Source organism: Falco rusticolus, chromosome 6 (genome assembly GCF_015220075.1).
Source record: "Falco rusticolus isolate bFalRus1 chromosome 6, bFalRus1.pri, whole genome shotgun sequence".
Classification (NCBI taxonomy): domain Eukaryota; kingdom Metazoa; phylum Chordata; class Aves; order Falconiformes; family Falconidae; genus Falco; species Falco rusticolus.
Window position 1 is genome coordinate 54,273,074 of NC_051192.1, and position 576,716 is coordinate 54,849,789.

At 41.1% G+C, this 576,716-nt stretch overlaps 1 protein-coding gene across 2 annotated transcripts; it reads right to left on the reverse strand.

Annotated features, from left to right (window-relative positions):
• Positions 1 to 7,022: 7,022 nt before the first annotated feature.
• KLHL29 (kelch like family member 29) lies at positions 7,023 to 412,633 on the reverse strand. 2 transcript variants are annotated; one of them, XM_037392580.1, is made up of 14 exons: positions 412,390 to 412,633; positions 343,202 to 343,308; positions 259,502 to 259,807; positions 151,040 to 151,181; positions 149,736 to 150,278; positions 83,313 to 83,451; positions 67,758 to 67,957; positions 61,024 to 61,283; positions 47,990 to 48,188; positions 45,146 to 45,328; positions 42,163 to 42,343; positions 30,212 to 30,405; positions 21,789 to 21,933; positions 7,023 to 9,365 (listed from the first exon to the last, which is right to left on the reverse strand). In XM_037392580.1, the coding sequence occupies exons 3-14, from the start codon at positions 259,760 to 259,762 to the stop codon at positions 9,182 to 9,184; spliced, it is 2,631 nt and encodes an 876-aa protein (XP_037248477.1). In that variant the 5' UTR covers positions 259,763 to 259,807; positions 343,202 to 343,308; positions 412,390 to 412,633; the 3' UTR covers positions 7,023 to 9,181. The 2 variants fall into 2 exon arrangements, with proteins under 2 accessions (XP_037248477.1, XP_037248478.1); XM_037392581.1 differs by lacking the exon at positions 21,789 to 21,933.
• Positions 412,634 to 576,716: the final 164,083 nt, after the last annotated feature.

A 576,716-nucleotide genomic window follows, 5' to 3' on the forward strand; every position in this document is an offset into this window, starting at 1 on the left:
AGCAACACTCATTTGTCAAGTGTTCACCCTTCTGCTGCTGATGTCTGCCTTGAAAGTAGTTTTGAAATGTAATTTCTTGTATTCCCTTAAATTTGCAGTGCTGCACATCACCTGTTTCCTCATTTAAGCTCCTTAGCTAATTTATTTAAATAAATTAAAAATGAGATACTTTTGTTCTGTATCTTGGGCAGGACTTGGACTTGTAATATATGGGGATTTAAGTTAGCACAGCATGTGAATTAATTCTGCAGGCTAAATCAGTAAACTCATGAACTGATTAATGAAGCCAAACACTTCATTCCGCTTCCCCCCCCCCCCCCCCCCCCCCCGCTTAATGCATCGCTTGTGGTCATGTAACTGTTATGTAAAAAGGAGGGATTATAAACTTTAGCACTAATTAATTCAGCCTCATTCCATTCCTTAGTTGAGTAATTTTTTTACAGTGTGATCGTTCGCATAGGGAGTATATTTCAGTTGAACCCACTGCCAGCAAATGGCTGTGATTGCTACTAAATTCCATTTGTTTCAGGAATGCATTTGAGTTATGTTATATTGAGCCTTGCTTTAATGGTAGGAAAAATCCTTTTCCTTTAAAGATATGAGAAGCTGTTAAGATTTAAAAATGGCTTCACCGCTTGTAGTGGAACATTAGTGTAAACCTGGCTGTCTGCATTAAAGTTTGCCGATAGGTGGATGCTGATTTGGAATAAAGCTGCTTTCAAGTTGCAGGTGCAAATGGTTATGTGGAGTTAAGGTGTGTTAGAACACTGCTGGTTTTGAGTTGAGAGCAGAGGAGGTGGTTGTTCAGGCTCTGCGTTTGGGGCATCAGTGCTGCAACACTTTGGATGCCTTGGCATATTGCAGATGTGGAGTTGGTTCTTCTGCCGCGGACTTCTCTCCGTGTTTTGTTTACTTCAGTCTTTCAGCAATCAGGAGTTTGGCAGATTCTGCATGAGAAATGTACAGGTCCCTGAGACTGGATGGCTGCTGGGAATGCTCACACCATTTCTCATCCTGGTTTTTTCCTCTAGAGATGAATTACATCCTGATAAAAATCCCTTTGTATCAATGTAAGATGTGAATTGTGCTGTAACCCAGAGATGTTTGACTGTGGCTGCATGGAAGGAGGAGTCTGTAGAAGATGACCTGTCAGCTTTGGGACTTTTGGGAGGAGGGAAAGGCTTGGGGAAGTTTCAAAAGGGGCTCCCTTTGAGTATTTACTCAGCAAAGTGTAGTAAAGCGGAGACCAAAATAAAAGGCTGATTCATCCTAGAAAGTATGTTAGATTTAGACTAAATTAATTTGTTAAGGAACTGAGTCTTTCAGCTGTAGAAGGAAAAGAAAACGATCTTGGTTTAGTTAAGGAACTATTTGTCATCCCCAAAACCCCAGCCCTAGTTCTGTTGTAAAGGCCTTGTGTTCTCTTGCTGACTTGATTACACCTTGTAGAATTCCTCGTGTACGTGGAGGTTACCTGGAAGAACAGCATTACCAGATTTCGGTGATGGGGAAGGACAAATTGCCAATCTATTATAGGTTTCAAATGAACATAATTCTGATTTTTAAGTGATGCTGGCTGCATTCTCTGTCATTACGAAAGGTTATAGTGAGATAAAGGAAATGTAACATGTATAGTCACATGTGTCGTGTGAGTATTAACATCAGTTTAGTAATAAATTGCTGTTTCATGTAGACATTTTAAGCATCAGAAATAGAAGCATGCAAGACTACATTTTCATGAGGCACTGGAGATGTAAGTGGTTTAAAATTCATGTCTAGCCTTTATTTTGGGGTTAGAGTGCTTCAGAGTCTTGCTCTGAAATTTAAAGCATGTCCAGAAGGCAGAAAGCTTTTAAAATAGAAAGCTTCCTTTTCATAAGATTCAGAGGGATTCAGAGGACAGCCATGAAAGCACAAGCTGAGCATAAATTTTACAGTGTTAATCTTCTCAATACATGAGAATAAATTTTGGGAATGGAGATTAACTGACACCTAATGATGATTTGAACGTTTAGCCATTTGTCACAAAAATTTGGGTGTATTCACGGAGGATAATGTCAGCAGGAAACGCTGGTTTGTTGAATCCGATTCTGTGGCACGTATGGTTTAATCTCATGCGTGCACAGGGTATGGTAACTTCTGTATGGCTTTAAGAGTCTTTTCAAGGCATCTGGTCTTGATCTGCAGTTCCTGTACCCACCCTGCTCCCTGAGCTTTGGGCAAGTGGTTAAGCACACAGGTAGGAATATGTGCCTTATTCCTCGTTTGCTTTGGTCTGGCTTTTGCTTCCAGGCACTGCTTCTTGTCTTCTCTTGATGTTCTAGACTCTGCATACATAGATTTTTAGTTTTCTTTTTCCTCCCGTGAAAATACTAATGCACTGTGGTCAAGTGGCCACTCATTCTTCTTTTTGCTGAGCAGAATGAGCTCTTTATGGCTTTCACTGCATTTTCTCCAGCCTTTAAGTCAATTTTGTGGCTCTTTTCTGCAGTAGGTCAATTTTTCAACATCTTCTAAAACATTTGTTCACAGAGGAAATTGATGTGATATTCCAGCATTGGTCCCACCAGTGCAATATATAGAGCTAAAAATCACCTACTCACTGTCCCCCTTTTTGCACATCTAAAGATACATTTAGTCTTTTCATGCCTTGCAATTGGGCTGGGAGCTCTTGTTACTTGACTCTTCTCAGACTTGTGGCTTTTCACGATGCTGTTCTCCCTCCTGGATATCAGCCTTCCTCATTCCGCCTGGGAGCCTCTCCGAGGGCCCCCCTTAGCTTTCTGAAAAGCAGTTTTGTTTTAGTGGCCCCAGAGCCAGCACACTACGTATGACTTGCTCGGTCCTTGTTATCTTTTGCTCTGCTAATCTCTGCTTCCCCAGGTCTGTGACTGGTGATTTACGTCAACATTTTCCTTTAGGAACTCTGGAAGAAGAGGATTCCCCCGTTAGAAAATACTCTGATAATACCAGACTGGGAATTACTTGTACAGATTAGATATTCCTCAACTAATCTGCCTGTTTTTAGCCTGTGGAATATTTGCTGTCTGAATACTGTATGGTGAGGAAGCTGAAGTATTGTGTCACATGCTGTTGAAAGTCTATTACCTTATCAATCAAATGTCAGAGGATGAGATCAGGTTTGTGTGATACAGCTAATTTTCTGGAAAATCATCGTATTTATTCTTTTCTCTTTGATTCATGATCAGTTTAGTTAGATACCATCTTTCCATTTTTACTTGGGATTGATGTCAGGTGAATGCCCTGTAATTACCCAGTCATTTCTCTTGCCCTTTTGATAACTGTCACATTATCAGCACACCTTCTGAAATATCCACGCGTTATTAAAAATGAATATGTCGGCAGGCCCAGACTTCGGGGTTTTCTGGAGGTGGTTGAGTGTTAGGTTACCTCTTGAATTTGAAAATCCTTAACTACTAGGGAAAGTCGGCTGTGCTCTCCAGGCAGTATGTGGTCTGGACACTGTAATCCCCATAGGGAATACCTCTTGCCAAATAGAAGATGGAAATGCGAGCCATTCCCAAGCGCTCCTTCCCACATTCCCACTTTTCATTTTCCCTGGAAAGGTTCTGTGTGGCACTGATAATTTCCAGTACGTAAACAGTCGGCTTGCAGAAAAGCTGAGCATAAACTGAAGCAGGTAGAATTGAACTCGGTGTCAGCAAGTAACGGAGCACTGCACTCATTGGAGAGGAAAGTAAATAATTTATTAAAAGACTATCTCTTTTAATGGAAACAGAGTGGCTAGAGAAATTCCAGTGGGCTTGGAAATTTAGGCTTGCTTTGCAACAGCTGACTTTTTACCTGAGTTGGAGGGACAGTGTTCCTGGTACAACACAGTGCTCGTTAGATTCTTAAAACTTCAAGCATTTGGTGTGTCACCTTTGCTGTTCCATTCACTGATCCTTCCTCCGAGGCTGTCCACCAGCACAAGGACGCTGTATTAGAAATTAGGGACTGCTTTGTTCAGGTTCCCAAGGTGTGGAGAGGAACTGGTTCCTTTCTACCTGTAAGGGCTAGTATTTTTCTAAACAGATTTTTTTAATGGGACGGGAAGCTGAAGCTCCTGTGGGACTGTCACTGGTGACTTTAGTTAGGTGCCTGTTCGTTAGCCACAAAAATGTGCAAAAAGGTCACCAGCGCTGGCCGATGGATAAAGTGTGTGTGTTCCCTGTGGCGCAAGGCATGGCTTTAAACGGTCTTCAGCTTAGCCCCACTTGCCATCACAATTCCTAGTTCTGTGCTCGTTGCTTACCAGCTACGTGCTGAACTTGCCTGTCAAGCTGTTACAACTCCTGGGTTAGCAGCGCTGTTCTCGGGACAGGTCGTGAAAGGGTTTGATGCTCTTGCTGGTATGAACCTTACTGTGTGACAATAGGGGATAGGAACTCTGAAGGAAAAGAGAACACTGTTCAGAAATAGCAGATGATGAAATTAAAACCAGCAGGCAGCCTTTCAACCTCCATTGTGTAGACCACCACTAATGAAAAATTCAGAGGCAGATTTGGCTTGATGACAGCACCGGAGCTTCCTTCTCCCAGGTAGTAAATGAGCCCAAACCTTTAATTCTGTCTGTAAAGCTGCTACCAATTGAAGTAGAATTTGTTTAGATAAAGAAAATTGGAAAATTTAAGCAATCTGCTAGCTGAACAGGAATTACTGTAAGTAGTGTGTTTTATCAAAAGAAAAAGCCACCGGTGGCTAGCAAAGGGAGAGTAGTTTTTCAAGGTAGTCTGGCACTTTTTTTCCAGACTCCAGCAGCTGGAGACCATGCTGCTCTGCTTGTCATGCTCGCACAGCTCGGCTAAGTAGCCCGTGATGGCAGCTCTGGCTTTCATGAATTCTAACCTCAGAGCGTGTTTAATCATGCCTCAAACAGATTGGCTTTTCGGAGGAAAACCAGTGTTTCTGTTCTGGTGTCGCTGTCCGGCTTAATGTAATGAGTGATGGAAACACCGTGCCTGAGACACATCCATCTGGTTCCCTCCAGACCGTTTTCTTTCTGGCTTTTTCTGCAGTCTAAAGTTATCAACCCAGAACACTCACCAACGATGGGAACTTGCTGCTACCTTTCTGTACGTGCTGGCGTCTCCACCTCAGCCGAAAGCGCGTTTCAACTCCTGTGTTTGAGCTGACTTGAAATGGGGGAAAGAAGCCATTAAGGGGTGAGCTTAAGGGTCTCATCCAATTTAAAAAGATTGTATTAGCATGACAAGTTGTTAAAATGTCAGAGTGGCTACAGAGTCAGTGGCTTCCTAGGGACCTGGTGCAGGCTGCAGCCTGCCAGGACGTGACTGCGTATGCTGTTTGTAGGTTTAGCCCGTTATGTTATATTAGTCACCTGTTCCAGCCGGTGGTGGGGAGGCAGGATGGTTCTGAGCCCTTGCCCTTGCTTTTGTGATGGCAGACAAAAGCTTTGGGATCGGTTCCCATTTTTTCGGAGCAATTCTTCACGGGAAGCCAGGCGGGTGGCTCAGTACTTGAAGCAGTTTGTGCATTTGCTGCCTCTGCTGATGAAACATAATGGCACTGGTGAAGCCGGGCAGGAGTGCAGGCTGCGGCTCCCCTCCCGGCTCATCCCTGGTGCTCGCCCTGGCATTTTGTTTGTCTGGACTCCACCGCGGGCAAGCTGGAGTGTAACAAAGCCCTTATTATCTTACTGCAATTGCACTGTGCTAAGCTCAGCCTGAACACCTAGCTGCAGTTAATTAAAAGACGGGGTTACTGAGGTTTTATTAGCGTGGCGTGTTTGCCACTGGGTGCCACAGTGGGAGAAAGGTGGGCGACTTGTGCGAGTTGCCAGGGGTGGGTGCTGACCAGACCACAGCCCCGTTTGGGGAGCGCTCTCCTTCCCCAGCGAGCCTGGGGGGAGGCAAACCAGCCAACAAAAATTTTTATCGTTATCAAGCTGCTGAGCCAGCCGGTCCCCTGAATTTCTTAAAGCTTTTAAGAAGAAAAATCTCTGGGCAGATATGTGCACATGATTCATTTGGCAAAAGCACTCGGCCAACTTCCCAGAGGGGAGCTAAAATAATTTCCACATACAAGTAAAGCAAATAGCCTGTGTCTTGTTCATCCTCCCAAGTATTATTGACTAGTGCTGAGTAAGAGATCTGTGCGGAGCGCTGATGAAAAGGCTGGCAACTCATTCCGCTTGGTCTGGATTACTGCAGCGTGGTTGTGTACTACTGAACTGTGAGGCTTTTAGGAATCTTCACAGGCGGTTCAGCCTGAGCCACTAAGCCTAAACTAAAATGTTTAAAAACTGCGGTTCATGCTCTTAACTACTTGCAGAGATGTACTGTGTAAGAACCGGAGACAATTTCAATGTATGTTGGATTCTTACTGTTAATGCGTCGAACAGCTATTAACTGCTCAGGTCCAGCTGCAATGTTCCGCTGCAGTGGTGTTTGAGACGAGTTATATTTGGCTCGCCTTTGTTCCACATCCAGTTTTACAACTACCAGATGACACCCTAATGAAACATCAGAGAAATGATGAACGGCTGCACTTAATTGCTCTCTGAAAGATGTATCCAGTGAGGCAGCAAGCTCCTGCTCTGGATACGAAGGAATTTTGACCATGGGGCAAAAGTGGCTTTCATCTTTTAGACATCGCAGCAGTTGCAGTACAAACCTTAACTTTCATTTAAAAACCAACCAAACAAAAGCTGTTCATCAGTGTTTTTTTCCAAGATAGTTTCCTACACTATCTCGAGCCCTTTTGTTCTTAGTAAGTTTTGGAAAATAAACAAAGAAGAAATAATCTTGCTGAATGAAATCCAAAATCACTTCTAAGAATTTTTGCCAGAATGAGACTGGAAGTACTTTGGAAGCTACTGAGCATTTAAAGTATTAGCAATAAATTTTTGGATTTGCAAGAGAAGCTAGCTGGATGGAATGAACACATTTGCATCCATGGCTGGGACGAAACCTGAAGTCACCATTCATGCAGTGTTTCTTGGTCAGTCATGACAAAATTAATCCAATCTGGATGCTGAATCTAGATCTATAAATATATTTATTATAATATAACAAGAACTTAACAGTAAACATAAACTATATACAATGCCATTACAGATAACCCTGTTTTTAATATTATTCACAGAAATAGCCAGTTTTGTTCCAGTGTGAGAAATGAAGAAATAAGCTAAATTGGAAATGTTGAATGTGTTTAGGTCTTGTTGACAAGTAGCACCTCCTTTGGAGGCAGACACACACCAACACTAAAATTAGTCCTGCCCCAGGCAGTTAGAAACTTGTGCTCCAATCTTTAGGTTCACACTTGCACCCTGTTTGACATAAATACTTTAAATGACATACTAGTATATACTTTTGTTGTGCTTATTATTTTTTTTCTTTAAAGAATAAATAAAACAACTGCATAACAAAGGCTGGAACCTCACTGTCAAAATGAGAGACTTGAGTCACCCTATAGCTTGACTCAGCTGACTTGAGCACTTTTTCTTTAAATACTGCAAGATACAAATTTCATTTTTTTCTTTTATTTTATAAACGATTATTAATAAAATAAGATGATTAGCTAACCATCTGCATTGTTTTCCCCAAAGCTGTAGGCAGACCTCCCTCTGTATAAAAAGGCTAGCATATTTGGTATGAAATCAACTAGATGTTGACTGTAAGATCTCACCCACGCCCTGTACAGGACCCTCCTTGTTGAATTACTGGCATGGCATTGGGGATTTGAGTCTGCAAAGGCAAGTATGGCAACTTTTTTCCCTCTATTTGAAAAGAAATTGGACAATCCTTAGCTTGGGGTTAGTTCCCATTTGTGAATTTTAAGATTCCTTCCCCTACCCTTCTGTGTTACCCGGTCCATCTCCCATTTGATCCTTTAATGTATAAATTTATAAAGAATTTCCACATCACAATGCTCTCTGGATAGACAATATTTTAATATATATAAAAATATAACCCCTGTGCTGTGCATATACTTACAACTCTACATAGTAATCATTTTAAGTCTCATACTGGGCTTAAGTCTATGTATTTTTCTACCATGGGATTTAAACTCGTGTGTTTAAAATCTGTAAGTAAGAGAAGTATAGGGTTTCCACATCTGTAGGGAAACTTGAAAAAGAAAATAAAGCACTTCTCAGACTTTACATGAAAGATAGTGGTGTATATCCCAATGTAAGGAATTTTGGTTGAGAGCCAAAACTGAGTGCGTAGCTGCAACAGGAAGCATTTCCTCCATTTGATGAAAACATCAAAATCCCACACTACACTCTGTGTTTTAATGTGATCCCAATCAGAAATGAAGACAGGTTTATCAGGAGAATACCTCTGGAATCGAAAGCATACTCATTTTGTGTTATGGGAATCGAGCATTGCCAAGTTTGATCATCAGCAGAAACTGGGAGGAAAAAATTCAGAAGCTCCCACACCACCTGTGGGCACGGCCACACATGCCCACACAAGTATCACCAGGAGCAGAAACTCACCCAGCCCAACAGGCCTTTTTTTTTTTTTTCCTCATCGTTTTACATGGAATTTATTACCAATGGCTATTCTTCTTCTCCCCAGTCCCCGCCTCACCCCCCTTTCTGGGTTCTGCTCTAGAGAACTGCAAGATTCATTTGATCTGATGGAAGACTGACATCAACGTAAGCCATCTGTCACACAAGATTTCTCTGTCATTGGTATTGAAAAGCATGTATTTGTTAAAAACAAATGTAGGAATCAAAGTGGGAAGGACACTTTGACCTTTTGACCTTTCAAATAGACTGATGCCTAAAGTGTAATAGTAAAACTAATCTGCATGGTTATTTTAAGAATCAAGCTTGAGCTCTAGAGTAAAATGCAGATTTCCCCCCCCCCCCTTCCCCAGCTTAAAAAATATGTGAAATTCTATTGCACCTGGGTTGACCAAAAGCTGACGTCCAGAACAAGTGCCACTATAACATCTAGTGACACTCTTGTATTATTAAGTTACAATATCTTACATAGCACGGAGCTCTCTGCTCCTTCTTCACCAAAAGGTGAGGATGATTTTTCTACATTCAATGTAGACACTATTCAAGACTTTAGAGCAATATGTTCACTGGCTGGCTTTGCTGCTTTTTTTTCTTAAGTAGTAGTATTATTCTTGCCTGCTTTCAACAGGTACAAACAGTTCTCCGTCCCACTCCTGGGTAACATCAGCCGCTCTGAATGTACTTCTTGATTGCTACACAGCCATGTCGAAAAACAGGGCAGGGCATATTTGGTAGAAGTGTCCACGTGTTTGTTTTAGGGTCGTAGGCTTCCATGTTTCCCAGGGCAGGTCCTTCACTGCTAACGATCCCACCAGTGGCATAAATTTTTCCATCCAGAACCACAGCACTGTATTGTTAAAAAAAAGTAAGTTTTAGTTAGTTTTCTTAACAAACAGTTTTCTTTTTAGGCTTAAAACAAACCCAGTCTTTTGTAACAAAGGGCGAATGATGAATACACCTTTAATTCTTGTCTATATAAAGCTGTGTAGGGATTTCTCTTCCCTCTCCCCTTCTCTTCGCCCTATTAATCCTTTTTTGTTCCTGCCAGGTAGGGACATGTTGTCTCTAATTTAAACAACAGAAATTAGTCTATGTAAGATGTTTCTCCAGTCTACATATGGGATCTGCAGCCAAACGTAGCAGGACAATGCATCCCTGTAAAATCATGTACACGCAAAAGCAACCTGAGCATTTTGAACTCCCTGCTGCCTTGGTTGGAGTAGACTCTTGCTTCAGACAAGTTTCTCCTCCAGTTATCAAGGAATGCTGCAGGGAATACAGGCAAGGGGAAAAATCCTCCAAAAAATGCTCTGCTGCTTCAGCCTCTTCCATGGTCCTGCTTTGGTGCAGGAGCCTGGAGGTCCCACTGACTTGTCCTCCTTGTGCACCCAGAAGGTTGGTGTCAAGCTGAAAGCCAGCCTGGGGCACACGCAGCTGCTCGCTGGGGACGTGCAGCTGAGGGATCAGCAGGGGAGCTATATGGAGGCATCCGAAGAAAACAAAAAAACCTTACTGCTTTTTTAAAGTGAAAGTGCTCGACTTCAGCCATCTCTTGCAATATACCCAAATAATATCCAAAAAGGATAAGGAAGCTGGGCTAATCCTGTGGGCTCCTGACAGGCGGTAAGGTGTGCAGGTGTGGAAGCTGCTTGAAAGAAGAACTGCCCTTCAGCCTCATGGCTTCCTTCTCCTTCCACACAACCCCTCAGCCTCTCCAGCAATCACAGGCAGGGCACGACACTCGCTCTGGGCTAACGAAGACAGACCCAGGGCTGGGCTCCTGTGCATGTGTTTGGAAGGGGCAGAAGGATGACAGAAGCAGCAGGCAGCTGGGTGGGGGAAGCCCAGGGATGCTGTGTCCTCTGTGCTGCCTTTCCACTGCACGGGGGGAAGCTAAAAGCGGGGGCGGCTCTGCTTTTCATCTGCTGCGAAGCCTGAGTTTGCCCCCCAACACTTAAAGATGATGTTAAGTGGGTGGGGTTGGTGGTGGCTTTTCTGGTGGCCGGGGGTCCCTTCCTAGAGGTTTTTCTTCCAAGAGCAGCTAGTGGATGGTTGTGTTGGGAAGGAAAATGGAGATTTGGAGACTGCATACACACCAGAGGACAGCAGGGAGAAAAAGAGGGAGAGGAAGGCAAATTAGTTGCAGCCAAGAAGGTGGCCTAGATCTAAGAAGGTGGAGGAGGGTAGTAACCCTGTAGGGTTGGTAAAAGTAAAGTTGTCTGGCTAATTTTGGAGCAGTGGGAAGAAGAAGGATAAAAAGGGATAAAGGCAGAAGACACAGAGCGCTGGAAGACCCAGGATGAACTGAGACTAAAATGGCACCGACAAAGCCACGTGTTTCTGAAGACCACAAAAACTCTGATGTCCTTGTGGAGAAGCAGAGCCTGAGGTTAAAAATAAACCCACAATGACAACAGTGAGGACTCAAATAAGCCTAGTCCCTGGATACTGCCAGGAAATAATGAGAATCTTGTCAAAATAACTGTTAATCTGAAAGGAGGAGGAAGGAGAGAGAGACTTGAAACACTTGATTAGAGCCTATCCACAAATCAGCAGGGCTGGATGGTACATAGCCCAGGGTCCTAAGGGAGTTTGCTAATGAACTTACTGAACCACTGGTAATTATTTTTGAAACGTCAGGAAGAAATGGGGAAGAACGAGGACTTGAGTAAAGCAAGCGTCATCCTGAAAGATGGCTCTGAAAGAGAATGAGCCCACCTCTGAAAAGGCCAGAGCTGGTGGTGAAGAGGGACTCCTGCCAGGGCTCGGGTCCCTGTGGCCGGGAGGGCGCAGAGGTGGCGGGACCAGCTGACCTGGTACATCAGAAAAACGTGCAAATTAACTCACGGTTTAGGACTAAAGATGTTGTGGGGGTGGGAAGCCCATCTCTGTACTGGAACGAGTGACTGTTTGAAAGCAAGACAGGCTGGGAATCGGAGCTTGCAAAATATGGCATGGGGGAGGGGGTGAGAGGATGGTCCCACCCCATGCTGAAACAGGCACGATGTGGTGGAAGGTCTGCTGAAGCCAGCAGGGTGAGAGTTTAGAAATGCGGCCACGGGGAAATGGTTGCTGTTTGCTTTTCACTTTTTTTTTCTTAATAGTGAAGCTGAAGGAGATGGAAACTTATTTGAAGTGGGATACGGTTTGGGATATGCCAGGCAGAAGATGTCAGAGTGTCAGAGGTGGACTGCAGCACAGAGCAGCTTTGCTGTCTGGGTGCTCTAATGAAATGCTGATCAGTCATTAAAAAGGCACCCTTACACAAACCTTGACCAAAAAAAAAAAAGTAGCAAATGGGTTAATTTAGTAATTTTGTTGGGTGAAGTGGGAAAAAACAACGAAACTCCCAAAGAAAGAAAAGATTCCCCGGAAAGATTTGCCTGCAGAACTATCAATAATGGGAGTTAAAAGAAATGCTGGCGTGGAGCATGGACTCTGGGGCTGGTTCCGTCAGTGTTGGTGATCGTGGTCCAGTGCCCATGAATAGCTTCAGCCAAGTTTTACTGGTGTGGACATGCTAGGGTAGATGCCAGCACAGGAAAGGACCCTAGTGGCTGTTACCACTTACAGACAGGGCATGTATTACTAATACTGCTTATTACCTCGTGAGACTGCTTGCACAGAGCTTTTGATCTGGACGGGAAGAATAGGATGGCCCGAGGGAGGACCCTGTGCAGAGACCTTTCCATCTGTGCTGCAGGTGACCCTGGCAACAGGAGCCAAGCCGCAACCAGCCATTCCTAGCTGGCTGCTGCATAGCTGAAGCCTGGCCTTAAGTGCCCAGTATCCCCTTTGGGCATCTAGTGGCATTTTAGGTCTCTAAACATGGATGCTTTACAACTCCTGTGTGGTATCTTAGCTGCCCACATTTCTTCTAGTAAAGTCTCCTCTGCGGCATGTTTACTAGCAGCTGCTCTAAGCCGGAGCTGCTACCACCACAGAGCAGCTGAGCAGCCAAGAACACTGTCCTGAAATGGTCTGGGTCGAGTCCCTCTCCAGCCCGTGCTCTGGGTGAGGGGTTACAGCAGGTGGGCAAATGTTGGTCTTGTTTCTCCAGCACCTGGGCTACAGCACGGAAAGAAATTCCTGGCCAGCGGCTGAGACGAGCAGCTCGATACTGTAGCCTGCCATCATGGTACTAATGTGCTGAGGAAGAAATGGATGCTGAATTCCACCCTCTGAAAGACTGTATGAATTTTAAATGGTGATTAGAGAAGCTTCTGCCCCCTCTGTATGCAATTCCCATAGATAAGACTGGCATAATGCTTCGCTTGTGAGTCATGCCTGAGGTTAAGAAAACCAGTGAGCTACTCCTGCTACCAAGAAACAGGCAGTTCTGAGTATGCAGTGGGTACTTACATGTGCAGGGGACTTTGGAGACATTCAGGCATCTCTGAGGCTAAAGTCGCAGGTATAAGATCCATTAGGAATTTAGCCCTAGATTGCTGCTACTTTGCAGTATTAGGACAATCGCTGCTAATTTCTGGGACCTTAGGGAACAGGAAACTCAAGTGGGCTCTAAAACCTTGAGGGAAGTGAGTGGAAAGGAGTATATGCTCATTGCTCTTTCTTCATTACTGTGACAATATTTCTTTTCTCCCCTCCCTTCCAGCCCATCAGCTGTAAAAACATCGTTACCAAGGCTGACGTACAAAGAAAGAAATAATTACAATAATTAGGATGCGAGTTTATTGCTCGGTGCCATTAATCCTGAGAGATAAAATGATTACAGGCTGTCAGAGCCTGGGAAGGAAGGAAGCGCTGCACCGCAGAGCCGTGCTGCAGGGATGCAAACCCTCGGGCAGCTTTGGGGGCAGCAACCTCCCCAGCTAAGGAGCCGCTGGACCTCCGTCTCTCCAGCAGCACGCCTGAGGTGAAGGTAATCGGCATCAAAATGGAGGTCACTTCACCCACTCCTTCCAGGAAAACACGCTTCAGCATTTTGCATATTTTTACCCGGCAGGCTAACAACCCTGCTTTCTGTTCCCTGGGTAATTACTGCCCTTTACTAGAGAGACTTCACCTATCGCCCCGCAGCCAGTTCACCCCAGGTGCCAGGGCGTTCTTCATTGCCCAGACCATGAGCAGTGTCAGAGGATAAAGCTGTGGCTAGCCCCCAACACTGCCACTACTAGTCCAGTCCATCTGCTGACCTCCATGAAGCTATGAATCATGCTCCTAAGAAAATCCTGATGAGGGTGAGGTGCACTAATGGCTCTCAGGGACCTGGCTGTCCATGGTTGGAGTGCTTGTGGAATCTAAACACCCTTTACATCTCTTCTCTGCCTATCCACCTTGCAGTCCATCCCCAGACTAAGCAAACGTGGCAGAGAAGATCCATCTCTGACAGCTGGCTATTAGAGGACTTGATGGGCAAAGCAAATTATTGAATCATAAAGTCATAGAACAGCCCAGGTTGGAAGGACCTCTGAAGATCATCTGGTCCAACCGTTCATGGGAAAGGGACACTAGATGAAATTATCTAGCACGCTGTCCAATCACATCTTGAGAACCTGCAGTGATGGGACTCTAGCATGTTCCTGGAGAGGATGTCCCAGTGGGTGATTGTTCTCACTGTAAAAAAAACTTACACTAAGATGAAACCTCTTCTGATGCAATTTGTATCTGTTGTCCTTTGTCTGTTTCATGTGGCTTCCTGTGAAGACAGAGCCTCTGTCCTCCTTGTAGCTGCCCTTGAAGTCCTGGAATACTTGTGAGGTCCCCCCAAGCCTCCTCTTCTCCAAGGAGAAGATACCTAACTCCCTCAGTCTTTCCTTATCAGGCAGGTTCTCCAGCCCCTTGGATCACATTCATGGCCCGCCTTTGGACCCTCTCCAGTCTGTCTGTGTCTTTTTTGAATTGTGGGGACCAGAAGTAGACACAGTGCAGCATTACAAGCGCTGAGTAGAGTGGGATGACAACATCTCTACTTGTGCCAGTAATGCCCCTGCAGATGCAGCCCAGGGTCTGATTTGCTTTTCTGGCTGCATTTGACTTTGCACTGCTTTTTAATTAACTTTTTTAATCACATGCGAGGAAACGCACCCACGCTCCAGCTCAGGCGTGGAGCACCGGGGCTCGGCATGCATGAGCTGGTGGTGCTTTCAGCTGGGGCCCTCCCTGTTCAGGCCGTTCAGCTGCCTGCCATTTGCTTGGTGGCCACCTTCCCACCAAGTGTGTTATGGACTCTCCACTTTTCATTTGAAAGCATCTTATAGTGAAGGTCTCCTGATGGGCAGTAATTTGGAAGCAACCCAAGGTGGAGGACATCAGTGCCTTTCTTCTGTTGTGTTTGAGAGCCGATGACCTGGGAGCTCCTCTCCAGCCCTTCCCTCTCCCAGTCATGATGGCTAGACATAGCACCAAGCAGTGGGACCAACAGCAAAGCCTGTTAAATTTGCTTATTATTATTATTTTAAAATTTCCTGCTTAGTCCTAAAGATCACATCAATCCTATGAGGAAATGTTAAATAATAATAATACTACAATAATCCTGTCTTGTTACATCTGGGGTTGTGAAAGATTTTAACTGGCTGAATTGCTGTGTTGTTGTTTTGACTCCCTGAAACTTTGTATCTTCTGAGGCCACAAACAAAGCTCCTCTCCCTCCTTGCTCCCGGCTATGCATGCACACACACTCACTAATTTATTGGAGCTGTTCCATAAACATTATTAAATAATATCAGTTAGATAAACACAGAATCTGCTTAAAAGAAGAAAAAAATTCCCACATTTATTCGTGGATGAATTTCACAGAGTCACAGCATGGCCAGGGTTGGAAGGCACCTCTGGAGATCATCCAGTCCAACCCCCTGCTAAAGCAGGTTCTCCTAGAGCAGGTTGCACAGAGTCGTGTCCAGCCGGGTTTTGGATGTCTCCAGAGAAGGAGACTCCACAGCCTCTCTGGGCAGCCTGTTCCAGAGCTCTGTCACCCTCAGAGGAAAGAAGTTCTTCCTCACATTCAGGTGGAGCTGCCTGTGCTGCAGTCTGTGCCTGTTGCCCCTTGTCCTGTCCCTGGGCACCACTAAAGAGAGCCTGGCCCCGTCCTCTTGGCACTCGCCCTTAGGATATTTGTAGACATTGAGAAGGTCCCCTCTCAGTCTTCTCCTCTCCAGGCTAAACAGGCCCAGCTCTCTCAGCCTTCTCTCATCATCTCATCATCTTCATAGATGATTTAATTTCCTTAATTTCTTTCCTGCCCTAAGATTTCAGGAGGGCTTTACTGGAGGTGGAACTGAACGATGTTCATCAGCTGGGTGGGGTGAGCGCTAGGACAGGAGAGCCTGCAGGGCAGCAGCTCCTGCAGGACGTGGCTCTGTGCAGCGCCAGGCAGAGCTGGCAGTGCTCCTTACGCTTTTGCTTAAATGGGGACCTGTTAGTGAAACCTGCATGGTGGTTTGCAATGCTGAAGTGAAAGGCGCTGCCACCGGCCCCATGGGTGGCAGTGGTTAGGGTGCCAAAGTGTTGTCCAGCGTTTGGTAGCTGTGCTAACAAACTCCGTAGGTGTCTGTGGCTGGGTTGGCAGCTGGGTTATGATGTTTGAGAGTGCTTGAGCTTGGGTGGTCATGTTGTGCTGCAGAGGTGGCATCTTTACAATGAGATGGGGAAATGAGGGTCCAGATTAGTCATGGTCGATTAGGGTGATATCATGCCACTTCTTGGAACAGGATTATTAGTGTGGGTGTTCTGGCCAAGCTCCAGTTGTATTCTCCCCTGCTCTACGAGCACTTTCCCTTGCTAATGATCCAAAACTATCATGTGGCATTGTTACCTGTTGCTGAAAACCAGCAATGTTTTATTCCAGAGTCCACTGCACACCAGTAACAGCCCAAGCGCTCTGTCTGCATCAGTTACGCTTTAATGCACACCGAAATCCTTCACGTCTTCAACTACTACAGAAATTATTGCTGTTAGTCTGGTGCAGCAGTTCTTGTCCGCTGTCTGCGGAGCATCATCCCAGCCACATGTCTCCTTTCAGATTTGCTGGAAGATTTCAGTTTTCCCTTCTGGACCACAAACAGTTCCAGCTGCAAGTGCTGCCTGCTGAAGAGACTAGCCTTTCCATCTGCAAGCTTGAGAAGTGTGCGGCCATTAAGGAACTGTACTCCGTAATAGCTTCACATGGGAATATCCATCCAAACAAGCTGTGCTCTAACCCCTGCCAGTTCCTGGAGTTACCACAAACTTTGCAACAAGAAAAGGAATCAGCTGGGGGAGTCTGTGGCTGGTGCCGCACGTTAGCAATGACTAGTAGTTAAGCACAGGAGTCACTGTGCTTGGCTGTTCAAGAACAAGGCCTTATTTAAAAAGAAGAGGGGAAAAAAAATCCACAAACCGACCCTGTTTTTGTGTTGTTCAGCCCGAGCTGAAGTTTTATTAAAGATTTCCATTTGGCAGAACCATCTAATAAATCTTACTGGTTAACAGTCAGAGGAGAAGGAAGAAAATGCTTTTCTGGTGTCTGTTGGGAATTGCTGGTGCTAAATTAGCTTCTCTGGAATTATTGCTGGCACCATCATGCTGCCGCTGTTGCCCCGTGGAGGCTCTCTGTAGCACACGCCTGTTTGTACGCTGCCTGCATCCTAAGCAAGCAGAATATGGAATTTTTTAATCATGAACAGAAACACATTCAGTATTCTTTTCACTTGTGGAAAAATAAACCCTTGAAGGGCGTTGCGGGAAGGGAGAATGCCCACCTGCAAAGGGAGGCCTTGCCAGCACTGGAGGGGGGGATGACTTTGCAAGTCTTTCTGGAGGGAGGTGTCTGGCAGGGCAAGGTGTGATCATCCCGGCTCTTCATCCCTGTTGGCTGCTGTCTGCTGCCTCCACCTCTGAAGATGCCACAAATGAACCAAGACGAGGTCCATGCGGCAAATGGGATGTCCTTGCCTGATGTTTGGGAAATGTCAACTCTCCCTCACCCTCACACATTGTGTGGAAGACATTCAAGACTTGCGTGTGAACTATCGGTGAATTTTAAAACACTTCAGGCCTATTATAGCTCTTTGCCCACTTGGCACCATTCCTCAAAGGGTTAATTCTAGGTCAACACAAACTTCTTACTGACTTCCATCAGGTGGACTTAATCTGAAAATGATGCTCAATTTGCTCTTTGTTGATTGTGAGCCCGAGACCTGAACCACTTATTTTTTGTTTTTCATTAAGAGTAATTTAATTTGATATTAAAACCATTTGAGTGGACCTTTAATTTTTCACAGACAGGGAATGTCACACACATTTCTTTCCCCTGTGCTCCAAGCCATCACACTCCCTAGCCACTTACAGGCAGAAACAGCGCAGATAAAAATAAAAGTGATGCAGTCAAGATTTTTCCCAGCAAATTCAGTATTGAGTGATACCTGGTGAGAGGGGATCAATAGCATGCAGTTAATTTTTAAGTTGTTTATGTTGCTGCTTTTAAATCATGTTTTTTGTGATCCATGCTAATGAGAAGAATGAGGAATTTATAGATTCATAGACTAAGGTCAGAAGGGATCTCTGTGCTTAGTTAATCTGAGCTTGTGTATATGCAGGCCATGGACTTTTCCCCAGGCAGCATCTCTCTTGGAAACGTATCTAATCTGCTCCTAAAAACACTGAGTGTTGTTGAGTTCACCCCCTCCCTTGCTGGTTCTCTGTTTAATTATCCTTGCTGTTGGGAAAGTGCCTTACTTCAAGGCTGAGATGTGTAACTTGACTTTCAAGCCCTTGTCACCTGCTTTGCCTTTGTGAGACTGAAAGATTTTCTACTCGCTCTCAGTGATGAAGTCACCTCTCAGCCTTTCATTGATAAATTCCTTAAATTTCACATCAAAGATCTGATTTGCAACCCGGGGTCATTTTTGCAGCTTCCCTTTGAACTTCTGCTGATATTTCCACATGTTGATGCATGGACCCAAGACCTGCGTTCATCTCGCCAATGCTGTATGCTGCAACTCTCTCTCTTCCCAGCTTCAACCTGTTTTAATTTCGGTGTTAGGGCCCATATTATATATACAATATTGCACTGACCTTTTATTCACCACATTACAATGAAAGCTCATGTTGTGTACCTCTGAGTGCCTGACTTTCTAAGGGGAACAGGGCTGCTAGGATTGTGCTTTCTTCATGTATTACTTTGCATTTAAAGTAGCACTGCTAGCTTGAGACCGTCTCTCTGAGACAGGCAGATAACTGGCTAAAATAGCTCTTTCTGTAATATTTTTCTACCCACCAAGTGTTATGCCACCTGCAGCCTCTACCAGGGGAGATTTTTTACTATCTGTATTGTTGGGAGATGTATTAAATAGCACTGAAGAAGAGTCAATGCTTGCTACCGGTGGCCTTGCTCAATGATATCTTCTCATTAACAACTACATTTTGAAATCTGTCAGTGAAGCAGATTTAATCTCTCTAATGTGTGCCTTGTTAATTCCATATAATACCAGTCAAATACCTTGGAGAAATCGCAGTATATTATACCATTACAGTTGTCTTTAGCAGCCAGGAATGTTTTATTAAAGACCAAAACAAAGAACCCAAATTCCACCCCCCACTCCTCCCCCCCAAAAAAGCAAAAAATCAGAAGACAACAGGTTGGTGTAATAAGACCCATTTTCCAGGAAAGTGCATTGATTGCTGTTCATTATATTATTAGCATCTAGTTATTTGTTGATGAAATCCTAAATTAACCACTCTGGTATTTTGCAGAGGACCAACATGAGGCTAAGTGAGGCCACTTAGCCTGATGTTGGTACTTTGCAAAATTAATTGCTGCACTAAAATTCTCCCTTTCACCTTTTCAAAATACGAAAACACTTTGGCAGTGCACTGATCCACCCTGAACTGTAAGAGTTATTAAAAAATCAACATTAGTGGTTGAATCATCTCAGCGAAGTCTCTAAAGATGCCTGTGTCTAAGACTGCCAGGTTGCCTGGTTTGAGAACTTGATTTCTGAGTTCACATCTTTCCTTGCTGCCACCAGTGACCACTTTCGGTCACTCACAGCAGACTATGGAACCAAACCTTCTTACTCCCTTCCAAATACAGAAGAGGAATATACATCTGATCGGTCTGTGTTACACTTCGATACCTCAATAGCCTCATCAGCAATGGCTTTATAACTGATTAAAATTACAAATTTGATCCCCAAAAGTTTAAAGTGCCTTTATTTTTATTCCCATTAGCTTTTAGTACTTCACTGGTTACCTCAGCCTCCTGTAGCAGCTGCTAGTATTTAACCTATTTGTTACCGCTAACCTCTCATTTTCCTTATTTCCATACATACCGATTCATTTAGGGTTTTTTTGTGGTAGTTTTTACATCTCCTTTTGGCTGAAATATTTTTTCTGTAACTATTTTCCAGCACATTTAAGAATTTTTGAAATTGTGTCTTTTTTGGCATCCAATTGGGATGTACTGAACTATTCCTTTTTTTGGTGGCTATCCCACTACAGGTTTCCAGTCCACTATTGCTTTAGGCTTTAGAAAAAATGTCATTTTAAATTTTGAAATTATTTTTTACGGATGGGTGTCATATTCTGCTTAAGCAAAGCCAGTTTATTATGGTGCCTAAGCGGCGGCTAATATTTAGGTCTCTTGTCTGCTCTTCGTGGTCCATCACAAGGTCTCCCACTGGAGTCCCTTCTGCAGGGTGCAGAGCAAATGATCCCTTCATGTTAGAAACACTGGGAAGTTTTCAGGTGAGACACTCAGCCAACAGCCCCTGCAATTTCACCTACGCAATCACCTATGCAGTTTCTCTTGTAGTGTGCTCCAGATTCATAATTAACAGATTTTTGTTATGTTTTACAAAACAGAGATGTTCAAAGAGCAGTTCACCCCTCTCTATGGGAAAGATACAGGGATGTCTCTAAATGTGCAAGTCCCTTGCCATTTAATTTTACTGGTTAAGGTCCTAATCCAGCGCAGCATCATACCCTTTGTTTCTGGTTTTCAGGAGAAAAATAGCATTAGCAGCTGCCTGAGCACTGATGAGCAGGCTTCTCCTCATCATGCTCTGCCTCTTGCTAGAGCAGGGGGACGGGGAAGATCTGCCCTTAGCACGGGATGCGCACAGCTGCGGCCAGCCGGGCCCGAGCGGCGGCTGCGCCCCTTGGCTGACAGCACCTTGTGTTTCAGGTGCCAAGAGAGGGCGCTCCTTAAATTCATAAAAGAAAAGGAAAAAAAAGGCAAACCCCGGGGGAAAAAAAAAAACCCCAGCAAACCGAGGAAAACCCGAGCATGCCTTCTTAAAAAAGGAGTTTTCTCATCTGCATCAAAGCAAAAGGTTAAAGGCAGCAAGTTAAAACGTGCAGGTGTTTTTCGGCCATAGGACGGGGGCGAGGGACACCCCTGGGGCAAGGAGCAGAGCTGCTGGCCGAACCTTTGGGAGTCATGGGTGGGTCGGTTGCGGGGCCAGCTGCTGCCCCATCGCTGCTCCTCCTCCCACCCCAGGCAGGGTTTTGCTCGGGCCCTTCCCCCGCACACCCCCTCTGCCCTGGTTTTGCTCAGTGCCTCCAGACGCTGCCGCGCTGGACGTGGGTGACGAGCCCTCGCCCTGCGCCCACAGCAGCGTTCACGGACCAGCGATGGCTTTTCCCTGCAAAACTAATAGCTCAGCCGTCCCCCAGCACGGGGACCTGCCCTGTGAGGGGCTGGCACTGTATAAAGCCTGAAACAAACCTGTCTTTCTGTAACAGCCACCTAATACTTTTTAAAAGGCCTTTAAGTTTTGCCAGTACCTGCGATGGGTGCCAAGTTTTATTTTTGTCAGCCAACTTTGTTAAGTTTGTTAAACCTGTGACCGCGATCAGGGAAGCGAGCCCAAAAAGCAATCAAAAGCACGTCATAAATAATAGTAATCAATACCAGTGTGTGGTGCTTACTCAAGTTTTTTTTTTCTTTCAAGGATCTTTTAGCTAGTTAGCAAAAACATGTTCTGCATTATGGTGGTCTCTCCTGCAGTGGGTATTCAACATCCTCGGGTTACACACGGCAAACTGAGGAAAACAGCATTCCTGTAGCCACAGGAGGAGCCCAATACAGGTCCCTCCCCGCAATCCATCGTGTCTGAACATGAGGAGACACATGAACCATAATAGGGTCCTGGATGTGCACTTTGGGAAATGCTGCACCCCTGAACATGTACAAAAAAGAGATGAAGAAAACCCCCAGATGGTACACCATCTCCCTTCCCCTCTCCCCTTCACTGTTAGGTTACATTAGCTTATTTATCAGCAGAAAATGTTAGGGCACCGGTAATTCAGTTTTAATGGTTTTTCTCACCTGCAGAACTGCCTGGAGTGGTTCATGTTGGGACCTGCTTTAATATTGCCTTTCTCTGGGTCATAGATGGTGGTTGCTCGTGCATAAGCTCCTCCAAGAATAAAGATGAACCCATTGAGAGTGACTGCAGGAGCATATTTGTTATCTGTCAATGGAAAGCAACACTGAGATCAGTTTTAGGCTCAGGTTTGGAGACTGTTTTTTTGTTTATACATTCCCCTTATTTATAGATAAGTCACGCTTCTCTAAACCTCCAAGGCTAGGGAAAGAAAAAATGAGGAAACCTTCCCTGCTTTTTTTTCTCCTCTCCCCAAGTTCTCAAAGGCACTTTTAAAGTTCACCAGTCCTTCAACCCCCAGTATGCACCTCCCTCTAAACTCCTAAAGTACAATTATCCACTCCCAAAGCCTAATGGAGTCACTGTGAAAGCTCCACTCTTTCTTTAATATGAAATTAAGATGTCAAGGTGTTTCAGAATTTTGAATTGCTGCAAATTTTAACTCAGATGCTTCCCGTGCCTGTGCAGTGGCTAAGTACAGAAGAAACCCACAGTGCAGAGACATGCTTAGTAATATCCAGTAGTTGATTCTCTTTTGTATTCTGCTTTTGCTTGTGGGAAGGTCACCCACATAATCCAGAAAATTTTCTGAGTCCCTATTTTATTTTCCCCTTCATCTATCACGTAAATCCACTGCATTTTTATTTTCAGATGTGTGTGTACCTCTGAGCAGTCCTGTATTTTAGCAATGGACTGTGTGAGTTGGAGTTTGAAATTAAGCAACTCCCTTACCCTAAGACAAGTTCAAACAGAGCTTCCAAGGATGCTTTAAAAGTCTTGTGTTAGCTGCGGCATTATTGGAAATATTGGTAAAACTAACGATAAATTATCAAATAAAATAATTCTAATTTAATTAGTTCACTTGTCCCGTATGCTGCTAGCACGCCATATGTACATTATTAAATATGAGCCAGTTGGGCTGAAATTTCTCATGATGGTGTCTGTCTGGATGCGATACAGTTTTTTTAATCAACATTTCAGTGAAACCAATCAGCAACGTCTGGGAACAAAAGACAGGAAAATACATTGCTTTATTGGAGTTAAAATAAGCCTCACAACCAGTTCTCTAGGAAGCAAGGGCTTGAGCCCTTTGGGGCATGAAGCAGATGTTTCCTGGGTGGCTATCCTGCTGTCAGGGGACACATAAAAATTCCCCATACAGAGCTGTAAGTTAAAGCCTCTCCAAAGTCTGCATTTTTATATGCTCAGAAAAGGTTGATCCTCTTAAATCTCCAGCGGAGAATCAGCCTGGACACAGTCCTGCTGGCTTCAGCCCCTGCAACTCCCCTCCCCAGCGTGGGGAGCTGGGGCAGCACGCCGGAGAGGAGGTGTGATATCATCTTTACTATGCTCTTACATCTCTGCTAACAGCCTCTACGTAACATTGAAGGGCTCTGTATGTTCCTCTCAGATCTGTAACACTGTGACTGTGCTGTTTTACGGACACAGAAAGAGATGTGCTTAAACCAGCCCCGGCAGCTTTACTTGTGGCATTTGCTTGCCTCTTGCATGACTGGCATTGTAACCCTGAGGTTCTTGTAAAATCACCTTATTCCATTAAATATTTAACAAGAGATTTAATTTGACCGGAGTTAAGCAAAAGCTGATGATGAACATCTCCACAAGAGGCAATTTCCTTAACTGAGGTTTGAACTGGTTAAACTAGAAGGAAAATAATGGTTTTGTGGTGTCTGCTGCTGTTCCAGCATGGCCGTGGGGTGGTCTGGCTCAGTTCATCTCACCCCATGTTGGTGTGTGCCCAGGGGGACGTACATGGGTGCGGCACCCAGCATGAAAACAGGCAAAACGTGTTACGGGTTAAAGTTGGGCTCCTATTATGCTGAGTATCTACAGGCATATGTCAAAAAACCACGGATGTATTAGGAAAATGTCACTGATCCTTGGGAACAGATGGGAAGAAACTAATTCATCCAGAAAATAGAACAAGGAGTATTCAGTTTCTTCTCAGTGCCACTAAGCCACTATAATTCATCAGAAAGACTTATCTGTCCTAACAACCCGGCTCGCATCCGTTTCCAAATCAGACTTGCATATGTGACATTTTTTCCAGTTAAGATACTCATCAGAAATTTTCCATATTTAATTATCACATCTTCCTGCTTTTCCTTTTTCTTTTCTTTGACTAGCACTGTTTTGAAGGAGAACAAAACTCTTGCATTAAAAAAAAAATAGCTCCCAGATCTCACAGGGAAATTATTTGGGGCTCCCTCAAGGAAGAAACAGCGACTTCTCAGGAGACTGAATCACTGACTTCACATTCCTTTTTGTTAAAGAAAGAGAGGGAAACCCTTTGGTTATTTTTATAGTGACTTTTTTTCCCCTTCTTTTTAAATAGGCAGACAGTCTGATATTTTTTTTTTCTTTTTTTTTAAGAGGCAATCGTGTTTGATTCTCATCAATTTTTCAATACATCATCTATCTGTTGTTTTGTATCTGTTTCGTCTTTAGCTACAATTTCATGAATTGCTATAAAGTAAGCCTGGGAGAGAGAAACAGAGAAATCTCTGCTGTTTCTTTCAGGAAGGGAGAAGTTCACAGCAAAGTCTCCTGATCCTGATGAAGATATGGCAGAAAGACAAGCGGGACACCCCTCCAGAGAGAGGTAGAGGGAAAACAGTGGGTTTTATTTTTGTTTTGTCACCATGGAGGCAGAAATTCTTCATGGATACAGGGAGCTTGGAAAACTCAAGGCATCATTCCTGCTACCTGGGTGTGGATGACCACCTTCAGTCTTTAACTTTACTTCATCCCAGGTGCTACCCTCACTCTTCCCCTGTCCTTTCCAGAGCTTGGTAACCTCATGTAAACACTTAGGACACTCCAACTTCTGTCACTGCTCTGAAGTCCTTAATGTGCTTGTGGTGCAAGGTGGATGGCTACGGAGCCTAATTTTGCAAAAGCATGTTCTGGTTGGACTTCTTGGGTTTTCAGTTGGTGCTACTGGGGATGAATCTGAACTTGTGTGGGTCAGAGGCTTCCTGCGGGATACAGCGGGGACATTGGGTATTTCAAAAGTGTGCTGGAGGGAGGAAAGAGAGGGGAGAGGAAGCATGGAAACAGAGAAGCAGCCTCCTTTCACCTACAGAACTGAAGTGTGGGGCTGTAGGATATACTAATCCATTTCAGTCTGGAAAATCTTAAATTGCATTTGTCCAGGACAGCAAGCACACTTGAGATTAAAAGGCAGAATAAATGTAAAGGAAATAATAGATGAAAGGTACGCTTCTCTCCAAGTGGATAACATCATAACATCACTCTCCTTTGCTGTTGCTATAGGAAAATACACAAGTATTTCTGTTCTAGTGACAGGTCATTGCAGGAAGGGGTATGCACTTAACGACAACCCTTGAGCCGGAGGTGTACTTCACATGGGGTTGGTAATTTAACCTACTTGTGTGCTCCTCATTTAGTAACAACAGCATGCTGTCTGTGATGTGTTTTGTGGCTGTCGTATCTCTCGGTACATTCTATGGTCAAGTAGCACATTTCTGCTTTCCATTCCATGATTGCTTAGAGATCTTATGTTGCCTTCCAGTAAAGTACTCGGTCAGAGACAGAAGTGGTGTTTCAATGAACGGCAGCAGCACTTCATATGGAAAACAGTTATTAAAGCCAAACTAGTCAAACATTTTTATCGGGAGGAAGAAATGCAGGCATGCCACCAGTCCAGATATAATTCCAGCCGAAGGGTGTCCCTGTAGGTACGGATGGCCGGTCAGGGAGTTGATGCACATGATGAAGCAGATTGGAGAAAGGAGACTAGTTAATACAGATGAAATCTGCTTTTTATAGTAAGTGCCTCTTCTCCTCCCTGAATACTATTCAGACAAGCCCAAGAATGGCACAGTAATGGATAACATAACGTCCTGCAGCAGCTGGCAGACTTTGGTCTGATCTTTAACATAGCTTGTGAGGCCAGACTGCAGATACTGCAATTAACAGCAGGGTCTCAGATGTCAGCTCTGCTGGCACAGTGCTCTCCTCTTAGCTGATTTCTCATAACCACACAACTAGTTGCAGGGCCCTGTGGTTTCCCCAGTGACCCTTGAGCAAACCCGCCTCAGACACCCCAAAGTTGAGTGTCCTTGCTTGAAAATGCTGCATTTTGTGTATGTGTGGCAGGGATCACCCAAGCCAAAGCAGAGGGCTCCAGCAGCCATCGTGGGGTAGTTTCACATCAAATTTGCGGGCAAAATGTAGATGAACTGAAGAGAGCTGGACAAAGCACAGCCACACGGATGAAGCAGAGGTAGGAAGTGAAAGGGAGGACATCTGATAAAGGACAAACACAAAAATATTGACTTGGCTGGGTAGAGGGCAGAGTAAGTATGTGCAGGGGCAACACATCAAGGAGTAGGAAAAACCATTCTGAATGGAGGATATGGCATATACAGAGGAGAAATGGGTGAGGTAAGGAAAGTAAAATTCAAGCTTACTAGTGGGAAAAACACTTGGAACTAGTCATGGGAAGAAAAACACGTTGAAGGATGAGATGAAAGACTCATTGCTTTGAGACTTCTAGGTGAGAGCTGGCAAAACCCACACATGGGTACCGAACTACTGATCTTGGGGAGAGGGCCAAGACTTATATCTGATTTTTCTTGTAAAGTCCAAAAATAAATTCAAGGGAATGATTATGCATTTTAACCAAAATAAGCCATGGGACAGTGCAGTAAAAATGTACAGATGCTGCTAATGCTGTTTTCCAGATATTGCTTGCATTCCTTGCTCCGTGATTGTACCACTTTGGTCGGACACATGGCAGGAGTAAATGGTATGGTGAAGGAACTAGATACTTGGATTAGAAACCAGAAATACCCATAGATCTTTGAGCTGTGTTCTCACAGTTCTCACCAGATTTTAAAATTTAATAGTGGTGACGATAAATTGGTTTAATTACAAGACATAAACATTAATCAAAATCTGCACTTCAACCAGTACAGGCACTGACTGTTCAGGGTATCAAAACCCAGTATATTTTAGTGCGCTGGCATGAAGGCATAAAATGAACTAAAAGGCAGTGATAAGATAATTAATCTTACTTGCAATCACCGATTTCAACATGTCTATGGCCATCTTGTTAAATAAGACAAACCTCAGGAAGCTGGGAATGTAATACATTTTTAGCAGAGCTATATAAGACAGCCTGGCAAGAAATGGAAAGGCAGGTGCTGCAAGTATGTTGCCTGGGTTCATTTACTGTTGTAGGACTTTGGCTGAAGAGCAGCAAACCTCTTTCAGCTCAAAATGCAAGAAAGGGATGTGCCAGGTGGTTTACTTGCCCAGGGAGGCTCCATTACCCCAGTAACATCAAGCTGTGGGCTACACGGCTGCAGGAACACCTGCCAACTCCAAAGGTGGGGAGGACAGATGCAGGGCAAAGGATGGGGCACCTTCTCCTCTCCAAACATGGATTTGTGTAATCAACACCTACCCAAAGGCTATCACAGCACCCATGTGCGACGTGTTGGTGAGCCTAGTGTCATACCTAATGCGTGCAGGCATCTACCTCCCAGCACCTCCTGGCAGGTGGAGGCTAAAGAATAAATGGAAACTGGGAGTGAATTTGCTTATTCCTAGAAGACATCCAGGCAGAAGAGAGCAGTGGCTGAGCTGCATGGACTTGCTATCCATCCCTATTCTGTATCTCCTCTGCACAGGCAGGATGTCAGTATCCAGCCTGTTTCACTTCCATTCAGATTAGCCAAAAAATGACCCTTCCCCTTGCCACGTTGATGCCAGTGTTGCCTCGGGTCAGGTGGGCACACGATGCTATGGAAGAGATGGACCTGTTGGGTTCAAACATGTGTCATACTGCGTTCAACTCACTATCATAAAATACCGCAGTCACCTGAGACAGGTACTACTGGACTAAGCATCTCCAGAGACCTTGGCTACTTTCAATACCTGCATCTACTGTTGCATATCTGAGCGTGCTTGAGGTGCTTTTAAAGAATCTGTTGTCCTATTTGAGGTTAAACATTGAGGTTTCACTGGTATCTGGCGTGACCTTAAACAACACAACCCACCATCAGATAGCTCAGTTGACTTAGCTCAGAGGGACACCTTAAGAATTCACAAATCAACACAAAGGGCTCTGAGGCTGTCAAATGCACTCAGCAGTGATTCAACTTGGCTCCATTTTGCAAAAAGCACCCCAAGGCTCCTTCTACTCTCTCTTTGGTTTAGACTGTACCATACTTGGTGTAGCATCCAGTTCTTGGGGAATACTTTACAAATACAAGTGATGCTATGGTTCTTGTAGAGCTGGAGAAATTAAAGTATATTTCTAACATTTCCACTGCCTCTTAGTGAAGATCGGGCATCACATCAGTTCAGTTTCCCACACATTCTCCACAGGGTTGCAATTTTCCTGACTCTGCATTATTTGCAAATAAATTGATGTTATGTATCTCCTAACAAAGACACAGAGCAACTCCACATTTTATCATATATTTTATGCCTTCAGCTTAACTAATTAACTTTGCTTACACCAAGAAAACATAACTACCCTCTTTTAACTTCACCAGTGTCTTTCATGTATATTTGTTAGGAAATAATAGTACACGTCCAATACAACAGTGGGTGACGAACCCAGCCCTGGATAGGATGATTTTTTCCAAGCACGCATGGTGTTGATGCCTGCTAGACATATAACAAGCCCATGGAATGACTTCTTAGCTCCTGTAGCACTTGTACTATTTTGGTAAGGAAAAGAAATACCTTTTTGCATAATGCATTCATTTTTGCAATACACTGTGAGTACAGGAAAACCTCATACTGTCAGTCAGTGGATTATATGAACAGCAGCAGCTGTAGCCATGTGATGGAAAAACCAGGCAATAGGGTTGTTTGTACCGCTGTATTACATAATCATGACTTTTGCCGGTTAACGCCCTCCCGCTGGGCACTTCATGCTGCATCATATGCATGTCATGTTATGTTAGGCTGGACACAAACAGCAGTAAGGGACTTGGAAAGCAGCAGTGCTGTCTGCACAGGGGAGGTTACGGCCGTGGCTGTACCAGCTCCTCATGACCTGATCTACTAGGGAACCCCAAGAAAAGAATCATAGTAATTGTTAACAAGCTACCATACAAAGAGCAGCTTATCTGAGCTTTCCAAATATGCTTAGGCCTTACCTAAATGCCTTATAATTGTGCTTCTATAATTTATTGCGTGCTACTCCTATTGCTCTGCCAGGCTCAATAATGAGAAAATTATTTTTTCAAAAAAGAAGCACCTCATGTCACAGTTTCAACACGACTGAGAGGTTCAGGATGGTGAACCACTGGAACAGGTTGCCCAGAGAGGTTGGACATGCCCCATCCTTGGAAACATTCAAGGCCAGGTGGGACAGGGCTCTGAGCAACCTGACCTAGTTGAAGATGTCCCTGCTTTTTGCAGGGGGGTTGGACTAGATGACCTTTAAAGATCCCAAACCATTCTATGATTCTAGGATGCAAAAGCAAGCCACCCTAAAGCAGCTTCTCTGCAATGACTGTACCACTGCTGTTTCTTTGGCCACTTGAATATCACCAGACCAAAGGCTGCCAAAGCAGGTGGCCCAGGTCGGCTGTTACCCTGCAGTAACACCTCTGTGAGGCTGAACACTAAACCTCATTTCCAAAAGAGCAGCCTAAACACTCAGGGTGCAAATCACCACAGAAAGCAAATAAGTTGCAAACTTCTGAGTGCTATTCTGATTTTGGAAGGAAGTCTGCACCTCTGACATTGCCTGGTACGTTGGAAAATCTGGCCTGTCATCTTGCTCTTTATGCAGTAAAATGTTCTGTGAGCTCAAGGGTTTCATAAACTAATAACCACAGTTTTAATAATCTACATGTCTTGGAGATTTCAGCCTCTGAAGCACGTATGCCTGTGGACAACACTAATAAATCCCAGTTAAGAATGACTGCCACTTCCCACAGGAGAGACGGTATTTTAACAAGCTCATGAGTAATAATTCATTAACTGAGCAGTGTTGTAAAGCTGCATGGAGCAACACATGATGCCAGGATGAAGTTTCACTGCACTTAGCAATTTTTTGGATCTAAAATTACTAGTTGTCCATATCTAATGACTGCTTTCCTTTCTCCTCTACTTTGAACTCATCACTTCTAGCTGATAACTAGCTGTATTAATGAGTGACAATTGCCTTCAGTAAAGATCCAGATAATTGCCTCTCTGTGGTATAATATACCATGCATTCCTGCCAATATGTTATAAACATATCTCCCCCCACCCCCCCAATGCATTTCCTTTCTACGAAGGTATTAAAATACCTGTAGCACAGAGATTTCTGTTGTAATAAGGGTTTACTCTGACACCACGCATCCCTTACCGATCATCGGAGACTCTATAAAACTCCATGAATTAGTCTGAGGGATGTAGGACTGCAAGACCCCCGCAGCTCGGCCGGCTTCGTTCACCCCACCGAAGACGTAGATCTTCCCACCACAAACGGTTGCAGCAGCTGAATGCACAGCCTTTGGCAGAGGAGCAATGGTCTCCCACTGGTTGGTTATTGTATCGTACCTAGGACAACAGCAGTTGGAGTGAGCTGAGATGACGCAAAACTGGGCAGGATAGACAGGCAGAGAAAGCAGGCTGGGATATAACAGAAAGGCAGCTTGACAAGCAGAAAAAAAGCAGAGGTGGAAATGCATTTTTTCACATCCTACAAATTCAGCCACTTGGTAAACAGTGTAATTAATGCTTTTCCTAAGCTTTTAAAACATTGAGAAAAGCCCAGAGAAAGCTGGTTCTATTTTCTGTAGATGCCTCTCAAATCTCATTATAGTCCAAGCTAAAGAAACTCAGGACATCTTTGTTGAGATGTCTTCCACTAATTAATTTCTTTTAATGAGTATACAATGAGATTATTCTTGCAAATCAGTGCAGTGATATCCAATAGCGACCGCAGGCAGGCAACTGTTAATATACTTCAATTGTTCAGCTTGTGGAACACATCTCACCTGCAACATAATGCAACACGATAGCTCTTTTTACTCTAGTTAACTGACCAGTGACACACATTTTGTGCTGGAATAAGTTGCTTCTATTTAATTTTCATTGTGCAAACCGAACTACTGTGCTTCATTGCAGGATGCTGTAAATGTTAATGCTGGAATAAGATTTCACCATTGCATCCATATTTGACATGAAGCAAACAGAAAAGAGTATGCATGAAAGTGCTAAATTAGTTTTAAGGTCATCAGTATCTGATTTAATTAAGCCATTGACCATAAGGGATGTGCAGTTAATAATCCACGGATGAAGATTCATTTTAGACAATGTCACAAGTACAGACATAATTTTTTTTAAAGATAATGTGGCAGGGATCCAAATAGCTGCCCTAAAATGAGTATTGGAGACAGTGGCAAATAATGTGAATTTTAGGCTTCTGTATTTCCACATAATGGCACATTCAGTCAGATAGTAGTTTCCTGCGTAGTGATTATCCAGAATTGTTGACTGCAAGAACAGAAGCCCTCATCACCCACTCAGGGCTTTTGCTCTTAATATTAGTGATATGCAATGTGCAAACATGAAATAAATCCTTGGCCATGAACCCATATGTAAAAAATTGATTTAGCAACAGGAGAATTCTCCCTTTGCAACATGTCCCTCCAATTCTCACTGCCTGAATCTGGGGAAAATAGAAGTGAGAAATTATATAAATGATGGAAACAGCACAAAATATTGTGCTTAATGAAAATGCATTAATGAATTTCCACGTAATATAACTGAAAGTAATTAACACACTCATAAAACTGAAGCAAAAGCAAGAGGGAGGCAAACTTTAACTAAAAAAAAATAATAGGGAAGTCGCTTATAATAAGCACGGAGAACTGCCTTGTACAATGCTCTATATTAGTTCCTGAGAAATTAAATTCATCTGCAAGTGATGAAAGGGGACAAATATAACAAGACTAAACAACATGGTGCTGAGAGCATTCAAGGCGACACACCTATACTGGGCTGATTCTTAACGTTTTGGTGCCAAACCTGAACCTGCTGATGCATTTTGCACAAGCAACTCCTCCAGGTAAAGCACCATATGCTGCATCTTCTACATTTGCCCACAGCACGTGGGGCAGCACTCGCATCCATCCTAGCAGATATGCAAAAATCTCACATAATTTTGGTTTACACTTTTCTAACTTAGCTAATGCAGTCATTTGGTACTTGGTAATTTAATTCTTGATGCCTTATTAAGAAATTGGTTATAATTGATTAGAAACTGGGAAAAGCAATACAGCTGAGAAGAACTATCTAATGTTCCTTTCTGGTTCCTTGGCTTCTAAGATATAAATTATACCTGTCACCTGATAATATATTGTCTCACAACAACCACTCTGACTTAGTACCAGGAACATCTGCAGCCAGTTGAAGTGGTCTGAGACGCAATGGTGAGCAGCCACACTGCCTCCCCTGGTGCTGGCAGAAGTACCTAGCAGACCACAGCTCCCCAGACAGATATGTTCCTGCCAATGACATTCTGATCTACGTTTTTGGGAAGGAGCAGTTATAAGGAGAGGTTGTATCCTTCACATATGCTGGGGGCTGAGTGTGGTTGAGGACCATATCTATGGGAATATCGAAGAAAAGTTCAAACTACAAAACCAATCACCCTTTTTCTAGATGAATTTCACTATTGGGACCACAGGTCCCTCAGACCCCATTTTTCATCCACTTTCACTGTCCTTCTTTTACACTCTGTGATGTCAGAATTGATCTTTCTTTCTCCTACCCTTCTCCGTCTGCCACCAGGAAACCAAAAATAACCAGTTTCACTTCATCTGATGAAAGCCAAAGGCTGCAAATCTAGTGGGTATAGATGCAAGTGTCTTGAGCGTCATTTGGTTTAAAAGAAACCAGTGAACCATAAAGCAGGTGGAAGCAAGTCCTTGTCTGCATAACACAGGCATCCAACATGGGTTTTACATAGGCTGCTCGGTGAAGCAATCCTCAAGTCCCTAACTTACACCTGGGGCTGAAGAAGAGAAATTGGTGCCTTCAAGGCTTCCTGATACCTGTCCATCAAGTCCCTCCATCCCCTCTGGGGTTTATTGCTCTGGTTCACTCCTTCCTTGCAAAACTGCAGACCTGATTTCTGGTCTCTGTTTTGCTTCAGTTCCCACCCACCAGAAAGTAAGGTTTGTTTTATTTTTTTTTTCCTGTTGGATTATAAAGCTGTCTGCTCTCTTTCACATATGGACTTGCAGAAAATAGTAAAGTCACCTCTTCACCTTCTATGGGATAAACTAAGCAGTCTAAGCTCCTTAAGTCTCTGCAAGGCAGGTTTCCATCATTTTGGTCTATCTCAAGTCAGCTCTTAATGTGTTCACACAAGGATTTGCACCAGATTAACTAAATTGGTTTAAAAATGAATAAAGTTGAATCTTTCTAACCTTCCAGGACAGGAAATAATGACACCTGCTTTACCTCTCTGCCCTAGGGCCTTTCCATCTGTCCTGTCATCTCTGGCACTGCTGTCACTCCACCGCCACTAGTGCTAGTGGGGGTCCTTGGCTGCTTGTAACACCGGCTCTGCTAAGGGGCCAGTGGGGAGGGAACTGATTTAAAGAATAATCACTTTGATCTCTTTCCATTAGTCAAGCTTTGCATTTGATTCCCCTGTTTGAAGCCATAGATGGAGACTTAACGGGAGCTGGCTGCAAGCCAAGCAAAGGTTTTTCTTCCCTCTCCTCCACTGCTCCCTCCACTCCCGGTGTGTCCATGCTTGTCCTTGGCTAGGGGCCTACCAAGCCCATCCAATCTGCTGAACTTGAAACTTCAAGGACACCTCCTTTCACATGACTGGCTGCTGGTTTTGCAGCTCTTGCACGCTACAGACTCACACGTGGTTTTACACAGATGCCCTTGCGTGCCTTCCTCTGCCCCCAGAGCAGTCCCTGCAACCCTGTGGTCCACGGCCCTGCCAAGCACCATACATCAGGCTTCCCATGCCTGCCAGATGCGTGTCCCCACCTGTCACTTTACATGCACCGAGCACCGTCATCTCACCTGACCCTTCTGCAGTCACTATCCTTTGGTTTGTGTATTACTTTTATACCTGTGATATGGTAAATGATCTGAACCCAGCAGAAAATACAACCCAGGCTTGAAGAGAGCACACACAGAAATAACCTTGCTGGTTTCCACAACTCTCCACTCTTAGAATTTCATCTGTGGGCCTGATCTTCCTCTTGCTTCACTTACTTTGTTCAATGCCTCCTTTCTTGCTCTTTCCCTACCACCTCAGTATTAACAGCTGAAAGCCCTTCATTTCAAGGTGTGCCATTTGCTTCTCTGCCTTCTTGAAATTTGACCTCTTCAGTACCTGCAAACAGTATTTTTTTTCTCTTATTAACCTCTTAATTTCTCTCCTAGGTTTAACAGTTAGATGAGTATCTTCATTTATTCACGTTATAAAGTCCTTACATCATGGTCAGTCACTTACAGACATGCACCCTCCAGTTTCTTACACAATACTTAATTCTGTTTGCAGGAAAGCTGCTATTTAAAAAAACAGCCGTACAGTGTCATATTGATCTGCTATTCAGATGATTCAATTCAATTGTTTAAAATCACATTAAAGGATTACTATTGTTTGCCTTTTTCATTTTTTTCTGACTGTTCTGAGCAGCTTATGAAACTATTCTTGGACAAGGCTATGTATTTTTCTTAAGACATCATAGATTCATAGAATCATTTAGGTTGGAAAAGACCTTTGAGATCATCAAGTCCTAACCCAGAACTGCCAAGTCCTCCACTAAACCATGCCTCTCTAACGTGCCTCATCTACACATCTTTCAAAGACTACCAGGGATGGTGACTCCACCACCTCCCTGGGCAGCCTGTTCCAATGCTTGACCACATTTTTGATGAAGAAATGTTTCCTAATCTCCAATCTAAACCTCCCCTGGCACAACTTGAGGCCGTTTGCTCTTACCTATCGCTCGTTACTTGGGAGAAGACACCGACCCCCATCTGCCTACAGCCTCCTCTCAGGTAGTTGCAGAGAGTGATAAGGTCCCCCCTGAGCCTCCTGTTCTCCAGGCTGAACCCCACCCCCCTGCCCAGTTCCCTCAGCTGCTCCTCATCAGACTTGTGCTCCAGATCCTTCACCAGCCCCATCGCCTTTCCCTGGACACGCTCCAGCACCTCTACATCACTGTTGCAGTGAGGGGCCCAAAATGGAACACAGAGTTCCAGGTGCGGCCCCACCAGCGCCCAGCACAGGGGGATGGTCACTGCCCCGGTCCTGCTGGCCACACTGTTTTGGATACACGCCAGGGTGCTGTTGGCCACACAGCTGGCTCATGTACAGCCAGCTGTCGACCAGAACCCCCAGGTCCTTTCCCGCCAGGCAGCTTTCCAGCCACTCTTGCCCAAAGCTGTAGCGTTGTGTGGGGTTGTTGTGACACACGTGTAGGGCTCAGCACTTGTTCTTGTTGAACTTCATACCTATGGGTCCAGCCTGCCCACATCCTTCTGCAGAGCCTTCCTACCCTCCAGCAGATCAGTGCTTCCCCACAACTTGGTGTCATCTGCAAACTTACTAAAGGTGCACTTGGTCCTGTCTTCCAGATCATTGATAAAGGTATTAAACAGAACTGGCCCCAATACTGAGTCCTGGGGAATGCTGCCTGTGATTGGCCACCAAATGGATGTAACTCCATTCACCACCACTCTTTGGGCTCGGCCATCCAGGCAGCTTTTTACCCAGCAAAGAGCATGCCCAACCAAGCCATGAGCAGCCAGTCTCTCCAGGACAATGCTGTGGGAAAGGGTGTCAAAGGCTTTACTAAAGTCCAGGTAGACAACACCCACAGCTTTTCCCTCATCCACTAGGCAGGTCATCTTTTCATAGAAGGAGATCAGGTTAGTCAAGCAGGACCTGCCTTTCATAAGCCCATGCTGGCTGGGACTGATCACCTGTGCTGTGATCCTGTACGTGCTGTGTGATGACGCTCAGGATCATCTGCTCCATAACCTTCCCCAGCACCAAGGTCAGGCTGACAGGCCTGTGGTTCCCTGGATCCTCCTTCCAACCCTTATTGCAGATGGGTGTCACATTTGCTACCTTGCAGTCAACTGGGAACTCCCCAGTTAGCCAGGACCGCTGATAAATAATGGAAAGTGACTTGGTGAGCACTGCTGCCTTCTTCCTCAGTACCCTTGGGTAGACCCCATCCACCCCGATAGACTTGTAGCTGGTCGCTAACCATTTTGCCTCAGATTATGGGGTCTTCATTCTGCTCCCCATCCCTGTCTTCCAGCCCAGGGGGCTGGGTACCCACAGAACAACTGACCTTACCTTTAAAGACTGAGGCAAAGAAGGCATTAAAGCCTTTTCTTCAGCCTTTGTCACTATGTTTCCCCCCACATCTAATATAGGACAGAGATTCTCCTTAGCCCTCCTTTTTCTGCTAACATATTTATAGAAATTTTCTGTATTTTACAGCCATAGGCAGGTGAAGTTCTAGTTGAGCTTTAGCCCTTCTAATTTTCTCCCTGCACAACCTCACAACACCCTTGTGGTCCCCCAGAGCTGCCTGCCCCTTCTTCCAGAGGTGGAAACTCTCCTTTACGCCAAGTTCCACCCAAAGCTCTGCTCAGCCAGGCCAACCTCCTCCCCCAGCACTCACCTTTCGGTGTAGGGGAATGAAGGCAGTGGGGTGATTAGCATTGATAACATGCAGCTGTGGCCTTGCCTTGAAGGCAGTGGGTTGGTTGACATGGATGATGTGCAGCTGTAGCTCCTTCCTGCTAAGTGGTTAAATAGCCTGAGGACTGAGGCAGAGGTGGTTGGGTGGATGAGGAGTAGTGTGGTCTGACCTCTGGAGGAAGGAGACAGCAGAATCTGACCCACTGTAAAGCCTTGCTGCAGCCTGATAGCTTGTTTGTGCTGCAATGTTTGGGCACATGGGGATGGGCTGCTCCTGCACCCCCAGGGCTGCCTCCCCAGGGGCTCTGTCAGCCAGGCCCCTGAACAGGCCAGCGTCGGCCCCCTGGAAGCCCAAGGCAGCTGTTCTGCTGAGCCCCCTCCTCACTGCTCTGAGCCTCAAAACCTTTTTGATTTTGTGACGGCTGTGCCCAGGATGGCCTCCAGCCACCACATCACCCACCCGCCCGTCCCTGCTGGCAAACAGCAGGCTCAGCAGGCACCTTCCCTAGCTGGCTCCCTCACCAGCTGGGTCAGGGAGCTGCCATCTTCCACACACTCCAGGAACCTCCCAGGCTGCTTCCTCTCCGCTGCGTTGTATCTCTAGTGGATGTCCTGTAGGTTGAAGTTCCCCATGAGAACAAGAGCTGGTAACTGTGAAACTTCTCCCAGCTGCTCATAGAATATTTTGTCTGCCTCTTCATCCCAGTTGGGTGGTCTACAACTGCTCTGTTGGCTCTCCCCCTAATTCTTACCTATGAACACTCAACCTTATTGTCACCATCATTCAGCTATAGACAAGCAAAACACTTCCAAACATACAGAGCTACCCCATTGCCTCTCCTTCCCTGCCTATCCCTCCGGAAGAGTTTATAGCCATCCATTGCAGCACTCCAGTCGTGCCAGCCATCCCACCATGTTTCTGTGATGGCAGCTATATCACAGCTTTCCTGCTGCACAACGGTGTTCCACTCCTGTTTGCTGCCCATGCTGCGTGCATTGCTGCAGATGCACTTCAGTTGGGCTGCTGATGCTGCCACCTTTCTGGGGGGAGAAGCCCTAATTCCTATGTGACCATGTCTCTAGTAAAACAGTATTTTCTGAGCAGTTTCTGAAGTTTATAAAGTTTATTCTTTACACTGAATTTTTTAGACTGTCTTCCAAGTATACACTGCCAGACCAAAGTAATCTCCCAATTTTAGACAACCCTATTGTAAAAGTGCTGTCAGGTCAAGGGGATTCATCTTCTTCTGTCCTTCAAACAGATAATAACCACAAAGCACCTGCATTTCCACACTTTTAGTCGCATACATTGTCTTGTCAGCATACGCAGTTTTCTCGGCTCCCAAATTGCTTATGTTACAGGGCCCATCCATTATCTAAAAACCTAGTTCGCGGATCCACTTCATTTCGCTGCCTCCCAACTCAACTCATATCTCAGAAGAAGACAGAAAGTGTAATACCCTCTCGCCTAACACCTAATGACTCGCTCCCTGTCACACAGAAACTTGCCAGAGGGGTTTGATGGAGAACTGCAGCTGCGCCGTTATTTCCCTAAACACTCATTCCAAAAACATAACTCTCCCTGGGCATATACCCATGTACAGCCACAAAAATGAACATATAACTCAGCCCCTCTGGCACATGCATATTGTTTGAAGATAAGTAACGAATGACTCCTACTCGTCTGTTTGTGGTAGTCCTGTAGTATTATCCATTGAGATGGAATTTTTTCTGTCTCTTTACAGACAAATAGCAGATAAAGGGTAAAAAATCTCAGCGCTATGGAAGTTGATGGGAAAACACCCACTGATTTAAGTGGCACCAGAATTTCTGGTTCAGGCTGCACCCTTCAGCATCAATGACACAACTGAAATCACAGAGACTGGAGCCCAGGAGCTGATGCCATAAATCATTATGGGTCCAGTAGTCCCTGCTTGCTTTAATGCTTTCTAATGGTGCAGCAGATGTATTAGGTGCAGTCAGGTGGCAGCATGTAGAGCTAAAATGGTCTGACATTTGTTTTTAAAAAACAAAGTGCAGTAAAAACATCTGGTAAGATTTTAACCATTTAGGATGGAATATTACAAGAACTACAGGAAAAACAGGTGAAGAACAAGATGGAAACGGGGAGAAAATGTTATTCTCTCTGTTTTCAAAGACCTGTGGTGATGAGACATCCTGTAGTCTCCACGCTCTGGGGCTGCTAACTGGTGAGGTGAGGGTAGGTCACTTTGGACCGGAGACATGCCCTCCACCACGCCAGTGAATACACATCAAAACTTGGCCAAAGCTGTGCATGGTCATGCTTGAGCTAACTGAGCAAGCAAAAAGCGAAATGTGGCTGGGAAAGATAAGCTGCATGTGCACAAGGGGAGGTGGTAGGTGGCCCGATGAGGGAGGGTGTCCAGTGCCTTGCCCTTCACACTGGTGGCACTGCACAGGATCACATTGTGCATCAGGCCTGGAGAAACCTCTGTACCTCCATCGGGGTGAGAAACAGGGCTATAAGATCAGATGCCTCCTTTGATGTGAAAAACCAACGAAAATCCAAGAGTGCATGACCCTGAAATTCAACACTGTGGGGAACAAGGTTAAACTCAGAGGTAAATGTAATTTTTGGCATCACCTGACTTGGAGCATATGATCATGTCACCTTATTATTTTAATATAGTGCTTTTGTAAGACCTGCTTGAATGACAGACAGGTTTCCCTGCTCTTGAGAGATGGCAATCTCAATGTCCCACCAAAGCAATACAGTATCTGAAGAGCAAAGTGCAGCCCACACAGAAATATGTGGGAGAATGTTGGTCAGTGGTAGCTCCTGAGGGTGGGGAAAAAGAAAGGGAAGGCAGAGTCAAGAAGGGGGCATCAACTGTGCAGAAGACAGTTGAAAACTGAGCAATTAAAGTGACTTTAGTTTGTATTTTAATGTTTGCTTTTTTTCCCTAAGTTGCAACCCAAATTCAGAAAACCTCATTGTTTACAAAAAGTGGGTAGAGTGACTTAAATTCCTGAACACTTGCACAAATTTTCCTGGTCCGAATGGGAAATGCTTTTGCCTGAAAAGGCCTGACTTTGCCCAGCACACCTACAAGGGTCAGCTTTTTCTCACCTGCATTTCTAACAGCAGACCCTGAAACATCCCTTCCGAACTGCACAGCTTCAGCCATGCCATGCTTTGCTTCTGTCATCCCCCCCCACCCCCGTCACTTTAATACAAAGAATAAAAAAGGAAGCATCCCAAAACCTCTCTCATTCCTTGGCATAACCCAAAGGAGGCCATGCTGCACTTTTTCCATGGCTTTGTCTCACAAGTCTCTTTATAGACAATAGCAGATTAATTATAACCACGGGTTTAGCAAATCCCCATGACAAGACATCCTTATTGTGGTTGAGACAGCATGCGCTGAAATGATAGGAAGGAAATCTGCTCCTTTCCCACATAAAAGTCTCTTGGTGGGCTTGTTACCACTGAAAACCAGCAGGGCTGCTCTCACTGAGCCATGCAGGGTATGCCGAGGGCCTGAGCATGCCTTTGCAGCCTGCAGTGTTGTTCGTGGCAAGGGCTTGAGTGATTGAGAAGGAAGTAGAGGGAGTGACTTTGCTTGATTTGGGCTTCTTTCAACTGACCAACATTTTGGATGCTTTGTTAGAGAGAGACTGTGAGAATCAGAGCAGAGACAGAAATGACACCCTGGGAAAAATAAAAAAGAGACCATTTAATCGATGACATCTATCAAGACATCTATCTGCAACAGCATTATTTCGGTGTTCATCTTTATCAAGAGATGGAATTAAATACTGCATCTCTTTCCTGGGCTTTCTCCTCCCCATGTCTACAAAACCATACCTGCTAGTTAAAAATGTACTGACTTAAATTACAGGACAAAGACCTTTGGAAATCAGAAGTAATCTGCAAAAATGGGTGAGATTTCCCTCAAAGCAAGTTCTGAGGGCAGTGCCCACCTTAAGCTCAGGGTTAAGGAGGGAAGCAACCCTCACATGTTGCATTCACTGCTATGATTCATCATTCCTTCTTCCCTGTCTGCATTTCCTGACTTGCTGACAGCATCATCACCGATGTTAGTTCTTCAGCCTGTGCCAAGGAACACAAAAGTACCGATGGCCATATGTGAATGGCTATCGCTCAGCACCAGATAGTGGAGGCCATGCATACAGACAACTGGCCTGTCCCATGCACTGAACTAGGTGGAAATCCTTTGGGAAAAAAAAGTCATCACATAACTGAAGATTGTACCAAAAAGTAGATCTGTCGGCAGAAACTTTAGTTTTGGTATTTCTTAATTTCCTGTGTGTTTGACTTTGTAACAATAATGAACTTTTAATAGAGGTTTTGGTATTCAGTATTTACAGTATCTACTTAAATGAAAAAATACTACACCCCCCCCCAACTGAACATAAATTTTGCAGCACCAAGATCCAGAAATAATAGATAAAAGGCATCTTTAATCCTAACCTTTTGAAAAATGTTCTATTTTTTTTGTTTTTCCAAATCTTTCTTAATGATCTATCCTTTTTTGGCTTGCCTTTTAAGGCAACTTTTACTGGAAAATGCCTGCTTCAAAATATTGCTGAAGAAGCATTCAAATTCAGCACTTAAAAGTGAGAAAAAGAAAAAAATTCCTATTTTTGGTTGCCAGATTCACTAAGGAAAAACATTTCACAAAAATGTATCATTAATCTATTTGTCACAATGCATTTATGTTTGGGTAAGGCTAGGGCTGTATTGATCTTATTGGAATGGAATATTCTTTGCATTTCAAAGCGGTTTCTATTTTTTAATGAAAACATTGGTATGCATATAAAATTTATGGTTTTATTGAATGTTATGGTTGATGTGAATTTAGTTGGTTTTGGAATTCTACTTTGTGAAATGTTTCTTTTGTGCTTTTGTTCCTTCCTTTTTTTTTAAGTTCCATATGAGAAAAGGAAAATTTTTATTTCTGGAGTCTTCTTCAAAAGAGAAATTTCCATTCTTTCCCATCTCTATTCGCCCCCTCTCAGCCAGGAATTCTGTTTAATTTTATAACTGTTTCCATTTATCGGTTGTTTTACTTGGAGCTTGGCAGGTCCCAGCCCCAGGCCAAGACCACCAAAGGGAGAATCTTCCTTCCAGCCAGGTCAAGGCTGAGGTGCTCTACCAGGATAGCACATGTGAGAAACTGACTTTGCTGTTGCTTTTTTGGGGTTTAAAAAAACCAAAAAGGATTATTGCGGTCTGTAAAGACTTTCATCAATACTAAATTCAAAGGAAGTTTATTAGTTCATTGTATAATCTGTGTAAAGTGTCCAAAGCAGCTTAATTCCTCTCTTCGCTCCCCTGAGCAAACTGACAAACAAACTGGCAGCTTTCGTCTTTGGTTTTGAAACAATGCTTTCCACTGAAGCTTTAAAAAGAAACCTAATCCTGCACACTTTCCTCCTTTCTTAGCTGCTATAAAAGCTTATTTTAACACATATAGCCCGTTTGATGTATCCTTTAAAAGGGAAATGGTCCTTTAGCATAGCATGAAGAAAGAGATCCAGCAAACAGCATGGTTTTTTATTTTGGTGGTTTTGTTTTGTTTTGTTTTTGTCTTGTTTTGTTTTTTTACCTTTCCACATGGTCAACGTTGCCTGCCACACCGACCCCTCCAATGGTATAAATTTTCCCATCGTACACCAGACTGTTATGTCGACACCTTGGGACTGTCATGCGGGACACGAGGTTCCAGTTATCGAGCAAGGACATGTAACACCAGACATCAGCGAGCGTGACACCCGACTCCATGCCGCCTGGCACCGACATGTGGGTGAGGGAAAGAAAAGGGGAGAATTATGTGAGAACCTGGAATGGCAGCAGCTTTGCACAGCAATCAAAGCCAGTTACAAAGTAAAAACTCTTCAAATGACATTTGACTAATTAAAATAAATCACCCTCAATACTGAGCATCTGTTCCGATGATGCATATCTGTGTCATTTATTCATGCGCCCCAAAGGCTGGGTTTTTTTTAATAAGATGACATGAAGAAATCAAGATGTCAGACTACGAGGGACATGTACATAAGGGGATAGACCCTTTTCACTGTTCATAAATAACTTTGAGTCTATTAAATTACTGCAACACTTGCAAGAAAGTGTCAGGAGGCAAAGCCTATCTTGGCTTGTGAGACAGACCAGTCTGAAATCTAAAACGCTTAATACAGTGATGGATTGAAGCAACACATACATGGGCAAAATAAAGTCAGTGCTTGCACTGTAGGCTTAATGTTTAATTTTCAGCAACAAATTTCTTATTTATTTTCATTTGCTGATAAAGAAAAGAACCAGCTGTACTACTCCTGTAAAATAGTTCAGGATGCTCCAGTGAAATATTTACATTGGTCATCTTTTAACTTCTGATTGAAGCTTCCAAGGTAGCTACTTAGTGGGTGTCTTACTATCCCCATTTTGAAGAACAAACAGGTGAAATGATTTATTTGAGGCCACACTAGGAGTCAGTGATTGCGCCAGGAAAAAAACTAGACTCAGTTCTGTGGTTTAATGAGAAAACCAGGCTTCCTCCTTAGTATTTTGTTCTCCAAACCTATGCTATGCAGTGTGGGGTCCAGTACTTGGAGCTTGCAGGGGTTCGTTCCAACTTCTGTTCATTCCTCTTCCCTTTTTCCTGTGTAAGTTTCAGCAAAGCAAAATACCAACCAATACTCAGCTAGCTTTCCAGCCATGTGGGACTTTCGAGTTCTCCTGTTGTAGCCATTGAATACCATCAGGATCCTCATCCAGATTTAAGGGAAGAGCTGAAATAAGCTTTGAATTTAGGATTCAACAGCTTCTGTTAGCAGGTATGGCACAGCCTAAAATGGCTCTACATACTGGAAAGTAGTGCAGCTAAGAATAACTAAAAGTCAACATCTCACAAAAGCCTCCGTAGAAGGCTTTCGCTCCAGCAGCAAAACAAGCATGGGCAAAAAACCATCAAGGAAAAATTTCCAATCAATCCTTAGGGCCTCTATGCAGTATTAATGGAATTTAACACTGCAGGCAGCAATTTACTGCAGAAAATGCAGTGAGGGAACTCGGCAAGGGAAAGGCAACAGCTGCAACCCCTTACTGATACTGCCTGGTGCATCTGTGCTCGCAACCACATCCTTGGATCACACACATCTGCACCTCCCTGCCCAGGCTCCTCTTCTTTCCATCAAACCTGCACTCAGCTGCCATCAGAACATCCTTCCATTGCCTGGTGGGAATTGCTTTTTCCCCTCCAGGGAAGCAGAGGTACCACCAGACTGCAAAAAAACCCCACCTCAAAACAAACCACTGTGATGCTATGGGCACACTGTAGACAGCTAGTTTGGGAGTTAAAGCCTTTTGAGGAATGTGGTCTCAGTTTCACTGAAACCAAGATGATTATAGGGCTAGTGACTACTGTCAAAAGAGCAGTCTCAACAACAAGTACAAAACCTGAATGCTCCTGTAAGCAAATACCGTAAGTGTAGGTCACATATTCAGCAGTCCAGCCTGTCTGTCTGAAATTCCATAACCCACCATTTAGACTCAACTACAGCCAGTATTTTAAATTGTGTTTCTATGGCAGCGAAATCTCTTTGCATGCTTGATGGTTGTCAGACCTATTTTCTTCATGTTGCAACTCCAAAATATTGCTGTTGACTGCTTTGGGGGAACATTAACGCTGCAGAGCAATGGAGAATGATAAAAGCAGGGAAATCCCTCTCTCCCAACCTCCCTCCCACTTGTCTTATTTTTTTCCCCGGGAGCAGCTGGGTAAAACTCCAGCATGTTCTTCTTTGTCTGTGCTGCCTATGTTGTCAGGAGAAAACTTCTCTCCCAGCCCAGTAAATCTGGGGGACAGATGGATTGAAAGCAGCCCTGTGGAGAAGGATTGGGGGGATACTGGTGGACAAAAAATTGGAAATGAGCTGGCAATGCGCATTGACAGCCCAGAAAGCCAACTGTATCCTGGACTACCTCAAAAGAAGCGACCAGCAGATCAAGGGAGGTGACTGTCCCCCTCCACTCTCCTAAGACCCCACCTGGAGTACGGCTCTGTTCAGCTCTGGGGTCCCCACCATAGGAAAGACACGGACCTGTTGGAGTAGGTTGAGAGGAGTGGTACATTATGGTCAGAGGGCTGGAACATCTTTCCTGTGAGAACAGGCTGAGAAAGCTGGTGTTGTTCAGCCTGCAGAAAAGGTGGTGCTGGGAAGACCTTATTGTGTCCTTTCAGTACTTGAAGGGGGCTTCTAAGAAAGATGGAGAGAGGCTTTTAACCAAAGCCTGTAGTGAAAGGACCAGAGGTAACAGTTTTAAACTGAAAGAGGGCACATTTAGATTGGACAGAAGGAAATAATTTATTATAATGAGGGTGGTGAGACACTGGCACAGGCTGCGCAGAGCAGCTGTAGATGCCCCATCCCTGGAAGAGCTTAAGGCCAGGTTGGACAGGGCTTTGAGCAGCCTGGTCTAGTAGAAGGTGTTCCTGCCCATGGCAGGGGAGTTGGCCTAAATGATCATTAAGGTCCCTTCTGACCCAAAGCATTCTGTGGTTCTATGTTTCTATGACATCTGCTGCTTACCTGAGAGATAGATGTTGTCCCCAGCGCTGACCACACTGAAAAACTCCCGATCATAGAAAGGCAGGCTGGCCAACGGGTACCACTTGTTGTTTTGAGGATTTAAGCAAGTGACCGCTGTTAAAGCACGTTGATTCATGCCAATCATCTGCCGACCCCCAACTAAGACTATTACCTCGGCTACACCTAGGATTCAAGTAAGAAAAAAAAATATTATAAAAATGTGTCACCTCTCAACCAGGCAGGAACCTATCAAGAAATAGGTGGGAGTCAGGGTAATTTTAATGTATATAAATCTGTTTCAGACCATGCAATCAAACCAAGAAGGGTGACAAAAAAGGGAGTCTGTGTGTGTGTGTGAGCGGTGGGTGAGGAATGACACTATGAACATGCTTGGGAGAACTTGGGAGGGAGCATGCCATCTGGGCAAAACATGAAGGGGGAAGAAATAAAAAGGCAGTTCCATGTAAAGATGTCCATTGACTTCAACACTGAGTGAGACCTGCATGTAGCAAATTCCTGTTCCACTGAAGAAAATGGGAATTTTGTCAAGCATTGTGATAGCCTTGGAGCTTGGTTATTATCCAGGGAAAGTACGTTTGGACTTTAACCTGAAGAAGGCGTTCTCACACTAAAAGCTAATGTCTGGAGGAGGTTTAGGGTGATCTCTCCACATGTACTCTATTAAAATATAATTTTCTGGTGGGTTGGTGTTTTTTGGGTTTTTTTGTGTGCTTTTCCCAGAGAAAGTAGGTTTTCCAGACATAGATTATGTGCTCAACCATGGACTATGGTCTTAGTGTACTACTAGGTGCTAGGAAATGTGACTGAGATAGCCCCTGCCCTAATATAGTTGTTAACTGAGAATTATCTGTGCTTGAACAGCTCCCCCAGGCTCATGACACGCGAGGTGTACAGCAAGTCAAATTCTTTGTTCATGCAAATGGACAAAACTTTTGCAATCCACACATCAAAAGTTTTAATTCTCACTTCACAGCCAGATCTGAGTCAAATCTGATCTGAGTGTTACTCCAGACTCATCCCTGCAGTGATGGGTCACAGTTTAACTCTGGGACGTTTTATGGCTCTAACCCCAAGAGTCAAATGCTGGGGATAGTTTGGATTTAGCATTTAGGAGAGGTGTTAAAAATCTTTCTGCAGCAGTTGTAAGCCCCAGTGCAATCTGTTGACAGGAGAGGTAGGCTCACAAGCAGGACCACGAGGCCATGAACTGGAAGGAATCACCATTTCAGGAGCTGTGCTTGTGGCTGGACCCGTTGCTGTGATGAATTACAGTGCCCAGCCTACAGAGAAGTGTGCACAGGCCAGCGGGGGTCACAGGCACAGAAGTGAGATTGCCAGCAAGAGAGATTAGGAACTGCAGCAGAGAGAAGTGCATCCTCAGAGTAACAGATTATCGTCATTCTTCATTAGCATTTTCAAAAAATTTGTGTCATTCAAGCAAGGTTACTCTTTTAAAAGTTATTAAGTTAAAGTGCTGTACAGTTTTAAATACATATTTCTTAGTAACAAGAGATCATTATTTTTGTGCCATACCAGAAAATCTAATCACCTGCGCAAGACATAACTTGATTATAATCAATGACCTCGAGAGGGCATGTGACATGCTGCAGTGAGTCCACAAAGGGTGTTTAGAGATCCTTTGTGCCTACATGAATGCCGTTGATATGCAAAATAACATGATTCTATATAATTAGACTCTGACCTAAAAAACTATAATCACCCTCTCTTACCCCAAGAGAATCACTTTTCCCTCATCAACAAGCTTCTGGAAATGGATCGTACTACACCTACAATTTTATATACATAAAATAAGCACTTTTCAAAAATCCCTTCAAACATCACATCATTAGTTGTCTTCAATGAAAGACTTTTTAGGGTAGATTGTTATTGAAAGTCCTCTACACTTCATCCTTCTGAAAGGTGCCTTGATGAGGCAGTCTCCAGAAGCTGCAAATGCCGTGGTTTGATATGCCATCTCTGTGCCACATTAGCATTACTGGTAGTCACATAAAGTTTTGCCTGGCTTTGTGATTGTACTTATGAGAGGCAGAAGTACAGGCAGCATGTTAAAACAATTCACCTGTTTCATTTTACTCCTTCTTGGATGCAGCTTTCCTAAAATTTTCCTACATGATATTTGCACCACTCTCTGTTCAGCAAATATTTAGGACATTTATCACATTACCATGATACGGGCTTTGCTGGCAAACTGGGGAGCTGTGGTTTGTTTCATGTGTTTTTCCAAAAAGGAAAATGCATGCATTCATGGGGTGAGAAACTTCTTGAACAGACATGGTTCTCTATAGCTGTTGGGCTTTTAAAAGGGAATATATCATGGGTGATCTACTTGTTTTGGAGGCAGCAGACAGCTGAACTGGTACTGTAAGACTTACTATATGAAAATAATATATTTAAGTCGGGCTGTGAAAGTGAGGCTGTTTTATGAATATTAGTCAGATTCTCCCCACAAGAGGCTGAATGGCAAAGGAGCAAATTGTTCACCTAGTTTTGCAGCTAGAGAAACTGAGGCATGGAGGGCAAGGGGCTCACTTTCAGGATGATAGGGGAACACTCTGGTCTCTGCTGAAGAGAATAATTCTTAAAAATTAGTTTTCTTTTAAATCTTGTTTCAGAAGCATGCATCTAACCATTGGGATAGGTTCCTAAATGCTTGAGCAAAGTGGGAATGGAAAATCAAGCTTGAAATATCACCAGGCTTCGAGAAGGGGCCAAGGTCTGCGCTCTATCCCAGGGCATGTCCTGGCCATGCCTGGGAACTGCTGCACTGGGGACATGGTGTTGTTGAAGGAAGTTTTGCTTTACCTGCAGAAAGCCTGGGCCGGGTCCTTGGTGTCTGCATCTCTTGTCGGGCATGCGGCAGCATGTGATAACGTTTGGCTTCGTTCACTAGATCCCGGCAAGCCTCTGAAGACTTTATCAACTCCTCATTGTCAACAACATTTAGCAGATAGCTGGGATGGATGAAGGGGAGGCGCACCACTGCCAGCAACTCTGCAGCGTACTGTGAGAGAGGGAAAAATAATAACACACTGCAGCCTTCGTGCCAGAGTTCAGCTGCTCAGCATCTCCACCTCCTTCCCTGCAAACTGTCTCCTGTCACCCAACCTGGAAAGACACTTGTCATGGATGCTGCATACAAGCCCTGCCTAGTGACTGGGTGGGACAGAGACACTGCAGCACCTCGTGCTCCCCAACCCAGGCTGCTTTTGGACCCAGAAGACTGAAAATAATCTTCAAAAGGTGGCAACTCTTGTTATATAGCAGTGTGTGGAGGGATTTTTGAAATAAAAGCTCAGTCTGAACTCAGTCTGAACATAACCATGAACATAACACGGAGTAAACTTTTGCATTTTCTGAATTAACCTTGAAATGTGAGCGTAGTTGCTGCACTGTAAAAAAAACCAACCCAAAACAACTCTTTTCTGGCACTATAAATGTGAATTGAAAGCTGGTAAATAGGGTGGATTTCAACAACTGATATGGAAGAGACTGAATAATATCAGCCAATTTGCTAAAAAATCTTTTAATTAGTAAGGTTTATTTGGTGGAGAAACAAATTGCGTAGTTCTAGATTTTGGGGAAGTCAGACTCCAGAGGGTGCTATACAAATACTGACAGTAAGTTTCATCTTCTAAATAAATACATTAAACCTTGGAGGGCAAAGGACACCTGAGCAAATGAAGCTGTCTGTCACTGAACACAGCTTAAAGGAGAACAAAACCCCAAGAGAGAAAACTGCAATCGAAAAACCAAGAGTCCATCCCCAGATTATTCTTTTTATATATAATTGGTTATATCCCAACACAGCACAAGAGTACAGTGAAAAGCAGAATAACAGGAAAATGTGGTTCTCGAGAAGCAATGCACACAAACAAGAAGCAAACTAAGGGTGCGCAGCAAGAAAAGATAATTATCTGTTGTAATAAATATTCATATAGCAGCAGCATCCAAAGATCCCAACTGGGATTGAGGCCAGAATGCAAATAAATATCCCTGAGGTCCATGTGACTGGTCCTGAGAAACGCTGGGCACCAGCAGCATCTGCTGGCCTGCAGATGCCTCTGGTCTTCCAGAAGCTGCTTGGCTCTCACTTTCTATTTCAGCAGCATGCCTGTCCCTGCAGCGTGAGAGCCAAGTCACAGCAGGAGCAGGGATGGGAATGGGGCACGGACAGAGTGAGATGGGAGGGCAGGGATGTGGCCTGGGACAGCTAATGGGCTGGCCAGGCAGGGAAGGACGCAATGACACCCAGGACTGCTTCCAGGACTGCCCCTTTCACCACCCAAATTGAAGAAGTAGGCTTCATTTAGGAGGAAAACTGAGGATTTCTCCTCCCAACAGCAATTCCCACTGCTCTCCTGCAGGAGAGCCACGTCAGCCTGGTGCAAGCTCAGTCAAAGCAAGGAGGTAACAAGGGGGCTGAGCCCCACATGTGCCTGCGGGACCATGGCAGCAGGGAGCCCGACTCCCAGCCCCTTGCTCACCAGCCCGCTTCAACACCTGGGTCGAAAATTTTAGGTACAGCCTGAAGAGTTGAGGCCTGTCCACTCTGCAGTTGTTTGGGGATCAAAAAGTTGTTTGGGTGACACAAAAGGGATGGAAAAGTGGCAGTGCTTGTCTTCTGAAAAAACCCTAACCATATGAACCGCGAATTCATGGCTTTTCACTGTTAGCTCTGGTGTGGCACAGGGCCGAGTAGGGCTTGAAATCACTTCATCAGCCTCCAAACCAGACAAGAAGAAACTCCTCTCTTTCCCCTTGCTGAAATCCACTTCCAAGGCGCTCTCTAGGAGGTAAAACGGCTGCTCCCCTCCCCTGGAGTCACAAATGTCAGGCACTTGGCTGCAGATATCGTAATGTCATTAAATGGTACCTTGTAGGAGAGGGAGCAGTGGACATATGGCAGTGGGTGGTAAAGCTCTGATTTCAGGAAGCGCTTTTTTTTAAGAAGGTTGGGGGCGTTTAACCTTACATGAGAGCCAAGACGAAACGTGGCATTAGGACATGGGAATAATGTGGATAGTGGGTATACTGGGTACGAGCCAGACAACCCCCACGGGGGAGGTTAATCCCCACTACAGGCTGCTCAGGAAGCAGTATGAGTCGCTAAAGGGCAGTTTAAATAAAGTTGTAAAATATATGGTGTATAGTGGAGCCAGCACCTTCCGTCTGTGTGGTGGGACATGCCAGAACTGCCCCTGATGCTCCCAAGGCAGGTCTGTGCTGGAAGCAGCTGCAACACAAAGCAATGCGAAACACAGGTGCTAACAGTTGTGCCACTAAATTAGGATATGGGGTTTGACAGGCACCACGATGTCCCGAAGCTGAGTGTGAATCAACATTGGGAAGAGAGCTCCCCTCCGGCAGTGACAGAAGATTCCCATGGGCCCAGCAGAACGACTGCCTGCATGTCCCACCTTCCCCAGAATAAATGGGGCAGCACCGCTGGCTAAGCACGGTGAGCTCTCCCTCTCGCCCACCTTGCTTTAATTAGATAAGTGAGAAAATGTGATTATGTTTCTCTCTTGGATTCCCCCTCCCTCTTTTGTCTGAGCTCGTGGCTTATTTTGAAGGGGAATAATAATTAGAACACGTTGCTCCCTTTCATCAGCTTGAAAGTTAATATCGTGTATCAAAACCGATGTCACTTCTCACTCTTCTTCTTCCCTTTGCTCAAACAGCTAGAAAAAGCCGGCTGTGTGTGTATGTGTGTGTGTGCACGACCGCACGCAGTCGCGACTCGGGCTCATCACTGATAGCATTAAGGGTACATATAATCGCAGTGTTTTTCACCAAGCGATTTGAAGAGGACGTACCATCGCATCTCTAGAAGACAGGAGAGGCTTTTATGAACCAACGGCTTTTCGCACCATCTCTTTTAAGCACTATAGTCAAGGGTGAATTTCATTTAGCCTCACTGATTCAAGAATATTCAAGTGATTTAGGCAATCAGCAGCCTTATTCTTTTGGATTCTCTCTTACGAAGGCTTCCTAGTGCCGTTAGCTATGATTGTACTAAATATCCTGTTACTATTATACTTTTCATTTAGACTGAAATAAGCACTGTAAAGCATTTCAACCTCCTCACCATTTGTTATTTGCTCTCCATTCTCTGTCGTCTTTCCGTTGTTCCTCATACAGCCATGAAATAGCTACTGCACCTATTGATGTTACCAGCTTTTATTAAAACAGAAGAATACCTGCACAAGGCACATTGCCAAGTTCAGCAGACAACAACCTCGGGTCCCTGGAGTTGTAGTTTGTGCCTGTAACCCTGGGGATGTTTTCTTCTCGCTACTTGGCTGCAGGCGCTGGCTGGACAAGTAGAAATACTTCTTAGGTCTTTGCTAGGAATCACTTACGACTACTCTACAATCTGCATCACATGCCAGGGTGAAGCAGAGAATATTAATGCCCCTTCTGGCCTAGAATTAGGAGTTAACAACTCATAAACATGGAACACCATGCCTCAGCTCCTTGAAAAGGGACATCGTTATGCAAAAATCTAACAAATTTATTGTTTAAAGTGCTAGAGAACTTTTTGAACACTGTCAGGATTGGTTTTTCAGGTGACATGAGCCTCAGTAGAGCTCCCGTTGGATGCTGGATGAAGGGAGCTGCTTGGGTTTTGCACCAGCAAAGGTTCTAGTCCATGAACTCCTTGCTGAGTGGTGATGCTGCCGGCTACCCCCATGGCACCATGCACAGCCAGGGTGATTCTGCAGGAGCCAGGGCACCGCTACCACATTAGCAAAGGCTTTTTGGACAGTCACTGTGGACACAGCACAGCAGCAACTTTTGAGAGATGCTATCTGGCCTGCTTCAAGACACTGAAAGCAATCACAAGTGCGTTTTGTAAAAACAGGAAAAGAAAAATCTTAGGAGATCTTATCTTTCCTTAATTACCTAAACATCTCAGGGGAGAGATTCAGCTCATGATTTGGACACCTAAATAGGTACATACAAGCAAGTATTTACTTGTCAGTTAGACATGTGTAAACTCATGTTATAATTACTAGAGATTTAGTCAACACACTTAGCACAGTCCTCACAGCAATCTGAGCTGAGAGGATGTATCACACACCAGGGGAGACAGAGTATCAGTGTCCCCTTCTGGCCTAAAACTGTGAGCCATCAGCTCCTGGGAAAGGGAGTGTGTTCCTCAGACCATGTCCCATTGAGATGTCTACAACTAGACATCAACCCAGACTGGAGGGTGATTAATTCTCCCATCTGGTGGGAATTTTCACCCCTATTTGCCCTGGGTGCTGTGCTCAGAAGGTCATAATCGTGCTAAGAGGAAGCCTAAATGTTATCATTGTGTCAGCGTTAACTCAGAGGGATATATGATCAGCACGATCCACTATACCTTGAAGCTGACTCTTTCAAGCCTTTCCCTAGTAATCTGTTCATCTGTGTTAACTCCCATCTCAGTAGGCAGGCCAGAGCTCGAGCAAACTAGATTACAAAACAGCTGAATGCGTTTTTATTTTTGTTCCTGGTTGGTAGTTTGAGTGAGGACATTTACTTTGCTAAACTTTTCGTGGCATTTCTTCTCCTACTAATTATATCAGTGTTATGAACGCTTCCTTGCAAGTGGGCTTTGTTCTGGTATCTCCTAAGTCTCAGTTACAAAACTCTCTTCAGTATCACATTAAAAACAATCTTTTTATTTTCAGTTCTCAAATCCAGTAAAATCCTCACAGGTATTCACCAAAAGGACTATCAGAGTGCTCCTGCATAGACTTGGGCTACAACAGCATACAGTTAGTTTTAAAAGGAAATACGTTTACTGCTACAGAGTCAAATTTCCTGCTTCTTAAGTGCTACACTGGAAAGCTCTGAAGATTTTTAACATTTTTGAAGTAATGCCCAGAGAGGTTAAAATAATATTTCCCTTATGCCTTATAACTCATCTGTCGCTCTAGCTTACTGTTCCTACAAAGGACCCTTTGTGCTATCCGCCTAAAGAAACAGGCTTCAGCTAGAAATACAAATACAGAAGTTCAATTACCCACGTTATGACAGGGTTTTGCTGCAACAAACTGCCGTTTCAGCTCTTTTTGCATAATTCCAATAGCGTTTTTAAAAACGTTATGAAGTAAGAATATATCTGATTCATCTGAGAGCTACGAAGGAGATTTATATTGTCTCATGTAAACTTGCCCCTTGTCTTGCACTGGCCTAATCCCAGAGCTGTAGCAAGGACCACCTCAGACAGCAGAAGCCAGCAGGGACAGATCCAAAGCAGAATCAGTTCCCCACTGCATAAAACTCCTTCAAATGAGAAGAGGGCACTCCATTAAAACCCGCCACCCAAACCCTCTAAACCAGCAGCTTCTAGCCTTTGATGCCTACCTGGTGGCCAGGTTATGAACCTCCCAGTGGGCTGTGCCGATCGTGATGGCTGGGGATATGGCGTGGTGGCCACATAAGAAGGCACACCAGAGTGGTGACAGGAGCAGTCTCTTCCTGCAACCACCTCCAGCCCAGCCCAGGCTTCCCCAGCAGGTTACCCAACCTGATACTCAAAATATTGCCGGCTCCAAGTTTACAAAATGCAAGCCCAGCAGGGAACTGGCTGGTTTGGGGAAGCCAAAGCTGCTGGTGCCCTGCTTTGCCATTCTCAGAAATAAGCCTTTTTGGGCTAGATTTTCACCGCCCTGCCCTGCTACTTGGTAATGAGGGTACTTGCTTTGAGACATCTAACCCCTGAGTATTATGAGACACGCTGTGTTTCCAGTAACCTCCTGCACATTTCTACACCCAAGGTCATATCCAAACCCAACCTAATCTCTCTGGTGCACTTGGTATATTTATTAATTACCCATATTGACTTCTTGGAATTGCAATGGTGCCTTTAGATTAAACAAAAAGGCTTGGTAGCATGTCAGCTGACAGCCTCATAATATCATGAGATAAACATGTGGCAGAAAATCTGATTCACAGGCACTGGGTTCAGCTGGTGGCTCGGTGGCAGGATGCCACGTGCATAAATCTCATGCCTAGCAAGAAGAAAGGAGCAGCCCCTCTGTCTTGCTGAAATAAGGCTTCAATGTGACATGTTTATGGCAGCACAGCTGACTAAACACTGTAATGTCATCAGCGCCGGGTAAAATGAGCTGCTGTCCTCTTCTCTGAACTGTTTGCAAAGCAGCACACGGGAAGGTATTTCTAGCAGTAATATGACGAGGTTTTTAAATATGCAGGAAGATAAATCATTGGTCCATCATACTTGGAGATTACCTGATACTAAGGCTTAAAAAACCTTCACTCTTACCATGCAATCTCTAGCTTGCTGACTAAACTCTTATCAAATAAAACTCTCTAAGTTCCCCCAAAGGTTGCTGCAGAGGGGAGTGGCCTTTCTTTTGTTTATGGGCAGTCACCTATTCAAACACAGGTATGCACGCAGATGCACCACAAAAGCACACTGCCAACAACAAAATGGCTGAAGCTTCTAAGACACTTCATAAACTCCTGATACATCCCTCCCAACAACACACTGACACACGAATCCACATGCAATAATTCTCTGAAATGCTTCTTGCCTATGGTATAGAACAATTTTGTTACTTGAGGTTGGTCCTGAGTGCTGGGGCCATGTGCAGCACAAGGCAATGCAACTGAGCATGTGTGAGGAGCTGCTTGCTGACCTGTGTCTTTGTAAGGTTGTTTCAGCAGAGAAATATTTTGTAAAAAATAGGAAAATGTGTTGGAAAAGCCACAAATGAAGAGACTAAGAGGACTGGGAGACAAGAGAACTCCTCAAACCAATTTAAACTTCAGAGAAATAATTCAGTAGATTTTCAGTCAAGGGTATCCCTTTAAAAAAAAACTAAAATTTTTGTAGGGGGAGAATTTAAGGAACGGAACTGCTAATGTCACCTGTGTCTACTTTTTTTTTTGTTGTTGTTATATTTAATGCATTTTTTTCCTCCACTATATAGCTAAGGGCATGTTCCTGCACTGAATCTGTTCCTGCTGCTGCCTTTTCTTCTCCCTCTATAAGCCTATACAGTCTCTAAGTGTGTCTGCAAAAGCTTCATTTAAATCTGAGCTCTTTGAGCAGCCCGTCCCTGGGAAATCACAGGGGTTACCACTCATCCCTTGCATTTTTCACTTTCAGAGAAATTGGAGCTTCTTGCACTTTCATTATGGCATCTTTTTGAATTTGTCTGCTCTTCCCACAAATGGATTTCAAAGCATCAGGGTAGTGTGGGCTTTTCAAAGAAGCCAAACTGAACTGTAATAGACTGTTAGTGCCTAATTCACTTAGGCTCCCTTGGAAGCTTCCTTTTCATACTTACTCCAACCCTGCTTTCCTGAAGCTTAATGCCCTTAAGTACATTGATTGATCAATTAATTTCCTATTATGATGAATTCAAGTAATTTGTACATGCTGGTATTGGGTATCAGCTTCTGAATATATCACTACCCTCCTGTCACTGCAGAGCAAAGTTGGGATTGTGATTGTTCCCTGTCAGATTCTCCATTTTCTTGCAGCGAGTTACTCTTCTGCATAACTTTGGAGACTTTTTAAAACATACCTGAGAAATTATGCCGCCATCTCAACAGCCTAACTGTAGACCAGGGATCTTTCATCTGCTCTCTCACGGTTACCAACACCTTCTCCTCTGTAGGATCCTGCCTCAGAACTCCCATTCTCTGTCACTTCCAAAATATAGCTCATGGGCATTTGTAGCATTTTTGACATAAATCGTCTTCTCCTTCCCTCCATCACCTTTTCCTGCCCTCACTGACAGATACAGGGCTTTCAGGTGGGCTTTGTGTTTGCTTAGACTAATTTGCTATGTCTCAAATTCATCCCAGTGGTCCCTACTATTGTTACACCCCTTGCATCCTTCACGGTAACTCCTCTCCTTGGGGCTTCACACACTTGTAGACCTTTATCCCCCTTTAGTTGTCATTAGGTCAAGTCATGCATATTCACATCTTTTAATCTTTTTTTTTTTTTTTCCCTCACATCAGTTCCTTCAGTCTTTTAGTCATTTCTGTTGCTCTTCTCTAAATTATCTCCAATTTGTCTACGCATCTTTGGTTCTCAGGCACCACGAAGATGCTGTTTAGACAAATTTGCCTCTGAGGACACAAGTGCATAGGCGGCTTGTTAATCCCTTTATGGTACAGACATTTCATTTTGCTGCTGGACACCACGATTTTAAACAGGGTTTGAAAAAATGGCACATGATTATATTATGTCCTTGCAGAGCGCTACAGAAAATGACTGCCATTCAGCTGAGCCTCTTGTCTGTCACTCCTCGCTGCAGTACCAGCCTCTCTTCCAGCAGTACTTCAGGCAACTTGTTAAAATGTTTGTCCTCTCCTCACTTTTCATCCCTCCTCAGGGCGAGAGGGAAGCTTCATGCAACTGGGAGTCTTGTTTTCCCAGGCTTTCTGTTATTAATAAATGTGTTACTATGTTTTTTAAATCAGAGAAAGCAGATACAACTTTGGACTTGGAGCAGAAGGTGGGAAAGTTTCCAATGAGCTTTGGTACGTCTGTGCTCTGAGCAGGCAGCAATGCTGCACATCCAGCACATTCACATCTTCCCCACCCCACGCTGACGCTGGGCATGACTGCATCTCTGCAGTCGTTAGTGACTAACTCTGGCTGTCGTTAGCACCAGTGGGCAATACAGCTCCTTATCCACCGAATCCTCCCAACAGCCCACGTGGGAGGCATCACTTCCCTCCAGCTTATAGTGTAAGAAATGGGGGCAAAAGGGTGAAACAACCTACCCAAGGCCGTGCAGAGAGCTGGGGGATGAGCTCAAGTGGAGACTGCTTGAGGCCCGGTAGAAATCTTTGCTTGTTCAGACAGCTCAGACCGTGCTTGTTTCCAGACAGTAAAGCCTCCATTATACAATGTATTTTTTGCATGAGTTCGCCGGAGTTGTAATAAACTTATCAAGGGGATAACTGTTAGGATAAACGCTACAATCTTGTCCATCAGTCAGGAAGAGAAATAAGTAGAAAAACACAGTAGATTCAGCTCTTCCAGATATGTCAGTCGGCTGCAGGCTTTCCACTCAGTGACAAGTAATCAAGAGGGCTCCTACAAGCAGCACGCTGTGTCCGCTGGTACAGGAAATTACCTACCTCATCCAGACCTCACATCACAGGCTGCTTCTTTGGTTACACCAATTTTACGTGACCGCACTACCAGCAGCACTAAAATTGCTTCATAAACTTTACCGTATGAGCTGGTGCACTGCTCCAATACGCTGGATACAGTTATTTACCAAATCCTAGCTTAACATATGTCATTTTCTGAACTGCCTCTTTGTCTTATGTAGATGGATCAGTAACCTTTAAAGCACTGTTATTCTCTCTTTGTAACAAGGCTCGGGTGCTGTCTTTTGTAATGCCACAGATGACTTTTATAAGTACCGTAAGACTTTGTATGAGCATAATTTCCAAAATTAAAAGTCAGTCAGAGCGCAGCTTTTCAGCTTGCCTTGCAAGCAAATCCTAGTTCCTTCCCTGCCACTGACCTCCAGCCTGGTGGGGAGAGAATTGATAAAAGCAGAAACAATTAGATACCTGAAGCAGAGCTTTTAGCAAGGCAGAGAAGAGCAGGAAGATAGCAAACTCAATGCCCTTCCAGGAGAATGGGAGGCTCCATTAAAAGTCTCCTTCCCAGAGGCTGGCCAGCAGGGGAGGCAGTGATGGATAAGTTGTTGTAAGAGTGCGGCACAAGGAGCTGTGGGTGTGGGGAACACAAGTGGTGAGACTTACTGTCCCCAGGCGTAAGCTTGCACTCTAGAGTAACACAAAGCCATTAAAAGCCCAAGGAGTTTTGGAGGGCTGCAACTGCTCTGGGGGCAGGGGGTGCAGATTTAGAAGGCTCCTTCTCCAAGCTCCTCTGTGGGGATGTCTCTGCTGAGCGAGCCCCTGCCAGGCTTTGCCAGGGAGGATGGACATGCAGGTGAGACAAGGAGCACAGACCTTTCCCTGTTTCTGGCAGACATCCACCTTTGGAAGCTTGGAAGAAGCTGCCAAAGACATATTTTAATCACCTGCCATTGGAGTTACTGAAAATAAAAACTTGATGATAGAGCCTAGCCTGTCAGGCAAAAGGAGATGGGGAGAGGGGAGATACAAAGCAAATGCAGGGCCTGGATTTCTAGGGTTTAAAATTTAACTGCCAGGACTGACTTTGGGAGAGAGAAATAAAACCAGGCCAGTTACCTGAGGAATGCAGTAGAGCAGGAGTGATGCTTTGGGGCTGTTGCAGTACATGGCTAAAACCTATCCAGCAACTGTCCCAACTGCTCCCACCGGCTGGGTGCAGAAGCAACAATTCTGTTTCTGCACTGGTGTCCTCCATGTGCTGGTTGCCCACCCCAAAGAGTCTAAAGGGAGCTGAGTGAATCCATCTCACCAAACTGTTAATAAAGTCAAAATATCCATGCACAGCTCCTGCAACAAGGTCCACCCCGTGTTTGGTATTGCCATGGTTGTCCAGTTCTGCAAAGCTTTGAGCAGCCTGTGCATCTCACAGGAGCTTGGGCCGTTCCTGGCACGGTGGGCCTTGCCACAGAACAAGCACAAATTTTCACTCATCATCTTTATCAGAAATAAGATTATTTAGGCCTATCTTCCCTCCTATCCACCATCAGAGCTATTTGTTCCTGAGCTCTAAAAATGAAGAAGTCATTATTGTAAAGATGGTACTTTTCATGGTATGTATGAGTTCTGACTTACAGAAAATAAGTACCTATTTAACTAAGAGCTTTATAATAGATCAAGCAGTGCACAGAGTACAAAAAAAGTGAGAGCCACAATCCAAAGTAACTAGTTTAGTGGTAGGATTGGGCATGAAAATAGTTATCTGCTTGGTATCTTTAATATTAATTTATTCAAGACCCTCATCTCTGGATAAACACAAATTAAAAATTTAAAGCCCTTGTAAAGCAATGCACGAAACTAAAGCATCACAGAGAAATTTTGAGAAGCAAATAAAACTGCCATTGTAAACTACAAAGGCACTGCAGAACCAGGACAGAGGGGAAGGAAACTTGGAAAAAAAACCAACCTAAAAAAGCAACCCAACTGCAACATGAAAGGAAGAGAGGAGATGGCAGTGGTGGCAGCAGCAAGAAGGGGCACGAAAAGCCATCACTATAAAAAATAAGTTCATAACATTACCGCAGCAGGTGCAGAAGGAAATATTTAAATCAGCAATTTTGAAAACGTAACTTGAACCGCCTGGTGGGTGACACTTTCTGTTTGTACCATGCAAATGGGCTCCTGCCGCAGGGCTCCTGTACCTGGCCCTTGGGAATAATCCCCAAGGTTGCATTAGGTTCAGAGCTGAGAGCTGCACAGCGTTGACTGCTGTCATCAAACTGTAAGCAAGTAGTGAAATAGTCTGTAAAACAGTGTGCTTTTCAAGGCCAGCAAGAGCCAAAAAGGCACCCATTTCAATAAGTCAATGATATTCTGTAAATGTTCTGTGCAATAATAATATTGGGCAATACTAAATGGCATCTCTGGCACATGGAGGAGGTGGTCAGAGATTGCGGCAGGTCCCCACCACAGGACTGCACTGCTGAGCTACATCACCTGCTCACACAGGGCAGGACAAGTTTGGACAAAGGCCCTGGGGGCTGCAGGCTGCTGGCAGGGGCAGCACAGGCAGCCAGGCTTGGCCTGGCATGGAGTACCCCACTGTCCTTAATGTCCCTACCCTCATCCAGCTGCCCGGTGAGGTTGGGAATTGCTATTCCTCCCACTTTCCAGGTGAGGGGTGGAGGTGCATCTGCTCCTGATCACATGCAAAGATGCATTTAATACCCCATTGTATGTTTAGATGCTTGAATTCCCATTTAAATCAAGAAGGTACAGCCTTTCCTGATGTGAGACAGCATCAACAATGTGTGGCCAAGTGCTTCCCTGAGTCCCAGTCTGGTCCATAAGCAACTGGGCTGTCCTTAAACCAACCAAAACTGTGACTGGGGATCAACAGAAGTTGGTCTTGCCAGGATAGACCAGAAGCTTTGGCCTCCAAAGTAGGGGAATGGGAGAAAACAACGTCCCCCTTCTGGGCTTTGTTGGCAGAACTGGCCTCCAAAAGGAGAGGTTTTGGGTTTAGACCACCACAATTCACTGCCCACAAAAGCTGACTTGCAAGAGCCGCACTGAAGGCAAGTGGCATGCTTTTAACTATCACCAGGGATGTCTTCTGGTCCCAAGCACAATCATCAGCCTCCTAACAATCATTTCTTCTAGCTTTTATCTGGAGACAGTGCTGGGCAAAGTAACACACTCAGTTTCTTCAGTCAAGAACAGACTGCATAGCTCAGATAGTTGAGGAAAGGCTAACTCTAATAAATATAGAATACACAAGGGGTTATCTAAGCAGCCAGTAAAGATACGGAATCTTTTTTTTAATGTACTGAAGTTATACTCATTCAGTATGTGGCATCAAAAGAAATACAGATTTTCTGACAGTTTTTTATTTCCCACTATTAATAAAATGCATCCCTTTCTTAAAGCAGCATCTCACACAACTCTAATCCTTCCGAATTTATCTCTGACCGGCTTGCAGGCAACAACTCGAGGCCCTAGCTTTGCACCATGCATGTCACAAACAAGTTTTTGATTCTAAATAATCAGATATGGGGATCAGATTTTGAAATTACATACATTTTGTGCATAGCCTGCATTCCCTTTCTCTTTTTTTATCTGAACTGCCCATCCCATCTCCTACGCACCCTCATGTTTAAAATTGCATGGGGATGGTTTCTATTTTAATAGAGGCATTCATGGTAATGGAGCGGAGTGAGGCTTGCTGAGATTATTTTTACCTGAGCTCTGATCGCAGCGTCCTTCTTAATCCACTTTATCACTGTTTCATACACCAGCTCCTCCGCTTTGGTGTTCAGGCTGTCATTGGACATGTAGGAAATGAAGTCGTCTTTTGAGATATTAAGGATCTCTTCTTGGTTTGCCACCTCTGGGAAAATTTGCAGGGCATACGCTTTGGCCATGTTGTACAGTTCAGTGCACTGCATGGCTTCAGCCATGGCTAATATTCCTAAGCAGTTGCTAGCAGTCAGCTGTTTTTCTAAAAGGAGAAAAAACCCCAAAAAACAAAGCAAGTGAGAATTATTAAAAGCAAGATTCACGTTTTTACCGGAAGAATGGAAAATATAAGTGCCACGGACGTATCTCCAACCCTAATTAATTTCAGGGAGTTAATTAGAAGCAGCACCCTGGGTTACTTCAGGACTGAGGTTTAAAGTACAAAAATCAAAGTCTGTCTAACAACTGAGATGAGAATGGGGTGAGAAATGCACTTTCTGAGTCTGCTTTTCATGTAAGCCTTCACTAGGCATTGGGGAAACCTCCTGACATAATAGTAGTATCTGGGGCTTCCCAAGGGACAGGAATCCAGCCAGGAGACTTCTGCTATTTCTACCACCTATGATGTTGCTTTAAAAAACAGCAAAGATGTAAACGCCAGTGCAGACACTTAAGAATAAATGCAAACAGCACTAAGGACATTTCTGAGGATGCTGTAGTCGCGTTATGGTAATTTTTGCCCTGTTCAGCTACGAAGCTACTTCAAATAAAAAGAAATCCTCTCCCCCTCTTTTTTTTTTTTTCTTTTTTTTTCAAAGGAACTTTGTTGCTGCTGAATGTGATGACATCCCTTATGCAAAACACCGATTATACTAATGCCTTCTGTTAAATGTTGTGTTGTGCGTTTCAAAGAAAATCATGCACAGAGGAGACAGCATTATCTCCTACCCAGCAAACAGAAGTAACGGCACAGTGTGTAGCTTTGCGTTAAAAGTGTGCTACACCATACATTTGACCGTACTTTTTTCCTTTTCAGCTATTATGAAGAAAAACCCACCAATTTCAGACATTTCTAAGGGGAATTCTCAGATTCTTATCAGCTTTTGTTAACCAAACCACTACTAATAGGCAAAATATATTCTTTTAAGATAAAGGGCCAAGATAAAAACAAGAGAGAGACAGACTGCAATAGATCACAAAAGCATCAGTACCAGTGGCAGGCTTCTGCGCTGTCAGAGGAGAAGTATATCACATTTGGGCACTGTCATATCCTCGTGCACTATTTCAGAGCCCTGGACAGGAATGTGTGATGGACCCACATCTCTTCAAACAAAACTCCCATCAGATTGCCTCAGCTGGAAATGCCAGGGAAAGCTACACCCAGCTTCTGCCTTCATCAGATTTAAAACCTGCACACTATCTATATATAGCTTTTATTAAAATAGGATTATGTCCTCTTTTTTCTTTTAACCTGGTTTGAGATTAGGAGTTTTTATGTTTGGTTTTTTTTGGTGTGGTTTTTTTTTTCTTTTTTCTTTTCTGTAATTCCTCTTATTTTCTTTTACAGATCAAGCAATCTTGAAACCAGGTTATCTCATTTTGCATCAGTTGGTTGTACTGACTCCAAGAAGCCCATTTCCTTAACCAGACTGGAGCAGCAGCACTGTTTGCTATCAGCAGGCTGCAAACTGATAGCTGTGAAACATAAACTTCCCAAAATTTCTTATTTTCAAAAAAAAAAACCCAAACCCAAACAAACTCAAAACCTCTTCCAGGTTCCTTGGTTCTCTCTGTTGGCATAGTTTCATGTATACATACAGCTGGGGGTAAAATAATAATCTAACAGAGCCCAAAACTCTCACCACCACTTGGCAAACTCTCAAGTCAAAGATGAATCTGATACAGCTCCACCTTACTCTCACAGGGTTTATAATAAAGGTAATAATCAAGTTTGACTCATTAAGCAACCGTTTACTAGCACATGATGGAAAAGACTTGCAAGAATGACTCTTCACCTTCAAGGGACTGGGTCTGCCTCTATCAGGAGAGATTCCCTTACCATCCACAGCTAAGCCTGTGGCGTAGGGCAGAAAAAGCACTGGTCATGACTGGTTTCCTCCAATCTGGACTGGGTTTTCTACCTCTAACAATGCTGGCTGACTGATGTAGCCTGTTACACCAGTTTCCAAACAGCTCCGTGTTGTTCCTTTGACCTTCACTCCCTCTTCCCCGAGAAACCGCTCAGTGGCAGACCCAAATGACGTTATCCCTGTCTGATTCAGCAAGTAAGGCCATTTAGGGAGAAGTCCCAGGGAGATGCAGACTAGGGTATGTCCAGGAGGCTGGTGACACACTTCATTGCACTTCATCCCTTCTGATGTGATGAGCACCACAGCAAGGTGAGCACTGTGATGTCCTTTTAAGATGAGGGCTGGCATGTGAACTAGAGGCATTCATTGCAGGTGAGCAAGACAGGCTGGGGCAACAGCTACAGAAGGTACAGAAAATCTATCCTGTGAACAGAAAAAACCCACCCTTCATTTTTCATCTTTGACTCAAAATCTGGGGGCAAGATTGACCTCTCGACTCCAGCCGTCTATGCTGCAACTGAGCAATCACATCCGAATTCCTGTACACTCATAAACAATTCCAAGAAGCAATCTTGTAATATTTTGGATAACGACTTCAGGATGAGCAGAATCATGCCCTACCAATGCCTGTTACTCTTCACTGACTATAAAGGGAGCCTACATGACTACGTATATGCTGTATAATATATGCTATAGGATATAGCCCATCCCAAGTGACTGCAATCCAGGGGCACTTCTGGATGCCAAAATGACAAAGACTGCTAAGGACCAGTTCTGCTCCATCTGTTCCTGAGCCATTTTCCTTTGAATGCTGACATGTTTACAGTAATTGCTGGTTTTGCCAGAGTGACACTGGGCTTGTAACAACACATTTTGTGGAGTCTCACCTTGAGTTCATTCCAAACATGACTGCTGCCTGTGAAGCTATTCCCAATGCTCAGGACAGTTTGTAACAGAATTATGGGTGGACTTTAAGGACATCAGATGTAATCTAGCAGGTTCTCAATGGTTTCAGCCAGAGCTGGAAAGCATATTTTTTTCTATGTATGTCACAATATTGCAGATCAGCAGCCGATATTCTCTACTTGTGTTAGAGGTAATTTTGCAGTGGGATCCTGTGCTGAGTCATCATGAAATAACAGCCAGGCAGACTGCTAAGATTGCATTTCTGGGAGCGGGACAACTTGAGATAAAGTTAAGAGATAGAGGGTACACAGGAAGGATTACTCAGTGAGATTGTGGTAACAGTGTGATGGAAGCTCAGCGGTGGATGTAAGCCCTCTCTGTGTGCACTAAGTACTGTATTTTCACTTAGATATGCTTTCTACATGATGACTTGGTTATCACTAAAATTAGCATAAAATGTGCATTTCCTCATGATACTCTCTGTACATTTTGATGGGGCTCTTATTCCTCAGGTACTCCTACTAGTGTCAAAAGCATGTGAAGATAGGAGATAGGTGGAAGACTTCTGGATATACATGCATCATCCGAAAGATTTCACTTTCCCTGTGACAATGTTCCTCATTTCTCCTATCTCCAGATATAGTTGATACCTCAGTTTCTCCAGTGCTTGGCAGTGTGGTTCTCCAGCTGGCTCAAAGTTCATTACCTTGAACAAAAAATTACCCATAATACTTTCTCTCAAATTCATAAGGACCATAAAGGCCTCTTCTTTCCTCAGATGCTTATGCCTGTTCATGTAGGTCTCATCACTGGTACACCGTCCAGTTTTTCTCATAGCTCCCTCTTGTACTCTTTGGAAACTTTGTCTTTGTGTCCTTTGCCCAGGAGACTAAGAAAATTCAGAGCTCCAGCTCTTTCCTATTCTGCTCCATGAATCTAAGAGGTTCCACCAACTTCTTTAGACTTAAGGAAGAACATTTTTTATTTTATCAGCAGCAGGCTGAAGTACAAGCTCAGAATTTGTTCACTCCTGTGATGAGGGTGCCTGCATCATGGGTCCAAACCATGATACAAGTGAATCACCTGAAATCCAATTTAAGACATCACTGTGATGATAGTATAAAACAAACATGAAAAAAAAAAGAAAAAAAGAAAAAACCCCTTGTCTTCAGCCATATGAAGGAGGAATGGAGGAAATACCTATGATGTCCTGACCAGTTTGCAAACATTTGCCCAGTTATCATATGGTGCCTGCATGAACTTGTCAGCATCATTGCATGTCAGCATAAAGCTGTTGTCATTTCTCATGGTCTAGACAAAAGCAGAGGAGACAGCATGTGGAGGAGAGAGAGAATGTGGCTATAATTAGCCTGGTGAAGCTGGTTAAGAAATCTTCTGTTGAAATGAAAGAATTTTCCTCACACATTTTGCAGCATCTTTCCACCAGAAAATGCAAGTAGATTTTGGGGTGGTTCTGCCCAACACTGCTGAGAGGCCCAGGATACAGACACAAGGGCTGCCTGGACATCAACCAGTTAGGACCCGGTTGGAGCTCCACAGCTAAAAAAGGATGTCCTGACTTTCCTCTGAGATGGTGCTGTGCTATGCTGAACAGACCTATTAATTTGGAGCTTTTACTTCTTTGGGCGTCTCTGGACTTCCCTCTACTTCTCTCACTAATTAGACGTGGCCACTGATGGGAAAGAATCACTCATTATACTGGTGAATCCTCCAGAAATGCTGGAAAAATCCCTGATTTTTACCATATTTTTACTTTGTGGGGAGTAGCAGGGGCTGCGATAAAAAGAAAAATACACAGCTACAGAGAAGACAAAATGCCTTTCCCTAAACTTTTTAGACAGCAAATGCTCTACTATCTCTGTATAGCAATCCAGTCACAGCTATAAATAAAAATAAGCAATTACACTCCATGAATTCTCCAAATGAGACTCCCCATATATCACTGAACTTATAACCAACTCTACTATTTCATACCATAACATGGTTCACTGAATTCAAATATTAACTATCGGAAAAGAGAAATCTCACATTGATTTAGGGAAACAAATGTATTTTGGTTTTGTGGCTGAATCTTTAGAGATAGCACAAATTAAACAGATCTCCTGCTCCTGGAAAGGTTGCAAGATCTAATCACGTTTAAAAGGTGGTGAAGGGAAGCTGGGGGAAAGGAATGCTGGAGATAGAGCCCTCATTCAAGTTGCACAGCCAACACGTGGGACTGCAAAGCATAAATTTCATTTCACCATTACCCATCTATCTGTGAACAGACTTTTAAACAAATGACTTATAAAAAGTCGGGAAGAAGAGAATGCAGTACCATAGGTTCTTTACTTATGCCTGCATTGCACCAGCCTAGTCAAGCCACTCGTCTTGCCAGCAGCCCAGCTTAGCAATGAAGATTAACACAGTAGTAAACTAGAATAATTTGAGGTTGGTGGTTTTTGTTGTTGTTTTTTCGTTGTTTTTTTTTTTTTTTTACTGAATGCAACTCTTCTTAAACTCACATCTTCCACATTCTGCAATTGTAGATGTCAATTTTAAATGTGAAATGCCCAAGAAGAACCTACAGTTCATTTGGGTTCCAGAGTGAATGACAACTCTCATACCAAGCTAGGAGTCAAGGGAGCCCAAGAAGAAACTAGATGTCAAAAAAAAGATATTTGGAACTTGGACATGGGAAGTAAGTCATATTAGATCAAGCTCACATTTTCTGTATTAATAAAATTGCGTTAAAAATTGTAATTTATTACTGTCTTATTAATTGATATTATAGCCATGTTAGTGAAGGAGTGGCATGTGATACAGGCAGGAATTTGAACCAACATGTGTTTCAGTTCAGCTCCAGTTCTGGCTTCTCTTCTGCCATGACAGAAGTGGGGCTGGTTGGCTCCAGTTCAGACCAGTAAAGCTTAGTTAACTGAGCCATAAACCTTGCACTGTTTTGAAATAGTCTGTGCTGAAAAACATATAGAAAATGAAAGGAGCAGGATGACATGGTGCTGTGGGCAAGAAGAACAAGCTTCTCATGGCCATGAGAGAATGGGCAGAGGCACTGGTGACGATGTTGCTCTGTACACCCTCGCTGGAGCAAACACTCTCCTGCAGCCAGGGCACACTACTTACTGCGGTGGGCACAGCAACCTTTCACTCCCACCCACCTTTGCAATGACACATAGACATTAGACCATAGCTCCACAAATAACAAACCCTGTGAAAATTCAACCTGGAGTAGTTCAACCAGATCTTGTTTGCACCAACATTGGACATGTGAAGGATTTTCTCACAGATGCAAGAAAACTGCAGATTCTGACTCCTCTGTGGGAGTCCACCTCCAACTCTTCCAGTGCTTGACCAAGCTGGCCTGGTGTAGCACCCAACATTTTCTGTCATGGTTATAACCAACCTGTGTGTTACAGCCTGGTATCTGTGCAGAGATCAGCCTCTGGGAAACAAAATGTCATCTTAATACCAAGTATGAAACTAGGCCCAACAAAATCGCCTATCCAAGATGTGAAAGCAGCTGCCACTCAAACAACAGGCTACACTTATCTACGTAATTTTCCACTGGCCACCGTGTCAGTGTTTTAAATTCAAATCTCAACCCAAATAAATAATGCTTTTTTATTATATTTAGTCTTGGGTTTCTTAATTATATTTTAGGAGTTGTTAGAAGAAAGGCTTACAAACCTTAAAACCTCACTAGATGGAGTGATTCTTACCTAGAAATGAAACGCAGACTTTACAGAAAGTATGAAACTGGAACTTGCTGGCAGCTTCCAGTAGGGTTTTTGCATTGGCTGAATCTATGATCAAAGAACCTGTATAAACAAACTCCAGGAGTAACTCCAGGACATCCGCAGTGAGGTTGGACATGGCCAGTTCCAGCTTCTCCCCACTTCTGCTACTGTCTCGTGGTGACCTGGTAACAGCAGACAATTCAATTACGGACATTACACCATACCCATTTTGTTGGCATTCATTGATTAGTGAGGGCTAGAAAATCGCTTTGCACCTCATTATATTTCTCCATTATTTTTGTTTACGGAACTGAAGAATATGAATTTTAAAATAACTCAACTTAAAAACTTTAACTGGATCTGAAAGAGAAGAGTCTTCAAGCAAGTCTTACGAAAATTCTGTTTATTGCTACACTGCATTTTCATGCAAAAACAGTTGCGAAAGGAAAGGAAAGGAAAGGAAAGGAAAGGAAAGGAAAGGAAAGGAAAGGAAAGGAAAGGAAAGGAAAGGAAAGGAAAGGAAAGGAAAGGAAAGGAAAGGAAAGGAAAGGAAAGGAAAGGAAAGGAAAGGAAAGGAAAGGAAAGGAAAGGAAAGGAAAGGGAAAGAAAAATGAATGAGCCAATATTAATGAAAATGAGTAATGGGATTAGCTTTCAAAGGGAAACAATACATTTTAACATCTTGGTTAACATCTTATCTTCTGTGCATAATATAACTGTTAAGGAAAAGTCACTCTCCAATTTCAAGAGAAAAGGTCATCTACTTTTTCAGGAATCTAGCACTGGAATAATTTTAAATGTCATGTGCATTTAAGGATACATTTAAAGACCTTTTCATAAAAAATAACAATAATAAATATTAATTTCTGTTTAGCATGAATTTCTCTGTATTTTATACTAAAGTATAGATATGACAGATATGATAGGCATATACAGATGGTCATATAAAATATACATACATATATGCTTATTCTAAAAATCTATTGTTCCCTTTTAGGCACTAAAAAAAGGAAGCCCTTCATGGCAATTGCTTTGAAAACTGAATACAAGACAAGCTAGACAGACAAAATGGTTAGAGCAGAGAAGGGAGAGGGGGGAAAACAACAACCAGCTCTGCCACAGGAAGCCAGCAGCCATCCTCTAGGAGTTTCATGACTGTGGCCTACGGTTTTTCCTGCATGAAGTGCTGAACAATTTGGGGATCAGAGTATTTCCTGCATTTGAAGTGTGGATTAGTGCTTGTGAAATTATTGGACAAAAAGAAAATTATACTGAATTAAAGTAAGGGCCCAGTTCTTAATGCATGGTTGGCTGATGTGTCTGCAACACTAAAGACAGGTTACACCTGAAAGACAAAAGTGATGATAAATTTGGTAACATCAAGGAGGGGAGGGGAAATCTGTGGGAGTAAGAAAATAAACTCTTTTAATGGTTAGGACCATCCAACACCTTCTCAAAGAAACATGAACTTCTCCTAGTCACTGGACAGTCAACGTCTGCTTCCTCCAATTCTGCTGGAGTACTTGCAAAAGCCATTGCATGATTGACACAAAACGGGCATACAATGCTGCGTGACTTACACGGACTGGCCAAAGCATCACTATCCACAGGCAATGCCAGCTTTAAGCATGAGCAAGAGCACTACCAACCTCTTGGATTCACAAAGCTGCCTAGAAAGGTGATGGTCAGACCTCTACTACCATAACGGAGGAAAAACAGCAACACACAAGGTTCAGTTTTCTTCCCTCATGCCTCTCCCCCCACCCCCCTCCTCCGCCCCCAATAACTCCTAAAATCATTTGGGGAAGTGCTTACAATTTGCAGTCGATGCTTTGTCACTGGTCTTCCATTGGCTAGCCTTATTCAAGTCAAGAACACACCTTTAATTCATACAAATTTTTGCAGGATCAAAGCCTGAAAGAGGTTTCATTTTTCTACTGGAAGTATTTAGATGGTGTCCATTACCACAGTGGAGGAGCAGCTAGCAGTCCTTCATTTCATAGGCTTCTCTAAGGTAGTAAACAATGGTTACTCCCATTCACAAAAGGAAACCAAGGCACAAGGAGACAAACGCACTACTAAACCCCATTTTTAAATCTAAATATTAGCTTAGCCCTTTGCATGGGAATACAGGTGGGATAGATCCTATTCCACAAGCAGATGGGTAAGAATGTGCTACCCCTACATGCACAGATGTGTACACTACCCTGAGTCCTTATGCTTTATCACACCACAATATTCTTTCTGAACTCTTGCATATGGATTCAATTTTGCACTCAAGGCAGTGAACACACTCAGGTGTCAAAGCAGTAGAGCTGCCATTTCCTAGATCTTCAAGAGGATGTCAGAAGATGTGTTGTTTTGGTTTTTTTTCCTCCTCACACTCACATACCAATAACATGCCTCACATCTGATTTATCTCTAGTCGTGGTCACATCCAGTGCTGCACCCTGGGCTATCAAAATGCCTCTTGGTACTGATGTAATTCTTGCTGAATTGTTTCCAGAAGTGGTTTGTACCTGACAGCTAATTCATATTCACGGGGCTGGTTAATAACGACATTGCCTAGAATTTAAGTGAGGTTCGGAGGTACCCAGCAAGCGACAGAATCAGGCTCTTTGCACCATGGGAAGCTCCACCGTAAGCAATTATTTATTTAATGCCACTAATTGCACTGTGCTGGCCATGGCTGCGAGAATGACTACGTGTGACCCACTGGGAATTGCACGCTCTCACCCAGTGCAGAGACCAGGAGGCACAAAGGAAAGGGATGACGTGACACCAATGTCAGCATAGACACATACCCATGTTAGCAACAACTGCAAGCTGCTATTTTTCAGAATAATTAAGTAATAATCTCCTTAACTTTGTAATACACCAAGCAATAAACTGCTGCTGCAATTGATTAAACGCCAAAGAAAAGCTAAGGTGTTTAATCAATCACTAGAGCCACTTACGGCAAGTATAACACAAAGCTACAGAGATTATTGATATTACACAATGAGCCAGAAATGGGAAAGAAAATTATCCTTATTCCTTTCTCTGTGATACCCTGAATGTATTGTGCTGTTTCCCTTGTGCTTTCTAAGCAGCGAGTGCTTTGGCTCCACGTTTAGCTGGATCAAACACTGAGCGCAGGCTTGGTTCAGCCTGCACAGGGAAATCACAGCTACTCTGGTTTCCACGCTGGGGATCTGGCTTGGTATGGGCTGAAGGATGGACCGGGAATTGGTTGAAGCAGGTCCTAATGGATCAAACACGAATGTTTGAAGGAAGAGATGAAAATAATGTGGGGAAACAGACTGATGTGACTGAAGTGGGAAATTCCATACATTTCTTTTTGAAGCGATGTCAGTGAATCAGATTGTGTCATCCGCCTCCAAGCCTGACTGAAGCTTTCTGTGTTCCTTGTTTTCACATGTATTAGAATACCAATATGCTCTGTGCAGTTATACTTCACTGATTTGGGATGCAGCCTTCTCTCAGCTACTCTAAAGGAACTGCAATGAAGTGGCTAAAGCCGTATTACAAGAATAGAATTTAGTCCTATAAATGCACATGCAGTGGATTGGGAAAAATCTGTACAAATGTATACAGCTGTGCCCCAAATAGCTCATCCTGTATCACATCAGGAGGAGTTTTGTCAGCAGCATTGGTAGATGCAAACATTTAGAAAAGTCTGCTACCAGAAAAACACTGACTTGCCTTAGCTGGGAAAAGACACAGCTCTACCTGCATAATACACTGCTGTTCCCCCTCTCCTGGCACAGACGGGGGGAATTTTGGGGATGGAGAGCCTGCCTGCTCCTTGTTTCTGTCTCACTTGAAGCCAGGCAATGTATGCTTATCATCTGTGGACATCATTAAATGTGGCACATTCTGCTATTTGCCCTGCGAACTCTAAAGTTTAAACAGAATGATGTCATTTTATTGGCCTTGTAATCATTGCTCATATTATAAAGGTCACACATTTCACATTGTGGCAGAAAATCAATAGCTCTCCCAACAGCCTCTGAGGGGAAAAAAGTTTTGCTTCTGAAGAATAATATATAATAAACAATTTTAGTCCTTACTTTATCATGGCTGTAATCTTGGAGAATAGCTACAGTAAAAATCTGGCAAAGGCTGATATATAAACTCATTAAAATTGGGAAGTGATTTAGAACAGGACTTTTAAAAAGATTTATCTTGAGCTAAACAGCAAAGAGGTTTGTTTAGGTCTACATTTAAACAAGCTCCAAGAGCTCTTTAACAGCTTAATTTTATGGTAGCTGTTGGGGAATTCTTTCAGATTTACAAATCATCTATTTCTCCAGCAAGGTGATAGACCTGAGCAATGTGCAAGCAGAACTGAGCCTGCAGATAAGCAGGAAGCATAGGTACAGTCTGAATGGGTAAGGGGGGAGTTATTGAAAAATATTCTGTATTGTCTAGAATAATTATGTCTAACAAAATTAAGCCAAGGCCTTTGAACATACTCTGGCTACTTATCCTTCAACTTAATTACTTAAACTAGAGAAGACAAAGGTACAGAGAATCTTTTAAGGCAAAAGATGGCTTGACTACACTCGCAAATCACAAATCAAAATTGGTGCCCCTTCCTGTTAACTTATAAAAAAAAGCTAAAACGTTTAAATACTGATAGCAGGAAAAATAACCCTAAAACCTCATCTGTAAGATTTATGAGTGGAACTGACAAAAGTAGAGAACTTCACATTTTTGGTATTCATTTGTCCTTGAAAATAATTTCCATACATGTAATACACACAGACAAGAATCAGCACCAGTGTTTGCATGCTTAATAGCGACACAACCAATTTTCTGTCTTGAGCTATAAATATATGTATATCTATGCATTCTCCCTGCATTTTTCATATCAACACATTCAAGTAACAGAAATTCTGTATGATTCAGTTCAAAACATTTAATAGTGAGATTCCTTGATTTGCAAAGCCGCATTTGGAGTCTGGCTAAAGTAGCTGTGTAAGTGAAACACCGCTAGCGCATCAATTTGTCAATTTATGGACAGCGCTACCGCCTCTAATTCAGGCTTCCCTCATGCTTTGAATATGCTGCCTTTAACCGGCTTGCAACATTATTTTGACTGACTAATGGTTTGGCTACAGCCTCACTCAATTTTAGATCAAATACGAAAAGCTACCTATATCCGGTACAGATGCCAGCCAACTCTTCTGTTTACAAGCTATAGTCACAAAGTCAAAACAAATTCTGGATGTTCAAAATGGAGCCATCTGTACAGAATAAACATGAAAAATGTGAAAGATTTTATGTAAATGTACATTACTGCCTAGGAACAGTTGGTTCAGCTTCCTCCCTGGCTGCCTAGTTGGGAACAGGAGGACTGACAGAGTTTGTGACACCTATTTACACTCAAAGCCATATGACTCACTGTGCCATAGACTCAAAGGTATGACATATATTTAAGCTTTGTGCTCCAAAAGGGCACTTAACTAAATGATTATTTTTTAAAAGAAAGACACATTCAGAATTATTATTTGTGATCTTTCCCCGGACACATGGGACCTGGTGTGCATCACTTCTGCTTGTGAACAGAGCCTACCAGCATTACCTGCTGCTCCCAACAGGAGACCACGGCAAAGAGCTAGCTCTATAATACAGCCTCCATTTTTTTCATTACACTCAGAATTTATTTTTAAGAAACAGGAAAACATTAACCAGCTTAATAAAAAAAAAATCTGCTAAATTTGACTCTCTGTTACTCAGGATCTCATACAACTCAGGAATCTGAACATCCTTTCCTAAAAGCACATGTTTGAGCTAGCAGGAGGCTACAAGACCGCTGGCATGCAGGTATCAATCCTAGCTCCACCCTGGACTGAGGCATCTGAAGCCCATATTTTGGGGTTGGTTGCTCCCTGCATGGAGCAACGCAACGGCCTGTCCCACAGCCAGTTGCCTGCTGGTCTCTTCACCTCGCACCCTCCCAGGATCTGCCCCATCAGCTCGACATGCTGATTTTGCTGGCTTGCTTTTATAATTAGGAACATGAATGTTTACCCTACAGTAATTGTGTTCCCATTCCACCAGAGCAAAATATTTGCTACCAGGATATATAGGGGACACACAAAAAAAATTCAAATTAAATTGCTTTCTTTACTGGACAGTGTTTTGGTCTCCAGAAAACAGGAAATCCAAGATATTTGTGTAAGATGAAGCACTTAAATGAAGAGAAGTTACTTCCTTTTCTCCCTGTTAAATTCTTTTGATTACCAAAGAAAGGACTCCAGGCTGGGATAGGCAGCTTCTCATGAGGCTTAGGAGTCTGTAAGCTATGTGCTCGTTAGAACCTCCCGTTCAGGTCTATACAGCTTAGACTGAACATCTTGTTTACTGTGGAACATAATCCTTTAAGCATTGAAACTCCAGGCAAAGGAGAGAGTGCAATGTTGCTGCGTCTTAACTGTCTGCTATTTGACTTTTCATCATCTTCAGAGTTATTAATGGTTCAAAACCCACATGTCTATTTATCTTGGGAGAAGCAACAAAGGAACTTCATTATATTATAGCCAACCTTCAGCTATGAACAGAAAAGACACAACACTCTACATGGAAAGTCTATTTTGTACCAAAGGGCTTGATCTATCATAATTACATGCTCATGAGATATAAAAGCATAGATGCTCAAACAGACCAAAGTACATTTCTGCGACACATGCACCAAGATGCATGTACGTACTGAGGTAACAGGTTATTTACTGAGTTGTTCAAGTTTATGCAGCTGCAAGGTAATCAATCATGTAAATAATGACAGGAAGTGACATATATAGAGCAACATCATTGCAATATGTATGTCATAAGGCAAATGTTCTATTAAATAGGATTTTTTTTGAAAAAAAATGAATTACACCCTAACACCGCTTCTCCTTTGGAATTATTTTATCAGCTCAAAATGTATTAACTTGCAAATCTCTGCCTTCGTTATACTATCTTGTAGATAAATATTATCTTTGAGCCTCAGCCACTACCCATCTGTCTCATGAGACAAGAAAACATATACCGTAATGGTGCTATTGTATGATTACAATAAATAAGTAGTAAAATCACAATATTAAATAAATTACATTGTTTAAACACAGTGCTGCAAATTTGTCATCAAAATTTACCTGACCAACAAATCCATTTGTTCACTTTTTACCAGGCTGTTGATACAAATAATGTTCCTTGTTCCAGGCAAACAAAATTTGGCAAGACTAGTGTAACTTATTAGGGTCAAACACTGCCAGTTTTCACCTGCTCTATCAGAAGAAAATCAGGAAAATTAATGGCTGTGAGCTTGGGCATGCACTAGCAGCTCCTGCTAATTCACCATCACAGAAATGATCATTACAAACCAAGACGAGCAATGGGATTAACAGCAAATGCTTTTGTTCATGGACAACATGGCTAGAATAAAATAAACAGAAGAGCTGTGTCTCTTATATACCCTTAATGCTATTCACAGACGGAACACAATCTAATTGCTCGGTCAAGACTATTTCTAAAGGCACGGGATCAGCAGCAGCCTGTAACGCTATAGTGTCGGAGATCACAGTTGGAGGCACAAATCTGCCTCCCTGCTGAGATTTAAGAAAGAAGATGACGAGTTTGAAGATGCTGGCTTAAATGACTAGCAAGTGAATGAAGCAGTGAATAGCGAGTGCCCTTGGAGGAACAGCTTTTCATGACCCAGACTTCTGCCAGGGACTGAGAATAAACTGAATCTCACAAGGTGCTAGTGGAGAAGTTTAAAAAAATGGGCCAACTTATTAACAGCATGGGATCTAACTTGTTTGCAAGTATCTCTGGCAGGCTAATTCAGCAAATATGTGGCAAAATAGCATGAGGTGAGAGCTACTGTTTGTTAACGGTAAATAAACGATGCACGCAGGTTTTGGTGGATTATGTGGGAAGGAAGATTAAAAGTAAAATGACAGAATAAAAAATTTATGCTCATCAAACTTAAAGTTCGCCCCCTTAACCAACGCCTATCTGATTTGTTTTAATGATATTTATTACACCATCAAAAACCAGCTTAGCAGAGAGCTGGCATTATGCAGCTAATAAATCTGTTTCTTAGGAATGTAGTGAAATTTACACAAGTAATTATCTAGGTAAGTCTATCCCAGGTTCTTTCTCTTCATTGCAATGTCTAGAGGGAAAAAAATAATAAAATAATGATAACCACAATTATTATTTATTACTACTGCTATGATTATGGTAGTGCCCGAAGATCCCAATCAGCATTTCAGTAATTAGAATTAATTCTGTCAGGCACTAGTTCTTTCTTATTCAGCTACAGGGTGTTGTTAGTGCTTTTCTACGGTCTATGCAGAGCCAGCCTGTACTCTGGACACCAATGAAAGGGAATATATTGCATTACCTATGGCCGCAGTATATATGGGTAAGGGCAGGTAAGCTCTTCTCACCCCATCAATCCCTGCCCACACCACCGCACAGAACTGCTTGGCATATTTCAGTCAATGAAGCTTAGTGCTATGCAAGCAAAAAGAGGGGATCATGCTCTGATATGATCATAACCTGGTCATATTAATTCAAATTTGTTATCCCAATCTGGCAGTGGCTAATCCTTGATGATTTAAATGAAAGGAAGTGAACTGCTGATCCCTGGAGCTACCTGCGAGCACGCTGATTTGATTACCCTTGGTTTAGGGCAAGACTGGCTTTTGGAAGTAGCCCAAAAATGACAGCTTCCAAGAACATTACTCCATTTTCTATGCCGTGGAAGTTTTTTTCATTGTCTTTGATCCATTTAGTTTCAACTGCACCTCGTTAGATAACTGTTCCCTTTCACCCCTAAATTTCAAGTCAAGCCTAGATGGGGCTGTGAGTTGTAAGTAAATATAGGTAGGTCACCGGCATCGGCATCTTATGAGTGGTTGCATGACAGCCACATGGCTTGCAGATAGGTCTAGCCAGAGCAAGAGAGGTGATTAGTCTGTCATTCCTTGGATAAGACTTGCAGGATTTATAGTTGTGTCTAAAAATTATGTGAGCGAGAAGCCCAAACTACAGTAAATAGAGATGCTGTCAATGAGGGACAGGAGCGAGAGGTTAAGTGATTCTGCTTGACGCCTCTGCAAGCTGCAGCCATTATAAGGCAGAAGCGTAATTTCTGCGCTGCACCTCGAGGATTGGGAAGGAGCCTTTCTGTCCTCCTTGCCATGGTTTCTCTTCTGAGCAGGGCACATCGATCTCTCCCTCCTTTCAGAGCAGCATCCAGTCCCAGCCACTCACCAGCCTAATCCACAGCCATGCTCGCCAGGCTGGAAATAGCCAGGCTGCAATGCCTGCTACAGGGTTTGTGGCAGTTCCTTTGCCTGGCAGCCCAGCACCACCACCGAATATTTGTAAGCTGCAATTCATTTATGTAGAGGACCATACATTTTTGCTTGATGAAAACATGTTTTCCAAGGCTGGCAGCTGCAAAATTTGAAACCCAGCAGGCAGCTCTGACAGGCGGGTGGGCGGGCGGCTGCTCGGCCAGGCAGAGCAAGCAAAGTGCGCTCGCGGAAAGGGGCCACCGAAAGCAGAAAGCTGTTTCCTGGGCCAAGATTTTGCGCCCAATGCAGAGCAATTATCAGTCCCTCATTTAAGAGAAAAATGTCGTCCATAGCATAATTTGCACCTGCACCCTGGCAGTAAAGAGTGAAGAATATTTTGCATTCCCATGCAACCTCCCATTCTCATAGACTCTTTTAAATGGGTTAACAGAAAAAACTGGTGCTGCCTAGTCACAATGTACCTCTCCTGGCACCTGAAACAAACATCATATTTTTAACTCCATTCTCCTCTGTTTTTAAAAAAATATGTTTTAATTTGTTTCAACAGTCATTCTGTTCACCTAGGAGCTGAAGCATGCAGATGTGGGAATACTGCCTACTCCTCTCCTGGAGTAAAAGAGCAAGACTCTTAATAAGCAGGAAAACACGAAGGGGTCACTAAGAGTAGATTTTTCTTTCATCTGCTATTTCTCATTTTGGGCTTTTTACAACGTAAACACAAACCAGACAGTCTGTTTTCCAGACATCTAAATGCTTTTGCAGTTTTGTCAGACTGTTTCAGATGGATAGTGGCAGGTTTCTCTGTCTTGCATCCAAATGCTGCCTTTCCACACAATGGTGTAAAATGCAGAATGACATCTCTGTCTTCAGTGTAGGTGTAAAGCAAGAGGAATTGGGTCCTCTCACCCTAAATACTTTACTTCTCCCGCCCTCCTGCCCTGCCTTCAAGCCCTTGGAGAGTATATACAATGATTATTTTTTTGTTGTTGTTTTTCTGGGGGGGAGATAAAATATCTGAATGCTTGCAGAAAGAGGCAAGGTATTGTGGAAAAGCAATTTGGCCATGAAGTCACTAGCTCTGCTCCTAAGGAAAAGAAGGATGAACATAGTGTTGCCAGATTACACTGCATCAAAAACGCTTGCTTCTGGTGACCGAATCTCTTTGTGTATGTGACTTACTGCTCTGTGCTAGTGGAATCAGGCAGTCAGAATGCCTTCAAGATTAGAAAGCATCATTAAAATCAAATCTTGAAAAGATAAAGATTGTAGAACAGGATCTGTATACCTTTAGTAACTGACCACAAAGAAATAAAACTAAAGTCTGCTTATAAAGCCAGCATTTTGGCCAAGAAGAGACTTTTATATCAAGTCTTCCTATTAATAATGTCATATTTGGTAGAGATTCCAGCACTTTGGGTTGGGTTAAGAAGAAAGCAGCAAATTAAAATGTTCCGGTGAAACTTTGTTACGGAAATACCAGACATTCCATTTATCCAGCAGCTGTATTTGTCTATCCCAAATACAGCTGGAAAAAAAATATTATGCCTCTTCATGGGATTTTCCATTCCTTCCTTCCTTCCAGAACACATTCTTCTACCATTTCTTCTAGGGCAGATACAAAGACACAGAGCTCATTTCTCTCCTCCCCCAAACCAAGAATGGTTTAAATAAGGAAATACGTGCTCTGTGAGAGGGGCATTTTGGAGATTTTTTATTTTTAATGGATCCTCATCCATTTCTTTCTTTCTGTGTACATATATAAGCATACGTATGTGACATTTAGACAAACATTAGCTTCCAGAAGGAATCATTCGTGTACTTTTAGCCAACTACGATTCAGGCTGGGTGACTGGCCTTTCCCTCTGGGCAATGAAAAATGAGCATTTCCAGAAGGCAGTTCATACTATTTACCATAAGGTGGGTTGAAACACCCATCCTACAGACATTCCAGTGCTCCCCCATGACTGCAGAGGAAGCCCAGATAACCAGCTAAGGCTGGATCCCTGAAGGAAGCGATGTAACACCCATAATAAGCAAACCACCTCACCTCTCTCTTAATAGTAAAGAGGGATGGCCTCCTCCTCCACCTCATATCCTAGACTTTTATGGTGAGAAGACTTGCCTCCTGGAGAGGCCTTCCCTCCCTCTGCAGGCTAGAGTCGCAATCTAGAAGGTGAGGTTAGAGTAAAACTGCCTCAGATGCCAACGCCTGAACGTTGGTTGACTAACAGCGAGAGATGAGCATCTCTCATTGCTCCAGAGGGATCTCCTACCCGCCTGCACATCGATAGCTGAATTAGGAGAAGAGGCTCCTTCTGGAAGCCTTCAATGTGCTTCTCTTCATTGCCTCTACCATAAATTAGGCCCTTGCTTTGGGAAGGCTGTCCTCTTAAGTACCTAAATATAGGTGCAAATCAGAGGGCAGTGCACTCAAAATACATAAGATGGCATTTAGGGAACACAACCATATTCTGGCTGCTATTATAATCCATTTTTTCCCTGAAGTCTTACACTGCAGTAATCTCGTACACGTCACAGTTTGAAGAAGCTGACTAACCACATGATTCCCCTAAGCACAGATGACATGTAGCAACTCCTGTACATGCTCTATGTCTGAAGAAGCAAGCAGTAAGGCAAAGTACTCAAACCCAAACCCGTCATAAAGTGGGCTCAAATATTCAACCCCCCCAAATTAAGAAAAATTTAAAGAGGATTTTATGAAGAGAACTGAAGAAAACACTGCACTCCCTGAATATGTTTAATATTGTATAAAATTGTTCCTGAGACTGGTAGCGACAGCCCCGCAGTCCCTGAGGTTATTGCACTATGTCCTACTGCGGGACCAGCCCTGGACATGCATCTTCATCCATGCCCATCCATCCCCTGCACCTCACTTCCCTCTCTTCGTGGGCACAATGAAGGGGAACAGACGTCTGGAACATTTTGCACCTGCTGTTCCTAATACACCTAATCCTTTTCAGATGATTTCGCACTGAAAAGGACTAAGATTGTTTTTTATGGTCAGCTCCTGTTGGGAGGGAGATGAACATCGAGTCCTGGCTTAGGCTCAAGTGCTGCACAGCATCTGATGGGGTAGTTAACCATTTCCAAGAGCACAGTGCCTGCTAATTGGCCTAACCCAACCTCAAAAGGGCCACACTCATATATTGAGAAGATAAATACATGGAACAAGGACTTTTCTGGACACGGACCAGAATGCTCAGTGCATTGCAGGATCAACCATTTTCTGAAAAACTAAGGGGGTTTCAAAGTGCACTCTCATTACCAAATTTGTTCCATAAATAATAACTTCAGATTTTTTCGGTTAATCAAACCTGGTTATCTTTTCACTACAGTGCAATAAAAGTAACATATTCTTTTTCCCTGCTATGGCTAATTCTTATCAAATAGTTTTCCTCAAGACAGGCAATAACTCTAGTTCTATTATGCTTTTTGTCTATATTTTGGGTTTTCTTGAGGAAGGAATAATTGATCTTATTTGTTTCTGAACATTTCCCTTTTATTCTTTTGAGACACTACTTGCTATTCTACCATCAGATACCAACTCCAACACACAGTGGAATCAATGGCAGAACATGAGGTTAACAATAACTAGCCTGTGGCAAAGAACAGCTGAAGTAAATACTCTGAAAGATATTCTTTTCCTGCACGTTTATATGCGTGCACATAGCACCTTCATAAATAGATCATCTTCTCATCGATGTTTCTGGTGACCCATCGGTGCCTTTGGTTGGAATGGCATTAGAGCTTAACCCTAGCATGTGCTGATTGATATGTACTTTATATTATATATAATATAAAGAGATCTCTTTTATTCTTCTAGAAGAAATGCCATTTCTTGTTTTGATTTCTATAATAACACAGAAAGCACAATATAAATCATATAAAGCCTTAAGTACTATCTCAAAAGAACTGTGAATAAATATCAGGAGAGGATTCTAGACATACTGTGTTTATAAACATACTGACTCTGTGAACTATAATGATTCTGTATTGTTAAGGGCATGATCCTACAAAATACTGAGTGCCTCTTGCAACTTGAGTCCTTGACTCTCATTGACTTCATGGGGTTTCTAAAAGGACTAGGCTTTACACTGCAAGTATCCTCTAAAAAGCAAGTCTTCAGAAATTCCACCCCATGGCCCTGATTTTATTGCTTTACAACGACACATTTGCTCAGTTTACAGGTGAATATTTATTTTTCTCACCTGGCGGTTTTGCAAACTCAACTAGACATCAAGATGCATTTTTCCTTATTCAAGCATCATCATCGGTAATAAAAGTATTTTTGCCTTGGATACACCTGTGCAACTCCATTAGCCATCATCAAGGTTACATGCTTGGAACTCAGGTTATGTATGGAAGACAACTGGGATAGAGAGACCTGACAGTGGACAAAGATCGACTTCTGGAATATTTATTGCTGCTGATGATGTGAAAGAAGGCAAAAAGTGGTGAGGTTGGCAAATGGGCTAAAACTTGCACTATTTTTTTCTTGTAATGCATGTGAGCCTTATGAGAGCAGCTAAAAGACAATAAATGCTGAGATCTAGGGTTTTGCTCTCATAGTCTCTTTTCAGAGCATTTAAAAAGTTTGTTGTTTTTTTGTTTGTTTGTTTTAAATGATATCAGAGCAGTGTTCAATCGAATATATATCTCCATTAGATAACTAAATAATAAAGTGGCAAGATTCTTCAGTGTGCTTCCAGAAATAGATGCTGCCTGGTGACTTCTGCACACAAGCAGATGTCTTTGCAGCAAAATCCAAATGACAGTCTTTGGCCAGCCAGCTATTAGATTTCTGTGAGCTGACTCTAAGATTTTTGTTTCCCTGTAGACTCTACTCCTTATCACCCTAAAAAGCATATACTGTAGCCTTAACAATTAAATGATAATGAGCAGACAGAAGAGAAAGGACAGGAGAGATCTGGCATAGCTATAGCTAGCAATCATTAGATTTACAGAGGGGAAAAGACATGCTTCCTAGGCCAACATATTTTTTATGAATAATTGATAAGGCAGTCAGCACAGTTATATCATAGAAATGTAATATATATCCATAATTATAGAACCAGCTTTGTGCAAAAGGACATAATACACTGAAAGGAGATACCAGCCAATATGCCATCCTGAAATAAAATACAGTCACTATTGTGTTAGTTGGCAAAATTTAAATACAGGATTTGAAGCAAGCAAAATGTTCTTTAATCCCATTTTTTAGCACAGTCCAGGCCCAGTCTGCTCAGGAAAATACTGCAAGGCAAAATCAGCAGCTGCATTAATTTGCTGATGATTGAGAGAAAAATGAAAGTTATCCTCATGATTTTTTTCTCCCTACTTGCTACTCTAACTTACTAATAATATGAGAGTACCAATTTATTCCTATGCAAGTATATGAAGCATACAAATTGAAAAATCAATGTAATGGAAAAAAAAGATTATCATGCACTGTTTAGAATCAATCAGCTAGAAACAGAGGGGGGAAAATGCAAAGGCGGAGACACGATGTTTAGAAAATGTACATATTGTACCTACCCTAAGCTAGAGTGTTTGTAGGAAAAAACTACCCTTAGTCCAACATGCAGACTGAGCTATATTTTGACCAGAAAATTGTCTAATTTCCTATTTTTTTCTAGATAAATTAATCAGTTGCCTTTTCTTTTAAAAGTCCCCAAATAATAAAAATATCAATCCCTTTGCCCATAAAAGCCACACAAAAGCATGTAACAAAGATTTCAGGGTAAAGGGATTACGATACTTGAAATGCTTTATTAGCACGACATCTCAGCATCGTTCACCAGAACGCTGATGGCTTATTGTAGCCCGAAGGACAGACTTTTGTCATACGTGACAGAGTCCCTTGAAAACATTGACAGCAATAGTTTTCAGTTGTGGTCCGAATCACCATTAGCAGTTGAGTCTAAATCTTAGATCTCTCAGTGGTGGAACACTTTCTTCGGCCAAAACCAGCCTCTACTTATCAGAAATAATTACACTGTACGAGTCAGATGTGTAACAAATGGGTCTGAGTCTCAGTTTGGAAATACATTCAGAGGAGGTGGAAAGAATGGCTACTGGCTCTGTGACAGGAGATTCAATCTTCATAAACCTGCAAGAGAGGGGAGGAAAAAAAAGCGACACAAATGCGCCCTACAAAAGAACAGAGCAGATCACAGCTGGAAGGAAGGCAAACCTTTTAATCAGGTCCTTGAAATACAAGCTGCAGGAAGCTAGAACATTTTGGTGGACTTCAAACTCTTTGCCTTCAACAATAATTTTCAGGTCTGTAAACTCTTTCGCTCTGCGTTGCTGGTTCAACTCCTTCAACATTTCTGCAGAACAGAGAAGACAGACAGTGCCAGGGTTCCCATTAAGAGTTTTTTATTGTTACTTTTTACTTTTTTTTTTTTTTTTTTTTGTAAAGAAGTAGAGAAACAGGAAACAACTGATATTTTTGTCGGTAAGATTGGCTCAACACAGACAGTCAGAAGTTACGAACATAACATATTAAAAAAAAAGAAAAAGAAAAAAGCAGGAACCAGTAGGTCTAAACAACTGAAATATATATACAGAAAAAAAGCAAAACCAATCCTAAATTTGGAAGGGTTAAAAACGAAAACAAAATATTTCAGCATCACCAAATCAGAAACACAGAGCATGCATTATCACAGAAAAGTTAAAATAATTTGTTATAATAAAAATCAAGAGCTAATGAATTTCTATCCAAATGCAAATAAGTTTTGAACACACTAGAATAATATTAGTAAAAATATGGTATTATGATGCAATATGAGCTGGATATGGGTCAAAATAATAAAACCACAAGACCTGCGAAAATAACTTATCCTTAACATAGTAAAAATGTGTTAAGCCTCTCAGTTAACAGAATAAGATAGTACATCTAAATAATATATAAATTACAGTGCATAAAAAATTAGCCAAATATCAATGCATCTTTCAATATACGTCAGCTATATAGATTACAATTGCATATGTTTCAGAATTAGCTTAAAAGCATCCTTATGATAAAAAATAGTCTCACGCAGAGAATAAATTACTGCCTTTTATAGCAATTCCCATTTTTTGCACTCCAAGGATTTTTACCATCACAGCATTTTTATTTTTTAGCCTTCAATGGCTTCATTTACAGCAACAATCAACTTTCACACATCATGAAAGAATCGTAATGATTAAAATAACCTATGAAAGTGTTTCTGTCCTGCAATAAAGCACCTACCTTGCATGATTCCTCCTTTTATAAAGCCTATTGGTACTAACAGAATGAAATAATAGCATGCCACGTCTTCATGTGTGGATGTGAACTACCAAGCAACCTACATGTTTTATATGCTGGATGGACTTTTAAGGGTAAGACTTCCCTCCAACTTTGCAGACCAAAGTGGCTATCAAGATGAATAATATACTTTTCACCTGGGCAATAGTCTGGCCGTTCAGAAGCCAGTGATCAAGATGATAAAAGAGCTGATTTTAAATACTAAAGGATTTTGGTTTTATTTTATGTTTGCAATAGGTCAAGGTTCTCATTTTCTCAGTGTAAAACCCTGAACACATTCCTCTTCAGACAGATCTGTAAATCAACAACAGTTCTTTACACAGAGTCCCTGCTTACACAAAGTAAAAGGGACCTAAAGAGTGTAACTATAACTGTGTTTAAAGCTACTGTTGGGCTCAAGCACTTGGCTGCCAAAGCATCACCAAAGGGCTTTATGGTGAAATGAAGACCTAAACAATCTTTGTGCTCTCCTGCTTCCCCAAAGAAATCCAACAGGAATCATTTCAGCGAAACACTAGTGGTTAAACAACAGGAAAGCATGCAAATACACAGCTGTGGCATGAAAAGGGACTGAAGTTCTCCCAAGCCCCAACATCTGTGGTGCACATTTTTCAGTCCTAAGTAAATAAATGTCACCTTGCACATTTATGTCTATTTAATGGAAACACAGTAGTGTCTGAAAGGCTAATTATTCTGTGCTGAAATGGGTCAGTGCTCTCCAGAGAGCAAGCAGATCATTAGAGAGGGCACAGAAATAACAGCAGGCTTGTGTCAGATCTATAATAGGGGAAAATAAACCACTGTCCTGTGGGTGCTATAGCAGAGACTATTTTTAACAAATTCATCCAAGCTAAAGTACAATCATATGTTTCCAGCAAAACTTAAAGCAGGATCCAAATGTTCACTCCTCTGCAGGAAAGTTTCAGGCTTTTGCTGGAGGTGTGATGCCTAAAGTCTGACCTGACCATGAATGCGACCTGACTATGAATGCTTCAGGCCTCAGTTAAATACCAAGGATGCTTTGGACACAAGAGATATTCTACCTGATGTAGGGTCAAAGAGGCTAAGGTCTCTGGTTTCACAGGAACAGCACCAGGTGCTCTCTCAGTTGCGTATTTTTGGAGGCAATTGTGGAGGAAGTATTTTTCTGTCCCTTTTCTCATATGAACGATTTTTTTTTTCTGTCTCTGTCCATTTTACCACTTTCACTTACAGCAACTACATTTTTCTCCTGAACAATTTTCTGTCATTTCATGACACAAAGACAGTTACTTTACCCTCTAAACTTTCTGATACTCTCTTATCCTCTACCTAACTGCACTTTTGTTTTCTGTCATTCCCCTTTTCAGATTTGCCCAACTGCTGTCCTCCATCTCCATCTGCACTTTTCCTAAGTTCCTATTCAAGATCTAGTGCCTGTGATTTTACAACCTCCCTTGCAGAAGCCTTTCAGGACAAGGGCTCCAACCAAGACCAAGTCATACAAGTTTAAGATCACACTTACACAAGGGGCCAATCTCCATCTCACCTCATTCCATTTCCTCTTTTAAAGCTCATGACCAATTATTTCAGTGTCCAAAGAATACAACTGTATGAAGAGCAACTGCATAGATGGATCCTTTGCTCTGGGAGAGGAGAGGAGGGGAGAGGAGAGGGAGAGGAGAGGAGAGGGAGAGGAGAGGAGAGGAGAGGGAGAGGAGAGGAGAGGAGAGGAGAGGAGAGGAGAGGAGAGGAGAGGAGAGGAGAGGAGAGGAGAGGAGGGGAGAGGAGGGGAGGGGAGAGGAGAGGAGAGGAGAGGAGGGGAGGGGAGGGGAGGGGAGGGGAGGGGAGGGGAGGGGAGGGGAGGGGAGGAGGAGAGGAGGGGAGAGGAGAGGAGAGGAGAGGGGAGGAGAGGGAGGGGAGGGGAGGGGAGGGGAGGGGAGGGGAGGGGAGGGGAGGGGAGGGGAGGGGAGAGGAGAGGAGAGGAGGGGAGAGGAGAGGAGAGGAGAGGGGAGGGGAGGGGAGGGGAGGGGAGGGGAGGGGAGGGGAGGGGAGGGGAGGGGAGGGGAGGGGAGAGGAGAGGAGAGGAGGGGAGAGGAGAGGAGAGGAGAAGAGAGGAGAGGAGAGGAGAGGAGAGGAGAGGGGAGGGGAGGGGAGGGGAGGGGAGAGGAGAGGAGAGGAGAGGAGAGGGGAGGGGAGGGGAGGGGAGGAGAGGAGAGGAGAGGGGAGGGGAGGGGAGGGGAGGAGAGGAGAGGAGAGGGGAGGGGAGGGGAGGGGAGGAGAGGGGAGGGGAGGGGAGGAGAAGACATAGTTGCACTCTGAATAGGCTGAGGGTTTTGGAGGTGAGCTCAGGGTAAGCAGGGCAGTAGAAACCATCCTTGAACTCATGACTATGGCCAAGATTGCCGACTAACAAGACATGAAGTCCAGCCATTGCAGCTATAGATGTGCTCTCTGTGCTGTCTCCAGTACCGTGAGAGCTGGTTTGAGCATCAGGGTGCCCAAATGGCTCCCCCAGGTAATGGGATGATTACCTGGACTTTACTGAGCACCATTTAATTACAGAGTCCTGCAGTTCCTGGGCACAGTTTCTATCTACTTTCTTTACACACTTCAGTGTGCTTTGTGATGCATGCATTCATTAAGGGATGCAAACCAGAAAACACAGGTCTAGAGCAGTGGTGTGATTTGGCTCATAAAAACCCAGAAATCAGGAAAAGCCCTAATCAGAAACTGAAGCTCCTCTTTTTCCTATAGACATTCGGAGGCCCTATTTCCCTCCTTGTCCTGGTGACTTGTTGTAGTGCTCTCCACAGAGAGATGCCTGTGAACAGTCCTGTATTTTTTGTAGCTCAGTTTCTGAACTAAAAAAGAGAAGAGGCAGGTGGAGAGGAGAAGGAAGTCAGGAGACTGCATTGATTCATCGATCTTCCTTGCTGAGGCTCCTTTGTATTACTAAATAACTAGCAGGCATTAGTATTGGACACAAGGTTATATCAGAACGGGCCCTCATTCTCAGAGTATTTGTAATGCTCACACTGTGCTTAGCCAGGCATTAATGATTTATGAGGACTCAGGATGAGCTGCAAAACAAATTTTTTCACCAGGTAATAATGCCTGCCGATGAGTTGTAAAAGGAGAGGCAACACAGTGCAGTCCTAGCAGTGAAAAATGATCGCAGCTGTCTCCTGCTAGTCCCTCTTCTGGGCTCCTCCTAATTTTCAGCATTTCCTCCAACAAACGGAATGTCCTGAAACCTTCAGAAAGGGGTGTGCTGGGAATTTCCTACTGGTTATTTATTCCTCTTTCCTTTGTTCTTACAAGGAGTATTTGCTTTGCTGGCTTTTTTTCCTCATTTGATTTTTTTTAAAAAGAGATCCAGGTAAAAATGAAGTGCAGGGAAAGTTAAGGTGCAAGGTTTCAGCAGGATGGGCATGATGTTCCCCCTCCTCAATGAATCACAGCAAATGCTCTCACATCCATAGTGCAAGGGATTTTCCTTCCTGCCTCAGGTGCATGTATGTGTTGGGATTGCAGAAACCAAGCCCGTCCTTTCGTCTTCTTCATCACTACCAATGCTAAATCATTCTCAGTCAAAGACTGGCTGAATGTTTTCTTTATAAAGAAGTACACAGTAGACATCCCCATATTCTTCCATAATTACACAAGCCAGGTAGTGGTTGAACCTAAAGGGGACTTGACCTGAAACCTGCAAATGAACATCTCTATGGAGCTTGTGAAAGGAAGCACTTTCTATCTGGCCATTATCAGCTTTCATATTATTGCCTGAGGGCATTTAAATAATTATATTGAGAGTCCCAGAGACAATATGGGCCAGAAAGTGTAAGTGACTTTCCTTAGGTCAGGAACCGAGCCAGGAAGAACTCAGAAGCTTTGATTCTTGGTCCCCAGCTCCACCCTCACACTACATTTTCTCCCTCTTAATTAACGGATGAATTACAAATTAAACTGAAGAGCCCACAAGCCTTGGATCAAATGTAGAACCAAGAACAACTGTGTAATGGTGTAGATCAAGTAAAGGGAACAGAAATTATGCAGTGAAACTTTTTTTTTTTTAAATTACTCCTGATCAGAAATAAAAATTAACAAGGAACTTATTCCCCAAGTTTATTTAGTCCATATTTAGCACAGTGGAGACTGGATACTCAAAGATCCTCTCTTATGCACATTCCTGTGGCACAATAGAAACTCTTGGGTTTCTTTCCACTTTTAATGAACTCTTCACTGAAATTCTAGTAGGTAAGGCTTTAAAAGGGAGCAGCAAGACCTAAGATACAATGAGCCATGAAATATGGAAAAACACTTTTTACAAACAGTGTTTTTTAAGATCTGCTGGAAAAAACAACCTATTATAAAACTGCAAAGGGTAATTGATGAAACATCACTAACTATTCTTGAGAAGAACATGCAAGAGACCAGTGCTTGCCCAGACAGCCTCATGCTTTCATGACTGGGACAGAAAATGTGGAAAAGCCAAGAAAAGTTACCAGAAAGAAAATACAATTACCTTTTTGCCTTAATAAGGAGATTAATTCCCAAGGTTATGCTCTAGTTATGTAAAATACTCATTTTAACCATTAAGTGCCAGCACGGTCCACACTTGCCCATTTTGATAGACAGTAGTAGAGGGCGTGTAGCTACAAGAAATTAAATTATGAAGCAAAAGACCTAGCAGTCAAATAGGAGTTACGAGTGACTGGAAAGTGTGTACCATGGTGAACCCATCCTATTGATCCACATAAGAACTCATGATTTTTCACCAATTTTGACAATTCTTTCTCCTCACCACAGTGCCCACAGACACACAGAGAACACCAAAGCCTGGAGAGTGCCACAATAAAGTGCTCCATTTACCCTCATGCTGTTGATACGTAACTTGATTGAGCTGCACAAAGAGATAACAACTAAATACCTAGTTGTCTCAACAGGCCAGTCTGATGAAGTTAAGCAGACACACCTGGCGTTGCAGTGGCTGATGCTGTTCACCACTCCCCTGGGCATCTTGACACTGCAGACCAGCTACCACTGAACACTGTCCCTTAGGCTCTCCCATGATTATCAGGCCAAGGTTTAGTTATTTTCCAGCTGACAAATACACCATCAGCTACAGCAGCTTCCATGTGGTGTGAGGACAAGTACACACCTCTGGAGAACAGCTTCTTGCTTGGGACTGAGGACAAGAAATGGGTCCCTTATTCTCTTTTAGCCTGAAAGGAAATAGCAGTAGAAAAAAATGGGAATGAGCAAAGCCTGGTGGGAATCATTAACAGATGAGGATGTTTCAGATACTACCCTGTGGATCTTCAGTTTTCTTCGTGAACCCTAGAAATTACATGTCCAGTTACCTGGACTGCCTGTGCAGTCAAATAGACACAGAACCATGTCTTAGGCACAACCCAACCCATCCTCTGTGCTTAGCCAGGTAGGATGCACTATCATGGGTGTCTCTCCCCAGGGAGCACCAAGGGAGATTAGTTAATTAGCTGAAACCAGACACTTTTTTTTTTTTTTTTTTCCTGCAGAAGGTGAGAATTAATTTGTTGCAGATAAATACTTTTACCTTTTTTTCCTATTCAATCTCAATTGCAGTTGAACTTCTTCGTCAAGAGCTGGAGAAGGGGGCGTTAACAAAGCTGCTGGCCTATGCAAGGATCCTTTATCAGTGAGATGGGGGAGGCAGACAAATGGTGAAACACTCTCGCTCTAACTGTGCAGTACCAAGGCTGGTAACGGCTTGGGATGGAGATGCAAAATACGGGCTGTACGATATTGCTGTGTCCAGCCCTCCTCTCCCAGTCTGTATTGATTAGGCTTCCACAGGACACTGTCCTGCTCCACAGGCGTCTGAAAATGCTTGACTGCTTGTGGTCATCTCCTGAATATAATGCTTTCATAAGCCCTTAAGCCAGATAAAATGAACTGAGAAAAGCTCAATACTGACTACAGGAGCACTACGAAGCTGTGCCCTACTGCGTCTGTGCTACCCAGCTACACACCCTAGTGAAGATAGAGCATATGCTGATGGAGAGGTATCACTGCTGGCACAGCTACAACACTCTCTGAACAAAAGGCAACAGGAGTCATCTTCTGCTGGGTTTTGTCAGCACAGCAATGTGAAACACAAGGTGTGAAGTTGTCATACTCCAAGCTGATACAGCTATGGCAGTAGGATTTTGTAGTACAGACCAACCTGTCTAGATCTTAGTCTTGTTGACACTGTTATACACCTGTACCACTAAAGAAAACACTAACAGATGCTGGGGAGTGGGAAAATATTCTTAAATCCCATACTGAACAACACGTATGTGGCTGTATATAAGAATTCTGCTCAAAGGATCATTGTCAATGAGATGGCCCATTGCGCTAAATAATTTTTCACTGCTCATATAGACAAATTCTTCTCACCTTATTACGATGAGAAAGGGTCAACAAAGTCAGCTGCGATAATTACTCACTTGAGGAAGCCAACTACAACTCTATGTGTAAATGAAGCCTTTCTAAAGATATTAAGAACTCAAGGAAGTCACCATATCATGTTTTGAAACCAATTTTCAGGCTATTATCATCACTAGAACTGACATTAGGAGGCACATCAAGGATGCCTTCACACATTACAGAATTGATATTTTCCTATATTAGGCTGTAGAACTATTTCAGCATATTTTCTGACTATATCCAGAGATGAATTACACCCCTAATATCTAGAAAATCTACTTTAAATGCAACTTTGGAGAGATTTTGGTATCACAGTTATGCATAAAAATAAAAAAGGGAGTTCAGGGGCTAGAATGCCTTTGCTGCTTTCATTTATAAGGTAAAGTCTTCCACAGAATCCAAGCCTGCTAATTTATAATCATACAGGGTTACAAATGCACAGTGAGCATATGTGACTGGCTTTGAAAATGAACTGCATTTACATTCCATATATGATTGTAAAGAATGAGAAAAAATATGGAGACAATCTGATCTTTTTCAATTTCCAACACAGACTTGTCCACGTAAGGACAAGCAGTAAGACCCAAGGATCCAGTGTAAAAATGCCCACTGAGATTTTGAGATAAAGATGTAGCTTCCTGTATCAGGATCTGCTGTGGGTTTTTTTGAGGATTAACCCCTGATTAAATACAAAGTTGGCTGCAGCCTGTTCTATATTGGCCAAGGCAAACAAACCCCAGGGGATCCTAGCAAACTGCCAGCCTGGCCTCTCTTCCATATATAACATGCCACTACTTCAGTTAGCACTGTAACTTGATTTCCAGGCAGACAATAATTTTCTCTGGAGACAAAATGAGAGAGAGAGACAGGCAGAAGAAGAAGGGGGGGGACACGGACGGACGACAAGTCTGTGAGCGCTGGAAACACAGAATAGCCCAGATTCAAAGGAAAATTTAGTTCTGATTGTTTTATTTACCAGCAGGCAGCCCTGAATATCAATACACACTTAAGGGAAGGCTAAAATATTTATTACTACGTGATCTGGGATGGATTCAGTATTACCCTAATTGCTTGTAGCAGAAGACTAGCAGATAGCTTTTAGACCTTTTTGATCTCTTTATGTAGTGCAAGGCATTAGCTAAACGTTTCGTAGTTTTGAAGGCTTTGAACAAGAAGCACCCATCTGTGAAACCAATAGTGTAATCAACAGGCTGCCTGACATGTCAGCAATAGTCAAATGCTGACCAGTTTTGGTGGTGTAAGAACAAAAGCTGTGAATTTGTATTAACAGCAATCAGTCACACATGTGTGCACATGTACAGCCCGCAAACAAAAAGCTTCTTTTCCAGAGTTGAGAAAATAAGAAAAGACAGGTTTCCGAAAATAAATCAGTGATGCACCCAGGACAAATTGCACGTATTAGAGTTAAAAAAAAAAGGAAAAAGATAGTAACTGTAAGGTGTAACACCTGACAATCAAAGACATCAAAGCACTTAACATACATTAATTAGCAAGGAGGGGGGGATTCCCCCACCCCTTGTAAACAAAAGCAGTGCTGCCCAGTTTCAACAGGGGCAGGACTTAGTCTGTAAGTGTAATCAACACAGTCCTTTGAAATAAATCCATCTTTACTGACAAGTGGTAATGCACCTATTTTCTAGCATTCATATGCTGCAGTATGATGTCTAATGAAAACAAAACCAACTCAAATAATTGGCACTGAAATCTCACCCTTTCAGAAGATATTATGTATCATTTATAAACAATAAGGTACTACATCTAATTATTTAGGCCTTTATACTCAGTGGATGGCTTAGTACCAGGCATATGATATGCACTGGGTTGAATGCATGTGACAGCATCTCTTGGTGCAGCAGACATCTCATGTGATAGAGAACTGTTATTTTGGTACACACTGTGTCTCCACAATGAGTCTTAGCGATTCATTGTATTATCAGAACGGACAAGTGTAATCAAACATTGCAAAATAAAATAATGAAAACACTGTCAGTCAGCTCTAAGCCCTCCCTCGGAGAAGTCTGCAACCCAACAACTCTGCTTCAGCAACTGGTTCCCTGCTCTGTAGCTTCAGCGTATGTTGGTGGCTTCACTTATCACAATTACAAAAGTAACTACAATAGCTGAATACAAGGCTGCTAACTTATCTAAGAATCATAAATGACTACAGGTTTGGAAAAAAAATGGTAAATAAGCTATTTTTATGCCCCGTGAGCTTTAGGAACATGGTATCATATGCAAAAAAAGCCATAATTTGTGTCCATTTCCTTTGAACATCTCCCTAATAACATTTTCAGATCTCCAGATTCTACCTGTCCTAAAGATGCGAAAGACTTACACTTGACTTTTTTCCCTCTTTATAAGCACTGTAAAGTTTTTAGAATGTAACAGTGTTGTAGATGTTTAGGAAATATTTTGTAAAATGCCCTCCTCACTTCTGCCTAATTCATGTTTCTCCTTAACAGGGTAAACCTTGAATTTTAGATCTTTATTTTAAATAAACTTTTCTGAAGGTATTGTTAATATTAAGTATTTTTGTATACATCCTAGCAAAGTCCCTTCCTAGTATCCACGTTGCCTGAACAGTGAGTTTGTACAGTATGGCAAGAGAATATGAGCTGTGACTGGCTGATAATGTAAGAAACCATTTAACTGCAAATGTTGTTTATATTCATAGAGGAACAAGTTATCAGGAAGCTTTAAGTAGCTGCCTTACCAAACTCAAATAAAAAAAAAAAAGAAAAGACACTTTTAAGAAGTCTGTTGAGATTAAAGGACAAAGATTTATTTAATGACTATTAAAATTTATGGGCTCTCTAAGAATTAAGCAAGCTTATAAAGACTATTTTGAGAGCTGAATAGCTTTCACATAATGAAGATGGTTGTTAAGACTTGGCTAAAACATTTCAAATACAAACGAAAACAAAGGGACACCTCAGAAAAACACAGTGATTAAATCAAAATTTGAGCTGTGAAGGCAATATACAAATTTCACAATAATTTCATAATCTGAAAATGCTACTAAGACCAACCCGCAAAGGTGCTGAACCTATGAAAGGATGACAACAGGCAATTTTGAATCTAGACAAGCATGAAAGAAGCATGTTTTTCTCCTTCTGTGTAGTTATGGAAACAGAGAGATATAAACCCCCTCCTAACCGAACAAGGGCTTTTTTCCTCTCTGCTCCCATCCGCAACTTTACAGCTGTCACCACAAGTCATCCTGCTCGCTCCTGAAAGCCAGCAGGCAGCAAGCAGGCATCTAAGGCAAGGCGAGAACAAAAGAGGCTGCAATACAGCTTCAGTTCAAATGACAGCCTCACCAGGGCTCCAGCTTGCACTGGGAAGACAAAGTTGTAAAGTTTTATGAAAGAATTGAAGTAAATTTATTTTCTAGAGGTCTTAGCGGGAATTCAAAGATCTATTTTAATTTAAGATACTAGCAGCTTCTCTTGCTAATGACTGGAATATCCAGACCAATAGCTCCCCAACAGTAGTTTGCAGGATGACAGGGGTCCATAAAGCCACTTGCACTCTTCTGAAAAGACATATACAGAGTAAAACATCAACTGTTTCCAGTTTTAAATCTAAGCATTAAAGATCGTGAAATGTAAGAAACATCGAGGGCTGACAGGTATCTTTGAAAAATGTTCTTGAAACCATGCAGATCTGGAGAAGGGACATGCTACAGCTTTAGGTAAACTGAAAATAAAAGGATCTAATTTAATAACCTAGGGTGCCAATTTTAAAATGGAACTAGATGTCCATCCATAAGCTACCTTACCGATCTGTCACACACTAAAAAAGGGTTTACTACTAATTTGGAGAAGAGGGCTTCCTCTGAGGTCCTCTCAAACAGCAGATGCTTTCTTGCAGCCTTAAATTCAGTCATGAGATCTCCAAAAAGGAACATACAGAACTGGAAATGAAATAACCACCTTTTATTGTCTGTGGTCTTTTTAATTTTTATTTTGCACTCTTCAGGAACAAAACAGGTGGTGATTATTTACTTTGTCTTCAGTGATATTTTGCCCTATGACACAGAGTAGAAACTGGTGTCTCTTAACTAGTGTGAGCTGTGTGTCTGAACAGGTTTCAGGAGAGATAATTATTATAATTTCGTTTATTATTTCTCATTTTTCTAGACCTTAATTTTCATATATCATATACATATTTATGAAAATTGCGGTACTTTTCATTAACTATATGGTATTAGCAGTTCATATGTACAAAGGAACAACCCTGGGAACAAACTCATTAAAAATCTATGGCTAAACTTCAAAGGCTTCAGGATTTCACCTCTCGTGTACTTGCCCTCTCCCTGCTCTGGCAGCAGAAGGCTAACATGTATTTAAAAAGAACAAATATCTACCTGTGCAAAAGCTGCCCTTTACGTTTCACAGGAAATGTCAATATTTCAAAAGTTGGTTTTGTCTTCCCAAGTATCTGTGACCCTTTCTGTGGACTGAAGATTTCACACACAGGCTTTTAAAAATGAAAGATGTTCCCAAATTCTTTTTTTTTTTTTTTTTTTTTTTCATTTGTAGGTACATTTTTATGTTGCTTAATAAAATGTCATTAATAGTGACAATATGGCACAACTGTCATGTCTCACTGTGCTGACGTCTTTAGGGTAGTTTGGAATCTTTTTTCTGGGTCATTATTTTTAATTAATACAACGAATTAGCAATTTTTTCTTCAAAATGTCAAACTGTTTTAATCATAAAACAAATATGAAACATTGACCTAGAAAATAGGATGTTTCTCTGGTACTAAATAACAACAACATTATTAAAAGCATGATGTTCTAAAATAAAATAGAGTATCTGACCATTTTATGTCTTAATGAACTATCATATCTACTTGCTATTTACATTTTATTAAACTGGATAACAAATATAAAGTGTATTTTGAAACAGCATCATATCTCATAACAAATTCTGGAAATATGTACCTTGATAATGATTGTTAAATGACTCTCCTAATTAGTGTGATTTGGAAAAAAACTCTGATTGAAATGGTGTCTTACAGCAAAAAATAGTTTCAAGGACAATCTATTTCTGTGAAGACTCTGTCAATACTACATCAGGAGGCAGCTATTTATCTATAATCAGAGCTTGCTTTAACTCAAGTTACAGCTGTGCAGTAACTAGTTGAGGTAAACTGATACAAAGCCCTGTTTGGTGACACTAAGTGATTACCTGTTCGAACTAACACACCGGTTTAACTGAGAACAGAAGTTGGTTCCACTACTGCACCGTAAAATAAATACAGTTACACAGACACATGCTTGCAGTACTATCAGAGCACTGTTTCTTGATTTCCTGACATTTTTAAATGTTAATTTTCTAGTCAGCTTAACTTATGTCTTGGGTTTTGTTTAGTTTTCCTTTTTTCCTTTAACTGTTACATCTTTATTCTTCAACTCCCTCTTGCATACTTGTGATTTTCTCCTAGCAGTATTTTTTAAAGGTAGTAATATATCACTGAAGAATGTGATTAAGATAATTCGGTGCATTCCTAAGGACATTAAATTGCTAGACTGAAGTGTAATTTGGGTAGGCTGCAACTTTTTCTGAAAAATACATAATGCTGTAAGCACAGAATAAAACTGAAGATGGAGCGACAGCTCTGGGGTCCTTATCTGCAAGAACTCTAAGAAAAGAAACCCCAAAATTTTAGATTAAAATATTCAAAATGCGCAAGTAGCTTTGGAGCCTAGGACTTAATAGCTCTTGAAAATGTAACCTATCCATAATTTATCATAAAGAAAACCAATGATTATTCCTGAAATAATAGGGTCAAACTGGTTTTGACTAATCTAAGTAATGTCAAAGGTTAAAAAGATAAAGGTGGAAGGGAAGTACCTACTCTGCAAAACAGCCATTCATCAGAGCTTTAAATCTCTGCTTGTTCTGCAGGGAATAGTCTGCAATGACAACTTCATATAAAAGTAAGACATCCCCTTTTGTAGGGGACTATACCGTTCCTGTCTTAATCACAGAAATTTTACATCATTTTAACACCAGTCTTTAATACTGTTTTAAGTCAAAGAAGTCAGAGTTCAGAACAGAAGGTGAGAACTCTAGCTGTTCATATGTTTTTTTCCTCTGTACTTGATGGACCCAAAAAGTGGCCCAAACCAGCTCTTTCATGGCCTTTAATATTCAATCTATAAATGAGAAAAATGAACGTAAGTCTTTAAAAACAGCTGTGGAGTATCGAATAGAGCTTCGAGAAGGGACAAAGACATAAATGACTTGGTTTGACACTACTTGAACAATCTTGTTCAAGTCCTTTTTTGAAATCAAAAAGAGAATATCATTGCTGTACACTCACATATTTGGTGGTGCACTGAAACAATGTCTTTCGTATGCCAAAATTTAGAAAGCCACAAAGATTTCCTGTATGTTTGACTTAAAAAAAAAGTCAGACATTTTTTTCAGTACGTAACAAGTCAGCTGCTGTGGATTTGTATGGAATCTACTGACAGGGCTGCTGATTATATTTTTGGGTTATTTTCTTTTTTTTTTTCTTGGAAGAAGAGGGCCAAGTAGACTTATAGGCAAAATTCAGAATGAAGCTAGGAGTAAACCTATTCAAAAGACATCTTGGAGCACAATGACCATAAAGTAACATTGCAAAGCAAGAAAATTAAAAAAAAAAAAAAAAAAGAAAAAAGGAAGGACCTGGAGTTTTGAGGTACTACTGTGCCGAAAAACAGAAAATGGAAGACATGCTCTTGAATGCAAAAGGTAGAGGTCAAGACCATAATGACAATCTGATACTCTTAACTGTGCAAAGCAGAGTTGTTTTAGGACTCTGCCAGTGGCAGAAATCAGCCTGCAGATGATCAAAGAGGTTGTTTTATGTTATGAAAAACACCTAGTACCTCACATACACATTCTAAAAATGATGTAGGAACATTAATAGCTGTTATGCTGGAGTTTAAATCCTCATAGACCAGGCTAACTCTAAAATAATGCAAGTATAAAAGGTTTTAAAAAGTTAAACAATTCCTTCCTCAGTGTCAGGTATGAAGAGAGAAACCTTCTACTATATTGGACCTTCCTCAAAGAGAGTATTTTTCTCCCATGGAAACATAATTGTAACTATGCAGCTGTGGCAGATGTTAGTATATGAATATTTATACATCCAGAGGATATTTTGGTCTACCTCACCAGGCATGTTAATATTTGAATAGATTAATCAAAGCACTGAGTTCACAAAGCAAACTGCCCCCTCACCTCCTGATAGATGGATATGGTTCATATTCTAAATGAAGTGATGCTCCTCATGTACTCAGCCCCTAAGCTCATGCCTGCATCACCTCGTCAGGTACCTCCAGTCCACAAAAGAGTGCAGAGTAGCAGTGCTGGGTTTCAAAAGGACCCAGGGCATGACAGAAACAAAACAGTACAGTGGTGTGTGGGCATTGCTAGCTCAGGACCAAATTCAGGCTGGTCTGATGGTGCTGTGCTTAAGCTTATAGCTCATCCCTCTAGGAAGGACTTCCAGCTGTCCCAATGGCTCACACGTGTAATTAGCCTGCACTTGGACCTGTGACAACAAAGCCCTCCCGGCACAGTACAGTACGGTTTGCCCCATCAGCTTAAGTGTCCTTTAACTCAAACTGCTCTAAAGTCACCCACCCAGCACCAAAAGCAAAGCACCACACGTCCCAAAGCATTGGCCATGATGGGTTGGTGGAAACTTCAGCAATAAACCTTAAAATGCATTTTTTTCATAGAGGAATAGAAAATCTAGAGATTACATTAATAGCAGTAAGACAACAAAACTTTTTAAACCAGAACTGAACTAAGTTTCCTTTCTAGAAACACGCAGACAGACACTCACACACACACAAAAGGTGCTGACATTATTGTGGGAGGAATCTAAATGGCATTAGAGCAAGACCATACTTCAAACTGCTTTTCATGCCTTAAAACCAGCAAAGGAGAGCAATGTACTGTACATGTATTCATTTCTACTAGACAGGAAAGTAACACAACTCTTGCCCCCTTATCACTTTCAAATTGAAGTATTTATTTTGTATACCCATTTTCAAGTTTATAAGTTCACATATACTACATACATGCACTGACATTACATACTGTTAACTCAGTTTTATTCCCCAGTATTAACGGTATCCTATGTGGATCAATGTTTTTAATAAGAAGAATCACAACTGTCCTTGAGTGATGGAAAAATAACTGAGCTATCTTTATTTATTTTATTTTTTTTTAAATGAGAAGTGGGGCATTCTTGGAAAATCTACAAAATATTTAAAGAAAACATCTGAGTGGGTTGCTTTTCTCAAGGCTCAGAAATGCTGGAAAGATCTTTGATGTGTCAGCTTTGACAGTTGTTTCAGTCCACCTCTGTTAGCATTGCAGCAGACGGCTGAGGATACGATTGCTTCCTTTGCGCTCGCTGGTCCCTCAGGTAGAGGACAGGAGAACGCTCCTCAAAATACTGCTTATTAAAGTTGAATTGTGATAAACATACTTGCATACTTTTATATAGGGTACATATTTTGGGCTAAAATTAATCAAATATACATTTAGCTGTATAAAAGGCATTTAGCCTTAACTTCGCTATCCGGGCTCCTTCCATAGACAGACACAGGCACCTCCAGAGGGGAAGTCTTCTCGCTTCCTTGGACATCTGTTTCAGCACAGCTGGGTTTCCCCTGGGATTGTCCATCTCTCTCTATTAAGCAGAAAGGAAGGCTAGCTGATTAGCTTTGATTAGCCATCCGCATTTTTCAACTCCTTTGATCCAGCTGGGTTGACTCTCATCCACTGAAAGGCAGAGATTGCTGAGGGCTGCCTGCATTGCTCCCAGTGGATGGGGAGCACCCGGGACCGAAGCCAGTGGCATGAAGGACACCATGCATATGCTGGCAGCTGATTAGGACTCCTGAGTCTGGGGAAAATCAGCACGTGAATTTTTCACTATTTGGGAAGTCACTGGGAGGAACTGAAGAGGCTTCTGAAGCCATAAAAGCTCTGAAAGCTCTGAAAGCAAAAAACATGTGAACTGAATGCAAAGATGGAAAGGAGAATTCACATAGAAAGAGAAGGAAGTTAGGGTTTACCTTTGAAAACCAAGCTGTTGGTCCGGGCATAACTGAGGTGGAAAACTGTTATGACCCAAAAGGCTGGATGACTGCTTTTGAATAGTAGCTACATAAAAGCAAACCTTAATTGGGACTGTTTTTTGTTCCTGGCCTATTGTAGTGCAACTTTCATCACAATATTGCCACTCAGAGCCTAGGAATATTTGATATCCAAAATCACATTGAAGAAATAGAGTAAGAATTTGTATATCCATCGAGACTGAGGAACCACAGCAGCATATCAAAGAGAGGAGAAAGAGAGCTAGATATGCATAGGAGGCAATTTATTTATTTAAAAGCATTCAGGCAAGGTTGTCTTCGATCTGAACTACTTCTGCCCAAAAATAATGATTTGAATGAGCATCAAATGAAGGACAACTTAAGACTCTGATCTCCTTATGTGTTTATGTCGCCCAACTGCTTGACGGCTTCACCATCCCCTCGCTGCTGGCTGATTTTCTTAGGAGCTGCTACTCAACCCCGGTTGCATCCTCCACAGCGGTTGGGCTGTGATCCTCAATGTGCTGCTATCCCAGAGCCCCCAGCCCCGCCGGCACAACAGCCCTTCCCATGACCAGTGCAAGGACAGGCATGGGGCAACCTCCGCCACCTCATGTGATGGTGAACTTGACAAACTATGTGCTCACTCTGGCTGTGGAAGTCCAAACGTGTCCTCCACGATTTTGATCAGAGAAGAAGTACAGCTCCGTTTGCTTCAGAAACCCCGCATACATGACTTGAAACATTAAGAGGCACAGCCAGGCTGGGACTTAGCACTCCAGCTTTACCCTGCAACCCAAATCTCCCAGCTGACAATGAAATGCTTCGTTGCTGCTCTGCCAGGACGCAATTTTCTTTCCACCCAGCAACAGGCACGAAGGCATTTGAAATCACACTGTAACCCTGACAGGCGCTCGGAAGCCTTTCAAGGCCAGCAGAAAGAAAAGACAGACAGGGAGTGAAAGAAAGACAGAAAGAGTATGCAAGGATGGGGAAACTACACTGAATTAGAGTTAATTAAACCCAAGCTTTGACAGTGTTTAAATAACAGGATTTTACACCTAGCCCTGGAATGCCTGTATGAGCTGTCATTTAATTTAAAAGAGCACAATAGCTAAATGTCAGTCCCCAGGCAGATCTTTTGCATCTTTCTGATACTGTATTAAAAAGTTATTATAAAGCAGGAGTTCAGATTCTTTTGTCAGAGTTTGATAATAGCCTTCTCAAAGTTCACATTGCAAACACTAGTTATGGCACTTGTTCTTGTGAAACCGGGAAGAGAATTATCTTGGATAGTGCTAGGAAAACAAAACCCCCAGATCCTGAAATATCCTGAGCTAAGTCTCAGTCTAATCAGAAGATGAAAAAAGGAGAGTATTTTCCTAGCAAGACAAATCATCTAATAGTAAAATGCTCCTATAATAAAATCAGTTTATAAAAAAGCTCAGAAGTCCCCCCCCATTTGTAAAACATCTGATCAAAACTTAGTGAATATTGTATTACATAGTGCTAATACTTGGCAGTGCTATGTTCAGCTTTTCATTTTCAATGTGTTTTAAGAAGGATCTCATTAATTCTCCCATATTCTGTTCAGTGATGGTTGTGGATCTCTTTTTAACTGCAAGTTTTCAAAAATGTTTTCTCAGCCTGAATGTATTTGAATTAGCATTTCTAATTGAAATCAAAACAATCAGAAAATAAGTACCATATTTTAATATAAATGTTGATAATGAAATCTTTCATATTTTAAGATACATTCTTGAAAATAGTGTATCTTCAATGAAATTTGGCTATTATTTTTTCAGCTATTCAACATCTAGAATTTTGCTATATTCATATATCATTTTGGTAATCTCATATTACTCAAAAGAGACACAGAAGCAGAAATGTGCAAAATGACCGAAGTTGTCAAATCAGTGCACAGGAGTTACATGGAAGAAAAATACAGAAAGCTAATATTTAGTCTCTCAATAATGATCACGATGCCCTATAGTATATTAAGAATAGAATTAAGGGCTCCCGATGACAAACTTGACACATCCATTTGAATATATTTTTTACACAACTATTATAAGAAAGCAAAGTTAAAGAGCTAATCCACAACAAAGGTAGCAATTTAGAGACAAGATGCTAATTTAGAATCTCCTTGCTCTAAAAAGCAGAAAACAACCTTATTTAGCACTAGTTAGCTGGAAATACCACACTGGTGGATGCCCCTCCAGATATGAAGTCAGAGAATAGTGGCTGAGCTTCGTGATTTTGGTGTAGATAACAGAAATAGGATATCTGAGTTCAGGCAAAAGTACAAGCAGAAAGGTAATCAGCAAGGGCAAGATTCAAGTTGCTCAAGGACTTGGGTGGACACAAGCTTTAGGGTAACCTAGAAAGCGTGTGCAAGAGCACTGCCTGAGAGTGGAGTACCCAAAAACTCACTGGGCATCTCGCTTGTACGGCTGCAGCTCCCTGGGCACCAACCTTCCAGCTCTCAGTTCCAGCCCACAGCAAACTCCACCATAATCCAAAGTGTGGCATCAACCCTGCCCTAGGTCCAGAGGAGCAAAGTCTGGGGGATACCTTCTCTAAAGACAATGAATAATTGATTTCTGGCTCAATGCTAGAGCCTGAAAGCTACATTCAAAGGCAGGGAAGACTGAAAGTAGGACTTCTGTAAGGGCTGTTTTTGAAATTGTTTAAATACTAGCAGAAATGAGCTAAATGAGGTGGATGTGTAGACTGCCTGACTGTAATACAGGCTGAATCTCACCCTTCCAGAATACATATAAGTGCATGGATAACCCTCCCTTCCTTTTGGAGGCTGTCAAATGTTAAATAAATGATCAGCTGAAATACAGTGCTCTTTGTGGGAGAATGCAACATTGAACTCTTTTAGCAGTTCTCCCTCTCATGTGTACCTGAAAGAATTTCAGTGTCGTACTACAATATGATGGGGTCATTGAGACACAAAATTACCCACACTGCGAACCATGGAGCCGAGCAAAAGGTGCCAGGAAATCAAATACTGTGATACAGGACAAATGACATTTCTAAAGACAACAAATAACTTCATTTCAATCTGGTGGAAGCAAAAGCAGAAAGGAACAACACACTGTGAAAAATACAGGAAATGAGAAAAGCTTGGACTATTAATAGTTTCAGTACAAATTAAAACAGCACAGAGAGAAATATTCCTTTCCTCCCTCTGCTGGGCTCTACTGCCCTACTAAAAATCTTCTCTCTTTAAGCAGTAACCTTCACGGATGCTAACACGGGTCTAGATTTGCTTGCGTGCCTCTCTCTTGCTGAGAAATCTGTCCTTCCTAATTACTTCTAGAGCAGTGACAAAAACCTTGTTGATCTGACCAGACAAATTCTGGCAAGTAAAACATTCAGAACTGTAACTATGAACTGGCTGACTGCTGAGAGACAGGGATGATAATAGCACTGTTGATAACAATAAAAGGGACATAGGGAAGTATGAGAACTTAATTTTTGGCTATGTTCCATTTAAAGCAACTACAAAAGACATCTAAAAGAGATGTCAGAGGCAGAGACTCTGACAAGACATCTAAGAGAAGATGTCACAGAGGCAAGGGGCTGCTTACAAAGATTGCATACCCAGCTGAAGTGATACAATCTTCCTTCTGGACTATCTCCCTAGAGACTATATGGGGGTAAAATGATAAGTATTTTTTTTTTTTAATTGAGAAGGCAAGACAGTCTTAAAGGATCTTGATATGGAATATATTTTTGTTGCAAAACCTCATGTGAGGAAGTTTGTTGCCATCAGATGCAAGCTCTCTCCCTTTTCTTGAGGGAAAACATGCAGCAGTTCCGTGGTTTACAGTGGACAGATACGCTAGTGAGAATGTTTCAGAGCTTTACTACTTATGCCTTAAATAAAAAAAGATAAATTTTGATCTCTTAACATCTTTCAACAGTTGGTCATTTGTGCTTGGTCTATTCTTCGCAGTCTGTTGTAGCATTGTACGATACATGCTCAAAAACAGGTCCTTCTCTAATAGCTTTGAAGATTTCCTTCCTTCCTTCTCTCCTCCTCAGAGGCATCATGGCTGATGTCACCTGAATATTGACAGCATTTTAGATGACTCATAATTCTAATTGATTGATATCCTGTCTCTTCTATTTAAAACCAAATGCATGAGTACCATCACCCTGTTTGAATGGACTTGCTGCTCTTCCAGGTCTGGCTACCCATTTTTTGATTTCTCGCCTGCTCTCTCTCAGTCATGATCAGTCTAGGATAATTCTAAAAAGATCTTGATCTTTATTGATGAGGAGAATGAGATGAGGGCATGGAAGAGCAGCAAGAATTGCAAGAAGCTCTCATCAGCAAGAGATTCAGGAAGGGCTTGACTGTAACAGAGACTGAGTCACAGGACTATCAGCGATATATGTCTTTGCTCCTCAGATTTAGGTACTTTGTAGTGACTGGAGCCTTTCTGCATATTTGACTAATATTGTTTGGAAGATTTTTTGAATATTTTTTTCCTCCATTTGCTCCAGAGTCAGGTTTGTTTGTTCCCAGGATGAAACTGATGACTTCGAAAAGTGCAGGTTAAGCACTTCTTGCACAAGGGATACTAGTATAACCTCACATCAGCATCTGTGTGCAGACTAGACTGATAAGCATCAGTATCAGAAACAGCGCCAATGACAAGGGAAGCAAATGTACCTTCTGGACAACGAGCAGTTAGTGATATAGACCTATGTCTTCTACATGGCTATATTTAGGGGAACCTCCCTTGCAGTGCAGAGCCTCGGTGTGTCCTTCATATACCTTTCCCTATCGCTAACTGAGTCTGTCTTTGTAATTTCAGTTTCAGCTTGTCCTATAGCATTGATACTGTCTTGGTCCTTCACAAGGTCCTTCCAGGCAAAATGTTGATGCCTGCTGGACTCTTCTGCAATGATAGTTTTGCCAGAAAGAACAAATTTCTTAGAAAAGCCAAGGAAAGCACTCCTACTCTCTGCTCTCCTCTTGCTAAAGGTCTGCCAGATGAGGAAACCCTGTGATTCCCATTCAACTCGCTCTAACAGTGTTTTCCATATAGCATGCATGTACAATGTAGAGCACACAATTTTTGTATTGGAAAACTGCCTTTATTTTCAAATGCCACCTATGAGTCAAAAATATTCACCCCTATAGCAGAGATTCTGTTACTACGCGTACGTATGTGCAGCACATTGGGGAGCATCGTATCACAAAGAACATTTTTTATGTGTTGTCTTTTCAATAATTCTTCAGTTGCAACATAGAAGTCAGTATTTCAGAAAATGCAAATGCTGCTAAATTAGTGGTTCTGGGGCACTCAAACTCCCCTGAGCAGCATAACTGAGAGAACCCCCCTGGATTTTCAGTGTCTATGCTTTACAATAAATGAGTGATAAAAGATGTACTGCTTGGATTCTTGTCTTTGCTAATAATTTCCAATATATATGAAGAGAATGAAACGTTTAAACTCAGGGATGGGGGATTAAAGGATATCCATGATGAATGAGCTGTAGAGCTGAAGAGAATTTGTTGTACATCCTGACCAATATAGCAGTGAAAGTAATCAATCCATTACCTCTCTACCGAGAGAAATGGCAGAGAGATAAGAGGATAATGAATGCCAGGCACAATACTGATAAGGAAGACACTTAAAATGACCAGCCAGAATATATTCCATAGTTAATAGTGCTGACAAAAACAGTGACAAAGTAATAATTTATTCATGGAATAAGAGCCATTCCTGTGAAAATCAAGGTAGCATTTTAAATTAAGGCAACTATTGAAATCCGAGTAGTCTTATTAACCAGTAGCCAAAAATGAAGTATTGTAGAAAAGAATACTTTGAGGGTCTCATTTTGCCATTAACATATGGGCTAAATTGCAAAATTCTGTTACTTACAAACGCAGATTTTTTAATTTTTTTTTCCTCTGCCAAACCCTTCTGGCTTTTTCCTTAACCCTTTTTTTTAATGCAATAAAAATTCATATGAAGCTCTGCATATTCACACGCAGCCTGAATGGATAATGCTTTTGCCCGGTGCTGACATGCCCCTATCCCACAATATTTTAAGAGGCTGACCTAGATTTGGAGTCCAACAATAACACTGAGTACTGCCAAGACTGAAATTTAAATATATTTGATGATTCAAAATGCAACACTTAATTAAGAAACCACACCTATCTAAAAACTGTTAAGTTTTTCTCTCTCTGTGCTTGAAGATTGTGCTGTACGAACATACTGTGCAACATGAAGTGCTGGAGATATATAAGGAACAGCAGCAACTGTGTTGAATGAAATAAAATCTGCATTTGCTCCAAATGGCTAAGGTTATGATTGAAAACCAGGCTGCTCTGTTCTGATTTTGTTTTCAGATTTTATTACACCATTTCTTTCTAAGAATGTTTGGGGTCATGATCTCCTTGGAAACTTAACCCATGGTCAAGCATACTGGTTTTCCTGGTACACAAACGAGCTACCTAACCACATAACCTAATATTGTTAAAACTTTAAAAAAAATATTTTCAACAATAACAAAATAATCTTCCAATTATTCAAAGAATCTCTTTCTCATATTTCAGTCCTGGTGCCAGATAGAGATGGGTTTAGAGCAGGGGTCCTCAAACGACGGCCCACGGGCCAGATACAGCCCCCCAGGGTCCTCAATCCGGCCCCCGGTATTTACAGACACACACCCACCCCCCCGCCGGGGGCTGGGGGGGGGGAACCAAGCAGCCGCAGATGGCCTCCTGCCACTTCATCCGCGCGCCGGCTCCCTGTTTAAAAAGTTTGAGGACCTCTGGATTAGAGGGTTTATCACTTCCCACATACAATAATTTTCTCCCTGTATGTCCGTGACAGATACAGTGCTGTTCTGTCAGAATTGTTGTCTCCATCATAGACAAAATTAAAATATAACTTTCAGGGCCTTAAAAATATTTTGAGAATTCAATTTTTATATATAAGTGATTTTATGTATCCATTATAGTTAGGAAATTATTTATGCTAATAAATGTGCCCACAAAAAACCCTAACTGGGCAATTACATCTTTCTTCGTCCTTTCCAGTAAGGATAGTGAATGACTTTTGTAAGCTTAGAAGCATTAGTTACTTAGGTCCTCAACTAAAAAGTGTCTGAGGAAGAAAAAAGTCACTGAATTAGGTAAAAGTTTCTTTGGTGGGCAGCACAGAAATGCTTAGAAGTCAGGGAAAATAGATCTTTAATGTACATACACAATATCTTCTGTCACAATTGAGCTCACGGAGTAGACGGCTGCAAGACAGAGGAAAAAGGCTTCAGATCCCTCAGCTGCCTGTATTAACCCGCAGCCACCAAAAGCAAAAAGAGGGCTTGCTCGGTACTCTGAGCACAAAACAGACTTATTCAATTCCATCTGAGCTCACGCAGAGATAGTGACAGTTTTCTCAAAAGGGAACACAACTCGCCTTCTCAGCTCCTGAGCGTCGGTAACGAGCCGCTCTAATCGCCTTAGAGTGGCTCAAAATAGCTGGGCAAAGGAAATACTGCTAAAAAAATTACTGAAGTAACCCTTGTTTTACACCGAAACTATGCTGTTTTGTCGTGTTCTGCTCTGGGTCTTCCAGGTGCATTTCTGCCACGTTCTCCCGGGTAGACAGAGAATTTTGAGAGACCTGATAATTGTCTTAGGCTGCCAAGATCAGTGACTGATCACTGGTCCCTATGGCTACAGAGCCTTCAAAACCCTCAATATATGGCCCACGTGCACCCTCAATACTGGGGATTCAGAAAGCAGATGATACAGCCTTCCCACCTTCCCCCCACACCATTCTTCTCTCCCCGCCCTCCACTGATCTTCTTTTCTTCCTGCCTGCCTTTTCCTTTTATTTCAAGAACCTCATATCACTTTGGGGGGTCTTGTCCTTTCTTTCAATGACTGAAGCTGGCAGTAGGGGATTTTGTGGGTTCCTGGGGGAACCACATCAGGTTTTCCTGCATTATGGGAATACTCCCCATCGGTTCTAGAGAAGCTGCAACCCAACACCATGATGACCGCTACAAGGAGATTATGTCAGAAGCCCATGGCAACCATCCTAATACACAGACCTGGACTAAATCAGCTCTTTGAGGATTATTTCAATTCATGAGAAATGGAATCACTTCTAAGTGAACATGGTCTTTTCTGGTTTACTTTGAACACAAGGTTTGCTATGATTGGGAAGAATGATGTTTAAAACACTCAGTGCTCATCAACACCAATCCAATTGACAATGGTTTCCAGCTTACAAAGCAAGACGAGGAGTATGAGTAATAAATTAAATGAATAAAATTAAAATGTCAGCAGAGAAAGTAACTAATCTCCATCAAGTCTCTTATGTAATCCAGACCCTTTTGCTGCTGTTATTATTCAGAACCCTTAGGGAACCAAGGATCTAGGTCATCTGTTGGATAAAGAGTGTACTATCCAGGAATCAATATTCACAGTAGTAAATTAAATTACGGTCCTCTCCATGCAAAGTGTTTTGTTATTACAAGGAGTGTTGTCAATTTAAACTCAACAGGAAAAAATAAATCTAAGCTATCAGATAACTTTTTCACTATGGCATCTCCGTATATACCATGCTGTCACTTAAACTATCAATAATTCTTTAACTTTCCGTGAAATAAGATAGTGCACTTTCCCAGTAAGCATATGGCTACTATAATGATAGGCTTAGATAAACCACTGCATCTGTTGGAAGGACCATTTCAATTAATACTGACAAAGTTATATTGCCATTAACACTAAGAAAACATCAGCATCACCGATGAGGCATTTCAGAAATCCTACGACATGCAATTGCCATTTGCAATGGGATTTTTAACCACAGTGGTGTGATAACAAAATTTCTAATGCCTAAAATATGATGGAGAAGTTGATTTACAGGAATTCTAGTAAACCAGCTTTGCAGCTTTAAGAGTCGTCATTAGCTGCAATGTCTCGGTGTAGTCTCTTGCTGTTTCTTCCACATGTTTTGGTGGTCAGATTCTATTTACCTATGACCAACACCCCGATTTAAGACACTGCCCAGATGCAAAAGTCAAATCTTATGATAGTTTTCATCCTAATTGAAGTTGATAGCATATGATTGGGAACTGAAGGCAATTGTATAGCGTTTATCTAAGCAGTCACATTTCTGTTTTTAAACCTCCACAGAAAAGCTTCTCATTTCATGGTACATTATGAATCTCATTCATTGCATTAACTGATGAGGAAGGCAGACTGGTTTGATTGATTGCTTAAACTGGCAGAGCTCAACTCATCTTAACTGCACACTCCAGGGCATTCATGTGCTGCTCTCTGCACTGCACTAGGTGCTGGCACAACCCCTGCAGCTTCCCTTGATCCAAAGCAAAGGGAAGCGGCCCAAGTAAGAGATACAGTTTCCACTTGCCAGCTCTAACAACATGCTGTTTCCTTGCCTAGCAATGGCCATGACTTCTTTGACTCAATTTCTCTTTGTAATCTGGTGAGAAAAAATGAAATGTGTAGATCAAGGAGGAATGTTGCTAAAGAAATGCAGCACTATTCATGTAGGAGAATCAGCTGATTCCTTTTCTCAGATGTATATAATCCCACACAAAAGACTCCATAAAGCCACATAACAATGCTACTTTAGGAAACTTCAGAAACCTGAAATGCAGAAAAATGTGCAAGTAAAATGTTAAGATCAGAATTAAGGAATGAGAGAAAGCATTGCTTCGTTTTAGCTCAATTCCTGTAAGGTTCAAATACATCCAAATGCAGAAGTCACAGTTTGCTAGTTTATTACAGAACACCCGAGGCTCAGCTTGCACAGAAAATTAGGAAGGTTTTCCCTAATTGTTTCCTGAGTATACAGATGACAACACGTAACTACAGTTAATATATTCTTTTGCTTAACTTGGGAGGTGGAAGGCATTACTATGAACCAGTGCTTCTCTTGCCAAATGAACCAGCAGATGCAGCAGACCCAAGAGATGCTGAACCTTGTGATCCCAAAGACAGCCAAGTTGTCATGATGCTTCAGCAGCATCAGATGCCTTTGAGGGACATGAAAGCACCAGGCACTGCATATAGACATGGGAAACAGGTTTTCACGTGCCACTCCAGCTGAAAGCGTTTGGGAAAAAACCCACATGCCTGCCCTTCCAAGTGTGTGTGACATCTAGGTGAGGGGAAAGGACCTCCTGAGATTATCATCTCGCTCTTGTTTCTGTAGTGCTCCTCCGCCATTCACAGCCAGAGGAACGCCAAAATCGCAGGACCCAACGCGCCTGTCAGAACAAAGAGATTCTGTCAAGTGCCTCTGCTGATCATAATTAAAGTGGCAGAAAAAAATATTTAGAAAAATGGAAGAAAGGAGGGAGCAGATGGATGGAAGTAGGAGCTGGTGGTTCACTTCGGCTGCTTCTCCTCAGCAGTCAGAATGCAGCAATAACAATGGGCTTTTTTTCCTGATCCTATCCCAGCCAGATGATTAAATACCCCTTTTTGTCACTGCAGTCTCCTGGTGACTGAGATCTGCTCTGGTTAGAGATGAGCTGTTCCTTAATCATAGTGAAAAAAATCACCAAAGCTGCTGCATTCTGTGGCACTCTGCATTCACCTATGTGCTGAGAGCAATGCAAAAAAAAAAAAAAATAGTAAAAATAAAAAAGTTATTGTACATTAACCTACCTGGACCAGAAAACACATGCTTAAAAGACCATTATAAAGGACTGTTATTACATTTGAGCATGCAGCACAACGTATTGCCAGAAGACAACTGATGGACAAAGCTGAAGAGCAGCCAGATCTGACCAGAATCCAAATCCTACCCCTGTTTCATCCTCTTTTTCTAAGCCCAAATCACACTCCCTCAGGCTTCTCTCCCTCTCTGTCACTACACACACTGAGTTAAAAAAAAAATAATAAATTCTTGTAGCTGTTAATGAAAGCTTATAGCCTGCAATATACTGTTGAGCTGCCCTGATTCTATCTAATACACATTTTATTATTTCAGGATTAATAACAAGAACAACTGACAACACTACAATATACTTACATGGCACCGTAATTTGAAGATTGCAAAGGATATTACAAAAGACTGAAATAAGTATTAATATGTCTTTGTCCCTGGCTAGCAGAAAACACTGATACACACGCAAACAAAATTCATTTGGGATCTGAACAAAGAATCCTCAACTCTGAGTGAGGAGGGTGTCCTTAAGCCTATTCATAAGCATAACTTTAATTAGATATTAAAATACACTGCTGCCCCATGACCGAGGTCAGTATGCCATGCAGAAGCTTAGCAAGCTGCAAGCCAGCCTCGGATGGCTACGGCGGATTGTGTCCCAGCAGCCTGCACACTGCGATACCAGGTTGTACAGCACCATGAGCTACCGCCAGGCTCACGTTTACTGTGGTCACTCTGGTTTACCTGTTTTTTGTACATTTTATGCATTACCCAGTTGAAACCAATGCTATATTACAGCTTTACAGTTAAGTGTTAACTGCGTGGCATTCATTTATTCTTCTGTGCTTTAGATTTTATCAGAAAGGTCTGATTACTTATCAGTGCTGATGCCATATGAATTACATCAAGATGAAGAATTTACATGAAAATAAGTCATCAGCACTTCGTGCTGAGTTCCATATGACTTCAGAGAAAATTATAACCTTTGTATAGAATTTAAAATTCCTCCTTTAAAATCTCTTTACAGTATTCTATAGGAAGGATGAAAACCTTCCCCCTTTCTCCGCCCACTCCACCAAAAAATCCAGAAAAGGATGCTATTATCTGTTAAATTAGGTATCCAGATTAGTTTAAAAAAGCAAATATACTTTTAAAGTAATCTCATAATTCTTATAATCCAATCAATAATTTCTAATTCTATAGACCTTATCTATATGATCTTATGCATACTTTTACATGCAATAATACTTGCAAGTTAAAATGATCATTTTGAGTATACAGATTGCAATATATTAGTATATGCTTAGATCATAATATGGCTGAACTGCAGTTTTGTTTGCTGTGTGTAAAAGAGAAATGTAACTTGTGTTCAGAATTTGAGCACAATGTCGACATGATCCTACACCAAATTGTACCGATGCATACAAATATACAGGTTCATTATTTTTACGTTAATTCCTTCAGCTCTAACAGCATCTACATGAGGTTTAAGCCCAGTAATTTCTGAATATTTGGAAACTGTCTCCCAGTATGACAACACTCAAACGTGTTTAATTTGTGTGCTTTGCAGCCCACTTTAAGTAAGCATTTAAAGTTATTGTTAATTGTGGCTACTCTTTGCTAAAGCTTCCCATCAGCAGATCTCTCTCCAATTTCCAAAGGAAGGCAGTACCATAAAGCACAGACTCCAGGCCCATTGGCTGCTCTACAGGACACATTAAATATGTGCATAAATCATTGCAGGATTAAGGTCCAAGTCAGTCTGGAGTTACTTACTGAAAGCTTTCCTTTCTGCAGTAAACTAGCACTCAGCTCATTGAAAATGAACCCCAAACCAGACAAACCACATTTGGGAAAGAAATTTCAGCTGGTGTAAACCAGTTGTAGTACCACGGTGTGACAATTCTAAAATGGCCATAAAGCACATAGCCAGTTTTAAAATGCAGCACGGCAAAGCAAGCAAGCATCCGTGCTTCCAGTCCAAAGCCCTGAAGGGATATATTTTTTTTCCTGAAACAATTATAAATAACTAAATAAAAAAGGATTTGGTATAAAATGCCTCCCACACAGCCATCTCCACACAGCACTGCTAATGTGTTGCTGTAACACTTTCTGTAAGTGATTATATATTTCAGCTTTTGTATACCTGCTGAGTTCAGTCATTTACAAGGATTAATTTAAACGTTACAAATAAACATTTGAAAAATACAGGTAAAATGTGATTTTATTTTATTTTTCAATTTTGTGCTTTAAGTTTGCCTTTATTCATGTCTTCCTGCTCTTCTCCCAGAGAGACATATCTCCCTCTCCTCAATTTTCAAAGATGAGTCTTGTCACTCTATTACTCTTAGTCTGAACCTGGGAGATAATAGGACAAATTTGACAAAACCTGTGCAGGAAATGAACACTCATTCATTTATTAGGGAGTCTCACTGGGCACTATTAAACTTGTAATAAAAAAGTTATTGAAAGGAAGAGAACGAACCTACTGAATTAGAAACCCAGATGCTGGTGATGTCTTCAGCTTTTTCACTAATTCCCAACAGGTTGTTAATGGACAGCAGTGCTCCCAGCCACAAGGAATTAAGGAGTTAACACTTAAGGGTGACAGGGAGAACAAATTGTGATCCCACTGTACAGCATTACTTGCTCAGTATTGCTGCCAAGGGGCAGCAAAGGTTGGGGACCAGTGCACTAATATTACTGCATAATTATAATATTACCTTTCAACCTATTTCATGGAAATCCTGAAGGTCCACACAAAATGTAGGTGACTACAGCAATCCGGAGATAAGCAACACTGACTTTCAGAGTCTAATTTTCCTAGCCTGGAAGTGATTACACAGGATAATTGGAGATGGTTAGTGGAGGTGTATGTATCTCTGGTAAATTCTTGAAATGGTACTTTGCATCCTGCATTTTCAGTTTATGGGATAAGTATGTGAAATACTGAGACTGGGTATCTTGGGAGATTTTATGAATATAAATAAACAAAATAGACTTTGGAAAGCAAGTTTGAGAATAGTTTTCATATTAAATAATAAACTATTTTTCAAATGTTCATGTATTTTCTGATTAATGCTATTAGTTGTTAATTAGCTAAATAAATATGAATAACTGAATTTCTCAACCTTCCTATCAGTTGCTTAGATAAACAGTTACATAGTGAACGCTTTATTACATACATAAAAATGTCTCATGTTATAATGCATAAGTACATATTGATGTTGCATTTCCTTGCTGTGATATATGCATTAAGTCCCAGGCCACTCTGAAAAGAAACTACAGATCTTAATAATTTATGTTCCAAGTTTTAGCCAGGATTATCAATGGTAGCTTTTGAGCTTTTTCTTTTAGTAACATAATATATCATAGTAAAAATGCATAGACAAGCGATGTGTCAGTTTGATTTTTTCCACCTGATTCAGCAACCCAAAATTCAGACACAGCAGTTTAAGCAGAGTTGCACAGTGAAGAATTTAAGTCTAAGCATTTAATCTGTTCTTTCCATAAATTTCTGCTGCTTGTGCTATTATAATGATGTTACCAGAGGAAGTTTATTTATATCGCAGATTTTCAGCATCAGCACATTCAGAATACAACAGCAATCATTCATTCAATTGCTAACAGCAATGTAATAATATCATCACTAACACTCTAAATATCAAAAGAGTATTTAGAGAAAAGACAATGGAAAATAAAGTCACTTTGAACAATTGGTAATACAGAATTCACTAAACCCAAAATGTATCTTTTAACTACACGTACACACAAGCCAGCACAGAAATAAACAGCAATTATGCACAGCTATTTTGCAGCAACAGGTTGCATATAATTAAAGAATAATAAATAAGAGGATCTTTATGGGCCCATTAATAGGAACATACACTCTAGAGAGCAGCATTTTAAGATCTTAAGCCTTGTGCATCCCAAAACACCTAAAGAGATTTTGTTCATGAGCAAACTATAGCCAGCATGACTGTAAAGCAGCAGGGGCAAACCTGACACCGCTCTGTCTAGACTTAACGCACAACAGGATTGCTGTATGCAAACATGAAATGCCAAGACCAATGGTGACAGATATGAACCAGCCTGTTTCTTTTTTTTTTTTTCCTTGAGACTATGCACCATAACTTCTTTTTTAACAGGCTCAGATCTACCATGAAAGCTGTTCTCCCTGCTGTTCCTAATGTATATTGTAAAAAGCTACCGAGAACAGTACTTTAAGGAGTCACTTGTCACTCTCTCTTCCCTCCTCTGCCTGCTTCCCCAGTATTTAGATAATAATGGATCTGGTTAAAATCATAAAGTCCAAGAACATACTGCAGAAGGTTAAAAAGACTCAACCTGTAAAAGCACAGATAAAGACTTCTATTGAAAACTATGTTAACAAAGCGATACTCTCAAAAGGTGAAGTGGTCAATCCTGTGTCTACCCGTATTGTAAAAGAAAAAGTAAATCACTTTTCGTTATTTTTGCAGTGTGTGTGGGTGGGAGTGATGGTGGTGGGAAGAACTGCAGCTTTAGAAAATGAATGGGTGAGCACTGGGAAGGGGAAAGGCAATGCAAGTCAGAACAAGTTTGTTCAAGCAACAGCAAATGTCAACACCAAGCTTGTAACAGGCTCCTACAGGGCTTCAGTCAAAAGGGAAGCAGAGATAAGGGCCGCTGCATATGGCCAAAATGCTACCTGGCTCAAGGGGAGAAATCATGATGACGTTACTCTTCCAAGGTGGCAGGCAGCTCAGAGGTACCGATGTGTACATTAGCTGTGGGCATAGATGTGTCCCAGCTTGTGTCTAAGTACAGACCTCCAAGAGCTACTACCTGTGAGCCCCTGCTAAACACAAAGGAGGAAAGTTTTCCAGGTGGACTGGAAGGAGAACTGTGTAGTGCTCTTAGAGATGCTTATAGACATATTTCCACAGGTCAAGGAGCAGCACGGGAAAAAGAAAATGTTGGGCTGAAAAGGGAAGAAGAGATGGTCTCCTAAGCAGATATGATGTCTTGGGTCTGATGTCTGAGCACAGCAGCTTCTTCAGTACTTAACAGTAGTGACTAAAAATTGGTAGACAAGAAAACCAGACTTTTAAGGACTTTAATGTGAATGCAAGTAACATATTTGATGAAGCAGAATAAATGCGGGCAATAGAGACATTAATCAAGCTGGGCAATCTGAAAACAATCTACAGACTATCCAGCAGCTAACCTGAAAGCTCTAAAAGGAACAGGCCTGGCCATGTCAAAGCCAAAGAAAATGAAGCTCTAGTGGCTGAAATATAAGATGGAGGGAGATGGGAGAAGAGCTTAGGCTATGAGAATGACCTGGAAAGCCTGTATTATGGAAAGGCAGAAAAAGCTGCATCAGCCTGGCTGTGAGGAAGGAGATACACATGTTGAATGTGATACCTGGAGAGGGTAGATGAGATGATACTCTTGCTCACAGCAACTGAGTAAAGGAGGTAGGAAACCACTGGCTTTTAAGTAAAAGGATCTTGAGCTGATGGTATATTATCTGCAAAGTTACAGGCTGAGATTTTAGTGGGACATAAGGGCTGGATGCATCTGACTTGGTGTCTCTAACTGGGCCAGTTGTTTATGACTCTCTCCACAGACAGAGGAGATGTAGTCAACAGAGCCAATGGAGTCACATGCATGATTCACATTTTGAGGATCACACCAATTGCCCCAGACTCCCTTAATGCTCTTGTCTAGCTCTCCACTGACTGGAAAAAAAGCCCACGACAACTGCCTAAAATGTCCACATTTACCCTGTAGATTGCCTGAAATAAGGTGAGGTGAATCTTACCCCAGAAAACAAGTCTGGAGCCCAGGGCAGATCCTAAAATCATTAGACTAGGTATGTCTCTCATCATGGTTTTTCAACCTTGCTGCAAAGTTTAACTCTCTTCTTGGGAATCTGAGAAGCAAGTGGATATACATGGGTTCATTATTGTGGAGGGCAAAGATGATAGTATATAACATTAGAACATGTGGTTCAATATATTACATGTTGTGTCTACTTTTAAATAATATGAATAAATCAGCCTGGCCTAGCCTAGGTATTTAAAACTACAGAACAAAATAAATAAATATAATTGTGGACAGAGAAAGCAAACTACCTGGAAGGTACAGGCACAGTCACATTGAAAAATGCCACCTCATAAAGGCAGTAATCTCTCTCAGACAGATCTTCATTATAGCTAATCACTATTTTGCCAAAGGCACTTACGGCAACATATTTCTAGGGGAAGGAAGAGGAAGGCAGCGGGGAAAAGGAAGAAATGTCTCAAGTCTCTGCCCTCTCACCCCAAAATTGCAGCCCAATGTGAAAGTCAAATATTTCACTTCAGCTGGAAAATTCTAAGAAAGAGTTCAAATGGAATATTGTAGCAGGTGAAATTGAAAACTGGGCAGATAAGTGGTTGCAAGGCATATACTCCCCTCTGGCACTTTTTAATCAGGAATACAGGACTCTTAGGTGGAGGCAATATCACATACTTACACTGGATTATATGGTCCAAGTAATAACCTTGCATTGGTAATAAATTAATTTTTTTCCTATAAAAGTTGGTTTCATTTTAACATAGATATCTCTGCTGAGGGGTATGGTTGGATATTTCCACATCAGCACACATGCTTAATGCAAAACGGACAACTGTAGTCTCCCCCTTCCCTCTTGAAGCAAAGATAGTCCAAGACAAAGCCTGGTTAATAAACTAGTTGTAAACAATCAGAGAAGGGAGGTAATGCACTGAGCTGTGAATTGCCTTCATACAAACTAGGGGATCGCAAGGTAGATATGGTGTAAAAACCACCTCAGAACCAAGATAAAAGAGACAAGAGAAAGAAAAAGATAGAGGACAGCAGACAGACAGAAAGCAGCAGGAATATAATTTCCTTTAAAAATAATTGCATTCAATTTATGCTCTTACCTTACACTCCCAGTACTAAGTAATCTAATCAGATGCATATGGTTTTATTCTCCAAGGTACACATGAAACATGGAATAAAACCCCCATAAAACATGACCTGTGGTGACTTGCTGCAGATTTAAGACGATGTATCTATTTTTTTCTCCTCTTGCTCCATTTAGCAAAGGTCTTTTGCAACCTTGTGGTCTCCTTCCACACCCCACCTCTCAAGTAAATCTGTCCCCTTGGTTTTAAATATATTTTTGCTTACTTGCTCTTGTCATCTTTTTGGTTTAGGAGTACTGGAGGTGAATCTTTGTCTTTTCTTTAGGCAAGAAGGTCTAGCTGGAGGACCTCTGCTGACTGCTGCGAAGTAGCCATCCTTTCTGAATCTTAATTTTGCACAGCTTCTTATGACTAGCTATTTATGACACTGAAAATTCCCTTTGATTCTGCCCTAATCAGTCTTAATGTGGGAGAGCACACAGACATACATAAAAGTCTAGCAGCATATGTAAAACTTTTTTCCTCTTTCTGTTGCCAGTGTAAGCAGGACAGTTTCTTTAGTAGCAAGAATAAAATCCCAAGTTAATGTTTTCCAGCGAGAAAGCTGGACAGATATTTAATGCATTTGATTTAGAAACAGAGCTTGAAAGTAGCCAGGGCAAGACTGATACTTTGTGGAATAAGGGCAACGATATTGTGGGTTTACTCATTTCTATATCTAGGTGGCGTATTATATATCTTTAATAGAATTTGAGCCTTTAAAAAAGTTTAAACTATAAAAGACTGTTTAGCAGAAAGCATGCAGATCAGGCTATATTTCATGAACTGATTTACAGTTGCTCTCTAATTGCCATGCAGTTGTTCCACAAGCTTTGTACCAGACCCATTTTAACAGCTGGGACCTGAAATCAGCCCAAGCACAATCCCATCACGCAGAGACATGACATTTTGATCTCATTTCCAGCTGATATATTCCAGAAGACAACAGTTGAGGCAACCTCCAGCGTGCCAGTTTTCTACCTCTGCTATCTTCGCCAGAGATGCTTCCCCTAATTTCAGCTGTTATGCCCACACATAAAAGAAAGGTCTCCTTTCGACCTGCAGAACACAAATCACATAGGGCCTCACAGATCACTATGAATGATTTAACCCTCCCCTACGAGGAAATGGAAAGCCTGGGCTGTCGGGGAACTCATAAAATCTGATTCTTCCAACTGCCTGTGCAGAAAGCTGCAGCCCCCTCCTTGTGTTGCTCTGCAGTTCTCTTTATGAGTAGCCCCATGTGTTTGTTTTATTTATGAATTCGGGTTATTTATTAACTTATACAAGACTCCAGACACCCTAGCATTATTAATTATATACACATATCTCACGTTACATTAATTATACAATATATATAATTAAAGTAAATCTTGGCAGCCTCAAAATTGTCAGTCCTACAGGATCTCAGCCAGTCACCTAGGAGCCTGTTTCATCTACCAGGAATGCTAGCCTTAGCCTTTCCATCAAATCTTTCTTGAACACATACTGAGAATATCACCAAGAAGTTCAGAAAAAGAGCAGGAGAGTGATTTCCAGGCTCCTCACAGACCATCCTGCTAGCCTGATTTATGACAAGGGGACTTAACTAGATACGCATCCGGCACACAGCACAGCATCCACCAGGGGTCAGATCATTAGTGAAATGGCACCGCAGTCAAAACCATTAATGGTAACCAGCAGAATTAGGATGCCTAGGTGTACACCTAAGCACTGTCAAGTCGCTGGATTGACTCTGGAGTGACTGCTGCTTCTTCTTCACCATATACTGTCCCACATCTCTGAATTTCCCACCTTCTTGCCTCACTGCTCCAGAAGACCCCTTGGGATCTGCAATTAAACCAATCCCCGCGCTTTTTTCTTTTGCTGTCGGTGGTGCAACTTTCCCATTTGCTTTTCACACGAGGGATGTCCTGGGGCTACAGCTTCCTTATAATATCTTTGTTATACATATTTATTGTCCACCAGCTCCAAAGAGGGCATCAAAATTTCGGCCCTCTCCCATCCTCACAGATGATTTAGTGGGCCACGATGGACCTCCTTGCTTGATCTTCTAGCTCTTTGACTGCCACGCAGAAGTCTAACTTCAACAGATAGTGTCCACACTAAGGCTATTGAGGCTGGCCACTCCCCTGAGAGGTAGGAGACATGAGTTTGGGTCCTTAACAGAGAGGAGGGAACTGAGTGTAGGTTGCTTATTTGTCATGCAACACATCTTCCCAACAGACTCCTCTTCCTTGCCATCCCTGCTGCTACTCAGTCATACATGAGTTAAAGGTCTAAATGATGGAGTTTGAGGGGGGGAATCCAAGTTTCCAAAAGGAATCCAGCTCTTCAAAAGAGATGAGATTTGAGATGTTCTCTCTTATTACCTTGTCCTACGTGTGATGCCCTGCTGTGCCAGCTGCCCCTTGTGATCTCTGCATTTAAAGCCCTGCTCAGTACTGCTGACTCTAGCCCAGAGCCCAGAGCCAGACTCCGGTGCATTGCTGTGCTAATGCCTAAGCCCCTCTGGGGACACGGGGACAAACGTAGATTAGGGTAAAAGAAAATAAAAGTGAGCAGGGTGGATTGCAGTGCCAGGGCTGGAGGGCAGCAATGAGACAGACCTAGCCTGGTAGGAAGCAGCAGAAGCTTGAAGAGATTGCAGAACTATCATGGTGAAATGGGGGGAAGATTCCAGGCGTTCAGGGAACAAAGGAATGGGCAGAAGGGTCTGCTTTAATATCTAGACAATGCAGGGGTACTATAATCTCTTTTTTGCTGCTGTATACTCAGTGGCTTTCTCATGTTGCATAATTTCATTCCAGGCTGCCTGATAAAGACCAATTCAGAGGTGAAGACTTCTTTTTCTTTGAGTAAAAATGCACTTTTTAGAAAACAACGTTGTTCACATGCCCTTGTAAGGGTTTTAATCCCTTTTCTGTAATGAGAAAATGTGGGGGAAATACAGTGCAATACTATTATTATATTAAATTTAGTAAGTGATTTTTGTTTTTAATATGCCGAATTTCCAAGCTTTTTCTTCGATGCTGCTTTACCCATACACATGAATAAATCCATTGTGCTCCCCACAACAGAAACAGCAAGTTAGAGGAACCAGTGAAAAGGGTTTGCATAACGAAAGCATGGACACAACCGTAGCTTTGCAAACATGGCCATCACAATAGTCAACTGCTAGAAAATACAGAATGGCAAATGTCTTATTTCTAGCTGCATTTCAGGGGGTAAGAGAAAGCCAATCACTGAATACCTAAATGAGAGCTCTTCGCAAAGCACACTGCGGTAATGGGTTTGGAATTCCTGAGCAGTTCATAATTCAGTACTTACATTAAACAAAAGGAGACAGCCAAGAGATAACGGAAGGGAAACCCCATGGGGAGAGCAGACATGCCATGGACATGACTGGCCAATTTGTACTCCTGTTGCCCTCCAGTAAGAGAAGGCTGAATGCATTGTTTTAAATTTCTGAGTAAATATTGGTACTTGTAGAGGTTAAACAAGATGCTGTACTAGAACCTGCCAAGCCTTTATTTATACCTAGCCAGGGGACAGGATGAGCATACACTGACAACCTCTTTTAATCCAATCACAGAGAAACCACCACAGGAATAGAAAGTAATTTAGCAGGCAGGCTTGTTCGACTTGTCCTTATTCTCTGCTCTGAAGATTTTTTTTATTTATTGTGGTTTAAGGATAAGAATATAAGCACACGATAACAACATAATACATTAGCATCACAGACCAGCAGAAACTGTGGTATCAAACCTCCGAGAAAACAATTTTGGAGTCAGGATAACAAGAACTCATTCCACATTCAAGACCACTCAGACTAATGCAACCTCCAGGAAAATGCAGTATGATCCCGATGGGTAATTTGCAAAGGCAGCTTGAATCATTTGGTCAGTGAAAAGTGCCACCTACTTCAAGTCCCTAATCCTCCATAAACATACATCTCCTGCCGAACTCCCACATGTCAAATTGAACACGTACAGACCTATTCAGGGTTTGAAGCAGGACTGTGATGGTGCATGACTCTGTCATATATGGGGGGAAAAAAGGAGCACGTGTGGGAATAATGGGAGGAGAAATTGAAACCCTGTTGGTAAATCAACATTAGGGACTAAGATCTAAATGAGTATGTGCGTTAGCCTGTGGTACCTTCATCTCAGAAGAGAGGAGCAGATTGCTGAGACCAAATGCTATGATTCATAGCTGTGTGACAGATATGCTGAACCTTAGCAAGTCACCACAACTTTGTGTCTTGGACTCCTTGTCTAAAGGGTGAGGGAATGAGTGGGAAGGGACCTGTTCCAGCCAGTGTGTGTGTTGGGGCCACGCGCAGTGTCAGCCCTGTCAAACCATTTGCCACGTAAGAATCTGATGGCCCGTACAATGCTGAACTATTTCCTCTGCAGATGCTTAACTTTAGAGTATCTGCATTGCTCCAAGCAGCTTCCTTCACTAAAATTTCTCTGAACCCTTGCAATTAATTGTATTTTATGCATATTAGTTAACAAACCAAATGCCTCACTCACTTATATCAGCATAATGCAGGGGGAGCAACATTTGGCCACTGGACATTCATCCAAGAAAAACAAGTAAGTCTGTGAGCATGCAAGGATGGTTTCCTAGGGAGAGAGTCTTGTGGTTGCATTTTCTGGTTTTCAGGAAGACAGCTCTGATAGAAGAAGTGAGGCCTTCCAAATGCTCCTGAGATGTTACACATTTCTTCAGTGGAGGAATACTCATTAGGTATTTAATGAAATTTGGAGAAGAATTACAGTTTTTGAGAACAGGAACCCTTTGCGAAATTTGGCTTATACAGGCTAATCAAACTAAAAAATAGTGGAACAACAGTGAGACCCACTGATACCAAAATACTGTGATCATATAAGCTTCAGACCCTTACAGAAATCTTGGAAATCCTTTCAGTTCCCAATACAAGCTGTACTGACTTTGGATGAAAGTGAACATGCTGAAGGGACAACAACATAGAAAACCTTTGTAAAGAAATCAACCAAATCCTCCATACTCTCAGAGAAACCCTACTTACCTTTCCAGCTACCTTGCACAAAAGGTAAACAAAGAGAAAATCCTGTTATTCTCATCTTTCTGCCATACGGATTTCTTTCTGCTTTGAAATTATAAAATATTAATAGAAGGGGATTTCAAATGAAAACGATGAGCTATATAAGCTTAGGAGAGGTCCTACAAGTGCCTCCTGCAGAATTTCTTCCAATTTTTTCTAAAAATTGGCTCTAACTACTGTACAAGACATGATGAAAAGGCAGGCATCTCAGACCACCGTTTTAATTTAGCTATTTTTACTCTCCTTTACATATTTATGTGTAACGCAGGTTGATGAAAAAGAATGTTTGTTTAAAGAGATGGGAGAAAAACCCTACAGTATCCTCTAAGGATCTCAGTTCCACAGGGATGGGAGTTAACCTGGTCACATCATAGTGTGAAAAGTGGGTCCGAAGAATCAGTGGATAATTTTGCATGTGTAAGTGACCCCTTAGGTTTTAGTCATCTGCCACATGCATTGCTATCAAGTTTACATACATAATTGCTGTAAATCATGCATACATTTTTGCACACACCTGTTTCATACCCATACACGCCTTGCTTCTTTCAGCTAAACAAAAATAAAACATTTGTGACTGTTTTTCTCTCTGCCTCTCATAATCATAAATTATATCACCTGCACAATTGTGTAGGACTATAATAGTTCTAAGCCTTATAATGTAATTTATCCATTAGAATGTTCCCTTTGTTTCAATAACCATAAATAATTTGGCAGAAAGACAGTATATTTATTCACTCAGATGAATGTCCAGTATTATATGATGAGTTCCTGTCAATTTTGTGGTCTGCTTATATCCCACTGGCATTCCTGAGCCTTTGGTATCCCGACAGACTGGGGCCCTCCAGAAACCTGCCCCCATTAGTCTATTTCTGGTAACTTTTATTGCAACCTCTGATGAACAACAACATGGAAATTGTAATCTGAGAGCTATCTTTTCCAAATCTCTTTGTAGGAGGTGGTATGATGGGTTCTACCAAAGTAAGAATGATGTTATGGAAGGAGAGGGAGAAGGTGAAAGGAAGAGGAGAAGGAAGAAGCAGCAAAGGTATTCACTGTCAGAACCCTCCAAATTAATTCAGGAAATATCCTGGCACTCCTATGCTGCCGTGCTTCAGGAACCTTCATCAGGATTGGGAAATTTTCTTAACCCAGGCCCTACAAGAGGCATCCAGAACATTTGAGAAATCTGTCTATAGAAACTTTTCATTCATAGTAATGAGGCAAACAAAGGCAGCAGCAGAACAGTCTCTCCACAACAGTATATTTGGATTTCTGATGGGCTAAAACAGATGGTAGATGTATCACATTTCACCATTTACCTGTACTTTTCCGGTTATTGCATTATTATAATAAATGGTAATACCACGGCTGATACACATTCATTTTCTCTTATGTCCTTAGCAAGTTGGTCTGTGAGAGAAAACCTCTCTGTTTTAAATGCTTTTAGGTTTGCCTTCTCATACTGGAGCAACCTCAGATGGCCCATCCTTCTCAAAAATTCTTTGTAATTTTCCCAGTTGGAAATGGTTGTTTATTTTAGCCTAATAGCTGCCTTGAAAGCTTAGTGGATGGGAAAAGAAAGCTGTCTGGGCATACACACAGATTATAATTAGTTATTCACAGAGTATATTTTGATTGCAGAACATTTTATACTTTATGTTCATTAAAGAAGAAGCTTTGCTTATGTTTTTCCCATGTACCCACAGACAAATCTGTAAAGAATGAAGTTATCTTCTAATAATATCTAATTGCTACAGAACCATCAATGGATCTGCTTCTAAAAGAGTAGTCTTGATCCATAGTTGTAGAATGTTCTCAATATTAACAAGGAAAAATTGTTCTTATGAAACCTTTCATTTGTCTGATATGAGGTGGAAGACTATCACACTGACACTAAAGAAAACTGAAGATGTTCTTCAGGGAAATTTTTAGAATTAAGATAAAGCAATGGTAAGAATTATTTTTTGGTTCAATTGAAAAGTCAAGTTAACCAAAGGAAGGGAAATAGCAGGAGCTGTCAGAAACTGCTAATATTCTGAAGTTTAGGGATAATCCTCTAATGACCCTTGTAAGTATAAAGGTAATAAAAAAAGAAACTTTAATACAAAACAGAAATAAGAGTTAACCCAGAGATTCAAAGGAAGAGTCACTAAAGGGGTTCTGAATCTATACTGAGAAATTCCAAGAGATGCCGGATCTTCCTTTCAGATGTAGAAAGATCTAAAGGTCTTTAAGGCTGTATGATAAAACCTCTTTGTGAAGATGAAAGAAGTGTACTTTATATTACATTTTGGTTTGCACATGCATCATCATGGGCCATGCTGTGAAGCTGAGAGCCCTCTGAAACCCCACCACACTTTCAATGACTGCTTCAAGTTTTAATGAACTGGGTGGACTTTCAAAATTTGTTTATTATCCATTTGCCTCAAATAACTTGGGACTAACAAATCACAACCCAAGCTTGCAGACTTTTTATCTATCACCCGCACTAGCCCAGGGGAAGCAAGAGAATGTCTTTGAACAAGGATTGATAAGATGTCTATTGACTGAGGATAAAGCCGAGCCATGCTGAGAAAGCAAAGCAGTTCATGGTGATTCTGTACAGCTAATGTCTGATTGGTGAAAAGGCGCTTCTGAAACATTCTAAAATTAAATCTGTCTCAGTGGCATAGATGGATGCAAAGTACCATTAAACACAAGATCCAGGCAAAGCAATGTACTCCCATAATGGTTCCTATAAAAGAAAGCACAGAGTAAATACATAAATGTTTCACCTTAGATAAAAATTATTCTGCCTCCAGCCCTGGATTTTGATGATAAGTAATGTTACAAGATTGGACTGGGATCACCAAGTTGTTTTCACTCAACATTTTTGCTCTTGAGCACTCATGAACTCTACTGCTACAAAGCTCTGGCAACTTGATTATTTACTTTACTGAATATATAAGTTTCCAAACACAGTGTTGCCATCTACATACCTAAATTTTATTTTCACTGGTGCTGGCAAAGAGAAAGAGGCCAAGTGTTATTTTTGCTTCTAGGATATGATAGGCAGTAGTTGGCAAAAAAAATTTGAAAAAACGTGGCATTCAGGGCATGCTTGGTAGCTAGAACACATATGACTTCCTGATTTCAGGCTGTCAGTAACTCACTAACTAAAAGAAAACCAAGTCCGACACAGACATGAGATAAGACTTAACTCCAGGGTCTGTCACATTTGAAATTGTAACTTATTTAATTTCTGGGAAGAAAAAAAGCCCAAAGGAAAAAAGCCCTGAGAGTAGTCACTGAGGTACTCATGCTGAAAATGGGTGTTGAGGACTAAAAGAGGAATTTTAAGATCTTTTCAAAGATAAAATAATGCATTAAAGACTTTTAAAAAAGTCTGATAAAGTATGCTGGAAAAATTATATGAGATGTTAAGATGCATGCATATTTTCTTGTAGAAAAATCCCCCTAATCTAATTTCTCTAATGACTTTTTCCCACTTCTTCCTGGTTGGTGCCACAGTACTGTCACCAACCCCAGTGCTGGGGAAGGAGAGGAAGACTAAGCACGGGCTGTGCCTACTTTTTTCCTGATGTGGGCACTGAAGAACATGCTGCACTGGACAAGGCTACCTGGAACCCCAGGGGTAAATCTTGCTGTGTACTTGACACCGACTTCCATGTCCAGTTTGGGTTTCACAAAAGAGATGGTGAGGAGGAGAATGAAAAACAGCTTCAACCATTTGCCGGTTTTAAAAATAAAAAAATGAGGCAGGTAGGAGTATGCAAGCCAAGTCAGTCCCCATTCTGGCCTTTTATCGCTAGGTTTATTGCCTTGGTATTTCATGAAATGCTTTTGAAAGTGGTGTACTTTAAAGTATAGCAAAATAAAAATGCTAATCAATAGTCTCTTTATAGGAGCAACTACCTTATGCCAATTAAACTGCCTTAGAGAAAAAGAGACTTCTAAAAACCAATTTTATATCTTACAGTGGGTTTTGAGGTGGAAGAGGGGCCGAAATCCAATTTCCCCTAAGGGAAGATTAGCCAAACACGATTTAACAGCAAGGTCTGCATGTAAAAGGATGCGGCTAATATGCCTGTCTAGCTGCCATGTTGTAAGCCAAGCTAACGGCATTATAGAATCTATTAGGGCGTCACACACAAATGTTACGGTTTGATCAATTCCCACTGCTGGCAGTGGTTTTTTAGTTTTGAAAGCAGAAAAAAAAAATCCTTACATGAAATAACATGCCATTGCAATGTTTGACTGCCTGTTTCTGTTGCACTTAAAACTACCGAGGAGGAACATTTGGAGAATTCTGGCTACTAAAATGAACTACGAAATCCACTACTTCATACTATGTGAAAATGCAATATATTTTGTAAGCACAGTGACTGCTTATTGTCTCATGTGCCTCGTAACAACAAAGCCATGAGACAGTGTCTGTGATGAACAGCCTGTAAGCAATAGTCCGATAAGGATGCAAAAAGTGAGGGCTGTGTAAAAACTGGCTTTAGTTTATGGAAAAGAGGACTAGAAAAACTGCATGAATAAAGGATATAAAATTGTGTACACTACAAAGTCTGTAAAGATAAAATAAGCAAAGTCTGTCATGCTTCCCTTTAGCAGTTAATTCACAGAAATGATGGTGGTCAGTCTACACTCCTTTATTTAATTTGGGCAAAAAGCCAGGATTTGAAACTAAAGGTTCAGCTTCTCTACTGGCAGAAGCCAAGATTTGAAACTAAAAGTTCAGCTTCTCTACTGGCAGATGATATTACAGAGGATGTTGTCCATCTGATGCTGCCTGTATGTGGGCTGAAGGAACTGTGTGCTGTCATTCCTAGCCCTAATGAATCGGGAAGATTTGATGGAAAGCATCAGAGACCCTGTGCACTAAGGGTTAATAAGTAGAATTTGCAATAGAACAAAAAATAAATGATTTTAAGAGTGAGTATAGGAGAAAAGCAAAAAAACCCCAAATCCAAACCAATGAAACAACCGACAAAAGCATGTACTGAGAGGAAGGAAGGCTGTGCATTTACTTGGAACTCATGAATAGGGGTTTGTAAGCATGGGGTCCCTGAGGATACATCAGTACTAGTAATTTCAACATTGCCAGGGAATACTCTTCTGCACTAGAACTCAGTTGTCTCTACCGCTCATGTGGTCTTGTTCCGGGCCAAATAACATTCTCCCTACAGGACAGGGACCACTCCCAACAGACTACTTATACACAGGCACCCTCTCCTGATGAGTACATTAGTTTAACAAGAAGAATACAGGCTGTTCTGTTCCAGCTGGATCTCTGTACCAGGAATCCATCTCATATGTACTTAATTTATTAGTGTGGATGTGGTCTGTGGGGCTGAATTCCCCCAACATGTCCAGATAGTACTGACTTCAGCATCAAAACATACCGGCTTCTCACATGGGAATGTATAGGATTGTCTAATGGGCTTGCACATGAGAAAAGAAATGTCTACTAGATTTGTGTTCTGCACAGGAGACCCTAGGAAAAAAATATTTCCACCATTTTTTTCATCTCTAAGAACCTGATTTGCCAACAGACAGAAAATGGGTCCTGAAGGGCAAACTGTGCACAATCCAGACAGCAGCCAAAGGGAAACTTTCAAAGAAGATATTTAAAGTAGCTCTGCGACTAGTTGAAAGTTATACTTTTCCCAACCTAATTTTAATTTTAAGGATCTGTTCAAAAATTTAGATTCAGAACCACAGAATAATTTAGGTTGGAAGGGACCTCTGAACTCCTTCAAATAACTTCTAACAGAAATATAGAGGCCCAAGCCTTGCATTTTGAAAGAAAACCTTGAAATCCAAAATAACCATAAACCACCTCTTCCCCTTAACTATGGATAAGATGAATGAGGAAGCTGAGACCTGCAAGGCAGTCTGCAAGAAGTACTCAGCATCCAAATGTCACACCCCGGTCCCAAGATAGTTGCTAAAGTTTGCTCTACAATCAACAGAAAAGATGGCCAGCCCTCTAGCAGGCCCTCTTTCTCCATTGATGATGGATGGAGACCAATTGGTGAGCTATTCAAGAGATAACAGTATATGTGGAAAAGCTAGGACCAGCACTTAAAAACAGATTCAAGGACCTAATCATAATTTTCCCTGCTGTAGCTGAAGTAGTTGAAGTCTCATGTAACAGTGTGGGTCCTGCCTCTGCAAATGCTTTTGACCAGGTACGGCAATTTAGGAAGGATATAGTCCCACTGACTGCAGTGAAAAGCACTATTCCTGGCTGCAAGACCAGGGTGGCTCTCATAATTCACAGACTGCTTGGTGCAGTGATCTTTTTCTTTTCTTGTTATAAATGTTATCTATAAAGTATTTGTATGCAATTCAAAATATTGTACCAACAGTACAAAAGAGCAGCTGTACAAAATAAACCAAGGTAACTTGCAGACAAGGTGTAAAGGTTGGTAGAGGCTGCAATTCTGATGGCACTGCTAGGGATTATTATACTGAACTTTGTCTGATTGACTTCATAAAGCAGCTCCTGACTTACTGAAGTCCTTGTTCCTTTCCTTGTACCTGGCTCAATAGATACAGTTGTAATTTACATCTTTTTGATGTTGTTCATGGGGTCTCAGATGATTATGCTGGAGAAAATGGAAAACATTATAAATATTAGAGTTAGAAGAACACTGTTTTACAATTTTGCAGGCCAGCATCCAAAATATGGAAAGATTAAAACCTATGTAATTTTAAAAAGACTTGTCTAAGGAAAACTTGGGAGAAAGATAGCAAAAAGCCATTCTGAACAACTGGAAAGTATTTTACACATTCTGGAAATTGAACTGATGAATCAGGAAAAAAAAAAAAGCTACTACTTTTTTGATTGCAAAAGCAAACAAACCTCAACTGGATTTATTTAAGCTTCCAAGCAGACAGACACATGCAGGCACATCTGACTTTGGAGGAACAACAAACCACAGATTACTATTATTTGCATATGGCAGTGCCTTGAGGTTCAGTCAAGGATCAGACGCCCACTGTGGGAACTGCTGTCAGGACACACGGTAGGAAGGCGGTCCTTTCCTCCCAACATTTGTCATTTATTGGCCCAAACTTGCAGCAGATGCTGAGGTTGCAAATGGAGAGCATGATGCCTGCTTGGCACTGCTCATTCCTGGACCTGGGTTATGCTCAACAGCAAGGTCAAGAGATGGGGAATGAGGTAAAGGTAACATGAGACGGTTGTTGTATATTAAGCCGAGGAATCTTTGTCCATCTAAGTGTTGTCCTTGAAACAGAAAGGAACAGCCTCTTCTTCAGCTCTAGCTGCTATCTTGATTGTACGGCCAAGAGGCTGTTAGTGAAACCCTGTATGGATAGTTGGGGACAGAAGGGATCTGCGTGGTGTTGTGACGCTCCTGTCACCTGCAGATCCTTTGTGTAAACCGAACCCTAAGCCACCTTTAGGACTGTGCCCACTATTCCCTCTACGTGCATGCTGTTTCACACCTGGTCTGTTTTTCTCTCTTTCCCAGCTTCCTTTTTTGTCTCCTGTCTAATTGATTCCAAGCTTGACCAGCTTTGGAATTAATTTAACTGCATGATATCATCACCACAACAGGCTCAGTCAGCTTGAGCTGCTGCAGCCCAGTGTGAAGAAGGGGTGGGGGGAGAGGAGAGTGTGCTGGCCAGATGTCCTCCCAGAACAGAGGGGTAAGCCAGGGCCAGAGACTGTGCCATACCTGTGTACGTGAGCCTCTCTCTTGTGGATGTGTGTAGCATGCGAATAAAGCAAAACAGGACTCTCTCTCCTCCTCCCTCTTCTTTCCTCTTGCCTTCTTTTGTTGTGTTTGTCTGAAGAACAGGAATAATCTTCCAATCTGTAGCTGAGCCTCCTCAACTTCACATTGTTCTCTTTCTCTGTGAGGATGTCTGGCACCACCTGAAAGGTGGCTAAGTAAAGGGTTTTGCTTTTTTGTTCCTTTTTAACAGTCCTCCAGCTAAAGCAAAAGGAACACTCAGACTTTTCAATAAAGATGCCATGTAAATGCCTGGGTGAAATTAAAGTACTGCAGATTATCAGAATGAAAAATACTATCTTTCAGGTTGTCCTTCCTTTTGCTTTACTTGCTGATCTCAGTAGAAGATTAGAGAAGGTTGAATGTCCTTTTCAAACTCCATCTGTGCTAAAGCTGTATTGCTTCATATTTAAGCTTTTCACAGCATTTTAGCTATTAAAAGTGCTACAAAGAATCAAGTCAAATTGAGGACAACACATCTGAGCAACTACACATGACTTGCTGTGAAAGGCAGGGCCATCACATGCTACTCCAAAACATTCCAGGAGCGACACTCATTAATACAGTCACTGACAACCAAATGTCCGGCATTATCTGAGGCTGATGTAGTGTGCAAGTGTAGGTGCAGTCACAGACGAGAGAAAACAGAGGGTGTAAAAGCCTCCAATTTCTGATCGCCCCGGGGCCCTTTTCACAAAGAGGAATTTTCATTGCAGCTAGATTTCTGTCTCCCTCTTTCCCTTTGCAGTTGGATGGGACATTCTCCATTTCCTATATTTAACCACTGTTGCCCAGCAGCTGCTGCCTTTCCCCCAGGAGTTGGTCAGCTGTGCGAATTCTAAGAAAAGTGTTTAGAGCCCAACAGGTGCTGGATCTCGCCAACTTGCATCCTTTGGTGCCAAATGGCTGCAGGCTGCTACCCGGCTCTCTAGTACAGCCGCTTGCAGAGCTACTTTGATTTACAAATCTCTTGAGCTGGCTTTGGTTTAGGTAGCCATCTCAACAAAACAAAAAAAAAATTCCCAGGTACACAAACAGGAAACCGAGGACCTAGGCAGCTGGTGATGCTGTCGAGTTTTCGTCCTGTCTTCCTTTGGCATGGTACAGCTATGACTTTCCGTCTTTCACTACGGGTCATGAATTTCAGAGAGGAAGTATTCTGTGGCCCCTGGTATGTACTGGCATGTAAGGCAAGTGATCCTTGAACTCTCCTAAACTACGTTTCACACATGGTTACCTGTGATTGTAGAAAATTGGACACAGTGACCCAGGAGGCCCCTTCCAGACTTGTATTTTTAAAACTTGCTACAATCCAAACAAATAAGTATGAGTAACTCAGCAATCTTGCAGCTTCCTCCAAAAGAAAAAGAACCTGCTTCTTGTACCCTCTCTCTCCTATTCTTTCTGTTTTGACTGGATCCTTATTTATACACCTACGCATTGTAATATACATATGGTCTTTTAATGAAGGCTTCTGTCCTTCAGCCAGTTTCTGGCATCTGCATAATGTTACCCCACAGTGCCACCAGCTGCTTCCCCAGCTGCTTAAAAGCATACATATTTGGGGCCACCACGGCTATAGTCCTCCTGGCCATTTCCAGAATCCACCACAGGAAGGCAGTGGCTCCAAGTATCTGTTGGCTTCTCAGATGTTACATAAGGATGAAAAGAAACCGTGGTTGTATATAAGGGTTATTTGTATGAAGGTAAGTGAACCAGCATGTGTGGTTCAGAAGAAACTGAGGCCAGGTACAGGCAGTTTCACAAGGGATTCCTGGAAGGCAAGCTAGGGAAAAGGAACTTCAAGTACGATGAAATATTTTTTTCATTATTAAACAAGTTAACAATAAAGCATAGCCTTAGGAAGGCGCATGTTTGAACAATTTGGAGCAGGCAAGATTCTCAGTGCAAATCAGTGAAGGTTCATTGCTTTCATTACATTGCTGATGGTTTACACCAACTGAAGAGCTGCCCACTGTGCATAATTTCTCTGGACTGGGGTGGAAAATCCATTAGGTTACATGCTCTTTTAATTGCTAATGAAACTGCAATCAAGACTACTTGCAACCGGATTTTAAAATTACCTGGCTCCTTTTTAAAATCAGCAAGGAGCTAGATTCTTCTAAGACCACTAAGGAAAGTTTTTATAGCACCAGTAGGTTAGTCGCAACAGATATTACGCTGCCAGCCACAGCAAAGATTTAACATAGGAGAAATGCTAATAGGTCTATAATTCTTTGAGGTAAAAGTCTACCATCATTTAGTAAGAAGGTGATGTTATTGTACATACTGACTGCAGCTCCTTCTGCATTGCTATAGATAGCTACTGTACTTAAAGTAGACATTAATGCTAATTTACAATGAAACACTAGCTGAATTACATATCCCATCCCCATGAGACTATAATGAACTTCCCATAATTAATATTATTAATCATGGGCCTAGCACAGGGGGCACATATCATGCATTTCATGTCAAAGGTTCTTATTAATAAACATTTCCATTTTCCCAGCTGATGAGAGCTAACAGCCTGGCAGAACTCCTTCTATCATTCAAACCTGTCCCAGTTTTACAACCCATAATAGAGCTCAGCTCCGTGCAGGTATCTCTCCTCTCAGACTTGGGGTGGTCAGCACTTTGCAGGAGTCACTAGGCAACCTGCATGACGTATCAAAGCTCTGTTTCCACTGAAACAATTCTACAATAAATCTGCATGGGGTCACCAGGGCCTGAGAAGCGACCCCTACAACCTCACACAGTGAGACATGAAACACTGAAGATCTAACTCAAATGCTGTAGAAAAGGGAAGTTAAAAACTGAGGTTCTACTTTGATTTTAACTCTTACTGATACGCATGGGTCTGTGCAGTAAGTCAGCAGCCCAAAACTACCATATCGTCATGACTATAGTCATTTCTGAGATCCATTTATGCTGCAACAGATAATTTTTAACCTGCTACTATCAAAATCTTCCAGCACCCAACGAACTCCAGACCTTTTTTTCCCAGTTGTCTATAGTTTCCATCAGAGGTGAACAATATTTTTAATGTAAAGCTTTTTGTAGTTTATCTTCCTCTGGCTTCCTCTTTTTTACTTTTTAATGGTGATGTGACATTAAATAATAAAAATGTCACTAAATTCCCTGTTCTTTTAAGAAGATTCATAGTAACCCCTGCTGAAGATTGCTCTACACTCCATATCATTGACAAGATAATGGTTTCATTAATGTGTACTTCGGGACCCTACAATTACATATCTGTGGCATGGCTCCTCTGGAGTTGCTATGGTCTGTTGCAACGCCTGCTTAAGGAGCTGGGAATCTGTGGAATCCAGAACAGCACTGTGCATCAAGACTCTTCCCTATATAAATATTTCATTTACAAGACTAATTTTTTCCCCCAAAGTTATTATATTCCAATACAATGCCTAGTTTGGACATAATTATATCAGCTTACAGGTGTGATCATACTATCACTCTGAATCTTCTTTACTCCTTCCAGAACAAGTTATTCTAAGCACCTTTATAACGGTGCAATTGCATCTACACTGAGGAGCTGTGCTCTTTTCACTACACAAATATAATTAATCCAAAACTTCTAGAAGACAAGTCCTAACAGCTCTTGTCAGCCCTTGAATGCCACGGATAGAAGGACTATATTTTTTTCAGGGCACAGACAGGGAAGAATGATCATCCAAGCCCTTACCTGAGCTGCAATAAACAAACAAGCAAACAATTTCATTTCTGAGCCCTTTTTTTGTGTCTGCTATCTATCTTTAAGATGCTATTTTTTCAGCAGCTGAGAAAGGCTGTCTGGCTCTGCTTCCCAATCCTAGTTTTAAATGTAGAGCGGCCCGCTGCTGAGAAACAGGAGAGCTCTGATCTTATGCCTGCTCTATCTGAGGAATCTCTGATGGCTGTTAACTGCTGGGACTCCTGCATTGGTGCTGAAAATGATCTGGCAGGGTAAAAAAGCAGGGCTACAGTGCAGTCAGGATCAAGGAAGTACAGTCAGTTAGGCTCTGACTTCATTTCAGGCATGCACTCTCTCACAGTGTTAAAAATGGCAGCAACCCAACATGTGGCAAACTAAATTGTCTCCATAAGGACCCATTGCTGACAACTGCTGTCACCCTGCTACAGTGCAAACTTCCTGGCCAGCACTTGGATGCCTGTTGCTGCCGACCAACACAGTTTGCTTGCACATTTTTGTGGGTACTTGCAGCATTTCAAGCATTCAAAACTGACCGTTTTCTCTACTCTCTGACATCCTTCCAAAAAGCCAAACTAGAGAATAAACTAAAATCTGCCAGAATATACACAGAGTTTTCTGATTTCTGCTATGTCTCCCAAAATGCCTCACTGAAATGAAAACCTATTCATAAGAAGAAAAAACAACCAACAAGAAATCCAAATGTTGGCAAAGGGAAGTGTAAGAAAAGGAAAGAAGGGAGGGAAGCGGGTGAAGACAAGTTGTCTCTTAAAAAGTACAACTGTTATTCCCTTTTCCTTCCCTCCTTTATCCTGTCCTGTGGGCATGTGGGCTAATTAGCATGACTCGTACATGCCTGCCATCGTATTACATAGGATTTATTACACACAACTCTTTGTTGAGAATTCTGCCTGTGTGGGAACTAGCTGAATAGAAAAAATAACGGTGAAAGTCGCAACTTTCAAAGTCTAACTTTTCCTGCTTTACTAGGAGCTAGCACCAGCTGTACAAGTCAATGAAAATTAACCTTCTCCCCTACCCCCTGGATATCCAGTAAACTCAGATTTGATCCGGATGTTCTGATTTCCACGCAGCTAAAATGCAATCAAATGCTTGATTTTGGGGGATAGATTTGCTTAAATTGTATTAATTCACAAGGATAAACACAATTAGTAGAGCTCATTAGCTTACAAAATGTAATTTATTTTCTTGAATATACCCATTTCCTTGGATGAAGAGCTCCATTAGCTTTATTATATTTGCAAAGCTTATATAAAAATCCAAACCATGGCAACAAAGAGAAAATTGTTACTACACAGTCACAGCAGTCACTTTTCCATGTTAAATAAGTTTAGCATTTATTTATATTTAAATGAGAGTACCTACCACTATCAAGACCAGGATATGGGGCAAGTACTTATATAGAATATAATTAAAACTAATTCAAGCAAAAAATGTGGCCTGAAATTAAAATACCCCCCCAACTTCTTTAACTGAAAAATGATTCAATGTTCTCCCTCAAAAACCCTGTTTATAATCGCTTAATTATCATAACCAGCAATAGTAAAGGGACTCTTGCCATTTACAGTCTCATAAGATGGGTCTGCATTCAGGAACGTCTGGTTTGCTTAGTGCTGTGCTTTAATTTTGCTGTAATATAAAGGCTAGAGAGTGGAGAAAATGAATACATGGCAAAGTACCTGTCATTACTGTATCATATCACCGAGGTATTCTACATGCACAATATGAAAGTGGCCAGTGCAATTTTCATACTGTTATCATTTTTGATATTATACTGTCTAAAAGCAGTGACACACAAAGAAATGCTTTTATCATTTTCAATGCAGGGATGATACTAATTACATCATCTGTCATCATTATAGAGCTAAACAAAACTTTTCTTTCACAGAAAACTGCCATTTAGCAAATTAATGGGTAATGACCCATAATATACAGAAGATTGAAATTTGGGAATTACATTCACATTAGTTTGTTTTCTGCTTTCCCCTCAGTTTTATTCCCTGATACATCACGAAAAGGAAGAGAGATGGAGAATTTCTCCAACTATCTACTTTGCCAATAGCCCTACCATCCTTTTGGAAATGGGTGCAGGATCATCTCTGTCCATGTCAATGCAGTTTGGTTGTACTTAATGATACAGACTGTCTGCCAAGCCAGTAAAAGCCCGATGTTAGTATAGTGATGTACAAAAAAACTGCTGCTGGGGCCAGGTTTTCAAAATTAGACATGAAACAATGAGCCTACATTCACTTGCAAATAATGCACAGACGCTTGGAAACAAGGTACTGGAATGTGTGTTGCTTCCTGAAGCCTGACCAGGTCACACAAGATGATGGCACATAGGAGGTACCTGACATGTTCCAACAAGGAATGCAGCAGTAAGGATGGATAGGGTGAGCACCCCTCCAAGGACCCTCCTGCTGCCTGGACATTACTTCATGCCTGGTATGACACTGCAATGAGCTGTATTGTGGGAAACATTCAAGTGCCACTATTGGAAGAGAGATCTGTAGGGATTACACGGGGCACAAACCATCGTGGATGAGCCCTTAGCAAAAAATGCCATGCTTCAGGGAAAAAAGAAGAATAAAAAGGACTTCATTTTTCATTGTATCTGATCATGCTACATTCCTTAACACAGAAGCGGAAATAAAATGTAGGACAGCAGGTGGATAACAGTACAGACTTTAGGTGTGATGTACTTCCTACCAAGACAATGTAGCAAATCCATTTAAATCCAGACAAGTACATTTTAGCCAGATTTTTGCTCACTCAGAACTTCTGTGGCCCAGATCAGCTATTTCTTTTCATCACACACCGACTACAATGTGAAGAAAAATTAAAAGTGAAATTCCAGGGTGAATTAAGAATAAAAATAATGGCAAAGGCTAGTGAATGTGCTATGAACTAGCCATGTCAGTGGAAGTTTCAGTCATCGGTAGGTGTTTCAGATACCCAGTAAGAGCAACTGAGCACTTGGCCTTTAATTCCCATTGTCTACATCAGGGTGTTTAGGACTTTTCTCTTGCCCGTAAAATGATTTCCTGACTTAAGTGAAATTCGGAACTGAATGTATCTGTAAAGTAAGGAGAAGTTCTCAGTTCCAATTTATCATTGTTAAAGTGGATTAAAGGATTTTTTATTAGTAACACTTAGAGCTCACTTGCTCATATACTTGGAGACTTCTACCAGAGGAAACCTTCCCCAGCAGACAGCCTGGCCAAATCAAGAGCTGAAAATGAGTGTGTGATGAGCACATTACACAGGCTGATGAGGACCGTGATGAGCTGGGAATTAGTGAGGAAACCTTTGAGAAAAGACCAAGTGCTGGTGGAAACAGCATAAATGACAATCTTTTTTCCTGAGTCACCACTGAACCAAAAAGCTCAAGTGCTCTGTGAGACAACGCACTACTGCAAGCGATACCTCCTGAATGAGGTATGTAAAGCTTCTCTCTTAACCTTATCCTTCTTAGTAGGCCTTAATATATTAAACAGTATAAGACAGCTCTGGAAATTATGTGAGGTAACATTGTAAGTAGCAGTTTAACAAACCATGAATCAAAAGTGTTGACAATATATGCTCAAATTAGCTTTAGTTATGCTAATGAGAATGATGCCTGGTAAAATGTTAGATGTATGACATTCAGGAGTAGCTTTCCATGAGCAGATGAGGAAAGCCAGCCTGATCACACAGACCCGGTGTGTTTGCTTGCCCCACCTAGATCAACACGTTTCACTATTAATAGGCAACTACTGTATTAATTTTAGGTAATTTTAAACCAATAATATCAAAATACCCTCTTAAGACAATGACAGTAAAATAATACAAGGATTGTATGTTGTTACGTTGTACTTCCAGCAGTGAAGCTGTGTTCATGCTGAGGTGTCCATCTGCTGAGACTCCTGACTCTATTCCTGAAACTTAGGATGGGATTCTGGTTATGATAAGGTATTTAAATTCAAGTGCATTCAAGTTGGTTAGGTGTGTAAGCTCCTATAACACCTACAGAAACTTAATTAGTGCAGTCAACAGGGCCAAGAGAGATTCAACAGGGCAACCACAGGAGCTCAGTGCAGTTGCTGACACACTGGTCCCTGATGCCCTCTGACAGGTTCTGGGATAGCCAAGACTCCCTACAAACAGCTGGCACTTATGGAAAAGTTGTGCTCTGCCAGTACCAAGAGACGACGCATGACGTATTACAGGCCTAGGATGAACATGGCTCTAGCTGCCTGTTCTAACTGACATGCTTACTTTCCAAATTTAGGTAAGTCAGGGAAGAAATCTTACCTAACAGACTTGACTGCTGGTTAGGGTTCTTTAAAGTAAGACTTCAGTTTTGAATAGAAATGATTCTGTGATTCTGTATCTGTGAATTGTCTTTCTCACATACTAACCACAGAATTATATTCAAAGATGTCATCATGTCTTTTCCTTATTATGATGTCTATTTTTACATATTCTGTTGTGCATCTAAGATTTTAAGTAAAAGTCTCTTCATCTGTTTTTGGGAGCTAGGTTGAAGGTTCAAAGTAGGTTCCTTGAACTCTCCTGGTTCTGAGTTCATGGCTGATAGGCAATTACCATACCCAGCCAAATGCTATCTCATTTTTCTTCCCTCCAAACTTGAAATATTAATTTCAGTGTCTTGGCATAGTTCCAGACTAAGTAATTATAATCTAGATCCAGACTGGGTAATTATAAATTATTTCCTTAAAGCCACCTCTCATTTCATTTGGATGCAATATGACTTCCCCTTTTTCTGTCATAAATATGCAGTGTGGTCCCACTCCACTCCAGGGCTGGCTAGCTCCCGCTGCAGTGTGAAGCTATCTTAAAAACACAACCTTGCTCTCAGTGAGCTCAAAGGCACAGGACACAGCCCATGTTACTAACTCAACAAATGCAAAAGGACTTTGTATTTTTAAATTAGGCTCTTTCTCTTAACTGCCTGTTAAAACATAATTTGATATTTAGAATTTGTTTTCTAAATATGTTAATGCATTATTTCCAGACACCTATATAGACCTTCAGTATATAAACAGCCCTTCTCTACTTACTTTAAAATACAAAAAGAAGACTCGGTCTCAGGAAATACCAATTCTTACTGGAATACTGAACCTAGCACTCCAACATCCAAGAATCTGGACAAAAATATCTGCCAAAATAATTTCCTGGCTTTAGTAAAATTCTTGATTGAGTTTACTCTTAAAGCCAAGAGGTGTTCTCAGCACCACTTTATCTCTATGAAAGAGAAGTAAAGCATCCCTGAGTGGTAACACTTAGATTCACTGCACATGGTTTGCCTATACGGCAGTTCTGAGAGAAAAAAAAAAAGAAAAAAAAGGTAAAGTAATGATGGCTTATCCAAAGGCATAAGTGGAACTTCCAGGGAAGGGCTGTAGAACTCATTTAAATTCTCATAAAAGAAAATCTTACTGGTGTGGGGTTTTAAGACGTTGACTGTTCTTGTAATGTACTCAGTTTCTACTGATGAGCAGATTTCACTGTCCCTGAATAGCTGATCCTTGGACAGGATGCCAAGTTTGCTTTTACCATTCTTGCAAGTAAAATACATGAAGAAACACGTTATTCTGGAGCTACAGGAAGATGAGCCTCTATTCTTGCTACATTTTTACAAATGAAAGGGAGAATCCTGTACTTCTTCAGAGTGCAAGGATTCCATACATACTGACAGTTAAATATCTGCATCTGTCTAAACCTGAAATCACTTCACTGATTCCTGCTGGAGGCACCTGCTATACATCTAGTGAAAGTTCTTCTGAAATGCTCCTGAAAAGTGTTTTTCTATTTGGATCCTCAATATGGCTTCCAAATCAGAGCTCTAACCATCCTACAGAAGTATAAAAAAAAGCCTCAAAGAAATGCACTGTTCATAAAACAGCACAGTTTGGCCATGATAGGAGTGTATCTAGCAGAGAAACACCTGAACCCCAGCAAATTCGGCCATCTAGAAAATTCACATCTGTAAAGAAGTCTGCACAGCATGCAGGAAAAGGCAAAGAGCATAATCTCCTATTTCCTAGGTTACAGGTAGTAGCAATCTACTAGCACTGCTCCTCCATCTGTTTTCCACAGGATAGTAGTGCTTTGTGCAAAACGATCCTTGACTTAAAGAACATCCACAGCTTGGGGATGCAAGGAACACTTCCCTCTTCATTCACAAGGAAAAGGTCACACAGAGGAGCTGGGCTTGATATTGGCTTTGGATCCTGTATAAATCAGTCAGACTGAGCAGGAGTGTCAGCCCCTATTTCTCTTAAGAACTCTTCCATTTTAGCCAGTTTTGTCTTTGAGGATCTTCCTCATCCTCATCCAAATACTTCAGTGTGCACATTGAGGGACAAACCACATTTTTACTTCCTCTGAAACATGTTCTCTTGAACCCTACATTCTTGGGGTTTTTTGATGTTGCAATGCCAATGAGCACTGAGCAAAATATAACGTATAAAGTCTTTAGATGAACCCTCCAATCTGTTTTAACTCCTTGGAAAGTATCACACAGTCACTGTGCAAACCTGACTAAGTATCTTGGCACCTTGTCTAGTCAAATGCTTCTGACTTAATTGTTGGTACACATAGGTGTATGTATATATTACTGTTTATACTCCTGGTCAAATACTTATCTTGAACCCCCTGATTTTTCAGCAGCTCAAGGATTTTTTTGATACACTGATAACCACGTACAACACTATATGCTGTGATTTTCTGAATTTAATGTGACTAAAGTTCATGCCATTTTTACTTGCACGTCTAGATGAAGCAAGTTTTTTCTATGAGTGATTATTCCTGCAAGTTTATGTACCTCCTTCCTAGTAATGATTTCATTACCTTATGATACTTTCCAGAATATCTAGGCTGGGAATCTAATGTAATGATTTGTACATATTAAGATGGATCTATATAAAAATATCTTCTTATCCTCACTTGGTACAACCAGAATCCTGAATATATGCATAACACAAAACAGACTGAATGCAAGAACCTTAACCAACGTACTGTGTGGAAAGAACTTAGCAGCATATCTTTGTGACAATGTACAGGAACACAACATACAGAAACAAGTATGGCCGTTGCTGGGAAGAATTTTCTTGCATCGCATCATTCAAACTGCTGCCCAAATTATATCCTACTTAATGAAAGAAAAACTAAAGAAAAGAATGCATTACTGCCAATGCTTGTGAACGTACAAAATGCAAATCATTCCTGTCCTCATTGTATGTAACCTGTGAACACAGAAGACATCTGAAACAAGCAGATTTGTGGGATGTTACACCCAAACTAGTTTACTGACAGTTATTCTTGCTTTTGCTTCAGCCAAAGTCCTTGCATGCACTTCAGCTATTTAAAGACAAACAGTTAATTTTTTAAAAAACATATTATGTCCACAAAATCACTCTGAAGATTCAAGGTGTTACGTAATCCCATGTTATTATTATTGATTGCAGCTCAAAGCCTAGCCTCGCCATGGGACAGCAGAGCTTATCATCAGCAATCTCAAGGCACAGCAGGGTAAAAGAAGTTGTTATTTGCAAATGTTTGTTTCACAGATCTGTTTAGATTTTTTTAGTCTAACATGGGACAGAATCGTTCTTGTTCTGAATGCAACAAGACAGAAATCATTCTTCCTTCAGAGTTCAGGCACTGCTCCATGGAGGACTGCTGATTACAAAACCAAAGCATTTCCACTTTCTTGTAGGGAAACCAAAAAACATCTGCAATTTAATAAATTCACTTGTCTGGAGATGGCCAGAGATCATAGAATAGACCATTTCGAGAACATTTATGTGCATACACAAATGCACAGTCTAGTTCCTGATGGACCCAGCTTGTTCAGTTTGGATTTAGCATGGAGTCCTCATTCTCTGCTGACTCTCTGTAGTAGCTATAACTTGACTGTCCATTTTTTAATTCGTAACTGCTAAAGAAGCGGAATTATCCTGCTGTGAAGAGGAAGAAATCTTAGTAGGAAATTCAAGGAAAGGCCAAACTTGTGAAGAGAACTGAACATTCAGAAAAGGTAGCTCTAAGGTGGCTCCAGGCACATGAGGACAGCATGAAAGGGACCAGGTATGTTTCCCATTGCATCCAAACGTTTGGGTGCAGACAAGGTTTGCATCCAAATATGTGTCAGAAGTTGAACAAGACACGAAGACCAAGGGAAGATAAGGTCAGAGAAATCAGAAATGAAACATAAGGAGTTCTGAAAGGAGATCAGAGACTCTGTGAGTGCTCTGGACAATTAATAACTTTCAGAACATCCAAATGCTCTGTTCCAGCTCTGTGCAAAGGATTTTTGGAACAGCATCTGGATGGATGGATAGGTGGCCTGCCTGGAAATTTGGGCTGTATTTACAAAGAGTTGCCACTTATGTATTCTGTGCCAAAATGGAGCCTAGATTTTGGTTATCATCCAGCCCCTGAGAAATTTTGCATTTTGTAAGTATAGTGTTGTGTGGATGGGAGAGAAAACAGTTATGCAACAGAACTCTGCTGCCTCTCAGACTTATTTTTAATGCATTTAGTGGCCACTGTCATGGACAAAACCATATTTGTAAAGAAACCACATTCTAAGGAAAGCATGTCTTAAACTTCAGCGTGGGAAGAAACTCAAGATGTCTTCAAATGTAACAGTGTGTAATTACCTAGGTGGATCTGCGAGTGATGACATAATATCACAGAGAAAAATCAAAGTTCTTCAGCTCTGTACTTTCAAGAACAGATGAACTACAGTTGCAAATCTGGTGCTTATTTAAAACAACAGGTATAAAAAAAAGCAGCATGGAACAGATGTTTTTTAAGAGCAGTTTCAGGGTGTGTTAACACATTTTGGCAACCTCACATTTATTTTATTTTTTTACAAAAATCCTCATAAAATATTGGTAGTGGTGGGAGGCTCCTGCTCCAGTTGAAACGTGGAAATCTCTAGTCACTGACGTACTGAGAGCTGTCAGTCAAAAGAGAATTCGATGACCTTCTTTACGCTGTACATTTAGCAAGCCATGTTCTAGGACTACTACAAGTCCTCTTCTACTCTTCAGTGCACTAAGTCACTCTCTGTCATGACCTGACCGATACTGGCATTAAAAGACAGGTCAGGAATTACTGAAAATATTCCATCTGGATGGAACACAAAAAGGTGAAATGTATTTCAGTCTCACTCAAGTGATGCCTTAGATATCCTCATCAACTTTGCAACTCCATTAAGATTATTCTAATGACAGAAGACTATAATTAATCTTGAATAAGATTTGATTTTAGAGGACCTGTTCAAGCAGTTTGCTGTAAGTTCATTACTGTGTATGAACATGCTAAAACATGAGTCGGCAGTGTGTCCTTGCGGGAAAGAAGGCTAATGATATCCTGGGCTGCATTAGGCAGAGTATTGCCAGCAGGTCAAGGGAGGTGATCCTTCCCCTCTACTCAGCACTGGTGAGGCCACTTAGAGTGCTGTGTCCAGTTCTGGGCTCCCAGTACAAGAGAGACATGGACATACTGGAGTGTCCAGCAAAGGGCCACAAAGATGATAAAGGGACTGGAGCACGCCTCCTATAAGGAAAGGCTGATACAGATGGAACCATTCAGCTTGGAGAAGAGAAACCTCAGAGGGATCTCATCAATGTGTATAAATATTTGAAGGGACAGTGCAAAGTGGAAGGAGTCAGGCTCTTTTTGGTGGTGACCAGTGACAGGACCAGAGGCAACAGGCTCAAACTGAAACACAGGAGGTTTCCTCTGAACATCAGGAAACAGGTTTTTACTGTGAGGGTGACTGAGCACTTGCCCAGAGAGGCTATGGAGTCTCCATCATTGGAAATACTCAGAAGTCATCTGGACGCGGTCCTGGGTGAACAGTTCTAGGTGGCCCTGCTTCAGCAGGGGGGCTGGACCAGAGAAACTCCAGAGAAACTTCCAACCTCAACCAATATGTGATTCTGTGAACTCCTATGTGTCATTACCAAGCTGAGCTTACAAATGATCACTAGTCATCTGTACCATTTAGGCTGCCCCAGAAAATCAAGACTATCTTAAGGAAAACACAGTAAGAAGCTTGTACAACGCTAACAGACTTCCATGCTAACCTAACCCTCCTACAAGAAATAGGAGATAGAATGAAGTGTTATTTCTATTGTAGACTTCTTTTCCCACAACTATATGCATACATATTCATATGTATCATAGAATCACAGAAACACAGAATGGTTTGGGTTCAAGGAACCTTAAGATCATCTAGTTACAACCCCCCAGATATGGGCAGGGACATCTTCCACTGGATCAGGCTGCCCAAAGCCCCATCCAACCTGGCCTTCAGCATTTCTAGGCATCCACAACTTCTCTGGGCATGTATATACATGTACACAAACATATTACATTTTTTTGTATAATTTTTAATCTGTAATTTTTATAAACTATCTGTTTATCAATCTACCCATCAATACCTATTGATATAAAAATAAGGGAGATTTTCCTAAGGTTACACAGGCCATATATTCTGGTGCAAGACAGAGAACTGAAAACTGGCCTTCTAGAGCCTGCATCCCACAATATCCTTTAATTAACGTTATTAGAATTCCAAACGCTAGGTTGCACTTTGAATTTAAACACTCCCCCACCACCCCCAGCATTCAGGTCTAGAACTAAGTACACTCACAGAATTGCAGGTCAAGCTGAAACCCCTTTGAAAATTCAGCCTTTTGTGAAGAAAAAGTTGATGGTTATTGACAAAATGTTGTAGTCTGCCTTGTTACTATTCATGATTAAGGAAAGTAAATATTGTCTGAGGTCTAATGAGAATTCCAATGCAATAAAGTCAAGTGTGAAGGGTGCAATCAATAAGTGATGATGCAACAGTATTCGTTTGTAGTTTTGTTATTGTTTAGTTCATGGTATTTGGTGATGCTTGAAAATGAAGTGTTAAGAAATTAGTCCTACAAGGATTAACATTCAGATTTTATTTCTGATACTGTTATGTTTCCACAGTCATTACATTCTGAACACTAATTAGCATCTGATTTCTTTTCCCACTAGTTAAGGACTGCAAACCAAAGAATTATAGAACAAAAATACTATGGAAACAAACGTCAATATTATCCATGAACATCCACAAATTAAAACCCATGATGTCCATGGCTAATTTTACACTGCAGGAGAAAGTGCTGCAATGAAGAACTGTATTTTCCTCATTTTTTGTGCTAGCAACTACACTTCAAAGTATATCAAATTCATGAAGAAAGTGCCTTTTCAAATGTATAACAGATCCCAGGATCCAAACTGGAATGTTTATGTCCTACATATCGCAGGGCTATCCACCAAGGGCTCAGTTTTGGATTTACTACAAGTCTCGGATATAAAGAAGCACATTGCCCTACGAAAAAGTCAAGGACTATATCTCAATTACTCAGTTATTTCTGCGAAGAAACCAATCTCTTCCAGTCCTTCATCAGACTGATTAATTTCTCTCCATTTGGGCTCACCAGGATTGGCAGGCACACAGACATCGGTCTCTGTCAGTGTGCCATGGCACGGGGTACCAGTACCTTGTGTCAAAAACCGAAGGGACGACTGCTGTCCCTCTGTCTTCTCTGCAGGCATGTTGTGCAGACGACAACTTGTGCTGGCACACCGTGCAGCCTGAAGATACTGAAATCATGCCTGAATATTATTCGCAACTCTGTATTTTCTGAAGAAGCCACTTAAAAAACTGGCTATGCAAAACTTCAGTGGATCTTCACTGAATATGTTCACAATGAACACCTTCATGGTTCTGAATATTCTGCTTTATTAATTGCCCTGGTATTTAATCTTTAGATTACAGAGCAAGACTTAGGACACGGAAAGAAAACAAGGGCTGATTCTGTTCTAAAATATTAGGTTACATATCTGTGTTAAGGTGACATGGCTTTTGAAGTCAGCTAGGAGTATTTGGCATAAATCCTATCCAAAGGGCAATCACAAGCCAAACCAGACAACTCTTGACACTGCTGTTGATCGTGTGTGGTGAAGGATCCCATGCATTTCATAAGGCAGCTCTACATTCTTCACACATTGCTAAGAGCAATAATTACATTGAAACATTATTTATGTCTCTCATAATGTGACTGCTTTATAAATTCACTAAGTAAATGGATCATGTAGCTAAACTTAACATTCATATTTAACATATTACAGAAGCAATAAAAAATCCCTTCACAAAATATAACCCATCCAGACTAATCCATGCAAAAAAGTATTTTCTTACAAGTAGTTTCAATGGAATTACTTAGGAATTAGCTGTGACACTGTAAAGAGAATGACACATCTGTTTTATATGAGTCTTGTTATCAAAATGTATTTTTTGCAGAGCCATGGAAATGACTCAGTCAAGTAAATGAGATCTCTTGACCTATTGCAAATGAGATTGCGTACTAGCAGTGCCTTTAACTTTTGTTAACGTATTTGTTTATTTTTGCTTAGAAACAGCCAAGTAAGAAACCTAGTTCCACATGAAGACAGCGTAATATGGCCCAAACAAGTACACAGCCTTGAAATGACATAAATTTCGGAAATAAAACATGACATTTCAAATCAGCTCCCTAATAAAGTCTAAAAATATAAGAAAGTCTATCATGCTAGCCAGCAAGAACTGCTCTTTCACTTAAGGGATAGTTGGGTAATTATTCAAACCTGCACAAGACTGGATTGTCAAGTGAAATAATAATACAGAGGATCTCAGGATAATGAGATAGATCTTAAGGCCATTAGCAGTGGCTCTTATTATAATACTGGCCAAGGTTCTCCAAGAAAGAGAGAGAATATTTAAATGAAACTTTTAGAGAACTAGTTTGAACTTGTGTATTTGAACAGCTTAGTACTGTCTCATAGTTTCCATTATTTCCTGAAGAAAAAGGTGCCTATCAAGTAAGACTGTGAAATCAGTCAGGCTTTAGAGACTGAAATCCCTGAGGGCAGAAATTAAAAAAAAAATAAAAAATTTGAAAATCAAGACAAATTGGAATCCATACAGTTTATACTAAGAATCTTATCCTAGCAAAGTTTAAAGGTCTGGTTAGACACCCAGTTGTCTTCATTTCCTGATTCTTTCTCTCTCATTCAAAACAACCAAACCCAACATGTATCTTCTTTAACTTTAGATTTGACAAGAAGAACTATAGCTTTAGACACAAGGACTTTTGAGTTTGGAAGTGGAGGAAGAGATTACTTTTTCTCTACAAAATAGGTCCTGCTTATGAGACATTTGTATATGCATGCTTTGTGATCTTGCATTTGTTTGTTTTTAACCACTACAGCAACAGGAATAACTCAATAGCTGATGGTCATAGACAAGCTAGCTAATCCCTGGGAAAACAGTTGTCTGGCTTGCAGTTTATAAGGGACAGTATGGCCAGTGTGTCAGCAGTTGTCACAGATTAGAAATACTGCTTGTTTTAATATTCTCCTTATGAGCTTCTCCTAGGGACAAAGGTTTCCAAATACCAGACCAGAGCTAGGTCTGACGTGCCTGGCATACTCTAGCGAGGAACCCTCCTCCTCACCTTAATGAACACCTCCTCGGCTGACTGCACTCAGTGGCACTTGGACAATTAAGACAGACTAGGGTTTAGAGCAGTTTAAGCAAGAATGCTGACTAAGACTTTGCAAATCAAACATTAAAAGACTTATTAAATATTTTATGATCTTTTTACTTAGGTTCTGATCTGAAGTTTACTTCATCTGCTAGCCAGAGATATGCTGAAGGTTAATTGATGGAAGAAGAGTAAATAACAGCTGATGCTGCTGGCCCTAAGTATGCAAGGCATTTAAGAGTATTCCTAACCTCAAGTGTGCAGTCACTGACGTGCTCATTTGTCTCACTAGGTTAGTGTCACTAGGGCTCAGATATGTGATCAAATTACCGCAGCGAAAGTGGTTTAAGCTTATGTGTTTTCCCTTGTATTGTGTATTTGCACGTCTCCAATGACACCAAGTAATCCTTTAAATTGTGTTAATTTGATCATGTATCCAAGTATCCAGTGCAGTAAATTGGGATAGGTGGCTATGAAAAGTGGAGATGACGCCTTTTAGAAGACAAATAGCTTCCATGGAGGAGAGAGACATTCAACAGAAGTACTACAGCTCAGTCTACCAGTATTAGAATATAAATCTCTCCCCTTTCTCCTTCTGTAACTTATAAACCTGACCTGACAAATGGCTTTTGTGGATTTTGATTTTTCTTAAAAGGGAAAGAATTAACAAAACTCTTACAAACCAATTGTTGGTCTATTTTTGGCTACCTGACTTGGCTGATGTCAGTTAAAGCCCATCTAGATCTTGAAGGAAAATTCAGAAGCTCACCATCCAGCAAGCATTCTCATCATATTTGGGGCTTGGAGTTGAAAATTTTAACGTGGTCCAAACATCTAGCTTTAGAAAAGTACTGTTGAGCTTGCGCCTGAACTCCTTTTTGAGAGACATTTGGTAAGGGTTTGCACATACCAAAGTACAATTTATGTAATGAGCAGGAAGAGTTATTGGACTAACCATTTTTAATAGAGATTCCTTGTCTTTAATACAGAGCTACACAATAGAACTTAATAGCTTGTGGCAAGTAAATAATTTACACATGGATTGTGCCTGAATACAAATGTATACATAAAATATCACAGACTTAATGAAGGTGCTGTTTTTTTAAAAATCAATGGAATTGATTTTGCTGATAGGTCTGCATTTATATTTCTGTAAGCTGCATTTCGCTTTACCTGCACATGTGGCACAGTCGTGATTTTTAAGGGAGGCAGGGAAAAGTCTGCAAATGAAATTAGAAACTAAATACACAGAGCGTAGGTATTTTTGAAGTGTCTAGGGTAAGGCACTCGGAAATAACACTCCAGTGTGACCCAATGGTGTGGCTCATTTACAAACTACTTATCAGAAAAGGTCAACCTCTCAGGAACACTCATGACTACTCAGGGTGTTTTGCAGCATTTGAGCCCAATGAAGCTGGTAATGAAGACTTTTCCCCTCAACAGTGAACATTTTGGGTTGTTCAGCTTCAGTCAGCAGAGTGATTTGCATTTGGCTTGGGCTCCTACCAGAGGGGGAAGAAGATAGCGGCTGAATGAGGAGGTTAGTGTTGTGACTACCGCACAACTGAAGCCAAAAGGAACGTGGTCGGATGGGAGCAGAGGTGTTTGTTTCAGAGAGGGAGGGCATGGGATGACGGCCCCGTTACCATTGGGAGCACCAGCTTGTCTGCCAGGCCCAGAAGCTGTTTTACACTACAAAATACGTCCACACCTCACCCCTCCTCTTTCTAATGCACTGCTTTTATCATTGCTAATTCATAAAAGCCACACATTAAAGAAAAGCGCGGAGACAGATGCCGGAGCTGGGCCAGCGGGCCCGAAGACAGCGGTGGGGGGCAGGGGGCCCACCGCTGTCCTCGGCCCCACCACCTGCCCCTGCCTGTACGCCCCGCGGGGCTGAGCCAGCCCGCCTTACCTTTGGGGTGCCAGGGGTCCGTGAACTCGTACTTCCCCACGCCGATAGTCCGCAGCATCTGCACCCCGTTGTTGTTGTCGGGGCCCCCCGTGGCACTGGGGGGCAGCGGGGCGGCCGCCTGCCCATTGGTGGCAGGCGCGCTGCTGGGCAGGGCCGCCGAGGGCAGGGCCGGTGGCGGTGGTGGCAGCATGGGGCAGGCCAGGTGGCCGTTGCCCACTGCCCCAGGGCCCGGGTGGGCCACCGGGCCCACGCCGCTCATGGAGGACATGCTGAGGGGCTGGCTGTTGGTGTACAAGGGCTGGCTCTGGAGGTTGACCACCATGTTGCTGAGGGGCTGGGAGGGCTGCGGCTGGAGCTGGTAGTGGGCCGGCATCAGCGGGAGCTGGGGGGTGACGTGCGGAGGGAGGGAGGGTGTGACGCCGATGATGGGGGCCTGGACGTTGGCGGCTGGGCTGAAGGTGGGCGGCTGCGTCATGCCATAGGAGTGCGTGATCAGGGCGGGCTGGCTGCCGGCCGCCACTGTGGTGACCCAGGGCGCAGCACCTGCGGCATGAAGGAAGGCAATCAATGGTGGTGGGGTTCAACACGGGGGAGACCAGAAAAAAAATAAACACCCCCAGCCTTCCCTGCCTGCACACCCGCCTCCATTACCAAATTGTGCTGACGAGCCCTTCTCCTCCGTGATATCTACAGCGGTTCAGGGCCTGGAACCATTCTCAGCCAGTAAGTGCATAAAACCGCTATGGTGATGCGAGTGCAATTGTTAAAAATACTCATCAGGTGACATGCGGCATGTTTGCGGCTTTATGTATTTTGCGCTTTATGCGGCTTAAGCACACGCTTCCAAGAAAATTAACCTCTTTCCCTGCCGTGCTTTCATGGCTCCCTGACAAACACTCTGTGTGTATAATAACGGTGCTCCAGCCACTACAAAGAGATTGTAATTAGGCGTCTGGCATAGTAGCACAATGTATGATATGTGTCTGGAAGCTGGAAATCATTTCAGGTAGTTCTGGACATAAAAGAGGTCTTAAAGTATTACAGAGTGCCTTTTCCTCTAGTGAAGGCAGGGAAGGAGAATAAAAACACCACTCTAATGAACTTGCAGGCATCTTAATACATTTATATTAGCCCCAGCACAGAAGAAACTTGAGGGGTCTTTACAATGAGAGAAAAAAACCTGCTAAAGAATAAAGACAGGGCTCACAATGAAGTCTAATTTACGGAGGTAAATGGAGATAGTGCATTGAATTTGCTTTGAATGATTTTCCCTTGTAGAATTACAAATAAGATTAGAAACATACCTGGGTTTTCATTCTCCCTCATCTGTTTAGATGGAGGCTCATCAGTGTCCCAGGGTGTGGACTGATTGATGGGTGTCTGTCCCCACCTGACGCTTGTTGCAAGTCCTTGAGGCTGATTTTCAGTCTTGGAAATGCAAGGCGTCTGCCAAAGAGAGAGAAAAATACAGAATAAAAATGTTTAGACTATTGGGAACAATTAAAGTTTCTCGCAGCTAATAGCTTACTTGTTTGTTTGTTTGTTACAGGCCAAGAAGATATCCTAAGATCTTTAAATATCGTTCTTCTCCAGGCTTGCATGGCAAGTCCATATAGAAAATACAATATATTTGAAAAAAATATACTTCTGGAAATTTAATAGATCAAGCTTAAAAAAAAAAATCCCCAACAAACTAGCATTTTCAGAAATAAGTTGCTTCTTTTACCTTGAAAATTAACATCCCCCCCCCCCCCCCCCCCGAGATATGGTAATATCCATTCAGTCACAGCTCACATAAAATGGGACAATCTTCTGTTTGCTCAGTCTGTTCCAAAAATAGTGAGTTTTGTTTAGCAGAAGACAGAACAAGAGAGACTTATTTACAACCACAGGACAAATTACTGTAGAACAGTAAAGAGAAGGCTTAGTATTTACTGTCTGTCAACCCTTAAAATTGAATGCCAATAAAAAAAAAAAAAAAAAAGAGCATAACAGTCATTGGCCACTAAAGTGAGTATGTTGGCAGTTCTTCAGAGATGTTAAAATAACTGTAAAGTAGGGGAAGGACTGGGGCTAAATAATCATCAAAGGGGATATGAACTGAAAGAGATTTCTTGATAAAGAAACTATCACATGTATTTAAATGCTAAGCCAGTCCCCCCCTTCGGTTTTAAGAGATCTTCCCAAACAACCATGCCTTTGCTGAGAAAAGGCCTGTAGAAAACAAGGGTGCTCCGACAGGTCTTGTTTATTTAACTCTGCAGTATATTTCATTGCTGGAAGATTAAAAGTTTTTTTGTTTTGTTTTTACTGATGTCAGAACCTCTAAACCAAGAAAACGGAACCAGCTGCTTATTGCTGAATGCGTATTGAGGGCTGAAGTCATAAAGAACAGGAGACCAGTCTGAGCGATTGCTTGTTTGCCTTACATCTGGGAAGTAATTTAGCTCTAAGATGGAAGTAAGGCAGCTCCATAAATGCCCTGGGTCACATAGTACCAATGAAATCTCTGTCAACACCAGCAGCATTTTTCCCCTATCACCAGTACCTCAATCACCCTATGAAAAGAAGTCGTTAGCAGACCCATTTATGACCTCTGCAAATAGATGCACACCTTCCCAAGCCCAACACTCATTTCTCCTGTCTTTACATCCATTGGAGGTGCCTGCTTCCTCCTGACCCTCCCTTCTCCTCCAGCAATACCCTAGTTAGCTCTTCTGCCCTGCTCCAATGCTCCCATCTTCATCCAAGCGCCTCTGACATCTCCTGTCACCCACTCCCTTTTCCACCCGAGCTTTATCCTCCTTGGGCTCTGGGAGTCAGGAATTCTGGGTGCAGACCTTGGTGGAAGATAGGGTTTTTGCTGTGCTGCTCTCTTTGCTTCCATAAGCCACATTGGGAATATTTTCCTTGCTAGAAATGCTATACTTCATTAAATGCAATGTTCAGAGGGAAATGTGATTCTTAGTGTCTTTTTCTATGGAATCTTTAAGTTAGAATTTTCAGCTTGTGACCAAATTATTACTGTTTTTTTTTTTTAAATGCATCAATTTATTTTTTTCCATGGTTTTGGGGGTCTTTTTGTTATTTAAGGTGGCTTTTTTGGTTGTTGATTTTTAAATTATTTATTTTTAAATTTTTTTTTATTTGTCATTTAACTTCTCCAGATTTTTTTCTATTCTACTGGCACCAAGGACAATGATATCCAGATTTTAGATTCACATTTCCTTCTACCCCCACCATTTTGATGACATCTACAACTTTTGCAGCAGAAAAGTCAGGAAGGCAAAAAGAGAGGACATGCAGACAAGCAAGAGCTTTAAGATTTGTTCTGTTGTATTCATGGCAAAGAAAGGGCAGGAGGAAAAGAAATAAATCTTAGTTTTGAAATGCTTTCTATTTATAAATTGTCCTGAGAAAAGGCTTAATCTGAACACCTTTAGCTTTTACATTGTACAAGGTCTTTGACAGGGGAGGATATAACACTGTTGGTGGTTTACCAGTTCACATTAGCAGTATCCCTTTGGATCTAGCTAAACTGTTTAACAGTGGCCAAAGCACTCTGCAGTAGAAAAAGAAAGAAAAAAAACCCCAAAAGCACCACCAGCATTCTCTGCCTATATATCAGCTAAGATACTTCCCCCAGAAACACTACTATTTATCCTGAAGAAAAGCTTTAAAAAACAGTAAATGCAATATAGAGAACTGGGCATTTTTATGAATCATCAAAGATAGACAGGAGGATTCAGAACTCAAATCATGCCCTGTACATTCCACATGTGGCACCTGTGTGCTGCATTTCTTTGTTGTATGAACTGGGTCTTATAAGTGGGTTTGAAATACATACTTCTCATTATTGTGTGCATTGTCAGGATGTACAGCATCTTGTGTAACTTTGTTACATCCCCAAGCTGCTTTAAAACAGTGTTGATCTAAAATAAGGAAAAAATATTCTTGTACCTTAAATAATACAGAACCACACACATGCTATAATTTTAAAGGAACCCATATGTTCTGTACAGAATGGGTAAGAAAGGGAATATGTGACAGAATTCTCCTAAATCCTACAAAAACCAGTTGCCTGTTTTGCAACTGAAAGCTTGCTTTCCAAAAAACTAGAGCACCAGATCAGACACATTTAAAACTGGTGGAGTTAGCACCCATATCTAGATCTAAATTCCATATTCTGAACATTTAAAAAGAGGAAGGAGGTTTGGATGTTTGCTGTGAATAAATACTTCTGCTCTGATTCCACAAAATGCTAGTTTTAAAATTTTTTTTTTCCCCACTAAATATGCTCACGAACCCTGCTTCTTAGAGGCTCAGTGGACTTAAATGCACAAGTCCAGCACATGGCTTTCAAACTGTACTCCTGAGCTTGTATTTATTTAATCAGAAAGAGCTAGAGATTAGTTGGTATGAAATCACAGCACACATACCTGAAACATAGATTAGACAATAACGGTGGTGAAAAACAGCTTACTGAACTTCTTTTTAAAAAATATATATATACTTCTGGTCTCTGATCTAATTTCTACGTTATTTTTCTTAATACATGAAGGGTTACATTACAAGTGTTACATGTCTGATCCGATTGCAGCAATTATTGATTTGCGTATCTGGAAAGCAAAATTATTTCCAGCGTTATCAAACAAAGGAACTTTCTGTCCATGCGCTCAGGCACATGACAGCACTCTATTTGATGCCTTTAATGTACAACACAAATGACCAAAAAATGGCCTGTATTATGCTAGTTGTGCAGGGGGAAGAGATGTGTTCCATTAGTGATCTGCAGACTTCACAGAAACTAATTGTACAATGTTACACTTTTATCTTTAGCTTTCATGTCAGATACTTGTTTGAATTAAACACGAGACTCATGAAAAAAGGAAATGCATTAGAAAATCTACTGGGTATACATTTAAAAGTACTGCCAAATGTCTATTTACATGAAAAGACAAGAAGGTTTCTGAAAGGTCTGTTGAAGCCTGGCTAGTCAACAGCAGCACTGGCTATTTAATTGCCTGAAATTGATGGCAGCCTACAAAGATTACTAACACAATTATGTGCATCTTTGTAGCACCCCAAAAATCCTCAATCTGTGCTCTTTGTCATGGATAGAGTACTCCAAATCCAAATCTGAGGAATTTTTTCCTCTTTTGTTTGAAATAACTCTTAAGAACCAATAAAAAATTTCTGCTGAAGCTTGCACTTCACCTCATGCCTGGCACTTCGAACTCCAGCAATGAGCAATCTCCCAGTTTTAAGGAAATTAACTGCAATACAGATGTACAGGCAGAATGGAGCAAGATGGAACAATTTCAGAATTACATGAGACTAACACAGACAAGTTGCCAGGTTGTCGATTTTTTTGTAGCTCTAACAGTCATAAACCATGGCCCATAGGCAACAGTAATTGGTGTACAGCTGGTCCACTGAACCTTATTAAATTAAAACATTAAAAACCTTCAGATTCATGGGGCTTTTCAGAATATCCACAAGAAAGTTCGTGGGTTCACAGCAATCAGCTTGTGCTAAAGATTGAGAATCAGTGATTCAGTCTATACTGCATCAGTTTACATGGTTACTATTAGGTGTTCAGGAGGCATAGCTACAGCTAAGTCTGACTTCACATCCAATGTTTTACAAATCTTTGATGAAATAAGATAAACTTTTAGTAAGACCTTGTTTACATCAATGGAAACATAAAACCTCCTGTACTACTACCAGTATTACAGAGTATGTTAGTGGAATTTAAAAAAACCCAACCGAACAATGACAAAAATCCAACAACAAAAATGCCACTACAATCTTCCCCAGGCTCAACATCACCAAACACATCCTGGAAGGTCCTTACAAACACATTTGAGGAATTTCCCCAAAGGCTTGCAAAACTGCTGACATACTTCCTGCTATGGCTTAGAGTGCTAAGACCTATTCAAACAGTTGCATGAGCAAAAAAGAACTAATCTGGATAGAGGGAACCTATTTGTGGTTCCTAGCGACCAAAATTATTTTACTAAGGCCTTCATTTAAAGTGATGGATGAGAAGTAGCGATTCTCTGTTCCAATTATCCAAAAGAGATTGGGAATGGCAGCTTAATACTAAGATAATGTATCCAATATGCAACCCACTCTATTTTCTCTCCCCATTGAAAATAAAAAGGCTAAGACACACGCGTGCATAGAGGAAAACATTCCCTCCCACAGATTCAGGTTTTATGGCCTGTCATGGTTAAAAGCAACTTGAATTTAATGAGGGAATTCCTTTTAAAGCCGTTAGCTATGCCTTGCTCTAACAAGTAATGACTGGTTGGGTTTTAAGCCTGAACATGTCTGGTGTTCTAAAAAGCTTAGTGGCCTCTGCACCAAAGAGTTTATGGTCTAATTTGTAGTTCACGCTGCTGAATACTGCATGAAACAGGTATTGTGTGCATGAGGCATGCATGTAAAATCTGAACCACATCAAGACAGATCTTCATCTGGGACAAATTCCTATACCGTGTTGGACAGGATCCCTAGCACATTTCTAAGTCTAGTCAGAGGTCAAAAAAGCTCTTAAGGATGGATGCAGTGCTTTTAAAGATGCAGTGATGACAGCAATATCTCCCTAGCAGTGGCTGTTGGGCTCGGCTATGGAAATGAAACCGTTGTTTTAAGAGATGGATGTACTGTAATGTATTAAACGCCTAAGAGATATGGACAGGCCAGCATGCAAGAGGAACAGAAATAGCTGTTCTGTAGTAAAACCTCATTCAAGAACTTGCTCATGGGTGGAGAGAAGAACTTATCTACCTTATAGTTCCCATCACCAGGCAATTCTGCGATGACACAGTGTTGTTTTTCTCTTTCCAAAGCTAATGTGGGAGCAGCAAGAAAGAGAATAATACAGTTAACTCATAGGAAAAATGTTGCTACCCTGCATAAAAGACAAAAAAAGCCTGAGTTCCCTCTTGAGTGGAGAGAATAACTTAATACTGGCATCTTAAACACCATCCAGTGATGAGCCATCAGGCAGTGTGAGCTCTGGAGCACTAAGGTAAAGCCTCCAGGCGAGACATGTGGCTACGCAGGAGGGTACAGTCTGCATCCATTCCTGTTTTTCAGATGGTTTAAAGACACTCCCCACCTGGAGGTTAATGATATGGGCTAGGAGAAACCCATGAGTGCAGTGGGGCCCATGTCCCTGTGTCGGATGCACTCATTTGCTCTATGTGAACCTACTTTAGCAGGGGGTTGGAATAGATGATCTCCAGTGATTCCTTCCAACCCTGACCATGGTGTGATTCTGTGACCCCTTAACCAAACTAGCGGTAGTTTGGTACAGGCTCCAAAGGAGGTAAAGTCCTGAGCTGTAGCCAGGCCAAGAACTTCTCCAGTTTCAACCTGTTCTCTGAAAACCCACAAAGGAGCAGAGTGACACAGTAAGCATCGATGTGATGCAGATGGGCTTGGAACACCAATCATGCAATTAATACATGAATAGCGGGTGGCTTTCCCAAGACTCATTTATCAAGGAGCAAAGGAAGTTGTGGGTACAAGGAGTCTCATGCATGCCTTTCCCATCACATGTAATTTGCTTATGAGCCAACCACTTTATTCCATAAATATGACAGCCTAAGTGAGGCTCCTTTGAGCTCTTCCAGCCAGGCAGCACGGCTGCATGGTGGTGATCTCCCCTTGAGCTGGGACACCTCTCAAGGTTGCTCCTTGAGTAGAGAGACCTTCTACCAATGGCAGATCTTTGGTGACTGATAGCATGCTAAATTAATGCTAATAAAACATTACTAATCCAGGTAGCTACTCAATATTAATTATTTTAAACTTTGTATAGATAATCCCATTAGACATAAAACATTATCGATGTTTGAGACTAGCTGCACCTAGGCTCCATAAGGAGTTTAGAAAGCAAGAGGGTCCACTCTAAACCTTGTGACTCAACAGAAGGGTCTTCCTCACTCTGTATTTCTTCTATTAGACATAAACCATTGTCCAAGTCTGAGACTCAAGATTGGACCTGGCTGCATCTAAGCTCCATTAGGGATTTAGAAAGCAAGGGGGTCCACTCTGAACCTTGTGACTCCATGGGAGGGCGTTCCTTACCCTTTTGTGTCTCTGGTCTGTCTGAAACATTTTAACTTAATTTTCCTTTCCACGTTTCTTCCATGCAGTAATTAATAAGATAAACTTTGCCATCAAACTTATTGAACCTTGGTAAATCACTGTTAAAATTTTGTTAAATTCCATTGAACTTACTGAACTACCTCAATAAAACACATTTCTGCTTCTCTTTTCTGAGTGAGATGCATTCCACCCACTCATGACAGTCCCAGACAGGCACAGCACAACTACCTTTACCCAGCCCTGATCCCCGCTCTATGCATAGGGGCTTCTCACCCCCCAGTTTGTAAGCTGTTAAGAAGGCAGATGCATACACATGTCCAGCTTCTGCCCCCCACCAGCATCAACCGCATATTTCCTGGACTGAGCCTCTTCGCTATCTCATTTGCATTTCTGCCTCAGTTATCCTCCTAAAGGAGACAGTCAGCCAAATTCCCAATTCTGACCATGTAATGGAAGATAACTCCACACTGGGAATGCGTCAACTGCTACTGTCTCATTAATCCTTCCTAAGGCTCGCTATTGACATTGGCTGCAGGCTTGCGGATGCAAGAGGAGGAATGAGGTTATGGAAAAGGAGGGATAAAGATGGGATAGAAGGCGGCTGTGGATTGACCATAGGTGGTATCGTTCTGGTGGCTGCACTGCTGAGGACAACCACTGTTCTCACACCAGTGCTCCAGTCAGGTGCTCAGTATTAGCTGGGAATGAATGTGGGACCATGGAATGATATAAGTGCTTCACAAATGCCACTTTGTAGTCTGTCTTGGCAAATTACACCAGCAGAGGCTCAGGTACTCACCCAGCTGCCTTCGTTTCTCAGCGAGAACATCAGGGAACGGAGCTGAGGTATTGGACCGAGGTCCCGGCTGCGACACTTGCTGCTCCAGGACACCAGGGACATCAGCGCACGACACTGGGTTCGAGCACAGAAGCCCCACTTTAGCCTGAGCAGAACCTCCTCTGCTAACATGGTCGGCATGCAGATCAACCCCAAATCAGAGCAAAGCTATGAATGCAAAATCATCTCACAACGGAGGAGAAAACGCGCAACATCAGGAACAACGCGGCAGCACGTACTACAGAGAACATGCACTGCACAATGCAAGAGGGCTCTCAGAGATCCTGCAGGCATTCCATGGTAGAGACAGATAAACCCAGTTCATCATAAGTGCTTTTTGTCAGAGGGCAAAAGAAAATACGGGTAATAATGGAAAAAGTGCTTGTCACACCAGAATCCCAAGAGTGTACAAAGGATGTAACCTTTGTGTACTGGCAAAGCTACTGAAGAATGACCTAACGGCAGACTGCTTGAAAACTAAACATTTATCTTGAATGCAAATGCTGCCCATTGATAGGTTCAGAAGTCACTCCGTATGGCATTTTGTTCCCAACTTTCTCATGGATTTCTTTTAATTATCCAAACAGGATCCTGAATTTCATTCTGGATCAGGGCCTAGAGCACTAGAAATAAAGAAAGGAATACTCATAAAGTAAAAGCTGTGCCACTTTAGGCTCCAATCCCAGTATTAATTTACTGCTATAAATGTTCCCTTTTGTTGCATCGGATGCCGACATTTTACATTCAAGCCCTCTGAATTCATTGTTTCAACTGTAGTACACACTCCGTGGCAGGAAAGTGCATGTTCTCTGCCTACACAGCAGGCACATTAAAAAAGTAAAAGAAAAAAAACCCAAACCCAACAAAAAAACGAGATAAGCCTGTGAGTGTTGAAGAGTGCTGCATGATACTACTGATTTATTAACTTGGCTTGATCAATAAGGCTATCATCAAGGGCACATTTAGTTTGCACATAAATTTCACTTTCTATCAAGCACTTTTATGTGCTCACTTTAGTTTCCATAATCTGATCCAGGTCTCAGGAAGCTTTCTTTAAGGGAGAACAGAGAATTCTTTTTCTAAAAAAAGGATCAAAGTATACTCTGTCAACTCTCAAACAAAAGGACAGTCAGTACTGTAGAAACAGCATGCTTACCTTTCACAGCAAAAAGAAAAGCAAAAGCCTATAGGTCCAGATTTATCACTGCCTTAAGTTCATCAACATCAATTGAGCTATTAAATTGTGGCTGAATTTGGCTCATACCAATTTAAAAATTTCAACTTTCTTTGAGCGTCTTCCATCAGTAAGATGCTAATTTAATGCATAATTTAAATTCCACTGTCCTTTAACTCAGCATTTGTAAATAATTAAAAAAGAACTAAAAATCCTTTTACATTTACAAAGCTGCCCCCCTTTTTCTACTGCAAAACAACAAAGCTTTTCAATCAAGGATTTATTTATTCTTTAAATCTGAAAGTAAAAGCCGTATAAAAGATGAGGAGAAACTGATTTACAAGATAAAACAATTAGCTCTGGGATATGTACATTAAGACTAATAAATTTCACATCATATTTTAAAGGAGTGGAGGAGGAATCCCAGATATATTAGACTTTATTCAAATTCTATTGAAATGTTCAATTAAGAGCATCTTATGAAGGTAAGTTATGCAGTCACTAAAATTAAGATGTGAAAAACAGGATTAGAGCACTGTATCTCTCAAAGAGGCTATACACTTTAATAATCCATTCCTTTTCCTACACAAAGATAACATCTAAAATCTGGCTATTCCTGTAATTGCTCTGGTCTTGTTAAAAAAACTGGGTTGTGCAGGAGAAACACAAATGTATTCCACAGTAAAAAAATACTAAAATAATATACTGCATTCCCTTTTAATCCAAAACCATGTATCTCAATGATTCTTATTAAAATATCTCTCTCTCTTTTTTTTTTTTTTTTTTTTTTTCTGTGCAGACAGATGAAAATGCATTTTGAGACTCAAACAAGTCTGTGCAGAAACAGCTCGAACCCATCAATCTCCCAGTTGGTTCTTAAAGGAAGCTAAACATTCACCAAGCTGTTCCGACCAGACGTGACTGGCAGATCCTTTTTGAGAATGAGGTCTCAAGATATAACCCCGCTTCCATTTGGATTCATAGCTTTCATAACACAAGAAGTTCAGGGCAGGATCAGACATTGGTCGGTCATTTAATTTGATTTACAACAGAGTGCTAATATTTGTTTTTTCTGGAAACACAGTCACCATTTCCTCCAATTTTTCCGCTCTGTAGGTTTTACATCAAAGTATTCCTGCTCATTTTGTTTCCGGATCTCCATGCTACCAGTAGGAAGCTGCCCAGTTCTGTTTTCCTTCAGCAGAACTGATCTGTGGAGTAGCATGAACACTTCAGCTGCCTCAGCCATCATCCTTCTAAAAGATTTATGGCAAACACATTGCATACCAAGCTATAAATCTAGCAAATGGCTATTAGACATACTTTGCTGTCCACAGCCACACAATTTAAAGAAAAACAGATAATGGTATAGCTGTGGCTAGCGTTACTAGTAGGCCTGCCAAAATCGTGCTGCATTGCCACCCATTTTTTCCAGGCACCTCACTCTCATTTTTGGGGTATGAATCAGATGATCCTTCAATATTACTCTGTTTGTGGCAACCCATGGTGCTACACAGCCGTTTATCATCCAAGGATAAATGGGTACTCTTAGGATTAAGCTCTACTTAGATTTCCTTCTACAACAAATTGTTTTACATTCCTTTACTTTTTATTCCTTGCAGATGAAATTCTTCTAGGTGTCCAGTTTGGGCCATTGGACTCGTTAAGAAGAGGAAACCCAGCAAGGGTGAGGAGCCTGGCAAAGACTCTGTGCTTTTGAAAATCCTCTGTTAGAGTATCTTTTAAAGAAAATTTATGCTACTAAAAACATAAAACCTCCTACTCTCTTTGCTTCTAGGAAGTTAACACAAAGTAAACCGCCTCTAAAAATAATCTCCCACTCAAGAAACTTCAGGGTGGCAGGGAGAGAGAAGGGGTTACAGTGAGCCCTAAATAACACAGGTTGGTTCTGTAAGCCATGTAGGGAAGGACAAGCTATAATTAAACGACCTTTGGTAGGGATACCTCACCTACAACAGCAAGTCATGAGCTGATCTTCCTAATTCTCCTCCTCCGCTGCTGCAGGTCCACCAGCAGCTACTGTTTCGGCTAGGATGGGTGCAGGGCTGACAGTGCCCTTGTAACCCCCAGGATGAACTGCCAGCGATACCAGCGTGAGGTCTTTGCAGATAATACCCCTTAAGAGGCAGCATGTCCCCAGCTGAACTTGCTGGGGCTTTCAGAAGAGGCAAAGGGAGTTTAGCTGTTCTTTGTGCAACCATCGCCTCCAGAAGGCAGAGGCTTGGTTTGCTGTAATAAAGCTTCAATTAGAACACAAATCTATAAATATCTAACAGTGCAGAACAAAATGGCCAATTTTGGGCACAAGTATTGATCAGAGTGAGAGAAGAGTCAAAACAGGACCAAACATCTACTTTTAAAAAAATAGTTAAAAATGGGATACTTTCCACACAACAGGTAGAGATCAAAATCATCTTCGTTGCAAATCCCAAATCTCCTTTCCCACCCCTAGCACAGTTTTTGGAGTAACCATTAGCTCCAGGCAAGCACTGACTGTGCACCAGTCTATCCAGACCTTATTAGAACAAAGTGGGTTTTTTTAATTTGATGATTCTGTGCCAAATCCAAACAGATCACATGCTGACTCCCTTCAAGTCATTGAGTCATTAAGAAAGTTGAGTCATTAAGCAAGACCCTGCACAACACCTCTGCCTCAGAAAGGGTCAGAGAGTTTGTGAGATTAATATGCTTTGAGAGGAGATATAAAATGGGACTAGACAATTGTAGGTCTTTTTCTACTGAACCTCTATTCTATTCTATTCTATTCCATTCCATTCCAAATACATAAATAAACATGTATATATACATCTCTCCCCTTGTACTACTGAAATGTGGATGCTATTAAAATGTTCACATCTGCTTCTTTCTAAAGGAAGTCCAAACTCCATGGGCTGAGGAAGAAAAAGAAGAGGTAAAAGCTGACAGACTAGCCAAGGATCTGCTTTTCTAATGCTGCATTTGATTAATTATGTGATTTATTTTCAATGACTGGTTCAATCAATCCTGATCAAATTAACAAAGACAATGATCAGAAATACCAGACTAAAACATAATACAAATGATTTGGTTCCAGGGGATCCAATCAAATGAAACAGGATTAAATTAACCAGTGATCGGATTAAGCAGAAGTTGCTGTATAGAGTCAGAAATGTATCAGTACTTTGGGCCATTTGCTGTGTCTGTAGGTTGCCATTTCCAGCTCTTCCTAGAGCTCTCAATAAGTTTTAAACAAAATTTTTAACCAAAATTTTTCTTCCCAGGTATCACAAGGGTAATGCTGCTATTATTATTATTATTATTATTATTATTATTATTATTATTATTATTATTATTATTTCACAGTACCAGAGAACCTGGGGCTCTGCCATAGTAGGCATCCTCTAAAGAAAAAATTACACCCCCATACACCCCCCCAGCAATCTGTACCTGAAGGAGTTTACAGTCTATGTGCGCTACATAGAGATCAAAAGGTGACAGAATATCAGGATACAATAAAAAAGGCAGAAAACCCCATTTAATTCTACAATGTTAGCAAAGCACAAAGATGAAAAAGCTACTGTTCAACAAGGAACATTAATGAAAGTTGCCAGTAATACAGCTGGAAATGCAGTTCTTACGTAAAAATCAAAGTAAATACAAGTATCAGAGGAAAAGTACCTACATTTGCTGTGTGCTGAGCTAAACCCTGAGCAGCCAACAAGGCCCTACAGCACTGAACAGAGATGCAGCTTCAAATGGCTTGAGCTCGTGCTGGTTCAGCTGGACCCATTAACAATCAGCTCAGAGGGACTTTGCGTCCAAGGCGAGGCAAAAGAAACGGTGGGGACATCAGAAGCCAGCTCATTTGGTAGTACATAGGAAAATGTAAATGCTAAAAGTTAGAGAGTGAAACCAAACTCGATTCCTGGCCTTTTCTTCCACTAAGAGAATTGTTTAAAATATAAACTTAAGGGATGGGGAGAGGTATTCCCTAAGGACTTCTAATAAAGCTGCTTTAGGATGTTGGCAGGCAGTCTTGCTTGTGAACCCTGGCCCCACATGCTACAGTGGGATGAGGAAGGGCACGGGACTGCTGGATGTGCCACTTGCATGGCAGTGGTCCTCAGTAACACAAGGCAGAGGAAAGCTACAGAGCCATCAATCACACTATGCACATCAGGGACCAAAGCAGAGTGTCCTCCCCATTTTTCAAATAAGGAAAAAAGAAAAAAAAAAGCACGTGCCAGTAATCTGAACAAAGGCCAAAGCACATGTAAACAGGTCAGATCCAAAGCAACTGTCCCAACCCATCCTGTGTCTCTTATAGAAGTATTCAGAAGTCGTATGGAAAGACTCCTTTCTTCTAAGTTCATTCAATAGCACTTCAGCTCCTAGGTATACGCTGCCCAGTAACTGTAAGCAGACATCACGTTCATCCTGCGAATGGGTATCTGTCACCTGCCAGATTTTAGTCACTTGTGATTGCCCTAGGACTTTTCATGTATATAGGGAACAGACCAAGCTAACTATTTTGGCAAGCAATAGCTGACCTCTGGAGTTTGGGTTGGTCTTTGCCCCAAATGAAACCACTGGAAACATCAGACTAACTTCTGATGGTCAGCAAACTTGAGGCTTGCCCATAAGGTCTGGTTTGCATGGCCATGGCCACATGTCCTCTCTTTGCTGCTCACCGTTTGCACCAGATATTGACAGTGAAGGACTATCCTTGTAAGACTGAATGTTTGAGGAGCTGGTTTACTCACTGAACTTGAGAAAGTATTGAGAGAAACATTTCTCTCTCCCTTCCCACAACTTAAAGATTTAATATTTTATCTTTCTTTTCAGCTGCCACGATGAGTATATTTTAAAGCATCAGTGCTTTCCAGTCAAAAGACATTTGGCATTATGATTAAGAATGCATCATTTTTTCTCTTCTGTCCCCTTAAAAAACATCTTATTTGTATGTGCGGTCTTTTTCTCATGCTCTGCCTTGCTACATTTTTTTTCCCCAGTCTCATTGCAATTTCTTTCTTGAGTATTCTCAGTTTCATTTTCTTACTTTATTTTCCCCATGTCTCTATCTCTCTTCTCACCCTTTCTATCATACTCTCTCCTAAGTGAAATGAGAACCCAATTATACTCCTGTTAGAACTGAACTTTCAAATCCATCATGTGCTAGTGGGCTCAAAATTAGGCAAATAAATTCCCTCAACCCTACAAATTAAATTGAATCTTTGCATGTGTTCTTTTAAGAGCACAAAGATGTCAAGTATTCACCCAGCTGTCACAAAATATGATGAGCAGGCACTTTGTATTCATATAGATTTTCTAAATCATTTGTCAGATTTAACAGAAATGCTAATGGATCCAAAAGTAAATTCTAGTCTATCCTAAATATCTGGTTATTATTTGTATTACAGTAGAACTCAGAATAGTCAGTCGAGGATCAGGGTACAATCTCAATGCATTTCGCACACAAAGAAAAAGATAATTTAGATGATGTGCAGGTATTATTTTGCACTTTCTCAAATTTTATCTTACTATTTTAACCAACACCCTCCTCATAGGTATACTCAACTTCATTTAAGAATAAAAGTACCATCAGCTTGTAAGCATCATTACCTAATGTGCCTGCTATTGAAACCCAGGTCTTATATTTGCTAAAGCCAGCAACTGTCTCCTCGGCGTAGATACTGAAGGAAAAAACCTATCATGAAGGTCAGACTGCTGATGCTTTGTTTCAATAGAGCTCATGATGGAAGTGAGCTGAGCAAGATCAGCCTCACCGTGTGGATGGGAACTTGTACAGAGCTGGCGACGATGCTGGTGTAACTGGTCTGCGTAGGTCCAGCATGTCCCAAACATGTAGGATTCACTGCCCCGGCACTAAACATCTGTACAGTATTTCTCAGGTGGTCAGTCTAACACATTCAGGGAACCTGTGAGGGGACGAACATATCCTAGAGAGCTGTTCTCGATGTACGACCCTGGCTGTTTGTCTAAAAACCTATTAAGGCATCGCTTAAAGCAGGAGGCCAGCAGATCCTGGCTGTCAGTGATAATCCACTGCCAAAATCAATACCGTTGGCAAGCTTGCTTCATGGATATTTACGATCAAAGGGCACATTTTCCAAGAATGTATTGACAGTACCATTGTTTTGGCCCAATTTCAGCTCCAGTAATTACATTTTTGCCTGCCTAATAATCCCCTGACGCTTCGAGGAGATGGGGGAGCCCTCTCATCCATCCCCACGTGGCTTCAGGGCACCAAGGCCGCATTCAGCACCAAACGGTACACACTTCAGCAGTGGGCACAGTCCTCCCTGTATAGATTGTACACAGCAGTTACTACCCAAAAAGCTTCGTGATTCTTAAGGAGGTGAAAGGTGTAAGATACTGCTGTTACTGTTATTTAAAAAATTATTTATGTGCCTCTGGAACTAGTCATCTTGAGACATCTTTTAATTACCTTCTCTTTCACGAGTAAATTGGTACATTTAAATTATTTACTGAAGGTTGAGCTAGGTAGGTCTCAGTTTGTACTTTTTATTATTTTGCTAATAGAAGTAAAATATCTTTAAAATGTGACTGTCTACAGCTTTTCAATACCCAGCTTCAGGGAGTTCAAGCCCTTTCAGATCTAGCTGGGAGAGCTAATTCCACCGGCAAACTAAAAATCTGCCTTTCTCAGTAGAATAAAACTCCTGTTTACAGCTGTATAGGGCATAAAATGGGAGGTTTTAAACTTGTGACATTTCCATGTTGGGAAAAGCTGTCACACATCCAGCACAGTATCTTACCTCGAGCTGCAAGCCCAGGGGCATTAGTAGCATTAGCCTAACTGTAAGAGTACCAGAGGGAAAGAACGGTGTAATCAAAACACTTAAAAAAGCCTCCCAAAATCTTTTTTATATTCAGAAAACAGAAGCTTCCCCGCTGGGAAGGAACTCCTATTTCCAGCTGTATGTGCTCACAATCCTGCTTCTCAAAAACTTTTCAGTAGTGCTCAACTGAGTGACTCCTGCCCATCAGGAATCCTGGCTTGCATTATTTTGGAGCAATCTCTAAATGGACAAAGTGAGAGAAAGCACCGTTTTTATTTTATTTTTTTTACAAGTTATTTTAAAATCTAAGCAACTGTTGGAAGCTGCTCTGAGCCAGAAACCGGTCAAATCAATCCTGTAAACACAGTTTTGTGGGCAAAGGAAGATGTGCTAAATACAAGTCATCCTCAGCTGCCTTCGTCCGCATCCCCTGCACTCCTCCAACTTCTCAAAGGGACTATTTGGAGCATTTAAACAACTATGTACGAATTTAAATAGACATCGTTGAACATATTTTGTATTAAAATGTAAAAGGAATGCCAAAGCTAGCCCAGGAAAAAAAAAAAAAAAGAACCAGAAAAGTATGTATATGAGAAAGACTATTTAATAAAGTATAAGTGCATGAATTTATTCTGGAGCTTTTGCATGTGTCAGAGGGAGTGGAAAGGAGGTGAGCAGAAGATGAGAAAATACGAGATAAGACACAAAGTGACAGAAAAAAGCACCAGCTCGGAAAGAAAGAAGCAGGCAGGGGAAAAGACTGTCTTGCAGATAAGCAAAAGCTCTGTGTACAACATGGGGGGAATTTTTAAATGCTGAGCTTTTACCTACTAACATCAGCAGGGTTATTATTACTAACTTGGTAAGATCTAGGGGCAGCAGTTAAACAATGTAATACAGGTACCTAATTCAGGTGTCATGCCTACTGCTCTCCATTGGTCTGTTAGAAGCTGGAGTCTGGCAGCCCTGGATAACAAGTGGTCTGAATTACTCGTCACTCTCTGGAAGGTAAGAGCCATTGTAAACTCTCTGACTATGCCCTCGCGTGCATTGCAGCAGAACCAGAGTGAAAAAGGAAAAAAAATAATAAATAAAATGACAAAGAACATCATCCAGCTATATTACAAGCAGAAGAAAGAAATTCAGGAACTCTATGAAGAGAATGATGACCTAAACCAAAGAACAGAGGATACTGGAAGTTAAGTTATCTGTGCAGAAAATTTAATGTAAAAAGATTCAAAAGAAAATACAGTCTATGTAGCTGCAGCCTGGGGCATCTAAAGGGAAAAAAACCAAAGAAACCCAACAACACTAAAAAATCTAAACTAAAGAAAAGGGAGTGCATAGGAAGCAGAAAGATTTTTTTGTTTTGGAGTATCTAGTTCCTAATTTAATCTTAATCCGCTCTGACATTTATCCTCCTCATGGATAATTCAGTATACAAATTTAGGGCAGAAAAAGAATCCATAAAAATAATAACTGCTTGCAAGGGCAGTATCAGTAAAAATTGCCCTTGGGTAAAAATAGTTCTTACTATTTTGCGTCCTGCTCAGCTTCAGGCGATGTACCAAGATCCCAGGAACTACTTTTTTTTTCCCTTGTGCAATCATTTGTGGCTCTCATCCAGCCTCTGATTATGCTAATTGTATTTGATGGAATTTGTATGTACTCCCCTTCGCTCTCGTCTCATCTGAACATACACAAGACGCATTTTTAATTTTTAACTCTTCAAAAATAAATAAATAACGTAACTTTCTCCCCAAGGTTGTGTAAAAGTCAACCTTATTACTAGTTCTAAACAGCAAATATACAGCCTTTATTACTAGCAAAACAAATAACCCTTTCTATATTAATATGTTGCAACAAAGCTTTTAGTTAGTGTGAGAGGAATGTCATAATGCAGGAGTTTGCATAACACAGTCAGATCATGTCACCTAGACACAATTTCTTTTGCATTAAATTAAATCCACCATCATAGGAAGTACAACTTTAATAAAAAGACATAGTCAAGTTGGCTAGATCAAGAGCCTACATCATTTTGAGACAGACATTCAAAACAAGAGAGATGGAGAGCTGTTGTAAATCCATTCCCAAGGGTTAGCAATAAACCCCAGGGCTTAAATTCCTGAATAAATGGATTTTTTTCTTTTTCCCCTTTAAAAAGTGTTCTTGACCAAGTAACTAGATATCAAAACCCACTTGATTTTGGTCAGGCAAAACCAGATGACCTTAATGGCCACAATCCAGGCTCCTTGACTGTCTTTGAAGTCCCTAAACGCAGCGGTGACTGGGTTATTTCATACTTCATGGAGATCCTCTGGACCTCTAAATTATTCTTTAATTTTACTAACTGGCAGCTAAAGAGAAATGTAATTGCAAGAGTAAAGGACGCGCTTCCCCTCCAAACAACACTGACTTTTCATTCTTTAAGTGAATTTCAATGAAAAATGCCCAAGGGGCAGCCCTGTGCACTGCAGTTCTGCTCTTCCACAGCTAAAGCCTCCAATCGCATGTGTCCCTCCCCAGGATGCTCACCTTCCAGAGCACCTCACGGGAGGGACCATCTGCACCAAACCTCCTAGGGCCAAACTGTCAAGAGGATTCAGGTGTCTTAATAACACACATTGGCACCAAGGGGATTTCCAAAAGTGCTGAGGCAGAGAGGGTGCTTGATTTCTGAGTAAGTCCTGAGAGCTGGAGTTAGCTTGGCCAAACCTGCAAGGCTGAAAACCCAGAGGCACCTAAAGGCTTTTGAAAGCCAGACTTCACAGCCCTCAGTCACCTCCAAAAATGGGACAAGGGCGCATTTGGAAACATGAGCTGCTACCTGCATTGGGAGTGTGTCGGCAGAAATGCGGCAGGGGATTCAGGCCGGACACCCAACGCCCCTGATGCAGGGCTCCCATCCCAGGCTACCGGCTCTACCCACCCTGCAGGGATGCTATGGATGGTACCAGCCTGTGCAGCAGCAGGGCCAGGCTCCAACCAGCACCTGCTGTCCAAAATGAAACGAGCTCTTCCAACTGCAACAGTGCCAACTGAAATGGCTTAGGAGGGGGCAAGGTGCATGTGCGAGAGGGACACGCCCATTTGTGTAAGGGACAGAAAACCCCGTCTTTGGTTGCACAGATCCTGTTTAGAAGCACGACAGACTCCCTTTTGAAAGGTGAGTTTCTTAGCAAAGAGCTGAAGAGGAAAAGCAGACCAGGCTGCCCAGTTGTGTGCCTTTTTTACAGCCAGAGGAGGGTTTGGGCATATTCTTTTTTGCCTCCCAGCCCCAGCATACATGTACGCACACACGTTTTGGTGGGGACATCTGAAGGAGGCAGTAGCAAGGCACTACACCGTACTCACTGCTACTCACACTACAGCTTTTTCCAAATGTGTTTTGATTTTTTCCAGGCATCTACTGCCTGCACAAATTATTGGTGTAAACATTAGATCTGGAAGCTGGGTCTCCTGCCACCCACAATTTTGGACCATGATAGGAGCAGTCAGCCCTTCTGAGATGGGTTCTTTGAGCTGTTTGCTGGGAGTGAGAGATCTCTGCATGTCAGTGCAGATGAGAAGATTGTGCCTGCCACGTGAATCCATCTGCCACAGAATTGGCTCTTTTCCTCAGCCTCTGTTTCTTGACTCTCGACCCTTCTACAATGAACTGACTGCAAACCACTTCTGTGGCAAGGGTGGTCACACGTCACTGGTAAAATTTGTATCATTTATTTGGAGACCAGACTATAAGTAACTCTATTTAAAAAAAAAAAAAAAAAAAAGGAAAAGAAAATTCTTTGAAGCTCTTGGCATCCCTGACATACTGTTAAAACTCAATAGCACAGGAGTTACGAAACATAAATCATCCCTATAACAGAAACACTTCTCTCCACCTTGTGTCTGCTACAACCTAAATTCTTTGTGATTCTTCAGGCACAGTTGTTATATACATGCAAATTTTAATTAAGTGAAAACTTGGCTGAATACTAGATAAAATTATTTGTTGTATAGTATGTTTGAAAAGCAATGTATCATTCTAATAGATTATTCAATGTATATTTGCAACCTTCTATAGAATAGTTTAGCTAATGCAAAAAAAAAAAAGATTAATTGAATAATTTATTTGATGGACAACAGCATTATTCATCAAATACATTATTCAACTAATAGTATTCAACCAGTGCTAATTAAAAGGAGAGAAACAATTGCGTTCAAGTACAACTCATTCAGATCCCAGTTTTGGCTCCATTAGGAAAACAGACTTTGCAGGGGAATGTCAGCACAAATGTAGACAGTGCAGATACGTCCAGATATATCCTAGACATGTCCTGCATCACAGCGTCCTTGGGCAAATATATCTGCATGACTGTGGTAGGATTTGCACCTCTTAATGAGTTGCTTGCCTGTCCTGGAGCTGGATTTGAGCATCCTCAACCACGGTGGCATTTTAACACATGGAATAGATTAAATGAGTATATTTAATTTGTAACCTGCAGGGTGGATCCAACTTCTGCTCCAACAACACTCTTACTTGGGAGCTTCCAGGCATGAGAAAGAAGTAATTTGGCATCTTCTTTGCTACTTGGTTTCCCAAGTGTTTTGCAAACCCTCTTCCATTCTGTGACTTAACACCCATCATTATCTGATAAAGGTACAGCTGTTTCCGCACCCACCCCAGTGACACGCCATGCCTATGTCTCATCATGTTGCAGGACCAAGGCGCATTACAAGCATTACTTACAGAAGCTGTCGTGCCATCAGGCATGCACCCAGCTGAGGCTACGCAGCTTTGCCCTGCAAATGGGACACTGCTGAGAGAAGCCAGTGAAACCACCTGTGTTTCAGACACATCAGCGCCTTCCACTACATCAGCACAAACATTTTAATACTTTTTTATTTAGCAAGGAACAATGAAGGCCGTTGGGCTTTAAAAGCAAAAGGCTGACAACAGATGAGTCCAATCCATCAAGGGAAAAGGCAAAGACCATATCTTAAGTACCAAGTAACAACCTCCTAGCAGCACACAAGAGTGCAGAAATGCTCATTATCAGACAGTGTCATACAGCTCACCCAGCCACCCTCCCCACAGATTGGAAAACCACCATCTGAATAAAAACAGCTTCACGATCGTGGCAGAAGGCACATTTAACATAGCCTGCACATGACAAAGAATAAGTATCATGCTAGGGCTTTACAGACATAATAAACCCTTGTTAAGTTCCTGTCAAATATACTGTGGAGAAGGCAGCCATAATGGTTAGCAAATAAAGACCCTCTTAAAGTTTAGTAAGCTTGTAAAAATATTTTACAATTTAACCAAAAAATGTCTCCCCTATTCTGAGGGAGTTCTAGGATAATTTTCTGGGAATAAAGTTCAAAACAGTAAAAGAAGAGTTTGGATCACACTAAGTATTAACTGAAACAATTTTGCTAGCTTAATTTATGTTGCTATTTTAAGCAGAGTTTCTTTTAATGATTCAAGACACATTTTCACTCTAATCCCCTACTCCCGTTTGGAAGGAAACAGATGAATGTGATGAAACGCAATGAAGATGATATATTCATGCCACTCGAAAAGTGGCAAATGACATTTACTGGTCTCTCAGTTCCCATTTCATGATTGATATAGAACTATAAACAAGAAAATAAGTACTGTTAAAAATCTTTCTATACGGTGGCAAGTAGGGTTTTAATGGCGGTTTGCCTGTGCTTATTAACAAGCCATGGCAGTTGCTGCACACTGATCAGAAACCGCATAAGAGCTCAGCCTACTGTAGAAGTCCTGAGTCTATGTACTTTCAATTTTAGAGCATAACCATCATACGCTCCACAAACCAATGAAATTTCTAATAATACAAACCAATGATGTGTTAAATTGAGACACTTCTAACTTGAATGCCAAAAACTTCACTATGATTTAAAGGATCTGTGCTTACCTTTCTCTATCAATTTACTGTTAATTTGCTACTATCGGAGCAATTTACAAAAAGAAAAAAAAAGGTAATATTTTATTTAATTTCTAATACCAATCCTGGTCATTTCAAATATACACTCAAATGCCACTTATTGTACAAAATGCAATATAGTAATTCAAGAGGAGTAAGAGATGGCATGAGAAGTGTTGGGGGAAGCAGGCAGAAAGAAATCACTTTGCAAAATATCTGCCTTTAGAGATAGGTGGCAATCCTCACTACTACCTTTAGGAAAGGCAGAGGCATTAACAACATTTCAGGTCATAAATGTTTGCCTATTTAAACTGTACCAAGCATTACTCTTTTTTAAAAAAAATTTTTACATTTATTTATTATATGCTGCTGCGCTGGCTATCATCATATTGTAGCTTTGCAGATAATCTGTATCAAACAACATGAGAATGTCCTACAGATGTGGGTTTTTCTAAATGTGCCCTCCACCTTATTTCACCCCAACTCCTCAAGATGGCACCTAATCGTTTATTTATGACTCTGTTTGCACTTTATACCAAAATCAGACATACAGCAAATTTTTTCCCCTTGGTATCCTATTCCCACTTTCTACTCAGATATAAAGATAAATTGTAATGACCTTGCATGAATCATACTGACGTCATGCAGTCTAGTCCGTGGAATAATTATGAAAGCACTGTTCGATCTCTGTCTCCGGGGGATTTCTAACAGTCCGTTAAAATCTTTGCCACATCTTTCCACTCTCCAACTGGCTTCTGGGGCAAATACAAAGTCACAGCTTGAAAGAGAATGGAAACTGGTCAGGGTGAATTCAGGCATTTGTAATAAAGAACATTTAAAATTGGTTTTGCGATTAAGCTATTGCTTAGCAGGGTTACATGTGGCCTTCAGCAAATCAGGATACACTGAAACCAGTGTAATTCTTTTTGCAGCAGTTATACTGCTAAGCAATTCCAGAAATTTCAAGCTTTGCTATTAGACAACAGTAGAGCATAGCTGAGGTCAAACTGATCCCTAGTAGAAACTTAGTGAAATGCAGCAGTTCTACCAAGTACAGATCCGATTCTCAGAGTTCAGGCACAAGGTTAGAAATTGCTAAGTTAATTGTCCAACACCAGGACCTGCAGCAAAAGCAGTTGCAACAATTAAACATTAACTTTAATACCAAGGGAGAGCAGGAAAGATACCTCGCCCATCAGTATGTCCTACTGACCTACAGTTGGCTGGATATCATCACACACGAACTACCTTGTCCTATGCCAAATTCAGTGCAAACTGGAGAGAAAGGTCAACCAAACAAGGATCTCAGACCTCATTTGTGAGTACAAAGTGCTAAACACTCACTTCACCTTATGAACATGATATTTAACAACCTGCCCTGGAATACTTTTTGCTCCATCTATCCTTGGTCCAACACCCATCCCTTGCAATTCTGGAAACCCCACTAAAGCAACACAGTTTACTGCAAACAGGTATCTGCAGGCACTGGGGCCCCAGACACAAAAAGAGCATAGACGAGAGTTCAAACCAGCTCCTGCATTGTCAGAAAGTCAGTGTTAAGGGTGTTACATTGAAATCGTGAGCTGGACTACTGGAGCTGGTTTTAAATGATTTTTGTTCTGTGGTTTATAAAATCACAGCCTAATTTAAGTTTGAAGGGCCATCTAGAGGCCAGCTAGTCCAAGCCCTTGCTCAAAGTAAAGCCAACTTCAAAGTTAAATCAGGTTGCTCAGGGCTTTGCCCTGGGGAGTCTGGGATGGAGATGCTACATCTTCTCGAGGCAACCTGCCCCAATGTTTGACCATCTCATTTTGTTCTTAATATCTAATTGGAAGTTCCCTTGCTGCAGTTGGCATCTGTTGCCCCTTCTCCTTCTGCCGTCCTCCTCTGAGAAGAGTCTGGCCCTGCCTGCTGTTTACCCTCCCATCGGCAGCTGTACACTGCAAGAAGAGCTTTCTCTTATTAAGGCTGAACAAAACCCAGCTCTCTGAGCTTTTCATCCCATGCCACGTGTTCTACCTCCCTAAACAATTTAGTGGCCCTTCAGTGGACTCAGCATGGTACGTCCTGTGTGTTTCTTGTACTGGACTATCCAAAACTAGACACGAGTGCTGAACAGAGAGGAAGCAACACTTTGCTGGATCTGTTGGCTACACTCCCACTAATGAATAGAGCCAGCATGCAGTTCATTTCCATTTCCAGAGCAGCACACTGATGGCTTGATACTCAATTTCTCCTCAGGTTCTTTTTTGCAGAGTTGACCCCTGGGGGACCCCCAGGAACCAGTTACTGGCTTCATGCCATGACCACAACCTTTCAAGACTAGTAGTCCAGTCGATTTTCCACCCACCTTACACTATACCTAACCAAAATACATCTCCAGTTTGGAAATAACAGCTCAAATGCGCATACAAGCGTACTATGGGAGACTGTCAAAAGCCTGCTTAGGTCAAAGTGAATGACTTCCACTCTCTCTTCTTGTCTGGTCTCATGGACTTCTATGTATGTCCAGGTGACTAAGTGGCCTCTAGGCCAATCTTTTTCTACCATGGGTAGTACTTTACTCCTCCAAACTCTGCCACTAGGAAGGGAGCCGGGGAGAGCTGACAGTAGACCATCCTTGGATGATAAAGCTAGCTGCTCTGCTACCCATGCTCCAAGACAATGTCCTTATGTAAGTTTCTTGGGGAAAATTTGAGATGAGGTTGGGCCTGATGAGCTCCCTGATTTCTAAGAACATAACACCTCACTATAGAGATAGAACATATTGGTGTTGCTATCTAAAGAAAGGCACAATCACCTGCTGTCTTCTGTAGAGAAATAAGCACCATGGGGGACACATGACCTCAATTCTTTCAGCAAATCATTGAGTGCAAGGTAAATTGGTGAAAGCTCTTTGTCACTTGTTAAAACCTATGCCATGGGACATGTGGACCCTGAGGCATAAAGATCACATATGCTTTCCATCAATACTGTGCTGTTCGTTTAGCAACAGTAAGGTCCATCCCCTATGGGACACGTGGGGAAAGTGGGCTCAGGACTGAGTGGATTCAGTGGGGGAAATCTGAGCAGGAAAAAATACGTAACAGGCTGTTAAAACTGAGGTAACTTCTGGCTGTGAATGTCATGGATGAGTTGTGTTTTAGGTGACCTTACCTGACCTTTCCTGAGTTTTAGATGCTCCGCAATTCCATTGAAGGCTCCCCTACTTTCAAAAGGAGACACAATTCAGTTCTCTCTGCTGTTTGCCATTGCACTTATGCACACACATCTGTATTTATACACACAAATGAACCTTGATAAACTACACTTTTCTATAGCACATATTCCTTCTTTCTTAATGAAGAATTTTCAACTGCCAAAGCACTAATTCCTGACCAGTTTCTCAGCAGTAAACATAATAGCTGTGCTGCCTGTATTGCATTTGCCAACTGCCAAATCTTTCTTTGGAAAGGTATAGAGGAGAAGGCAAAACCAGTCACCAGCTGTAAAGTCCTACTGTACCTAATATTTTCTTACTTGCCTTCTTTTTTTAATTGAACACCAGCAAATAATTTTTATTTCTTACAGGCAGGAAGGTTATGTTGATTGCCTACTGTAAATGACAATGCAACAGGTTTAACTGCATGCTATGCCTCCAGCTAAATGCTGAGATTTTTCACAAGCTTCAGCTTTTCAGATATCAATGTTTGTGTTTTAACACACATTCTTATGTATCAAAGTTTAGTCATGGAAGTATAAACTCCTACATGGTTTTAGTTATGTTATAAACTACAAAATTTACCACCACAAAAACCTGTTTATAATAAAACTAATATCAATGAAAAAGCTAAGAAACAAAGTGGTTGAAATGCAATTCAACATTTCTTTCGAATATTTTAAAACTTAAAATTTCTTTTCATTCCCAAGGAACTTTTCATCCATCACATACCCCCATAAAATTTCAAAGTGACTTTGAAATAAGATCAGCCACACATATATATATATAATCTTAACATTCTTTGAAAGAGGAATGAAAAGTCCTTATTTCCAATGTCTTTTTGCTTATTTCCAATATCTTTTTTCTACCCTCTCTAAAGAAAGCTACCAAGGAACATGGGTGTCTTGCTCAGTAATGCCTGTGATGAAGACAGAAAACATCCAGCACCTAAGCAGAAATACCTTGAGATATTTCTTTGAAGGCCTTTCACACTACTTCCATCAAATACATTTTCCCCTATTCAAAACAGTACGTTGCCTTATAGCCCGTCTTACAGCACAGAGCCCACCAGCTGCCCTGACATCCCTATGCTCTTTCCATCCCACTTCTATAACAGGCTGTGAAAATGAGACCAGGGTGACTTGGATATGCGTGTATCAGTTTGCTGTTCTGTTTGGAGAAGGTTCCAAGAGACATATTCTCTGATTAAACCATTTTGGGAGCCCTCCCTCAGCGCCGAACTGTGGTTGTCCCTGGTGATGTGGGCTCTGGGCACCTGGGTGCAGGGGGAAGCTCAGGCTCAGAGCAGGGGGCCAGTGGCGATGTGGTATTCCAGGCTGCTTTGCTGTGGTCTCCTTGGAGATGCCCAGGCTTCCTGGAGCTCATCATCCTGTCTTCAGCCAGCCTGACTGGGAATTGTGTCAGAAAATGACCTGGATCTACAACTTCTCTTGTTTCTTCATGGAAATGAGAAAACTTCAGATAAAGCACAAGTTCATAAATATCTTTAAGCTACCTTTGAAGTAATCAGTTCTTATTAATCATGTTTGGTTTAAAAGGTAAACGAGAAAGCTAACACCAGCTCTGCACTACTGAGCTACATGATTTGGTTTTTGATCTTGGTGACTGTAAATACAAACTACTTTCAAATCCCCTTTGTCCCTCTACACCACTGTCTCCTCCTCTCCATCACCACTTTTACCTCTCTGGATACTCTTTTTACCTTGATAAGCATCTCCTGAGCTCTGCTTCTTACCTACCTTTAATATCAGTGTCCATTGATTACCCCATCTTGTCAATATATTTATGCAAACTTTCAGAAGAATAGATGCAAATCTATTTATTGGATACTTTACTGGAGTACCTTCCCTCCACACACCGCCTTTTGCTTTGCCACACACATATCAGTTAGCGCTCGATGTGTGTGTAAATCAGGTTCAACACTTGCAGTGCAAACTCCCCTGCATCACAACTGCATTTTGTTTGCGCTGAGCTCAATTTAAAGCTTCATGGCATCATTTGTTGGCTCCACGTCGTCATGCTGTCCATTAGTAGAATGCAAGACAAGATTAGGATCTGTGGCACAGTTCATCTATACCAAACATGACCTGGATGGCAGTTACTACTCCTATACTCATCACAGAGCCAAACACCATTTATACATGGTAGACCTCCCCTGGATGACCACTGTCAAACTGCATTTCCTTTGATCCCATGGACATGAAGGCTATATCCATGAGTCAACTGAGTAGTGCCAGATTTTGCAGTGTGACTGGGAGCTATCTGTGAGATTTTCAGTTGGGTCAAGACAAAATTGCACCAAGAACCATTTACACAACTGAGCATTACTGGGTGCCACGAACCTAGATTGTGTCTGTTCACTGACACTGCTTAACTTAATGGTAAACACACAGCCAGCACTTACTAAAGGAGTTTCGTTGAATGGGGCAGCTTTAGTGTCTATGCATAGTTTTTACCCTGAGACTGTTTTTTCTATAACAGATACTCAATTGCCGCATCACTGGCATTTTCCACAACATTAGCTCTCGAAATGTTAGCTGCTGTTAAAGTCTAAAAATGCTCTAAATAATACCAGTGTTCAGCTTCATTTATGGAATCTGAAGAGATGATGTGTAGACTTACAGCTGTCTGAAGTGACAAAAAACCCAAAACCTTGAAACAAACACGTCCCTAGATTCTCATTAGAGCCCTAACAAATGACAAGCCTGTAGTGCCGGCATTGCTGAGGTCAGGGGAGACACAAAGGAAACACCCCGTGAGCACAACACTTGCTCAGACTCTCCAGAACAACAACAGTGCTGAGGAAGCTAAAAGAGTTTTATTGTAAGCAGCTAAAGACTTATTGCACTCAGCTTGACAATGTCTTCCTAAGCTGAAACGACAGAAGGGCAGGTAGTTTATGCACTGTGCAACCCAAGACTAATTCAATGCCCCAAATTCTTCCCCGTAGCCATTTCCATGACTTCAAGGGAGCTGTTTTGCCAAAAGTATTATGGAAATATTTTTATTTTGACAAAATGGCTACCTTGCCGGAATTAATTCCGACAGATGTTTTAGCAATTACAAAATCACTTAACTAATTATCTCAAATACCTTTCTGGCCATCTCCACTATGATAAACACCTCAAACTAAATTATACTGAGTAAACTGCAGTGGGATTGCATAAAACCTTGGCTTTGGGAGAGACAGGATGGAAGTTAGTGCTTGGCACTTAATGTCATCAGCATTATAACGATCCAGCTAGAGTATATATAATTTTGTTGCTGACCTTACATTATTATATAATTAAAGTAATTTAAGTAATTACTTGCTAAAAAGACTAATTTTGTTCATCAACGTAAAGACTCTCCAAGCACAGCAATACAAGAGAATTAGATTCCAATACAGCAATTTGGGGAGAATTAGAACCTCCAGTGAATAAAGCCAAACAGGAGTAAGCAGTAAAACTGAAGAAAGGAGAGTGAAAGTTCATGAAACCTGGCTACTACTCTCTGTTCTGTCACAGACATACCCTGAAACTCCCTAGTACTCTAAAAATAGTACAGATTTTCTTGTTGCATGTAAAATATCCACTGTGAGACTTCCACCTGTAAACTTAAATTTAGTAAGTAGGTAAAACTCTTTCTCAAGCCAGACAAACAAAAAACTTTCCTTTGTGATGTCTGTGTCTGTGACTCTTCTGAAGAGAATTTTGCCTCTCCCCTTCAAAATAAGATTATCATAGAAGATCCTAACAAATTAACTATTTAATTGAGTACACTGAGCATGCAGCAATCTCAGTTATTTCAAGCCATAAGCTCATCCATAAAAATAGCGCAACTCATTCCTACACAATAATGTAATTTTAAACTGCAGAGTTTTTCCTCTGGAGACATCTCTTATTAAAAATAATCATATTAAACACTGGCATCTTTTGCAAACATACCAGGAATTAAAAGGAAGACTTTGATGTCAAAGGAATGTTACATTTGAGAAACTTCAAGAAAAGGTTTCTGGATTACTGTCAATTCATTATTTCTTTTAGAGTTGACAACCTGCTTGTTTATATGGTTCACACACTGTAAAACTTTTTCTGTCTTTAAACTCTGAAAAAAAAATAAAATTCCTATAACAGAAAATAATTTATCCAGCTTTAAACCTTGCTTGTGGTTGTTCCTGATGGTATTTTGGATTGGATGATGATATGTTTCTGCTTTTATGAAAGGAGGAAGATTCTGTTACAAGCAATCAGTACTTTGTTTGTTTAATAACTATGGAATTGCTTGAGTATATAACTGAGGAGTTAATTATTTGGCAGGACTGTGAAATATGTTAATTAGAATTTTAAGTTACAAGAAGCCTACAGAGGTATTTAATAAAGAAGCTACAATTGAAGAGACTATTTTAGTACTTCAAGAAAGTGTGCCATATTAATAACAGAAACTTTCAGAGTACTTTATCTATAAAGCCAGGAGACTTTGATATATACAGTCTATATTTTCAATGTAAGTGAAAGAACATTCAAGCGCTCTTAAAAGTCTCGAGCTTAAGAATTCATGGGACTGCAAAGACATTGCAAGGAATAGAGGTTTCCAAAATAAAATTTCAAAGGCATTATAGAATCTGATGCATTAAGAATGGAAACTACTGCCCAATTCAAAAACACCACTGCAAGCAGAGAAACTCACCACTGACCATATATATAAGAGAGACAAAGCAAAAGGAGGGTCCCCAAGGAGCCCCCAGAGAATCTGACAGCATTTTGGAAACAGGCTGCTACTGAGACTCATACATGTAGAAATTATGGCAGTTGCAGAGGTTTACCTGTTATTGATATTGCTTTTATTTGAACACTGAAATGTTTTTGTAACTTGAGTTTTAATAAAAGCTCATTGTATTAAAGCCCAAACAGCTAGACAACATAAGCCGACTAAGGTGAGACAGTCTGTGAAGGATTTAACTTGAATTTAAGTTGCTTAATTTTCATTAAACTTTCCATCTCAAATTATTCTTTTAACAAACTGGAGGTTAAATGACCTTGAGATTTTAAGTGAACACTTTCAAGCTCCTTCATCAAGTAATTGAATTAAACCTTTCCTCCAGTTACAAAGTTTCCCAGGATTTACTCTGTCTTCTTGCAAACATGTTTAGTTTTGCTAGGTCAAAAAAAAGACTCACCTTTCTAAATGGACTTGTCATTAGAACTAGCTGGATTGTCTATGGCAATTATCTGTGCTCCATCTTAGGATTTAATACCGCTTGCCTCCATAACAAAAGTAGGTATAATTTGCATGGATGATGCAGTTTGTGTCCTTCCCAGGGAATAACGGAACTAATGTGGAGTTTATTGCTTGTATTTTGACACCATTTTTTATATGAAGAAAGAAAAAAAAAGATTTGTGATTAATAACTTCCATTTCCTTTGTTTGCTTACTCTTGTCAGGTTTTCCTTCAGGGCATGGTAAGAATCTTTACAGTACGACAGTAATAGGACCGTCATGTCCCTGAAATTGCATCACATAAACAATTACATGTAATTCAGTTCATGGTTTCCTCAGAGGCTTCCTCAAAGGCTACATTATTTGGTTCCTGACTGTAAAATATTCTCTCCTTTATATCTACCGATACTAAAAAGGGTAAGAGGAGAGTTCATCACACAGCCTAGTGCTATCCTACAATGGGAAAAAAACCTCATTTAACATAGTGGACAAAGACTAAAGGCATCCAGTTGCTGGGAGCTGTAGAAGGGTGCATCCAAATGGGAAATCCGGTGAAGGTTTTGACATTAGTTAACCACTGGAAGATACTGTCAAGGAACAAGGAGCACTGCCCATCATGAATCAAACTAAGGATGAAGGGGATTTTCAAGCCATGGCAATCACAAGCATCATCTCTGGCCTTAAACTCTACAAATACACGGAGGAAAAAAATCTCTTATATGTTGGCGAAAGTGGTTATGAGGAAATAAAAGGTGTCACATAAAAAAAGAAAAGCTACAGAGATATAAAATGGTAAAGGGAAGGCTACAAACTGCTAGGAAGCAGCATTGACTGGCTTGAAGAAGGTTCATCTGCAAGTGCTTTTAATTGGAAAAATGTTGGATAAGTTTGGCTTTGGGTTAGTTAAGTACAGTGGAAAGTTGTGATAGGTCTGAGGAGTAAAAAGCCTGGAGAGCTGTATTTTAGCAATGGAATATTGAGGGAAGAATTGCTGTGGGAATGGGACTTTTTTCTTTCACCCCCAAATAATTTTTAGCAATTTTAACATCTGTGTGAATAAAGCTTATTTTATTTTCTTTAAGCTAGAGAAGAAAAATATATTTACTTAATTGTCTGCTTGTGAAACAGAATAATTCATGTATTTCCCTGTGTATCATTGTTATCATCTAAGGAACATGCAAACCTCCCAGAATCTGTCCGAAAGGTCCAGCCCTTTCATGCATGACTGAAGTGGTTTGAGAAGTACAGCGCGGTCTTACGGCTCTGGGTTTCCTGTCAGCCATCTACAAACACTTCATACAAGTAAACAACAGACAGCATTAAAAAGAACAATGAAAAAAATTCTGTAAACCTACATGCAGTCTAGGTTTTCAATGTGAGAGTATAAACGTGCTCATCATTCTTCAGAATTGACCACTTCTAGAGAAAGTTCAGAAATAAAATACAGTAAGCAGCATGAAATATTTTCAGTCATGAAATATTTCCATTGCACCTTACAACCTGGGAATCTGCTGGATGAAAAATGTCATTTCCAGGAGTAAAATAAAATAATATGACAACATGAGAAAATGATTGCTGTAAAATATTTACTCCCATCCACGAGCATGTAAGCTCTTGCTGTCCTTGGCGGGCATAAATTTGATAACCACTCTAACAGGGAATGCGAACAAAAGGTGTATCATATCCACCAGTGTGAAGAAGTGATCTTCACGATACACAGCCAGCATGTCTGCTGGTGCTGGTTTTTTTCAGCTAATTCTGTGTTCTCCAATTGACCTGCAGCTTCCTCATTTCTGGAGCTACCAGCATCCTCTTTGTGGCTTCCCAGCTATTTCCCGAAACTGTACTTTTTATACTATTAGTCTGGTAAGACTGGCACGAAATAAAACCCTGACAAGCAATCAAAGAAGAAGTTATTTTCTAAAGGAATTTCTCCAGAGAATCAGGTCAAAAGCCTACTTCTAGCCTTGAACACTTGGAATACATGAAAGAAAGCTTTGTTTTAGAAGCTTAGATGTCTACACACAAAGTTGATAATTGTTTTCTCTTTTTTTCTGTTTATTGCTTTTGAAGAAATTCAGTCTGAGACCTGGGATGCATCAAAGAAAGATGTGTATTTGGATGAGCTTTGTTTCATGGCAAGAGCTCTTCCTTATTAAGTCATCAAAACAGCCTGGAGTGAGAAGGTAGCAGAAGCCTTCTGGAAAAAGAGTACCAAGCATCACTGAGGACAATCACAGGGCACAGAAACTCAACAACTTTTATGTTCTCTCTTTTTATGTGCACAGAATTAGGGAGCTAGATGTCACATTTGTGAAGAGCCAAGGTGTCTGATCCCAAACTCATCAAGGCAATATAAATACACCCTTTGACTTCAGATGACCTTGGGATAAACCCTCAAAGATTTTAGTACTAATGAGTTACAGCTTTTCCAGCATCACTGAGATAATCTTCCAGGTGGGGGTGCGGGAGAGCGATTTCAAAAGCAGATCTGAGCTCTGTATATTGGTTGTGATTCATCAGAAATATTTTCTTTGGTCAGACAGGGATGGGTTTTCTTGTATTCTCTATCACGGTGCAAAGCCTTCTGCAGAAATACCAGCACATACCTACCAAACTTCTTGCTTCTGCAACAATCCAGGACTCTAACGATGTGATTCGATGTTATAACGTAGTTTATGGCTTTTGTTCCATTTCAGAAAAGGCTTTAATCTCTACAGGGCGCTAGACATTTCTAACAGCCTATGGATATTGCCTATGGAGTGAACATGGACATATTGCCTACGACTTCATTGCCAGGGTACAGAAGGACTGGGCTATTCTGTTGATTCTCTTTCGTCTTATGTGTCTTCTGTATTTAAAAATTAAAAAGAATTGTATACCCCAACCAACTAACTTTCACAGTTGCTTCAGGACACTTCTTTTTGTTGCATTCAAACTTGAGACAACTCAGCTTGTATTGGTCAGTCACAGGTTTCAAACCATTTTAGGGACAAGCAATGAAAATGCTATGAGGTCCTGTAAGCCTATGCCCTTGCCCTGCCTGACCTCCTCTCATCCTCTCTCCTGACTCTCCCTCACTTGCCAAGGAGCCACTGCTGCTGCTCTCTGACAGTACAGACTGGTATGAAGATCCTGGAGCACATTTAAGATGCTGGAAACTGCACAGAGAGGAGGAAGAAGGGCAGAAGAGTAGAAGACCAGCCATGGAACAAGAGAAATCAGGTGCCATCCAAGCCATACCTCTGTCACTCCCCTTCTGTCCTTTTCCTCCATCCTTTTGCTTTGTTCTGTCTAAACCAGACCCCTTTTGATACTGACTTTCAGCCTATAACACCATGAATTCCAGACATTGCCTTCTCCAAGTTATTTGGGCTTTTATACTACTGCATTGATTATAAGGCCAGAGACATCACTGTATTATCTGCTCTGATCTCCTGCATAACAGAGTTAAAAGGCCTTTCCTGAAGTGTTTGAATAATAGCATCCTTCAAATGGCATCTCTTCGCACTTCTATTTTTGATTTCTAAGATGCCATGAATAGAAATCTGCCACAATTCTTGGTAAATTTTCCCCAAAATGATGATGTCCACTATGGAAGCAATGCATTGAATTTCTAGACAAATCCAGTTCAGATTCAGCTTTCATCACCCCCCGTACCTAAGAAATCTTTGCCTGATTGACCGTTGAAGCTCTCTTTCTCTTGCAAGAGTTTTAGAGCCTGATTCTCAGCTCAGCCCCTGGGGAGCGAAGGAGGCAGGAGGTCCAGGCTGCAGGCACACCTGCCCCACGAAGCTCTCGCAGGTGCTGCAGTCACGGAGTTTTGTTCTTCACTCACAGCTCTTATTTTTATTTTCTGAGGTTGTTTTTGCTTTTGAGAGATAATCTCCATTATCACATTCTTTCCTGTTCAACACTTTTTAATGCATGTAATATATATCTTAGGAAGGTCCTTTACGCTATTGTGCGAATTCCAATTGTTATGGCTCATTTTAATTTCCTTTAAGGCCCTTGGCCATTTTTCTGTTGGAGTATAGCTGGTCCCACTTAATAAAAGTTTTGCTATGCAGATAGATGAAGCTTCTGTGTCCCACCTTTGAATCTCCAAATAAACAAGACCACTCTCTATCTGATGTATTTTATACAGTCAAATGCAAAAGAGATGACAGAGCCTAAAGCATGGGCAAAGTTGTGCTTAACTTTACTATGTACAATGAACAAAAGAACTTGGGATACGTGTGTACAGAAAATCATGTAATTTAATTTTCAATTTGTTTTACTTTTGCCCAGTTTGGATGCTTATCTGTACCAGTGGTGAAGAACATGTCTATCATGTGGCCATATGCTTAGTCTAGACAAATCCTGTTATACCTGGAAACCTTCATCAGAGGCACAGTTAGAAATAACAGAATTACACAGCAAGGAAAGATGCTTCTCAAACTCATCTCAAGTCAATGCCAGAGGATTCGATCTCAACACTGCTTCTGAAGAATACTGTTAGTCTGAATGCTAGCTGTTTTTCAAGCAAATGGTAGTCTGATAATATCAATGGTGACTTCAAGTGTTTTCTCATGTGTAATTTCTTTTTCCACAGTTTATCATATCAAAACAGTTTGAATAAAGAAAATAGCCATGACTTTTCTATTTAACCAAAACCTTGTTTTCTCTCATTTATTTGTTGCCTCTAATCATGACACAATAAAGTCAAGTATTTGGGAAAAGGCTCTTCCTTTCATTGCATATAACATCATTAGGGACTGTGTGATTTGGATTTCCATGTCTGAATAGAAATAATTAGAAAATACGATTAAAGTATTTTATGTCTGGGAAAGATGCTGGGATAAATTCTGCCTTTCTTGGTGTGAGGTGGCTAAAACTAAATCGAGTAAAGGGCTCAAAAGCAGTCTATAAAGCTGTATCCAAACTAATGCATGGGACAAGGAAATGCAAACTTCCAGGATGCAGCAGAAGACAAACCAAGAGAGGGTCCGCATCTGATGTCCTGAGAGGTACCTCTGCCATTGCTGCTGTATGCCCAGCAAGAACGGCTGTAGGTATCTGCAAATGGCTACCAGCTCTTCCTGCGGTATCTCTCCGAGGTCTACAAGTATTAGGTATGGTACCCATCCGGTTAATGCCACCAAGCATACCCAGCAGTACAGACAGTCTGGAAAGAATGAGGATTCCTTTTGGCTTCCATGGGCGCTGCAAGACTTAATGGTAGGGAGCTAAATGAGGCAGGCCTGTTTTTAAAAGCACACCCAGGGTTGTAGGTTGTGTCTCACCAAGTGTGAAGGTATTTCCTACAGACACCAGTGCACTAGAATAAACAGGGTCATGTTTGTTTAGCTCTTAGCGTAGAAGTTGTATGATTTGAGACCTGACCTTTTTACAGCCATATGCCTGCCTGCCAGTCAGAAGGCAGATGTAATCTATTCCTTATCTAAATGTGTGCAAGTTTAGAGCTTACATTTATGTTCTCCAAATCCACATCTAAAATACTGTTATAGGTGCCCCAAACCAGAAAACTGAATATATATCCTTTGTTCAGTGACAGAGGCCAAATTCAATTCAGTGAGTTCTTTATGATCTTTGACCACCACAGTCATCCTGCACCAGCACAGAACAAGAAAAAGTGTATCATACCTCAAATCTCTGAGATTTCATCAGAAGGAAAAAGATCACAGCACTATTGAGAGCAACTTAAGTGTCAAAGTCAGGTAGAAAAGATCTCTCTTTGGGAGCGTTCAAAGCAACTATTTCTCCCCAGTGACATTATAAGGAATTTATGCACTTACTTTACGGGGGCATCTTCATCAGCCACCTAAAATTTAGGTGCAAATTAGGCACCTACATTGCTACATACGATGCACTGGCTTGGAATAAAGAGACTTGCAAGGGACTGAATAAAACAGCCTAAAGGATGTACAAAATACATGCATATAAAATTATACAGACAGCAAACACACAGAGTCCTAAGACAAAAATGACTGCAGCAAAAAATGCTCACAGCAGCCAGAAATATGAACACTCGGATTCAGAGTCAGGCTGGACGTACCTCTCTGCATCCTGCACATGGGGATGGGCAACACCAAAGTCCTATCTGGTATTTGTTAAGTCCAGATAAAAGAGTAGGGTTTGAAGCTGGGGATTCTACCCTGCTTTCTCATGCTCAACCCCAGTGCTGCTGGTTTTGTAAGATATCCAAAGACAGATAGTGGAATAGGAAGGGAGGAACATGCCTCAAGGCTACTGAAATGTTCTCAGTAATAGGTTAAAAATGTGAAGCATTTAAAGTGTCTGATGCTCCCTTTGATATTCTCCAGGCGATTTCCTAAATCAGCTTCAATTTTTACTCATTTTCGACTTTAAAACAAGCAGCGCCACAAATGATTAAAAGAAACAACAACAAAAAATAAACACACCCAGATGGTAACTATTATCTGAGCCAGAAAATAGAGACAAATACATCCACTTAGGGCAAACTAACATATTGTATTATATCACTATGATGTACTGTAATGGGATATGATTTACATTAAAACTTGTTGTGAATTAGAGATTTAACTTATGGCCTTCCTCCACAAATTACAACAACAAACAAGAGCATGAAAATAAGCTCTAATAGCGGCATGCATCCCATCACTATTTGCTGGATTATTTCTAGACCAAAGCCACGGATAAAATATTCCAAAGTGCAGTTTTGTAACATTATTCGAGAAATGTGGTTTAAGTGAAAACCCTGAATCCCTGTGGTCAGCAAAGATTATATGGCAATATTCCCAAGAATCGGAGTGCTTTAGGTGAGATTTTGATTAAAACCACTCCAGAACAGTTAGGCAGATGGTGTGACCATGGCTTATTATGTTAAATGTAATGGTCTCACTTGCGCTCCCTCCATCTGTTTGCTCTGTCCACCTCTTGCTTTGTATCATAACCTCAGAAGATATTATTTTAGGGGCTACATTTTAACTGTGTATGTTGAAGCACCCAGCACAAAAGGAGCCAGCACTCTGGCTTTCCTGTGTTAATGCAACCAAGCTAAATAGACAAACTTGTCGGGGATGAGTTTGCCACGTTTATTCTCTGTAGCAAACTATATTTCTAATTGGATAAGGTTCTCTTCCCCACGTGCCGTCATCTGGTTTGTAATGTGGTGCACCTTTGAAGCACTGCAAAAATCTCTTGCTGAGCTGCACTTTGTGATGGATACTACACAAACATACACATAAACACCACACATTTTGGTTCCCTAATTTATGCAACTGCTTCCTACAAAGATCCTAGGACTGAAAGTTGCTCTGAGAGGGAGAATGACATGGTAAGTGGATCCCAAGGATTTGAGGTTTCTTCTCCCCGAGTGACTCGCCAGAGCCAAGCTCATCTGTATGCACCAATATTCTCTAAATAATAAAAAGAAAGGATAATGTTTCCTCTCCTGATGAATGTGCACTCAACTTTATCCACACGGTGCTTTAGTAGCTCTGCAAGAATGTAAAAAAAAGCTATCTAATTTCCTGTTTAACTTTGTCCAGAAATAATCACTGAGATCATGGAAGGCAACCTCTCCCTGCTTGAATGTGTGCCTGCCCAAAAGCTCAAGCCTGGGAAGGGAATGATGAAAACCCACTTCCAAAATTAAAATAGTCCTATTCCTTCCTGCTCTGTTGCAAAGAGCTAAAAAAAAAAAAAAGATGCTTGAGCCAGAATTGATAAGCAGTTACAAATGCAGCACTTCTAGCAGTACTTGAGACAATGTTAATCTAGCTGCTTTGGGTAGACCAGCAGGAAGCCTGGATCCTCACCGGTATGGTGAGCCACAGATGACATTTATCCTGCTGCACCTCCTCTGTTTTTGTTACAAGCTGCTGTGGTTAAGGCTGGGATGGCATCCTGACTTGTACCATGGTCACAGCTCTGTTTACAATGCAGACTGACCTTTCCTTACTGACTGAAGAAACATGAATATCTGTAAATGTTAGCCTTTTTTATTTTTTAAAAAGGAATGTTATTATCTATCCATTAAAAACAGGAAAGTAGGTGCTGACAAAAAGTAAGACAAAATTTAGCTGCTCATGTTCCCTTGGCTTTGGGAGAGATTCTCACATCATTAAATTATTTCAGAAATAAAGATGGTACGAAGAAAGTGATGTGCAGAGAAGGGAGAAAAAATCCCAATCAGGATGAGTGTATCTGATACCGTCTCCTGTAACTGCTCTGTTCAGGGAAACAGCTGAGATAGATAGTTCTGATTCTTCTAAAACTTCTGGAATTTGTGCTCACTGCCAAAGGAAAATAAGGGAAACTACAAACTACAATGAAACAGAGATAGCAGTGTTATGAGAACTATGCCAGCAATGAGATGTCAGAGTAAACAGTACTGGGAGGCAGAATATGTCAAGGAGAGATGGCATATGATGTCACCATGGTTTATTCCCAGCAAAAGAGAAATCAAGAGTTTTGTAATGCTCAGGGTCAGGCAGTAATGAGGTAGGAAGCAAAGCCACTGAAGTGACTTAAAAGCAGGAGGTTACACTCTTCTATGAAAACTGGAACTTCTCACCAATTTCATAGTGCCAAATACATTTTTAGCAATTAGCCTACAGGCTCATTTCTCCCTCATTTGCAACTGCCTAATATGCTTTTAGTAACTGCAGCTATCCCTGAGTTAAAATAGTAAAATAAAGGCGGCAAAGACTTTTCTTGCTACCGTTTTTAGCATTTTGTCCTTTTTGGATTAAATGAATCACATTGTTTACTACAGTCTTTCATTTCAGTCCTGTGTCTTATGCTCCAGCTGGAAGTGGGTAGGATAACCAGCATTCTGCCCAGTTACCTCACAGTTGGTGTTAAGAGAATATGTAACACCTGAAACGAGATGGAAAACATATGTAGGAAGACAAAGACATGCCATGGGGATTGCTCCTTTGCTGTTATGCTCAGAGGGACAAATTACTGCTCAGCAGAGCAATGGAGACCTACCACCTCTACCAGCATGGCACCTGCTAGACCCAGGCCTGAACGTGGAAATTTGCGACCACCCCATGGCATCAACCTTACACCTGATACAAGAAATTAAAAGGACAAAACCCACATAAAATTCAGCTCTTGCACAGCTTCAACTGTAAGCTCTTGCTCTTCCCCCATAACCTACGCAAGATTTTTTGGAAGAGTAAGGAAACACCAGCCACACGTGGACTAGGAAGCATCAATGCCAAAAAAGGTAAAGAAAAGCAAACAGAAAGAAGAAAGATCTGAAAAAGAAACAGTAATGGTAACACGATATAAAAATATCTGAAGTAACTGAGAAGAGCAAGCAGGAGTTAATGCATGCTACCCTTGTTGGTACTGTATAAATGTCTTGTTCTATTCCATTCTGGTGTTATTCCAGGGTCAAGCATATTCAGTGTCCTTTATAATCAAGCTGTCAATATACAATCCTGATGCTATACATTGATTTTCTGCCACAAAAAAGAGGAAGTTATCCCTTTGGGTTCAGCAACATCACAGCAACTTAATATTTCTTAGACCACAATATTCAGTATCGCCACAAAGACCAGGGCATCTTCCTGGCTTCACACATTTTATCTGCAGTTTTTATACATGTCGGTTTTTGAAAACATGTCAACAATGCAATATAGCAATTTATTTAGTAACTATGTGAAATCTGTGAGGTTCCAGTTTGTACCAATAAACTAGTTATACAAACTTCTGTGAACTAAAGGGAAAAGAGCATGAAAATGCCCCTGAAATCTTCTTAAGGAAGATACAGAAATGTAGAACTTCTTTAACAAAAAACTGTTCACAGAATAAATATAGTAACAGTAATATTTAGCACTTACATAGTTCTGCCTCTCTGAAGTACTCCAAAATGTCACAAAAGAGATCAGACTGAGCCTCAGAGTGGCTAAGGAAATTCAAGAAGAGAGTTACGTTACTTGCCCAAAACAGCATGTAACACGGCTAAGAAAATTGGCACTTTCAGTCCCACTCCTTGATATTAAGCAGATTCTTGTCTTGTGAATTTCCCCATGTCTTTTTAGCCATAAGCAGGGATACAAGGGCTCTTCCACCTGAACTCCCAGCTATTAAACTGAAAATGAAAGCCCATAATGTTTTTTCTAAGGAAATTTAAATGTTAGTAAAGCAGACGTCAAAGGAGTTCTACAAGCATAAAAACCCCATCATCATAATTGTCAGCTTTATTTCTTCATTCTGTGTTCAGATAGTACTTGTCAAGAAATATGTTACGAATTGCAGGGAGATGTATTTAGCAGGAAAGGAAGCCAAGGGCTGAGGTTGCACACCAATGCTCTTCCATTACAGGGTATCGATTTGGTAAGATATGAGCCCAGCTTGCAAGGTAGCATTCGAAAACAGTGTAAGTAGAAAGCTGGAAGGAGCTCTACCAGCCACCTCAAAGGTGGTACCCACAAACACAGCCTGCCCCTGGTGTACGTCTCACTAGTTTTTAAAAGTCTCCTAAGGAGGTGATTCAAAATCCCTGCCAAGGAGCCCAATCCAGTGCTTAACTGTATCTGTCAACAGAAAGATTTTCCTACCAGCTGACTTAAAGCTCCTCTTTCAGTATGTCTTCCAGCCAGTGAGCCCCCTTTTATATTTGTGCATTTGGGTGGGTTGTTTTTTTGGGGTTTTTTTCTTCCCACTTCCAATTCTCGCATGCAGAGCATTTCTCCTTAAGGAATTGCACCACACTGCTAAACCAGGCAATCAAAAGCCGCCTGTTTTCTCAAACCCCTTCATCTCCTCTCTGCGCATCGCCACCCACACACGCTGGCACTGTGCGTGGCAGCAAGGCAACCAGGGGACAACCCTGGCATGGACCAGCCCATGCAAAGCCTCGTCCTGGGCTGTCCCCTCAGCCTGAGCACACGCCCTTGGTTAACTTCAGAAAATGGTACATGTGACCATATCAAACCCCTCATTCGGTCCTCAGTATGCCACTTTCCCCATTGCCTTCTCACCCGTCAGTGCTAGAGACAGTTTCTAACACCCTGCTACACGCAAACAAAATTATTATTTGCTCTTTGACAATAACCCCCAATGAAGTACCTTTAAATTACTTTCAGTGAAAAGTTTCTTACCACCCTAAATATTTGCTTTTTTCAACTTTATATGCTAGCCTGAAAGCTTATTATTTGCTAACACTACTTCTTTACGGACCTGGCTGGCTCACAGTCTTCTAGCAGGATCCTGCAGGTCTCTGGATACTTGTCATAGGTGGTTCCCACTTCCAAAATAGACAGGGAAACTCTTTGAACAAGATCCATAGAAGAGTAGGATCCATCTGTTTGAACAAGATCCAGCCGAGCTGTTTCAAGTGATTACAAGATATTTCAGAGACATTTAGTGGCCTGTTTTACTTGGCTTACAGCTAAACTTCGAGATCTGCTTTTTGAACAAGAAGATTTCAGATTACAGATTTTTAGAATTTCGCTGATTGTGAAAAATGCCAGAAAAAAAGGAAAATTGGAAATATATGTATATGTATTTCATAAAATAGGACCACACACTGGTAGCACAGGATATGTGACTTCTTGAACCACCAACTACTGACATAAAAGACATGCTGCTTCCCCTGGGGCTGTTCTGTTCAGAGCAGGAGGATGCTGGTCCTCAGGTGCCAAGTTACCCATCTTGGCCTCTCTCAGCACATTTCTCATGCAGTTTTTTGGCCTAAGCTGCCGTTTTGATCACATTTCCATTAGGCATCACCGACTGCGAGTACCCACGCATGCTGAGCAGCACATTAAAACTACTTTTTAATGTCTCACTATAAACTTGCTTTCAATATCAAACAAAACATTAAAGATCCATTATTTCTCCATACTAGCTAAAGACTTTTTAATGAGATTAATTACAAGAAAAGAAGAATGTATTTTTCAGGAGATCAGTTGAATAACACAACGCCTAATGTTTAGCAACCTTAAATAGTGTCTATTAGATCTGATGTTATTTGAAAAACGCCTGCGAATATTTATAGTATTTCAAGTTATTAAACTGGACACATTCTAAAACTGCCAGAAATAAAACTGCATTTTTCTGTTACATGCCTGTTAAAAGCTCACTACACTTTTCAGACCTCTACAGCTTTCACATGCCTTCAAGAAATCTGTATGTGCCTTGAATGGGAAATGACTCAATTTTGCAGAAATGCGTAAATAAAATGTCCACCATCATCTATCCATAAAATCTGAGATAAAGTAGAAGTTATCAGCATTAACCTCTCTTGTTCTGCTTGCAGGAGTCAGTAAAAGAGTGTTTTAAAATGGTTTTGTAGGACAATGGCTGTGTCATGACGGTGACAATCTTCCCACATAAAAGACCAAATAGCAGATGAGGGGAAGTGAAGAAAGAAATTATTACATAATGAAATTTAAAAATACTACATGCAGGCAACAAAGAAAGAATACTTTAGAATTTTTTACTCTCATTTCAGGCAGGGAAAAAAAGAGACCAAGGAGAGCAAGCACAGGGGAGATGATGCTTCACTTGCTCACTGGATCTCTTTGAGAATATTACAGCCTTGTCTGACAAGGAAAGAACAGCAAAGATTAGCTATCTGGATTTCTAAACCCCCGACCTTGTTTCTTACTAAAGGTTAATGTCTAAGAGAAGAAAAAAAAATTGACATACTTCTATAAAAGCCTAAAGGTAAAAGACAAAGGGCAGCCTCAAGTGGATACTTTTCCAGCTAGAAAAAAAGCTGCTGCAGATCCACAAAGGCACTAAGACTTACTTTTGCTGCTATTTTTATTATTAACATAAACAATCTTTTCTTTGCGTGAAGAGTTCTAATTTTGCCAAAGATGCTAAGTGAGAGGCAAAGGAAATTATTAATGCTGAAGGACTGGGGTAAATCAAACACCTGAGCATAGGGAACTTCATGTGAAGCAGCAGGAGATTCTGCCACAATTCCTGGGAAAAAAGATCCAAAGAAAGTAGCCTACATCCTACATGCCCAACTAACCAGAAGATGTGGCTAACCTGGCTGCTCTCATCGACATACAGAGCTGAAAGGCAAGTTATACAAGGAAGACAAAAGGCAAGTTATACAAGGAAGACAAATGACAGTGCTGAAATGCAGTCAGAAGACAGGAAGCACCAGTTTGGATTCATCCATGCAATCACACACGTATCTGCCCATTTGTACCAAAAAACAGCACAGCTCTTTTTTTTTTTTTTTTGAGGGGGGGAGGGGGGGCTTGGCTTCAGACCTTGTGACAGGCCCACTGGGCTCTCTGGTATGAATCCTGAGCCATGGAAATGCATTTCTCAGCATATGAAACTGCTTCTCCCAAATATTACCAAAAAAAAAAAAAAAAAAAAAAAAAAAAAAGAGAATACATCCACTTTTAATAGATCTTTGGTATCAGCCAAGGGGGGTAAAAAAAAAAAAAAAGAAACACTCCCCCCAACTTCACAATCTCACAGCTGAGGTTTTCAAGCCAAAAGACAAAAAGCCATAACAACAACTGTCATTCTCTTTTTCTCTTTCCAAATCAGACAGTACTGCAAAACTTGCAATCAAATCGCAAGGATTGGCAAACCTGAAGATATTTACAACATTATGAACTACATTATGTCTCAGACAGTTAAATCCCTGGGAAAGGCATGTATTACACAGGCTAAGGACGTCACGGTGACCTTGTTTTAACAGAAAGGACAGTGCCAAGGTTGACAGGCCCCCAAATTAAAATCTAGTCCAGAAAATACATATTTCAAATGTCCTCCTGATTCTGAAAAAATCCATCAGTCTGCCAAAGCAAGGGCTGCAAGATTATTAAAGTGCCAACTACAATTTATGCCCAAGATACCTAGCTGGCCATCTCTCATGTTACATACTGCCAAGGGTCTGGGTTGTCCATCCTTCAGGGCCCCCCACTTTATTCTGAGATTGAGGTCAGGTCTTCTCACTCCAAGGACTCTTGACGGCAGAGTCCCATCCCTGACCGTGCTTCTCAGTGTCTCGTTGCTTTCTTCTCCAAAAATTCAGCGTAAGATCAAGCCAGGTGGAACATTCCTGCCTATTCTAATTTTCTTTCTTTATTAATGTCCCACTGCTCTGTTCTGGGGAGTGGCAAGAACATTTGCTACAAGAACAGATCTGTAGTAGTTTCTGCTTACTGCTGTATAGTGGCATGTATGTGGACAGCTTGTTTGTTGTGTTCGATGCACAGCAGAGCTGACATGAAATGGGACATATTAAGGGAAACTAACTTCAGTATAGTCCTCTTGAAAGGTGGGACATGGGCTCATGCCTTGCTGCAGCCTGGCTCAGGGGTGGATGCAAATCCAGCCCTCGGCTTTTCAGGAGAAAGCTCAAACCCCTGCCTGGCTGCAATTCACTTGGCACAGCCTGCTGGGATGGAAATATTTAAACTATTCATCAGAAAAGAGACTATGAAGGTGCAAGTAACACCATGGTGAGGACATGCCCCTAGCTGCTGCGAGCCCCCGGACTCGTGGCAGGGACCACCCAGCCAGGCGGAGGAGCAGAGCGGGTGCAGAAGGCTGGCTGTGCACAGGGGGACAGATCCAGGCTGTCCCAGGCAGGACAGGGATTGCAGCCCCCGTCAGTGTGCACCCCTGGGTGCAGGCTTGAACCGCTGAGCTATCAGGTGAAAGGTGAGCCAGGCACTTCTCCTCCTCTGCAAAGCCTGCCTTTCTCTTCCAGGCTTTTCTTCAAAGGACTAAGGTTTCATTTGGAGTGCATGGGAATCTTTTGTTTGACGCTAAAACCTCATTCTCCCTGTACTTCCTTTTTCCACTCCATTTTGCTGCTGCCATGTCGATCGGAAGAAACAAACCCAGTGCTGTTTAGTCATCTATGAGCATTTACAACGACATCGGTGATGATTTTTTCCAATTTGGCAGTCTAACAGCCTGATCAATTATTCACCGACCCCTAATTTTAAAGCCATCCACTGTACAAACCACAGGTCAGGAAAGCAAGGGTTTGTTTTGCAATCAGCTTCTGTGCAAGAGCAGGATTCCTCTATATTACAATACTCTGGTGGCTCTTGACCAGAGAAGGGTGGGTGATGTGCAGACACGCTCATGAGCACAAACAAACCCAGAGCCCTTGGGGGGTGGGTGTGGTTGGTCATCTCACGGATCAGTTCCTGTTTTAAGTATGCCATGTCCCTTGGAGAGAGGAATTTTTCATGTATCAGAATACCCCGCTTGTTCAAGAAGAGCAGGGACAACAGGCAGAAAAGCAGCACGGTAAAATAGGCAATTAGGCATCTCTAGCAACACAGCGTCGCTGCTGTAGGTTTACAACACCCTTCCTTTCAAGCCCTCTTGGAGCTCCCTTTGCTTCCACACACACTTCCTCTGCAAATACAGACACTTACCTTAAAGCCAGCAGACTCATGGGTAGATGGACCAGAAGGCTGTCTGGTTCTACTGCAGCTTACGCTCTTCTGATAATGCTGTGGTGTTGCTTTGCTGAATTCCACAATACTGCTCATTCCATTGCAACAGCTGCTGAAAATCCCCTATTTTGCTTTCTTTTACCTCCATTGGGCAAAAAAAAAAATATGAGGATGCCTTATGGAGCTCAACCAGCAGAAAAGGGGGACATCAGGGAGCCAGGCGGGAGTAGAGGAAGCAAACAACGTGTGGCTGATGTGCCACCACATCGCTCAATGACCTACTACTGCAAGGTGTTTGGACACAGCTGTGATGAGCATGGCATGAAAACTAGGGAGAAACAGCTATGTGCTGCTCACTTGGTTTAGCCCTGCTTGGCCCAGCTCTATCTCAGAGAAGGATAGGACCTTCCCTTCCTTGCTGGGATGGTATAAGATCCCCCACATCCATGGTGGGTTCAGCTCATACAAGGTGCATCAGCCTTCCTCTCCTCCCCTCACCCTCCATCCCATCCAGTCCACAGGCTTAGAAAAAGAGAGCGGTGTTTCCACTGTGGAGACTACAGTGTCATCTCCATCAGAAGGGAAATTCCCCGTAGGAAATCTGTAGCTGATTTTTAGCCCAATTTTGTGCAAGGGGGAGTTCTCAAATACCGGAGAATGCAATCACAAAAGCTTAATGGAAACACAGCAAAAACATAATTTAAAATGCAGGGAAAAAAGCAAGGAGAGAGAGTTCTCAACTGTGAAAAGTTTGGGCTTATTTTCCAAATTTACTATAGGATGCAGCAGACAAATCCAGGGCTATTATTTATTGAGAAGTGTCCCATGTGCACAGTAGGGCTCTGCACACAAATGAGACAGTGTCTGATCCAAGCCGAGACACAAACAGTTTGACATCTGAATACACCAGAGACAAGCTCTCCGTGAAGTGGTGTGGATATTTTCAGAGATCATTGCTGGAAGTCTTAAGGGAAACGGGGTGTTTGCAGGCAGAAAGCGTTTCATAGAGGGAGGCATTTCTTACTGAATACGTAATGCAAAGAAGTTTCAACAGCAAACAGGACACAAAATGGGTGGGCAGAAGACAGATTCGGGAAAAAATGTAAAATCTGAGTATGACATTGCTAACAGAGGGAAGTTAGGAAAGAAACTACTAAAAGGAGTTATGAACAGTGGACAGAATTTAGAGAAGTCAGTATGGTAAGAATGAAGTGCTGGCTGATGCTGACTGTGGAGCTCGATTAAGATCTGATGTCACCCACAAGGCAAGTGTGTGATGGGTGAACACCACCTCAAGACCTCCATGACGATGGGCTGGTAGGCTTTGCTGTTTGTGAAGCTGTAACTGCTATGGGCAGGCTACCACATGGGAACATGGGTCCCACCAAGAACCCCAGTATAGTTCAGGAACCTTCTGTAGACCAGGATTTCATTAACATTAGCTATATTTAAACAAGGAATATGTGGACGATGGGAAAACTCTACAGTGTGACAACTCCCCTCTTGAGCATGAGTTTGGCTTCTTCAAACTTCAGCCGAGGATAGTGAAAGCAAAGGCATCCCATGTCTTTGGGCCTTGACGTATCTCCACATACAACAGCCCTGTGCCAAACACTGGTCATCCCATGTCCCAGGAGCAATGCAGTCCTACCAGCCTGAGCTTGCCTCCATGCCTAGACCCTTTGGTGAACTGTAGGCAAAAGAACTGCAATGAAAAGGACTCCAGGGAAGCTATTTAGGCTCACCCTTATCTCAGGGGAAAAAAAGTGCAAGAGGTCAAACACCAGTTTGTAACAGGTCTCCACAGCCCTGTTTGGCCGAATTAGGCCTATTTTGGCACCTTAGCCAAACCTGGAGTGGTGAGTTGGATGGAGCAGCAAGTACCACCTGGAAACTGTACAAGCAGGAACAAAGCACTGTATTACAAGTACTGGTGCAGTGCTGATGTGTTAATATCACCTGTGTGAGACAAACAAAAGGACAGCACACTGCTTCCTAGAGTTCTGCTGCTGCAAAAGGAGAAGTTTGTGGGATAGCCACATGTCAGTAGGCTTCAGAACACATGTGCAAGGACACACGCTGCCCTGGCCAGACCCCAGCTGCTGCAAAATACCCTCTCCTCAAACAATAACCTACAAAAGTGAGGAGTCTCAGCACAACCCTGCTGAGCCACAGATCTGCCCCCCCCCGACTGCCCACAGGGGGCTGCCACAACAGCGCAGCCAGTGTGACCATCAGCCCTGACCCAGCAACATTATGGGGAGATGGAGACATGATTCCTGATGCTGATAGCAGGATCAGGTTTGTTTATGGAGACAGCAAAACCCTTTCCGTTTTTGAAATACCAGATACTTGCAGCAGAGGAAAACAGTGTGCAAGGTTAAGTTGTTAGCCCAAGGTCACTGAGGCCAGGAGCGTGAGGAGCTAGCAAGCACCAGAAATTGCTTGCTGACTCCTTGGTCCCCAAGTCAGACCACCCACTTCTTCCTGAAAGAATCTACTTACGCAATTACTTCTTTCCAGCAAACCCTTTGCCAACCCTCTGAAAACCACATCCCAGAACTAGTTGGATTTGACAGGCTCTGATGCGGTGCTCACGCGTGGGGAGGTGGGGGCAGCCCCCTGCCAGCCACTAACATCTACAGAAGACCCACTGTTTACAGGATGTGCTATCAACAACCTAACCTCTATTAATGCCATAAAACTGAAACTAAAGCACAGGAAAAGATCATGGGAAATTCTTCTCTCAGCAATGAACTCCCTTGGAAATGCATGTACTCTTAGCTCCCATTTGAATTTGGCTGGTGTGTTTATTAGCCTTAATGCATACAAATGCATTTTGCTGGAGAAATGCAGCATAAAGAATTAGCTCATCAGGCTGTAGTGGAATAGGCTATACTATGAAGTTATCGCAATTAGCAATTCTGTTCTGCCTGCGTGGTGTGCTTAGGCTCCCCCAGCTTACCTCATCATCTCCAGGGCCCTGAGATTGTAGCCATGGGTTTGGGGCTTCAACTGGAAGAACCGCTTTTTTGTTACTTTTAAGCAATCCATGAAACCAAGGGTGGAAAACCTCACAAACTGGCCTCCAGCCATCAACCCATCATAGTCAGTAATGTACTACAGGCTTTGCAATGAACCGTTCTTTAGGGTAAGAAACAAAGTGCATACTCTCTCCTGTCTATGTTCGGCAGCAAAGGCTGCACATCACAGAGGCACCTTTTGTTTGTTTGGCTGCACTCTTCCTTTGAGAGAAAATGTTTGATTGATACAGGCAATTCCTAAATGTCAATACATGCTTTCAAATGCATGGTCTACTTCAGTGTCAATACAGGGAATTGACAGGACATCCGATATTAATGAGTATTGATGTGTGAACATGTGCACACACACACAGAGCGATGGTGGAAACCTGATGTCATGAAGCTTTGAATAAATGTGCCATGGAAAAGAACAAATCAATATTTAACACAGAGACAAGTTATTATGTGTGTTGTATCTTGCTACATCAGAAAGACCTAAAATTCATTACAACCCAAGAGTGACTTTCCTCCTACTCTTCCTGGTACAGGCAGGATGGGATAGGGGGAGGGAGGGAGAAGCGGGGAGGAAGGTCTCTGGGTCACTCAGAGGCAGGAGAAGGGGAGTTTTCTACTCTTTGGAGGGTGGGAACAACCTGGGCATCACTGTTGTGTAAGGCTGCAGAAGACAGCAGCTAGGCTCAGTATGTTGTCCTCAGGCAGAGTTTGTGACCAGTAAGAGTAATGAAGCCAAGAAAAAAAGACGTGTACGTGAAATGTACAAATTAAAAGTTCTTGGGCTAAAAATATCCATGTTGGAGGCACAAAAAAGAGAGCTGAAAGGGTATACAGGAAGACAAATGGATACAAGCAGGATTTTGTACTTCATCTGACAAGCAGATCCAACCACTGAATTCAATGCATCCAACAGGAATGGGGTTTTCTATGAGCCAGAAACATAAAAAGTGTGAACGCTAAACCATGCGTGTGTGCTAGCGTGAGAAAGGCTTAGGCAAGACATCTTTCTTAAGGTCATGCAGAAGTCACTTGCATTTGTGATTTTCCAAAAGAATTTGATCAATAATCAGACACATCCTTCTCTCTTCCTGGAATACATTGAACTGCAAGGAATGACTGAGATGTTGCGAGGATGTCAGGCTGCACTGCAGGGTGGGGGGACCTGCAGCACAGATGGGCTCCTGCGGTGAGAAGCCACCTTTTTCCTTAATCAAAATAAAACTGCTGAATATGAAGACCTGCACCGCCAATACAAGAGTGACAAAACAGACTTTTCCCATACTGCCAGTTTCATGTTTGCCCAAGAATGTTAATTTTTTTAAAACAGTATTTTTTCAGGCTCTCAAAAGATAAGGTCCCCAAACCTGAAATCATTGTGATACTGCCAGCTGTAATAACCCAAGGTGTATCCCCAGTCTAGTGGTAGTGTTTTCCATCGAGCCCTGGCTCTCGGTGTACAACTAACAAAGAATATGACTTTCATTAGTGATTTCTATCTGCTTTGGTTGGGAAGAACTCAGCCGCTGAAGGCTCAAAAGCCAGAAGGTAAACACCTGAGCTTCAGTTTTGGGGTGTGTTTGTCATAGCACAACAAACAGTATCTTTGTTTTTAATCCTCTGTGTGTGTCAAAAGGATTTTTTCATCATTTTTAACAATCTAAAATGTAGCAGACCTACTCCGGGGGAAGAAGGGCTCCCAGTTTCAGCAGTAACACCAGGATATCTATGGAAAGCAATGTTTGCTCATTTGTGCTACTAATTAATATATGGATCCCACATTAAATGTATATAGTTTAATGGGTCCTATGATCTGTTTCGCTCTAAGAACAAGACCTAAGAACCCTCTAAGCTTTGGTCAACTATTTGGAATAGGGAGGGAAAATAAAAATTTTAAAGTTGGTTGGGTTTAGAGAATTAATTTAAAATAGAGAGCCTTTTGTCAAACACTCTTAAATGACCTCAGAGGCTAAGCCCCTCACAAATCTACAGTTAAAATATAGCTTAAATAGGCATAATGAAATGCAAAGTAGGCCAGTTATGTACGAAAGCACTGAAACTGCCCATGGGAAGCATGAAACAAAACCCATATGTGCGCTCAGCTCCTGCCATCCTGACTGAAGGCAATGCCAAAGCTCCCTGATTTCAGCTGCACGAACCCTACCCTTCGTTTTTATTTAAGTAGTAAGATTTCTGTACTCGCTGGGGACAGAAAGAAACAAAATAGAGAAGAGGAGCTCCCCTAGTATAGCACTATAGTATAAGAAAGAAACAAAATAGGGAAGAGGAGCTCCCCTAGTATAGCACTATAGTATATACATAGGCTTGTTCCTCATTTTATGGCTGTGCAAGTGAAAGTAGGGAAAGTTCTTCCAAAGCACAGCAAAAGTCTTCTACTTCCTCTCACTTTGGAGCTTATTTTGGGCTGCGGTAAACATGGGCGAGGAGCTTGGCTGAACGAATACCTTCAAGCTTTTTCTGATCCTACCATGGTGCTGCCTTCACAGACCTCAAAATCCCTTCATGTGTCATTTATAAATAATCCTATCCATTGCAAAAGGTGGCGAGCATTGCCTGTGTTACACACTGGGAGCACGCTGACCAGCTCTCCTGGCCTTTAGCGTTGACCTGGCGCTTAACTCGGAGCTGCTGCTTGCCTGGAGCGCTCTCCTCCACGCTCCATTTCATGCAGAGAGCAGAGAGAGTTGAGAGCTTTTGCTCAGGTTTGCTCTTTCCTTTTTTCATTTCTAGCGGACAGGGTGGAAAGGAGGATAATTGGGATTCGAGTTCACAAGCCAGGCTGCAAGCAAGTGTATTCCTGCAATGCCACAGGAGCATATGCAAGTGAAAATGAGATGGTGAAGGATGTGACAAGGCATTTTTACCCAGAGCAGCTCCTTCCCAGTACATCCACGTGCCTGCTGCATGGTTTTGCTTCTGCTTCTTTGAGCGAGCCATCCTACAGCTACGCTGTCTGGTGTGCACCTGTATTTACAAGGCAAACTTAGCAGGACACTGAAAGCCAGCGTTGGAGGAGACAAAACAGGAGAGGACACGGGGTCTGGATCTCAGTCTGCTCTTGGGTAATTTTAGTGCTTTCCTCAAGCACCTAGGTGGCACAACGACTTCAAGCTGTGGCCACCACTGTTAGCACACCGAATTAAGCACATAAACAACATTAGCTATAATAGCATTATAATGCATGTAACCTCTTACTAGGGAATTGGAAATTTAAGCTGATGTTTTCTTTTGCAGCAGAGGTAGGAAGCCAAGACAACAAGTTAGGTGGTGAAAGTTAGAAAGGAAAAAGAACAATTTTTTTTAGATGCTTACTGCAGAATGCCTACAATATTGTACCATAATAAGCTGAAAATACAGACTTTATTTCCCTCTGGAATTCAAATGCTTGTACATCAACAGGGCACCTCTAATATCTAAGTAATAAGCATAGCTGCTCCGTAAGGACACTATTGAAACCCAAATTCCCTCAATACAATTTCAGATTGAGAGTGTGAGCTTGGGGAAGGAGAACTTTATTACATTTCATAAGGTTCTCTTAAGCATTTTCTGAATTTAAAGCTAAAACCACAACCTCCAGCGGGAGAAAGTTCTGCACTCCTCTCCTTTAAATCTGCATTCATTTATCTGATATCCTGGACAAAGTAAAATTGCTTTTGTTATTTCTGCAGACCGACTGTAGAACATTACATTGAAGGCTTCATGCAGGCTGAGAACAATGATTGTGCAAAATATGTATCTATAATGCAACTATTAAAATGTTCTGATTTGTTGGCTTCACATTGGTACATATCAGTACACATCAGTAAAACTGATAAAAAACGTATGTTTTCCCTTTCTTCTTCATAGCTGATTATACCAGGCATGCCTGGGCAAAAAGCATTTGCTACACTGCTTGAAGAAGCCAGGTACAGTACAATTTGCTAGCCATTAGGCTGAGATACACTAGCGAGCTGCACCGGTGAAATGGACACCTGTGCAGTAGTAATCGAAGAGTTAATGTTTTTCAGTTGTCCCTGGATGAGTGCAATATTTCTGTATCTTCTCAAAATTTAACATTAAACAAGTTAGGAGTTCAAAGCAAACAAACTGCATAATCAAAGAGCAGATTCCCCTTAGGATTCTCTAAATAAATACTATTGCATTTCATACCACCACCTCCAATTGCACTGAACCTCTTATTTATTTATGGTATCCCTGGTTCAAATGGCAGAACCTCCAGATCCAATTTAAAATGCTGAAGAGGTCACTTAGAATTGTTGACTGAACGCAGATCAAACCCTAAAAGAGACTTTGTAATGAAATAAATATTTACTAATCAGATTATCTACCCAGAGCAACAATCTTTGTTGGTAGGCTGCCATTTATTACACTTTCAATCAACCCTGTGGCTTCTAATAAGCTGCGTTTTCATGTTTTTCTTAATATAGAACTGCTTGTCATTCAGCACCGTATGATGTGCTGCTGTGCTCCTGGCGAGAGGCGATGCCCAGGGCGAGCAAAGGCTGCCGGCGATGCCGTGGAGCTGCTGGGCTCGCTCTTCTGCCTGGCTTGCTGGGGGCAGCGGGCAGAAGCCAGCAGCAGTGGCACGGCTCCGTGCCAGGCTTTGGCGGGACTGTGGAGTCAAAGTGGATGTCAGGGTTCCATATGAAAACAGCCTCCCCCAAAATTTGTTAGGTTGTTTTAGAGATGCAAAGGGGAAAAAAAAAAAAAAAAAAAAAGACTGCTGTTGAGAGACTGCTTTTACCTGTGCAAGGATGCAAGCATTATTATGCACACGTGGCAGGCACAGGCTGTTAATTAGGAAAATGAATAAGAAAAAAGGCTTCATGAGGTGCACGGGTAACGATCCAGGTGCTGCTAAGTATAAAATATGCTTAGAAAAATGAGCCCTTGCAGAGTTGGAGGAGATGGATTATCAAAAACACACAGTCGTGCTGACAAAACATACACATCTGCTTTGCCAGTACATTTAAGATGCCAGTGCTCATGAAACAGGGAGTAGGATAAATAAGTGCTTGGCTGTGCATCTTTCTGATTATTGCTGTAAGAAAACACTTAATATTTAGTATCGGTACCGCATCCAGAGTAAATGCATCCGTCCATTACACGGCTGCTTGCTTGAGTGGGAAGATGCAAAATAGGCCACCTGAAAACGTCTAAAGTCACAGACCTTCTAGAAGAATAATCCCTACAAGACAAAGCACTCCATACTCAGCTAACTTATTATTTTACCCATCCAACATTAGCAGTTTCAGGGAAATTTTCTGCATTTCTAAATCTTAAATCTGTGGATTTTAATACTGCCTCATAAACCAGCCACAGATTCACTAACACAGGCTGACGGCTATAACTGTGTCCTTAACTCAGCACCACGTGTGTAAAAAATCCTACAAGTTCATCAGCGGTTAATCCGTCCTATCAAAAGTGCCACAGTATGTTGACAAAATTAGAAATACAAGTTTGTTATTTTAATGAGTCACTGACATCTGCTGCTTATTCTTAGTTTTCAGCCATACTGCCCTGCTCTGACATCACGGTGCATGTGATTTTCATTTGGTTACTGCTCTTAGCACCAGCTCGGTCTGTTGCATTACTTTGACAGCATTTCTCCTCATTCATTATTTAACAATAACTTTTGCTTACCAAGCATATTTCAACACAACTAACTAAACTAAAAGCATGTCCTAATCCTTAATGAAGGCCAAATGCTCCTCATGGGAGGCAGGTAAGTATCATCATAATTTTCTTGATGGGAAAGCAGATATTAGGTAATTTGCCAAGGTCATGCAGCCTGTCTGTGGCACAGATTGGGAAAAAAAAATGCTCTTGGGAGCTCTGACGGTCTTAGGTGGCCCCAGGTGTAAGCAACAACCTTAACCAGCTAAGGCTACTCTGGACCCAGAGCAAATGCACAGGGAGAGAATGTGAAGGCGTGAGCAGGCATGAAGAAGAAGGTCCTGCAGCGGGGTCATCTTGTCACTGGAAGGCTGTGAGCCTCCGCAGTTGGCTCACGACAACTTTCGTTATCAGATAATGCTGAAACAAGGCAGTCCAGTGGCCTGCTCAGGAGCCCGAAGGTCTTGAGATACTAATAATGGATTATTATTTTTTTTTAAGTCCTGCATTTCTCAGTCTCTTTTCAACTCCATGTTTTTAACAATGATGTTATTTAACACATGCCAGCATGAATAAGTTTATTCTTTCTTCTGATCTGCTCCTATAAAAGGAGCTTGTGTTACACAGACTGCCTATAATTCATTAAGCCAAATTCCCTTCCATCTGGAGGCTTATACAGTTGTTGAAAAGCTGTCACTATAACCTATTGTCACTGCAACTTTTTACGAACCAACCTACATTTTTATGTCAAAATTTATCTCAACAATTTTGCAGTACTTACTTTCAATTATTTCTATATCATCAGCCTTTAGGTAATGCAGCATTCAAGATACTGGGATAAACTTCTCTCTCTGGCTCTGTTCATACTGAAAATAAATATGGTTTTGTATCTTAACAAGAGCTACAGCTTCAAGCACACATCCCAGTGGACACACAAACCAATGGCATTTATTGATTTCACACTCCCCAGATGAAACAGTCATAAATAAATGCAATGGTCTACATTGTAAAGAAAGAAAGGGAATTCTTCTCAATGAAAAAAAAAAAAGAAAATGGGCTGTCCTCATTTTGTTTTACAAGAAAAAGGCACATATGCATGCAAATTCCACATGTTTCGAAGGGGAGATACATAAAATGATGCACACAGGTAACAAGGCCAAAGACCAACAGCAGCTGCTTTATTTGTCATGAGCCCCAATCTATAGAAAGACACGCTTCCCTCCTAGCATCCCACCCTCTGCCAGACCCACCCGATACATAAAATGAGATTAAAAATCTAGCACGCAAGGAATCAAAACATCCTCATTTCTGGCCAACTTGGCAAGGCACCTTACTGACTCAAATTCCAGCAAACAGGACATGGCCTTAGTCCTAAAGCTCTGTAATAAAGCCCTTCAGACCACCTTTCCCTGACCTTTCATAATGGCTTTACAACAGATTACGGCACCGTCTATACTAGAGGGTTGTACTGGCATAAGCCGTACCAATACGACCAGGACTAATTCTGCAGTGAAGAGAAAGCCAGAACGCTAACACAAAAATTAGAAACAAAACAGAAATACAGCTGATGGGTAGAAAAACAGGTGTTGACATGCCATCCTATCACAAAATTAACCAAGGGTGTATCGGTGTTTGTAATATGGCTTCACACCAGCATCACTATGTTTTTTAATAAAATAAAAATCACAAACTGAACTAGCATGGGAGAATCAGTCAGATATAAGTCTTGACTAAGCCCTTGAATTAAAATGCTGTTTCAAAAGGCAGTGAAATATCAGCATTTTTCAAAAGTTCAGTGTTGTCCAACCAGAATAGTTTAAAAGGCAGGACTGGAAAAGGAAGTGTCAGTTTTGGAAGCGACAGAGATCAATGTGTTGCCAGTATGGTGTATCTGGCAAACTGCTGTGCAGTAAAATAAAGCATGACACAGAACTGTTGAAGCCGTCTCGGGCGAAAACTCACGATTCTTACTCATCTCACACTAAAGCAAAATTCTGCCTAATTGAAATGATGGAGAGAAGCTGAGCTGAGTAGGAATAGTAGGGCTTGGCTCATGCAATATATATATGTATGTTCTTCAGACCATACAAGTAATTTAAGGCTTGATTTCTTTGGTAGAAGTATGCATGTTTGGGTGGAGAACAGAAACAGATGGAATAAAAGCAATTGCTGTCAGGTCTTATGTTCGCAAGACTCTCTCTCTGAACACAGACACTCTCCCCATGTACCACATTTTCTTCTTGTAGCACCTACCGCCCTATGAGCTGAGGATCAAGGCAATATTAAGTGAAGTCCAACACAGATAAAGAGCAGCAGGATGACCTCGTGATCCTGTATGTTAAATGAAAGGGAAGAGGGGGACTGTTTGATGAAATTCTCTCCACTGGCTGGCTGCTATTGAACAGTGGAATAGTCTACAAGGAAAAAACCAAAGCCCAGTGGCTCAAAACTTATTAAACTAGGCTGGACTAACACTTCAAGGTCTGATTTTATTAGAAATGGGAACAGAAATGCAGGTGCTGGCAGTGTGCACACCCCTGCCTTTTGGCCTTGCCACAGTCCCCCAGCTGGGCAGGCTCTACCTCTCTACTCCAGATCTTGGTGCCAGGACGTGCCATGGGTCTGCTTCATTTTCACATTGGAAGGAGTAGGAATAGGGAAGGGAAAAGTATCTCAGTGATCTCAAAAGCACATCCTTCTTGTTTCTGTTTTGGGACTGAACTGCTCTCAGTTACAGTTCTACAAAGGAGTTATGCTTCTTCGCCTTTTAGCCATGCCGTAGTCCCAAGAAGAGCACACTCAGAGTGGCACAAGTGGATTTTTATCTTCATCCATTTTCCCATTACATTTTCTGCTCTTCATCCAGAGGAACCTCTAGCCAGGATATTCTGAGCAGTTTTCTTACCTTCTTCTTGACATGCTGTAGCTTGCATGTTGTGGTGTCCTTTCAGGTCCAATTTTCATAACTCCAACTAACAAAACTGAGAGGATACCGACAGGAGGAAGAGAAACAAACAGATTAGATCATCTATTTAATATCCTCCTGAGCTCACCAGGTCTGAAATAGCAGTGTTTTATAACAGGTATAATTGCGATTTAAAAGCTACAAACTGTGTTCTCCATCAGAGGTAAGTTCATGTTTCAATCTGGCACCACCAAAGGTGGATCTCGTAGGGAGCACGTGGCCAGGAAGCAGGCAGGAGAGAGGTAACAGCATGAGATGTATAATTTCTGGCTGTTAATGAAGGGGGTAAACACAAAGCAAGGTTTGCTTAATAACAAATGGCCATGACCTGTCAGTAAACATCAGCAGAAAAAAGAAATTCTGAAAGGGCGTCTTTAGGCACTGATGAAACAGGCAGAGAAAACTCTGCCAGGTCTTTAGGCAGCGCTTCACACATTTATGGATCTACTTCAAATAATACGAATCCATGCAATGTCAAGAGTTTAGATTCAAGAGCTGAAAGGTCTCTTCCAGGTCTACATCCTGTGTGAGTGTGTGAGAAATCTTGTCCTGTAAAACACTTTTAGACCACTTTCTGTATAAATAAATGCAGGTCTGTGACCAGGGAAGCAACTCCCTTTAGATGGCTTATTACCCTTAAATGGTGCAGTAACCTCAGCTGGGATGTAACACAGCTACAGCGCAACAGGCGTATTTAGGATTATTCCTCAAGCCTTTTCCTGCTAGCTCATCTCACCACAGAATTTTTGCATATTTTAAAATAAAAGGGCATTACAAAAATTTTCTTTTAATTACAGTAACTGATGTTCTGTGACCACAAAACCCACAGGTTTCTAAAGAATATGCAGACCTTTTTGGAAGCATAACGGAAAAATTCCAGCAGAGGAGTAACATGTGCTCTCTAGGGAAGGTCCTTTCTGGCAATTTAACTTCAAAAAACCAAGATCAAGACCTTAAAGGAGCATGGGGAACCCATCACCCGCAGCCCTCTCAATGGAACAACCTTCTCCCCAAAAGTATACAATTCTGCAATATCTATGGGGGATATTCAAAGGAAATAGAACAGAAAGTTTATTTTCTTTTGCTTTGATGATGGGAAGATGAGAAACGGTGAGGATCTCTGGGATGACCCCTGCATGCTGGGACCTGTAGTGGGAGCTTCTGTTACTACCATGACAGAATTCTGCTTCTCTCACAGTTCAGAGTCTGTAGAAAATGAAAGGTCCATTATGAAATGGATGTTTGCCTTTGACACTAGACTAGGTGGCTCCTCTACATGTCCTCTACAACCGCCTAGCAGAGCTGCAGTCTTCACAGGGATGCTGGATCTTGGGAGGAGAAACAACTGATGAAATGAAGGAGATAATTTAGAGCAGCACTGGTTTCTTGTTATTATGCTGGCCATGCGTCAGGTTGTAGATGTTCTAGGAGAGTACCAGATACAGATTTTTTATCTCTTGTATCCCATCTTCAGTGGCTGCTGAAGGGTGAAGGAGTTCAGAGTCCTCTGCCAGTGGGTTCTGTTAACATCTGTGATCTTCGGTGAGACCAAGGTCTCTAGGAAGTCATGGTTCAGCCTCTGCTCCAATGACCAAAATCTAATCCTGTCTTGTCTTGTGGCTAAGACTGCGGGATAGGCTATCATGAAACTATTTTGGCTTCATGCAACCCATTACAAACCCCATTGCAACCAGGCAGCTAAAATCAACTGCCAAACAGATCATGAAGCACTAAGTGTAGAGAGAGCCCAGAAGGCAAACCTTCAGCTTGAAACTCTCTCATGATTAGGTATAACCCCACTTCATTCACATGCAAGGGAAAGGTTTAATTAGGAGATGGGAACGGAATGAATTTGGGAGGCTGGCAACAGCCTCCTTTGTGTTTCACGTAGTTCAAAGAGACTGTTCCTTGTGATGTGTCTCCACTGACTACCTGTAGCAGGAAGGCTGAGTTGGAGGAGCTGGTATTTCCCTATAAATACTCAAATAACTCAGAATGAATGAACTTACAGGATGGGACAGGATTTCTCCACCTGGCTTTCAAGAGGAAAAGCTGCCCAGTAGAAACTTGGCTGAAATGGGAGCACAGTCTGAGTTTTTGGAGAGGGTCCTTCCTTCTTCCCTTCTCACAAGAAACCTTCCAGGAGAAATGTGTCATAAACATGACTAACATTACTGCTGAGGAGGTTATAAAAAGAAATGCCTTCCACATAGGCTTACAAGCTAACCGCTCTCCTTCTCAGCTGTGACTGAAACAGCTCTGATCTATCCATCTTCAGGACATACCATAAACCCCATCAAATTGTCAGGTAGTTTCCACAGGCATCTCAAGCATGTTGAAACTTGGTTAATTATTGCTGCTGAACAACTATCCTCCCTTCTCCCGTCTGGGTGGAATTTGTCATTGTTTTTGCTTTATTGTTGTTTTCCTTGCTACATATTTTGCTTGTGATGCCTGCTGGGGTGCTTCAGACATTGAAGACATTTTTTAAAATGCTGAAAGGAAACTAATAATCATAAATAAATAATACTTTAATTTCTCTGAGGAGTTGTCCAGCAAAAAGAAAGAAATCGCTGAAGTAGTTCAAATGTACAAAATAAGACAGGAGGAAGAAAAATGCTTTCCAGAAAACTCCCTCCAGGCTTTCTTTCAATGACCCATTGCAAGAAAACCAGAGAAACAAAAAGGGGAAGACAAATCTGATTTTTCATTTATACTGTGAAGGTGATCTACCCAAGTCAAAACTTAGGCTTGTTGTATATGATGGAAAGCAAACCAAACCCCAAGATCCCTTTTGGCTTATGCCTTTACAGACTATGTTTGCAGCCAAGGTGCCAACAGGACAAAGCCACTGTGGATCTGAGGAGAAAAGAAAGCAACAATAATACAGAGGTGCTGCCTTCAAAAGCCCTCTGATATAAAGGTGATAGGAAACGTATTATTGTTATTATTATTTCATTTGATGTTGTTATTCAACACAGGTTTCTGCTTTTTCTAAATTCCGCATCTATCACTTTAAACTTACCAAAAAAAAAAAAAAAAAAAAAAAAAAGACATGTCAGAAGTAAAAATAGTTTCTTCCTAGGAGACCTCTACTACTGCCCATCATTCAGGGGGACATCTGTTTACTTCCCTGCTTGAGGATAGGCAAGGATAGGACATGGGTTAAGCTGAAGAGGCATTAAAGAGTCAGTGATGTGCAATGAAAGCATACTTCTCTTTGACAGCTGTAGGCTGTTACATTGTTTTTGTTTAATTGTGGTTAACATATCTTACATTCCATGGAATGTAGATTTTATGGCACTTAACTTTCAGTAACAAGGATATTTTTACCCGTTTAACAGCTTGAGTTATGCTCAATATATATTAACTAGTACTTGTCATTCAAGTTTAATTTTTCCACATCAATCTTCTGGTTTCCTACTCAACTGACAGCACAGGCATACAGTAAAATTGAAAGGGGAAGACCTTCAGGCTGACACAAAATACAAACCAAACAGAACCACAGCCAGATCTACAGAGGCTGAAATGCGAATTTAATGGAATTTTTTGGAATTACATTAAATTCTTCTACATGGGACTACGGTCATACACAGATGACCACAAACAATTGAGTTACTGTAAAATAACCAAGCTGCAGTAACATATCATGTGTTTCCTCTTAGCGTGCTCCTCTGGAGAAGGAAAATGAGCTTAAGCCACATGCGTACATTTGAGACTTAAGCTAACAAGTTTTTCTTTACAAGTGAGGCAGGTTATAAGGAGGCACACAGTCCGTTACTGCAGCTGAGCTGATGAAAAATACCTCACCACATCACGGTAATGCTGCCCACTGTGCTCAGGGGTCCACAGCACTGCTCAGACTCAAAGTGGCTTTGAATTCCCAAGGGAGCTACACCAGCCTCAAAGGAGAGCCAGCAGAGCACTTTAGGTGGCTCTGGTTTTGCCTAACTCATTCATTTAAAAAAAAATCCTTTATTTAAAAAACTTTGCCTACCTGCAGTCTCTGTATTTGCAAGCTCTTTATCTTACAGGGCTCTTAATTTTTTATTTATACATGCACCCACAGATTGAAATACTGTGAAGAGCATCACTAACAAAAGATGATCTTGTCACTGAAGGGAATGGACTACTGCTTTTCTCTTTGGAGAATGACAGCTTACAAAAACCAGTCCATAGTAAACAAAACAAATAAGCCAAACAATTAAAATACGCTTTCCCTAAATCAGGAGCTATTTCCTTGCTTTGCTCAAGTTTTCCCAGCTCCACCTTCGCACATCTACTCGGGGGCCAGATCACACTACTGAATTTCAACAAGGGTCACAAAGATGCCTTAATGGCTTTGGAGAGCACATTTAATTTTACATGTCTCTCATAGAGAGGGCTGTTTACAGTTGGTGTTGAACAATTTTTCATTTCTTTACCAGGCAAGGTACTCAAAAGAAATTTCAAAATGCTAAGTAGACCAGGGCCATCCCAAAACTGAAATTTTACACCCTGCTGAAGATACCTAAAGTAGTTACTCTAAGAATTCCTGAAAATACTCGATCTATTGCCCTAAAAGTGCACTCTTTAAACATATACAGGGCTTTCTTTTCCGATTACTATGAACAACAAAATCTATAATAATCTAAACGAATATTTTAAGCTTCCAGAAGGTTTGTTGAAATATACAATGAAGTTGCTTAGTACAAATTTGCAGTAGTCATCTGCAGCTTATATTATGTTTACACAATGTTTACAAAATGATATTATTTTAAAATGATTGCATTTAATTGCTACATCTTAAAAAACACTGTAATCAAATTAACTCTGGTTTTGTTCTTCAAGGGCCACTGAAATTTTCTAAGTAGGTGCAATAAAACAAAGCATGTATGAGGACACTGATCAAGAAGTAGGATTATCTCAGTAAGAACCCATAACAAGAAAGAAAGAAAGAAGACAGGTGAAGCAGACAATAGCAGCTGACTTGCTACTTTTTGCATTTCCTGGAAAGTGAATCAACCTAACATTTCTGCAATTGTTTGAAGTCATTTTGCTGCAGCTTACAGAATTCATGTAAAAGAATTCTTTGTAGCCTAAAGTTGGAAGGAAAATGTTGCCATTCAAAGAATTAAGTGGTTTGCTGAATTACTGGGGGGGGGGTTTGCCCAACATAATCTCAGTTTTCATTTACTACAGTGGATGATAGTGTTGCTAGTGTAAAAAATACTCTTCAGGAACCCTTTAAAGGATCACACAACTTTTCCACAAATGTACCACTAATAAGACTACGTATTTTATATAGTCAAGAAGCAGAGGCATTCTTCCTACCCTGTCACAGTAACTCAGGACTTTCAGGGGTCTCTGTGCTTACCCAAAGACATGGGATGACTGCAACTGGGTTGGGACTGTACTCCTACAGGTAAAAGTGGTTTGTTGTCTTAGTTTGAACAATCCACAATGAAAATGACAACGTACATATAAAGCCTTGAGAGTTCTCAACTCATCCCAAATATTCACTGATCAGTCCTATATACTGCACCTATCTGAGCAGCTCCCAGTAGAGCATTAAGCAGTATTTGATACAGGTGGGCTATACATCGCAAGTCAAATGTGCCTACACTGCCGGTACATTGTCTTTCATGGTGTGTATGGAGATGGTTTGGTGAGTTTATTTGGTTTGCTATTTTTTTTTTACTTGTGCTTGGATTCCTGTGATTAAATTTGTTGCCATCTGTTTATGCTAGAAAATGCAAGCAAAAGAAATGCACGTTGCACGGCAAGTACAGTAGTGAAGACCACCTGACATACATTGCTAGGGAGCTACCACCTTCCAGCTATTGCCAGCACATCGAGACTTACTGATGAATTAGCAGATTTATCCTTCAGGGGTACCTCAAACTTTTAACTCCACACATGTAAGGAGGTCTTGAGGTTCTGAGAGGACTCCCAAATGGATGAGGACTACAAATGTGTATTCAAATCTCACTCCTGCAGAGCTAAATCCACACAGGATGACCTTTAACTTTTCAGTAGCACTGAAGTGAAGGCGTATTATTGCTAAATAAATAAGCAAGGCAAAAGTTCTCTGTGCATTTGCAGTAAACACCATCTGCCCAATACTGCTCTTGCAGACACAGGGTATCCTCTTTATCTCTTGTTTCGCATTATATAAGACAAAGCCAAACAAGCGTATACCCTTCCCAAAGGTTCACTAGATGCTATCTTACCTATGCAAGTGCTTTTGCAAAAAGGCCAGGCAAATTCCAGTGAAGTCATGCTAATCACTGAGATTCTGGCAGAAACCTAAAGCTTGAGGTGCATTTTTGTTTCTAACATTTATGTGCACAGTGCATTTTTGCAAAATAAAATGCAGTAGAGAGTGTAAAGACAGAAAAGTGTTTAAGTGCTGCTCCTTCTGTGAGCAAAAACTAAATATTCACAGGAAAACGAAAAAAAACAACCCCAAATGAACTTGCATTAGACTCCTCCATCCTGGAGCTGGTGGAAATTTTGTGTGGTGTATGAGCAAATGTATTTGTTAATACAATTATCTTTAATTATTCCTCTATTACTAGGAAATTAACACTGCATTAGCACTTCCTCATGCATTGCTGAGCTCATGAAGAATGGCTTTCTTGACTCACATAACATGTTTAAGCTATGAGGATCTCTTTCCACCAAATTGAGATAGACCACAAGTGCCAAAGACAACAGTATCTCCTTAGCCATAAAGTCAGGTCTCTTACTACAGCATAAGATTACAGAGGATCCCAAATGCAATTTTGGAATTAACAGTTAATAGTCTGTATCTTTTTATACCTGACCTTAAAATACTTATATGTCTTTCAGTTACCATGGTGTTTTATGTAGATTACTTCACACAAGGCATCCTTAATTACAAATCATATTATGTAGCAGGTTGGGAATCCAGAAATCATGTTGCCAATAAGCAAATAAACCTACAAGGGCATCTTACCAGAAAAAAAAACCACATCTACACAGCTCTTAGGTAAAACATACTAGTTTGGTGGAAGTTTCATCATAAGAAGTTTATCATAGAGAAGTCTGTAAAACGGCTGTATCTTTGGAAAGTTTCTGGTGATGAGAAAGAATTTTAGGACCTTGTTTATACAGAATTATTGGAAGGGGAGTAATGCACATGATATACTATTGGTATTATAAACTATCTGGCCATTTTGCCTCTTTTCTTTCAGCAAAGAAAAAAAATGCTCAAATTTAAACTTCTACAAAAAAAAAAAAGACTAAAATATCTATATATAAGCACTTTGTGTTTCTACAATATTAGGAGAAACATTTATAGGTGTATAACTGTACTTCTCAGTGGACATCAACTACTTCTACAGTGTTTGCAGTACTTATGATTATGCAAGTTCTTCCTCAGATGCATATTTGCAAACATTCTTATTTGAATACAGACTTTCCATATTATAACTGGTTGATTACATTTACATGAATGCTAAGATGTTTTATGCGCATTTTTATTTGATGCTATAACCAATTTCTAATATGAGGCACCATCTGAGAATAAAATTTTGTGTTGACTGGGAAACTAAGAAAGGAGTTAGTTCTGGAAGGACCAGTAAGGAAAAATGGTATTAATTTACTGAGTAAATACTTGAGCAGAAATTTGGAAAATATAGAAATCTTATTTTCAGAGATGCATGCTTTAATTCCAGGAAATCGGACTCGGTTTTGATTTGAGTTACCCCTGAAAGAACGAAAAGGATAGCTCTCTGAAAATGACCTGATCAAAGAGAAGATTAGAAGTTTTCCACTGTGACAACAAAAGCAATCCCAACCCTGTTGCTGACCCACTCTCCAAATTTATATTCCGGAGCAGAAGAAGCTAGCGAAACCAAGCCAGAGAGGTACAGAGTGAGGGAAAGACAGCGCTGGCTGGCATCTGAATTCAACCACCACCTTGACAGATGATTTTACAGCAGAAGCTCTCTCTGAACTGGGGCAGTGAACAGCAGCTGCCTCATCAAAGCTTTTGCAACTCGGCTCACTCCAAGCAAATATTGTGCAGCAACAAATCGTTAGGAACAAAAGACCCAACGGCGCTACCAAGAAACAGCAAGTCCAGCACTTCCGCAAGTCCATAACAACATTTAGGCTTCAGCATCACTGGCAAGAAAACACTTGCCAAAGTACTTCTGCTTACTTTGGGTTTTCTGTGCTTCCCCTGCCTGCCCTCCCTCTCCCCCCTTTACAGCTTTAGAAGCTCCAATAAACCATCTACTTTTAATTTCTTTTTCGCTGCTTTTATAATGGCATACTGAAATATCTTTTCAATTTAACAGAGTAACAGCTTTTGCTATTCTCTGTCAAATCCCAGGTTGCATAGACTATTATTTCTCAGAAAGAGAGAAAGAGCAGGACCTATTGAAAAAACAAGATAATTAGTATTAGTCTATTGACTAGCTCCAAGGCTTCTTTCAGTGCTTCCCTTGAAAAACTTTCTTCAGTTTCCTTAAGTTAGCATACCTTCACATGTATAGAACCTGTTTATAAAAAAATCTAAAGCTCTCCAGTTAAATTTAATCTGGATTAAACCAAAGTTGATTTAGAAAATATTGACGCAAAGGGAAAAAACCAAAGTGAAATTCCATTGTCATTCCTAAGACTAAATTAATATCTGTGAGTATTATGAGGCGGCATTAACAGCTGATTTTGGAAATCAGATACTTTGGTCTAATATAAGTTAATTTAGACTCTGCTTAAGGTATAATCTGTACTGGAAAATTTTTAATAAAGAGACATAAGTTTATCCAGTGAAGAAACGACAATGCAACAACCTTCCAATCTTCAACTTTAAATTCCTTTTCCTTCCTTTTTCAGCAATAAAAAGCCCCAGTTCAGCCTGTGATCAATTTGCTGTCCTTCAGCCAGTGAGGCTGCAGAATGATAAACAGAAATGTGAGTGACAAATAGTATGAATCACATCTTTTAATTATTATGAATAGATATAATTATTGACATTTAGCTAACCATGTCTTCTACCTCTAGACCACAAATGTCCGGAGCAGTAATCTGAGGGGCACAGTTACGGGGCATTCAACAACAGAGAAGCTCCTAACGTCTCACACCACTTTCCTTGCAGAGGGGACAAGAGCTGGAGTCTCAGATCAACAGTGAAAATACAGTTTCCAAGAGAAAAGCCAGTTTACATGTCAGTTCTTCCAGGTTCACTCATGACAAGGAGTAACTCACCCCCTCAAGCGCTCCTGCTGATTTCCAGAGTGATTAATTCCACTGATAAAAGGTGTCTCTAGGTGCAAGGGCTACCCCTTGGTGCAAGCGATGGCAGTTGATACATACTGCTAAAATGTGTATTTTTGAAGATGCAGAGCACCATGCTATCTCTTGGGGTTGTGGAGACACGAAAGGACTGAATATTAGATCAAAAGGCAGCAATGTTTATGTTAAGGGATGTAGATTATTCTGGCAACCTGAATTAAAAGGAAAGTGGGTGATATGAGGGCTATTAATGTTTAGGCAATGGAAACCTTTTTGTAATCCGACCTCCTGACATAGCTACATGGATAACTTTGACCTGATAGATGTAGGTGGTTAAAGTGGAGAAAAAGTGTATCACCTAGAATAAATGTGAAATGGACTCTCCTGGAGTATGACTGGAAGCTTCATTTCTGCTGTAAATAATTGTTTTAATTTACATGGAAGAGCAACAATAAATCTTCATAAAATTAAAAACAATACTTTATTAATAATGTGAACAAAAATGTAAAAGTTCAGTTGCTAGCAGCTATCCAGAATTACACGAGTAGCACCAAAATAATTAAAACTACTTGTGCTTCAAAAATAATAAATACGTGTCATGACCCTAAGCAGCAAAACAACATTAAAATCCATTTGGTATGTAAATTCACTCGAACGATAACAAGTCACATATCTCAAAAAAGAAAAGAAAAGAAGAAAGAAAAAGAGAGAAAGAAGAAAATATTTACTACATAAATTATGAAAGGAAAATCAAAGAATGCAAAAAACTCAGTTGTGTCTGTACTCATTATTTTGCTTTAATTTCATCTAACTTTGTGAAAAGCCCCATGGGCTAGGGACATTAATTTCTTGCTTTTGCTGTTTTACTAATTCCTAATGGAGAATTACAAAAGAATTTCAATGACATGAATTGGAATCATGGGAAGGAATATGAGAGAAAATTGAAGAAAAATGCAGGATACTCAGAAAGCTAAAAATAAATTAGTATATTCTAAATGTCTTTCGAAAAGAGGAAAAATGCCCATGTTACAACCACAACCCAAGCTGATTCCAGCACCAGCAAGACAGAAAGAAAATAATCTAGAGGAACTTAAAAGCAACAAATCTCTAGGACCAGATGGAAGTTATCCCTGGGTATTAGAGAAGATCAGGAAAGAAACTTTCGGGCTACTGGCAGACATCATGGAAAGGCTGATAAGTTCCAGATGGAATACAGAAATCAGTAAATATCACACCAGATTATGAAGCGATACAAAATAATATTTTAGTGTGAAATTAGCAATAAATACGGCTTGTAACATGGCAGCATATCACAATTTTGACATAATTTGACAAGTCGCAATATAAGACACAGTGTCAGAAGCTATCAAAGCAAAACAAAACAAATCTCCCAAGTGGTTTGCTGGGAGAAAAGCAGTTATTTTGCTCAGTTTTCACAAAGCGGTTCCCAATTTTCTCCTGCCCAGGCTGGCACTGTATTAAAGTGTTATTGCTTTTAATACGGCTAGGAGTCCAAATGGGAGCCCAGCCACGCTAGGCACTGGCCCAGTGCTATAGGAGGTCGCCCAGCTCCAGTGATCTTATGTCCTAAATGGGTGAGATAGATGATTCCCAAAAGGAGGTGTCAATGCCAGAAGTCAAGTAAATTTTTCAAGGTCACAGAGGTGTTCTGATGAAGAGAACGTGTATTTTCTCAGTCCAGGTCCGAGTCATTAGATTACTACACCCAAGTGTCATTGCCTAGCTGTGAATTCAGTGACAGTCCTTCAATTACTCCTTTCTCATAACTATAATCATATCTCACTTCTCATGGCACTCTCTCCACCTTAGCAAATTGTACTTCTGAATCAGATCACTTGGAAGAAAGATGCTATACTAAGTGATATTCCCAAATATTTTTTATTATTATTTCCTTGCAAAATAAGCCATTCTCAGAAATCTACTGACTTCCTTTTCCTCTGCTGGCTTCCTCATCTCTTCCTCTGCCCATCACCTGTCATGGGCCCTGGTACCATGATGATAACACTGCTTCCATTCCTCCTCCCACCTAGGACATTAAACAGTGTTGAGTGTCCACTGTTCTCAAACGCACATCTGCTTAATTCATTAAAGTCTGTATCAAAATTTATGTGAACTTAAGCTGAGGGACACTTACTTAAACGGAGTGCTAGCACTCGGGTAAAGGATCAAGATACACAGTCACTTCATGTACTCCAGTATTTGAAACTGGGAAACTTTGGCTTGGATACATTTTTTAAGCATCTGAAAGAGGCGTCTCAGGCATGTTCTTCCTAAAGCTCCCTCTGTGGTCAGTGGCAAGATGAGTCAGACCTTCACTGGGCACCCTCCTCTGATTACATGGGGACTCTCCTAATTTTGGTGTCTCATTTAAGTGTCTAAAGTTAGATGGGATGCATCTGAGTCTCTCAAGGGATACTGTGAAATTCACACCACAATAAGACATGTCACAGATAAAATAATAAAAAATAAACTCAAAGCCATTATACACCACTATGGTAACAGTGGGGTATAGGTGTCTCATCCTAACCCTCTGCCCTAGTCTGTGATTGATGCCATGAACATAAAAGAAAATAAGGACTGTGGTGCTTGGCAGCAGAAAGAGGGACAGTGAAGAAGATTCAGAAAGTTTTTGTGAAACAAAGTTTGACAGAAATATAAAGCAATGCACTGTGGTCTCCGAAGTAGGAAACATATGTCAAAAATAAATGGAATTGAACTTGACCACAAGAAGGACTTTGAAAACGCCCTGGAGTAATAGTAGAATTCACTCTTGAAAATGCCACAGCAATGTCAGGGAAGAGTCAAACAGCAGAGTGACTGGGAGACAGAGGGCGTAGGCACCAATGTCACACACAAAATAAACACCCAGAAACTAGTCCATCACAGAAAAAACACACTCAGTCATGTTACGGGCTGCATTTAAAATGCATAAAGGAATCCAGAGTTAAGGCTCTCAAATCAGGTGGAAGTCACATTTTTCAACTTATTAATGCTGGGACAGAAAAAGATAAGATACGTACCCTAATGAAGTGAGTTGCATAGTGGTAACACTGATGGACACATCATCTGCATGACCTAGCAGGTCCTCTCTATCTCTTTTTCTTGTAATGAGAGCAGCTGGATCATATGACACTACATTATCACAACAAGACCTACTGATCAAACATTATCCTTTCCTTGGTCTGCCAAGTCCTAGCCTTGTTTTCAGTGTGAAACTTTCCTCTTTCCCCTCCCAACAAATATTTTAACCAAAGTTAAGGTATCAGAGAGAACAAAGCTGCTTTCAGGATTAAAGAACAAAATCTATAAAAATCACTCCAAGAAATTTAATTCATGTAGCTGAGAAAATAAATGAAAAAAAAATAATCTACTTAATTAAAAGTCTTCAGTCCCAATCCTGAATCACTGGAAGGCACTGACAGATAATATATAAGGAATACAAAAGGATCAATCAACCTGATGATAAACAAAACTGTGATCTGCATAAAATATCTTTTTCAGTGATGGCAAAGAAATTGTGACTGACTGAAAGGGAATGTAAAGGTTAGCTCGTACCAACGCCCTCCTCTCTCTCCATAGGAAATGTGGGGTAAGTTACAATTTAAATGTTCACCTGCAGTAAGAAATCTTGTGTTTGATCGAAAATGAAAAAAATCTCTACAGCTATCAGGAGGTTCTGAAAAAGCGCAACATCCATGCTGGAATTAACAGTTACAGCTTCTAGCAACTACCACAGCTACTTTCAAGGCTTTTTAGCTGCACTGATTAAAAAAATCACATGCAGCCATCCCATATTGAGCTACTAAAACGTTTTAACTTTGTGACTCCATTAGAAACACTGCAAGTACTGTGTAAACGACTAATGTATTACATACTGATAATGTGTTCAGTGCCTCCTGTCAGAGCATCATAAATTTTTACTTAGCCTCAACAGCCATTCTGAGCTTGGTTAAGCTATGCAATATAAACTTTGCCTTTTCTCAGTGTAATGTTTTCCTTGGGATAGATATAGATATATATATATATAAAATATGTATGTATACACACACATATTTTCCATGCACTAAGCTTTAAGATTTTTTTCACACTTCTCAATTAATATATTTTATTAATTGCAGCTTCCTCAGGAGCCTGTAAATCTGGCAGCTGAGCATCCTTATTTATTTTCCTTCAATGACCTCTGTGTAAGACTTCCTTAGTTTTCTCTCTGTCAGGCACCTTGGGATCCATATTTCAAGCTGGATACTTTTTTCTTCTTATCTCTAGTTATTATTATTTGTTTGTTTGTATTACAGCAGCATCTTACAATCCCAGCTGGGGCTAGACATGCCAGGAATACATAAGAGAGAGTACCTGCCTCAGGAGAAAGTCTCTAGCTCAAAAAAATTACAGAGAATCTGAGACAGGAAGAGGATGGCAGATAAAGAGAAGCAAAGAGGTGCTGTGACTTGCCTAATGTGATACACAGATAAGAGCTGCCTGGACCCCATCCTATTGCATATACACTGCATGATGAACCATCAACATCAGCAATAAAAATAATTATTTTTTTTAATTTTTTTGAAGCACGAGAGAAAGAAACTCAGCTGGGCTGTTCTATAGCATTAAGTCCTGCAAAATCAACACAAGAGGCTTGGTATTATCAGTCTGGACTCATGCATGAACAGGAATAATCATGATGTCTTTACTTTACTGGTGATAACAGTCCTTAATATTACATATCCCTGTTACTATGCCTGTGTAGGGTCTTTTGTCTCCAAGAAATATGACTCATATCATGAGCCTTAGCGTACATTACTCTCAGATTTGAGCTGGGGTTTCTGCATTGTCTTCTGAAGCATCACAAAATTGTCTCTGGAAAATATTTGAGGGAGCACAAGAACAAAAGGACAACTGGAATGAAAATAAAAACAGTGCTGTGTTGCCTAACTGTTAGGTGACTACATGGTTATATAGGTGGAAGGATGAAAAAGAATATAAGATTACTGCATCAGCAGCCTAAACTCTGGAACAGGTACTAAAAAATTAGTTAAGAGACGATGGGGCTGTAACATGTACCCTGTTCTGTTCCATGCAGGGCTTTGCTGGAGCTGACACTGCCTTCCAGCGCAGAGTGAGACTAAAGCCACAGGGAATTCTGCCAGAACTGCTGTTCTCCACCCCCTGCTCACCTTCAGGGCCTCCATGTCATAGGGCAGATAGGATGAGAGCAGGCATCTTTGCAGTCACTAGACACTCTGAGCGATTGCCTGCTGGAGATCAGCAGACTCAGCGTTCTTGGGACATGGTACTGTAGTTGTGGCTATGGCGAGTTACGACTCAAGTCGTTGTGCAAAACCCCCAGCAACAAACCAACCATCACAAGGACAGTCCAACTTATCTTCTTTGTGTCTCCTACTTAACCTTCCTAGCAAACTGGACTTTTAATGCAAGGTCTTGGTCTCTCTCTAAGCTGTTCCAGAGCCTTGACCCTGAATACTTGAGAGATTGTGCCAAGGTGCTGAATGGAGATAGGAGTCAACAGCTCAGCTCTTCAGGTGAAGGCAACATGCCATGGCCAGGAAGCTGCAGAGGGGAATCCTGACCCACTCCAGGGCAGTAAAAAGCATCGCTACTCACCCCACAGCATGCTCCACATGGAGAGCAAATTTCTTTGACTCTGTCATCACCAACAAAGATACCAAAGAAATCCCATAGCATTGCGCTGCATATGCTTCCCAACACACTAATCTACAGTAGACACTGAAGTGTGATCTGTACAGGGGAGAAAAGAAGAATTCAAACACGGACTAAATTACACAGGACTTTGAATCTCTATTCTAACACTGTGTTCTCAAAGACGTCGATAGTGAGATAAATTATAACCATGTGGGTTATGAATATATATTTATCCTACTAGAAACAAATTGTATTTGCTTCACCTTAAAATACAGCGTGTTCCAGTCTCCAGCGTAGCTGCGATTTCTTAATAGCGATCTGAACAATCTGCCAGATTTCTTCAAACATGCTTTTGCAATTCATTTAGCATCAGGCAAGACGAGAATTGTATTTTATATAAACTGTGATTTTTTAAATGGTCTTTTTTTTCGTAGAGGAGGCCAGGAGGGACCTTTTGAAATTATCCAACCTGACCTCTTGCATAATAGAAGCCACAGAACTTCCCTGGATTGATTATTGTTTGATCTATAGTGTAACTTGTAAAGAAGCATCTAATCTTCATATAAAAATCAACAGTGATGGAGATTTAGTGCAAAAATCTCTTGGTATATTGACCTCTTGGTCAATAGCCCACACTGTTGAAAATCGAGGCTTAATTTCTGAATTTATCTGCATTTGTCAAGCTTCAATTTCTCAACACGTTGTTTGGCAGTTGTATTACTCTTCTTTCACAAGGATAATGTGCATTGTTTATAAAAAACAAGGCAGGCAGAAAAGCGCATCTTCTTTCCAAAAGCAACGATTAAAAATGAATACGTGCCAAATAGCTGACTCATTTCCACACTTCAGTCAGAGCTGGTGCTACCAATTGCCTCTCTGATATTTAATGTCAAATGATCTGCCGTATCAAACCGAAGACATGGTTCCATCGCAGTTACAGTGCTTTTAAATCAGCTAACTTGGTTCTGGTAGCAGCCTGGCCGTTACAAATAAGGCTGATGGAGAAGGGAGGAAGGGATCAGTTGTCTCAGACCAAATGCAGATTCAGTGCCCTGTGGGGTTGCAGAACATTGCATAGCAAACAGGAATAACCCAGAAGGCTTTCTAAACCCAGCTGAACACAGGGCCACAGAACCCATCTGAGAAGGTGGCAAATGCTCAAGAACTTGGCAGCGGTTACAGTACAGACATAGCCATAAGCAGAGGGGAAACCCCTCTCCCTCCTCTTGGCACCTTCTAACTTTCTGCTCCAGCTACAGAAGACAAAGGTCCTTCAGTCATGGGATGCAAGACTCGCCTCTCCTCACTATGGGGATTTCCATATGCATGAACACAGCAGTACTGAGTGGAATTGGTCTGGGAAGGCTTGTTGGGTGCATTTCCATTATCCTTGGAAAACTTCTTAATAGTTACCAAATTGGTACCTAAATAGCAAAATCTAGCAAAGCAATTAACAAGCTACAGTGAAGAATAGACCTTTGATGTTAGGAAAAATAACTCTTGCCCACTGCCCTAAAAAGCTTCAAAATTAAATCTGCCTTATACCCAGTGCATATCTTGAAGTGATAACTGCTATCCTCTGCCCTGTTCAGAGTAATCCTCCCTCTATTGCTTTTATGCAATATTTTTTTGTTGTTTCTTTTTTTTTTTTTTTTTCCCTTAGTTGGAAATCTGTTTTATTTTCCAGGATTGAAAGGCAAACTGGAAGGCTTTTTTCCCCTGCCTAGACCAGAGTTCAAGTTACTTAATTTCCCCAGAAAGTACGGATGAAACACCAACACCTGAAAACAAAGCCCGACCTGGATTCTCCCTGCAGCCTCAGGCACTGGCGATTCATCAACCCCTGCCTGCACAAGGCATCCCAACTTTCAAGTCAGTACTTTACAAGTGCAGAAAATGCTGTTTAAATGTTTTTTTCTTTAAAATACACTTGCAAAGTTTCAAGGCCATGCAAATATGGTGCTAACAATCTGGAACACTAAAGTATTATTAAAAAAAAAAAGTTATTTATTGAAGTGATTTCAGTGCATTGCTAAGGCACTGGCTGGCTGGCTTCAGTGAAGCTATTTCTCTTTGTGGATGTGCTGGTTTATAAATCACTCACTCATCGTCAATCCTGCTGGATACCAGAGGAATCCTATTTAAGCTTCTGGTAAGCAATTTGCTTGGTTTACTAAATTTTCCAGTCACGCGTCCATGCAAAAGCTGCTTTTGCTTCCCACTCAAATTCTCCTTTCTGCTTGCTATTTGTCTTTGCCACATCTGTGTTTATTGTGCGGCCGCAGGCGATGGCATGCCTTCTCAGCTAGGATCTGCCCGATAACCGCTGTAGGACTTGGCTGCCTCTCAAAGATGACCTGCCAATCAAGTTCCCAAATTTTTTCATTCATTGTAGGCCACGTGAGCCAAACACCCCAGCAGAGAGACAGTGAGAGGAAGGGAGTGCCTCGCTGCAGATTCTCCTCTCGGTTGGCATTAGCGTTGCCCAGCTCTGGCTGGCTGGCTCCCGCTGCAGTGCGGCCCAGTGCGCGCAAGACAAAGGCTTGAAAGTACACCGTGGCCAAACTTTAAGTTTACTACTTAAGTTTTCCCCTCATGTTGTGCGCTTCAGTGTTGACAGTTAACTTGCATTTAAAACAACCCTCTGCAACAGAGCTGTCAGTCGGAGATGTATCTGAGCCACACAGACCCTTTAAAATTCTTCACTGGCTGAAGGGACATCAGTCAGCCAGGAGAGACCCTTACCTCTGGGTTAGGAGTCCGAGGGATACACACAGCATAACCTTATTTATTATTTTTTTTTTCCTTTCCAGTGTTACTACGCAGAAAAACTTGAAAGCAAGGCAAATCAGATCACAGTGTGCTAAGGGAAGGGAAAGCACTGACCGTGTTCCTGGAGGAAGGCTCTGCACTGAGCCTACCGCCTTCACCAAAACGCCAGTGACTGGCTATAAGTCTGCCGTGGTGCTTGCAGCAGCTGGGGCCTCAAATATTTTGCTGAACGGGGACATTTTCAATCCTGTTAACACAGTCCATCTCTGCAGTAGCCTTCAGCCGGGCTTCACACATGCTGCGCAGGAGTAAGAGACTCACAAAAGGGATCTGTTTCAAGAAAGCAGCTCAGAAATTGAGCAAAAAGTGTTCAAGCGAGGGTTTTTCTGCGTACTGGAAAACACATCAACAAGATCTACTACAAATCACACTGGTCACATCAATAATTAAATATAGGTTTTCCCCTCTCCAATTTTACCTAGCTGTCATGAAAACAGTTTGATAAATTAACTCTTTATGAATAATCAACAGCAGCAACATTAACCTAGCAAGCTATAAATAAAAGCAGGAAGACTACAGGGCTTCCTCTGACACAGACATGCAAGCCACTTGGAAAAGGCAAACTAAGACAAAATCGGAATATATGTATTTCTCTATAAGAATATAACTGCATTAAAAAAAAACAAAAAGAGAATAAAATCCAGGGAAACAACAGGAATACCTCTAGCTGTCTTTAACACCCGATCTTATCTTGTCCATATATAACAGGTGGCCTCATGCATATCATCAAGCATCCTGTAACCTTCTCTGACGTCCCATCCCAGCCACGTCAGCCAGCAGTTTAATACAAAACAGTACTGACAGATACTGTAGGCGTTTGCCGAATGCAATGAGAGCCTCTTTGGAGCACCTGATCTACATAGATCAGGGTTCTGAGCTCTAATTATTACTTCACATTGCCTCACCTACACTTTCTGAAGATTATGGAATAAAACCCCTGCACCCTCAGGAAAATAAATTCTTGCATCATTGTTAAGCCTAAAAAAAGAAAACTCCCATAGCAAATTGTTGAGAGTGCTTTTGCCCGTTTGCTTTTTAACAGTCTTTTCTTCATCAAAAGGCAGGGTGATAATAACTGGGTCTGATTTTTAATATTTCTGACTCTTTCATTTATTTTAGATGTGTATTTGATAGTTCCATGTAGAGTTGACCTATTCTCACATCAAACCCCACTCAGTGCCCTAGGAATTCGACCCGACTGAAACCAATTCCCCTGGATTTTCCTACCAACATTACATAAATTTATGAAGCTTATTTCTAAGAATAACAGCAAATTTACAAATATGAAATGCTATTTTATTCCCTGTTCACCAATTATATTCCAGAGTACTGCTGCTATACACAGTGCAGACTGTATAGCACAACAGGAGCTCTGCCAGTGGACTAAAATATTCATGAGACGTAGGGTTGTGCGAGACTGTTAACATGACTTGCCTCTCATTTAGCACTCCATTGGGCTGGACCGACAGCAATGTCACTGTTTCCAGACGACTCTTCCAGGCACCAGTGAACAAGGCAAGAAGGCAAGAAACCCACTGTGCGCAAGCGCAGGGCGCACGGAGCAGGCTGAAGGCAGATGGGTGTGCCAGAGTACTTAACGGATGTCTCCTCCTCCTCTTGGTACACGGAGACCCACAGCCACGGATCACCTTAAACAGCGTTACCCAGAATAATAATCAATTCCCTACCTAAAAGCCAACAATGATGGTTAGAGGTGATAAACACGGGACGAGGACACGGTATTGCCAGTCGGAGGACTGCAGTGGCACAAACAAACACATCAGCAGGCAACGCTGGGGGAAAAGCAAACGTCTATAAAAGCCACATTCTGCTGCAGACGTAATGGAGGAAAAATAAAACAACCAAACTGCTGGTTTTCCCAGTTGGCAGGTATTTTAGAATCTAAATGGCCCTGAAAACTTACTACAGTATAAAATTGCTGTAATTTAAAAGACTTCTAATTAAAAAGCTATAACATTAACTTTTGGTCCTCTCCCAACCCCCCACTTCTTTTCTTTAAGTATATGCCTCAACTGTACAATAAAAATGAAATAAAAAATGTATCTAATCAGTGAAGGAACTACATCACACTGAAGATTTAGAAAGAGAAAAGTAAAAAATGACAGAAAATACACAACAGTTTAGATTTACTCAGGAATACTGATATGTACAGCAACCCAAAGCCTTAATTTTCCATGAAATCCACTATGTAATTTCTTTTTTGCTCATTCCAGCTAGATTGCCATTTTGATTTGATCACAGGCACTGCATAGGAAAAAAAGGCATTAGCTCATCCAGTTCATGCTGATAGTGCAGGATTGCCCCCTAATATGGTTTCTGCAGCCATATCCCATCCAATTATGCAGTCAAGAGTAATAGGGCTTCCTCCACATCACCTAGCAATACAGTAAAGCTCACTATTAGCAGCTGTCCCCCTGGCTTACTCTGAAGCTGTCCTCTTTTCAATTTTTGTTTAAGTCCTCAAAATCCCATTGCTCACTGGGGGGAATCTCTGCCGCCCCGCTGTGAAGGACAGTCATGCCCACGGCCAATGGCTGGAAGACAGGACACAGGGGTACCTCAGTGCTGCAGGACTCTCTAATCCTGACAACCTGCTGACTTGCTGCATTTCTGCTGCCTTTGCAAAAGGCTTCGCAATTTAGTACAAAGCGAATTAATGGTGGTAGAGATTCAGCTGCCTATACTTTAGCGTCTAGCGTTGATTTAAATGCCAAAGGTAGCTCGGACATCTGCACCAGCCTGGATGATACAACATAGGTCCTATATGAGATCTACATCCTCATAAAGCTGAAGCCCTGGTGGCATACCCCTTTGCATCTGTAATATCTGTAGGAACTTATTTTTAAGGAAACCAAGTCTAACTCTTTCTATTTGAGGCCCAAATATTTGTTTTTAGTGGAAAACCTCAACAGACGAGCTGTTGAATACACGCTATACTAACACAGAGCTCCACTGAGGTATACGATGATACAGCCCACAACTGAGATGAGCTACATCTACAGGTTGGAACTCATCATGGTTGTACACTGCATCCTTTCAAATGATTCACGGGGTTATTATCTGTTCACACTTATTCAAAGATACTTGTTTTGCAATGCACTTTCTGAGCTGCCCAGGCACATTTCCATTTATTAATGTAACTCTGTTACCAGATTTTCAGTGTCACCACACTAAATACTGTGTCAGTCCTGCTGCTTGGGAAAATATATTACTGGTTTCTGCACAAACAGTGGAGAAAGTTGCAAATTTTCCTTACTGCTCTTTGTCCACCTCAGCCCTGCACCAAACTTCTTGTCTAGTCCGTCTTTTCAGTATGAGAAACCATAGGAAATCACATGGAATAGTATCACCAGGATGATGTACAAACTGCTAAATGTTTTCATTTAATGTTGCATTTAGATGAGAGATTTTGGAGGTTTGATACTAAATCCTGGATCCAGAATAATTGAAAGCCAGATTTAAGTACCTAAGTAAGTAGTATTGTCAGCATGCACCATTCTCAGGCTCATAACATAAAAGGCATCTATAGTGGGATGCAACAAATTGTAGATTGCTACAGCGCATAGATTTTCCTGCCTCTCAGCAAGTCACCCTGGGCTTCCTTTGAACTTCCCTCAACCCCTGTCTATGCAGTGTATTTACTTCAGTTACTTCCAGCTGCAGGCAAAATCTTTTGACCAGCTACAGACTGTAACCACTGGCTTAGAGAATTTTCCATTTATGAAATATTGTCCATGTCCCTAAACCATTTTAGCCGCCATATGCGCTCCACACAGGAACACCAAGACTTCTCTATTAAGTGATTCAGTTACAAGTTTGGTGTTTTTCCTCTTGCACTGAAATTGTGTTACCTGACGGTCTGCTGTATAGGGGCTGCATTGCCAATCTGCACGTTCATTCCCTTCTACAACAGGTCTGCCAGTTGCCTCCATTGAAAGAGATGGAATTATTAAGAATTGTTGTAAGGACATGGTAAAAAACCCAACAATCAGGACTTCACTTTTACAATGCTCTTTAAAATGCTAATAGAAAGTCAGTAAGAAATTACAGCCCTGTTAATTTCTTACAATCAAAAAGTAAATAATTGATGCTGGTTAATCAATTAATATTGTGGGAGCAGTGACAGTGGAAGGACAGAGGGTTGAATAATTCAGCTGGACTTGTAACTTTTAAAACACCACACTGCAGAGCTTTTAAAAAAGACTTAGAGTTATTTCCTGTGCCCAGAAATATGGACCAAGAGATAGATCTTCTTAACATCCAATTAAAAATATCCTCAGAAATACCCTTCTAGGTCCAAATAAATCCCAGAAGATTCAAATGGAAACAACATAAAAAATGGGTCAAAAAGCTAAAGCTCACAGCAATCCACCCCAAACAAGCAGAAATTAAAAGCCAAAAATACTCTTAACCTGTGGCTTCCCAGCAGCAGCACCATTAATCCTTGTCCGTTCTCCCCTTGAGCACCTGAAGCCTGGCAGCCCGCACTTGCTGCCCCAGCACTGCAACCCGCTACCCCGCAGGGGTCTGCACCCACGCAGCTGTCCGCAGGTTGCGCTGGGAAACACAGACCTCCCATCAAAAATATTCTGATGTTTGTTTCCAGTCCCCTTTAGACACTACTGATAACGGCTGCAGACTTTGACAGTTGGAAACCAGAGCTTTCAAATCCATATCTGAATATGTGCAGGACTGGGAACTGGAGCAGCCTGTTTGTATAGCTTCATCTTATATGGGGAGTGGGAGAGGAGGGATTTTTGGACTGTTTTTGCTCTCTCCATGCTTTCCTGGTCCAAGAAGAACCCAGAACTCTGTGTCAGGCATTTGGACTAGATGTACCATATATATGGACCCTATGTTTCACAAAAGCCAGAAAATTCAGCAGAAAACTCCCCAAAGGCATGAACTTCACTAAGTACCTGCAACCCAACAAGAAAGCTGGGGGAAAGAGACAGTCTCAAATCCTCCTGCACTTCACTCAGGGCTGTCTAGCTCTGCAGCATCACGGTGGGATGGGGAGGTAGAGCGGCTGGTTGGCATCCCCGCTCTTAGAATACTAAATTTTATTTGGCAATGTTAGTGTGCTATAAAATAGTCCTGAAGACAAGAAAGGTAAGTCTGAATCTCCTCAAAGTGAAGAGGCAAATGAAGTAGGTCTTCTATTTCACAGGCTAGTGGTCTGATACTGTGGTTATTTTATAAAATTAAAGGATTTTTTTGTACTGCTTCAGACATATGACAATCTGGGGCTTGACTGGTGCACTGAGAACTTCTCTGCCTCTTACAAGAGCAGCCTGGCTTACATCTAACAGGGAAATGCTTCTCTCCAGAGCCCAGCAACTTGTGATGCCAGCTCTCTTACAAACTCTCTTTACTCAGATCGAGATAAACCCACCTCCAATGCTTGAAGGTTCCCCGACGCATGCCGCTGTAATTGGATTTTTCACCTCCAAAGGACACGTGCATCCTGGATTTGCAAGCTTGAGACAGACTGACTTTTAATAACAGAGTGATATGAGAGTGAAATCATCACAAGCATATTCTAGGAAGGTCAAAACAGTTGTTCTATTATTTGCAATGTTACAATCTTGTTTACAAACCCCCCTACCCTAACCCACTACAAGTAAATGCATAACTACAGCAAGATCCTTTCTTAACCATAACATTATGAAGTTATGTGTTGTATCAGTCTGAGTGACTGAGAAACAATTCAGTCTCCAATACTTTTACCTTCATTTCACTGTCCATAGGATCTGAAACCCAAAATTGCCTTGACATTTTGAAGCCTTACCCCAGGACTGTGTGTTTAGAGACGACTTTTTTCCTTCTCTTGTTTTCATGAAGAGTAATTTTTCCTTTTTAATTTTTTTTTCATTCTTTTAAACAGCAGGATTGAACCTGCTGGGCTTACATTCCTGTTGTCAAATACAGGACATATCCTTTCCTTCTTCTTTGGACTTTGACTTCTTCCTTTCCCTCTTAAATATGAGCAGAGCATTCACCGCCAGGCCTTGAAGAAAAAAGCTTCTCCAGAGAGTGCACACCTGACCCCAGAGCAGAGATGACGAACCTGCTGCTTGCAATGCTCTGTCCAAAAATCCTCATTCCCCACAGTTTTTGACAGTTTTAAGATCTCCTGGTGCTAACACTGGTTTTAAAAAAGAAAGCTGCTGCTGACCCTTATGTCTTGTATTCAGATTTCTTTAAATCCTCTTTTCTTGTAAGGTGTACTCTGAGAAATGCTGCTCGGTGGATTTTGGTAAAGGAATACTTGGTTTCCAAGTCCCAGACAGCTTTAACTGTAAGCCAGGAACAGTTCTGGCACATACAGATATACAGCTTAAGATGCCAGGGGTATTCTGAACTGTCAAAAAGTAAGGCACCTGTGGAGCTTGTAGGTACCCCCAGGGTTAGGCAGCTGGGATTTTTAGGTTTAAAACTCTGGATTTTGGTGTTTGAATTTTGCTTTCCTCCCTCTCCCCTTGGGAGCCCTGTTTTATGGCTGACTCGAAATGATGTGGCTCCAAATGATTCAGGGAGGCCAGCTCTGGTTTCATTTTAAAAAGATAAACATTTTCTAATCCTCATTGTTACTGGGAATAATGTGAAATGCAATCTGACCTTACTCCAAAACCTCAGAAGTCATAAGGGAAACCAAAGCAACCCCAAATTCATCACGCTGTAAAATTCGTACAATTTTGGGGACTGCATCACAACATAGGAACATCTGGAGCTGGCAACACTAGAAGTCACTAATGCTAACGGAATGAAAAATGTGATAAAATAGATAAGCAACATGTAACACAACAGGGTAGATGCCTGAGTGTTTTATAACTTCATAAACGTCTCAGTGTTATGAGACTAAATTTAGAGATCTGCCATGAATTTGAAGTCCGTATTGCTAACGCTGTCATGATACACCTACCTAGAAGGCTCTCAGAGGTTTGGACCTGAGTAATGTCACGCCAAATACAGAGGTAACAAGGCAAAATCCAAAAGCTGAACGAAGCATTGTGAGCCCCAAATTACACTACCCCATATAGACTCCCACGCACCATTCACCAGCAGTTCAGCAACATCACCGAATGCTTTCACTGCAGCCTTTGGTGATGTGACAGTGACTAACAGCTGTCATGCAGTTTGTTTTCACATCCCACCCCACCTCTGTGCCCAAGCCTTACAGAGAGACCTACATGGGCTTATGTATTGCTAAACACAAGGAATGATCTCCCTGGTTCCCCATTGCTGGACGATCCTAAAGTATTCAGTGCAATCTGATTAATTGATACATTATGTTAACTATTGCGTGTAATCCTAGTTACTCTCATTGCTATTTAGATAGAATGAGTGATATGGTTAAAGGAAATATTTAAGAGCTGTAAAGGCAGGAAAAAATCTGGGCAGAAAGCAGTATTATACAAAGAAAAATGGTGGAAAAAAAGAAAGAAACCAAATGTGGACATTGAGCAGCACAGTCCAGCTGAGGACCTGACATTTGCAGTAGACCAGATAAAAAACATGGTAAAGGCATAAATAGGATTAAGACAGCAAGCATCTTTCTCTCACCACAGTTTTAGATCCCAAACAGTGTTGCAGCTACAGGAGTTTCATTTTCAGTCATTTTCCCCACAAAGACTTTCACATCACATCACCCACTAATTTTACATTAGAAGAACTGTGCTCTAGTGCATGCACTGAAATCTCTAGAAGGAGTAGTAAGAGGTTTAAAAACAAGAGCCTTCATGGAAACAAAACAAAACCAAACCAAACTTGTATTGTCATTTAATCCCAGCCAGCAACTAAACACCACACAGCCACTCACTTGCTGGCGGAATGGGGAGGAGAATCAGAAAAAGATAAAACCCATGGGCTAAGGTAAGAACAATTTAATAATATAAATAAAGTAAAATCTACTACTACTACTAATAATAATAATAATTGTAATGGAAAAGGAGGTAATAAAGAGAGAAAGAAAAATAAAATTCAAGAACACCCCCCCCCAACCCAACCCAAGTGACACACAATACAGTTGTTCACCACCCACTGCCCGATGCCCAGCCAGTCCCCCAGCAGTGATCCTGCCCCCCTGGCCAACCCCCCCCGGTTTATACACTGAGCATGACACCATATGGTACGGAATATCCCTTATGGCCACTTTTGGTCAGCTGTCCCGGCTGCGTCCCTCGGAAACTTCTTGTGCCCCTCCAGCGGCTCACTGGCAGGGAGTGAGAAGCTGAAAAGCCCCCGACTTAGTACCAACATTTCTTAGCAAAAACTAAAACCATCAGGGTGTTATCAACATTATTTTCATCCTAAATCTAAAGCAAAGCACTGTACCAGCAACGAGGAAGAAAAATAACATTGTCTCAGCTGAAACCAGGACACTTGTTTCCCCTCGATTTCTGCAACTACGAGAATGTACTCCAAATGAATCAGTTAAATATTTATGATAATTGCAAAATAAAACTTTGGAGTGAAGACCTACTGAAATCAAAACCTTTCAAGGGGATATTGGAAAACACCACAGTACCTAAGTGGAAGACTGTGGTCCTTTAGTCATTTAAAAAGTGCAGTTTTTAATCAAGTGTTCTAGTTCTTCTAGTTTCACCACCTAAGGCTGGAAGAACTCATAGGATCATTTGGGATGACTTCATTTCCCAATACTTCTTCTTCCAGTCACTCAGTATTGTTAGCAAGATTTACACGTGTGAGAGACCGTGCCAGTGAGGTCCACCATTGCCACAGCAGATGTGTTGTCTCAACATTGCTAAACTCATGTCATCACCACAGTGAATACATTGTTAAGGCAAGAAGCTAACACCACTGCCACCGCAGAGGTTTATCTATACATTGTTAAAGGAGGAAACTGACTGACGCCATGGAGCAACGGGGGAGGCTGACCCTGCAAAACTTAACCAAACCCCTGTGCATGTGCCCAGACTTGGGGTCAGGGGGGGTCAAGGTGCCTGGAGGCCCCTGAGAAATGTTGGGCACGTACACCATTGCCGGGTGGAAGGTGTGGTTAAGCAGAACAGCTTGTAAAGACTCTGTAAAAAACCCGAACCAACAAGCATGGGACGGAACGTTCACCCACTGGACTTGGAAACAAATCAGACTGTTGGGACGCCACAGCTCCGGGGTGGTAGCTATTGCTCTGAACTCTTTCTTTTTTTTTTTTTTCCTACTTTCTTTCCTTCCTTTCTCTCTCTTTATCTCTCGCGCTCTCTCCCTTTGCATTCGCAGATTTATTGTTGGGCAAATAAAGTTCCTTGGCTCTTGACTCTGTTTTGAGTCTTAATTCTGTTCCCAAGAATACAAACAGAACCATGCTCTGGTCTCAGACCGGCATGTGACAACATGTTCTCAACTTCAGCTATTTTTCTATTTGTCAGCTGCTAAGCAATCATCTTCCAACCCTCCTTCAGCAAATTGAATAGATCGAAACACATTTTATGGCTTATTCTCCAGGCCTGGATAATTTTTGCGGTCCTCCTTCAGACCTGCTTCAGTATTTTTCCATCTTCATCAATCATAGACATTAGAACTGGGCAGAGTATTTAAGCATCAGACTTACTAATAGAATAGACTAATCAAAATACTATCTCTACTTTTGCTTGATATTTCTCCTTTTATACAACCAAGGTCTTTTGCTGGCTCTCTTAATAAGACTATTATACTGACAGCTAATTATGAGGTGATTATCTAGGAAACTCTGATGCCCTTTCCCAAGGGCTTTAAGAGATAAGTCCTTGTGGTTTAAGCCATTAGGCCAAAGACATTGCTGGCTCCAGAAGTCCATCTCATGGGACAGTAGAACCGAAGGTGCATCCAAGCTTCAATTGCAACAGTTGTGCAATGAACTTTATGCAGAAGGATGGGCTTCTATTCAGAAACCAAACCAAACCAAACCAAACCTATTCATAAAACCAAACAGCATGGGCAAGCGAACTGCAGTTACATACCCTCATCTTGCCGTCCTTGCCATAAATGAATCAGTGGCAAAGGGAGTAGACAGCTGAGGCAGTCATATTGAAAAATTGTGCCGTTGTGTCTTCCAGTTTGCTTTTAGAAATCCCTCCTGAACTCTCTAAAGCCTAGAATTGTGTTTTCGCAAACAGAATCATCCTATAGGCATGTCATGGTGTCTTGGTTTCTTGCTGTCTTATTTTGTGTTTTCCTGGACTATGGAGTATTCCAGATCTCGTTTCTTTATTTTCCCTGCCTCCCTTCTGTCAGCTATAATTTCTTCTAGGAATGGTGACAGACTATCATTTGATAACATTTGGTAGAATTTAAATCAATTTACCTTCATGCTGCTTAGTACAATTTGTGCTTGCATTGCTCTAGGAATTTTAAAATATTGGGCCCATGCTCTGGCGGTTCAGGGTAAAAGTATGGATGCAGCCTTGGAGTACCTCATAATCTTTCATGTGTTTATCCTCAAAACTACCTCCTTGATGTGGCTGCTTTCCCCTCTTTTACAGCTACTGAAATAAAACACTTAAGTCCAAATCCACAGCTGTCCACATCTAAATGCTACCGAAATCAGGGGGCAATAGTTATCCAAACACCCAGATGACTTGACCAAGACCTCTGTGAAGAACATAGCCAAGAGCTAAACCCACACCCCTCTCCCACTGGTTCCCTAACCACCCCACTACCACATCATTCAGGGTCTTCCACTACTAGGTAACAGAGATGGAAAATGTTTACCTGCCTTCATAATCATAGAGATTAGACAGCTACAGTAGAACAGTTCTCAGTTTGAAAACAGTGCTCCATCTCCTCGATAGCCTCCAAATGTCATTGTTCTTTGTATTCATTTTCCAGCTCCCCATGGACTCTGCAGATACTCCATCATATTCCTTTAGTCTTCCCACATAACTGAAAATGAGCAATTTGATCAGAGATGGTGAACTGCTTTATCTGTGTGGATTTACCTCAGAATCTTGAGGTTGAGTGCTGTCTCTGCTGAGAAAATAATTTGCAGAAACAGCAAACTCCAGTGTGATAATGTCACTGACAATCCAGAATGAAATTCTCTGACACTTTTCTGTTCATGAGAAAGAGCAAATACCTTGTTTATGACTAAGCTATGTGTAATGGGCCAAGTGCTTCCTACTAGTGTCACGAATGAGAAAAATTTGCATTAATGAAGAGTGGCAAAAAAAGCAAAATAAAAAGAGGAAATGAATGTACGCAGTGAAACACTGGGCAAAGTTTGTGCCACTGGAATGATTCAGTATAAGCAAGATGCAACATTTTTCCCCACAGAAGGTGGATGATGATGATGATGATGATAATATTAATAAACATTTGCAGAACATGCATTATTTTCACATTTAGATCTTTAAGTACTTATATAGCTTTTGCTGACACAGATGGATAAAATGATAAAGAATGTGAGGACGGGCTTTGTTTCAATATGAGACATCCAAAAGTTATCTACAGGGTCCCTCTGTAGCTAATAGGAACAGAAGAGCATGTGAGAGGAGAGCTTCAACCCACCTATTTTAGCATAAGAAAACCAATATTTTGGAGAGTGCTGTTCCTCTCTGCTGAATGAAAAGGGAAGATACAAGCTTGCTTTAAATAGATGCCTAACATTTGGATGGATAAAGATATACAAGGTGAATCAAAGCTTCAATGATTCATCAGAAGCTATCAAGTGAAACGGTATTAGACTCCAGGTTTCCCTAAACTTTTCCTTATGCCTCATCTGCTAGACTTAGCTTGTTCCCAGGAGTGCAACAGAGAGCTTCCAAGTACCCAGCACTGTTGGAGGTAAAGATAAATGTAAACACATGAAAATGGATGAGAAGTAAAAGAAAGTGCATTATATATGACAAATCTGTATAGCAGGCACAAAAAATAAAGCCTTCCAAGGGCAGGAAAGAAACAAAAGATGAGCCGGTTCATTTATGACTCATATATTTCATTTTTAATGCTTAATTAATAAAACAAAACCAAAAAGATCAATGAAACAATTTGAGATTTTCATTTTTCATACAAAAAATTCATTATAAAGGAACGGTCTTTTCTATTTTTTTTTTTTTTTCATGAAGAAGAGCACAAATACAGTTGAAAGACTTGATGAGTCAAGAGAAAACTCAGCAGAGAGAAGGAATATCTTGGCAGGATCAGGAGAGAGGACGCAGATGTGCAGAATGACCCAATGAGCAGCAGAAAGACTGCTGTCTTCAGGAAGATCACTTTTTCCAGGGAAATATTGCCAAGTCTGTTCTTTCATTCCTACCACGAGACACAGTTCATGAGCTCAGCCTTTCAGATGACTGATGCAGCCTACTGGCCAGGCCTTCAGGCCTTGGTCTTGATGATACTGTCAACTTCTCAGTTTGGGCAAGGACTGACAAGCCCAGCTTTGGTCGCAGTGAAGAGCACTGAGGACTGCTGCTTTGTCACTGCCCTAGCATCAGTATATGTCCCCATATAAAGACAAATCAAAGACTTGCTGCAAACTTGCACTTTTCCTGAAGAATCCCCATTCAGTTTTAGACAAGCCTTTTCCAAAGTGAGGCTCCAAAGTCTGTACAAGCATCTAAATATATAGATAGATTAGTATCTAAAATTATGTGATCATGGTACTGCCCTACATCAAGCAGAAACTGGCTTCTTCCTCAAGTCAATTTTTCAAAATACTTATGCTTATCCCTACTCACTTGTCAAGCTTTTTCAAAAGATCTTCCAGGATGGAACCACCCCAAAATGTCTGAGTATCAGCAAGAACTGGACCTCTGCCTAGGCAGTAATTTCAAAGGTGCCCATGTTCAAATAGCTCATAGGAGCTGTTCAAGGAATCCAACAGAGCCAGAATAAAGAAAATTAAATAATATTAGTCTTGTATCTGTAGGAGATGGAAGGGAAAAAGAAATTTGTGGGAGTCCTCCAGACCAGTCACTAGCTAGTTTCCCTGAATCCTGCTGTTCCAATATTGTGTTGTGTTGCAAATGCCATTGATTTCTCATTTTCTACCCCTGAAACCCCAAACCTCTGCTATTAAGTAAGATTGAGGGAATTTCATTTTTTATCCAGAATACACTAACCAGAGAGCACCAATGTTGTCTGTCCTTGCCCATTAACCTGATCAAAAAATGCAACAGAGCTGATTTCTGAAAAAGCAATTTATCAGTCTGCAGTACAAATATGGTAGCAGCTGAAAGTTGTTTTATATGAGTTCAGGTGTTCCTTCACCAAGATGCACCATCATACTTTCTAAGCTTGTCAAGACCAATAAAAACACAGGTCAAAAGTGTATGATAGGGATAATTGCCTTACTCTTCCTTATCTCCCCTTTAACCAAAATGTATAAGCTTGGTTCGCATTTCTTTACAGAAGAAGGTAATTATTACTGTCACTGTCACACTCGTTTCTCGGTCTTGATAACAAATGAATTAAAGCTGGCATCTGACCAAAGATCCTCCAGTTACCCTGTCAATACTAATTCCTGATACAATACATTTTGCATAGATTGGTGTAGGGAAGGAAGGACGGATCTATACTGTATAAAGTTCAGAATTTGTTTAACATGGAAGACTTTGATCTCTAGTTAACATTATATGCTCCAACAGAGTAGGTGTGTCTCCAGACAAGATTCCTTGGACATTAATGGATATCATATCACCAAATCCTGAAACTCAGTTGATCGAATTTGCCATCACACTGTTTGACCTCTTTACACTTAAAGTCCAACAGGTATGTTTTAGATATGAAAAAGCAGACAGATTTCAAGAGCAGCTTGAACTGTTTTATGACTTACTGTGTTTGCAACAGCTAAAAAAAGACTAGAGACAGAAATAATCACACCTCATGCTTGAGAGTACACATTAATTTGAGAAAGAACTCTACCTTTACTGAGCTTGCTCCAATTTATTGAAAATACTGTGAGATTCTTCCAAAAAGCTTGCAGCTTCACATACAAACTACTTCGGTAAGATATCACATCTAATGTATCAATATTCTGTCCAGTATGTGACAAGTCCCGGTTTACTGAACAATTATCGCTAAGCTTTTGGCAGTGGTAAGCATTGTAAGCAGCTGTAAACTTTATTGACAATGTAGAACCAAATAAAGGTTTTCCTAAGAACTCCAATTCATAGCTCGATGCCAAATTAGCATAAGTGAAATATGAGTATTTAATATAATAAAACATGAGCCGCAAGCATCTAGCCCATCCCAGGAAAAATGTGAAACCAGAAGGTATTTTAATGAAAAACTGGAAGCAAATATCACAATCTCATGTTTAAAAGCCATAAGAGTTAATTTTACTTTGAAAGGAAATCATTTTTCAAAGTTCTGTACTCTGTTTAAAAACAGATTGAGCAAGTTTATTAAATTAGCAGCCCACTGCATTTATGAAATCCATAAGTCAGATCAATGGTGCACAGTCAGCTCTAGAAAGTAATTGCTGGCTTCTCTCAAAATGGACAATCCAAAAACTTCCAAGGACTAGTTTTTCCCTCCATTATTTATAACGAGCAAAACATGGTGCAATAGATTGTAATTCATAATGCCTTTTTAATGTTTTTATAGCACAACATTTGGACTCATTTCTAATCTCTGTGGATGACAGGTTGCCATTATTGAATTTCCATTAATATGAATTACGGGTACAATATATTTTACCCAGTATTTTCAACCTCAGGACTAACGTGATTCTACAATGAAAAATCATATGGTCAGCAATTTTGTCAGAAATAGGAAGCACTAACAGCCATCAGAGATTAGTCTTGCTACAACACGATGCATCTGACCTTGACCTTGCATCCATCTGACTCTACAGAATCACCAGCCATAATTTACATGCACATTTATGGTCGTTAAAATGCCAGTTATTTAGGTAAGTGTCTAAATATGACCTCCCAGCAGCAAGTCAACGCTCGCTCAGTGGCCTTTGCCTCCTCTGCCCAGCTGGAAATCATTTGGTCATTTGTGGCTAGGTATTGCCAGATGAATGGACGTGAGCTGAGTCCCATCCCTCTCATGCATGCCTCCAGATACCGATGTATGACTGAGAATCTCATTCTCCCTCATGAAAACAGGCAGACTGAAGCACACCTCAGCTCTTTTGTTTTGCTCACCAGCAGCTACCTGCCATGGATATCTCTGCAGAGGACAGTCTCGGTCCATCTGAACAATTAAAACCATACTAAACAGTAGACATGAAAGTAGCCATGCTGAGGTCAACAGGGCTGCCTGCATCCTTGAAGGCAAATATATACTTCATGTTTTACCAGATGGTTGAAAGACTAAGATACAACATGTGGTTAAAGAAATTCCCAAGCTGCAGGCTGCACTAAGTACATACCAGGGAAGTATACATACAGTGCACTTGCAATGTAAATCTCCCACGGGAGGCAGAATATCGAGCTGTATGAATGCACAGTCTCGCCTGCTATGACTGTTCTTATCTTTTGTGGACTGAACTAGGATTAGCAGCATAAAACACGCTTTAACATTATCACTAATACCAGTAAAGCACGGCAGCTGCTTTGGGAGAAGTCTTTTTCTAATGGTTGCCAATGAACTTCACACAGACCTTGCTGCACCAGGGCAGAAAGGTAATACAGCATTTTTCTCTGATTTTCAAAAGACATGTAGCAATAAAAATCTATTAAATGGAACAAAGAACTTCACAAATGCCAGGAATGGCACGGACCCTGCTCTGCGGAGCTCACATCCAAAAATGACAAGAAAACGATGTGTGAAGAAAATAACACAAGAAGCAAGTGGATGACAGGTAATGATGTTGAGTAATACCATATCTGTTTCTGTACACATGCTCCAAACAGGTATTTGGCAAAGTCGGCTCCTAAATACAGATGCGTTCAGAAATACTCACAGCCCAGCCATAATCACAGGATTAGTTTTTGCCAGCATCATGGTGGTAAATAGTTCTTTAGGAGAAATCCACATACAAAGAGGGCAAGGGGCTTGCAAACAATCTCCGGAAGCACGTGCCAGGCACAGAGGATAAACAAAACATTTATCAGAAAAGCAAACAAAAAGGTAATCAAAACCAGAGTCCTTGGGATAACAGATGGCAGGATCGGGGACACAAAAAGATACATGGGTGGAAGCTGAGCAGGGGGTTGTTTCAATGCTTCTGACATTTCTTTAAATGTCAGTTCATAATTATGATGTCTCCACCACCACCTTGTAGGTATATAGCCACTTCTCGCAGAGGCCTTGCAGCTTGCAGAGAGCTGCACTTTAGCATTTCGAGCAATCCGTCATGTTCCCACCTTTTATTCTGGTGAGAATGAACAAGCAAACACCAAACTCCCACTGAACACCTACTACTTCAGTTTTAATTTCAAGGTTTCCTTGCTGTTCAGTTAAATCTCTGGGTGTATTATACAGATTTATATGGAGTGCTACACACTGAGAAGCACTGTGAGATAAGTGGGAGAAAGGGCAATATTTAAAGAAGTTCAGAGAACCCTGTGCATACAGCATACTCTATAAACACTCTGCTGGAGAAGGAAAAGTGAGGTATAATCTTTTGCGTAAGTTTACATGTGTAAAACCTATGTTAATAAAAATCAATCCTTGTTCACTATTTGAACACAAATCCCATTAATAATTCCATTAAGCTATCACTTCAGTTCATTATTTCACCCGTTTGCACTTCACTTTATTCACTGTCAACATCTGCTTCTTTCCCTGAGAAAGAGGGCGAGCAAGGCCATGCAATCGTTCAGCGCTATACCCTCGGCTTGCTGGCGAGCAGTGCTGATAGAAAGGGCATTGCAGCTCTCTCCTACCTGGAGAACAGAATACATTGCCTTCCAGCACCACCAGTCTCCATCCCATGACTTAACATCTAACATCCACCCCTGAATTCAAATAACTTAATTATCAAAGCTACTCAGCGTGCTTTCTCAATATTTTACTTAGGAGATACTTTAAAGAGGAAAGGTGGAGAGAAAAAGAAGAAAAGGAGGACTGATACATGGAGAGTAATAGATAACAAGCAACGCACGTTTATATTTTGGAAGTAAAAGCTTGGTGGGGCGGGGGGGAACAGACTTAGACAGAAAGAAAGACACCCCACCCCCCATCAAACACCACAACACTTTGACAACGTTAAACATTCAGGGAGGCAACAGATAACATAATCACAATGCACAGCGGGGTCCTCAGTGAAGAATGGGTACATGACTCTTAAAAGGTTATTACAGCAAATTTAAGCAAAGCAATTGCACAGAGACCAGAGAACAGCTAAACACAGGTTTTCAGGACTTCTGTTCTGATCAACAAGGCTCACTCCAACTGGCTCAATTTGATCTAACAATCAAAAAGTCAAATGATATGAAGAAAGATATTTCCTCCAGTAAATTGAAAAAGGTGGAGTGGGAGCTTATTTAGATGCGCTTCCTGCAACTCCGTTTCATTCTTTTTCTTTCTTTCTTTCTTTCTTTCTTTATCTGGGCAGTCTAGCTCTTGTAAAAGGGTTTCAGCAGTAGTATGCACATTTGCACATTGCTCCATCCATGTACTTTTATTCTGTCCAGGAACATTCACCTCCAAAGGAAAAGCAAACAGCCAGGGCACTAAACACAATGAAGCAGAAACACAAAGGGAAAAGGGCTGAGAAACAGAAGCTCATTTCCAACAGCACTGAACATCTACCTGGTGCTAATAGCATTACATTTGACTGAACCTGACTGGCAGAACACCCCGCTATTAACCCCTAAGCTGCTCTTCAAATTGACTCATAAACCGTTCCCCTAGATTTGGCAGATTTTATAGTTGATGGGATGAAGGAAGTGAGTCACTAGAGCTCTTCAAGACATAGCACCACAGGTGAGATGCCCCAATCTTTGTTTCTAAAGCCTCTTCTGAGGGGAAGTATCCCAAATACAACATATGCTCATGAATTTCTGTCCGGGTGCCATTATAAATGGACCGGCGGACATATCCTGTGATAAATATGTCAGATAAAATAACTGGCACTGAAAAGTCTCCAAATTTGTCAGCACACACTGAAAATCAAGGCCAAATTCACCCCACATGGAGATGCACGCATTAACCGTGCTACTTTAATTTTGTTTGCATAGGTTGTGGCATGCGCAAGAGGGTATGTGCGGTCTGTGAGAGCCACTTGTGGAAACACTAGTTTATAATTCATATGATGACTAAAATGCTGAAGGTAAAGCAAAACCTCAGGTCTCTCTTCTGGCAGTGCTAGAAGGATGTACCAACAAGCTGGTGTGGAGCTGTTCCCTCATGAAATCAGGCAACTTCTGTTAATAAAAGGCATTCATCATTTAACTCCAAAAAATCAAGATGCGTACAAATTGTACCTCAGGCAGCTGGAAATGGAAGCGTGCAGATGAAAACAGGGCAGGACAAAAGGATATAACCATAGTCTTGGAATTTCCCCAGTCCTGGCAACTATCACAGGTTTATTGAGCATTCATTAGAAGAAAGCAGTAGTATTTTCTACTCAATGCTGTGGCGAGGAAGGAAGTGAATAGAAGTTTACTAAGTCAAAAAATAATTGTACAGGTAGCGAGAGGTGTTTCTACTTCAACACTTAATAGATAACATGATCTTTCATACCAGCTGCCAACATCCATCCAAAAACTAATACAATCTTTTATTTCCAGATCCAAAAGAAAAGATAAAAATTCCCTGGCAACAGGAACATCTGCAGAGCATATTCTTCATTCTGAATTCACCAGCGACTAGTGGCCTGTATGCAAAACCATGATAAAGATTTCTGAAAAACAGCTGAAACAACTCCCTAGAAGACATACTTCTAGACACCCTTAGACTATGTATTTCTATTTGTAATGGGAAAGTGAGTACATAAACTGTTTTAGTTGCTGCGACAGTTTACAACAGGGACAGACCACACTGTCTTTAGTGCACAGGTACACAGGCTGAAAGAATAGATGAAGTGGAGATTTGTTTGTGCTCCTTATTCTTGAGATACAATTCAGTCAAGTATGAAATGGTAGAGTCAAGTAAAACCAATTACACTTGACTCAAACACAAAGCCACCCCGGTAACTAGAAAACTAAACAGGGCCAGGACCTGTTATATGGCTTTCAGGCCAAATGACATGGCCTGGCCACATTCACAGGATTATATACTTTTGCTCTCCAAAACAAGGTGGCTATATCCAAACTGCCGACTGGGAACTGCTGCTGGCCCTGGCTAATCCCCAAGCCATGCCTGGGAATTGTTTATGACAGCACTAGCTGGTCCAGGCTGAGCGCAAGGCAGAGCCTGTGCTAACAGTTTAATGGTATAGATGGTCAAGTTCCAGCTCTTGGGCCCGTGCCCTGGCACCGCTTAATCTACTAGCGTAGACCTAGCCAGAGGCAGTTGTACTGTGAGCAGAGCTGGCTGGAAAACAGACACACAAAAAAAGAAATGAGTATCTGACCAAATTCAAAACCTCTATGCGTTTTCATGATTCCCTTCCTTATTCTTATAGTTGTTTTTCTTAAGTTTTGTTTTCAAGACAGCCTCATTTCCTTATAAATGTTCTATTTGCCAAAACCGGAGAAGGTCAAAATAGTTGTGGTAAGTGCTGAGTGTCTTTCATTTCTTTCCTATGATTCAGCGGTAGTTGCCAGCAAGCTATGGCACTTCCAGTATGGTCAGATGTGCTGTGGGAAGTGTCAGAAGAGTTTAAATCAAGTGTCTGATGGAAAATGGGGGAGAAGGACAAAGATGTCAGGAGTGAAGTAAAAAGGTAAAAAGGTAAATTAATAGAAGCTTGGATTGGTCCACAAACTTTGCAGCATTGCTCAAGTTTTGTTTAATGTTTAATCTCCTAGTTCAAAAAGTTGGATGCAAGAAGGCATGCTGCTCAACAACTGCTGCAACTGCCTCACCTCTCTCTGGTTTGAACCATCTGCTTTGATCCATATCACCAGAATGACCCATTTGCTGCAAAGCAAATCTGCTTCCTTGCCAATGGGTCACAAGGCTAAGTAAGGAAGATTGGCTTTGCAGACCTATTGCTGAGGTCAAGGTAACTTCCATAACCACCTTTGCATGGCAGTTGCCACCTCCCTGTTCTCTGAAGGAAACATTTTAAGAGCCTAGATCGACTCTTCTCAAAGACTCCTCTCCACAGTTGTTTGCAGGCTTTCACTACCAGAGGATAATCCAAATGGTTTCCTTGGAAGGGGCTCTTAAAAGCCACCGAGTACCTCCCCTGCTTAGAGCAGGCTAACACTACACTGGATTGCTTGGCGCCTTGTCCACTCTGGTTCTGGATAACTTCAGGGTATGTAACAACATCTCTGAGCATCTGTGCCAGTGCCTGGCTACTCTCAGTGTAGAACAATTTTTTCTTCCTTTCTAACCAGGACTTCATTTGTGGACTTTTGTGTGCATTGCCCTTTGTCTTTCTGTTGTTTACCCCTGAGAAGACTGTCCGTGTCTTCTCCATCATTGCCCACTAGAAAGCTGAAGAGAGCAATCACATCCCCCTCAGCCTTCTCCAGGCTGAGCAAACCCAGTCCTCAGCCTCTCCTCCACCATGGGCTTTGCTGCACTATTGTATAACTACCCAGCACAACCTGAAGTGCAATATGGCCCCACAGGTAACAGAGAAGGAACACAAACTGAAGTGGTCAGCTTGGGTCCGTCTGGATGAACGTATAGGTGTCTTGCTCTACTCTTTTACTTCTGGTGATTTTTAAAGTGTCCTTTCTCACTCCACCCTGTTCATTGCATCAGAGTGTGCTCCAGTCTTTACAGAGCACTGACACTGAACTTCTGCTGCCCTGTCCCTTTACAAAGCAACCAGTGATGGAAACAATGGCAACTTACAGGAAAAGTCAGGAATTACCTACATAACATGAAAATGGAAATAAAGATGGATCTACTGAAAGACTTGAAACAGCTGTACAATCCATAGCTTAGATGACATCTAGCAAAACTGAAATAGCATTATCCTGCACTGCTCCAGAGCTAAATGTTACTGTAAAGCAGTTCTTACTTCTAAGCAGGCTGAAAAAACAAGGTGAATGGTACTTTTGTATGTGGCAAAGTATCTGTGATCCATATCTTCAAAAACTGTATACATGTGCATATCTTAATCAAAGCAACACATCTGAGATAATTACGCATGTGCATGATGACCTTAAAAGTCATCAATTCTACACATCAGACAATCTGGTCACAGGAAAACTACGAGAAGAATTACTGTGAGCAGAGGACAAAATGTTTATAAAATAGAGTTTAAAACTTCATAAGCAAGAAGGCAACCAATACACTCAAATTTTCTTCTATAATCCAGCTTGAAGAACCTTGCAAAGATAAATGCTAGACCTTTAAAAGCAGGGATGATACAGATAATTAACAGAGGCTTAGAAAGATAATACTGTCTCAAATCCATGTGGGGTATAACTATTGCTCAGCTTTTGAGGAAAAGGAAGATAAATTATTTAGTCTTACTCCATCCCAGCATGAGGCAGAAATTCTAAAGGAAACAAGCTGTTCAAAACCAAAACTGCGACGACTATGTCAAGATAGGAGCTAGGCCCAGAAGACCTAAAATAAATCCAAAGTTCTAGTATTTACTGGCCAATGAGGATTCTGGGTATTGTTTAAAAGCAAACTGACAGCATCCTTGCCTTGTGAAGTATGCTGAAGTGGTGATTCAATTCTAGGATGATGTCAGGATTGTATCATACAAGGCTTTTGGTCAGAAGGGTCCTCTGCAGATCACATGGTCTGCTCCTGTTCAAAACAAGGCGAACTCTGATGTTAGATCAGTCCAGCTGAGCTTGAATTGTTTCCAGTGGAGATTCTGCAGCTGTTCTGAGCCTTTGCTCTAGTTTAGGACACTGTGTTTAGGTTTTTTTTATTCTTTTCCTTGTATGTAATCAGAATTTCTCTTGCTACCATTTGTGCTCATTGATGCTCCTTTCACAGGGCACTTCTGAGAAGGATCTGTCTCTCTTCTATACACTGTCCCAATTACGCAGGCGTAAAGAGGAATCAAACTCCCTCTGAGCCTTCCCTTCCCCACGCTCAACAGATGCAGCTCTCAGCTTCTCCTTGTATATCTTGTGCTCCAGTCCCCACATCGCCTTGGTGGCTCTCCACTGCAGTTGCTCTGGCAGGTCAGTGCCTGTCCTATGCCTAGGAGCCCAAAACTGGACATGCAGTCACAGAAGTGACAGATGAGCAAAGGTGGCCCTGCTTGAGCAGGGGATTTGGACCAGATGACCTCCAGAGGTCTCTTCCAACCTCAACCATTCTGTGATCCTCCCTGTTCCCATACACTTCTTTTGTTCATTTGATCTTGCTCAGGATTTCCACATTCAGGCAGGATGGCCTCCAGCCATGCCCGCCTGGCTGTGGTACACTGGCTGAGCAATTCCTGTGACATCAGGAGGCTGTCACCGATGAAGTACTGGATCCTCCTGCAGAGTTTTGCACAGCACAGCTCCTCTTACAAAGACTGGCACCTCTGAAAAAGAATATGGATTTGCAGGGGAACATGTAGTCAAATTATGCCCAGCATCGCTCTTTGGGAGTGTTCCACTTGCTGGCTGACAAATGCACCTTGATGCATTATTTCAGCGCTGTTGAATGCATGGACTTTGTAGAACACTATGTTCCTTTGGGATAAAAGGATAACTTTAATTATATATAATATTGTAATATAAACAGTATATAATCTTAAACATTCAAATTACACAGCCAAAAAAGCTTCTCTTTCCTGACATGTTTGTGTAACAACTTAGGAGTAGTAAATATTATTCACATACTTCTCAGTGCTTTGTTTCAGGATTACCATAAAAGACCTGGGATCATAAAGAGTAAGAAATAGTGCTATGATATGAAGAATTTATTACTAGTTATTATTCATTATTTATACAGTGGGTGCATATTGCTTTATACACAAACACCACTTTACAGACAGCATATGTTTCTCTGCAGAACTTCTCAAGCTTTGTTTTCCAAAGTGAACCAGTTTGGTGACGCTAAATCGTAGTGGGTAACAACGACATACATTTCAACTTGACATGAGCAGAGAACAGCCAAAAACAGAGGAGGCAGACTGACTTCTGGGTGAATTCAGACAGTCAGTTCCTCCAAACCAAAGTAAAATGTGCATTTTGTTTGCTGAAAAGTGCCCGTTTCATCCAAGAAGACAGTGTTACAGTTAACCAACTCTTGGGATATTTAGTACTGCTTCCAATTCCAAGAGAAAAGGCAACAAAATAACTCAGGTACCTGCAAGTTTATCCTTATTTTTACATGCTACTTGGAAAAGTAATGGCTGATTATAAATCTTTGTCAGAGCTGCTTCTAGAGAGTGAAACTGACACAGGAAAAAGTGTGAGGAATTCCTTACGTGCTCTCCCCTACAGTACTCTTGCAGGCATTAATGACAAGCCTGAGTTTTGCCCACTCACAAGATAGTGAGTCACTGTATTTCCATTTATGCAGAAGATACCTGCACCGTGCGTTCATTGTTCAGATGGGATGGAGCACGGTTCAGCGTTGCTGATGTAACGTGACTCCTGGCATGACTTCTGTGGCAGTGACTGAGCAACGCTCCGCCGAAACAGCACAGGCTGCCTTTGCTTCATGCCATCGAGTCACAATATCCTTGCGCTCCTCTTAAAGGTCTGGGCACTTTTTCAAGAGGATTTTCAGAATTGTAGACAGGGTAGTGGTGCTGCTTTAATGTCAATTTGGAGCGTCAGCTCTGGCTGATCAGAGCTTCCCGGTATGCACAAAGCTCATCAGCTTGTGGCCAGCGTCTGCAGGTGCAGCATTCTGCAGTATAAGGACCAGAGAGCAGAGCGTAACGCACTGTTTATCACTCCCAGGGCCAAATTTATTTTTATGTCTGTCAGCTTCATAGACAACTGCTCTATCAAGCAGGAACTCAAGACTCATAGAAATCACAGGGAGAGGTGATGCTTGCCTGAACTCTATTACTTTTTATTCATGTGGTTAATTTAGATTCTATAGGTATGTCAGCGATAAAAGGAAGACTAGGGAAAATGTGGGGCCTCTCTGGAAGGAAACGGGAGACCTGGTTACCCGAGATATGGAGAAGGCTGAGGTACTCAATGTTTTTTTTGCCTCAGTCTTCGCCAGCAAGTGCTCCAGCCCCACTGCCCACGTTGCCTTCGAAGGCAGGGACGGGGAGAATGAAGAACCACCCACTGTAGTAGAAGATCAGGTTCAAGACCATCTAAGGAACCTGAAGGTACACAAGTCCATGGGACATGGTGAGATGCATCTGCAGGTCCTGAGAAAACTGGCAGATGAAGTTGCTAAGCCACTAGCCATTGCATTTGAGAAGTCGTGGCAGTCTGGTGAAGTTACCACTGACTGGAAAAGGGGAAACATAGCCCCCATTTTTAAAAAAGGAATAAAGGAAGACCCGGGAAACTACAGGCCAGTCAGTGTCACCTCTGTGATCCTGGCAAGATCATGGAGCAGATCCTCCTGGAAACTATGCTAAGGCACATGGAAAATAAGGAGGCGATTGGTGACAGCCAGCATGGCTTCACTAAGGGCAAACCGTGCCTGACAAATCTGGTGGCCTTCTACGGGTTACAGCATTGGTGGTTGGGGAAAAGCGACTGACATCATCTACCTGGACTTCTGCAAAGCACCTGACACTGTTCTGCGTGACATCCTCATCTGTAAATCAGAGAGGCATGGATTGGATGGACGGACTACTGGGTAGAGAAGGAATTGGCTGGATGGTTGTACTCAAGGAGTTGTGGTCAACGACTCAATGTCCAAGCGGAGACCAGCGATGACTGGCGTTCCTCTGGGGTCAGTAATGGGACCGATGCTGTTTAACATCTGCGTAAGTGACACGGACAGTGGGATCAAGTGCACCCTCAGCAAGTTTGCTGATGGCACCATCCCTGGGAAGGGATGCCACCCAGAAAGACCTTGACGGGCTTGAGAAGTGGGCCTGTGCAAACCTCAAAGTTCAACAAAGCCAAGTGCAAGGTCCTGCACATGGGTCACTGCAATCCCAAGCACAAATATAGGCTGGGTGGAGAATGGATTGAGAGCAGCCCTGAGGGGAAAGACTTGGGAGGTGTTGGTTGACGTAAAGCTCAACATGAGCTGGCAGTGCAGGTCTGCAGCCCAGAAAGTTATCCATATCCTGGGCTACATCAAAAGAAATGTGATGAGCAGGTCAAGGGAGGTGATTCTCCCCCTCTACTCTGCTCTTGTGAGACCCCACCAGGAGTACTGCGTTCAGCTCTGGTCGCCCAACATAAGAAGGGCATGGACCTGTTGGAGCGAGTCCAGAGGAGGGCCATGAAGATGATGAGAGGGCCGGAGCACCTCTGTTACGGGGACAAGCTGAGAGAGTTTGGGTGATTCATCCAGCAGAAGAGAGGGCTTTGGGGGAGACTTATACTGGTCTTCCAGTACCTGAATGGGATCTACAAGAAAGCTGCAGAGGGACTTTTTGCAAGGGCGTGTAGTGATAGGAGAAGGGGTAATGGCTTTAAACTCAAAGAGGGTAGATTTAGATCTAGTAAAGAAACAAGTTGCAAATGACTCACAGATTTAGTAAAGAAATTCTTTACTGTGAGGGTGGTGAGACACTGGAACAGGTTGCCTAGAGAAGCTGTGGATGCCCCATTCTTGGATGTTTTCAAGGCCAGGCTGGATGGGGCTTTGAGAAACATGATCTAGTGGAAGGTGTCCCTGCCCATGGCAGGGGGGCTGGAACTAGATGATCTTTAAGGTTCCTTCCAGCCCAAACCATTCTGTGGTTCTATGATTCTGTTTTGCAAGCAACTTCTAAAATGAAAACTACAAATCAATCAGCAATTTGAGAAAAACAGTACCATCTAGAAAAATGTTATCTGTTTAGAAAACAATTTATTTTCCTTCTGATATGCATTAAATATTTTTTTTTTTCAAAATGACCACTGTTTTTCTGTTACTTATAATAAAAATCATGGTATGGAGACATCGCACTGAACCGCTTCTGCAGTCTTCTACAAACTGTTTGCGTCAGGCTACTCTGTACCCAAAATACACCTTAATTCACTCATCCCCTCCCTCAATCATTTTTCTGACATTGCTCTCTTTATGTAATGCCAAAACCAGAAATTACCTAGTTGAGACAGAATCAGCTTTCTTGAAAATAATTTCCAGGGTCTACCTGACGATGTTAAGCATTGACAGCAAATATAATAGCAAACCACCAAGTGCTTCCTTGTGAAATTCTTTCTGTAAGTTATGTTTGATGGCAATATGTTCCTAAATGACAGAAACAAACCTTAAGATTTTACGCATCTACAACTCAGATAACATACCCTCCTAGAGAAGTACTGCTCCTTGGAAATAAACCCTCTAGTAATCACCACGAAATCATGGGCAGGTTTTATTTAGCCTGACAGGAGGCTGGGACAAATTTTCTAATGAAACACCCATGCCTGCTGAACGGCAGAAGCATATATTCTGCTGCATTTTTAATGGATAATCTGCAACTAATACACATGAAAATGAAGGAGCGATGAGAAAGAAATCAGAAAATAAAAAGAACTAATTTCAAAGACTCAAGCACTTAAATCCTGGCCAACACACTTTTTGTTTAGATTACTTTTACCACTGATATTTATCCCTTTTGGAAGTCAAGATACTTTTTGATCCAAGTGCCAAAACCTAGAAATATTCCTTTTTCTTTATCCAAAGCTGTCATGTCTGTGACCTTGTAAGTATTTGGCTATGTCAATTAGTGCTTCAGAAATGCTGCCTTTCATCTTCAAATGAAACTGGGCCTAGAAACTGGCCAGACCTCTTAGCTCTTTCAACAGATGATAAACACATTGTGAGTCAAAAAATCCAAGCAGGTTTTTATGACTTTATAGATTAATTAACATGCCAGGGCTTTCAGACCATATTCAGCCCAATAAAGTACCTGCAAAAGTGGACAAAGTAAACCCACATTTTGTATGTTTCCATTTCTACAATGTTAAAAAGATGTAAAAATACATCTGAGAAAAAATATGAAATCAGATGGTAAGGTGAAGTGGCAGATCATCAGCACAATTTAAGCCCTCTCTAGGGCCACAGACCATTAAGAATAGCCTTCTACAGAGGAGCATGAAAAATGCCCAAGGTGTCTCTCCAGTTTGTTTGAAGTGAAGAATTTGTTCCTCTACTTCATGCCCTTCAACATGTCAGTTTTGGAACCCACCACTGATCTCACTTTGCCCTCTTGTCCCTTGGTGGTACAACTACCTCCCAGGAGTAACTTTTTCGTGGTAGCTTAATACAACTGCTTCAGCAGAAGTCATTGCTGAGTTCAATTCACAGAGATTTTCTGTTAATTTGTAATTAGGAAAAAAAACAAACCAAAAAGTCTCCAGAGTCAATGATCAAATCTCTCTCTGTCTCCTCCTCTCATTCCTGGTACAAGCTCTCTCCATTCCTCAAAAGCAACTCTTAAAAATTATTTGAGGATACCAGGAGGTATATTGATAAAATAAAAAAATTAATATACTTATTGTGGTACACTCTGCTGATTTCACCCTAGCTGGGCTGGTGTGATAGCATGTCATATCATATCAACCATACATTTTGGCCGTCCTTCCTTGCTTGCAGACCCCTCACAGAAGCACAGTCTGGAAGCTGCACTCCAGTTCAATGGTGTGTCACCCCAAAAGGTAAATTGTGCAAAGCTTATTGAACTTTCAAACCTAGAGAACCAGAAGAATGTGATTTCCATGCCAGGGAAAACCTGTCCTTGTCTTCTGTTACAAACCATTGACTGCTACGTACTCTGAGAATTGCTCTGATTTCCTATACATCCATTTAATAGACTGTCATAATTAGAGCTTCATATGCACCTGAAGTCTCTGCATAGGTGCGAATGGGCTTGCATCTCATTTGCCAATGAACCTGGACATTACTGTATTTTAAAAATTTACCCATAGGTAAAAATATGCTCCTGGAAAAAAAAACAAAACAGTTGCACTATTTGACATCCAGCAACTGAAGCCTCCCTTACCACCACAATAATTTGCCTGAAGAATCAGGAGGATCTTCAACACAGCTTTTGCTATTAATGCTGGGACATTATGGGCTAGACTGCTACATCATGTCCAGATCAAAGAATTAACAGTGTAGTATCTGAAATGGTGACAAAAATATGACAACTATCAATACCAACCCTCAGGGAGGTGGAAAAGTAGCTTTGCACAGAGAAGCTGGAAGAGCAAATCCTATATACTTCATCATTGCATGTTTTGACTTTTTTTCTAGCAACTGTTGTATTCCAATATTTATAATCTCTCTCTTTATGCAAGCGTCTTATGTTTTATAATAAAAAGAGTACATAAATTTCAGTTACCATTGCAGAGCAAATTGTTGTATGTAATTAGTCATGTACAACATAAGGCGTAACTTGAAAAACAATTCATGTTTATTTTTCCTCTGCTTAATCAATATTTTAAATATTTGTGGAAGCCATACACCAGCTTAGCAAATCATCACCTCTGAAGTGAGAGAAAGAGAACAGACAACACAAATTCTGCAACATACAGCAAATCATCTGCATATGGCAGACTGCTGTTGAGGGAACTGCATTTTTTTGGACCATAAAGGGAAGAAGCATATAACATTTTACTTCTGTGACGTTCCACTTTATTCTAACTGTGCATTCCTCAGCCATACTGACTTGTTTTTCCTTTAACACAAGAATCTTCTTCCCTCCCCACTCATTTTTTTAATGCTATTTAGATGTAGTGATGCATGGCAGCAAAGATAGTGGGGGCAATTTTTACCCCAGCAATACTTGCCTGACTTTCCAGAGAGGTTAACAAACTCTTTACCATCTCTGCCTTATCTCCCACATCATAATTGTGGCTAACCGCAGTGGGATAAAAACGACAGTAGGCAAAACCACACAAGTCTTAAATGCTACAGGAGTACTGTAAGTACAGCAGACCAGGATCACATCTCAGCTATGCTATTTAAAGACTTAAAACTATACAGTTATCCCTCAGCTCAACTAGAGAAAATCTTATCAAAACTGAAGACTGGCATTTTTATAAAATTTGTCATAGGTTTAACCTTGAGAATAACAAATCATTAAGTGTGTGGGGGCTTTAGAATCAATTTATGTTCCAAGCAAAGGGTTTTTAAAATTAAGGTTGAAAAAAAAAATCAGATCTTGCCTGGTGTTGCACAGATTCTGTTGATGTATCAATCTTTTCAGGCATTTAAAAATAATATAGAGATGATAAAAGTAAATGTTCTATAACCAAAAAATCTCTTGGTAATAAAATTTCAAATTACAGCCCATGACAACGCTTCTAAATTGAAGCTGTGATACAGGAGCTTTGATGGAGAAAATTGTACAAGTAACTCGCAAAGTAATTCGGAAAAGCAACAAAGAATGAAGGTGCTGCTGAGATGAACAGAAAACATGGCTGGAATGATGTGCAGAATCCTTAAATGAATTTTACACTGTTTTGTTGCCAATATCTTAAGCAGTGCTGCAGTCTTATATGGATGTCTTTGATAGCATCCTTCTCACTGAAGGAAAAAAAAAACCAAAAACCAAACCCCACCGCACACAGACGAACCCAAACCTGAGCTCAATCATCATACATGACTGGGCTCTGAGTGTGACAAATTGATCTGAATGCAGCAGTTTAATGGCAGGAATTGCCCTCTCCTATGGACTACTTCGGGTATTCAAGGGGTTGAGGAAGTATCTCCAGTGAAGGATTCATCCCTTCAAACTGCACTGACTCTGGGTGCTGGTCTGTGGCCCAAAGCTTTGGGTACAGCACCAGAACAGAAAAGCCAAAGTGAGTAAAAGAGCTGGAACTTCCCTCACAGTGACACAAAACGAGCAGAAAACCAATAATCCCTACCTGTGAGTGCCTCAGTTTCCCTCTTGGATGCTGGGAGTGTGACATTAAACTATTTCTTACAGGAGGCTGAGGTTTAAATAGTTTTTCTGATGTCTTCTGGCAGCCTCTGATGAAATGGGTTGCAGCAGCGCAAAGTATCATCGCGGGTTTGTTCAGCCAAGAATAAAGCTCAGGAAAATACAGCTTTTTTTGTTTAAATAACTCAGACCAAACATCCGTAACCACTTAAATGTGGCAGATCCACTAAGTGTGATTTGTACTAAAGCATCTGTGGTAAGAAGGTTACAGGTACGCTTTGAGAATAAATTTCAAAGGTCTGCAAAGTATAATTAGTTCTAAAGTCCTCCTACACATTAATAATTAGCAATAAAATCCTTCTAAAGTCCTCCACAGGAAGACGTAAAACCTCTTCCAGAAGCATAAAAACACAGACCAAAACCACCCCCTTAGAGTTGCTGTTACATACCTTAAAGCTTTCCCTCTGAAGATGGTTTCACCTCTCCAACACTTGATCTGATCAATTTTTTCTCTCCCTTCCAATGCTTTTTGTGTTCATACCACATAACTGGGGGTGAAATCTTTAATCTTACATACATTTACATAATCATTTAAAGACCAGATGGTTCAGCCAGACTAGACAACCTAGTGGTCCTTAAAACTATCGAAAAATTCCTTGACCCGTTCCATCACCAACGCAGCAAGTTTCACCATCCAGTTACATGTCAGAGAGAAATGAAGTTTCTTCCTCTGTTTTGAATTTCTCACCTTAGGATTCAGTTAACAGGGAGCTGAAGGACAGGAATATGAGTAGTTTCTGCCAATACAAGTATCCAGAAGACAGATATTGTCAAACAGACTTCACTGCAGCCTTTGACAAGATTATGATTCTGTTTGATCACATGTAATGGAGGACGATGACACATATATGCATTTTTAATAACTACTGACTTAGCATTTTGGCAAAACTCTGGAGCAATTATTACCTGGGCAGACATGTGAACAGAAGGGGTTAGTTTTATCACCATGCAAGAGAATGGTGAGTCTGATGCTGAAAGGATGCATATGGTTTTGGTACTTACAGAATCAAAGCCAAATGAAGAACAAAGGGGATGCAAAAGAGACGCAGTCATTTGGAAGCTACTAAGACCAGTACACAGCAGTAAACTAGAGGACCCAAGGACCAAAGGTTTGAAGACAGACTAAACGGTTTATAAAAAAAGATGAAAAAAACTTTTAACTGGGAGGATAATTAATTAGTAGGAACACAAAATGAAGGGAGATGGACAGTTGGCCTCTATAGTCTGAGACCTTCAAACTAGCTCAGAAGATACACTAAAGTCAAAACTGGTAACTGGATGACAGAGAATCCTTTCTGTCATCAGCGTGGAGGAACACTGCTGGCTACACCCATCTCTTTGGACAAAGAGACAAAGAGAACCAGGTTCTCAATCTTCTTGCTCTGTAACACCATGATACTTTATTTATTCACCATATCATGTCTTGTGTGGGGCACCTCCTCGGCACTGAGTTTAATGACATCGGCCATAACATTGGGGAAAGTTCAGACTGCAGAAGGGCAGCTAAGCAATCAAATATCCTGCTCCCAACCACAAAACACAACTAAGAAATTCAGCTTAAGATGACACCTGCCCCCAACAAGCTGGTAACCCATAAACGTGCTCACAAAAAGACTGCAGAGGGTAGTCTGTGAACTCTCAGCTCAAGGCAACTTGGCACATTCCCGTTTAAATAAACCAAGCGACCGCGTTATTCTTCTGACTTGTGATTTCCTCATTACACAGATTTAATTTTTTATGCCTAACCATTAGCTGGATTCTACAAGGGAAAGCCACTGGCTGGTTACATTGCTAACCACAAGTGTAAATCTGCTGTGTGTAAAGGACACAGACAGAGTCAGGCAGGGTGAACATGAGTATGTATGAGCACCTGATGGTTTTTTCCTGACAGTGCTTCACATCATTAGTTGGAAGCTTGCTAGGCACCATATCCTTACATCTCTGTTCATCTTACCTACCTCACTTCTTTTTCGAAGTTTTTGTCTCTAGTGCATGCAATTTTGAATTTTTTAGAGCTGTTTAGCTGATTCTTGGCAGAGTCTGGGGCAAAGACTGTATGCATTTTTACACATTTATTTTATGGGAGATTACACAGCTGATTAACAGTTCTCTGAACAAAAAGCGTCCCATGTTACCTCCATTCTTGTCTATTTATTGCTTTTGATCTATTCATGCCAAAACATTCTTACTAATGAAAGTCATCAGAAAATTGTCTAATAAGGTAATTTAGAAGACAGTTCACATTGAGCATATGATCAAAAAGGCATTTAACTTGCTGTTCCTGCCTCCTCTCCCTCAATAAACACATGGTTTACTGGCACTGCTACGCTTCAAAATGGTTCTGAACATCTGGGAGAAGGGCTGAGCAGCTCCAGACAATTGTTGGACTCTAAGTAGACCCACGAACAAAGGTCATGATAAATGAAATGACTGCTTTGGCTCCAAAATTGCCTCAATTATCTCCAGACAAAGCATGATTGAAATGCATCTATCGTGGATAGCATCTGGAGAACCCTAAATATGTTTTGATCAGAATCCGATTGGCTTCTTTCAAATGAAATAATTTGAAGATGTCATGGAAAATTTTTAAAAACAATCACACTGTAAACTTTGGCCTAATGTTTCCTCCTGCAGCACTGACCTTGCTTTTCTACAGTGTGAAAAAAAAATCAATATAATAATGGTATTGCAGTAAAATTTCAGCTTGCTCTTGGCTTACTTTAAATAACTTTATTGTCTCCTTTCCCTCTGTCTGCGTCTGCTGTATTTGGCACTTGCAGTTATTAAAATGAAACCAAGTTGAAAGAAAATGTTAAATATCATAAAAAGAAAACCAGCAGTGCTTCTGGCTCACTTTGCTAACGCTGTGGTCACCTTTGCAATTTGCCAGGGTTTTCTACTCCCCAGCTGTTCTACCTGAATTTGCATGCAGAAAGAAACCCCAGCTTTCTACTGGAATAACAACTTGTATGTTGCAAATTTAAGAGCCAAGTGTTTTTTTTTTAAAAAAGGAACAGTCACCTTCTTCCCTCCGATTACATATTAGAACAAAAAAGCCCAATGGTTTACTAGGATTTCAATTCTTTGCCGCTTAACATTTGCTTACTCCTTAGTGTGCATTTCTGCACAAATGAGAGAGCCTGGTTATAGGAGTCCCACTGTTACACTCCAACCTGCCCTAGGAATGAGGTTTTGAGAACCTTATAGGAAAGTACCAAATAAAGAGAAGAAAAAAACCACCATTCAACCAAAATTATGCCCTTTAGTTACTTCCCACTCCCTCTGGATGAAAACCACATCCACTTGTTGTCAACCACAGCTCTGCCTTGGTCAACAGACAAGAAGAGTATTCCCAAAAGCAGAGGTGGGAACCACACGTTCCAGGGAAAGTAACAGAAAGCCCAAATGTAGGCAACGATGAAAGGAAAAGAAGCATTTTCTCTGCCTGGGCCTCTCAGCAGCATGGGCACCCTCAGTCTCGGAGTACAAAAGACCTACTCTAGTGTATGCACAACACACAAAAGAATAAAAAAGACATAGAATGCCCACAGAAAATATTTTTCCCTCCCCTTGGTTATATCATGAACACAGATTTTGCAAAGGGGCAGATGAAGGTCAATCTCTAACATCCTTTCAACACATCAACCCCAGGGAAAAAAAGCTAAATTCTTACTTTGGTAGTTGAAGCTGGAGACGAGTTGGCCACCAGGCTTGTGATCACATCACTGTTGACGGTGGTGCAAGTGGCAGTGGCTGGGGTGGGGAGCCGGGAGGGGACGATGGGCAGGGGCAGCAGCCCAGGGCGGTTGTTGCTGTTGGTGCTCACGACGCTACTGCAGTTGGTGCTGCTGACATGGTTGCCGTTGGAACTCCAATCCCGGCGATCCCACCCGGCCCGGTAATCTCTTTCAAACCGGCTGTGGTGCCGTGACATCTCGATGGAGGGCAGCTTCTTCTCAAAGGGAACTCGAGAGTTTGCCTGAAAGATTAAAACCAAAGAGGTGTTAGGAATAAGGACACGGTACAGCGATCACACACTACAATCACGAGGGCGAGTCCCTGCCATGCCTCCTCTGCTTCAGGAGAGCACTGTTTCTCCTCTTTTCCCAGCTAAACATCAGGAGGAGGAGAGCGGTGTAGCCACATATATTAATTTAGAACACAAATTTGTACAAGCATGTGGTGGAGAGACCAGCCCCTCAGACCCAAGGAAACACCATCTGCCCAAACTCTCTAGCAAAGTGACAAGCAACAGCAATCACGAAAAGCTGACTTAGAAGGAAATCACCATTCAATCTTCTGACAGCAGAAAAATGTTTCCAACAACTCTGTCTTGCAGTTTTCTCAGCAGCCAGATGATTGCTGTAGCTCTTTTGCGCACCTGATGTGTGACCAAGTATTAATCCTAAAGATCAGAGGGAGAAATACCTATCTGCTAAATCTACCTATTGCTTCTATGTTTTCAAAGACAAATAGTGCTTGACGTAGCCCCCATCCCCTCCTTCTTGCTTGATATTCTCCCTGGAAGCTCCTACAGGAATGCTTCACCCTGTGATGCTGAGCTTTCCACAGTGTGGCTGCTCTCCAGGGCAGGCCAACATGTTCTCTTTCCTCCCGTGCCTCTGGCTAGACTTAAAACACTTAATATACCTAAGATGATCAAATGACCAAGTTGCTTTGTGTGATCATCCTGTCCTTATCATTACTTACCTCCTCAGTCTTTGTTATCCATAGATTTTATCTGCCAGGAGCAAGACATCTGAACACAACACTGAGAGTTCAGACTTCCAACATCTAATCCTAGTTCTGATAATTACATGTTATGTAGCCTAGAGCAGTTACTTAATTCTTCCTGCCAAGGTCTCCTAACCTGCAGAATGGTGGCAATAATGCTATTTTCCCAGCAGAGTTGAGAGTAAGTGAAAGTTTACAGCATTTGGAATTGAAGAACAGTATAAATAAATGCTAAATATATTTATTCCCATAAATAAATAATGGGTATCTAAGTCACTGCAGCATCTGATCTATTTTATTTGCATCACACGATCCAGTAAGTTCTTTGTAATAATAACATCAGGTCAGTTGAAGAAATTTTGTTTCACAAATTCTTAGATACAAAACCGGACTGTAAAACCAACTGCTTGTATGGCTGAGGAGGGAGCTGAAACCAAACTCACCCAGAAACCTAAAGATAAGAAACTACTTAAGAGAGATATAACTTAGAAGTGTTATAAACCAGTACGCCTATCAAAAATGTTAAGTTATTCACGTGTTAGAAATAAACAATAACAAAAAAGGCAAATTAAACCAACTATTATGACTAAATAATTAAAGGTTCACCTGGTTCAACAGAGAGCTACTAGCCTGAGACAAAATAAACTGTTCTTATTTAGAAATTCAATAATATGTGTATTAAAAACCCCACAAAATACCCTCCCACAATCATTATCTTCAACAACAGGATGAAGCAGATCTCCCAAGAAGCTGCATTTGCGATGGTTCTGTTACCCCTGTGCAGGAGCGAGCACCTCCAGCGACAGCACATATTGTTGTAGAAGTTGACCACAAAATTAACATTCCCCTTAATCCAACAGAGACAGCTATTTTTACACTGGTATGATTTGATGCCAAGATTTGATTGATGATTTGAGGGTTGATGATTCACTGATATTTACTTAGATTCCTCTTTCATGTATTTTTGTGGCCATCTGATACTTCAATTCCAAAAGTTTGTTTCATATTTTCCAGGAGACCATGTTGAAACAACAGCTACACACTGAACACAGCAAAAATCAGAGATGCGAGTGCTGTGAAAGATGCTGTAGTGAAAAAGAAACTTTTGTTTTAGCAGAGGTGCAGAAAGCAAGTTTTTCCTCTAGTGGCAACCGTCTGGGAAAACAATCAGTACCTAAAGATAGTGTCTTTTTAAAGGTTAGAAATTCCACAGGTATAAACTCCCTTCCCTTTGTTTTATAAACCTTTTGCAAAGCCAAGCATAAAGGGAGACTGTTAACTGCATGCAAGCTGCAATTTCAAAATATCCTTTATTATTCCTTGTGTTTGGAAAAGCATCTTTTTAAATCTCCACAGTTTCCACCACTGTATGAAGCTATCTTTTTTGACTGTTTGGATGGTGGCTGTCAATTGAATGCCCTTCTCCTTCCAAGCTCCATTAGCTGTATTAGTGTACTTCTTGACAAGGCAACTAGAGAGAACCAAATCACATATCCCCCACCCACCCACACACTTGAGTATATCTGACATTTAATTCAGCGGAGAGCAGAGGCACACATGCACGTAAGTCAATAGCTAGCAGTTTTTGCCACACGATCCAAGACACCATGCCCCCAGCAATTCTACTATCAGATGAGACTGACAGGCAATTACGTCAATAACAAGTAGGAAAAAAGCCTATGACTAAGCCATGCATTAAGAAGTTTACTTAAAACCCACCACCCTCTTCACGAGCAAATTCACTTTTTTGTCCAGCTACTGTATTTCATGGTATTTCCAATAAAAAATAGAAGTCGGCGCTGAACGTCATGGGTTTTTTTCTATGCATTGCATTAAATATACACTGCTTGTTTCAACATGTCATTTTTGGCTGGGTACAAAGATATCTGACAGCAACAAGATGTGCAGAAAAACCAGCGGGGATAAGTATCTAATAAAAGAATATGCAACCACTAGTGCTTGCTATTAATTGCTTAAAATTAGAAACAATAGAAAATGTTCTCATAAATAGCTGCTGGGTGAGGTAAGAAATGGTTTGTGAACAGGCTAGCTATTTTTTAAATATATTTTTGGATCCAGAGTTTATACTTTGTCTAGACTATTTTTGTCAAGGATCATAATCATCACAATAATGCTTTAAACATATTTTGTACTCATATGAGAAACTTCTCCAAGAAAGCGTGTCCCGAGCCAAGCATAATCATCACGTTCCTCTGCACAGAACCTGACACAGGGCAGCATAAACCATCTTGAGGAACAGCAGTGACGGAGGCCAGTGGAAGCCACACACGAACAGCAATGAGGGCAGCAGGCACTGTAATCAAAGATGTATGAGCATTTTCATCCTAACCCAGTTCGTTACCAGTTCCAAAATACTCAAATTTAGGCTAAAATTTTTCAGACATGGATTCTTTGGATTCTTTGGGATTTATTCTTTTTTTTTTTTTTAAGAATGAACAAAAAAACCCAACAGACAACCCTGTCTGTTTGGGAAACAGGGAGAAGGAGAAAGATTATACCTAGTGCTTAAAAATACCAGTATCAATAGCTACAATTAATTCATATGTCTTCCAAATTTAAGGGAAGTTTTCCTTGACATTCGTACGCACACATTTTTCTCTTAAATAGCTTTAGGTCCCTCTAAACAGCACTAAGAAGAGAAAGATTTTTATCTTGTTTTCCAGACTTGGGTAACTCCCAGTGCTGGCTGCATGGAAGTCACCGCCCCAGCTAAGCCTTGGCTAATTACCCATCTATCAACCTCAGTTTGGGGGCCAAGTTTTCAGCCAGCACGAAACTCCCCACTGCCATGTCTAGAAGTCAATTCTTGAGCAGATAAGCTTAAAGCTCTCTCAGAAACGCCTACCCCACATCAGAGCCATAAACCCACCACAAAGACATCGCTGGCAATAGAGAGAACGTACGATTCACATATCTCAGAACAGAAGTTCATGAGGAGGCATACTGCATGCTGTTACTGCTAAAAATCACTCTCTGTACAGTTAATTCAGCTGATATACCATCCTGTGAAGATGGTAAAGTCAATGAGACAGGCCTTCCCTCACTCTCTACTCAAGATGTAATCACTGGAGTAGCCGTGTGCCTTTAATCTCAACTAGAAAGGAAATGTGTGTTCTTGTTTGTCACATAGAATCAAAGGATTTCATTGTGCAGCCAAAAGGAACAAAAACTCAGAGGGGAAAAAAACCCCTACCCTACTAAACATACTAAACAGAGAGAAGAGAGAGAAACCCGTAGTTATTACTGGGTGAACTGATAAATTCAAAGCAAAAAGAAGATCAAATTGGTATTAAGGGAGAGCTGTGGGAAAGGCTGTAAGCTAAAGAAGAGAGATTGAGCAACCAGAGGAAAATAAAAATCCCATGACAAATCTGAAGGCAGATTTAGTGATATGGCAAAGCAAACAAAACACCTATCTTGGTCCCCAAAGACCACACCACTGTGGACGTGTTGCAAAACTCTTTCCAAAACACAGCCAGCCCTCTTGGTTTCAGAGAGGGGTTATGCAAAGTACTCTGGAGCCAGGCATGAGGATTACATGTGCACTCAATGCCTTCCTCCCCATTTTAGTTTCACAGTAAGACGGGATTGAGAGGGTAGAAAAGAGAAGAGCGACAGACTAACGAAACAATACTGAATGTCCTTCGGAGGAATGAGAGAGGCATCTCCCCCAGCCCTCCAAGGCCAAAATATGCAACACAGCAGGTGAGAAAGACCATAAAAAGAAGTGACTTTAAATCTATCAGTCTTGAGGGAAAGGAAAATGTGCGAACACCCCTGCTAGAGAAAGTAACTTTTTCTATGACCAGGAGTTTTACAAATGTCTCATATAAACAGCTTGCTCAACAATAAAATTTTCTGCAAAACATGAGCGTCTTTGGGACTAAAATGTAGGGCACCTACACAGATGACTACCTCCAGCCTCCAAATTTACCCTCAAAACTCTGGCCATTTGGTAATCCTCCTACTTTCTTCCTTTAAAACCACCTTCCTCCTGGTACTAATTTTTCACCGCATCTCTTATGCAAGCTCCGAGCTAATTTGTTCCTTGTTTCCACAGCTTCCACATACATACACCGAGGCAAGAAAAAGACCAGAGGCATTTGAGATAGCAGTGTGCTAACTACAGGCCTCTTACCAGGTTCAAACAGATCATTGCGGCAGATTTATTAAACTTAAGTGATTAACATTTCATTTTATGCTCGATACATTTAAACACAGCCCTTCTTCCCCCAAGCCCAAAACACTCACTGTACTGCAGAAAAAATGTTTCCTATTCATGTCCCTCTAAATGACAGTCTGGTTCGAGCCTTAGAGCAGCATTTTCCTTGCTCTCCACGCTTCCCTAGTCAAGGTCTCCTTAAAACGCCTGTCCTCACAGATATAAATATAAGGAAAAAAATGGGCTTTCAGCCAGTCTGAAGTCATAGAATCAGATTTCTTAGACTGTTAGTCAACTTCATTAAGTGACTTCAAAAATAAAGGTCAGCCTTTTAATTTACATTTTTCCTGGGTAAGCATTTGTTTCTAAATTTACCTTTTAAATAATAACATTAGAGAAATATGATAGGCAGGAGAGGTTGGGAGACAGCACAATGGAAGTAGATACACGGTCATTAGGGAAATGGAAGAAAAGAAGGAAGAGTCTGAAACATTAAAATAAGCTAAATAGCCTTACGTATTTTCAGACTGGATGAACGGAAACAAAGATGAAATAGACTGTTAGAGAGCTTCAAAAGCAGCTAAGTGCATGTAAAGCCTAAGTATTTTATGAGATTCACACAAAAAAAGATGAGGAAGAAGAGAGAGATTTGCTGTAATCAGATCTAACATGAAGAACTGTAAGTGATAAAGAAGATGTCTAAGTACCTAAGCTCGAATGATTTCAGATAGATGCTGCAGGGGAAGTGTTACTGATGCAGTTTTATCAGAGTGTACCAACACAACAGCCTCTTCTGAGGCACAGGGCTGAAGACACAATTTATGCATACGGCACCAAAATCACCCTGAAATATATCATCGTTACCATAAATTATGGATATAACTTAATAGTAAGGTCATACATGCACACATATTACACACATGTACATGTGTCTTTAAGAAAATCTTGCAAATAAAATAGGGTACCAGTAGATAGGGCAGCTTCAGGAGCTGCTCTTCACTTCAGAAGTGCGATAAACAAAATGTTTTATTCGAGCTCAACATTATTTATAACCTAAAAAGACTTTCTTAGACACATATGGAATCACTGTTCTAAGCCTACATGGATCTGACTAATCCATTTTCACAATTTTTACTTCTTTTTTTTTTTTTTTTTTCCATTTGGGTGACTTCATTCAAAGACTTCTTTGTTAGACAAAGGCAGTAGGAATCCAATCAAGAGATTCTGTAAAGCTGAACTACAAGCGGCTGTGTAGAAAGATAAGACCCAGAAATATTTGAGGGGCAAGGAAACAACTTTATTATCAAGCAAGGTCTACTTTTGTAAACCCCTGATTTACTCTTGTAAACAGTTGTAAAGCTCTTGTAAAATCCAAGACAAGGCAGAGAGACTTGAGCTGCTTTGCTACAATCAGATTTAAAAAAAAAAAAAAAAAAAAAAAAAGACAAAACCCCAAATCCTAACCCTGTAAGTGATAAAGGAGCAGTAGATTTGAGAGATTATATAGGATTTAATTTTCCAAATATATGCAGCAGGAGGCAAAGCTTTGGGACATATTTAAAAAAAAAAAAATCAGGGCAGCAACACAACAGTGTCTTCAGTGGACAGAGCTCACTATGCAAGAAGCACATATCGTTTTGCTTCTTTGTCTCAAAATATTGTAGAAAAGTGTTTACACTTATTATTTCTGAGTACGTAAGATGGATATGGAAATCTCTCTAGATGAGCAAAAAAAAAACCAAACTACACTATATAACTGAAAAAGAACCAGCCACAACGAGAGTGAAACCATACTTAACGGTCTAGTTTCTTTCTCTCCAAATGTTGGGAGAATATGATCTTCCAAAGTAAGGGGTTACTAAAATATTGGTATGTGTATGTTTTATTACTAAGCTTCTTGGGAATTTATCTTCAATATGATAATTTCCAATATTTCATCATTTGCTTTCAAATGCTAATTTATTTACAATCCGAGTGGAGTAGAGAACACATCCTGCAATTCACTGATCAGGAGCACTGGTAGGGTGAGAAAAATTCACAGAGGTCCAGAGGTGTCTGTGGTCCCGCTGCTCACACTGTTGGGACAGAAGATGAAGACCAGTCCCCATCCTGAACCTTGCTGCATGCTAAATTTGGACACACACAAAGTTACGGGGTTTACGTCAGGCACAGGAGTTTCCTTCTGGGGAAGCCCCACCACCACCCAAGTGGTTTGGGCTACTCTGAAAGGCCTTCATCCACAGCCACAAATGCACTTACTGTCAATTATAAATGCATAGAAAATATGTCAAAACATACGGGTTTGCAATACACATCTGGAGAAAATTCCTGACTCTGTTCGTCTGTCTTCAAGGTCTGTACCTCTCACTTGATCTCGTTCTCTCCCTTGGCTTGTTGCAGACCACCCCCCAAAAAAGCTGAGAGCCTAACTCAACCCTCACAACCCTCCATTCCCAAAAACCAACTCTAGCTGCCATTTCATGCAGATTCTTGGGCTTTCCAAGGTCCTTCTGCAGCATTGTGACTGGAGTTTTGCATAGCAATTTTCCAATTAAAGAATTAGAAATTTTAGAAAATTAAGATTTTCTTATCTACCAGAACTTTACACGAAGTCATAGTAACTTTCTGAGATGTCTCTACAGAGTCCTGGGTAGCTGGCACTGTCTGGAACCCAGCCTTGTTAAAAATAGGGAGAGAGAAAAACTTTATATCCCTCTATAATGCTCCTGGCTTGCAAAACACTGCCCAAAACACTGACTTCACTAATTAAATTATCTCATTAGCATGAAAAGCAAACAAACGAAAACCAAATGACAAAAGCTGCTATATTAAAGGCCAGGTTGTGGAGGGTTTGCGCAGAAAGACCCACACAGCAGAGCCAGTGGCCAGTACGCTGACTCCCAGCACGGGGGCTGGCTGACCATCAGCTGGTGGCCAGGCTCCAACGGTACCCGCTGAGGAGAGGTAGAGGAGGGAAGACAGGGCCACAGCTAGATTTCTTCTGGAGACATGGGCCACCTTCTCAGTTGTCAGGACCTGACATACCTAATGTCTCCTAAGACTTCATAGTTAATAAAGCAGAAATGTAGAATAAGCTAGTGTCAGTGTTGCCAAATGTCACAAATTTAATCTCGCAAAATTTAATTAACAGGCTCTTGGCTCTTTTGGGGCTAGTTTCTTGGCGGGGGGCGGGGGGGAGAGGAAAAGGCGACTAGGTCTCCAAATTACATTTGGGCAAGGCAGGAAAAATTTCCTTTGATTTACTGCCATTCTCAATTTTCCATCCCTTGGGGAAGACTGGTCAATCAGTCAGAAGTATTAGAGAAGAAAGCTCTCTGCCAAGGAAAGGGTTAAATGCAGCAATATTTTACAGCATAATCTCTCTGGATCACCCGTATTGCTGCAAAACTGTATAACAAAGAAACTGTACTTTGAATTTCCCTCTTAGAGGATATTTTTGGGTCAACCCACCCCAGTCAATTGTTCACATTTAAAAAGCTTCACATGGCACCACGGGAAGCAGTAATTTTTTTTCTTCTAGGACTGATCACCTCTGACCACACAGTGTCTTCTGACACCCGTTATGTTAAAAGGAGGCATATATCACTCCCCCAAATCAAGACCACATGTACACTGACAGCATGAAACGGTCACTTAGCATCTGTTATATAAAAAGAATTTATTAGATGCAAAATGCTTCAGAAAAAAACAAGAAACATTAAAACTACTGACCACTAGACTAGCACAATCCTTATCGACACGCATCCAAGAACCCTTGAGGATGTAACATGGTTTGGTTCACCCAGGTAGGGAAACGCGGTTATCCCAATCCTGCAATAAGAAACTGAATTCCTGGAGGCTATGGAAGATCCTTACACTGAGGGGAATAACTATTTTTTTTTCCAATTTCTGGTGCCCTAAATATGCGACTGTCGCTAACCTCCACTCACATATCCTCAAAAGCTACCTTGCTCTTCATTTAAGGAGCCACACATATCCTTGTCACCCTTCTGGAGGTCACGAAGCACCTGGAGAAGGGAGCTTCTCTGCGTTTTTCCACAAGATAATTGCTTCACATCACCAATACCACCGGTACCTGGACATCAGCACCAGGCACCCCTTCTCCTGGCTGGAAACACTGCACTTTTCGCTCACCCAGCAAATACTTAGGGCTTTAGAATCTGAATGTTCCCTTCCTGGTGCACGTCACTGAAGTTAGCCGGAGCCCAGGTTGTCTGTCCATCTGCAGTCACAGATCATCACCTCCTGTGGCCTAACCATGTTCCATAAAATAGATTGACTTTATATTCAGTTGGTTCAATAGAGTAAGTATCACTTACATCCACTTGCTATTTTTGTTTTGTTTTGAAAGGCAATGCTTCAAGAATTAGAGGAACAGTGCCACCATCCTAAGGAATTAATACCACACCCTGTATCAAAGTTAACTGCTTCTCAACTTGCTCCTCTGCCTTTTAAAAGCTATTCCTGTTATCACTTCTTCCATCACTCTTTCTTGCTTCCCACTTAAAAGTGCCACCGGCAACTTGCGTTTTATCTTTTCAACTAATGGATGAAGAGTGTTTGCTGAATGCAGTAAATCAGCAACCTACCTTTTCTAGGCCAGAGGTCTGAAGCTTTTAATTAGCTGCTTTAGAAATGACATGATCAAGTAAGAATCAGCTCATTTCTGAAAAGCCTGAACCACTCATCGTATCCCTCTCAAGATATGTTAGGTGATTTAGAACCTTTAAAAAGTATATAGAGAAATCAAATCACATTTATTAGGCACCTGCTTAAATATGGATTTAAGAATACCAGGAACCTAGTTAAGAATGTAACTTCAAAACTCCTAGACTTGTAAGTGCTGGCCAAAATGTTTGCATTTTATCCTGAACAGCAATCATTCATTTTTGTTCAAACAAAGCTGTCAAAAACTCTATATGCAGTCTTGTAGCGAGATTCTTATATACATGCCAAATGCCTGTATAGCAAACATCTGGCCTCACTTCTGTTCCATGGATTTGCCAAAGCATAAGTCCATCAGTTGTTTTTTTTCTTGTGACTTTTTTTTTTTCTTTCTGCTGTGCCTCAGGTCATTTTTCCTAAAACTAAATCATTAGAACGCACAGAAAGAGCGGAGGAAGGAGGAGTAAGAAGAAGAGCTGTAGCATCTGAGTAATCTTCCAGTGGGACTAATTTTACTAAGTATTTATGCTACTGCTACCAGTCAATCACTGCAAGTATTATTGAGAAGCTTAAAAAAAATAAAAATTAAACTGCATTTAGCAAGGAATATTGGCATAGAAAGGAGGAAAAACACATATGCTGTTCTATAAACTGAAGCTTAGTTTACTCAAACGTCCCCAATATCAATATAAAATGTATTAACATAAAAAATAACTTGCTGTTCCCTTATTTTGCATTCATTTTACATCCGTACTTCTCTGAGGCAACAGATCAGAATGGTGCATTGCCTTCCCCTCAGGCCAAGTGTAATAAACAGGCAGGTGTAATATAAGGCTGCAGTGTCTCAGCTCTCCTCCCAAACAATTGATCTTTCAGGCCTACAGTGTAATTCAGTCTTGGTAGCTCCCTTCACATGCCTCATTCCTGATCGGTCAATTATTTCAAATCAAGCAGAATTAAAGTGTTATTTTTGTGAGGGGGGATGATATTCACCAGTGACCGAAGTGAAACTAATAAACTAATTTCCTTTTACTGCCTCGGGCAAAACAGAAAAATTCAGGTCTACGAAAGAAAGACTGCAGCTGTTTCATCAGTCTGTTGCCCAAATGCACTTGCAATTTGCTATCTTTAAATTCAATTTTTGTTCACAGGACAATTTTGGAAACAGAACACAACAAGAAGAAAACAGCAAAAAAGGAAGCAGCGAGAGTGTATGGCTGCAAGACCGAGCTGTGCACTGCAAGCTTCCCGAGAGGAGGGGAATAGCGCTCTCTTGTTCTTTGAAACAGTGTAGTCCTCCTGCCAGTAGCAAATTTATCCAGTAGATGTCAACACCAGCAAAAAATATGTGTAAAGCCAACCTTAACAGCAACAGTAGTCACTTCAATTTACAGGAGCGCATCAGAGGATAGGTTAATATTTGGAAGCATTGCATACTTATTTGCTACTGTCCCATTCCTGCATCTTCCAGAACGGATCTGGCCTGGCATCTGTCTATAAACGTGTGTGGAGCAAAATAATTTGGTTTTTGCTTTTAGAATAATTTTGTCTGGTTTGCTGAAAATGGAAAAAAAAATAAATTGCTCGTGAGCATGTGGTTACTTTCAGATTAGATCAGAGTAAATTTTTCAGAGGAGGAGCAGGGGGGAGGGTGGGCAAAACACTGTGTGGTACAAAGTGAATACTACAAGCAAAATCTTCATAGTTACTAAATATAATCTGGAGAGGTCTGTTCCCTTCTGACCTTTCGCTGCATGGTTAAGCAATGCAATGATTTCATGGATTTTGCTCTTTCCTCAAGAAGCTTTTCAGCCTACAACAGTGACCTGCGATTCCCACGCTGACCCCAGGTCAACAGATACTTGTTCCTGTAAGGTTTTTTTCTTTTTTGCAATACACCAAGGACAGTCTGTTGTAAGCCTTTTAGTGTTATTATCACTCAGAAGACTGAATTTGCTGACAAGTTTTAAGCATGCAAAAAAACAAGGCCATTGCTGTTGACACTTTTAAATCTACTATTAAGATCTGACTGTTTGAACAGCTTGCGTGTAGAATCTGAAGTACAGATTTCTGTTTCCTTTTTGTTTAATTTTAGATAAACCTTGTGTTTCTACTCTGCAATGTTTGCATTTGGCTGCTGAGCATGCAGTAATCGCATACATTATATGCATCGCTTAGAGACACTTTGCATCACAGCCCATCAGGTTTTTTTGGATAGATGAAAAGAGAAGGGAAATAACAGATCATTTTCCTGATTGATTAATCTTTCCTCACATTGCCATTTCCCCATAAACATGACGAGGAAAACCAAAAGTATGTTGTGACATCTAATAGGGAGACATTGAAGCAAATTATTTTATTGCTGTTACAGTACTTACTAAGGAGTTTGTTTTCATAGAGATCTAAAACACGGCATGGAGACATAAATGAATATATTACAGAGACATCACTTTGAGCAGAGTTATTTCTCACATGTAAATCTTACAGCTCTTAAGAGAAGCATACATCCTACGTAAGAGCAATAATGTAGCTGCAGCTTATCTAATCAGCTCGGCCAGAAATTCAGGCTCTTTGAGAAAGCAGAAACAGTGGTCAAAAGCTGAGGCTGTGAATTACCCTCCTTTAAGCAACTCTTAGGCATCAACAGAAGCAGGCACGGGGAGATCAGGTAAAGGTACCAGACTCCCAGCAAAGAACCCTAACAGATGATGGCATGTGAGAGAATAAAGTGACAGCTCTAAACACGGAAGAAAGGCATCGAATGCAAAATCTAGCCCGGCGTGATGTGAGGCACCAGCAGCACACCCCCTTCCAGGAAGCCACGTCCTGCTCCACAGCTCTGGGTGCAGGCACGTACTACCCAAGCTGGAGCCATAAATAATTTGGAGATAAGACGCATATCTTATGAGGCACACAGCCTTGTATGAGCAATTCTTTCAATTACCATCAATATTTTCTCTGAATTCCCGTCTCAAAGAAGCAGTGGAAACTTCTGATTTTCTGTGACACCTTGACTGCCATGTGGATGAGTCACTGCACCATCCCTGTTAGTCTTACCGATTTATAGATGTTTAAGGCCAAAAAGCACAGGAGGCTGTTACGATCGCTCTGCTCTGGCTCTGTGAACAGCACAGCCCTCCCGCCTCATCCAGCAACCAGCTTGTCTGACAGAAACGGGGACTAGGTAAGTCACACAGAAAATGGCAACATATGCATAAGCTTGCCCAGAAACACCTAAACTCAAAAAAAAAAATATTCCACCAAACCCCAGTAAAATTATTGATCATTGCAATGAACTTACCATACCTTTCTCATCTTTTTTTCCTAGCGGGGAGGCTGCAGGGATGGCATCCACAGGAAGGGCCAGGGGCTGCCCTGTGCGGCTCAAAGCCCCTTCCATGACGGCCCCACCGCAGGGCACAGCGGAGCCCAGCAGCCAAACCAGTGCTGCCTCAACAAAACTTTTCTAAGAAAGGGCAAAACCACAGAACAGGCAGCAAGAAATGAGGAAAAATATGTGAGGAACAGATCTGCTGACACCAAGGTCAGAGAGGGAGGCAGGGGAGAAGGTAGTCCAGGCACTGGAGCCGGGATTACCCTTGCAGCCTGTGGAGAGGACCACAGTGGGAGCAGATACCCACACTGCAGCCTGAGGAGGACCTCACGGTCCTCTGCTCATGGCGAAGAGCCCATGCTGGAGCAGGATCCTGGCAGGAGCTGTGGCCAATGGAGGACCCACTCTGGAACAGGCTTATCCTGACAGACTGCAGCCCACGGCCAACCCACCACGGTGAGCAAAGTCCTGCAGCAAGAAAGAACTATTTTTTTTTTCTTCCAGAATCTCCCAAGGCAGTTCACACTAATTCTCTGTAGTAGTAAGGAGGAGAGACAGAAAGGACTGAATACATCTGTATCTGCAATATTTTAGTGTATTTATGAAAGACACCATGGGGAAGACCTCCTACGTTATTATGAAGGCTGGGGTTTTGCTTTATTAGGTGCTTTGAAGACATGTGCTTTCTTCTGAGTCTCTTAAAAGATTTTGCTCCATGCATTGTATCATTGTATTTTTGTCTATCCACTTGTAAATAATTTCTGAGCTAAGTGTATGAGCTGCTTGGAATGATCTTCACAGATGGAGTGCTCTACCAATTGCTTTCCTGAATAAAGTACATATCCATTGTATTTCCTTGATCTTTCTAGGTAAGTAATAACATCCACTGAGGATGGATTCATCAGACACACACTTTGAAATAATGCCTGTCTATAACTAGATGTCTTATTTCACAGCATTCACATAATGCCACCATTACATGCTTGATTACGGTGGTCAAACTAAACAAACTAACTGGTTTAGAAGTTTTCTTCCTTTTTTCCTTTATTAGCAGAAGAATCCAACTTTCTCTATTTACTGAATCCTATGATTTTCCGAAGGTTATTTTCAGTGGTCCTGAAGACTACCTCTGCTAAATCTTTAGAGACAGACTCTCCAGTGCATTTCATTCAAAATTCTTAATACACAAGGTTGCAAGATGTCTTTTCTTCTCCTGCTTTGGTCTTCATTCCCAAAGTTAGTTTCCAGTGAAATTTTCCTACACAAGGTTATCCAGTTCCTTGTATTTTAATACAATGATAAGCATTTATGTGGCACTCTTTGTCTTCAAAGCACTTTACAAACATTAAATATTTAATGCTCATGGCATCCCTCTTACTCCCAACCACATTTTACAGGTAGGGAAGCAGACTCACAGGTTAAGTGATTTTGTTTCAAGTCACATCACAAGTTACCAGCGGATGTGAGACCAGAATATATGAGCTCAGATTTTCAGTTCCATACTCAAAACTACACCAGCCTTGTTCTTTCACTTAAATAATAAAAATAATAATGAAAAATCTCACTCTTGTTCAAGGAGAATTTATCTGTCTCTTTGGAGGTTCTAAATGCAACTCAAAACAATGCAGGAAAAGCACACCGAAATGACCCAGGAGGGCAGCTACCAGCTCTGTAATCCATATCCTCCCTTTCCAGTGTTTTAGAAGGAAACCCACAAATGTACATTATCAGAAAAGGGGACAGTATGTTTTCAAGCATTTATATACAGCCACACACAGATATATATATATCTATATCTATATATCTCTGTATATTCTCAACCACTACCGAAAACGCGAACAGAGACCTTCCAGCCAGAGAAAAATTTGCAATTTAAAAACTGAAGTGCGTTTCAAAATGGCATCACTAAAGAGCTTTAGTATTTGATAAGAAGATTACAGTATATTCAATTGCACACAGCAAAAGCCTTTTAAAATAAAGTACAGGAATAGTGAAGCCAGGCATTTGCAACAAGATAACAAGAAGCTAATCGGCCAGTGGAAAAGGTGCGCCCCACTGCAGAAAGCATTCGGGAGCCAGTCAGATTTTGAAACTCAAATAATGAGGGGGTTTTTTTTAGCTTTAACATTTTTCATAATCCAGGCAGGAGGTCTAAACACAGGCTGTATGCAACATGAACTGTATTTCCCTTTAACAGGCTCCTATGGGAACAAATGCTCAGTGTCAGGCTGGTACTATACGTCCATTTAATTGAGCTGAGAGAACCCTCCCGCCCCCAAAGAAAGCTCATCTCTACTCTCCATGGATGTGACTATAGAGCTCGCAGATAATATCTCACTCATTATTTATACAACCACATAATTATCTCCCAGAGACTCCCCGTTTTGTAGAACTTTCTTTTTGGAAACGTCATCTGTTGGCTGAATGGAAAGCTAAATCCAGCCCTAGATACCGTGACAGTAGGTGCCATACCCACTGACAGTCACCACCAGAACATCCCTTACTACAGCACGTGGGAAGCGGCACGGGAGCCTGCAGCACTGCTTACATGAGACACGTGCTCCTGGCACTACACTTGGGTCTGTTTAAGATCTCTCTTGGGAAATGCACACATACATGCAAGATCAACAGTACAAAAACACACTTAAAGAGTTTAAGAGAAACATGGTGTGTGCAGAAGCCAAAGATAAACAAAAAAATCTACCTGCATATTGCACAATTTCCTCCTTTGTGCCATTGAGTTCTGTCTTGCTGCTTACGTTGCTCCAATGCCACCATATCCAAGCACCTTGATATGCATTCCACCATGACAAAACCTTCTGAGGTCAAGAACTGTTGTTAACCCTCCTCTCCAGCTGATACTAAGGATGGAGAGAGTATGAACCAAATCTAGAAGCAATCCTCAGGTAGGGAGAGCAGAGCTTAGGCACAATATCCAGTTTAAACACGTACAAACCCCCTCAAGGCTTATGTACCTCAGAGTCTGCAGGAAATCACATTATTGCTAAATAAAGCTATTTAGGTGCCCAACGTCCTGCTGTTGTATAAGTCAAAGGGAACATCACTGGGCATTTATCACTGCAGTAACATTGGAAATTCCCAAAAGAGGCAAGAACTGCCCAAATCCTGTGGTGTCATGTCATGAGCCCCTCCAAAACAGATGGATGCTGAGTTGAGCACTAAAGAGAGGTAACTCAGTGTGACACGTCCTGCTGAGGGATCTGGTTTCTAGCATCGACTCCCTATATAATTCAAGCACGGAGCATTAAAGAAATCTGCCGGGCTCAGAGGTTTCCATGCCAGGAGCTGGATGCCGATGTGCTTGGCATGGCTACGTTCAGCACAGCACTGGGGCTACACGTCTCTTTTAGGTGGTACTCTCTGTTTTTCAACTCCAGCTTTAGACTGAAGGGAAGGAGTGGGTATAATCCTCTGCTGTCTTGAGATGTCCTGTGTAACTCTGGGCTCAGCTCAACAGAGTGCTGGAGCTCACTAGAGAGAGATAAGAAAAACAACCAAGCACTCGCCAAATTAGTACCATGCCCCCTGGCCCCGGCTAGCAGAGCTTCTGGGCAGACTTAGACAAACCCCACATCTCAGCCAAAGCCCATGAGGGAGAACACTGGTGTTTCTGCTGCCACCACTCTTTGGGACTGAAGCCACTGTAATTTAGCAAGCATGCCATTATCTTCCTCAGGCACTCACATGCTCAGTTACTGCGTGAAGTACATGCTTCTGCCTTCCTGGTCAGATGGAGGCTTTTTTTTCCCCCCTATTTAATTTTTAAGATTATAGGATTTACACAGATGCTGGTAAAATATTTTGTAGCACTGCCATAAAACAGCAGAGTAGAGGCAACACATGCATATTATGAGAGCTTTATCATTATAATATGTAGCTTTTCTGTTATAAATTACATTGACCAGCTAAAGTACAGGTTACAGTAAAGTCTACACAAGTCATGTTGTGTCAGTAATGTGCACATGGAAGGAAAAAGAAACAACAATTTCCCCGTAGATTTTAATACACTTAGAAAAGTGGCCAAGATTAAATTCCTTGGGGAAGGGGAGCCAAACCCTATTCATGAAGTCATTTTTTTAAAAAAAATGAGAAATACAATGCAGTTGTCACAACTATGGAAATATCAAATAACACTGAATTAAAGTCCTTTTCAGGAATGTACAAAACCCAGCTTGCTATTACTGTCTATTTTTTAATCGTGACATCTCTGAAGCAACCATGAAAACTCAACTATCTTACTTGCTTGCCATACAAGCCATTTAAAAGGTCCCACATCCATCTCTCCACCCCTCCAATATCCTGACCTGGGGGCAGCTCAGGGCTCCTTGCCCTGGTAGCAGTGGGGTCTTGGGGGGATGGAAAGGCAGTGAAGGGGGTCCAAGGTAGCTTGAGGAGGGTGGCAAGGGAGAAGGGGCAACACCACCATCTTCAGATGCAGATTAAAGCTGGGACTTAGTGGCACGGAGGAAGCCCCTGGTAGCCTTTCCCAGTTTTCTCTGCCAGTGTTGATCATTCTTTCAATCAACCTTTTTTTCTTCTATCCTTATCACATCTCATTTTGTCTCATATTTCTACTCACCACCTGCCCTTCCACCATGTCCCCCTGTTCAGGCTCCTTTCTGTCTCTGCTTCACGTCAAAGTTAAGAATTCATCCAAGACCTTCCCCTGCGCCCAAACAAGCCTGACTGAAATGGGTAGTTTGCAAAACTGTTTTCTTTACTTGGCTACTCTTTATCTTTCTGACCTTTCTTTTTCCATCTTCAAATTCCTAAATGAAATCACTAGGTGAGCAAGAGTAACAATGTACCAACCATTTGGCAAGCTGACATCATTAAAAAGAAACAAGGGACTTGTGTCCTGTTCTCAGATGTATAGAGGAGAAAATAGAGGTGAAGAAGCAGGTGGGAATTTTGTGGTGATGAAATGGAACTGACAAACTTAGTTTACTAAGCTTCTAAGCACGGTTTCGTCCAAAAAACAGGGAGGAAAAAAGTTCCCTCCTAAATAACGTATTTACCAGAAACCTTTAACAGAACCAACAACCCCTTTCTCTCCCAATTCAGCTACCTACTGCTAACTCCTCACAGGAGACTTTCAGTTTTGGACAATTAATTTTGTTAGCTTAGAAGGGAAAATTTCAGCAGCCAGCAGGAAAACCTGCCAATCGACAAACCATTTTTATATTGAGATGGAATTCATGGAGTTAAATCCCACAGTGCAGTTTGTTCCAGAAACACCCCTGCCACATCCCAGTGTCCGGGTGCAAAAATTGGACCAAAACCAGTGATTATTATTTTGTAAGTAAATACAAAGTATCGGCTCTCACCAGAATAATTTTAAGGATGGCATACATTAATTTCTTCTTTTCTGCATTGCCTCTGCATACCCACTGCTGGCAATGCGACAACTTATAAGCACTGAATGTTGTGCTTAGTAGCTTAAGAGCTCCAAGCCAGATTGTCATTTTGTTCATTCTTTCTGGGCCAAAATGTGTTTTCCCAGAAAAAAATAAATGAATCCACTCCTCCCAAAACAAATACACCCCCCCTTCCCCCTCACAGGCGTCTTCACATTTTGAGAAGAACTGGAGTGGCACTGCCCTCGGAGGAGGCAAAGAAGGGAACACATCCTCAGGAGGATTTCATTCTAGGCAGAGAGGCTCTCCCCAAGACAGCTTTTTGCCAACTCATGGAGAGTTTGGAAAATGAAGGCAAAACCCTCCCTTTTGACCAAAATCAATGGGAAGGCTGCGTGGTGCACAAAGCACCGGCACAATTTGCTTTTGGCAGGCTGTTTTGCTAAGTAGGTGGGCTGCGTTCAGAGCCAATTAGAGGTTGATGTTTTCTTCCTTAGGTACAATGTGCTGTGACACAGCTCGGACTATTCTTCCCTCCCTGCATCTGTGTTTACTGTGGCTGTTCATTTTTACTGTTGGCAAGGGGGATGTTTAATAAAGCAGACCATCCCCTAGTTACAAACATGGTATATCATCATTTGGTGTATGTACACATATGGTACGAAATAGAACGTTGTTAAAAGTCAAAGCAACTCCTGCCAGAAATTTTTGATGGCAGCCTTGTAAAAAGAGCGTTGGGGCATGATGCTGTTCTGTTTTCTGATACCAGGGGGGAAAGGGGAGAGACAGCATGGTGGGTTTAGATCTGAAGTTAAAAGGGGATTGCAAGAGTGAAGAAAAAGGAGCAATATCCAGATTTCTAAATTCCCCATTCCCAGTTCAAGGTCTAAGCTTTGTTTTGGCTTGTGCTGCTTTACAAATGGAGCCAAAGAGGTTCTTGATCCAGCTTTTTATTTCCTGCAGGGCTAAGCTACAGGAATGTTCACATCTAGGGTCTGCTTTAGTCCCGTCTCTAATTAAGGTAACTTATTTTTTCAAACATGCTACCTGAGACCTGCTGATGTTGCTTCAGGTCATGCAGTCATGCTTCAAACTGTTTTCTAATATACCTAATCGTGCCACAGTGGTATGTTCAGCTTATTACTGTTACAGAAGCAGTAGGGTCATGGTATTCTCTGCAAAATACTTCTGTAATGGAGTGGATTAATTTAATGAATACCATTTACTGCAGCAGAAGTGACAATGATTTGATGTTTTGTTACAATTAAGACTCATTAGCCAGTGACTTTTTTCTTAGTTGTCTGACACCATAATAGATATAACACATATCAGAAACAAAAGTTCTGAACTTCTTTCTAGTAATTTTTAATAAACATGAAGGAAGTGAGAATGAAAGTCTCAGCATTCAGCTGCTTAAAAGTGGCCTGCTTGAGAGATGTCACATCCATCTCCCCGCACGAACGACGGGGAGAATGCAAAACTGCACGCAGCTTCCAGGAAATCACTGGATGATACCCGGCATTTAAGCTTTCAACCAAACAACTGCAAGTTTAATCCAAGACATCCCATCACCTGGCTAAGGCACAAAAAGGCTTTTGAGAAAGCAGGCAGAGCTAGCTCTCGATGCTTTGCTTTTAACAAGATCCCAGAGCTCCGCCAAGATGGGAATCCAGGCATCCGAGAACATGCTTGCAGAGGGACCAGTGTACCCTATCAGGAGACTGATGGAAAACTCAAACCCTGTTTTAATAATGATCTCTTCTTTCTCACCCAGCTTTTGAGTGCTGAGGAATGTTCCCCATCCTCTTTCTACCAACGCAAAATCTTTTGTTCCTTGGGGACACAACAACTCATTTGCTTTTCACAAATCTTGAACAGCTGTATGCTGAACACTCAGAAACGGAAACAAAATCCCCTACTAAATAAAAAATGCATTGCCAAGTAAAAATCATATTGCTCAAACCAATGTCACTAGACTCCAGGTTAAGCTTTCAGACTACAAGTCAAAAGCCAAAATAATATTTTTGCAAATGCAGCATTCCCCAGCATTGCTGGGCACACAAGATCACACTCAGCTGTACAACTTGCAAACCCATCTTACTCAGCAAAGAAGTGAAGCTACCAAACTAAGCTAAGTCAACAGCATTTGAAATCTAGATTGCAGAAATGGTGTATATGTATAAAGAACCCAAACACTACACAAATAGCCCCCAAATCCTCAGAAAGACCCACAAATTTAGAAGATTTAATTTAAAAAACAAACGTACATAATAAATGAAGAAAAAAAAATCTTAAATTATAAACCATTCCTTTACTATTCAGCCATGAAACTTTTCAAAAATGTTTTCTGAGTCACCAGTACCTTTCACCCTGGAAACCTAAAGTTTTTAGGTTTTAGTTAAACCTAAGTCATAATCTGGTCACACTAGATGACGTATAGAAAATTGTTTCAGAATACAAGGTTGTGAATGAAAATAATTCAGCAACAGCAAAACACACCGCCCCCGCCCCAAGTGCAAAAGAAACATGAAAAGTGACTTGTTTGCCTTTGAAACTCAGAATATGACACACACACACACACCCAAAATATAAAAACAGGGAAATCAGGAAAAAATCAATACCATATCTCACTGTTGTGCAGGTTCAGCATCATTCACTTCCATTCTGCCTGGACACACGCAAACATGCCAAGACAGACACAAAACCGCACTGTAATGTCAAAGTTTCCAACTGATGCTGCTTATGACTTCTTTGCATCAACAGATCAAGTCATGGCAGTCTTAAGAAGTAAAAAGAGAGCAAAAAGTAGGGAAGAGGGATGAGGTGACTCAGCAGGCAGGACTAGAAGCCCAGAGAGCCAGACATCTGACAGCAAACAGGAGTTACTTGAAGCTTCCCTCACCCTTAGGCTTCTTCAGCTTCTCCAGCTCTTTCGAGCACATCTTTGGTAGGAAAGCCTCTCCCTAAAACCACTTGTAGAGCCTGGTATTTACATACCACTGACTGCAATCTGTAAATGAGCCATCCATGTAAATTCCAATTCACTCCCACCTATATGCAATCTCTGTTAACTCTCCCATTCAGATGCAAACCTGAGCAGTAATGTGCTAATGAATGGAATACAAGATCTGTTTTTCCTTTCCATTGTACAGCAAGGATAAAAATCACACTATTGCTCCCTTATCCCATGCCAGAAGAGTTATAACCCCATGAAAATCACTTGAGTTAAAGATAAGCTGGGAGCTTCAACTTTATATTCATTTTTATCAAATCCTTGGAACTGCTTCATGGGGTTTATTTTAATAGGTATTTCTACTAACAATAATAACCCCCCTTATCTGTACTAAAGAAGAGAAAAAAAGCAGATTGCATCATAAATCTTAGTCATAGCAGCTAATAATCTTCAAAATCATCCTTTTAACATGGATGGCACCTGTTAAGTCAAAGCACTTTTTTTCCTGCCGGTTTAGGAATCCAGTCTCATCCTAGCTGCCATTATGAAAATGGAAGGTTTTCAACAAACTGCACTGGTAGCTGTAGGATCATAAAATCCTGCAAGGGTCCGAAGCCGAGCTGTAAGCATAGCACCCTTTATCTATAACTAAAGAAAGGGGAATAAAATCTCTGAAAATGCTGTGTTTAACCCCCCCAGCCCCTCACTGCAGGGCTTTGACCCTGGGTGTTTCTAATAAGAGTTTCAAGTGTCAGCTGCAATGTAATTTTGTTTATTAAAAGCGGAAGAGTTATGGCAATGATTATGTCAAACCTGAACTACAAAAAAGGACCATGTATTTGCAATCTTTTTACATAAGGCACACTGATAAACATCATTTATTTCACAATTGCCTATGATATGCCATACAATGTACCTTTATATATGTTTAAAGCAATTTTATTCCAACAGATGCACATCTGATTTCAGTGGAGAGTATGTTTTCCAAGATGCATTAAGGCCTAACCAAATTTATTTTTTAAAAGAAGAAGTGGTGTAACTTATTACAACAATGCAAACTATTATTGTCATAACAATGTAAACTACCCATGGATTTAATACTACAAATGCTCTATTCATCACAATCTCATTTGGCAATAGTGTCATTTCACAGTATTTTATTATACAAACATTTCTCCAAGAGCGATGCCATCTCACAGAAGAGGTGCAAAAACCAGGGCACTTTCATTCCAAAGTATCTGAATTGTAGTTCTTTATCAATTTCTTTGAAAATAAATACAGTCACTCCACTAGCATTTCATTCTTCTTCAAATATAGTACAGATGCAAAACTTTCAGCTCCAGAGCATGGAATATGACATAAAAGTAGGGCAATTTGGAATGTTGGCTGGATGGAGAAATTGAGGCAGGGAGTGGCCTGCTCGAAGTCACAAACTACGTCCTGAGCAGAGTGACAGGAGAGGTCTGAGATACTGATGCAGGTCTGTGGTCCAGCCACCAGGCCACACTGCTTCTTCAACTCTTAGATGGCTCTCAGACTGTCCCAGCTTTATTTCCATTAACTGTATTTCTAATTAAGTCATCAAAATCTTAGCTGTAATAGGGTGACCTCATATATGCAGGTTAACAGGTGATGTGTGACATTATTACCAAAATTTTGAGTATTTTGATGTTTCTCTGTGAACTGACTTTCTCCCGTACCACAGGGTGGGATACTCAGCATCAGTACCAGAACAGAGATTACATACAACACCAATCCATCCCCTTGAGAATTACCACTGATACTCAGCTCCTGCTACACCTTAACTACAAGTCACCCCAACCAGTGAAGAAGTCTAACCACCACGGAGGAGTTCTGGAGCAATTCTTTAAAGTAAGCAGGTGGGTGGCAATCCCAATGTAACACATAAGTCCAGTATTGCTCAGGTGTAAAAAACCAGCACCGTATGTCGTCAGGCTTATTTCAAATGATTCAAAAGAATTTTCCACCATCAGGGAGAAAAACCAGGTATATTTTTTGGTATATACATCAATGACATATTCATAGCAATGTGAATGCCAAGACCTGAGTCTGCAAGCATAAACTCCTGGATATTTTCTAAATGTACATTTCTAAAATCCTGGGGTTTTAATAATTTACGCATATGAACTATAGCGCCTAAACTATTAAAACACATGTTTGTACCACTTTTATTCCAGCCTTAAAAATCCCACTGACATGCATACTATACACCTCACAGCTCAGACCATGCCACCATCTACTGCAAAACCCTCCACGAGGTTGTAGCACCTCAGCCTCCCCTTCCGGACCTGCACCCTTCACCCCTGCCTAAGCCTCCAGTTCTTCCCCTTCTCGCCGGCTGCTGTCATCTCTGCTGCTCTCCTGCACCACCCTCCTCCACGTTTCCCTCTTTCAAATCTTGCTGCGATCATGGAGCCTAGCAACGTTAATCTGCCACTCGTTTATCATATTTCAAGCTCAGATATACAAATCCGCTTCCCTTTGTCTGTTTGGATCATTGTGATTCCGTTTTATGGTCTCGATTCCTCTTTTCTGGTCCTTTGCTTACGGGCTGTTGTTTATTATTATTTGCCTATCTGGAAGTTAATCTCTCTGAAGCTGGAGTCCTTGCCGCTGCTTTCCTCCGTTCAGCATGCAGCCGAGTGCTCTGTCAGTGCTTGATAAACCGTTTGTCATTCAGACAGCGGATAATGCGGTTGCACACATGTCCATTTTAAGCAGCATCTACTAACGTACTGACAATAAAAGTGTTAAAATAGCACTGAAGGATTTATAAATATATGTGGTGGTGGTTGTTTTTTTTTTTTTCTCCATGAGAAACACAGAAGGCAGGAGTTACATTCCTGGCCCAGGCTTGAAGAGAAATTTAGAACTTGCAGAGCCTTGCTATTTCAACAAGGGCTTCAATGACCCTGGACTTCTGTAGAAACTCCCCTTTCGACTTCTCTGGCTGGACAACAATAATTTAACAGACACATAGAAAGCCAGGGTCTTCAATTCTCTTCCTCAGCTTTCTTATACATGCTATAAAGCTAGCACTTCTCTTTGTTGTCCACCCACTATTGGAGGTCGATTTAATGAAATGATTTGCAGAGGATAAGCATTAAGGACTAAGCAGAACTACAACCACTTCTCCCTCTATGTCCTGGCAGCAGCGAGGGTGATAGTGGTAGCTACCTGCCAGCTCAATAGAAACTTCCCTTTGGTACAAATAATTCAGTGGTTCTCTGTATTCTTTGGACTTCACACTGTGTGTCATGTCACCACCTGAGGAATTATTTTTACTTTCACACCATCTTATCTGCCGTCTGAGGTGGTCAATATTTATATGTTAAAACCTTGCAACACAAGAGAGACTTCATAGAGAAGATGCAGAGCTCCTTACTCTAATTCCTGCTGTGCAGGAGAATTATGGCTTCATTCGGAGATTTCTGAGGTATCAAAAAAAGGGAACTTTCCAAAACACTTGTTGAAGACTTTCCTAGCAGCTTGGCCCTGGAGGAGCTGGAGCTGAATCATCTTCCTGCCTGGGCTGCCCCCAGCAGCCAATCCAGTTAATGGCTTTTTAAGATACTTTTAATAACAAAACCAAACAAAACCCCCAAACCCAAACAAGAGGTGGCTAAAGAAAATGACACGTTTTAAACCTGAGTTTTAACTTGTGTTGCCTGGTCACTTCTTCACAGGCGGGTTGGGATGGCTACGGGTAAATACTGCCATAAACTAGGATACAGCTGGACAAAACCAGTAACTTCATTTTCAGAGATTTAAGGAGGCTGGTGGTAGAGCAGACGGTGCTGAAGACCTCCGGGGAGAGAAAACAAACAAAAAAAAATATCAAACCAACTGCATTCACACGTTATGAAGTTCTCCTTGACATTATCACCTACAGGCAGAAACCCTCCCAAATGAGAGGCTGGGGGGAATGCTCTGTGGGGGGTCTGGGGAAAAGCGAGACTAGGACAAACTCAGAGTAAGCAGGCATTTTATACTGGCCACTTTAATGTCAATAAGCAAGAGCCTGGGATTTCATCAAAACAAGATGCAAAATGCATTCAAGTTTGTTGGGGTTTTTTTTCAATTTTTAATAACTTCTTGCCTTTGCTTTTTCATTTTTTCTTGTGACAATCTGAGAAAAATGACAAGGAGGTCCAAGAGTGTTTTTATGCACTCCTAAAAATTTACCTGAGGGAGTAAAACTGCAAATGTTTGAGACAGGTTCTCCAGTTAATACATTAGAACTAGTATAGAAAAAAAAAATATTTGAAAACAAACAACCTCCCACCCTTATTACTGCCATACAAACTTATTTGGACATTCAGATTTGAAAACCAAATTGGTCACAATTGTTTTGCTTGGAAGTTGGATTTTTGCTACCTCAATATAGGCTATATTTATCCTGAAATTAAGGCCATATGTAAACAAACTTGCACAACAATAATTAAACTCATTTTTTTGAAGTCCAGTTTAATTACTTTGGTGACAACACTTGCATATCAGCTTTTAGTTTTATAACTACTTAAAAATGAAAAAAAAATACCTTTTTCAAAAGCTCTTTCCTTAAAGTAACTTGCATTTACAACAGGCATCAAGTTAGTTTTGAGTATGGGTTAGCTATGTGCTTCTGCCATGGGAAGACCCTAAAAATACCTGCTTTAAAGAAAAATACAACCTTCCCTCAAACCGTTCTTCCATGCCTTTTCACAGGATCATTAAATTATCCAGTTTTACTTTGTATCTGTGACATTGCCATATATTACAATATACAACAAGGGCACCCAAAGCTTTGGATGGCCACTCTGGTTGGCGCTTATATGAAAGCTAAACAATAAAGCAAATGAAGAAGTGAAGATCAACGTATACCCCTCTTTATCCTCTTTGTCAGTTTCACTGGACAACTAGGGTGTAAACCCCAGTATGATTAATTTTCTTTGAAATCTGAAGACAAATTCTAGTAATTTTTCAAAATAAGCCTAGGAGTTTTCATAATATTTGTTTTCCTAGTAAAAGCTATAGAACATTGTGGAAGAAGAGGGTTAGATTTGGTCTGCAGAACCTGGATGCAGCTTTCGCTATTAACAAGTCTGCTTCTCTCTCTATATTATACCACTGTATCTCCAGTTCCTTCCCTAAGTGCATTAAAAATGAGTCCTCATGCTACCACTGCACTGTGTCAATTACATGTATTTTGTCTGAATGTTGTAAAAGGGATACTGCTCTTTTTGATCTGCTGAAAGTGTTTTTTAGTTTCTTCTCTTCAAAGTAATTTTATACCGATTTCTCAGTTAGTACTTATAAAACCTAGGGTAGGAGAGAAAGGCTGGGGAACAGGTCTAATGTATGCACATCAATTTTTAAATAGCCTTTTTATGTTCCCTGGAATGAAAACGCATGCAGCTTGGCTCATTTAATAAAGTCACAACATCCCACAAAGTCTTTTTCCCCATCACAGATACATCTGTGTCACTCGGGCTTGTCTCACTGGAAATCTCAAACCTCATCAAGGTCAAGTGCTGCATGGAGGGAGCCTGGTGACCTCTTCAAATGGCTGCTATAGGGATTATTTCCCTGGACTGTTTGCCTTCTCCTTTCTCCATTGCACCAGTGTGTGCATCTTTGCTCTCTGTGCCCTTTCAGACTGTCAGCCCTTCTGCGCTTCTGGCACACTGACTCCCACCTTTGATCAGCAATGTCAGCCCTCACCATCTTAGCACAACACTTCAACGCCACTCATCTGTAGCCAACACTCCCTGTAAATATTCGCAGAACAGCTTGTAAGAGGGCAGAACAAAGCAAATCTCTCCCTCCTTTCAAAATATTTGGTGCCACGCACAAAAGATGAGGCTCGGGATGTTGTACAGGGTGAGCCCTGACTCCTGCTTACTCCTCTGAATAACTGCCTTGCTGTGTTTCATCTCACATGCCACTCTTTGCCACGGTCCACCCATTCCTCCTGCATTACACTTTGCACGCAGGATACTCAGAGTGAGTCCAAATGCTGGTTTTACTCTGTGTACACACACCACTTAACATAAGGACACCTTAGTCCACAACCCTGGCTTGGGGGATTTTTTGTAGGATTAAGTAAAGAAAATATACAGTCAATTATTCAATTGTTTACTACAAATTAAAAAAAAGGCTAAACAAGAGCAGCTGACACCTTTCTCTTACCCTTTGGCACAGCATTGTTACCTTTTTCTCTGGATTCAGCATCCATTCTGGCAGTTGGAGTTTTGGCTACTCCAGCACCATCAGCAGCTGACTGAATACAGTGCTCTCTGCTGCTCACCTAAATTTAACTTTGTGCTGCTCCATAGCATTAAACAGCTGTCTTATTCTACCTCAGGAGTCCCTGTGTGTCTGTTGTGGATGGAGAGACTCATAGAGAGTTTCCAAAGTGTACTGGGATCTCTGTGAAAAAAGAAAACAAAGAGTAGCTGGAGAGCTCAGGAGCTGGCAGATCGCAGTGCCTCCACCACAGCTCTCCTTGGTGTTACACAGGAAGGTAAGAGATGTGGGATGTGCCAACATGGGGCTCAGAGGGGTAAGTTCAGCTTTAGGTAAGAAGATGAAGAGTTGGTGAGATGCTGTGTATGGCTATGTAAGAAGTCAAGGCCAGTGACAGCAGCTCTTCTCAGAACCAAAACTCCAAGGTGACTACAAAACTGCTGGTTTTTATAAATGCTGACTTTCATCTGCTTGTAAAAACACACATGTATCCACCTCTGTACTGCCAACCAATGGCAGGTAACCCACCTACACCGAAGTTTTAGCCAAACACCACCAAGGTCTAGGCTTTTTTTATGTTAAACAACTATCTCTTAAGGAAGAATCGCAGCCAGCCAACGTAAACCACAGCACTGAGCAGCCTTTAGGCCAGCATCATCTTACCTCCAGCATGCCAGGTTAAAGCGAAGGAAAATAAGGATAAACCTATAAAACATTCCAAAGTACAATGACTGTCTGCTATGTGTTAAATTCAGTTCTGACATATTTGGTTTTCTTTTGTATGAAAACAACCCCTCAGCAATATGCTCCAAAGCAGAACCGAACTCCCATCACTTCTGAGGCTTCCTACAGCTTACTTGGCATCCTTCTTCTAGGTGAGTAATTGCAAATCAGCAGTAACTTACTGCACTGTTCAGTGCTGAAAGTATCTAAGTGTTGTAGGCTTCTCATCTAAGCAAAGATCGTATAGTTCCTGTCTTCAAAACAAAGTAAAAAAAATTAAAAATAGTGGAGCAAAAACTCACACAAAGCAAATGGAAGCTTGCCTGTCTCAGTCCTATACTGTGACATCCAAAACAAACTCAGATTTACTAAATACATATAATATTAACGTCTTCTCCTTAAAAACACTCTGGCATGTGTACACATAGATTTTTAAAAGTAAGCATGATTCTAGGATAACTACTGATTAGATGTTTTATTTCTGCATTTCAGTCTGCTTGGAAAGTACCCCGATCTGCTCCAATTCTATTCATAAGTGGTTTCAGTTTCTGTCTTTTATGCAATGGCACAGCTCTACAGCTATGAAGTTTTTTAATGTTTAATGTAGATGAAGTGCCATAATATGGAAGAGGTTTCCAAACTGAAACAACAATTGTAAATATTTTCCTAATGGAAACTGAAGGAGAGCTCTCCCTCAGTCAGAGAAGCATTTCTTCAGTACGTGGAAAAACTGCTGAAGTCCAAACAAAGTATCTTCCATTGGCTCAATTTTTTCCGTTTTGCTAAAAGTTTGTTTTTAAAGCATGAGTGGGAAAGGGAACTTTTAACGATTAAACCTAAATTTGCAGGCCAAAATACTGAAGAACGCTGTTTTGTAGACATTTGTTTGCCTCCCCTGCTACACGAAGGAAGCCTCTGCTGGATTACACACGAAGGCATTGCTATGGAGTTGGAAAAGTGGAGTTTCTGCAACCACAGCTTACGCTATTTGTGAAGAAGAGGAGGATCGCTGCAATTCCTGCTACATTCAGCAGATACTGGGGGAGAATTACACCAAAGATCACAGCATCTTTTGCAGGAATTGAGCTCCATATGTCTGAACATGGAAAAACCTGAATTGCTGCCGCATCACTGGAACAACCTTTGAAACGTGGAAGTAGCTGTTAAACTCTAAATCCTTTTTTTGGTTAAGCCTTAAAAGTCATGGAATCACATACAACACTGAACTGCTGAGGCTGGTAGGAGCCTCTGGAGATAGTTTTGTCCAGCCCTGTTGCTCAGAGCTAGGTCACCTACTGCAGGTTGCCCAGGGCCATGCCCAGTCAGGTTTTGATTTTTTTAGTCAGGATGGAAACTCCACAACCGCTCTGAGTAACCTGCTCCAGCATTTGACCCTCCTCACAGTAAAAAAGTTTTTTTTATGTTTAAACAGAATTCTTCACATTTCAGTTTGTGCCCATTGTCTTTTGTCCTGTCACAGAGCATCGCAGAGAGGAGTTTGACTCCATTCTCCTTACTCCCCTCACCTTGCTAAGATCCCTCCTGAGCCTTCTCTTCTCTGGGCTGAACAGTCCCAGCTCTTTCGCTCTCTCCTCACACAAGAAATCCTGCAATGCCTTAAACATTTCTGCCAGCTTTTGCTGGACTCACTCCAGTACGTCCACATTTCCCTTGCACTGGGAAGCCAGAACTGGATCCAGCACCTAAGCTGGGTCTCACCAGGGCTGAGAGGAAGGATCACCTACTGCAACCTGCCAGCAATGCTCTTCCCGATACAATTCAGGGAAAAGTTTGCCACCTTTGCCACAAAGGCACACTGCTGGCATGTGGACAACTTGCCGTCCAGCAGGACCCCCAGGTCCTTCTCTGCAGAGCTGCTTTCTAGATGGTCGGCCCCATCCTGTATGTGTGTGGGGTTATTCCTCCCCCTGGGGAACACCAGTAGTGAATAATCTGGTTTTCAGTTCACCACACTGCCCATTTATCTGGCCCCTACTTGACCAGCTGGTTTGAGAATGCCAAAACCATGCCCAGTACCACAATAAAACTGGGGGACAGTGCTTAAGCCTGGGTCCTGGCATTCTCAGGTTACTGTATGGATGTAGTAGTACCTGATGGGTGGACATGGCTCTGCTGTACCTTCTGGTGGAAATCATCTTAAATTAACATTTCACTGGGCAAAAGCAAGCTGCCAGTAATGTGGACCTGAAATTAGAAAGTTTCTTTGATGTCGAGTATATATGAAGAGCTGAGATTGGCTGCAGTACGCCCCAATATGAAGGGCTGGTTCAGTTGCATGAACACAGGCATTCAGCACCATTTGAGATGCCCCAGGGTATACGAGACATCTTCACAGAGTCGGCAAGGCAAGTCTAACAACAGACCTACAGGAAACCCACACCCATCTGGCATGGCAAACTGGAGGCATGACAGGAGACCCTGAGACATCTTAAATGGCACTTGATGCCTATATTGAGCCAAGTGAACTGAGACCCAAGCATTCAGATTCAGAAACTTTACTCATTTATTTATTTCAAATGCTTTTATGCTTATAATACTTATAGGGTGACATTTGCAAGTTCTACTCCATGACCACACGACTACAAACCAACGATCCCAGCTTTCACCAATGCATTTTTAGCACCAAGTCACAGGAATCCAGAAGAGTGAACCACCACAACAACAAATACTCCAAACACTGAGACTCAGCTAGGCATCCTGAGCTGAGTCCTCCAACACATTCTGCTTAAACACATTGACTAAAGTTTATCACTGCTATATTTTCCTTTAATCAGCTTTCTGCAGATTGCCTTTTAAAGGAAGCACTGCAGGCTACCAGCAAGCCCAGCAGCCCACAATATGAGTACCTGTGACTTGTGATTTTTTCACTCATTCCCTTCAGGAGCAAACATCATGGAAACCTGTAACACAATTACTGTGCTAGGCGCAGGGTAAGTAATATCTATAACCTTCAAAACCTCACCTTCAAGGTAATACACATCTCTACATGTAAAAATCATGTCTACTTTTCTTTTTGTTTTCTGCATTTTTAAGTCAAAACAGTTTCTCTGACCTAATGAATAATATGGTTGTGTAAAAAAGGAGAAGTTGCACAGGACAGGTGAGAGGACAGAGGAAGGTGGACAGGCTGTAACCTGCAACACAGGAGCTGCAGGAACCTCTGAAACTGCACTGCCCTGAAAATGCAGTGCAGTGCAGATTTACACCTTAAATAATACGGTAGGGCTTAGTTATAGACATACCTGAGCTTGACTTAGAAAGCAGGCTTCTTATGGAAGGCCGGTGCCTTCTGTATAACACACACAAAATGTATTTCTCCCAAATTACAGTATTTGCTTCTCAGTTGGATGAAAAGACTTATTTTTTTACTACACTGCTGCCTGGAGATATTTTTCCCTCTCCCCCGCCCCAGGCCCTGTGCTTTCCTTGTAATGTAAACATTACTTGAAATTATTGCAGTACAGATGAACAACTATTAATTAAAAGTGAGGAAGATTTATTGCATCAGACAGCACTGCTATAACAAATCAAATAGCAAGAAGGATACGGAGCACAATGTGCTGCAATTAGCTACTTAATGCCTCCTAGATCACAGACCTGTATGTTTCCCAGGCATTGTGGTGGGTTTGCACCCCACCATCATTTGGTTGCTTGCCTGCATTTCAGCTATACCTATAAAATAAGATCATGATTTGTGAAAAGGAGTCAGATAAAAACAGTCTCACAAGAAGGCTGCAAGAAAACGTATGCCAGCTGATAGTGGAGGGGTTTTTTGTCCTTTTATTAACTCTTACACTTCACGTTAGAAGGCTTTAGCAGTAGGACCCATGGTTTCATTACCTGGTGTTTCCCAGCAGCATTATCTACCCTGTGCTGTGGAGAGCTAAGAAAGATTTGCTCTGACCTCAAGTGACAGATGCTCCTAGTGCAAAGCATGGGGCTTTGGAGTTGTAGCCCTACTGCTGCTGTGAATTTGCAAATAGCCCTGTGTGCAGGTAATGAGAACTCGGATGGCACAGGTTAGCAAGATTTTTTACTACGTTGTTTCTGCAAAACTACTGCAAGATCTATCAAGAGGTTTTAAGCAGCTCCCATGCCTGCAAATGTACATGAGTGCTGGCACAGAAAAACAGTCCTCTCTTGGCAAAAGGCAGAAAGCACCTCATCGTGACAAACACTCTACCACCTCGGTGAGATCTGTGCACAAAACCTCAGAAACAATCATCAAACTCCATCTACACTGAATATGCAGGACAAACCAAAAATCTCCAGATTTATTAATCAACCAAATAGGAATTCAGATGATGCAGGATTTCTGATTACATCTCATGTACAGAAGCAATAAGCCACATGGAAAAAATCAATTTCTGAGATTAATAAAATGATCAATTCAGGTCATTAGCAGCAGTTCCTTCTTTAAGACAGATACTAGGAACTGAACTGAGACCAAACTCATTACCCAAATGGTTGCCTATCAACCATGAAATGGGAACAGCCTATTGTTGCTTCAGTTCAGATTTGGGGCTAATGATTTGGGGGTAAAGAGTTATCAATCTCACAATGAGTTCATCGAGGCATTCTGACAGTCACATGTGCGGGGAGAAAAAAACCACCCTATTTCTGTTTCCAATAAAAAACAATGGAAGACATTTTCTACAGCTGTTTTGTTATCTGCCCTTTTTTCCCTGACTAATGCCAAATGCCAGGAAGCCAGGACCTGTCTCCAACCTGTGTGCTCACATACTTACTGCGGTAACAACTCTGAAGCTCCTTTTCCAAGTGTAAGAAAATGTCTGCACATATGCGAGGCAAAGAGTTATTAATTCTTCACAGCTTCAGCTTCGCTATTTTAAAGCTCACACCAGCTTCAAGCTTGGGCATGCTGATGGCAAACGAGAGTTACATTTCTAATTATCTTCTTCCTCTACCAAAATAAATAAAATTTACAGATTCAGGGCTATGTATGCACAAAAAAGATACTGCTATTAAGAGACAGGAAGGCTGCGCTAGAACACCCCTAGGCAAAAGAAACAATTCCTTTCTCATCCCCCTCTCCTCCTTCCAAAGACCTTCCCATTTATAGCCTGTCACTTACAGACACACTTCCAGCATTTAAAAATACTCCCCCTGTTTGTGGAACCGTTTTCCAGAACAAAACGTTATCATTCATCAGGAGCAGAGCTGTTTGCAGTGTGAACAATTCGCTTTCGTTAAGTACCATATGGCCGCCCATAGGAAAATGCCAACATGTTTCAACTCTACAGCTGGGCCACGGTTCCTTTATTCATCGTGCAGATGGTTGTAATTGACACCACTACTAAAACAGGTCTCGAGCACTTCTGTAGGATCATTAGAGTAATTAGTTATTAAATACAGTTACCATTTTTAGAACAAAGGTTTTAAGGCTTGGCATGTAAAATGCAATATTTTGCTATAATGAAATAGACAGGCTAAATGTTACGGGGAGGGGTAAAGCTTATGTGATCCTTTTTAGTATTTTATCGAAGAGGCTATGTAAATTGCTAGAGCAAAGCAAAGCACACAAAATTATTTGCTAAGGAAATCAGCTGAAACCAGGAGTATTCTTAAATAACCTCTTAGCACAACTGCATAATAAAACTTCTAAAAAAAAAAACCCAAATCCAAAATACCAGTGTGGGGGGAAGTGAAACTTAATCTATCACCAAATTTCAAGGCTGAATCCAACCTGAAATGTGAGATGTTAACATTTTTGTTAACTACAGAAACTATGACTATTAATTCCATATTCTTGATACTCTGATGCATATATTTTCTGGATTAAAATCCAAAAGCGTGGTTTATTTTAATGGAGTTGTAGGGTCAAAATAATACATAGTATCGCAGCTGCTCACCTCTGCAAATTTCAGGTAATATATAGCAGGGTTACAACCTTGGCTGCATAGCAAGACAAGATTGGCTATAGCACCTTTTATTTACAGACCAGCAAAGAAAACTCCTATTAATAAAAACAAGGTTTGCTTTTGAATAAAACGTTTGGGTAAAGCCTTATGATAAAGCTTAGTGTGAAATACCACCATTAGGGTCACAAAGTCACATCTAAAAACTCCAGCTCCAGCAAGGAGACATTTAGCCTTATCAGCAGAATTCTACGTGGTTTCTGAGTGCTGGTCTTCAGAGATGAGAGGAGTCAGAACAAGCATGCTAGGACAGTAAAAGTGTTTCTGGAAATTGTAGTAGCTTCTACTCCAACAAAACCTCAATTTCTTCATTACAAACCAAGTACCTGGTGTTCCAGACTATTTTAAACATTCATTGCAGATGTAAATCTGGCAACGATTATCAGACATAAACCAGTATTTTCTTTCATGGCTGATGAAAATAATCTAGAATTGAGGTACCCAACTGTAGTCTACAAGTGATACTGAAAAAATAATATTGACAAATTGTGGTATAATCACACTCTGAATAGAACTGGGTTAGAAATCAGAAAACTTCTAACCACAGGACAGGAGAAGAGGGGAATAGCTTTCCAACTGCAGTTCTAAGCTAAGAAGTTTCACAAGGGAGCATGGCAAATTTACAACATGGAGGTATCTCTTAGCTGGGACTTGGGAGACTTAGGAGCTCTCCTTGGGTTGCATGTTCCCATGCATTTCAGTTCTCAAATTAGATTCAGTTAAAATACATTACATACAACTTTAATAATGAATATCAGAAAGCCTTTATATAGCACAGCAGACATTAAAGCCATTTACAAAGAAAAATATATGCCATTAAAGTGAAGTTATTTATCTCAGGTGGTTGCTGTTGTGTGCTTACAGCTGAATAGTTTTTTATGACTCTTTTTCAGATGAGCTGTCGAGCAGAGATCCTGAACGCTATGGTCAGGCTGATGGCAATTATCCCGGGAACAGCAGCACTCACTCCAGCTATCCTGGCCAAATTTCACTTCTGATGATAACCTTCTGCCCACCTTCATTCCTCACAGATTTTCAATTAAAGGTGGCGTTTCTGCAGTGCCTGCCCTACAGAGTCGTGCAGGATGGTGGGATGCTTCTCCGGAGCCTGCTGTGGCACTCCTTGATGGGAGCTCCAAGCCTGCCATGCTATGCTGCCGAGCCAAATGATTGCCATCTATACACTTTGTACAGTTTGTGCAAATTTCTCTTAAAGTTATACATTCACTTATCAAAAATTGCTATTTTTTTGTGATTCTGCATAAAAAGGTCTTTTAAATGTAAATTTTCAGCTTTGCATATTAAACTTTGTTAGAAATTCTCAATACCCCAAGCAGAAAATTATGGCAAGACTTTTAGCATAAACACATTTCTCACATGCAGGAATTGAACTGCCTAATCTAAGAAGTATCAGTTCTGGGTATTCTACTATTTACTTGGAAGCTATTATGTGTTTTTCAAACTTTCTAGCAACTTTCTATCAAATAGATCTCAAGAGTTTATATGGTTATGATAATCAATACTAAACAGACCTATCATGGTAGAAGAATTCTAATATTCAAGCCACCCTTTCTTCCCTTAGAAGAGACTAGGGAAATCAATACACCATCGCTAAGAAGGGGTTATCATAAATTACCAACTGAGCATTAGATTTCTATGCAATGTCGCAGTTATGAGGTTGAATAAAATCCTTCGGTATACAGGAAAAGCATAGAGAATTAGTAATATTGTCTCTGTTTTAAAACAGAGAAATTGAGTCAAAAAGTATTCACTAAATCTGCAAATGCACAGAAAATTTCTCTTATAAATGAAAGACTTAAGAAACGCAATCTATCTTAATGAAAAGGAGTTTAACAGGGGAGTTGATCGCCATCTCTAAAGACAGGTGTCTAATCTATCAGAAGTTTCAATGGGAAGATAAAACCAAATTAAAGCCAAAACAGAAATGGCTAATACACATTAAATACCGGTTGGTTTCATGCAGTAATTAATCACCAGGAAAAAAAACCACATAAGGATGGTGTAGATTTTTGATTGCTCAGATTTGTAAACCAGACAAGTTAGTGTCCTAAAAGATCTGCTATAGCTCAGACAGAAATTAAGGTTTTGAGGCAGAGATTACCATGAAAGTACATTAGACTGTCTAATCATTGCAAAGTTGATTAGATTTGTGCTTTGGGATTTAGATCAGGCCCTCAAAAATAGATTGTGAGGCATTTTGTTGTTATTGGGGTTTTGGGGTTGTTTTTTTTTCTTTTTGGTCTTTATTATTCCTATTGAGAAGTTAATGCAGAAGCTTGCTAAAATGCTGCTTTCAAAATCCCATTTCACATTTCCAGTCTGAACTGTACTCACTATACATTTATACTCATTTGCGTACTGCTATCGCGATCTTAATTGACACGGTGCCAAAACAGCGGAGATAAAGAAACAAAGCAAGCCAGGTTGTAAGCTGGACCATTAATGGTTTCTTAAAGGATGGAGATCCACCAGCAGTAACAAGACATAGCAACCCAGGAGCCATTCCCAGCCCAGCATTCCCAGGCATTACAGCCTGAAAACTTCACGGAGAATTTCAACATCTCTCTGCTCTCTTAAATTTATGTCTAGTCTATCAGACACAAAGCAGCAAGGCGTATTCACCTCTGCATCTTCAGGTTGTTGAGGTATAATTGACAATTAGACTACCTGCAGAACAGCACTCAGACCATGGAGGAGGAGATTAGAAGGGGAAGGAAAAAGATTGCGTCTGAAGCAAGCAAGTTAGTACAGGAAATAATAGGGAAGGAGCCCAAATTTAGACCCTCGTTACCTGAAGATCCAGGCTTAGTATTCTGACATTACTGATTTCAAATTTGCAGATTAATCGACTTGCAGCCAATGCAAACCTTCTTATTAATTGATGGAGTAAACAAGGTTTGAAATCAGCAATTTCAATTTCAGGGAAATGAAAGAGTTAACACAAAAAAAGCCAAAAAAAAAAGCCAAAAAGAAAAAAAACAACTATAGACCATTATGGCCCCTTTATAATGTCAGAAGGAAGTTGTTAAGCTGTCATTCCACAGATGTTCATCCACACATATACAAGAACACAAACAAATCTCATGGGATCACTAACTTCATGTGTGGCATACATAAACGTTAAAATTCTTCCATCATCACACATTTCCCCTTCCCCCTGCTGCGATAACAACACAGGGAATAAAAGCACACCACTTCCAAAAAAAGGATTAATTGAGCTCAGGAAACATGGTCTAGCCTATGAAAAAGCTTAGGAAAAAGCACTGCCATCCTGGAAATGCACAAGAAAAACTACACTGAAATTACAGAAGAAAAAAACACTAGCTTATATTGGGTACAGCAATTATTCTTAAATACTACAGGTCTGCAGATTCACATCTGTTCTGCTATATTTTTCTTTGTCTTTAAAAGAAGAGAATAGCAACAATTTTACTATATAATTATCTTCGTTCCCTTCAACAAATGTTGATTTTTTTTAATTGCAGGTAAAAAGACAAAGCTCAGCCATTTAGGCAAAATAGCTTAGAATTAATTTCCTATTTTAAAACACTAGCAAACAGTAATAAGCTTCTCTGCAAAAGTTTCCGGAGACTAACATCTCCATCCTCATTGTGATACTGCAAAGATCATCAGAGAAACAAAATGCTTCTCACTGTACTTAGGACACAAGTGGTAGAATTAAGGAAAATTTCTCATCAGGAAAAGTTTGGAAGCAAGTTTTATACTTTTTAATGGAGGAAATTAGAGAGTAGAGTTGTAAATCATCTCTCCAAATTCAGCCATTTCATCAAGTTGTGTGGGTGCTCATGAGTGCAGACTGCAAGAGTAAGTCCTCGAATGACTTCAGCTACCCTGTCACAAACCCCACTATTTCTGGATAGCAAAAGATGCTCTCATCAGTGAAAGAAAAGCTGCAGCTGGAAATATTTCCCTGGAGGAAGGTTCAAAGAAAAGACTGTAACAATAGTTGAATGGAAAACAAGAAACGTGTTTTGGTGAAGAAAAATCTCCATTGCCTGGCACCAAAAAGCAGCTGAAACCCAAACTTGGTTTGGTTTGGTTCGATTTACATATTCCCAGTGTGTTGCTGTATGTCATTTTGATCTGGTACGAATTTTGCACTGGCTGTCCTTATGAGTTTATTAACTTAAAATCCTGTAGCAGTTGGGGCTGTATGAATATCTGGGTTTAGAAACAAAGTTGGTGGCTGACCAAAATAAAACACAGTATGTAAAGAAAAAAAAACCAAACCAAAACCAATTCTTTTTAATAAGAAAATGTTTGGCTTGGGTTCAGTTTTAGTAAAAACAGAGATGCTCCTGGGTAACTGCCATCCCTTCTTGGGTGAACTCTTCCCAGTTTTCTGTTTTGGAAGCATCTCTGCTCTGTATAAAGGTAGGAGGAAAAGGTAGCGGCACCACCAACAGCCCTAATCCTGGGATGGTGAAGCCTCTCATTCACTCTGACCCTATCAATGCAGAAACACCTTAAGGAAAGTGGAACAGCTTTACTGGCAGAGATGACAGAGGCTGTCTGATGCTCGCAACGCTCTTCTGAGAAGTGTGAAATCTCCCTTCACATCCCATCACAGACCCACACAGACCAACCACCTCCATTTGGCTGTTTGGGTTTTTTATGAACAGCACTGAAACTGCCCTTTTGTCAGAGATTCTTCTCAACTCAGTGGTGTTGACAGTCTCCACACCAGCTTCTAGTGGTATAAGGCCAGGCAAGGAGGCATGGGTTTACTCTGCACCATGAAGTCAAATTTATAACCTGCCTCCTCGCAGCAGGAGTGCAGAAATGTGAACTCAGCATACCCTCACAGCAGGTGGGAAAGCTGAACATTGAACCAACCCACAGTCTCCGACAGAAGTTAATAAGGCCTGGAGAAAGTGATGTGGGGCTGGCAATGTTGCCCAAGTTTTTGCCTAAGGAGAAGTAATAGCCTTGCAGACCAAGATGCTCAGTGTCACAGAAGGACCAGGTGAATTTTAGTTAGCAAGAGGCTGTACTACAGAGGAGTAAATCCTTTCACAGTGGCTCATAAGGCTGAGCTAGGACTGAGCAAAAACACTGTTTGTTTTTACATCTTGTGATAAAAGACCTGCTAGTCCATGTCAAACCTTCAAAATTAGTGAAAAGAAGGAAAAAAACAAACCTGAGAAAGGGGATTAGAAACTGCAGTCCTTCTGCAATATTGCCTAAAGCTATCTGGAAGTTATAATTATAACCAATCAATGACTGCGAACAACTTTCTCCTTAATAAGAATAACAAGCTCAGGAGAGCTAAAAATAATGCTCAGATATTTTAAATCTGAATCTTCACTTTAAAAGGCCATTACCAAAAGTCAGCACCACAAAGACCAGAGAAAAATCTTCACACAATCTAACAACTTGAGGAGTCTTTTAACGAATGACCAAGTCTACTGTTTGCTGGAAATTAAACCTTCCTCTTAATGTCTGGCTTTTCTTGAAGCAGTGGAGATGAGACTGAAAATAACAATAATAATAAAAAAAAATTATCTGGGAAACATGAGTAAGGGAAAAACAATAATAAAAAAATATCTGGGAAACATGAGTAAGGGAAAAACTACTGGATAGTTCACTGCTTTTAATTCACAGTGAAGTATTTATAGATTCTAAGGGTCACTGGTAGTCTTGCTAGTAAACAACAGCAGCTGGTTGAAATTGTACCTCTAGAATTTCATTCATTTTACTGCTGACAAATAAACTCAGTGAATCAATGCCAATGTAATACAGCGTCTGCACAAAAAACATTTAAAAAAAAAGCTTACAAAACCCAACTCTCATGAATTACAAAGGTAAAATGCCATTAAGAGCAGATCTGACCCCATTCACACCACCTGGATTTAACCGTCTCTATATTTGAAGGCTTTCTGGTAGCCAGTTTTCTGCCTTGTGGTTGTTCTGTTTTCTTAAAACAGTCAGAAAAAATACATGTTTCTGCCTGTACTTTTTGTACAAGTATTAAACCACCAACACTGCTGACTCTTCCCTCCCTGCTTACTCACTGGTGTCTCCTAACAACCCGCGCCCATGACCTCACCATCTCCCTCACACCCGAATTAGCAGCACAACATTATCTGATAGGGGATCTCACATTTCATTATTTAATAGATTTGTGTTCATGATCCACTACAGCCATGTGCAGTAAGACCCCAAGAGCAGTGATACAGTCCCTTCTGGGAGCACTCAGCCTTTCAACAGCAAAAAAACAACAACAAAACCAACCTGCACGGTACATCTGTATCACAAATATGTGAGCAAACAAGTAGTGAGGCCAGTGGCTGCCATCACTGCTGTGCCCATACCTAAAACACATGAAGATGGTGGCTTAATAAATATGGGATGCTTTACTCTGACGTTTATGCTCATGGCGTTTTCTAAAAATGACCTGCAGCTTAAAGCACTTGTTTTCAGATGAAGGAGAAAAAACCCAACACTGGAGAGTCCCTCTCCAATGCAATATTCTTGGTAGAGTTGGTTTTTTTGTATGTGTGTTGTGTGTGTACAACACAAGTAAACCCAAAAATAACTAGAAGTAGTTATTTATGCAGCTCGAATCAAGTTATTAAAAAGCAGAAACCTCCTTTGTATGGCTGTATTGCCACCTCTGTGAGAAGCAGCAGTGTGAGTCTGACCGCAACTTAGATGCTCGCTCAGCTCAGGGAAATCTGATCCAGCAATTTGGCATCACTCGAGCCCATCACAGAGGTTTTCCTCTGGAAGCAGCTTCCCCGCATCAAATCACAGCACTTCATGGCAGGACAGCATCTATCTGTAAGATGCTGAGCAAAGGGATACTTTTCTTTCACACACACACAAAAAATAAAAATGTTTCTGTGTACGTGAATAAAGGGCACGTGAATAAAGGTCAGATTAGAGGTAAGGTTTGCAGGCTCTAAGCTGTGAAGTCTCACAGAGCACTGAAAAGTTCTCCTGGGATGCCCAGACCATCCTCCGGTCCCATGCCCAGACCATCCCACCAGTTTGAAGCTGCCACACACGTGGCTTGGCAGGAAGCAAAGCGCTGCTGGAAGGCCTGGCACCAGGAAAACCTCATGAGAAAGGGGCACCGTGCTGTTGTGCAACATGTGCCCTGCCAGCTCGGACCTCTCTGCATCACTCCCCACTGGTGCAAGGAGCAACAATTCCCTCACTTTTGCTTCTATAGACACAGCTTCTGGAAGAGTCTGGCATAGTTTTCCTATCCTTTCATGAAAGCCACTTCTTGGATGTGCAATTTTTTTTCTTGCCCTTCCCAGAGCTTAAACCTAGAGATAGGAACTCAGGGTTTGACTGCCCACAAACTCAAGCTGCGCTCTGCCCAATCAAGTCAGCACAAATAAACTGGTTTTAAAGGCACACAGCTGGGGTGGTGCATGGGGTAGACCTGTTGGCTGTGCACAATTCAGGCCATCCCTCCAGCCTTTCTCTTGTGTAAATCAGGCAGGGAACAACAGCAGCACTGCCGGCCTCCCCAGAGCTGTGGCACAGCAATCCTCCCCATGCCACCACAGCAGGAACAGCAATGGTCCACTCCATCCCATATAAGCATTGGCTGCCCCACAGAATCCACACCTCCTTTGCAGCAGCAAGCCCACTGCATTGACACCATTCTCTCTGCGGAGAGTGAGAACTGGTCCAGCTTGCTCCAAGCGAGCCCTGGGGCTTCCCCTCATTCCCACACAGCAAGAGCCCTGTAAAATCAAGCCCTGGGCACAGAGCAATGAGCTTAAAGGCTGCACAGCTGCACTACAGCCGTATGGTGACTGGGCTCCGCTACAGAACAGCAGGCAGGACCTGACTGGCACAGAGGGAATCAGTGTCACGCTGCAGATTGTTTCCTGGCTTGCAGGATTTTAGGCCACTAGACCGTGCCATGCCTCATATTACTGAGCTGCTACTCAGCTGGCCCAAGGTTGGAAAGCACCCCAGCTTCTCAGCCATCCTGGCGGCAGGTGGCAACTGGTACAGAACAAGCACCAGCTCTGCACCATACCCAGAACAGGGTATTCCCAAAGCATCAGCTAAAATAAGAGACCAAGGGCAGGACCCGAAAAACCACTCTGGTAGCCAGGAGTACCGCAACAGAGCCAGTGCTGAGCGAGCATGACCCAGCCTAAATATTGCACCACTACTTTTTGAAAGCATACACATACAATAAATAAATAAACAGGTATCTCATTCCCCCCTTTTCTCCCTGTCCCCTGTACAAAAAGAAGCACCATGTCGGGGACCATCACTGCCCACACAGACACTCTAAATGCAGGGCACCAGGCTGCTCACAGAAGAAGTGGTGTAGAAGTTTTTTTTTAACAGAATGCACCATTTTCCAATCATATAGATCTGCTTAAGACACAGATTTGCTGCACAGTAACTCAAATACAGTTTACGAGATTTTAGTGCGTGTGTTGGAGGTTCGCTGCTTGTGCATGGGGTGTTAAGTTTGACTCTGTAATTCTACCTTAATAGCTTTATTGAGCCACAAGAAAAATAAGAAAACCTGGGACCCTCTTTATATATTCTCTCCCTGCAATGCAAGACAAAATCAATGTTAGAATGTTTCCTGTTATGAATTAGCCTCTCTTAAAATATAGTTGGACTTGGCACAATGGTTTTCACGGAACCACAGAATGGTTTGAGTTTGAAGGGACCTTTAAAGATCAGCTAGTCCAATCCCTCTGCCATGGGCAGGGTTATCTTTCACTACATCGGGATGCTCAGAGCCCCATCCAACCTGACCATAAGCACTTTCCTCATAGCAATGGTCCTGCACTGGATCTGACACAGCTTTATGGGTCAGACAGGCAGATTTGACAGGATAGCACATATGAACAAGACTATCTCTGATGAGGGCTAATCAAGAGTAAAAAATTCTCAATTGCAAGACTTTTCCTATGTTTTACTTAAAGAAGCAATGTTCCAACACAAATCATCATTTTTGCGCTTTTCAAACACATCATCAGTTGCATCACGCTACAGTTGCATCTGGACGGGTGACAGGGCACAGTGCCACTATGGGTCCCCAAGAGGCATCAACTGTCCTGTTCCTTTCCATGGAAAACAGGGCACATGAGAGATGGTGAATGTGGTGCCAAGTTGCTTCCAAGGCAGGCACTATATGTGAGAGCTAGGAAATGCTACTAAATCCTACAAAATAGTGTCCAGGACAGCTCAACACCCACCTAAGCCACATGTATGCTGGCAGCAGACGGGGGACTGTCACAGAGGACCAGTGCTGATAGCAGTACTGTTCCCCTAGAATCCGCTGTTTCTGGTGAAAAGCAGTGTTTTATAATTGGATTTCCCCTTGAACAACAGTTCCATTTGTGGGAAAACTCAGATTTTTTCTAATTCTATTATATTCACAGTTTTGCCCATATGTGCATTACTTGTTTATTTATTTACAAGGTATAGCAAATGCTGGAAGGTCCCTGACCTGCATCCTCCCTCTGGAAAATCACCCATCACAGTTTCCAATGCGCTCGTCCTGGCTTTGGCTGAAAGACCATAATTCATCCCTACTTTTGTTGACCTTTCTACCACTTTTACTGCCTCTGACATTTTCCTCTCCCTTGTCTTGCTTCCCTCCCAGGGCTGCTTTTTCATACCTCCTCAAAGAGAGAAGATGAGCAGGGAAAGCTCTTCAGAGCCAGTCCAGGGGGACCAGAGGATATCAAAAGCAGACCACAAGGGAGTCACCACGGCTCAAGCATGGGCTCATGGGCTCAGTGCTTTCAAGTAATTAGAGAGGGCATGTCTGTAGGCGCAGAGATGGGGTATGGGATGGCTCATGCATATGCAACTCCTGGTCTGTATGCACAGCAGCCAGGTGTGTGCTTCAACTTAGGCTAAGGAGGACTTGAGCTCAAGGACTCTCAATTTTTATTTCCCACTGTGCCTAACCCCAGCAACACGAGTGCCGACTTGCCATGTTTACAAGGGAAAAGAGACAACAGAAATACAAATGGCCACTTGTGGGATGCTTCAAAGCTACCAGACTCTGCTTTTATATGGAAAACACAGAAAAGAAGACAGGCTGAAAGAGGACGATAAGCGGAAGGTAGCAAAACCAGAAGCAGGGAAAAGAAAAGGCAAAAAAAGTTGGGAGAAGTGGGCAGAGAGCAGAGCAAGAACTACAGCTGGGTGAAATACTCTGAATCTGTCAGTGCACTGGGAAAGACCACAAATATAAGAGAAGTTACTGGGGATCACCAAAAGCGCATAACTGCATGCAACAAGAATGTAAATTTGTTGTTAAAAGTAGCTACCAGGAACGTGAAAAGCAGGAAACCAATAGGGGATCTGCAGCTTGTGCCCCATGGCTTCACAGCAACAGGGTAGCTGGGGAGGAAAAAGGGAAAAACCCCAGTCAAGGATGACTTTGAAGGGGAAGTTATGCTAAACAAAAAGAAGAAAAATAGACTGGAATGTTTAAGTCACAAAATATCCAGGAAAGAAACCTACAGCACAGAATGAAACAGTGATCAGAGAAGGAGATCAGAAAAGAAAGAGTGCTAAAACACGCAGGTCCAAGAAGTGGTCATTTTTCAAAGAAGAGAAAACTCACTCAGGTTTGAAGGTCAGGTCAAGGCCAAAGAGTAAAACCAGAAGACAACAGGGAAGAAATGGCATAGTGAAAATCAGCAGAAAGCCTGAAGGGAAAGTGGTGCCAGTGGAAAAAGTTACAAGAAAATGAGAGGGAAGTGGAACGAAGCATGGTGCTGAGGAGGGGGAGAAATGGGATGCCAAAAGCAAGCAGCGGTAAGAGATTCTAAACAGAGCAAGAGCGAGACAGATGCTCACTGACATCTGCACGCAGCACAAACCTCAGCCTGCGCTGAGGAAATATTTCATTGTTCCAGAAGAGAGAATTTCTTCTGGTACCTGATACTATGTCCTTCCCTTCTGAATACAGAATAGAAGACTTTAAAGCAGGATTTAAACCTAGCAATAGAAAGTGTTAATATTTATATAACTAAGTGGTCTTAGGCCAATGGAAAAACCATACACCAAAAAAATGTGTGATTGTCTGGGTTTTTTGATAAAGATATTAGAGGTTACCAAGTTTTTAAAATGACTTTACATCATTAAGTAATGATTCTTTTAAAATCAGTGAAGAGCAGACAGTAGCCGAGGGCATTAATTAGCACGGCCTTCTCTGAAGTATAAAAAAATCCTGTGGTCCACCTTCCAGAATTGGCCATGGGTACTTACAGACTAACCTGCACACAGGAAGGAGCTCTGGTGGCAACTGGCCAGTGTGCAACAAAACCCAGTCAGGTTTGCTGGAAACTGGACAAACAGCAAGTCTACTTTTAATTCTTGTACTGGACCACATTTCCCAAAATGTCTGTATTGTCCAAGAACCTCTAGAAGAGACCAGGATCTAGACCAAACCGCTAGAGAGGCAACATAAACTTCAGGCACAAGAGGAAAAACATCTATCTTCCTTAGCTTCTGGGAAAATAAAAAAGCTAAATACAGCAATGGAAAATAAAGAATGAGGATGTAGACAGAAGTACATGTCAAAAATACTTTGCTGTAAAAACTTTTAATTTTTCTGTTTTGTTAGTAAGATTTTTTTATTCTTAATAATAGATATGATTTAGATGAAAAGGCTCTCAACCTGCCCCTGGATGTCCCTCTTCATCTGCTAAGTAAACTTAAGCCCCTCCACGCATACAGTCACCAAAATGTTTTGCGGGAGGAGAAGTGCTTTACCCGGAGAGACTGGGGCTACAGCTCCAAGTCAGAACCCCTGGCTCCAGCATTGTGTTTCCTTGTCACACTGCTCTGCTCTGCTCGCAGCTGAGTATAATGCACTAAAATCCTAATCTCTAAAGCACTGTGTGCCAGTGCTTCGGAGATCAGCATTTCAGTTGATTTTACTTTGTTGCTGCCATTGCACACAAGAGAGTGGCACAGCAGGGGAAAAGCAACACAATATGCAGAAATGGAGAGGCACACACGGCCAGGAAGGGGTGGGGGGTAAAAGCATGGTAATGCAATATAAAGGGGTGGGGGGGAAAGAAAGAAGTGGGGAATAATAGGACTTTCATGCTTGAATAGAAACCTTGGGGCCTCTCCTTCCCAGCAACCCTAACAGCAGATTGTCTCCAGCCAATAAATCCAGCGTTTTCTGAGTGAGGATTTGAGTGACTCGCAGAATATTTTCTATTTCTTCCCTTGAAAAGGGAAAGATTTGGAAAATGTCGCTACAGGCTTCCTGTGCATATGAGTATCTGAATATTTTAAGATTACTTCTCTCCTGCCTCTACCATGTGCTTTTAAATTAAAACCAAAATGATACTGCAGAGGCTGGAAGAACTGAAATGTGACCCACTACTGTCTGACTGCAGGCTACACTGTCCCCCGCACCCAGCCTGGCACAGCACATGCAGGGACACAAACACCTGACTGACGGAGCAGAGCACTTCCAAGTTCAAGGCATAATGCTCACAGCTAAAGCTAAAAATCAACCCCTCAAAAAAAAAAATTCAAACATATGCTAGAATCAAAACTAAAAAAAGTCAAAAGGACCAAAAATAACTGGGTAGTAATTGTAATATTACTGAGTTCATGGCGTGTTAACTATTGATAACTGCTCCAGGCAAAGACTCGTTGCCATCAATCAGAAGAGCAGTGTAATTCAAGAAAGTATTTTGGCCTGTCGACTTTGACAGCATCTTTATGTCTTTGCTAAATCCGTACGGGCAATCTACGTCACCAAAATCTACTTCACGGTACCTGTGTCAGACTAGAGTACCGTTACATAGGATTAGTGTTATACACTGATAATGCTCTTTGGAGTGAAAGCTGATTGAACTTTGCCCTTTAAGAGCGTTTAGATAGTCTAGTGGTCTGCTAACCCACATGGGCTTGCCCATGGTTCTTCCATTACAAACAGGCAGAGGGCATCGTGGTCTCCTGAGCATCTTCTGCAAACTCCTCATCCTCACTTATCTGTCACATAGGTAGAGAAATGCTTGTCATTCTCACCCCAGAAGCCCCTTTAGTCACTGATTTGGAAGTCGCTGTGTAAATTCTATATCAGCTGATGTCCCTTTTGAGTAACGTTGCAGAAGTGGAAGCTTACTTTACCTTTTATATTTGTGTGTTTTGACAGATGTGCTCTTGCAGATTTAGTGACTGTGGTTTAATATGTTATTGCTCCAGCCTTCTGCAAAGGTTACTATTCTCACATGAACAGTGGCCAAATGGGATGTGTGTCTCTGCCTCAGCAGCCACAGCAACTGCTAGCAAAGGTGGGCTTGCATTAGCATATTGACTACAGAACACCAGCACTGAGATACGATTATGGCAGCTGCTGCAAAAGCAGAAATGATTATATAGAGATGCATGGTGAAAACATCTGAAAACTTTTGCAGCAAGATGCATCAAAACCCAGCTGCCAGTGAGAAGCCAAAATTTCTGGGGGAAAGCTGGTTTACAGAGTTCCTGCCTCTCCCCAACCCCTAGTGTCTTGTTGCCATCTTTGCATGTGACCATGTTGTCCCTTGGTTTGAGCTGTCACAACCATTTGTGGGGTCATCCTGAAAAGCCGTGAACTGAGGCAGGTAGAAAACCCCCCACCACTGCCCCCTTCCTCTCTAAAATGAAGGATTATTTTTAGCCCAGACCATCTGATAATCTGATGAGATGAACGGCATATCTCTCAAACTACAGCATCAGCACAACTGAACAGGCAGCCTGAAAAGGCTGCAGAGAGAACAAGTACAGAGAAAAAGGTGAAGTCTTTGAACTACTACTGCTGGTGGGGTTTTTGGACTGCAAAACTAGTTTGACTGGGTACCCCTAAAATACCAAATAATCTATTATCTGATCACGATCTAAACAATCCAATGCAGAATTCCAAAATTTCAACTCGTGGTGCTCTTCATTCCACGTAGGTGTTTTTGAGTTCAAGTACAGTGGTGGAGACAGTAACCACATATAGGGAAAGAAATAGTCAGCAGTCTAACACTGAAGGAGACGGATTTACATTTGAAGATGTCTCAAACGTGATATAAATGGCACTCCTTCCCTGCACCCCCCCCTTCCTCCCAAAGTCACTGGAAAACCAACCAACAAAAAAAATTGAAGAAGAGAACAAGTTAAAAGTGGAACCAAACCAAACCAAAAGTAAATACAAATGTTTTACCTGACTCCCCTGGGCACGGAACAGCAGGCCTCACAATAATGAGAGTGAGGAATAAAATTTTTAAATGAATGCAAGAGGGAGAAACTGCAGAGAAAATTGAGACGATTTCACTGTTATTTATCCCAGACAAAGCGTACATGCTCAGCTCTGAGCAATCCATGGCATGGGAACGGCATCAGGATGGAGCTCCGACACAACTAATCTTCCTTTTCTATTCCCTTCTGTGCTTTTGAGGAGGAAAGGGGAGAGAAAGCAATTTAGTGCAGTGATGCAACTTGTTTACTTCTTTGTACCTGCTCAGATATGTTGGCTGAAATATATTTGGGGAGGTGCAAGAAGGAAGGAAAGAGAGAGGGAATTACAGGAGTAGATAGAAGGCAAAATTGTAAGACAAGACTCCAAATTTTGCTCCTGCGCAGTGATTCATGCAAGCAGCATCCATATGGCCAACAGCATGCCAGCAAAATTACATGGGTTACCCAAGACTTACTGTGCTTGAACCTTCAAGCTCTGGCTCGTTTTAACACAGTGGAAATGCTGAAATGAGCAGCTTAGATGGCAGATCTAACGGGACACTGTGTGCCTGGTCCTATTTACCACCATGACAAGCCAGCCTACGCCACTGCCGGGGCCCTAACCCCTTGTGCTGAGACAGGACACGCTCAAGCAGTTTGGTAACTCAGCTTACAGAATGGCCGTGCACATGGGCATCCTCACCCCGTGCAGCTGGGGATACAGAGGGAGGCTTCGGATCACCCTCACTCCTGGCTCAGATCCCTGTGACTGCAAAGGCAAGAAGGGGATAAAGAAGATGGAGGAGGGGAATGTTTATTAGTAAATACTGCCTCATTTCTCCTGTCATTCTCTAAAGCTTTTTCCTTGTCCCTAATGAAACCTAGATGGTATTACAAAGGCAGAGATGGTCTCGAAGGTTAGGAAAACAACAAAACTTACCAAGTTACCAACTTCTGACTGCTTTATAACTGCCTCATTAGAGTGGATACATCAACATTTACATGACAGAGTCCATTTTATTAGAAGCAAACCATAATTAAAATACATTAACGACCATCACCTACATTCTTAGTGGCTCTTTGTAGTTTGCCTAACACTTCAGAACATGTTAAAATTACACATAAAAGTTATAGTAGCCTAACGCTCAGGAAATAAGAGTCTTTTAAAGGTTTAATTCAACCACTAATGGATTTTCTCCCAAGTTAGGAAACATTTATATATTGCTGATTTACTGCAGGTGTGGTAACTGAATTTGGACTTACACATACCAGCTGCAAGCAAACCAAGGAAAAGGCTTCATAAATCAGTTTAAGGCACTGTAAGCTTCATGGTGCTTGGACTGAGACAGAATTTCCCCACACAAGCACACAAAACAAATGGGAGTTTATAATTTTCTGTCACAGCTCATAACTTTTAAAGGTTAGAAATCAAAGCACCACCGCAGTGGAATTTCATACATTTGAATGGGATGGACATAAGGCATCCCAGAAAACAATGTATATCATCCCCTCTTCACACAACAAAAGAATGAAGAATGCAACGGTTGTGACAAAGGCATTGACTAATTGTGTTATTCTGTAAATACCTTCCCTTGAAATTTCTCTGGACAGATCAAGATTTTTGACTTTCTATTTGTTTTACAGAGACTGCTCTTCAGCAGCTATTCCACCTTTTAAAATGAATTTTGCAATACACACTGTGTTTTGCATGTCTTTTGCACTGTTGCGAACTTGTTTGCACAAGTTGCACTGGCGTGGAGTCAGACATTGTAAGACAAGAAGCCACAGTGACTTTATCCAAGAAATACAAGGTGGCAGAGATCCAGTACACCCAGCACTCAAGGTGAAAGAACAGCATGGAAAAAGATTCACAAATTAATTGTCATTTATGGAAGACTGCCGGAGTGAATACTAGATGTATGCATGGGACAATTTACCCAGGCACCTGCACGACTGAGCTATGGATAGTGCTGAAGCAATTACTCTATTTTTAAAAAGAATGAGGTATCGTTGTTGGAAAAGGACATAAAAAAAACCAACAGAAAGTTTAAGTGTTTCCATACAGATAAATTCAGTGGAGCTAAGCACCAAAGATCCAAATGGACAATGGTCTTCTGGAAGAAGGCTGGGTCAGAGTACCTGACTGAAGCTGTCTGTAAGGAAGGCAAGGGAGGGAAAGGAATTACTCACAGTTTTTCCACTGCGTGCAGGCAACCAAAAAGATGCTATCACACCTGCACCTACAGTATAGGCATCCTGTGGCAGGAGGTGGAACATACCAAGAACTCTTTTTCCATACTGTGTGGCAGGAAAGTTACCGACCAGGTGGCAAGGACCTCCACCTTCTCTAATGCAGCCGGGTTTGACAAAGAGCCTGGGAGTGCTCCATATCCAGTTATCAGCAATTCCCCAGACATGCTGCACAAACTCTGGATCCTTCCTGAACAAACATCAGCAAACCCCTCCTTGGCTTGTGAGACTCAACGATGACACAGCAAATTCACTTTTTCGTCTGTGTTCTCTACACGCCTCCTTGGTCCTAGCTCCCATTGGCATGCCACAGGAGTGTGGGAAGAACTAGAGATTAGAGTCAGCACAGCAGCTGCTCTTCCTGGCTCTTTGAACAGAGGGAAAACAGCTTTTGCCCAGTGCATGGGGAGTGATATCATCATGTTCGCAAGCCAAGAACAGAAGGGATACATCAGAAAGGAAACAGGAACAAGAGCTTCCCCTTATAAAGCAAACAGTCGTGCTTTTTTAGAGCAAAATCTTTGCCTAAAAAGCTCTCACAAAGTACCTCACGGGAGGTTCAGACCATTTTCAAGCGCTAAAAGAAAAACAGTCCTGGGGTTAGAGTGGTAACCAGGGTCTAGGGAGACCCACTTCAGTTCTTTGCTCTGCCAAGCGTTCTCCCATGACCTTGGGCAAAACCACTGAAGCTGTAGTTAGCAGATACCTTGGCTTTAAAAGCAAAGACAGTCCAAGAAGCCCTTGCCTTCCCCCTGCCTGCCATTTCCTGCCTCCGCACTCACCTGCCTTAACAGCCCACAGGCTGTAAGTTAAGGAAATTACTGAATAGAAAGATCTTAAAAGCAAGTTGTTTGTTGTACTTTGCAGGGAGGAGAGTAATTTTGCATTGGACTGCTGAAAGGATCCACAATCAATCAGCTACAGCTGCAAAACTGCAGAGGATGGGAGGCTGGGGAAGCCAGTGGTGGACACGGGCTAGAATAGGCAACCAGGAAGAAGGTTGCAAAGCCAACGCGCTGTCCAAGCCAGGTGGAAGAACCCCCTCAGCGGTGGCAGATGCATTTGGACAGTGTTAGCTGCTTCTGTCTGAAATGGATGCAGCGCCCCCTCCCCAGCCCCCTTTGCAGGGACGGCTTCCCTCCTAACAGGGAAAGCAGGAGGAAATGTATGTCAGCACTTCACGTGCTGCTGTTTGGAGGAAGGAAGAGCCAAGAATCTGCCTAAGCCAGCACCACCACTGAACGCAATGCCCTGTTTAACCTCCTCCCTAAACCCTGGACTCCCAGGGATTATCTCCTAGCTGGGGATGGCAGCACCACTCACGCTTCTGGGCTGCTGCAAGGATAAATGGAGTAAAGATGCCGAGACACCCCAGGTAAATGGGGGCCACAGGGAGACTGACAAGAGAAAGCAGCAGCCAGTCTCATTTTGGTAAGCTCCAATTTTAAAAGCTGACATGCAAATCTCTGCTTACCCTACATAATATGAACATTCTCCTACCAACCCCAGCTCCTGATTAACTCAGTACATCACTTGCCAGTGCTATCTCAATGAGCCTGTGAGCCCAATTAGCAGCAGATGCAGTACTAACACTCCTCACCTGCTGTGCTTACCAGTCTTCAGATCAGGAAGGGAAGGGAATATATCAAAGACTTGCAGAGGGAAGGAAGCTTAGAAAAGGGCTCAGAAAGGATGAGGGAAATGGATGTCTGCAACTGTTCCTCAGGCAAGGAAGCAGAGCCCTATACAAAAGGGAAAACATATGGGCCTAGGGAAAACATTGCTACAGATCATGAAAAACATCCAAAGGGCTGCCCTAGTGCCCCAGGAGCGCAGCATGTAGCCAGGAAGGCTGCCCAGGCTCGGGGGACCTCCTGGCCTTGCCTGAACCCTGGGGAGCTCTGCCAAATACAAAGCTTCTCCCCACATGCTGTGGTACATCAGCACAAGCACCTACATCATCCCACCTTTTTTTACAAGTTCTCCTTGACCTGCCAGTGCTTCTTTAGCACCCCAAACAATAAGGAAGAAACCTTCTCAAGCCTACAGCTGCAACGCTAATACAACCCGGTGTGGTGGTGCATCTCACCCCCTCCCCTGGGCTACTCCACGACCTCAGGATTCCTGGTTAGGCCTTAGCCTCTGTGTAATGAGTTGGGCAGCCGAGCATCCCTTGATGGTACTAGCAACTCTTGCACAGCTAAGGTGGGAAACTGCACTGGCTGTACCAGAAACGTTCATTACCCTAACAAACCTGCTAGCCTTGGAGCATTCCTTATCTGGGCCATAACATCCCTTAACAAGCCAGAGAACACTCCTCTTTATGACTCTGAGTGGTAGGATATCACTGTCAACAGAATTTTGAGAAAAAAATCCATTAATTACCAACTTGGATTGTAGCCAGGATGGAAAATTACTGATAACTAAAGCCAATTATCTCCAAACCTATAAAGAGCAGTCCTAAGTAAGCCCTTTGAGCTCTCTCAGACTGCAGTGGGCTGCAAACAGCATCTCCCTCAGAGTGGGATGCCTCTCAGAGCTCGTGAGCTCCCAAGTTTGCAATACTAGGGGGACCGTTGCCAAAAGCTGACGATGGGCCCTGGGCTGATTTTCCTGCTTCTCGAGGCTTAGCCCTTTGCCCATTGAGAAATGCAAAGGCATCTGCCGTATTTCACTGAACTCGAGGGAAACTTCTAACAGGTATACCTTTGTACATATTTCTATATACCTATTCCTTTGTGCCTGTGTGCATGTTTGGGTGAACTGATTTAGCAACCTCATAATTAGTATAAGTATTACCATTCTGAATCCATAGTTAAGCCACTTTTATAATTTAAGCAAATCCTATTTGATTCACTTTCTAAATGATAAATTAGTCAATGATTAAGTGCTGCTAAAATCCTACGATCAACCTTATACTATGAATATTCCTTATATCCTTTAGACATAACTTGCTGACCAAGTTTGAGACCAAGATTGGATCCAGCCACACCTAAGCTATATTAACAGTTTAAAAACCAAGGGGGTCCACTCTGAACCTCAGGACTCAATGGGAGGATCTCCCTTACCCTTTTATATCTTTAATCTCTGTGTAAATCCTTCCTGCTTAATTTTATCTTCATGTGATTTATCTATGTAGTAGGTAATAAAGTGAACCTTGCCACTGAACTTTGTGAAGTCTCACTCCCTCAAACTCCTATTAAAGCTATTTTGCTCATACCTTTGATGGTGGTTCTTTTAAGTGAGTTAACCTAAACGACTTGTTTGTGACACCCAGACAGGAGCCACTTAACTAAACTTTTCTGAACTCCCAAACACCACATCTGCCTCCAAGTTTTACCTCTGAACCTCTATACCAATGGACTGACTGCTCTTACCCACCAACCATCTGTCAGCTTCTGCATTTCAACTGCTGGCACTGTTTCTTAACAATAAAAGAACATCATATGCCAGTTCAGATTTTTGGTCAGGGGAGCACAGAACGTGCCTTTGGGAGGAGAACCTAAAATAAGGGTTATGAGTAAATGGATGTGAATGGCTGAAGCTTTGAGATGTTTGGAAAAGTGGATTCAATGATGTAATTTTCTCTCAACCAGCAGAATGCAGCTGCATACTCATTCCAAGATGCCTCAATGTCTCCAGCGTGTTGGGCAAGGAAAGTCCAGGCCTGCCCCATAAACTGGTGGTCAATTTAGCACTAACTTTTACATGTCCAGCTTTTCTAAACGTCAGCTGTCCCAGCAGTAGAAGGATAATGGATTTTTTTAGAAGAGTAAACATGTATCTTTTACATATATAGCAGTCACGTATTTGGTGAACCTTTTTTGTTACTATCTTCACGATAGTCACTGTGGCTGTAGAACACAGATGTAACAAAATACTTTAAAAGAATAGTCTTATTCAAGATATAGTCAAACAGATCATCTAGGATTCTATTTCTGTACATTTTTACTCGTGTCTAGATATTACATTAGTGGCCTTCAGTGACTGCTGACCAGCCCCCCAGTGCCACCCGCACATCACCCACTGGCTTGACAGCACTATCGGTGGAGAGACATCACCCAGTCTGAGCCAACTGGATTGTGTAACACAGAAAAGCTTCCTGCAGTTACTAACAGTAGTTCCTATAAAGTGTCCTTTAGTCTCCAAAGTATGTCACAAGTGTCCAATGTTTCCAAACAATGCTCCTGACAGAAACACAATTAAGTAGATCATTTTGTTTTCTACAGATGCGTTCCCTTATCTTTGCAATAGGAATGATGATCCATTTTTAGAAAGAGGAAATCAATGTCTCTTTCACTGGGCTTCACAAATGTATTTGCTTCTCTGATGCTCACTCCTCATCTACAGCATGAGAAACTACTGCTACAGGTTGACAAGAAAGCGCTGTCAGCAGTGACCACACCATCATGGCCAGAGATTCAAAACAGTGTCTGAATTCCACTCTTGCAGGTAAGGTACACAGATCAGGGGCAGAAACACAGATGCAAACAGCAGAAGAAATTTTTTAGCCAATAGAATCAAGAAGGTTTTAGATTACATTTTTAATCTAGCCTTTCAAAGCAGAAGGAAGACTGAAATCATGCAAGAATTCTAATTTAAACTGAAAAGCGAAGGAAAAAAATCTTTCCTTAGTACTGAAAATAAAGGAGAAGAGCTGAGGTAGCAGTCTGTTCTTCAGTTCTCTAGAAGACAAATAATAAAGCAGCCTGGAGTAGGTCCAGCCCAGGACCACCGTGGTCAGCTCCTAGCCATTACAAGAGCCTCAGGACCTGGCAATGTCCACAGTGGCTCTTCCTCTTTCCCAAGGGCAGCTGTACTTCGGCTTTTAGTCTTCATATTCTTCCAGAGTATTGCGATAAATTTAGCAGCTAGCAGTATGGCGCGAGGGACAGAGTGAACATTTGAGGGCTTCTCTGGACTGCTTCTGTAAGATGGCTGCCACCTGACCTTGCAGAGAACTCAATCTACATGGTCTTACACTTCTTGGCAAACGTCTCACGTACCTGAGAAGCCCATCATTTTTTAAATCCTATCCACCAAATACCATTTCATTTTTATGGCATGACAAGATGCATAAGCATCCGGGAATTCCCTCCAGCTGAGCAAGTATCATCATTGTGCCACGCATCCATCCTAGACCATTAGCTTTGGCTGGAAGAGAAGGAACTGCAATTTCAAAAGATGTAAGAAGGCTACTCATCCTTGGTAAGAGTCCAAACCAACCTGCTCCTTTTGCTTTTGGACATCTTGGTACATTTTTCTTGACCCAGCATTGTGATCACATTTATTCAATTTAATCTGTGTTACTACAAGGCATATGTGGGTCTGAGGAACAAATACTTGAAGAAAAGTTTTCACACATCTGGCATTCAAACTGTGTCAAATGTACTCCTGCGTACACATTCTATAGGACAGTGAACACTCGCATTAAGTTACAAGACATACCTTTTTAAGCACAGCAATGGCATAGTCTAAAGCTTGTAGCATGATGAAGTATTCTGTATTAAAACAAATTTGGGTCATGAAACTCTGAGGAGAAAAATTCTTTCACAGGGTGTACTCTCCACTGCTTTTGATTCAAAAGCAGAGAAGTGCTTTTGGTGTGTTCCCAGAACAGTCTTTTCAGAACTGATCCTCCCCTTCCCTCCCCTGCTTTTGCAGAGAGTAAAGGTGTTGCCCTCACAACTGTCCAGCTTGCACCCACACCAAAGTTAGTTCCTACCTAATCAAACACACGTATCCTGACCTCCCCAGCACAGACACAAAACAGATCAAACCACTCTTGTAGTAACCTCATTGCTTGTATTACACAGACTGCAACATGCAGGCGTTACAGGTAACTATCACCATTTCTCCTGGTAAACAGCAGGCAGCTTTCACTGAGTCAACATCTTAAATTCTCATGGTTTCACTTCATTTGGTCAAGATGGTACAAACATGGATGAGTGAGGAAGCCAGCAGAAATGCCACAGCTGCCCAACCTCAGCCAGCACCACCAGCATGCAAAATCAGAATGGGGCAGCACTGAGGCTCACTTAATATCAAATTAAACCCTGCATGTGGTGGATCACACTTGCCTGTTCTTGACTCTTGGGATTGCTAGGAGGATTGGGTTGTCGAGTGCTCTGAAAGCATGAAGTGTGACACTATTTGACAAAATCAAAAGGTGTAAATAATATATGCATGTTCTTCTATCCCCAGAGAAAAAGTTAGTGTATTATAAACCATAAATAAAGACACAAAAGCCAAGAGCACCCAAAAATATACAGATTAATATCTCTCAGCTGCAACTTTACAGTTTACAACTGGAGATTTTATATATAATTTGGGGGTTTCTGTTCTTTATTCCTCGTGTGGGAGGGGGAAAAAAAAGGAATGAGCTCTAAAGAGGACTTACAGAACACAGAAAAAAAATGAACTACAAGACCATTTGCACTTGGCCTGTTGTTTGTCGGGTTTTTTAAATCAGAGAGGGGAAAAAGACCCAATTACTGTGCTGAAATAAAAGATTCACTCCAGATAGTCATTGACACTTGTCAGACTGCACTTCATAGCTGTCCTTCATGACCACCACTACAATAAGCACCCCATGTTTGACTTTCAGTGCAAACATTTCAAAACATCAAGTACATGAAAACAGTCTGCACAGAGTCCTTCATAATAGTCCCTAAATGTCCTCCAATGTTATCCAAAGAATGAGAAAAATATTTGTTCCAAGATATGAAAAAAAATAGAAATTTGATGTGATGCTACTTCAGATTAAAACCAAGCAATTTCATTTTATGCTTTATATGCTCTCCAATCCCACTAAGTATAATTATAGACGTCTGTCTACTTACAAATCTCTCTGTACAATGGAAAAAGGAATACAAATTTTAGTTGTCCAAATTACAAGAGACTGTAATACACAAAAGCAATAAACACAGGTTTTGCCAGCAATCAGATAACACTTATCATAAACAATAGCTTTTGCAATTTATTTGAAACAGGTTCAGCTGCTACAACTTAAGATTTGGTTATTCTTGTTTTTGTGTTGGATTTCCAGCAGATGGTGAGGACATGATAGAAGTGTTTAACCACAAGAGATTTTGAAAAGGGACTAGCGTTGCATTGCATATGAAATATAACAGAGATTTATTTTGCAAAATCGGTTTTCCATCTCCCAGTGGCCCCCACTAGTTTGTAAGAGGCTACTTTTGAAACTTTATTCTTCACTCTCAGTTCTCGCAGCACCACATACAGCTTATTCAGAAGTGACTCCAAACCTCATCAGTTCTATGTGCCGATTTCTTACGCAAGTGGGAAACTGTACAACGCACTGAAGTAAATATTAATTGCAGATACGAGCCCAGAAAAGAGGAACCAAATTTCCTGCAACAGTGTTCACAGGTGTGATTTATTGTAGCTCTGGAAAGCATGGAAGGAGCCCTCAGAAGACTTAACATCCTGCTCTGAATGAATATCACACCATGAAAATGCCACACAACACCATTGCATCAGTATCGTAGCAGAATAGCAATCCCAGCACATGTTCAGTCAAGAAGACAGGGATGCATCTGCAATGAGGATGCCGACCCAGAAAGTACCTTAAATGGTGGGTGGGACAGGGTAGTCCCCTCTATGGATCCTACCTCTTAAAAGATGCAATGGCTCCACCTTGCTCCACACGGCTGGGTTCTCCTACCCATCTCCTTGCCCCTGGCATCCCCAAAGGCTGAGCAAACTCATGTGGGACACAGAAAAATGCTCTACAGACTCTTCAAATGAGTAACTGTTCACTGTTCTCTGTCCCATCTTTCCAGTCTCAAGGAGACCAGATCCAACAGGTCATCAAATTAACCATTGATAGTTTCCGTGAAAACAAGGATTTTCACATTAACTTCAGTGGCCAAGGATTCAACACTGATGAAGCCACAAAAAATTACTGCAATCTGACATGATGTCTCTCCCTCCAGGTATACATCACTTTGAGTTACAAGATACTTTAGGTTTGTACTTTGCTTATTTTCCTAAAGCAGATTAGCAAGAAAATGGAAGGTTAACAGAACATTAAAGTTGAGAATTTAAATGAACTATTTAGGAAAAACAAGGCTGTAATTCTCATAACCACTCTACGTCAACCATCTTGCACATATTCAGAATTCAATGTTGTTGTAGAGGCTGGGAAATTTATGTTGCAGTATACCTGTAATATGACAGAGTCTCATTTATTGCAGGAATTTTTAATTTCCTAACTTGTACATTAAATTCCCAATATAGTTTCAGGCTCTCTTCTGTTGGTGGTGGGGGTTTTTAAACACTCATTTCCCACGCTTCAGAAAAAAAAATAATACAGGAATGAAACAGTGTTTGAATACTGAAGTAAATGCAGACGACTTTAGCCAATTTCTGCATACAATTTACAGACTAAATATATCAATCCATCTCACACCCATACCTTTAGAATCAATTACTGATATAATCGTATTTAGTGTATGGAATCCAACAGCACACGTAACTGGAGCCTTGCACATTAAAAGTTTAGAGAAACGTTATGGATGTGTGACTAGAACTTCAACAACCTACAGAATTACTTCAAACAGCTAAAAAAGAGGCACAATATAGTCAAGGTTCAGCATGGGAGAAGGGAACTTGGAAGTCTTAAAAACTCCTCCCAGAGGGAACTGGTTTATGTTGTACTAGCCTTCCTCCCCACCCTTCCAAAAATCCGTACTCAAAACCATGACTAATACAACTTCATTTGACAACTTATTTCTCCGAGTAAATAAAAGTCTGTGGGCCAAAAAAAATCAGTGGCAGCCGTCCAGCCAAGATGTCACCAACACTTGCCTGAGAATAGCTTGGTGCCTTTACTGATCACAGCTTTGACCTCAGTTTTCCCCACCTGACTTGAACAGAGCCCCTTTTCTGTATGATGCACTTAGCAAGGAACTTCTACGCTGATTAAAAATTCTTGATCCTCTTGCCAATGGCCAGCAAAATTCAGTTAAAACACTCCTTTTTCTACCAACTCAGTAAGCAGACTTTCTTCAGTAAGCCGTCAAATGCACTTCCTTAGCACAACACATTTCTACCCTGACTTGCATGAGCAAAGGGAGAGAAAGCACCATGGCTCCCTGGCTGGGGTTGCTTTTGGGTTAGCATTCTTGCCAGAACAGACTGAGCCGGCAGTCCTACGCATGCATTTCTTAAGTTCACATTTGTTTCAGGGAGAAAAAGATGCATTGAAAGGAGGGATCCAGGACAAACACAAGACCTCATTGCTGACATAACCCAGCAAACATCTTCAAAGTTTTGTGCTTCCAAAATTGGGACTGAGGAACAAAACTATTTTAAAAGACCCTTCTTCTGCCCAGAATTTGCAAGCTAGTCGAAACAGGAAAGGAAGGATGACCATCACACCTCTTGCAAGCACATATTTCAGAAATGGAAGATAGCAAATGAGAGACGTTTTTATTTTTGCAGCCGGAGATGTACAGCAGATCCCAAATGCCATTTAACACTGCTACATTTGTTCATCATTCAGCCCATCTTCAACAGAGGCCGAACCTCCAAAATGGCTGCTGCAGCTCATCCCAGCAGACATACTGCACTTTCCCAGACCAAAGATTAAAAATCCCAAAATAGCTATAGCTAATGTGCTTGGTATGGACACTGAGGAAGGGCAATCTGCGTTGTACTCTCCTTGCAAAACTATGCTGAATCTGGCCAGGCTCCAGGAATGCACTTTTCTCTGCAGATGACCAAAGCAATATTTAATAGTAGGAACCATAAGACTTCTACTTCTGATTATGTGTATTATGATTTTATTTTATTTATTATTTTTTAAGAGGGTGGGCTTTTCCCCTCTCCCTCTTCTTTTTGAACGTATTTAAAGGTAGTCACCACATGCTTAGATTTCCCCCTCCAACATTTATTTAGCTTTAAGCTACCTCAGGCCAAAATTATTGTATCTGTTCAATATATTGCAGTTCAGTACACTACAAAGCAGACTGAATTACTGCCAGAGTACTATGTAAATCAAACCCACGTGTTAAGCAAAACAGTAATGCAATCCAGTAAGTGCCTGTCCACAATCATTCAGCTATAGGTGTCACTCCCACGTTTACCATATGAGTAGATGAAGATTCCCTCAAAGCAACAGAATCTTAATTCTCCCCCCAGATTCAAATGTATGCATTAAGGAAACACTTCAAACATCAGTATCTTTTTCTCTTAAGGCACACTTCTTGTCTATAATTAGTTTCCATTGGTCAAGTGGGTTTGCTACTATATAGCAGGCTATAGTAATGTTTTAAGTGATCCTATACTGTCTAATATGGTATTTATTTTTTCTCCCTTAACCCAGAATAAGGAGGAATCGAAAGAAAAAGGAGAGAAAAGGGGGGGGGAAAGATTGCCTGCAATCATATTGTTACACTGTGCACAGTTTATGGCTGGCACACATCCAGTTTGTGGCTGCGATAAGAAATGTGTAATCCTATTATACGGAAAGGAGTCAGAATGTACAAATAGGTCCTGGAAATAGGAACTTCTCCTGTAAGATTATTCTTCTCGCCGTAATAGTTCTGCAAGTAGGTCTAGACAGTAGCTCTTTGCTATTCTCCCCATTGCTAATGGAAAGCCAACTGTCAAAACAATTCGCCACACATGAGCTGGGATTTTTGCAGAAGACAAAAAGAAGCGGTGCCGTACGTTCGCGTACAACAATAACATTAATTAGAACAACAGCTATGAGGCCTCAGCCTGGCACACAGAGTATATCACATTGTATAAAGAGAGCCCGGTTTACCCCGATACTGACACGTTCTATGAGGTTGTCAAATCCTGCACACTAAGCAGTTTTTATAAAACATTAACTGCTAACCAGTGACAAGAACTGGTTCCATGGCATTTTGCATCACTGCCTCCTTAATAAGACAACACAGAAAGCATTTCCCAAGCAACAGGGTTATTGGGCTGCTAAAAGCACGTTCTTGCTTTCAAAGCAGAAAACTAAATACCACCTACCATGAAAGTCAGCATCCTCATAGAGTGAAATTCCTGGATAATTCCAACCCAATTATCTATTTTTCTTGTTTCCTTTACATGACAATAGTGCATTACTGTAGCTACAATTCAAAAAAATGTCTATGCATTCCCTGACTTCCATGTGCGTAAGTGCTTTTGACTTAAGTGAGATAAGTTAAAATACAGGACAGTGCTATCTTGAAAGGCAGTCATTTTCTGCATAAGGACCCTTGCAGCAAGGAGGTGATGAGATCCATGCCAGAAGCAGCTACACTTCCCCGTGTACCAGGTCACTGCTTAACCTTACTCCTGTCTGACCAAAAAGAACGTTTGTCACAGGAAAGGACTTTTGAAGTGCAAAATATTAAGACAGAAGGGCTTTTTCCTAGGAAAAAGAATAAATAAAACAACCCACTTACAAGCACATCAGGCAGGAGCAAAGGACATGATCATATGGTTGTAAGGTAAATATAAAGAACATAAATTAGCTCAAGCAGCAGCAGGGTACACTAGCTTATTATGAACCCCATCAGACTGTGCCTACAGTATCGCCGGCTTGTGAACAACCTAGTTTGGTATATTTGTATATACCAAGCTAAACTGGATATATTTGCATGACACTGCAATTATTTCTGTGACTGCACCACAGACAGATTCGGTAAGTACTAACAAATGCCTTTAGCAGCCCGTTTTCAAATTGCTGCAGCAGCAGAGCTCACAGGTAGGAAATGTAATTCTCTTCAGGGTAGAAAAGGGAGTCAGCAATGGGAAAGGAAAAAAAGCCACCCAAATAGTTCCATTAGAATCAATGCACTCCACATTTACAGGCATACAGACAGTGACCAAATGGCATCCTAGGTCAGAGGAGTGCATGTGCATTTCCATTAAGCTCAGCAGGAGAATATGCATGTGTAAACCATAATTTAAACATACTAAATAACTAAGGTGTGTTCGGGTTTTACCCTTAAATAGGACTCTCCCGTTAAGATCACTGAATCCTGGATTTTCCCAGCTAGTCTACGATCCAAGCATCTGGCCACGCAGAGACTGCGGGCAGTCTCAGGTCAGACTGGATGAGGTACCTGCCAACCTCAGCAGTTCTGTTAGTCTCTGATAATTAAATAATATTTATTTCTTGCAAAAAAAGGTTGAATGTCACAAATTCCAAGTATAAAATAACAGTGAGGAAATCAGATTAAAATGATTCTGTTGAGTTAAAGTGGGCAGTAACACATGTATTGCAATCCAATTAGCAAAGAAGATTCTCCACATGTTGTTGAAGTGCCTTTTGCACTGAACTACCTTCACCTGACCCGACAAGCAGCAAATTATCTGTTGTGGCTGGAGTCTGTTGCAGATTAATTAAAAGAAACAGCAGAAGAGAGAGATGGAACGGAACTGTACAAAACCTGCATCATTTTCCTATTAATATGAACCTAGTGTGTTGATATGAACTTAGCAGTTTGCAAAAATCCTCCAGTAACAGGAAAGTAATGAGTAATTCAAAGTAGTGAAAGACAATAAAACCCAATCAGAATCAGCCCCTTAAAAATCATGAGACTTTTTAGAAAATATAGTATGGATTCTCTGTTTCCTTTGTGAGTTTTAGGGGCTGCTTGTTTGGGTTTTTTTTCCAGCTTCTTCTTGCTACAGTTAGTGTTGTCATTATAGAAAGCTGCAGAAGACACTTTCGTGTCTCCATACAGACTCAAATCCCCAGTGATTATTCTGTGAACAAAAGCAACAACATAGCAACACCGTGTGCAGCATGACAGGCCATTTAATCAAAATAGCCTTTAAAGAAAAAAAATCGTAATCATCTTCTGAGGGTCCCTTAGGGTTTCCTGCAAGAAACACATGACCATTCCTTAATCCAAGTGCCACTCTGGAGTCAGTTCAGGAAGACCAAGAGGTCGATGGGCTGATCTGGGAAGGACTGACCACCTGACTCGTGTGGTTGTGATTGAGCATGATGGCAGCACAGTGATGCCTTCCTGCTATTCGACAGCGGGCTGCTGTTGTGTGAATGACCCCCAGACAACGGGTATAACACACACATGCTCCCCAGCTTCGCCTGGGAAGAAAGCAATGACACTGCAGCCTGAAAAAGTCTTCACCACACCCCCAAAACGTTAGGTTTAGACTTGACCTGTCCCCTCCACATTCATGCAACACCATCTCCAGTGCACAACAACCCTGGTGCTGCCATGCAGCTAGCACTAAAAATAAAGGTGTGTTGTTTCCAGCTAAGCTGGATCCCCTAGCTCCCTTGTACTTTCTCCTGCCCATAAATGACCTCCTGGAGACCATTTAGTAGCTTCAAAAGATACAGCCATGATGACAGGGAACAAATTGTCACCTGGGAGGTATGTACAGGACTATTTTTAGATGGAAACCACCATACTTTGCTGACATTTTCTTTTATAACACTTCTGTCCTTGCTTGGGACATGCAAGCATGATTAAGAGTCATCCTCTGACTTCTGCTGGTTTCTGCACTGAAATTACATTGCTGTTTTTTGATATCTGGCTGAAGTGTGAGTAACTGATGTTGTTATCAACTCAGAGCCATACAGAAAATGGAATCTGCTCTTTTGCAAAATTCTTCAGCTAGGATAAATCATAGTGCCTCTATGGTTTACGTTTTACATATCAAAATGCACATGGAGAAAACTAAATCAGCAGCTGGGGCTTCAGCATAGTCCACTCATAAGGGAAGATCCTTCCACATCTTCCTCGTTACCTCCTGACAGGCAGGCAGGCCGTGGGAGAATTTTGTCTGCAAATTTCTTGATGACCAGGAACAAATGCTCCCCCTTGTACACGTGTGACTGATAACACCACAATATACCTTTTCTACATATGTTTTAGAAAACACCGTTTACTTAACTTTTAGTCGATACAGCAGACTAGAAAGAATAAAGCTGTTTGCGTAACTACAGGTCATTCAACAAGTCATGTTACAGCAGGAAAGCCTGAAGAAAGGCAATAAGGAATCACATACTTTGAGACTAGACGTGACTTTTCCCTCTTCTGTTATTTGTTCCCTATTTATCTCATGTTCTGTAAGCATGTATTTTTGATCTTTGTTTTAACTGTACAGAAAGAAAAAAGGGAGGGGAAAAAAGCATGAAATAAGTAAAGGATGCTGTACAAAACACAAGGACAGATGAGTAGTTACTGGTGGAGGGAAAAGACAAAAGTTGTACTGATCTATGAAAAAACCCACCCCATAACAGACATACATAAGCTAAGAAAAATTAAAGATTAGCAAAAAAGTCAATAATTAACAGTTGATTTCTTACTGACCAGTTATGATCTAAGCAACTATGGTAGTAACAGCCAACTTCATTTATTCATTTAATGTACAGGAAAAAATTTCAGATGAAAGCACTTTTTTCCAAGTTCTTTTTCCTCTGAGAAACAGTAAAAACAGAGATAGGCCGTTAAAAAGCCTGCCCCTGTTCAAATTGCCAATTTAAAGATTTCAGTCTAAGGAAACTGAAGTATGAAGAAATGCCTCCCCCACTGCGAGCCCAGCAGCTCCCCTCCCCCACCAGTCCCCAGACCAAACACAATACTGCACTGAGTCTACCCAAAAGAAAGCATCAGTTGCATTGAAGTACCAAAGCAGTTTTCATAGGGTTCATTGAGTTAATTTAGTGAAAAGGAGGGTCCAGATTATTATTATTATCCTGGCAAAAGGAAACTGCATAGACAGTACAATGGCAGATAGCCACGATCATTGCATCTTACCTCTTAACTGAAAACACAATTAAAGGCAGGGAATAAAACAAGCCCACTTTGCTAACTGTCAGAAAAGCTGACATCTCCCAACCATTTCCACGGGCTGCTGTGAGACTCAGATGTTGTCCCCGTCTGCAGCTTCTTGGAATCAATTAGGTGCTGCGAACACGACCGTAATCAGTTTTAACCAGGAAAATTTACCGTTCCACTATGCCACAAGGACAACTTGGTCATCCCTCTGGGCAATGAAGGAGGCATTATTTATTGTCCAAACACCAATCTGAAGCCCAGGTGGTCTGAGCCCCATTCCCATTGACCATCATACAATCTCCTAAGGTAATGTAGTGCTTGCCTCCAATATATAAGGCCAAAGTCATATCAAGTTGATAAGGACCGTATAAGTATTTAGAGCAGAAAAAAAATTATACAAATGTAAGGAACAGATAAACAGCTCAGGGACTGAGTTTCAGCTGCCTACAGAGTTCCACTCAAATCAGAAGCAGCAAGCCTTCTATCGAAACCTTTCTGAAAACCACTCTTGGATCAGGAATATTCCTTAAAACTCTGTAGGGACAAAAATAAGTGCTGCTGATTTGCACACTCTTATAGTTCAAAGTCTAGTAACACTAAACTGAATTTCCTTGGCTAAGAATAAGTATTTCCATGAGAAGACATTTCTAAATTAGGGATGCTTTTGGTTTTGGGTGGGGTTTTTTGTTTTTGTTTTTTTTTTAATGGAAGATATTTTTGCATGCAGTTTCAGTTCTGACCTACACACTCCCAACTGAAAGTTCTTCTGTAAGTATTGTGCAATAATACAAAAAGAGGAGGAATAAACTAACAAATTCAGTCTCTGCCCAGCAGATGAACATTTTTAATAGAAAAGATAAAACATAAGAATAAAGGTCAAATTATTTGACCAAGATCAAAAAAGCAAGCTAGTGGGAAAGCATAAAGTCAGGCACATGGTTTCACCTGTGGGTTTCAGAGTTTGAGGCCAACAGCTTACGGGATAGACCTCCTCTTGTCTCTTGGATATCTGTTTATCTAAATGCATACTCCAACCTTACAAACAAACAAACCCTCCTAAACTGGAATGAAGACACTTTGGTTTAATGCCAGAGAGGAAAAAAGTTTCAGTGACCAGGGAACTAGCTGTTACAGGTTAGATGAGGCCCAAACCTATTCCTTCTCTGACAGCCTTTGAGACCCCACACAAACGATGGGAAGTCAGGTAGCCAAACAGTTTTCAGTAAGGCAGCCTCTGAGCAGTCGTTGTCTCAGTTACATCTCTGAAGCAGAGAAAACAATCCAATATTTGTTTTGGAGGACCACTACTCTAAATGGTGACAGAGATCAAAATACTACTGCATGACTGTGGCCAAATATGACAGAAGTAATGCATTTTAAAGCCAAATAGAAATACAGTGCTTTCAGATCAGCACACTCATCTTTCCTGCTCATTTCCACTTTAGAAGAAACACAAGTGGAAGGGAAACCACAAAGCAACAGTAGCAGCCATGGGTCATCGTACCTCCAGCCATTGCCCACTCCCAGTTTCAAGTGCTTTCTGCATTAATGCACACACAGGCACACCACAGGCAGCTACTCTAGCTGCTACATCACCATTAAGTGATTACAGTCAACAGAAAGAGAGCCTCCTGCAGACATGCTCTCTCCTGAGCACACCTTTCATACCACAAGAAGTTTGAGTTTCCCAGCTCAGATAATTCTTTGACATGGTGTAATAAAAACCCACCCACACGGGCAAGGATCTGCCCTCAGCCAGCAGTAATTAAAATTAATAATTCACAATTATTTTCACGGGCATGTTCAAAAAGAGACGCTGCCAGGCTCGCTGAATCCTCAAAGTTGACAGACCTTGAAATAGGCTGTGGTCAGGTACAGCACGTTCCTGGGTTTCAAGCAGTTAAAAACATGCTCTGCATATCGATTCACAGTCCCACTTGCAGGACCTGCAGCACTGATGGTCACAGCCACCTCAGTCCTGCAGCCAAACACCTAAGCTGGCATCAACGAGTGGGACTGGTAAAGAAAAAGTTTTCAAATACTGCTCTGTCTGTAATTATTGCTGCACTGCTAGGATTCAGTGCTGTATTGCTGTTGAAATTTCTTATTCTTGAACCTTACCGTCTTCTCAACTTGAGATTCTTGCCCTGTTCTCCACACATTTGTATTAAGTTTTTAACCACTATCTTCTTCCCTTTCAGCTTCACTGGCCACTGTTTATGCTATTTTGAGGGAGGTGAAGAGTTTTCTAAGGTACAGAGTAGCCTGAATGTTATCAGTTTCCAAGCTTCAAAAAATACTGAAGAAATTACATGTACAGAGGTAAAATAATAAATAAAACTCTATGTAAGGGATTAGGACTGTCACTTTCTGGAACACTATTTACTTATACAACCAATTTTTATGGGAATGAACATCTACTACTCATGATAGCAGCCTTGATCAATTCCGTGCCTTTGAAACTTACCATAAAACATAAAAGCATGTCTTGCGTATATAAACCCAAAATCTGTAGGCAGTATGTAAGACGAAGATTGTAACCGTTGCAGAGGAAAAGCAATCTCACACCTAACAGATTGCAGATCCCTAGGTATCAACCTGCATACCGCTCCTTCCTTCCCATCAACTGGAATATTGATTTTTACAATACATACTGGAAAAAAAAGTTTTCACCAGATAGACTGAAGGAGGAGCAGGGTAATGGGATCATCTGCCTCCCTCCATGTGTGTTCTGTAGTTGAAGCTCAAAACCGGGACTAAAAGCAAGAGATAGTGGAACATCCAACTTCTACACTCATCAACTCTCGGCATGGCTTTCACTCAGAAGACTTCAAAGGAACAGATATTGTCTCTTTGCTGAAATAGAGAAATGCCTGATAAACGTGTTTTCCTTTTTATCTTTACAATCTAGACTGATTTTTCTATACTGTATGCAGGTATGATGCTGTGCAGGGAACAGGAGCACTGAATGGAGAGGAAACAGTTATACAGGCAGGGCTTTGGAAATCTCTACAAAATTCGGACGGAGAAAAGGAGGTAATGTAAGAGCTGCAGCACTCAGCTCAAAAGTCTCCACGGCCATCAGCAACACTGCAGCAAGCCTGAAAATGTCACCACAGATTTCTATACGTTTTACGCAGGGTACCAACTTTTTTTCTTTTCCCTACACTGTATATTTACCCTGTGCTTCTCTTTTACTGTTCATCCCAATTTTTAATCATCATAGGTTCCTAATTCGCAATATATCCACATTAAGCCAGTTTCCCACTGAAGATGGCAGTAAAGGCATTAGGACACTAAAACGTAGGTCTCTCCCCCCATGCCACCCCCCAGCCTCTCCTTTCTGCACCACGAGCGCTGTGCTTGCAGCCAGGCACCCTGAGATGTAACTTTAGACCCAGCATGAGTATTGCCAGCTCCCAGATAAGCTCTCACTTCATCCCCTCCCCTCCACAGCCACGAGCGTTTGCAGCTCAGAAGAGCACTATTGATCAGTGTCTCCTGCCAGGCTGGCACGCAGAGCCCAGCCGGTGTCCCAGCTTCCCACCACCACCGCAGGCACTTGAGTACAAAGCCTAACATCTACTTGTGCACTTTACACTGTTTTTGCCCCACCTCCCAAAGTTTTAAAGTTATCTGGAAGAAGGACCTGAAAGGCATGAAGCTGAGGAATAATTAAAAAGGATGGCAGCCATATCTCATTGTATATTATGGCCCCTTATGCATTTGGAAAGTCAAGACTAAGTTAATCACAGATAAAAGATTTTACAAGCTTGTACAAACTCAACAGGGACCTTGCCTGAACTCTAGCATGTGGGAAGAAAAAAAATCCAAAAATCTAGAGGAAGCAGTCCAGGGAGAGGGAATTGTTAGAAAAGGTATGAGAAGCCCAAACTCCAAACCCACCTTGGGAAATCAGAAACAGCCAGAGGAGGCAGGGGCAATGTGGGTGCGCACATGCGTGCATGGGAAGATACACCTCGCTGAAACCTCCTGGCTATTCTACATAAGATGAAGACAGCCCCAATGCCCGGGCATTGACATGTTCTCCCCTGAGCAGGGATGCAGAGCAGCTTTGTCTGAACAGAGATGAAAGCCCGTTTTCTCTTCCCACCACCAGACAATCTTGCCAGTAATGGATTAAAGTCGTTTAAGTAACTAAACATTTAATAAGGTCAGAAAGGCAAGGGCAAGGACACAGTTACATTTTGATCGTTTTGAACTACATATCGCTTTGCATTTTTGTTCCTGTTTTAAATACAAAAGTAGCATTTTTTGCCAGAACTGACAGACCAAGGATATAAGCAAGGCAGAGTACAGGGAGAAGTACCATCTTTTATGAGTCTATTGACTGAGAAAACAGATGAGCTTTCAGAGACTGAAATCTGCAGACATGGGATCTTCACAGAGCAAAGACCCTTGCTCTTTAAACACATAAACACACAAATACACATGTATATATACACACATACATAAAAACTTCCTACCTTGCTTTAAAATCTGAAAGACTTTCTCAGGTTTACATTGCCAGTAAAAAAATACAGCTTGTCTTTTCTTTGGCTGGAGAAGAAAAACACAGCTGAGAAAAACAGACCATGGAAAGACCCCAGCAGCAGAAGACACAGCTATTAACTACTGTGATTACAGAAAAGTGCTATTTCTTATTCTGTGCCTCACTTATCTTCGCCATTCTTTTCATCTACCTTAAAAATTATTTTAGGATTTAAGCAAATAGGGTCATTTGGATGATTGTATGCTCCTGGCTAAAGTCTTCCCTGCCCCTCCCTTGGGGGTAAAAAAAATAATAAAAGAAAATCAAGCAGCAAAGATAAGTAAGTTTTCAGTTCTTCAGCATTCCCTTTCCTCCTTTCCTAATGCAAATTCAGAGCAGATCCTGTAGAGACTGTAAACACCCACAGAACTTTCCAGGTGTGTGTGTGTGGGGGAAACCACAAAAACCCACCCCAACACACCAGTAAACATAAACCAGCAATTTCTTTACCCTTTCTTTGCCAAGTGACTGGATATAAAATTTATTGTTGTCTCATGGACAAACACATACAGAGCTTTCAGCAGAACAGGAAGATGTTTTGGGGCGCTGCAAGGATTTGATGGCTGTCTTATCTTTTCCCTTGTACAGCCTGCATAACCTAATAGCATTAGCTTACTAACATACATCAATAGGTGTGGGGGGAGGGAACGGAAAAGAAAAAAAGCCACTAAAACATATTCCACCTACACATCTCCCTAATAATCATAAACTCAGGTAAGAAAGCAAATTGCTTCTCCCGGATGAGGAGAAGACTTAGAAAGGGGGAAAGAAGCACCTATTTTAATCTTTCTTTTCTATGTAAAAAAAATAACCTTATACTAATCATTGCATTTGTAAATCCGTAACAAGGAAAGAGAAAGTAAAAAAAAAACCCACAACAAAAAAACTCAAGAACTGCCACAACATCTTACAGTTAGTAATTTCAGAGTGATAAATATAATGCTGGCCTCAGACTGCTAGAAGGATTAGATTTAGCTGTAAAACAAGAAGTGCAGTTAACAGTTGCTGTTGGGTCTGGTGTTAGGATTAGAAAGCACCGCTAATCACAAGAAATGCAAAAAGATTAAGAGGTGATGGCTGCCAGTAAGGTTTTTAAGAGCACATAAGTGCTGGAATTCATTATTCATTTCAGGATTAAAATTCCTTAAGCAATAAAATAAAATTTAAAAACAACAACAACAAAAAAAAAAAGAAAAAAAGGATAGATCATGAACAGAAGCCATTTGCACAACCCATTCCCAAAGATGAGGAGAGTTAAAAACAGTGGAAAAGTGAAATATATGCCATGGCTTATGCTGAAGGGTCCTAGGAGGGCTTTAGTGAAGAGAAGCAAGCATTTGTATTCTGGTCCCTACAAATTAACTACTGAAGTCTAAAACCTATTAGAATAGTGAGCTTGTTTACCAAAAACCTACCTGAACACAGTGGAGTCACAGCTTTTCAAAGGCATTGTAAGAGAAATGATGATGGGATCTAGTATCTGGACGCTTTCAGTAGGAAGAATAAGATGACACCTTAATGTCATGGTTTAGATTCACCTACATGATCTATTTATGCTCTTCATTATGAAAAGCAAGTAAAGCTCCCCCTATAACACACTCAGTCTGGAGTATGTAAAAGAATCCTCCCCAGGTAACAAAAAAAAAAAACCCACCCACACAACAAAACTCAAAAAACCATCAGCTTCCCAAAACCTCAAAATAAACGCTATCTTTTAAAAATAAAATTTGAATTTTAGATGGAAAACTTTACTAAAAAGGCATTTTAACCAGTGCAGAACACAGCATCATATGGTCAGATTCCCTAGCTGACTTATGAGACGGTGCTCTCCATCAGCAACAACTGCAAAGTTCACTGCTGTCACCCTCGGCCACCACCATCCCGAACTCCAGTCCATAGCATGACAGTTCAAGGAGAATGCAGACCTCTGCAAAGCCCATCGGTTTCCCCACAGGCATGATGGACAGCCAACAGTTGTTTAGCAGTGAGGCCACCAAAAACTCATCTCTCTTCCACAGCGTCTCAAATTTATCCAATGATTCAGAGGAAAATTTGAGTGCCACCACCTGATCTCATGAGCATTCTCTCTGCTCAGCTCTATTTCCTCCTGGGTCTCCAAGGACTTCAAACGTTGACTCAGACCATCCTCTTTTCCCTCATTATTTTACCTTCTGTAAATCTGGACCTGGATATTCAAGGGGTTGGGGAGTGGTGTGGAATAAGACAGTTTCATCATTTTCTAGCACACCTTTCAGTCAAGTGCTCCTGCTGCATGGGTCTGGATTTTCAGACTCTGCAAGACTACTTTTCCCTTCTGTCCCCCAAAATGAACAGTTTTTCCCAGATGCCTGTAGCAGAAGCAGAAATAACTATCTTCCACGAGTTATAAAACAGTTGTATTAAATAATAGAGGTGAAAGCACTGTGTATGATTTCAGCAGAAGTCTTTTCAGTAGTACAGATAAATTTATTCACTGCATTATGGAACAGTTTGAGAAAACAAGATCATACAATGTACACTGCCTCTATTTAAATTGTTTCATTTCTATTCATGAGTGCTCTGATTAGATACACTGAAAATATCATCAGTAAGAAATAAATAATTCTGCCAAATTAATAGTTGTTGATTTCTTTTACCTGAAAATGTAAGTAGCATCTCATTCACACTAGATAAAGCTGCTGTAATTTGGATGCATCAATCTTGTTGGTTCAAGTCTACACAGCACACTGAGACAGGTATTCATCTATGTTTTCCTAATATTAAACACCTTCTTTCAAGATAAGTTCTTTAGTGAGTTAAGATGGGTTAGTATATGCTTTGCTTGGAGAGGTGTAGTAGCCACCTAGGGTTGGGTTTTTTTTTCTTGTAGTTGTTTTCCCCAAATAGTGGGTTGAGAGAAATAAATTGCTTCAAATTTTAGAAACTGCATTACAGGGAATACAGGTAAGCTTCCTGTATCAGACAAAATTTGCTTCAAGCTCAGCAAATGCTCTTTAATTAATAACACCTTTCTGCCTCAGAAAAGAAGTGGCCAGATGAAACCACCACTAACATCATTAGATGACAGTAGCTACTAACCAGCCCCAAACCAAGGGCTCTCTTGTACCTCCCTCCCCATGAAGTACGATGCTAGAGAAATGTGGGAAGGAATGGATTTGTGCAAATGGAGCAGAAAGATCAGACTAATATTTTGTTTGAAAAAAAGAGACTAAAACCATAGAGCTAATATATGTTTTACACACTGCAGAATGATGAATGCACTATGTCTGCTCAGCTTATGAACATCTGAGAAAAAGCCCTCTATATTTTTGAAAAATTCATTCAGTTTGACTCAACAATGAATTCTTCTCCTAAAAATCAAGTATAATTGCTGTAACATTTCAAAAAATCTAAATGCATAACCGAGTATCTTAAGAGCACCCTGTTTGCAAAGCAGCCAAGTAATATACCTCAGAGCTACTGTTAGCTACTGCAGGCAGGATAAATCAAGAAAATGCTGAGTTGAGGTGCAATTTGACAGTTATTAGCACAACAGGAGCAATTTGATGAAGGAAAAAATCTGACAAAAATCTCAGTTCACAGCAACAGATTTTGGAAGCCTATTTGCACATAAATTGGAAAAAACAATTCTTGCATTAGAAACTGATGAAGATGAAACAATATACCCTAAATCCTAACATATTTGAAATTATTTTCTTTGATTCAAAGCTGATAATCCTGTAACAGGCAGTAACTAAACATGGGCTTACCAGATTTGCTGTGCATGTTGAAGAGACTGCACAGTCATATCCAGATCTAGGGCCATTCAACCATCAGAGTAACTGGATTTACTGCTATATGCACCTTTGTTTTTGCCATTTGAAAGCATCTACAGCGCACAGAGCAGTCAGCTCTGTTTTAAGCATTAGTGGCATAAATATCCCCTTGTGTACTGTAGAGTTCACCACTTCTGGCTTCCCATAAATCAAGCATACAACCAATCATCTTTTTTATGTTGGATATTAACGGCAACTCCATTATTCAAATCCAGGCTGTGTAGAGTTGTCTTTCACACGGATGTAAAGCAGCTCACCAGCAGGCTTACAACTGAGCAAGGGAAGATTCAAACCTGGCCACAATCTTCCCACTACAACCACACCATCATAAGAAATGCCATAAGCTCATCTGTGCAAAAGGCTTTTTTAAAAAAAACTCCTATAAAAAAGGAAAAAAACACTCCACCATTAGAAGCCTTTTGCGCTCTTCAGGAACTGCCTCTTTGTGTCCCCATAAACATTCGGCATAAATGTTTTCGCTCACATACTCCTAAGTGGCAACGCTGTTCTTTACTGCATTACAATTAGACACATAGATTAAGAGATATCTTTTGTGTCATTATATCAAACTCTTCTACAAATGTACAAAGGGATTTTATAGATTGTCGTCTTTTCTGCTTACCACTGAATTTTCACACTCAGCACGAAATGCAGTAAAAATGAAAGATACCTTCCCTGTGCTTACAGTGCCCACCAAGAACCATTTCAAAACCAAATAAAACAACTTGGCTATGATTTAAGCAGCACAAACTGTTCTCCCATGGGGTTTCTTTTTTTTCCTCTCCCCTTCCCCTCGTCTTTCAGTTCACAAGGACAGGGAACATGAAAACTAAATGGATTTATGTTTAAATAATTAATCTGTTCAGGCACAAACCAAGTACCTAAGTTCATCCATGGGGCTGGTCAGATTTAGCTGATTCCAGTGGTGTTTTAAACAGCGTTCTGGAGAGCTAGTCACAAAAGGTCATGAGAAAATGCTAAACAGCTGTGCCGATAGAATTGTTTTGAAACAACATGTGTTGAAATTGTACCTATTCTTACCAAACACAGCTGATGGGGAGACATTACCAGCCATCCCAAACTGCCACTGCATTTTGGAGACTCATGCCTGCAACAAGAGATGCTTTGTCAGTGGGACGAGCTCTGGCACATCCCAGGAAGATGAAAAGAATTACAAAGGCTGAGCATCATTTTCCTGCCAAGTGTTAGGAAAACATGCAGCAACATAAAGCATCTTTAGGAGCACAAGTCCCACAGGGTAGACATCCGCACTGATGTTGCCCCTCCAAGCCAAGTTGCCTTAAACTAAGGTCCCATGGGGACTGCAAAGTGAAGTGATGGTAGTAACTCTTGTCCTCTTTAAGTAATGGCAAAAAAAAAAAAGTTTTTTTCATATATTTTTAAACATCCTCAGGAATACAGCCAACACATTTACTCTTGCAGGAAGTCTAACAATAGTCCTCTGTAACCTTTATTACACTTGCACGTCAAGTCACGTTTATTGTGCTAAATAAACCATACCACATTTTTGCAGCTGAAGGGGCGGGGGGGGGGGGGGGAGAAGAAAAATCTAGGGACTTGGAGTTTGTTTTGTTATTTACTCCCTTAAAAGCCAGAATCTAAACCTTTAAATTCTTAATCTGTTTGCTTTAATAACAAAAGTGGTCTCTCCCTTGCCACATTGGTATCATTGTGTTGAGAAGAGTTTGCAGAAGGGGTCCATGGAAATAGGTCTTTCAGACAACTGAGATCCATTCCCCAGATTTATACCAACAATGTCTCATTGTGCAAACTGAATTAGAAAAAGCAGTAAAGAAATATAATTAAATTGCAGGGAATGACTACAATTGACAACAATTTTAGCAACACTGCTTTGCCTGTTTAGGAAATGGTTGGTTGAAGTGAAGAAATCATTTTGCCATGTGGAAAACTTGAGCAGGTTAGTAACCCACTGCTGTACCAGAGATGAATTTTTGCAGTCAAGTTTGTATCTTCAAATTCACTGAAGTGGAGATTTATCGCAACAAAAACAGAGAAAACCACTGGAGGGATGTGTTGGAAGTAGAGCCGGAAAAAAGGAAAACAAACAGAAAATACAATATTCTTGGATTCGCAGTGCAATCCTGACTGATTTATTCCATACAAATTTGTGTTTCCAACCTAAATTAACAGGGCTCAAAATACCCTAACCCAAATCACACAGAGATAAGATCTGGTAAAGAGTTAAGTTTTGCAGAACATGTTTTGGATGAGTTTCATTAGAAATGGCTCAAAACACCTTTAATAAGTATCTTCTTAATGACATGCTTAGTTTTGTCGGGAAATTTTGAGCCCTTCAGTAGAAAGCAGTCTCATTGCAAGCAGGACCTTAATGGCTTTGAGCTACTGTTTATGTAGTGGAAGCCCTCTTCACATCAAAAATATTTAAAGGCACCCTTGTTTTAAGTTGCCTGTACTGTGCACCTCATCACAAATTTATGTCCTCGTGCTTGGCAGAGTAATGGTGTCCATATAGCCACATAAGCTGCTTGTGAGCATCACAGACTCTTCCACTTAGCTAATCTTCCCACGTTAGGTGGGAAAACTAAGTGCCTCATAATCCTTGTGTATGGAAGGAAATAAAATGCGCAACACTTTCCGACTATAACATATGCATAAAATATATGTATGATGAGAAAATGTCCCATCACTTGATTCTGACCAAGAACCACCATAACACAGTCCATCAGGATAACCAAATGCTTACATTAATGCCTATCAATTACAAGTTCTGACCTTTGGTGATGTGGAAAACAGTATTCATTTCCTTCCTTCATAAAAGACTTGCTGTAACCTTTAGGGTTTTGTGTTTTGTTTTGTTGTTTGTTTTTTTTTTACAAGTTTAAACCTGAAATTTTCTTACACTAACCCAGCAGACAGTTAGTTATGAAGCTCACTTCCAGAGGAAATGGAATGTAAAAACTAGGTTGTTGTGACCTTAACAATAATCCTGTTTGCATGTTACAATACATTTTCCTACTATAACAAGGCAAAGTCCCTTGAGTTCCAGTCAGAAAGAGTCATCTTCCAGTAAAAGCATACTGTGATCAATAACATTTTCTTAATATATTATATTATCTCTCACTGAAACAGTTTTTCACTTGGCATTTCAGGCTGCCGAGTAGGGAAAATTCATGACAAAACTAAGATGGTAAATGAGATACTGCAAATTAATTCCATCCAAGAGCAATCTTTTCGTTCGCGAACAATTTGACAAGCCTGTATTGTCTGACTTCAGCAGAAGCTTTCTCAGCTTTCAAATATACATGAAACAGAAGAATCTGCTCCAGTACCATAGCAATCTTCTCTTGAACCTGCATAATTTTGTGTTCAAATACATTATAGTTTCAACAACCAACTTTGAGACTAGAATTGTCGGGGCATACTTTAAATATTAGTTTACAATATAGACTCAGAAGTCTGCAGTATCAATTGTGAAATCCTATTTTCACGTGACAGCCCAGAGCATGGCAGAGCCCTGGAATCCTGCACTTTTGAAGCCATTTTGCTACTGAGTCACCTGCAATCTGACCCTGAAAAGGCCTGAGTGATGAAAGTGCCAGCTGAAGGATCTCAATTAGGTACCAGCAAAGTTCAAAGAGAGCTTTGTCACAACGGGCATTACAGTAAAGTACTTCTCTATCCACGTGTCACAAATTACTTTTCCTACGATGAGTAGTAGCTTCATTTCCCCCCTTGACAGTAGCCTTGAGGCTAATGTCCTTCTGAAACAGTGACCCAGTGGCACACAGACAGGAGCACAGCCCATGCTCCTTGCCTTCCACATGAAAGTCTACCACCATTTTAGCAACAGCAGCTATAGATCCAGCCTCATTACTGAGAGTAATTGGTGTTCAGCATGGAGCAGAAAGCATGATCCTGCAAAAAGGCTTGGGTGCATGCACCCGATCTCAGCAAGATTAGGTGCAGAATCACTTCTGTATTAATATTTCAGCATAAGGAATAAGGGGCAGGCAGTTGTTGAATATTCATGCTGTAGCAATGCTCTCTGTATGAATTCTTTAGCAGGAACATGTAAAGGCTGTACCCATACCCTGAAGAGTTTACTACCCAACACCCCAATTAAAGAGATACTTTTGTAGGTACCCTGTTATAAGCTCACAGGGCAGAGTCATTCACTAATTGTATTCCTACAGTGAAGGATGTGCTCAATTTCTTTACTTAAACAAGACTCATGTTGAAAACAACATAAAAGAAGTGGGAGAAAACAGATGAAAATTTAATTTACATCTGCAAGTCCCAACACATCGTGAGATCAGAAACACATACAGGGCCAAACAACTCATCTACCTAAGAAGTTATTCATAAAAGATAAACATCCTTTTTAATTGTGGAGGAAATGCATGCAGGGGAAATGCACAGTACTCAGCTAACAGAATAAATGCAAGCAGCAGCAGATACATTTGTGAGAGAGAAGGGACAAAAATAAGATTGGTCTCACTGATAAGCAGGAGCACAGATGACATAACCAAACTGGATGAGAAGGACAAAATAATCATGGTTTTGAAGGACAAGACAAAGTTTGCAGGTTTTTATGGTTGTGGTTTTCTGTGAGTTTTTTTAAACAAAATAAATTAGGCAGCAAGTCTTCACATAAATGAGCACTTATAAAACAGCCTTCTAGGTGAGTAATTTCTTTTATGATTAATAAAATCTGCAATCTGAGTAACAACATTCTGATGACTTTTTGCCATTTGCAATTATCGCTCATCCCAGCACCAAAAACTCATTATTATTAAAGCCTACATAGAGAATACTTAACTGCTTCTACGAAAGGACTTAAATTTTAAAAGAATCCCAAGTTTCTAAGCTTTGTTTCTACTTCCAGATCTTGAATGTGAAAAATGAGGCCACCCTAGCAACCCCTGTGTATGTCTCCTTCAATTTCCAACAAGTAATTTGGATAAAAACACCCAATTTGTACAGTAACACAATGCACTACAAAAGCATACGTCTTTGGTTTAAAAGCAACCTACAAAAAGCATGCAGTTAACATAACCCTCTATAACCACAAGCATGCAGTTTATACTATAAACATACATTTTTTTGCCGTTTTTATAGCAGTTCTATCCCAAGTAACTGAACGAATTTAACAGTTACCATAGGACTTGCAGCGCTTTCATGAATAAGAGTGTATAATCTCCATTTTAATGGCATCGAAGATGAAGCACAACTATTACAGAAGTGGCTGTGGCAGACAGGAACAGGAACTGTATCCAACTCCAAGCTCTGAGTAAGTCCAGGCCTACCCAACATGCCTTACTTGCAGCCTGAAAGGAACACGGGTATTTTTGTGTTGGTGCCTATAGAAATGTTAGTTTGAATGGTGCCTGTGCCTCAGTCCATACTTGCTCCCTTATGTAACAGGACAGCAAAATCAAGAGTCCTGCTAAAAAAAACCCAAAAAAACAAACAAACAAACAAACAAAAAAACCAGAAATGCTGTTAAGTAGACTCAAACACATACACAAAAATACTGCCTGATACACAGGCGCTTGACAAACATTGATCCAAGCTTTTTATAAACACGGATCTCCAGTTTGTCATGATTTAGTGGATAGTTAAAGGTCTGGAGCACACAAAGAACCAGACTCTTCCCGGAGCACGCAGTAACAAGGGCGCAACAGGCACAAGCTGCAACAACGGAAAAATCTTTAAGATGTAAGGAAGGAAAATTCAGAGCGGGTGCTTAACCAGCAGAACGACTGCCTGGGGAGGCTGCAGGGCCTCTGTCCTCAGAGGTATTAATGGACTTGCCTTGACACACACAGAGCCCTGAACAACCCGCTCTGCCTTTGCAGTTGGCCTGTGTTGAGCAGGAGGCTGGACAAGATGACCTCCCAAGGTCTTTCCCAAACTGAATTATTCTATGAATATCATACCAAAACCAAGTGAGGTTATTCCTTTGTTTCCCTGCTGCATCCCAAAGCTTACCACAGATTCATACAAAAAGTGTGAGCTTAGACTTCTGTGACTAACTTTTTTTATTTGATTTGGCTTGCTCCTCCGGAAGAGGAGGAAATGGAACAAACCCAAATCTTTGCTTTCACCCACCTAAAACCACAAAAATGAAATGCAAAATGAAATCATTCTGTCCAAGCTCCTAAATGCATGTGGTCATTTGAGGTCTCACTTCAAGTTTACATATCTTCCTGACCCTCTCTCCTCCTAAGAAATACTCCAAAAAGTAATCAGTCTGCTGTGCAGAGAGACCCATGGTTATTAAAATTAACTGCATCACAGAAAAAGCTCTCAAGTTCTTCGTTTCAAATTCCTCCCCCCCACCTGCACTTTAGAAGAGGTGCTGCATACGATGAAAATTAATCCAGTTTGAACCAGAAAAAAAACTGGGGTTAAGTACCTTCTCAGATGGAATACAAAAATTGCAACCACACGTGATTGTCAGGATATACAGGGCTACAGTCAACATGCATAAATACTTTTTATATCCCTCAGAAAAACTAAGCACGTTAAAAGGCCTTTTAAGGGGAAAAGCTGAGCTAGGAATATCCAAAAACAGTTAAGACAGACAAGCATGCAATTCCTACATGCAACCCGTTCCCAGAAGGAGGCTAAGTCCATCCTGGAATTCAAGCCCCTTTCAGACAGCTTCTCACACATAACAGAAGCCTTCAGGAGTAAGCCTGGAAACAACTGGCTTCTCACTTCCAATTTTTTTTTTTTTTTTCCTTCTTTTGTTACGACTAGATCACAGCCATGGTGAGCAGAAACACCCAGAGGCATACCATAACCTAACAGAATAACTTTGCAATAATTTGATATTCAGCCTAAGACTAGCCTCAGCATTTTATGTTGATATGACTAGGTGATCCTGAAACTTATCACAAGCTGGATTTGCTAGACATTCCCCACCACAGAAAGTGAATTAAACGGTCACTCATCACTATATGAGTTGCTCTAGTATAACTACTTCTTCATGAGTCAAACAACATTTCTCTGAATTAAGAACAAAACACTTCGTTGCAAGTTAAAGTCTTAATCCACATTTCTGTACTCTTTCTTTAATCCTTTCCGTTTATTTTCTGCTCAACTATTTTTCCCTGACTCAGCATGTTTAACCCCCTCTGCACCCCTTGCCATCTCAATGCTTCTTTTGCTCCCCTCCTTGGTAGATATAAACTGAGGAACTTGTACCTGATCTACAGCCACCCAGGCCAAAGTATTAATTATGATCCGAGCACTGAATAACTGATCTCCTCTTGGTCCTTCCCCGAAGGCCACTTACAAGTAAACCAGTCAGCAAAGCCTGCAGGAGCACAGGAGCATGTCTCCCTTTCCCAAGGACCACCAGATCAGCATGTCAAGCTAAGGCTGAGACTGTATTCCTGAGTGTCCATTCTCTGGCATATCTCCCAACATACGTGCTCTGGTATGTTATTCATCGCGAGGGCTACTAAAGTAACCAAAATCTTGAGAACATTTTATTTAACTACAACTACTGTTGTTGGCATCTGCAATTTGTAGCATTGCACACACATGCAGGGACAAATATAAAGAAAGAATATAAAATAAAAGCCTTACTCATAATTCAGACTCAATTTACAGCAGCAATTTTATATATGTGTTATTATATACACTATTTATGACTGTGCACTGGCAGCACAGAAAAAGGATTAAATATACTCTCCCATACACACTTGTACACACCCTAAGCATACACACAATTTCCTGTTTTACCATGAACATACTAATGATAGGAATTGAAAAATATTTTTAAATTATCAAAACTACATAGAAAGCTTTAAGCCAGTTGCTCAGGGAAATATGCCCATTTCCAAGAGTGAAAGACTTGGAAATGGGCTTTCGCTGTTTCCAAAGTGTACTTCAAACTCATTTCTGGGAAAAGGCTGCCAGAAACATTTTGATCAAGATGCACTGGGGATATTGAGGTGTTCGATAAGGAATCCTGTGAAAGAACATCAAACACTGGTAGTAAGGATTGCACAACAGTGTGTGAGAAAGATTGAACAGATTAAAAATACAAAAATAAAATAAAAATAGGACTTGGTAGTTTTGGCAAACAACAAGTAGAACTTGAGCCAGCAATATGCCCTTGCAAGAAAGGCCAAGCATATCAATCCTGGACTGTGTTAGTAAGAGCAGCCAGCAGGTCCAGAGAAGTGATTGTTCTTCTTCAGGCAGGATTTGTGAGCCCTCCAGAACAAGAAGGTTTTGACATACTTGAGCAAGTCCACTGGAGGATACTGGTGGCTGGGACACAAGCTGAGCTCCTACAGACCTCACTATGTTTTTCAATTCCCCAAAAGGAAGGTGCAAGGAGACAGAGTGAGCCTATTCTTGGAAAGGCACAGAGATATGACAAGAAGAAAGAAGATGCAACAATGGAAATTAAGATTTTAGGTAAGGAAAATACCCTTCATGAGGTGGTGAAACATGGCAACAGGCGCCCAACAAAGTTTTGGAGTCTGCATCTTTAGAGATATTCAAAATCCAATTGGACATGGCTCTGTGCAACCTGCTCTAGGGGATTATGCTCCGAGCAGAAGTTTGATCTCCCCACATGCCTTCCAGCCTGAATTACCCCATATCTACATATCTGGTTGTGAGAAGACAGAAAACTGGTCAAAGGAAGCAAAGAAAGACATCAAACTTCACCAAGGGCCAGGATTAGCTCCATGAATTAAAAACAAGAGAAGATTGCAAAAAGAAGCCAGGAAAGGGGTGAGGCAAAAAAAACAGCAGGTTGAAAGAGAAGGTGGAAGCAGAGGATTAAGACTGAAGAAGAGGAAAAAAAACAAAAAAAAAAAAAAAGAAAAAACCAAATCTGTCTCCACTAAATTACACTTTCCTCCAGTAGCTGGGAAGTGAAAAAAAAAAAAAAAAAAATCCCACAAGAGCCATTCAACAATGAAGTCAAGTCTTTAAGGTTATATTCCGATGTGCACAGTAGAATTTGTAAAAAGGAATCAGTTCTTTCTTTCCCTCCCCCATGCCCCCAAGAAACCAAGTAACCTTTAAACTTCCTCTTCCAAATATTTAAACTTAATCTTGTGAACTTCACAGATATTTATAACTATGTACATTATGAAGAATGTTTCACTTGTAATATAAAAATACATGCACATTTGTCAGCTTACAACATAAAATATTCACTACATCCAGATAAGCATCTCATAGCTCTTAACAATTTCTTAAGATACAGGCCTATGAGTCTGTACGTATTAAAAAAAAAAAAAGAACAAACCAAAATACCTTTGCTCCCTCTTGGAGCTACACCACCAAATTCAAATACCCTTAATCAGGTTTACAGCATTAGCAGTCATCCTACTACATTATTTTTCTTTTGTAACACAGACACTCAGTTGCACATGCTCCAATAGGGGCTTGCTGCAGTCACTGAAAGGAAAAGCAAGCACAGCCCAAACTGCATTTGTGTAATTAAATAAGAGACCATGAAATTAAAACAAACCACACCAAGAACAGATATCTGCACACTTACCCTGTAATATCCAGAATACGTATCAAAATCAGCCTCAGGTGTAACAGTCAGTAAACAGGACAGCAAACCCTTGCATTTAGCAGAAGGTTTCTGCAAAGCCAGATTCCCTAGAAAGAGTTGAAAAAAAGCTGTTTTAATACATGAAGATAAAGTCACTTATGCTTAATAAAATAGGCTTCAAATGAGCCACAGCACAAGAAAAAAAAAATAGCTGCACAATGGGAGACTACCATGATCAACATGAAGAATTTAATCCTCTGAGGGTGACAGAAATTTGTTACGAAGCACGGAAACTTAGATGCTGGTAGATACTTGTGGGTTAGCAAAGAATGTCTAATACCCAAGGTAACATGGTGTTAACCCTCTAATAAAGGATGTGGAGGAGACCAGAAAGAGTACAATATTTTGCTTAATTAATTGCTATCAAAGAGAGGACGGCGAATTCAAGCACTTTCAAAAACAAGGCAATCTGATTACGTAAATGTTTAATAGTGTTCTAGAGTCTTTGATAACACAGGTTTGCCCATGAAATCAAAATACTCCCAAGAGATAAATTTAAAGAAATATATCTTATTTTAATACCCAGAGTAAAATGTCTATTCATTAAAGCAAAGCAGTTTTATACCTATGTTCTCCATCTCATACGTAATATATATTGAAGTAATCTTTATAACAGGAAGTGGCATGTAATCCTGCAAGAATGAACTGCTGTCATTATCTGCAAATCAATACAATATTTTTTTTAAGTGGATATAATAGTACCTATTGATTTCATGTTTTTAGCAGTGGAGTTTCAGTTTCCACTAAGAAGATTCTTACAGTGACAAGAGAGCTGCATACAAGTAATTGAGTTGCTACAAACTAATTTGAAGTTTACAGTGCACTTCCCTTGAACAATGCAATCAGGGCTTCCCTCCCGTTATCTCAGCTTAAGCTTTTTTCATTTTATATAAACTTTATGTTTTTGTGTAATTATAATAATTTTGAGGTGGTAGAGCAACACTTCACTAATCCTACCTGCAAGCTGTAGAAGGTTTACGACGCAAAACATCTCCTTGGAAAATATCTCCCTATTCTGCTAGCATGTTATTACAGAGTAATTGTATGACTTTTGCTATCTTTAAGTAGCCCGACAAAATAACTTTCCTTGTGAAAGCCTAAAACCGGCTCAGCACTGAAGAGCTTATATTCCAAAGAGATGCGGTGAAGGTGAGGGTGGTAAAAAAAAACAAACCAAAAACAGGAAACAGAAGCACATGGAAGAAATAAACGAATTATGCAAGGTCACTTGGCGGATCAGTCAAGCAGTGAGCTCCATTTCATCGTGCTCTATTCCTTTAAGACAGTTTAATAAAACTGGTAAATTCTAACTATATTTCTGCAAAAGAACCACATAGCAACTTTGGTTTGACTAGCTGAGCAAACGGCTCATGCTGCAACGAATGATCTGTAATGAAAGCTGGCTGCAAGGGAAGACATACCATCACACGGGGGAGGGGGGGGGGGGCGGCGGGGGGGAGGGAAATCAGACCACTATAAAAAAAAAAAGTTTAAAGAGATGGAATTAAAGCTAGCTGATACCCCAAAGTTAACCTCATAAAGCAAACAAGGACACAAGGACAGGTAGCCTGCAGCGAATATAGAGAAATTTACCAAGAATCCGGGGATCAGGTTAGGAAGCCCAAAGCCCTGACAGAACTAAATCTAGGCAGGAATCTCAAGGGCAACAAGAAAAGCTTCTATAGGTACATTGGTGATAAAAGGAAGACTAGGGAAAATGTGGGGCCTCTCTGGAAGGAAACGGGAGACCTGGTTACCCGAGATATGGAGAAGGCTGAGGTACTCAATGTTTTTTTTGCCTCAGTCTTCGCCAGCAAGTGCTCCAGCCCCACTGCCCACGTTGCCTTCGAAGGCAGGGACGGGGAGAATGAAGAACCACCCACTGTAGTAGAAGATCAGGTTCAAGACCATCTAAGGAACCTGAAGGTACACAAGTCCATGGGACATGGTGAGATGCATCTGCAGGTCCTGAGAAAACTGGCAGATGAAGTTGCTAAGCCACTAGCCATTGCATTTGAGAAGTCGTGGCAGTCTGGTGAAGTTACCACTGACTGGAAAAGGGGAAACATAGCCCCCATTTTTAAAAAAGGAATAAAGGAAGACCCGGGAAACTACAGGCCAGTCAGTGTCACCTCTGTGATCCTGGCAAGATCATGGAGCAGATCCTCCTGGAAACTATGCTAAGGCACATGGAAAATAAGGAGGCGATTGGTGACAGCCAGCATGGCTTCACTAAGGGCAAACCGTGCCTGACAAATCTGGTGGCCTTCTACGGGTTACAGCATTGGTGGTTGGGGAAAAGCGACTGACATCATCTACCTGGACTTCTGCAAAGCACCTGACACTGTTCTGCGTGACATCCTCATCTGTAAATCAGAGAGGCATGGATTGGATGGACGGACTACTGGGTAGAGAAGGAATTGGCTGGATGGTTGTACTCAAGGAGTTGTGGTCAACGACTCAATGTCCAAGCGGAGACCAGCGATGACTGGCGTTCCTCTGGGGTCAGTAATGGGACCGATGCTGTTTAACATCTGCGTAAGTGACACGGACAGTGGGATCAAGTGCACCCTCAGCAAGTTTGCTGATGGCACCATCCCTGGGAAGGGATGCCACCCAGAAAGACCTTGACGGGCTTGAGAAGTGGGCCTGTGCAAACCTCAAAGTTCAACAAAGCCAAGTGCAAGGTCCTGCACATGGGTCACTGCAATCCCAAGCACAAATATAGGCTGGGTGGAGAATGGATTGAGAGCAGCCCTGAGGGGAAAGACTTGGGAGGTGTTGGTTGACGTAAAGCTCAACATGAGCTGGCAGTGCAGGTCTGCAGCCCAGAAAGTTATCCATATCCTGGGCTACATCAAAAGAAATGTGATGAGCAGGTCAAGGGAGGTGATTCTCCCCCTCTACTCTGCTCTTGTGAGACCCCACCAGGAGTACTGCCTTCAGCTCTGGTCGCCCAACATAAGAAGGGCATGGACCTGTTGGAGCGAGTCCAGAGGAGGGCCATGAAGATGATGAGAGGGCCGGAGCACCTCTGTTACGGGGACAAGCTGAGAGAGTTTGGGTGATTCATCCAGCAGAAGAGAGGGCTTTGGGGGAGACTTATACTGGTCTTCCAGTACCTGAATGGGATCTACAAGAAAGGTGCAGAGAGACTTTTTGCAAGGGCGTGTAGTGATAGGAGAAGGGGTAATGGCTTTAAACTCAAAGAGGGTAGATTTAGATTAGATATAAGGAAGAAATTCTTTACTGTGAGGGTGGCGAGGCACTGGAACAGGTTGCCCTGTTCCCATCCCTGGGAGTGTCCAAGGCCAGGCTGGATGGGCCTTTGAGCAACCTGGTCTAGTGGAAGGTGTCCCTGCCCGTGGCAGCAGGGTTGGAACTAGATGATCTTTAAGGTCCCTTCCAACCCAAACCATTCTATGATTTATTATTCTATGAAAAAGACAAAACATTTAAATTTTTTAGTCCTTAGTTCATACAGAAAACAAAGCCCTGCCTAACCTCTAACCAGCTGCAGGTTAGTTTTTTGAAAACTTAAAGCAAGGTAATACAAGAAAGTAGTACATGGAAGGCCTGGGGAAGATGCAGATATGTAAACATCTTGTCCACACCATCCACCATCATTCCTGTCCTGTTATACAGAGCCCCATCCTCCTCCTTCACCTGCTTTGTTTACAGTGTTAAACTCATTTTGGAGTTAAGGCTTTTCAAATAGCTGGTCTAATTATTTATCTGTTTAACACTTCTCAAATTGAAAATGTTGAGACATTTCAAGTAAATATTTCTGACTTTCACAACATGACTAAAGAACTTCACATGGACTGCCTGAAAAAGCTCAAACGAAAATAGAATTTTTTGTTTTAAGTTTTGTTTGCTGGAAAGAGCACTGTTTTCATGAAGCAGTTTATGGAAACGAAAGAAAAAACTCAAGGGAGTAATTTCTTCTTTGCATAGCAACTCATCCTATCTTAGTTAACCCATCATCTCCAAGGGCAACACTGGGCCGGAGCTGCTCTGGAAGATCTCCTTGGGGAAACATCCACTTTTCAAAGTAGTCTCAGGACTCTTGTTCTAGAACTTTGCAGAACAGAAAAGGAGTCTTTCACAGTAATAAAAAAATAAAATGGCTTTCTGATTGAGAAGCAGCCTGAGAAGCCAATGACAGTTTTACATTAAGGAAACCCTTCACCTTCCCACCTCAATGATGAAAGACATTAAGAATATTTACAAAGTGCATTGCAGATTCTAGACAGCAGTGCCACAGGGAAAAGCAAAACAGACCTCACAGCTGGATACAGGACATCTGAAGAAAGAAGGATCAGAAGGGGAAAAAAAAATGAGCAAGAAAAGCAATAATCCATCACCATGAAAATGGTACACAAAGGCAGGCTTAAGTTCAAAATCTGTTTGCTTGCTCCTGGACATGCAGTCCCAAAGAAGAGTCAAAATTATTACTTGGAGCAACACAAAGACAGGATTAACAGTCTTTACTGTTTAACATACTGCAATTTACATTGTTTATTACCGTTTGGCTGAGTTTTTCTTCCCCCACTTTAGAAAGTCTTGGCTGTTTATATGAAAGGTGTTTTATCTTACCAAACCTTTACAAGTAGTTTCCATTGAGAGGGGAAGCAAGGAGAGCAACGCATGCCAGGTAGTTCTGAGTCACTACAATACAATACTGAAACTGGAAGAGGCAATAGCACAGCGAGGAGCTTTAAACACCACACCCAAGAGTTGCCACCTCTCATCATAGCGGACTATCTGTAAAGGCAAAGCCTCAATTCCTTGTATCAATACTTATTAAGTCAAAGGTACCTTACAGAAGCCTACAGCAGAAGCCTCATCTGTCCTTTAGGAGCCTAACAACCTCAATACAGACAGATCACACATCCTGTACCGTACCTAAGCTTCTAAATTAAATGACTTGAAGCAACCTGATAGAAAACAAGTACCTGTTTTAGATATTGCATCATTGTAGTCAAAAGCTTTCTGAAGCAGGCAGCTCATTGTTCAGGGTAAAACTAGCAGGAGACCAGACAAAACATGGTATAAGAAGTTGGCGTTAGCTCATGCACCCCATCAACATGGGCATTTTCATGAAGGGATGAATACTCAGAAGTGCCTTTGGCTCAAAGACCTGGTCAGTGAGAAGCAGGTCTGGATCTTTTGGAGAAAGCAGATATATCAACTGGATTCCCCCAAACCTCAACAAAATTGAGTTACCCTGCACCAACAAACAATGAGACGTGGTGACACCACGAGCAGCTAATGGAAAGCTCACCATGCTTCATCTAAGTACTAAATTAGAAAACAGATTTCCAAAGGGCAAGAAAGGATGAGGGAGAGTGATTTTATCTGATGTCAAGTCAAAGCCCCAGTTTTCTTATGCAGCAAGAACCCGTTTCAGAGCTTCTCTGTTACAGATGAAACATCCAAGGGCAATACAGCAGATTAGCTCATCCACCAAGAGCTGTGCAGGGTGACAGAAGCATATGCAGATTTAAAAAGCATCCTCCTGATCTAAGGTAAGATGAGAAGCATGCAGCAACATTTAGCGACGCAGTACTGCAATGAGGGATTGTTTCAGAGCTCCTCTGAAGCAGAGGCCACCCAAGAGCCTGCAGCAGAGGTGCACGATGTGGACATTAGTGAAGAAACAACGAACCATGCAGCACCTGCCCACAGCATCTCACTTGTAGTTAAACAGTATTTGGAAATGAAGAAGGATAAAGCCAAGGACATGGAGACAGTTATTGTAGGTTAATTAATCAGAATAAGTTTAACACAAAAATATTCTATGAAAGCCTGCCCGTGCAGACAACCTATAAATCAACTCTGAAGCAGAAAATGCTTTAAAAATGCCCTTTACAAGCTGCTCTGCACTGCAAACACAACCTCCCCCACAACAGGTACCACAGCTTCAGGCAGGGGCTGAAGAAAATGAACAAAACAGAGGCAGGGCTGGAGCATGCCCTCATTCCAAATAAACAAGGCAAAGGAAAGCAAATTGGGACAGGGCAGGGAGGGCAAAAGGGATGACTCCAATATGAAGTATAAACATTCTCTAGGCAGGCTACGTAGATGTTTTACAACCAGTAAGAGAAGGGTGCTTATAGGCAGTGTATCTGGCAAATCACCCTGCAAACAGCCAAGCTTAGCACAACCAGGAAGCCATACAGACACAGGAACGAAGTACAGGCTGACATACCCAAAGCTCCAAGTCCTGCACAGGTTAGGGACTACTGCTGCGCTGTCCCAGCTATCCTTAGCGTACTCAGACTGGGACTATTCCAGCTCTACAAGGAAAATCTCTGTAATTCCTGGTGTGACCTGTTGCCCTAGCACTGTCAGAAACTGAGCAACTGGTCTGAGAAGGGAGTAATTATGGATCCCATGAGAACCTACACAGGCTCTGAAGTTGGGTGAAGTTGCAGCCAAGAGCTGCATACTGGGATAGAAAAAATAAAAACGCAGGGCTGGAACTGAAGGATGCATCCATTTTCAATCTCACTGACTTTATAGGAAGGAGTGACTGCCCTGCACTCTGATGCCCACAGAACACTATTGTGTATGTTGACCCTAATCTATTAATTATTACAGAACTTACAGATCTCTCTTTTCCTCAACTGAGGAGACAACTACTAATTTGCAGGCTAAAGCACTGCAAGGCCTGCAGACCCCACAGCATTTGCAAGCCAAAAGGATTCTGAAATGCTTGGAAAAAGACCACAATGCCACCAGTCCTCATCAAGGTCCCTAAAAATTTAAGCTGCAGCCACCAAGACTGAAGAATTGCCAGAGAAAAATGACCAGAGAGGAGGATGTCGGCAGATACCTGAAGTGCAAGTTATTTATGCAAGTCTTTTAACAGCAACAAATGAGAGCATCGCTGGATGTACTGTCTAACAGCTCCAGGTTTGAAATGGTAACAGCTAGATTCCTAATGCCACTCTGTATGTTTTAGTCAGTGTTTCTCACAATCATACTCATCTCTCTGAAAGCAGGCTGGGAACTATTAACATCTCTTCATCAAAGATTCAGACAGGCTGACAGTAACCCTGAGGTTATCCTGTGTTGTATATACTTTCAAAAAACTTCTCCAAACTTAAATGTTAGCCTGTGCTTCAAAAAGTTAAGCTGAGAAAAAGGAAGGGGAGAGTAATTTTAGCTCAGTATCTCCCTGTTCCATTACACTGACGAATTAACTCCTCCTATGACATCATGTAACTTTTGAGAAAACATTTGTGCTTTAGAACCAACTGTTCAGTATGTATTCCTGCATGGATAATCACTTCTTTTAACGGAAGTATACATCAATAATATTCATGGGGAGCTTTATAAGAGCTTGGAAAATATTTCTGACCAAACAAAAATCTCAAACAAGGATTACTCATAAAATGCTACATCAACTCTTTTGACAGGCATCTGGATTATGCTGCTCTTTAAAAGGGAAAAACAAAGATGCCACTTCAAAGTTTAAATGGAAACAGTGAAATATGCCATTAGAAAAATCAGATCTTAAACAAAGCTACTTTTGCAAACTCAAATGCAATGAGTAATTATGACAAAACTTGCCAATTTACACTTTTTCAAAAGATACTTTTAAAACACCGGAAGATGTACAGAGATCACAGGTTACTAATGAGTTTATAGACCTACAAGATCAGACATCCAGCATTAATAGTCTATTAAGTCTTATCTTTTTCTACAGATGGCTTTTAGTTGATGCTGTAAATGAAGTTAAATCACCTGCCCAACTGAACAAAACTCCAGAAGAAAATGTAGACAGACACTTTAGGATCCCATCCTCAAAAAATGTATTTCACTATCCTTCCCCTAAACCATGTTAAACAGAGCTGTATTATCCAGACAACACTAATTTCTGTGGCTTTCTGTATCAAGACTCACAACCAGATGACTGTGATTATGCAAACAGGAATTTCTTACTCATTCTAAGTTTATTTATTTTTTATTTGCCCAAAAAAAGCTCAAGGAAAGCTACTGAGATGTGTGGAGTTCAAAAGAGATACGCAAAATATTCACATGCAAAAAGAGACCACTGAGAAGACTGTTTATTCAAACAAATGCAGAGTTCTAATGAATCTGCAATGTTCAGTTCAAAATCATTCACCTGAATAGCGAAGTTGCTTTGAAGACAAGCACAGCCTAGTAAAAAGGGTAGATTTCCTTAAAGTGAAATCAGCTTCTTCAAAATTCATTGAAGTCCACTGGCTTTCCTGGAGATTTGATGAAGGTAACAAGCAAGTACATGTGTTAAAAGGTCTTATTTCTTTATTGAAGCCAAGACTAACAAAGATACCTTCTTCTGAAATGGTTTGAAGGCACTGGGATTAAAAGGCTGAAAAGTTTTAGGGCAGCTTGACTAAGATACCTTCCCAACTCTATTGCTTCAACAAAGCAGCTGGAGAGACCAGCATTCAAAGCACTGAAGCATTTGAGACTTAAAGGACCTCATCTTCTTTGACATCATGAACGGTCTTTCCCACGTTTGTTTTTTTTTTTTTTTAAATTAATGGAAAAGTAGAAACAGACCAAAACCTGTTGGTTTGCCATTTGCAGATTTATTTTTTTAATAGAAAGTCCTACTCTTCGAGTTAAGACTCTCAGCGATTATCAGGGAGCCAGGTAACATAACCAGCTAACTGCAGGTAATGGGAAGACAGCCACATCATGCCTTTGTAACGTGGGAGGAATGCTATTAGACAGCTGGGGAGCAGCAGGATAGGAACAGGCTGCTGTAAAAGAGCCAGAGCAATGGCAAAGCCAGTACCTGGCTCTTAGCAGAGTCTTCTGTGTCCCTCCTTGGCTTACGTGAAGCCTTGCACAATGCAAAGACAAACTGAACAGAGAACAAGAACTGCACTTGGTTCACGATGTACCAGAGACAGCAGGGATCAGGGGGGAAATCTAAAAAGCTCATTCTCTTGGGTCTGATGCTGCAAAATGGGAAAGGTGAGCACAGTATCATTAGCTTGGAAAGAATAGCCAGTGCTTGAAAGGGCAAAAGCAACCACTACTCTTATGATCTGAACTAACACTGCCATACCCCAAGAGACTGTAACAACATCCTTATGCAATATTCAGGTATAAAGTAGTCTGAAAGGTAAAAATGTAGCCAAGGTAATAACACTGCTACAGGGTGGTATGGCCAGCAACATTCTGGATCCCAAAAAGGTTTTCAAGAGCTATGAGAGTCTACCGGCAGACTACCTTTGGGTATAGAAGGACTGACTGAAATCACCTCTGAGTCTACAAATACAGTCTCCATTTTCTCTCTGATTCATTTTGGACTGAAAAGTTCACCACATCCAGGGAAACCATTCTCACTGCAGGGACCAACACACTTTTTACTGACCAGATAATCCTAGAAGTCCCTTTTTGACCTTAGTCCAATTCTCTTGCATATTTTAACACACAGGACTCAATTTCTTGCCTTGTTCAGGAAGAAGAAATAAAAATCCTGTCATGAGTACCAAGTTTCTAGTGATGCCTTGGGGGTGTTGGTGAAAGGCTTTAGTGATTAATTATTCCTGCTGTCAAAACCTATTTGTTTTTTCAATTATGAATTTTCTTGGCTTTCATTTCTAGAAAACAAATCTTGCTATATTTTTGTTCACCAGACTGAAGACTCTTCCTTTCTTAAAATTTCCAATGTAGAAAAGCTAAGCAATTCTTTCCTTCTCTTGGATTAGGGTAATGAGTGATTGCAAGAAATCCCAGTGGCTTAAAGGCATGTCTTTCCACCCCTTCGCCACCATTATCACTCTTCTGCCATCTCTCCCTACCTCATCAACCTCCCTGAGGCGCAGACCCAAACATAACATTCTGAAACCGTCTGCAATATGGTCAAACCCAGATTTAGCACAGCCTCCCTGAAGTTCTCCTGTGGATGTACACAAAAATTACCAACAGAGACAGCAGCTTTGTCCTACTAAGTCAGGTTTCCCTGGTGCCAAAGGCAGGGGTGGAGGAATAACTCTCTTTCCTCCTCTCCACTGACTTCAGACGGAGCCTAGGACACCTGGTTTAGAGTAGAATACTGAATTTTAAATGGCTTAAGTTGGGCAAGCTCAATTCCCATCCCTCACACATGCCAAATCAAATTATTTTGTTGTCATTTCTCAATCAAAATGGTGTCACCAAGTCAAATGCTTTGTAGAAGCCATAAATATCAAACTTGCAATCACACTAGAACACTTCATAGATATCAGGTTAGCTTGACAGGATTTATTTTCTATAAGTTTTGTTGATTGGCATTAATTATATTTCTCTTCCTCAATCCTTTATCAGCTGTCCCATTTATTATACCCCAAATCAACATTAGAATGACAGGACTCAAACTCTCACACCTTTGAGGCACAGATCTTGGCCACTTTTCCAAAGCAATGAACCAAATTTCCAAAGCTGACTGCCAGGAGCACAGTGGCGTAACAGAGCTCAATCTCCTCTTTCCACCTCCCAATTACAACACTAAAAAAAGATCTGTAGCTTAATTTGTCATCCCCAAAGAAACAGCAGAATAAACAGATCAGTTACAAAAGATCCCCTTTAGAGGAAAAATAAAGCAAACTAAGACAGAAGAGGAAGTGTGGGAGGTGAGCAGGTTACAGTCAATCAAACTTCTGATTCCATGAGAATAATCAGAAAAAGAAGCAATTCCTGCACAGCAAGAATTTGTTCTCCTGATGTAAATTGTTGACTTTAGCACGTACGACCATCGCAGAATTCATTCAATTGTGTGAGGAGATCATGCTGTTAAAATTGAGCTGCTAGATTTAATTTAAGAATTAGGTTACATAAAAACATAGGGTTTAGGCTCTTTACGTATGGTGCTGAGAAACTTTCATCAGTGGGTAGCCTGAGAGCTAACCTTCCCCAAGAAGAATCAGCACTGCCTGCAATCATCCAGATGCCTATATGAGAGCTAAGTAGAGGGAAAGAGTTTCCTTAAAGGATTCATGTTTTCCTGGCAATCATGTTATTTTCAGTTGCATGCTTGGTGGGTGGCGCATCAGCGCTACCTCCAGTGCCTCCCCATGAGCAGGCCTCCTCAATAAGCTTGGTGGACAGCCTCCACCCAACTACTTTGAATGAGGCATTACAGCAAGTCCTTTCACATCATTAAGGTACTTTGTGATGCTTTGACCACATCTAGAGACACATGAATACTCCAGGTGAAGAACCACAGTGCTTCCCTTAACAAACTTGTTTACAGCTCTGACCAAAACACATGCACGTTCAGCAGCTACATAGATAGCAGAGAACCTGTTTCCGTCTTAACAAACCAGCACTGGCGCAGTCAGGAAGGTACTCATTTTTAAAGTCAGGCAGCAACCATGGAGAACACTACTGTTATTTGTCTTATAGCCCCAGGCAGCATCCTGCAACCTGTCATCAAAGGCTTTAAATAAGACCATCACACACCCATTTCTCGATATGAAGAACACGCTCATGACAGACAGTATGATGATAATGCCTCAGAGCCAGAGATGCTGCTGTTTACTTCCTCAGTTTTCTCCTCATGGCCTAACGGTGGCATCAAAAGACTCCACAGCTCCAACTCTCTGCTGATGTGCTTTCCAGGCAGAAGGTCTCCATCTCATCTAACATCTCCATTCAAATCCGCCTCACTCAGCGCTCTCTCTTACGGTTCTCATTTGTCATATGCATAATTCAGAGACTCTCAAAACACCAACTGCCTTCGTGTGATTAGTCCAGGTTCTAGATCACTTCCACAAGCTATACAACCCAAATGCCACATTACAGGCACATGCTATTGATGAAAAGGTCTATCAAAACCATTTTATTGTGCTGCATGGCTTCTGCAACTACTCACATTCAGATGTACAAGGCCAGTGCAAAATAATGAAGTTTTGTAGCAATCCAGGACAAGTCAACTGACGATGTCCATGCTCCTGAGATTTTAAAATATGCTGGGTCTCATGAGCCAAGCAGGGAAATCGAGTTATCAGTAGAAAAAAAAAATGTTGTCCCATGTTTAATCAGTTCTTCCTTCCTTTGCACCAAGTCCGACTGGGTGGGTCATCACCTTAGTTACTAACTTCTGACTACATTACTGTAATTCTCACAGAAACGTGGGCACGACCTAATACCCAATGGGAAAAAGTAAATCTATCTTTGATGTCTCATGCATGGAGGTTATGGTTTGGCATTGGACCTTCATGGATGTGCACGTAGCATGAGCACGCCTCATCTTCAGAGAAAAGCAATGTTGTACCAATTTCCAGGATGGTGGCTGAAAAAAATTCGCTATTTTAATCGAAAGGTCAGGGATAGCACAGGATCTTAATCTATAGCTCAGTCCATACAGATTGCTGTTCAGTACATAACACGTGACTCGCCCGTTTCTTTGGACTCTTTCTCCCAAACTACAACAGACAGCCCCAGAATTAATCTTTGTGATTGCAAAGGTAACTTCTCACCATAGTGTGGCCATGGGTTATTAATGAGAGTCCTGATCAAGTACACATTCAGTCCAAATCATTTGCTGAAAATTTATCCTCCTATAGGCTATATAAATACATAATACATCTACATTAACCTGTGTGACACTTGAAGCAGCCTTTGCAGCAATCTGGCCTACTTTATCTCCAAAGTAGACTCTTATACCTCATTTGAGTGAGCGAGCACACATTTTAAATAATGATGAGAGACTCCAATTTTCACATTTTCATGGATGCAGTGTCAAATCTATTTGTAATAAGATCATCTATTATCTGTCAGTACTGAGCAAACTAGGCGAGAAAATAATGGTTAGTAGTATTATTATCTGGAATGCTGATGAAAATTAGCACGAGGTAAGTGCAGTCATTGAAAACGGAAGTATTACTTACTGATTGCTTAGTCCAGCCTGCCTTAAGTTATTTCTAATATGAGATCAGAAGCTGCTGGTGTTTTTTTTCTTCAAAAAGTTAATTTCTTTCACCCGCTCATTTTTAAACACAGAATATTTAATTCACTGAAGCATTCTTGAGCTTCACACAGTAGAACTGTTTACAACAAAACTTACACCAGTGCCAGAGAGAAGAACAGGATATGTCACCAACTCATAAGAGAAGGACTAAAGCTGGGAGTTTCACCCATTTGATCCTGACTTTATGGCTTACATGTGGACAGATATGTTACCCTTTATTGGACACGTCATCAGTTACAGGAAGAGCTGGAAGGCTGGCATATCTCCTTGTTCATTTTTTCATCTCCAGCCTAAAACCCAAGGTGAACAAAACCCAGTTAGACTTATTGCCCCAAGAAGCAAAGCAGCTTTTCCTTCCTGAAAAAAAACACATATATTTGTGAGTATATCCGGGGATTAGCAATACAACCAGATTACAGAGTCTTCAACGTAGCAGCAGCCTCTTCTGAAACTAGATGAAAGAAATACCTGGTGGTAAGGATGTCACCTCTTCATAACTCACTTGGTCTCTTATCCCTTCTTCACTTCCCTAAACCACATTCAAGTGTAAGTTTCAGATCACTTCTGTGGCAAGACGACACATCATTAACCACTGCTGCTTCCTGCCAAGCCTGTTTTGATACCACGGCACAAGGCTTCAGCAGTAGGTGCCTTCAGTGCCACTGCTGAAAGAAGCCCTGGAAAAGCTGCTGCATGCCCACATGGACTGAAGAAATGAGATGTGCTTCACCAGATCCACCCGAAGCTTGTGCAGACCAACAGAAAGAGGATGAGAAATCAACACTGAGGGGGAGGACAGGTCTTCTACTGAAGTTACACATTATGACAGTGGCAATACTATCTGAATACACCCACATGGTCTTCTCTTTGGTTTGCTCACAACATATTCAAGGGTGGGGGAAAAAACGTAACCAAAACCAACTAGATAGCAAACTGAAGCATCACGCTTTGATGCTGATATGACATTTTAATGGATTTTTTCATACCCATTAAAATGACCCTTATTTACAGAAGAAATACCTTTTTTTTAATGGCTATGAATGAAATAATTTTAGATGGCCACTAAATGGAAAACTCTCACAAAAGAGTAAAACGTTTTTTTCCCTTAAGAAAGCACTATGAAATTCATACTAAGTTGTATTAAAGTAAATATTTCTCAGTTATATGGGATTTAGATGTAATAATTTCAAATATAATTTTTAAGTAGTACTAAAACCTAGGTTTAATCTAAGGGCTTAAACAGACTAAGGTTTAAAGAAAATGTTAAATGATATCTTCAGAATATAAGTAAAAGAATAACAACTTGAAAACATACAAAAAATATCCATGGAAGGTGGTCTTGCCATTTGAGGTCAATTCAACCATGTTTGTGTATTTAAACACTGTAAAGCTCATAGCTATATTATTACTCTTATTAGTGCTTAAGTGTTACTATTTTTATCTTTTCCTTCTGTAACCTTTCCCAAGAATCCAGATTTTTCAGCCTTGGCTGTCCAGAATTATATTTTTTCTTTCTTTGTTTCAATATAGCCAGCAGTTGAAGTATTTTCTTGGACCAATGCACTGAAAATAAGACCAAGAAAAGTTAATTTCTCAGTCACAGGCTGGGAAAAAAGCAAGACAGATAGATATATAGCCTAATATTACAAACTTACAAGCATGAGGCCATATAATAACCAGTTTTGGTCCCTAGAAGTACATGCAAGCATTTTTGGAAAAATCTCATTACAGCACCTAGGTGCATGGACACCAAAAGTTTACATGTATGTCATTCTCTTTGAAATCAATAAAACTGAAAAACTCTAAAGCCTTGATAAACACAGGTTATGGGGCAGGTCAAAAAGGAGGACATAAATATCCAAGCCACAGCTCTGGCAAGCTTTATGAGCTTACATCTATGGTATCAATGACTTAAAGGCCACTTCTGTGTGGGTTTTTCTCTACTTAGCCTGAAAGCTTTCAGGACTGTTGTTCTGTTTTCATATGTACCAGAACTGCACTAGTTGGAGTAATGAGGCTGCAGTCTAGCAACTAAATGAAGCAGCACCCAAACACTACTAAGGACTCAGCCTACTTTGCGTAAAACATCAACACCCTTCACAAAAAAAAAAAAAAAGGTAGTGTAAGATACTGCCTACAGGTATGACACACATGAGAAACCTAGGAGCACTGCATCTCATTCCTCCCAGGCGCATCCCAGAAGCAGGGACCAGACTCTGGCCTGCAGTCTGGTGCCACAACCATCAGGTCCTGTGAGTCACAACCACCAGTTCTGACTCATTCCGCATCTCTCATCTCCATTCAAAACAAGGAGCTTCACTGATTATAGGTGTTCAGAAAGACATCCAAAGTATGGCTTGCTATGAATTGATCTGTTATAAATTTAATAAAGCTACAATATTTATTACCTAAATAATATAAAGCTTTAAAACCTAATAGTGTGCAGATAGAGTATATTATTATGATTAGTAAAGAGTGGTATAAATTTAAGGTATTTAGTTGCAAGTCATAACATTTCAATTATTACTAACTGGAGAATATTATCGAAATAAGTTATATGCAATAGAGAGCAAAAAGAAATCAATTACTTAAATGAGTATTCTTTGTTTTCAACCCTAAATAATTTAAAGCCTAAAGACTGCAGTCATTTTGATTTAGAGCATTTCACCCTGACATACACTTGGAGTAAAAACAGAAGTGCTTAGTAAATCACCTCTAAAATAAATGGGTATATCAGGACAGAGTGAGAATGGAGCTATGATAGAGATGAGAAACGCTTCAAGAAACCATCAAGGCAAAGGATGTGGCTAATGCTAAAGAGGCACAGGAGCAAGGGCAGGAAGGAGAGATGCTTCTGGATGAGCTGGCACTGGAGTGTAAGTGGCCTGTGTCAAATTCTTGGGGTTCACCACCCTCCTAATGACCCACCAAAGAGGAACAAAATGTGCTTTTGCTCACTACGTGCCACAACTGGCAGGTGAAAGAAGGTATGCAGCTTTATTTTGGAAGTTTACATGAACACTTAATGGGCCAGAAAAACATTTGTGGAGTTTTGCATTATTAAGTAATTTCTCTAATTATAAAGTGACTTCAAGCACCACTATTGCTGCAGCAAGTCCTTTCCTATTATAGGGCCCATTGTTTAAGCAGCTGTGTGTGAGCACACAGAACCCCCGCATGCCAAAGCGAGCATCTCCTAAGTGTCACTTCTACCCAACCATCCTTCCTCCAGCAGGTAATCTGCACATCATCTATGCTGACCTCTCCTTAATTTATAATACCTTTCTGTCATAAAGCAATTATCAGCATTTGACACTAGCAGCACTTGCTAGTTTGAAAAGCAATCAAAATTTAGGAGCTGTCTCTTGCAACAAAAAAGCATTCACAGAAGTAGCACTACAGAAAAGTTGCAGCATGCAAGCCATCAGTCTAATTCTGCCTCTATCAATCACACTAGGTCTCGCTGAATAGTGATGCACAGGCAAGCAAACAGCAATGTTTACGAGGTGCAGCTGGTGGTACTTACATTAACAGCAAAAGCAGCATCAGTTAAATTAACATTCTTCATTCTTTCATTGCTCATTATGGTTTGACAGACATACCCGCAGTCCACAAATGACTTGGAGCAAGAGAGCTGTCTAGCATCCTGCCACGAAACAAGACCACCTAATGGGAGCAGCCACTGTAATTAAAACTCTGGAAACTAAGATTTATACCAGTTTAAGGATGCAGTGGTGGGTATTATGACCTACTTTAAGTTTATTAAAGGAATCGTGAAAGCCTGTGCTGTTACTCGAGTGAGAAATAAGAGCCTACCATTTGTAATATTTGTCTGATAAAAGTGACTTGAGTGTTCTTTTGATCTAGGAATAGTTTGTGTTGTTTCAGGTCTGGAGATGCAGGAGGAGAGGAGAGAAAAAGCTATTACTTAAGTATTAACTAATCAGCTTCCCCAGGAGAATGCTCTCCCTAAGTCTTATTCATTCAAGTCCACAAGATTTTCTTTGATGGGGAATTGCAGCAACTGGTTCTGCTTAAAAATTTACAGCCACATTTAATCGCTTGGATCAAGAAACGTTAATTTCATCAATTCAAGGCTGTACTTCATGCAACTGTAAGTATCAGAGATGAACACTGTACCAAAAAGGGGGTGAAAACCCACCAGTATTTTATAGAAGCATCTATAAAGCTCCTGAATTAGAGCTAACCAAGTAGTGGAATTGGTTCAGACTGGAACTCAAGTGCATTAAGGAGCAATTAACATCAAAAGAAGTATGTTTAAGAAAAGAGAAGTCACAGGGACTTGTAGTTATACACCACCTTTAAAACACTGTGCAAATGAGTCTTAATACTCTTAGTTATTAAGCAGAGATTAGATCATGGAAGACAATTCAGCATTTGCAGAAGATGCTGCACAAGGAAGGAACCACAGAGGAACATGTCACATGGCAGTGTGACACCCCCACTCCCTGCCAGGCACATGGCATGGCAAGGCATGCCAGGAGCAGGGCTTGCAGAAGACAGGTTGCTGGGTGGGCAGGAGTGCAGCGTAAGCCCAGGAAATGCTGCAGAGAGGAACCGATCATAAAATCTGGCTCTCTAGGAGGAGATAAAAATCCTCATTTCAGCTTCCTAGGCACTATTCTCCCTACTGGAATTTGCTCTCTGTTCCATCTCCCTTCTCCTCTGCCGAGAGCAATAAAAAGGGGGAGGGTTTTTACCTCTTTCCCCTTAAGCAGTTCAAAAGCACCATTCCCCTTCCCTTCAATGGCTCAGTGGTTGAAGCCCTTGCCTTAAATACAGGCATTGGTGGTTCAATCCCCTCTGCTGTCTGAGGTCTGGAATCCCACCTTCAGCTCCCAGGAAGCAGCAGCCATAACCACCATGCCATCAAAGCATGGTCTGGGATGTAAGGACCTGTTCCCACCTCTCCCTGCAGGGTGGCTCTCCTAGTCCCTGCTGCAGCACAGGAGGAAGGCAAGCTTGGTCCCCCCACCTCTGCACTCCCATATGGGGCAAAAACAGCTCTGCCATCTCATACTATACACTTGCATGTACATACACACGCTTGTGAGCTCCAGGCATCCAAAAAACCAGAACAGAACACTAAAAAGGCTCTCCGCCTGAATAAATATATTCTACCATTAAACAACATTCAGCAGGTCAATGCTAATTCTCTGGTGCAACATAGCTCCCATCTTTATGCCCAAACTCTCCTCTAGAGATGTATTTCTGTCTATCTGGCCTCCAGAGACATGCCCACACCTGGGCGTGGTTCAGGCAAAGCCCTCAGCCAAAACCCTGCCCAGAAGCATGTGAAGATCACCCAAATAGGCAACTACACTTGTGCCTGTGCCCTGGCCCTATTTAATTTACCAATATAGATGTAGCCATACAGAATCAAGCTGAACTTAAAATCAGAGGATTTAAAGCAACCTTTGATATACAGAGCCTAAAGAGGCCCCTTAAGTGGCAAGCACCTGGATGGTGTAACTCACAGTCAGGACTTCAGCCTGTGCTGCTTCAACTGGCAACTTAATGCAGCAGGTATTGGGGGAGGAACAAAAACCCTCAAATCCAAACCCCCACATTTGTTGTGATCAGCTGCTCTACTTCCTGTGAAACATTCCCACTTCTTGTGCAAAGCATGCAAGTGAGTTAATTAGCTAAGGGCACACCTGCATTTAAGAGCTCTTCTGAGAAGACCCTATTACTCTGGCATGCCACCCCAGCAGCCTGGGGGCTTGCTGCTCCTCACCCAGAAAGCTGTTTTACAACAACCAGCTTCCTGACACAGAGGGCTGAGCAAAAGCCCCATCGGGAACTAGTTAGCACCGATCGTGTTTTCTTCCTTGGTATCTCCAAAAAGCTGGGCAAAGGCACTGGTAGTCCCAAGGGAGCATACACAGCATCTCCCCAGCACTCCCACCTGGGAACTACACTCCCAACCTGCTGGGGAGACAGCCTCTGATGCCCAAATGGGACTTCTGGCCAACCTCCACATGCAACAAATACCCAAGTTAATTCACCAAGAAAAGCTTTTCTTTTTTCCAGGAAGTTTAGCAGGTGCTAGAAAAGTTTCTTGCAATACTTGCCCAAGGGCTGCAGATGAAAACCAATCTAGAGCTCCTCGCTCCCCCACTCATTTCACTGAAATCCCAGTATCATCAAGGGCTTTGCTGCATAGGGGTATAGTTTTGCTTGTCTCTCATGATGAAATTACAGAAATGTCTATAGAGAAATGTCATTTGGGACACACATGGGGGAAACGGCTGGAAACTACTGAGGTTTGTGTTAGTTCTATGTAGTTCACCCATTATTTAATACAGGTGATTGTTTTAGAAAGATGCTGCCTGTCACAAAAAGATATAAAGAAACAATGCTCTCCAACTGCTTTATTATTTTGTTGCGGATTTTTCCTTTGAATGTTTTGGGGTTTCTTTTCCCACCAAGAAATAGGTTAAGTTATTCTTAACAGAACAACTGACACAGTACAACTCCTCTTGTATATTCTTCAGCCAGAACAGATACACTCTGCTTCCCAAAAAACATGTTTACTTGGAGGACAAAGATATGTAAACACTGGAGAATTAAGTTTTCTGCAGATGACAAGTTGAAATTTCAGGGGTTATTTCCTCCCTACATCAGTTTGTAATATTGGAGTCCCCTCTAAAACTCTGCTTTGCTGGCATCTTAGAAGCTCAAGGAGATACATGTGCCCAGTTGTTAAATCACCTCATTGTTTCTAGTGCCATAGGATCCGATCCAAAGTTCACATTGTATTACTTTTCATTGATTGTAAGGAATCTTGGACTCAACCTAAAGTCCTTTGTTGTCTGCAGAAATGCTGCTGGGAAGGATCTCACTAACTGCTTCATGGATATTCATATAGTTGATTTAATAACTCAAGGTCTAATGAAGCAATTAGCTGATTAAGGCTACAAAAATCCTCCATCAAGCAAGCTTTATTTCTTACAAAAAATCCTCATATGTACAGTGGTAACTCAGCTTCCGCCTTCCATGTGTTACAACTCATTACTGTTTAACAAACATGAAAATCTCTGAATTTAAAACTTCTTCCAAGTTACTTTAGTGAAATACAAGCCCAACAAAACACCTCAGAGCTTCTCACAGCTACTAGGTATCCAAGTACAGAACTAAGTATCTAACTTAGAATACTAAGATACCTAGAACTAGATACCTAGAACTTAGATACTAAGTATCTAAGTACTAGGCATCTAAGTACAGAATCAGCTATTCAAATTGAACTCTTATAACCTAAGAGACAAACCTTATGTGCAAAGCAGCACATGCTCTTTTTTTAAACCAGGTGCAAGCTTGGGAAAACGTGTTATGTTGTTGCTAATAGCAATCACCAACTGGGATTTGATAAAAGGACAACTAGGCTTAGCCTACTTCAGAAAGGGACTCATTAAAATACAGAAGAAAAGAAAAAGCACTCAACATAAACAAGATATTATCCCTGCAGCAGTCCCACCTGTGACTAGGTGCATTACCAGTGACATGTAACACTGTCCAAGATCCCAAGGAAAGCTGGAGATGCATGCTTGCACTTTTTTTCACTGTAATTCCGTGTCCCATAAATGAAAAATACTTGAATAATACTCATGTTGCATACAGAAGACATTCTTAATTTTTTAAAAATATACATATATATAGCTTAATATAGTTACAGATACCGGAGCAAAGCTAAGAAACCTACACATAGTAATGGACTGAGGATTACAGATCAGCATGCCATACTACATGACAGCAAGTCAAGTCTGATTTTGGGACTTCTGATACAGACAGATTCTGCAACTAAATAGGAAGGGGTGTTTCCCTGCCATGCACACAAAACTGGATCTAAAAAAAATTGAAAGGAAAAATTTTTTGTAATCATCACAACTCTCAACAGTATATACTTTCTGTGTAAAAGGATGGAGCACAACTAGGAATGGCAATGCATCCATCTCTAACGAGAGAAAAAAATCATTTAAAATTTGACATAATCTTGGCCAGTGGTCTCTTCTTTAGGATCTGCATGTGGACATGGCAGAGAAGACCTGAGAACATCCTGGCAACTTTGTGCACTACACCAAGAGTTGCAATTTTTTCCAGTATAGGTTAAGTCAAGACAGGCAGGTCAAGAGCAGCAAGGATCACATGAAAAGCAAGTAATTCCCTGTGTTACAGACTGATTGACTTCCCAGTTACTTGAAGCAAGACTTGACAAGCAGAGGTACGCAAGCAGGGTGGTTAGGTCAATTAGCCAAACAAGGTTGCCACCACAAAGTGTACACTAAAAGAATGTCTCAAAAATCAAAATTTAGAGAAATTATCTGGATAGTGAGGCTGACAAGCCAGTTCTGCACATGGACATTCAGGAGCAGTGGAAGACAGCTACTATGGCTCTGCCACTTGTCAGTTACCCACCAATGGTTTAACTTCTACTGCACTTCATAAATGTCTCCTTGCTGAGTTAGTCAAATCCCTTCAATGACTTCACAGGCTGGTCTGGCTGATGAACTGGATGCTGGAGCGCTCACATCCCCCTGTTACCAGCAGCACAGCACCACACAGCTGGGGAAGGCACAGAGGAGTGGCAGTAACATATTCCAAATGCAACAGCAATTTCTAAAATGAATGCTTCTCTACCCGCTACAATTATAGCTCTCCGGGATAGTAGAAATCAGCAAGGTTAAAAGCTATACAAGTAACAGAGAAAACAGATGAGCATGTTCTCAAAATCCAAAGCTTATGTCGATGTTGAGGAGTGGGTTAAGAGACATAACTAAATATAAGAATTCATTATAGACATGATGAACGAAGATGGGAAAGTGGTTCTCCCTCCCTGCAGAAAGAGCAACATTAAATTAGGATTTCTAATGCTGAAAAACTGCTGAAGGACTGGGAGCCAATTAACAGCTAACTTCTGCAAGCTGCATTTCAAATGTGATATAGGAAAATGACAATTACAGGATACTGCAAACCAACAGACAACTGTGCTGCTGAACTCGCAGCTTGCTACAAACTGTGACAGTGTCCTCAGCCACGACATCTGCTTACATTGGAGAATCCCAACAACAATGAGAAAGATTAAATTGGTAAGCATCTTTGGAAATAACATATATAAAAATAATAATAAAGAGTCAGGATGGCAAGAGACTGACAGAATCGCTCTGGGGTTTCTTGTTGGTAGAATATTCATTCTGCTAGTAAGATATCTACCCATAGATCAGATTAAAAACCTGTCTATTGGAATGAAAACGTAGCTCAGCTTATCCAGGATATTAAAGTGTGTCGTGCAGCTGACATCTGATCTGATCACTTTTCATGCAAAGCAAGAACAAAAAAACCCCCAAACTTTAAAAAGGCAAAACAAAAAGTACTGAGAAAAAATCCCTGTTGAAGGGCTAAACACGATTACAGTGGCAATTTCAGATCAGTATCAATAAAAGATTTTATGGACTGTAAGGTGCATATCCAACACAACTCAAAATTGACATGCTATAGGCTATACGCCAACTGCTTCCCACAATGGAAGGTAATTTTGGAGATGCAGAGATCAGAGGCAGGGGATATTTTCTGTAGAAAGACGATACAACACATTTCTCACACAGAGCTTCAGAGAAATAAGCTGCTGACATTAGGAATAACATGAAAAAGGAAACCAGTCTGAAAATAAGAATTATGTAGTTAATGATACTAAACTGTTAGTTTTTAAAGGAGCTAAAATAAAATGCCTTGTACATTCAAGGGCCTGACTCAGAAAGCTGCTATCACCTACAGACAAAGTAAAAACAAAAGAATGTAATGGGAGGATATCCACAAACTTTGGAGAGGTGCTAAGCAGGCCAACTCCATTTAAAAACACTGGCTTTAACAGAGAAATTAAACAGTCATGGCTAAGCTGCTTAACATTTCACACTAGACAATGGCATGAAAGATACAATAACAGCTTAGGGGAAAGCTGCCAGTGAAAATCAACTTGGAGAAAAGTGTTGGACCTCTGGGATAAGAGATGACTGATTAAGAAAATCCCCAAATTCTTCCAGACCTGGAGAAGCCACAGAAGAAAAAACAAGAGAATTATACTCAAAATATCAGATAAGATGATTTAAAGAGACATTATGCTCCTTTCAGCAGTAAACAAGACTTTTCTCCCAGCATCATTTTACCATGAAAAACAGAAGCAGCAAACCTGTAGTTAACCCAAAGTCTTCCAGCTCAAAATCCAACAACAACATACCAAATGGAAAATGCTACCCAGTGTCTTTTCCTTAACCACCGGGGCAGGATAAGCCCCCCCATGACACCCTCACAGATACCTTAAGTGTTGTGACATGGAACAAAGGTAAAATATCACCACCACCCCCATGTATCCTGCACAGTTAAACTCAAATTCAAACAATCCTAAAAGAGTTACTAGTGCCAAGCCTCAACACCCAAACAAGCCCCAACACCACCTTCTCTCACCAGAAGGGCACTGTTAACACAGACCTCGCTCCAAAACGCATGAAAAATTATCCACTACTGCACTCAGTAACACATTGAGTGAGACACTGGAACAGGCTGCCCAGAGAAGCTGGGGATGCCCTATCCCTGGAATTGTTCAAGGCTAGGTTGCACGGGGCTTGGAGCAACCTCATCCAGTAGAGGATATATCTGCCTATGGCAGGAGGGTTGGAACCAGATTATCTTCAAAGGTCCCTTAAAACCCAAACCATTCTATGATTCTGATTAGAACAAATTTGATGATAAACATATCTTCTCTGAGTACTAACTTGGCCAGCGTACTAATAAAGATTGAAGTCTGTAAGGGAGGGGGTTCCATCCTACACTATTAACTTGATGGGGGGGGGGGGGAGTTATTTTTTAATCTTAACTGGCTGAAAAGCCCAAGGCTCAACAGTCCCAAGTCAAACATTTTGTAAGAAGGGAAAAGAACACAAAGACACAAACAATTCATCCAACTTCTGAAGAACAAATCAACCCTTGGAGCACAGACAGGACACATGCTGGCATGATCTAGTCACTGGACAAGGGGGTAAGGGAGACTACCTGAAAATTATTTCCAGCTTACTTTCTGGCAAAAAAAAAAGTCTGAAGCCACAGCTGGACGTTTTAATACCTCCAAAACAAATCCTCTGGGAAGGACCAAGTATTAAAATAAGTGAAGTCAATGAATAAACAAATGTCATCAACATTGTTATTTCCCAGGAAAAGATTAAGATATTTCATATCTGTCATACTGATGAGGCCAAAACATCTGCCAACATCTACAAGCGTAGTTAAGCCACTGGAGAAAAATGCAGAAAAGGGTGAAAAACATCATCTTGTGGTACCTGAGAAGTGACTATTTGGCAAATAAGTGAGGCTAGATCACCTCAAAGACTGCTGGGCTTGATGGCATAGGAAAGAAGCAGGCTTAGATAGAAAGAAGTATGGCATTAGATTCAAATCAGAAAGATCTATCCGGAGCTTCAGGTATGTGGTAGGTTTCTAGTTCCCTTCTCCATGCATTTGATTTGCTCGGGGGAAGGGCTGCCTCCAGGAGCTTGAGCCTGAGCAGCACCTAGGCCAGCTGGACCCACAATGCTGGTTGCAGTTCCTAACTGCCCTTCTGATATACATCAAAATATTAGCCCTTTGCAAAAAAGAAAAGCGGCAGACACCAGTATCTATAGCTCCCATTCACACTGGAGGAGAAGCTAGGGGTACATGCTTTTTAGACCAACTTATTTTAAGCTGTCAATGACAGGGAAAACAATGGGCATTCCTTCGCTTCCCGAACTTTCAGTTCAATTAGCGAGCTGATACCAGAACAAATTTAACAACTTTCTTCTAAGAGTTGATGTTCCCAAGGGTTGTTCTACTTCTTACTGGGACATTTTTCCAAAACATAATTTTGTTTTCATATTAATGTAAGAATTTTCTTCTTTTAAAAAACATCCCAGGCCATTTCCTAACTAAATGGAAGATGCTGAGATCAGATAACATCTCTCATCACTGGGCTATATACCAAGTGGTGAATGAGAAGGGCAGATTGCTCTGTGAAATCAGAGTGCTATGTTAGAAGAAAGTCAGTTGTAAGTGTGAGCTCTCATATATTTCAGATATCAGTTACACTTTTTTTTTTTAGGTTAAGAAACCAACAGCAAAACATTTTCTTTTCTGCTTTAACCCATACCATGCCCTTCCCCTTTTTTCCCCCCTACATTCTTCCTGCACCATAGTTATACACTGGAAGGCTGGAGCTGAACTGCAGGTAGGTGCATCCTGCACCTGTGCAGAGTCTGGCAGTTCACGTACTGCTCTACATTCATCAGTTACTCAGTAGCATCAATGACAGGACTCCATTTCCAGCCCACGATTATGTTACTGTTGAAAATTACTTTCAAGAAGGACAGGTAAAGAGCAGGCCCAAGTGTTGTCTGATAAAATGATTACTTATAAAAACTGATCAAAATCTGGAAAAAGTTATCTGTGACAACAGTAGCCCATTTCTACAATTTATATAAGCCTGTCCAAAGATTTCCCTCTGAGCATCTCATTAAACCTAGGCTCCAAAGCTAGAATTGACTGCATTTATATATTTCAGCTGCTGAATGCTGTCAGGATTTGAAGATAAACTACTTCTTCCAAACAATTTAGATTTTATAGTATTTGTTGGCTTCACCAAAGATGAAAGACTGTTGTTTTAAATCATTGCTTTGTACAATCTGGTTTGCATACATTTAACAGAGAGCCATTTACAATTGCATCAGCATTCGGAGTGTGGCAATAGAAAGGTAAGCCATAACTGGATACCTACCCCGTGACATCAGAGTTCAATTTTCACCAAGTCTTGTTTTTCCTGTATTCTTTTCCCAATTAGATCATTTGGGAGTAGGGAGGATTTTGTTTTAGAGTTCTTCACCCATCTGCTTTACTGAGGGTATGCTTCAACCCATTCATTTTTCAGTATCATAAACTCTTACTTTATAGCACCTTTAGTAGATACGAAAGAAACAAAAAACTCCAAGCCCACAGCTCAGTATCTTCCACAAAGCAGTACTTCAGTCCAAAAATTAACCCATCAACATACCACTTGGACACACCTGAATAGCAAGTGACAGGCAAATTTAATTGCTTTTCAAAGGACTTCAAGTCTGCTTCACCTACTTCATGTGCCCCATCCACCTCCCAGCTACAGAGGTTGGCCAGGGAGCTCTGTGCTGAACCATGGGTGCCTGAAGACAGGCAAGATGAAGACAAACCATAGGGTATCAAACCTTTTTCCTTCTGCCCCTCCGAAAGAAAGAGCAGTGGGAGTGCAAATTTAATACTCTCTCAAAAACCCCTCTGTAATGACACACTAGTATAAAATGATGACAATACGAAAAGAAAGGGGAAGAAAAACCCTCTGCTTCCCACCTCTCGCATCACACATTTCTTCAAATAGCGATCATCCACAGGGAAACATCACTCCATCCTTAATTCTATCTGTTGCCTAAACAGCCAGAGTCAAAATGCAGGACACAGAAGACTACATCTTCACTCTACCAGTCTCCTGAAAGCCAGGCTGGTGGCCAAATTCCCTGCAACTGTCCACTTTTCCTCAGGGACATACTTAGGGCTGGATTCAAGCAGAACGGCTCAAGAAAAACCTCTTCTACACCCGACCTTTCAGGGATGCCTGCATTACCTTCTCTGCCCGGTCAGCTGCAAGGCTGGCATACTGCCTGGATCCTCTCCACACCAGTGGTCTCAGAGAAGCTCACGTAGCCCCCTTGTCTGGAGACCATGAGGCAAAACAGCCACACAAGTGCCTCTTCTGGCTTGACTTAACCTTCCCTAAACTGGCAGAGTCACAACACCCCAGAGAAGGTCTCTTCAGGCCCCTGAAAAGTGATACTAGCAGCTCCCAGTCGCTAACGAGCGCTTACCCATGAGCCAAAGTGTACCATTTGATAGTCTGTGATAGCGTCGAGGTTTAACCCCAGCCAGCAACTGAGCACCACGCAGCTGCTTGCTTACTCCTCCCCTGCCCGCGGTGGGATGGGAAGAGAATCAGAAGAAAAGATAATACCCATGTGTGAGGTTAAGAACAGTTTAATAACTGAAATAAAATATACTACTAATCACAACTGTAATGGAAAGAGAAAAAGAAATAAACTCCAGGGGAAAAAAGGAAAAAACAACCAACCCAAGTGACACACAATACAGTTGTTCACCACCCACTGCCCGATGCCCAGCCAGTCCCCCAGCAGTGATCCTGCCCCCCCCCCGGCCAACTCCCCCCAGTTTATACACTGAGCATGATGCCACATGGTGTGGAATATCCCTTTGGCCGGTTGGGGTCAGCTGTCCTGGTCGTGTCCCCTCCCAACTTCTTGTGCCCCTCCAGCTGCTCACTGGCAGGGAGTGAGAAGCTGAAAAGCCCCCGACTTAGTACCAACATTTCTTAGCAAAAACTAAAACCATCAGGGTGTTATCAACATTATTCTTATCCTAAGTCCAAAACAGCACTGTACCAGCTACTAGGAAGAAAATTAACTCTATCCCAGCCAAACCCAGGACAGATAGAGAAGATACTAACTTCTTGTTTGACCAGGTGCCACTGTGGGACACACTGTACTCAACCAAACCTTTATCTAGGCCAGTTTTTAACATTCTCTTTTGATACTGCACAACTTGTGTAAACAAAAAAAATAAAATAGTATTTACTAATTCTTAGCAATTTCTGTCAAGCCATTCCGAGGCCTCTCAAAAAACTTTCAGCTATAGGAAAAAAATATTACCTTCAGGAAGGTTTTTATGTCCACAGGTCTTGAACTGTTACTTATCCTTACAGATCCCAGCATTACAATGTGGGTATGCCTGGATGTTATATGCAGCTCCTGACTCCCCAAAATTTGGGTTGTCCACTGAAAAGTCACAGACCCTCTTCTGATGGACAACAGAACTATTATTTTTCCTCTCTAGTTTACTCCTCTTAAAAATATTCCAGCTTTAATCTTCCCACATTTACTTTCCTTGGATGGTTACTTCTCTTCAAGAGAAAATCTTACGGGTTCATTCACACAGTCTAATGTGACACTACACTGCATTTCATACAGTTTAATTAATAGTTTAGCTGAGCTACTTAATGTTTAATACTGTGGGAGGTGACTATTTTTCTTCTGTTTTAACTGTTGCTATGATATTTACAGTATATTTGAAGTAAGCCTCCAACAACCTACTTCATATGACCTGAATATTATCCTTTCTCTATGAAATTCTGTAGAAGGTTACTAGCCCTAAAATAATGCTCTTCTATAATACTGTTGAAGAATGACAAACCTTGAGTGTTGCAGTGATTTTGCTGCAATATACTTACGCGTAAAAAACAACCCTAGAGCGAAAAAAAAGCATATACAGCAAACAACCAGGCTCACTGTACGTTTACTACCTACATTTCCACTCAGACTCCACATCAGACAGATGTGGTGCTCACAGACCCGGCAGGATCACTCCCTACAGCCACAACAAGAAACCTAACACACAAACATCTGGATAAAGTCAAATTATCAAATTAAAGCCAGGATTTGCAGGACTTTGCTGATGACCTTGCAGATGAGTAGGAGAGGCTGAATCGAGAAGTGGCAAACCACCAGCAAGGAACAACTTCCTGCTTTTCTATGGGTATTTAGATTTTAGTTAGAACTTTGTGCTTATTATTTTCATGTTAAAATCATTTGGGACCAATCACCATCATAGCTCTGTCCACAACACACAACTGGCACTGCCTGCTCTAAAAAGCCAGTCAAAATAGCACAGATGGCAGCAAATGAGGGGGAAAAAAAAAAAAAAAGGTAGACTCTACAGAAAAAAAGGCAACAAGCATTATGTGGGTGATGTATCATTTCATAACTCCCATTTAATTTTGACTTCTGTTTGAGGCAAAGACAAGGGGGCGAAAAGAATGACACAGCAGGAGGGATGACTGAAGGCCTGAAATCCATGGTAACAAGTGAGAGCCAGCAAAGGACACTGTTTCAGGAGAAGATTAGAGGAACGAACTCCAGAGCAGCATCCTCTCCCGTGCAGAGTCTGCTCTCTCTGCACTTGCTGAGGCAACCCACACCCAATGTTATTTCTCTATCCACAATCTACACACTTTTCTAGTGGACAGTCAACCTCATATAGTTTTTGGTCCTCCTCTCTCTTCTAAGACACAGTACTTCTACTTGCTTTGGGCGGGGTGGGGGGGAAGATGCAGCATCCTTGCAACAAGTGCTTCCCCTAGGACCTTCCTAGGGTAGGATTTAATGCCATGCAACCCTTCCCATAGTTTCCTCTGGAAAGGATTACTAACTTACCCATTTCACAGCTTCAACAGCAGACAGACTGAAAAGCTAAATGAATTATCAGAGGCAACAGTGGATTAAGACTCATGAGCTAATGTCTCAGCTGTGCACTCATTCCATTAAGATGTAGAGTCCTGTTTAATATTAAAACCAGCCTCAGCCAGAGATTTATGGCCAGCATCACCGGAGGTGGATTACGGATCAAGACCACGTTCTGTTTGTTAAAATAACATTGTGAATCTATAGGAAGGGCAGTATATGTCAGTTTAGTTCTGTAAGAAGAGTTAAGTATTACTCAACTCATTACTAAGACTTTGGTTTTGTGCCCCAACCACTAGAAGTTAGGTTTGGTTGTTTACCAAACCAATATTCTAAGGCAGAGATGGCAGCACCTCTAGAGAGCAAGTCATGGAGAACCCTGCCTGATCACTCTGGAGACAGTGCCTCTTCCATATGCTTCCCAACAAGCAAACCCATCATCTTGTAAGTGGCTCTTGCGCAGTCAGTTTTGCAAGGACTCTTGCCAAAGAGTCCCATTAAATTCATGTCAACATACCACAAACCTGCAGTAGCTGCAACACATGAGCTTTGCCACATCTCCAACAGCATTTTTCTACACAGAATGACTATAGAGACTACTTCTCACACTTCTGAAAATTATTGCAAGTCCCCAGATGGTGATATAATCAAGTTTTTTAAAAAAATCCTTCAGCAGAATGGGAAGACTTAGAAAGCCCATGTTCATAGCAACACAGCTAAGTTTTAGAAGCTGTGCAGGCCTCAAAAAATAACTCTTCCCTGTATGAAGCTTTGGTTAGAAATATTCCCTGTCTCATCTTCAGGTGCTCTTCTGCAACCTGTAAGATACCCTTAGTGTAGGCTAAAGTTAAAAAAAATAAATATAATTGCTACAACTGGATACTGGTAATTTCATGGAACTGTATTTAAATGAGATGATGGAATCTAGCAAAACAGTCTTTTAAAAAGTACTAGTTATAAAAAACCTAGTGTTTCCCTTTATTTTTTTTATACAATTTGTTGTCAAAATACTGTAAAGACCTATCAACCATCACAGCTTGAGAAGGTACTTTCTTTTCCAATTGAAAAATGGGCTTTCAAAGCCTCCGTTTATGCTTCCATTTTGGCAAGTTCTGTAGGATTATTTTATTTCCCCAATTGCCACAGCAGTGAAGTTATTTGAAGTTAAGAAAAAATTTCCTACACTTTGGCTGAAGAGAAAGTCCTTCAACCTTCCCATGACATTTTAATGGAAGAACAACAGAATTTCTAAATAACTTCAAAATGGGATGCTACAAACTAAACCCATATATCGAGGGGGAGATGGGGCAAGAAAGGGGCATTGAGAACAGAGGTAAACACAACAAATACACATTTAAGGCTGTGGTCCCTTTGCTAGCTGTCTGCAGATCCTTAAAATTACTACCTAAGGGCTCAACTTCTTTAGTTACCTTGAAAATCTCAGCTCAGCTCGATGACATCCTTTTCTTGTCCTAAAGTTGTGTCCTACTTAAAAACTACTTTGTTTTGCCCCAGAGACATCTGTATTTCAGTTTTCTGGCTAATGACCACAGGGACTGGGTTTGTTGTATGACCTCCATTTGTAGCTTGCAAAGTGCTTTGGGGTTGTTTAGAACAGGCAGAAAAATAAAAGGAGGAAGGGGCTCTGCTTAATTGCTATGCCTAAGTTTCCAGAATTCCAATATTTAATTGGATGTCTGGATTTCTTTTTATTCTTATTTTCTTTGCTTCTTGAGGGAGAAGCCTTTAAGGCACAAAATGGCCTGAATTCACAGAGAACTTGTTCCACAGCCTTATCGATTTAAGGTAATTTTCACAAAATGGAATATTCCATATAGAAGAAACTAGACTTCTAGCTTTCTTCTTTCCCATACTACAAGCAAGCAGCTAAGTGGATGGAAAACAGAATTTCCTTTGAGTTGATATGGAGGGGAAGGGGAAGAAGAGGTAAAAAGATGACTAAGAGGCCCTGCGATAGTCCAGATTTACTGTGCTTCTATCTCAAGTCTCAATTCACAAATAAAAGGTGTTCTCTCTACACTCCCACCTGACAATCCCGCAATAAACTCCTGAGTCACCCTGGACTCTTTTCTCATTGCCCATCACTACCAGTAATACTGGGACCACAGGCCAAGCCCATGCACAGGAACACCTGCACATTCTCACTGTCCCTAATAATGGGCTTGCACAGCTGTCAGCAGTGCAGAATTTGGCAAAGCAGTTGATAATTTTGATTGCTGTGTCTGCCAGCCCCCCCTCGATCAACACTGCTAGCTCTGCAAAACCAACAAGAGCAAAAGCACTCATAACAGGAAGAAGGAAGAAAATAAAATAAGGAAAATAGACCCTGAAATACAGGCTAGAAACAGACCTGCTGAGCAAGACGTCACCTTTTTACAGTCACTTTTCTGACAGCAGTTAAGGTAATACTTGTTTTCCACTTTCTAGAAACGAAAAGCTAACATTTTTTGCTTCTAAACAACTTAAGCATCTGCCTTTTGAGTTACAGGCTAAGCAATTTTACCCATGGCTTTTAGTTTTTATTTTGCAACTTAAACATATGCTTATGCTACATTTTCTGCACGTCAGTTGGACTTCACAATATCCAGATTCATTTTGGTTAGATTTATCTGAGTATAACAGCATTCTATGTACAGCAAAACTATCTTAAGAGTCCTTCATAGGTTAACAGGTAAAATTCTGCTTTGATAGAAGTAAACAGTACACTTAAAGCTCGTTTTGCCTTTAAGGCACTAAATGAAAATTGCAGACCAAGAATGTATTTTGGTATCAACTAATAAATACCATTAATTTTGCACAACTGCTCAAACTGAAATACCCGAAAGGAATAAAAACTCACAACCACCACCAGCTTTACACCACTTATAAACATATTATTAGTCTTACAGTATAAGTGAGTTAATTTCTCCGATCACTCAGATTCTTGATCAAGTCATCACACCATAACAAGTCACCATGTGTCAGCAAGGCAAGTACCCAGCTGTATCCTCTTAGCTTGCAGGCAATAAGGTAAGTCTTAACTGCTTTCTGTCTGAGCTTAATTCCCTTGAATGTGCTGCAAGTGACTTGCACAGTGAACTGCCACAGGCCGGATGATAGTGTTACCTGGCCTTGGTAACAGCCAGGATCACTTGGACTTGCCAGGACAAAAGACACCCCCGGTGTCTTCAAAGTCATACCCCTCCATGCAGCCAAGTTGTGCACTCTGTTCCAAACAGTTTCATAGGGAACAGGACTCAGATTCTGTAAGAACTGGGTTCTTGCTGCCTTTTTGAAAGAGGTCTGTGGATTCTGGCCAAGCCATAGTCTCCCTGCTGGCCCCAAATTCAATTAGGGATTGTAATTCCTTAACACCTCACATCAAAGGATGAGCTGATGGGCTCACGTGCTTAGTGATGCCAGCCTATAAATAAAAGCACTATAAAAGTTCCTCTCATCCAAACATCTAGCATTTCCTTCCCCACAAATGCATAATTTTAAGGCAAATCACATCAAATATTTCTCCAGACATTGCGTTATACGCTTGCATTTTAAGAGATACTGTTCTTTAGGCTCTGTGGTAAGGATAGGAAGTGGCAATAATTAGCATTAGCATTATCATCTCCTGAAACCAAAGGACTAGGAGAGACAGGCCCATATATTGTAAAGACAGCAGCCTGCCAAAATACAAATAATTGCAAGCTACTGTATTTATTTGGCTTCCTCATTAGCTACATTGATAGCATTTCCCGGGGGGGGGCAGGAAGTTGGGTGCAGTGGTCCTATTAGGTTGTCATACTGGCATGTTAACAACATAATGTGGTAACTTTTTAAAGACAAACCATTCATGTTAATTCGCACAGCAGACAGAGGCACAAGCCACAGAAAGTATTATTTATGCACACACTCTCTCCTATTGCATTCAAAACAGAAGCACTGGAAACTAGTATTTTTGTTTAAAATGAAGTGTCAAGCTTTTACCCAACAGAGAGCATCAAGGAGGCTCGCTGGAAGCAAGCAGCAGCATAGAGGCAGCCAGAGCAGAAAATTTCAGGTTCAATTTGTAATGAATGCAGCAGCAGTTCTATGTCCAGTGCAACCACAAACCAAAAACAATGTGATTTTCTCTGAACCATTTCTTTTTCTTCACTAAATTGTAGGGCATTTTTTTTCCTTATGTCCAATCTTAATTTGCTCTCTTTCCATTTAAAGCTGTTACTCCTTGTCCTGTCACTATAGCCCTTGGTAAAAAGCCTCTCTCCATCTTTCATGTAAGCATCCTCTCAGCATTGAAAGGCCAGTATAAGGTCTCCCCAGAGCCTTCTCTTCTCCGTGCTGAACAACCCCAGCTCTCTCAGCCTGCCTTCACAGGAGAGGTGCTCCAGCCCTCTGACCATCTTCATGGGCCTCCTCTGGACTCACTCCAACAGGTCCATGTCTGTCTTGCACTGGGGACCCCAGCACTGAACACAATGCTCCAGGTGGGGTCTCATGAGAGCAGAGGGGGAGAATCACTTCCCTCGACCTGCTGACCACACTCATTATGATACAGCCCTGCGTACAATTGGCCTTCTAGGTTGCAAGCACATAGTGCTGGGTAATGTCCAATTTTTCATCCACCAATATCCCAGAGCACACCACCAGCTGCAATTTGAGTTAAGATGGACAACAAATATTGCAATACACCCATATCAATTTGTTGTCAACAGCTCATCTCTCACAGTGTCTGTCAAGTGATCTGGGTCGCAGGCTCTCCCACTTGTCTCAGCTACATTGGATGCCAGTTGTTGTAGCCAGAGTCCAACTCAGTCTCACACAGGGCACCAACTGTCACAGCACAGGCAGGATAGTAAGCTACAACAAGGTTTTTACTGTCAGTCAGATTCTAAGGTGTGCGCTGTTTCTCCTTCCTCCAGAGGCCAGACCATGCTACTGCTCCATCCAGCAACACCTCTCCCACACTCCTCAGGGCCATTTAAACACTTAGCAGGAATGAGCTAAAAGTGCACATCATCCATGTCAATCAACCCACTGCCACTGAAGCAAGGCCACAGCTGCATGTTATCAATCAGAGGAATGAACCACTGCCTTTATTTCTCTACAATCACCCAGTCTGTACTGATACTGGTGATGGCCCCAACCCAATCACAGGACCTTCCACTTGGCCTCGTTGAACTTCATAAGGTTAACAGTACAGGCATAGGTCAAACACAAATGGGCCAAGAGTGAAGCTAACCCCACTTCAAGATCAGCACCTACGATATTCAAATGTAGGCACATTCAGAGGGAAATCTATTTCTTTCTTCTGACTGTGCAGGCACCCTGGGGCACGGAGCTTAAACTTAGACGTTTGAAGTAAGGGGAGACGAATCCCACCCTCACTGCCACAAATGCAAGCAGCTTTTATTTTAAGAAAGGTGATCAATGCTAGAATGTGCTTGAGTCACCCTCTCAATCTGCCAACAGCCACCTCAGATTCTTCTCTTTCGGACCTCCAGCATTGCTACAGACCTCCCTCAGCCTGCCTATGCTTCCTACCACAAGACATTACTTCTACTGTGTGCATCGCCATAGCCATTGCCTACTTTACCAGGACAAACTACCTGCAACTGGTGCTGAATGCCAGAAAAAAAATATTCTTTAGGGAATTTTTTTTGTTTGCTTTTTTGGTGGTTTTTTTTTGTTTTGGTTTTGTTTTTTGAAGTATTTTCATTTGAGATTTGTCAGTTACAAATGATTCTCACAGTTTAATGTACAGTGTTTACCTGAGGCATCAGAATAAGGGAGCAGGAACAGGCTCTCACTGATACACAGTTTTGAAGCACATTACTTACCACTAATGATACCTTCGTAGTGTCATTTCTAGCAGAGGTTTAATTTCTTTGCCAATTACAGAGAGATACATGCTTTCCCCGGGCAGGTCCCTATAATCTAGGCTATGGTTTGCACAGCTAGCAATGTAAAGATCGTGCTGCAGAATAATATTAGTGAGATCAATCAGGATGACTAAGTGTATCTTCAAGAATTCATTCATGCAGAAATCACCAACTACTAAGGAATATATTCCAGGTACCTGTATTTCTCCAGGTACAGTACCAGATTGTTTGGCTCTCAACAGCCCAGCAGGACATACAGGTTTGCTTCTAGTGCTGCGCAGCTTCTCCTCAGTTTGTAAGCCGAACAGGAGCTTAGCAGGGAGAGGTGCAGACAAGTAAAAATGTAATATTGCTTAAGTATTGAGAAATAAACACCAAAAAAATAAAGCAGTAGCTCTTATGGAGACTTCATACAGAAATAGCCCGAAGAATGGCTACAGTGTAGTTCAGAGCAGACTGTAGAGCCGGTGGTACTGCCTGTCTGGACACAGTGAGTGTACCTGAACTAATTCTGTGCAGCATCTTGCACCAGCTGTACCCATTTTTGGGAGCAGAACAGCACTCTTGTTTGTATATTCTATTTACCCACAACCAAAGGCACCAATACATCTGCACTCTTCTGTACCACTGTTTCACCAAAAAGCCAACACTTTGCTGTTGTAATCCTGAATCTTTACAGGTATTTCTGATCATTTCTTTCAGCTTCACACTCTTTGGGGGCAGGGGGGTGATGAGGGAATAAATCTGCAACCTAAATTGCAACTCAGTGAAGAGGACACTCCAGTTTGGATTGCTGTTACCACTTAGGAAGCTCCATGGCAGGTGGAGCTGTCATTAATCACACACAGTGACAAGCTGCTACTCTCAATCATGCTTTCTGATCAAATTCTGCACTAATAAGGAGCTTCAGAGCAGGCTGGCTGTTCAGCAAGGTTAAAAATGCAGATGGTATTTTTCTTAAGCTTCCTAATGTTCAGTAGCAGAAACAAAGAGAAAAAAAACCAAACAATCCCCCACCGCATTGCTAAACATCCTACACCACATGCTTTCAGCTGGATTGCTTTCTATCATGCACATGAATTTTGTAAATGGACGAAAATTTGTGATGTAGTTTTAAGGGTATAATAAACAACAATCTCCTTTCAAAATATTACAAACAATACAGTTGCACTTACAGAGTATGTTTGCTTAAAAACACCTCCAAAAATGCCACATTCTTATAAATAAAAGCTGCAACAGAAATGTTTTTGGTCAAGTCAGTGTAAGGAGATGTTTACCTGCTATTTCTAGGAAATTGGGTACATCAGGAATCATGCTTAACACAATGCACAAATACACAGTTAGCAAGTTAACTATCAAAAGGTATTAGCCTCAGGAGAGGGAGAACATGCTGGTCTTTGTTGTTCTCAATAGTGGGCCACATTTTAGTCCACAAGATGCATATAGGGGCAAGAGCAGCCGGGTTCAGCTTTCCTATCAAAGGTAGTTTACAGAAACTTGGAGCATACAGGTTTTGATAGATCAATGCCTACGTTTCAAAAGAATAGAGTAAAAAGCAAACATCACCACCACAAAAAAAAAAAAAAAAAGAGATAGCTTGTAGAAAGCCAATGCAACATGTCCTCTGACACAGTGGCTCAGAAGGCACTTGCTTTACTACCTGTGGCAACCAATTGCTAAACACTAAGGTAAGCTGAGCCTTCAGAGAAAACAAAGCTTCATCAACTAAACACCCTGAGCAAGAAATCAGAAAGGGTACCATGGACATGAATGCCATGATACCACTGCTGCCAAAGTCACCTTGCAGGTAGGGACGACACTTGAAGGCGTAACTCTCCCTTCTGCAGTTGTTCTCTCTGCTCCTGGTTTTGGGCCCATCACTGATACAAACGAGGAGCTGCCCAGCATCCCAGAAACGCTGTTCTCTCTACCCATCCATCCAAGGGACATCACGCCACTGTTCAGCCTCTGACACCCACACAACAGAAGCAGGAGGGACAGAAAACTTGCAGCTTAAATAATTTTTCTGCTCATTAATTCTCTGAGGAAGCACAGTTCAGCCAAAGACAAGTTTTAGAACAGACACTGCCAAGGTTTCAGCTATTTATTATCTCTAATTTAACTGAAAAGGCAGAAATTGAGTGACTTAAGATTAATTAACAGCTTCCTTATAAATTTAATTTTGGCTACTTACTTCTATATAGGGAACATAAAGTAACATAATTAAAGCAGATGATTGCACTGATTGTAAAAGGCTGACTGCTCAGGTTTTTTTTTTAGTGAGCCACCCTAACAAGTTGTAGGTTAAAACCTTCTGCAAGATCTTGGAGTGACCACTCATTGACTCTTCTTTCAAGTAATTACATTACATCCCTCTGTTGTATTCTATCTTAAGGGGGGGAAAGTGAAAGAAAACCACCACAGACAGTAATGACATGAGGACAAGACTTGAGATCATTTACCTGATCACCTAGTTACTGTCAGCTAACAGAGCACAGCACACAGGACTATAGGGAAAAATAAACCCTCCAGTACTGAAACTGCCAGCACTTTAAGACAAAGGAGAGGGAAAAGAACAAAAGAGAGAAGGACTGACTTCATTTAACACAACACTCACCCATTTGGGTTTGCAAAGCAATTGTTGGTCACATTCTGCTGGTTGTCCTCCTTATTTCAAGCTACCAAATTACAATTAGACATTTTACTTGGCACTTGCTATTTATGGATCCTCAGTAACTAGAAACACATATTCACAGATGGAAGGTGAACAGAACAAGACTGCAAAAGCGAGGACAGTCTACACCACGCACTAGCATGGGAAAGAAAAACAAACCACAGAAACAACAGGGGTAGGGAAAGAACCAAGCATACAGCAACACACAAAAACCAGACAGCAAGAGAGATATGAGGAAATAAACACTTCTGGAAATTTAATTCAACTGCGGTGAGTTGGATTTAATTTATTTTTAAAAGCAGCTGATTGAGGTCTCTGGCCCATGAACAGAGACTATTTAATTTCTGAGACCAAGATGGCTTTTTATTCATGCAAGTCTTACTGCTGTAAGACTTGGTAGGGCTGCATTCTCCACACTGGAGGAGCGTCAGAGATCTGCTGGGGAGGAAATGGCCAGGAAAAAAAGGGTGGGAGGCAGAAGCCAGCCTGAATGTAACCTCTTAAGAGAAATGAACGGACCTGTTTGCACACACTGCACACAGCTCTCCCATGAGGGATTTCCAACTTACTTACAAGTAAGTACTGTTAATTTGCAATTTAGAAAAATCTCAATTCTACTTATTAAGACATTTGTCTTTTCCTTCTATTTGGGGGAAATTTGCTATGGATTGTTTTGAAGACACAGAAAAGGGACAGATATAAACAAAATTTATGCTGTTACAGCAAGGAAAGTAACAGTGACATTGCTGAAATGCCTCAGGGAGTTCGTAAGTCAACAGGATACCAAGAAATGCCATAACAGATAGAGGACCAAACTGTCTTAACTCATTTCTGGGACGAAGTTTCCTTAGGCCTCCTGTAAGCTGCACTTGGGATCATCTACAATGCAACAGTAATGCAGGCGTCTTTGTGAAGTCTCTGAATTATACACAGGCTCTTTCCTGTTGTGCAGAACTCCAATTAGTGTCTAATCAATAAGTTTATTTGCCTGCCTAAAAGTATGATCCAACTTCTGGTTTATGCAGGAAGCATTTTTAATAAGGCAAGTTGAAGCAGGTACTCTTTCTGGAAGGCAGAATTGTTCTTGGAAGCTTTCCATCATGAGACAGCGGAAACTCCACCACTAACTCTTAATTAAGTGCTCTATTGCTTTGGGTTTGTTTTAATTATTTTTCTTTGTAGATAAGTCATTAATAATATGAGTATCTGCTTGCCTAAGTCATGACACTGTGAAGGTACTAAGAAAACCAGTGGCAGTTGTCCATTGCAGCAGCAGTCAGTAGAGTTATTAAAGTGGTAGAAAAGGCATCTTTAGGAAGTTTCTGCCACCCCCAAAAATAAACAGCATACAAAGTCTTGAAAAGAAGCTCATCTTGTCCAGCAATTCATGCTGCCACAACTGTGTATTTATTTTTGCCTCTATAAAACAAGCATACACAAACTGCCAAGATAGCAGACATGCTCTGAAGACAGGTATGCAAACACAGGGACATCCCCATATCAGCCATCTAAGACACACCCCCAGGAGCACAAGCTACTGCTGCATGAACAGAAGTGCACCTTTCTCATATTGCACCACCTCCCTGGATGTCTCGATGAAAAAAAGAAAAAAAAAATTAAGAATCTCTAATTAGGACCTAAGCATCTATGCAAGAAAAATGTTTTTTCTCTTTAATAACAGACTTCCAGATTTTAGTCTATGCTGAACTGTAAAGCCAGGGCTTGATCACAAAATTGCTGTGCAACAGAAAAGCAGTGATGTGCTCCCTTTGTAAGAAACAAAGTAAATTTGGGGTACTGCTGCTATTTGAAATTTGTATTCTTTAACAGTCTCCCTCTCCAACAGACAAAAAAAATAATTTTCAGATCACCTCTTCTGGTCAGTCCTACTAAGTGGTTGTCTAATGAGTTTAAATAGCCTCCTGGAGACAGGCCTATAGGTTTGGGTAAGGCAGAGGGAAGAAGAGTGGAAGATGCTGCTTCAGTCACTTTATATTGGCTGTATCATTTTGACACATTGTTACTCAAAATGCTATCTATTCCACACAGTATGCAGCTAATCTAATCTAAAGCAGCAGCACAAGCACTGCTGTGCTATGGAAATGTTCTACAATGCAAACATGATTAGCCACATAGGTGGAGCTTTACATGCAATTGTTTGGGAGAGAGATTTAACAGTGCCACAGTGACAACATGGCCTCCCTCTTCAAATTATCTTATCACACTCACTTCAGACTAGGCTTTAATCTTGCCAGCTGCAATTTTCATCCCCCTCTTGCTAAGGTGTAGCCTCATCGTACACTAATTATGGCAATTTAATGAAGATAAGAAAAAAGATTATTAATAAAAGCATTTGCTGTTTCTTATGGGTTTGGCCAGTCAAACTGCACTAAAGGATGCTTAGATAATATTAAGAAGCTAAAAAGTACACCTTAAGAACAAAATATTTTTGCCACATAACAAGAGACACAAATTGGAAAAACAAACAGTAACCCACAACTCAAAAAACTTCAGTCAGACCTAACAAGTACATTAAATAAAACACTCAAGGCTCTGATTCAGGAATATCCCAGAAATATGGGAGAAGTGAAAGATTCACTTCCAAAAAAACTTTGACCATTGTAAGGCAAAACACATAGACTTCCAAAGTCAGAAGGGTGAAGAATTATACAGTCCCTCTGCAACCACGCTCATCTGCCAGCATTTCACAATGTGCCCACTGCCTGTTAGCTCTCTAAGTTTTCTCAAATTACTTTTGTAAATAGTGTTGGAAGGGTTGGGTGGCATTTGGCTTAGCCCACTTCAGACCAGCTAAGGCTGTGATGTTAGTCAACCCAATACTATGTAATGCCAGAGTTAAGCCTTTTGGCATACCCACTGTGAACAAGGCATTTCCAGAAGTACAAGCAGCTTTATACAAGGTGAATGCATGTGTATTTAAGGGCTATTCCTAAGGGCCAGCCAACCTCTGTCCTGAGCACTTACTAAATACACCAGCATCCACATCTCAATCATCATGAAACAGGTTATGCTCTCCTTCCTAAAATGCAAGTCTCTCTGCAGTTGTGAGCAGTGTCATGCTGCAAACTGACTTAAAAATATTAAATAAAAAAGATTAAAAGTTCTCAAAGAGGATTTAAATACAGGCAGCAAGTCAGCACTTCACTTCCTACAATCCCTTCCGAGAGAGATTAGGGCACAAGGGCTCGATACCTTGAAAGTAAAATAGCTACAAAGAATGTTGATTTTCTCTCTCAGAACAGTGGCTGCAGAAGATAAGAGGCACAAGTACTTATGTTTTAAATACTTCCCCTATTCAGTTTTAAGATATACTGTCAGTGCAAGTATTAAAGTGATACTGTCAACTTCCCACCTTGATTCTTAGAATAAACCTGAAAAACTTCAAACTAGAGTTTGGGCCTTTATTATTAATTTTGTGGGCCTTCAGTAAACATATATATATCCATATACATACATAAATACACATATATACATAAACATATATGTAAATATTTGTGTATGTGTATATATACATACACAGAGGTTTGTACCAATGATGTCTGCAATATAAAATCAAGCCCTGAAGCAGACTAACATTACTTGGGTTTGAGTCTCAATACTAGTAAGTCAGTCTCTCTTCTGAATTTCCACAAAACCAAATCTCAAAAATATCAATACCTAGTACTTTATTTTTTTTGCTTATAAAAAAACCCAAACAACTAGGCATGAATAAAAGGTAGCCTATCCTCTTACAGGTTAAACGAGACATTTGTCTGATATAGGAGGCAACAGTAGTCCATGAGTGTCCAGTGAAAACACTGTAAAATATTTGCAGAGTTCTGCCAAACCAGCATTAATACTGAAGTGGTACATGCTTTTATTACTCCAAATCCTCCCTGGAGGCCTTTGCAATTTGAATGGCCCTGTTCACTATCCTTTTATGCTAACAGACCCACAGGAGGGCAGCTTTAGGAAAAAGGTGACCTAAAACATCCCTACCGTTTCTTCCATCTGCACCTCTAGAATGGCCCAGCACCAGCTCCACAGCTCCTATCCTGCAAACACTGGCACCAAAATTTCAGCCCCTTCCCTCACTCATGCCACAAATAAAATAAAGCGGGAATTACACATTCTCTCTGCCACCAGACTAAGCCTGCAGCAAAGAAGTTCTAAGATACCTTAATCCTTCTGGCTGCCTTCCGTCACGCTGTGCCTCCTTGATGCTCACAGCTCTCCCGTATTACTCTGTAATAATGCCAGCTGGCCTCTCTTAGCCTGCTTTTAAAAAACAAAAAAAACCACCACAAAAAACCAACTACTCACAAATTAAAAAAAGGCAGAAAAACAAACCCCTGAATATAGTGTTTCATTCATGGGTTAGTTATTACCAAGTTGTGACTTGTATAATTAATCATAATTCAAGAAGGCATAGCATACGAACAATTACTTAAACATTTAAAAACAAAGTGGGTTGCTGGCTTTTTACAATGCTGACATATTTAACACCCAAAACAAATCCTTTTACTGCTGTCTTTAAAACAAAGGCACACATTTTTCTCCAAGCGAGATCTCATACTGCAGAACTCTTCATCCTCCTGCAGGAAGATGGCTGTTTTCAGTATTAGAAAGTGATGGGACAGACAATTATAAAAATGGTTTTACTGGGTGGAAAAAAATACTTTCAGATGCACACCCAGTTGATGACAACCCCCTTAATCCATTCAACAAAAATTTTCAAATCAAATAACTTGGGGGGGGGGGGGGGGGGGGTAGTGGAGTGGAAATTTGACAAACATTTCCCTTCTATCCACCATGCAACATTAGGAAGGAGCAGACTTATTTTTAAGCTGATTTTCTCCCAATACCAACAGCTCTTTGCGTATGTTTCCTAGCGGTTAAACTACCACTACTCCAGCTTCTTTGCTCATACCTGCAATTACTTATTTAGGTATTCTGTCGCCATGGGAAGGGCAGATCTCTACTCTTCTTTGCATTGCAGAGCCTTCTGGAGCAAGTATGTTTATTTTATATCCAATAGGGCACAATCATGTAGAAATAAAGAGTTGTGGGAGAGGGGAGAAGGTAGAAAGGGAAGAACATATCACACACTCCTGCAGATAAACTCATAAGATAAACTCACAGCAAGATTTAAATGACTACGGAAGAGTCCCAACTTGGTATTCCTGGTACAGAGGTTGAAAGCATAATATTAAAAGGCCAGCAGCACTCTGCTCAGTTCTACCGGGTCTAGCAGTTTCCTCAAAATCAGTTTGGTCTCAGTTTTGTTTTTTATTCACACAGAATAATGTCAGCTCTAAAAAAATCCTAGAAACTAAGTCAGGATAGGAACTGACATAATCCTAGTGAGTGGGTTTTAAGAATCAGAACTCCAATGGCATTTATTAGAATAATCCTAACATAACATTCTCACAATTATGTCCTCTTCAGTGTTTAAATTTTCAATGATAAAAGCCTGGCTGAGACCAAGTGCTGCCAAAAGGCTGATGCTGCAGTGCACACCCTAGAAGAGCCTCACAACTACCCTTCCACTTCTAGATTGGACCAAGATGGGTAGCTTCAGTGTTTTCACAGCACAATGCAAGAACTTCATATTTAACTGTTCCTCTGCCTAATTTATCCCAAGGACCTGAGCTCCAGACTACTCATAAACTGTATTCAGTACAAAGGTATCTAATTTGAATCTTTGTATTTTAATGGCTGGCAGTGCACCTGACAGCTCAGCATTCAAACATTCAGCATTGTGTAACTGAAGTTGCTTCACAAGCCTAGCTTCGCCAACCTCACAATTAGGCACAAAGTTAAATGTTGGCCATCAGTCACAGCAAAATAAAAATACTCACATGGAAATAATGCAAGAAACCTTCTCCTACACAGGAATATTAACCTTAACACAGCATTTGGCTTTGCTGATAAGGCTTGCTAAATGAACCATATTTCCAGCATGCCTGAAAAAATTATTAGCCAGAGACCAAAACGGCCAAGCAAGTTTCACCTCTGGAGCTGATCCAGATGATTCTCCATGACAAAGGGAAAAATCCATCCCCACAGCCTTCAGTGATCACAAAGTAGCCTGAGATGTGACATCATCTAAAGTTCAGTTAGACACAGATGACTATTCCAGAGAGTTATGATATCCTATTGCTCTTCGTGCTCTAGCTACCCAAGTTACTCATCAATCTGCTTTATCACAAGTTCTAAAATTTATTTGCATCTCTTCTGTAAGCACTGGAAGTACTTCAGCATTTTAGAGTGAGGTTGTAATACCCTGAAAATAAGGAGTTCAGCATGAAAGACAGCTATTTGTAACCCTCCAAACTTGCCAGCAGTACATAGTTAACAGAACACTGGAGACCAAGGATAACCAACTCCTTCAGTCTGGTTTTGCTGATCCTATTTTTCTGGATAAAGAAACTTATTTTTAAAAAAGTCACTGAACACATGTAACAATCATATTTCCAACAGAAGTAAGAGTTTGAGAACAAAATTTAGAATAAACTTATTAGAAGCACATTTCAGATGAGATTAATTGAGTATGCAGGAAAGAACCAACCTTATAATATAAACACAATGTAAATATACCTCTGACCATGGATGCTACAAACATGCTAAGCACAGGAGACACTGATCAACAAGTGCTTCACAAAGAGAGGAGCAAGCTCTTTACCCCCTACCTACGATGAAGAAATAACATTCAGGTATGATGAAAAAATGGCTTCTTCCTTGGCATTCCGGATGCTAGAAACACTAAGGAGCTTCTGCTACATCACCCCATCCATGTGTCTTTGCCACTGCAGTCTTCTCTTGGCTAAAAAACTGAGGCTCTCTGGCTTGGTATCACTGCTAACTGACCTCCTCGTTTGAGTCCTGCTTGGTGAAGCAAGAGAAGATAAGAGTGACACAATTTGTGTTTTACTGTTATCCAAAAAAAAACAACCCTGCTGAGATAGCTAGGAAGACACAGACGTGGAACTGTGAAGTGCTAACATCTGATTAAAACACAGTTCAACAAATCATGCAGGTTTTTTCCTGTACCTCTTACTCACATAAAATCCACTGGTCAAGAAAGAAACCTCCTTGATGCAGATGGGGGAGTACCCCATTCCACACAATCATTCTCTAAGAAATAATGTATTTGCTACAACATCTCCTCTGCCACCTTCACACACACAGAGAAGCCTCCTCTCTTGCAGGGATTCAGCTTGTGACTGTGACACAAACCAGTGCTTCATTCCCGATGTCAGTAGCGTGGAAAGGCTTCAGACACAGCCGTTAGCTCTCCCAACAGCAACGTAAGAATTTCTTCTACGGTCAGTTTTTCACTAATGGTATTCACAGCCTCAGACAGCAGAGGTGCTGGAAAGATTCACCCCAATTTCATTTTGTATCTTCTGGGAAAGCTATGAGTAACAGCAGAGACAGCTGGAGCTCCAACGGGTGGAACACGAAAATGGCTGAGCTGCACCGCTCACCTCCCAGCACGACAGAGGCACGAAGGGCAGACTGTGGCCCAGGTTTGGCAGCACAAGAGGGTCTGCAATACCTCCAGTATTTTCCAAAAAAATCAAACCCAAATCACAGAGCAACTGGGCTGTGGCTGACAACACAATAGCAAGTTCGCTGCTGTTCTAGTGGGTTGCAGGCAGCTGGTTCTCCCGTCATGAAGGAAAGCTTAAATTATGCCTTTAAATTCAGATCAAGCCAACAAGTACTTAGCAGTGGATTGGTCCCAGTCCCAACAATTCTTGTTTCCTTTTCTTTCCTTGTTCTCAAATTTGCCAATAAATATCACAATAGAATCTAATTAATGCTCACTAATGAGTGGGAGACCAATTGCTAATCCAAAAGAATTTGGTTATGTGCAAGTAAGCAAACAAGTTAATGTACCATAAACCGTGTTTTGTTCATTTATTTTGACAACTGTACTTTGCTTTTAATTATACTTCCTAGCAGACTAGTTTGCCTGTCTGTTTTGCAGAAGTACTGAACTCTCTCATCCTGTGTTCCCAAATGTTACTATTAACAAAAAAAACCCAAAACAAAACAAAAAAAATCAAAAAGCCCCGCCCCAAACCAACTGATATAACTGGCCCCTGTCACCAGAAATGATGAAAAATAGTAAAAGACCTCAAGAAATTTGCTTGATGAGTGATTCACATTTTCTGCTCCTGAACCGCCTCGTGAGGAAATATCCACCAGTAGTACTTCATGGTGCTGGAGGTTTTCATTCCAGGCATCTTTCCAGTGGGACTAACAGCTCTTTGCAGAACAGATTTGGTATCTACCTGTGTTGCTGATCTCATTTTCAAGCTAAAGATTTACATCTGAATTCAAAAGGACATCCCTTTCTGTAAACTACCACGTTTCAACATTTTTCTGACTCATTTTAGAGATTTGACCGGTTTAAGCCTTCAAATAGTTTCAGCAAGCTCTCCGTCAGTGGGAGTTCCCTTATTATTGTCCTGCATTTCACCACTGCTTAGAACATTGCTTAACCACTGAACTTGCCAGAAGTGGCATAAGCCAGTAACGCACACAGCTATTTGTGAAAACACCCAGCACTTTCCATTGTAAGTGTGTACAAGCTGTTTTGACTGTCAAACAGTTTTCAAAGGATACTTTCTTACAATGTTGAATCACTGATTTGCTTTGGTTTTTGTTGGGTTTTTTTTTTCCCCTATATAAAAAGCAAGCAAATCAGTAGTTTAACATTGTAAGAAAGTATCCTTTGAAAACATGTTTTCAAAAGCACAAGAAAAGTTGACTCTAATCACAAGCTTTTACAGGACACTGTAAACCCTGACCCTTCTCATGTTCAAAGCACAAACCTTTGCCTCTAAGGTGAGGTGTAGGTGAAAGCTTGAGCAGGCCAATTATTAACCATAGATAGTGTGTGCACTTTGCCAGGATTATTTGACAGGCAGCAGGTAAGTATAGAGGAACACGTCAACTCCAGAGTTTGGTTCCCATGCTAAGAAGAGATTTTGGTCTGGACTCTGGAGCTACCAAATAAGAACATAATTTGGCACATGCAGCTTTACTGGTTGGGTGAGATGTCGCTGCCAGATGAAAGAAGTAGGTCACTTCAAGAAAAGCTGCCCTGTGACAGCCTCTCAGTCTAGTTCTTAAGTGGCAGTCAAATACTAAAGCCAGTAGAGACTCCTGACTCCTAAAACAATGGCTACAAAGAGCCAAAAAGGAAAACAGGAACTCATGACCTCTCTCGATCCTCAGGTCAGAACACATCCCACCAGACCAGCGCAGAGTTGGCTTGGTTATAGAAAAAAAAAAAAATCCAAACCAAAAAAACAAAACACCAACACACAGAAGGGTGGCCCATCCAGTTTGTTAGGAAGTAACATGTTGCCCCAAAGGGCTGAATATTTTTAACCATCTTCCGCCACAACTACCATTCAAAGCTTAAAGACCTGTCCTACCACCTACATAAGTACATTCATGACTGATGGGAAGAAACCCCATCAAGGCAACAACTAAGGCAATTAAAGCAAATAGTAACCAAAACAAAGGAGGTAATCGGCAACACATTCTCAAGCTGGAAGCAAGGTCAACCTCTGTAAGAATGCAACTGGAAGATAGCTGGACAGTAATTTCCTTCTCAGATGGTTTTCAATATGGAAATTAAACAATTTGAGTAACTCAAAGGCTTGAGCACCCAATAGCTCTTGGCAACAAGATTAGTACAAACAACCTTTTCAGTTGCTAATTCCTGCTTTCTCGAAGGTTTACAGAATTGCATAAGCAACACTGCAGTCTCTAACTGGAAGTTACCTATTCCAAGCAAAAAGGAAGTATTCTGCTCTCTGTAATTGCTCTCCTTTTTGTTATGAGCCAAGTTCTTCATTCATCCAAATGGAGGGAATGTCTCCACTTGGCTCATCCATGGCTGCATCCCTCTATCAGCAGCTGGCAGCCCTGAGCGCTAGGAAAGGACTGGTGCATCACTAACACAGCAGCACCATAGCTACCTAGCAGCTGTCACAGCAGATTATCCTCTTAATTCGCCTTTAAGCTCAAACAAGAAAAGCTCTATCATCTCCTTCCTGCACATCCCGCTTTCTTTCCATGGATGTTTTCCTTCTGGACAGTGCTTCAAGATTTCCAAAACCCTACTTGCTCTGATACCTGCTGCTTATACCACTCATCTCTGCAGCAGCATTACCCATGGCTGCTCTGATCCTGGCTTGAGCCCCAGCTCTACACTCTAAGGATATCCTCCAGCTGAAGAGTTTCAGTCCTACCCCTCAGCCCTGGCTTTCCTGTGCTGCTGAGAAGAAGATATCTGACAGCTACTGCTGTTGTCTGGATATCGGACACCCAGAGTGGCATAAAAGGCTCTTCCTACCTCAGGAGTCACTGTTTTTTAAAAGCAAAAAACCCACCTGCAGGCAATATAGGGTAATCCCCACAGCCATCCAGCAGCAACAGGATGAGGACTACCCATCAGGACAGCCTTCTGACAGACCACAGCCCTACCTGCTCCATTTGCCTTTGCACCAGTGCAAAGCTCACTGCACAGCACCAGTGCCAGAGGTACCACTTTGCACTGTGCTACAGATTAGTTACCTGCATTCTTTCAGGTAACCAGAACATTGCTGCCTCCTGTTACGCAACCTTACAAGAGGCATCTCATTTAAGCAAGGAAGCAGATGGGTAGGAGCAGCTGCCCCAATTCAACTACTCACACTCAGCAAGAATCAGCACAGATAATCCAACCATTTAGGACTTTGCAGCTCTATGCTAGCACCCTATAATCAACAAACCAAAGATACACGCATTTCCCTTCAGCATGATGGCTCTTCCACCTTGCCTAAGACACTCGCAGCATTTACAGAATCGCAACCTCCAACCTCCCAAGAGGCTATCGCAAGGCACAACCAACTTCTTGGGTTTTCTCCCAGGTTTGCTCACTAGAAATCTCCTGTGTTGATTCCCAGGCAGTTCCAAGACAATCCCCTTCATGGATTTCTTTGCCAAGTTCAGAAAACCTTGCTTTAGTCCTGGCTTCAAAATCACATCTTTGTCTGCTAGAGCTCCAATCCATCGGTTTTTGCTACTCCTCTGTGTGCTGTGCTCACCAGCTCCCTGGCAAGGTCTCTGGGGCTGTCAGCCACCATGGAGGCACACTGGAGCAGGCTGACAGTCTTGCTATGGAGCCTACAGTGTCCTATGACCCAGCATACAATGGAAATTAAGAACAGGTATTTCACAAAATAAAATGATGAAATTAAAGTGCTGAAAACCACAGGCACTGCTGTGGCAGCATAGATTTTCTCAATCATTTTGAGGTGAAGGACCGCTTTGCCTTTGGAGAGGAAAAAAGAAAATAAATACAAAACATCATCATCTTGTCTCCACCTATTCTATGAGGACTAGGATGGGTAGTCATACTAGAAGTAAATTTTACCTTTATAAGACCAACCAAGTCCTTAGCAGTTAGGCAGACATGGGTTTACTATCACCACTATGGCCTGGCCTGTCTGAAGCACAGACAAAGCTTTGCCTCCCCACTGCAGCCAAGAGTCTCCAACTCACCTGTGAGGGAAGTCACCTTCAAGACTGCCCAGGCACAAATAAATAGTGCTGGCCTACTGGACAACAGATTGCTTGAGCCTAGAGAGAAATGTACTATTTGCAATTTTTGCCACCAGACCTAGGAATACATTTGATCTGAGAGCCTCAGGCAAATCCCTTCTCCTCTCTGCATCTCAGCTTCCCCATCAGTGCAGCTTTGCAAAGTCTAACATCCACAAGTGAAAGGCACTGCAAAAATGCAGTAAGTCGCTGAGCATGCGGGCAAGACAGGGGCCAAACAGACACGATTGCCTCAGATTGTCCAAAGATGGTTATTTATTCATTATCAGTGTTTCAGGAGCACTGAGAAGCCTTAACTGTGATAAAGGTCCAACAGCTGCCAACCGACTATTTTCTTTACTCACATTTGATGTTGTTCTTAAAGCAGTCTGCTAGCTTCTGGAGTCATTTGATTATATACAAGTATTACTTCAAAGCAAACAAGCAAGATATACATTTTTATTTGTTTGTTTCAGTGTTTATAAATGATATTTTTTTAGAATTTGAAGCATGAAGGAAATTCACAGTACTTATGTTTGGATCTAATTTTCATGAAAAATGAATAAAACCAGAAAAACACCATCCACCCAAATCCTTCCTATTCCCCAGTAATTAAGTTCCCATGAAGTGAAAAAAAAAAAAACCAACCCACAACCTTGCTAGTCAGCCAACTTTGTTTAGGATATATTTCATAAATTCACTGTGTTCAGCTTAAATCAGCACAAACAAACAGAGAAGCAGAAATCTTGCAGCAACTGTTCAGACACCTGAGAAATGACATCCAGAAGCCAAAGCCACATCTGGGGTGTGTGTGTGTGTGTGTGTGTATATGTTTGAGGGTTTTTTTGGTCAAGTTTTTAAAAGAAATTCAACATGACTCATTATAAAGGCAGCATAGGAGAATGGGCAGGATGGGGTTGAGACACACAAGCAGAGAAGGGCATTGCTCAGTTGGGTGAATTCAACACACACCAGTGTGCTGCACTGTAGACCTGGAGGACTCAAATACAAGACCATCAGCACTAAAGATACTACTGCTCCAGCTTAAGCCAACAGAAACCTCAGGGACAGTATAGCTTGTCAAACACACAAGGCATGATGCACACTGAGTCATACTGCTCATTCTTCCCCTCCTCTTCATGTTCTATTCATGAGATTTTAAAAAAAAAAGACTAGTTAGTGTCTAATCCTGAGAATAGTAAGGGAACGGCTAAACTTTAGCAAATCACCTCCTACTGATGTAAGGCTTTGTAAAGAAAGGAAACCTACGTAACTGCAGGACCCCTGACAGAATACATATCCTTGACGAGAAATCATCAAGAAACCTGTGGATGGGTGCTATTAGCCTAGTTCAAAAATATAGAACAAGATCCAATCCAGATCCCCGAAAAAGGCTTAATCTGCAGGACCACTCAGAGGAGCCATTGATCTAAGCAAAAGGCAAACCTGAGTCCTTAAAGATACCAACAATAACCTGTATGGAAATAAGCAGAACAGATTGAGTAATTTCATCTCAGGGAGAGCAAGGTAAGACTTCTAAGTATTTCAGCTAAATTCATATGGGCACCATTCCGGACAGGTCATGGAAAATCCTGAAATAACTCCTCAATGAAACAAGGAAAGCAATATCAAAAAACCTTCAGTGTCTTAGCTTGAGCAATAATGCTGTTTTGAAGTGCCACTATCAAATCAAGAGTATTGCTTCCTTGCTTTCTGTGCTAGACAGCCAAATCCAAGGGAAATACTGCAGACTCAGAGAAGGCTCAGAGGACCATAACAACAATATTTTGGATGTGGAGATGCTTATTTGAAGGCAGACTGAATAGCAGACTTTAGAGACAAAATAAAAATGTAAAATCGTGACTAGCAGAGAGAAGTCATAACTTCAGTTTCTCTCCTCTTGGTCTCATAACAAAGGGGAATTCAATAAAAGCTACAAGTTATAGAACAGATAAAAATAAGATAGTCTCAAAATGTCTAACCAGACTGCAGAGCTCGAAGCCAAAAGCAGCTGTCAAAGCCAAAAAAGCAGGAATCCCCCCAAAGCAATCAGACACATTTATATGATTAAGAACATAAAGAGATTTAAGAGTTCATGATAAAAAACTCTTGGTACAAGGTATTTAACTTCTGGAATAATCCCTGAAAGGTAGTGAGAGACAAAGATAATTACAACTGCCAAAGTCAAAGCATCATTTCTCCTTTTATAAATGGCTGGCCATGGGAACTGCTGGAAGCAGGTATTTGATTAGATTGACCAAGAGTCTGGCAGGTCCATGGTCAGCCTGTTTTTAAGCTTCATTTGGATACAACACATTCAGCCCTTGAAAATAGTGAATATATTTTCTGGAAAACCCCAAGATAAATGAACATTCATAAATAAAAGGAGTGTCACCCGAACTTAAAGTCAGAGAAAAAAAAACATATTTCCCATGTTTCTGAGGGCACAACAGAACCATAAAATGAGCAAGCTCTTCCTTCCCTGACGCATACCAGTTAGCCACCTTAGCTGCTTAAGACACAGAAAACCTGTAATGTTAAACTGTTTCCTCAGAACACATCCAGTTCTCCAGAAGCAGAATTTGCTTGCTCTGTCCTAAAATTACATTTTATTTTAGCAATCTTAAACCCTGCCAAATTCCTACAATATATATAATAACAAACAATATGTGCAATCAGCACCATATAAAGTTAGTTACTTCTATGCAGGAGAAGTTGCAAGTCAACCTATGTAAAAAGGTCTTGGGTCAGGTTTGTTTTGTTGGGGTAGGGTTTTTTTGGGGGGGGAGCATGGGGTGGTGGTGACATATTAGCTACACCAAATATCCAATGACACACCCCATTTTCTATGTGCAATTGATCATATTGATAAAATAGAAGTTCAGATTGGACATTAGGAAAAGGTTCTTTACCAAGAGGATGGTCAGTCCCTGGGACAGGCTGCCCAGGTAAGCGGTCCCGGCACCAAGCCTGTCAGGCATCAAGGAGCATCTGGAAAATGTTCCTAGTCATATGGTTTAGCTTCAGGTACTCCTGTGAGGAGCAGGGACTTGGACTCTATGATCCTTATGGGTCCCTTCAACCCGAGACACTATGACTCCAAATAGGCCAATAATCATTTTTAACAGCCTACCTGCTAGCAGAAGCCCCATCAGAAGTAAACCTTGAGGGAACGGCAGAACAGACACAATGAGGTAACAACTCCTCCTACCAGGGTTTTTTGTTCTTTTTAAAATACTAAGGACAAAGGCAACTAGGCCATTTCCTAATCTCCTGACTGGATAAAGCCGCCAGCCAGCACGAGGCCTCCGGCAGCCATCGCAGCAGCTCCGAGGCGGTGGCACGCTGCAGAGCTGAGCCCTCAGGCAGCGCAGAGGTCTGGCACACACCCTTGGACAACCCTTGCTGCCTCCTTTTGGGCAGGACATGGGTTTCAGTCGAGTACAGAGGGCCACCAGCTCCATCATTCCTTTTTAGTCATCAATATTAAAAAGAAGCAAAATCCCAGCCGGCCAAGGCAGGCCCTGGGGCCTGCCCTCCCACCGTGTGAGGCCCCAGTGGGGCCACAGGCTGCCTGGATCAGCCACTCAGGGTAAGTGAGGATCATCCTCATCTGGGTTTTGGATAGCACATTGAATGTGAGCCAGCAACATGCCCTGGCAGCCAGAAGGTCCAGTGGTGCCCTGGAATGCATCAAGCACAGCCAGTCAGTCAAGAGATGCGACTGTCCTACTCTACACCACACTGGTGCTGTCCCACCTCAAGTACTGTGGGCAGTTTTGGGCATCTCAATATAAGAACATCACCAAACTCTTACAGTGTGCGCAGAGAAGGGCAGTCAGACAGCGAACAGCCTCAGAAGCAAGACTTACGAGTAGTGGCTGAGGTCACTTGGTCTGTTCAGCTTGGAGAAGAGAAGGCTGAGCAGTGCTCTCATTGCAGTCTACAACTTCTTCAAGGGGCGGGATGCTGATCTCCTCTCCAGTGACCAGCAACAGGACACAAGGAAATTGAATGAAGCTGTGTCAGGGAAGATCAGATTGGATACAAAGAAAAGGTTCTTCACTGAGAGGGTGGTCAGTCACCAGAACAGTCTCCCCAGGAAAAGTGGTCACGACACCAAGCCTGTCAGAGATCAAGGAGGATCTGGACAACACTCTTAGTCACATGGTTTAGTTTTAGGTAGTCCTGCAAGGAGCAGGGAGTTGGACTTGATCCTTATGGGTCACTTCCAACTTGAGATATTCTATGGTTCTATGAACCTCCACATCACATCCTCTGGCACTAAGACACCCACCACCTTCAAACAGGAGACTGAAAGCCCACAGCGATGGGCAGGGAGGAGACGTAATCAGTGGAGGCACCACTGCAGCTCTGGTCCCAGCTCGCACAGTTAGGCTCTGCAAACCTTAACTTCCATAAAACACTTAAAACCTATAAATCAACCTTCATCCCCAGCAGGTGACATCCATTACCACCCTTTCTGTTCCTTGCTAGTTGCATCACCTACAGAGTCCCCTTCTCCACATACCACCTGCTATAGAGGAAGCTCACCTGCTGCACCATCTTGGTAAGGAGAGCACTGTTAAAACAAGAAGTTGGAAACAGCTGGTTTGTTCTTTACATCAAAATTAAACCACATGGATTTTCCTCAAATCTGTACAAAGCTGAATGTCCTAAAACTATCCAAGTTCCTTTCCCCCCAGGTACATGCTGCCAGCTCCTCTGAATATTGGTGGGCAGGCTGCCTTGAAGCGTAAGAGCAATAATAAAATAGTGAAGGGTTGGGGTTTTGGTTTGGGTTTTTTGTTTGGTTTTTTGTTTTTACTTTAGAGTTCACAAAATGGAAAGACAGCCTTTCTTTCCTCAAAAATATTTTTCAAGCAAGGCAGTCACCTGGCTCCAATGCAACTATTTCTTCCCTTCACCACAGGTGCCTTAAATCAGTGCTCAACACCAGACTGAGCAAAGCAGCAAAGTTAGCAAAAGGTGACAAGTAGCCATTTTCAATATGAAAGGCTTCCACTGAAGCATGTCAAAATACTAATTCAAATACTGGATAATCAGCATATTTATAAGATTTCAGTCTGGTACAGGCTACTTCTCTTAAAAAACACTACTGGCTACATGGTCCTCCTAACTGAGCAAATAACTCCCAGAACTCTGCCACAGACCTATACACCAAAATGAAAATATATTGAAATTAAGAATGTTTTCACATATATTTTGGAAGCCAAGGAATTGTTTCTGACACAATAACAATGGTGCTAGTAAGTTAGTACTAAGATACAAACAGCAGCCAGGTCAAATGCTTAAGTTACTCCATAGGAAACCTAGATACAAGCTTGTTTTAGCTCAGAATTACACTGAGACCTCATATGGTCCTTGCTAATGAAATGAGAGGAAGCAGTAGTATCTATTCCCAGTGTAACAGCAGGGAAACCAGATTGCAAGGTTCTTCTGCTAGTATGAGTTACTATAGTGTTGCGGGAGCTTTGCACTGTTGCAATAATTGCAGATTTAACAGGCTTTTTCATCCTTCTCACCTTCAGATCCTCTCTCCCTCAAAACAGCTTAGTGCTGCCATCTACTTTTTTTTTATTCTAACAGGGTTGGGGTTTTTTTATCCTAACAAAGTTCTTAGCAGACTAACTCACCCACTATGACAACACTGGCTCACTTGAGTCTTTACAGTTGGGTCCCCACATTTATACTTAATTCAGCTCATCACCGCAAACAAAAAAGGAAAGGAAATTAGATACAGGATCAGATCCAAAATCCTTTTAAAGCCAATTTATACTTGAGCCCTCAAATATTAATAAAGAAAAAAAAAAACCACCAAACAACCCCCTCAACTCTTAACCACAAGATATCTTTTACAATCCTTGCAGGTATTAAGCTAGTAAACTGAGATAACAAGATGGCAAAGACATAGGTTCTCTCATCAGGACAGTTCTGGAAGAAAATCAATCTAGCTAAAAATGTTATTCAAAGTTTCAGTCCTAAAGGATTAATAAAATTCTTTTATAAGTCATTTATTTGCACAGACACTAACACTGCTAAAAAAAAAACCAAAAAAACCCACACAACAGCAAAAGTCCTGGCTAAAGGATCTATCATCTGAATAAACAGGCTGAAAAACATTCAGGCATTTTACTAGGAGACTGCCTGTTGCTGATCAGGCAGGAGCTAGTCTTGATTAATTTTCCACCTCACTTTTTCATTGCAAACATTTTTTTTTAAAGTCTGAGCAATTGTTTCCAACCCCTCCAACCTCCCCAACCACTGTTTGTTGATGGTCTTAACCCTGTTTCGGGTAGAAGAACTGTTCAGACCACAGCGCTGCTCCCACTCTTTTCTTCCCACGAATCACCAAGGGGAGGCCACAGCACCTTCTGCCTCCCCACTAACACCACACAAGACAGACAGTACATCCATCCTCACTGCAAGTATCTCCCCAGATACTGTGTTCCACAGAACTGTGCTGTTGGCTTGTGCATTTGCTTCCATTCAACCCAAACAAGATCACTCTAACCTCTGTAGATTAGGGCCAGATTCTTAAAGAAATCACAAAGCCTCTATATGCACTTGTTTCAGGGTGGAGTGGTGGGAGGTCTGCAGGTCTGTGTTTGCTTCACCCCGTCAAGGTGCAGACATTTGACCTGAACAGACTGGACAACAAGAGGAAAAAAAAAAAACAAAAACCCACAAACCACATTTCTACATTTCATCATTATGCAATCTCATGACATCAGCTACTTTTGGCAAGCAACAGACACACTGAGTCTTATCCAAGATGGCCACAAACACAACATGGGGTCCTAACCACAGGTGCCAAAGCTGCACTTATGATGGGCATCCAAATCTCTACTGAAATCATTGACAGCATGTCCCACACACGCAGAGCATCCTGCATTGGGAAGAAGGCTTTTACCATTGCTCCGCCTGTGTCACACCACGGGCTGTTCAGATCCCTACCAGGTTTGCAGTTCTGTCTCAAGATGACCCCAGGCCTCTGCTGAGGCTGCAAACAAGTCATGGGGGCTCTGGTGGAGTGAATGTATTCGTCCACAGGGAACCAAAGGAAATTAATCATGTGTGCCACTCCAGGCTGATGAAGGTCACGCATTTGAACTGGGGCAGCCCAACCTTCAGTACAGATGTAAACTTCACAAGGAAGCACCTTGAAAAAAGGGGTGAGAAGATATTTTCACAAGTTGATTTATTTTTTTTCTCCTTCCTGCAGAGACTTTATTTCATAACAGAAGATAGATGAGAGAAAAGAAAAAAAACAAAACAAAACCAAAATACAGTTTTCCAAATAGAAATTCATTTCCTAGCTGTCATTCTTGGATTTTGCATATCATGCCTTCGCATTAACTGCTGCCAAACACAAGACGTCAAGTCCATCTGGCAGATGTACATTTCCCTGGCTGCCAAGTGTTTCCTTAAGATCCAGGGGCTTCACTACTAAGTACATTTGCAAATTCCAGTCCTCTAAATGAGTAGGGCTCCTGAACAGCAGCCTCTGCTTCTGAGTGCCCTAGAAAGGAGGGGAATAGAGGTACGCTGCAATCAGGCAGAGTATCTGATGCACTTGTTTGGTAGTGAGGCCAGTTTCCGGGTAACCAGTGGCTGTACCAGCTGCGAGAGAGCTTTAAGGAATTCCTTTTTCTTCAAATTATCCCCAAATAAAATTAGAAAGTATTTAGGAAGCAGAGGGGAAACCCAACCATTCAAGCTGACATCATTACTTATTTACATATAAATACAGCCAGGAAATAAGCATATGTATTTATATATAAACAAAAAAGCTATCTGTACAATGTTTCATACACTGCTTTTCCATCCAATATTTACTACTTTATTCGTGATTTAAGAAAAAAAACTTTCTCCCCAAGAAATTGGTGATAAAATGCCCTCTGGTGGGCGTGACTGTGGACCTCTACAGCAAAAAACACCTCCTAAATAGTTCAGAGCCTTCAACATATTCTTGGGATTACTATTTTTAATGGAGTGAGACAAAGCACATGCTTTCCAGAAGAAACAGATACACCCGTGACTAGCAAGCACCATGTTTCACTGCTCAGTATCTCTGGATTAGAATATGACCTAGAAATTAAAAAAAAAACTATTAAAGCATTCCATGATTCCAAAAATTATTTTAATGTTCATTTTACCTCTTGAAGATACTTTTTCCTCCTCAAAAATAAGTGATTAAGAGAAACAGAAAAGGAAAGTGGCATTAAGTTTTGTTTTGCCTCAGCATAACAGAACCTTTGTCGACGAAAACTGAAAAAGGAGGAGTGGATAAGAGCTGCATTTTCAGAGCTTATGAATCATTTTTGTCCTGTTAGAATACAAGGCACAGCTAGGAAGCAGGCCCGAACTGTACAGACAACAAAAAAACCCCAGCCCTTGTCCCAGCGGCGTTTACTGCCTGAACAGAAAAGGCAAGGATGGAAAAACCCTTCAAAAATATATCAAAGTGTACTTCATTCTTAAGATGCTCAATAATTGTGGGTGGTGCTTTCATTAATCACAAACAAAATTAATCTAATAAAAAACCAAAACAACAAACAACTGAAGGCTTACGATGCAGTGACAGAAGAGGTAATTCAGCAACTTGGGGGCAGAGTGCATGTGCAGCTACTTTGAGAATATATATGTATTACACAAATAAATAAAATAGACTACTTTGACAGCACAGCCAAACCCAAAAAGGAGAGCCACCAGGCAGATTAGACTATGGAAGCCTGGCCCTAACACTGCCAAAAGAAGCTGCAGTTGCACACAGAACTGAAGTTGACCCCACATAGTTTCTAGGGATTTATTTTTTTTTTTTGTGCAACAGCAAAGCTTCAGAAATGCAGCTAAAGAACAAAATACTTGCGTCACATGAAGGAAAGTGGAAGAACTCTGCTGTTTACCCAAGTTCCCTCGGAAGCCTTTGTGCCTCCACTTCACATGGGATATGGCATTTTCTCTGTTTATCTGGATGACTAAAAATTTGCTTCCAGCCTCCACAGTACAATTTACAGTTAATTGTTGCTTTATGCCAAAAATATTTGTGAGTTTGATCTACACATGGAATATGAAGCATTTCTGTCTTTTTAAAGATGTTTCTGGGCAACAAAACTTTGCTTTTGAAGTTGTTCTCGGATATAAACAATAGTATGATTTAACATTCACTCTCTCCTTCTCTACTCTCAGAAGGAAAAAACAAACTGCCAAAACAGCTCTCATTTATTTGAAATTTGCCCTTTATACAAGTAATGCACCCCTGTTCTGTATAGAGCTCCGTCCCTCTCTAGTGGCAGCCAGGTCACATACCAATTGGTAAACCTGCACCAGGCTTGAGCTAAAAACCATCTGTTTACACAAAGATCAGAAATTTTAAAAGTTAAAGATTCAAAGATCCCCCATTTATTCCTCTTTGCCAACAGCCCACACAGAGATAGAGTTACAATTTTCTCTGAAAGCAGAGTCAGGGTTTCACAAAGCAATGTTGTCACTTGCTGCTGTACTGTATAAACTCTATCACCACTTCACAATCATTCCTGAAAGCATCTCTAGACATTATGCTGATTGCAGCTACAGTGAAACATATTTCTCTTATGCAATTGAGCAAGCCACGATTAAAGTGGTGTATTTGTGCTTGTAATAGCTATACACACAATGCCTGTGCCCCTAAATTGTTGCCCAAAATTAGAAGTAACAGTCTATCTAGGTAAAATTAGTAATGACATTTGTTGGATCTCATCTTGATCGTTAGTCTTTCTTCAAAAGCAGCTTCGCTGTTCAAATAGCAATTACAGGTGTAAATTACACTATTCCACCCCCTTCAAGCAAATATGTAAGATATATATAGTTTATAAAAATAAAGTTTATGCTATTATGCCTGAAAAGCATAAAGAACACTTTGTTTTGGGTTTTTTTGTCTTTAAATTTACTAATCAAGAAGGGCCAGGGCTATACAGTTCTGATGTGAATTTAACAACAATCTTTATATAAAAATAAGAGGTTTATACTGTTTTATTTTTGTACTATTTGTTTTTTAGGGTAAAACCATCCTCTTAAAATGAGAAATGGCTATAGTAAAATCAAGTAGGTTACAAGGTCTAACTCAAAACCAAGAACTGGTATGCTCCAATTTGATAAAATCATATTTAGACAGGGGAGGACTATATAACCTGCTGTCATATGCAGCATCATTTAAAAAAATTCCTTGAGGAAATCTGAGCCTGTTCACACCTTCCTAAAGATGAATAACTGCATGAGTAACGATGTAGCCCAAAAACTGGAGGAAGGAAATGGTTAACCATGACTTTCACAGCAAAAGTCTAACCAGGCTTCAGATGAAAGGTATAGAGGTACTTAACACCCTGATTAACCATCACCTCAAGCAGTAGATGCCTTGGCTCATACTGCACCTGCATTTCCATCATAAATAGTTTAAGCTTCTCAACCTCACCCATACGGGTGTCATTCTTGATCTCCAGCCCAGACCACCTTAACTCTGTCATCTGAGCACTGCAGCTGCATGAAGTTCTTTGAATAAAGAAGCCAGCACAGCACACAGTTTTGCATTTTGGCTTTTTGTTTTACTTGTACTATTCTTGAAATATAAAACTTCAGTAACTTAGCTGTTGCAACAGCAAGATTTCTTCAAGAACAATTTTTAGATGGCTTGAAGGATGCTGCTGTGAACTGTTCAAGTGTAATATTGAAACAGTGAGATTAAGGAAAACTTGCTGCAATTTCTCTTTTAGTAAGAGCATCCCCTACACACACACATACAAATGGGCTTTCAAATTTTTTTATGTGAGACAGAAGAAAAACAAACAAACCAAAATAAGAGTATTACAGCAGCAAGCGAACCACAATTGTCCCCTTCATCTTCGGCTGCATTTCTGTATCTCTGTACCACTTTAAAAATCAGTCCTGTAATTTAAAGGCTTCAGGCAAGCCTTTTTGTTTCCTTAATTCCTCTACCTTTTCTATATATTTTTCCTCCTATAAATAACAACTCAAATATCAGACACAACTTCCCATTGCCATTTAGTTTAGAGAGATAAGGGTGCGATGTTGCAGAACTATAACTGCCCAGAAGTTTAATCATGAAATTACACATTTCTCTTCCAAAAAGAAAAATGTACTAGAAAATAGGTTTTACTTTGGAGATTTGATATCTTAAAGAACAGGCAGAACACTTATCTAATATTTTCAGGGTACCAAAAGTAACTTTATTTAACTCCACACGTTTGGGCCAAGGACAAATTTGGCCCATTTTATAAGACAGAACTGTGAGGGGAAGAAGAAAAAAGTATTGAAGCACCTGGACCACACAAACCAGAAACCAGAAAGTATGCCTACTCCTCAGCCAGCTGCCCCACTCTTTTTGCAGTCACTGTCATCTATGGAGATCTGCAGACTTCCTTTGACCTTAAGACAGTCACAGTTGAATTTCACAAGTGATTTGTTCCTCGGGGTACAGAAGAACTGCGCAACATCAGATACGTATTGCAACATGAGAGTTCCGCAGGTGTTAACTAGATCAGGATTTAGTCCACAGTTCAGCAACTCCTGTGACAATTCACACTTTGAGATCAACTGAGAGGTTCCCCAGAAGGTCCCATGCAGCCATATTCCATAGTCTTATGTGCTATAGGCAGCTTTTAATCAAATCTCATTACATTTTTTTGCAGTATCAAAGCTTAGATTTCAGAAATCCAAAAGGTCGGTTTTACTTTCAGACTTGTACAAAGACAATAAAGAAGAAAATGTTGGCCCAGACAGCTAAAGCCTCAATACTTCTGAAATTGAGATTGGGCATTCAATCCAGCCTGCAGAAAACCCAGACTAGCATCAGTGTAAATGAGATAAAAGCTAACTCACAGAAGATCAAATCCAACTTTCATTTATGTCTATGCAACATTGATTTCTGTTAACTACATGCACGTAACCAAGAGCAACATTTGATCTGAAGCATAGTACCTTGATGTCCAGCTATTGTAAAACAGAAGCAAAAAGGTAGCTACAAACATTTGACTGATGTTGCCTGCAAGCAAGGCACTGCAGAAAGCTGTACCAGCAGTTCATATTGACAGAATTAAGATGGGACATAGCAAACCTCGCTATTAGAAGTAATTGCACAAATATTTGGAGTAGTCTTTTTAAAAAAAAAAAAGAAAACAACAAACATGACATGGGGGAAAGGCAACATAAAGCCACAGACCAAGAAATAAGCTACCACATGCAAATACATGCGAGCTTCTCCCAGGTTAATTCTCCTCTTAATGGAATATTGATTGGTATGCTCAATGTTTAGAAATGTGAAATAATGTGGGGAAGAGAAGGAAGGGAAGACACACTCAGAACAGCGAGTTCTGTTTAATATATCCTTTCCTCATACAATCAGCAAAAAATAGCATAATAAAGAGGGCAGTGCAGTATATTTAACATTTTACTTTGCATTTTATTAGCAAATTTGTCAGAGATGACCTGGAAGTGTTAATTGCACATTTTTTCACTCTTTTCCTAAAGAAACAAAGTACATAATTTTTCATAACCTCTCACCACACAATACCCTTACTGTACCTGGTATTTCTATTCTGAATAGGCCTGACTAAAGCATCTGTGGTACTATCTAGGCTTTTCAGATGTAATCTATCACACTGTTTATGAAATTGCAGGGGAACCCACTGTTTGGAAGGAAAAGCAGGGAAGTCCAGTCATGGTGGAAAACATCTGGATAAGCTTTGTTACATCTACTCCTAAGTGAAAAGGGAGGATGAGGAAGAAAAAAGTTCCATCTTTGAAGCAGTTACATATATAAACCTCCCATTTCTTAAAGAGAAATCTTAAAATATAACCAGTGCCATACAATCAAGCAGCCATTTATTCCTACCTGCCAGAAATGGCTGCCTGTTCCAGGGACTACCACTACCTGTACAGTTTTAGAGAAAAAAAGAGTTTCTTCTGTCCTTTTCTTTCTGTCATTCAGAGTCCTTCTGAGATACCCCTTATAGCCTCCAAAACAATTTACTGAAACAAGTCATTCAAAGTAGAGCAGAAGGGGGGGGGGGGGAAGGCCAAACCAGAAGAACCAACTACCATTGCCTTCAGAGTTCCTAGCCTTGATACTCTCAGCAACAACAGCATCACATCTCAGCTCAACATCTCTGCTGACCCATCCCGCTACCAGTAGATTGCTATACTTCAGCATATGGGCACCATCAAGGAGCTGTTTCCATTTATAGGTTGATGCAGTTAAGTTTGTTCATACGTTTTACATATATGTATATTTTTATGCTCTGTCCTTCATTCCAAAACACAAGAAGCTTCACTCAGAATTAGCAACTTCTCCCTACCCTTCCTAAACTTTATGAAGGGGTAAAGAGTAAGCTCAAAAAGATGTTGCTTAAGTTAAGTTATTCTGTAGCATCTCATACAGTTTCAAAAGTATCTTCCAGACAGATATATATACTTGACAACATTTTGTAACGTGAAGTGTTCCAATTTGGCATTGTTCCACTCTTGGCATGCAAGAGACAATAAAAGTCAAAAGAAAGTTAAAAATTAAATTTTTGAAGTACACAATATGTTAGGAATCATTTAATGAATTCAGGTGCCTACAAGTCAACCAGAATTTGCAATATATATATTTTTTCCAAATCACAGGCAAACACAGCTGCATCTACTTTAAGCTACTCCATATCACATGATTATGATGAAGATCTTTCTGAATTCTTTTTCCTCTCTTCTTTTGATCTGGAGTTTACCTGTGGCTGGAAAAACTAACACCATTTAAATTCTTTTCCCTCTAAGGAAAACAGCATGTTTAAGCCTCAGACTGAGAAGAGTAACTTTCTTTGGGTAGTTACAGCACGCTGCAGTCTGCAAATCCATCAGCATTGTTTCTGCAGTCCAAAAACCAAGATTCTACAACAAGGTCTGACAAAGCAGAACTGATCAGAATTAACTGATTTAAATATTAATTATTCATCAGCACAGACTTCAAGAAGAGTCTGAAGCAAAAGCTCTTAAAGCACACTTTAAACGCAGTATTTCTACTAACTGCATTACCACGTAGATCATGGTTGTGGGGTGGGTTCTTTTGTTGTTGTTTAAAAAACGTGGAGACTGATAATGAGCATCTCTCTCAAAGTTCAAAGTTATCAAGAGATGCATGAATGAAGTCCAGCTCAACAAATTAGGCACATCTTGAGTTTATGAGACCTGTTGCAGGACACTCTTATTGCTTCAGATACCTCTGTATGAATGTGAGGGATTCTTCACAGAATCTCTCAACTACATTGACAGTCCATTGAACTACCACACACACACCCCTAACAGTTTTTAGTTAACAGCAATGTTGCAGAGGGCTTGCATCAGTGGCAGATTTTCTTGGAAACTATTGCACAGAAAAAATTCCAAAACACGTCCTTAGAAATAATCTGGTCTTCTCAATCAAATTGCACATTACCTGTATTTATGTAGAGTTTAGTCTTAAAACTAAAGACAAACCCAAGAACTGTACATTCATGTCTTCCAGTATGCCAAGCCAAACCTGAAGAGAAGCCCTAGCACCCGTATCATGTCATACAGCATATTGTAATGGATGGCAGGGAATTGAAAACAAAAACAGAAAGTGCTACGAAAGAAACACTTTTTCATTTTAAAGTAAGTCTGTCTTTGTAGTTCAAGCAGACTGCTTCAGTGAATCACTATTACTACTGCAAGCCAGCACCATGAATTACCTGAAGCTTAAGACGACTAAAAAGAGTGTGTTTTTCTGATTTTGATGCCAATTATAGCAAAAATACAAGTTGAGGATATTTGAAAACCTAGAGCTAAGCACCACAGATGAAAAAAGCAGCACAAAAATTAAGGAAAATGGTCCCATGTTTCAGACATTCTAATCCACAACATAAAATTATTTATGGAAGAATGTGACTAGGAATTCCATTACTGTCATTTATCAGATGGTCAAGACAGCACAGAGGTAACCGGCTACATAACAACAGCATCAGGAAGGCTTCTGGGGGCATCTCTTGTCCCAGGTCTGCCCAGTTCTGGTTTAACCGTAACAGGTAAGCAGCGCATATTCACACCCTGTGACATGCGTAGATTTTTAAGAAATCTGACAGAAAGGCACTCCTATAAGAGATTTCTAATCTATTTCCTTTTAATCTCTTTCTTTATAGCTGAGGAAGAGTTCTTTGTACTTTTGGTAACAAAAGAAACGTAACAGTGACAGCAGCATGTCAAAGCTGTTTACGTTTCATACAGCCTCACACTTGGAGTTGCTGTTGGCACATTACTTCTTGAGGAGACAGTCTTCAGCTTTCGCATAGGAGCTCCATCTTCCTACAAGTAACTTTATAAAACAGTTAACTGCATAAAGGGATGCTAAAACCCTTTCCCACAACAGGCAAGCTAACAGAAAACCAGAAGGGAAATTTAAAAAAAAAAGTGACAAAGGGTTAATACATGGTATCAAGTACCCGCAAGTATCTTTAAAGGAACGTTACCCCATGTATGTTTATGGGCTTTAGGAAATGGGTATTTATACAGTATTTCTTCTGTCAAGAGATGAGTACATTAAGAAAGTGATTAAATACACAAATAAATCACAGAATCTAATGACACTATCTCATATTTAAGGTTACTGAGTCAGCACGCTGCAAGGCCAAATATTACAAAATGGAAGATCTGGAGGGTGAAAAAAAACTGAAGGACCAAAATAAGTCACTAACCCATGCTGAGAATTTTAGCTAGCTAAAAGTCTCAATTACAGCACAAAGAATTAATGATCTGAAAATGATGTAGACCTCTGTGGTGCACTATGAAGTTGATGCTCTGCAAACAGCAGCTTCAGGATCAGGCCTTCAGGTGTCTGGGCTCCCCTGGGTCCGTAGCCTATGGCAGCACATCAGTGTAGTTAGTAGACAAGTCACTGCAGGAACTTGAGTAATGCTATGCTCAACCTAAAGTTAAAGAAGGAATGCTAAAAAAATGAAAGTATTAGACAGACACCAAAACTTAGAAGTACATTAAAAAAATCTCCAGATCACTTTTAAGATTCCAAAAATAAATGCCACATCAGGGATCTAATGGAAGGGACAGGGGTTAAACATGAGAGGACAGACTGAAATTTTTCTCTCCGTTTACAGATCCAGGAGTACTTTCCCTTACCACCACTAAAGCTGCACTAAGTTTCCACCACAGCACACAGAGGCTCTACACAGAGAAGGAGGGAAGGAAAAAGAAAAGGAAAAAAAAGATTCTGCCTCCCATCATTTATTTTTTTTCCCCTGTGCTTTGGAAGAACTGGGTCTATTGGTTTTCAGAACCAAATTAAAAGGTCAGGAAAACAAGTAGGTATGGACAAGACTGAATTGCAGGTGAGCATGGAGAAGCAGAGAAACAGCATTGGGAGGAGCACCAACAACTGCAAATAGTTAAGGCCCTGATTCTAGTAGTCCTTAGTGCAGTGCTGAACTGGAGCAACTCAAAAGGAAACAATGGATCAGAACTTGGGAGAAGGATGCACAGGAGCGAAGCACGATTGCTGGTGAGATGAGCACAGCAAACCTGGGTATAATGCATTCTCCTCACAAACAGGCACTAAAAGCGATAGCACCAGATACGGTGCACAGTAACTCAAAAATTGTATTTAATTTCTAGATCTGTGTCTTTCTCTCCCTTCATTGAGAGGCTTTCTATTCAACATACACACTATATGCTTTTTATTATTGTTTGAAGAGCAGCAACCCTGGCAGCATGCTCATCTAGAAGAAGAGACAAAACAGAGGTGGTTACTTTCTTCCCTCAAGATTTCTGCTTCAGAAACAGATGAACAAGAAAGGGTTTGCTCCTGCACACTACCACTTTTTGTTTCGTTTCAGCAAGACTTTGACAAAATCTAATTCTCTATGCCATGTATCTAATATATTGGGTACTTGAAGTACGACCATCACTTATTAGAAATGTAATTAAAGAGTGACAAAACTAGATTCCCCTTCCTCAACATGCAGATGAAAACCAGTAACCCTGCCTCTATTTGTAACCATGACAACTATAGAATATTTTATTTCAGTAATATAATTCACACCGAACATTTGCTCATAGGTTTTGTTGTTAAGGGAAAGGTTGACACACTGCGCACGCATTTCATAAGCTACTGGAGACAACAAATACCGGAAAGTCTGGCAGTTTTCAAGTCCGAGAACCCAGTATGTATTTCAGAGCTCATTTAAGACCCTCTACAGGAAGCTAAATGAAAATGAACAAAAAAAAAACCCAAAACACCCAAACTGTTACTGGGCATTACTTGCAAGACAACTACTCGCTATGACTGGATGTTTTTTGACTTTTAAATAAACCACAATGCACTCTCATATTTTAGAAGAGGTAGAACTCAAACCCTGAACTTTGATTTTCTATTAAAATACCATAGGCATGATTCAGTTTCTATTATGAAACATCAAAATGGATGTTATGGGAAAAGGTATCTATATGAAACAAGGCAATGAAAGACTTAGTTTACATATGCTGGCTAAGTATCAGTCTTCATGGGTCACTGAATTATTTGCATCTCTCTCATATTTCATCTTAAATTGAAGACAAGTTCCATAAACACACATAATAAGGACAGGTTATGAGAACAACAAAAAAGAAAACCTTGTACATTGTTCAGAGAAGATTAAACAATCTCCTGAGCATAACTGAAGTTTGACTCATATAAATGTCAGTGTAAAATATGGCTTTACTTTATTTTTTCCCCCCATGTGGAAAAAAAATAAAGCCATTAGCAGTTTAAACCAAAATACAATAATAACAAAAAGAAAAGACACACTGTTGCTCTGTTTCAGAGGAAAAAAAAAAAAGCACTTGCTGGAATACTATTCCTTCTCTCACATAGGTCATCATATCTATCAAGGAGGATTTAAAGTTTCAGCAGATTGCTAATTATAAGAGACAGTAATACTGTTCTCTGCAGTCACCTTAAAACTACAGTAGTTTGCTTTTTTAAGTCCCTCAAAATTGACCTCAAAAGGACAGGCTGATAAACACGTTTAAATCAGTGCAAGAGACTCACACATGCCTACACATACACACAGACACACACTTGCCGAGTTGTTTTAAGGAATATCAGGAAGAAAAGTTTCTTCATTTATCAGAAAAACACTCTACATAATCTTCCGTTAAAACAAAAAATAAGCCTGCAGCAAACATGCATGCCTCTTTCCTTCATTGATGGAAAAGTGATTAAATCCTCCTTAATCTAGTTACCAGAACGCTGTTATTTTTTTCCGAACAGTTTTCACATACAATAAACAAAAGATAAGCAACCAACTACATAACCAGGGCTCCATAATTTTTGGTGGTATTGGGGAGATAAATCCATTTCTAGCGTTCTAGGAATGTTTTCAGTTTAATAAATGAAGCCAGAGGGAGGGGAAATAATCTGAGAGACTATGCGTACACACTATTTATGAAGTGTATGAAAAACAATACCATCCATCCCTAGAACTCCATTCCTCCAGACCTTTCTCCACCCTCCAGGGAGGCAAAGGAACCTGGACCCAAAATCCCGGGAACGACGGACATGCATCCTCACATGACAAGGGCAGCTAGTCACATCCACTCAATGTCAAAGGGGAAAAAAAAAAAAAAAAAAAAGTAGCTTTTCTCTCCCATCCTAAGCGAGACCCTTGAAAACAGGTACCCAGGGGATGCACCTCTGTGCTCCTACCGGCGGCAGACAGCTCTTCGGCTCAGAGAGAAGTTAAAAGAAAACAACCCAAAATAACCCCCAAGACCAACCCATCAATAGAAAACCCCAGCGGCAGCAGCCAAACAAAACCCCGCACCGGCGGGGAAATGTCACACGGCGTGGCAAGGCACGGCGTGGGAAACGTGGACCAAGTGCTTTGCTTTAAAAAAAAAAAAAAAAAGCAAACGCAAACATATATATGTATATATTTAAGCAATATTGTGCCGAGAAGTTCCTCGTCCACACCACGCACGGGGAGGAAGAGTAAAAGGATGCGGGGGGGGGGGGCTGGAAACGCATTCCAGGCACAGGGAGACGACGGGGCTGGCGAGGCGTTTGGGCAGGGAGGGCGGCAGGCTGCCCGCCCGGCTGCCCGCCCGGCTGCGCGCCGAGCCCTTCCCAGGCACTTTCGGGGGCGGCTCAGGGGGTGGGAAGGGGGGATCCACCGGGATGGCCGCCCCCCGGAGGGGTGGGGGTCCGCGGGGACACAGCCGCCCGCCGGGGCCGGGAGAAATGAGGGGGGGGGGGGGGGGGGGGGGGGCGGGGGGCTGGCTCGGCCGACCCCGAGCCGCGGCGGGGAGCGGGCGAGCGCCTGAAGTTGTGGGTGCGCGGCGGGGGGCTGGGGGGTCCGGCACGGGAAAAATCCTGGAAAAAAAGAGAAAATCATCACGGTAAGGTGATTATCCGCCGGCGGCTCCGCGCGCAGCACCCCCCAGGCAGCAGGAGGCACGCAGGAAGTTTTTAATGCGGGCAGCGAGCGCAGGCGCAGGGCAGCCGCCAGCCCGGCGATGCCCGACACGGCTGGCGGCGGCGGGGAGCTCGGCGGGGGCGCAGCCGCCGCGCCGCTTACCTCCCTCCGCGGGGGCGCAGGTGGCCCTGGGCCAGCGGCGCGGGTGCGCGGCCGCGTCCTCAGGCGGCGGGAGGATGCGCGGCGGCGGGAGGCGGCGGCTTGTGCATCGCAGCCTCCGCCGCTAACGCAGAGCCCCGCGCGGCTGCGGGCACCGGGAGCCGCGCTGGAGGCCGGGCAGGGGGGCGCGGCGCGGCGGCGGAAGCTGCTGCGGAGCCACGACCATGCTCCCGTCTGGCCGCCTTCCCCTCACCTACTGCCCGCTTTAGCCGGGGAGGGAGGCGGCCTGGGCGCCGGGGCGAGGGGCGGGCCGGCCCAATCACCGCGGCGGCGGGAGGCGGAGGAGCCCGGCCCGCCCCGCCCCGCACGCCGCGCCGGCCACGCCCCGCGGCCGCCCCCGCGGGAGGCTGCCCCGGCCCCGCCGCCGCCGCCCGGGCTCCGCGGGGCCGCCCCGCCGGGCTCCCGGGGTGCGGGCGCGGGTGTGGGGGCGGCACCTCCGCCCGCCGCGGCCCCGCAGCGCGCCGCTGTGCGCCGAGCGCTCCCCCTGTGTGCGTGGCAAGGACGTGCGGGGGGGACCGCGTTTCCCGAAAGGTCACCGGTCCCCCGGCGGTCCGCAAAAGTAGCCGGTAGTTGAAATAGCACCCCGCTCCACTGAACCGTCGCTCTCCGGGGCGTGATCCAAAGCCTCTGGAAGTCCGCGGGAGCGTTTGAATAGGTCGGTACGATTCTCTCCCGACACCACTTTTTTTTTAATTTATTTATCTATCTATCTATCTATTTATTTATTTATTTATTTATTTATTTATTTATTTATTTATTACTACCCATCGTGCTCGGAGTCACTACAGCTTTTACACGTGGAAATCTGCATCTGTCTCTCCGTTCCGTGTAATCTTCTGTCTGTGCGGGCTGCTCTGTGGAGATTCTTCCGATGCGCACGCAAGCCGCATATGCCGTAGTTTCAAACATAGAACACTTTGTCTTTGCTGTTTCCTGTAAGCACAAAACCAAGCTTAATCCAACCCTTTCCCCCTTACTTTGCCGGTTAAAAACGCATCGTGGAGCGATGTCGGCTGTAACGTGGTGGAGGCGAGGCGGTGGTGCCAGGCGGGAGCTGGGCGAAGGGGAGGGAAGGGAGGGAAGCGCCGGACTCGCAGGAATAGGCAAATGCAGGTTTTTATTCCGAAAGGGACACAGGCTGCCCGATGCCTGGGAGCAAGCAGGGTGCAGCGTTAAAAGGGCAATTTAATTTTCTCTCTTCCCAACCTCACAAACAAATGAAAATACATTTTGCAGTGGACTAAAACATTTCTCAAACCCAGCCATCATCATTAATATTAGAATGCTTTTAGCAGAATATGGCCTCGGTCTGAAACAGGAAGGCTCCGTACATTTTTGTTGTTAATTTATCGTGGATTAACATTGAAACCTCCAGCCCTGTACATCGCAGTGGAGTGTGAGGGTCAGAAGTTCAGAACTGTTTAAATCTGAATTATTTAGCAAGCGCATACAAGACACACTCTTCTGATTTCCACGCAGTCCCCCTCACCACCCCACTACCCACCACTCACCCCCCACCCCCCCGCCTTAGTTTTCTCCCTTTTAAACACAAGAGTCCCGTTTGGTGTTATTTGCCCTGGTGCGGTGTTATTTGCCCAGCATATATAGTTGACCCAGAATCCGACAAAAGCCGATGAGAAGAAATCTCAATGGGACTGTTGACCTAACAAGTAGCATGTCAGTCTCCCGGTGGCATTTGAATGTTCTCACAGCGAATGCTTCGAGACAGGAGAGAGCGTAAAGCAGAGATTCTTTGGAATCCTTAATTAGACACAGTGATTTTGGAGTACTGGCTTCTGCCGTTATCCTCTAGTGCCTAGTACTTTTTCTTGCGACCTTGAGGTTAAGGATACCAACCAGCCCTGTTTATTTTTAATAAAATCTTACAGTTATATGAGACAGTTCTAGGTTTTATTTATTTTTAGCATAAGTGCTTCCATCTTATCTGCCTCACAGGTTTATAGTCAGGATTCAGCTAATATTTGGACAGCACTTTTAAGCTATGAAGCTCTATAGGTCTATTACACTGACCATTTTCTGTGTTTCTCATTTTAGAAAGGTAGTTTTGTACTCTTTCACTTCAGGCAGACAGAGTTCAAATCTTGACCTTAGTTTTCCCTTCAAATTTTGTTAAATACCTGATTTACAAAGGCTGACATAGGGTCAGATTTTGATTTCACTTACAGGTAATGAATTTCAAAGAATTTCTTAATCCTCAGTGACTTTATTCTAGATCTAAACCGTTTTATCTCAGAATTAGAGCTACATTTTCATATTCATGAAGAATAAGCATATGATTACATTAAATATAGTGTTCTACATTAATTTTCCTGCTTTGATTTTCTATTTTAGTAACTTCAGTAATTTAAGAAGAAACTGTTCAGTTTATTAATCTTTTTGTCAATTCCTTTTTTTTTTTCCTGCTCTGTTTCTGAGAGAAAGTAATCTACAGGTGGGCTTTGTAGAGCTGGTCAGGTAGCTGAAAAATAATTTTGGGGCAACCTGCTCATGGTTCAGTGGAGTCACGGTGTGCAAGAAGTTTTTTAAAAATTAACGTTAATACCTGAGTCTGGAGAAGTTCTTCTGCGCTTGGCACGCTGTTGCTGGCACTGGGAATGATGCACTGCCATTCACATCCTTTTTCAGCTCTTGGGAAATCCTGTCCTGCCATTTACTGCATGTTTTAAGTGAGGCAAACCTATGTCCAAGTAATTGCACTGAAAATAAGGATCCTTCACATGCTAGTGAAACAAAAGATCTATTTAGAGAGAAACAAATATCCTGTGGTGAGTTTTTATTTGGATAGGTGTATGTTTTTTTTAATAGAATCTGTTACAGGGTTGTACTCGACAGGCTGAGGATTGTTTGTGAGAATCCCGATTTTGGATTAGGCAGCTGATAGCCTGCAAGACTTCGGTGGCTGGTAAAGCTTGCTCCACTGAAAGAAGAGATTTCCTCTTTTAGCAATAGATCATTATGTTACCAGGCGTGTATTAGAATGAGAATAATACAACTTCCCCTGTCTTTGCTGATCATATCAAAACTAATGGCATCTTGAATTGTCAGAGCATCAAGTCCATCTTCTGATAAAATATTAGAAGACACACAGATCTATTCATCTTCTTGGAGATTTCATTTTAGTCTGCAAAATATTTCATGGCAATGCCATTAGATTAGCTGTGGACATATTGCAGGGACCAACACAGTAATTATGTACCAGGATTTTGCAAAGGGGTTCCCGTAAATATTTCCCACTTAATGGTAAAACCTTATCTCCTAGGTTTGGACATGCTTAAGGGAGTGAAATTCTTATTTATTTTAAGGGATTTAAAACATAGTTCTTTACATTGTTACTAAAAAAAAATCTTACTTCTTGGTGCAGGTTGATCCTTTTCAAAGATAATGAAATTTCAATTCCGTAATTGTTGTATGAAATTTTTGTAAGCCATAGCTAAAGAGGAATGTCTGCTACCCAGACTTTGACTGCAAGGTTTGACTCCCATTTTCAGCTAATGAAGAACTCCTTAATTACAGATTCATAACTTGAGTACTAATGTCAATACGTTCATTTTCTGCTGTCTGAAAATAGTAATAAATATGGTAGAACATCTAGAAATTATGGTAATAGATATTTTGTAGATTTCCAGGGTTTAAGGATTCTGAAGAAGTCAGTGGAGATCAGGAAGATATCTTAGGGGTTTTTTTCAGACATGTATTTTTATTTATTTGAAGTGTAAAGACTGTTCGCCCGTACTTTTAGCATTCATCAGTACGTATCTGTTACAATTATCCTTAGTGTTTAGCAGAAAGATAATCCCCAAAGGAAGCAGGAAACAACATTTAAAGTAATTTTTAGATGTGCAGCTTGAGTTAATTGCCAAAATGTAAATTTAAGATGGATTAAAACTGCTAACCTGTGGAATTTAGTGAAAAAAACCACTGACTTGTGGTGACACACCATGGTTAATGAAATACCTCCTTCCCTGAGCAAACCTCCTCTCATTTGCTGAGTAATCAAAGCTGATCTCAGGGGTGGGAAGGCAGAGCCAGCAGCTACCTGCCACTGGGAGCCCTTTAGAAATGGATCCTCTGCTTCAAGCCTGCCAAGCCATGCACACTTCCACGTTATTTATAGGGTAGCCATCAAGGGAGGTAGCTATTCTTGTGAAACAAATCAATCCAGTCAAGAAGAGGAGTGCAAATGGTCGCTGTTTGGTTGATAACCTACAGAAAGACTAAAATTATTTTACCAAGAGGGCAGAGTTAGGTTAACAGTTGGACATCTTAATGGTCTTTTCCCACCTAAATGATTCTATGATTCTGTGAGGAAGATATGTGATCATCTCCTTAGTATCGGACCATGTTCCCATATGTTTTCACAAGAAAATTATATTCTAGCTCCCCCAACTTTATATACCCCTGATTTTCTCAGGCATTTATCTTTTTAATCTGATGACAAACTGCAGATACACGCATGGCATTGCTCTGTGGGCAATGGTTATGAAGTCATTTGCTTGGAACAGGTGAGATAAAGATTTGTGTGATTTTAGGTGTATGAGCCGAAACTTCCTTGTCCCTGACTTGTCAAGGGAATGAGAATAGTCTGATCCTCTAAGAGCGGGCAGTATATTGAGTTGATTTCTCTTAGCTATGACAGAACCATTTGCTAAAACTTCCCCCAGACAACAGAAGTAGGTTCTCCTGGAGTCGTGATTGTGATTTCTGATGGGCAGTAACAAAAGTAAGATCTATTTCACTATATTGGCAGAGTCTAGAGGTCTGTCTTGAATTATGTGAAAATCTCTAATGGTTGGGGGTAGCAGAAAAGTCAGGCTTTTGTTGGGAGTTTTTGAAAGTTTATGAAGATCCTGTTTAACAGCTTTATTTCCAGTCGCTTCTAGTCCCACTCAGTCACAGGGAAAGACATTTTCGTTACCATTGAAGTCATTGCACCAGTTGCTTGAGTTTTGTCAAAGTAACTCTGCTACACTGGTTTATGACGGGCTTTGTCAGAGGAATTGGACTTTCAGGGTGATTTTAGAGAGAGTTGCCTTTTTTGATTTGTTTGTCTAAAAGAATAACGGTATGTTTCCACCTATTCATCATAATTATACAGGGAAAACTAAAATACATGCCATTTTGAACTGAAAGTCTGCATTAAATTGGTTTGACTCCTATTTTCTGCCATCTGTGGCATAACTAGAACAGAGAGTGAGAACAAAAAATAGAAATGATTCAGTCACATTTCCTGTAGGAGAGACATCATGCCCCCCATTCTTGTCAAATAATTAATTTAAGGTCTGCGTGAAACAGTTTGTGACACCCTGGGCATGGAGATGTCACCATTCTGCCATTTGATAGAGGGATCCAAATTTATGCTTTTGGTTAAACAGCTACACATAATTTTTCTATATATTTAGATGGCCTCCAAAACAATCTCAGCACAATGCTAGGGTGTAATTCAGCTTAATTAAATACTGAATTTTCCTGTAAATGTTAAGTACCTCATAAACCAGACTGTGGAAAGAGCTAGAAGTATGTTCACAGAGGGGAAACCAAGACAAATAGGTGCTGCTGAAGCCTCCCAGAAGACTTGGTTGCCACCTGTGTTAGTTGCTGTTGGAAGAAGGGTTTGCCAGAGTCAAGAAGACGCTCAATATGAGTTATGCATCTTGCTCAACTTTATTAGTTTCTAACACTACTTATATAGAACCGATACACATGCATATTCGTAAAGCAGAAATATAATTGGTTAGTAGTCTCTAAACACGCGCGGTTCTCACGCCCCTAATTATCATGACTAAAATAAGCATTCTATCCATGTAGCCAATTGTGTTGCTGTGCTTCAGCCTTGTAGTTTGTTAGTCCCTGTTTTCCCATACCGGTCCCTATCTTTCTTGGCCCTGCACCTGCCTTCCCAGCAGCTGTAGCTTGTTACAGCCACGGCCTGTTGGCACAACCTAATTACTTGGTCTCAGGATTCAAGAATAGCTCAAGGCTACCTTTCTTGTTAACTTCAGCACAGCAACTTCAGTACAATTCTGATTACAGGCCTATTCTAATACCAGGCCTGGATTGTGCAGCTCTTCAGAGATTCTAAGGCCATGCTTCTGCAGCCATTCTTCTACAAGTTGCCACTGACTACAGGGAACCATATCTAGGCTCCGGAGCAAGATGGAGACAGTGCTACACTCTACAGTCTTTGTTTTCCTTCTATCTAGACTGACCAGAGCAGGACCCTTCAGGCCCATAGAAAAATTGATAGAGGGAAGCTGATGATACCTGGGGCCTCCCTAGGGATGGATCTGAGGTACAGCCAGGCATGCCAGCCCGCCTTGGAGCCCGGCAGCACGCTGAGATCTCATGTACCCATAGATACCTATTTTAGAAGGGCTGATTTACCATAAAGTTTACACATGAGGTAGGAGTCTGAGGCAAACATGGTCCCAGCAGTATCTTGACAGGCATCAGGGGAGTTCACCATCACATCACCCTGGAAGGGGGTTAGCATCATTGCTTTTAACTGTAACAAGTTTTCCTCCTTTATACTTGACGCCTGGTAAAAGTCAAGTTAAAAATGGTGGTGGTACACCCGGTTTTGATTTGGTTATTGCTTTGCACAGACCCTGAATGCTACAGAAAACTCTTTTTTAATGGATTCCTCTGGGAATCAAGTTTTGAGTAAAGGCCAAATGTTTTTATCAGTGATCAAAAAAATGATACAGAATCAGGTTTACACATGCACAGGTTAACAGTGAAGAAATGGAAGAATAAGTGATAAAGGGACAAATTATTATTGCTGAGTGACCTGAAGTCCTTAATAAAGAGGTCAAAATAATAATAATAATAAAAAAAGTTTTAGTAGTAGCTAGGTGCAAGGCAATGCAATAAAGAATGAAGACAAGAGGCTACAGAGGGCAGGAGGCTCACTTTTGGAAAGCAAGGACTTTGAAAAAGATTTAGGATTCTTTTTGGATAAGCACTTCAAAATGAAATTTCACTGTAATTCTGTGGCTAAAAGGCCAATGCAATCCTGAGATGTAAAAAAAAGAGTAATATCAAGCAGATAAGAGGATTTGATGTTGGCTGCATGCACAACAGTGGTAAGGCTACTGTTAGGAACTGTGTCCAGGTTTGGTGTTCACAGTTCAAAAGCAGTGTGGAGATAGTAGGGTAAGTTCAAAGGAAAGGTATGTAAAAGGATTCAGAAAACAAGCATGACAACATGAGGCATAAGCAGCTCAACTTATTTAGCTCATCAGGAAAGAAGCTGAGAAGTGACTTGGTCACCGCAGGTAGGTACTGACCTATGGAAAAGATATCTGAGAGTGAGTAGCCACTTTATCTACCTGACAAAGGCATTACAGGACCCAGTGGCTGCAAGCTTAAGTTAGACAAATCCACCCTTAAAAGAAGATACGATTTCCTATCCCTCAGAGCCCTAAATAATAAACCTGTTTGTCCTGTAAAAGCTGTCACAGGTAGGGATGTTTAAGAGGATGTTAAATATGTATTTTTAAATACATGCTTTCATCCGCTTTGTGGAAAAATCTGTACATCTCTCTGTGCATGTGTGAGTGGGAGCTTTGTCAGGAGATTGGTGGCAGCTCCTTGTCTCGCAGTCTGAGAACCTGTTATTCCTCCTGTTATTCAGTCCCTTGCAAGGCTCCAGGGACCAGCACTGCCGGTGCTGCTCTCAGCATCCTCGTAACACTTGGCGTTTCAAAAGAGAATAATTATTATCAAATAATCATTCTCTTGTTCCATGGCTTCATAGAGGTCTTGCAGACTGTCAGGAAGGATTTATTGTTTCTCTTGGATGAAATTGGCACATATATCTTGGTTATTTGGGAATTGTTTCATTTCTCTGCATTCCCCCAGGTGGTCTTGGGTGGCTTTTTGCCAGTGTTCTGCACTGGTGCAAACCCATCCTTCCCTGACCATAGGTGTCTCAGTGCTGTATTTTCCTTTCATATTTATGGTCAAACTAATTCCAGCAGTGAAATTGATTAGGAATTTTGCCTCATGTCAAATTGGCAGGGGTCTTGAAGGCTACACGGCTTCTCAAGTAGATCAGGCACAATGTGCGCACTAGGATCATCTGGACATTTCTCATTTAGTCCATTTGTTGTTGAGATCAGCGACAGTTTCTTTCCCTTTTATACATAAATCTAATCTCCCAAGGACTAAACTGCTGTGGTTTAATTTTGGGGTTTAAAGTAGGGATAAAACATATTGTTTTGAGATATATAGATTGGGCTCTCAGCTCTGTTTTTAAATTCTGTGAAAGTTTCTATAAATAGTTTGTATAGTCAATAAGGATATGATTAACAATATTGTGATGAATATTCTGCACAAAATTTTGGCATTTGGAAATTCGGAGGCTTTTGTATCCAAGAGGAGTTATGTGACAATCTATCTGCCTTCTTTCACGGAACAGTCTATAGAATTTGCCCTGGTAATTCCTGCATGGAGTATAAATCTTATGGATGAGCTAATGAGAACATTTACAAACAAACAAATGCAAACACCCAAATCTTTATTCTCTTACAGTATTTCCTGGAGAACCTATTGCGTTCCTTTCTTGGTTATTTGGAGTAATAATTAACCAGGTTGGTTTTCATAATGTTTTCTAGGACTAATCACAACCCCATGAGGATAGACTAAAATCCTGGCACTGGTTGAGCTGTATGAGGGTTTGGTTATGAATAACCCTATTCAGTTATATCCCTTGTGTGGAGCACGGGTTAGTAAGCTGGGGTATGTACACAACTACACGCATGTAAATAGTTAGAACGGTGCCAGGGAAGTAGAATTCCTCAGCGTTTAGGAGAGAAAAACATTAGCAGGAGGGTTTTTTTTTTCCTGCCTAGCCCTTTTGAAGCTTTGTTTCACTGTAGCCAGAGGGAGAAAAAAAACACATTATAGGAGTAAATTGGCTGGAGAATGTAACCAGGGCCCCAGTAAACACTAAGAATGAAAACCCATACAAATGTGTATTCAAGCAAGTATGCGCAAAGATGGTGTTTTCTGCAAGCACTCTCTTGGAGGAAAATGCTCTTCTGTAACTAAATAACTGGGAAGAAATTGGGGTTTGGCTGAACTGCATCATGTTTAGATTTTCACGGAGTTTCCCTGATTCCCTCGTTTCGTTCCCTTTCCTGTCTGCCCCAGTGTAATTTGTGTGGTTATGCCCAGTACTCTAATTCAGCTGAAATCTCAGATCCCTGATGACCAATGCTAATTTTCAAATGATCAGACTCAGGCTGTATGATTTTGGAGTGATAGAGTTGGGATATTTTAAATTCTATTCTGTCAGGGAATGATTAGGACATTAATTTGGGCCATATTAGTACATCTCCCCTGTGCTAATGGGAGGATAGACCCCCTTTCATGTTTAATCTAAAGAGGGATTGATGACTGGCGAGGTTGTCTCACATAGGGATGTCTGCCACCGAAATAAATGATGAGATCAGTGAGTGAAAATGTTTAGGCTGCACTCTCTAAATGTGGATTCCTTCTGTGCCGAAGGCAATGAAAGCCCTTAGGTGGCGGCTCTGTAGATTTTTCTCATTGTGGGCAAAAATAAGGACTTTTTTTTTATTATTATTTGTTAGCCCAAGGCTTCTTTCTTGAAGTTGCTACCGATTGTTGATGCTGATTTCACGTTTTGTAAACAGCAAAGTCAGGTTCAAGAAGCAAAAAACTGACCTCAGAGATGACATAACCACTGGAGGTGGAGAAAAAAGGCAGCATCACTGCTGTCTGATGGTGAAAGGAAAGGGCACCTTTCCTCAGAGTTTGCCAGCAACTTTTACTTGATGTGTGAGTTCAGTACTTCTGTGTTAGAAGAACAGTAAAGTACCTTTGAATTAGAAGAGACTAAAAAAGTTGCTTAATGTGCTTTTTTTACTCTATTATTTTAACCCACCACTGCAAAAATCCTCCTACCTGTAACAAGTAATTTAATTTGGAAAGGCAAATAAGAGCTCATTAGCTGACGCACTGCTACAAAGTAAGTGAGCAGATTTTATGCCTAGGGACAGACTTTCACAACCATTTTGAAATGCCACAATACAATGCAATAAATCCTGTAGCCTTTACCGAGAGAAAGAGAATACCTTCCTTCCATTACTTGGGTCCAAGTTTTCTTCCTCTTAAAACCTTTTGTATTTGAATATTGGAGAAATGAATGTATTCCAGGGAATCGCACACAAGTAAGTTAAGCATGTGAGTGTTGCCAACAACTAGCCCTGTCTGTTGTGTTTTCCATTACACTCCCTGTGTATTGTGGCTGGACAGAATCGCTGTGTCTGAGAGCTCTCCATCATATTCCTCAAAGAAGAGGCAGTAATATTTCTGCAAAATGTATTTCTACATGTCTTGTGCTATGCCTGGGTATTTTGGGAGATGTTACGTTTCCTTCTGTCTCAAAAAGATGGTTTGTTACTAGTCTTTCTCTTGTAAAGAGAGTATTTAATATAGGACTGTCTTTTTACTTCTCTAATAACACATGATTTTCTACAAGGACTTTGCCTTTTATGTTACTTACTGATTTGCAGCAGTCATCTTAATGATTTTGTGAACACCCACCTTAGTTTCTGGTAACAAGTGCATGTAGCTGTAAAGCCAAGGCAGAGAACCTTCCACATCAATTGGGCTTTTAGCATTTTACAGCATCAGGCCTGCATATATTATGGCTAAAAATTTTCAGTGCTCAAAGGACAGATCTGGAAGGTATTCAGAGGCTCAGAAATCATATTAGTGTCTTTTAAAAGTTGCCTTTAATTTAAGTTTTGATTTAGTAAAGCATAAGATATTCAAACTGTAGTGAGTTATCACTCATTGGCAGTGGCTGAAATCCTTAGTTTCCACCTTCAGCAGCTGTTTTATGGTTACCCCAGAACCATGTGAGAGAAGCAGATTTATGACTTGTGAAACAAATATCAGCATGGAGCACATCAGTCACTCAGTGCAGCTTGGAACGTGTTTTCTCCCAGTTGGGAAACCAGACAGGTATCATGGCAGGGGTGGCTCTGCTCACAGGTGTTGTCCCTTTGGTTTGAATAGAGTTTTGTGTGTGAGCAGGTGTTTTCTGGCCGGAGCCCAAGGAGGAACCTCTGGGAACTCTTTATTTCACATGCTACTGGGGCTGCAGGCTTGCAGATCCTCACTCAGTGTTAAGAAATAGCCATAATAACGTGTGTGTTTGGCTGCTCTGTCAGGTGTCACGACTGGCAGGGTTTCCAGGCATGTGACAGCATTGCCTCTGGACTTCGGGCCAGCACAGGCAAACAGCAGGCGCCGGCTTCAAAGGAGCTGGGGAGAGTTGTTCTGCTCATGATTTGTACTGAGCAACTTCCAATCCAGGACATTCACAGAGCTGAGTACTCTGAACACCAAAAGTTTATGTGGGTTCAGGGTGGATTCAGATGAACTCCTGAAGCCATCTATGGAGAGCTGCTGAACACTGAGGCACCGGTGCCAGCTCAAGAAGTCTGTTTGCTGTAATTAGCTGGAGTCAGGGAACACATGCAAGCAAGGTGTCACTGTGTAATCTCCCTGTTTTATGTTCTTCCCTAGACATCCTCCCTTGGCCCCTGCCAGGTAGGGTACAGATAGACTTCTGGTTTTAGATAGTAATCATACACTGGGAAAGGCTTTTGGTGGTTGGATTCTTCTGGGGGAAAATGTAACTCTTCAACCAAGCTGTGGATGCCCCCTCCCTGGAAGCCTTCAAGGTCAGGTTGGACTGGGCTTTGAGGAGCCTCATCTAGTGGAAGGTGTCCCTGCCTATGGCAGGAGGGTAGGACCTAAGTGATCTTTAAGGTCCGTTCCAACCCAAACCATCCTATGATTCTATAACTTTTCCACCAGCTCTCCACAAGGGCAGCACAGGCTGTCTGGGGATGTAGATGAAGCAATAGGTCTGTGCCGCAGGCACATGGGATGCAGACATGGCATCAGGAGGCATTGGGGAGTGAGGGTTGTCCCTAGCTGGGATCATTGGTAGTTCTAGAAAAAGCAATTTCTGGAGCCAACTTGTTCTTCTGGGCAAGGACTACCACCACCCTAAACACATCTCATTAATTCTTGGTAGGGGAGATGGCCCCTCCGCCAAGAGATGCTGAAATGATCTTCCAGATCGACTCTTTCACAATGTGTCACTTTTCTAGAGCTTTTGAAGCATAAGAAACTGAAGCTTAATTCCACCTATATAAGGCTGTCAAACCTTATTCCATAAAAAAACAATGGGGCACATGTTGAGTCTTATCCTTACTTTAAGGTCAAATGGTCACTGTACTTTGTTATAACTATAGAAAAAAATCAATTTGTTTTGCAGTCGGTAGGAAGCTCAGCATATGAATATCGCACCTAAATTACTGTGGAAATGCAGCTAGGGACATACCAGAATAACTGCTTTGAATGTGATTTGCTTGGAGATACACAGTGATTCCAGTTTAAAAAGACAACTTAAGCACACTTGGCAAAGAAAAGAAGAGCATCATCTACTTTGATATTTGTCCTATGTCGGAATCTTATTTCCATTCTTTTCCACCCCTCCATGGCTTCTTCCCTTGCACCTTGGCATCATACAATTCCCAAATAATCCCCACTGCTTTCAAAAACTGTTTAAAAACGGGAATGCTCAACTCACTATTGAATTGTGGCTTCACAATTTGAGGCCAACTCTGCAGGCCTTAACAGAGATAAAATTCGTATTGACCCTAGGCTCTTTGATGGCATATGGCAAATGTCACCTGAGTTATTAACAGCCAAACAGAATAATGGTCTCTGTTCAGTATTTGAAGAAGCCTTTACCAATGAATTGGAAGAGATTTCTTCCTAATCCCAGATGCTTATTAGTTTATATTCCAATCCACACAGTTTGCTAACCTTTATGATTTTTATACTAGCTGGAATGAGTGCAGAAGCTGTTATTCAGCCTGTAAATTGCTAATCTTTTTAGAAATTTAAGATTAGAAATGTACATTAAGAATGTTGAATTTAAATGTAATCCTCTGTTCACTCACCAATGCAGACTGTTTCAGGATATTTGTTACTATGCTGAAAACATTTTCGTCTCTCTTGGAAATGGCATTTATATTTCCTATTCCTGTGCACCAATGACCATTTTAAAGAGCAATATCTTGTTAGGCACTAGGGATAAAAACCTAATCCTTGCATCCTAGGGATACTGGGACTCCTTCGTGTCAGAAACCCTCAGCCAGAAACACACATGTGCTTCACTTACTTCCAGGAGTAATCCCTTGGTCTTCAACTACTCCTGTGGAGTTACACACACGGGTTAGTGTGTCCAGGGCTGGCGTCCCAAAATTAATGGCTTCCAGCCTCTGTGTTTCTCAGGGAGCAGTGCTGATAAAGGCAAGGTGGTAACAGTGATGCTTTCTTGGACATGAAGCAGAGGGAAGAGGAAACATTTTGACATTAGGGACAGTGAAAACTACTGTGTTATCTTGCCCTTGTGAATTGTGTTCATTATTTATAATGACTCCAAATCAAACAGTCTCATCGTTGTTTTTCCTTTTAACACAGCCCTTCCCTCCCTGTCAGGTGTCAGGGGCTGCTGTCCTGTGAACCACATGAGCTGCGACCCCGAGCTGTTAAGTTGTTCAACCAAACCTTTGGGGTTTTTTTTCCAGCTGGTGTCAAGCTCCATAAAATTTCCATAAAATGGGAGTGTTCTTCTCTAGGAAAAAAAGAAAAAAAATTGTACATTAAATTATACCAAATCCTAAATGTCTGATGTGCTTCCTGCCAGCTCAGTAATATTTTGATATTTACCAATAAAAATTATTTACAAACCAGCGCTTTTCAGTGCAGGGTGTTCTGATGGTGATTTCACTCCACCCATGTCCATGCAAGGAGGACAGGACAGTGAGGTGGTCAGCTGGATATGTGATCAATTCAATCACAGACAGCAAATCCTGCAGACCTGTATCTTATGCCTGAGCTCGAAGTTGTCTTCTCAGCACAGACAGTGGGACAGTGGTTGCAAGAGAGGAACTTCACATGTGTCCCAGGGGCATGTGTTGCCCTCCCAGCAGCATGCCATGCACTAGCACGTCAGGATTTTTAGCAGAAGCCCACAGTGCCTGTGTCGGATGCCTTGGAAGGATGCTATCCTGCTTGTGTTTTCCAGGATGTGGGAGGGGTTAACCCCAGAGGACAGACCCCGCCTGTTGCCTGTATCCTTCATCTGCAGAACCCTGTGGTGGATGGTGGAGCTGTTCAGTGAGCAGCTCAGCAGGGATCCCTTAGGTAACTTAGGTTTTTGCCGTCAATTACACATATGGTATAATTGCATCCGTATTTTCCCCATCATTCTTCTTTGAACCACCATGCACGAGACCCTACCATGTGCGATAGAAACAGACTTGTTCTTACTCTGAACAGAAGGATATGAAATGCTTTTGTGATCTCCTTTCCATAATGGACAAATGCCCTGTGTAGAGTTTCAGCAGCTTGTGATTCCTTCAAAGTAGTTTAATGAGGGGGGGGGGGGGGGGGGGGGGGGGGAAGGATATGCTGGAAATATGAATTATAAAACATTTTAAAACCAAAGAATTACTTAAAATGAGTGTCTAAAAAATATTAGAGATGTCTGGATGCTTTCAAGATGTTTTCTGTTGGATTCCAGAGAATCCAGAGGGAATACTTTTGTAGAAAATCATATTCACTAAATGATAACCAAATGTTGAGTCACAAGATTCAAGGAAATCCAGATGTAATGTGAACCAAAGTATGGCCTGATCCAAATTACCTGAATAACCTAGCCTACCTCAGTTGTACTACTGCTTTCAATAAAAGTTTTGACTGCTGGGAAATTCTCTTAGGTGCAGATTTTTTTTTTTTTTTTGAATAAGAATAATAGCAGAAGGGTTTCAAAGTTATGCAGGTATTGAAGTTTCTAATTAAATAATTCATATCTAAGTCAAAGATGAAAAATCCAATAACAGTAATGGTATATAAAGCTGCTGAAAGGTGTTTTAAATATATGCATCTATAAAGCTTCATAGATGGATTTCTAGCCCAGCCTTCTTCTTTACTCTAATAAATCCTTCTCTTTCTTATGTATTATCCCATCTTGTGTCTGTCACAAAGCACTGGGCTGAGAGGCAGGTGCTGGGATCCTCCCTATAGACACATTCAATAAAAGCGCTAATATCCAACCTTTTTTTTTTTTTTTTTTTTTTGTTTGTTAAGGCTCCAAATTCACAGAAATGTGGAGCTGGAAGTCTGGTGACTGACGAGTAAATGGGCAAAGAAAATGTGTATGCCTCCAAAGATTATCTATTTTAAAATACTTTCCTGGCTCTATTGGCAGTTTAGAATTTAAACAAGTCACATATTTGCTATTGAAAACAATTTTTGACAGAAAAAATACAGTTCAAAATAAATGGGAAAGTGTCTGCTTTTGTCAAAATCTTTCATTTTTTTTCCAGTTTTCAGCATTGATAGATTTGGAAAATTTTCCAGTCCCTTTCCTTCAGAGCACTGTTATGATTAAGACTGTATAAAAATCAAAAGTATATACAAAAAGACAGAGGTTTTCTTTTCCTTTGGTATTTTTCATCTACTGCAATATATGGTACATCTTGATTCCTTTGAAGTCAATGGCAGCCTTTTCATTGATTTTAATGGCAGCTGGATCAGACCTTTAGTGAAAAGCAGTGTACAAAGGCACTGTGCTAACTTCAGACTAGAAGCAAATCCTTTTAGGCGAGTAGCACCTAATGGCAGCCTGGGCTTTGCCGCGGGAGGACGATGCCTGGTGTGGCACTATTTGTTTCCCCTTTCAGTGCTGGGCTACATTCCACCAACCTTTTGCTGCCTAGACACTGCTTATTTGGGATAGAAGATAGAAAAGGCTATTTTTTAGAGCAACTTGAGCGAGAGTCTTGAAATAAAGTAGATGCAGGAGCCTAGTAGGGTTACGGTGAGGGCGGCTGTATGGGGAGAGACTGCCTATAATTGAGAAAGCTTTACCACATTTGATTCTGGGAAGGGTGTTCTTTCAATGTGGTGTGTTTTGATAAGCGGTATGAGAATTTTTAAAGTCAATAACTTGGTTTATAAACTTCAGCTCAGCTGGACTTAATCCTGCAGCTAGCAAATCCACAGACCAAGTAGCCCAGCTGTGTCCTCATTTGTTAAGATCTTAAACCCAAGGAGGCGTCTGGGATGCTGATTTTTTTTTTTTTTGCCTTACAGATTTATAAAAAGCCTAATAAAAGCAGATAGGAATAAGATGTGCAGCAAATCCAGCTCTTTCAGTAGCAAAAAGAGGGAGAGGACAGAGCTGCATTTAAATTATCTTTGGGCTCACCCAAATTTGGGACCTGTGTCTGTAAACCTTATCTGTGCCTCAGGGAAAATACTCACAGCAATCAGGCTGATTCAAGGAAGCACATAAGCACATGCCTAAGGCTTCTTGTCTTAGGTATATTTTCCTAAATAAGGGTACTTTACTGATTTGAAGCCTGTGCCACCCCATCGTATTTCGTAGACTGAGTGCCTCACCCTGTTATTCCTGAGCAAAATCTTTGGAGATCAGTCCCGGGGCTTGTGGGTTTCTCTGCCAAATGAAACTGCACGTTTGAGTGTGCACACAGCCCATAACAGGGCTGGGGTTGTAATGAAGAAATTTTTCTCCTTGCAGGAGTGAGAAATGATCAATAATTCAAATTTTTTTTATATTGCTGTCTACACTGTTAATGAATATTATAGGTCATTTTATGCATTATATTAATAAAGACAATACTAAAGAAAGACCCTCAACATGGGCCTATTTAAGAAAGTCATACACAGTGCAGCTGTAACTTTTTTTAAAAAGCCATCCATTATTTGTAACACCTTTTAAAACTGCTTATTGCTTCATACTTAGCAATTGCTGGTATTTCCTTCTCTCCTTCTGTTTCCAGCTGAGCTTGATTTTAATACGGCTTTTTTTTTTGTTTACTTCAGCAGATGGTGAGATGTATAAGGAGAGCTTACATATAGAGCCTACTCTTGTTCCCTGTGAAATCCATATGAATTTTGGCCACTGAGTATAATGGGTGCAGAAATAGGCCTGGCATAAGATATTGTGGTGTTGGATTGTTTTCCTTGTAAGAGGGAGGCTGAATGCAGGTATTTATGATTACAGAGAACATAAATAAAACCAGAGCAGCCATTTCTTTCCTGTCCCCCCACCCCACTGTTTCTGCAAGGGGAAGAGAAAAATAAGTGTGCTTCATTGAAGTAGGTTGCGTATAAATTTCAAGTCAATAGAAGGAAAGACTCTCATGTTGCACTGTAGACAGGCTGTTAAGATTACTGCCGCTGTGGGTCATAGACCCAAAGCAGTTTCCAAAAGCACTCAGTAATTTGGGGGCTCATGGTCACGAGTAGTCACATCTCAGACTGAAGAACACCGAATATTCCTGGGGCAGGAGTGCAGTGGTTTTTCACCTTCAGGAGGGACATCACACACTTCTTTTTGAACCTGCCATGAAACCTGGCTCCCAGATGGGGCACAAATTCCCTTCTCTGTGAGATAACAGTTTCATGCCCAGAAGTTGCCAGTGCAGGTTAGAGCACTACTAGCACACGACTAGCGTGGTTTGCTTGGAAAAAAGCAGCAAAACACCATGAACCAGGCAGTTGTGCAAGCACCGCTGTGGTGCCTTGGGCAATCTGTCTATGGGTGATTGAGGCTTTCTGTCTGAAGCTGTAAAGGTGACCCCATGAACTTCTCCAGTAGGCAGGCAATTAGCTCTTTGCTGACTAAACATACCTCACCAGACTAGGGACAATAATTAGGCATTAATGATTGCTAGCCAGGTGCAGATGGGAGTTTGGTAAGCTGAAACTCTCCAAAGGCAGGCCAAAACCTACAACCCTGGTTGAGCTCTTGGAGTACGCTGCTGGAGTGAATCAACAAGAGCTGGGCAGAGCCTTGGTGGAAGGCCAACTTGACCAATAATCTTTTTTGGCCAATTTGACCATAGGTTGACTTAAACAGTTTAAACAGGTGATCACTGCTTGTCTCCTCCAGCTCATGCAAAAGTGCTGTGGATGAGAATATTCACAGGAGGGTGAGGCAGGCAGAGCTGCCCAGCAAAGGCTGACGATGAGTGATGGAACAAGCTGAAGGTAACAGCTTCTTCATCAGGGACCATTGTCCTAGAAGAGGACATTTGGATTTTGCTGGAGAATCCCATACAAATCCTCACTATGTGCTGCTCCATGGCTTTCAAACACCAGGCTTTGAAGCCAGAGCATCAGCACGGCTGGCATTTGTTAGAAATTGTGCTTTTCGTTGTCTACATGAGGCAAATTGCTGGGGGCAAAATAGTTTGGCTTGGGGCCATGAGTTTTATTAACTTCTCGTGCAAGTAGAAGGTGAGGTGGGCAGAGAAGTGCACTTGCTGTGCAAGTCGCTGTCTGTGCAGCTGGGCATTTTACATATCCCAGCAAAAAAGCCAGTGAGTTTATAAAACAGGGAGAGAGAAAGGGAGATTACAGCACACTGTTGGTCAGATTATAGATATTTATTCAAGTAGGTCAAATTTTGCGACTTATCTACTTATCAGTGTCTCTCGAAAAATCAAGCATAGCTTTAAAAGTTACAATATTTCTGCTAATGTAAAAGTCACTGGAAGATCACTGGCTTTTATGTCACCACCTCATGGAAATGATAATTGCCACAAAACCCTGCTGTCTAACAAGTCCTTCCAGTATCTTGTTACCCCCCTCTCAGTACTGCCACAAGTGATGCTCAGACAGCTCTCCCGGGAGGCCTTGCTGAAATCTGTGTTTGCACAGGAGTCCACACACAGGAAGCTCATTGTAGGGCTGAAGTCTGAAGCCTCATTATATTTAAAAAAATCCAAGGTGTTAACGCTATCAAATATCACTAGAATGAGACTCAGCTATATTTCCCAGGATAAATGAGCACATTCGCTTTAATATTGTGGTGTTCACATTTAGACTTTCTTTCTGCAGTTTATTCACTTATTTTCTAATTCAGACAATGCGCTAATTTGCACGTTTGCCCGTTACTTGTATGAATTAGGGTGTTTTTACTGTGTAGTAAAATTAAAAACCACAGACTAGCAATAATATCTGTACTGCAAAACACCCTCCTTAATTAAGCAATAGGACATGAAAGGCTGTATATTTCTGAGTCATTATAGCACACCTCATGTTGTTTTATAAGGCATGAAATCTAATGCAGAGTGACCACCCAAGAATTGTAGTAATTGCCCTAAAAACACTGCCTGGAGTGCCTGGTTGCTATTGTGAAATGCAATCAAGATGTAAAAAATAAGGATTAGAGTGAGACTTGTGCATGAAAAAAACCCCCTCTTAGATATGACTGTTGCCCTCCATGATAGCCTTTCATTCCAGACGTGTCCCATGCAAAAGTTTTAAAGAATGGAAGTGAACAGTGAAAGTGCACTTAAAGATTTGTAAACTCATTGTAAACAGCATATTCTTGACAAAAAGTTGTTTAAGGGAATTAAACCCCCTTATAGGCAGGATCTCACATGCTTGCCTGAATTCTTTAGGTTTGTGTTTAGCTTTTTACAGACCTTCCTTGTTTTTAAGATTTAGCTAGATTTTTTGGCATTTAGTTAATGACTTCTACATAAACAATAATTAAATGGCCATCACCTTGGAAACTGGCTGCAACATTAATCTTGAACTCAAATATAGGGTCTGTTACAGCCAACAAAACAATTAACCCAATTTGTTCAGACCATTAATACCAAAGATAAAACATTAAAAAATAAAACCTTCGTAGAGGCAAACATAAGCCACATTTTGAAGCAGTTGTGTTCTCTGCTAACCCAGGGAGTGCTCTGGTTTTGTTTGTTGATGTGCACAAGGTATCGGCAAAACCCCATTCTTCTGGGCTGCTCAGTTTAGATAAGGATATATGGAGTCCTGTGTGGGTGTAGTGGGTACCACAGGGTGTTTGAACCAGACTAGGAGTTAGGAAAAATAGTGATTACAGACTGCTATGGACTGAATAACTACTTTTGATATGTCCTAGTAGCACCCTGCAGTGATGCAGCCAAGGGTGAATACAGGTAGATGTAGTTTACCCCCTTCCTTCTAACTTGGGCAATATTGAGTTCATACCAAACAGGTAAGGATATCTATTTTTTATTTATCACTACACAACTGGAATGATGCCGTTTGTGTTCCTCCCAAGAACTCCGCAAAACACATGTCAGATTAAATGGATGCTTTAGACTACCCTTCGGGAGACAGGAGGAAAAAAACAGGGTGACAGACAGCTATAAATACCTTTGTTGGAAACTTTCAACCCAACCTTTTTCTTTTTTTTTCTTTCTCCATTTTCGTTTTGAATTTTCTTTAATTGAAACCTCTGTGGCAATTCTAGCCTTCATTGAACATTGAAATGCCAATAGAGCTGCTCTATTATGGAGGGCTGTGTAGCAAGACTGTACAATAATATCCTGGTGCAATATAACAGTAGGTAGCTGGGGAATGTAATCGATTTCCAAAAGAACTGGAATGACCCTCCTTGCAGACACACAATGCTCCAAAACTCTGCTGGCTCTAGCTCCGATCAGTTCTGGTTCACTTCCTTTCTTAAGAGGAGGGTGTTTAACCTTATCAAGAGCTGGGATGAAGCTTTTTTTCTTTCTCCCTTTTTGCTTTAAATAGTGTATGCACCATTATGTTGTCACATTTATTTACCTGTCACACTTTACCCATATGTCTCTATTAGGGTATATTTATACGAAGTTGTAGATGTCAGTACCGGAGTTATTTCTTTGCGGAACAGTGATTGTGGTCTAACACCAGATGCCTTCAGCTGAAAGGGGGAAGGATGAAGCAAGTACTGAAAAGGGGAATGATTCAATTTAAGAGAATCCAAGATTTCTACTGCAGACATCCTGCATTTCTGTACGAAGGAGTTCTGATCAGGAGAGCTGTGCCTCCACTAGAAAAGATCCTTAACTCTGCATTAACATGTAACTTTACTATGTATTGACAATAGCTATGAAATACTTCTGCTTGGGTTTTAACGTCTTTCAATTTTTAATAACTTTCTTTCTTTCCTTCTGAGATGCACTTGCTGCAGGAGACACACATGAATATCTAGATTTCTGAAATTAAATTCTTCTATGTGTGTATCCATATGTAGAATCAGGATCGAAGTGAAGAGACTTTTGTTGTTTTTGATTTCTTGATCTTTCCACATCCTATAAAGGTCTTCTAAGGGGTAGCACAGGATTGGGCTTGGTGTTCAGGAAAACATGACAGACCTTAAGGTGTATTTTGAAATATTTCTTATTTGAATTATAGGAAGCAATGCAAAATATCATAGCACAGCCAACATTCTTGCCTTGTAAACACTCATTGTTTTATAGCAGATACAGCACTGTCTCTCTTTAAATGAGAGACTTCTTTATGAAACAGTGTTCCTGATTTAGCAGAGATTTTATGCTCACCTTTTTGTTTCACAAACATGATTTTCAGGCTTCAAAAATTTCCCTTTACAGGCAGAAGCGCTATCAGTTCCCTTTTATAAACAGTTAAATGTATTTGCATTTCAGATGAAACTGTCAGACAAACCAAACTCTCCTCTTTAGATCCTTCTTTTGCTGCTTGCCTGTGCAGAGTACAGTTTATTGCTTCCCTCTTCTTTTCATTTTCCTGGTTTCATGGCACAGTCACCACTGCCTGCGCCTTAGCTCTGCTTGCTTAGCCCCTGCTATATTCAGTGATATTTAAATAACATAATACACTATCAGTTTTTTTTCTAAAACCCAATTCTGTCGAAGCCTTCAGATTCAAAAGCATGAACACTAAGTAATCAAAAGGAACATTGTTTGCCTTAATTTAGCTGCATCAATACCGATCCTACAGAAACACGGAAGCGAAAGGATTAGCCCTTTTGTACAATTTTTTAATGCCATTTCAGAGCTTGCGCCGAGCTAAACCTTTCCGCCAAGAGGGAGAAACAGTCCCTCCTGAGAGGCCCGCGGCTGCCCGCGGCTGCCCGCGCTGCCCGCGCTGCGTTCGGGCCTTTGGCCGCCAGGGGGCGCGCGCGCGCTCCTAGCGCCCGCTGCCCGCCGCAGCGCTGCACACGCAGCGCGGGAAGCGCCGGCCGGGGCTTTGCCCCCTCCGCGTCTGCGTCAGCGGCGTGATGCAATGCCTGTGCCTCGCACCGCGCCAGCCACAGGGGCACGGAACAGCCCGGAGCCTCTGTCCTCCGCGCCCCGCTACTGACCAGGCGTTAACGAGCTGTCTGCGTGTTCCTCTCGTGCTGCACAAAGGAGCTCAGGCACCAAGGACCTCGGCAAACCTTCTCACCTCCCACTTTCTCGCACGTCTGCCTCTTTCACCTGCCTTCTCCAGAATAAGAGCCGACAACTACATTAATTTCCTCCTTCCTCCCCTGAAAACCCCAAGTCCTTTTAAAACAAAATGTTACGCTGCACACACAGTTCACCTTAATAACAAGAAGGAGAAGATGAATGATACCTGAGAGGTATTTATCATGTTACTGATAGTACTGTTGGTGAGCGAGGTGCACTAAAAAACTGGCTCGACCCGAACAGAATTAAAATGTGCAAATTTCCCTGTGTTTAGGGAGATGGGGGAGCACAGGGGAGCTGCTGGGGAAGGCTGGGGACTGTTTTAAGAATCTGGTTGCAAACAACTGTTAGAATTGCAGGTACATATTTAGTAGCTTTAATTCAGTCTTTGAATCTCCCAGGATTCGTGGGTCAGTTAATAAGATACTACACATTTATCTTCAGAATTAAACCTGAACACTGAGGTTTGGCCACCTCTGCACAGAAAAGTCCCAGCCCTGTGCCTACCCCCTTGTAGCTGGCCATCCAGGGTTACACAGACCTTGATGGATGTCACTGTGTTGCTCTTTTTGCCAATGATTTTTGTGTTATAAAACCAGGGTTTCAGTCCCCAAAGTCAGTATTGTCCAGATCTTCCTTTCTTTCTGCAGGTGGCCAACACTCTGTTTTCTGGTTTTCTGTCTTCTCCATCCAGAGATGGTCTTGTGGGTATAAAGTCTGTGAAGCATTTTGGAAATGAATACCATTATGCAAATTGTTGCTAGAAACAGAGCACAGACCTGTGCGTGGTAGATTCAGAGTGAGCTTTCACTGAGATCAACTATAAAGCTTGTCTAAATAACAGAACCGTTTGCAGAATCAGACAGGTATGCTGCATTTATTTATATAAGCTTTTGGAGACCAAAAGGTGAATTTTGGTGTGCCAGATTGTCAGCACTATGGCAGCTGAACTGTATTGTGTCTGTCATGAAGCCTTGTTGGATTTAAATGATTTCTTTTTAGCATGATCAATTTCCTCCTCAACCTGCTGGAGCCCCCATTTTAGCTGACCACTAGGATGTGAAAAATTACATCTCCAGGTAAGAGGAGCCTTAGCCTCACTGAGTGGAGAGGGCATAAAAAGTGCTTGACGTTATTAAACTAAGCAGCCTTAGTCATCATATGGCAACAAAACACCTTGAGGAATTAAGTTCTGAAACTGCCACATAAGGGTAATAAAAAAATATTTGAGGTAGTGTACACAAAAGGGTAGAGGTTATACTAGTTAGAGGAGCCTGTAATCTTGTATCGGTGAGCTCAGAGGAAAGGACTGGCTTTCATATTTCTTCAGCTGAAGTAATCAAAAAAGCAGAGCATCAGTCAGTCTTGTACTGATGTGGTCTGGCTTCAGTGGGCTGGAAAACATACTTGCACCCTAAAGGTGCTGCCCTGTAACTTCTTGTGAAACCGTGTTTGCTTAAAGCAATGAAGGGAATAATGTTGTTTGAGGAAATGCAAGAATTTGACAAAACTCCCTCAAAATATTGTGGTTCTGGCCCCATTCATTTAAAACTTACCTGACTTCCCGGATCTTTACTAACAGTCCAGATGCAAATTTCATCTGGCTAGAAAAAGATGTCATGGAACTGGGTGTTCTGTTCAGGGTATGTAAGGTTTTTAATCACCTGTAAGAGTGAAGACCAGGGCTATGTTGGCGAGAGCATCTGAAGCATGGGCAGGCAGTGGGGCTAGGATTTTCTAAAGCAGCCAGTGATTGCTTACCCACCTCTAAAACAGGTTTACAGTGGGCGGTTCCTGAATGTTGCCTGCAATGGGTTGCTCAGCAAAAATATTCAAGTCAGTTTTAGGACATTGTGGCTGCATGTAGGAAACCTCTTGTGAGACTGGCGTAGGTCTGCTTTTTTTAGGAGACTTGTTGGATATATTACCATTTACAGTAGTTGATACAGCTGATTACCATGGTTACCACACAGAAGCATTATGCACCTTGTTTGTAATTTTGGTTGCATGCTTACAGAAAGAGAGAGGAAGGGATAAAAAGCTTATCTGAGAAGTGTAGCCTGTACTTAACTCACAGGGGTCTTGTAAGGTTGAATTAGCTAATATTTTCTGCTTTGCTTTGGAAATGTAAAAACTACTTACGTTTTATTACTGTTCTTTTTTTTATTATTATTATTATTATTTGGAACAATCTTGCCAGGTTTAAGAAGTCATATTTCTTAAATAGTGTAACCTTTTAGACCCGTAGGATGAATTTTATATTGTGGGAAAACCTTTGCTCCGAAAGAGAAGATAGATGATCCAGTAATTAAGATACCGAGCTGCATCTTAAAAGATCTCCATTAAATTCTTGCCTATGAGAAATCCTTCCTCTTAGTAAGTCACTTCATCTAACTAGGACTCAGTTTACCCTCAGTGGAGGGTAATACTTTCCTTTCTCATCTGGTCTACTTGGATTGTAAATTTAGAGACTAGACACCACCCTTGCGTACCTGTTTGCATCTAGCATGGCTGTAATAAGAGGCTGGTCCTAACTGTATCTTGATTTTCCTTGAATAACCATGTCAATCATAAGTAATTTAAGGACGGGATAACTCTTTTGATTGAGTTGTTTAGGTGTCTTCAGTGGACAGTCAAAAAGGCAAAGGAGATGTCATAAACTGGCTACTTTTTCAGACTTTAACTGTACAAACATTCATAGTCAATGGACTGCAGTTTTATTACAGAGTCATGGGAGCTGTTTTACTCTAGTATCTTTAAATTAACCAAGGTGTTAACTAGGGTAGTAAAGGTAATGGCTCTTTTAAGCTTACTGAAGCTTCGTGCAGGCCGGGAAGACAGATCCTCTGCTTGCAAATGCTTGTGTAACAATAGTGTCATCATTTTACATCAGCTGGACAGCTGGCTCAGTATCTTGATATTGAAGGGTAGATTCCCACTTTAAAACCTTAAGCAAAGTGGGGAAGAGATGTCTCAATTACTCTGATCCATCTTGAAATTGAGAATCAGGAGATTTATGAAAGCTTTAGTAGATGTGAAAGGGAAGATAGGTAGAGAAATAAGCTTTTTCTCAATTCCTTTTGTGACAGGGTTATGTTAGAGGGCCACGACCCATTATCCTATCTTGGAGCTGCTGGGCAGGATTGATATGAAACATCAGGAATATAGTCTGTCCAGATTCCAGAGGGCTTGCTTGTGCTGAGCTCTGAAAAAGTAAAATACAGGCAGAATATAAGAGAGCAGTTCAGGGTGCAAATTTTAGGCACATGGAATAAACTGGGAAGTATGTGAACTCCCTCGGCCATGCAGAACAGCTAAAAATATTGCAGACATCCAAGCTGAATGCTGGAGGCCTTTTCTTTTTTTCCCTCCTAAGCAGATCTCTGGTAAAAATAATTTCAATGCCACCAGAGAGCTCCTGCAAGAATTTACTCTAAAGGCTGATGGGATGGGCTACTTGATTATATTATTTCTCAGAACATTTTAACAAATATGTTTTTATTTGGTTTTGTTAAAGTAATGTTAAGGTAATGTGAAAGTAATAAGTGCTTTGTGTCTCTTTGGTATGTAATCTTGCCTCCAAACTGTGCTGACCAGGTCTCCAAAGCAAGATGAATGCATCCATGTAATCCCTGTAAAGGCACAGATGTATTAAGCCTGATGCAAATTATTCCAAAGAAGAACATCTTCTTTTTTTTTTTTTTCCCTCATGTTGGTAGGTATAGCATTATATATGACACTCCTTGTAAGCATTTCTAAAATACTATGCTGCATAAAAAGGTGAGAGGGATGAATAATTAAGTCTAGAAGAAGTATTTAAAGATATCTATCTTAGAGCTGCATCACAAGAAAAGTAACATCCCAGTTTTATTTGTCAGTAAACTGGACAACTGGATGTAAAGGGGTCACTCTGACAGAATGTGGCTACTCCGGCTGCCTTTCCCTGCACAAATGCAAGAAAATTTATTTTCATCTTTTCTCTCTGCTACAGATGCACCTGGGCCTTTGTTTCAATTACATTCTTTAAAATTAATTGCACTTTTGAAGTTCCATAGACATGAAGCAGAGAATATTCTGCAAACCCCATGAATGAAGATGTTAATGAAGTATTCTGCATAAATATCATAGAATCACAGAATGGTTTGGTTGGAAGGGACCCCAAAGATCACCCAGTCCCAACCCCCTGTCATGGGCAGGGGCACCCTCCAGTAGACCAGGTTGCTCAAAGCTCCGTCCAACCTGGCCTAAGGAGGAGAATATATTTGACCAGAGGGTTTTCTTGGACTAGAAGAAATAGTCCAGGCCTCTGAGCAGTGGAGTAGACTGAACACTTGGCTTCAATATCTTTAGCTGCATCTCAGGCAAGAGGTGACAGAAGGTACTGTAGATGTGACAGCAGAGAGAGGCTGTTTCAGGTCCCATCACCTTTTCTTGTAACTGGAGACTGGTTCTTCTCATTAGCCATTCAAAACTGTGGTTTCATAACGTGTGAGGACCCATGGGTCAGCAAAGCAGTGAAAAGGCTGGCTGTCCCAGCTCAGTACGGCTGCAGCGAGTTCACCGGTGCTCCTCTCTGGCAGCCTGGCTCACCTTGGCCATCAGGTCTTCATCCAGCTGTTCAGTCAGGGCCTCAGACAGCAGAGGTGGGGAGGCAATTCCAGCTAGCACTGGGTGCCTGCAGTATATTGCCTGTGTTTCTGTCTGAACTGTTTCACACTAAGGGCCCTCTTCTAAACACTGAATTAGGTGGACTCTTTCAAAACTTCATGGGTGATAGCCCTGGAAGTAGAAAGTCTTCATGACTCACTGAGTATTGTCTGTGGGGAATGATTGAAGCAATCTACTCACAATCCCACTAATCCCCTGCCATGTCTCCGAGACGGGACATCAGAATTCCTCTGACGACTGTATCAAATGCCACGCTCAAGTCCTGCACGAGGAGTTATTTTTCAGAGTTCCGATAAAGGGAAATGTAGGTTATTATGAGAAATGGATATAAATTTAATAACAAGGTCTGATATAAGGAGGAAGGTTTTTTACATTGTCTGTTCTACTAAGATTACTGACAGCTTCTATAATGTGATGTGCCAGCAAAGCAGAAAAATTTTTTATGCTATTACAGTCTGGTGTTGGGAGCATGGATCTTCCCTTTTCAGTGATTCAAGTGTAGTGGAAAGAGATTCGTGTGCAAATAGCAGAAACAAGCAAACATAAATTCAATAGCTGAGAAAATCTTTGGATACTATGACTGTTTTCCCAGAAAAGCTAGTAGAGTGTGTCAAAGCAAATGCCCCCCAAATCTAACTGTCCTTTTAGGGTTAATTCAGGAATTTCACTGATTTGAATATAAAGCTGTATTGGTGGGACATAGCCTCTTAATATGGGGCTTGAGCAGTTTGCTACCTGATGCTTTGCAACCATTTGCAACCTTGATGAAGTTATTCACAGAAAGAGGAACAGATCCTGTTGGAGGGTTGGTACAACAAATTGGGCATTTTGAGGAAGAACTGGTGTGGAATTAAGAGGGAATAGCATTCCTTTTGTGAAAGGGATGATTTACATTTAAGCAACCATTGCATTGACGATTGCTACAGAACGTAGATGTAGTGGTTATGCTGAGTGTAAAATTATTTAGCAAAAGCTTTCAGAGTTGTGAGGTATCAGACCAGTGTTTCTGGTTTGAGCTCAATGGATTCTACAGCAGAATGCAGCTGAGTTACATACAGGAATGACTCTGCCTCAAGAACATCACAAGAAATGATGCAAGCAAAGGTTTCAAGCAAAGAGATTAGCCGGGAGACACTTGATAAAACGTGTAGACTTCCCTTGCTGTTGTACATGAGCTGTTTTTTGTTACTGCCTGAATAAAAAAATGGCAGAACACTATGCAGTTTCATAGCAGGGGGACATCCCAGGGTATCTCAAAAGAACATGAAGACAGGAAGGTGAGGTAGGCACCATTCAGAGCTGGCAGCACTGTGTCTTCAACCAGTTGTCTTTGATTAAGTCATGTTCTCTTCTAGCAGGACCCATTTTTTTGCAGTGTGCAAGAAAGGGAACAGGTCAGTGTCTGGTCCATATGTTTATCCCCAGTGATCAGGGTAAGGTCCCTATCTCATTTACTGATGGGGATTTTGTTTTGAACAGAATATTTTCCCTGCCTTGCAGAGGGATTCTTGTCACCATGGTGTCTGAGTGCCTGATGTATGTTGACAATTTTACCCTTTCCATGTCCCAGCGAGCGCAGGATGTGGTATTAAGAGTATTTCATATATGAAGGACACATAGAGAAGTGATTTATGTGAGTCCCTAAAGGAAGTCTGCAGCAAAATTGGAAAAAAATACCACCATGGCTGTGCAAATAGCAGGGCACTGTAGAAGGAGGGGTGTAACACTGAAAGGAGCGGTGCTGAAGACCTGACATCCACACTAAAATTGTGTTGGAGGCTTTCCTTTGGGCTGGGTCTACTCTTATCCAGGGAAATATACTCCTGTTAGCAGCTGGAATGCACCTGGAGCACATCCTGTGGTTTAATTTAACCCCCAAAGAGTCTAGTTTGCCTACTCAGAGACCACTTGAGTTACAAGCCTACAGGTGATGATCAGATCTACTTCTAGTGCACAGTCCCGAGCGGAGCTAAAGTACTGCTGTAGAAACACCCTCTGTCTCCTTCCACGCTCAATTCCTCTACAGTATTTAAGGTGAATCCCAGGAGGCACTTCCGACAGTGTCTCTGACATCATGTGTAAAACCAGGCAATTACTTGCAGATTATTGATACTGTCCTTGGCTCACTTTTCTCATTTAAAACCTTCCTCAGTGAGCTTGCTGCCTCACATGGCTTCAGCTATCTGCTTTGCATCAATGACTTACAAATCTACCTGTTCTCTCCTGACCTCCCTGCTTCCATCAAGTCCAGCAGCTTGTCTTGTTTCTCTCTGAAATTTCCCTCTGAATGTCTTGCCCTCCATTTAAACTTCACATGGCAAAACCATCATAGCTCAGTGAGCTGCTTGAAGTCATTACAGCAGGAGCCCAGACAGCCATTAAACATAATACAATTTTACATATGTCTTAGGTTAGTGGTAGAAAGAAAAATGTTTCAGCTAATTGAGCTAATTTTTTATTAGGTATTTTATTTCAGTATTGTACTGAATAAGTGTGCTTCAGTAACTGCACTTCAAGTGTTTTATAAATGATAGTACAAAGTTTATCTGATACGATGTTTAGTTCAGCTTTTGAAATAAATTTCTCAGGCATCATGGAAGGCAAACACCCATTCTCATACTTGTGGATCCCTCTGTCATGTTTGACATTGTTGGCCACAAGCTAAATTTGCTTGTCTCAGGGAGGCTGTAAGCTCCAGGGTAATGAGCTTAAATGGTGTGAGACCTGCTTCAAGGCATAGTTGCAGCAGGAACTGATAGGAAACAGCACTGCTGCCAGGAGACCTCTCACTGATATGATCCCACACAGATTCCCCTCTTTGATAGTGTTATTCAGTACATCAGTCTGCAGGATTCAGGTATCTCTGAATCTGGGATCTGGGATAGCTAAATCCTCATCCCTGCAACGCTGACCAAGGTTGTGTTGCCATAAAAAGGCTGTTTATACCTTTTCACCAGAGGGCAGGGCCATTAAATGACTCAAATGGAGTTATGCATCTTGGTGCTGTCACTAGTAAGAGGCATGTCTGGGTCAGCGACAGCTGTTCGGTGACTCACGGTGAGCCTGAAATGGATATCAGGATGGAGGAAAGGACTCAGAGACGTAGTACTATGTCCTGCGGCAGAAGCTATACACAGCCACCCAACTCTCCTGCTTCCTTGGGGAACGCTGCCAGAACCTCCCCGAACCACCTCCCTTACTGCCTGCATTAGGAGCTGGGCAGAAGACATTGTGTTTGAGGAGTTAGGGATCCTGAACAGGCCTTGTCTGCTTCATTGGCCATTGTATGTAGGGCTTGAGAAGCCTATATGTTATTAATATAATCTGCAAGTTATAACACATTTAGGAAAGCAAAACTCTTTGTGGATCAAGGAGTGGAATGTATTGATCTTGACCAGAAGACCATTGCAGGTTTTGGAGTTGGTGATCCACGTAGCAGTTAACCTGAGCAGCCTGTGCCATGCCATGCTGCATTGCATGTCCAGCACGGCCTTCAGGCTGTGTTGCGCTGCACAGCTTCCCTGGCCATGGGACAGACTCAGTCAGCTCCTTGTAAGAGCAATCCTGCAGGCAGCTCCAGCCCGGCATCGGTGATGACACTGCCGGCGCAGACTTGGCTTTATCTAAAAGTGCAGGGAGAAGTTTTCATGCAAAAGTCTTTTGTAAATAGAGTTATTTTCTTGTAAGAAAATTATGTACTAGCTTGAATGACCAAAAAGGGCATATTTGTCTCCATGGGCAGGATCTGCTCTGCACAGTGTGCCATGGGAAAATCCATCCGGGGTCCGTGCAATGCTGCATGAGCGTAGGGTGCCGCTCTCTGAAGGGACGTAAGACTTGCTATCTATATTCCTCTTAGTTTGACCTATTAAAACAGTTACCAATCTGCCTGACCCAGCAGCCTGATCATCACAGAAGAGCTGGCCATGGAAAACTGAGCTTTCATCCACGTGGTGCAGTGGCAGGATTGTCAGTTTTGGATGACTTCTGGAATGAAAGGTTTCAGGCAATCTTCCCCAGTTCCTGCATAAAATGTCCCTAGCGCCTTGCAATATGGCCAATTTACAACTGAACATGAGGTTTCACTTAATCTCACGAGGCAGCATGGGGTGCTGCTTTCCATCAGACCCTGGGAGACTTACCTTGGCCAACCACCCCAGGCAATGCATATCTCTGGGTGCTTCTGTTCTTCAGTCCCAGAACTGACTCTGTACCTCAGCAAGAGAATGTCTGCTGCAATTAGTAAGGAGAAGAGTAGGAAAATCTCTGATTTGGCAGAAGTCCCCCTTGATTGATTTCCAGATCACAAAAGATAACCAGCTGCCAAGCCTCGGGAACACTCCAAGTAAGCATTCACATAAGCAGACACCACACGTTTGACAGATGTTAGTCACAGTGCTTAATGCTCCACTGGATGCTACAGATGTGAGTGTGGTGTAAGAACCTACAGAGGAAAAAAGAGGAAAGAAAAAAACATGAAGTGACAATTTCCCTTAAGAGATCGTTTCCACACTTCCTTGTCTAGATTCTCAATGCAGGTTCTGTTGTATAATTAATAGCATATCACCTTTATTCCCATACCAGTCTTACGCCTTACAGGCTGTCATCCAAAAACACATGCGTAGATTTTGTGCTGTGTGAGATTTCAGCTAGCAAAAGGTTATGGGAGAATGTTAGAGTCAGTTACAGAATTTTAATTCCAGATTATTAACCTGTATCTATGTATCTATATAGGGATAGGTTAATATGACCCATGGTCAACTCTCTAACCTGTGGCTGCTAAAGACACCAAAAGTGCTTTCTTTAAGGCAGAGGCAGGAAGGCGGAGGAAGGCAGGAGTACTGCGCATCTACTTCGATTAGCGGAGTTATATGGCAAGAAGGCTCAGCCACAGCAAATGGACCTTTACTGGTGTGGCGGGCTGGCCCCGGCCGGCCGCCGGGTGCCCCCTCAGCCGTGCCGGGGGAGAAACAGCGACGGGCCGGTGGGGCGGGAGCGGGGCAGGAGGCGATCGCTCCGCAGCTGCTGTCACGGGCAAAACAGGCTCCACCAGGGGGAATTAGTTTAATTTATTCCCGGTCAAACCAGAGTAGGACAGCGAGAAATACAACCAAAATCTCAAAGCACCGTCCCGCCCCCCCCCCCCCCCCCGCCCGCCCCCCCCCCCCCCCCCGCCCCCCCCCCCGCCCCCCCCCCCCCGCCCCCCCCCCCCCGCCCCCCCCCCCCCGCCCCCCCCCCCCCCGCCCCCCCCCCCCGCCCCCCCCCCCCGCCCGCCCCCCCCCCCCCGCCCGCCCCCCCCCCCCGCCCGCCCCCCCCCCCCGCTCCCCCCCCCCGCTCCCCCCGCGGTCCCTCCCCGCTCCCCGGCCGCGGCGCAGGGCGGGCCCGGGGCTGGGTCAGTCCCTCCCGCGCTGTCCCTGCCGCTCCTGCCCCTCCGGGGGAGGCTCCTCACACCCTGCCCTGCCCCAGCGCGGGGCCCTGCCAGGGCAGGGGGCCCTCCACGGGCTGCCCCAGCCTGGGGCCCTGCCGGGCTGCAGTTCCCCACGCCCGGCCCCGCCGTGGGTCCCCCCGCGGGGCGCAGCCCCTCAGGCCCGGCCGGCCCCGGCGCGGGTCCCCGCGGGGGCACCGGCCCTGCCCGCAGCCCGGCCCCGGCCCGGGCTCCTCTCCCCGCGGGGCCACGGGCCCTGCCCGGAGCTGCTCCAGCGCGGGCTGCCCGCGGGTCACAGCCTCCCTCGGGCACCCCCTGCCCCGGCGTGGGGCCCTGCCGGGCTGCGGGGGGGGAGCTGCCCCCCGGGGGCTCCGTGGGCTGGGGGCACAGCCTGCCCCGCCGGGGGCTGCGCCGCGGGCTGGGGGGAGCCTCTGCCGCGGCGCCGGGAGCCCCCCGGCCCTGTCCTGCCCTGGCCTGGCCTGGGGGCTGCAGGGCTGCGGCTCTCACATGCTCTTACTGGCCTCTCCAGCTGCAGTTGCTGAGCACGGTTTTTTCCCCCCTCCTTAAATATGTTGCCCAGAGGCGCTACCACTGTTGCTGCTGGGCGGCCTTGGCCAGCAGCGGGTCCATCTTGTAGCTGGCTAGCATTTGTCTCTGTTGGACATGGTGGAAGCTTCTAGCAGCTTCTCACAGAAGCCACACCTGTAGCCCCCCTGCTACCCAAACCTTGCCATGCAAACCCAAGACAACTAGTATCCTGTCCTGGGATTTCTTTGAAGCTCCACAGCACAATTTATATTCCTGAAGTCATGAGAAATAACGTCTTTCCTGAAACCAGCTCTTTGCTTTCTCCACTTGTACTTGCCATGCTTTGGGACACACATGAGCTGTGAACCCTACCATGCAGGACACAGCTTTCAGCTGTTGGTATCCAGTTGTCTCCTGCATGCTTTTCCTTATGAGCTCAGAACAAGGGCTGTAACAACGTAGCCCAAGATGTCTGGAAGAAAAGATGGCTGATACTGCATGCTCACAAGATTAAAAGGTTTGGGAACATAAGTTCAGTTGCACAGGTATTCCTTGAGGCTGAACATATCCCTAATTTTTTTACTTTGTACCATCGTTACAAGATACTGTGAAATCTCACTGTTAAATATTTTGTTCTGTTATCTGTGTTACATAAGGCCCTGGAATAAAAACTCAAACAATTTAGCTTGCTTGTGTGTACAGAGCAGTAAACTGATACAAATTCAAACGGAAAAGGGGAAAAAATGCCCTCGAGAAAAGTATGAATGAGCTTGAAAAGGGCAAATAAAACAGCAGAGACATTTATATTGGTCTCTCCTACTTCTCTGAACAAAACAATTATGAGATAAGAGAGGCAAGAATGGGAGGAAATTCTTTCATTTTTCACATTGGAAGTCCAATGGATCCAGTGGCCTGTTTATGAACAGCAATAAAGAAGATACATGAACCCACTAAAGATGTTGTTATAAATTTATTGGCCTGTTTAGAAAGGCCATGAGTTTGAGGTTTTGGGGGGCTTTTTTTTGTTTGTTTGTTTGGTTTGGTTTGGTAGTGTTGTTGCTTTTTATATACAGCTATCAGCTAAGTTTTTAAGGGTAGAGACTTTTTTTGTCAAGAGCAATAACTGTAAAGAATGGTTTGTCATAACTAGCAGAGAGAACTAATACTTTTGTTTAGGATTTGGAAATGGTATGAAAAAAAGGCAGATGAGAAGCTGAATTTAATGAAGCTTAAATAAGCAAATATAGCATTGGTCAGCTTTTAAACAAAGTGAAAACCAAGTGTTCCTTGTTCCTAATTTGAAGCTTTAAAAACCAGAATGCATTTGCCTGATACAATGATGCTAAAATGGTGGCTGAACATTCTGAACAATCATGTTCAGAAGAGAGATTTACCACTTTTTTTACTTTCTAGTCCTGAAATGTGTGTTCTTTTGAAATGGTGCAGGGAAGCCCACCATTCTGCCAGTTCAGGGATTACATTCACAGTGTTATGGCACTTAAAAAGCACTAAAATTAATGTATGCATATATCTTTCCTGAATTTTCTCTCTCTTGTCTAAAGATAATAAGGTATTCCAGTACTGAGATGTGCATTTGTTACCAGCCTATGAGTGACTTTATTATCCTGTGGAAGAAAATCCAGGCTCAGGAACAGCTGTAAGGTCTCTTCAACTATTCCACTTGCCCCTCCTCCCAAGAAACTTTTCTTCTTAGCAAAATCTAGCAGTCTGGAGTGATGTGTGTGCTGCAATAACTTTTACTAGTGCTGTATTCCCCTATCATAATTAGACATCAAAAACTGTTAAGAACAGAAACCTCTGCAATTCAAGAAATCAAAAATTAAGTAAATCCATAATCTTTAAAATTATTATTGGTGTAATAACCCCCTCTGGGGATTAACTACAGTAGCAAAGTCTGTGATTAAGGTTGCTCAGCCCTTATCATTGTTGAATTCTGTTTTCAGTGGTTTATAACTTTACCAGACTGTAATAATTTGGATTAAAACTTTTCCAAAATGTGAAAAGCATCTGTGTTTAGCTGAATATTTTAGGAAGCTTTAAAGAAAAATGAATCAGCACTTTTTAAAACTGGGTCAGGGAAAATATGTTTTTCTGCCAATACTAAAACAAAATTCTAACAGTTGTTTATTAACAAGCTTTTGCCTGTTCTGCTTTTAACTGTTATTTCAGGCAAGGACTTGAAGTTTGGCAGGTAGATTCCCTGTGTGTCAGGGAAGTGCTGTCCTTGCACACAGCTACCTCCATTTAGCCAAACTGTTTGTATCTGAAACATCTTTATATGCTTTCTTGTCACTAGAGGGTTATTCGAGGTCCTAAAGTTTTCAAATCCAGATAGCACCCTGAGAAGAGGAAGCAAACTGGAGACAGCAGGAGCACACAACGCTGAGGTGTGAAGCACAGCAGGAGGAAAATGGACATGGCTGTAGTGGTTGGGATCAGGAACTCAAAGCTGGGTCTGTGGTTTGGAAGTGCAGGAGAAAAGCAGAAAAATCCTGGTAAAGAACTGGGGGAAGGTGTGTGAACAGTACATGGAATCAGTAGAGGAGCACTGGGGCAGGTGTTTGCACAAGGACAGGCTGTTGTTACACCTGTATTAGTAAGGCAGTGTCGGGGCACATGTTCCAGCACTGGAGTACTATATTTTGTTATATTTGTTAGCACAGGCCCTGGTACAGTTCTGGTCTGCATAAATCATCACACTCCCAAATGATGCTCAGGCGTGGTCCCAGCATTAGTGTGTGCCAGAGACTATTTGTAAGAGGCAGTTTGGGTGTAGGCCGCCTGGTTTGGGGTTACGGGGAAGGCTAGCTGTTTTGAAATGAACCAATCCATCTGGTTTTAGTTGTAAACCACATTGGAAAAATACCCACTCACATCTGCACTCAGAGGTTGCGAAACAGTGGCTACTGTCAGCTACTGTCTACTGGCAGGCTCTGTGGAGCAGATCTAGAGGTTTCTGTCAGCCTGGGAGAGAGGACAGGAGGCAATGTGATGCTGTGTTCTTTTAAAGGCTCAGGTTCATAAATGCTTCGAAGTTACGTATGAAAAAAAAATCAAACCAAACCACCAACAACCCCAAGCGAAAGAATATTTGGCCACAGAATTGAGGTGATGTGGCATGAGGGAATGGAAGAGGCTGTGCCACGCCAGACTGTTTGGTATGGCTCTGACTTTCTCCCCTCTGCAGTTGTCAGAGCTGCCCTAGGACAGCAGAGTTAGACCAATGCTTACTTTTTTGCGAGCTCCAGACCTCAGGAGACATCCCATTAAGGAGCGTCAGCCACCAGCTCTTCACTCTGAGAACAGAGCCGGACCCAGGCAGCCCCCTGGGCTGCGTGCTTTTTGGTGGGATTGCTGGCATGGACTCACAGTCTCCTGGCAGGGCATAGTTCAGGCTCTGAATGAATGGACTACAAAATGGGTGGCTGGTAAATAAGAGAGTGGGTTGGGACTTGGTTACTTACTAACTGGCTTGGCATCTTCTGCAAAGCCCTTCCCCAGGCTTGACATAGATCTACAATCAATCGCCTATGTACATGTAAATAACATGGCTGGGAAGTGACCCAAAGGGTTGCTACCCTAGGAGCCTCTTGGCTCATTATATTATTGAAATGCCAACTCTGAGGCAAGCTATTATATTTAAAATTCTCTGAGTAGCCCAAATGGGTGTTTATCTAGTTTAAGGAGAGCTAGCTTTGAGTGCCAAAGAGGTGATGGCTCAGGAGGTGGATGTGGTGGTGTGATCAGTACTTTACAAATATTTTTAACTATAAGGAGTTTGCATGTAGAAGCTTTTGAAGCCAGAGATGGACTTCAGCTTTGCTGAAGGACAAGTTAGTTGGTTTTTTTTCTCCTTTACAAAAATCCCAGCAGCTATTCCAGCCAGGTCGTGGGCTAATCTGTTCCATGGATTTGCAAAGACAGAGCCTTCCCACTTTGTTGTGTAAGTCTATCTTGTGGATGGTTTGTGACAAAATTTGTTGTGGTCCCCAAGAACAGCGTACAATCAAATGAAAGTTGACACGGGAGATGAAACAAGGAGGCAGGAGCAGACAGTCTTGACCTTGTTGCTTGCAGTGATGTGTGGAACTGAGTGTTTGTACAGCAGGTCTACACTCCAAGGGGAAAGACCTTACTTTTCTTATGCTTTCCTTAGGTATTTATGAGCAAACTAACATTGTTGTGGATAAGGCCAAAATACAAGCAAAGCAAAGGAAATATTTTATTTCCTATGATGATTATATCAGTCTTCTTATTTCTAACAAAGTGGAAGACATCAGCATAAATACAGAACGGTTTGTGTATTGATAAAATGTGTTCTAGAAGTGTTAAAATTTCTTGCGTTGATTATACCTATAAATGGAGTTCACCTCTCCTCTGACAAAACAGGGCCAACAATATCATTCCCATCCATTGTTTATCTGTTTGGATTTTTAATTATAAATTATTAACCTATATATTAGTTGCTTGATCTGTGTGTGCATGTGCATGCATGTTGACCATCTTTTGCATCAAATCAGAAAACAGAAAACATTATTTGTGATTGAAGTACAGCAGCAGTATTTTTAAAAGTGTAGCTGTGCATGGAAAGGACTACAGTGCCAAAAGTGAGAGCAGAAGAATTAAAGCTTTCTCCAGGCCTCTTTTCTCTTAGAAGTGATTGACAAAGTAATTTTCTTCTTGTACTTTAATAAAAGTGTATACATTATAAACACCAATAAATCCTCTCTGGGCCAATTACACATCATATGACTTATCTTGTCACAGCACCTAATATCCAAACAATAAATTAAAAGGTATGCTTTATATGCAGATTTGCATATGAGGATGTTTTCCAGTCCCCAGACTCAATTGTCTTGTGAACACTACAACATAAAAGAAAAAGAAACAAGCTGGCTAGGATTTGTGACTAATAAATCCTGCCTGGTGGAACAAACTACATCTGTATGACTTACAAGAGTGTGCTGTATAAGTAACATTTGTTTTACATATTGAAATTATATTGGGAGATGAAATACTGAACAAATATTGAAGCACTTCCTTTCACACAAGATACTCTGCACACATGCAAAGACATATTAGCTATATATATGCAACACAATATATTTGATTCCCATTCATACCACTTTGCAATGTAAAGGGACCTTTCTATAAATGAGAATCTCACTTGTTTTTCATTTCCAAGTGAGGAATTTAATGGGAGATAGAAATTCCAAAATTTGCTTGCATCCTGGTGGTACCTTCTGGGCTTTTGGAAAGCTTTGATTAGATGTGAATGCATGGTTTCTAAGAACGTTTCTGGTCTAAATGCACAGGCATGGCTGTGGACTTCCCTCAATGAGGGTTATCAGACTGGTTCGTCCTAAACTAAACTGCTCGATAGTATGGAGGCAAAAAGGGGGGCATTCATCTGTATTTCCACTGTCCTAAAGCAACATCATTTATGGCATCCAGTGCAACATGTACAGCATTCCTCCCATTTTCTGATGTGGGGTGACCCATGCATTGCAGAGAGCAACTTCGCTGGGGAAGCAACCTCCCCGTGGACATATGGAGGTGATGGATTAGGTCATGGTTCTGCACCTCCAGCAGGCTTGGGTATTGCAAGTGCCTGAGGGGAAACAAACTGTTCAAAATAACGAAGCTGGGATGGTTGTGCTGGAGGGAAATGGGGAGAAGATTGTGGCTGCTGAAACACTGTTTGTTTCTCATTCTCCTTGGCAGTGAATCATCCTGCCGTCCCTCCTCTGAACTCCTGGTGAAGCCACAGTTTAGCCCTTTGTGAGTCTATGAATAGAATTACCCACTTTGTTGCACTCTTGTTGGTCAGGACAGTTTCCCTGAAAATCAGTAAGTTGTTGACCAGGTTTTTAGCATATGCATGATATCATTTGGAAAGTATGCACACATTTGGTACTGGGGAATGTCTAGACTTTGCTGAGGGAACTGAAACTGTATAGCACCTAGAAGCCCAGCTACTATGCCCCTCTCCATATACATCAATAATCACCCTAGAAGGCAGGCCACAACAGATTGGTCTTCTTATTCTTGTCCCTTTAATTGGTACAGTCTGCTGATTTAGTCTCAAAATGTATTTAAATTACTGTGCCTTTCAGTTGTTTTAGACTGCTAAGATATGTTCTTCTGTGTCTGAATATTTTATTGAAACTGCTACTGTTACAGAAACAACATTTGTCCCTAAATATTTCAGTACAGAAGGACCTAGAGGTAATGAGTTAAAATTAATTGCTCTAGCCTGGGCTCTTAGTCACCCAACATTTAGTTGTTTCATCAAAACTGCAACAAATACAGGCTGAGCCTGAGTGATGCATATGAGACCTTACCTGTCCTGAAGCATGGATCAGAGTTGTTCGAGCTCCATTTTCACAGAGCCAGCAAAGGGAACGGTGGCCAACTAACATACCTGCTCCATAGACTAGTGCAAGGGAATGTATGATGCTGGTGTTCAAAGAAGAAAATAAACAAATGAGGAGTTTTTTCTTTATGTGCCATTAAAAAGAAGAAGAAATGGAAAGGAAATACGTTAACAGAACCTAGTATTTCTGCAAGCATTTTAAAGGGTGGTGGTATTTCTGCCTAACTTTAGAGACCAGTCTTTGGAGCTTATGTTAGCTGAATATCATAAGCCTCTTTTGCTGGTCATCAGAGACTTAGAAACTCCTTCAAAGGCTGAATCAGCACAGCAGCTAGCTTGAGATCCTCTTCAGAAAAGCCAGTCTTTGTTCAGCATCAATAGTGAGACACTAGAATGACCAGCCTTCTAGCTTGGGCACATCCAGCAAGATATCTATCTGACTTCATACCAGGAGAATATCACCAAATACTTCAAGTGTTTAAGTCCAAGCTTAAAGAGGAGCCACAAACCTGCATTTCCCATTTGTAATGACAGCCATTGGATCACAGAATAATAATCCCTGTCAGATCATGCAGACACTAATTTATGACATGTTAGTTCTGACAACTAATTGAGGGCAGTGAATAGAGTTAAGTGTGTTGCTAACTCTGCAGTGTGTCACTTTCTTATTGCACCATTGACTTCAACAAGCAGTCAGCACTTCACAGGCTGTTATGCAGTGGTGAAATCCCATTCCGTTGCATTTGGCAAGGATAATGTATTTTTTGTTTGTCATGGGAGCACTGTAGAATTGGTGATGTCTTTTGCTCTTCATTTTCTTGCTTTTAAGGTTTGGTATTTTTAGCCAGGTTTCCTAAGGAAACAAGGCTTATGCCGTCATGCTGTCTGTCAGCTCTTTTCTTATAACTTCTGAACCTAGGGGCCAATTTCAGCTCTATTTGACAGAGGAGTAAGGGTTGCAAAGATATTACATTCCCAGAAGTTTTGCACAAATCAACAGCTTGGTAGATGAGAGAATATCTCATTGCTCCAGCTGAAGTCATGTCAAGGGCAGTTTCAACCCATATTTATTCTGTTTGGTGATGGCCAACCGGCCAGTTCCCACGCAGCAGTTGGTCAGCACTAAGAGTACTGAACTAACTGCAGCCCCCTAAGCTTTCACTGGCCTAGCGGGCAAGCAAAGTGGAGAAAGAGGGTCTGGAGATGACTTTGGGAAATTGAGAGGGATTTTATGCCTTAAGGAACAGTGGGGAGTTGTAGTAGTGGTAGTGTTCAGAAGATGAGGAGGAACTGCAAGTATTCAGATGGGAGGAATTTTAGAAACAAGATACAACAAAATTCATCAGACAACTTCTCATCCTTCTGTTTTGTCTTGTATAATTAAATAGAGATATAAAAACCATCCTGATTGCTTAAAAATATGGGTTGGAAGGATGACCACCAAAACAGAATGAGATGCAAAATTTTAACACCTTCCTGTTTGTAAAAAAAATGAAGAAAAGGTCTTTAAGAGTGCACTGTGAACACATTCATACAACGATTCAATGTTCTACTAGTCTATCTTTTTTCATTAGCCATGAAATGAATTAATGAAATTAATTAGCAAATGTTCCATATGGAAAATATTTACTATTAGGTTTTGCTTATTCTTTAGCCTCCAGTAATGATCTTCAGTAAGTTTTCTAACGGTGCCATGTTAGGATTAGAGGAACAGCAGCACAAAACCTGTTAAATTATTAGTCTGTTCCAGTATCCGGTCTCCAGAAGACATCATAATGAGATATGTCTAGGGAGGGTGCAACTAATTTCCTAATGAATAACTGTAACAATTAGACCTTTGGGGAGATTTCTTCTTAACCCCAAATAGTCAGCAATATCCTTGTGCCCTGCAGCAAGAGGGCTTATGTCCATAATGAATCTATATTTCAGTCATTTAGCTATGGACAGTCTTATTAATAATATAAATGCAATAACTCAATGTTGGGCTTAAAAAAAGAAAAGGAGAAGAAAGTGTAGGAAAGAAACTCTTACTGCTCAGTGAGCACAAGGATGGAAAAATTGGGAGTTTGCAGATGTGACAAAAACACCAGTGTCTAATAAAGTTGCTTTTATTAGCTTAATTTGCCACATATAGCGCAAATATTTAACTTCAATGAGGCATGAATTAGTAAAAAAAGTGCGCTGTACCATTTAAAGTGCTATACTTGAATAAAATAATGTATATCTTTTCATATGCAGTCCTTGAAGTCACACTACATACATCTTTAATTTCTTCAATTAAGAAAAAAAGAACAAATGGAGTTAGATTTTAATTATTCATACTTCATTTGAGAAAAATCTTTGTAAATGAGAGGAAGGAGAGTTGTGCTATCTATCACGAGAAAAAGAATAGATGGAAAATCCACTTTACGAACTATTTGACAATACATAAGCTTCTGCCTTCATTAGGTACTTCAGCCTGACATGTAAAGAGAGAAGCATTATAGGACAAGCTATCTGGGAGGCCATGTCATGGAAACTGCCCCCAAAATACTGAACTGCTAGTTGACAAGTACTGAGGCATGTATGTGCAGGCATGTTCTTGAAGCTTATTTATAAACGATGGGAATATAACGAACTGCCATACTGGACCAGACTTCTGGTCCATTCAGGCCACCCTTGTCTTTGGCAGGTGCCAAAGCCAGCTGAGTCAGTCAACATGCAGGAACGTTGTAAATGTGTCCAAGGAAGTCTATAATCACCGGAGTTTGACTTAAACCTTGGAATATTTATTCCTTCCAGCATACTTTTTTACGTTGTTGTTGTTAAAAGGAGAGATGTTTCTGTTGTCAGTAAGGAAGTTCCTCTTTGGGTTTTACTGGACTATTGATCTCAAGACTGCTTTGCTGCACTGAGTTCCACAGTCTCATCATGCACTGGATGAAAAGTGATTACTTTCTATCAGCTTTGAATTGACCATCTTTCATTTTCATTGACTGTCTCCTTGGCAAAGGAGAGCAGAGCCAGAAATCTGCCTTTTTGAGCAATTCATTATTTTATATGCTTTTATGTAGACTTTCTAGGTCTTCTAATTTGCAAAGTCAACAATCCCAGTCTTTTAATTCTAATTTTATGTAAGTGACCTCTATGCTCTTAATGATTTTCAACCTGTCTCTGAACATGTAATTTTTAATAACTTTTTTGAGATGACAGGGTATTATTTGGATACAATATTAAAATGGTACATCATTACTTCATATACTGGTATTATGACTTTTCTTGTTATTAAATTGCATTTGCTTGTTTAATTGCAATTGCAGTCTTTGTTACATGGTCATAATTGTAACTGATCTCTTTCCTAACATGGTTTAAAGCAGTGCATGTTTCATGTGTAACTCAATTTCTTTCAGTTTGATGCATATTACTTTCCATTTTTCAGTGGTGAACTTTTTTTGCTACTGTGTTCATTAAGCTAAGATCTGTATAGGTTAAGTTTCTTTGAGAGTCACTGAAATGGTTCCCAGTCATCAGTTATGTAAATAATATATTGTCATCTGCAAATTGAGATGCCTCACTGTTCATCTTCTTGTTCCAGGTGTTAACAGGTGTGTTAAATAATGCCAGTGACAATGTGAAATCTCAAGGCATCTGCTGTTAAATTTTTAACTTGGCCATTAATTCTTACTTTGTTTTCTGTCTCTTAGCCATTTCTTCATTCACACTGATACTTTGCCTCTGTATGACTTTCTAAGTTCAGTAGTAACATGTTGTTAGCAACCCTGTCAAAAACTTTGTGTAATCAAAGGATTCTTTTCTCCATTGCCTGCTAATCTATCCAGACATTCAAAGAATGTTAATAGAGTAGTAAGGCATAGTTTATCTCTGCATATTTTATGCTAATTAGATATTGTCTTATCATGATTTATCAGGTAGCATGTTATTCTATATGCAATGATTATTTAAAAAAAATTATCAAGATATAACTCTTTCTAGTGTATGAGTCTAGCCTTTTCTAAAGTGTGGGGGCAGTGTCTGCAGTCCCACAAAACTGTAATAGCGTAGCTACCTGGAAAGAAAGACTGTATATTATGCTACCAGCTCAGCTACTTTATTCTTAAAATTCCTGAAAGTTTTGATCCATAACCTCCTTTGTCCAGAAAGTCAATCAGTACAGAGAGAGAATCTGTGTGAAAGGGAGTTTACAACACTGGTTCCCAAAAAGCAAAATGCACCTACAATAAAGCTGAGGCCTTGAGCAGAGCCCAAGATAATAATATCTATTCCTGATGAGATAAATGTGATCATTTATCTGATATGTCCTGTGTGCCAGCCACCTTAAGAAAGGGCAATTGTAGCATCTCCTGTGGGAGCACCTGGGAGTGAGAACTCGTGCAAAATGCACAAGTCCACTTAGCAACCAACACCTTGAGCTGAGAGCACGTACATCGCTGCCCTGCAGACCACCGAGTCTGCCTGCTAACTGCTGCGGAGAATTCAGGAAGCTGGTGGTAACAGCAGACCAGTAACCTGTTTCCTTGGGAGAATATTTTCTCCTCACCTTCCCTGAACTAGGCAACTGAGGTTAGTGTTGAAGTTCCACCTGGACTTCACCATCTGAGATGTGGTGTAGCAGCAGCCTGCTGGCTGTTTTTTGTCAGAAATGCTCCAATCTGCTCTTTGGCTGGGATTTCTTAATCTGTTTGGCTTTCTACTGTGGTCTTTCTCTTGGAGAGGCCAAAGAGCAAAATTTGTAGTTCCTGGAATGGTATTTTTGAGGAATGTTTTAAGATGACCTACTGGACCCAGATATTTGGTCTAATAAAAAAAAAAATTGTTGGATTACTTTTTAATCTTTCTTTCTGTATTTTAATTAATGTATATGGTGTCTAGAGCAAAGGAGGCCAGGCCTTTCCAATTAAATTGAAATTAATAGTATTAAAAAAATACATCAGATGACAGGAAATAAATCAGAAGCATAAGGATGAAATATATCCCATTCTTCTTGGTGTTCTCTTACCATAAGTAGGAGTGCTAAGTCCATGCCCAACTTAAAGTGTATTCTGGAACTCTTTCAGTTTTCTACTAATGGAAAGCTGCAGAACACCCCAACTCTGTGGTGGTCCCATGGCCACATTAAACTAGGTAATTATGATTTTCCCCAGCTGAGCTAGCCACTAGAAGGAAGATACAGCTGTGTTTCAAATTTACCACATCATATTTATTTCCATGGAGTTTTGTTTTGTTTCCCTGATGACTTTTTTTTGACACAAATTATGCTGTTTTCAATCAAAGGCCACCCTCGTGTCTGAGAAGAGCCTCTCTGACATGAGTGGATCATCTTGTATGAATAAGAACACCTATATAAACACTTATTTCTCATATTGGATCCTAAATACTATTGAAGCAATAGTTGTTCCTATTTTGAAGAGAGGAGACTTGAAGTAAAGTAGTGGGACAAAAGACTATATAAAAATAGAAAACCTTCTGTGTGAAGTGTGTGTGCCAAGGGATTATTGCTCCCTTTTACACAGACCTTGACTTGCACAGACATGCGAACACACAAATGATCACTCACAGTGTCATAGGCTACCGGCAATGGGATGCTGAAAAAGGCAGGAACAAAAAATAGTAACATCACAAAAACAACATAAGGTTTTCAGAACAACATATTGTGAAAACTGTTTTGCAGTAACGTAAATTGAGAGTCTTCATGCCCCAAAGTAAAAGGAAACATTCATTTTTAAGTCAGTGCAAATGGAGTTTTGAGTATCTTGAGTAAAAGACAGTGGTGATAGGAGTTACAAAACAGTAACTTACTTTAAAAATGTTCATATCTCACGGCCTGAAATGAACACATAAATCTGTTTTTAGGAATATAAATGTAACTTGTTTTTTATATTCCCTTCAAATATTACACAGAGTGAAGTGTATGTGTTCCCAAAAAGGTACAGCAAATCTGTGTCCTAGAAGATGGTATTCTTTGGCGAGGAACATAAATCTCAAATTACTACCTCTCAAAGCAATGTTCTACCAGATTATGACACTGAGCCTGGGAGGCTGAAGTTGGGGAATGCCTGGAGCAGAGGCAGATGGAGTAGGAGTTGTTTGCAGGTTCTCCATACTTAATTGATATTGCAGCTACTGGTATCAGATTTAGATAACTCCATCACAGACTGAGAAAATACAATACAAATATAATAACAAATTTTTGGTCTCTTTTATGTGTTGTCTCTGTGTACGCCTCTGAATTTCTTCTGCCTTACTTATGTTCACTTTCTTTCTTTACAGGCTTCTTAAACCCCTTTCATGCTGTCTTAGCAATCCAAACATGAAATTTTCTGTCTCTGTAGTTCTTGTCATTTAGAGCATCCTTCCTATATCTCTTTGTCTTCTTGTTGCTTCATCTAATTGGAAAAACATGTATTTTCTCCAGGCTCCGAAAAGCCTATTGTTCAGCCACCCAGGACAACTTAACAACCAGCCTGGACAAATGTAATTTAATTACTTCTTCCTCACTGGCTAAGGTGTTGACCTGCATTTAAAGATCTTGTGTGTTCTCCAACCTCAAGCTGAAAAGAAAACTAGCTTCCACCTCAGTTTCTTTTAAGTGCTGCCTAACAGCAGGAAAAGAAAGGATGGCTTTGTTCAACCAACCATTTTCTCAGCTTCCACCTCTGTCTTGTTCACCAAGTGCATCTCCTTAGCAAAATAATGACAGTGCTGGCATACGTTGCAGAAGAACCAGGAAAGCTACAGTTCTTTACCAGGAGGAAAAATTACAGATTTTTTTGGGGGGAAAATCACTTGAAAAGAACATACCTTGCTTTTAATTAATGCTTAATTCCCTTTAAAAATGCAGATTATTTTTGTAGCTTCATTTAAGCTCCAAAACAGGTTTTAAAACATCAGTTCCTTCTGGCCATCTCCGCCACTGGTGACAACTCAGGGACCTTGCCTAGTTTCAAGGTCGCGTGGGAAGAAATCAGTGACCACATTTCCTTGTCCCTGTCAGATCCACTACTGACCCAGAGGTAGTTCCCTTCCAGTTCCTGGCCTCTCTACAATCAAGGCAACAGTTACCAGCTACTTATTCCTGAAGTATGGACTCAGTTTGACAGTTACTTGAGTAAAACCTATTCCTGAAATGAGAAAACACTTAATCTGTGGTAACCTCTTTATTTCCAGAAGCTGCAAGATAACTTGCCAGGTCAGCTATCGTCAAGATGGGAAAAGGGTACTTGGAAAACAAAATCCTGATTCTCTGATTCCTCCACCCAGGAGGGAAGTTGTATCTAAAAGGAACAATAGCTTAGTGGTTGCAGGGTCTGCCTTGGACTTTGTGGAGGAGAAATGGCTTTCCCTGTCAGTAACATCCTCTGTAGCCTTGGTCAGCCCCTTGGACTTTGTCAGCCCAGCCCCACAGCTCATGCAGGCAATTGTACTCAAACTGGCACAATTTGTAGCTATCGTGAGTAAGCTACCTTACATTACAGTCAGATCTGACTGTAATTTAAGTACATAGTTCCGTCTCTCAGCCTGTGTTCATAGGTGCATTTAAAAACACTCTTAATGAAATCAGTGGTGTTTAGACTTCCAAATGACTTAGTCTTGCTGGCTAACTCCAGGTAGTTAGAGAAATGTGCTCTGCAGTGCGCCCTGTGATCCTGGTCCTTCACCCACCCACATGTGGGATCTGGATAGGGTATGCCATAGCACCTTCCTCCTTTATGGTGAGGACATAGCAGGGAAGGGACAGTGGCAATGGCACTCTGCAGTGTACTTCTCAAGCTGCCAGGCTCCCCGAGTTCAGATACGGGTCTCACTGGTTGCTGTAAAGGGGTTGCTAACACTGCCTTCTCAGTCTTACAGCGGTATGGGGAAATAAAAATCCATTAAATTTTGTGATATGCTGATATACTATGGTTCTGGGAACCACAGAAGTACCTAAGATAGACAGCTAATTGTTACAGTTTTGGCAGTACATCCCATGACGAGGCACACTGCAAGCTCTGTGAACACTCTTTTTTTAATAGATGATTTACTAAAGCTATTCAAAATATACAACTTTATTGTTTGGTGTATTCCAGAAGCCTAGAGGCCCAAATTGAGAGTGAGAGCCCTTTGAGCTTCGTGCTGTCCAAAATGATATTAAGAGATGTACACACACTGCCCTGATGAGCTGTGTATATTAGCCGAGAACTGAGGATGTTTTGTCATTGCAGTTTTATTGATGAGCTGAGACTCAAGAATATGAAGTCTCACTCCCAAGGTCACACAGCAAGACTCAGCACAGCTGGGACCTGAATCCACTGCCGTGCCAGATCTGTGGTCAGGCACAAGACTGTACTCCCAGTACTCTTTTATTTTTTTTCAAATGCAAATAAATAAGTGCTGCATTCTAATTGCTCCCAACTGTTGTCAAAAGTATGCATAATTGATCATTGTTTTTCACCGCATTTTACTGGTTATTTTGCTTCGAGTATCTGTAGTGCATGATGTGTTAAAAGGCATTAGAGGAGCCTGTAGTCATGCCATGGTGACTTGATTAAGTGGCTACATCTATATGGCAAACTAAATAGTGCTAAGACTTTTGGCTATGGATATGGCATGATAATACCAGTTCTTTAATACAGGGTAGCCACATCCCATGCACCTATTGGGAATGGACCATAGCCCATGCTAACTCCTAAACTTTGTCTGTGAGGTTTCCTTTGGGAGAAAGCTAGTTAGCTTTGGCATAAAGCATGCCACACACTCTTCAAACCATTTAACAGGACAGGCAGTTGGGCTCCAGGACCTAAGCCCCATCACTCTTTAATTTAGAAATACAGATGTAGCCAACAGAGTGAGTCTAGGTATCTCAAATGTAGGTTCTTTTTGTCTGATGCATATGCCATCCTCAGACAGCTCCTGTTGGGTTTCTGTACTTGAGATCAAGATAAAGGCAGAAGGAATGAATGCTGAGATTCATCCATATTCTCCAGGTGGTTTTGAAAAGCCAACCCAATTCTTAGGACAGAAAAAACAATCGAAAAAGAAAGTAGATGAGATAATTTTAGACTTTCGGCACTATGCTTCAAGCGGTTCAAAGTTGTAATGAAAAAACTTATGTGCTCTTGTGCTCACACACAGGCATAGATACATGCAGAGAAAGTATGTAACAGATATAACAAGAATCCTAGTACTAGCTGGTAAAAAATACCACATTTCATAGCTTTCACATAATAAACATCTTTTCTGAAACTGAAATACAACATCGAAATGTCAGCCTACTCTGGGTATCTTAAAATCTTCTTCTGATTTTTTTTTTCTTTTTTATGTGTTATTGTTCACTATTGCATTTTTCATTTCCACTTGCTGTGATATATGGCATTTGATTTTGTTCTGGCCAAGAGGCCAAGAAGCTCAGTTCAGTGTCAGGTGTCTCACTGGTCCATGGATTTGCCACTGAGACACTGTGATTGATTGATGTAGCAAATGTCCCACCTTGCATGCAATAGGAACCCATAACACCCACTAGGAATTCTTTCTCCACCTGGTTTGGGGCCAGGAGTAAAAATCTTTTCTCATGCTGATGTCTTCTGATTTTTTGACACAAAGTCTTAGTACATCTTTTTTGGGGTATTTTTTGGTTTGGTTTGGTTTCGTGTTTTGTTTTGGATTGTTTTTTTTTCCTTAAAGATTTAATGTCAGAAGCCATTCTTTAACATATTTCTTTCACAAATTAAAGAAATGAGCTCCATATTTATTTTTATGAGCATGTACGTAGCTTTTTCATCTTCAGTTTTTCAGCAGTGACTAGCACCTTTATATATAAAGCAGCACAGCACTCCTCTCCTTCTACCCTTCTTAATGGAAAAGTAAATGCTTATTCTTTCCTTCTACCTGATGTGTGGCTTCAAAATACTATAAAGATATGAACCCGATGGAGTTTCTAAATTATAAAGTAGGAGTTCTTTTATATTACCGTGAATAACAACTGGAAATCTAGTTCTTTATAATAAGTTATTTATTCTCCATTTTGAGGTTTTATCCACACCCCAGGAGGTGGCCATGTATATTTCAACAGGTGCTGCATCAAGATTGCTATGATACTCTCAAACCATATTAGATTGTATCCAGTGGAAAGAAATGAATTTGAGAGCAAGACTTACAGGCTGATGAAAAACGAAAATCTTTTCTCTTGTTGAATGCAAAATTTTCTATTAGGTTCATAGCTGTTATCGGCATCAGCCTCATGTAAATACATATTTATGATCTAATACACAGCATTGGCAGTATGTCTGGGAGAACAAGTATCTATGTAGTGTACTCTGGACAGAAAATTTACAGAAGCTTCCCAAATCTTCTGAAAACGTAACAATAGAGTTCAAAAGGGACTAAGGTGGTGGGCAGGAGAAGGCATTGCAGTAGGACCACCACATGCCATGGTTATTCGATTGCTTTTAAGGAAAAGTAAGTGTACCTGTTTCTGATTCATGACAAGAAGTCAGGAGGGACAGAGGCATGCAAAAGAAATGCTGTATGATCTTAAGGGAAGAGAGGGCATGTGATATTGGAGGGTTTTTTTTTTTCTAGATTGAGTGGTCCTTGATTTCCAGCAAATGCAATCCCTCTAAGTCATAACATTGTATTAAGGGAAAGTCTGTTACTTTGAAACAGCCTCTAATGAGGTGTGTGTTAAAGTTTCTGTGTATGGCTCATATAACCTGCCTTATCAAAGCACATGAATGCTTCACAATCTTCAATGCTCTTTTCCTTTCAAACCTGGGAAAGGCTTTTGTCCTCATCGCTGCAGATGAAGCACACAGACAGAAGGGGCTATTTCCATGCAGTGACTTCAGATGGGGTGTCTGATGCTTCTTATCCTGTGTCCCTCATCCATGAGCCTTTCGAGGTCCCATTTATCTTCTTCTCATGAAGTTGTCCTTTTCTCATGTAGCCATAACATGACCTGGAGAAGAGGATAACTTCTTAGAAGAGAAGTTTTCTTTTTTTCAAATAAAGCTTTAGCCCAGCACCTTTAAACTCATATCCAGAAAGAACATAGCAAAGTCTACTTCTGAGCCTGCTGAGGCTGGATATATGCACAAAGAAATTTGTTGCGGTAGACATGTGGAAGGGTCTATTGCAAAATGAGATTGCTGGGACTGTTAAGTCCTCCCAACATAGTAAGATTTTCTGCTTTTTCTTCTTTCATAGTTAGCTGCTTTTTGTACATATATATATCGAGATACATATAAAACATGAAATATATAAGCTAATTTTGATTTTAATTTGGTAAGTGCAGATGGCTCTGTTTCACAACAGCTAAGATCACAAGAATGATAAGAGCAAAAGCCTTATGTCTTTGTCTGTTTGACAGAGAACAGGCACTACTGTTTCTAGAGACCATTTTCTCCAACTGCCTACCTCTTCCCCAACAAATTCCTTAGACTGTATTGAACAGTTGGGGCAGACTTCAAGATTAAGAGTCTAAATTTATGCACCTGTAGGCAGATGTATAGATACTAGGCCAACCCTCATAATCAGAGGAGAAGTAATTGATGCTGTCAGTGCAGCCTACAGAGCTATTGAGATGCCCGGCAGCTAGAAGAATGATTCGGTTATCCATGCAGTCACCCAGTGACATCTGAAATGGCCTAGAGTATTTTACCTGCATAGGAGTGCTATGAAACTACTTTGGTTCCTGGGCCAGCCCAATAAGGGTATCTTATATGGCATTAGATGCTAATATATATGTGTGTTCAGCTGCCTAAGCATAGGTGTCAGGTGTCACCTCAGGTGTGTGGGCTACCCTGAAGTCCTGTTATCCTGTCACCAGTCTTATGTTGTGTGGGTCCTGACCAACTTAGATGAAGTGTCTGGGACTGCAAAGAGTTGTCTGAGAAATCCCTGCTATAAGGAGCAGCAGCAGCAGCAACTCCCCACTCTTCCTTGGGAAGCTGCATTTAAGTAGTCCTTGCTTGACCTGTGTTGACCTATATGACTATGAGCAGCCATGCCTATGACCGGTCATGTAATCTGTTGGTTCAGTCCCTGCTCTTGTGCTGGATCTACCTCATCACTCTGGTCTCGTCTGGTGATCTGGTCTCTCGACTAACTCTGGTTACCACTGCTGGACCTGCTGTGCTCACCTTGCTGGGGTACTGTGGGACTGCCCCTTTGATGGTGATGTCTTTGCCCTACCTGCCCTGCTGTCATCCTTGTTCCCAGCTCCCCTTCACCTGTGGGACAGTATCAGCCCTTGCTGCTCCCTGGTGCACGGGATGTGTTCAATCCCTGGGACATCTTAGATGATGCTATGTTTAGACAACTGAGTTGGACCTCTGCCTGCTTTAGGGTGTGCTAAGTCACTCTCTAGTACCATTGTACTACCTAAAGAGGAATTTGTGCGCCCTTCTGAAACTGCAGCTGGAGGTATTAAACCCTAGGGCGACTTATATGAGAGTGGGTACTGGCTATGGACAACTGAAGGATCCTACCTACAGTGCTGACTGACCAGGAAAGGCTGCAGTTATTCCAGGTTGTCTCTAAAAGTGGGCAAGCAAGATCAAATATAGGGAATGAATGAAAGGTGTCAAACAGTAGAAGCTTAGAAGTGCACTTTCTCAGAGTAAACTGAGCGAACATTTTTGAAAGGCCTTTAAAATTAATTACAATCTTTTCTTCTCTTGCAACAAATCTAGGAGATATGCTGAAACTTTACATAAATTATAGGCAGAATCAATTTTTTCTTTGGGTCAAGGAATCTTTTTCCCTACTCATATGAAATGTGCAAGGTAATAAAATATAGGATTAATGTGTCTTAATGAAACTTCAGGCATACATATTTATGCATAGATTTTAGCATAATGAAATACAAAAGAAAAATTCCAGTGAAATAACAGTAAACCCCCCCCAGCTAATCTTTACATTGTTTTTCTTTCCATTTCTCTTTTCTTGCACTTTTGTTCTGTACCTCAGGGCACTTATCCAGCAATTATTTAAGCCTCATGCCTATTAATGTCATCGGGACTACTCATATGAATAAAATTAAGTGACAACATAAGTGCTTTTCAGGACTGTCTTCTATAGCCAGAATCCCAATATGCATGAATATTTGTTTCGATTTTGAGCATCTGCTCTGCTTGGCCACAGTATCACCCATCGTATTTGTGCGAAAGGGATTTCCTTTGCTAAAACACTTGAGGAAAAGTAATACTTTTTGAAGGGCTGAGAATTCATTTTGGTTTTGACAGCTGAACAGGTTTCTCAAATATCTCTTGAATGTCCACACACACAGAGCTTGCCTCATTAGAAACAGTGGGCTTGATGCTGCTTAAAACTTGGAGCAGTCATGTTTGAGACAGTAATGTACATGTGCCTTACCACATACTGCAGCCTCCCCAAGCATCACTCCAAAAGATACTGTGGCGAAGGTATAAAATATGCCTGGGGATGCCTGAATACTAACCATACAGGAAAATGGAAAGGTGATAATGTGGAAATCCCACTGTCTTTTGTTGGGTCTGAAACCCATCACTGCCCTCTTCTCTTTCCCTGCTAGGAACTGTGGACACCACCAAAATGCTGTTCTGTTACAGGTTCTAAAGATCCTGCCCTGCTTTGTACCCCTCTATTCCTTTTCCTGCTGAGGGCTTTGTGAGCCTTCTGGTGCTTTTTTGGATTCTGGAAAGGTATGAAGAAGAACAAGCCACAGAAGGGGTCTGCTGTGCAATGTGCAAAACCCCACCAGAATCAAGAGGGATCACACTATAATTCAGTATAATTCAGGCGTGATTTCTAGATAGGCCTGTCTCATAAACCAGCAAAAGGAGAAGGAAGAAAGCAGAGGGTAGGAACTGGAGGTGGGCATTTGTGACACACAGTGCAACGGACAGGTTAAAATCAAAGCCCAGTTCGGTTATGGCTTGGCAATTCCCCATTCCTCCTTTATTTAAATACCCAGATCCACACATGCAAAGAAAGATAATCACATAGAAAGATATCTGCTATTCACCAGTGCTTATTTTTTTGTTGGCCTAATTAAATTTTTTAAAAAGTTCAAGCCATCCAGTCAGGAAACAGTGTCAAGTGACATAAGTGCCCTTCAAATCCTGTGAGAAAAGAAATGCAAATAATGAAGGAGCTAAATCAACTTCCCACATCTTGGGGATTTTTTTTCACAGAGGTGACTTAGAGAATATTTGCCAATAATGGATATGTTTGTAGGAATCAGGGCTTAATTGCCTGCTGTTAGGAACCATGCTTGTGAAACACAAGAGTGACTAAATTGTAAGGAACCTGTTCTCAGTTTGTGGGCAAAGCTGTCTCCCACGCATTCTGCAAGTGGGAGATGATTTACCAGATGAGTCCAAGAGATAATTCTGAAAACCAGTGAAAGGTTTTTCAGGAGTGTTGCCTTGCATCTTATCCAAAGCTCTTTTCACAAGGCAGAAAACTACAGTGATAGACTTAGCTGTGCTGTTACACTAAGGCTGTTAAGGTTTAAGCATCACTATAATGTATCATGAGGAACGCTGTACCACTTGCATTGGAAATGTGTCAAAGCTCTTTCTTTCTCTCTCTTTTTTCTCTTGAGCTGCAGAAGACAGGAGCATTTGTAAGACATGAGGCACAAAAGGCAAAACAAAAGCATTTTTATTACTATAATTGAGAATTTGGAAGAGGGGGGTTAAGTGCTCGTACCTAATTGTACTGCAATTACCCTGTTTAATCCAGCAACAGGCTTCTTTCAAGCCTCATCACTATACCTTTGTAGAAGAATCTCATTTTACCACTTACGAAAGACTTGTCACTTTGGATATTAAGCACAATAAAGCTTCTCATTTCCTCTGCCTCAGTTTTCCATAGGGATCATTAGAAAGGTAAAGACAGACAATGCAGAATGTGGCCTCATTAATGAGATTGTACCAAGAATGAATGGGACTCAATGTCTACAGTATTTACAAACAAGTAAGACACAAGTTATTAGTGTCTGATTGTTTACCTTACCTTCATTACTCATATGTTCTTTGCTACCGTTGTAAGCAAACTCTTCATCACCTTTAATGTGTTTCTCTTCTTAAAACCCAGGCAGAGTGAGGTGCTGCAATCCCTGCTTTATAGATGGAGAAATGAATTTTGGGAAGATTATATCTGGTCTTTCGAGAATATTACCTTCTATTTAAATCAGCAGGGATGAGGTGCCCATGTTGCTCTGAGGATCTGAGCGACTTGCCCAAGGTCATGTGCAAACCAAGCAGGATGGGACCTGAGTTCCAAGCCAGTCCTTTAATGACTGATCTGACACACCTAGGCATTACTGATACAAGCTCTGAGTTTGTTTTCACACTCTGCCTGAACCACACAGCCCTCCTGACTCCCTTTTGTATTACATCTAGTCAGGAGTAGTTGATATGATCTGCCTCATCCCTTGCTTCTGCATGTGGAGAATGTAAGCCTGTCTGCATTTCATAGTTCCTCTGATGCCCTGGTCATGTGCTAGCACCTTCTTCCCCTGTGCTGTGCACCCGCCCCAACAGCTGTTCTAAAGGACTCTGGAATACTTTGCTGTTCATATCATGGTGCAGGCTGCTGTCTGTCTCTTAGTTCAATGGTTTGAATTATTCTGGTCTCTCAAAACCATAGAGCAACCTGAGGTATACATAGGGTTTTCTGCTACTCCACTTGAGTGGTTTAAACCTTTTCCCTTTGCCTGTGCTCAGGTCTTTTTAGATAATACTCTGTTTGAGACTGATGAGATAAACTGTGGTGTTTCTCAGCACTCTGTGCTGGCTCCTGCCCTCATCAGCATTTATGTGCTGGGATCCCACTTCCCTCTGTTTTAAAAGTTTGATATAACCTAAGTGCTCCTCCCAGCTCAGAAGGTAGGTAGGTCCTTTTTGGTTTTCCTATGCCAGCATATGCAGGCAACATCATCTTTACACCTCTTTGATGTATGCTGGACATTTGAAGCTGCAGGTTTGAAAACTGGCTCAAGATCAGCTTCCATAAAATAGGGATTCTTCTAACTGACAACTAAACAGACAAACTCCCAGCCTCTTGATTGTTTCTGCATTTTAGTGGTAACTCAGTTAATCACTTTAATGATAATACAGAACCTTGCATTTTTATAATGTCTTGTTTCCAAAAGGTTATTAAAGTGCTTCACAAACCCAGTCTAATCTAATCTGTCTCTTCCCCCAACACACAACAAACTGCAGATTCCTTTGAAGTGGAAAGAAGTGGCTGTCTAGGAACAATGTTACTGAAGAATTTGGGATGGAAACTCTATAGAAACAGAAAGAATTACTGTATACGCATTACTATCTTTTGAAGGGAATGGGATGCAAAGCCACCCAGAGAAACAGACAATATTTGGTCACTATTGATGCTGACAACACAGTTATTGCTGCAGAAGTAAGAAAGAGAACAGAGTAGCCTGGGAGGAGGAGAGGTGACAGAGAGGCAACAATGATATACTGAAGCAATGGGAGGTAGAGGCTAACCTTATGAAGGATTCTGAAATAATGCCAGTTTTCTGAAGTAATGCTTGGTTATGGTAAGATGCACTGGACTAGAGTAACTGGGAATAATTAATTGGGACATTCATTCTCCAGCTTACAAAGTCCATTTTTGTTCAAATTGACTCCAATCCAGTAATTTCCCTCTTTCCTGAGGGAAATGTAAACTGCTGTCATTTTATCTTCTTGTCTCCGATCTTTTCCACTGCCAGATACTGCCCACGCTCAGACTGTATGTGCCTAACCTCACTTCTATCAATATGCTGTATTTTTACAGAGAAGACCTATATTTCAGAATTTGGGTAAACAATGATCTCATGTTTGTAGACAGGTGATAAAGGCACAACATGGTTGGACTGAATTTCACTCTGTAGTTTGCAAACACCGCCTTTCCCACCACTGGTCCTTGGAGATCAACTAAGTTGATTGTTGCACATTAGCAATTAATATCTGGCTTATGCCTGCCATATAAAAAGGGTTAATGCACCAGTGAATGATGCTCCAAGCATATGTTTAGAATGTCATTTAATGTAGCTATAGTTATCTGCCCAAGAAAGTATCAATGAATAGGACAGGTAATCACTATTCATCTTAATTACTGTAATAACACATCCAATACTCAGGAATAGTCTGACTGCACTGTCCTGTATTTATTTGATTACTGACAGTGACATAGGTCTTTAAAGTTGTGTGATTAATTAATGCTTTTACCAATAACTTCAGTATGTCTGCTGCTGGGAAAAGAAGTTATACCACTGAGTTTTCAATCACTTTTACTTTCTGGGATATTCTAATTCTCCCCCCCCCCTTTTTTTTTTTTAAACACAGAGAAGCTTTCTGATTTTATAAAAGCTACCTTTTCCATGTTAGTGTTAAGGAAGAGTCTGTGGTCTGAGCCCTAGCAACCCCTTGTCGTCTTTCATTCAGTCACAAAGTGGGCAATGAGGAATTCTAGTGCAGGAGCAGGAGGTGCTGATGCTTCCCTCCCTTTCAAGGTTGTCTGTAAGGTTCAGAGCCCATGAAGACGTGAGGCTGCTAAGCAGGTTACAAGGAGCCTTGGACAATCCAGGCAGTCATGGGACTATTTTAGATTGCACTTGAGATCACTCGCATCCCCAATCATTTCCCCTCACCCAGGTGGTAGAAAAGATACCATCTTTGCTCTTTGTCATCAGGTAACAAGGCATACAGTCTGCAGGTCTGCAGCCCACAACAGTGTGTTTCAGTGACAACTATATAATTTTCCCTTTTCAGACACAGTAATTCCTCCTTTGATGCTCTCTGTTAGCTGTGTACGCTGGGAGATGCACCTTGCACCCTTTTGTGGCCTGGCAGCCAGGTAACACTAAACAGACCATGGTTGCACTGTCCAACCTTCTAGCCACCCAAAATAAGGTCATTGTGTCCAAACAGACTGCCAGGAGTAATTCTGGCATGCTTAGTATTTCAGCTTGTTAGCCCAAGCCAAAACTAAGCCAGCAACTAGTGTAACAATTTAAAAGTATAGATTTAGTAGCACAGGTAATTATTTTAGACATAGTCATTAAGTACATAGAGACAATGATCAAGATTTATTAGTATAAATCACTCCATTGCCTCAAACACAGTTTATAACAAGGAACTTGGATCAGAATCAACTTCTCTGTGTTGCCAAGGAGGCAAAATATGCAGGAAACCAAACTGAGTTGCTTAAGGATAGTTTGGTTCAAAATAGATATTAACAAATCAGAAAAAAGCACAGAGGGCAGTGGGAAATGTCAGGGGGCATGTGGTCATTCTTACCACCATCCAAACAACAGTGTGGGTAAAATTAATTCCTAGAACAGACTGAGCCAAACTGAAGGGATTATCAGAGAAATTAGTTTTTGGAAAGAGGGGTTATTTTATATTAAAGTCTTGTTTTATCTGAAATGACGAGCTTCGTGAGATGGCATAGATAAATGCTTTCAGTCTGGACACGTCCTTCAATGCTGGTTGATAGCCCCACAGGAGGAGAAAGTAAAGTATCAATGCAGAACAGAAAATGGCACTCATTAGTTTTGTAATTAATGACAAGTGAGATAGGATAGCAAATGGAAGTGTGGGAGTGCTCAAGGGAATTCTTCCACAGCTCTTCCAAAAATATCATATAAGTCTTTATGTTTCTGAATTATAGTGGAGCAAATGCATTGCTTAAATCACCAAATTTACCATGATGTTGTTGAGTCATCATTGGCTGTATTGAAAGACTGACCAGAATCCTTGACTAAAATTTGTTCCCAATGAGTTTGATCTTGCGTGTAGCAAAAGGCAAGGTCAGCAGGAGGGAAAGAGAAAGCATTTATTTCTCAATTTTATAGATGCAGAGGGGGACTAATGTAGTTTTCCCAAGGTTGGGCTGGAAGTCTGTGGAAGTATTTGAGAGAGACTTTGTCTCTGGGGACTAATTCAGTCTCTTACCTGTAAGAACATCCTTCTTTCCTACACTAATGGTTGAACACCGTAACCTGTGTTTTCAGTGTCACACTAAGAAACACTGACCCAGTTAAGTGGAAAAAAAAAGGTGCCTCAGAATGATTGAAGCTGAGCATTATCTTTGTCTTGATCAAGGACGAAATGTAAATCTTCACTGAAGGTGTGAATTCATAGCAACAAACACTCACAGTGAGAACAGCATTCAGGAGATAAATGGAATTTATCTGACAGTGTAAGTTCAAACTAAAATCTAAAGTAATGCAGTGAACAATGTTTAACAAGATTTCAGTGACTCCTGGTGCCTTTATAATCTGCCTAGTCTTTTGAAAATGTTTCCTTTATAAATGTTTATCCCAGCTGTCTAGTGAGATTAAGAGCTTTTCTCCTCGAGTGCCATGTTCGCCAACAGTCCAGGATTTATTTGCATTGGCACATCCTCTGGCATCAAAGGTGTGGTCATTGCTCCAAGCTGTCATCTTCAAGGGGTCATCCAGCTACTTCCCATGGGAACAGCCACATCTCTTTGTTTTGGGAGAACTAAATCTTAATGCCCATGAAAGTGCTTACTTGGTTGGTGGTCAGTCAGGTCTGTTGCCCTTTACAGTTTGTTCATGCATTGTACTTGAATCTTAACCTATAGAGCTGGTTGCCTTGCATGAGGTGCCTTATGCCGCCTGAGATGCCCTACAGCATCCACAGCTACTGCACAGGCTGGCATATGTGATGCAACCTACAGGAATCCTGTGTCCTTCTGGAGTGGCAAGTGGACCCCAGGGAGGGCACTTGATGGTGCCTGAAATAGCATAAGATATTTATGTTTGAGTGGCCCAGGGGCTGGGCACTTAAAAGGGTTTTCAGACTTCACTGACTATGGTATGTTCTGCCTGGTTTCCAGCTCCTTCTCTTGAAAAATGGGGCTCCTATAGGTCGTGTGCAAAGCAGAATCAGAGTTTTTCCCCAACACTGGTCACTTAAGATTTGGCTGGTCAGGATGCTGGGCCATCTTGTCTAGACCATGCTTTTGCCAAGGAAGGCTGGATCAGGTGATCCTAGAGGTTCCTTCCAAGCTGGTATTCTATGATTCTATGATTCAGAATCTGTTCTGGCATTTCCTTTTTACAAACTGCTGTGGTGAGATTCCAAAGTGAGACATGGAATTTCAGCACCTGCACAGGGCAGTGGAACTGAATGAGCCACTGTTGCATTAATCAATTGTCCCTTGCCAATGGCATTTACAGGGTTAATGTTTTCTGAATACTCCACCTGGTAAATTACTGCTCCTACACTCTGCTCAAACTCAATTTCATTCCTTCAAGGTTTCAGTAATCGTATTGCTAGGCAATAGCTGAGCTGAAGTTTCCTTTGAATATGAAATTGTATAATTGAACTTTTGAACTGAAGTCCACCCATCACTTTCTAGCCACACTCCTTGGTGACAGAGGTATTTTTCTTTATTTTGGTGATAGCTGATTACTAAATCCTTGGGGTTTTCTTAACTTTTAATGCACCATGCTGCATATTTGTTGGTGAATTTGCCTCCATCAGAGAAATCTATTATCATTGGTACTACTTGCATTTATAACCCACCTTTCACTGCAGTCTTTCTAAGCACTTCAGAAGCATTAAACTCCATAAGAGCTCTGTAATGAAGATAAACAGTTTTAAGCTCTGGGGCAGAGACTAATTTTCCATATCTTACCAAAGCTGAGCTGGTTTGCCTCTAGGAACTATTGCTATATAAGAAACAATAACGTGCCAACATATAACAGATGAAATGGAGGTACCAAGAGCCACCACAGAAATTTTCAAAATCTGGACCTTCACAAAGCCTAAAGACAACAAACAAACAATCAAACCAAAAATAAAACTAAAAACCTCCCACTACATAAGGAATGCAGCAGGTCAGATTTTATTAGCCCATTTAGGACTCCGACCAATTTTCAAATTTCAGTATTTTCAAACATGATCTCCTAAGGACATGGAATGGCCTGTAAAGCCCCATTGTAGGGACCTAATTTAGCTGCTCAAATCATTCATCAAGTCTCGCAGGGCTTCCTCTGCAGTCAGTGGAGAGAAACAGACTGCAGACCATGACTGAACACATTCTCAGTCTCTCTTGAGAGAAGGACTTTCTAAGCTTTTGGTCTTTCTGCCATTTGTGTACAGCACAAAAAAAAAAAAAAAAAAAAAAAAGCCTCGTTCCACTTGGAGTCCTTACACACTTCTGTAGAAGAGGAGTAGCTAATCCCAGTGATCCACACACATTTAAATATTTTGCTGTGCAAATAAACTGGGGTTTCAGAAATAGACTTGATTGTCTGTACAGAATGTAGTCTTTGGCAGATATTGCTCCATTGGAGCATCATTCTGATGTTCCAACAGCTTTAAAAAAATACTCCTTTCCTTTCTCATTATTATTAAATAGAACACTTTCCTCCCTTGATCAGGGAATAGCCCTCTACATCTGACTCTATCACCTTTCCGACTTCTGCACTATTGAAGGGCAGAACGGCAAGTTAACCATCTGTATTGGGAATTTTTCTTGCAATTCATTGTGTCCATATTCTGTTCTTTTATGAATATAAATGCCACAGAATATCTGGGTCAATGATGTCTAAAGTTCTTTTTCTCGCATCTTTAATTGACTAAACTTAAAACAGGCCCTTTTGTGAACCTCTTCGGGGTGTATTGACAGCAATTTCTTTTAAAGAAAATGTCAGGGAATCTTGCTTTCAGCAGTGAAATCATCTTATATGTCTTATATATTTCTCAAACCCTTTTACTGGAATGGGGTTTGAAATGCACTCACACTGCTCAATGTCTGAATGTTTGGATCTGTACTCCACTTATTCTTCCTTGTCTGTGTTTTTTAACTTTTGTAAGAACAATTTTATGCCCTCTCTCTGGTGCCATTTGAATTCATTTATAGACTGCTAGGATCTCACAGAGATTTACAATACTAATTAATTAACTTTCACATTTCCCTTGGGTTGTAGGTAAAGATTATTATCCCCATCTTACAGGGGTCACCAGTGCTCTCCTCTTATTCAACCTTGTGTAAATCAGCAGTACCTCCACTAAAATCAATAGTGTTATCCTGCAGTAGAATTGATATGAGTCACAGAAGAGTCCAGTCCGGAAGATATACAGCCTGAGCTTAACTCTGCTTAGATGTGCATTTCCTTCATGGGACTTTGAGAGATGAATAGGGGTGAGGGTTTCATGGAGGATGTCTTGGTGGTGGGGTCTACTGAAGTCTGGAAGAGCCCATATGACTGGGGCCTGAGGGATAGACAGCTCCTGCAGAGTTCCTGGTGAATGGAGGCACACTCATGCTTTGCAGAGGTGCTCCAACCAGCACTCTGCATACAGCTTGGGTACTTGCAAGCCCTCAAAAGGGACCAGGAGTTGGGATAGGAAATCCACAAGCGGGGTGCAGAGAAGCAGAAGCAAAGCTGGCAGAGGGATTTGTAGAAGCCTGGTCCCCTTCCAGGATTTCAGTGCTGTGCATGCAGATGAGCTCTGAGTGTGATCAGCCGGTGCCTACCCGCACTGATGGTGTGATTCACAGCCAGTGCAAATACAGCTTTGAGAACAGATGCCGTCCTTACAATTCATAACAGAGTGCTTTGGCAGGCTCTGCCCTGGGGTGAGAAGCCTGCAAGAAACAACATTGTTGGCAAGGCCTGTTTCTAAAGGCTCTGTTAGTTCAGGAACAGACTGGTCAGTACTTTTCAGGTCTAAGCCCAAAATAACTTCTCCAAGGTCAGACAGCAAGACAAGAAATAAATACCGGATCCCGTATGTCTGCTCTTACTGTTGGATTCCTTCCCCAACTCAGTCTTTCATTTAATGCACTTGGTCTTGAACTGTGCATGGTGGTGGTTTGTTTCTGCTCTACCCATAGCAGCTGTATTTATGGTGGCTCCACAGGCACTTCTTGATCTGTCTCTCCCAGTGGAATTGTCTATCAGCATTTTTTATGAGCTTCTTGATTTAGAATATGTATTACAAACTTTGGGAGCACTCTCTGGGCAAAGACTTGTTTATGGTGCTCACGTCATTCTTAGTTCAGAGTGTTTATTAGCCCAAGTCTCCCTGTCACTATATTACTTTGGAATAATACAGACTTTATTGTCTGTATCCTTTGATTTTTCTAGCCATGCAGGAAACCTACCAACTCTCCAAGTTTCAACAATTGTCTCATTAAGATATTTTGCACTTTTCTTTACTAAATCTGGCAAGTACAATAGAGCAACTCTTTCAATTTACATGCTGGACATGCATCTGGACACTTTATCTACTTCTTCCATTAAATTACTGTTGCTTTTGCCAGATTATGTTGGTGCTATCTCTGACTGCTTGAAAGATAAGACTGGCAAATAAGATTAAAAATAAACACAATTATTTTAAAAAGCCTTTTGTGCATACATAGTTTTTGAAATCTTGGTACAATTAAGCCCTCTTTTTCCTCAAAGAATTTAATCTAGGGCATATTATCTTTGTTGTTTGAACTTTACCAAGAGCCCTTCTTGCAATTGGTGGTCCCATGATGTGAGGTGCTGTATGAAGAAGGAAGAAAAGACATGTCTTAAATAGGCAGAGGATGTATTTTTATCCCTATTTTACAGATAGGAAATTGAGGTAGGTGTAGAGGAATGAAGCTGGGTTAATTAGCATTGATAATATACAACTGTGGGCTGGCTTCAGGGGCGGTGGGTTGGCTGATGTAGACAAGGTGCAGCTGTGGCTGTTCTGTTAAGGGGTTGGTCAGCCAAGGAAGAGAAAGGAGGAAGAAGCAGAGAGAAGAGAGAGAGGGAGTGTGCCCGTGCCCTGGGTGAGGAGAGACTAGGAGAAGGCAGTGGAGGCACTGGCATGAAGAGTATGTTGGTATGTGGTGGTAAAAGACCTTGTTGCAGCTTGATAGTTTAGAGAGTGCTGCGACAGGTAGGGATGTGCCCCAGATTGCCAGGGGACCCAAGCTATGATAGGAATTAATTGTGTTCTCCTGAGTCCCTGTCTAGTATCTTGAACGTTTGGCCAGGCTCTCTCTGCAAAATGGTGTTTATGAAATTCCGACAGCCTTGTTGGCTAGTCTGGCAATCACTGGACACTGTCTGCAGTGGGGAATGGAGAATAAGGGCTTCTGTGGGCATTGTGCATACTACATCCTTGCAGTGGATATAGCAGATGTTGCTACTTGTTTTATTGATGTAAGTAATTTGAAGAAACGGGGGACCTGAGCAAACTGCCCTCAGGAAGGAGAAAGGTGGAAAATAAGACTAGCAAACCCAGGAGAGGATGTAGGAATATTTTCTACTGCTCTCTCCCTATCACTGCAGTTTCTTTACTATCTCCCCTTTGGCCTCTGTCAGCTGTCTCTGTCCCTGTGCCATCTGCAGCCCCCAGTGGTTTTCTTCACCAGCAGTGATGGACTGGTGCAGGCTCAGCAATGATTCACTGTGTAGGAAGCCCCCTCCTAGTTCAGCCTGGCTGGATCCTGCCATGCAAACACACCGCTCTCCTATAGCAAAAGTGGAATAGGAGATTTGTGTCACTGGCTCAAATGTAACAGGAGCTTCAAACTGAAGGTTGTTTTGGTCTAAGATGCCACTGAAAACTCCAGCAGCAGAATGTCACCAGATGTGTGCCGTCTGGCTGGTGCAGCACTGGCAGGGGATGTACACTCCCTCTGCCCCCCTTAACAGCAAGGTTTAGGGCAGCTCACAGCCCAAGCCCCCAGTCAGGAACCCAAGTGCAGGCTGAGGATGCACAGAGAGGCTGGTGAGGACTGGAGGAGAGTTTACAGATTCCACAGTCCTTTTTAAATGCGAGGTTCACTGATAGACATCCACTTACACAAACACTGCGTGCCCGCTGGGCTTGGTAACAGCTGTACTGGTCAGATACCAGTCTGGGCAATTCTTTTTTTTTCCTATCTGCATGTCAGTCACAGTTTGGACTGTGGATTGTTTTTTTTTTCTCTTCTGTTTTATCCCATCCTGTTCTTTCCTCTTCTATGACAGCTGTGCTCCGACACCAAAAGAACTGTTATGCTGCAAGGTCCTTATAAGATTGGGCTAATGTACGTCAGAAACCAGTTGTGTGAAATTTTGTGTCCGGTTGCTTGCTTTTCTTGTTTTACATGATGGTTCTCCCTGATCTTCTTGTTGCTCATTAATTCACCAAATGCCTTTGTCATTGTTTGTGCACACACTCCGTGGGTCTCCTTGCACTCTTTACTTCTTGCTTCCTTGTAGAGGGCTACATTTTACAGTTCCTACTTCGCTGTTGCTTTGTGGCCCTGTACTTCTATACAGTTATAAATATGTCTGAAAGTAATCTCACTTCTCTATGATTATTTCCTAATTAACATCCCTAGTGTCTTTGCTCATCACTTAATTTTTGATCGCTTTTCATAAAGTTCCTGTATCTGTTGTCGTAATCTCTCATTGCTTGTTCCTTCTACTTTCTGCTGTTCTTAGTATTTCTGCTTACAGTTCACTCTATCTGAGGAGAAACTAACTTAAGGAGAGATCTGTTACTGCTGTGAAGCCTGAGGGAGGAATGGCAGCAGAGGTGCAAGAAGGATTGTGCTGAAATACACCATTCCAATGGGAAATGGCTGTTCCCAATGTAGCAGGAGCAATGCAGGTGCTTGCTCTTCAGGGACAGTGGCTCTAGTCTTTCTGTGAGCAGATCTGCATCGCCAGGACACACTGAGTGTTCCATAGATTTTTCCAGTAGGTTAAAGGGTGATTTCTTACTGTATCTTCCCCACTGACCCTCACCAGTTTTTCAAAGTCTGCATCTCCCTTACTGCTCCCACACATGCATGCCAGCAAAGCTACTTTCCTGTACAGTGAAAACTTCAGATAAACCAATTCTCCAAAGTTCATAGGATTAAATGATGACTTTTCTGGGCTGGCCAAAATATTTTTGGACAGTGCCCAGCACCATGGTGTTATAACCTCTCATTTTGGCTCCTGCACAGCAGGTCTGTGGCTCATTTCATCTAACTTTTTAAGTATCTAAAAAGTGCCCAGTGAAGTATGACCTAGTCATCCAAGGCTTGCTTCATAGCCAAAAGGGAAAGACAAGGCAAGTCCTCTTATCTGCTTTAGAAACCTGTCCCCTTTTGGGATAAATCATTATTTGGGTCCTCCCCATTTTTTTCCTATTGATGTATACGGCTTTTGTGACTTCTTGAGCGATTATCTCAGATGCAGACTTTTTGAAGTCTGTAATGTGCAGGGTATCAAGGTACAGCAGGATCTAGGAACACAACAATAACAACAAAAGTGATGGTGTTATGGTAGGGATTGGAATAAGTCCTTTGAAACTAGAAAGAACAGACCCTAAAGAAAAATAATAGGAATTACTTAAAAAAAAAAAACAAAAAACAAACCCGAAAAACCACCCAAAACTACAAAAAAGAACCCAAATGTGGAGCAGTATCAGGGGGGAACAGTAGTGAGGCTTTTCACTGCACACTCACATTTACTGTAAATGGTGATGGTTTGATAGTGCTCTGCTCACCAGGGCTCCCTGAGTATTAAAAGGTGCTGTTGTGGGTAAAGGGTTTGCTTGACAAGGCTGCTGAGTGCATTGTTAATGGTGTATCCTTGTGGTTCATTAAAAATTAGGCCAATGTTATGGACTGGGAGATAACGGAACTGTTATGTAATTGAAAATTTTTGTGATATTTACAAAATGTGGCAAAATTGAGAGAAGGTTTTACGGTGCATGTTGAGCTGTCTGGTGAAAACAGTGGCACTGCTAAAACTGTAGTTAAATTAGCTTCTACTCTGAAAAAAAAATAATGCAAGAATGAGAAGGAGCTAGTCAGGCTCCTAGCAGGGTGCTTCTAACATCACCCTGTGCGAGTGCTGGCAGCTTCGCTCACTATGAGCGAGGAAAGGCCCATTTCCAGTAGGAAAGTGATGTCTATCCGGCATGCAGATTTGCTAGCAAGGGACCTAAGCCTTGGAAGCTTTATTCCAGTTAATAGTAATGGAGGAACTTGTCTGGAAATAAATAAAGAGCAGAAGGAAGAGAGATGAAGCAACGAGTTGTGCAATAAGATGAAAATTCAAGGGGAGATGTGAGCAGGGACACAGGGACAGCTTAGAAGGAACTTCCCTTCCTTTGCATAATCTTGCTTCCAAATTTGCGAAGAGCTTCATATTCTGCTCTCTGAGAATAAATAATAAACTACATCTATACTAGTTGTCCCAAAAGTGCCAGAGCCTCAAGGCTAACTGTCCTCTAAGAGCTACTGGCAAAGTTTGACCACATTCGTACTGTTCCTTGCCTCCGAGATGCTCTCATCCCCAGAATAGGAAGGCTGGCTGCACAGAACCTGAGCTGTTTGTAGAGCAGCAGCTGAGCATGCCAGGGTTCTCACAAGCAATTCAGCAACACAGAAAGCCTGGTTGTAGCTCCCATGCATCGTTGAGCGGCAAGGTGTAGCAAAGTTGATCCCACTCAAATGTTTGCTTTGTGCTGGAAAAGCAAATCCAAGTGGACAGAGGTGTCTTCCTTGAAACACTAATTTCAAATAAATAGTGGTGGTTGAGCAACTCTTGGGATATCTGAACCACATGATGACTTTAAAGACGCAGGAATAACTCCTGTAAAGCAGCAGGATCAGTGAGGCAAATTCTGCCAAGAGCTGCATTGGAATGGATTTCTCATCAAACCAGGGACCACCTTGGAGGAAATAGGCTGAGATTTAAGACAACCAGAAATTATCATATGGTTTGAAGCAAATTCAAAATTTGTTTGTGTGAAGGGGTAAAGAGGAACCATGAAAGGATAATAGGGAAGAGCTGAAGTCATCCTGGGAAGTATTTGGATCAAGGACCTGGGGGGGGGGGAAGAGAAAAAGAAAACTTGGTGTTGTGGGCAGAGTCTAGAAAGTGTTTGGAACTGAGCTGCAGAGCTGTTCAGGGAAATGGTATGTTGTATGCTAGCTTTGGAACAAAAAAAACCCAACCCAAAATATAAGTGCAGAAATGGTATGTGATTCACCATCACTTTTCTTCTCAAGAGATCGGCCCACATGCCCTGAAATGTGAACCGCTTGGATACAAAATAATATTCTCCATTCCCTTGACACAAAACCTTGACAGAATCTGGTTCCTTTTGTTCCCGACATGATTAAAAGGAGAACTGAACAAAACAGTACAGCAACAGATAATTAATGATAACTCGGGTATTGGCAATTCTATTTTTTTTTCCCAGGCTTAAAGAACATATCACCTAAAATTCACCTCTTGCATCATTCTCACAGAAAATACGACTGCTCACTCCCTAAACACTCCCTTGAGTTTTATCTGGTGTGATCACATCCCATTCCCAGCAAAACTGAGTTTTACCAAGCAGCGGATGCTGGATGTGCATGAAGATAAAGTTTCTGTCTTTACAGCAAACATCCCCACTGGTCGCAGAGATGAGTGTTTTGCAGACATTGTCAGCGGAGAGATGGAGCAGAGATGAGATGCACAACTGCAAGTTTGACATGTGGCACAGGAGCACATACAAGGCAGGCTGGGGCTGTTTAAATTTAAATTAATATCCCTTTAATTTTGCCCAATGCAATAAATCTGCACCTCTTTGCAAATGCAGTGGACAAGCCGCCTGCAGAGCTGTTGGCCTAGTGAGATGAATGTACAGAACCTCAGGGACTGCTCCCAGCTCCACCACCCAGTGATCCTGGTCTGCTCCAAATAGTGCTCTTCCATCAGACTCCCAAGCCTGTGAGAGTTGAAATCATAGTTCATTACTTTATGGTGTCTTTTGCATTGTTGTATGGTGAGTTCAGTATGGGTGAACACTGCTATGTTTACTCTTTTTAAACTAATTTCATGTATGTAAATGAGCATGAGAGGAACCTGGATGGTGGGAAATTGAGCCTCAGTACTGCACATCATAAAGCAGATCTATTAATAATAATAACAGAAAAATTGATCCACTTATGTTGAAAGATTGGGGGGTTTATGTATGTGCAGAGATGTAAGGATATAAATGTTGAACATTGTTGTTATTTAACAATGAATTCCAACAGGTTGAGTAAAACATTTGCTTGTCACTTCATGACAGAATTGCTTTTAATAATGTGCAGTGAAAAGCATTGCATTTCAAGGATATATAATATTTCAGTGTTGTTACATTTGGAAAACTCAACACAAACTTGTCTTTAAAATCACTGCATTTCCAGTCTGGCCTCTGTTCTCAGTGAGGACAAATGTCTCGGTCAAGTTTGAGGGAATCATAAGCAGGACACAAAGAGAGGAAGCTCCTAACAAGCTGCGTAAGATGAACTGGCTGGGCACATTACTTTGCCTTTGCTTTCTGTGAGCACAGGTGTATAACGAAATATGTTCACTTTTAGCTACATTCAATATGTAATAAAAAAGAATTTGTTTTTGAGTTACCTGAATGAAAAATGCATCTTTCACTCTTAAAGGACAAACATATTTTCCTACCGTAGTGTAACTCAAATACAATTCATCTACCTGCCTGCCCCCCAGTATTTCACCCTTGTGCTCCATCAAAGCAATGAGAAAATGGAGCCCTATAGGAATGTTTTTTGAAAAGTTATGAAGGATATAAACAGAGGTCTGCAGAGGATTAGCTTTATGGTTAAGGCACTGGTGTGAGAACTGGGAAATCTGTCTTCAGGTCTGAGTTCTGCCACCTCAGGCAAGTGAATTACTCCCTTTGCCTCAGTTCCCCATCCTCAGGATATCTCTTTGCTCACTCTTTGGATATCTTCTCTATTTAGGCTGAGGTTAGGCTACTTGTATTTTTATTTTTACTATGCATTTGTATACTCAGGAGTTATGGCTGTCTTCTGGATGCTACTTTAATATACCTGGTTGCTGCTTTAATATACCTAGAATTTTTAATAATTGTGATAGTAGTAAGAAAGGAGGAATTCTAGAGCAAACATTCATTCAGGACTGCCATTCATGCTGTTGTTTCCTTGGCAGAGGAACCACCCACCTGAAGGTAACTGGGAATTCATGATAGCCCCTAGTTTTGTTGACAATTCAGGGAAGTTTACTGCAAACTTCTGAAATGCAGGGCTTAAAACCTTTTAAACCAGGTGTGTGCAGTTTTTGCAGACTTGTGGTTTCACAAGCATTGCAAGCCTTGCAGCTCTTTACAGACTGTGGTGGGATCAGATGTGCTCTGCAATGAGCTCCCCTCGTGCTTGAAAGGACTAAGAAATGGTAAGGTCTTTCTGACAGTTTTATTCTGGGAAGAACTCCAAGAATGGATAGCATGACTTTTGGGATATAGTTTTTCTTCTGACTCCCAAAGTATATTAAAGAACAAGGATGACCAAGAAGAAAGGTTATATTCTATGTGAAGAATTCCCACCAACTTCAATATGGGCCACAGGTTTTACCTCAAGAGTTCAGTGCTGCCAAATGATGTGACATTACAATGAAAATAACACTTTTGAAAAAAATCACCAAAGCCTATTTTTTTCATACTGCAGCTCTCTGGGACAAATAGAAATTAAATCAATAGAAGTCTGAGTAATGTATTGAATTAAAAAAAATATTCAAATGTTCTTTAATCAAGCACAAATCTGAAATGGAGAGGATTCCCTTGACTTCAGTGATATTAAACTTAATTATAAGACAATTTGTCAAGTGTCTAAAAGGTGAATATATCCATTTTATTTTTAAAAAATGAAGTTGTAGGAAAAAGATCCTATATGAGAACCAACCTTATTTACTGTAAAAGTTGAATGTTCACTTCTGAATTAACATATAAAAGCTGGGCCATCTTTCAAAGTATTTCCACTAGAAAGCTTTTGTCAAATCAGCCACAAGCTATCTGCCCTCTGTTCCTCATGTTCACTCCTTATCCCACCTGTAGTCTTTCTATTAGCGTAGGTATTTCTGAAACCATTTTGAATTGGCCCTTCATGCCATTCTTAATCCTCTACTTGATGAATTTTCAAGTATACTCATGCTTTTTCTTGTTACCTTTTTCATGGTAATGGAAGCTCTACAGAAATCTATCTAAAATTATCACATCACCTGCTTTCAAGCTTCTCTTTAAAAAAAAAAAAGTCTTTTCTCTGGTGCCCTCAAAAAAGGGGATGATGGTTAGTATATATATTCACTAACTCCATTCCCATTTGCAATGACTGACTTCTGCCTCATCATTTCCCTGTGTCCTTCCATCAAAATACACCCATCTGCTGTCTCCTGTTTTATATTCTGATTATAACCTCTTTAACATAAGAACTCTTGCTTTCTCACTTCTTTTAAATTGTATCTGGTACACTTTTGTTCTTGTCTGTGACTAAGACTGAAGTGTTGTGGAAAGAAAATATACTTATTAAGATGGTTTAAATTTAAAAATAAAATCATGGTTAGGTAGTTATCTATTTTGAGTGTGTTTCAACTTTGGCTTAAGGTCAAACGGTTATTGCTACATGTGAACTTACTGTGAGGTTATTGAAAAAAGTCTCTAAAAACTTTTATGTAGAAGACTCGTACCCTGCTAGAAATTTCCAGGTAATTAAGGTGGCCATGCAAGTCTTGGGCTGAGTCATCAATGTTCCTGAAATAGGTGACATCTGTCTTTTCTCTCCAGGTTTCCTCTAATTCCATTATTTAAGTGGTTATTCAGAAAGCTTTTCTTCTAGCTTTTTTCCACTAGCTGTTTTGTGGAAATTGCCACAAATATAGAAGGAAGAAATTGCCTAAATATAAATATTTATTGCCATATGAGAGATGCCCAGGATATCAGGGCCCATCTCCAGCTGATGGTGTGGAATAGTGCAGGTCTCCCATAGGTCTTAGTCTTAACCCTCCTGATATAGCACTAGGTGTAGCAGCAACGGAGCCTGGCTCTCACTGGCCCAGTGGCTCTGCTAATGACTTGTGGTTGTGGTCATGTTCGTGTGGTCTTATGAAACATCAGTTTTTGTGTCCTTCTGTACTTCATGCTACAAGGTGAAGCCATAAAAATCTTCCTTTTACAATTATCAGGGAAGAAGCGTTTGGACAATGCTTTTAGCTATCTGGTTTAACTTTTAGGTTACCCTCAAGGAGTCAGGAGTTGGACTCAATGATCCATGCGGGCCCCTTCCAACTCAGCACATTCCATGTTTCTGTGATTCTTGTTTACTAGCTGAGATAGCTGCTCCCACCACCCCTGTTCCCTAAGGAGAAAACATACTGTTCAGGCAGGTCCTACCTGGTTACACCTTCCCTCACATGCTCTTGGTGCCAGCATCAAACATCCATCCACTGATGATGTATGTTAGAGTCTCTACAAATGTTTTACCTCTTTTGTATTCCCCTATGACTTCAATTTTCAAAAAATTATAACCTCCTAACCATGCTGTGTGAGAAGCTTCATGTTGTTTCCCACCACTTCAGGGAGCTGCCATCAGACTCGCTAAGAAATTTTACTCATTTTCCATATTAGAATTCTGCCTCCTATCTTGAAACCTGTGTGTGCTTTTTCCTCGTATCTTCAAAACCAGGTGGTTTATATCCTTTGAAATACTTAGTCAAGGAACATTGTTTCCTAAACGCAAGAACTTTGGTACTTTTCCGCTCCCTTCTTTCTGTGTTAGACTGGCAGCATCTGCTTCTCCAAGCATGCCTTGGTGTACAGTGAGCTGCTTCCTCGCCAGCCTGTCTCATTTCTTACAGAATGGTGCCTTTGATATTGGAAATGGAAACCAGGACAGTGTTTTTATTAGCTGGAATAGTTATTTCCATAGATTTTGGAATTCAGCAAATACTGGAGGTGAAATAGAACCCAAATTTATTGAAAAGTTGGTTTCCTGCTCATTTTTCATGTTGCTCCTAATAATGGCTGGTAACATCTATGATTGATTGGGTACTAACTATTTAATGAACACTAAACCTCTCAGAAACCAGATGGGATTATGTTCTGGTTTATTTATAGGAAACTCATGGTAAAAATGTAAGCAACTGTACCAAGACCACATGGGAAATAAGTGACAGAACTAAAACAATTATTGAAATCCCCTTTTATCGTTTCTGGATTAAGGTCTTTTTTCTCTTCCTTTCTTAATGTATATTTCTTGGTTCCTGGTCAGCAGTACTTCAGGATTTGGCCCTGACAGGTGGAGTTTGAGAGAGTAACTGAAGTTTAAGCTTCAACCCAATTTGCCCATTTTCAATTTCAAATGTATTTGATTCATGATTCTTATTGGATGAACAGGCAATTAGATCCACTGTATTTAAGGAAAAGGAGGGGTACACAGTCTGTGTGTAGCCTGAATACCCAATACCCTTAAAAAAATGAAAGCTGCTTTGCGGGGGGCTTGGTATTTTATGCTCCTTAGCATGGAGTGTGTGATTTAAGCAACTGTCTCATGGTGTCTCTCTGAGAGAACTAGCAAAGTTCAACCATTTATAGTCCAAAATAAAACACACCTTTACTAACTGTCATTTGCAGTAAATGGACTTTCATAAGCACAGGGATATGAAAGAAGATCTGTTTTGAAACACTTCTAGTCATTGTTTTCAATGTAAGTTTTTAGTGATCTATGTGCATTTCATTTGCACTCTTAACAAGGATAAATCTCGAGCTAAATGCTGTTCTTGTGTTTACTTGCTTTTATTGTAATTTTTACAATAACAGACGTGAGCTACTGAAGCAATATAAAACATCCCATTGATGACCCTCAAAACACTTTCGCATTTTGTGAATTTCTATAATTCTCCTTTGCCAAGCCTGAACTTGATAAGGCACCTGAGAAACTTGAACAGTGAATCTTTAATTGTCCGGGCTCTGTTCTGCCCTGCTGAGTCCTTTGATAATTTACAGCCTTTTGAAGAGATGTCAAGGTGGGTATGAAATGGTGACATTTGGTTTAATCATCTTTTTGATCCAATTTGGTTTCATTTTATCTGGCTGCAGATGCACAGACAGGGTACATGACAAAAGAGAATTGGAACCATAACCACTTTTTTTTCCTTTTTTTTTAAAATCAGCCTGGTCACAGGATTATCACATGTAGGGAAAAAAATAGGGTGCGCGCGTGTGTGTGTGTGAGGGGTTACATACCCCAGATTTGGCAACACTATGGCAGAAAAAATGGTGAGTGACCAACCTTGAACGTTAGCTTGAAAGAAGACCTGGGAATCAGACTGCATTAGAGCAACGTAATTGAGAGGTCACCAGAGGAAAGATGTGGCTGGGAGCAGTTTGGTCCTGGCTGGGTCCACCCTGCAAACACTAGACAGTGTGACCTTTTGTTATGGGTCTGCCTGACAATTTATGTCACTGAAATCAAAATGAGGTGCAGGAAGAGACGGCAGACCAGCTTTTAAACTGACTAGGCTAGAAAAGATGCTTGGGCTGCAGGAAGAATAGTACATTGGCACAAAATTCTCTGGCTTTGAAGAGGAGGTGACAGGTACAGGAGTCTGTGTGCCACGTGCTGGGGGATATGTGTGTGTACGTGTATGTGTGTACATGTGCATGCCCAGTTTTGAGGTATTATCATTTTGAGGAAAGGGACAATATTTTAGTAGGCATTGGTCCTTCTGGCACTTAATTCATTCTGAAAATGCATTTCAGACACACTTTTTGCCTGAGAGTCGAAATTTCCAATTTATCTTATTTAGTTTATGTAAATTATGAACATTACTTTTAAGACACATACATTGATGTTTATGAGAGTGCCAAGATTTTTCTCTCATAAACCAGCCAAAAAATGTCTTATATAAATTCTGTGCTGTAGATTGGCTATTACAATTGCAAGATCAAAATTATTCTTGGAGGTGATAGCTAACACAGCAGCCAAAGATCTTTTTCTGTTCTGTTTTTTTTCTTAGCAATTATAATACTTAATAAAGGAAGTCAACATGTTCCTATCACTGCAGAAAATGGATTACTGAAAAAATTCACAGCTTTGATAAGTTTAGGGACTTGAGCTTAGAAGTACAAGTTCTTGCAGTTTTTCCTTGAGCTTTTTTTTTTTTTAATTTAAATAAAACTCTTCAAACTCCTACAATACCATGTAATTGTAAAATAGAGTCTGATCCTGCAGAACATTTCAGATGGAATTCATTTCATATGACTTTAGCTGTCCAGTGAGTCATCCGCTGTCAACAGAAATATAGCTGGGTGGTTTGTATCATAAGATAGACGTGTAGGATAAACAAGATGGGTTAGATTCCAGAGGCACTCTGGCGTGCATCTAACCTACACAGGATTCTCTCCAGAGGAAGCCAGAGGATGGAGAGAAAATTACAAAATTTTGGTGAGGACATGGCTGTGGCCTGTGCCCAGCCCTGTATCTGTGAAGAACTTGTGGGTCCTATGTTTTAGGTACAGCTGCTGTCTCTTCATTATCTATAGATAGCACAGGAATATAGTCCATTGAAAGACTAAATGTGTGAATGCTGAAGCTAGCTCTGAAGGCCGTGTTTTGTGGCTGGATCTAAACAACGTTTTATTCTGATTCCTTCCCTACTTTTGCCGTTCTTACTTGCAGTTCATTGCACGTTTCTAATCCAGCACAGGGAAGCTCCATGTGAAGTGGTAGGGAGTCTTCCCAATGAATGAGCACGTTTGCTTACCCTCATCCTGTATGACATGAGCATGGGTATGCCTGTGTCTGCCCATTCTATGTGCTATATGTGCTGTATGTATGTGTGTGTGTAGGGGCAAGTAAATGTAACCTTGGCAAATAGAGGACAGAGATATTTGGCAATGACTCAGTTGGCTCCAAACATACCTTCATGGAAATGGAGATATGAAGGCTTTACAAGTCTGCATATGAATCTGAGGAATATCTAGGTTTAAGCATGGGAAAGCCAAAAATATCCTCTTGGAGGGGGCCAAATATCTATAGCTTTGACAGCATGCTCCAGGGAATCTACATAATAGAAACTGAATGGCCAAGAGCTTTGGGTAAGCCTGTAGGGAAATACAAGCTCTGTGGCAGGAACCTAGACACACATTTAGTATTTCCTCTGCTCCATTAATGGCACTTTCCACCATAGCTGCTGCGTTGCAATTTAGCAACCCCAGAGCATCTGGAGATGATGCTTGCTGTTGGCTTGTGGAGTAGATCACCAGAGCTCTGGTAATACACCTGTATTAACCCCCTACCTGTGTGTTGTGCCTGGATTTACTACTACAAGACAGTACAAAACAGGCTGCTAAGGCCTTCTCTGGTCCTTCATGGCAGCACAGATAAAACAAAATTTACCTGTACCTCAGCCTACTCTGTCCTCATTGTTTCCCCTGATGAAAGCAAAAAGGCTGCAGCTTTTTCTTTGCAAAAGACAAGGTCTCAGCACGCCTCTAGCTGTAGCTCTGAGAGTTCCCTCAAATTGCCGTGAGGCCTTTCACAACATATGTTTGGAAAAAAATTAAATAACCCTGGGAGGTGTTTTTTCTTTCTCCTTCAAGTAGGCACAGGGCTAAGCTTGCTTTGTGTCAATGACATTGCAAAGCAGTTTGTACTTCATAAAACTAATAGTTAATGTGGATGCTAGTAGTAGGAGACTGCTTTTGCAAACACAGCTTTCAAACAATGCATCCTGCTGAACACAGGTTTTAATAATAGAGGGCTCGGATGGCCAGCTGCCTGTCAAACCCCGCTCTCTCCACGTGCTGTAATAAACTCGTTGTCTTTGGTGACAGGCCAGGGAATCTGGGGTTGTGCTCTGCATCTGTACCTGGCCCCAGCTACAGTGGGACAGTTTCTTGAAAGAAGTACTTTTTCCAAGTCTGAAGCTGAGTTAAAAGGAGAGAAGGGTTCTTAAAATTCTTACGAAATTGAAAAAGGTGCCATACATTTTTCTGGGGGGATTAGAGCTGTAGCTTTGCACAGTCTTCTTGCAGTTTTATTTTTCGTTTCGGTCATGGCCCACTGGTCTGATTTCACTTGAATATCCCAGTCAGTAAACAGGATGCTTGCAAAATTTGGCATCAAGAGTACAAGCTGGAGATCTTTTTCCAGGAGTTCTTACTTTCAACAGCTTGCCTGGACCACAGTCATATGGACTCTCCCTTTATTCAGCACTGGGGGAAAAAAAACCAAACCCAGGAATGTCTGCTTTTATTTCAGAATGCAGGATTATTTCATATGGATTTAGCAGCAGTCCAAAGCAGCTGCTTTACACAGTGCACAAATAAAACCTAGTTACCTTTCCTTTTTCAGCTTTATTACAGACTCCTTTAGAAACCAATTACAAGGTATTTTAAAATGCATAGCTATAGTTATCAAAATACACCCATAATCATCAACCAAAATCATTGGTGAGTATGGAGAGATAGCAGGGGACTAAGGAAAGCCAGCATGAGCCCACTGAGAGACAGGAATGGTTTCAGGCTCCCAGTTGCTGCCTCTTCTTACAGGGGCAAGTGGGGAGCAGAATTAGGCAGTAATCACGGTCCAGTTTCTCTCAACCTGATGCTCTGCTCTTGGGCTAATACAAAAGGTGCTCTTATTGTCACCTGGGTTTGTCACACCAGCACACTTGCCAATAAGCTGGCCTTAAGTCTGTTTTGCACTGCTAAGTTGTACAAAGCAGGTTTAAGAGCCTGGTCAGTCAAAACTTTCCCGCTGTAATGCTGGGGGCTGGCACCTCGTGAATTCAGCCTGGGCAGGGCACCGCTTTCATAACCTCTGCTCGGTAGAGGTACAGCGTAGGAAGAGGCTGCAGCACATATGCTGCCTGAGCATCAGCCTCAGCGCTGTCTGGGAGAGGCTGCCTGCAGCTGGCAAGGTGCCCTGTTGGTGTATTTTATGTTCAGCACTGTAATGATACACAGTCATTGCATCAATCATATATTTTATACCAATGACCTTAATAAACAACTGCTGTACGTATTGTCTCCCATAAATACATTTCTATAATTTTAGTGAAGACCTTCACACTTAAATAGTATAACATTTTTTACAGTTAATCAGTGAGCATAAACAACCAATGCAGTAGTGTGTACGTGTAATGAATACACAGCTCTGGCTCATGTGAAAAAAATAAAATAAAATATCCACCCCCACTCCCCAAATTTAGTAATACAAAACTCTCCAGATATAATAATCAAAATGCCAGTTCTGTTCCTATCTGCCACATCCTCAAGTGCTTCCCTTGCTACATTTCCTCAGTATGTTGCATAGACATGACAGAAAATTGATCTAGGCAACCATTTATTGATTTACCTTCTGGTATGAAAAATTGTGTATTAACCTGAACTGAACTGGTTCATCGTTCCTTTCCTTCTTGCTCTGACATTCCAGAGAGAGGAAAGCCCTCTCTTGGGAAAAGGGATCCCTAAATTACCATGATATGTCATTTATTTATCATTCTTTATCCTGATTTTCTAGTGTATTTGAAAATGCTGACCAGTAGTGGTGGGAATTTCAAAACACGTAAGACACTATTAGATTCTGAATGACAGAAAGGCTCTAGAGCGACTACAGCTCAGTCACGGGAGAAACCACATGGAAGAATATCTTCTGTGCTCCAAACCAGGACAAGGATCATAGTTGGAACTTAGAATTTAGTACACATCAGGAGCTACAACCGTAAGACATGATCCTTTAAGGAATTAGGCTTTATTAGTTTTAGTGTTCATAATATTAACAACTAACTTTAAAAACAATTGTTAATTATTACATTAGATTGTTAAATAACAAATAATCTTCAGAAAAGGTGTGTCTTGAAAGATGTAGATTCTGTAGCCTGAGGGAACTATTTGTAAAAGACACACGTATGGACAAAATGGGGAAAAGCTGAATTAAATTGGGTTTTGACCATTTTTTGACACAACCCTCTAATTGAAAATAACATACGAGCAATTAACCTTAGGAGCATGAAAGATTTAATTGATGTGAAACCCACATAACATCAAACTTTTTGGTATATTTTTGGCCACTCTTATGCTCCTGACTGCAATCAACCTATATTAAAGCTGACTATGACAGACTTTAATAGTTCTGAGAATAGTTCAGACCTTGGCCATTTTAAGATGACTGAAAGTGGCCGGGAGGTGTGCTGAGAGACACGAGGAAGGTTTTTGTTGGCACGTGACACCCCTCAAGTGGTGCAGGTGGGATCACCAACTCTAGGCCACCTTGTAACCTCGATGGAGAAACACATGTTACAAGACAAGGTGGAACACATAGTTTTGCTGCTTTGGACAATGTGACCTAAAAGAGCTTTCAGGTTGTTTTGAATGGACATCTGGTGCCCTTTCAGTAGACCTTGAGCTTGGGGGAGAGAAACACACATGAGTCATTGTTGCCCATTTTCCTCCTTAGCTGTGTGATGCGTAGGCATCATGCTCCAGCCCACTACCTTACTCTTCAGTACTGTGCTGGTTGGCGTCTAAGACAGAACTTCCTTTCTGTGGTTTCCCCTGAAGAATAATGAGTTTCACAGATATGAAACCATAATGGCTGAGTCTTTCTGTTTTATCACTATGGGTGCTTAAAATAAATCAGCCTCTAAAAGGTAGAGGAAAACAAAAACTTGATTTTCATCTGATGTAAATTGACGCAACCCCGTGGAAATAAATGGAGCTCTGCCAAGCTCTACAAAAGGACAGTGTTGTCTAAGCTCTATGCATATTCCAATCTGCTTGCAAATGTACAAAGAAAGAGAAAAGGAACACTTATGTGTCCTTTAAAAGAAAATCTATTTAAAAATATTAAAGGAACCTCATGAAACCGGGGGAATTGTAAATCTAGGTTAGTTTATAACCACAAAATGTTAATTTCCTTAAAGTATTAGGGATTTCTTACTATAACTATTATTCTCTACATGGCACATAATATAATTATGTATATTACAGTAATTATTATTAGCTATTAGCTCTACATAGTATTATATTAACTTCTAAAAGGAAAAGACTTGCAAGAAATGGATCTGGAAACAGAGGCACTGAGCTGGCATAACCAGCCCAAGAACACAGAGCAGATCATTGACAGAGTTGGGAGTAGGAAAGTGTCCCCTGGCTGCTGGGCTAGTGATGCTTCATACAGAAGTGTTACTGTAATAATAATAAATAGAGGTGGGATATACACCTTTGGCTCTGGGAGAGGATTATTTTCCTTGGAAAGGTGAACATCACCTTTAGTACAGTACCTTTTTTCAGGAGGCAAATGTATCTAATTAAGTTAAGTGATTGTCAAGTGTATTTTAAGTTTAACAAAGCTCACATCATATTTTATTTCCCTTTTACATTCTGTACAGTAATTGTGTAAAGTGCATGATTTACTGTGGCAGCATTATTCAAACTTAATTATAGTGTTAAGAAGCAGCCATAACTTGAAAGAAAATAGCTATACTGCTGTGGGGGTCCACATGGCAGCTCGGCTTTTAAAAAAACATTTTTCTTTTGTAAAGAAAATAAATTGTGTAGAAAACTTTTTGGCTCCTGAAATCACATTTAAGATAAACTTTCGGTAGGCTTCTTAAAAGATTGAAACAGCTACTTTGTCAAGGGATTTTAGATCTTTCTTTCTTTATATCCATCTTGTGATTCATCCCTATATATACACCAGATGTTGTCCAGTCCTTAGGGGTATATTCTCTTCTATGTAGGGCTGAATCCTAAGAAGGAAATAAAAGGATTTAAAATACTATTATATAGCAGTAGCAAGATGTCTCTGGTGGATCAATATGTCTGCTACCTAGAATAAATAGTAGAGACCATTCATTCAAAGTGTCATTTTTATACCAATGAGGGAGATGACCAAGGAGTTCTTACGCACTTTTTTTCCCTCTTAACAAATGAATTCTCTGTTTATTTATGTCATTTTAGGACTCCTTAGGTTTCTAAAGTCTGCACTCCCTAGTAAATGGCAGATCCTAGGCTTTTATTTGTATTCTGCAGGGTAGACATTAAAGGGAAGACCAAGACATGGCTCTTGCTCCAGACCCAGAAATGAATTTTCAGTTTTTAACATCTTAGGTGCTTAAAATCAATGAAGCATCAGCAAACTGATTTTTTTGTGAAAATGAGAGGTTCCTTGTGATATCAAAAGATCATTTATTTTCCAGGTATACTGAGCAACGCAAGATGCTTATAGCTGAGATAAAGTGTAGGCTGCAGAGCCATCTACAGTTTACAGGCACAGATCCTACAAAAGTCAGGACCTTTGTTGCTGCACCTTTCAGACTGCCATATGCAGGTGTCATGTCTTAAATCTTTAAAGACACAGAGGTGTAGATGACTTCCTTAATGAGGCCTATGTTGATAATTAGTGGCAATGAGATCTTGGTAGCAGGATATAGTTATTAATGCTTCCTCTTAATTTCATTTTGTTGGGATCTAGGTTGCTGGAAAAGTATTCTGGGGTGAATATCCTTTTTGCTCGTTACAGTTTTATATGATGGTAGGGAATGTGTTCAGCAAACTCAGACTCAGAAGAGTGAACTTTAAACGAGACTGCCACATTTAAGAAAATGGGAAGTGCTACATCTTAAATTAATGTATTTAATATTAAGGCTTAAGTACATCCATATGATTTCTCATTCCAGGATCAGGTATCACTTTCAAGCTGTCCCTGTTCCATCTGATAAGGGATAGCTTTCTGCTTTGGGCTCAGGTTGTAAGTTATAGTTGCTCTCATCTTCTTTGGAGAATGATGACAATACGGAAATTGATCAAACCCCAGTTTAGGTCAGAGTCATATATCTGCAAAAGGCCATAAAATTAATTTTTTGAGCTGGGCTGTGTTCATCTCCCACAGTTTTCTACCTGCCTGTTCCTGTGAGCAGACAAAAAATCTATACTAGTGCATATACTGTGCATTACATGCACTTTCTTGATATAATTAGTTGAGTCTCTTTTGGCTTGAGAGAACTTTTTCCCTTGAACAAAATTGATTTTTTAAGTTATCTGATTTGTATTTAATAGTGTATTCAAATCTCTTCCTCCAGAATCCATAGACCATCTTGCCTGACCTACATCAACAATGAATTTCTCAGAATACATTAATCAAATACAGTTTCCTTGAATTTTGTGCATTTTTCTCCTTCATTTCGAAAACGAATGACATTCGGTCTGTTTTTCCAGTTCAGCTGAAAGTCAAGTTCTCAGTTTCTGTGTTCGCTTAAAAGCTGAAAGTGCAGCATAATAGCATTATATAGGGAGCAGTTCAGTATGCATGCACTGATGTGTACCTTTTATGTGTGTGTGCATCGTCACACCTGTAGTCTATTTACAGTGGTAAGACAATCATAAAAGTGAAACCCATAGGTGTTTTCTTGCAGAACTGAAGGTCATTTGTATGCTTGGCAAAGACACTTACATTCCAAAATCCACAAGGGAGCCTACACTGCCAGGATTCAGCAACCACAGGCTCCTGCTGATGCTTCAGAATATTTCATTTACAATAAAAGTTAATGCTTTTTTTACCCCACAAATAATACTTTGTTTCCTCTGCCAGCACTGGTGTGAAATGCGTAGGGCTCAGATCCTTAACTGCTGCTTCCCGGAAAACTGTGGCTGGGATCAGAGGAGCTGGGTGTGTATTCATCATTTGGAAAGCAGTCTCTGTAGTGGAGATGGTGATGCCACATCAGTGTCACAGAAGTGCTTCCATTCCAGACCTCTGTTTATGATGACTCTTCCCTATGGTGTTACCAAAATGTGGTTGAGCTTCCAGTCACTTACCTTTAGCTGTCCAAAGCCTAGGAGCTGAGTCTAAACTGTCTGTCTAGCTTACTCATGGAGTCACTGGGGAAAGTCGGGCTTTCAGAGGATGGAGACAAGTAAGCATTTGACAGAAGTGAGATGAACTGCCCTCTGCCATTGCCAGTCGCTCTCCTTTAGCTATTGAGGAACTCAGACAAGTAGTTTGAACAGGATCTCCAAATCCTTAGGCAACTTAAGTGAGATGTAATCCCATTCCCTGTACCACCCTCATTTATCTTCTAGCATTTACAGATAAAATATTTGCATGTAAAAAGCATTTTCATGTAAAGAGGAGTTAATTAGGATTAAAAACCCATTTGCTGTTCTTACAGAATAAAGCTCTTTAGCCTAGTAGTTTTTCCCTATATGCTCAAGACCCTATTCCTCTGATCCCTGCAGGTTATATGGGCCAGTAACGTACTGGATTTAGCTGGAATAGAATTGAATTTCTTCATAGAAGGTTTTAAGATGATATGTTTTGGATTTGTGATGAAAACAGTGTTGATAAAGTGAAGATGTTTTAATAATTCCTGAGCAGTGCTTACACAAACCCAAGTCCTTTCCTGCTTCTCACCCTACTGCATCAGTAGGTGGGCTGGGGGGGGCACAAGAAGCTGGGAGGGGACAGAGCTGGGACAGATGACCCCAGCTGACCAAAGGGATGTGTGGGTGTGGAGGCTGGCTGGGGCTGGGTATCCATTGGTGGTGAGCAATGTGGGAATTTTTTTTTGCATCACTTGTTTTTCTTGTGCTTGTTTCTTTTCTTCTTTATTTGTTTGTTTTTAATTATTAAACTGTCTTTATCTCAACCTGTGAGATTTCTCACTTTTATGCTTCCGATTCACTCCCCCATTCCACTGTGGGGGAGTGAGTGTTCTGGGGTTAAACCATAACAAGCAACAAACTAATCTCCTTCTTCGTTGTATTTCTCTGAAGGATCAAGAGATTCCAGAGTTGGAGTCTTACTAAAGCATTTCAAAAATTAGCACCTGAATGTATTAGGAGACATTAGCCCCTATGCACACTTTCATGTAAGCCTCCACACAAACATTTCTAATTTCAGGTGCACTGAGTAATTGGTACTGTCATGAACTGTATGTTGTGTGGTTGGCCAAGCTGTATTGGCTTCATGGTGGTACCTACCAGCTGGTCTCCACTGGAGGAGATGTGGACCTCTCTGGAAGTAATACTGGAGAGGCGATCCTGAGAGAAGTTGAGGACTGCTTTCCATTAACTACTGGCACATTCTTTGGAGTGGCTTAGAGGAAGCTAACTTCTTAACTGACAGAGGTGCAGAGGGAACATCATTTAAGCTTCTTTGAACAAAAAGATTGTAGTGTCTCCTCTTTTCATCCTTGAAGCACAGAGAAGGCACCAAACTCCCTGCATCCACGTTGTTCTCCTGTAAAAGGGGACAGAGAAAATGCCCTAGATCATCTGCAGGGGAAAGCTAAAGGCAAATAAAACTGACAACTTTATTCACTTAATATGCAAGGTAATTCAGCGGGTGTTGAATTCATTTGAATAGATATGATGCAGTGTAGACACCTGCTGCAACTGCACCGTGCGTCCTTGTTACATGAGTGATTTCTCCCAGCGAGAGCCAAGAACATGCTTCAAAACCCTCTGCTTTGAAGTAGCAGAGATATGAGGCTCCAATATGCAAGTATTGCTTGTTGAGGAAATATCTTAACATATTTTAAATGTTTTGATGGGTAAAAGAGAAGCTTAGAGTGTTGTCTTTGTCATCTGCAGGGCTGGCGTTTACATTCAAGGTAGTGGGTTTCCATTCCTTGTCATGGGGCGCACATGCAGCATTCAGGATTAAATTGGTTTATATTTGACTTCTTTGTGTCAAACCAGGTTATCAAGCTGGTTTCTCTTTCTTCTTGCGTTTTGTCTCTGTTTACTATTAGGTGGCACTGGAGAGGGCAGATAACTTTGAGATGCCATTTGTATTGCTTCTTTGTCATTCATTCTTCTTGAGGTGGAGTTATGGCATTTCTGTTTTACAGAGGTTCAGAGGAGACAACCTGGCTTCTGGAGAGCATCCGTTCATCTGTTAGGTTAGACAATGCAGTCAGTTTGTGGAGAAGAGCATTTTGTGGCACATACCTCCTCTTCATGAATATTCCAGAAAAGAAGCGTGAGCTGCAAAGCAGGATGTGCTAAATATAATTAGTTCACTTTTCTTGGAAATTATACTGCATAAAACACTTCCATTTTTAGAGTTGAAGTTAGAGAATATAAAAATTTGGTCATCAGTGTAGGCCTTCTCTCAAAAAGGAAAATTTCACCTACATTGTAGAATCTATCAAGTTTTGCTGCCAGAATGAAATCTATTTATATTTAGATTCTTGAAGAAATCTTTTTCAAAAGAATTTTGGATTAAGTTTCTCAAGAATGCAGTACTTGCTGTGTGTCCAGAACTGATATCTAAATCAATTTAAAAAAATAATAATGCAAATATAGTTGTCTGAGATGGTTAGACCTGTCTCTCATCATTGACGTATAAGAAGGCTGGAAAATGAGATACACAGTTGCCTAACTTCAGATATTTAAATTATGATTCTGACATTTAAATTTGGTAATTTTATTCCCATTCAAAGCCAAATTCAAATATGCACACAGCAAGCCATAGAAATCTCTTTTGTTCTTATAAAACCTTCAGCAGTACAAGAACATTGGGGTGGTGCAGATATATTTTATTCCTGTTGTTGCTGGTAAATTGACTTAGCATTAGATAAAATACTTTTCTCACCAGTATTTATGGAAGAGGCCATGGCTTTATATCTGTTTCAGACATACACTGCATGGAAATATTCCACAATTATCAAAGCATTACTAGCTATCATTTCTCCTACAATTCACCTGGAAGATATTTCAAGAAGTCATAGAGGAGGGGAGAACGCTTAACCATACAGTTTGTGGCTGTCAGGTTTATGTGAGAAAGATGTCTTTTGTAGTCCCTGTTACAAATAGGTAATAACAGGGAAATTTAGGGAGGGATTCAGCTTCAGTTCGTGGTTCTTACACAGGCAACTTTTCTACCAAAATAGGAGTGTCAGCTGACAGAGGATTGGGAGGATAAGAAACAAAATAGTAAAGAGCAGTTGAGGATAATGAGAAAAACACATCTCTCCAGCTCATTTCTGCTCTATCTTCCTTCCTTTTTCAGGTTGGGATGAGATAATGAGAAACCTATCCTTTGAATTCTGGACCCTCTGCTGCATAAAAATGTGTCATGGGAGGAAATATGGCTAACAAAACCACTGAAAGATGTGGCTTTCTTTGAGTCATTTAGTTCTTGGCACTCTGAAATATTCTTTTTTTTTGTTTTTCTTACAGATGGTGGCTTGTAGGATTATGGTGTTCAGCAAAGTATGACTGAACCAACCAACAGGACCGCAGAAAGACAAAAAGGTTTTGTGTATTCATCCAGTTTTGTACACCCAGCCTCGTCATAACTGAAGTGAGAGGCAGCATAGTCTGACAGACGAAGCTGAGCTACTAGGGTCTAATTAGAGCTGGGGGTAGACTGCAACTGGGCAACTGTCATCCCCTTTGGGTTTTTCCTCTTTGTAGATTTTCTGTTATTTTCGTTATTCATGATTTATAATATGGGTGAATTAAAGGTCTTGGTCAGAACTGGGATCCCACTGTGCCTAGTGCTAATTAGATGTGTGCGTGTGTGTGTTCGTGTGTGTATAGGTAGGCATATGTACCTATGGAAGCACCCCTGAGTGGAGGAACCTGTGTCTAAAAGACACAGGAATAACCAAATCATAGGGAAGCAGGGAAACTATGTAGGAGTTAATCATCAGGCACTGATTAACACTTACTTGCTCAGTTGTATCATGGTTGTTTGTATTGATATATCTACAACCAGAGGGTGATGTTTAAACATTTGTTTGGTATTTTAAAATGTTGCACAATGTTTTGCACAGACAAATGCTGATACTACTTGTTCTGGGTGCATTCAGTAAACAGGGAGTCTATGGTGACCAACTTGGACGTAGAAGATAAACCTTCGGTACCTAATGCCTGTGAAATGGATCTTGACCTGAATGTAGAGCCCCATTCCAGTTCCTGGGTTGCCCAGAATTTGCTCCACAGGGATTAGACTCCCACCTGGACCTCCTCTGCTGCTACCAACAACTGACATTTTGAAGACCTGTATTAGACTAGATGTCTGATGAAGGTTGAAGGTTATCCTAAAACACTTACAAGGGTTGCCACAGAAAGGCTGTGGAATATCGAGGATTTAAGCATACTCAACTCAAAAGCAATTTAAGTCTTTTGAATTGAGTATGCTTAAATCCTCGATATTAAGCCTCGAAATTAAGTCTACTTAATTTCTGATTATCCTCTGAAAGTCCTTGATAATAAGTCCCTGAAATCAAGTCTAAACAAAAAGAAATTTAAGTCCCTAGCTAGTCCCTAAGGACTAGAACTGGCTACTTTGTGCATGTAGTAGGTATGGTTGCGTTACCTGTTAGGTAGGCTATATCAGACTTCTTTCCTGCACTGGATGGTGTTGTCCTGGCACCATCTGCACTTTGAGGGACACTGCCAACTCCTGCTTGCCTCAGGGAAGAAGCAGCTGAGAAATGGGAAGAGATTTTTTTTTTTCTTGGCCTGCCTTTGGATATTGCACTGGGCAAATTAAAGGTTGATACAGGTTGTTCTTACAGCCCTAGGCGGGATGTAATCTGCTGAGACGTGTCTTTAGTACAGTTGTGCATTGTCCCTTGCATGGACAACAAAGCAAGGTAAGTCACAAAAGATGGATCTGGTCAGTCCTACAGGGCTGAAGTGCCAGCAAGAGTGTCTGTGAACTTGAAACTGGGGACTTAAAAAGGATCAGTATGTTAAGTGGTTTACTGCAATACACAGTATTATAAAAGGGCAAAAGGTGCCATAGAAACAAATGCACAGCGTCATATATGCACAGAGTACTTCAGAAAAACTAATGCATTACTGAGACATTCTTGCTGGAATAACCACATCCTTCCCCGCTCTTTAGTGTCAAACCCGATTTCTGTTTCCCAGGACAGCAGACCACTGGGTCAGCCTGGGATGTCCCAGAGAACACTTTTGCACCGTCATATTAAGCAGTGTCTCACTGTTATGCTTCACTGGATTATCACGTGGAGAGTTCAATCTGAGTTCATTGTCCTTTGATTAAGGACAACTTCAGCTTTGGAGATTTATGAGTTTTTTTCCAGATTTATTGCAACTTTTTTTTCTGCAATGCTAGTCCACTGACATTGGATCACACGGACACAATAATCTTTCATCTGCCTGAACACTTCCAAAGCTGAAACTCCAGTTTCCTTCTACTTTTCAGCTTGGTTTAGTGCATACGGATAACTTTAGCTGCTCCCTCTCCACATACTTCAAGTCATTTTCAAATGCTGTTGCACTCCACGTTGACCACAGTACGGCATATGGCACACCTCCTCACCACTTGATAACACTGAGATCACACTCGGACTGCAGCCAGAAATCAGGTTACTTAAACCGGTGCTTCTGCAGTGCATTTCTGCTGTGGCTGCCCACTGACCTTATATTACTGGTTTTTTAAGTAGATGATGGATACATAGGTCTCTGGTGGCACTGTGTCCTTATGGAAGGCGAAAGCTTGGAGGTCGTGATCATGACAGTAAGTAGGAACTAGCACATGGGGCAGTGCCATGTTATGATAGATGCTGTGCACACAGAATAAAGCTATGGCTCCTACTCTGAAACAGGACTAAAAAAGGTGAATAAAATAACTCTTCTGTCTCAAATGGGCTAGAAACATGCTAGGAAAAAATGCTGGAAAGTGGATCTGGGTTAACAATTGGGAACTGCATACACGTCTGGAGGGTGGTTTAGGCAGTTCTAATTTTGCTTTGAAAGGGAGAAGGAGCACTCTCTCAGTCCATTCTCAACTGACAGGATCACAACTGTTAGAGGGGACAATGAATACTGAGGCTTAGTAGCTTATTAAGCTGCTCCAGTTATGTCACTGAATATGGCAGAAAGCTGAACTGAAGTAATTTAGATGCCTTTGAAAACTTGTTTTTGTGGCTTCAGGTTTTAGGGCAGCTTTCCTGGTGTGATTTAGCCTCCAGGAGGGAGACAGATATTGCAGATAGATATTGATTTAGAGTTTGCCATAGGTAGTCTGTTATCTCCTGGCCTTATGATACAGGGTTGGGTACAAATTAGGAAGTTTGCTGGTAGTCAGCTATCAGCTGTGGATTACAGCAGCACCAGATCCCAGCTAACAATCTTTGCACCTAAGTTCGTTCTGCAGACTTTACAAAAATGGTTCTGTCAGCTGAAGATGCAGGCAGGACTTTGTCTTATATTTGTGTGTGCTGTGTACCACTTAGCTTTCCTTTGAAAAAATTCAGGCATGAAGAGTGTGTTGAGATTACAGAAACAACCGGGTATTTCAGGTGGTCAGAAAACAGAGCTGACTGCTCCCTTTGGGTAAATGTCAAAACTGGTGGGTCGGCAGGGGATGTGAACAGGGACAAGCAAATCCAACATCTCACAAAATGACGGACGATTTCTTGTTTAACAGAATACAGTGGTTTTTCTACCTATAAGCTGATGGCTGTGGAGCCATTTAGTTTTCTTTGAAAATCTGGTGGTAATACAGCTGGCGGATTTTTATCATAGTTGTATCATTTTTCTCATCTTAGTTCATTGGTAATATCTTTCATGTGGCTGGACTTCATGGAATCCTTGTCTTGCAGTTTTATTTGTAGTGACTGAGGTATTAGAAAGCAAGAAGCTTACATCCTTATTTTTTTCTGTGAGCAGTCATCTAAAATGGGGTGAAGAATGTATTTCCAATGAATTCTTATTAGGTACAAGCTGTTGACTCTACTCCTCAGCTATAAAGGTAAGATACTTGAATGGGTCTGTGAAATCTATTTTTAATCATATGAGCACAAAGCACCTGATTTAGCTCTTGCTGACATTGGTTTAAATTAGAAGGATCTCTGCTAAAGTCATTAAAACCTATGATGATTCGGGTTAAAACCTAAAATATAATGAAACTAGGCTAAAGTCAAAATAGAACAGACTTACATAATTGCAGACATAATTGGTCACTGACTTTCCTAAGTCATGAAATATGCTACTGTCTGAAGTTTTTCTATAGAAAGGTATCAACACCATATATTACCTGCAACACATTTATTTTTAAAGGGCCATAGCCTTTTTCATTTCTTTGACATAGTGGAAAATCTTGGTGTCTGGATCAATCCGACTTAAAATCAGGGCACTGAGCCCAGTCCTAAACTCTTTTTCTTTTATTAAGCCAAATTATCCTCCTTCTTGTCTAAGTACAAATTTACTTATCTGGTTTTACATCCATTTATCCATCCATGTACTAATAAAATCCTCATCAGTGCAGAATTTCAGGGCTCCATTGAACATTTCTACTAGTCTTTACAAGACAGGAACTTTAGTAACCCCATTTACTGTAATTTCAGTGCTGTAACTGAACTAGCTTCAGCTCCATGTTCTCTGCAGAAACGTGACCACATCTGGATAAGGGTAATTTAACAGGTACTTTCTCCCCCCTTTTCCTCCTCTACTTATCTGATACTGTTAAACACTCAGCTTTGTTCTTTCTCTTAGTACTTTGTGACTTTGTGGCTGTAATGGCAGATCACATTATATTTCACCTTTTCCTTTGGTGTAGCTTTCTGAAGGTTTGCATTCTTCACAGCTCCTTGTTTTGATCTTTCGTAATGCCATGTGACTGGAGGGGAAAATGATAAGCCAAGAAACTCTCTTTAAACTGTCCCACTGGTGAATTTCTGCCCATCTGCTTTGAAATACATGATAGTGATGAATGCCACTTCACCTAGAACTGCTGCACATAGGGTTTTTTTACTAACGTCTTTTTATCTATAGTAAGGTAATGTTGATATGAAGGTGGAGCAACAGATGTAAAGATAAGATTAATTATTAATTAGTTTTATTCTTATATAAAGCCACAGAAAGGAAATGCGGTGTTTTCTCACTGTATAAAAGATGGATTTTTGCTTGCTTTGTAAGAAGTTGCAGACTGACCACTATTTTCAGACCTGTGTGGATGTCTAATGGTGCAGCCAAGGACTAGTGAGTGCATTTTTCAGCAACAGTTCCTTGTCTTTTTGAAAATGCCAGTGAATTCTTACCTGTATTTTTAATAATCACCTCCCTCTCCAAATAAAGCCCCAGGCGCCCAATCCAGTACTCACTGAAGAAATCAGTGCAAAGACTGACCAAATGGAATTCAACTGCCTGAACACAGGTGTGCTTTTAGATGACCAAGGATATTTTACCTGACCTCTAGCTGTTTCTCTGCCACATTGTCCTGTTGGCCCTAAAAGGCTCTGCCTTTGGTCCTGTGCCATTTCTGTCACCCTGCCAGCATCCCTCAGATACCCTAGGGCATCTGAGGTTAGGTGCCTGAATTACATACAGAATTTACTCTGAGTTGCCCTATGACATTTTTTTCAAAGCCAGGATCAGATTCTAGGGGGTTTGAGGAATTTTTAACATTTAATTTCATGGATGAAGAGATTCATGGTTAGGATGAAAAGCACAGTTCTTTACCCTTCAGAATGTCAGTGCAGGCTAAGTGTGTGGGTATCTTTGTGGTCACAGTGACTACATACTCTGGGTGAAAATTTTGTGCAAGGAGTTGCTGACATTTTGATCATAAATATGAGATAATATAAAAGAGAGCTAAATTCTCCCTTTTGGACCGAAGAAAATACCAGGCTACATGTATGTAGATCTAAGGGCAGTAGTTGGCTCTGCTGTGCCACCCTCTGCTGCTAATTAGAAAGTGAAAACAGCCATATAACTCATAATTTCCAGGCAGACACTCATCTGCTACTAACCAGGTTGCCACTCTAATCATGGTACAGAACACCTTAAACAGAAAGGAAACCTCTTCTCTGGCGTGAATGGCCTCTGCAATTTCGGCCCTTTATTTCAATACTTCTCCCTGTAGGTTACTCTATGCACAGGGCATAAAGATCTTTTTGAAAGCTGTCTACAGTCTGAGGAGCCATTTAGGGTTTGGTCCCAGGGGCCTGGAAGCTTTTCGAGCCTCAAATCTCTCATAATGTTGTCCTGTTCTATGAGAGAAGTTAAACCAGCACTAACATGCTCCCCAGTGGGACAAAGCAAATGCCACCACTGGGCATCTGCCCCTTCCCTAGGACAATCCAGTTTGGGATTGCCTGAAACGCACACTCGTGAGGGTGAAGCCTGTGGTGCTACCCAGTGCTGTGGGGGTGCTTTGTTTCACCTGCACAGTGACACCCTCCTTGGGTGCTGATGATGCGCAAGAACTGTAATTAAGCCCTTTGAATGCTACTGTTCCAGGAAAAGATCTCTTCAGAAATATCATACAGCTCAAAGTTTATCCTGCCTGCCTTCTTTCTGCCAGGTACCAGCTCTGCATATGCTGCTCGGGTTTTCAGAACAAAGCTCATTTCTTTGTTTCTCGAGCATCATCAAAGGCAATAACTGCTCTAGAGGACACATTATATAATAATAACACTATGCGCTCAGTGCTGCCTTCAGTGCTGTGCAGTCATTTATACCTGTGTGAGCAGCGGCTGCAAACTGGCTGTAAAACTCTCCTCTGACCCACATGTACCAGTGGGGAATTCTTTCTTGGGAGCTTTTATACACAGTTTTCATGGAGTAAAGGAAAAGTGCAAGGCAGTTGGGTGTCTGACTTCTCTTCCCCTGTGGTATTGGTTTTGCATTTAATCATGCAACTCGGTTGTCTTGAAAGCATGAGGAACTCTGTAAACAAATGTATTGATGATGTACAAGTACTAATAGATTCATGTGCATTCTTTTTACTGTGGTGGCTGTTGCAAAGCTAGGAGGAGTGAAAAGCAGCAACTTATTTTTGCCAACAAGTAAATGCATAATCCCTGAATGAGCTAGGAAAGCTATCCATGGGGGAAGAAAGCAACGTGTTTGCAGACTCCATTTTTATGCTTCAATTTGTTCTTCCTAGCAGGTCACACCCAATTATCAGGTGATTTGTTAAACCTGTCACTGCATACAAATCTGCTGCCATCCTCCTTGAGGATGGGGATTTTTGAAATAGTTTGCTGTAGACTTTATTCTCTTTGAATGACTGGAGAAATGTGCTTTTGGGGTGGTTTTCTTTTCTTTTTCTTACAGTATGCCAAGAGCCAAAATACAGGGAAGTTAAATTATGGGAGAAAAGAGCCTTAAGACTCCATCCCTTTGCTTTCCTAAATTATTTTCTAGCTCATTTTTACTGGCATGACTCTATTATTGATTAAAGTAGACTGTAATATACAGCCCTTACCTTAAAGAAGAAAATGCAGATCACTCATCCTTTCTTCTGTTAATGCTTGCAGCTGCTGGAATTTGGAGTCTGTAGTGCTATACACAGAAAAAGATCTATGTTCATCTGTGTACATTGCATTATGGTTTTTTCAGCATCAGTAGCCTAATACAGATAGGAAATCATTTACATATACACTCCTTTTTCAGCCAAGCACCTTAAAACTTGTTAAACATAAATTAAGCTTCACAACTTCCTGGTGAGTGAGGGGAAGGTTGTTATCCTCGTGTCACATGTGGGATCATGGAGGAACATAGAGGAGGTGAAGTTGGCTAAGTGCACAAAGAAAGTCTTGTGGTAACAGGGATGGAATGCAGATGACTGGGTTCCCTGTCCTCTTCGTTAAACATAAAACATCACTTGTGCCTGGAGGCATGGCTGTTAATAGATACTCTGAGGTTGGTATTGAAGTGAATATGAATCATAGTTGTATTGTGAAGAAGCTGGATATGGCTAAAATATTGTCAACAGTTGTTTCATTTCTCAGCAGAAAACAAAACAAAAAACTCGACAATGCATTAGAGATTTGTGGCTTCTCTGTGTAGTTATGTGATGTGACCTTTGTGGTCATTGTCTTTAGGGTGTTTCTAAGTGTTTTTGACAGCACAGGTTGTGCTCCCTTCTGATCTGCGTTGACATGACAAATCTGGGGAGGATTTCCGGTTGGTGTATGTCAGAATAGCTCCAGTCAGAGTAGCTTGGGTAGGGGGATCTCATTGTGCATCTTCGTGGGATGTTTTCACTGTATTTTATCATCCCCCATTCTGCTTCCAGACGCCAACAACTGATGTTAGATTTCTAAATACTTTTTTTTAGAAAGCAGTTTCATTGCTGTATTTTTGTTGAGACTACTTTTAAAGAAGGCTGGTAGCCTGATTGAAAATTCATTAAAATAGGAGAAAAGTAAAAGGGAGTGTGCTCTTTTACCAAGTTAGAGAGCTAAGACTCTCCAGAATAGTACACAACTTATTGGTTTCTCTGATATAATTCACTGGACCACCTGATGCCCAAGGACATCTGCTAAGCTATAGAGTTGAACTAACTTTGATCATGCAAAAGAGAGATTGGACTGTACACTTTCCTCCAGTGACTGGAAAATGGCTACCAAGTGGGGAGGAATTGGCATATGTGATCTGTTTATACTGTGCTGCTTGACTAGGTACTGATAATTCAGCAATCTGACAGGCTATGGCTTGGGAGAACAGCACAGTCATCTTAGATTATCTCTTTTAGCCTAAAATGCAACAAGAGGAAATATAAAAAGTTGTGACTGCAGAGAAAATAAAATAAAATAAATAAAAGCATAAATGATATCACTTTCCTAAAATGAAAGGCTCTCATCTTTTCATTGTATTTAATTTGTGAAGCATGAGATGAGAAATCTGGAACTGCCAAGTTAGTTCAGGAAAGAAGAGGAAAAATGAATTGAAAATTTCAGAAACTTTTCTTCTTATGGTATAATATGACATTTTAAAAAACAACAGCCAAAGCATCATTTTGTGTGATGTGCAGCCATTGCTGGGACTGGAACTGGAATCTGAATGATTTTGATTCATTGCTTTCTGGGTACCAAGGAGCTCTGTAGGAACACTGTAGAGGACAGTGCAAAAGCTAAGGCAGTATTATCTTAGATGACAAATCAAACTTTGAAACGAGAAATTGTTCTTTATAGCACAAGGGTCATTCATTTGCAGTGAGCAATCATTGCAGAGGCAGGAGACAGCTGGTGGCAATGGGAAATAATCAACCAATTCCTTTAACAACTGGCTGCTGTGTGTTTAGTTTGGCATGCATATATATACATGTAAGTATACGCTGCAGGACTTTAAAATGTATGTATGTCTCTGTGTGTCTGTGCTTATTACTGTCATCTTGTGAAATCAGTCCTTTCATGAAATAATTAAAGGTTTCAGGCATTTTTGCCAACTGACTGGCATTACAGGTGTCCTGGATGGTATGCCTGTTTTACTTGATTCTGTAAACTGACAGAAGGTGAATCCTGGCATTATCCATGTGCTTTCACACTGTGGTTATGTGGGAAATAATGTCTCTAGCCACTTCTTACTATTGAGGGAATTAATAAACAACAGCAGTGGTACAAGGCAAAAGAGCAGTCATGCATTTTTCAGTCCTTTGGAAATTCCCTAGCCATGGGACAACGTGCCCTTTTGTTGACTCTCCTTCTGGGAACTTTCTTACACTTAAAATTTCTCTGAGTAGGTTATCTTCTTTTAATATCTGTATCCTTTGTGGGTTATTTCTTTCAATTTGTTCATTGGAGTGTGAAGGAGAAACTGTTGTTCTTCGCATGGGAGGCTCTTCTGTTTGGCTCTCACACAGCACCAAAATCATGCTTATATCCAGAGGTGCTTCAGAACATTAGTGGTTCACTTTCAGTTTCAGATAATCAGGACACATTTAGGACTGAAAAAAATCAGAAGGGCTGGGGACTCCTGCTGTTCTGGTGTTGACTGTGGTGGAGCAGGGTGCTAGAAATTGCTCCAAAGTTAGTAATTTGAGAGAGGGTAGGATTGACCTGGAGGAAAACCAGCTTGCTGTCTCCCTTCCAGGTGGGTGGCAGGGTCTCAGGGCACACCTGAAGTTGCACCTGTAACTTGTTCATAATCAATTAAAGGGAAAGAAAAGCACTGTAAGGCCAGAAAGTCCTAGCAACCTTCATTGTGGTTGCTGGATCTGTCACTGGATCTGCACCACTCCTATCACAAACAGATCTTTCCTCGGTTTGGCAGCCAGTGGGTACTCTGCCACAAGAGAGGCACTCTTCAGAGCATTCTTCAGCTGGGATTGCCCCTCTGGACCATGGTGTCCATCAGCAAGCACCATCAGGTGGAGTCCAGTATACCATCAGTTGCTCTCATGGGTTATTCATTCACACAGTTCTGACATGGAGCCTTTCCTTGGCAGGTAAGTGTAGGTCATAAGTCATAGTACTAGCAAGGATTAAGCTGTCCATTTATTACCCAAACGGGAATGCCTCCAGCAAACCTCTACAGCAGCACTGGGGGTGGAAGCTGGCTGCAATGAGCTGTGTAAATGAAGGCATTAGCGCGAGGTCACTGTGGTCCCAGGGTAACTACTGTGAGTAGCACTTGCCTGCTGCAGGTAGGCAGGGCTCGGAGTTCCTCTACTGCCTGTAGGGATCCCAATGTTACATTGCTGGAGAAGCTTGCAATGTCTTACTTGATAGAAAAGGCCAACAAATTAAAAGGGTGAATGCTGAATCATGAATACAGCGATGGACAAGAAATAAATGATAGGAAAAATTTACTTTCTCTTTGGTATCGTCTAGCCGTATGCATATTCAGTTCCCACGCTCCTTCCTCTCCTGTCTGAGCTCCTGCAATCTGTTTTAGGGTGTATTTTGAAAACATTCATTTTGTAAAAGAAACAAACTAAAAAGTCACTTTCTGAAATAGCCTCAATTTTGAGAATAAATGTTAGCTCTGTGACATGTATTGCTATGTAGATTTAGGTACAATGATTAGTACATAGTTTTAAAAATAAATGTAATGGAAACATTGTTTCACTTGCCCCGTGATCTGAAAGAAACCAGGTTTAGGCATTTCCCACCATGACTATTTATGATAGCTAGTACTTTTCTGAAACAATTGATAATTTTAATCATATCTGGGATTACATGAATTAATGTTTTAGACATCTTGTAAAATGACTAGTTTACTGTATGGCTACCACATATGCACATGCAGGTTTGTGGAGGAAAGAAGGGGGATTGGTGGATTCAGTCCTATGATTTTCCATTTTCTTCTTCCCATCCTCCCATTGTGCTATGGGATCAGCAGCCGCGACTGCCCTTCAGTGCTGTGCTTTACAGGAGTTTTCTTTGGCTCTTAGGACAGTAGAAAGATGCCACTGTTTGTGACTCTTGGGATTTCTGCCTGTCTCATGCCTCCCCTGATGCAGAGGCTGGGGTCCGTGTGTTTTTTGCCACTTGCTGTTTGTGGGAGCGCAACGTGTACCTCACTTACTGATGTCAGACCTACCTTTCTGCCTCTGCTCCACAGCTATTTCAGTAGAAAGTGCTACATAGATTATTGGGGAGTAAGTGTGTAGAGCTTATAATTTGAAACAAATTAAGAGATTGTGTGATTTGTTTCTGGACTGGGAAGAACTGTTTGAAAAAACTCTTTCAAGGCTTAACATGTCCGTAGACAATCACAAGGCTTGACAGCTTGGGTGTGTTTCACTGTAAGGCTAATCCATCATAGGCCAAGGAGAAAGATGCTCATGTCCATGCTTATATTTGACAGGTTTTACATTCAAAGGTTAGAAAAAATAATATTTTGACATATCCATGTATCAGAGTTCCTGGATTTTAGTTTACTTCAGACATGTTCTCATGCATCCTGGGATGTAGGGGAAATTCAGTTAATTTATCAAGAATTATTTTCCAGACTGAAGTTCTTTTACCTTCATCTTGTTCTAGTACTGGTTATCCTTCTATTGCATAGCCAGATGATACAAGTTTGAGATACAGACTTAGTAAGTCTTTTGGTTGTATTGATTTTTGCATGAATTTGAAATGCAAACTCAATGTCTTTCTAGTCCAAATAACAGAAGTCATGATTCTACTTAATGTACTGCAGAAAGGAAGAAGGAACCACAGTTGGCAGCATCTAGAAAAGATAATGTATTCCAGGTAATCAATTCATGCTTCGTTGGCTCTTTCCAGCCAGCTAATGAATAAAGGTGCCTGTTTGCAAGCTTTTCTCTGAAGCTGATTAATTATCTCCACAAAATTTACTTTATTCATGTAGTGATCATCTGAGGTTAAACAAATCCCTAAGTATTCAATGTACTTGTAGTCCATTAAGAAGAGATCTAATATCCATCCATCCGTCTACCCATCTATCCACCCATTTCTAAAAAGTTTTGGTATTAATATTGGCAATATTGGGGCTAGAATTAATTGATCTTGGTTTATAAGGTGAGATGAAACCGGAAAAAACAGGGGAAAAAATCACTAAAACAGGCTAAGATAAGATAGGAACTAGTAATCTCTCAACATTGTTACATTGGTGTCCGACTCCTGATACAATATTGTAACTACCTGAGACCACATCTACAGTTGTGTAGGTTTCTGATTGGTATTGATTTAATTTGAAGTAGGAAAATCTAAATAACTTTCTGGATGGGAACTTTGGGTTGGGACCAAAATTATTTTGAGTAGGGACAGTCCTTGCATGCTTTTGCTGATACCTGATGGTCACCCTTGACTTTTTTTCAGGAGGATGGGCACTGTGAAGTCTTAATATTTTGGGGAGAAGATTAACAAAAACTTCTATCGTCAGACAAAACACACTTCCCAAATCAAAAGTACTAAAAAGACTGGTCCATTTAACCCAAACAAACATCTTCCTGACATCCATTCATAAAATAAAGATTAGTGTTCATTGTGGCCGTAGGAGTGCATTGATATTATTACTAGCTAGGTCCTATCTATAATTTTTCTTTTTCAGGCATGATGCATGCAGAAAATGTAAAGGACAAACTGTGGAAAAGAACTTGTGGTTCTAAAAAGCCTTAGGCATTTTTGAAGACTTCTACCAGTTATTAATTTGGCTGCCAACATTTTTGCTGTTTTTTTATATCTGTATTGCCCTTATTACATGCAGCTCTTATAGACCTTTCTTGTGTAAATTATCAGTTAAAGTTTCAGCATCTTTTGAAGTCTGAAAGAATCTTGCAGATAGGGTGTGTGAGCTTAAATGGACGCAGCTGAGTAAAACTCCAGAGGAAGAACCCCTGAGTCTTAGTTTTATTTGAATGCAGTTGATGCAGACATTAAAAGAATACACCCTTTGGCTAGATCTGCAAAGATGCTCAGGCTGAACATACAAATCTCTCTGCAACTTCAAGAATGCAAATCTAAATTCTCATATTAGTTCCTTAAATTTTAGGTTTGTCCTAGTATAAGGACCATTTTACCTGGTAAGTGTGTTCCCAGGAAGGGAACTATAACCTCGTAAAGGAGGAGCAGCAGGCTGTTTGTACTAGTGTCTCTGTGTATCCACACAGAGAGGCAGGGAACACATCTAGGTCAGTAAAAATTGCCTGGTGGAAATGCTTGTGTTCCTCTTTTGGCTATGACACTGCTGTGCTAACAGATACCTAATGCTAAATTAAGGCAAGATACCTCTGTGCTCCTTTCAGAGCCATCCAGTGTACAGAGATGTAGATTCCTCCAATCTAACCTTTGGTAACCTTTTAGGAACCCTATTAGACCAGCCTAGGTTTTGGCTATAGTAAATGGAAAGGCTGTTGGGCTGATCCCACCCTTCAGAGATTCAAATGGTCCTTTTAAGTTGCTGTGGACTACAGCTTGGAAAGATAAATCATAATCCAGGCCAGATTCATATAATCAGCTAATGGCTAACACCCCTGGCTAGAGAGGTAGCTAAATCCCCACCTAAGCCAACAACAGTGCAAAAATATGATCAGCTTCCCAGAAGAAGGTGATCCCTATTATAACATTATTAAAATGTTTTTTGAAAACATGACAGAAAGATAGAGTGCCTGAAAATGTGACTGTGGGACTCAGCTTGCATATACATATTTCTATTAAAAGTCACAATCTGCACTGTGGTAATGGTGGGTTTCTAGGCAGGCAGGGGAATGGAGATGGACTTAAAATGCACTCTGTACCTTGTACAGCAATAAAGAAAGACAATTAAGTAATCATAATTTAAAACATTATATGATTTGGAACAAGTCTTCTAGATACTGTGTTAATAGAAACTGCTACCGAGTACATACCTCTCCTTGTTTAATCCAAAGATGACATTCAGACCTCATTGAAATTACCAAAAATATTCTCTGTGAAATAAGATTTTGGACTATGGGATTTCCAAATGCCCAGCATCACTCAGCTTATGGCCTTTAGCCTTTGCATTGAGTTGTCATCATACTAGACTAAGGCATACTCCCCACCCCCCAACATATTTGTTGTGTCTTTCAAGTGAGAGTTTTTAATTAAAATAAAAAGAAATTACTTTGAATTTGAAATAAGAGCCATTGAATTTTCCTCTGTTAGGCTTTGATAAAGAAAAATCCGTAGAGAAGGGTTGTATACCATTAACTACAAGTGAAGGGCTAGTTGACCTCAGCTGAGCCATTGATGAGGGTGAGACTAATGGGAAAAAAACTGATCTCTTCATAATTTGTCAAGTGAAGTGTGGTTAGCTAAAAAATCTCATTATCAACCCTGTTCTTGGGAATAATAAAACATACCTGTTAAGTCAATTTTATTAAGCTCTTTTGAGGTATATCAGAAGTCTCAGTTGTCAGTCACTATATAACCCAATGTCACTGGTATGTAGATGTCACACAAAGTGATTGGTGATGCTATTCTCAGGTTTCTAGCAAAGGAAATAAGTAAATCCATTTTCTCAAAATAAAGAGATGTAATTTAATAGAGGGCATTAAGAATTGCTCTTCAAGGGAGACCTATGAATTAACTTGGGAGCTCACATGTTCTTTGGCGTCTTTGGAAAGTACAACGGGCTTTTACTTTCTCTTTTGGCCATAAAACATTTATCATAGGACTCATTAAAAAATCCTATTAAATTATGTTGCTGTGAGTTCTGTCCCTCATGCACTTGGGAAAAGTGTGAAATGTCTTTTCAATTGAAGGCATTTTTCGTTTATACGTGTAATACTTTCTTGCCTGGGGAAACAAGTGATGTCTCCATAGGATGCCTAACTCTGCATGCAATTGTGATCTCTGTGTAGCCCTGGTATCTATGTCATCACTGAAGAGTGTGCCTTGGATGTCAAATGCAAAAGACAGAACCTCTGTTGCTTGAACTAAAGGACTAAGCATCCTGGAAGTGGCTATAGTAAAAATATTCTTTGTGGATCAAATGGCAACAAATAACAGCGCTTGGATGGAGGATAACATACTGAAATAAGGCAGAACAGGATGGCTGGAGGTAGAGTTCAATGCTGGAACTCATGGAGATGTGGCCTGGTCCTACTGATTATTTCTTTACTAGCTAATTAAGCATAGTGGAGCACAAACCTAAGCACTACACTTGGTTACCCATGCTGTTAAATGGTCCCTGGCTGCCCACTTTTGGCCTGGACCAACCACTGCTTTTGCTAACAATTATATGGTCAATTTTTAGAACCGGGCAAGCATTATTGCCCCCATGGTATGTGTTTTGCTGTCAGTTTTTTGAAAATAAGAGGGTTTAATGGTATAGGGGTTGCCAGACCTTGTTAGATGGGTTCCAGGACCTGCTTTAGTTTAGTGTAGTAGTAACATATACAGTCATTTCAACAGAAATATTGTTGTCCATATCACTCAGGGCCAGGACTTCACCTACCAAGTCTGAATTCTCATCAGCTGCTGCTTTTTGGCTTTGGCCAGGTCACTTCAACTCTTTGTTAGTTGACTTCCTCTGCAAAATTTTCATAACTGAAACTAATGTATTTCACAGGTATGTACAAACATATATATGCACATATGTTTAAAGATATATAAGATTAGGTATGACACTTGGAATACACTGTCATTTTAAATAGATGCTCAGTGTGATTATTGTTTTCTCCAATTATTTATTTCAAGTGATAACTCTCTTCTGTGTTCCATACAGACATGCCTGCCCATGGAGCAGATCCAAATACCATCCATGCTTACCTGGCTTGATCTGTTCTCAGGAAATAATTCATTGGGCAAATTTAGTCTTTTAATTTTTATTTTTGAAGAGGCCAAAATACATTGTTTTGTTAACTGAAAATATTTAGTGAAGGTTTCGTATGAACATACATGAGCCTACAGGTTTGTTTCTGAACTGTTCAAGTCACAGGCAGCTTTAGATATTTCACTTCTTTAACTTGGATAGTCTGGTCACTTATGTTGTATGGCTTTATTTCTACTTTGCATTTGTATGAATTAACTAAAAAGAAATAGAAGGTATCATTTGTGGCACAGCAAATTTTGTAGTAAATTGCATTTTATATGTATTTTTTAAGTATTCACATTACTCTTACTATGACAGTATTATTTTAAATAACATCTGGAAAGCAAATACAATGTTGTTAACTTAAATTGGTGATTATTCAAAAGAACTTTCACAAATATCCTTTTTTTCACTGCTCTAATGAGTGGGGCAAAGTCATGAGAATTCCTGCAGAAAAGATGGTATAGCTTCTTGTTCTGTTCACAAAGTGTCCTCCAATATTCCCTAAAGGGAATTGTAAAGTTGCTTAAACTCTCTCAAATGGCAATAAAGGGGATCACACTTTTAAAACATAGCCTAGGGAAATACAACAGCACATAAATTCCTTTGGAAATTGCTTGTCAGGTTCATTTGGAATGGTAAAAGCCAGAATGTGCTTCCAGCTAATAATTATTTCTGAGTGGGAGGGTTGTCTGAGCTCTGGGGAAAAACAAAAGATTTGAGTATAAGTAGTGAATTTGTTTCTGGAATGCTTTGCAAAACAGAAAATTGGTGGGTTTTTACCCCCACCCACACTTTTATAGTCTGCTGCAGCACTGGCTGAAATCACAAGGGACTTTACTGCTGAATTTGCAGGGTACTGGATCAGGCCCATAGTGTCCTCACAGTCAACAATGAAAGAAAGATCTGATTTTTCAGTAGGAAACATGTGTGATCTATTATGACTGGTTGCTTAAGTATTATATCTGTGCAAATGCCATTAAGAAGTAATGCTATGTAATTGTCAACCTGCAAAACCCATTGACCTGGTATTAAAAGCAAACCAAAACAAATACACTCATGATCTGTGAGTAATAGATGCAGCTAAATGCTTCCTTAATGGGCCTGATTCTTTTTTGATGCCCAGTGAATTCAGTAGAGGGCCATAGTGATTTCACTGGGCTTTGGCTCAGCTTTGGTGGATGGGATTTTTTGGTCTAAATGTCGATATCTGCATCTGAGCTATAGCTTACCCAGGCTTTATAGTCAGGGGGGAAGAGCAGCTTGTTTTCATGGCTGGGGGAGAAAGCAGCTTGTTTTAGGAGGCAGTTAATCTCATACTCATGTAGACATTTGAAAGATTCTGTGAATTCTGTCCTAAAACTATCCATTTTTCTCCATTGACTGTAAATGAAGCCAGTGACCAGCTGAGATGGAGATGAATCCCCCTCTCGCTGAGTGAAAAAGCCAGCATCTCCTGTTTACACAAACTGCTCTTTGCTTGAGTTACAACTCAAGCTGAGGTATAACCCCACCACCCTAGAGACTTTTCTCCTCTCTCAGTGGTTGTGAAAGTGCCTCTTAGTGCCCCTGCAGAGTGTATAAGGCAAACTAATGCAAATGGACAATTTTCTTCTGTCAAAATTGTGCCATTCTATGGTAAACAATGCTTGGATCACACAGAAGTATTTGTAAACTTAAGTTCAGCTGATAAACTAAAGCAATTTTTGAAAGAGTAAAAATATTTCAACACTGAAAAAAAATTGTGATTTTCCATTTCAAAATGACATTTCAATTAGAAAAGTAGCAAACTTTGATCATTTAAATTTACTTCAAATCAAAGAGTAAAGCGCCAACCCAACAAGAGTATACATTATCTGAAATACAATTTTTCTGATTTGTTTTTAAACATTATGTTTCTATGACATGACATTTTGTATTTTACGGTTGTTGTTTTGTCGGGTTTTTTTTACTTTATTTTACTCCTAAAACAAACCAAAAAACCCTCCAGATCTTCTGTTTCCTCAGTGCACAGTAATGCATGTTAGACCCTAACAAGTTGCTTTTTCCAAAGTTCATGTACTTGTAAGGCCTATGATGTGTTTTCTGTATCTCTGTATTTCAACACTTGTGTAGTCTTTGCCTAGGGGCAGGTTTTCATCAAAATTTCTTGAACTGCTGTAGCAAGCGACTACAGCCACAAATGGCTTTTAACATTATTGTCCTCAGCAGGCTGGTGTGGAGCTGGGGCAAACCTACATAAGTCAATGAGTTACCTGAACTTGAACTTGTGTAGCAGTTTGGGGTATAAAGTATGGGAATTTGCAAATACCTACTTGGTTCAAGCGGGAACATTAAATAGCTGTTAACAGTCAGATGCCGGTAACACTTTTCACTCAGCGAAATACTTGCTGTGCCCCCTGCCCCCCCCTCCCCCCCATCACGGTACTGGCAGTCAGCGGAGCCTCCTTCTTCTGGGAGAGGGTGGATCTTGTTTGTTTGCCTTTTGTTCAGTGGTGCTCTGTGGTGCATGCAATTACCCTGAAGTATTTGCTTAAGCAAACTTCCCAGGGAAGCCCATACATCCTTGAAGTCGAGGGTTGCTGGTTGTTGGGTTCCCTCCCCCCTTTCCCCCCCTCTTTTTCCCCTCTATTTTCCCTTCTAGAAATAGATTTGTTCTTTGGTGGGCTGAGAACAGCCATTGACTGCATTCCTGTGCTGTTGAAAAATTACTGTCAGAAGTGTTTGCTGACAGCTAATCAAGGCAGAGATGAGAGATTTCTTAAAAACTACTTCTGATGCATGTCAGGTTGCTTTGCTTGGTCAGTTGTCACCTCAGCTCTAAGGAATTTTAATTACCGTAGCTGTTATGAACACATTCCCTTAGGGAAATATAATTTTCTTATATTTGAATTAATTTGGGTGAGTGCAGTTTACTTTCCCCTTAGAGTGGCTTGTCACATGGTTTGAAATCAGAACTATCCAAACTTTCTGAATTTGTGAGCAGATGCTACTGGAGGGACTCCCCGGTGTGCCAGTTATCTTTCTCCCCAGAATGATGTGTGCACATAGGCAGGCTGTGTGGGCATGCAGCCGTGCAGGAGGAGGCTGGATCCAGCCTCAGGAGTGGGCAGCTGGGAGGCTCCAATTTAAGGAAATTCCCTTTTCCTCAAAAGGGAAGAATCTCTTACTGAGTTGTCATCCTTGCTCTTAGACAAACCCCAGTGGTCTCAGGGTGCCTGCTTCATGTTAGAAATTTAGGAGTGGAAGCTTCACGAAAAATTTGTAATATACAATCTCCTGTTTGCCTGAATTCCTACTGAAAACAGGAATTAATCTCCAAGTTGTCTTTGGCACTCCTGAACAGTTTTCAAAAGTTACTCCAATCACAGAAACATTTTGAGTAGATCAGAATTGTGTCCCGGGGGGGGTTTACATCAACTTGTATTGGTGGAAAGCTACTGTAAGAGTGCCTCGATCTAAGCGTTTGGATGTTTTGCTAATACTTCAAGCCATTTGGCAATAGTATTTACCTGGATCCAGAAAGAATGAAAACTTGGCTGACAGGTGACCGTGATTGTTCATTCAGAGGCCTTTCTCTCTTCCACAGCTGTCTCAGATCTGAGTTGCAGATAGCTGCCCTCAAAGGGTGCTTTTCCAGCAACTTTGTCTTCTTTATCTGTAGAAATTGCAGTAGCTCTTTGGTTTTTAAGCCAATGACAGTAATGGACTGATTAATTTCTCTTCTGTCATCCTTTACATTATGTCTTCTATAGTGCTCCTATTACCATGATCAGTATTTTCATCTCAGGGGACAGATGAATTTCTGGTATTTAAGACTGTTTACTCTGCATGGCTATTTTTTGAGAGCACAGAGAACTGCATTTCCAGTTTATTCACCTTCTCATACCTTCAAAGCTGTAAGCTATGTTCTATCAACCATAAATGCACTTTATTCCTTGGAGTACATGCTTTGAATTTACAACAGTTTGGTTGAGAAAAGTCTTTTGAGACATTAATTTTGTAATTCAGTTTATTCTACTTGAATTATGAGCTAAGTAATAAATCTACATTATTTATCTGCACTGGTGATTCCCAGCCAATTGTGTAGGTTATTCTTTGAGGAAGCTGTCTTCAACGCTGTTCCTATTAAAAGACATTATAAAGGTTTTCCTTTCCCTGTTTGCAGGGTTTATGTCGCTTAGGAGGTCTTGTTCAGCCTTTTGAGTGTACATACTCCTACAGTGTCTTCAGACTTGTCTAAGCAACTTTTCCATGTACAAGCAGTAGGTACCTTCTTAAGATGGATTGAAGTCTCATTGGAGGTTTGACTTTTCAAGACCTGACCCTTCTGCAGAAGGGAAGAACACCATAAATGTTGGTTTACCAGTAGGTAGACACAGATAATAGTAGCTCTTAATATAAAGATTTAGGATTTTGTGCAGTTTTTGCATCAGTCTCCATGAAGATTATCCATCATGAGATGGCTAGCAAATTAACATAGCTAAGGGGAAGAACTTGTTTGGGAATGCAAAATGACAATTTAGAGGCCACTCAAGTTAGATGTTTGCAGATCAGTGGTTCTTGATAAAATTCTCTGTGTAAGACCTAACGAAGTGGCTGTTTTCAGAGTGACCTCTGAAAACTGCTGGAGAATGGGTAAATTATAAACCAGTCAGACGATCATCCATTACCAGAAAGATGCTGGTGAAACTAGTGAATCTAGGAATCTAAAATATGATATGATAAACACCAGATCAGTGTAATTTGAGATCAAATTATGTCAGACAAGACTAATTTACAACTATAATTATGAAAAAAACCCCGGTGACCAGAAAAGGAGAAGATGTCATATAACTTGACTCTCATAAAATACTGATTTTCTCTAATAGGATGCTCTTATCAGTAAATTGTGCTTATAAACTCACCATAAGGTGAGTGCAACAGTACTGGGGAAAAAAATGTTATGAAGAGATTAAGGACCCATTCTCAAAGTGAAAGAAGGAGTGCTTGATGTAGGAATTCTCCTGGCTTGGAGGTTATGGATTAGTTTCATTAATCTTCCTGGAAGATGGAAGAGGGAGTACAGCTGTAATATTTGCAGAAATTCCAATCTGGAAGGGGATTGCAAGCTCTCAAGAGGAGAAATCTGAGAAACTGAAAACAAGATTAAAAAAGATTCATGGTTGTCTTGACAAGCTGAAGAAGAGATCTGGGGTAAAAATAGGAGACAACTCAGTAAGGAGAGGTGCAGAACACTACCCTAGAGGAATAATTAATTGCATACATGTAAGAAAGAGAGCACTCTTGGCAAAGCAGAAGTTAAACAGACGCCACTGAATCACTGACTGAATGTGAGTGAAGAATCCCACGCTGTGAAAAGTAAACCACATACTAGGGTATATGGCAGACATGCTGTAAGTTTTACTCCTTCTGCTTTATTCAGCATTCATAAGACCTTGTCCTATTCCCAGTTTTGGGCAATGCACTGTAACAGATGGGCCAGTTGGACAGAGTTCCGCAGAGAGAGCGCAGATAATCCACAGATGTAGAAAACATGACCTTTAAGGTGAGACTGCAGGAATTTGTTTTGCTTAGGCTAAAGGTAAGAAGACTGAAGAGGACATGGTAGCAGTGGTATAAAGGATTGCCAGCAAAAGGAAAGAAAGAATCAGTCCCCTGTGTCCACAGACATGACACAAAATAACAGCTTAAAATGCAGCATGGGTTATTGAAGTAAGACATGAGGGAAAAGCATGTCACAGTAATGATAGAACAAGTCTTTGTCTGGAATGATTTAGATATAGCAGATCTTGACTTTGGGACAGTGCTGGATAAGACAAAATTCTCAGCTAGAGATATGTTCCTTTCTGGTGAAAGCGTTACTGCAGCCAATGAGGCACGAAGCACCTTGCTGTCCCAGAAGTCACACACTTGAAATGAGGCACAAAATAAAATGTGAGCTAAAAAGGTTGTAAGGCACTGGACCAGTTGATGGCAAGGTTCCTTTCAAAGCCCTCTGACTTTAGAGCATGTCTTTAAATAACTCATTTGGGGGTGTCTCAGCAATTGCCACCTAAAATAAATCCAAGAACGCTTTGACATGCTTTGATTTTTGGCTGCACGTTCTCTTCTGCTGAGAAAAAGGGGGGAAGGGGGGTGGGGGAGACTAGAATATTTGTTGCTTCATTCAGCTTCAGAGTGTGTTAATTAGGCTTTTCTATGCATTCTGGAGACTTTATTTTTGCTAACTAGATTCAAGCCCCAATTATTAGAGACTGGAGTTTTGATATTTTTCTTTTCAGACTATGACTATAGGTTTGTTCTTTCTAAGACTCATACTTTTCAGAAATCATAGAGTCACTCCTGTTCAAACTCCTCCCACTTTGCACACAACTAAGTCCTGCCTGTTTGAGACAAGGATGAGAAATGTAATGCCCAGAATTTTGCAAGAAAGGCTAATTTAGGTTATCTGCAAGAAAAGTTTAGAGACAATGTCAACTAGTATGATATTATTGTTAGGTTATAGCTATTATGATGATATAAAACTTCAATGCCTAATGAAAATTTTGGTAATTTTCTCAGTTTTTGTTTAAAGAAAATTAATTTAATTAGTCTTCTAAATATATTGATTTCTATAGGGTTGTCTGGGAGGGGTACATAAACTATAGCAAATACTCAAGTTTGCATATAGTGAAGAAACAATAAACCACCTTTTCCTGTTTTCGAAAACATTATTCTAGGCAGCATAGGTGAGCACAATGACTGATGGATGATTCTTCCTTATGAAAGTAGAACATAATTCAATGGAATAATTCTTTGTAAATATTTTTGCATAAAGGCAGAATGGTACACACACAAGTGGAGTGTAATAAAACTGCTCTTGGAAATGCACAGAAACCCAAAGCTAGTTCTGATAACAAGCAAGAAACTGGCCTAAGAGACCAGTTAACAAACAGTGACTCATTAGCAAGCCAAATACTTTCAAGTTCATGATTTTCTCTGCTTGCATGTGTCTTTCCATGCCCCCATCCCTCTCCTGTTCCCCAGACATGGTATACATTATACAGAGTTCATATGAAAAATAACTCAATCCTATATTCATATAAATCAAACTGAATAGCTTTTCTAATGCTTTAAATAAGTTGCTGGTAATCTGTTTGTAGTCACTCATGTTGGTTTAACATGAGCCTGTAACTGTTCAGCTTGCTCCTACATCTGTTTCAGCAATTTAGGGATAACATCTTCTTGTACTGTATGTGAAAGTCATTTCCTATAAACAGAATGAGCCTTGAGCTCTCTATTAAGGGACATTCGTTTTGAGAAGGAAGGAGAAAAGACATAATGGCTATTAGCTTGTTTCATGGTGTATTGATGAGGAGTCTCTCATTTCCAAGGTCGTATCTCAGAGAAACATTAATACAGCCTAGGACGACTCACTCAGATTTTACTCACTAGGTTGCTCACTTTCTCCCAGTTAAAATTAGATCTTTTCCTCCCACAGCCTCCAAGGGCAGCATCTATGCAATTAAAGGTAGGTTTATCCAAAAACACCACTGGTCCTAGGCTGTTTTACCTTCCCAATGGGTTCTCCAAAACGTTTGGTCCCATGTCCTCTCTGAAACCTGTAAGCTGTAACTCCATTATATACTTACTCATTGCTTAGAAATTGATTTTTTGAGAGTGTTCCCACGGTGGTGTACACGTTACTTTCATTAAGCTGCATGAACAAGAAAATGGGCTTGTACTAATATAGGTAGTACGGAACTAGCTTTAATTGAGAAAGCTGTTACGATCAGAGCAGTTTGTATTATATTTCTGTATGGAAAAGGTTCTCTTTTTACATTTTGTCTTTCTGTACATTTATACAGATTTAAACATGAAAAAACATCTAACAGGCAAGTGATTATTAACTCCACTTGAAAGAACCTTCCCTAATAAACAATGCATTTACAGCTGGCAAACTTGAAGTCCTAAATCTTTTCTATACTGTTTTTTAAATGCTGCGGAGTGGAGTGGTGCCACAAACTGTAGCCCAAAGAATCTGGCTTCTGGCTGCTGCTATGTGCTGTATTGCTATTGGTAAAAACACACTGCATCAACTGCGAAACAGCAGAATACATCCTCCCCAAGATTAAATGTTGGTGCAGTTCCTAAGGATGCAAACCAAGCAAGGATAGGTAGCTGCTAACAGTGCTGGCACGAGATCATCTCCTTGTGTATGCTCTGGCTGACTAGACCCAAAGCCTATGGCAAGGAAAACCAGAGTTTTGCTAGGTTGGTACAAAATCTGATGTGCTTTAACAGGAACTAAATTTAAGATATGTTGCAGTAAGTTATGTAAGAAGAAAAATACTTGCAGACATAATTCTAAATAATATCATCTGCTTTCTTGGAGAACTCTATTTTATGCTCAGCCCATTTCCCATTTTTCTCATGCCAAGGATATGACACAGACTCCAATAGCTTGATGGCTTTCCCTTAACAGCCATCTCAGGACACAGATGATTTTGAGCATTTCTGGAATTTTAGTACATGAGTTAGTTGGATTTGTTACAATGTTCAGCAGAAAAATAGCTAACAATGCCCCCATTGAAATGGTGGTAGTTAGGTTTTAGACTTAACATTATTTTGGAAAGTAAGGGAAAAGCCATATCCTCAGAGCTGTAATTTCAGGTGTTTATCTTTGCAATGCCCCACATTTCACTCTCTCATGTTTTCACAGTCATGGCGATTACTAGTTTCAGAATAATACAAAAGTAAGCTGAAACTCTTGTATAGCAATGTATAGCAGAGCATGGCTAATTTTGTGGATGGGGCTTTGTGGAGCGTAACTCAGGCTGGGAACAGATGTGCTTTTCTCAGCCCAGCTCTGCTTATGAGGAGATTACTGTGCATCAGTGCTGACTTGCTCTTATTTTCCAGCAGAACCGATAGTGTGTGTGCTTCTTCACCCATTTCAGTGACACAAACTCATATTAGCTTAAGTAATGGGAATAGGTCATGGCTAACCCAGTTTATTTTGATCAAAATGGGTTAAGGAATTGCAAGAACTGACTTGTGGAAATTGTGACTTTTGCTTGGAGAGCAGCAAAGGAAGAGAGGCAGAAGGTGGCTAATGGACAAGCCTGTTTCCAGGGTGTGTATCTGCATAAAACTTTTTAAAAATTTCAGACATGGTAATGGTAGAGCATCCTATCTGCCTTTTCTGGATAAGTGACCCTCTGCAGCATAAACAAGCAGTGAAGTTGCAGTAGCCCATTCCTGAAGCCTCAGGATAGATGAAGAGCATCCATCTTTCCAGTCACACACGTTGTGCATGGGCACAGTGTTGAAAAGAAGTGAAACATTTCATTTTAAGATTTGAATGCTTCAGGCCAAATATCAAGATTACTCTAATTGATAAAACTGGGATAGCAAAAAACATTAAATGAAAAAAGAAGAAAATTTTTTACAAATGAAGTGATAAAAAACCTATGTTCAATATAGCAAGTGAAACTGTGCTCTAACTACGAACAAAATGGACACGTACTCAAGCCAGAAAACACATACAATATTAACACAGGGCTTTTATAGAGTCAGAATCCTAATAGCACTGGCAGAGTCAGAGTATATCCTCAATAGTTCGCTGTAGTATAAATACACAGGAAAGTTTGGTTATACGTTTTAGATATTCGTTTTGTAAGTGTGGTGCAGTGAAATGAGGCGGTCAGAGAAAGTGTCCACACCATAAATTCTTGAAATAGGGATGACAGTGAATACTTTATTTAAAGCACTATGCTTTCTGACACTTGAGAAACAGACCAACAGCACATGATCTACTTCGCAGGCAGTTTTGAATAATAAGACAAAGCAAAGTAATTCCAGACTAGTTTTTCAATGAGTAGTAAATCTGCTGGAAAATGGTATTTGTGAGAGACTGAAATATTCGTCTAACCAGATAAAATTTGTTGATTGCCTTCAGCTGAAAAGAACGGAGAAAATTAAACCTGGTGAAACGTTTTACCCTGCTGTTTTGAAATAGAATATCTCCTTGTGGAAAGGACAAAACCCTTTTTTTTTTTCCCCTACATTTTTTTAAAGCATTGTGTGACAAGACCGATGGAATTTTAGTTATAAATATGAAGCTCAAGTTCATTGTATAACCATGGTGCAGCTCAGGTCTGTCTCTGTCTGCAAACCCAGTGCACTTTAGACATGAGTTCCCTGGGTGTCCCAGGAACTCCTCATCTAGCTGTATAGATAAGATAATAGACTGATCTGAATCTGTGGAGAGACTTGAGACAAGGTGAACTTAACCCCTAGCCTGCTTCCCCAGAAAGCATTTGATTAATTGGTACAGCAGCTCTCCAGGTGGGAATTTCAGCCTGTCTTGAAGCTTTTGCCCAGCAGCTCAAACTGTGCCTAGACCAATCCCTATGCTCAAATATGTTGATTAACATCAAGGGTGGAGAATCTGGTCACCCCTCAGGCTTCCCAAGGAGATTCCTGTTGCAGAATTGATCAAACTGGACATAAGTAAGACATTTTAAATAGTCACTACAAACTCCTTCGGTGGGTGCAGAAATGGTCAGGTAGGACAGTCTTTTGTATGTGGCTAAAATAGTTAGGTGATGTTTTCTATGTAATTTCTATGTAGTAGGATCAGAGGCCAGGTGGGTGTAAGAACTGAGTATAAGAACAGAGGTTTGGAGAGTCTCACTCTGAACAGTTAAAGGTGCCATTGCAAGGACCCTTGAAAGTCTCTCATCACCATCCAGGCAATGACCAACTATCCTGTTTGAGACGTTTGATTCCCCTCACGAACATTACCCTGTGTAAATGTCCTGATGGTTTAAGATTCTTTTTTAAAATTCTGTCTGTGAGTGTCCAACTATTGCTTGTTTATATATCAATTAAATAGGGGGAAAAATTATAAAGTTAAATAACTGTAATGACTGTAGAAAAAGTATTTTGGTTTAGTCAAATGCATTTTCTTTTGTTTTGTTAATTTCACCCCCTTTCAAAAAAAAAAAACAAACTAAAAAAACCCAACAAATGAATGATTGCAGGACCCCAAATAAAATGACATTCCAACCATACCAGATTTTTAAAAATTAGGTTCTAGTTCCCTATCTCCTGTTCCTGTTTCTTCAGTTTGTGCTCTGACTTGATAAATCCCCCCATACTTTCAGGTCTGTCCATTAAATATCTGAGCTTAACTAAAATAAATTCTACACACACGGCTGGACATGTTATCATAGATTTTATGCTTTTTTGTTCAGTGTCATTCTGCCCACTTACGTGTGAGTAGCTACATCCACATTGCTCTTTTTTAGAAGGTCAAGGGCTTCCTCCAGGAAGTCATCTATTAACAAGCCAGGTATTCATAAACATCAATTTCTTCTAGCCCTTGTGCCTCTAGTAACCCATCCTAACCACAGTAATTGCAGCACTTGAGAAAATATCCTACAGATGTGACCCATTCCACTGTGAGTTTTACTCATCTGGCATATTATATTTAATAAAGTTGTATAATATAATATAAGCAGGTGTTGGTTATATCTGGTTCTATTGAGCACTGGAGAGGAAGAATCCATTCTGTGGGATGCAGCAGAGGAATGTGATAAGGGAGCAGCTGAGGTTTGAAGCACCTTCCAAAAACTGGACAAGGTCAACCTAACTCCTCTGAACTCCAACACCATGACTCCCCAATGGTAGAAACTGCAGACAAAGTGGCTGCTGGGGCTGTGCTGACTACTTCTTTGTAATGACTATAAAAACAAATCTCTCTTCTCCTGCAGGATCTCTTTCATGAACTCTCGTTGCCAGTATCACCTATTCAGGGACACAGGGAACTGCCAGTAGGATACTGAGCAAATGGGCGCTTTTACTACTAGAGCGTCAGGAATTATTAGGAAAAAAAGAACATTATCGAATACAGCAAACCTTTTCAGTCCCACAGAGTCAGCCAACAGATAAAAGCCGTATAGCTTTTTCAACTCATGGTGATCTGGAAAGACCTCACATACTTTTATATATAAGATTCTGGAGTTTGGCCCAGCTTAAATTCCTTAAAACCCACGTAGGCACAGGAGACTGAACATCAGTAGGACAGGAAATATAAAGAGAAGGCTCTTCAAACTTTAAAACCTCCCAAGTAACGATGTCCTGAGGCAGCAAAAAAACCCCCAACTTTTAGGCCATAATTCACTGCTCTTGCCCTAAAATAACATAAGTCAAAATCATAGTCAGAGCACCTTCCAAGTACTTCTTTTGACCCTTGCTTGGTTTTTATTTGGTTCTTACTCAGAAAGTTGCTGAGAAGAAAGTGAGAAAACAACTCACGGCTTACACTGAGTAATTAAAGTTGCTGCCCCGCTATTACCTGCCCAGAACATTCCTCATGCCCCGGTTGTACTATGTGGTAGAATTGCTTGTTTGCACTTCCTACCCTAGACCTAGATGTATGCCAGTGACTGCAGTTATGTGTGCATAGTTTTCTATTTACATTTATGCCCATTAAAGCTGATGAAAAGCTTGAACAATACTGAGTGCAGACTATCATCAGCATGTAAAGTTTGTTGGGTGTCCTGGGAACTTTGGATGAAAGGTTCTCTATGTGCCTCATTGTTATTAGTTTTTCCTGCATCATTTCTCAAGATAAATACATGGCTGTTGTTTAGCACAACGTACTGGAAACTTCTGACTTGCAAATTAATCTGAAACATAGAACCATATAAAAACATTTTATGCATCTAGCATTGATGATCTAATTTCTGCTTTTGAGAAACAGTCAAAAAGGAAAGTTAGCCATACATATACGCAAGTTAAAAGCACACATGTAATGAATTAAAAATCGTTGCCTTCAGTTAGACACCGATTGTGACTATGGAGCAGTGACTATGATGGGGAATTAAATTAGAGCAACACAGCCAACACAAAAAGCTTCTATTATGCTGATAAAAATAAAAGCATAGAACCTTTCAGAATGCAAAGGCAGATTCTGCCATAAAAAATATTGTAGAAATCTAATTCTAGTACTTTTCATGGAGCTGAGCATGTAATGTCTGCTCACATGTAAAGATACCCTTGAGGAGGAATAACAGGAGGAGGTGCTTTATGTTTATGCATTGGGTTGTCTCTGTGGAAGAAAACTGAAGAAGTTATGAGGTTGATTAAACTTAAGTTGCAGTTGGGAATTATGCACAGATCAGAAATGAAGGTAGATGATTCAGGTCCTTCTGCTAGCAGAGATGATATTTTAAATAATTTTTATATATTCCACTTTACTCAGAAGTGTCACACAGTAATATGTTACATTCTTTCATGCCATGTTAAGCCATTTTGAGGAGGTCCACATGAGATAATGTGGAAGGAAATCTGGAATATATTATTGTGAGGGATGGGACTTTAGGCTCTGTGAAATAAAGCAGTTTTGCTTTCTGGGAATTTCTGTCATCTGTTTGCTGTATTCTTCACTCTCTCCCTGTGAACAAAGTCTGACTAAGCTGGGAAAGAATGCTTCTTCCCCCAAGTCCTTCTCCTCTTGACCATCACAGAACTTGTCTCCCCTTTTGTTAGCCTTTGTTTCTGACTGTACAAGGTGAACAGCTTGGGCAACTCCAGTGCAGGGCAAACTGATCCTGGAGCCTAATGATAGCTAGGAAAAAAGAAAAAAAAATAGTAAAAGCTGTCCCCTTGTACATTGCCAATCACTACCAATCACTATGGCCAGGTGGTTGTTCCTCTTCATGGCCTGCTCCTCTGGATGAGGAGTATCTGCTGTCCCTGTGCAGAAGGAATATAGATCTGAATATAGATCCTAACACAAAGCAGAAGCAATTCCCCAGGGAAACCCTCAGAGCTATCCCAAATAAGCACTAGTTGGAGAGCTGCTCATTTGTGCTGGGTTGGTGTTTTCTGGTCAAGATATCTGGGGGAATTCACAGAACATCTGTGGAGTCTCTGCTGGGCTGCAAGCTCTGGGAACACCTATAATCTGTCCTCGTGGTCGAACACTGGAATTAGCACACCAGACCCACACAAATACTGGACCTGACCTTAGGGTTCACTGCTTAATTTCTGCTGTTCTCTCCTTCCCTCCCTCAGTGGTTTAATTTTTTTGTAAATATTCTCACTGCTGGGGCCAGTAGGTAGTTTCATAATTATGCAGGCTCTGTTTCTCTTTTTTAAACAAATGTTGGCCCTCAACTCTAAGTGATGCCCTTGAGGAGCCAGATTTGTCAAGATAAGTTAGCAGAACGTGGTGGTGCTGAAAGTTCAGGAAATGGCGAGAAGATCTTTTGTGTGTGTGTTTCTAAGAGAAGAATTTTGCCTGCAAAGGTGAGCAAGTGACAGCTAGAAAAGAGACACAGGTGCTATTGGTAAGCTCACTTCCAAGCAGGCTCACAGCAAACCTTCCAAGCCCATTCCCTAAGACAGAGGCTTGGTAGTTAACCTCACCAAGGTGCTCCAGATCTAAGCGTCTGTCTGTCTGATTCTCCTACTCCCATAGCTTCAATGTTATCAGGATGTAATTCTCGTTATCTGGGTCTCTATAAATCCGTAGAATGGGCAGTAAATTTTACAAGGGACTGCTCTGAATTAACTTTAATTATTTTAAAGGAAAATGCCTATTGTAACCTAGCTGTCTAGGCCACTGCCTAGCCAATAAAGAGAATTGCCTATATAAGGTGAATCATCTTGAGTTAAAATAGGTGCCTCGAATCAGGAAAGATGACCCTCAAGGTGGGAGTCTGCCCTCAGTGAGCATACAAGCAACTTGGATAACTAGTTTTAAGCAGATTTCTTATTTCGTATTTTTATTTCTTATTTTTATTTTTAGATTACTAAAATTAAGAGATATTTTTCACACAGCAGTAGTCTCACATAACTATCCTTTCAAAATTCATCTTCGACATGGAGGGAGTAACAGACGATGAGAACAATGTTTATTCCTCCATTCTTTATTCTTCCATGGAGTGCTAACGAGGTAGGGGTAATACGAACCAATGGCAGGGGTAGTATTTGAATACAGTGGGTGCTGGAGTAAGATAAGCAAACATTTTTCATAGCTAGCCAGATGTAGAGGAATGAAGCTGGGTTAATGAGTGTTGATAATCTACAACTGGGGGCTGGCTTTGGGGGCGGTGGGTTGGCTGATGTAGATAAGGTGCAGGTGTGGCTGGTGTAAGTGGTTGAGAGCCAATGAAGGGAGAGCAGCTGAGGAAGAAGAGGAAGAAGTAAGAGAAGACAGAACATGTGCTCTGGAAGAGGTGAGACAAGGAGAAGGCAGCAGAGGGACTGGTATGAAGAGTGTGTTGGTATGAGATGGTAAAAGACCTTGTTGTAGCTTGATAGTTTGGATAGTACTGTGACAGCCAGATACATCAGCTGGTAAGTATAGAAACAATTTATATTCCTTAGATAAAAAATATTCTGTTAAAAACACTTCTGAAAGATATTTATATGAAACTTTTCACTGACAGAATTCTATTCATCTTTTCCTAAGAGAGGTATCTAAGATAGGGCAGATGAATCACCTTCTGGAGGTGCCTGTCTCTGAAGACTTCTATTCAGACATTCTTCTTTGTCTGTGTTGGGTGAGGTAAAGCTCTGGAAACTGCTGCTTTTAACCCCGGTAATGAAAGTGGCTGGTGACAAAATGGAAAGAAGAGAGAAAGTAAAAGATGCTTTATTGCAGGTGATATGAAAATGCCAGAATAAACCTAGAAATAATTAAAAAATAAATGCTACCACCTGGGAAAATATTCAAGAAGAGGTTGTAGGTTTTCAGCTTCCTGAGGAGATAAAGCTTACTGCTCTGGGAAATCTAGCATTAGTAAGAGATTTAAATGCCAAAAGAAAGGTGTCCTTGAAGAACTCCAGAAAAAAAGTAATAATCTAGAAATGTAACACTTCATATATAATATTCATTTACGCTAATAAATTACAGTGTAAACGAGCCTTGCAGAAGGTGTAATTCCACCTAGTTCCCACTAATTACTGAAATGGTGTCAATTAGTTTTTTTGAGATTGGGCCTTCCTACTTCCCAAATAAGAGGCTGGCTTGAAGCTATGAATGAGCAAGTAGCTGTGAAGAAAATATGAAGACCCAAAAGAGCTCAAATACATGCAGTAAATGACAGTTGTCTTTTATTATTACATGCAAACAAAGCATTTCTCAACTACAATGTAGTATATTCTGTTCAACCAAAGCTGTCACCATTTAAGTGTTCCTCATACAGAAACAAATGATTGCAAGTTCCAAATATTGTCATAATTATCTTTAAATTATATAACATTCAACAATATCCAGGATAATGTTGAAGTTCTGTGAATTTCTAGCCCATGCAGTCTCAGAGACCATAAAGAAGTAATGGGACTTAGGATAAGAAATGAACACAGTTCACTGATTTATTACCTCCTATTTTTAAACTGGTTTCCTAAGAAATCAATGCTTATGTGATCATGCTGTGTATGTGCGTAGGTATTAAATTAGGCTCACTGGACAATTTCAACTGCATTTGTATGGAAAGAAGTCTCAAAGATTTTAAGGTTGATGGTAATCTCATGTAACTTTGGATGGTTGAAAGTGTGGGTATGTCCATTTGAACTCAACACCACATGCTCCCTTTGCAGGCAGTGGAGGGTAATGGTCACTGTATATTGTAATTTATGGAGTCTATTTTAGCCCTTTATTGCAGGATGAAGCAAATCTTCCTATAGAAATGTCTATTTCTCTCCATTGGTCATATAGAGAAATGAGCTAGATGATGAGCCCGGGTGTGGATGTCGAGACTGGACTCACCTTAACTTCCTGAAAACTCTACGTGAATAAGAAGGTAGTGTTCCTTCTGGATGGGGGCTGTCATATGGTCTTGGCTCTTACCAGGCAGCAACGCAGACAGGTGGGAAACACTATGGATACCCCATTTCCAGAAAAGCTTTAACCAGTCTTCCTAGCTTGTTAAAAGCTAAAGAATCCACGTAGGGTTGATACATTGAATGAAAAGTCAACTTACATGGTCAATGGCTGTAGAGGGATTTTTAAAGGACCAAGGACATATGTTACCGTTGTCTGGGTTGAACAACCCAGGCCTGTTAGTTGAAGCCGCAGAGCGACTTTAAATTGTCCTTGGAACAAGCAGTGTGAGAAAGAAGACAAGCTATGCACAAACAAGAAGCCAGGTGCAGAGCAAGTCCTGGGAACTGTGAAATCAACACACTCTCATCAGCACACTCTGATCTGGTGCCTGCCGCGTGCCCACCAGTCAGCAACATGGACGCCTGCATGGCCAGAGACTTTTATCCAAACACCTGTGTGTAAAGTCGTGTGAGCGGTTTAAGTTATAAATATGACCTGTTTGTTTAATAAAGTGAGCACGGCATGTAGCCATATTGGTGTGGTTGTCATGACTTGGCTGACTCTCCACAGGGGACCCTCTTCGTCTGGTGCCCGAACAGGGACCCATTTGTTCACTTAAATGCGGCTTAGCTTAAATGCGGAAGTCTCCATGCATCGGACCCGAAGGGAAATTGTCTGATTAGGGAGCTGGAGGTCGGAGGCGGGCGGAACCTGGAAGGTGAGAAGCTGAGTCCAGAGTTCGGTGTAGAGCTGCAGATCGCACCCCCGCCGGAGGTAAGACCATGATGAGTAAAGTGTGGCAGGGCTCCCCACTGATTTCCTCTCTGTGAGAGAGGGGAGCACTACGGAAGACTGCGACGAGAGCGGCGGGGCTCCCCGCTGATATCCTTTCTGTGAGAGGGGGGAGCTCTGAGGAAGACCGCAATGGAATTAGATGCAGCAATTAAACTGTTAACTAGCATCCCCTTTAAGAGAGGTGAAAGCATTAAAGAAACAGAAGTGGAGGCTTTAGTTCACTGGGCATGAAAAAAGGAAAAGATTCCCAAACCCGTGTTATTGTTTAGTATTATGGAATGAAGTGGGAAGTTGCCTGTGGGATACTACGATTGAGGGAGGTAAAGAAGGAAAAGAAGCTAAAGTGTTAGGAGCTATGTGGCGGTCTATAATTAACACTCTGGAAACTATGAAGGCGGAAAAAAAAGTAGCAGCGGCAGCTATAGAAGTGTTGGGAGGAGATGTGGTAGAAAAGCCAGTAGAGCAGAAGGGTGATTCACCTAAGCCTTCTCTCTTGGCTACATTTTTTGGAATTGGGCATACTCGTCCTATGAAGGGTATGTCAGCCCCTGCGTGTTCAACAGTACAGGAGTTTTTAGATAAGACAGCGGACAAACCGGAAGTTACTCCTCGGGGGTCTGTTGTAACCGAGCCGAAACCGGAAGAGGCTGTTGAGCCTCCCCAGGAAGGCGGAGCAGCGGGTCATGCTGCACCAGCTGGAGCTGTGGGTGGAGCAAGGCCGAAACGGAGGGTGGCTACAGCTCGTAGGTCACGTCAGGGGGGGCAAAAGTGCTGTCCGATGTCATATCCGCCTCTTCCTGAAACATCATTGGACAAATTTGAGGAGGAAGGTGGGGAGAAGCTTTGTGACAACAATACAGAGAAATCCTTACAGGAGGTAATACATAATTAAGAAACCTGGAAAAGTGAGTTGAAATGAACCTGCCTACTACTTCAATACCTGTATTTCCTCCAGTTAGCCCAACTACCCCTCCGATGCTGAAATCAAGAAAAGATCCAATTCTACAGCGTTGGTCCGGTGTTGTTTGTGATGCTATTTTGGAAGGTGACTGGCAGGTGACTAGCCCATTAACTTGTCCAGTAGTGGTTAATAATCTTGATGCACATAACTGGGACATGATTTATGGAAGGTTAATGATCAGATTTTAGCAATGGGAGTGTTGCAACCTGGTCTTTCAACTTCTATGATGATCCCTCAGAATTAGCAAAATTATTGTGATAGACTTGAAAGACTGTTTCTTTATGATTCCCTTACATCCTGACGACACGCAAAGATTTGCATTCATTCTGCCATCAATAAACTGTGCCGCTCCGGCCAAACAGTATGAATGGATTGTCTTACCACAAGGAATGAAGAACTTTCATACGATGTGTCAGACTTTTGTAGATTGGACACTTGTTCCGGTACAATACCATTGGCCTCACGTCCTGATCTATCATTATATGGACAATATTGGCTGCTGAACAGGGGATTTCACATGATCAAATGAAATGCCTTGTTGACCACCTTCTATCATGTGGTTTGATTGTGGTGCCTGAGAAGGTTCAGTGTTCAGCCCCATGGAAATATCTAGGCTGGCTCGTATCGGATGCTCAGATCCAACCACAGAAGGTAACTCTTACTACACAAGTAACTAATCTGCATGATGCTCAAAGGCTTTTAGGAGACCTACAGTGGGCTTGTAATACAGTTGGCCTCACTAATGATGATTTGCAACCGTTCCGATCCTGGTTGCATGGCACCGAAGCCACAGTCCTCGAACTTGTTCACCAGAACAGTGGGCTGCCCTGGAAGTTGTGTCTCACAAGATTCAGACTGGCTGGTGTGGTCGCCGAATGGCGAATCATCCGTTATCTTTTTTGGTTGGTAATGTTGCCACTTCCCCTTTTGCCCTTATTTTACAATGGCAAAAGAAAAAGGGGGAAAATACAGCAATTGTTTTAGAGTTGCTGTTTTTGCCATGGCAACACAGACATCGTATTTTAAGTTGTCCTGAAGCAATAGCGGCCTTGGTGAGAAAAGGAAGAGACAGGATTGTTGAAATTGATGGGACTGAACCGGCAGATATCGGTCTTCCAGTCCGTGGTGATGATTATGAGTGGCTCCTGAGACATTCAACAGCCATACAGGAAGCCTTGATGGGTTATACAGGTGTTGTACACAACAACGGGCCAAAAGGACCTCTCTGGAAGATGTTAGAACATTACCAGTGGATTGCGAGACAGTTATGCTCAAAAAGACCAGTTGAAGGGCCAATGGTGTTCACAGATGCAGGACAAAAGATGAAGAAGACTGCGTGTATCTGGCAACCTGATAATCAGTGGCAGAAACACGTGATCACCGGTGAACCACAGGAAAACCTTCAGACCTTAGAACTGAAAGTGTGTTGGGCATTGGGAAGCTGGGACAATCCACCTGTAAACATAGTATCAGACTCATTGTACGTAGCTGTAGTACAGCACATTGAAGACGCCTTGTTGAGAGAGACAAAGAACCAACATCTTGGTTAAATGTTTGTACAACTGCGTAGTACTCTTCGACAGAGAAATCATGAATTTTGTATTATGCATATTAGAAGTCATCAGTGGACTATCGGTTTGGGCGAAGGTAATGCTAGAGCTGATGAAGCAGTCAGCTGTCTGGCAATAACTCCTCCACTAAATAAGTTTGATGAAGCTTGTGACAACCATGACATGTTTCATCAAAATGCAAAGTCTTTACATCAACAGCATCAAATACCCATAGCAGATGCAAAGAGTATTGTTCATTCCTGTCCTCAATGTAGTCATCATGGACCTGGTTTAGGGGTGGGCACTAACCCAAAAGGTCTGAAGGCACCTCAGGTTTGGCAAATGAATGTAACACATGTACCTGACTTTGGGAAGCTTAAGTATGTGCATGTCACGATTGACACCTATTCTCATTTTATATGGGCCACTGCACAAACCAATGAAAAGGCATTACATGTGGAGAGACACTTAATGTCTTGTTTTGCTGTCATGGAAGTACCTGTAGAAATAAAGACAGACAATGGTCCAGCGTATAGTAGTCAAGGAGTCGCTAGGTTTATGACAACTTGGGGAATTAAACACGTTAAAGGGATTCCTCACTCCCCAATGGAGCAAGCAGTTGCTGAAAGGGCAAACTGTACCCTGAAGGATTATCTTCAGAGACAGAAAGTATTGCAGGACACAGATGTAACTAAACGGTTGACTAAGGTGTTGTTTACCTTAAACTATCTCTCCCTTACGGAGGATAGAGAGGGACCACCTGTTATACACCACCAAACAGCGTGAGGGAACCAAACAACTACAGTTCCTGGTTTGAATGTTTTGTATAAAAATATGGCTTCAGGTGTATGGGAAGGACCTAATCCGGTGTTATTTATCGGTAGAGGTTATTTTTGTATCTCCACAGATAAGGGACCTATATGGGTCCCTAGCAAGTTTGTGTGACCTGTATGTCAAGATCAGAAGACGGAAGAGAAGACTCAGAGCGAGCAGACAGATAAACTGTCTATGTTGTAAGGGATGTAACCTGCGGGTATTGTGCCAATGTATGCTATGTGGGGTAAAACGGTTCTGTAAGCCAAAGCTTAAATGTAAATGGTGTAAAAACTGTGTGTGTTTGACTAGTAACCAGGCATGAAGCAAGAGAAAACATATGACTAGTGTAATACCATGCGGATTGGAGACAGTATACATCATCAGAATCTGTGAAAGCACAGATTTGTGGGGTGGAATATGTAAAATAAATAAATAAATAAAATTGTGGAAATTGTAGGACTAAACATGTTTGAGTGGTGGACTTGGTTTACGGTCTTGATGAATTTTTTACCCATTGGCCAAAGTATTTTTGACATCTTGCCTAGGACAAACTTATGGGTGATATGGGTAAATATCACAGGAGTAACAGACTTTTGTTTAAGTCTGCAACAGGCAGACAACCCCTTTAGAACTTGTTTAATTGGTATTCCCCTGCAAGAGAATGAAACAATTTTGATGTTTTTTGGAATGTTAAAACAGAGGATCTGACTTCCAATCAGAATGGTACGTGTATGAGTCCAAATGGGCAATATGTTTGGCCTTCTCTGCGTAATGCAGCGTGGCAGAAGACGGTTATTGAGAATTTAAATCAGCCACATCATTTACCTTTGCAGGAGTTAGACCTATTGGCTAGCGTTGTACCTGTTGAATATGTTAATGTTACTGCAACTGATATGGCAGACTGTACCCACATGTCATCACCACTTCAACCCGTGAATGGCACTGGAGTAATTTGGTTTGGTGACCCGTGGCAGTTATGGCTAACATGTCAAGGTGAACGGGGGTTTTATACAGGGTTTCAAAATCTATCCGGTTCACCTGTTTGGGGTGAATTGAAAACTGAGGGTTTCCATATAGATGTATCAGGGGATTATCAGTTGCTACCGGGAGTCTTTTTGATATGTGGGGACAGAGCGTGGACAAAGGGATTCCTTTGTATCCTGTCGGTGGACCATGTTATTTAGGGTATTTGACTTTGTTTGCTCCACGTATGAAAGACTTACTAAAAATGACTCAACAATCTCATAGATCACGGAGGACACTGCGCACCTTTGATGAAACATGTAATGACCGAGTCGATCTACATTCAGTAACAGCAAATGTCCTAGCCTCCATACTTATGCCGGGGGCAATGGCAGCATTAAATGCTAAGAATATACGAAGGTTAGCGTGCTGGGGAGAGAGAAAATTTAATCTTACGTCACAGATTTTAAGTTTGTTATTGCTTGATGTAGACAGTGTTAGGCATGCTACATTACAAAATAGAGCTGCAATAGATTTTTTGTTATTAGCACATGGACACGGTTGTGAGGATTTTGAAGGGATGTGTTGTATGAACCTCTCCGATCATTCCATATTGATGCACAAGAAGTTGTCACAACTGCAGGGAAACATGAAGCATATTCTTGCTGATGATAATCCCTTCGATGAATGGTTGAGAGGATTGGGGATAACAAGTTGGTTAAAGACGTTATTGATGGAAGGAATACGCTTTGTTATAATCATTGTTGTAATGTTTTTAGGTTTTAGCTGTTTATTTTCTTGTTTGAAGAAAGGTTTAACATCTATTGTGAAACAGACATGGGTTGTCCAAAAAGAAAAAGGGGATATGTAGAGGGATTTTTAAAGGACCGAGGACATATGTTACCATTGTCCGGGTTGGACAACGCAGGCCCGTTAGTTGAAGCTGCAGAGAGACTTTAAATTGTCCTTGGAACAAGCAGGGTGAGAAAGAAGACAAGCTATGCACAAAAAAGAAGCCAGGTGCAGAGCAAGTCCTGGGAACCGCGGAATCAGCACACTCTCATCGGGACACTCTGATCCGCTGCCTGCAGCATGCCCACCAGCCAGCAACACGGACGGCCACATGGCCAGAAACTTTTACCCAATCACCTGTGTGTAAAGTCGGGTGAGCGGTTGGTTTAAGTTATAAATATGACCTGTTTGTTTAATAAAGTGAGCACGGCATGTAGCCATACTGGTGTGATTGTCGTGACTTGGCCAACTCTCCAGGAGGGACCCTCTTCGAATAGCTAGGTACAGTAGGGATGATCTAAATGTGGCAAAATACAGACGCTGAGACTTTCTTTCAATGTCTGTTTTCTCTGATTCTCTCATGTGTAAGAATAGCTGAGCTCATAGTACATCCCTTTGAGATGTACAGGCAAAAGAGTGAATGCCAGTGTGGAGACTAAATGGATTTGGATACCAAAACACTTTAATCACCAGAGATAAGCAATTTTAATAATTACACGACTTCCCTATGATGTGGGAGAGGTGATGTGGTCAAGGAGAAATGTTGGAGGCATTAGTGTAGTGGTTCTAGCTGTGTTATGCATCAACCTGGGGTCTCTTCAGATCCTTGGCTTCTCCTGGAGTTGGAGGAACAGTCCCAAATCCCCACCTCAGGGTTATGGGGCCACTCAGAGTCTCTGTGGCTGCCTGCGTCCCTCTTGAATATTTATTTGAGTGGAGAGTACCTCTCCATTGACTGGTCTGTTCAGAAAACATTGCTGAAATTTGACTTGCTGTCAGTAAATGGTTTATTTAACTGTTGTTAGTGCTCACAAGCTGCTTGCTCTGAACGTGGTTGCACTTGACTATCAACAGGTTGCTTGAATGGTTTGGCTATCTGAGCACACAAAAGCTATTCTGTTTTGTGGAACAAGAGGTTGGTGATATTTCATCTACTTAAACAAAAGTTTGGTTCAAGTTTGTTCACTTCTACTAAAACAAAGCACTGGTTAAAGTGCTAACAACTATGCTAATAGGCTTAACTCACGCTCCCTGCTACATGATGTCACACCAAGTTTTTCTCCCACTCCTGTACCCATCTGACCACCTTGCTGTCTTGCAACCCCGCTTGCTTCTTATGAGGCTTCATTACTCCTGGTGGTCAGTGGACTGTTTGCCTAAGTAGGCCAGTCTTAAAGTGAAACCTAACAACTTTTTAGTAGGAGATTGGAGGGAAGAGAAACTGAGCTTTCCCCTTTATAAACATTTCTTGCAGACATTTATACAAAAGAGCTGGCTACATGACTCTACACTACAGGAAGATACAGAGGTAGTCTTGGTAATGCTTTTAAATGGTCTTCAATCATACCTCAAATATCTTTTCTCAAAGGCACTTGACTAAACCTCATGACATTTTGACTCAAAAGCTTACATTATGTGGCAGTAATAAGAGTGCATAGGAGCTCAGTTAAACTCTGTCTCACTGAAATCTAACAGTGCAGTAGCTCTTACGAAAATATTCATGAGAGGAGTTGTTTTCATTGGAATTGCCCCTAAACACAACCTTTTGCTAAAAGGTTATTCAACATTATTTATTCATTATCTAGGCTATGATATGAAATATGTGATTGGTAGAGTAACAAAATAACAGTGAAGAATCCTTAGGTGTTTCTAAGGCAAAACTAGATGGCTTGCTGAAAAACATGTTTTGCTTTAGCTGTTTGAAGTTCTTTGACTTGGTGAGTGACAGCTGGGAGAAGGATTTGCATTCCCTGATGAAGGTTTATTTGTAGGCCTGTGTAGAACTGTATTAAGACAATGATTGCAATCAAAGCTGATGACTTTTGGACTTTATGTGATTATCTATAACAGTCAAGGAGGAATTTGTCCCCTGCTGTCAAGTTTTTAGTTTTTTTTTTTCTTTTCTTCCCCTCCTGAATTAACAGAAATAAGCAGCAGCTGGATATTGAATAGGTCACCGATTTGGTAGAGAGAATTCTCACAGGTGTCTGAGTGTTGTATGTTCTCACACTTAGTCATATTTGTTTTGAGATATGTAGTTGAGAAGAAATTTTATCCTAGATTATTCTGATAGGGCCTTTTGCTTTTCATTTTCTTCTTCAGCTGCAGGTAGATGTCTTTAACTGACACATAACCAGTTTTCTTCTTTCATATGGAACTTGGACATCTTGATCTCTATATTGTCATACGTCTCAGGTTTTTGAGGACTGAAACATTATCTCAATAGCCTACATATTTAATTGTAATTAAAATGAAGTTTTTTTCTGATAGACCTGAAGCCAGATTAGGTGACCTAATGGTTTACCTTGGCTTTGTTTTCTGTGAAGGCATAGACTGTTCAGAATGTCAGCATATTGGGAGTGCATAAATTTCATCAATACTCAAATTTAGTGGGGAACAATTATTAATCACATCTACTGACCTGCAGGAAATACTTCAAAATCTTGCCATTAAACTCTGCAGGGACTAAATAATACCAAATGTTGTAAATAAAGAAATTTCTTCTGACTTCAGTGAATTTTGGACCAGCTCCCACAATTTAACACCACACAGTGCTATTGCATTGTCACAATCTTTCAAACAGGTAAAGTTATTTAATGATATCATTTTTGTTCCACATTGCAATTTTTGCTAGATAACTAGTCTGGAAGAGGAAACCAATTAGAGAATCTTCTTACTTGATGTCACCTCAAGGTCTTCTTTATTTCTACTGCAATTTGCTGTTTCTAAGTTAGTTAGCAGAGTCAAAAATCCAACTATAGTATGTTCCCAGTAGTGTAGTAGATTCTTGCATTTGATGTTCCATTTCATTCAAGATGCACTAAATTCCTCAGTCACTTTTTTTTTTAATAAAAAGATTTTGACTACACATATTCAATACTGGAGTCATTTTCCAAATGAATAAACTGTCTTTTCTTCCTCATTGAACCTCAAATCTGAATTTATCTGTTTGTGCAGTTTCCTGCTCTTTGGTTCAGTGACCCTTTTTCACCTATCATACTCACCATAATTATTTGACTTATCTGTCAGTGAGAACTCATCTTCTTTTTCTCACCCATAATTACTTCATTGAGCATTAAAGTGAAAAGGCCACTTTCCTCTTGTTGTTCATCTTTTCCAGATGTCAAGTTATTTACAAAGCCTTTGAATTAGTAATGTTATGATGAGATTTTTTGTAAATTATATGTGAGAGAATTAGGCCCATTATAATCCTGAATTCTCATTTATCCTGAAACATTTTTTCTCTTCTCAGTTTCCTAAGTATTGCAGTAGCGGTTTATTATAGTTTCAAAGTGTTCTGCCTATGACATTCTGCTTAATGATAGCAGGAGATGTGACCCAACCAATGGTACATTTTTCTGACAAGCTACTAGAATTTCAAGTGTTTTGATCTCTTTCCTTTTTAAAGGCATGAAGCTAAAATAATATGAATGTGGCTGTAAATTCTATCACTCTTAAGAGGACTTAAATCTTTGATTCCTTCCAATAATAAACAAAGATGGTTTCTTTGAAGATATTCCTCCAAGAAGTGCCTGAAATCTAGTCAGTTGAATCAGTTTTAAAAATTTACCTTTAACATGAAATAAAGGCCTGAATTTTGGTCTTATAACTGTTAATTTTGGATTCTTGTTGCTATCAGTCACAAAGCTAAAAAGTTATTAAAAAATCAGATTAGAGTGATTTTAGATACTGTTATTTTAGAAACTAGATTTATCCCACTTAATTATAAGCATGTTCTAGATATGTCTGCCTTATCTTTCTGGCTACTAAATGAAGAGTAGCTGACACTCTGGTCTGAATCAAATCTCAGGTGAGCCAAATTGCTCTTTGAAGAAGTTGCTTTATATTGACCTTAAAGGGAGCCTACAGCAAAAATTATCCCACCTCCCAAATCTGCTGTATGCCTTCATCTAGGTGGGATGAGTTTGGGCCTATGTGTACAACATAATAGAAGTCCTTACCTAGCGGTTCTCATATCTCTATAACTAATTGATTACAAGATTGCTTTCTGGAAAGATTCCCTTTTGCCCTCTTCCACCAGATACCTCTTTGTGTCTGATATGACCAAGTAGCTATAGGACCTGACACAGCAACATTGTGAAAACAGTTCCTCCAACTTCCTTCTTCCAAGCTAGTTATCATTTACACTGTTTTCCTCCTTGAGAAGATATAATTTTATAACCAAGTATATTTATTATTTACTTTTTATCTAGGCTTATGAGAAAGACCCTAGGAATTTTCCTCATTTTACTTATATGAATAGTCACATCCAGAGCACTGAAGAAGACAAAAAAAGTACAATTTTCATTCAAAAAAAAATAACTTCCTCTTACATTTATTTAGCTTATTTGTATATAATTCAGTTAGAACCAGCAAAATCAAAATTACATGGTTTTCCAGTAATTTCAGTTATTGTCCCAGTGCCAGAACAGGTTTTTAAAAGAGTCTTTACGCATAAGTTGAGCCTTAAATTCTGGATCTTAGAATGCTGAAAGGAAGCTGGTATAGTGTAAGTATTAGGTGTGCTCACTGAATTTTGAATAATCGAAATCAAACAATATTGCTTATGCATAAGATACAACATGTGTGTTCTTGGCATTTCTTTGATGACCAAAAAAAGGGCTCACCACTGTAAGACTTTATAACCTCGCAGTGGTTGACTCCCAGATACAACTCTGGAAAAATCAGTACGTTAATTGGAATGATTACCATGAGTACCATGGTTTTCTTTTAAAACAGAACCATAGAATCACGGAATACTTTTAACAGAAACACAAGGAGCAGCTTCAAATGGTTGTGGCCAGATATCTTGGTGGTCTAGAAGCAGTGCAGTAGCTTACAGAATGTTGGCAGTATCCTGCAGCATTTTCTGTTTCCATCCTTCATTTCTACAGGAGTGGGATTGCACAGTCCCTTAAAAATGCACATTCCCATATAAAAGAGGTATTTACTTTCTGTAATAATGCTATAGTATTTATTCTATTCTGTAATGAACTGCATTTAGCAGTTTTAGTCAACAGTACAGAGCCAGTTAGAATAAGGAAAGAGAATGATTTTGAAAGCTCTAAATAAAGCCCTAAAGATGAAAGAGTCTGAACATTAAGGATGAAGCCTTTTCATGGAAAATTTTTACTAAAATGCACTGGAATTAACATTACTCAAGGGTCTGAGTTCTCATATTGCATCTCATGCTGGAAGGTCAGACTAAAAGTGTACCCCAACAACACACATTACAAAACTGTAATGCAGACCTGCCCTATTGTGGTCTGGTCTTCAGAAGAATGGGCTAAGCTGTTGCCACTTTTTAAAATTTTCACAATTTTTTTTCCATCTGTCCCCCTGCTGTTTTTTCACTGTGGTATCCACTCTGTGACATTCCTTGGAGCAATGCTCCTCTGACATTCCAACGTTCCATCACAGTCACCAGCACACATTAGGATGTGTCAAACCAGCAAAAAAACATCAGGCAGCACAGATGCTGAATTTTCCCGATACACCTGGAATGTTACACAGCAATGAGAGACTTGGAAAGTTGCTTCCATAAATCAATTTTGTAACTAAAGCACATGGCTTTAGGTTTTTTTAAGCTTGAGTCTTTACTTAGCAGCTAGCTGTGCTATGCAATCACTTGTTCCTAGGAAATCAATTAGTACAATCAGCCTGGATTTTCTTTGTTCTGAAGATGGATAGTTTTTGAGACTGAGGAATTAAACATATGGAAAGGGTGCCCTGTTTTGTATGAAAACTATGGTGACTCAAACCACCGAATGTTTTTCATTGCAATTTAAACTTAAAATTTCTGTAACTTAAAATAAAACAAAATGTAAAAATGATTTTTTATATCTTTTTTTTTTTCCCAACAAGTATCCAACAATGGCAATTTGGAAAAGTGACTGATACAACAGATAAATGTTTTATTGCAAAAGTCCATAGTATTTTCAAGTTCGTAAAGAAAGAGTATAATTTTTCCTCTTTGAGGCAATAAGGGTTCCTAAAAATGTCCTTATAGTTGAATACATGCAGAAGAGGGTCACATTGCCATGCTGAACAGAGTACAGAGTTCCACACTGGCATTTTCCCCTACTTGACTACTTAGTAATACAACTCAAATATAGAGTTTGAAAATCCAGTCCCAAAATCTTTTTTAAGAAATGTTTTTTTTTTTTAGGATATATTGCTCTTTTTTCAATTGCTAGCTTTTTGTGTTAAATTAACATAATTTAATCTTGGAGACACTGTAGTCAAGTGAAAAGATTTAACCTCTACGTAGTACTGATTTCATACCTTGTAATAAAAGTTTAAGGGGAAACAGTAAGCTTTTATGCCAGAAAAAGAAAATTGGCAGGTCTGTGGTATTGACTTGGAATTGGCACTTAAGATTTTTAATCTACAGCTCATGCCTTGTTTAATTTATACATTAGCACAGTGTTTGAGTGCCTTGCCACCACCAAGGGTTGGTAGCATTATACCTATATTCAGAAATGGAAAAAAAGAACATTCTCACACTTGCAGACTGATTGCTTTCATTAGGTTTAATTAGTTTCCTTACCACTTGTAAAGAAAACGGTAGCTGGTGTTTAACTGGTTGGGTGGCTTACACCAATAGTGAAAGAGGACTGTAAACAGAGAAGATGCAGCAGCTGCTTAAAAAGGAAATATTTCATTCTCTTGTGATAATAAAATTAAGCTCTTTGGAAAAAAACCAGTATCTTCTGGAATACTTGTGCCATCTGCTTGGGAGTCTCTGTGATGATTTTAGGCTGTATTCTGAAGAAGAGATTGAAAAGATTATGTGGTCAGATGTTTGCAGGGGGAGTTATGGTACAAAAATAATTTGTACCTTTTGAACATAAAAGCTTTTATGACAAATATCCATGTCTGTTTATGTTACGGTTTTTTACTAATTTACTAATTACTAATGGGACATTTCCAAATTCTCTTGAAATACCTGAGGTTGAAGCACGTATATATATATATATATATATGGAGTATGATGAGTATGTATATGCACACACAGACATAGTCAAAAGGAGATGAAGTATTGCAACTAATAAATTCCTCTGAAGGTTCGAATCATATGATGTACAAATCAAAATGACTCTTCTCTATGTTCCTTTAAATAGTTCAAAAGATTGAAGACTTCTCTTCCTCATTTTCCTGATGGCAACAGAGTGGAAATCATTTTGAGCAGTCTTGAAGAAGAGGTAGCCTTCCCAGATGTTTGAGATACTTCTCTTATGTCTTGTTGGCTGAATCTGGACTACAAAAAATAATGGGGCATGTCCTTACCACAGATTCCCTTGAGTGCAAGGGAATACTGGGTGAAAAGTTTTATTTTAATTACCTAGTCTGGTGTTGAAACTTTTGAAGACATAAGCTGTTATCCTCATCCAGACCTGGCCTCAGCTGCAGCTATTCATTCTGTTCAAGTCAGAAGTAACTTAAGCTTGATATGATCTGATATTTTCTGAAATGTTTGAAATTAGCCTGATGATTAGCAGAAAGGCCTCGTAACAGCAAAAAAAAAGGTCATTGCAGCTGGTCTGGTGAACATATTAATGCTTCTATCCATGTAAATTGTTCCTTTATGTCAATATTACAGCATTTTGGTGGAGACCTCTGTGGAATCTTTCATTACTGCTGCCTATGATTTTTTTTTTTACATGCATGGAAATAGTGTTGTTCAAGGGCAGACAATTTGGCATCATTTCATAAACAAGCATTATAAACATAGCAAAAAGGATAGGTCATTTTATACCAAATTTAGCTGCTCATTTAGGGAGATGAAAAAATAAGTGCTATATCCATTAAAATCCTACTCTGTTGTCTCAATCGTTCGGGAGAAAAAAAGTACAAGAAAGCCATTGACTTTGCTGTTTCCTTTGGGAGAAGCACAGATGTGGAAGAACAATTTTTAACACCTAAGTGAGGCAGCTTATGAACTGTGTCTAAGTTCATTCAAAGCCCTCCAAAATATGGAGTACCTTTCCATCCAATTCACATAATAACTCAGGCTCTGATTCAACATAGCTTTTAAAAATGCAAGTAGTTCCTCATCTGTTTAAAATTATAGTTGTGCTATGCACTGTATTTCTCTGGGGTTTTATTTCAGCTTTTACTTTTCTCGTAATTTTTATATATATATTTATACAAACTACCAGCTTTATTTGAGATGTTACAATTTTCTGTGGGGAAGTTTTGTTTTTGAAAGGTGTGATGGCAAAAGGCAATGACAGCATACAATTTTTCTCACCTCGCTCTACCAGGTGGATTTGTCCATGTTTTAGAAGGGCTGCCACTCATTGCAGGAGAACAATGTGGTCTAATATGATCTCACAGATTGTTGAATTTTGCCCCGGCTTACTGAAGTTGTGGGTAATAGCAAACAATGGCATTTTTTTCATGGCATTTGAAAGCTGCATGTTTTCACTAGGAACAGAACAACAGTGTCAAAACCCCCAACTTTGTATCTGTTTTGTGTGTGGGCTTAACTACAGAGTCTCTGGTAGTCTCAAAGATGCTAAATATATGCACAAATTTGTTTTTAGCCTAATTTCTACCTCTGCTGTAGAAATTGTGAGTGATGTAAGTTATTGTGGAAGAAGATTGTAAATCTGAAAAATTCCCAAGCTGTTGATACAATTCCCCCACTCACTTCAAACAGGGTTGACTGCAATAAAATATAACAAAACCTGATTCTGCATTAAAAAAAAAAAAGAACTTCTGCAAATTTTAAAACTAAAAAAAGCTAGGCAACCCCAGCCATTGTCAGGTACACACTGAGCGATCATTACCTTGCCTTAGAGCTGTGCCCTTCCCAGAGTTCTGAGAGCCAGGAACAATGCAAAGGACACAGTCAAACCTATGGCAGTCATTGTCATTTCAATACTAATGCAGACAAAGAATTCAGATTTCAAACTCTTCTGTCCATAAACCCAAACTATTAATACTTCATCCAACCCAGTAAGAAAACACAAAGAAGCTGGTAGATCGCTGCAGTTTGTATTTCCTGCAGACAGGGTTGGGGAAGGACGTTTCACGGGGCTGACACTATGGAAATCAACAGAGGCCTGCCAGAATGTGTATGGAGGCAAAACCCTCTGACTTTCATATAAACCCAAGCAACCAGGCAGCACAGAAATATTTTTGTAGAAATAGAATATTATCCATTTATGAATTCCAGATGGGAAGGGACAGCTGTCCTGCTGATGACATCATTCCCCTTGACACTGGAGAATGGAAAGGAAAAACTGAGAGTCACATGTAAAGTATGTCAACAGTGATGACAACACTGGGCAAAAGAATATAGGGATGCTGGGCAAAACAATCTACATAATGACTACGACAAATAAGGTCAAGAACACACTAAAATGAAGGAGTAGCCACAGGACAATAGTTTAGAAGTTAGTCTGCAAAATATTCTCTGTCATACTTCAGGTGCTAAATACAGAAAAAAACACCACATCAGACATCATTTACTAGGAGATTTCATGTAACAGGAAAATTATTTTTTATTTTTGAGATTTTCAAAAAGCCGAAAGTCAGCTGCCTTCTTTTCCTGTAAATTTTGAGAACTTTATCAAGGCTTTTTTAGATGATTTCCTAATTCCTCAACATCAAGTTACATTAGTTTTGTTTGTTTGTTTTGTTATTGTTGAGTGGTAGGTTTTTTTGGCTTTGAAAAAAAAATTAAATTTGGTACTGGGATGGTCTACTCCCTTAAAAACGAAATGGGATTTTATGTGTCACCCTTATTCAAAGCTAAAACATTCTGAAGATCATGGGCATGGTGGAATGTAGGAAAGATTAATATTTTTTGCAGTTCAATTAAAAGAACCTTAAAAATGTTCCAATAACAAAGGTAATTCTCTGAATTGCAAAGAACTCTTAGATAACATGTCATTTTATAGTTGTATTTTAATGTCTAATTCCCAAAGACAAGACTGGTGCAAGTAATGTTTCAAAGGAAACTGCATTTCTATTGAATAAGAACTGAAAGAAAGATAGGGAGAAGAGAAAACTTGGAGAAGATTGCTTTGCTGAATGATTTTTGACTTTGTCACTAAACTTATGTGAGTGGCAGACCTTTACAGATAAAACATTATACGAAGGTACCATCTGCAGGAACTGGGAGGTTGGCGGATGTCTCTTGTTGAGCTACAGGCATCAAAAGTGAAGCTGACAGCCCTAGATACTGAATTTTAAGGAATATTTTCCTCCTGCAGGCACAGACAAATGGTCTCTTGCAAATGCTGTATTGCAGGGAGGCACCTCAGAATTTCAGGCAGATCTCTGACTTTCTTTTCTCTCTTCTCAAATCTTCCTATTAGCCTTTGGTTAACTCTCTCCATAGCTCACATGCTCCTGTTTTTTAAGCCTGGAATTGGCTGTGATTTCTTATGCTATTATCACACTATTAAAGAAGCAGTCAGAAAAATGCTGTGACGGTTTTGTCTTTCATCTTCAGTTTATGGCCACTCTAAAGCACAAAAAAGAATTTCTGTCTTTTTAACAAACATTTCAGGGAATAAACACTGTGTCCATTACATACAAAACCCTGAATAAAGGGCATCCATTTTTAGGCACTTTCAAAGGTAGATTACTGAAGAATTTCTTAGCAAACACATGTAATTTTTGTAAGAAGCTGACAATATTATTTTAAAACAGAAAGTGGTACTCGCTTATGCCCACACTAATCTGTAAGGTCTACCAGGACTCTTCTATCAAACACTTAATGAGAGCTCCCTCAGCTGTAGTACTTCCAGGTTGCACATCGTACAGTTTCTCACAAAGGCCATAGTTTTATTCGGTCATCACCCCCATCTCACCAGCTCTTTAAAACTGCTGGTAAAACTCCTTTGTTGGCTTGCTATTGACCTCTGTACTGTTCATAACACTGATCCACTGTGCAGCTTTTCTCACCCACCAGTGCTTCTTGTTCTCTTAAGCCTTCTAACCACACGGCACCAGGTGATGAGATCTTATCTCAGGGCTGCAATGGATGGCTACAGACACAACTATGCTGAACTGACACAACTATGTTGAACTTCTTTTAATACACTGTCAAGATGGTTGTACTGTTGGTACCCCAGCTTAGCCCACCACATAGATGCTGCCTTCTGGAAGTGTATTATGTTAAGCTTTTATCAAGTCACCGCACAGGAGCTATGCTGATAAGCCATAGTAGTGTCACAAGTTGCTGATGACAAGTCGTAATTAGTAGCATGATCTGTAAATGTACTGGCTGGTATATCTGTGCTATTGCCACATAAGACATCTAGGACAGTACAAGAACATTTAAGAGGGAAGACAATTACTATGATCAGAAGAGGAACAATTTCCTTCCTTCTTTAGGACTGACTGGTATCATGCCAAGATTGTGATCATGTTATTTCCATGCTTCACAGTTCTGATATCTAACTCCTAAGGCAGGTTTCCCCTCTGTTCTTTGTGCATATAATTGGTAGGGATGGCATGAGAGCACCTACCACTATTTCTGGTGCTGCCCGCTGATTATCATCTGCTGCCATGATGCTGTGGTCCTACTGTGATAACCATGTTTCCCCTACATGTGCCCTTAGTTGAGTCAAGATCATCTGACCCTGCTTGTTTGTCTGGTTTGACATTAGCATGGAGACCATTTTTGTTACCTGTTTTGCACTTTGCAATTCATTTGCAGGACAATGAGGGATTCAGAGATCTCTTGTTAAGACCCCTTCCACAACATACTATCCAAGGACACACACCAACCACTTAGTCATATCCTGGGGCCAGGCTGGTAAGGAAACACCATATATAAATGCTAAACATCACACTTGTCTCTACCCTTGCATTTCATGCTTTAGCTGCTGCTCCTGCCCAAGGACAAAGAATAGGAGAACAGACTTCAGTGCCATTTATTTCAGACTCAAGGTGAGGCAGGGCTGTCCACCACTTCCCACAGTCAATTCACACTTCCTCTGCTTCAGGACTGCTAATATCCCAAAGCCGGATCCCAGTGCTCCAGCCTGTATTCTCCTTAAAGTATCTCCCACATATATGACATTTTCCTTTCAGAATCTGTTTTTCCTAGGATGTAAAAGTTATGACCATTTGGTATTTTTACCCTGCTAGACTACAGTGAATGAGAAAAAGGAGTGATAGAACTATAGGCCCTCCTAGCATACACTGAGCCCCAAAACCAGATGCACAGTACTAAGCACATAAATACTTCTCCATTGCTGAGTGTCAAAACTATTTATTCATAGCACCTGCAAGCAAAATACGTTGAGTATTGAGGCAGGTTATCCAGGTTATGGGTAAGCCTTGAAATCTAGGGGCTACCTAAGAGCACCCCAGGGACTGACTGCTACACCAGGAGGCTAATAACCAAGAGTTTGAACAGGAAGGGCAGCTGCTCTTAGAGGACCCAGACCATGTTATTTGTAAATCACAGTTAAGAAAATATTTTCATAGAGGACCTGTTTGTTTCCTGGGGCCATCTGGAATCCCTCAGAACCTGCTGAGATTAAACACACCCCTTTAGACAGTGGTTTGTGTCAGGTTTCCTGGAGTAATTGACAGAGAACATAAATACAGTTCTGCTTTGGCTGTTAAAAGCATCCTGGTTAAATCACTCCTGTGAGGATGGGACTTCTCAAGCATCTGCCCTCCTTAGCCGTGTGATGAGTCTAGGCACATGGAGGAAAAGGCATTAGCTAATGTTCTTGCTGGGCTGGTGTCATGGCCATGGTCACCTGTAAAGTGTCAATTACCTTGGCATTGCCCTCTGTTGTGATATCCCCAGAGGCAGAAGCTAATACAATTTTACTTTTGTCTCTTTCCTTTTCCCCCATCTTATAGAGAGAACTTGTTACCATCCCTCAGGTGATGACTTTTGAAACACTTCATTTCTGAGGCAGGAGTGTTTTACTCCCTTCTCACCTGCCTCAGATTGCCATTGCTGACTTATTGGCCTCCTTCAAACTTTTTTGCCCTTATTTTTGCAGTTTTCTAGTCTTCCTGTAATTTGTCAGGCAGCAATCTACATCTGTAGGTGTAGATTTTGGGAAATGTTGCAGATATTCCACTTACACGCAACTTCTGTCTACAAAGATAAATACACAGGGGACTGTCACGGTCCACTCAGTGGACTCGTGATGGTTCGTTAACTATGATCTTGAAGGCAAAAATCAAGGCGACCACGCCAAGGGGTTATGCTTCAATTAAACAGCACGATTTTATTGTTTGCCTGTAAGGCAGCATGCAATAGGTAGAAAGACAGAAAGTGAATAAAAGGTAAAGTAAAAAGAAAAGGAAAGAGGATTATAGCTACCACCACGGGTCCAAGGTGTCCCTATGGTCCCAGATCCAGGCAGCATCCTGCCAGTCCTTCCGATCATCGTGATCCTTGGTGGGGAAGATCTCCAAAGTTCAGTTGCTAAGAAGGCATCTTTTTATGCCAAGCAACACACCTTGCTCCTCCTCTGGTCCATGGACTCCTGCCAGTCTCCGCCTTCTCAAGCCAGGTTATCATGCATGTCCAAAGATGAGTGCCCGAGGCGTGGTTTGCCTTAGATGCGGGGAGCTTCAGACCAGGCGGCGTGTTTTTGTATTGTTTTCTGGTTTGTTGTTATGACCATGGTTGTGATCCATCTCCTGGACAGCTGTTATGCGACCTTATTGTAGTTGTTCCTTTCAATCCCAGGTGGCAGGGAATGGCATAGTACTCCTTGTACCGTGCAGTTCTCTTTCCCAGGGTCTTTGTGTCTTGGTGTTCATGAGGACCACATTCCATCTCCAGGTCTCTGTTGGCAATGTTGAGACAATATTGTTCTCTTTAGACTGACTCTTACAGGGACTAGGCCTTTGCTAGAGTGGTGCTGTCATATTATGGATGTGAAAGGCTATCAAATATAAATGTGAAAGTTCTTTTTCTGTTTGTCTAATGGAAATTCTGAAGAAGGGCTCTGAATGAGGGAAATTTGGCTCATGTAGCTGGGCTGATTTACAGCTATTCAGTTAGAGAAGCTCTGGGTGACATCTCAGCTGAATGAGGAAGCAGTCCAGAGGGCACTGTGAGGGCTGAGTGCCTCAGGGATATGGTTCCCTAGTTGGAGAAAGCACTCCCTCTCATGCCACATTGACAGGCATTCCAAGGAAAACACAGAAAATAAAACAATGAAATGTAGCTTATATCAACTGGTGATCCTCATAGAAAGCTTTTCCTCTGTGACTGCTTTGCAGCTACAATCAAGGTTGGCAATAAGAGTTCCCTTGACAGCTTTAGGCCTGAAAAGCATGCCCAGCTCTGGGTTTGCAGAAACCCTGATAAGGAGCCATATTATAAGGGTAAAAATAATAATAAAAAAAAAATTACCAGCTGGCTAAAGTTTATGTCTGTGTCTTCACTCCTGATTTTCTTGTTCTTGATTCCACATTTCTATCTATTAAATCCTAGAAGACTTTTGATCTTGTCCTTTGGCTGATGCAGACATTGGTTTCTTTGGTCCTGACATTGCATCTGACTCAGAGCGCACCCTTTGCATTTTTCTCCCTTTAGGTCCATAGCCCTTGCTGTGACTGAACAAACAGTATGTAGTGAGAGCAAAGGCCTTATGATTTATAAAATGTTTTTCGGTAGAAAAAATTGGGTACTGGGCTTCAATTTTTTCAGGATCCATTGGCCCTACAAAGCCACCTATTCCCCATGAGTCTTGCAGCTACCTCCCCACTCTGCTGAAAATACATCTATCAATTAAAATTCCCCATAGAACTTAAATTAAAAAAAAAACCCTAACAACCTGCAGAGCACATCTGATAACTACTGCACCCTATATCTAGGTCTTTATAATTGAGTTGCACTGCACTCTGCAGATAAATATTGGCAGAGTATTATTTGCAAAATACATTATTTTCTGCCAATGCATAGCTCAGAAGTCAAATTTATAGATTCAGGGGGCTCCACAAATGCAGACCTCGTGAGATTCATGCAAGAAGTTAAAAACAAAGGGGAAAAAGGATACAAAGGTACTTATACTAATTTTTTAAAAGACTCGATTTGAAGTAGCTCTTTTTCTGCTGTTGATTTACTGAAGTTAGATTGTTGAAAGCAGTGAAAATAAAGTCATAGTTCTCCAAGCATTCTTCATATTTTCCTTTGGACTCATATCTCAGAGTAATAAAACTTCCACAGGATCTACATCTCTTTGTGCAGAACTTGCTTACTAAAACAATGAATTCTTCTTGGGTACAAGATTTGCATAGCATTTTCATGGTCAATTGCTTTTGGTATTAATAGGACAAAGATGTCTTTGTGGTGCAGGATGGCAGTAGTCCCTGAAAAATGCTCTGCTTTTCCTTGTCATCACGCTTTTCCTGGCCATTTTGTCTAGAGCTAAAGAGGAAAAAAACCCAGCTAAGTTATGTTCTAGTTCTTTCTCTGTTTCTCCCCTTTTTGAGAAAGATAGTGAATAAATAAATAAGGAAAGGGAGTGGTGAAAGGTGGTGGTAAATGTGACAGGAAGCATTTGTAACTCAGGGTCTGTAATACTGTAGGAAATTAATCCTTAGCAGTACTGTGTCCCTCAGAGATTCTGGATGGACTCAGCTGGGAATAAAGATTAGCAGAAGGTGAAGGAAAGATGCTTGCTTTCTAGGTCTGTCTGGGAATACTTTATTCTTGCGGCTAGGGTCTTTCTGGTAATGTGCTCCAAAGTGCTCTGGTTTCTATCAAACGTAGGTCAAATCACTATAGTGAGGCTGTGGGTTCACCACCCTGCCTGTATCATCCTGCATTGCTTTTATGATGGATGCTATACAACATATTACAAAACCTGAAAAGCTTTTAAAATGTGTATTAGGTAGCATGTGCTGAGATGAGTTGGCTGCAGCTAGAATAAAAAGATTTCTTGCCAGAAATATGTGATACAAAGGGGAGGAGTGTGAAACCCAGGAAGTCTTTTAATAACAAAGAGGGCAATGACTCTAGACAAGCCATTGATTCTTCATTTGTTTTGCACTAAATCAAGACTACTTAGACTAGCGTATTAAGAGAAAGAAGTTTATCTGCAATCAGAGTCTGGGTTGCTATAAACACAGGAGTCTGAGATTCTGTATTTCAGCTGAGATACTCTAGTACTCCTAGCCAGATACGGTGTTGTTAAGGATAGGGTAGAATTTCTTTTCTATATGTATTTATATACACAAGTTTTAGCACTTGCATTCTCTCGTTTCTGACTGCTACTGCCCACAGATATTTACCTTAAACTTAAGTACATATAGCTTTCATCTGTTTCCCTTTGAAGGGTGCCTAGCAGTGAAGCATGCCTAGCAGTGAAGCATGCCTAGCAGGGTCAAGGTGCCTTGCCCCCACAAAGGCTTTGGATAAGTATAGGATGCATGTACTCCCAAGTACATGCTTAGAACAGGCTGTTAGCAGAATGAGGCTGCCTTCCAAACCCCAGAAGATAGACTAAGATGAGGTATCAGACTACACTTGAGGCTGGAGACAGCAAGCATAAGTCTATGAATGAGAGGCAAGTTGTTAATTAAGCCCAGATGTCCAGAAAGCCAAGTCAAGTTACTGCAAGCTGCTATACTTACCTCTTCCACTGGTTTTATATATTTGATCACATGGTAATCCTTTGGTTATCAACCTTCTATCATGTGTCTCTCCTGTGTTCTGTGATTAGTTAATTACTTCACTTAAGTACTGAAGCATTTAGCACTCAAAGCTAATCATTGTTGACTTCCCCTGTGTCAGACACTAGGCCATTTAACTTTGAATTCTGTGTTTGGATGTTTCTCAGCTAATGTTTTCTTCTCTGTGACATACATTTTCTCTGACTGATATAAGACTGAGCCCAGTATCCCTTGCTGAGTATCCTGCTTAGTCATATGTGCAACTAAGCAATTTTTCAGATTGTGTGAGTGCATCTTACCTAGTTATTAGTTCTAGCACATTTAGATCACAGTGAAGACAGCTAGACTTCTTGCTTTTCAAACCTGCATAGTATTACCTTGTCTGCACACAGGATACAGGCACCCAAATCTATTGAAATGGGATGGGATTAAGCTGCATGACTTTTTTAGACTCTTTTGAAAATCCAGGCCATAACTGAGTCATAAGCTGTGTATAACTGGGAGCATTGCTTTCAGATGTAGGAAACTGAATTTTTTTGTCTGCACTGATATAAAAGTGGTCTTATCTTTCAAAGACGCTGAGCTCTGATTAGCCACACACAGAAGTCAATGAAAATCTTGACCTATTATTACAAATATTAGTATTTGAGTGCTTTTATTCTACACTGGATTGTTCTAACCATCATATAAACATACAGAAATGATAGATCCCTCCCCAGAGAGCTTATAATGATGGTAGTTTTGCCTGTGCAAATCTGAAAACATGTTACTTATGTATAAAGTTTACAAATGTAATTTAGTATATTGAAATGATCAACAATTTCTGCAGGGCTACTCAGAAAATGTTCTAAAGCGATATCCAGGTCTCACTATGAAAGAAACCTGAACCAAAACAGATTTGTATGCAGAGTATTGGTAGGCCCATTGTTATAAATAATTCAGACTTCTTCAATATGAATATACTGTACATAGAAAGCTCATTTTCCATGTATGCTGTTCAGGCCAGTTATCACAAATGCATAAAACGCAAACATGATGTATTATAATTTGGTTAGGATGAACAGTGAGGATTTTATTCCTATTAGTTTTTTTAATGCAATGCTTTTGTTGAAGTTGATTTAGCCAGCTTCCTAAGATCCTTGTTAGGTGCCTGCAGGACTGAAAATGGGTGGATGTCCAGAGTAACTGCACAAGTGTTTATACTATGCTGATACCATGCTGTGTTTGAGTCACATCTGGAACCAAATGATTAACTACATCACAAAAATTTCCCAGGCATCAAACTCTTAGGCTGGATTGGCTTGATCTGCATTGGTTAGACCTGGAGCTAGATTTCAAAAGACTCCAATATTTAGAGTAGTTTCAGTGCTGGCTTCACCTTCATATTAATTTCTTAAATCTCAGCTTTTCACATCAGACAGAATATGCAATTACTGCCCCAGATTTGTGCAGGACTCTCTCCATGCTACTGGATTATGGTTGTATTTTTGCCATCTGCTAGAGGAATACCCTTATTCCCTGAATTTTAGGTCTGCAAAAGGGGGTTGAGGGAGCTGTACGGCTACACCAAGTCCACTAATGCACAGTTAGGAGAAGGGAAGAGAATGCTTTACCTTCTTTCTACTCAGTTCAGGAAAGATTCCTGCCTTTTCAAGCACCCCTAATCATGGGACAAATTTGCACTATCTTAAAAACTTATGTTTGCTTTATAGACTCATTTAAAGCCCTCTACTAACTTTTGGAATGGCTTGCTTTTCCCATAATTGAAATACCAGATTTTTTCCATTATTTGTATCCTTGTTGTACCTTCAGCTGGATGGGAGATAGATCTATAGATTTAGAGAGCCAAATCCTACTTCCAGGTGATGGCTTTTCTTGAAGACATGAAGAAATAGATGCGTACCAGCCAATGTGCTTATATCATGTGAGTGATGCAGGAAAAGCACTGATGTAGGAAGATTTACATGCCATAGATTTAGTGCATGCTCCAAAGGGCAAAGGAATATTTTGGTTTTGGACACCAGGTAAATGTCTTCACCTTTGTTCTCAATTTTAATCTGTAAAATGTAAATTAAAGACCTTCTGTATTTCAGAGTGGTACTCTAAGGAGAAGAGCTTTAAGATATGTAAACAGTATGCTACAGTGGTCACATAGTTAAAGCAGGAGATTAAAAGGGGAAGGGGAGGTTCCCTATTATTGGTGCAGAAGGAGGTGATAGCAGGTTGCATGAGCTAGAGAAGAATTTGTGCCTAAAATGAAGGAAAGTTGCAAAAACTTCAACAGCTTTCAGATGATGCTCACTAAATCTGATGTTGGGCTTCTCTGATGTGATATAGACCATGTTGATTCTGATGTGAAGGTGCAGAACACTCCTGTTTTGTAGTACCTTCCTACTTTGATGACTGACAAAATGAGACTGCCTCATTAGGGCCTTCAGATGGAAACCTACAATTTCTTCCATCTTCTCTTCACTAGTAGGATTTCACCCTCTAACCAATTTATAGGTACTTTAATTTATGATATGCAGTCTGGACAGTATTCTCCTGCCCCAAAAAACTGCAAAGGTTTGTACATATTATGATCTTGCTAAAAGCTGTTCTGTGCAATGTCACTTCCTACATCTCAGCTACCAGGGAAACTGAGGGATGAAGCTCAGATATTGTCACCAGTGGTAAATGTCCTATCATATTTACCTTATGCCACCAGAGGTCCTATTTAAATCATTGTATATAAGTAGAGAAAAATATATTGATATGAGAAAGCTGATAAGAACCTAGCTGTTGGGAAAAAGGTTCTGGAATAATCATAAGCTGCACATTAATGGATGAGCAGTATATGAATATGGTTTTTTGGAGCTCTACCTCTATGTATTCACTAGAAGATTAACTGCTGTTAGCAGAAGAGCAGAATTTAATTGGTCTAATTGTGTAACCAAAATACCAAATCCTTTGTGTGTACTCTACTCACTTTGAGACTACAGCTGCCATTGACCTGAACTGGGACAGAATTTCAACTGTTATTCTTAATATTTTTTTTTAATGGATATAAATTGGTCACTTCTGACATCAGTTGGCACAGAGGGTCTTTCTTGGTTAAAATGTAAATTTTAGTGAGTGGAATAATAATAGAAATGAGACCTTTGTCTCTTGAAATTAAAGTGCTTGTAAAGCTGAAGCTGCCAGCTTTGTATATTACAGCCTGAGGAGATAATATACTGAATCATTCATTTCCTTTTCCTATTCTTTTTGCTTTCTTCAAAAGCACGTTCTGTTTCAAGTAATTTCAGGCCAATAATGAATATAACACTGACTGACTCACTGTCATACAAGATCTGCTTTGGGATATACTTTATCAAGTTTTGTTTCTGTGCAGTCAGAATACTGAGAAAAATGGGAAAAAGTAACATACCACATGGTGAGCTTATGCTTCTTCTTGATGCTTTTAAACTATCAGGGTTTTGATGAGAAGCCCACCTGTGTATGCCTGGATTACTCCAGTTTTGTCTTCTATTCCTCACTACCTGCAGAAAGCATCTTTCTAATACTAAGGGTGCAGAAGAATTAATTCAATTTAATACTCAAATTACTTTCGCCATGATAGGAGGCTGTCTTGGCTCCAATACTATATTTTCATTAATATATTGCATGATGGAGTAGAAGATATTCTTGTTAGTTTTTTTCAGATGGCATTGTGCTGCTGGTGTGTTACAGGAGAGGCTTGCAAATTAAAATGGTACTGGCAAACCTGGGTGTAGTACTGAAAGATACATCTTGTTGAATAGAAGCAAAGCGCTGCACACAGGAAAAATAGATGTCACTGCCTAGGTAGAAGCGTTTCTTGGTAGCAGATCTGCATAAAATGAAAAAGGATTGAGGGCTTAAGGTGCATTTTCATATATTTTGAAGTTTTTTAAAAAAATGTGGAAGCTGAAATACAGCTTAGAAACAATCTGACATAATTCTTTGTCTCTACTCAAGCCTATTAAAATTTAGATGAGACTTTGTCCAGTTTGAACACTGAAGTTCAAACAAGAGTTGAGCCATCTGAACACAGTACAAGAGGGATCAGAAGCCTGCAGACATGACCAAAGAAGAAAGAAGGGATAAAAATAATGAGTTTTGTCTTAAGATGTTGCATTTGGTTTGCATGGCAAGGTTTTGGCAGCGTGGGATCTACAGGGGTGGTCTGCGAGAAGCTCCTGTCACCTGCTGAGGTGACCAGCTCCGGAGTAGGCACATTCCACAGCAGCGTGGGGGACTGGGGTGTGCAGGGTGTTCCAGGGCCAGGGAGATCCCAGAGGAGCACTGAGACCTGCCAGGGGCTGGCAGCTCGCTGGAGAGTGGTTGGCAAGGCATGAGGGGGGCAAGGGTAGCAAAGGGTGCCCTTGGGGCACTGCCAGCAGGGCGAGCAGCCAAGCAGTGGGACAGCAGCCAGGGCCTGGGACAGCAGCTGGTGGTTTGAAGTCCACACAGCCTGGCAACCGGCCAGCACTCTGTGACTATCTGCACAGGTCAAGGGCATTCATCCTACCCAACATCCATGGCAGAATGGCTGGCACTCATCCAAGAGCAAAGGCTGCAGCTCTGGCCGGGGGGGTCTCAACATCTACCCCGGTGGTGGCCAATACCCCTGCCCATACAGAGTCACTGAGGGGAGAGGCTGCAGTGCAGGCCTCAGGCTGTGGGATGTGCCCAGACATTTCCCCTGGGACGGGGACAGGCAGCGGACCTGCCTGCAAAAGCTGGGCCCAGGTGAAGGACCTCCTGCAGCAGGTGGCTGAGCTGCAGGAGGTGGTGAGAAAGCTGCGTGGCATCAGGGAGGCTGAGAAGGGGTTGGATAGCTGGTTCCAAGCAGTCTGCAGCAGCCCCACAGCCCATGGCCAAACTCACAGAAAGGAGGGAGGCCAGTAACACAGAGAATGGAAGCCTACAATGGCCAGGAGCTGCAGGAGTGTCTCAGCATGCTCCAAACTATCAAGCTGCAAAAAGGTCTTTTACCATCTCATGCCATCATACTCTTCATACCAGTCCCTCTGCTACCTTCACCTCATCTCTCCTCACCCAGGGCACATGTTCTCTCTCTGCTTCTTCCTCATCTCTATGTTAGCTGCCCAACCACTTAACAGAACAGCCACAGCTGCACCTTGTCTACATCAGCCAACCCACAGTTGTATATTATCAATGTTAATTAACCCAGCTTCATTACTCTACACTTCCCCCTCCTCCCCCCCCCCCCCCCCCCCCCTTTTTTTTTTCTCCTTTTTAACATTCCTCTACACATGAGGAAGAGACTTCCCCTGAAGCCGGAGTGCCCTTGCAGAACTGCTTCACCACTCTGCAGACTGTTGAGGAAAGACCTATGACATCAGGAGAGATGCTGGGGCTGAGCAGGGCAGCCCGGTCTGCTCCCCGTGTAACAACCAGCACAACTAAGAAAAAGCGACGGGTGACAGCAGAAGGCGACTCTCCTCTGAGAGGTACGGAGGCACCCATGTGCCGGCCTGACGCACTCCCTAGGGAGGTGTGCTGCTCACCGGGGGCTTGTATCAGGGAAGTCACCAAGTCTAGTGGAAGGTGTCTCTGCCCACGGCAGGGGAGCTGGAACTAGATTATCTTTAAGGTCCATTCCAGCCTAAACCATGATTCTATGATTCTAAGTTGCTAGAAACTTTCCCTATGTCTGATCCTATCCAGGAAAAGGAGAGGGATTACAAGATCCATTCAGATCCCTTCTAGTCCCATTGATCTAAGACTTCAGGTTCAGCTATAAACAATAAACTGTGAACAATCTTATTTGATAAAATGCAGTTTTAAAATTTTCTGTTTACAATCTAAATCTGTTCAGACAGCTATGACACTATGGATGAGTTTAACATGAACATTTCCTGTATTAGATTTTTTCCATGTAAGAAATATAGTTTCATAAACTGGAAAACACTCACTAATACTATGGTAGCAGATCTCAGATTTGCATGAAATATTAGTACTCCAGATTTTGTGATGCCTTTGAAACTGAACAATTGTTGTTAAAAATTCTATAGAAGCTCAGCAGACTTTTTTAAGTAACTGTGACTTGATTCTCTAATGGACCCAGCGCTTGAGAGGAAATGGGCTTTAGACTGAGACGTAAATGTTTTCCTGAGACTTAACAGTTATTTTATTGAAACTGCCAATAAAAGCAAGCAGTTAATAGAGAATTATGTGAAATGACACAGTGAAGGGCTTTTTATGAAATTTTTGCAAACTGAAAATAGTGTATTTTAGTCAGTTGAAGCTGATCATAAATTGAATTTTAGCTTATTTGGCACATACAACTTGACCTTGCAGAAGAGATTAAATCTGTGTCTTTTAAAAGGAGTGTTTTCTGAATTATAGAGAAAAGTATGTAAAATCAGTTAATAAATCTGGGTAAGTTTCCCATAGGAATATGCTAAAAAAAAAAAATCAGGAGTGTATCAAAAAGATCCCATGAATGTTTAAGCAATCTGAATTGACTATGGATCTTTTAAGACACAAAATGATAACACCAATTTTTATGCAAATGCACCACCTGAATGAAATCATATCATTCCGAATTAAAACACACAGGGGTTTACAATGGAATTTATTTTATTTCAGAGATTCAGCAGATTCCTTTGCACATTATGCTTAAACCTTTGCTTGAGGGAGAACCTGGAATATACCTGTGCCTATGTTGAACATTTATCACTTATGGGAGAACTATAAAAAGCAATAATATTAAACATACTGTAATACTTTTCCTTTTGTTTTCAATGTCATTTTGTAGAAGAATCAGTGGAATTCTTAACTTTTATTAAATCCCTAGGAGGCTTCCATGATGTGAAAGGTGAGGAAGGAATTCACATGGTTCTGGGAGTCACGGCAGTACAGATCTCAATGCAAAGCCTGGATTGCCTATATGGGGGAATACTGGGTAGAGGTATAGAGTTTACACTAGACTGGCCATCTGGTTTAGGCATAATCTAGGCATGTCTGCAAAGGAAGGTCAGTCTTTCAGAGTAAAACGCACCACAATGTTTACACCTTAAAACAACAGAGGAGAGCTAGTGCAGATTATGAAGACCAATTAATTGGTGAAGTCAGTGTAAGTGGCAGTTTTCTTTAGGTGGATAAGGACCAGTTCATTGCATACTCTACTGACGTACAAGATGTAATTCATTTTGTTGGACATTCTGTGCTTGGCCAAGCTCAGGAAAAAGCAATACTGGACGTCGAGATTAATTTGCATGTGTATATCCAATTAGAGATTTCCAGTGTTATCCCTATGTTTTGAGAACAACAGATGCGCTTCACTGACATGATTACTAGGTGGTCTTAAGTTGTTCTTAGAAGCTGGGTGGAACTGATGAGGAATACAGAGAAAAGAAAATAATGACTTTCAAATTAAATTCTTACATAATAATACATATATTCTGACTTTAGTAAAATTCCAGCAGAGTGATTAGGGTGCAAGGGTCTACATATGTTTGGCACTACTGGATCTACAAGGAGTAGACGACCATGTTTTTTAGAGCGAGGGAAATATATAGGGGAACATAGTTCAGTTATCATAGGTAAGAGCATAAACTAGGAATGATACCTGCAACTGATTTGGAAGAAAGTTTGACAGGCTGTGTATTAAAACTTTCCCTTGGATTTAAAAAAAGGTAAATGCTATTGTTTGACTTGTGAGCATTTTTGTGCATTTCAGAGCATGATTGCAGGCAAAAATGTGTCCTGTTTTGATTCATACTTGTCACATGATTTGTTCTTATAAAAACATTTCCAATTTACATGCACAACTGATGTGAAATAGCAGCCATGAGCAGATTTAGAAAGCAATCTCTGAAAATTCAGCCAACTAGATTTGCCCTGGAGTGTTACTGAGAATGAAATGAGAACCCCACAAAAAGTTACAGCCTTATAAAATACAGTGGACTTTATTACATATTTATGAGCTATAGTGTCAATATAGCACTGTTATGAAGTTCAAATGATGCAAACATTCTTAGGGTTTGACCCTGCCAACATTGCCTCGATATTGTGCTAGTAATTCTAATCATGTACTTGTGTATGTGCAGGTTTAGATCTTTGATCCTTATTTTATGGTCTTGTTAGTCACTAGGTAAGAGCAAAGACACATGTGAAGGGAAGAAATTTAGCAGGTATAGTGTTAGTCCAAAGGTGTACTGCACTGGAAAGTTTGAGGAAAATTGGTTCAGCTATTTTTGAGTTAGCCAAGTGTTTTTCAGTTGTTAAGAAAATTGTTTCAGCTATTTCATGCTTGGGTAACTCAGTCTTGTTTAAAAATATCAGACCTGGTGTGCATGTAGTCTTGCAGTAGAAATGCGTATTCTGCTTTGTGGGAAGGAAGTTACCTTTGAAATATTAGCTGTAATAATCATAAAACATTCAGGAAGAGGGTATTATTCCCTCTATCTTCCTCTGGAATTGTACCGCAGCATCACCTGCTGCTTCTGAGCTTTGCCTATTTGAAGGTTACCTACAGCTTCAGAGGAGTCTACCAATATTTCCTGTGAGCAAATGCAGATTAGTGGAGGACAGATTTCAAAGGTGGGGCTGAAAATTTTTATTTGGCCTGATTTAATATGCCATGAAAGGTAGGTGTTGCTGCACCTGATGTATTTATGAAGTTAAGAGTTGCACCTAATACTGCAGTGCATGGGGAACTACATTGTCTTTTGGACAGTAAGACAGTTCTTAAAGGTCTGAAAGAAGCCTCAAATCTGCAATACTGACTGAAGAACCACAATGCTCTACAGTTCAGGAGAGAAGAAAGCTTTTTTTTTACAGTGTCACTTTCTTGCTGGAAGGGCTTTCTCTCATTTTTCTTTTTTCTTTTTTTTTTTTTTTTTTTTTTTTTTTTCTTTTTTTCTGTGCTTGAATATATCTTCTGGGTTGTAGAGTGTTAACACTATATGTAAATTTTTTTGCTTTACCTGAATACATTTATACATTAAGTATTTTTTATTGATAGTGTATTTGAGAGTATATTTTTTCATTTATACATTTTTATTGGCAGCTACTGCCTTGCAAAACAATTATATTATGGGCTAAAAACGTGCATGCTGTGCTAAGCCAGAGGTTACTTTGCTCAGAACGTATGCAGGAGGTTTGATAGCATTCTTTTGCTTTCTTGGGCTATGCATGCAAATGAGTTTAGGTATTCTAGTGATGGAAATATTTACTGAAATCCTCCTCTTAGAAAGGAAGTTAAAGAGAAACAATACATTTATGCAAGGAGAAGGTCAGTTCTAACCCTCGCTACTCAAGAAATACATTTAGGTTTATCATAGCAATGTCTCCACACAGAAAAGAAAGGTAAGAAGAGGCCAAATCTATTTGCTATTTCCCCCTATTGATCACCCAGCCTCTAGGTATTTAAGTTAATGTAATTTCTTGAGCTCAGTATGATTTGTCTATTTAGAAACTCTTAGTGGAGCCTTCCCTTGGACCCACATACATACAACTAAGAAATTTTGGGCAATTTCAAAGCAGGTGATACCTCTGGGAATAACTATGTCTATCTGTTGGCTTTGAACACATTTCCAGCAGGTTTCATCGGGTGATTCCCAGCTCTTCAAACAGCAGTTTCTTGCTGGTAGATAGTCTGTTCCAGTCTACCCTCCCAGGACTAATAACAATTTTGTAAACATATAAGAAGAAATTACTATTTATCAGAACTACATTGTGAGTTAAAAATTGGTATATAAGTTGTGTTCACAAAATGAAACTTTTTATAACTACAGATGCACAAACTTAATAGTTTGTATTTTGTGCATATGGTGAGTGATACTGTAGTGCTATGTTCTGATTAATATGTCTGGGGAAAGAAGGAGTGCTGTAGTAACTGTAAGAGGTAAACTTTAGTCTTTCGGTTTCATGCACATTTGACCCTCATTTAGGGCCAGCGGTACAACTTATACTCAATAAAGTACTTATTTGTATATGTACCATGTATAACTTCAGTGAAACTTTGTATAGGAGTAGATACCTACCACCTTGGGTCTGGTTTTTTCTGTATTGCACTGCCTACAGTGTTAATCCAATACAATTCTTTTCCAGCATTCCACATTTCCCAACAGGATATAGAACAAAACCAAGGTTTTGGAAACTCTGGGTAGTTTCCACACCATCTTTGGTGCACTACATACCATCTGTCTCAGGCATCTAAGTGACCAGTGTCTCTGAGCTGTTGTTCAGTGGAGGGGTTTGGTCCCTTTCCAGAGGGTCTGTTGCTTAGGCAGCCGAAGTATGTGCTCTAGCGTATTATGCTAAGAAGAATACCCTTTCAGTCAACTATTTTGGGAGGCAAGAGTGGCTATCCACACATAAAATAAGTGGTGTGAAAACCTGCTGTTATCTAATGAAAATCTTGAGGAGTATGGCAGAAGTATGGCTTGGGGTTAGAGGCCCTGTAGCCTCCTGTCCTGAACAGAAGGTCTAGGACCAACACCAGGAGGACATGCCCATGGCTTCATGGATTGGCAGCGCCTCTTGAATCCTCACAGTTGATTCAAGGAACTGTCCACTCACTTGCTTAAAAGAGATGAAACTTTTTGTGTGGGCTGCCCAAGGGAGGACAAATCTGACTCCCCTGTACAGAGAATGAATGAAAGGTGACATTAGTATATATGTGAACAGGCCATTCTCATTCTGCTGCACAGGAAGACATCTGCCTTTTTGTTTCTGAATGTCTCAAACTGAGTTGCTTTACTCATTTTAGAGAATATGAGAGTCCTTGAGCGGCCTTGTAATTTAAATGGTAGTAATCATGAAGGAAGATCCTAATCAGTGGGAGTAAATGGTATCAGACTGGCCTTAATCAGTATGGTGAGAGCTGGGCAAAGAAAAATAACAACAAAAACATTCAGCCTGAGATTAAACAATGTAGAGCTTGTTACAGCATTTTAAAATCAGCCGTGTGCACCCTCTAGTAAGAAACCTATCAAAACGCACTCTCCATGGCTGTTTTTTTCTCTTTTTCTGCCCACAGTGTAGTCCATATACAACCAATCTGTGTGGTTACAGACAGCTGAGAAAATTTAGTGCAATTTCAGCTTCAATGCTCAAATTGTTTTTCTATAGGCCAAGTAGTTTAAAGCAGCTTTACCTCTGGTCTCAGGTGTTGCTGAGGCAGCAAAGTCTGTGAGCCCCCACAAATCAGCAGGGAAAACTGCTGAAGCAAGAAAAATCTTTAATTGTGCATCCAAAAATACTAACAAAAAAATCAAACAAGCAGCATTTTTCCCAATTAAATGTTTCTGTGTTCCCATCAAGGAACACATATGAGTGTTTTTGAGATTTGTCACTGGTACCTGGCTTTTAGGATGGTTATCTTGGAGCTGTGTTGTGGTGAATCATTACCTGCTTATTGGAAATAACACTGGGGGGCATCTGGGACAGAGTGTGAAATTCCATATGAAAGGCATTTTTAATGTTAATGAAATACTTCAAATTTGTGTGGCCACTGAACAAAGCAGTAAACCAAAGCTGTTTTCTGGCACAGGGGTGTCCAGATCATAACTTGTCACCACAAGCTGTAATTGGCATCAGTGAAGAGGGCTGAAATGAATAAGAGAACTGAACGATGGTGGCAATTCCATAAATGGTCCGTAAAGAGTAGAGACTTGGAGGAAAGGTGAGACAAAGAGAAGGGTGTGTTGCACGTGCTGTCTCCAGTGCCCAAGCTGGCAGCAGAAATGGTGGAGATTTCAGTCTTGGCCAGCACTGTTGGTCCAGTTCTACAAGACAGCACTTTGGACATTGATATTCATTTTATGATATTTGTCAGCAGGATATCATGCTGGAGATGGTCACCTGCACCAGGGACTCTAGGTCAAGACTGGAGACAAGGAACTGGCTAGAAATCTGTTCCTTGGTCTTAAAAAACTTTCCTCTTAATGATGCATCAGGAAAAGAAACAAACTCCCTACTTCCTTCTCCTTCCACTCCCCTTCTCCCTCCCCCCCCTCCCCAATCCTTCTGCCCAAGCAGACGCACATGAAAAAAATGCTCAAACTAGTGTCACCTTTCCTGGTTGTTTTGGGATCATTCTTAACTTCTACAGGAGGTAGTAAGGTACAGGTCTGAAAGCCCTAATGAGGATTCTACCAGTGAACAGACCTCCAAGAAGATGTAACCCTTGTGTGGAAATGTTACCCACTAAACCTGTTTCAGGCAAAATATAGCGATATAATAAGCACCAGGGTGAACAGAACTAATTGTAGTAAGGTCATATAGATGAATTAGTGCATTCCCTGATGGCACAAAAACTCTTGAAAGTCTACTAAAAGACAATTAATTGAGTATTTAATTTATTGAAAGTATTTTTGAATAAGAGTATGTTTCTGAAGGTGGCAAAAGTGCTTTTAAAATACTTTGATATATTGATTGGTACAGTTAGTTTGTCACCTGCACATTGTTATTTAATGTTGTTGGCTCAGTTAATGTGTTTCCTGGATATGAATAATTAATGGTCTTGTATGGTGGTCATTATGTTATTTTAAGCTTAATAAATTGCTCAGACCCCTCAAAACTTTCATAGAGGTGTTTTTGTTATGTAAACGTAACAAAAATTAAGTACTGTCTAGCTGCTACTCAACCTTGGTATCACTGTAAGTGGATATCTGGTATGCATTTCAGAAGAAACAGTTTATTTTTTAGAGAAGAAGAGAGCTCCTGGGCAGCCAGAAGGGGAGGTTTGTCACCATCAAACGGTGTGGAAAGAGAGAAAAGAACTATTTGGTGATGGGGTGACACCAAGTCTAAGCTGTTCCATTCTGATTTTGCAGTTAAATCAGCTTGCTCACTTTCTGTATATGAGAACAAGGGAAGTTTTTAATGGTGAAATGAAGTGCTGGTATATAGTCAAACAGTTATAAACGGACCATGAATACATCTGGTTTGGAAATCAGAGAATGTTTTTTACCATCTGAAGAGTGGATGAAGAGTCTTGAGGGGTTTCAAGGTACATGTTACTCAGTTTGCTGCCTTGGACAGCAAGAAACCAGACTTGATGATCCTGGTTGTCCTTTCAATTCCATCTTGTGTTTGAAAGATTCACATCCAAAGTACTTATATGTGGTTTCACACAAACAGAAGACTGTTAAAAAGAAATTAAAGAGTGCATGAGATCTACAAGAATTTTAAATTTTGAACTGATTTACCAAAATGAAGCACAGAAGATGGGATTGAAGTCCCACAGTTTTTTTAATGTCATGTGTCTAGATATCCACATCTAGCTAGCCTCCCAGTGATCCCTGAACAGTCACTGGTGTGAAATGGGAAATTTCAGGGTCTATCTAACCTGTTCTAGATGTCCACTTTAGGGAGACAGTAATCATGTCCTAGAAATGGCTATTTTTCTCCATTAGCTATAAAAGTAGCCTTGGATAACTGCAAGTTTTCATTTTGTAGAAGTCTAAACTATGATCAGACATAACTGATCCAGAATAATTTTGCCAATAAGGTTTGGTTCTATATCCTAGTGTTATGATGGATTTTTTTTATTTATTTCAATTCATTAAACAAGTATTGATAAATATTGAAGTAAAGATTTAGCGTAATTGAAGATAAAATGGTATTTAAGAGAGGCATTTTATTTATTCAGACTGAAGCTGTGACTTGGGTATCTTATCAGAATAGTTTCTTGTCTTTTCAGGTGCTTTATCTCTTTGCAAGAGGGGAAAAAAAAGCTTTTTTGGTTATATGTATTTGAAACAAGACATATATCAACAAAGCAGTGAATGCTTCTTTAAAGTTCATATAAAAATTCTATTGCAGAGCAGTAAATGCCCTGCAATATTGAACAAAACACCTCAACCCATGTCTTCCTATCAAAGGTTCATCTTTGCAAGATAGGCTGATGATTGAACAGGTGGTGATGTGATAATGGATCAGCTGGGTCAACAAGATGAGGATTTACATGAAAAGCAAAAGTATGAAGAATTTGAGGTCAAAATTGCTTCTTATATGAGTCTGGTAGAAAATCACTTGAGCAATGATCATTCATCTATCAAGCATTTAGCAGCCACTCAGCTCAATGGAAAAAATTAAACTGATTGTATGTCAGGTGGAAAGGGTATAAACAAAGACAGAACAGAAATATCTGGGTATTTAAAAAATTCTGAACAGAAACCCTACTAAAAAATAATGAAGACTTAAAAAACACCTTTGGTTGCCAAGAAATCTTTCAGCATGCGAAGGCCTTCAAGTATGTTACAGGGACACAAAAAATAGCTGCTAAAATTCTAATTTATGACTGATTCACTATAGGGATAGAACTTTCTTATTCCTTGTTGAACCAAAAGATCAATTCCTCTGGTTCCAGACAGTATATGCTGTTACAGGTTCTTCCTTATTTGTCTCAGTATCTGTATTGATTACATTTTCTATTCTATACATGCTCAATACACTATACACTGCTGTGAGAAGCAGGAATCACCCTTTGTGGTTTCCTTAGTATTTGCTGACATTCTGCTATTACAGCATAATACTGTAAGATTTTTGCATTCCTCAGGGGATCAGTTGAATTCTCCTGGTTCTCAGGAAGTACTGGAAATGGATTATTTACATTTCAGACATGTATACCTTGAGGGAGCATTGAAGTTGTCTGCTTCTCAACAGCTTTTCTGGCAGATTGAAGGGGACCAGTATGGAAAAATGTCCCCAAGGCTTTGGGGACTGCTGTTTGAAATAGCAACAGTAGTAGCTTATAGGATGGGCTTGCTATCATACTGCTCATTTTGGAAAGACACTTGACATCCAGGCCAATGTGGTGAGCAGATCAGCTAAGTGTTTGGTACCATCACCTGCATTTCATACACAGTAGCTGCTATTTGCTAAACAGTAGGGCAGGACTGTGAAAGAGGTACCAGGGAGAAATGTTACACCAGTCTACACAGGCTTTTATTTCAGTGAAGGTGGTGAAACATTTGTGATATGGCATTTTGTTTAATTTAGATAGTCCTCAATAGACTCACTAGTTCAGTTGTCATCTTGTGGAGTCGCAGTAGAAAAGCAACGTTTTTCATTTTCACCTGGACTGTTTTCCCATCATCACCGTTCATACCCCACACTTCTATTCTGACTCATAACATCTGTCTATCCCTCTACCCATCGTATCCCATGATACATTTTTCCTGTTTTATTAATCTTTCTGGGGCACACTTTATCTCCTGTCTGCCTTGTTTATGGTCTGTCCCTTGTTCTCATTGTCACAAGAACAAAATTCACATCCTCCTTCTTCTATGTCTTCTCACGCCAATGACTTCTGGCCACTGGTTTCTTCGCTTTGACTCACTCGCCTATCTCCATCCCCTCCTTCAGGAATATTTGCTCCACCACAGCTAAAATCACAGCCTGTCACAGCCACATCATGGTTTCCTCTTTCTGATCTTTGGACCTCCAACAGATCTGGATCCCTTCAAACAAAATGCTTCTAAAACTGCTCTTTTGCAGGTGATTTTCCTTCTCCTTAGGGCTGCTTTGTATCCATTCTCCACCCAGCCTGTATTTGTGCTTGGGATTGCCCTGACCTATGTGCAGGACCTTGCACTTGGCCCTGTTGAACTTCATGAGGTTTGCACATGACCACCTCTCAAGGCTGTCAGATCCCTCTGGATGACATCCCTTCCCTCCAGTGTGCCAACCACACCACTCAGCTTGGTGCTGTTGACAAACTTGCTGAGGGTGCACTTGATCTCAGTGCCCATGTCTCTAACAAAGATGTTGAATAGCACTGGTTCCAGTACAGAGCCCTGAGGAATGCTACTTGTCATCAGTCTCCACTTGGACATCTAGCCATTGACTGCAACTCTTTGAATGGGACCACTCAGCCAAATCCTTATCCACTGAATAGTCCATCTGGCAAATCTATGTCTCTTCAGTTTAGAGACAAGGATGTTGTGCAGGAACAATAGCAGATGATCACTTTACAAACTGAATGATTTTACAAGTCATTCAATTATCATCAGAAAATACTAACGGAAACGAGTTGGAGGGGAATACAGTAGGGCTGTGACAGCAGAACAATGTGGTCTTACATTTCTAAGTCTAGCATTTGCATTTAGCATGACTTTTTGAAGTGATGTTGAGTATCTGTTCAATAAATTAGCTTTTATTCATAATAAACATGTTAGAACCATTCGTAAGGTTCAGAGACCTAGTAAGAAAGTTGATTTCCTTGATTGAAACCAGAATCTTCTTGTTCCTCCTTACACCTCAGAAATATTGAAAGAAACCATGAAAATCTGTAAGCTAAATGAGGCAAGTATATTCTTTTTCTCTTTGTACAGCACTTTGACCAGTGATGTCTTGGTGTGTGACAGCAACACTTATAATAAGCATTAATAATAATTAGATGCTATTTTTATGGGTAACAAACTTACATTATGTGATCTGTTTTCAATAATGATTTAAAGTTGTAACACTTGATACTTTTGCCAACTCTATGAAAAAAATTATTCAACTTATATTGAGAAATCAGTTGATTAATTTTTTTTTTTTAAAAGTGCTGTCAGATATGTTCCAGGCATGGACTGTTTGAAAGACAAGTAGCTTCTTAAAAGGAAATTCTGTTGCTAGGTAACCATAACCATAAAGTTTCAAGAGAAAGTATTTTTTATTTTAAATAAGAAATGTTGATTAATGAACTTGCTTAACAGGCAAAGAACAAAGCTATCACAGCTATCTCTATTATATCAAAGACCAGTTGAAGTATTCAACGGATATTTTAAGACAGAAGTATAAAGAAGAGGTCTTCAAAGGAAGTCTAGCCAAAGTTGGAGAACCAAGTAGTCCAGAGCATGCTGGTATAACAAAAGTGCCCAAGTATCTGTAGGGGATATTAAATCTCACATTTGAAGTTTTAAAATTATCTGTCAGCAATGAAAATTGGATCTACCTTGGGAAAGAGAGAAACTTACACCTGTATTTTCCAAACAGAAAGGTCTGAATGAAATGATGTCTTGAGGTTTCTTCTGGTCCTGCCCATCTGGGACGCTGCAGATTTCTGAAACTTCTGGTACTGCTCATCAGTGAAGGGTAAATACAGGGCTACAGTCTCTTGGGCTTTGATCCACTGTGGAAATTCCTAAGTGTGTCAGCACTACCTACGTACAAAGTTGGAAATGTTTAGAATACACATAAATAATTCCAGTCTCATAAAGTATTAGCTGGAGGTAACTGAGAGTCCAGTATTGATCTCCTTAGTTTCACTGAGTAGCACCTTAACCCACAAAATGACTACTGAAGTCTAAGAAGGTTTCTTTTGGAGAAAGCAGCACAAGTACAGGCATTAAAATCTGGCCCCACTGGCTCAATATTTATCTAGTTTTTTAATCCCACAGGTCTTGATCCAGTTTACAACTGCTGAAAATTGACTCAAGAGTAGACTAATTAATAAGTTCATAATAGTATCAAAGAGCAAGAAATCTTTAAAATGGCTCTTTCTGCAAGGAAATCAAACTGCTTTCTGAGAACTAGCAACATGAAACAAAATGCAGAGCTCTTCAAAGGGAGTTACAGTGCTTTCAGCTGTAAAACTTTGTGACTGTGTTTTCTGTTGATGTCCACACAGAAAAACTTCAGAAAACCATATTTGCAACAGGTAAACTTTGGTTTCTTGAACTACTGAAAGCTTCTGGTTAGGTAGAGGATATCCCAAAACAGAGGCAAAGGAAGACAAGATAGGTATTAGAAATACTGCAGATATTGCCACCTGTGCAAAGAGCAGGACATGCCAACTCAACTAGGAACATCCTGAAACACCAAGAAGAAAATGTTTCAACTATCAGACATGCTCAATAGCTTTTATTGATAAGGTTTTCTGGGAGGCATCTGCCTGGCAATTCACATCTATTTATGCTCTATCAGCTGAGTCAGTCAGGGTACAAACTTACAAATGAAGATGTGAAAGGCAACTGTGGGACTTGAGCAGCTCCCTGACACAGGCTGAGATGTGCCTGCTGAGGACAGCACTTGGAAATGTTTGGCTGAAAGCTGAGGACTGATTGCCTGTTAACTACAGACCTGTGCCATATTGCTTGTTAGCAGTTAGGATACAAAAGACCAGAAACGTTACAATTCTCCCCAAACTCTGAGGGGTACAAAGGACACGCTGCATATTACTGTCACCTTTGGCTAAGAAGGGAATACGTGTATATTTCTGCTAAAGTATAGCATATGCGTTGTTTGGAATGCTTGCATTTGAATATACATAATATCAGCAAGATGTGGAAGTCTGTTGTTAATAGCAAATTTACTGCTTAATAGTGTTTGTTTACTGTGTTTCAGACTGGTTCAAGGTTTTAGGGATGCCTTAAATATTTGCTTTACTGAAGCTAATATGTTCTTTTCTCAGAATTATTAACATGTCCTTATCAGAAATTTGCATGAACTAATCCTTTATAATGCTTTGAAAATTCCTGAATATATGAACGTCTGGCTTGTGATACTACAAAGAGTTAATATCAAATGCCAGACTACAGACAGTAAATCAGAATTTATGTATCTCTGACTATATAATGCTCTACATTCTGCTATATTTGTGTTATAAAATTTTTAGGCTTTGGTTTCTGGAAACCAATGAGAAAATTATGCTGTTCACTAAGTGAAAACAGAAAGGAGGTACAGGATTTTATCTTTGCTCCATTAAAAAAAAAAAAATGATGCAAGAAGTATAATTCTTCCTCTGACAGAGAGGCCTTGGTGCTTCATACAAGAATAGGATTGTGTTGATCCACAACAGATTTTTCAAAAAGGACAACTAGACATCCAAATGCTTATTAACCCTGTGTAAAAGAAGCTTAACAACTTCAACCAATTGTTTCCCACAAGGTGAAAAACACCCAAAGAAGTTGGGAATAAGAGCTAAATCAGATTGCTGACTGATAAGGATCCTTCCCAAGGCTAATAACAAAGGCTTACCACAGACAAGCATCGGATTAAGCATTTTAAGCCTCTATCAGCTAGCACCATTGAATTTGGCAGGGTAATTCTGCAGTCCGTAGCTGTTTGGGTAGCTATCAAAAATAGTGATGCAGAAAGCACAAAGACTTGGAAGGTGTTTGGGGTGTTTGCTTCTGCATTGTGAGTAAGTGAGGTTTGGTCTTTGTAGAAGGGGTTGCTCAGGGTGGAGAAAAAATATCCACTGGTTAAAGTACTAGAGAAGAACATGAAGAGCAGGAGAGGAGGAGGAGGATTGGCACAGCTTGAGAGTAAGAACGGGGAGAGCCATTTCCCTTCATGACTTCTTGGCTGTACTGTGTGTTTAGCTCCCATTTGGGGGGTTAATGGGTGCCTACATAAAATACCTTTGAGAATGATCTGCACTGACTGTTTGAAAGCTAATTTTTTACTTTATAGCTGCATGTTAGCTGCTGCACAGTGGCTGCATTGCTCTGGGCTCTGTCAGGCAGCTGTTTGTGTAGTAAAGCAGAATACGTACTATAAAAACTTGCTTTTCACAACACACTCAAAGGAAATGGAGTTTTCGATAGACTTACATGATACATCTTAATTTTGGCTTCATTATTTAAGAGACATTTTGCACGACTTGTAGCTTCTATGTGATAGCACTTTTCAAACCCAGTTATACTGAGTAGAAATAATCTACAATGAAGGTGATATAAAAATGATTGACTATGACTGGCTTCTCTTTTAAAAGAACCAGATATTTTGATAGCCAATAAAAGAGGAAAAAAGGAAGTTATTGGCCCTGTACTTTTCTGCATGACCTCTGTCTGAAGACCATCACCTTCATTCTAATAGTCTGATTTGTGTTTTGAATAAATTATTCAATAATTTCAAGCAGAAAAAGCTCTCTGTCTCTTTTGGAGTGTGACTTCTTTTTTCCACCCAACTGAGTTGCAACTAAATGCTTCACTGTGCTCCAAACCAACTTTGCAATTTACTTCTGAATCTCTAATGCTCTCACCACACGTAACGGCTTTCAGTGGCAACAGAGGTGGTCCTGCAGCTCACAGTCTTCTGCTTCCTTTCTTAAGTCAGTGACAGATAAAAAGGAGGAGAGTAAAAAAGTTATTCAGAGGTGAGAGAAGGGCAGTGTAGATTAAGAAATAAAATGCTCACAAAGCAAATCCTGCAGCCCCAGTTAATTGAATAGTTAAAATATCTCGGCTTCCATTTGTAAGTCCCAAAATATAGCCTTTTGTGATGGCTTTATTTTTTGCTTCTACAGACTTGTGCTAAGCTTGCAAGTCTGGCAAGCTGCTAGACAGTTCTGAAAATAAGTGAGCTCTGCTCACCCTATGGATTTTTCCAAGATACCTCCAACTTGCAGTTTTATTCTGCATATAAACCTTAAGTGCAATGGGGCTGAAGTTGGTATCTTAGACCTTTCAGATTTTCCTGTGTCGAGGAACACAATAAAGAAGATATCTGCCTACGCTGGTACCCGATTTGTCTCCTGTCTGTCACTTGTAAAGCAGCAATGGTGGAATAGTGCCTTTCTCCTGAGAAATTCTCTGGGTTCCTTCCCTGTGGGAAATAACACAGTATTGTGATGCAGATTTTCTGCTAAATCTCTCAAATCCCTCACTGTGGGGATTTCTCTTTTCAGTCCTCTATCCTGTCTGTAGAGCACTCACATTCAATACAGAAGGCTTATCACTTCCTTTTTAGAACTATAAGAACCAACATCACAGCCTGCAAAAACCCACCTGGTGAGCAAGATCTCATTTATTCGATTTTTGAATCTCACTGAGGACTGCTCTAGAGAGGAAGAGCCTCTGATAAGTTATTTGCTCTTTCCTTTAAAATATGCCTGCCTCAACCAAGTTTCAAAAGACTCCTGTTTCTATGCACCAGCAGATAGACCGTAATTATATTTGTTGTTAAATAGATAACTGTGATGTCCGATATTTAATTAGTACCACCTGTCTGACTGGATATGTGCCTGACTGCAACTGTAAATTATGTCAGTGCCTTTCAGACATAAAGGAGGGAAAACCAGGCATAGCTGTTAGGGGAACACAGATTCACGTGCTGACTCTGGTTTGAAAGGCAGATTCACACTGCTCAAATTAACACCTGACCATAGCATGTGAAATTTGCCATCCATGGGATGCACTGAAATTTTACATCTATGACCTGTGCTTTGTACTCTGTTTCACCCCGACTGTGATGCTGCAAAGGTATATGCACAGATTTCGGTGTTCAGAAGTGCTCATGAATCCACATTTCAGACAGAGGCAAAAGATATCGTGGAGGTGTATATTGGGCTTGCATTACAAGAAGCCCTGCCTCACTCTGCTGACGTAAATAGGCTCACACATGATTGAGATGTATTTCATCTTACATGGATGTGTTCTTATGGAGGATATTCCACTTACAGCAGATCAGAATTGAGAGTTATGTTGCTGAGTTCGCCACTGTTAGGTCATTTTATTTTTCCTTTCTAGTATTTACCTGTCCTTTCTTTTTGCAGAGTTACAAAAATAAACTTGCATAGTTGTGAAAACAAAACTGCAAGAGCCTGAGTGTTGTGAGGCGTTGCAATAATATGATAGTTAACAATGTAAGCACTTCAGTTAAATCCAGCTAAAAATATACCAATAAATAACTGCATTTATATCCTTTCATACCCAGGGAATAAATTAATATTTTTTGTTACGATAAGCCCTGGTTTTGACTGAAAGAAAAAGCATAGGCATGAATACTGAACTGAACACAAAATGGCTGATTGTTAATGAACACAGAAAATTTTACTAATAGCCAACAACAGGATATATACTTCATAGTGTAATTATCCCAGTTCCAGTTTGACCTAGATGCTAGACACAAGAATGTCAATGACTTCTTTGCAGACCACAAATGACCAGGATTTAGACCTTATAATTCACCAGGTGAGCAACAGTGATGTGAAGGGCTCATAATGTGACAGAGCCCTGATTCAGCAGAGACCTGGGATGTTTCCTGATAAATTACTGTCATTTGCTAATATCTGTGCAACAGAGTCCACTGCAGCAATGCTTCAGCTCCACTTGGTACATGCTGCAGGTTAAAAAGAAAAGTAATCTGCCAGCAGCAATAACACTGTCATAAATCTGGCAGTCCTAAGTCTTGTTTTCTGCCTTTTAATTTAGCCAAATCATTACTTTTAACACTTACAAGAGTACTAATATACTATGTTATTATGGGTGGGTCTGTATTTAAATAAGCCCAGATAGCAGGAGAGCAGTGTTTTAATGTTGATTAGGGCCTGAATCCATTTTCAGGCACTTAAGCAAGGTTTCTTATGTCAGAAGCTATGTATTTTTTGCTCAACTTTATTTCCTCTCCCCTTTCTAATCAGGCATGTTAAGTTTTCATTGTTTATTATTATTATCATCATCATCATCATCCATGATCTCCACAACAGGGCTAAAAACACTTTCAGAGAAATTGTGACTAAATTTTGGATATGAGAACTGAGAGGGGAATGCAGAGGGAGACACTATTGTTTTAATTGTAATGTCTTCAGTCTAGCTTCACTTTTACATTGAAGACTGTTAGAAAACTCCCTTTGACAGTTTATACTATCTGTGTGGTCAAGCCTTTTCTAACAGCGAGGGGAGATAACTGTTTAGCTACTTGACCTTCCTGGCAATGGTCTGGTAGAAGATTATAATAATCTTTCAGCCTCCAACAGTGATAAACTAGTATCCAAGCAGTGTTTTGCACTGTAATATTTCTGAATGAACTGTGACTAAAATTTATCTAGGAGAGAAACTAACATATTTCTAGTCTAAACAAAAATGTACTCAGCTGCAATGAATATGTAATAATAATTTATTTTCAAAACAAAGGGCCTTTTTTCTGTCAGTTGCTCTAGAACCGATTTTAGAGAAATAATTGATGCGGGAAGAGGCCACCAGAGGTAAGGCACTGAGGCAGGTTAATCTTGTTTGCTCACAGCAGTGTAGAATTCAAGCATTCAGCTCCAAACACAACATAAATACCCATTACTTGTATTTACAAACCACTTTTGTACCTATTTCTTCATTTACTACTTCACAAGTGCTTCTAACACCCAAAAGTCTATTTTACTTTTTTTTAAAATTTATTAATGTGTGCGTGTGCACATGTTGGAAGCTTAAGGATGTCCATGCACTGTAACTTTGTGATAGTGTGAATATTATTTCAAAAGGAATAAAGAGCTACTTCCACTTAAAAATATCTTCATTTATTCTTAAATCCTGCTTAGTTGTAATACTTTTCTAGTGTGCCAACAGGTGCCCCTCTGCTGAAATGTTAATTATGAATTTATTCCATGAAAATATGAACCTCAGACTAAGAAAATTATGAAGAATTTGAATACGTGCAAGACTCCATCATGAATAGAGCAGCCTTGTGAATAAGATTTTCTCCATGAATGACATGCTGGAATACTTGGCTTTCATTTGCTTGAGTTTAAATATAATTAAGGCAGCGCAAAAAGTTATGATCTCTCTCTCTTTCATTAACTTAAACTTTGACTGAATTAATTTTTCTGATCTTAAAAGAACATATTTATTGATACATGTACAGCCTGATTCAAAGCTCTCTGAAATCTGAAGGACTTCTGTGA

Coding starts and splice junctions, on each gene's coding strand:
- KLHL29 (XM_037392580.1), bottom strand. CDS start 259,762: ATGTCACGGCACCACAGCCGGTTTGAAAGAGATTACCGGGCCGGGTGG. Junction 67,958..83,312: donor TTCAAGGACCTGATTAAAAG/GTTTGCCTTCCT, acceptor TGCTGTTACCAG/GTCACCACGAGACAGTAGCA. Junction 61,284..67,757: donor AGTCTGCGTTTCATTTCTAG/GTAAGAATCACT, acceptor TTCTCCTTTTAG/AAAAACAGCTGACTGCTAGC.